The sequence below is a fragment of the Rhipicephalus microplus genome, chromosome 2 (assembly GCF_043290135.1).
Source record: "Rhipicephalus microplus isolate Deutch F79 chromosome 2, USDA_Rmic, whole genome shotgun sequence".
Lineage (NCBI taxonomy): Eukaryota > Metazoa > Arthropoda > Arachnida > Ixodida > Ixodidae > Rhipicephalus > Rhipicephalus microplus.
The window spans coordinates 290,827,580-291,404,295 of NC_134701.1; the positions used below are offsets into that span (position 1 = coordinate 290,827,580).

The following is a 576,716-nucleotide window of genomic DNA, read 5'->3' on the forward strand; positions in this document are numbered from 1 at the left end:
TTCGCGCGAAGGCTCCGCTGCTACGCGACAAAGAAGATCGAACCACGAACAACGGTCCGCGAATCATAAATAAATGGAAACATTAGGGAGAGCCCTTACCTCGCTGTGCACTCCCCGTGCGAAGCAGCCGTCGTGGGGAAACAAACTGGAGAACCGGTGATGAACGCGGGACAAGAAAAGCGGCAACTACAAAGATTGGCTGACGACGAGAGTGTGTTCATCCCTGAGGGAAATGAGCTAAAAGGGCGCGCCACATCGGCAAGCACTTGTGGCGATCCCCGCTGTCAGAGGAGCCTGGCAATTGCGTTGTGCGTGTTTAAAAAAGAAACGCGTTCATTTTACGCAGCAAGGTCCGGTACGTTGCCTACGACGTAAATGGAATCGCTGAAGGACGCCATCGCCTTAAGTACAAAATCTTGGGGGAGTAAGTTTCAAACTGACGACGTGCCTTCAGCCAGTTATGCAGACTACGCAAAGACGGCTCAGTGGAAAATCTCTTGACCCGGGGTCCTCATGCGATTTTCGAGGGAAACACCTGCGACTTTATATCATTAAAGGGCCCTGTGACGCTTTTCTCGTCAGCATTTTGCAGCGCTGGAGTGTGTCTAGCACTGAATACTGAGGGGAACAGAACAAAAATAATCGAAAGCGGTGCATGGTAACGGGCGTAACTTTTAGTCTTCAAACTTCAAAAACCCGGCAATCAACGAAAAAAAGCGTTATGTTACCCACTTCACTCTCCCACTGTCGTCATTAGTCAGTTTCAATCACTGCGACCTTTTTTCAGAAACATATATCGGAAGACTCACTCCGTGGACGGACGGACGGATGGATGAATGGGTGGACGGACGGACGGACGGATGGATGGATGGATGGATGGATGGATGGATGGATGGATGGATGGATGGATGGATGGATGGATGGATGGATGGATGGATGGATGGATGGACGTATTAACAGACGGGTGGACGGACGGACAGATGCATACTGTAAGCGTCTTCTTTATAACGGGATGATGACAAGTGTGTCACCAGGCTCGACAAATAAAGAACTTTTTCCTCTTTTTTTTTAAGCTGGCCTAATGCCTTAATTGTCTATATCAAAGGAATGAAATGAAAGAAAAAAGAACTTTATTTCAGTCGTTCAGGACGCGCTTAGCGCGTAGCGGGCGTCTTCCCCGTAGGGACTGACAGAGAGTACCTGGCGGCCGCTTAGTGGTTCTGCTGGACGGCCCATTGCTTAGAGATCAAGTTACTTTGATATGGTACTGTAAATGCTACGTGAATTATGTATTCAAAGATGGTTGTGTCCAGCAAAATAACACACAGAAACGAGTTTGAGTGACTGACGCTCCAATGAATTTTGCATCCAATTAGAGGCTAGTAACACTAAGGCGCAGTTGGAACAGCATGTAATCCGAAAAAGTTTCCACATTGAACTCTTCGGGTATGCAAGAAAAAAAAATGGCAGCATATTTACGAGGTGAGTTATGGAGAGTGGGGCGAAGCGTCCGTCCGTCCATTCGTTCTTGCTTCCGCCCGCCCCCGCGTCCGTCTGTGTGACCATCCATGCGTCCATCCACCCGTCCGTGCGTGCGTCTGTTCGTGCGTCCGTCCCTGCGTTCGTCCATGCATCCACTCCTGCGTCCGTCCATGCGTTCATCTGTCCGTGCAGCCATCCGTGCGTCCGTCCACGCATCTGTCTGTGTGTCCATTCATCCATCAGGTCAAAACTCCAAGTACCACCATCTCGCATCTTTTCATCATATATTCCGCATATAGAAGCACCGCCATCCAGCGGACTTTCCATGGACTAAACGAGAGGTGGCACACACACACTTTCTTACGGCTTGCGCTTCGTGTTTACTTTCCACCTTTAACCACCTAGAGTTCATGGTATATACTAATTCACTGTTTTCATGGCACTGCGGCCCAACGCTCGCTAAACCTTTCTAAAACCAAGGAGGTTATGCCCAGCGAGTATAGCATAGCGACCCTTCCTTGTCAGATAGTGCTCAATGTACATGCCAATGACTGCTAAGGAAGAGTGAGATACAGGAGAATTCAGCTTTTAGTTAACGCGCACGCTGCGAATTTTTTGTTGTTCAACAACGCACAGAATAAATCTTTCACCGGCACCACCTTGGAGGTCAAAATGTAAGACTAGTTACACACTACGACTACGAGGGACAAACGGGTGCCGCTATAAAAAGCTTCGCCCCTAAAATAAACCGAGTGTTCTTTGTTTTAATATAAATACGCATATATAGCTATTATGATGCTATTCATTTTGCTTAGCAGACTATCGCTGCCTATAGCATTGTATGCTTCCTCTGCGCAACAGAAAATAAATGTCCTTTGGGACAAACCATTACACGTCGTCTAAATAGAAGACTACTTGTTACTGAGCCCAAAATTCCGTAATTATCACTGCGCAAATGCTTGCGAACCGTGAAATACGGAGCACGAATAAAAACTTTGGAGTCAGGCGAAGTCCATCAGAGTATGTAAGTACGAAAACGGTCCCTCTGCCTGAAATTCGCTTTGGCAAAACTGTCACATTACTTATATTTCCAAAATATTTTATTTGTCATATCACATACGCAACTGTAAGGGGAGTGATAGTGTAAAAGTGTAAATTTTCCTCGTATAGCCAAGCTAATAGATACATGGATCGGGAGATAATTAAAGCAACTAATACTTCGCAAAACAAACTAGCGCGGTTTAAGGAAGGAGGTGATGCGGTTGCAGCCATGCCACCTTAGCCGCACGTCTCTCATAATGGACGCAGATAATTGCGAGAACACGCCGCAAGGAATCGACAAGTCTTCGCATTGATATATTACAGAGCGCGGCACGCTCCGTCCAGTCTACGTTGTCGCATCGCTGAAGAGCACCTCGGTATACCCTTTCGGAGCAAGACAGCACCAATCTAAATGTACTGGGTAGATAAACTTTCTTACCAGGTAAAAGGCACATGCGCAGCTGCTGCCTGTATTTATCCTACGGGGCGTTTCGCTAGTGACCGGCTGCGAGCTCGACGTTCCGAATTATTCTGAGAGCACCTGTACTATCGGCATCAAATGAAACGCGAACAGCGGAGCGCGTGGCACAAGCCTTATCAATGGCATAGTGCGCGCCGTCCACCAGTCAATGACACAGTCAGGCCCACACATCCGGTGTAGCAGCACTGCGCGATCCCCCTATAGTGCAATATTTCTGCTTGTGTTCCAGGTATGAAATTTGAAAGGAACAAAATTGAAAAAAAAAAAATACAGAGGTTAAATTACTGCAGCCGAAGGCGATTATTGTAGCACGGTTCGTCATCACGGAGTCAATCATCACAGAATGTGTGGTAATTTCTATTTATAGTAAGCGAAGGTAAGTTCATAATGTTGGCAATTTCATGCTGTTTAACTTCGTGCCGGTAAAGCGAACCAATTTGTGCGCTCTCTTCCGAATAACACTCGGCATTTCCAGTTAAAATGAAGCCTTTTCGGGTCGCTCTCAGAAAAAACGGTTTAGATGAAGCAGCGCTGGCGAACGAGATGCGACAATCGTTTGAAAATCAACCACGAACCGATTATATTTTTTGTTTAACGTGCCAAGACGCCGATTGCACTGCGACGCTGCAGTAATATCAAGGAATTGCGAGTGATACGGTCAAAAAGTGCTCGGCACGCCCACAATTTCTACCATTGTCACCATACGAACAATAGAGCAGAAACGAAAATAACGCACTCTAGGTGGATCGTGCAGCGCTGCCAAACCGGATGTGCACGCCTGTCAATGGTGATGGCTGGACGGCCAACACTATACTGTTTCTAATGCTTGAAACACGCGCTCCACAGTTCGTGTTTCATTTGACGCTGATAGTACATGTTTTGAAAGACGATAGTCTTTCTTCGGGACCTTCGAGACAAAAATTTTGGTCTGTCTGTCTGTCTGTCTGTCTGTCTGTCTGTCTGTCTGTACACTTGTCTGTTTGTCCACTCTTAACGGCACCGGGTACTTGAAACGGCCAACCGCACCCGCAGCGCCCTCCAAAGTTGCTCAAGGTTCAGCGTGCAATACTTGTGCACGCAATTGTCAATCAGAAATCACTTACTGCGCATGTCTGAGGCCCCATAACAACACGTATATATTCCGCATGTGCTTCTTTTACTAGAAAAGGCCTGTCTAACTAATTTTAAGGACCATAGCGCTTATCACACTGCGCTTACCATGCAACCCTTGCACGAAAAGGCGAGTGTTTCCAACGCTTTGCTAAGGTGGTGGCACCTACTCGTCACCTTGCGTTCTACACATCATCACCTCTGAGACGGGCGCGCACACTCGTCTCAGAGCCACGCGCTTCCTTTTTCAAGAAAACTGCCAAGAGGCGCTCATGTCTCACGTGTGACGTGACTTGACGCGCTCGTTCGCTTCCGCTGCACGCTCGAGGCACTCTATCGCAGCGCCTCCAGAATACCATTCACCGATTTTCTTGCGGAGAACATCAAATAAATGTTTTGTTCACTCTCTCCACACGCAAGAATATTGTCTTTCGACGACATTTGCAGATTACATGCAGATACGGGGCCATTTTTTTTTCTTATTGTACAATGACTAATGATCTCATGGTGCTGTTGTTGTGTCATCAGATGGCGTGAAATCATTCGTCAAGCTTTGGCAGCTTTTAGCTTTTGGCCCACACCATCGCTGTTGTGATTTTCGTAATGCATCCTGTGATGCAGAACTAAACTTAAATGAACCGAATTGAACTTTGTAATGCTTACCAACCATCTGAGTACACTATACTCCCTCACGCGATATAAATAGCTGAGTAGAGTGAGAGAAACAGCTCGATCACTACAAGCATGTTTTTAGCTTCCGGCCAGATTGTCGTGAAAGCGCCCATCGACTTGCAGTGAAGCTGCAGCAGAGCCCAGGTTTGCGCTGTGCCCTGTCTCTCATTCATCTTGGTGTACCTATAGCGGAGCCAATCCATCGTGATTAATCACCGGACGGCGCTTGCTATGCCTGCCTCCACTTGCGGCTTTTCTCGATCCTGCGTTTCCTCGAGATCTCTCTTTCCGAGCACGCGTGAGCTTCCTGGTCGAGAGAAGGCAGCCTCTGCGCCTGCACCTCATTCAGAAGCTTGGCGCAGCTTGCGAATAGAAGGACGACAACAAAACGAAGGCGGGTCTTCACCCCAAATGCCGAGTGCCACTGTCGTTCTTTAGCCGCTGAAGGCTTCTCGGTGCAAGATGCAAGGTGGATGTGTTACCTTCTTGCTCACACTTCTTCAGCATGGACAACAGCAATCCACTCATCGGCATCCAGGCGCTTTCCCTTTTTTTAACATCTGAATGTAGCGGCCATGGTGAGCATGCAGAAACTCACCGCAGCTATACGTTGAGATGCTCATAAGACAACCGTATAAGCGTATTGTTGACTACGGCAACCCCATCTTGATTCAGTGCAATTACTATTTTTTTTTACCTTAAAAGGGCAAACTGATGAGGGGCTGCTTGGAACATTACTTTCACAGAAGCGCACAAAACCACAGTACCCCCCAACATATTCTGTTGGTCCGGGCTCTAGGTGTAAGAGAGTTCACCAACGTAATTATCTCGGGTTTATTGTTCCTTTTTATTACAACAGGCTCGGGGCGTGCATCATCAGATCACAATTCCTCGCCTAACAAACGGGGATGGGGGAGGTACTTTGCACCTCTACGCCATAATTTGTCAGGACAGGCGTTAATTTCCAGATCCGAATGCGACTATACGGACCCCTTCACGTTTTTGCGATAATACTACAGGTGCGTCACAGCAGGCGTTGTTTAATGTGATTGTGTAAGTATTCGTAGCTGCCATCTGCTGGCACAAGAAAACGACCCTCGTTGACTGGTGTGTACAAAACGAATAGCGAAACCGCGCCGAATACCCTCGTCGTCGACGCTGACGATCTCGGCTGGCATCACGGCGCGATTCTTTGTAAGCGCTGTTTTCGTCGGCAGTGTGAACGTTTTTCGGCCTCCCCATGGCAAATTCCGGCTCATTGCCGACCATGTGCAGGCTCTTTTACGTGGCGTAGCAAGAGAAGTGCATGCGCAGTCGCCAGTTACGCCGTGGCGACTGGCGACTGCTGCGCGCAGTAACATAGCTTCTCGAGTATTACGTTCCAAAAACTACGATAGGATTATGAGAGATGCCTTGGTGGATTGATTGATGATTGATTTATATGTGGGGTTTATCGTCCCAAAACTATCATATGATTATAAAAGACGCCGTAGTGGAGCGCTCCGGAAATTTCGACCACCTGGGGTTCTTTAACGTGCACCTAAATCTGAGCACACGGGTCTACAACATTTCCGCCTCCATCGGAAATGCAGCCGCCGCAGCCGGGATTTGATCCTGCGACCTGCGGATCAGCAGCCGAGTACCTTAGCCACTAGACCACCGCGGCGGGGCATGCCTTAGTGGAGAGCTTCGAAAATTTGATAGTCATCATACTCTCTTTCAAAACTGGACTACGTATGCAAGAAAGGCTGACTGAGCTTATTAGTTCGTGACTGGTCGCAATGGTTCTATAGAAATATTACGCACCATTCGCATAAAAATTTGGGAAGAATGTGGGTTCACAATTCACCTACCATAGCCTACATTTGGCACTTATTTTGAAAGAAAAATACTTTCGTAGTGCACAGGGAATGTTTCAGAAAAAAGACAAGGAGATTTTGAAACTTTCCTTGCGCACTAACAAAGTATATTTCTTTCAAAAATGCAATACCAACCAGCCCAAGTAGCCACTTTTTAGGCACTTTTCACGTATCTTTAGTATAGTAATAATAATAATTTAGCCATTGCTTGCTAAAACTGACAATATTTTGAATCACGCGTTAGTGAAAGTCTCCGGATTTGTAGGCCATCTAATATTCTTAACATGCACGCAAATCTCTCTGAATGGCCCTCTAGCATGTCGCTTCCATGTAAACGCTATCGCCGTGGCCCGGATCTAAACCGGGACTTCTGGGACAGCAGCCAAGCACTGCCATTTCTGCATCATCGAGATGGACACCTTAAAATAATTTTTCAAGTTTCAATAATTGTGCACAACTGGCAGAGAAGTTTAACTTGTACTGCTTCAATCATTTTTTTTTTTGCAAGCGATGGAATTTATTAAGGTACCTCAGTGGTAGTGCCACCAATTGAGAATTTGCGGCAATTCTCGGAGAAGAAAAAACGCAACAAAAAGAAAGAAAGAAAGAAAAAAAGAATGAAAGAAAGAAGGAAAGGAAGAGGGAAGGGGGGAACGAACTAACAAAGATGGTACGCCATGCCAACCATTACTTGCCCCCATTTTCCCGATAGACCTTCAATTTTAACGCCATCGCGTTAGAAGCTCGTTGTTTCGCAGAAATCGCGGTGTCGGTGTCGTTGGTGGTGCGTTAAAAGGCGGCGGTCTCCGTGACTGTATTTGAGATATAGATGCAAATAAATCGTGAGGTATCTTTGGTCCAAGGGGAAACCGAACATAGGCTTTCGGCGTGGCAAGTCTGTTCAACAAGCGAGCCACGCCAAACTTGAAACTGCTTCGTGAATAAACGCTTGAAGAATGACGTACTAGATGGAGCATCCTGAGCACGTGCACTACTGTGTGGCCGAAGCGTGCAATCTCACCAGCTGTCAAAACACGCAATTGGGCCACTCGTAGGTGGTTAAAGCTGCCCACCGATTACAAAGTGTCCCGCTGCGCAGACGCACGCGACAGTGGATGCGTAGTGGGCATTTCGCAACTGCAGTTGCAGTAGTATTCTGGGATAGTTAGTAACGCTCAATACCGCGCGCACAGATGTTGCTTTCGTGGTGGTATGGGTGAAAGAGATACGCACGGGACCCTGGCTTTGCTGTCGCATTCTACTCTTAAAATCGACGCTCAAGCTTCTCCCTAATCCATCCATTCATCCCACCCGTCCTATCTATCTATCTATCTATCTATCTATCTATCTATCTATCTATCTATCTATCTATCTATCTATCTATCTATCTATCTATCTATCTATCTATCTCTTCCTTCTCACCGTGGCCTGGGATGGGAGCCTCGCCTCAAATGTGAGAGGTTCCCGAGTCGTGTTCCCAACATGATTCCAGTCTCGACGAGCGTCAGGCCGTTCATCACGAGTTGGAAAGCAATATCTTTCGAATAAACAGAGCTCTTGCTGTCCACGCAACGGTCCAGTGCAGGGACGACGAGAGGGAGCGAACACAACTTGCTCGCGGTACCCTCTACGTGGCCAAATCTGGCGCACGCGGCAGCTTTCGAGAGGTCTCGTTTGTGGCCGCCGGCTATTTGGACGCCGTTTCCACGACCTGTTCGACCACGACTGCGCACCGGCACAGCTGGCTGGGCAGCCGTGTTTTGCGCGTTCGGAGAGGGATGTGCGTGTGTGTATGTGCCCAAGCAAGAAGGCAAGGCAAGCCTAGATGGACATGTCAATATTTTCGCTCATGGAATGCTTTCACTCATGGGTATTTCTAGGAAGCCGCGGAAAGCGGCTGATGGATGCAGCGCTTCTCCTGCCAGCCTACTCCGTTGACTGGCTCGGCTATTATCCGCGTGTTCGTTTTTGTTTTCAGGAAGTGATAACTCATCACTCTGAGAATATTTTTTCCGTGGCGTGCCATAGTGCAAGCGTTGCGCGCGGCCTTCTGTCGGTCTCCGGCCGCCGCCGCAAGTTAGCTTGCCCGTTTCAACAGTGGAGTGAAGTTATATGTTAACTGGCCGTGTAACTTACATAGAAGCCCATGTATGCAGCAGTTGGCGTCTGGTTGCCACCGTTGCTCTTTACGCGTGGAGGGGACGACTAACAACAAACAAATAAATAAAAAAATGTGATCTCGCAACCGGAAGCGGTAGCGACGTCGTGCATGGCGTGAAATTGGCGCGAAGTTGAGTTTTTTTTAGTTGCTCACATTTTACATGTATTTTGATCAATACGTTATTTATTGCGCCTTTATGGTTCGCTGATGGCGTGCGCTAGTGAAAAGGAAGAACAAGAAGAAAGCTTGTATAAGCAAGGTTGTTTTATTAGCCAAATAGTGGAACCCAATATACAAAAAGAACTTAGATGAAGAAACTTGTGTTACAACTTCTGACCAGCACAGTAGCACAATATTTCGAAGGCTCACGTTGCCCAATCGTGGAAAACCACCGAAGCCAGAGAGTAGCCTTGAAAAAATCGCCTTGGTATCCTGAGAGTACAGCATTCCTTTGCTTAGCCTGTCGCATTCACCGTAGCGTAAGGCGAGAGCACGCCAGCCTTGCGCCAGCAAAGGCACTCACAGGAGCTGCTTGCTGTCTGTCCATTCTGTGAGCTATACTCGGCGACAACTTTTCTTGGCACTGAAGGAAAAGCTACGGAGGCGGAGCTTCGGCACAAGTAGCACTAGGCGAAGTAGTCAGTTTTGGCGCGTGTCTTGTAACGCTATAGAAAGTGACGGTGGCTCACCATCAGCGTTTCATTTAGACACAGACACCGCTTAGCGTTTCAGGTGCAAGTAAAAAGGCGGGACTTTCTCGCGTGTTCAAGAACGAGAAGTCACAACGAATTAATTGAAGTAATTACGACTATCCTAATGATCGGAGCTGCGTCCGGTCTGCTGTCTCAAATAACTCCACGTAGAATTAAAGAGGCAACTTCTATATTTCACGGGGGAAAATACGGGTGATGTTGTGGAACTGCATTCACTGGCGACAGGGATGCCCGCGATTTGGCTCTGTAGCCTTCGCTCCAATTCCAAGAAAAGTTTTTGCCGAGTATAGTTCAGCTTTGAAATTTCACGCCAGCAAACAGCTCATCGGCATATAAACTGCGGAAAGGCACGCACGACACCACTACGAAAAAGGGAGCGATGCCTCGTTGACCTGGCCATGCGCCGAACTACAGAAACACAAGCCTTGATAGCAGACTGCCCGTATATGCCCCATCTTCCCCTCATGACCTCGAATACATAAAGAGGTAATAAACCATTCAGCCGAGTGTCCGATAAACCGTAAACTTTTGTTTTACATTAGCACATAGAATTTGAAGTGTTCGAAATAAATTTGCAAAATGTTTCAGCGCGCGAACAAAGGAAAAAGGACAGGGTAGACAGAAAGAGCGCTGTTTCTGTCTACCCTGTCCTTTTTCCTTTGTTCGCGCGCTGAAACATCTTGCATATATGACTACGCACCAACTAGCCCAAGCTTCCACTCTTGTGAGTTCGAAATAAAACTTGGCTGATCCCTCTCTTTAGGTGTCGGTGAAACGCAAAGTAAAACGTGTCTTTACAGGGCTAGTTGAGCGTTTATTGTGCACAGTTTCACCGCGAAGGAATGAATGCTACAACAACAAATCGCCATGTCACGCAAAGAATGGCAGCAGCTCTAAACTTGCAGCGCGCACCCCTAGCAGAAATCACACATGAAATGATCATACACAGGACGAGCTTGAGCGAACAACTGTCGAAGTTCGAAACTTAAAGCACGCTGGTCAGACAGAAAGAAAGAAGCACGAAATGAACAAACAAGTATACGCAGGACGAGCACAAACAACGTACAATTTCTATTTGTTCCTGTCAGCAGCGCGCTCCTTTCGTAAACGCGGCCACGGCAGCGAGCGAAGAGACCTTCTGGCTCTCGTTAACCACGGTAACTTCAAATCACACTTTCTGTGTAAACACAAGAGGTACGAAACACCCGAATCCCGAGATAAGTGCTCTCGCGCGAGTCAACAACCGCGCCAGTGAACATCTATATACGCACTTTAACCACGCCACGTGGAGGCGCGTGCGCATAGCAACGTGCGAGTGGCACTGGGCGACGAACTTCATAAAACGCTTGCCCAACGCGTGCTCCTCGCGCCATCTCGCCACTGATGACGAAAACGCGCCAACGATACATGGTGTGTATAAATGGCTCGCCGTTCCGTAATCAGGTTTAGCAACGTATGTAGTGTGGCGAAGTAGCTAGCGACTTGCGCTGCGAAGTAGGAGGTCACTGGTTGGAAGCCTCGATACAGTAATTTCCCAGCTCGTCTTTGCTGCTTTTACTCGCGGCTTGTCCTACGGTGGTGGCCAGCATGTACGCCAGTGTTGCCAGCGCGTACACGTCTGCATCGCGCTCATGGTTCCATCTCTTGTGATTCCAACAATGCTCACCAAAACACCGACATGCTTTTCCGCAGGGTATCATGTGCGTGTTTTGCCTATAGGTATAGTATGGTTCATTCGTTCGATCATTCACTCAGACTCTTCGTAGGACCACCGGATGCATGGGAATAAATTACGCGAAGTATAGCGGACTGGAAGGCTTTGTGTGGTAGTTGATTTCTGGTTTTGACAACGCGTATTGCGTAGGAAAGTGGGTTTCTAAAGTTTGTGGGTCAAATTTAACTTCAATCGCCCAGAAATTTCATTTCAGAGTTCAGGGTTACATCTTAGCATAGACGCATGCTCCAAGCTTTATTAATGTTTCGTATTCAGAAGAGTATGATGGCTTCTAAAACATAAAGAATATGAGACTGCTTATAACCATACAGCGAGACAGCGAATAAAATTTTTGGTTTTTGCGCTGTCACCTGTGTAGGTACAGTCTCACTTGATAGTAGTAGCAGTGCGAAACTTGGTGACCACTTTATTTTGCAGCTTCAACTAAGCTACATTTGCCAATGGTTAACACTTTGTACTTATGGCAAGAACATTAGCCACCATAACTCGGCAACAGATTGTTATTTTGCTGTATTCCTTCACCATATTCCCTCGGCGAGAAAATACCCCTTTTAGAAGCAACAGCCGGTCATCACTTCAGGGCCAGAGAAATGAGCACCGTCAAACCCTGTAACGTTCATTGGACATCAGGACGTGATGGGAAAGCGGACCACTCGAGCTTCCTCCTAAGAACGTGTGCAATGGGGGACCAGACTTCAGCAACAGCCTCAATCGAGAGCATATACACAGGGTCAGGATAACATGAACATCCCCAATACCCCGCACAACATCCTATCAGCTGATTGCAACTGGCCTATTATTTTGACCAGTCTTCTCGTTGTGGAGCTCCTATAGCATACAAGATTCGATGAGGCCGTCTGGACGCCTCGACAATTTATGTTCTTCTCTCAATCTTGTAACTTGTGTGATGTTTTGCAGTCATAAATACACATTTTGGAATAGAATGACGCGACTATTTATAAATTTATAACATACCAAATGTTGGGAAACAAAATTTCAAGATCATCGCTTAGTGGCTCCCCTGTATTATCCTACAACTGACGCATTATTTCTAGTCCACAGGCAGAGTATTTCACCAATACACGCTCAGAAGAAGTTCCCTGTGCCGTATTAGCCGCTTGAATCGGATCATCGTAAGCTCAACTTACGTGTGTTCGTGACACTGCTCCTTTCAAAGCTTGCTTTTCGAACGTCCTCAACACATGACTTCGGCTGGTGGCTGTGCCCTAGGGCTCCACGCCAAGCACGAGACAAGCCTATATCAGTCAAAAAACGCATACTGTGCACTTTCGATTCCTCGGGCGACAAGTCTCCACCAAACCGTGCGTGGCACGGCTGAGCGTTTTCGTAAAAGCAGATGTGCTTTTTTTTATTTAACGCATTTGAGGTTATTTTATGCCCTCCAGTTGACTGTTCAGTTTTCTTTAAGCCACTGCTTGCGCAATTGCGTTCGTGCCTTTGCAGTTCTTCCAGCAGTGTTCATTTGTACAGTATAACGCCTCCGTGTAGCTTAGACATCATCAGGGAACACTGATGGAGTGCGGCGACCACAGCCCGCTTTTTGCTCGCCCCTGCGCCTGCACTGCCAGCTCGCTGAGTGGCTGACAAAAACTATTTCACCACACAGGTTGAGTCTGACAGGATTTGCATGTTCCCTTTGATCAACGAGAACCTATTGAAATGTCATATTGTTAAGAAGCGAAATAAACTTCGTTAGGCAAAAATGTTAGCTATTGGTGCACAACGAGAAGTGTGCTCTATATTAAGGACGTGCGCTGAAAGCATGCCCATGGCAAGATTTTGTTTAGTTCAGTAGTCGTTTTTTCTATAGCGGACCTCAATTCATCGCGAGTGATTATTAAAATTCACTTCATATCGAGTCCATGAGTGGGTACCTTTCCCTACACTATTTTGATCTCCAGCGTCTTTTTTGTTCTTTGTCATTCCTATATTATATTAGGTTCGCAATGAGACCTCAGGACACAGAGAACAATGCACGGGTGCCTGCGCAACCGCCGGCGAAGCGTTGCGAGACGGTAAGCAATTACAGTTTTCAACATCCACGCAGGAAGGGACACAACCTTCGAAGTGCCTCGAAATGTGTTGGCCCAACTTGCGAAACTAAAGCTCAGCAACGCAAAGCGCGAGTACTGAGCATCTAAGCGCATATTCTCACATAACTGCGCCTTACGCAAGAAGAGCTCGTGCATTGTTGCGATGTGCATAGGCAGTCAGAGCGCCAGCCACGAGTGCACAGCCTTTTCTCTCCCAAACAATTCCTCGGAACGGGAAGGCCAGCGTCCGCCATGTCGCTTCATCCATCGGCAGTGAGTGCGTGTTCGAGTGGATGAGGAGGAGAGGGATGGCATAATTATGCATCAGAAAGAGAAATTAATTACGACATAATTCCTTCCTAATTGCGTACGGTAGGGGATTCATCGGCTGAATGCTGTCCGAGACGTCGCGATGTGCATCAAGAGAAAGAGAAAAAGGTAAAAACCAAAACAGGATGCAAGGCACTACCGGGATTCTTGATGAAAGTGGCGGACACAGTCGACAAACAGGCCTCTCGTACCTTCCCTCCGCTTCGGCGACAGTCCTCCGGGAACGGGGCAACTGGAGCAATCAGCAAGAGAGGTCATCCTGACTCTTCGAAAGCGAAAGAGGGAAAAAAATAAATAAAAACGCGCTGCACCTATTGTGTCAGTGCACCTGTGTTTTTTTTCTTGCACAGAACGTACAGAAGTAACACTCAAACCTCGTACAAGCTATCAAAGAAGCTGTTATCAACAGCTTTCCAGTGCTGCCTATAGATGCTTGCATGTCCAAATTCTTTGTTTGCTTGGGTTCACCACAAAAAAAATTACGGCATATTCACGGGGTGAATGATGATGAATGGGCGAAGCTCCGGAGGGATTCATCGGTAAACTGTGAATCTTCCGTGTAATTCGCCCAGTCGATCATCATGTAAAGACGTGAGAAACGCTGTGTGTGTATATACACAAATCAACTTTTATTTGTTCTTAGACGATGGATGGCTTGCGATATCCCTTGCCTCGCGCGCTCGCACATCGGGATTCTGTCTGCGAGCGCGCGCTGCTGCCGCCTTGCGCTCTCTCCGCTGTGCAGCCTTATCCATCCGGCGACTCCGAGCGCGCGCCAACAGCGAACGGATTTTATTACAACGCTCCCCCTAGCGTACGTCGCCGCACTAAATCGAACGATTGCCTTCAACCAATGACACGCGCCATATGTGACATCATTCCTATTTTATAAGATCTCACGTCTTTCATCAACTACAAGTACCGCTTTCTAGTTTATAACATCTTGCATCGCTTCATCATCAGCTACAAGTACCACCATCTAGTAAACACTACAAGAACTAAACGAGAGGTGGCTACATACAGGAGACGGTACCGCCATCTAGTGAACACTGCAAGAACTAAACTAGAGGTGGCTACATACAGGGGACGGTACCGCCATGTAGTGAACACTGCAAGAACTAAACTAGAGGTGGCTACATACAGGCTACAGGGGACGCACAGCCCACGCCCTAAGGAGCTTCGCCCCTAAAAGCGACCAGCACGACAAACTAGACAAATGTGATTACGGCATGTTCCCTCACGATGATATTATCACGGCTTATTTATCGACATAATTATAACTGGACTTCTCTACAGCATCATCTCTTAGCGACTCGCGACCAGAAACGGCCCGATAGCGACCCCGTCACTGCCACCTTGATCAATCATCTCGTTGTAGAGTCTTACATACAAGATCGACGAGGCCTGCTGAATGCCTCGACAATTTGTGCAGTTCAGGCCCCGCCTCAGTGATCTAGCGACTAAGGTACTCGGCTGCTGACCCACAGGTCGCAGGGTCGAATCCCGGCTGTGGCGGTAGCATTTTCTACGGAGGCGAAAATTCTGTATGCCCGTGTGCTCAGATTTGGGTGCACGTTAAAGGAAGCCCAAGTGGTCGAATTTCCGAAGCTATCCCCTACAGCGTTTTTTATATGCATATGGTGGTTTCGGGATATTAAACGCCACATATCAATCAATCAATCAATCAGTCAATCAGTTTGTGCAGTTTTTCTACCAAGCTTGGCGACCGGACAGGTGTGTGTCTGAGCCTCGTACAATTCGATGTAAGTTGTGAGCTGCCATCCTGACCAGGGGCGTAGCCAGGGGGTGGTAAAACAAACTCGCCCCCGCCCCCCATGAAAGCTTTTTTCGCCATGAGATGAAAGTCGGAAAATGACCATTTAAAAGACTTGCACCCTCAGAAAAAAATTTTGGGCTACGCACCTGATCCTGACCACTGCTGAAGATCAAAAAGCACCGCTTTCGGAACACACAGATAGCGTAGACACAATCGAGCAACAAACCAAACATCCGGACACGTTTATTCAACTACATTTCAGTGACGATACCAGCCGAATCCAATACATCACTATTGGCACGCTGAACAACATTGTACAATATTCCCATACAATACTCGAGCAACCGAACAACAAACTCGAGGTACCGTTCATGCGGCATCACCGATGTGCGAGTCACCACAAGGGATCCTAGGGAGACGACCCGCGGCGGCCGGCTCCCGCGGAGCCCCTGTAGGAGACGTCCGCGATGGCGCTCCAACGCCAAAAAGACTCCCTAATGTTTTCTGCGTGACAACCTAGCCTCACCGCCGGGTGGCGCTGCTGGCACTACCGCGCTAACCATAATGATGATTATCCCGCGTGAGCACAGTGCCACAACAACTCGGTGGCTGTTGAACCTCAATGCGGCTTATACACGAGATATTTTTTTTCAGATGAAAAACTTCCGGCCAATAAAATAACGCACACAGGAAACGAAGAAGGAGACAGGAAAGAGGCCAGACTACCAACTGTTTATTCACATATGCGTGGCTCAAGAATATATACTCATACGGTCACATGGTGAAGCTAAGTGCTCTTTAAAAAATAACCAAAAATTGCCCAAAGTAATAAACTGACTCATAATCATTCAAAGCTTTCTTCGCTCTACTAATCGCTACAGATTACAAACAAGATTCTAGGAACGTGTTTTCCTTCCTGCGCAGTGTCACGGAGCTATCGCTGCAGCATGCTTCACCACTCTTTGCAATATGAAAAGCTTCCAAAATTTCCCGTGCCAATTTTTCATGGCTTTTGCCTAAAATCTTGATTTCGTTCAGCAGTGGCTTACAATTGCACTGTTTACAATGAAGGGCTAGATTGGAGCCTGTGCCTTTCTCAAGTGATTTGAAATGTTCCCAGGCCCTAAAATTCACACAACGCCCTGTTTGGCCTATGTATAACATCCCGCACGTCAATGGAATTGCATACACCACGCCAACAACACACTTCACAAAAACCTTCCCATGCTTCGCCTCACACTGAAACTTCTTCTTTTTCCCGATGCGTGCACACAAACCACCCAATTTCCTTGGTGCGGAAAATACCACGGACACTCCAAACCTGAACGCCACTTTTTTCAAGCCATGCGCTACACGGTGCGTATAGGGCAACACCTGTGGTATCCTCTGCTCTGGACCTGTCTGTTTGGTTTTCTTTTTTCCTTTCATTTTTTGTAGTAACGTTTCAGCAACAGCTGACAAAACAGAACTGGGAAAGCCAGCGTTTTTTAGTCTCTCTATCTGGGCGGTGAAGCTCGTCTCAAGCATGTGCTCACATGACTTTGTCAGGGCAGATTCAAGGCAAAGAGAACCGATGGCCCTCTTTACCGTTTTAGAGTGTGAAGAGTTATACGGTAACAGCTCTTTCTTTGCTCTTGGCGAATACATCCAACACACGTTTCCATCACAACATCTAATGTTTATGTCTAAAAATTGGAGGCTATTGTTCAGCGGCACCTCATGCGTAAAACTCAGGCCTTTCCCTAGGTTTTTAAAGTAGCATAATACGCTTTGTACGGTGTTGTCATAAGTCAGATTAAAATCAGCTGCTAAAACTACCAAAAAGTCATCCACGTATCTAAAAATTTGCAGGACAGTGCCTTTGTCAAACGTGGATTCTAAATCCCGGTCAATGGAAGATAAAAAAATATTACACAGCACAGGGGCAACGCAAGATCCAATGCATATCCCTTTCTTTTGAACAAACAAGCCTGAGTCAAAGGAAACAACCGTCGCCCGAAGGTAAAACTCGAGGAGCGACATAAACTTGTCCACACTAATGCCCACAGAATTTTGAAATGCAACAGTTCCATTACACTCAATGCACTCTCGGACAGACTTAAACAGCTCTGTATGCGGTACAGAGTAGAACAAATCCTCGACATCAATAGAAAATAAAAAACCTATTTCCTTCTGCTTCTTTTTTAGAAAAGCAATGACATCTGTCGAATTCTTTGTTAAGAATTCGACAGAATTGTTGTGATGGAAACGTGTGTTGGATGTATTCGCCAAGAGCAAAGAAAGAGCTGTTACCGTATAACTCTTCACACTCTAAAACGGTAAAGAGGGCCATCGGTTCTCTTTGCCTTGAATCTGCCCTGACAAAGTCATGTGAGCACATGCTTGAGACGAGCTTCACCGCCCAGATAGAGAGACTAAAAAACGCTGGCTTTCCCAGTTCTGTTTTGTCAGCTGTTGCTGAAACGTTACTACAAAAAATGAAAGGAAAAAAGAAAACCAAACAGACAGGTCCAGAGCAGAGGATACCACAGGTGTTGCCCTATACGCACCGTGTAGCGCATGGCTTGAAAAAAGTGGCGTTCAGGTTTGGAGTGTCCGTGGTATTTTCCGCACCAAGGAAATTGGGTGGTTTGTGTGCACGCATCGGGAAAAAGAAGAAGTTTCAGTGTGAGGCGAAGCATGGGAAGGTTTTTGTGAAGTGTGTTGTTGGCGTGGTGTATGCAATTCCATTGACGTGCGGGATGTTATACATAGGCCAAACAGGGCGTTGTGTGAATTTTAGGGCCTGGGAACATTTCAAATCACTTGAGAAAGGCACAGGCTCCAATCTAGCCCTTCATTGTAAACAGTGCAATTGTAAGCCACTGCTGAACGAAATCAAGATTTTAGGCAAAAGCCATGAAAAATTGGCACGGGAAATTTTGGAAGCTTTTCATATTGCAAAGAGTGGTGAAGCATGCTGCAGCGATAGCTCCGTGACACTGCGCAGGAAGGAAAACACGTTCCTAGAATCTTGTTTGTAATCTGTAGCGATTAGTAGAGCGAAGAAAGCTTTGAATGATTATGAGTCAGTTTATTACTTTGGGCAATTTTTGGTTATTTTTTAAAGAGCACTTAGCTTCACCATGTGACCGTATGAGTATATATTCTTGAGCCACGCATATGTGAATAAACAGTTGGTAGTCTGGCCTCTTTCCTGTCTCCTTCTTCGTTTCCTGTGTGCGTTATTTTATTGGCCGGAAGTTTTTCATCTGAAGCAATGCACCAACTAGCCCAACAACGAGTATTATTGAAATATCTTTCTCATACAGTGGGCCCTTTTCAATGTTCCTATCTTCAGGGTGCTCAAGTACACGTCCTCATCGGTCAAATTGCCACAGCTATATGCCGTGCAAGGTGTTACTCCTATTACCTACGAAATGGTCTGGTGCCACCAGAAATCGTGGCCTTTTTCGGAATGGCTACACCGTCTAGTGGACACGTTAAGCGTATCTGCCGGATCATGAAGTCTGAATTATGGAGGCAGGTTAGACTACTCTACGATTGGATTCGGGTGCTGTGCTGTGCTAGCGACGCGGCATGGATTGTTGAAGAAAAAATGAGGACCTTCAGGCGAATAGCAACACAGAACACCGAGTTCCTGTGGCAAGGAATCCTTCCGTTCTTGCCGAGGAAGGCTAGAAAGGCGACCACGAAACCTTGCAGTCTTGTTCTCCTGGACGGAGCGTCTGTTCCCGAGGGTGTTGCTGCCGTTTTGCAGAAAGGCCCGAAGTACAGCGTGCCGCCTACGATCCAAGCGCACGATCTACTCGCGTTAAACAGGAAGTTGGCTTATAAAGCTGGAGATGACAGTGAGCGGTGTCTGTTGGACGGTGTTGACAGCATCATGAAAACTGCGCGGAAAAGGGACCTTCTACCAAAAGACAGCACACGGCATGTCGTCTCCTACTTTGAAAGGAACAACCTTCGACTACTACAAGGAGATAAAGAAGGCGGATTCGTGGTGATGTCTGCGACAATGTACAAGGAAAAGGCCACTGAAGCTTTATCGAAGAACTTTGTACAGGTGAGCAGCAAAACTTGCAGAGTGAAGACTAAAGCGATAGCTATGTGCAACGGGATGCAGCTTCCTAGGTTAGCCAGTGACATCAGGAAATGCAAGAAAGGAACTCTGGACGTATTCTTCGTGGTGAAGACACACAAGCCACACATGCCATTCAGGTGTATCGTCAGTGAACGCGGTACTTGGTTACAACAAGTTAGCTCTTTTTTATTTGACCACTTGCGGGGGCTCGAGTTGCGGGACCCATTCTTAACAAAGAATTCGACAGATGTCATTGCTTTTCTAAAAAAGAAGCAGAAGGAAATAGGTTTTTTATTTTCTATTGATGTCGAGGATTTGTTCTACTCTGTACCGCATACAGAGCTGTTTAAGTCTGTCCGAGAGTGCATTGAGTGTAATGGAACTGTTGCATTTCAAAATTCTGTGGGCATTAGTGTGGACAAGTTTATGTCGCTCCTCGAGTTTTACCTTCGGGCGACGGTTGTTTCCTTTGACTCAGGCTTGTTTGTTCAAAAGAAAGGGATATGCATTGGATCTTGCGTTGCCCCTGTGCTGTGTAATATTTTTTTATCTTCCATTGACCGGGATTTAGAATCCACGTTTGACAAAGGCACTGTCCTGCAAATTTTTAGATACGTGGATGACTTTTTGGTAGTTTTAGCAGCTGATTTTAATCTGACTTATGACAACACCGTACAAAGCGTATTATGCTACTTTAAAAACCTAGGGAAAGGCCTGAGTTTTACGCATGAGGTGCCGCTGAACAATAGCCTCCAATTTTTAGACATAAACATTAGATGTTGTGATGGAAACGTGTGTTGGATGTATTCGCCAAGAGCAAAGAAAGAGCTGTTACCGTATAACTCTTCACACTCTAAAACGGTAAAGAGGGCCATCGGTTCTCTTTGCCTTGAATCTGCCCTGACAAAGTCATGTGAGCACATGCTTGAGACGAGCTTCACCGCCCAGATAGAGAGACTAAAAAACGCTGGCTTTCCCAGTTCTGTTTTGTCAGCTGTTGCTGAAACGTTACTACAAAAAATGAAAGGAAAAAAGAAAACCAAACAGACAGGTCCAGAGCAGAGGATACCACAGGTGTTGCCCTATACGCACCGTGTAGCGCATGGCTTGAAAAAAGTGGCGTTCAGGTTTGGAGTGTCCGTGGTATTTTCCGCACCAAGGAAATTGGGTGGTTTGTGTGCACGCATCGGGAAAAAGAAGAAGTTTCAGTGTGAGGCGAAGCATGGGAAGGTTTTTGTGAAGTGTGTTGTTGGCGTGGTGTATGCAATTCCATTGACGTGCGGGATGTTATACATAGGCCAAACAGGGCGTTGTGTGAATTTTAGGGCCTGGGAACATTTCAAATCACTTGAGAAAGGCACAGGCTCCAATCTAGCCCTTCATTGTAAACAGTGCAATTGTAAGCCACTGCTGAACGAAATCAAGATTTTAGGCAAAAGCCATGAAAAATTGGCACGGGAAATTTTGGAAGCTTTTCATATTGCAAAGAGTGGTGAAGCATGCTGCAGCGATAGCTCCGTGACACTGCGCAGGAAGGAAAACACGTTCCTAGAATCTTGTTTGTAATCTGTAGCGATTAGTAGAGCGAAGAAAGCTTTGAATGATTATGAGTCAGTTTATTACTTTGGGCAATTTTTGGTTATTTTTTAAAGAGCACTTAGCTTCACCATGTGACCGTATGAGTATATATTCTTGAGCCACGCATATGTGAATAAACAGTTGGTAGTCTGGCCTCTTTCCTGTCTCCTTCTTCGTTTCCTGTGTGCGTTATTTTATTGGCCGGAAGTTTTTCATCTGAAGCAATGCACCAACTAGCCCAACAACGAGTATTATTGAAACACGAGATATACTTGCGCGAATGCCTTTACACAGGGTGATACGCCCCCCCCTCCCCCCTTCCTGGGTAATAGAGATAATCGGGGGCATTGCCAGGATATCTTTTTGAGAGGTGGGGGAGTTATAAGCACAAGCAAAACTGAAAATATCAGAAGATGGGTTGAAACCCTATTTGCTCCGCCCCTCCACCCGACTACGCCAGTGAAGCTGCTGGCCATATGTGATGAAGTGAATTAAAATACTATCGACGATAAGCTCTTCCTTGCCTTAAAGAGCAGCTGCGTCAAAGGCAACAAAAAGTATTCGACACCACTGTCCTGTTCAGGTTCTGCTAGAAAACATGGTTACTAGGTATCAATCACACTTTCTATTTCGAACAGTCTAGATTTTGATTGCAATCACAGTCCTGGGCTCCCAACTGTCTGTGCTCCGTGCTGCGCTTCGGCAAGCTGACACGAGACACCTGTGCTTTGACGTTTGTGCAAGGCTAAAAATAGTTCTCTCTTTCATTTTTCGCTGCGTCGTTCTCAATTTAAGCTCAGTTTAAGTTCTTTGTAATCCTCCAGGTTTCTGCTCCGGGGTAAGTACCGATAAGATGCAGCTGTTACATACCTTCCTCTCGAGGGACAATGGCAATCTATCATTCATGATTTGAGAACGCTTGACAAATGTGCTCCACCCCATTTTTATTCTTCTATTTACTTAAATTTCGTGCTTCGGCTCCGCGGTTACTGTCTCTAACTAAACCTACTCTTTTACAACTCAAGTGCACAGCTACCTATCTCGAACCACTGTTCTCTTCCGAGATTGTTGTACACTACTTTAGTTTTCTGTAGATTTTTTAGCAGATTTTTTTAATACCTACCTTTCTGCTATGCTTTTCCAATTCAGCCATCAAGATTTACAGATCGTCCCATGAGTTACTCTGAAATGCAATGTCATCGGCGAAGCACAGGTTACTATAATAAATTCTTAACCCTTGCTCTTCCTATTCTAGGCCTCTGAAAAAACCTCCTGTAAGCACGCGGTAAATAGCACTGGGGAGATCGTATCCCCATAGAGTTTCGTACAGTAACACCTAGAAGGAAATCTGTGCTAGTGTTTACGTGGGCTTCTCAGCGGCACTTGTCCCCCCCTGGAAATTATGGGAAAAAGATGCTTCGGATCTGCTTCGGATGGATCGTCTTTTTACATTCACGACGCTTGTTTCCCGAGTTTAAAACAAAGCAATATAAAGGTATCGTTAAATTAAACCTGCTTCATGTTTTTGTACGTGAACTTTATGGCAAAAGTTCTTGTGAACATGAGGTTGAATAGAAACGTGGACTAATTTAACCAGCAGGGTGTGCACTGCTCTGCCATTGCGTTCAAGATTTGCTATCGATATGTAATGAATTATTATTTACATCACTTCAATATAAGCATCCTTGTTTTTCCCTCTAAAGTACGTATTTTCAAGTTATGGAAATATTAGAACAGTATTAAGTGAGAAACACTTAACATCGCGTCTGGGTCGATCAAAGGTGTGTCTGTCCAAGTGATGTGCCCCAAACGCGCCTCTAGTTTTCTTATGAAGTCGAGTCAGAGCAGCGTGACGATATACGCCCAATGAGCTTCACCATCATCTTTCAGTCAATTTTCTCTTTCATCTTTCAGTCAGTTCCGGTACGAATTGCTTATAAAAAATATTACCTTGATGCAATATGCTGCACTGGCATGGGACGCTACATTTGTGCAGGGCGGCGAGAGGACGACGCTTCATTTAAACTGTCAAACACGGCTCGCAAAGCTCTAACGTTACAGTAAATCAAGAAACCCAGTGGTCTTTAGCTTCTTCGAACAACACAGGCACTGATTCCGTGCTTTTCTTTGCACGCAATTCGCTACACGCGTAGCGCAAAGACCTAAACTGAAACTGTAGAAAAAGATGTGTGGAAATTTCGCTCACTAACGCTATCATATCCTATCCGAAGCCACAATTGTCATGAAAGTAGACGTTCGCAATTCCAGATTCTTCTTTTTGTATTATTGTATGAAACTGTATGCGCATCCCCTTGTCTTATGCCCTTCTTTGTTAGTATTGTGTTCTTTTCTTTATGGAGCGCTTTGATGGCAATCGATCCACTGTAGATTTTTTCCAGGGTGTTTATACATGATTTGTTGGCGCATAAAATCCGAAGTGTCTGCGCGACTGCTGACATCTCTACTGAATGAAATTTCTTGTCGTAATGTATGAAGACTATGTATAGTGATTGGGTGCATTCTGAGCATTTCTTTATCACCTGATAGTATCAATGTGGTCGATTGTTAAGTATCATGTTCGAAATCCTGCTCGACCCTTTGGTTGATTGAAGTCTAATGTTATCTATATTCTGTTGGCCATTCTATTTGTAAATAGCTTGTATACGACGGCGAGTAAGCTGACCGGCCTGTAACTTTTCAAGTCCTTGTCGTCCCCTTTCTTATTAACTAAGATGATGTTGGTGCTCTTGCAAGGTTCTGGTACCCTTCCTGTCAAGAGACGCTTCGTAAACAGCGTAGTTAGTTTTCTAACACAATGTGTCCTCCATCTTTCAGCAGGTCTAATGTTACCTGATCTTCACCAGTGATGCTCACCATGGCAGCAAGCAACAGAAAGGAAAATGATAGGTGTAAGCCAAAAAGACTAGAAAAGAGCAGAGTGTATCAGGGATCGAACGATTGTTAAGGACATGATAGTAGAAATCAGGAAAAAGAAATGGTCATGCGCAGGGCACGTTGCACGAAAGCAAGGTAAACATTGGTCATTAAGGATCGAAGGGTGGATTCCAAGAGACGGTAGGTGGGAGAAGGGGAGACAAAAAAATTGGTCCCGTATCTGCATGTTGATCTGCAAATGTCGTCGAAAGACGATAGTCTTGCGTGTGGCGAGAGTGAACAAAACATTTATTTGATGTTTTGCGCAAGAAATCGGTGAAAGGTATTTTGGAGGCACTGCGTTAGGGTGCCTCGAGCGTGCAGCGAAGGCGAAAGAGCGCATCAAGTCACGTCACACGTGAGACATGAGCGCTATCTGGAAGTTTTATCCGAAAACGAAGCGCGTGCCTCTGAGACGGGCGTGCGCGCCCATATCAGAAGTTAGAGAGGAAAAGAAGTCAGAAATGAAGAGGAAGAGTGGCAAAGGAAAAAGGAGCCAAAACTCACACATCTCAGAGTCACAATATCATATTGTATGGGTCTACAATCAATATCAATACATACAATATCAATTTTTATGGGTCTTTCAAAAGTTTAACCACGCTTTTATACCTTTCATCTGCATCAACTTCACACGACGAAATTTTAAAATGGTGTCTGGCGTCATTGGTTTCAGGTATAACACACTGCGAATGTTTGCCTATGCACATTGTCTCCTCGCTACCAATGTAGTAGTAGTAGTAGTAGTGGTGGTATTTTTATTTACAGTAAGCCGGATACAGAGCTCACTGCAGGGGCAAAGGGCTAAAGGCGAACAGCCTGACAAAGTCCCTTGTCCCTCCGCAGTCCGTGACAGTGCAAAGCTTAGACATCAGCACTGACAAACAATATATATATTCAATACATTGGTTTCAAGCAACCTGAAATTGTAAACACAAAATTCAAACATAAATAGCATAAGAAGTTTACATAACACATTTTAAGAATTAGAGGTCACTCTCGTTAAAATTCACAACTAAGCAATATCAATGAAACAACTCAAAAACATACACAAAATGCATGCGGATACAATGAATTCCGCTGTTACACTCGTATAATTGACATCGAAGTTTATGAACAATTTAAGCATTTGCAGAGGCATGAGACTCCATTACGTAGTTTCGATAGTGTAGACCGGTGGTTATGAATAAGTTCTTTATTTGTTTCTTGAAAGTCGCACTACTAGCCCTAAAGTTCAATTGATCTGCAAGGGTATTTAAAACCTGAGGTACCTGGTAAGCAATACTTTGTTTTCCATATTGGGTTCTTGTTCTAGGAGCTCGTTTCTTTTGTTCTCGCAGACTGTAGTGTGGTCTTCCGGTCTCCTCGCTACCATAGTTATCACAAATACCTGTGTTTTATGAAGTAACAGTACGAGCCAATGTGGAGGCCGGACCATCTGAACGATGGGTCACAGTTCCGTTATGTGGCATGTACACAGCAGGTGGCGTACATCGGAGATAAGGGGCATTGCGCATTCACAGACTGCGGTAACAGGGACCAACTATGCTGATGTGTCAGTGCTCTCATTTCGTATATCAGCTTCCCGTGTTGCCCGGTGTCTTCATGCATCTCTTTCAAGTGAAAACAAAGAACGTAGGCGTGTTCATCACCACAGAACATCTGCAATTCTCGACAAATTTTTTTCCGGTGAGACCAGATGTAACCGCCCGTATTTATGCGCATGTCAAGCTGTCTTCCACGCCGACAGGTAAAAGCGCGAAATAGAAAGCTCTGCGCCTGTCGTGCAAGCCGGCTACCTATCGTGCTCGTGGCGAACGTAAATCAGGCGAGAAGGGCGCCTTCGTGGAGAGAGTGCACTCGCAGGGATATTGATTGCGGAATGCCAACAAGTGAAATACGAGCCCGCAAATCCATAGCACGCGCGTGCCTCGTATACGTGCGCAGGCCGCGGACGTTTCCAGGGAAAATGATGCCCGACGGGACCGCCCGAGCGGGCCAAGGAGGAGCCAACAACAACGCCACGAACAAAACAAATCGTGCTCTACAAACCAACGTGCAACTACTAATCAGCAGCAACACACTGTCTGCGACGGCGAAACACGCACTACTGTGCAGAACGAAGAAAAACTGAGCCCCGGTAGAGAAGCGAAGCTCCTCGAACCAGACGAGTGGGGGACGATAATTGACCGCGAAGGAGGCGCTACGTGAGAAGACGAGCAATACCTTTCTGTTCACTGACAATACTTGGCGAGGAGGCACGTGTTTCCAAATGGCTTGTCTGGACGCGGGATTCTCACGAGCGGTCTGCTACCTTCTGCACGTTCGCGCTTCGCCTTGTATGCAACGCAGGAAACGAGGCGCTTAGAAAAACCAGAAAGAGGGAGATTGTTTAAAGAAATACGTTCACGGTGATGGTTGACGCTTGCGACTTTAGCAAAAACTCACTGTTGTTTAGAGGAGAGCGGCACGTTTGATGAGCACAGCGTTCACAGCCCACATGCGGAGTCGCGGGCAGCGACACCGAGGCGGGGCTGGTAAAATACGTGCGCATTCATCATAAACAGCAACGACTCTACATAGTTGAGGAACAATTTGTTTCGTTAAGGAATACTGCATGCACATTTCGCGAACAGAAACAGCAGATTTCACGAACAGAAACAGCTATGCCGCGCGTTGCATCAGATTCGTCCACGGTGTAAGAATAAGTCGTGCGTAAGACACACTGCAAAAGATGCCGGCCGGTGTTTGTCTCAACCTCGCTCACTCGCTGGTTTTGACGCTGGCTAAATTTGCAGAAACAATGAAGTTCCGTTTCAACTCCAAGGCATAACAGCACCCCCGCCGTCAGACAATGCGCCGGAACGACGGGCTGCTTTCACGTGGCTCGGATGCTGGGCGCGCTCGATCGCCAGATCCTTCCAGGTTCGCCTCCAGTGCCATGGGGAGGATGTGGCTCCAGGCTAAGTTCCGTGTACAGATCACATTCTTGGAGAAGGACCCCTTCTCCACTGGCTTGTCGTCAAAACATGTCGACTAGCTTCGCTAGCCTCTTATGACTATTTCTGGTTTCAGCTTTTGTTGATTGTTCTGCAACTTGTCAAAAGCTGTTCGACAACAGACAACACACGACACAAGCATGTGCCCTCGGTTATGCGACAGAACACCAGACACCATACTATACAATATATACCTAGAGCTACTGGTTGACCTCCAGGCCTTTCATTTCTTCCCTTCCTCCTCCTCCTCCTATAGCTACGTGTATATCAGAATTTCATTCCCTCTGCGTAAAGAGGCACATGAGGGACACAAAATTATTAAAATTAAGACTCGAAATAGTACGCATGTGACAACGCAATGAAAAAAAATACAGCATAAAGTTGGCCGTTCAAGACGGAAGCGCTCAGCTAAGGCCACGGTGAGCACGTAATTTTGCCTAGACTCGCCTGCGAAAGACCGAAATGGGGTTGAAGGTACTGACTAATACGCATGGCTCAATGCTTCTGCGTTTGTGTTTTGCTTTCCTTTCTTATAACGAACGTCTATGTTGTGCTGTTGCAGCATCATGCTTCCCCTGAGTAACAGCCCACTTTTAGGCGACGATACTTATGCGGAACCAAAAGCTGCTAGCACTTACGGCCTTGCACATCGATGTAGCTACGATACAGCTGCCCGGATTTCTCATAAGAAGAAACATTCTTTATCTTTGTTCGCAATTTTACACTTTACATTAGCTATTTAATCGCGAGGTCCTCACGCTGCTCTCTAATGAGATTTTCTCTATCAACACTCGACAGCTCACACCAACTTCAGCTACAGGCGAGAGCGTAGGGCCCACCTCAACCAACGGCACCACTCCGCCGACGGTGGCGACGCTACTGACTTCAGCGACGTGCAGCTCGAGCAACTCACCCGGAGAGTTTTCTCTCCGAGGCTCAGTCGACTCGCCACCGAGGTCACGCAGCTCACGACCGTCTTTGCAGGTGGTGTTTTACTACATTAAACGAGATCAAGTTCCTGCGAAGGATTCTGCGCTTGCCATTGCGTGAGGGCCACGTACGCTAAGTTGGAGAAGAACGATTTACCCTGCTCTTTGAGAAACTGCTCAGAATTATGAGAAAAAAAAACGATAAGAAAAACAATCGCGAAGTGCGGCAGACACAGCTACTTCGGTGCGAAGCTTACCAAAAAAAAAACCTTCAATAACAACCGCACGACTGGTAATCAAGCACTCTGCTCCTCCGCGACTTGCATGATCCACGCGCATTCTCCTGTAAAGTCGTCCGGGGACACAAACGAAGGATGGACAAAGTCCACGGTTGCCGCTGAGTCTTGAAGTGCTCGACACATTTTCCCATTCACACTAATTTCTTGGAGATACGGCTCTAACAAACGCGTGTTCTTTTCAGACTCTCGAATTTTTGCGAAAGGAAACTTTTTGTACAATTTAACGCAATGTACCCTTCTTTTTTGCAGTTATATCAAATTAGTGGCATTCGTGATTCAAATGTCCATGTGGTGTCAGTGCGGTGTTTAGGAACCTCACTCGATTTTTGCGCTTCTGTTGGCCCTTCCCCTGCAGCGTCCTTCGTAAGAGACGGGTCATTTCTGAAATTACGGTTTGGTGTGGATTTCCGTTCATCAGGTTCCTCTGAAAAGCCCTCTTTTCGATAGATGACACCGAAAGCGAACGTGCTTCCAATCGCGCTCGGTTGATGGTGCCGTAGACAGCCGCCGCAGAGTGCAGGCCACGCGCCCCCGTTCCCCTTTCATAAAATACGACAGAACACACTATGAACAGAGGCGTTAAATATTCGGCACTGGCGCCAACAGCCTAAGGAGCACGCACTGAGCTGCCACGATGAGCCGGGATTTCTTCGAACGCTCTTTCTCTTCGCGTCACTTGCTTCTTTTATAGGTCCTGGGGAGCCTTTGCATTGACCAGCAGTTCAAAGCCTCCAATCGGGAACTGCCGGTGGTCACTGGCTTGATTTCAACCTGTGTGTGTGGGGGATTGCCATGCGTTCCGTAAGACGCGCCGCAAGAGATGCCATCAAATGCATCAGCTGGCTGAAATCGGAGGGTGGAGGAGGGGAGTTTATCAGGTCCAATATTTACGGCTTCTCTGGAGTACAACAAGCATCTCTTATTTTCATGGTGGAGCGTCCGACTCAATATCGAAGTCAAGAATTATGGAAATAACCACAATGAAATTTCGGTGCCGCGTTACCTTTATTTGCATCAAGCAGGTTTATTAACTTCTCTTTTGGGCTCCTTATGGTAACAGAAGGAAATCATTGGTCACTTCTACATATATCCTGTCGCTGGTATACATGATATTGAGGAAAATAAAGAAAGAACCATCTCTCCGCAAGCTGGCGCCAGTAGTACCTATACCGGTTATTCTTTATTGGGGGGCCACTACTCTAGGATAAAGCCACAAGTATGCTTTCTTCAACACATATATTAATCAGCTAGACTAGAATTATGTCAAGTTAAATTTTACTTGCTTTAAATAATGCATTTTCAATAATCGGCCCTAAAATGAATATATATTATGAACCTACTACGAATTATACACTATAGAAAACACCGAATAAATTCACCCAAAACTCGGCCAATCCGCTAAATCAAGTGTTAGACATGTTTTAAGGAAAACGACGACGACTTGTTATCAGGCCTTGCAGTATTCTTCGAATGCAATAGAGGGATTTTAAAGTAGCATGTCTAAAGGGGTCCTGCAAGACTTTCTCAACATGGTTAGAGCAGTTCGGTAATTGAGGCTCCTGAGAACTCGTGAGCCAAATTTTATAGTGGAGGACATGATTTGAAAATTTCAATTATTTTCAAAGTTGGCTAGAAATTCTTCCCCCTTCTGTAGAGAAATGATGCTCAAATTACCGTGTCATATACTCAAATTCGCCATCATGGTTGATTTCGAGCGCCCTTTGCTTCAAAGTTACCATGGCGGCCGCAATATGCATCCACGTGCTCGCTCGCTTGTTGGTGATTGTATTGAAACAAAAGCCCCGTATTTGAAAAAAAAAAACACGCTCAAGGTGACGAGACACACGTGACGTATATCATCTCTCCTCTTGCCCATAGATTTTGGCACGGGACGAGAGAAAAAAAAAGGAAACAATGCCACCCGTACTTCAAGTATTCATTCGAAAAACTTTCGCAGCACTCCATTCGTTAGGCAATAAGCTTCTTTATTAAAGTCATTCAGTGGTAACTTGGAGAAGTGTTGCAGACTTCGTTTATTACGTTCTATTCTAGATGGCAGTTTAATTCTTATTTATGAGTATTGCGTCTTTGATGCGATGAATACATGATATGAGAGTGATGTGTTTCGCTCATGAGCACCTTATATAATGCACTTGTTCCTGAACTTTGTGACGCGTGCGTGTTGGTCACTTCGCCGGGGTCGGTTTAGCCAGAGACTGGCGCTGGTTCATGTCTTTTAAAGTCGGAAGTTCTGCATACTTACTGTGTCGTTTGTGGAAACGGTATGTGCGTATTTATCAGAATATTGGCAGCTCAATTGTTTTAACAATGTACCGAAATAGCCAGTTTATTTTTCGCACAAAGCTTCCCCAAAGCATCACATTATGACACAACAAAAAAATGGAAAGAAATACAAGGCGCGAAACGCTTCCGAAAGGCCGCGCACGAAACTAAGCACACAACAACGTTGCATCGCAACGCTGTCAAAGAACGAAAGAAAACATTAACAATAATACCTGGTGGGTTACGTCTCAAAACCACGATAAGAATATAAGAGACGCCACAGTGAAGGGCTCAGGAAATTCTGACCATCTGGTGTTCTTTAACGTGCACCGACATCGCACATAAAAACAGGCTTCTACGATTTCACCTTCATTGAAATGCGACCACGCCCACCGAGATCAAACACGCGGACTAAAGGTTGGCAGTCGAGCCTCCTAGCCACTGTTTCACCGAAGCGGACGAAATTAAAATTATTTAGCGAGACCAAGAAGATTGTAACCGTTACAAGTGCAACGTCTTTAAATATAGTTGGCGCTTTAGGCGTAAAGGACATGCTTCTCGCTTCCTGCTTCGGTAGCACGGTCTAACTGTTATTAGAATATTAATTATTACGCATTGTACCAGCGATTGCGCACGTTATCATGGTTAATGTTTCTAGAATGAGGAAACAACTGCTCCAGCGCAGTTGCTTTATTCAAAATCAGTATGATAGTCTGACACACCATGGCAACAGCGCTTTAAAGGCCGTAGCTCCGAGCGTTGCGATGAGCACGCGATTATCTCGTGATCGCGGTGGTTTAGAACGTCTTGCGCTGGCGTTGAAGTTCGTGAGATAACGAAGGTCACTTCACTGGTTATAGAGGCAGTGCTTGCAACAGAAGCGTGCTGCTTACAAATAAGTAACTGTGGCAGTGCGCAATCACGCGTGTACTTAGATTTACTTGCAGGTTGAAGAACCCCAGGTGGTCGAAATTTTCGGAGCCCTCCGCTAAGGCGTCTCTTATAATCGTATCTTATAATCATAACTCCAGATATTATTGCCAGTTAAGGCTTGTCCTGTGTGCTCGTTCCCCGCACCCTTATTTGTGTTTGAGCAGCACGCTTTAAGTGTTGAGTCTTGTTAGTTAATGCCAATCCTGTTCACGTGTCTTTTCAATTTGGTTCTATAGCATTCATTTCATTGCCTTCGTGGTGAATCAATGCTCAACAAGTCTTCAACAACCTCTCCAAAGAAAATTTTCCCTTTTGTGTTACACCAATTTATATAACAGAAGAATCAGCCATGCTTTCTTTCTTTTTTTAATATTCTCTTTCTTTCTCCCTCTTTCTCGCTTCTTTTTCTTTGTTTCTCTATTTCTCGCTCTATGTCTTTTTGTCTTTTTTGTCTGTTTCTTCCTGCATCCCTCTCTTTCAAGGTTCTTCTCTGTCTTTCGACCTTTTTATGTCTTTATTCTATTTATTTCTCTCTATTTGCCTCTTTCTCTTCCTTTGACGTGTTTGACGTCCTCACTTTCCTCAAGCAGAATTCTAAGTGTGAAGCACTGTTGGGGCTCGTCTTGATGGCGTCTAATGTCACGATTCTTCGTAACAACGGGTATAAGCCACAAAAATCGAGTAGATTCCACTACTCGCCCTCAATCCGCTAAAAAGGAAGAAGGCAACAGTTGGTCCGGCGTGCAGCAGAAACAACCTTGCCTGCCTGCAATAGTACACAGGACATGCGAGGAAGATAAAAAAGAAGCAGCACTACCTTCCGGCATTAAGCGGTGTTTCGGCGCAGTCTTCCGAGGAGGTTAATGAAGCGGAAACACTCTTCCCTAAATGCCCAGTTCCAGGCTTGGCATTCACTAGTGTCTCATCAGAGAAATCCCTCTCTAAATGCTTCACGCCTCCCGCCAAGTTTCACGTAAGTGAAGCTAAAACGGCCTTCCGTACATGCTTCACTCCTCCCTAGTTTTTGTTTAACGCTCGCACTTGCTGTACTCAGTAGCGGGGCTTCCCCAATTAATGTGCCACATACCTACCCTGTGTGTTTCTGTGGACACCGATGTATTTAGAGGTAGCTCAAATAGCACCGTCACTAAGGAGAACGATATGACGACTGACTCACAAAACACACCAACTTATCACAAAACTCAAGGAATTAACTCTGCAATACGAAGCCATATAAATATCGCATGTTGGCTTTTTGAGCATTTATGGGAGCGCCGCCATCACAACAGGGTCACAATGTTTTCGTCGTTGTCCTAACACGACATCAGTGGTAAATATTTCACGAAAGAAGGTCATAACTAAGCTTCGAGTGATCGCCACAATTGTGCGATTTAGAACAGAAAAGAGAAAAAGCTCATCTATCCTCGTTTTACCCAGCTAGTGATGCGCCGGAGTACTGTTAAACCAGCGCATCCGCGAACAAAGAAAATAAAGGCATCGATCGATGCTTTCCGCCAGAGCCACGCGGCGAGCGAGGCCACATGGCTCGCACCGTTCGCGAACATTCAAGGGCAGGAGAGCGAGGACGTAATAAAGGCTCAATGCAGGTAGACAATGGCGTTCATGGCTGTATAGATAGAGCATCGGCGGTAGTCTGAACGGGTAAACAAGCGAAGCAGCATGGAAAGAAGAAAGCTTGCAGAGAAACGAAAGAAAAAGGACACAGCATCTGCAGGTCGGGTTGTATGAAAGCGCGCCTTACACGGCCGAGACAGGCAACGTTCGGTGGTTCTGCCGGAGAAGATTAGATGTTGGGTCGCCGGCATGATTACTTTTCTGCTATGCACGTTGCTGAGCTCTAATGAAACTCAGGACTGCAACCTCACTCTTTCACTCTCAGTTACACCATCCCGCCTGCCTGGCACAAATGAGGACACTCTCTTTGCCCAGCGTCCTTTCGACGACTTTTCTCTTGTTTGAAGACACAAACTGGTGCTTTCTTTTTGACGCAGTTGTCAGTACGTCAGAAAGTACTTGACATGTCCCGATGGATGAAAACCATTTATTGCGGAGAAAAAAAATGAAATAAGGGTTAGAAACAGGTGGGTGGGGCCCCTAGCTCAAGGCTCCACTGGCCTCAGCAGCCCTCCGCGCCTGGTCCAGAAGTGCCACTTGGGCCTCCCTTTCCTCGCTGGCGAGCAAGGTCTCCCACTGCTCCATCGTGAATTTTTTCGCTGAAACCTGAGGCGTATTAAGTTTAGCTGGCCTTAACTTACATTCCCATGTAATGTGAGCAAGTGTTGGCTGTCCTCCAGTGGACACCACGTGCAAGAATCCGCATATGCGGTTGGGTGCATCGCATGTTTTAAACGCAGATGAGGATATGTATTTTTCTGCAGGTGGCGCCGCTCATACGCTTCTTTTACACTCAGCCGAGAATTGGGCGGTAAGTATCGCCGTCATTGTCGACGCTGGTGTTCTAAGATATCTCGAGGGGTGTGGGGAGCCTGGAGTAGCAAACGGGTATCTGGATGAGGGGTGGTTGTTCGGTCAGTAATAGCTCGAGCTGCACTGTTTGCTCTATTGTTACCTGTTTCCGCTACGTGTCCGGGGCACCATATGATGCAGGGTTCCTGGTCTAGTGTTGCATCTAGGTGGCGGGCGACGCACGCAGGTACACGGCCGTTAGTGGAATATCGACTATTTGAGAGTCCGTGAGGATATAAGATTGCTGTCTCAACGTCTTCGGTATTGATGGTGAGTGCTACCGCGAGGGCTTCCGCCGTGTCCGCCGAGTTCATCTTCGCTGAAGCACAGGTGAATAAACCCGGGCTGCGCACCGAACGAACAGCGGCCAATGAATTCCCATGGATATCGCAGCGGGCTGCGTCGGTATAGAGCGTGCCTGGGTCCGTTCCGAACTGTTTGGTGAGCTTCCGGGCTCTGGCGTTGCGACACGCTCGGTGGTACAACGGATTCATGTTTTTTGGTAGTGGAGCGATATGGATTTGGGCACGGATACGAGCGAAAATGGGCACCAGTTCCTCGTCACTCTATTGGGCCGCGCAGGATATTCTAAGCCACGTAATATTTCCCTACCCCTGGATGAGAGGCAAAATCTTTCTCATTGCGAGATGAGGACCACGGCCCTAAGCTTCTCGAAGGTAGTGTAGATCCCCAAGGTAAGAAGCCAATCTGTGGATGTTCCCATTGGTAGGCCGACAGCAGCCTCATAGGTGGTACGAATGAGGGTATCCACTTGTTCAGTTTTAGTATTACTGAGCTCTTGGTAAGGTAGACCACACATTATTCTGTTAATTACGAAGGCTTGGATTATACGAAGCGTGTCCGCCTCTCCGAAGCCCTTGCGGCGATACGTCACTGTGTACCTAGCACGTGATTTGTTAAACGGAAGCGCGAAGAGTTCTGAGGGTGTGGTCCACGTGCCGATTTTCCTGTACCCAGAGACCAAGGATACGTGTACGCGCTACCTCTCGTATGGAATGGTCACCTACTTTCAGAAGGTAACAAACTTTCTTACCGATTGAAGTCACCTGGCTACACTGTATACCCACCCCTTATGTAATACCCCCTTGAGGGGTTTTTAAGGAAATAAAATGATGTGATGTGATGTGATGTCCAAATGGTGGTTTACTTCGGTAACCCCTTACCATGCACCCGAATGAATTCTGATTTTTCCGAGGAGAAACTGATACCACAGCTCTCCGCTAAGAGATGCACTGTCTGAGCTGCTTTTTGGAGAGTATAGTTTCCTTGTGGCTGAGACAGCCTCGGGTCGCCCAAAGGGTTATATTATCGGCATACAGGGCGTATCTTAAGTCTTGTATAGAATAGAGCTGTCGGCCAAGGCGGGCCATCCCAATATTAAAGACTAAAGGAGTAAATATGGCCCCTTGAGCATTCCTCTATTGAGCATTTGAAAAGCCGATGATCTAATGTCTCCCGAGCCTAATGTTGCAGCCCGATCGATGAGGAAAGCCTAGATATAGCGGTATATTTTGCCCCACAGTTGGAGGAGCTTGGCTCCTGCATAATACGGTTGTGGCCTATGGTATCGAACGTGCTTTTTAGGTCGAGAGCAACCAACATGTGTTGCAAGCCCGAATGAATGTCGCGTAATACTTCATCCCGAAGCCGGAGGAAAACGTCTTGTGTTGAGAGGTTGTGGCGGAAACCATATATGTGGGTAGAGAAGACCACCCCGTTCCTCGATATAGTGTGATAGGTGCGTGTGATTGACTTTCTCGAAGAGCTTCCCGAGGCAGGATGTGAGCGAAATTGGACGGAGATTCTGTAAGGTGGAGGTCTTCCCATGTTTAGGAATTAGTATGATTGAGGCCTCTTTCCATTCTGGCGGAACAATCCAAGGCTCCCAATTGTGCTCATTAAAATAGCGGACTAGTTCATCGAGGCAGTCATCAATCACTAAGGTTTCGTAACATGGCTCTAGTAACTCGATCGGGTCCTGGTGTTGTGTTGAATTTCGCAGATTGTGCCACGGCAAAAAGTTCAGCCCTTGTGATAGGTTCAACCAGTGCTGCATTTGGCCTGCCCTCGTATCCAAGCGTGCATGGCGGGCTGCCGGCGTCACCCACGTACGTCGAATGCAGAACTTTCAAGAGCTGTTCCTCTTTGCCTGCGAAAGCACCCACCAACCTCTGGATTGTCCTGGACACCGTAGATTTAGTACTACCAGGGTCGAGCAAGCTTCTCAAAATAGCCCATGTTTTCACCGTGCTTAAGGTATTTCTCATCGAGTCACAGAACTGCGCCCAGCTTTCCGCTGCAAGTTTACGAGCATATTCGTTTGCGTACTCTGAAACTTCTGCGATTTTGAAACGCAGTTTACGATTGAGGCGCTGGCGCTTCCATCGCTGACTTAGACTGCGTCTACTTTCCCATATATGAAGAAGACGCCGGTCCACAACCGGGGCTTCCGATGTAAGGAATATGCATTTCGAAACAGAACCATGCGCATTACGCAAATGACTTGCCCATGCTTTGGCATCCTCAAGGATGTTCTGTGGTAGAGGAATTTTTCTGTATTTTGACCGGTGCGTTATCGTCACCTGGCCGGTAGTACAACGAACTTTCGGAGAGGCTATGGACGCACTAATAATGAAGTTGTCGCTGCCAAAGGTTTTTTTACGGTTAGTCCAGGTCGCGTCAGATGAGTATAGCGTAAATGTTAGGTCAGGAGAAGTGTCGGCACTTACACTGTTTTCCAGTCGCGTAGGTACTGTGCGGAGGGTGACGAGATGAAGCTCGTGATTCTCTACAGCTTTTTCTAACGAATCTCCTTTCGGAGAGTCCCGTCGATATCCCCAGCTTGTGTGAGGGGCGTTGAAATCACCTAGGGAAACGAGGTGGTCCTGCTTGCGCAAATGTAAGGCTGCCCCAGCAACCAGTGCTTCAAAGTCGGCTCCCTTTTCTTTGGGTGGGCTATACACATTTACAATAAACAAGCTGGCCTTGCTGCGCTTACGTGCGTAGATCTCAATAATTTGGTAAGAAGTTGAACATCATGTGATGCAATGTACGTTCTATGAGATATCCTTAGCCATCAGCGTCGCGGTTTTTGGGAAATCTTTATTGGATAAGTTATAAAAACCCTGTAGCGTGACTGGCTTTGCACCTGTTTCCTGCAGACAAATATCATCTGGCTTAACTGGTGTTGTATGAACTGGTGAAGAGCTGCTGCGCGCTTATGAAAGGCGCGGCAGTTTCAATTCCATATCTCAAGATGATTTACTTTTGTTCGTTTAATACGTGGTAGATTAGCCATGATGGGTAGCGGCGGTTTCCGCGACGTCTGCCTGTTTCGACTGCCGGCTTGCCGGTAAACCTGGGCTAGCATTCGTGCGTTTCCTCACGTTACCTTTAACTTTAGTGACACATTCATGGACATAAGCTTTAAGATTCTCAAATTCGGAATACATCTGCCGCTGAAAAGCTTTCATGCTTTCGAGTTGCTGCATAATTTGTGGAAGGGCACATTCAGGTGACCCCGAGGACGTTTCATTTTGACCCGAAACGTGGCCAGCCACGTGATGAGAGGCCACGTGTGGAGTTTGTTTGACGAGAGCTTGGAGGGACGCCAACTCTCTTAATTTCAGCCACACTCTTGCGAAGGAGTTGGTTCTCGGCTATATTTCGCTAAGATTCTGGATTAATAGTGGTGGGAGCAGAGGGAGCCTCAACGTTTGCTCGCTTTCCCTCCTTTGAACGAGGCGACGTGGGTCGGCCTAGAACCTTGCCTTTGCGGCTTCGGGAAGAGTGGCATCTGGCATGCTGTTACGGTTTATAAGGACGTGTCTTCTGGGACCTCGACCGGGACCTGGACTGGGACCTCGACCGCGATCTAGAGAGATAAATAAGCTCTCGATTGGACGACATACGATAGATAGCTGTTGTGAATTGTCAACTTTGCAACGCTATCACATGCCCATTTTCGCATGATAATTGTGCGCGATAAACTTATCTGACTGGGTTTTCTGTGTTTGCGACTGCACAAGCGGAGATAGCGTGTAGTTCAAAAGCACGAAATACTGACTATGACTCAACACTTGGTGCTCACATTCGAAATGTTTTCCGAAGAGGAGGAGATAGTGGTTGCAGAAAGTGCATACCGAAGGCGAGATAGAAACTATCATTTTTTAACTTGGTCTGGTTTAGGAGCCTTTAAAAGATATTAAGCATTCCCAGAGAAGGCAAGTGCGTTAGAGGGAGAGAAAAAGTTGGGTGGGTAGATGAGATTAAGACGTTTGCGGGTATTAAATGGCAGCAGCAAGCACATGATATGATATGTAGGGTTTAACGTCCCAAAACCACGATATGATTTTGAGAGACGCCGTAGTGGAGGGCTCCGGAAATTTCGACCACCTGGGGTTCTTTAACGCGCACCCAAATCTGAGCACACGGGTCTACATCATTTCTGCCTCTATCGGAACCTCAGTCGCCACAGCCCGGATTTGATCCTGCGACCTGTATTCTGTGGGTCAGCAGCCGAGTACCTATAGCCACTAGACCACCGCGGCGGGGTAGCAGCAAGCGCAGGACCGAGTTGACTGGCGGAACATGGGAGAGGTCTTTGCCCTGCAGTGGACGTAGTCAGGCTAATGGTGATGAAGCATAACTGAAGTCAGTTTAACGGTGGCGCCTTTAATATATAGATATTGATAGATATGTGGGGTTTAGTGTCCCAAAACCACCATATGATTATGAGAGACGCCATAGTGGAATGCTCCGGAAATTCAGACCATCTGGGGTTCTTTAACGTGCACCCAAGAATGAGCACACAGCATTTTCGCCTCCATCGAAAATGCAGCCGCCGCAGCCGGGATTCGATCCCGTGACCTACGGGTCAGCAGCCGAGTACCTTAGCCACTAGGCCACCATGGCGGGGCTTAACGGTGGCGCTTCATGCTGCGATTGGTACGCCCCTAAGCGATATGTGTCACAAAACCTAAAGAGAAACCAGTGCAAGGGACAGACTCTTCGAGGTAGCGCATGTTAGCGCATCCAGGGCACGAACAGACGGTGGACGGACACCACATGTGCGAGCTTACAGCACTTTCAACCTGTTCTTTTTTTTCTCCTTGTGTTTGCTGTGGTTCCAGTTCACAGAGCTCCAGCATCTGCGTTACAGAATCTAACAAGCAGTAATTTGTGCTAACAAAGCCAACGTCATGGTGTTGAACTGTTTTCAGGCTGTCCTCATGTGGGCTGCACATGACCGAGGCCCATCCTAGCAGTGATCTAACAAAACTTTTGTGAACCTACAGTTGTATATCTCACGTAGATTGATGCAATTTTTGCCTTGAGAAACCTAGCTATAACACAAACACCTCTTTCGGGACAGAGGATTGGGATATTTGTCAGTTCAGCCCCCTTATTTATCGCATTTTGAATATTTTTCTGGCCTTGGACGCTTTCGTGTTAGATTAAACAAACAAGAACTACACATGAACGGCAGCGGCGTCATTGACACTCCACGTGATTTCAAAAGAATCTTGTCATCGCACGGAGGAGAGGAAACGAAAATGCATGCAGCAAAGGATGCGGGTCGAAAGAGAAAAAAAGAAAAAAACTCGACTTTCGACAACGCCCGGGGGTTAAACGCGACACGCTCGCGTTCTCGGCAGCCGTGAATGCGGGCCGCTTCACCTGATGCGCGGGCCTAATTCTCTGGCCTCGGGCGCCGCCTTATGTGCTGCGGCCACGAGGTGTGTGCACTCAGAGCGCTATGCACACACACGTTCATGCGCCTGTGCTCACAGTCACGCTGGACGGTAAGCCTAGCCCGTATTCACGCCTGCGTGTCGAAAAACAGCACCGCGTGAGCGCCACCGCGACAAGAAGACTCCCCCGCCTCCTGTTCCATTTGTTCGACCGGTGCTACAGCGCAGCCTGGTGTACTCATGTTCAAAGCCGAGTTGGTGGCACCACTGCTTATTGCATTTACAGCGCTTATTCTCTCCTGCATCCCGACCAGCGTCGTAAAGCTTCTCGACGAAGCGCTGACGACAATCTGGACGCCTTTTACCGATCACTCGTGAGAAAAAGGTGTGTAGTCAATCTTTGTTTGACCGGACACGCAAGGGACAGCAACATTTTAGGGGGTGGGGCACAAATACAATAAATTTGGAAGAAGAAAAAAAAAACAAGAAGAGTGCTTTCGCTCGCAAAAAGAATTTTCTCTCTCCTATCATCTAAGGCGAATGCGTAAGAGGCCCTATGCGTAACTTCGACGCCTTACCAAACGAGCAGAGGAAATGGCAATAAATCTATAATGCCTTTAGATGTAATGCCAATCCCAAGGTCGCACACGAACAATTGAAATGGAATTCGTTCCAATGCCAGTCTGCACACGGTGACTTCACTAGAACTGACTCGGCTGAGAAACACGCAGTATCGACGGCAAATCTTGTCAAGTCTTGCAGACATGAAACATTTGAAATAGCACCTATAGTGTCAAAATTATTTTATGCATGACTTTCAAGACGTTGCCTGTTAATTCGTGGTTGCACTATAGCCAAACTCACTTCGTAATTGCAATGGCTTTGACATGAGAAGTGTCATGTCGTATTCTAGACTTCAGATTCAACAAGCATTAGCTGCAGCCGCTGAGGTTCGCTGCAGTGTTGTAGAAGGCAGGAAGAAACTCGAGCTAATGGCAGCATACATTTCATTGTTCGTGAAGGCACAGAGTGTGGCGAAAATTAGTTTTCAGTTTTATTGTAGTGCTAAAGTATCTTAGTGCGAAATTCGCTGATATTGCCATCGACCGGTCAAATGCCCCTGAACTTAGGGTCGACCAAAAAATTGTCATTCAGTAACTTAATGTCTCAACTACCGAACGACATTTCTTGCGCCCATGTGACATGGGTATTACTGGTGATAATAATTAAATGTTCGTTAGAAGACAAAAAAAAGAAGCAAAGGTGCCGGCTAAAGTATACTTCTCAGCTTGCAAATAATTAAACATTACTCATTCTCGTATGACATTCTATTAAGGCATGCGTGTCTTTGTGACGTAGTGTCAGGTTTTGGGCCCAGAACCGCTAGCCAAGAAACAATCGAGCCACGAGTGCACACACACACGCACACACACACACACACACACACACACAATATATATATATATATATATATATATATATATATATATATATATATATATATATATATATATATATATATTTACACGGAAAAAGCAACTATTTATGGATCATCTCTAACATAGTCTCTCAAATGCAGTTCTATGCGAAATCTCTCACTGTAGGGAACTATGCGAACGACGACGAAGCAGCATGAAACGGCAAGCCACGGCGTTGGTGCCCTCGCGCGACCCTAGCTTGCGTTTGTTTTGTATTTTCGGCCTGTTGGCGTTCCTCGCTCTTCTGGCGTTCCTCGGCTATTCCAGTAGGTCTGTACGTGAACAAACTGCGCGACATCTGGTGGAGGTGTGTGGACTCCGGTACAAACCTGGAACTTCGCTCCCGTACGCTTCCCCCTCTACGTGACACGAACATGGCCACCGAAACGCCTCTCCAGGCGGGACCTTCGACCGTCCATGTCACTTGCGGTGCCGTGTATCCTCAACGAGACCCTCCTATCTTCACGGGCTCCACTGAGTCGGACGTCGAAGATTGGTTGGCGAGGTACGACAAAGTCGGCGCAAGTAACAAATGGGACGACCCTAGTAAGCTGGGCTACGTCACATTCTACCTTGCGGACACCGAGCAACTGTGGTTTAATAACCACGCAGCTGACATTACTACGTGGTCTGCATTCAAGACGGCTGTTACGGACGTCTTTGGACGACCTGTGGCACGCAAGCTTCAAGCCGAGCACCGTTTACGTCACCGTGCACAGCAACCAGGCGAGACCTACACGGGCTACATTGAAGATGTGTTGCATCTATGCAACCGCATCAACTCTACCATGCCTGAGGAAGAAAAAATCAGGCACATATTGAAAGGCATTGACGACGGCGCCTTTCAGATGTTGCTCTCGAGAAATCCCCCCCCCCCCCAAATGCTGTCCTCGTTTCCCTCTGTCAAAGCTTCGATGAATTGCGTAGGCAGCGCGCAATTGCTCGTCAAGCCCTTACGACGCCAGACACGCTCGCAAGCTTGCACCTAGCTGCCCATCCTACCGATCAGCAGCCGCTGCTTTCGACAATCAAGGACTTCGTCCGCGAAGAGGTAGCGCGCCAGCTGTCACTGCTGCCAGTGGATATTGGCTGCCACTGGATATTGCTCAGGATATTGGCAAGTTCCAATGGCTGATCCTGACCGATCGAAGACTGCATTTGTAACACCTGATGAGCTATATGAGTTTAACGTCATGCCGTTTGGACTCTGCAACGCCCCAGCTACCTTCGAACGGATGATGGACACCATCCTTCGCGGCTACAAGTGGAACACGTGCCTTTGCTACCTAGACGACATCGTCGTTTTTTCTCGCGACTTTTCGACTCACCTTGTTCGTCTTCGTGCTATTCTCACGTGTCTCACCTGTGCTGGCCTTCAACTTAACATCAAGAAGTGCCATTTTGCCGCTCGTCAGCTCACTATACTGGGTCACGTCGTCTGCAAAGAGGGTGTTCTCCCGGATCCGGCGAAACTCCGCGCCATGGCCGACTATCCAAAGCCAGATTCCATCAAGACGCTTCGAAGTTTTATCGGCCTGTGCTCATACTTTCGTCGATTTGTGCGCAACTTCTCTTCCATCATCGCGCCCCTTACCAACCTGTCGACAACTTCCAAAGGCATTTCTGCTTGGTCAAACGAGTGCGACGAATGTTTCACCGCGCTTCGGTGGTTATTACTATCACCTCCAATACTACGTCATTTTGACCCTGATGCGCCTACGGAGGTCCACACCGACGCCAGTGGTGTCGGTCTTCGTGCTGTATTGGTTCAACGAAAACCAGGGAACCAAGAATACGTGGTCGCTTACGCGCGTCGAACCCTCAAGAAAGCCGAGTGTAATTATTCCGTCACGGAGAAAGAGTGCCTCGCAATTGTCTGGGCTTTGACGAAGTTCCGCCCATACCTTTATGGCCGCCCTTTCGAAGTCGTCACGGACCACCACGCTCTATGCTGGCTATCATCGCTCAAAGACCCCTCGGGGCGCCTTGGTCATTGGGCGCTTCGCCTACAGGAATACGGCATTCATGTTGATTGATTTGTGGGGTTCAACCTCCCAAAACCACCATATGATTATGAGAGACGCCGTAGTGGAGGGCTCCGGAAATTTTGACCACCTGGGGTTCTTTAACGTGCACCCAAATCTGAGCACACGGGCCTCGACATTTCCGCCTCCATCGGAAATGCAGCCGCCGCAGCCGGGATTTGAACCCGCCACCTGCGGGTCAGCAGCCGAGTACCTTAGCCACTAGACCACCGCGGCGGGGCGACATTCATGTTGTATACCGATCCGGTCGCAAGCACTCCGACGCTGATGCGCTATCCCGCTCGCCACTACCGGCTGACCCAACCTCCTCGTCACCTTCTTCAGGTGTCATAACACCAATCGACTTCACAGACATTGCATCGGAACAACGCAAAGATGTGTGGATTTCCCAACTCCTCGCCTTTCTGACTGATCCGCTAGCTAATTTGGTCTCAAGAACTATCCGCCGTCAAGCCACACATTTCGCTATTCGAGACGACCTACTCTATCGGCGGAATTACACGTCTGAAGGTCGGAGGTGGCTGTTAGTGATACCCAACCACATGCGCTCGGAAATCTGTACTGCTTTCCACAACGACCCGCAAAGCGCTCACGCTGGCGCTCTCAAAACGTACAACCGTCTACGTCAGCGGTACTACTGGCGCGGCATGTACACATTTGTCCGCAAGTACGTACGTGCTTGTACTGCATGCCAGCGACGTAAGTCCCACCTCAACGCCCTGCCGGTACACTTCAGCCTCTGCCTTGTCCAGCGCGTCCGTTTGACCGCGTCGGTATCGACTTATACGGACCACTTCCCACGTCGTCTTCTGGAAATAGGCGGATAATTGTCGGCGTGGACCACCTCACGCGTTACGCGGAGACGGCAGCACTACCCGCAGCAACCCCGGGGGAAGTTGCGTTTTTCATCTTGCGCAACTTTGTTCTTCGCCATGGTGCTCCCCGCGAACTTTTGAGCGACCGGGGGTGTGTTTTCTTGTCTGACGCCATTCAAGCGCTTCTCGCTCAGTGCAACATGGTTCATCGCATGACGACAGCATATCACCCGCAGACGAATGGCCTCACAGAACAATTTAATCGCACTCTCCGTGATATGTTGACGATGTACACAGCTTCAGACCAGACCAATTGGGACACTGTCCTTCCAATCGTCACGTATGCGTATAACGCCGCTACGCACGCGACAACAGGGTTCTCCCCTTTCTTTCTGTTGTACGGACGTGAACCATCGTGCACGCTGGACACTATCCTCCCATACACGCCCGACTCCTCTGAGTACACAATTTCTGATGTTGCCAGGTACGCAGAAGATTGCAGACGATTGGCCCGTTCACTGACAACCGAGGACCAAGGCCACCAGAAGCTACGGCATGACACCGACCGACATCTCTCTACTTTCACGACTGGTGCTCTTGTTTGGCTCTGGATTCCACCGAACACTCCTGGTCTTTCGTCGAAATTACTGGCACAATACCAAGGGCCCTACCGCATTCTCGCCCGTACGTCACCAGTCAATTATGAGATTGAGCCTTTGACACAGTCTCATGACTTACGCCGTCGTGGCCGAGAAATTGTGCATGTCAGTCGCCTGAAGCCGTATTACGACCCCGCTATAGTGACTACGCCTTAAGTCGCCAGGTTGGCTACGCTATTCACCGGGGGCCAATGTAGGGAACTATGCAAACGACGACGAAGCAGCATGAAACGGCAAGCCACAGCGTTGGTGCACGCGCGCGACCCGAGCTTGCGTTTGTTTTGTATTTTCGGCCTGTTGGCGTTCCTCGCTCTTCTGGCGTTCCTCGGCCTTCCAGTAGGTCTGTACGTGAATAAACTGCGTGACATCACTTAGAAGTCTCTCGCCGTTTTTTTATTGGGCATGGACGCTGATCGCTCACATGACGTGTCGTCTGTCCCGTTGACGTCTTCAACATGAGTTTGCCCACGCCACCTCACGGCCTTCTGCCACAGTAGCAGCAGGAGGGTAGCGGTCGCTCGGAAGCTCCGCCCTGGAGCAACAGCTCCCAGCCGCCCCGTTCGTCCCAGTAGCACACCTGGGTCGTGCCAGCCACCCGGAACGGCAGCAGGACTAGCGGCCCACAGCAAACCGGAACTCGTAACAAATCAGTACGGCAGCCGGAACAGCGGAACTTCGCCTGGTCCCTGGGCCAGTCACCCAGCCGGAGTCGAGGCCTCGTTCACCAGTTGTCCAGCTGTCAGGAACGGCAGCCGGAACAGCAGCGGATCGCCTGGTCCCTGGGTCAGTCACCCAGCCAGAGTCCAGGACATTACAGCGCCTAGAGGACGTCTCCTAGTTCTCCGGACCGGTCATCTAGCCAAGAACCGTCTGTCCTTGCCCGCTTCGCTGCTTCGAACGCTGTCATGCGCTTCCCGATCCGGTGCGCTCTTCTTTGTCGTCTTCACTCTTCTGCCCGTATTATCACAGTCTTCCAGCATGGTGCGTCGTCCCTCATTGGTGTATCCACCTGTCGCATTGTTTTACTTTTGCCCGCTACTTTACTCTGCAAACTTCGCGACCGAAACAGAAAACAAAAATAGGATGTGTAACATGTCGAGCAGCAAATTGCCAAGCGACAACCGCACTCACGTATACGACTTCATAATCATGGAACGTTATAAATGTTTCACGGTGTTTTCCACAATACCATTCTGTGATTAGACATTTTGACTGGTAAGCAGGCAGCCCCGTGAAGACCGGTTGTCGGACCCCTTTAAGCGTAGGCCCGCTACGTGGGTCGATGCCTGCATTTGGTAGTTGCGCGCATATCGTAACCTTGTCAGGGGAACTGATTACGCTATCATGTAAAGGGATGCTCATCGCCCAATGTCAACAGACATTTTTTTCATCTAAGCCAAGCGTTTGTTGGCGAAGCAGATGAGCTGCGCTAGGAGTACCTATGGAATGATTATTATATTACACTATTATATAGAGTACAGCCACTGCCCGAGTTATGATTGGCGTTCGACAAGTATCACCCCAACAAGTGATGTTAGGCAACAAGTGATGTATATATGTTAACACATTTATTTACAATATCTACCACGCCATTGTTGGCTAGGTATTGTAGCAGAACGTTCGTCAGCGTTTGTCTACTACATTTAGGTTGCATGCCATTACAAATTTCATATATTTCCCTCGATTATTCCAAGCGCAATCTTATTAGTGACTTTCGATGTCTATATGCCAAGCACTGACGTTCCTGAAACGTTGAAGTACCAGCATGGTGAGACATGAAATCTGCGACGTCAGTCACGTTAGTGTTACGAGTATACAACGCGTGCTGGTTCCTTCAATATTCATGCAAAGATTCTCAATCACGTTCCAGCGACGTCACTATCCCACTGAAGCAGGCTAATCGCCATGTGCTTGTCAGTTGATTCAAAAATTGGCAGATACCATGTACGGTGCGAATCAATCGATATGCTTAGCACGATTGAGAAATGTTGATATGTCACTTTAAAATCAGCAACACGTTACGAGGTAGCATAACGTTAAATCAGCACAACGTTATGATGCCGTACATGACTTCCGTGTCATGGTTATCATGTTTGGATGTGTCGTTTATCTTCGTCATCTATTCACGTCACGTGATACCAAACTTAGTATATGCGGAGCAAGCGAAACGGCCGCAAGCACACTTTGAGCGTGGTACTTTGTCACGTTCTTACATGACACGCGTGTCAGGATTATCATGTTTGCACCAGTCATATATTTCGTCATAGATTGACGTCACGTAACAGCCAGTTTGGTATATGTATATGTGAAGTTAGCAAAACGGCCGTGCGCGCAACAGGAAGAGCCCAATATACTCCGACGTAGCGTTGACGCACGTGCACGCTGGGCACAGCGACGCTACGTAAGCAAAACGTGAGCACTCTACTGTCTGACGCCAGCAGCGACCAGCGTGCGTCGGCGCGGCCCCAATGGCAACCGGCGCGAAATGCGACATGCTGCATTTCGCGCCGATGAGTTACCCAGAAACCACTGCGTCTCCCTCTTTTCGTGACGGAGGGATGCCGGACGCGCTGAAACGCGCATGCGTCAAAGCAACGCAGCGCGGCGCGCGCCTGCGAGTATATGGCAGGACCGCTGCCTGGCGTGGCAACACTGACGTGACGCGACGAAATGAACGCCGGCGAGCTCGCGCACCGCGTCACGTGGAAATGTATTGGCGCCTTGACTGCGGCATGTAGTCATGTTCTCACATGACATAAATCTAATGATTATCATGTTTGCACCAGTCACATACATTCGTCATCCATTGACGCCTCGCCCCGCCGCGGTGGTCTAGTGGCTAAGGTACTCGGCTGCTGACCCGCAGGGTGCGGGTTCGTATCCCGGCTGCGGCGGCTGCATTTCCGATGGAGGCGGAAATGTTGTAGGCCCGTGTGCTCAGATTTGGGTGCACGTTAAAGAACCCCAGGTGGTCTAAATTTCCGGAGCCCTCCACTACGGCGTCTCTCATAATCATATGGTGGTTTTGGGACGTTAAACTCCACATATCAATCAATCAATCCATTGACGCCTCGTAATACCAAATTTGGCATATGTGAAGCTAGCGAAACGGCCGCGAGCGCATCATCAGTGTGGCATGTAGTCATGTTGTTACATGACACGCATCTCATGTTTATCATGTTTGCACCAGCATCATACCTTCGTCATCCATTCACATATTGTAATACCAAATTTGGTATATGCGACGCTAGCGAAACGGCCGCGAGCGCATCGTGAGCGTGGCATGTAGTCATGTTCTTACATGACACGCATGTCATGATTTTCATGTTAGGGTCTGTCGCTTGTGTTCCCCATGAAATCATGCTATACCATACCAGTTTTGCAACATGCCTGGTGAACGAAACCGCCGCAAGAGCTGCAGCACCATGAAATATAAATCATGACATTCATGACATACATGTCACGATTTTCATGTTATGTCTACTAAAATGTGTTCTCCAAACAGTCATATTATGCCATACCAAGTTTGGTATCCATACCATTATTGCGACGGCCAGGGGAGCTAAAAGTCGTAGGCGGCTGGCTTCATAGATAGATAGATAGATAGATAGATAGATAGATAGATAGATAGATAGATAGATAGATAGATAGATAGATAGATAGATAGATAGATAGATAGATAGATAGATAGATAGATAGATAGATAGATAGATAGATAGATAGATAGATAGATAGATAGATAGATAGATAGATAGATAGATAGATAGATAGATAGATAGATAGATAGATAGATAGATAGATAGATAGATAGATAGATAGATAGATAGATAGATATGCTCAAAGTTGCCGAGTTCGCTAAGAAATGCTTCGCATTTAAAATTGACCCACCGGACATACTGCGTGCTCATGTAGTTCCACACAGAAACGGTAAACGTACCTCAAAAAATAGAAGGTGTATATACATTCAAACGAATGGCAAATAGCAATTATTCGTTGTTTAGAAAAGAATTTGTGCGAACATGGGGAATGTTCGTGTGTCCCCCTGCTGTGTAGCAATGGGAAAAAAAGGAATATCAGGAAACGTTAGCTCTTGCATTATCCGGAGTTCAGTGTGCTCCACTCAATTGCAGTGTGCCCGCTCAATCGCCACTCAATCAATGTACGCGCCGTTATATTACGGAGCCCGCCAGTTTCTAAAGAGCGCTGCAAGATGGCGCTGCCGATCTGCTGCTGCCCAGGCATGCGTGTAAAGCAGTCAAGCCGCACCATAGAGGGCCACTGCTCCACTTGCTCCACGTCGTTGCTCGTCGCGAAGTGCGTACGTCGTATGATGCGTGTGCCGAGAGAAGATGGGCAGCAAAAAGCAGAAACTTATCCGAATATAATTCCGTTGTTACAGTCCTCCGAAGAAAAAACTCGGCGGTAAGAGTAAACTAGGCAAGGGCTCTAAATAAATTCTGATAAGATGGTTGCCGGCCCATCTATTACATTTATTTTATTTCACAATAATGCAGGCCATTCTAGGGTCCATGCAGGAGTAGGTTGAACTTGAGCACACGAAAACTGAAGAAAAAAAGTGGAACCTTATTGTATAGAGGCAATATTATGAGCACATTCAAAATCAACAAGGAATACGCACATTATAATAGTAAACATATAAACAGGGAAACAGCATTCAAGTAACTGTGAAAGCTCATGGGGTTGAATATTAAATACTAATGACGCTAAACTACTTTTTTTTACCATGCGAATCCTAAATTCTGAATGCTGCTGATGAATTCGTCGATAGATGAGCAGAGAGAGAGGTGGTTTATTAGAAAGCGACAGATGAGCAGCTTACAGTATCAGCACGTGGTAAATTCTAATGGGAAATGGTGTGCGGAAATAAAGGACATTTGAAATAGTTATTATGACAGCGTTGTTGGCATATTGTTTTATTGTGATTCCTCCGAGTTGGATGTCTAAATGGTGGATGAATGTATGTTGCTAGGGGTATTAGATGATAAAGGAAATATACAATTTTGGTCAAGAAACGATTCTGCGTGTCACAAGTGGTTGGATGCTATAGCCTTGACACGCAACATCGTAAGGGACGTTTGTAGGGAATACTGGAAATATATCACGCGCAACGTTTGGTTCTCTATACATTCCAATTATTCAGTTGAATATTTCTGGTGCGGGGCTCATGCTATAGTGTCCGCATACTCTATAGCTGGCGTAATAAGAGTGTTATACAAATTTAATTTGCCGCTCGAAGGTGCATTTTACAGCGAGAGCTCAATATGGCTAGAAGAAACAAAAAAATATTCGACATCGGTGTCACGAGTAGTCTCCATTGACTCTGCTATCAGTTACGTCATTCTTGGCGTCGTACCCAAGCACGCACGTCATTGGCTGGTCTGTGAGGAACGTCGTTCATACCGTAACAGCCGTGGCGCGACCACGCGTGCATAAGTTTCTACGGAGAGCTCCCACGTGTGTAAGCTACGGTCCTACGAAATTCTGAACAGAGGACAACTTTACAAGAGCGCCGACAGGGGAAACGCGAGAGAGAGCACATTCGCCGGGCCGATGCTGCAGTCCGCGCACAAAAACAGGCCCGGAAGGCCGAGTGCCAGCAGCGACTGCTTACCGATGATGCGGCAGCCTTCCAAGCTGCACTAAATCGCGAACGAGAACGCAAGCGCCGGTGGCGGGCGAATCCTACAAACCACGCCGCCGAGTTCGCAATGTAAGACGCTTGCAACAAAGGCACGCTGAACAAGCGGCGTGGTAGACACAACATCGTAAACGAGCTAATTACGGGAGCGCGTTCACCAAAGAGAAGGCCCGCTTTCGGTGGGAGTTTCTCCAGTGGCACTGATGCTCCAGCTTCGACGACTGTGTGCGGTGTGAAATAAATACTATTGTTAATCCAAGCCAAACGTGTGTCTAACCTCATTAAGAAGCACAGTCATGTAACCAATAATTGTGAATGGTTTCAGTGCAGTGTCGAGTTGAGGCCGCCGCTAAACATCGGTGCCACACGTTTAAGCCTTCGCTGGTTAACCATTTCTACGGAGTGCATAAGTGAAATTTTTTTTTACCTTCCTGCTCAAAAAAGTTCAACTTATTTAGAGCCTTTCGATATATGTTATTTATGGGAGATTTGTAGTTTAACTTTGTTGTAAAAATAACCCCGAGATCATTAACCTCATGGAACTTTTTCAGCGGGATCCTTTTGATTGTATACTGAAACGGTAGAGGTTTTTTTTCTTGTGTGTGTGTGCGTGTGTGTGTGTGTGTGTGTGTATGTATGTATGTATGTATGTATGTATGCATGTATGTATGCATGTATGTATGTGTGTGTATGTATGTATGTATGTATGCGTGTGTGTCTGTGTGTGTGTATGTATGTATGTATGTATGTATGTATGTATGTATGTATGTATGTATGTATGTATGTATGCATGTATGTATGTATGTATGTATGTATGTATGTATGTATGTATGTATGTATGTATGTATGTATGTATGTATGTATGTATGTATGTATGTATGTATGTATGTATGTATGTATGTATGTATGTATGTATGTATGTATGTATGTCGGTATGTCGGTATGCCGGTATGTGAGAATTAACGTCCCAAAACCACCATATGATTATAAGAGATGCCGTAGTGGAGGGCTCCAGAAATTTTGAGTATCCGGCTATGCCCTTAGATTGGGCGGTTGCTCACGCCACCAAGCCATAAAGTTAAGCACTATCACTGTGTGTTTAAGGATTGAATTTCACTCGCGCCTCGATTGTAGCCACTAATTAGTTAGCCGCCTCCTGGTTATTTCTACCCGTTTAAAGTCTATTTTGCCTTTGCTGTCCCTAAACCCCAATGCTTTGAAAAATTTGGTGCCATTATCTTTGACTATAGAGTGGAGCCATATACAGAACAATATCAAATGTTCAGCCGTTTCCTCCTCCACACGCACTACATACTGTGTCTGTGCCTTCGTATTTTGCTCGGTACGTGTTGGTCCGCAATACTCCCATTCTAGCCTCGAAGAGCAGAGAACTACCTCGAGAATTATCGTAGATCTTTTCCCTTGCAAGTTCCTGCTTGAAAGTTCGGTAGGTCTCCAGTGATGGTTTCATAAGCATTCCCAGCTTTCACATGTCCCTCTCTGTTTCCTTCACCTTCTTCTTAACCGATGTTTCCTTTTGGCTTGGTGTTCTGCTGTTGTCTAAATACTTGCTTGACAAATTTCAAGTTCGTTTCCTCCATTTATATAGACATTCTTCGTGTACGAGTAACTGAAAACATTCCTAGCGCAAAGCTTCTCTGCCATTTTTCTCAATCGCTCCTCAAATTCTATACTGCTGCTAGCTTCCCTGCACTCAAAGTATGTCCATCCCATGTCTCCCTGTACACCCTGATTCGGGGTATTCCCGTGTGCTCCCAAAGCAAGTCTACTTATGTCATGCTGTTCAATTTCCAGTCTTGCTTGAACTTCTGATTTCATGCACAAGACCACATTGCCGAACGTCAAACCTGGGAACATGACACCTTTACAAAGCCCTCTCACAACGTTATACCTATTGTAGTTCCACAGTGCCCTATTTTTCAATACAGCTGCATTCGTGGTGTTCTTAGTCATTACGTATGTTTCGTGCTCCCTTGGATACTCAGCCCCGTTATTTATCCATACGCCCACAAGTATTTGTATTTATCCACTATCTCTAGCGTGACATCCTGTATCTTATGCTCACTGCCTTCTTTATCATTAAAAAATCATCATTGCCGATTTTTCCCCGCTGAACTTCAAATTTAACCTATCTCCCTCATTACCACAGGTGTCTATCAATCCCTGAAGATGTTCCTTGTTGTCGGCTATTATACTATATCATCGGCCTACATCAATGCTGGTAATGACTGTTCAATGTGTTTTCCTTGCTTAGCGAAATAGTGGCTGAATCTGTGTCGACTCCCCTCTAATTTAGCTTCTAGTCCTTGTACATACAAACTAATAACAAAGGTAACAAGGGACATCCCTGTCAAAGCTCATGTTGTATCTCTATAGGTTCAGATACCTGTCCTTCCCATTTGATAACTACCTTGTTACCTTTATAGGTATCCTTTAGAAGATTAGTTATTCCATTTTCCACATCTAGCGTCTCCAGTATTCCCCACAAGTCTTGAATCACGCTATCGTAAGCTCCTTTGATATCTAAAAATGCCAGCCACAGTGGCTGTGTTCTTTTTTCGCTATTTCAATACACTGCATTAATGAAAACAAATTGTCCTCCAACCTCCTTCGTGTACGGAACCCATCTTGTAGTTCTTCCAGCACCCCCTCATTCTCCACCCATGTCCGTAGCCTTCCCGTTACTATCTACATCACCAGTCTGTATTCATTATTTAGAAGCAGTGCCATCTAGCGGACATTCCAAGGACTAAACGAGATCTGGCACGGCTGGACTAGAGGAGCGGCAGGCGCACACTCTCATCGCAACGGCACTCATCGCACTCATCGCAACGACGCGATGAGTGCCAGCGTCAATGTCGCCGCCAGTGTAAGCGTTAGCGCCCGCTGCTTCGCACCTGCACATGCTTCCCGTTAGCGGGAGATGGCGTAATTTTTTATATAAGTGTATCATGCCAGTCACATATTTCATCAAAGTGGTCTGACTGGTCTGCAACTATTTATAACTCGTGTTTAAAGGAATAGTATAAAAACTTCTACCATCGAGTCCCAAATATCGTGTCAGCTATTGGTGTCAAGTAGTGTTTACACCAAGATTACAGAAGCTAATTCTACGTCAGTGGGCTCATGAGGTGGACTCGCTCAGGCTCATATCAAGTCGCGAGTCCTAGTGAATCCGGCTGAGCGCTATGCTGGTGAGTCTGAGTGAGGGATTTGAGGAAAACATATTTTAGAGCGTGCCTAAGTGAGTTACAGTATTTTTGTCGACCTATGCTTCCAAGTAATCACAGAAAATTCGACCTTGTCTCTAGGTACTAATTGAGGGTTATCTATCCGAAGCAAGGAGTAATACTTATAGTGTGCCACAAAGATCCATATTGGGTCCCATTTTATTTGCCTTGTATGTCAATGATTTACCGCGAGTACTACAGTCGTCTAAAGCATTAATATGTGCTAATAATAGTGCAATTTTATTTACAGGTAGTTCACTTGAAGCCTTACAACATGTTTTATCCAATGAACTACTCTTTATTTCAATGTGGTTTCATGAGAACCATTTGCTACTAAATGCGGATAAAACAAAATATATCATTTTTTGGTCAAAAATGAAAACTCTCAATTACGCTTCAATTGACGTATCACTAAACAATCAGTCGACCTAATGTGTTCCGACTAATAACCTTATGTTTTCCGCCTGATAACCCCCACAAACCTTATGAAAAAAAGCAGTATACCTACACTTGAAAAACGTCGTAAAACTCACAGGCTCAAATTTCTTTTTGTTTTAAATAACAACAAGCTGTCAATAAACCGTGATTTGTATCTGAAACCACTTACGACAAGACAAACCCGGCATCGACAAACTCATTCATTAACACCGTATTTCGCCAGAACAAACATTTTCAAATACTGGTTCTTTCCTCGAACCATAAACGACTAGAACTGCCTACCTCAATCGTTAACCGGCTCTGTAGAGGCACTTGAGCGTATTTAACCATGACCTATGTTTTTGCATCTTTTGTATATGATGTATCGTTTTGTTTTTGCTGTTTTACACCTGTGTGCAATGTTATGATCTTTGCCCCTCCTGCTGGGGCCCTTAAATGAACCTGTAGTATTTTGTAAATAAATAAATAAATAAATAAATAAATAAATAAATAAATAAATAAATAAAACAACTAAATATCTTGAAATTATACTTGACGACAACCTTAACTGGAAAGAGCAAATCAACACTGTTTGCAAAAAGTTGCATTTTGTTGCTACACTCTGATACGAGCACGTCCATACTTTGACTTGAGTTTGATGCGGACATTATATTTCAGCCCATTTCATTGCCACCTCAGCTATTGTTGTGAGTCGTGGGGCCAAACATATACGCCATACCTTACTCCCCTAATTCGATTACAAAAACGAGCTGTGCGTCTGATTACTTTGTCCCCGTTGCGTTATCCTTCTAGTACTCTATTTCAGGAACTGCGTATACTGCCATTTACAGACGTGTGCAGCTACAAGATTTCCTCTTTAGTAAATAAAGAAATAAACACAAACACGCCCCTTCCCCACACCATTTTTACGCTTCCGTCACTAAATGCGCGACACGTTAGCATTGGTAATCTTAACCTTTCTTTATGTTCAAACGTTTATGGTGAAAGACTCATACAATTTTCTGATGCAAAGCTTTGAAACAATTTGCCTCTGGAAATAAAATGCGCTAGAAGTGTTGACATTTCCTGCAAACGGTACTTTGTTGCTAACCAGACATTTTCATTGAGATTTGAGGCATTCTTATAATTGTTCTTATGTGTGTTTGCTGTGCCAAGTGACCGTTATTTTTTGTTTTTTTTTTTTGTATATCACTAAATCGCTTAAGTATGATGCTTTCACAATTCTTTGATTTTTTTTTGTAAAAGACTGCTATTAATCCATTTTTTTAAATATTTATGCATTAGAGCCTTCACTAGTCATTTAGGCTATGGGTCCAAAAATTTCTGCACGCATTCTTTATATTATATTGCAATATGATTCCCTCTTTTGATTGATTGATTGACCTATTGATTGATTTATTGAGTTAAAAGTGCGAAGTTTCTACTGCGGCATAGTTATTCTTTATATGTGACGGCGAGTTACCCACTGCGTGTCCACAAAGTAGCAGGTGCACCTGCGTCGTTGCAAGCGTTGTTGATGCTGTTGTTGATAATGATAAACATTTGTGCCAGTGAGTTTTGCCGTTTGTGTGCCTTTAAACCAACCACTCATATGACGATTCCCAGGCATTGAGGCACAGTCAGACTCTACGTTGCTGCCTCGCCATAGTACACGAGTTAATGGCATTCATCGCACTACAGAACATTCATCTAGTTTTTTATTTCCCCTTTCTTTTCTGAGCCGTTTTAAACACGGGTGAAGCTCTGTTGTAGAACACCGGCTTGCCACGCGAAAAGCCAGTGTTTGATTCTCCCTGGAACCAAATAATTTTTATTGTTTCTTATTTTTTATCGCCGACAATTTTTTTTTCACGCACACCTCTAATATTACTATGTGTGCTTTTACGACCCGAAACCACGATATCTAAATGAGTGACGCCGTAGTGGAGGGCTCCGGAAATGCTAACCATCTGGTCATCTTTATCGTGCACTAACATCGCACAGTACATGAACCTCAACCGTTTCGCCTCCATCAAAACGCTACAGCCGCGGCGGGGGTCGAACCCACGACATTCGAAGGAGCAGCCGAGCCCCCTAACCACTGATCCACCCAGGTGGACCTAGGCACAACTCTAATTTTTCGCTCACAACGAATGACGCCAACACCGGAATTTCAGCGAAATGAGCACATTATCGGCATATGCATTTTAAATAGGTGAAGCACCGATATCGATAGCAATGCACACACAGGTACACGAACGGTATGCGTAGGTTGATCTAATGGTGTACAATGCCTTGAAGCATCTCAGTGCCTACAGGGGACGCGGTAGTGGAGGACTCCGAATAACTTCAATCTCCTCGTGTTCCTTAACGTGCTCTGACATCCCGCGGGCCTGTGGCATTTCGCCTCGACACGGCCATGATCAAACACGCTTCTTTCGGACCAGCAGCCGTGACAATTGCTACACAGCGACCGCTTGTGTTTAGGTCTACCAGTCGTATGCGCATATAGCAGTGAAAATTTGCATGCATACATATGTGCAAGCATGAATAGCTCAGACAATGATTGCAGGTACTGGCTCTCACTAGTTTGACACGATGAACTGCGCAGGCAAAGGTGAACGAATGCTTCTCTTGCATCTATCACCTCGGTGCATCTAAAAGCTAAAATCAAGTGACCTCTAACTTTATAAGCGTGCAATACGCCACACAGCCCCCTGGTGTCATAAGACATTATGGCTTGCCCTGCATTGACAAACGCTTGCTACGAAAGCATCGCCTTGCACGACGCTTCCACATTGGAACAAGGACACCATCTACAATCGCCAAGTTTCAGTATCTCCTCTCGAGAAACCAAACATTCTTCTCACGACAATGCACTTCAGGAGTAAAATGTTTTTCATACTAACATCGTCGCTTCTCCCATACTCGTTTATTATGAAAGAGATGAAACCTCCGAGTGACCAGACATACAATTATAATTACAGCACCACATGAAGAGGCAAAGAAATCCTACACGGGCCGTCTTTTCAAGTCTTGCGGCCAGCCAGTGTAGAGTGGCCATTACAGTTCTTTGGGGGTTTCTTTGTGTTCTGGTGTCCCTAGAACTGTCGGTGACTCGCGGTTGTTGCGCGGAATGGAGTCATCACTCATTCACTGCGCGTGCAAGTGACAGGCCCATCGTGTAGCTCGTTTTTACCACGGGAGGCTTTTCCGAAGTCATCGCTCTTTGCCTGCGGCTGACTCCGTCATTTGCTAGAAGGCTCGCCCTCACTGAAATCACTATTTGTTTATGAAAAGCGGTACGTTAGTCATCGGAAAAGTCTGTGAAGGCTTGTTTGTGCAGGAAATTTCATTATGAAAAAAAAAAAACAGAGCACGCTGTTTGGGAGTACCTGGAAAACTACTACAATCGTTTAACGCCTGCATCTGCAAAACAAGTTTTTGATGTTTACGAATCGCGCGTTCAATGTTACGACGGTAGAATTGTGTTCGTGAATCGAGCATGATCAGCACGATTCTCAGGGGGTCAACATGACAACCAGAGCTCACAGATATTGCTTCGCTTCAAAACAACTGCTGTAATTAATTGGGATGTCGACTCTCTTCATCAGACTATAGTAATTCAGTGGACGTTGTGACAATCTTTCACGACGTTTCTTCACGACACACACAATGAACCAAAAGCGGGGTGTCAAAGAGTACTGCTTACGCAGGTGAATGCGGAGTAACGAAAAAAAAAGAGCGACAGGCGCACGCTTGTCCATAGCCGGAAAAGAACCTTGAAATGAAGAAATGATGGCCCTCAGTCACGTATAACACGCGAAACGGCTGGCATGCGTCTTCTGTGTGCTTAAATTAAAAACAACAGGTATGAAAGGCAGGGAAGGTATATGCGGTCGTCACTTGTAGAAGTTATGATAGAAGTGTGAAGAAAGTGAAGTAGACGAAAAGGTTCCTTGTCACTGGGAGGCGCCGAACTTTCGAATAACGCGTCTGATTCTCTACCAACTGAGCTACAGAGGTGGTCATTCCCTTGCATCTATTTTATGAGATGCATATGTGCACTTGAGCATAGCAGTGTTAGCGCCGCGAGTAAGTAGCCTTCAAGGCGAGTGTATAGAACCCTTTTTTTGTGCCAGCGTCACTAACGCCGGCGTCAGAGGGTCCACGTGATATTCCCAATTTTTCTTCTAGTTCTCACTCACCAAGGCATCCATACAGTCTGCCCCGAATGAAATTGTTGCCATGAATAGACAAAAAAACTGGGATTTCGTGAATGAACTCAACGATGTTCGTGTCACAAATGGAAACAGTGAAACGGCGTTTTCCATCATCGTAGAAGATTTGTTTTATTATCTTCCATGTGATGCTTTGCCAAATCCTGTGTATAAACGTTGACAGTTTCGTGATGTTTTTTTGAATTTTATCATTATTCAACATCCATTAACGGCATTGCAACTTTCTTTAATGTGCATGGAGGGATACTGAAGCCCAATTTTGTTGCGCTTAAGAATAATAACACTCACATTTTGGACAATAATAATTTTTTTCCTCTTGTGTGTCTAATGAGCATGTCTGCAGTGCGTATCTACCTAGATCGGAATATATGATGAAAAGATGCGAGATGGTGGTACTTGGAGTGTTGAATAGATGGACGAACGGACACATATACAGATGCATGGATGGACGCATGAACGGACGCAGGGGCGGCTGCATGGATGAACACAGGGACGGACGCACGAACAGACGCACGTACAGATGGGCTGATGGACGCATGGATGGTAACACTGACGGACGCATGGACGGACGGAAGCAAGAACGAATGGATGGACGAATTCTTCGCCCCACTCTCAATCATTCACTCCGTGGATATGCTGCCATTTTTTTTACGTCAAAAAAGGAAGAGAAATAATGGAACCTTATTTTATCAATAAATCAGGAGATAAGTGTGTAAGCGTGGTGTCTCTTAGTTTATTGGAGTTATATTTTCTTGATATACATCGTCTAGTATAGCAATGTGCATGTTCGCAATCTGATTATTTGTGGTGTTTTTTGCGATAAGCCGTTTTGGTGGCATAGCTATAAGTGATCAATTTTCAATAAACAAGCTGTTGGCTTCGCTATGGTTATCTTGCATGTGTTTTTTTATTTGTCGTCATTTTTCGCATTGCTTCTAGTTATTGGCATAATTTATTTAGAATATAATAGTAATAACTTCGGTTTAATTTCACAAAACCACCATAGGATTACGACGGATACCGTAAAGGAGGGCGCCGCAAATTCCTACTCTCCGGAGCATGGTAACGCCTTGCACCTAAACTTAAGCACATAGGCCTGCTGCTGGGGCACTGCCCCCATCTTTCGTCGGCTCACAAAGCAGTTAAAGCCCTCTTGTGCTTTCAGGGGACTAGGGGCCCATGTGAACGCCTTGCATACGACTTTTCTTTTTAATCAGATACCCTAAAAGCACAGAAGGTGTTACATAAAAGAGGGCAGGGGGAGGTGACATCGATTGGGGCAAATGATAGACAAAAACAATAAACAAACTATAAAAAATATATGAACAGGAGTAAGTAGAAACAAGAACGTTTGAATGTTAAACAGTAGTTAACGAAAAGCTATCATAACAAGAAAAACAATCACAATTCATACACTTATCATTAAATAATATTTTCATCGGAGGGGGAACGCAAGTCTTGATAACCATTAGTTTAGAGTTTTAGGAATGACTTTAAGTGATCAACAAATGATTCATGATCGACAATGTGTGCGATGTCAGTAGGCAGAACGTTCCATGCACAAATGGCGATGAGAAGTGGCGAGTGATAGAACAGATTAGTGCGAGCGAAAATGGGTTCAGTTTCATACTGCTTTCCTAGTCGTGAAAATATATGATGAGCTGCCCTGATATTGAACTGAGTGTCGTGGGATGTCTGATTGTAGTGTAGCTTATAAAAGAAGGACAACAGTGTCAGCATATTGCGCTTTTCTAATGGAGCTACGTTGAGTGAAGATTTGATATCGGTTATGCTTGATGAGCGCAAGTAGTTTTTTTTTTTTTTAGAAGAAACGAGCAGCCTTATTTTGGACATACTTCATCTTCTGTATGAGGTAGGCCTGATGTGGATTCCAGATTAAAGAAGCATATTCAATTTTCGAGCGTACTAGGATCAGAAGTTCATTCTAAGAATTCGCCAGATGCAAATTTCGCCTAATGAAGCCAAGAGATCTGGATGTTTTACTAACATCTGCGTCTATATGAGCGTTTCATGACAGGCATGATGATAAATGATTACCAAGATACTTTATTGTAGAGACATGCTCTATGTGTATATTGTTAAACGTGTAGTCGTATAACACTGGGTTGACCATGGTTGCGAACCTGATAGCCTTTATTTTACTTACGTTAATTTGTAGTTATCAGTCATTACACCGTTTACTTAGATTTCATAGGTCAGACTGAATGTATAGGAGGCATACTGAGCGTTAGTGATTTGTCTGTAAATCACGCGGACATTTAGATGGTACCACCGCCACATCCGTGTCAGCCCATGTACTGACAATTTTCTCCTCTATTTCTCTTCCCTTTCTTCTCTCTCATCTTTTTACTCCCTTTTCTATTCCCTCGGTGTAGGGTGGTAAACCGAGCATGTTCCTGGTTAACCTCCCTGCCTTCTCTTTTGTTGTGCTTCCTTCCTTCCTTCCTTCACCTCCATAGAAAAACAGGGGCGCTCTTACGCTTCGCTTTGCAAGAGGCCCTGCAACACTTCTTGAGCCTGATCAGAAAGCACTGCCGATTGATAGTAGAGGCTCCCAACAACACGCGAGCCAAATATAGCGCATCATGCCACCTGGAATTCATAATAAATTGTCAAAGTCAGCTAAAATTGCTTTTTCTTCTCTCGACAAATCATGGAATAAGCCCCAAAATCACTCGTAGTAAGCCCATCTATCAGCCATTGACTGATTTGAACATAGCGCACTCGGTGGTTACAGAGATTTCCACGGGAGGCCGTGACTTGTCTGCGCGTGTGCACACGACCACACTGAGAAGCCGCGCATTCGAAGAAAAAAAAAAGAGAAAAAGGGCTCAAGGTCACAAAGCGCGCGTGACGTTTATCTTTGCGTCGCTATCCCTCCCTACTTGGCTTCCAGCACTTTCGTCGGGACGAGAGAAGAGAGAATGCAATTGCAGCATGCGACGAATCTTTGTAACTCCACTCGCACTCGACAGATTTTTAACATTTTTGCACCATTTATTTTGTGAGGCAACAAGCTCTTTAGGAATCCATAAAAGCTCATTCCATGGTTACCTTTAAAAGTGTTTAGGACCCCTTTAAGAGTTGAACGCGATAGCTAAATCCGGCCCCTGGTGCACCCTTCAACCATTAAGTGCATACTTAATATGTTTTGTTACAAACGCACACCCACGCGCACTCACACAAACGCACGCGTGACATCTCTATAGTATTGCAGTGACTGTGCAGAGTGGCCACTTCCCTCTGCCATAAAGAGTCTCACAATGCCTTACAGATGGCAGCAGATTATCTAGCGTTTGCTGTTTGCTTGATGAACGCAACGCCACTTCTACGCCTCTAGAAAGGCATGATATGTTCTCCGCTAGATGCACACAGTAGTCCATTTTTCCAGCTGTTTGAAAGTTCCTGTGTGTTTTTAGCGGCGATGGCTCCACAATCCCGGCCTCTTTCGACGTAGTCTGATGTGCGCCTACAAATCGCTGAATGGGCTCGTTTTCGTCGTGAAACCTGTCGAACGAAATGCGTTAAGGAGACTCCTTTCACTACATGGCATTTATGTAGCGTTTTTCCCCGACGCAAGTAATCCGATCATTGCTTAGTAACCATTTCTTGGGGTCCTAAAAAATTTTGTAAGGCCCCTTTAAACTGGGACTCATGGAAGGTTAACGTACAGTTGTTGCGCGAGGATGGTTTTGTTAAACTAGTAAAATAATCGGTACGAGAGGTAACACGGTGTCGACAGCTGCCAATCTTCGCTCAATGAGAAAGGTTCAAAGAAAAAGTTAAGTACCAAATTAATAGTATTTCATGTGAAATAGTTTAAAGAAAAAAGCTGAAAAACGTTATCTTTATGATTTACTGCATAAACTCCATGTTTTTGAAAGTCAACAGCCGGGATTGTACGTAGATGAGATAAATGTGATTTGATCACACATACAAAAACACGATACAGATGTATACAGGGCAGCAATGATTCGTTCCCATGTTACACATTTCACTGAAGAGGAACCCACTAAGAAATCCCTTGGGGATGAAAAGAGAGATGCACTTTCTAAAGAGATACTGCAAATTCAGTCACACGGTACTCTTTGCACAGAGACATGTGAAATAAAAGCCGCGTTTGAAGGTCACTACAAAAGTGTGTTTGCTGCAACTGAGCTTCAGGAAAATTTTGAGCAAGAAGCTGACCACTTCATTGCCCTAGTTCCTCACTTACAAGAAGATGACAGACTCACTGTGGAAGGGCCCATATCCAAAGAAGAAATTAGATTTGCAATAACAACTTTGCAGAAGAACAAAACTCCTGGCCCAGATGGCCTTAGTGGTGAATTTCACATAGCATTTCAGGAACTTTTTATACCTTTCCTTAAGCAACTTTTTAAAGAGGCCTATGAACGTGGTTAACTTCCTCCTTTTTTTTACCAGGGCCATACAACACTGATCCCCAAAATTACTGATCCCGAAGCATTAAAGAGAGTTAACGAATATAGGCCTATATTGTTATGTAACGTTGAGTATAAAATATTTGCGAAATTGCTGACAAATTGGCTACAAGCAGTGATTACTAAATGTGCAGGAGGCCACCAGACGTGTGGAATCCGAGGTTGCTCTATACAGACAAACATTCATGTTGCACGGTCAGTCCTTGAGTGCATTGATGGTAGCATGGACCAAGTAGCCCTCCTTCAAAGAGACTTTGAATAAGCATTTGATAAGGTACAGCATGCTTTTACGTTCCGGCTCCTAAGACAGCTGCAGTTGGGGGACATACTGTACAATGGTATTTCACTCTGTTGTAAAAAGTGGACAACCAGACTAATTGTAGATCGCACAATTTCCAATGTAATAAGTTAAATTCATCTGTACGTCAGGGATGCATGCACACTCTCGTCTTTGCTTTTTGCAGTTTATGTGGAACCGTTATGTTTAAGTGTGTTTCTAAATTCTAGCATAACAGTCTACCAATATGCTGCTGAGAAAGTAAAAGTTCTAGCGTATGCAGATGACATTGCCTTCTTTTGCGTTGATAAACCCAGCGTTAAAGAATCAGTCAACACTACTTCACGTTTCTGTGAAATCACTGACGCCAACATAAATTTTTATAAAAGCACAGGGTTCTGACTAGGCATGGGGGCCTAAACTACTTCGGTATTCTCAAATATCCATTGGAATGCGACTCCTATGAGGTACCTTGGTGTGCCTCTCGATAACAGCTGCCCACACTGGACTACTGCGATAGCTACGATCCACCGAAAGGTGGCAACATGGCACGAACAAGAGCTTTCCATTTTCGTGAGAGAGAAAGCGTGCAATATATTCCTTGCGTCAGAGCTTGTTTATATTCTGCAGGTGTTGCACTGCTCTCGTGTGCACATTGAAGCCTTTCATAGGATATTTGCCTGCTTTATTTCGAGCTCTTCCTGGGGACCCATAAGAAGAGACAATCTTTTTCTTCCGTTTGAAAAGGGTGGTCTCGACCATGGTGCATTCGTTTGTGCGACAACTAGTGTTACATTTTTTTTTACCTCAAGGATGTGTGCCACCCCTTTATTTTATCGGTTCTTCAAAATCGCCATGTTACCACCTTCCTTTTATACATGTTACAACGGACGTTGCTAAGGAATTGCTGGTGTGGGTATTCCTCAAAGAAATTGTTGATAAAACAAATTTTTTGAAAGCCAGATTTAGTGTAGAGAATTTGTATACTATTGACAGAAAAAAGTTGACTGCCGCACTTGTGAACAACCTTTACCCTGAACCTGTTTATCGAATGCCATACTCACTTTTGTGTGGTCACGATGTATCATGTCGTGTCTGTAGATCTTGGATATCTCCTGCAGCGAAAACATTGGTCTTTGATAAACTGCACACTTCCACTCTGCCAGTGAAAACATGGCTGAATAAAAAATCAATATATGTGCCCTGGACAGTGAATTGTAGACTCTGCAACCAACCTGAGAAGATAGAGCATTGTTTCATTCATTTTCATGATGCATTTTATTATTGAAACATTCTAAAAAGAACAATAATAAAGAACTTCAAATCACAGCTCATGGTATTAGGTACCTCCCTTTCAAAAAGAACCTGACTGACTCCATACGACCTGTTTATGTTGTTGGGACTGTACCTACTATGGAAACGTCGCATGATTGATAGACACGCCGAGCCACCACGCTCGACGAGATCCATCTTCCGAGAAGCAGCTGCTCAAGTGCGCAGTGTTGTTGAGACTTTTAATGACCCCGTTCCGGAGTGGCTTCCCTTTCTGGACGCTTGTGCGTGTCTGCCTGACTTTTGATGAAGTATGTTGTGCATGGTTCCCCATTACGGGTGATTATTTCATGCATTAAAGAAAAACAAAAACATCGTGGCTTTGTGGTAGGACCTCTGCTTGCGGTGCGAACGGCCCGGGTGCGATCCTCATTAGGACCGAAAATTTATTCTTTATTTGATTTGCTTCTTTCACTATTTTTCGAACACGGATAATTTTTCGCTCACAACCAATGGTGCCGACGCCGACAACGGAATTCCTGCAACACGAGCTCCCTAACGTTATCGTTTAAAATGCGGCCGCTACGGCCGGGAATTGCTTCTGGGACCTGCAGGTCAGCAGCCGAGTGCCTCAGCCACTTGACCATCGGCGGGTTATTCGCATAATTTAGTTCAGCGAGCACACTGACAAGGCAAGATTACTTCATTAAAACGTGGTTGCCACGTAACACTTCTTGAAAGTTTCAACCGTATTTACAATTACTTGGTTTGCAATGTAACGTTCCAGTTATTTGGTAGCCTGCGTACTCAATAATATTCAGAGCAATATCTTTCAGACAAGACGCAACTGCAAGAAACCGTATCTGCGCCAAACTGAAGTTCAGTTTGCATTTCAATTTGAATACACACTGTGACCTGGAATTGGGGCACAAGATAGGGAAAGAGATAGTTTATTTTGTTTTCAATAATCGCAGCCCTGACTTTTTTTAGCCAGAACGATTTACCGATTTTCTGACTATCTTAAGACGAGCGATATGTCAGTATGCTGCGATGGGTAGTCCAAAACGAAACAGTGATGTGGGAATGTCGAAAGTTCGTCATAGTACACGAGAAGTATACATCTAAGCGTTGCTTGGATTGGAATCGGATATTCGAGAATAACTATATTCTTCAATATTGGTACATACGGCACATTTACCGGAAAAGAAACCGATACGTCTGAGAAATTGACTGAAATCGCTTGACTTTGAGAGAGCCACGTTTTTTTTTTTTTTGCGAAGTTAGGTCGCTCAATAAACACATGGAGAGATAGTCAGTTAGTTCTTGTAATGAAGTATCTTGTCATTTAATAAAAATTCGTCACTTTTAGAGCTCATACAAGCTAGCTGTTTTCATTTAGGCGAAGTTATTGGTTCCCTTTTTGAGGACGAACATCTACGGCAAGGTAGACTCTGCACATTTATAGCGAAATCCTGAAATACAGTAATTAGAACACTCAATAAGAGTTCAATAAAACGCTGTTGAGTAAAACGAGAGAATAAGAATAGCCTAAGAAATATTTCATGAGCTCTGGCGTAAATCAAAAAGGGGTCTTGACCTCCCTTGTTTTCAGGCTATGGGGAGGGGACATCCTTGCAAGTGCCCCTCCTTGAGATTAACATTTCAAGCATCATGTATTTGAGTGGTTGACAGCTATGTATATGGAATTCATCTTTTCTCTGTTTATGACTGTTTATTTTGTAGTGTGAACCTGTGTTCATTGACCCTAAATGTGGAACGCTATTTAAATCATGACTCTCGTTCGACTGGTTTCAAAGAAGACGGAATTGAACAATGCGATCACGCGAAATGGGAGCCCATGATGGCTTTTTAATTATATTTTGAAGAACGATTTGAAGTGTTACATAATAAAAATGAAACCTACATTTTTAAATACCAAGTGGGCGCCATGGAAAGATGTTGGTCTTTCCGTGTTGTTTCTCTTGGTTTACGCCAGTGGGGCATACGAGAGGTGCGACACGGTGGCGATGATCAGAGACATGAGCGAAAATAAATATCGAACGGCCAGTGATGCTACAGCGTCTGAGAAGAAACAAGTGAAAAGACAACAATAAACAACATGCAGGAGCAGTGCAAGGTATGCAGCCCTTGCCTGGCCGTTCCCAAACAGCGCAGGGGTGCTGCCCATTCCGCGGGCGGCCATCAGAGATTTGCGCGCCTGCCCGGCGATCAGGAGGCCACTGCGGCCTGTCACGTCAAACCTAGGCCCTAACATGCACAGCGGACCAGCATGGGTTGGGCCTCCTGCGGGGCCCGTGCCGTATTCGCCCTTGACCGCGCCCGCTCGGGTCACTCTCGATCGCCTCCAGTGGCACTCGACAAGCGGTGCGCTCGGCTTTTGTCTCGGCCTCGTCACGACCCTCGAAAAGGAACTCGATTGGCTTCGAGTCCCGCCCATCGAATTGCATCCCATTTTGGAAAACCCGGGGTCAATGAATCCACAGTCTTTGAAAACGGGTTCGAAACTGCGACCACGTATCACCACACCCGATCGGTTTCGCCAATGTAAAGGTTCGCTGCTGTGACCTGCGACATGCATGCATGTGACGAAATTGCCCATGCGTACGGTTCTGGGGCGAGAAAAAATCGCAGCATATCCACGGAGCACATGATGAGCAGTGGGGCGAAGCATCCGTCAGTTCATCCGCGCTTCCGTCTGCCCATGCATCCGTCCGTCTATCCGTGCATCCATCCGTCCGTCCATGCATTCATCCGTCCATACATCCGTCCGTCCATCCATCCCTGCATTCGTCCACGCACCCGTCCATGCATCTGTCCATGCATCTGTCCATGCATCTGTCCATGCGCCCGTCCATCTGTCTGTCTGTCCGTTCGCCTATGCGTCTTCCCGTACGTTTGTCCATCTAGTGAACACTCAAAGTACCACCATCTAGCATCTTTTTATCAAATATTTCTCATATAGAAGTACCGCAATCCAGCGCACATTCAAATGAATAAACGAGAGGTGGCACAGATAATCTAGAGGAGCGGCATGCGTGCTCTCTTACAGACTGCGCTTCTTGTGTAGTTCCCACCTTTCCCCACCTCTAGTTTATGGCACTGTGGCCAGACCCCTGCTAAACTTTGCTAAAACCAAGGAGGTTACGCACGGCGAGTTTAACGTAGCAACAATTTCTGGTCAGATAGAGCTCAAAATGCGTAATTCTGTTACTAGTTTTTTTTTAGTAAGCATCAAATTCAAGGCAAATTTTCTGGAGATTAAGTCATTGATTCTTGTCTCTGTAGGTTATTTCATCAGAAACAACTATCTTTTTATATATGATTAATGTTCTCGGGTTTTCTCCTCATTTGAAAAGGGTGCACGTGTGTGGGGGCAACTCCTCTAGTCCAGCCGTGAAGGTGGCTACCTCCTCCTCCTCCTCATACTACTACTACTACTACTACTACTACTACTACTACTACATCATGGACGCACGACCCATGGCTTAAGGAGCTTTGCCCCTAAAATAAAAACGTTTGGAAAAATACAGATTCATGCTCGGCATTTCATGAGAGGAATTCCACGTTAAGCAACTGGGCACAAAGTAGCTCAAAACAAAGTTTTCTCAAATGTGTAACACAAAGCGGTATATCTACAAAAAAAAAGACAGGAAAGTTGGAGGACGTTTGAGCCTGATCTTCACCTTCAAGAGTACAACGCCTCGGCGTACACGTAGTAGGGCCCCCACATCGCATCGCCTTCTCATTCGCTAGCCATAGCTGCCGTAAGTAACCGTTTCACCAGTAAAGGAACGTCCTTGTGCTTAACATTTTCAAATGTCCTAGCACGCTTACTTCAAGTATACAGTTGTGGTGAGTCCACTACGTCAAAATTCATTATTTTGCTAATACACCAAGAGGCCACCATACGTCAGTAACGCAATACGAGCAATTATACGCGGATGCGCACTTTCTTGATGTCATGGCTGATGACGCTGACCAATTGGGCCCGAGTTCTTTGTAATAAATAGGCCTTTTTTCAACCCACTTATCGCGTAGCTGCCATGTGTTACGCCTCATGTGATTCCACGCAACTACCACGCAGTATTGCAAGTGTTAACGTGACTGCTGCCATCATCTGACACCTGTATACGTTTTGTTCTGAGGCCGTTTCAATACCTGATGTCGCTCTGGGGCAGAACACCCAAGTTCCACGTGGAGTACCAATTTTTCGCTCATAACCAATGACGCCAACGTGAACCATAAACGATTTTTTTCTTTACAGCCTCTTTTACATTACGAGGCATCGAAAATCAACGCATTCCTAGCGCGAATCTGGCATGCAACTGTGACGTCCCATTCACAGCGAATAAACGAGATAATATGCGTGACCGATTGGACATTAACGAATACTACGCCGAGATAGCTCCCCTGCCGTGCTCGAAAAATTGTAGCCACGTTGTTTAAAAACTTATTTATTGCAAACAGATCACGTCTGCTAGACGAACGAATGTGCGTGATACCACTTTCACAACTGTTTCGAACGGCGGCTGTTGCCGCGGCGTCTTTACAGTGGAGCTATACGGTTACACGGCCTTTGCGTGCGCGCCGTGTCGCCCAAAGGCAGACAGAAATTAGGTGTATTTTCCTCTTCTCAAGAGCCACTCATCCTTTGATTCGAGCTTGTCACGCCACTGGGACGGTTTTCGTGTTTCGAGACACCGAGACCTTTTACGGAATGAAATAAATCCACACTGTTCTGCTGCAGGCAATAATATGTCTCAATGATGAACGCCATGACATTTACTTGCAACTGATATGCGTGAGTGCGATGTTGTCAAATGCGAAGGAAATAATCGTTCTCGTACGTGACACCTGTAGAGAAGAAAAAAAAAAGTCGCAAGAACGTTGTGCCCGCCGCATTTCTTCGTTTATACCAGGCCACTGTGCTTTCATTTCTCAAGTCATCAGTATTCTGTCTAAGCTTCTTCTAAAGATGCTGTGTCGCTTTTGCCACTATTGAAAGCTCTTTGCTTTGCGCTCCTCGTTCACGCGAAATCAGCTTCCGTTCTTTTTGTTTTTTTAATTATTTATCCGCTCCCTTTTCTGTGACACTGAGGCGTGCACGTTGGCAATGTGAAAAAAAAAATAAACAAAACAATCTTTCGCATATTATGAAAATTGATGTTATGCGAAGAATGCCTCGGGAAGGTGACTGGTGAAATTTTTTACTGAGACAAAACTTGCGAAATGACGCTTGGAATGTGAATGTGCGCGTTTCAAAAGTGCACTACACCATCGGGTTAAACGAATCAGGAAGAGGAAGATAACGCGCGCTTGTGGCACTTGTGGGCGTGAACGTTATTTAAAACCCATCAGGTGGGAGACTCAGCCACGGGAAAGAACAGCCAAGCCAGGAAGCGAGAGGAGAAGGTGCCCAAGGCGTGGGAAAGGCGACCAGCAGAGCTCCTGCCCCAAGGTCGCCGAGAGCTCCCACCTGGACACGGAAATTATTCTCATCGCCTGGCGTTGGCCAGGCTTGTTCCGATTTTATAGCGTAGGTCAAAAAAGTGTCTCCTGATTCGTGTGCGAGCTGCGGCTGCCAAACGCCGAAAGATCACTGCCCTCAGCAAGCCCAACGCTTCCCTCTCACCAAGTCATAGATGTGAGCTTCTCGACCGCATCTTCAGACATCCTCGGCTGCATGAGTGTGTCCGTGTTTTTTGAGGGACTAAGCTTTCTATGCCGTGGGTCGTGCGTCCGCGATGTATGTAGTAGTAGTAGTAGTAGTAGTAGTAGTAGTAGTAGTAGTAGTAGTAGTAGTAGTAGTAGTAGTAGTAGTAGGTAGCCGCCACCTCCACGGCCCGACTAGAGGAGCGGCACACGCCCACCCTTTTCAATTGAGGAGGGAACGCGTGCACGTTAATCATATATAAAGAGGTAGTTGTTTCTTATGAAATAACTTACAGAGGCGAGTATTGGTGAATTATTCTCCTATTAAATTTGCCTCGAATTTGATGCTTACTAAAATTAGTATCAGAAGGACGCACTTTGAGCACTATCTGGCTAGAAAGGGTTGCAACGTTAAACTCGCTTGGCGTAACCTGTTTGGTTTTAGCAAGGTTTAGCAAAGTTTGGGCCACAGTGCCATAAACTAGAGGCGGTGAAAGGTAAGAGGTAGACACGAAGCGTAGGCCGTAAGAAAGTGAGCGAGTGCCCTCTCGTTCAGTCTTTGTGATGTCCGCTGGATGGCGGTACTTCTATATACTGACTATATGATGAAAAGGTGCGAGATGGCGGTAATTGGAGGGTTCACTAGATGGACGGATGGATGGACGGAAGGGGGCAAGGATGAATGGACGGACGCATGCCTGGATGGGCGCAGGGACGGATGCCTGTACGAACGCAGGGACGGACACACGGATGGACACACAGACGGAAGGACGGATGCACGCACGGATCCACGGACGGACGCTTCGCCCCACTTTTCATCATGCACTCCATGGATATGCTGCAATTTTTTTTTTCCTCTGAACACTCATTTCCACGCTCTGATCGCGTCTTTAATCCATTGGTTATCCCAGTTACCCTCTTTCAATTTTTGCATGCTCTGTTTTTTGTTACTCATTATGTTTTTAGGTTGTTCAAGTATACAGAGAATGTAGGATTTTATGGGAACAAATGGTCTCTCCTCTGATTCCTTGATGACATTTACGTCGTATATTATAGTACACGAGCCTACGCGAGAGCATGCTCTTTAAATAGCTTCATGACAACGCCAAAGTACAAATTTCACACGTACACACACACACACACACACACATATATATATATATATATATATATATATATATATATATATATATATATATATATATATATATATATATATATATATATATATATATATATATATATATATATATTGCCATCGACCTTTGTGTTTACACTGTGCGGCGAAGCCAATCATTTGTACCGCCATTGCCCATACCGGTGCCTTGCGCTGCGGGGCTTCTCTGCGTATTCGCCGCCTCCCCGGTATGGCCAGTGACCCCGGGATATCGAGGATTACCTGGCTCAGCAGCGCATACCCACCTACAGTCGGTCGCCAGTCGCGCTCACCTTCTCCGAGGCGCTTTTCGCCCCCACCCCAGCGCGATCTGCTGGCGCACGGTCTCCGCCGGGAAAACTAACTCAAGCGACCTTTGAGGGCGAGGTCACTGGCAGTCGACGTGCTGTAGACCTCCGATCAACGCAAGCAAGAAAGTGTGCAGATACGACTGGACGATTTTCTCTCGTTACAGCGGTGCTGACCGACGGTTACGCAGTGAGTTCCTTAGTTCATACCGTGGCTAACTGTTCTATAACCAGTCACTCCTATGTACACACGGAACATTCTGGGAATTTCCCTGCTGGAATGCCGCTCCTTACGTTTCATCAGTAGCGATGGCAGAAAACGAACGAAATATTGTCTTCTTAATATCAACTAATTTCTCACGTCTTTTTTTACGCCTAAGCATTCGGAGAAGGACAACATCGAACGTGAATACGCATGGTGTGCAGAAAATTACGGCCAAGTTATACGAAGACTTAAGTGAATATGTAAAAATTATTTATAAAAGTTTTTCATGTTGTGGTGGGCCTCCGGTCTTAGGGCTCAAGTTGTACGCTCAATGTGCACAGTCAATGCGCGGGCGGTAAATGAAGTGTGAGTAAATCTTAGCGCGATGCAGGCGGAAGAGAGAAAAACAGCACAGCAAGAGGAAAATGTCAAGAAAGAAACGAACGCGAGCTTTCAATTCCGCATTCAATCGATTCCTGAAACGCTTCGGCTGAAAACTTCCTGGTTCGGCTTGCAAAGTGATCAGTGGGGAAGACGCCTCTTCTAATGTTCCAATGACCCCCTGGCAGTTTTATTTCAATTTTAGAAATGCGGGTCGCCTGTCTGGACAGCATTACTTTCTGTCTCTTCGATTTTCATTCTTGTCCTTTTTAGGGGATCAGTGGCTAGGGTGCTCGGCTGCTGACCCGAGAATCACGGCTTCGATACTGGAAGTGGCGGTCCCATTTCGGTGGAGGCCAATTGGCAGAGGCCCGTGTACTACACGACTTCAGTGCACGTTAAAGAACACCAGGTGGTCAAACTTTCCGTAGTCCTCCACTACTGCATCTTTCATAATTGGGACGTAAAACCCCACATATAAATAAGTATTTTCTTTCTCGTGTACTGCTACATCCGAAGAAAGTCTGAGAAAAAAAGAGCAACAGGAGACTGTCCCACAAGCAGTCACAATAACGCTGCAGATAAAACGGAAGTTATATTCACGATCTAAACAAACATGATGACACATGCTGCGTGCATGTTTTAAGTGTTCTTTGGTCGTATAGTCATATATGGCTTTGCACCGATTACAAAGTTCGCTTCAGTCTGTACCGCTTTACTATGCCGCGTAGTGTGGTATTTTACGTCTGAGAGTAGCGGAGAAAGCTTTGGCAAAAAGAGTGCATCCTTTTATTCTCAAGAATTCTTCTCGAAGATATTTTACTTGTTCCCTGAGATGAAGTCGTGGTTACGGTACGCGGCTGCTGAACAGAAGATTGTGGGTTTCGTCGCTGCAGCGGTTATTGTCTTTCAGTGGAGGATGTTGGGTGTCTTCACCATCGCCGTCAGCAGAGGCCCGTAACTTGCATAGGGGCACGAAGAGGAGGGGAGTACAGGCGAAACCACGTAGACTAACAAAACTGTTTAATAGATTGGTAGAGTAAAGCTAACATTGAAGTTCGACGAGACATACTACAAAGACAAGGAGCCGAAGAACAGCGCTCTGTCAGAGTCCATGGCACATGTACCTACAGGTAATGGCTCATGTATCAACAGGAACGCACAGGGTACAAGTTAGGAAGGAACCCTGTACTTTACCTAAGTTCATCACAGACCTCCTCTTCTACCTCGCTGCTCGAGTTCAAGATAGAACACGCTTCGCAATTGACAAGATAGGAAAAAAAATGCCCGCATATCCACGAAGTGAATGATGATGAAAGAGCTTGTTCCAGAAGTTAAATCCACTAAAGCGTGAATTCTTTGTACTTATTGTCAATGATCATATGAAGATGTGACATTTGAGTTCTTGTGGTGTGGTTGTATATACACGTTACATGCACAATGTTTATTATTTACATATCAATGTAATATATAAAGATACTTAGATACTGATGCAATATACACATTTAGTTCAAGAGCTTATTTACGGATCACATTAGCTCGGAGGAGTGTTTTTCTTTTAGTATAATGGCTTTGTGATCCGTAAAGTAGAAAGGCAGAGGATCTTGAATTGTAGGATGTAGTGGAAAGTTCGAGAAGAGTTCTGAAGATGAGCCCGCGCTGCAGCCGCAATGCGAGCCCTCCACGTCACCACCTTGGCTTTTGCGGTTTCGTAGTGGGTAGCGGTATCGACGTGCACAGATTGATGTCCGACAAAAAGGGAGCACGCCGAGAGCGAGCGCTATATATAAGCGCGGCCACCTAGTGGTCTCCTACCAGACTAGAGCACGCGCCGAGAGTGGAGAGAGCGTCACCTGAGCGGCGGCGTGCCATCTAGCGAGAGCTCTTGAAACGAAAAGTACAGTTACGCCTCTAGCGGGAGCAATGAGCACTAGCGTACACACCGACGCAACGACGAGAGACAATCCCCCAGAAAAATGAGCAAGCTCTCAATAAAAGAGCACGATGACTTGCTTCTCGCAATGACCTGGCTTGGGTCATTTTCAGGGAGTAAAGAAAAATGTAGACAGGTTTTTGAATGTGGCGCGACGGGCCCTCGGCCGTCATCACTATCAAAAACATGCTATTTAAAATGGCACACTAATTGATTGATTGATATGTGGGGTTTAACGTCCCAAAACCACCATATGATTATGAGAGACGCCGTAGTGGAGGGCTCCGGAAATTTCGACCACCTGGGGTTCTTTAACGTGCACCCAAATCTGAACACACGGGCCTACAACATTTCCGCCTCCATCGGAAATGCAGCCGCCGAAGCCGGGATTCAAACCCGCGACCTGCGGGTCAGCAGCCGAGTACCTTAGCCACTAGACCACCGCGGCGGGGCTAAAATGACACACTAATGTCAAATACTAAGTCGATGTTGAATGCTGAAGTAGTGGCCCAGAAACCTCGTAGTGCCACCGACACGAGTGGCACCAGAGCGATAGTAGCCACAGCATCAACAACGGCCATTGAAAATTTTTTTGCCATTGCCTCCAAGATGGCAGGCGTGCTTGATTCAACTGAGCCCCACTGGATGGCGGCACCTGTTAAGTTTAACTATGCAGGCGAAAACTTAAATTTTGTACCATTGGCACCATTCCCCATAGTAACGTCCAGCGGTTCTTTTTTCAATGAATCAAATTGAAACGAACAAAAAGCATTTTATTGCGTCTCTTGATGCACGGAAAGTTCTTTATTTAGGGCAGCTAGTTATATTAATAGAGTTAATTGTAGTCGGTAACTCTGATATCACCGGGATCAATTTGCGAATTTCCTACTCGCGGCTCTTGTGTTCTCGTGAATTTGCCTTCATTTCTTGGTAAGTAGGGTACTGCTGTTGATATTATTGTCGTTTTAGACGTTGTCATACATTGAGTTTCAACTCTGACGTAAATCAATATTTGCCTTTATAATAGCGCCTCTTTAGGCAATGTCGAGACAATGCCTGCAGAGGCATGCCAATAGCATGAGAAAAAGTGATGGTGTGGATCTTCCCGTGCATGTTAAGTTATGCTTATGTGTGCCACGTCTCGCGGAAATTAATAATGTTGGAAAGAGCAGGGATCAAATGGCTACGTAAATACCACCTAGCAATTGAGTGAAGGAGTATGCTTGTGACAATGACACATCAATTGACTTATATCAACCTTTGTTATCCTTATTTTAGTACACATCGTTCCTGATGCTATGCCTGACGTCACTCTTTCATGCGTCGGCGCATGTTTGGAAAGTTTCTTGTTTTGTAGCTTTTGCTGTCAATAAACAGCGGTGTATTTGGTGGTCATTTGAGGCTTTTTTATTATTTTTTTGTCTTCGTGTTTCAAGTATTGCTCCAAGAATAACATGCTTTGTAACAACGGGAGATCTGACTGGGTAAAAGTGTTGGTAAGAATCATAACTCACCAGAGATCCTTTTCCATTTCGTACGAAAGCGAAAGAAACTTGAGTTCCCGTGACGAACATTTTTTATTGTGAGGTATGAAAAGAAAAAATCCTCAGCCCGCACCATAAACATATAGCAGGCAATATGTTTATGGTGCCCGTGACTGACAAAAAGCTTGAGTGACTCAGAAGGGAAAGAGAACAAACGAATTCACTTAGATTAAATGAGCAAATCTGAATCAACTATCATGTGAGGTATGAAAAGAAAAAAAATCCTCAGCCAGCACCATAAACATATAGCAGGCAATATGTTTATGGTGCCCGTGACTGACCAAAAACTTGAGTGAGTCAGAAGTGAAAGGGAACAAACGAATTCACTTAGATTAAATGAGCAAATCTGATTCAACCATCATTTCACGCCTTGTAAAGCACGGTCTTTTCAGAAAGATAAATGGAAAAAGCCCGAATACACGATGGAGGATCACGATACGTGTCGAAGTAATCGTTCGGCAAACTATTTTCAGGTCTATACGTTAGTCGACAGCACTCTGTAAGAAGTTTGACTCTATTTTTGTACATACTTTAAGAAAGGAGTATGTGTGACTCCTTTCGGGTATTCCTAACTTGCTACGTATATGATGCTATTTAAAGAAGCACGTTAGCTCCCTTGTTAGTTCCACGACTCTCAGTACAGTATAGTGATCTTTAAGCAGAGTACTCGAGCCCCTTACAAATGGTCATATACGTTGCAAGCCAGAACTCTTCTAAAGAAGACATCGGAGTCTTCATTTTTTTCTAAGAGCGTATGCGAGAGTCACACGTGTAGCATTCATTTCAGAGGCATGTTGAACAAGTTTAGCAAAATCGTGGGACGTGTGACTTTCAAAAAGAGAGTCAATTCAACGCTCTCTTCATAAAGTAAACGTATACCTCTTTAAATAGAGTTCATGTGACTCGAACACGCGTAAGAAGAAAGTCAATGGGCACCTTTTTTTTTTCCTTCGAGCGTGCCACACCACGTCGACGAACGCGGTCATGTGCGCACGAGTGTTGTAACGCACTGAGTCGCTCGTCGGCACACAATGAACGCGGTGCTTGAGGCCCACCGTAATACCGATTGGGGGACATAACAACAGCGGCGTCAAAGTGCAAACACGCGGTCGATATAGAACCTGTTGAGGCCGCCAACAAATCAATGCACAGCGAATGGCGGGATACATCCATTTCGTTCAACGGTGACGGCCGTGACCCCGGCATTGCATAAGACAAAGCAATAAGCAGCGGCGCGTGCTTCACAGTGGAATGAATAAAACTGGAGGAAGCGGAGCCGGTGCCACAAGGGGAACCCCGAAGACACCCAGTTTAATCAGAACATAAAAAACAAGGCTGGTTGCAATCTGAGAGTCAAGGCCGACCATGCGCTTTCCGCGGAATGGAACGCAGAGGGCTGTTCAGAGATTACAGGGCAGACCTCCCCAGTGAACGGATCTGTGGAAAGGCATGTAAGTACATTCGACGGATATTCCCAGCCGTCGTATTTGCTGATCTGGGTAGCGGAGAGTAAACGAAAATGAATATAAGCCAAACTGGGAGGCCGTCCAGAGAAAAGCAACAGTATACTGCCTTCAAAATGTTAAGTCGGAGATCGTAAGAAATGCAAGCTAAGCATGAATGCGTCTCTCACGTATATGGTCATTATTATTTAGAAAGCCATTGTGTTATATAATATCAATTTAGGGAAGATTTCGCAGAATTCGAAGCATTAATATTATTAACACTGCACACGCATCGTGAGCGGATTCCTGAAACAACCAAACATATCTTTTACGATGTTTATTTGAGTTCTGATAGTGCCAAGGGATGGCTGCACACAGCTGTGTTGGCAATGTCAACACAACAATAAAGTGTGACTCAGTTTCCTGCTGCTAATAATTTCCTGTGGTGAATTTTTAGTCGTTCAAGTTTAAGCGGGAGATGATAAATTCGGGAACACGGTGTTTTGTCAAGCAGGCTTGTCTTTTTTTTTTCAGGACTGCGAAATTTGCTTAGAACTAATATAGATATGACTCGCATCCTCTCCTTCAATCTATACGATGGAAAAGGAGAGGGCAACTGCGGCAAGGTGGGACCATGAGAGGCGGCCGTGGTGAACTGGGTGAGTCGATTTATTGCACGATGCCCTAAATAAGGCATGAGGCCAGGCACGTTACTGAGAAAATAATGCTAGCTAAAAGGACCCCCATAGCACAGCCCAACCTGAAATTCATAACCATATACTCAACTGGACCTCCAAACAAAAATAATATCCCCCGAAAGTGTTATTCAATATTACCATGCAACGAACCACTTATAAAACGACCTGAAGCGTTTCCTGAAGTGCCAGAGGTCGTGCATCGCTGCAATAGATGAAACCTGTTGCTGGAATATCGGGCTGAATTTCGAGAAAACTGTTGTGTTATGTGTTACGAGGAAGCAACATCTCGTCGCTTTTCCCTACATTCTTCAAAGTGTTATAGTTTTACAATTAGAAAGCTATATTCAAACTTTATTGCAGTCAAACTTTATTCGGGTCCTAAGGAACTACGAAGTTGCAGTTGCGGGCCGTGCTCACGCGTTGGGGTTGGAGTACCATGGTCATCCACCCGTTCGCGGGCCCTTTCAACAACCTTTCACAAGAAAAAAATATTAAGCTTCTTGAAAAATTACAACGTTACGCGAATACATTTCATTTAAACAAGTATCAAGGCCTCGAAGTTCATATTATTTTATTGCAATTACACAACATTCCTTTGTTACATAAATAAGAAAGGTGAATCATTTAACGCTTTTGTACAAAATTATGCGAGGAAAAGTTGTATTAAGTGTACCTTGTTGAGTCCAACCAGCCTCTGCTAGGATAACCCACCGTAAACATTTTTGGCACCTGTATTTGCACGAACTGACGGTTGGTTATTTTCCCAGAACAGCTAATGACCCGAATTCACTGCCTCAGAAGGTCTTCATGACTGAGGATTTCACTGCATCATTGGAAAATTTTTTATTTGGAGTGTAATGTTTGAATAAATTATAATCTTGACGCTGTTTCACAAATATGTGGCCTCTGATAGCGTAGCAATGCATGTTTTTTTGTGTAATCAGATTCATCTTTTTTTTTTATTATTGCTGTTACCATTCACTTGATGTTTATTTTTTCCCTCCTGCTTGCACCAAAATGTTGTTCTGAAGAAATAAGTAAATAAATAAATAAATAAATAAATAAGTAGAAATTTCAAGCACGCGTTAGTGCATCCCCATGTGAAACCTCATTATACTACCCTTGTAACACCTTGTTCTCGTCCAAGATGAAAGGTCTGCAAACACCTTCAAGATGGCAATAAAAAGGGCCGAAAGAAATTATGCACATTATACAAATTCTAGCTTTACGAGCACTAGTTCAAACATTGGCTACATGTTCGAATGTTCACATTGTCACAAACGGTGCATTTGCGAAACAGCACAGCCTGTTAATGTTAGATTAAATTGACATCACGCAGACATGGCGAAGAAATTACCGAAGTCATTCACATGGCTTCTTAATGTAGCAGGTTACAACTTCGACAAGCACAAGCTTTAATCCTTCAGTCAAGCTTTCAGTTTTCAAGAGACAAAAAATATCCGGAGTCATACGTAATCTTCAAGTTAAATGGGTATTGACATAAAAGCTTACTGCTGTGTTTTTTTTTTTCCCCACTAGTCCTTTATTGGCCATCCAGTATATGTACAAGCACTGGATCACACATTAGTGTCGCACCACTCAACACTTCTCCTGAATTCAATAAATAAGATTATTAAAGACGAAATAACAATTAAGCATTCACAAGCCATACCCAATTAAGAAACATTCATACGATACCACCCCCCCCCCCCCCTCTGTGACATTTACTCGAGTTCTCCGCGTGGGAAAATGCGGGTGGCATTTTTTAAATGCGGCGTACTTTTTAACATCTGCGTGTACGTGCTTCTGCTGCCTCGAAAGCAGTCTATGAACAGCCTTGTGACAAAGATTGCGGCTGTTATCTGTTGCAATCGTTATCGCAAATTGATACGTATAGCCAGCGGAACACCGTTTGAGGAACGTCATGATAGCTTTCATCCTACTCTAAAAACAGAAATGTAATGGTCATACCACAAGCTTTAATTATTAGGTCAAACTTCCGGTTTCCAAGAGACAGAAAATATCCGGAGGCATACTTAACTTGTTAAAGTGATCCTGACATGAAAGTTTTCTGTTGTCTGTGTGCGTGCATGCGTGCGTGTGTGTGTGTGTGTGTGTGTGTGTGTGTGTGTGTGTGTGTGTGTGTGTGTGTGTGTGTGTGTGTGTGTGTGTGTGTGTGTGTGTGTGTGTGTGTGTGTGTGTGTGTGTGTGTGTGTGTGTGTGTGTGTGTGTGTGTGTGTGTGTGTGTGTGTGTGTGTGTGTGTGTGTGTGTGTGTGTGTGTGTGTGTGTGTGTGTGTGTGTGTGTGTGTGTGTGTGTGTGTGTGTGTGTGTGTGTGTGTGTGTGTGTGTGTGTGTGTGTGTGTGTGTGTGTGTGTGTGTGTGTGTGTGTGTGTGTGTGTGTGTGTGTGTGTGTGTGTGTGTGTGTGTGTGTGTGTGTGTGTGTGTGTGTGTGTGTGTGTGTGTGTGTGTGTGTGTGTGTGTGTGTGTGTGTGTGTGTGTGTGTGTGTGTGTGTGTGTGTGTGTGTGTGTGTGTGTGTGTGTGTGTGTGTGTGTGTGTGTGTGTGTGTGTGTCAAATAAATGCCACCCATTCAAGATCCTAAAAATTGTACTGCTAGACATGAGTGTATCCTCAAAACGTATTTACGTTATGTTTCCAAAAGCTAGCTTTGACTCCGACTAAACCCAGACTTAAACACAGCATGGGCTTCTGGGCTCGTGCTCGCGAGATAGGCCATGATGTTTTCACAGCACTTTCACACCGTGGCTCCGCCTATGACGCAGAAGCAGCCATTTTCAATGTTTTGGTGGCACAAGCAGCCAATCTGGAAGTTTTGGTACCCAAAGTTACCGCAGCTAGCAAGACTGCTGCGTGAAGCCACCAGATTCAGTATAGTAGCCTGACGTCTAGCTTGTAACGATGGCGATAGGCGCGCCATGTGAAAATGGACTTTAATATCAAAATAGTTTATTTTGTCAGCATTTACTGAGCCTGAAGCTTGCTCAGAGATGTCTTTAAATACAGTAGATTTCTGTGGTAGAGTTAATTCACCTCCTAAAATTAGTGTCACTACCCTTTAATACACTCAAGCCAGCGGGTATAAAAGCTTCAACAGGTGATATTGAGTCCATGCTTTATAGTATACGCACAACGGAAACTTATCAGTTTTCTTTGTGTTAAGTCTTCAAGAAATTCATAACTTACCATTGTTAAGTGGTACTTTCTTCCCAAACATTATTCAGTGACACGTGCAACGGCCCTCGCACTACTTTTTTTTTCTTTTTTCGTGAATTACCTTCTTCCTTCCCACTCATCCTATTCACCCCCCCCCCCCCTTTTCGCATGTGCCCTCTCCTCCTCAGTTGCTTGTATTGGAGAAGGGGACACACACCAATGCTCAGGAAATCATTTGCAGCCTTTGAAAACACAAGTCCACTTGTTGAAACGTTGGCTCCGGAACCCATCTCCTGTTTGCGAATTTCTTAATTGTTCAAGGCTGCTTCACATCAGACAAGCGTGCCACGCGACCCACAGCCTTCCTGCCCAGCCATCTTTGCATCTTGGACTGGAGCAAATTTTTTTCTGTTTGAAATGTCTGGAATACTGTGCCCAATGTGTCTTGGTATGCGGAGCACGTCTTACGTGAGTTCGCACCAGGTGCTCTTTGCGACGATATAGTTAAGCGAGGAGATAAACTGAAAAGAAGAAAAACGATAAAAACAGTGTACGGACAAAAAAACATAGCCTCGTACACTAGAAAAAAAAACATTAACGCGATAGCGCCGAAAGGTCACGTCGCTGAAAATTCGGGGTCAAAAATATGCTGGCGACGGTTCTATAAAACAGAGCAATGCCAGTGCTTGAAGCTGCTTTGGATGAAATGTCCTACATCATACAGACAAGGAGACCTGCCAGTGGACGTGATACCGCATGGTAAATAACAATTATATGCAGAGGCTTAAGTCCGAAAACCACGAGATAATTATGAGGGATGCCGTAGTGGAGGACTCACGCTTCTGGATTTCTTTAGTGTGCAGTATCATCGCACAGTATACACTGGCCTCAAAGCCTTTCGCCTGCAGCAAAATGCGACTGCCGTGACTGGGATCAAACTCGTGACCTTCGAATCAACAGATGAGCACCGTACCCTCGGATCCTCCGGGACGGACAATATAGCGTGACAGAAGCGTATAACCATGTGAAAAGCACGCGAATGCGTAACGTTAGGTAGCTTGAAGTTCAATGCCCAGGAAAGGCTTAGCTATGATTCATTATTATCAGCAACCACAGCGTCAACAAGGTGTGCAGCTACGTAACGACATGCTAACTAGTTGTTGTTGTTGTGACCTTTCATCATTTTTCATGCACGAACATAATGTCTGGGAACAAGCAATAAAGCAAAAAGAAAAGGCTGCGACACAGTAGATAGCGTGCCCGGCATGTGCTGTCGTGGACCCAGAGGTCGCAGGTTCGACTCCTGTTTACGCAACGTTTCTTGCTTTGTCTTGTGATCGTGCGCATTTTTCCAACGTCGTTTTCATGACGGAGATGCGTCACTGATCTCTTGGTGGACCCCGGCATTAAACACTTTCGCGTTAAAAACTCTGCTCGAATAACCACTGAACAACTTCAGAGCTTGTTGCTAATACGATTTTCAGAAAAGAAAAAAAAAGTGGTTGCTCTCTTTTTTTAATCGAAACACTAAGTTGCCGTCGAAAGGGATCATAAGTGGAAATGTAAAATGACTCGTATGCCGTAAAAGCACGTGAATGTGGCAAGAAAAGAAAAGTGTAGTGATTGGTACGATTTTAAATGCTGCGCTCCGCCACTGCGAAACCTAACGAAGTGCGCGGCACGGGCATCCAGTGATTCCCGTTCTTAGAGTTCTTACTGCTCCATTTACCAAAAGAAGCATGTAGGGTTTCCCGGCACAGCTCGATTCGCCAACTCGGCGTGCAGCATGTACAGTCAACCGCAAAAGTATGGGGACCACGTGAGCACATACCAAACTAGTACCAAACTGCTTCTTCGCGCCACCCAGCGGTGCGCCATCTACCGTCGACAGCAGTGCTAGGCGGGAAACTGGTATTCTTGTTTTTCACTGGCCTGCAGCTTTCTCTACTGCCGTGTAATGGATTGTTAGTTCGCAGTTTTTACGCGAAGCGCCTATGTGCACTATGATCATCACATTTTTGTTTTCAAAGCAGGATGAAAGCTATCACGACGTGCCTTGAACGGGGTTCCGCTGGCTGGGTATCATTTCGTGATAAAGATCGCGACAAATGACAGTCGCAAACTTTATCACAACTGTTCATAGACTGCTTTCGGGGCAGAAGCACGTACACGCAGATGCAAAAAAGCACACCGCATTAAAAAATGCCACCAGCAGAGAACTCCAATATATATGTCGAAGAGGGGGGGGGGGGGTATCTCGTGAATCTTGCGTAATTGGGTATGGCTTGGGAATGCTTGATTGTTATTTCGTCTTTAATAATCGTATTTATTGAACGAACGAGAAGCGTTCCCTTCAGCGAGTGGTAGGACGCCAATGTGCGATTCAGTGCCTACTTATACGGGGTGGCCATTGAACGGGGTTGTGCAGCTTTAGCAATCGATTTTTACTAGCAGACGCTGCATGCATCAGGCTTCCGAGGCAAGAGAGAGAAGGGGGCAGCAAATAGTTGGTGGGAGAGCAAGCATGCGCCACGATACGCGAGGCGAGAGCATGCGCAGTGGGCGTGTGGACATCGCAACCGACCCACCACGTGCGATATGTGCGAGGAATGTTCCTCCAGCACTGCGGTGCTGTCGACCACCGCTGACGTAGCGGAAGTGTCCCGAAGGGCTTTTTGCTACGCTCTCGCGTGGTCAGTGAATTTTTGTGTGCGACTGTGGACTACTTTTTGCGCTTTGTCCACTCGCTGGTTGTTACAGCAGCTGAGATACGGTTGGTATGCAGTGAGTTCCCTCAAGTTGTTTTACGCTTCAGATGTACAAGCTCCGGTGAGAGGAGGAGCCTCGTGAGGCTTTTGCACAGAGTGGGTGTCAGTCTTAGAAGCGTCTTCCACGATTGCAAGTTATTCACTGCGATTACTTCTTGGTTATTGCTGTTTGTTACATCATTTTCGACCTTGTTCGTTTATTACCACATGGTTTTGAGCATTGCCAGCCGTGTTCAAGGCCTGCACTTGATTTTGAGCGCGATCACACCACATATATATACGACGAAACTGTAGTGAAAATTACGAGACCGATCTAGGAATAAACTGTGAGAACACAAAATTACATTGTACAAACAAAAACTGCAAGCGTTCTTCCGTCTCCTCCACGAAACGTGCAAGCCAGCTTAAATGCTGCACTGCACGCATGTTTTTCGTCTCACTTTTATTAGAATACTCCTGTCTTCGTTTAACAGACGGAGGAAAGTGACCAAGCTAATTGCAAAGTACGTGGGTGCCTTTGGTTGTACACAAATACCGAATATCAATTTTCGAACTCGAGTATGAGCAGTTAATGCGTACTATTATATATTTGTTGCTTATACATGTTGAATTACCCGCCATGTTGGTCCAGTGGCTGAGACACTCGACTGCCGACCCGCAGGTCGCGGGATCCAATCTCAACCGCAGCGACCGCATTCTTGATGGAGGCGAAAATGCTTGAGACCTATGTGGTTGACTGAGGTGCAGGGTGAGGAACACCAGGCGGTCGAAATTTCCGGTGCCCTCCGTTACGGCGTCTCTCGTAATCATATGGCGGCTTTGTGGCGATACACCACAACAATTAATATTGTGTTTTAAACTGGTACTGGAGTATTAGCCCGCTCAGTGTTAGAGAAATCGAGAAAGATTCTACCAGAAATGCACGCTTAGCGCGACCAAATGCATAACATTTAGTACTTAGTCTACTGTCATGCTTTTCGTATTCGCTTGAAAACTTTTGTATAACTTGTAAGTTGTCATAGCAATGGTTCGAGTACAATCTTGCTGTCGTACTTAAGCGACCCTATGAGAGCCCAATTATGTCATGCACATGTTCGTTTATTGTACCACTCTTGATATTGTGACAATTTCATACGTTGACCTTGCAGAGCAAGCTGTTTTCACATATTCGACACCGCTCGCCCCCAATGTCCTGCATGCGTCGGACCAAATGGCCCTTTATAATTGAACAAGTTGCCTCGGCATGACTTGCAAAGGGTGCAATGCAAATGGGATAACACTGGGAACAACGATGTCACAGCCAGCAGTTATGCCGACGATCGGACTGTGAGGCGGGCCAGGTGACCATTCCGTGCGAGGTCATCACGCTGAATGTTGCGAAATGATTTCACGCCGGTTGTGACAACAGGAACGCTCTTAAAGACGGTGTGCGACTGGGCGTCCGGACGACAGCAGAATCTCGTTGAAAGAGAAAGCGCCGCGTGCATCTTTACCGGGCGAGGAGAAGAGAGAGGGCCAACAACGCCGATGGAAAGAGTTCTGCGTGCAGCGGCGGGTGTACAAAACCGGGATGTCTTTCGCCTTCGGTGCAGACGAGCTTGACTCCGCGAAGGGAATAAACCACCGCCGCCACATTCGACGCAGTGCTGACGCCGAGTCTGACACTCGGCATCCGCGCACAGGTCGCAGTTGTTCTTCGTCGCTCATCGTGTCAGTGTCACCAGAACACTTCTGTGGGAAGCCATGGAGTTTTTACCGGCCGGCAGATCGGCCACATCCTTCCTGGTCGCCGCGCTTCTCGTCGCCTGCGCTTGCCATGCTAACGCTGCCAGTGGTGAGTGAATCCACCTTTCTTCATCTGTTCACTCTCTTCACGTCATCCGGGTAATTAGGAGAAAGGCAAGGAGCTGTGGACATGAATTGTCGTCGTGCAGCGTTGCGCTAAAAAAACGATCTTTATTGTATAGCCCCGCCGTGGTGGTCTAGTGGCTAAGGTACTCGGCTGCTGGCCCGCAGGTCGCGGGATCAAATCCCGGCTGCGGCGGGTGCATTTCCGATGGAGGCGGAAATGTTGTAGGTCCGTGTGCTCAGATTTGGACGCACGTTAAAGAACCCCAGGTGGTTGAATTTTCCAGAGCCCTCCACTACGGCGTCTCTCATATTCATATGATGGTTTTTGGAATTAAACCTCACAAATAAACCAATCAGTCAACCTTTATTCTATACAGCTATATTTCAGCGAGTTCTTTGTGTCCAAAAGGTTGCTTCAGAAACAACCGGCGTTTTCAGAAGCATTTTTTGATAGTCAGAGGACAATTGACAATGCACCTTCGGCATCCACTTTCTACATTCAAGCTGCATGGCGGTGGTGATGGCCTTGAGTACATATGGCATACAACCTGGCATACATATTCATTGAGCATAGAATATTCACTTCAATGTCTCGAGGCCTCTCATCGTACAGAAAACGTTGTTCAAATCCTCACCTCACCAAACAGGTATTAGCTGGCATTGTCTCACGCCCGACTTTCATCTCGCCTAAGTGATGCGTGCGCCAAGCACAAGCACCCGGAACTAATTTTCTATGGGTTCTGCATTCCGCGAGGATAACAAAGCGCCCGACTCGCGCAAGACAGCTCAAGTGCATTTCGTGAAGTTTCAGGCTTGCCTTGTTTGGTCGTGCTTTTATCACACACATTTTTTTTTCACATGAATACGTTGCAAATCCAGTGCATGTAAAGCGTACAACTATAGCTAACGACAAATCGTTACCCGGAAAGTTAGAAGTGAACATGCGAGCAATATAGAAATTATGAAACAACAATTGAAGGCCTTGATAAGCCTGCCAGTAGTGACCTAGACAACGATGCTTCGTAATTATGCTGGTGACAAATAGTGACAGGCCCGACACTGTTTATACAAAGATTTCTAGTCACGTATGGATGATTGCTTCCAGCCAGACCATCTAATAACATTACTCCTCAGCTGCTCTTGCAAGGGCATATTCGGAGGAATATAACTTTAAGTTTTTAAACCCTTCATGATAAATCAAGGTAGCTGTATTAAAATCTAGACGCCTACTGAGCACTGCATCCGCCCAAAAAATTGCACCGCGGCGCCTCCTTAAAAGAAATGAACTGGCTCAGGAAAGAAATGTAAGCGAGTTGGTATGAATACCATGCTTCAAACTGTGCGATGCATAAAAAAAAAAGAGTTCAAGAAGTTCTCAGGATATGCACTGTTCGGCGATTCTTCAATTTAGTCTCTCTTTTTTTTTTGGGGGGGGGGGGGGGGGGGGGACTTTACGTGTGGGAAAAAGGCAGCAGGCGCTGCTGCAGCACGGAGGCAATGACGAGATCACACCAAATGAGCGGCCAGAAGAAATCAAACACGCCCACACGTTTCAGATTCAACTCACTTTTAGTCTCCACCCTCCCCACAGCTTTTTTTTTTTTTTGGATCTTATCGAAATTAAATACGCAAAATGAAGTGGGCTTTCTGGAAGATAGCATCATGAAGCGATAAACTTCGACAAGACTTATCGTACATGTGAATTGGGGCGGTATAAAAAGTGGCTTTGCCCACATCTCTTTTAGAAAAATGATCTTTGATCGGTCATAAATACCGCGAGAAGTGTGTCACATTGCACAAATAGAATTTCTCAACTCGTTAGAAGCGCGAGCATATGCTTTGTTTTCACTGCTTGTGCTGTGATATTCCGTAGGAATAAATTGTTCGACAGTACAAGGAAGATAAAAACGCATTTTAAAACTTGGAGCGACTGAAATAACTTTGTGAAATGCAATGAAAAGATCTGAAGATACCTTGGGTCTGAGAATTGGCTGCTATAGAGTGTTCTTGCGAGCTGGTAGCGAGAACGTGATGGTTTTGCAGAATCAGCTCTACCAGTGAATAAGAATCGACACACCTTTTCACGTTACTTAAGGCATAGCAGAGGACACTGCGCAATATTGAGAAATAGTACAGGTATTGAGTTACGCTTAAAGCCGGCAGCCGCCATAAATTAGATGGACAACAACTGACTCCTCTACAATTCACAGCCGCTTATACATTATTGGCTCTTTGTATGTTACCGTTAAAGAGAATGCTATAGGTGCTCGTAAGATGTCCGTGAGCAATATGAAAAGGCCACGGTTGTCTCGTGGTGCTGACCCGAAGGTCACGGGGTCGAATCTCGTCCCCAGTGGCTGCGTTTTAAAATGCGGGGAGCCCGTGCGCTTAGATTTGCGGTCGAATACAACTTATGAATTCCGTAGTGTCTCCGCCTGGATGACCGATTGCCTCCACGACTAAAGAATATCGTGCGTCGTTCTCCGAAGGAGGCGGGATCACCGGCCGCTCGGCTCGTGTCCGGAGTGCTCGTCCACTTTTATACAGCCACCTATGAGGACCAAATGCCGCACAATTCTAAACTTGTGTCCGAGAATACGTCCACTTTAAAGAACCCCAGGTAGTCCGGAGCCCTCTGGAAATTACGACTACGGCGTCCGTCATATTCGCATCGCGGTTTGGGGACGTCATACCGCCACAACGATTAAATATAAAAAAGCGCCTTACACGCAAAAGCGAAGGCAGAAGTGACGCACACGACTCAAATGGGCTTATCGAAAAGAGGTAATGTGGTATGTTGCTTTTTTAAAGTAAAAAGCTTAAAACGGTGCAAGAGACAAACTTTGCCATGAGTTTTACTCTGCAGCCTTTGCTTCTTGACGAAGCATCTGTGTTTGTTCAGCGTATCACCCCACCGTGGTGTTCTAGTGGCTAAGATACTCGGCTGCTGACCCGCATGTCGCGGGATCGAATCCCGACGGTGGCGGCTGCATTTTTTATGGAGGCGAAAATGCTGTTGGCCCGTGTGCTCAGAGTTGGGTGCATGTTGAAGAACCCCAGTTGGTGTAAATTTCCGGAGCCCTCCACTACGGCATTTCTCATGATCACATGGTGGTTTTGGGTCGTTAGATTTCAAGAAGTATTATTATTCTACAGCGTATCTCACATTGCCCGCTTTATTAGCAGCTGAAACCACCACATCGTTTCTAAAACTCGCAGAAAAAAGAATGCACGTAGGGCGTTACCGCAACTTGCTTATGACTGTCATCTGTACTACTGCCTTTCACCGGGCCACATAATGTCAACCAATTCTGTCGAGAGAGAACCAGGACGTTTGGCTATTTCAGTTGTTCTACTTTACAGGACTTGCGCAACGCCGTTAGTGCGAGTGATTATAACGACTACCTTCAATAGGAATCTCCGCAATCTGTTTGGACTTAAGGTGTCGACAATCATCTTCAGGCTACCCTAGCTGACGGAACTGGCTTCCGTGATGTCTTCTTGAACTGTACATACCACAAAGACAATGGAACGACTATTCAAAGCAGAAAGTTTGGGCAAGTTGTTGTGTGTTGAACTTGCCCATCTTAACAAGAGCAACGAAACAAACACCAAAAGTAGATACGTAAACAAAACGGACGCTCGTGTTGTTTTTTTTTTTTCTGTCTAGCACCTGTCCTGTTTCCGCGTCTTTCCATCGAGTCTTTGTTCCGTTGAGCTTGTTGAGGTGCACAGAGGCCACAACCCCAAATAAACAGCCTCGATACTTCTTTGAGTTGGTTTATTTATTATTGATGGAAACTGTGCCACCCACCCATAACGTACACTCCTGAAGCTGATGCACACGTTTTTGAAGGCACGCATTTTTAGTTTTCTTTGTGTGTGTGTTTGTGTGTAAAGGGATAAGTGTTTTCAGTTACGGTAAGAAACAAGACACCGCGAGTGCTTCGGCAAGTTTCGCGGGCAACACTTCACTTCGTGTCAGCTACAGCAAATTGTGTCACATTCGTGAGGTCATGCTGGGTGAACGTAGTTGGGAAGCGCAGAGTGCTCGTAGCTCTCAATACCCAAGCAGAGAGGTACCTCTTGCTGACCAACGCGTCATATCGCTACATTACAAGTGATTCCTCATTAAACACGAATTTGATGTTCTCTCTATCCCTGCTCACGATCGCAGGTTAGGATTAGGGTATTTAAGCATTGTTATTCGGATCAGTTTAAGCTTCATGTTGCAATATTTATGATTGACTATCATAGCTCAGCGACACAAATGTCGCTGGTCCACGTGAACACGCGCACCTTCAATAAAGCTAGCACTCTCAAAAAGCGAACGGTGGCGCTGGTGGCACGAAATGGCGCCTAGCCCACCCTGGAGGGACCTCGAGGTCAAGCACACACGGAGTCCCGGAAGTGGCGCAAGGAGGGCGAGAACAACGCGGTGTGTGTCCTGGAATTTCCCGCAGGCATTCCGGAAACGCCGATCGGAAGTGCTCGGCGGCAGTATTATTCTCAGGAGCATCATCGTCGTCGCCAGCTCTTATCTGGCACGCCTATTAAGTACGCCTCCGAGCAGCGTAAAATAAAGCAGGGTGGATGTGAAGAGCAACACAGCTTGTTGTGAGCATCTGTGTAACGCAATGCCACCCGCATTCACCGAGGCTCAAGTGCAGCTCTTCCCAGCTGCACCCACCTCGTGCGTACTGTTCCATCTCAAGCAGCAATCAGCACTCCAGTATCGTGGAAACCAGTGCTTTACTCCGAACGTTGTTTGTCTCTCCGATTTCCAATGAGGCCACCGATCCAGTCACACGTACCGGTAATGTGGTGCTCAGATTTCTACACATTGTTTTATTTTCTGTGAACTCGGACTCCTGTGCACAGACCTTTAAGGCAGCGGCAAAAAAAAAAAAACTGCGAATGTGCTTCCGTGAAACTGGGAAAATTCTGAATGCGTACACGAGTAGAAAACAGTAAAACTGTGATCTGGCAGAACTCAGCCATGTGCACTGAAAGGGCGGTGCTTTAATGTGAGGGGTTGGCTAGCTGTCGTGTTATCTTATAGTATTTTTTTCAATCACTTCACAAGGGTACAGAACACCTCTATTTCTCAAAAAAGAGAGAGAGAGAGAGAAAGTGAACAATCGGGTGGCATACAGCCCATGTCTGACCCTTCCACGGTGCTTTTGTATCTGCCTAACTAGCTTTTGCATGTTATATTCGCCACTGCTGCTTCGCAGCTGATTATTTGTAATTGTTACAAAATAGTTATAAAAAGTATCCGCATTCAAGTGAGGTAGTGTTAAGTTGACAAGTACACCTCACGGCTTCATGGATTGCTCAAATGCATATTCGTTCCATTTTTCTGTCGCAATTCAGTTGTGAGGTAGAACGATTTCTAAAAGCAGAACCAAGTGAATAACGACAGCTCAGGCCCGAGTCAAAGCCAGACTGATACGCCTAAACACCTAAGAACATGTTCCTATGCCACGATACGTTATGGGTGGTTCAGTTATTTTTTATTGGTCAGTAATCTTCGCATCATTTTGGTCGCATTTCGTGAATCCCACTGATTGCTAGTTAATAAACACATAATAAAAGGTCCGTAAAACACTGCATTAGCCTTTTTGTGCAATCACTCCATTCGATGATGGCAACGTCAAATTCGGTTGCTATATATAGTGTGCTGGAAATGCAACGCCAGAAACCACTAAATGTAATGACCGGTACGAGTACCATACATACACATGGTACAGGGGTGTCAAGAGTTCCCAGGCCACGATCCCATAGGAATACATGAGATAGTGGCCTGGGATCTTTCGACCTCCCCCCCCCCCCCCTGTATATACGTGCCGTCGCTGATCTTATTACACCGGCAAGAATGCACCATGGGATCTAATGCACGCGGCGAGAACATGCGCAGAAGTGTTTACAACTGCGAACGAGCAGAACAGATTTAACAAGGCACGCGCGCGTTCTACACTTTCCAAAAATCAAATTCAGCTTTACCCAGAACCACCGACATATCGCTAATACGAATATCTTTTACTGCGAAAGCTGTTATGAGATCACAACATGGGGTCACGCACAGCGCCTTAGTGTCCCGCCGCTGGTGTCCGTAACCACTATCGCACGAAATAAGAAAAAACTCAGTAAATAAAAAAAACACCGAGGACACAGTGGGGTTCGAGCCCAGATTCACTGCGTGCCAGCACAGTATTCTACCACGGAGCCACACCGGTGCTCATTTACGCGTGAAATACTTCAGTTCCGTGGCCCAGAACCACCAAACGCTCTCTGCCAGATGTGACCTGCCATATATAGCTGCATGCCCCGCCGCGGTGGTCTAGTGGCTAAGGTACTCGGCTGCTGACCCGCACGTCGCGGGTTGGAATCCCGGCTGCGGCGGCTGAATTTCCGATGGAGGCGGAAATGTTGTAGGCCCGTGTACTCAGATTTGGGTGCACGTTAAAGAAGCCCAGGTGGTCGAAATTTCCGGAGCCCTATACTACGGCATCTCTCATAATCATGTGGTGGTTTCGGGACGTTAAACCCCACATATCAATCATATATGGCTGCATGTGACACCATATATGGGCCAGTGACAGCATATATATGGCCCCATCTACATTTAGATAAGGTAAAAAATGGTCGCATATACTGGTGTGATATACTCATATACGGTCGCATGTAATTTATGTAATTGGCATTCACGATAGAGGTACTACCCCTCAGCGGTCAGCTACTAAATCTTAGAAAAAAACATGCAAGTTTACAATACAAACTGACAGTGAGACACATTAAGGTACAGCTTTACGTGCCGCGTAGTGCCTTTATAGTTCCAGCCATGACCAGGTGTTTCTAACGCAGTTGTAGTGGATGACGTTACAAAATGCCGATGCACTGTCTTTGTATATATAATATTTAAACCACACAAATCTTGTAAACCTCTGCAATACAGTGAAAGAGAGAAAGGGCAGACAGGAAAATTAACCAGAATGAAACTTCGGTTTGCTACTTTGTGCTCGGAAAGGAGTAAAGGGGGTGTAAAAGATTGAAACAGAGGGCAAAGAAGAGTTAGGGAGAGCAGCGGAGAAATGGAGCTAATGGAGCACTATTCGAGCACCAAGCAGTGAAATTTCAGCATCTGTCTCGCTAACTCGAAGTATGCCCATTATTTTCACATGAAATCAGTATGCACAATAAATTAATTAAAAAATTTAAGCAAGCTTCCAGATATGAGCGCGAATCGTTGCCGGTGAAAAAGCAGAGCGTTCGTAGTCATTTGAAATGTTTAAAGTGACACTGGCTTCAAAAACGTCATTTCAGTGAAACAAGAAAAATCACGTTGACATTCTAGTAATTTTAGAGTTTCTATGTATAATACGTCGCCCGCTTGAGTACAATGTGCAGGAACACCATATTTTTACCTCAAGTTTTAGAGTGTTTGTTTGGAAACCTGTGCCACGCTCAATTTATTCCAAGTCATTATTGCTTACATTCTCACTAGCTATATATACTACAGATAATCGCAGTTCAGAGCGTGAGAACAAAAGCATAAACTGCATGAGCCAGGGTTTCCATTAGATTCATTCGTAAAGGAGCCAGGACTCAGGCCGAAAGTAGTCACGCCATTTAATTTGGACGCCAGACTTTAATCGAATAAGATAAAGTGATAATATGCGCAAGGTTTTGTTCCTGATTAAATAATGTCACTTTCAGCGAGAAAGACAATAGGAATACAAAAGCGCAAATCTTTCTCTTTTGCCCGTTCTTCTATTCGCATGTAAGCTGCAACTAAATCAATATAATAATAATAATAAATTCAGGGAGACTGCATAAAGGTTATGTAGAATGTGTAGAGTCTGCCTGATACCAAGTAGTTTCGGGCCATTCTTACTAACAAGCCTATAAGAGCACTAAACATTGAAAAGAAAAAATTTTTTTTCTTCAGGACGCAATCCATTCAGTGATGGTTAAAATGCGCTAATTACAAACAAGGACACAGAAAAACTGAAAAACAGCATGTGATCTTGCTGTATACACAGTGAGCATGAGCTCACCGACAAAAGCAGGCACGTCAATGCTTCAATCACTGGTTCTCAATCTAGCTTCTCGATACTGCCCTTAACGGTGCTTTGTTTATCTCAGCTGCTTTGGTTATCGCATAGGTCTCATGACGATCCAAAACACTGGTATGAGGGTTGTTAAACCATTACTGAATAAACGCCAGTAAACTAGCCCAACTTGACCATCTTCTCCAAGGCACAGACCAAACATAATAAGTAGAGTTTAAGTAATACTAGTTATGATTCAAACATTGTATTCTGATTGAAATTGGGCAACGAAAGTTCATTTTCTTGCGGATATCTGTTTTTGTGAAGTTCACATGTGATAACGCACTGCACATCACAATTAGAGACCAGAAAAAAAGCTTGAAAATAGTCTAGCTGATCTGCGATCATTAGAAGAGTCATTAGAAAGTCATTTGATCATTAGAAGATTATTAGAAAAATATTTTCGTGGTGTTCTTCCGCTGCATTATGCCTCTGGGAGCCTACTAGTCGTAACACGGCATGTGCCTATTAGTCCTAACACGTAAAATGCCTCATAACAGGGCACATCGCTTGCTGCAGCGCGTCACTGCCGCCGGCCGTGAAAAATGCCATCTTGAGTAGGAAGAAGCACACAGGACAGCGACGCACTTCCGCGCGGCCTGCATCGTCTGCTGGGGTTCTTTCACGTGCCAAGGTTTCCCACATGTTAAGGGCCGTCATCGTACTCACGAGCAGTTACCGAATGGTAGCATGTTGGCGCAAGTGCGGCACGATGGTGACGTCATACTAGCTGCGCCAGCTCAGATCTCGGCCGCAATAGTGGCGTCTAGGAAATTGGGTAACCTTCTGGTCACCTCAGAGAATTTCACTTTCATGAGGTGCGGCGTATGGCACTGGATCACGCACGCGAACTTCAAAGTTTATGTAAATTACCTAGATGATGTACGCATGTTCATGACAATCAATCCTGCAGGCTGTTTCAACAAAAAAATTTTGTCTCAATATACCTTTAAAAATGGCGTCCTAATGCACCGCAACAGAAGTTCTGAAATTCCCGCATAGTAGCCATGCAGTCAATCTGAAATTTTCGTTGGCAGACGGGGAGATAAAGTTGCCACTTCAGCACAACGTAGCCTCCAACCGCAATCTTCACTCGAGCGCTCAATATCACGAATATAATACAACACGAATGAATACAATAATAATTCTTATTCAGTTCAATTGGTAAGTTGTAATGCATGACAGTTGAGACGTGATTCGTTCAACTTTATTGTTTTACAAGATGGATACGTGAACTAGTTCAAATGTCCTATTCGTGGAAGACTAGAGCCGCAGAATGCATAATTCAAAGCCCAGCTGGAACTTCAGTATTGATGCTTAAGCTTCTTGCGAGCTTAAAGTAAATAATACCTTCTATCAGGCCCGTATAGCTAGAAAAAGTGCCTTCGCCCCCCCTCCACCCCACGAAATTTTTTAAAATTTTCAAGAGGGTTCTAAAGAACCTCTAGCCCACCCCCCACCCCCTTAAATAAGTGATGTACATAGGGGGAATATATCAAACAGTCAAGGCTTTCAGCAAGTGCCCGTCTTTCCCCAAAAAAACAAAACTCAGGCTCCAACACCTAGGAGGCATTGGCTTGCCTCCCACAAATTGTAAATATGGCGGACGTGGCTGCTAGCGTGATTTAGTACTTTTTTTTTTTCAAGGCACGATTTTCAGTAGGAGCTGCAGCACTCCTGGGTGACATCACTGCTTATTTAATTATTATATATATTTTCGTTTGCTTTTCTTTCAAGCCTGCAGTTCAGATCTGAAGAGACACGTTTGGGACGCGTTCCGTCATACACCCGCCGTTGGTGTCTCCGTGACAAATATTAAATAAATAAATAAAAAAGAGCGCCAGTGTGGGCATCGCTCAGTCAACCTTCCACGTGCGACCGCCCATGGTGTTGGCGAGTGTGGGCGATATCCGTCGCGCCGCTCAGGCGGTTTTCGAGAACGCTCCTTTATACAGCGAGCTTCGCTCGTTCAGAGAGGACCCACCAAGCGTCCTCGTAGGTATTGCCCGCGAAACGATAGCGTCACGGCAGGCGAGGCCCACGCTGCATCCACGCTGCCTGTGTGCGCGTGGAAAGCAAGCGAGAAGTAGAAAGTCGTGTTGGGAGGCCTATAAACTGTGACACGATGCCCACGAAGACGGAGGCCAATACGTGACCGGACTGCAGCGCTTCTCGAGCTCGCCTGTTGATGCTTTATGGACTTGGCGCTACTTGAATTCAAAGCCTTGTGGGTCTAACGAGTCTGCGATATATGATGCCGACTAAGGATGCTTCGCGAGACATGCATGCTGAAGCGCGGTGTCAACAGGAATGGTGCAAGAAGCATCACGTGGTCACGGACGTTACCTGAGATCTGTGACCTCCTCGTGACGTCGCAGATCGTGAAAAACAAAATCGTGAAAGAGCGCTTCGCCTTCAGCAACACACTTTACTCGGATCCATGCTTGAGCTCGTATCAATTCTTGAACGCTTAAGCATTATTCACCCGTAGACAGCACCCGTCCTGAGCCTCTCGTTCTCGGGAATGTCGGCTTATGGGCACCAATGTTCCCGATATATATCCACACCATCTCGTCGAATTTCAAGCTTTGTTAAAATTGCATACTGTCGTGAACCCGACTGCGTGAACACATGGTTCGTAAGGTGCTATCAGCGATGCCTATACCGATACCAACACGAAGCTTTGCACATGCGCACTGCATATTCGGAGTTTTTTTTTTCTTTCTATCCAACGCATCGGGATATCGGTGAGCGCTTTCGATGAAGGTGCGCTCGCACGATATATAGGGTAAAGTGCTCTCGACGCAAACAAAAGTGCTAAGCCTCGCTTAGTACGTTTAGTAGCAGCGTGCAGCATGCACTACCATGCATGCGTACGTGCATACGTACGTGTAACACAAAATATAGTCTTCATTGCACGTGTGCCCCGCCGCGGTGGTCTAGTGGCTAAGGTACTCGGTTGCTGACCTGCAGGTCGTGGGATCGAATCCCGGCAGCGACGGCTGCATTTCCGATGCAGGCGGAAATGTTGTAGGCCCGTGTGCTCAGATTTAGGTACACGGTAAAGAACACCAGGTAATCGGAATTTCCGGAGCCCTCCACTACGGCGTCTTTCATAATCATATGGTGGTTTTGGGACGTTAAACTCCACATATTTTCATCATTCATTGCACGTATACGGAGCGAACAAGAATACAGAAATGACCAAGCACACTGTTTTTGCATAGTGTAAGAAATCTGTCAACCTCAGGCACAAACGCGTTAGGCCCACAGTCAACTAAAATCTCGCCTTAACGACTATGTTAAAGAAGTACACAGCAGTTCTAGGGAACATAGGGGTGCGTGGGGACCGCCGACACGCGCTGCAACAAGTTTCGCGCAGGCGCCATGACTGGTGCTCGTCCGACACCACAGGCATGCGTGCCTCGTGTACAGAAAGCTTCAAGCAATGCTGTCATCAATGCAGCTGCCATTGAATTTTTCCGATTTCAAAGTCATTTATTATTCTGTTACAGTAGACAAGACGTGGTTACAGAAAACTATACGGACGAGGGTTCGATAGTGGAAAACTACAGCGGGACACTCGTATTGCTTGGTCCACTGAGGCATAAATATTTAGCAAGCAAGTCTGCACTACAGACTGCAAGTTCTTTTTAAGTACTACCACGCTCAATATGAACTGAGTACATCTAAATTTTTGACAATGGCACCAACCATGACATGTCTTGGAGTTTTCAAGGGGGGGGGGGGGGGTAGCGGTCCTTGCGAGTGCCCGTATCGCCTCCACTTTACTTACCTCTCACCTCCACTTCTGGCTTTTGTGTTATCAGCTTCTAAAACAATAACTGCCGCCGCGACTTGATGCCTAAACTTTTAAGTTTTTTCAAGAGGGTCAAGATGAGAGCAAGCAATTGAGAGGAGTACGTGCTGATGGGAACAGTTCGATTATCTCCCATGATAACTTGTAAATATATGCCTCGATCGCCATTGCTGTATGACTTTGCAGTGTGCTGGAGCAGACCCTCACGTATGGTGTACTTATACTCAGCGCGATAAATATTGAACACGAAAGGGCTCAAGTTATTTTTCGACCTACGTTTACGTGCTATAGACAACGCTTGTCGGGTCGTTGTTGATGTTCTTCTCTGCCTACTTTTCCGGCCAGTATTAGTCAATTTCATTTGAAACCCGTGTTATTGTCATATACTTCAAGACATTTATGCGTACAATGTATGCACATATGCACTTGTCTATTTTCCCATTGAGTTCTTTGCGTAATATGTCATATTTTAGTCCTGTATAACAAGGTAAGGTTCTGTTCACTATAAGATAGTGAAGTTTGACGTTGCATACACGTGTGCCAAGCTAAATGTACAGCAGCCCATATTTTTTTTGTTTACCTGAACGCACCAGCATTGACCACCGAGTCAATAAGCGCTGGTTTCTGATGCCCGGTTACCGGGACAGTGAGGCGAAAAGAACTGCTTAGGACTGTTCACTGTGCGCATGAATGTATTGTCGTACATTTTGCTACCTTGCTTCGTTATTCGGCACTAGAAGACTAAAAATAGTTTTAAAAGGGGGCCCCTGGATAATTGAAAAAGTGATAATTTATGTCTTCTTGTGCATAGTGTAAACTTTTTGTCAACAGTACGTCAACATTCGCCGATTCCACTTATTGTACTATAGTTCATGGCCGGTGGTATGCAGGCATCTTGACTGGACCAAACGGGGGTGCTATTCTGGAGAATGTGAAATTGCGCCATTCATTTGCACTGATTGGTCTGAATTGCTGCTACAGCCCCTCTGATTGCCTTGATATGCCGCCATTGCAAAATTTGATATGGCGGCGGAATTTAGCATTGCCCAGGATGACACCTCGACGTTTGTGTCATACACGTAAGACAGTCCATTCTGAATCATTCCCAACCACTGCAATTATAGGGCCCGGGAAGCGGTGGGCCGCAAAACTAAGGTCCCTGCACATTTCTCGATTGTATTTAATCAACCAAAACGGTAAGGACTCAGTTGAAAAGTATGTGGTAAATTTGCAATAATTGAACTGAGACATTTTAGGAAAGGATGCTAATGGCCGGGAGTGCAGTGGCTAAGATACATAAATGATCAAATCCTGAGCTCCCCTCCACTCGTGGATAGCTGACAGATCCCGCTGAAAGCACGGTGTTCGCAGATAGGTGTTGCGTGACCGCATGATGCGTCCGGCTCGGCCGTTTCTTTTCTGACGCACCCTCTCACGTTTCTTGCTTGACTCGGAGCCTTGTAAACTCTCCTGGTATCGTGTCACTTTCGCACATTCGTATGCTACGTAAAACTTGACACCACCTGTTCATTTGTGAAAAATTAATCGGCGATACAAGCAAGTGGACCGTAAGCGCGAGCGTAGATAGGCAAGTATCAGCCATGTTTTTCATACAATGCGCAACACAGCCAGGCCCACGTCTGAGTGCCAGCCTTGCACTGCTGCGGGGTGACACCTTGTGGCAGTTGCGGGCTCTCACGTGGTGTGCTGGGGAACATGCGCGGCCTGACAGACGTGCTGACAGCGTTGAGAGGTGCGCTTATTTAATCGAAGATGCACGCTCTCTCAATGTCCATTCACATTGCCTTCTTGCTGCGTTTCCACTGATCATGCGTGTTATCAGTCGAAACGCGACAAGAAGACATTGCGAATGGACTGCACGTATAACAACAAGTGTAGTCCAACAATAAGGTCGACTACAAGAGTGTCGGCTCGCTGAGAATTATTCGCATTTCCAATGTACGCTTACGCGTCTCGTTTTGTTGCACCGAACTCTGTACAAATGTGCTGCAACAAAAATAATAATTATCGGTCGGTTAGTAGCTCGCTTGCGTATTAGGTTTGTTTTGTCGGAGGTTCTTGTTTCGCCCGCCACAATGTGTTTATCATCAAATTCGGAAGTTTCCATGAATGTTCTTAATATACGGGCATGGGTGTGAAAATTTTATTGCTTTTAAGCATCCCATGAGGAGTCTTGGTTTCACATGAGGGTAACCTCCTCTAAAAAGCGCATTGTTAAATGTTGTTGTTGCATGGCATAAGTGATGGAAAAGCCGTTCGTGCTCCTCGTTCGAACAAGAGATCAGGAAATTGTGTGCCTTGGAATTTTCTGCGCAGCTCTCATAAGTCGGTTGGCATTCTTTGTGCAAAAGACAATTGTGGGTCAAGTGTGCATGTCCAATTTGTAGTCGTCACAGAGTCCCTTCTACGAAACGTATCTGTGGTTCATTCACTAAACATTGCTTTCACAACTCGAGAGTTCTGCTGCACTATCAAAGCGTGACTGTCACTTCGTCACCGTGTCCACGCAGCAGGACGCAATCCAGGCTACTTTTCTCGCGCAGCCGGCGTACTTCGCTTGCAAAACACTGTGGCTCACAAAGAGGCGCTCCTGACCGTCACGAAAGCGACCGAGGTTCCTCGCATGCCGGAAACCCGGCCTTTGCGTGCGGCGTTTCCGCCTTATCCCGTGAAGAAATCACACGTGCACGGCTGTTCGAGTGGTTAATCGCGATCCCCGCTCACTGCACGCTAACGAGCAACGCTTTCCGAGGGGAATCGGAAGGAGAATCAGGGGGGCCTTGACTTACCTCCACGGAAATGCGAGGAGAAGACGACGAATGCCTGCGGCTCACACGGACGTTGCCAGTTGCTTTCAGGGCTAGATGCCATACTTGCTGAGCTTTGTTTTTTTTTTTTTCAGTCCGAATACAGTGCACTCATATGCAGCTCGTCGGAACACATTAAACTGACTGAAACCTGACTTGTAGGCTTGTTCACTTGAGCCCGAGTTTTCGTCTTAAAAAAAAAAAAAAGTTGTTCCGCATACAGGGTGATTCAAGAATGGTGTTCGAACGTCCTCAAAAACAAGCAAAATGCGATGTTCACTCGCTGCCTTCACAATTTTTCTTTTTTTACAGCATATATTTTAAGATAAGCTGGGGTGTCATTTACGGCAATCGTTTGAGCTGAAGCTCGTCGTTAAACAAAAAACAGCATTCTGTTTAAACGCACTCATCAAAGCTCGCTCTTTGCCTGCACACATAGTCACATCACCTATGGCTTTACTTCTTAGGGAAATACATATAACACTGATATTTAATTCATTTAGCACATCCAGAATCAGGCCATTCGCAATATTACGAGAAGTTCTTTTTACACTGTAATGCCACCCCACTGCTTCAGGGTAACTAGATTTTTACTGTGTCTTGCTTGCTTAGTTTTCACTTAGTTGTTATATCATTCAAACAACTTAACCAGCAGCTAGTGTGTGAACTATTTGATTCTAGACTACTCGCAAACACTAATAGCATTAGGTTTGCCCGTAATCACAACATCGTTTGACCTAAATGTAACATTTTGCAGCTACGGCAAAATGACATCATTCTTCGCGGTGATTAAATTATGGAATAATTTGCCCCACACGCTAAAATCATCTTTATCACGGCACACATTCAAACATGAACTAAGAATTTTTTTGTGGTATGATCAAGTTGTCAACAATAAATATTTCCTATGCAAAAATATGTATACGTAACACTTGACTATTTGTAATTGAAAATTTTCATCTATCACCTGCATATTTTCGTGTAACAAATTCTTGTGCCCTTGCTGTATAGCATTGAAAGTGTTTTTTTTTCTTTTCTAAATTGTTCAATATATTTTCAATATAATACAATATAATTTTCAGATCTACTCTTCTACTTTCCGTGTCCAGTCCAATAATCATTAGCTGTAGTTCGTTCCCCAAATACTCATTAAGGCAATGTCATTAGCGAATCACAAGTAAGATATTCTCCATTAACTCTTATTTCGTACTCTTCCCAATCTGCCCCGCCGCGGTGGTCTAGTGGCTAAGGTACTCGGCTGCTGACCCGCAGGTCGCGGGCTCGAATCCCGGCTGCGGCGGCTGCATTTCCGATGGAGGCGAAAATGTTGTAGGCCCGTGTGCTCAGATTTGGGTGCACGTTAAAGAACCTCAGGTGGACGAAATTTCCGGAGCCCTCCACTACGGCGTCTTTTATAATCATATGGTGGTTTTGGGACGTTAAACCCCACACATTAATCAATATCAATCAATTTTGACATGCTGGCTAATTAACGTTTCTCGTCTTATTGTTAACCAAGGATCCCGTGCAGTCGCTTGACTTGGGACCCTTGTCTTCATAATACTAACCATTAGCTTTTGTATGTTGAATGAAAAATAAACTGAAAGTGAACTATACTTGTGTGAACACAATATTGCCACTGTGTCATGACGTCGCCGAACGGAGCAGACGGCGTCTTCAAAATGAAACAATTCGGCTGTGCTCGTGGCCATGAAATGGAAGCTCACATCACAGCAAGCAATACACGCTGTACGCTGATATCGGCGCACAGAACAGCGGTCTCGTCGATAAAATTAACAAGTGACCTGGCGCGTCGCATTTTATATGTACGCATGCGCTATCGATACAGCAGCCGCGAAAGTTCCAGAACTAACTCTGGTTTTCGCGTTGAGCACATAATCACATCAGGAGGTTCAAGAGTTATCTAAGTAGTTCTCAGTCATTGGCGTGGTGCTCATCGCGATGCCTTAACGCAAGATGCAGGTGCAATAATAAAACAAGAAAGTACAATAGTAAAACAAAAAGTACAGCCCTGAAATTCTCTAACACGCGTAACACAGCCTGAGGCGCACGACATGGACGACTTGAGTTCGTGCACGGCACCGTTGAGAGATCGTAATGCCATCTGGGGCAGCCTCGTAGTCTAGAGTTCCAGACGTCGAAACAGCTCGTATGGCCTGAAGTACTGCCGAAGAAGTTTTTCACATTGTTCATGACGACGCATCGGCGTTCCCACCCAAACACGGTTGCCCGGCTGGTATTCCACGAAGCGTCGTCGAAGATCGTATAGCGGCGGCGTTAGTTCGAGAACTATGTTGTCCGCGTTTCGCACGTATTCTCATCGTAAGGTTCAAAGACTAACAAGATATTCCCAAGTCATTCAAGCGCACTTTGCGAGAGGCAGCAGTTACACTGTAATGTGGTAATAACATGAAAATAAAAAGAAAAGAGTTTTTATGTCTGCAGGCGAGTTTAAGTAACGTATTTTCCTGGTGTCAATCATAGAACATGAAGCTATAGGTGGTATTCACTTGGCGTCATCCACAAGGTGCGCTAGCATCGTTCCTGGATGCCGCCATATTGGAGGTCTCGGTGGTTCGACGTGGCAGCGGTGACAGTGCGGTGCTGTACGTTTTTGTGTTTTCTTGGTGCGACTGTGGACTGCAATGAATTTAGGCGCATACGCACGTGAGCGGGATGAAGCTACGCAATAGCGCTGTGCGGCAGCATAGACTCACTCGAACACGCTGAACTACTGCCACGAGTCGTCTCCATCAACAAAAAGAGCAGCACTTTGTTCACGCGACACGTTTTGCGTTACGTGAGCAGCTAATAGCTCATAAATCCACGGAGAGTCACACACGCGTATGCGTTCAGCAGCCGGGCGTGAAAGTTTTCCCAAACAGCACGATTTATAGTGCTATAGCCGGAAAGGTAAAGACTTCCCTTGTCCACTTGCGATTGCACTTAAGGTGCAGTGCAAGCATTGTGTCGATACTGTAAACACTGTAATGGGATGTCATGGCATAAAAGGGATCACAGAAATTCTTGCCGTGGCTACTTCTTCTCAACAACCGTTGCGTACCATGCTGATTTGTAGCCGAGTGATCGCAGCTGTTTAGCACAGGCGTGAAAGTTCGGTCGTACTGCACGACTGCTATTCTCAGACAGGTAAGCCGGCTTCTTGTTTATTGCTAATCACGTTCGTTCTGTCGTGCTAGCACCGGTGAATCCGGTAAACATGGTCACGGCATGGCAGGGCAAGTCGTCTCGGCGGTTAATGCGGCGAAACCACTCCATCCTTGGCCGTACTGTTATCTCTGCGATCTCATGTCATTGATTTTTCAGCGCCTTTGGTGAAAAAAAAAAAACCCCCGTACCGAAGCAACATTCTGATCCCCAGGCTTCTTTTTCACGTCATTTTACAATTGAATACGAGACAGTTCATCATTGTCGCTGCTGGCTGGCGTCCAACCACGGCACGTACCGCCTCCCCGCAAACGCAAATAAACTCGTTCAAAGACTTTTCACGTAATAAATACGCACCACGCACAAGACACTGCTGTGTTTGGGCTAAGGTAGCAGAGACCTTCGACACTTCTTTTATGACGAGTGGACGGTGATGACAGAGAGCGTATACACAGAACGTAGCCCGGTACTGCGCTGACGAACTCGCGAACCACCGGACCACCAAAATTGCGTCGCTGCCCGACAATGGAGTCGCTACCTCGAGAATCAAGGTTCAGTGCATACCACCTATATATTTAAAAGCGAAAAGCAATGCCGCATCTCACTTATATGTTCACAATTTCATCTTGACGATATCTGAGGCTGTCTCATCCTATAAATATCTAGGTGTTCATATTAACGCGATAGCCTTAAAGCACTCGTTTCTCATAAATTCCGGCGTCAGCGTCGTTATTCGTGAGTAAAAAATCATCTTGTGTATGGCCGCCAAACGATAAAACTGCAAATATAAATAAATAATAAAAACTAAGCGTGGCAAGCTGATGTTCTACCACATAGCCACGCGTTTTCTCGCTAATACAATGGAAATAACTTTCTCGGCTTGCCAGTGCAGTGAAAGTAACTTTAGTGCTTTGAAAACACACGTGCCCTAGTACTTGCTTCACCATACAACATGAAATATTGCAGTAATAATGCGTGATTGATTGACTGATATGTGGGGTTTAACGTCCCAAAACCACTATATGATTATGAGAGACGCCGTATTGGAGGGCTCCGGAAATTTAGACCACCTTGGGTTCTTTAACGTGCACCCAAATCTGAGCACATGGGCCTACAACATTTCCGCCTCCATCGGAAATGCAGCCACCGCAGCCGGGATTCGAACCCCAATAATGCATGGTACAAGCGTATATTTCCATCGGGCATCAAAACATGTGATTATTATGAAGAATTGAGGGTTAAAGCTGGTAACCCGCTACAGAAGGCACACACTCTACTGCGCCTAAGGACCACTTAGTCGGTGCATACCCAGTTCAAAAAGAATTCATGCACTAAGTGTGTGAAGTGCGCACTAAAGACAGGATATTGCTATCGCGTTCAACTGTTAAAGGCGAAGCTTAAGGATCCCCAAATATTTCCAATAACCTCTCGTGGAATCATTATGTGGAGCACACAATCATCAAGGCTAACAGTTCACTCAGGTATTTTCGAAGAAACTTCTACGTGGCACCCTCATTCCTTAAGAAGCTTTTTTTTACACCACCAGTTTGTTTATCACTTGAAGACGCATCATGCAATAAATAAATATCCCCCGAGTACCACCCTAGATAAATGCTCCAAACCTATCATTTGCATGGCGACACGTCATGTGAATGACACACATTCTTCTCGGAATCACAAAAGCACACATTCTTCACGTAATCTAACTGGTTTTTACACGGATGTCTGCGACTGCATTTAGTTTTTCTTGTTCTTCGCTTTCGAACATCTTTTTCACATTGGAACATACACTTTCTATTTTGTTTTCAGCTGAAATAACAACAAACTCAGTAGTTTTCAGCTACCTTTCTAAATATCAATAAAACACTGCGCTCATATAGCACTGAAACTTTGGGGCTTTTCTTTTATTGATATGATATAGAAGAAGATGTTAGCGCACAAGTACGGCGCCCGCTACTCCTTAACCCTTCAGTGAAAGTTCAACACATATCTTAAAGGAAAACATCAGATTTCCGCTGTCATTACTTCGCATGTGTTCGTTAGAAGTGCATCTATGTATTTTAATATCATGGACGTCCTCGTTCGTGGCAATGTGAACGCAAGGGTTTATTATATGGGCGAATGATGCGTTATACGACTAGATAACGCAGAGAAAGACAAAGAAAGACTGGGGCGGCTTGATCTGCTAGGGGTTTTGGAACAAGACAGCACCGAGTTCCGCCGAAATTTATTGCGCGGAGTGAAAAAAGTGGGCGCATGAAGACTGTGGGGGGGCCCGGGGAACAAATTTCGAGTGCTTCTACTGCAAAATCTTAAGGGATGAACTTTTTCACATTGTCTCGTTTTGCCCTGCTGGTTGAAGCGAAATGTTACATTTGGTGCATTATTTAATTATTTTTGAATTTTGAAACACCCCTTTGAACTGTGGAAACACGGTCATATTTACGCAGCAGATATACCTTGTACCGAAAGGAAAATTACTGCATTGACATTTATTGGTTAAACGTGAAAAAGAAATATATTCACTATTTTAAAATTGTTGTCGCGTTTTACCTCACCTTACCCTTCCCATTGTTATTCTTCAAACAGCGCACAAACGGAACACAGATGAAACCACACAGCACAAGCACCGACTTCCAATAAGATTTAATTGCGCGAACGCAATATATATATATATATATATATATATATATATATATATATATATATATATATATATATATATATATATATATATATATATATGAGAGAGAGAGAGACAAGATAATTATCATGAAAGGATTTACATACAGGCTGTTGACGGAGCTCATCTTGCAGATATGCAATTTTTTGGTCAAGTACTTGGATAGACAGTGTGGCCTCTCAAATGTCCACGCTGTTTAGAGCAACAACGATTATTCGTACTTTGTGCCCGGTGCGTACCAAAGGTTAGCGACCTGACACTCCTTCACATCGAGTTCAGAAAAAAAAAAAAACGCGCGTTCAATTCGTTAGAAACTGCGACAGAACTTCACCACGCCGAAGGCAGCCCCTGTGCTCTCAACACGTGTGGCGATCTTACCCGAAAATAACCCGCAGCAACAGGGCTTACGCGCCGGTGCAAACCTGTTTTCTCTTTGGCGGCGTTCAAAACGCGCGTTCCCCCCGTGACCCGCTGAGATCGTGGCCAACAGCGCGGAATGGCCGAGTCGCGAGACGGGGAAGGAAATTGGCCGAAACGGTTGGCGCTCGACGAGAAGCTCGTGCCGCAGTTTTCCTGTCCGCTCAATAAAGGCGCAACTGCGGCGCGCATTATTGAGCACGTGCGTGCGTTCCAAGTTTATTTTAAAACTGCGTCGGTCACGTCGCTACGTTTCTGGCTCGGCAGCGATGTGCTTGCTCAAGTAGCAGTACACGCGTACGACTGTCAGCAGTGTATTGCTGTGCTATTTATTCAGATTGCCTACCAACATAAACGACACACGTGTCAGAAGAACAGCCTACAGCTGCTTCGAATTGTAAACTAAAACGCAAGGCGTAACCTTAAGGGACAAGAAGAGATCAGAGCCGTCAAGAGAACAAACGGGTGACACCTTGGTCGAAATAAAGAATAAGGAACCCTCTGTAAGCACGGTAATTGAGGGTAACTCACTGGATTCCAAGAGAAGGCAAACGCGTTAGGAGGGAGGACAGAAAATCACGTGGACAGATGAGATTAAGAAGTTTGCGGGTATAACCTGGCAGCAAGAAGCACAGGACCGGGTTGATAGGCGATGTGTGGGAGAGAAGCAGTTGGGCTGATGATGCCTCATATTGCGTAGATTGATTGATTTATTGATATGTGGGGTTTAACGTCCCAAAACCACCATATGATTATGAGAGACGCTGTAGTGGAGGGCTCCGGAAATTTCGACCACCTGGGGTTCTTAAACGTGTACCCAAATCTGAGCACACGGGCCTACAACATTTCTGTCTCCATCGGAAATGCAGCCGCCACAGCCGGAATTCGATATCGCGACCTGCGGGTCAGCAGCCGAGTACCTTAGCCACTAGACCACCGCGGCGGGGCATATGCGTAGATTCTTTGCGCTTTTCCACGTGCGTGTATAATGAATGTCTAAGTCAGTGCTGCGACTTTCTTCATACAGCTGCTCTTATGCGTTTGTGCTGCTGGAGCGTTGTTTGCATGTACAGAAACGATCGCGTTCCCATTCGAACGCCCTTCTCTCTTTTCTTTGCAACCCACAACAGCACGAGAATAACATACCGATAATCAGCCTTAATTTAACTTCTCTCTCTTTTTCTCCAACATAAGCAACCAGCCCTTCTAGTTAGCTTCAAGTCTGATCAGGTTATTCTTGCAGAAACCAGGTTGAGTTCACCTTCTTATAGCTACAGTGAGCTCGGTACCATCATTCTGAAATTCGCAATTTTTTGCTTGTGATCGAGAGGGAAGGTGGCGGGCTAGTTTCACTTTATGATAGCGTGCCCTCTATGTAAACACTATACATTCGTAACAAACTCAAGAACTGGGCATGTTTGTAAGTTACATCCACAGAGGCAAACGACGAATGAATTCAGCCAGAAATGTCATAACGGAAACCGCTTGTTTTGTTAAACTGAAAGACAGGAAGGATATGGAAATGGCAAACGGATATGGATGAACCGGGTGACAAGTGGGAGCACAAACCGCGTACGTCTGATGGGCGTCACCGCTACGCTATACTGCATGTACCATCATCGCGTCTACTTCACCTATATAGTGTATTCGTAAACGTGCACATATTCGTTCCCTGGAAATGACGATATGGTGTCGGATGTAAAACATTTTTTATTCATGTTTTATTTAATGCATGAACTTAGAAGGAACTGCGTAACCAATAATAATAATAATAATAATAATAATAATAATAATAATAATAATAATAATAATAATAATAATAATAATAATAATAATAATAATAATAATAATAATAATAATAATAATAATAATAATTTTCGACCACTTGTTGTTTTTAACATGCCCTAAATCTAAATTAACGGGCCACAAGCATTTTCGCCTCCATCGAAAATGTGGCCGCCGTGGCCGGGATTCTTACCGCGACAGTAGGAACAGACGCGCGTAGCCGACAACGAATAATAATTTCACAGTAAGTGCCTTTCACAGAATGGGTTGAAATAAATAAAATAATTTAAAACAAGGAGGAGCATTATCGCGTCCAGGAAGACAAAAGAAAACGTTTTTACTTCTTTTGACGTAACTGAAGGTGCTGCTGTTCTCGAGTAGTTGTGGCAATGAACGACTCATGTGGGGCGTCGACTCGTTCCTCAACTCTGGTGCATGTTTACTTTATTTATACTGCCTAAACGTACAGCAAGTGTTACGTTTTGGCGCGTTTTCTGCGTTAGCTATCGATGGGCAAGTACTCGACGGCTGCATGACATTATTATTCCGTTTCAAGGAAACTTTCTCTGTTTACAAATGAAAAATACTTGTCCAGGTGTTTTTATGGCAAAGCGTACAACTCGAGAGCCGGTCCATCGAAGGACGCCGAGGCGCATTCCGCAACAATGTAGCTTATTTCACACCCTGAATACTAATACGTAAAGGAAGCCGTGAAAGTTTTCCCTCCAAGGCAAATTTATTTAGAATAGAAGGAAAGCAGTGGAAATATCGGGGCTTGTTTTGCTTGTTAGGCACAAGAATACTCAGGACTAACCGACAACGATGCCAAGTACAGGGGACGTTTTTAGCATCAGTTGTAATTCCTTTATTATCAGTGAGCGGCCAGCTCTTATAGTAAGCTCCCGTATTACGTAATGCCAGCAGGCAAAAAAAGAGCGCTCAGCACTCCCCATCATGACGAACACTCCCAGGTTTAAATAAACATGCCTCATAAAATGGACGTAGGGATTACCGTAGCTGTAGCTCAGTTGGTAGCGAATTGCACGCGTTATTCGAGGTTGCAGGCTTTGTCCCGGCCAGCGGCAAGTTGCCTTTTCGTCCACTTTTCGCAATCACAGTACATACTGTATCCATACGTGACACCTTCGTCTGTTGACTCTCCTATTATTATTTAGGATAGGTCACTCGAGGTGCAGCGCGTGCACGTTTTATCCGCCAGTAATATTAGCTATGAGGGTCACTGTATCCATTTTTCACACATAATAACAACAATAAACACCAGGGATAAAATACCAAACGGGCGCTTCATGCACGAGCGAAATCAGTAAGGCATGTAGCAGGAGCTGCCTAAACGCTTTTTCGTTCACAGAGGCCTGCATGGCAGGGGCCAAAGCTGTATTTCTCGAAACAATCGTATACTTGACCTTCCAATGAGTCAGAAGGCCAACGCGCACTTTGTAGCTGTTTCTGCTTTTCAAGAAAAGATGGAGCAACAACTTCGTGAGCGGTTCCTGTTAATCGCATGTTAAGCAACTTATAATAGCACGCTCCCTTCGCTTGCGTCTGTGGCGATACCGCACTGTAATTGCTTTTGTCGCCCTTTCAAGCCCCGCAATGTTCACCAGAGCTTATTCGACGGGCAACGCATAACGATCACCTCTGGGAGTGAAGTATAAACAGCGTTCGAACGGACTGCCTCTACGTACATATAGACATCTGCCCTATTCTGCACCCACGATCTTCTCAGCAACCTGATATAAAAAACTATATATAATAACGTTGGCGTAGCGTGTTACTTTTCGTCGGTTAATATTGGAACGAAACAGTCAACACCGATTAAGGATGTGCCAGGTAAACCAGGAGGAAATGGCCCAGTAAGAAGACCAGCGTGTTTTGGCTTTTCGTCAGCGTCTAACTTAAGCTGACGCCGTGTTGTCATCACATTGAAAGACAGTCTGCTGAAGCGGACGCATTACGAGGCGATTCTCCACGGTCAACTGTCATGCTTGGATCAGAGATTGCTCGCACAGTCACAGCAGGCATTCCGCAGGAGGGATTCAAACCGACCATGAACCTGGCCTACGCGGTGCAGTCTTGTGTCCTTGAACCCTTTTTCGGGTCGATGAATACCCAACACTGCTCTCGAGATACCGCGAAGCAATCTCACTGAATTCGCGCAGACTCCGACTCCTCGAAAACAAACAGCACGCACCTCTAACGTGCCGGGCCTCTGCATCGCTGGTCTCAAGTCGTCTCCCCTCGCCCGCTTAAAAGATACGAGTACCTTGATCCTCTGGCAAGAGTCGGGCTTTTACGGCAAGCGGAGGGGTACCGAGAAGCCCTGGAATTTCCCGACATTGGACGCTCTTCATTTTTCTTTAATTCTTCCGACCAGCAGTCGCGGCGGACGTCTGAGGGTTCCGCTCGGTGGAGCGCACTGGTATTTGCTGAAGTCGAATGGCACAGTTTGTCCCGGGAACCCCGTCCGCCTCCTTTCACCTTCACCATGCGGTGTATCCTGCCAAAAGCTTCGAGCGAAGATAAAGAAAGGTTGGCGGTGATGGCGTCACCACGTATGTAAAGCAGCCGCGGAGCAAGAGAAGCAGCCGCCTCCTCTTTTATGCCCATTCGCGACTTAGGCTGAGCGCCCACCGAGCAGCATCTCCAATAATTATGGGCGCCATCCACGCCGTCACCGACCGGGTCATGAACCCGTAGGCAGCAAGGAGCACTCCCCCTTGCAACAAACTTGTTCGCTTTCTCCGGGTCGTCATCCTTGCGCTGTTTTTCGCCGCCACGATAAAAGTGCTGTCGCTGCTGCTCGCCTTCCGTCGTGTTGATCAGCGCCTGCCTTCGCATTGACCTCGGCTTACCTGTCTACGATGTCACAAACGCCATGACTACTGTGAGAACAGCAAACTTATACAGATATACAGTCCTCTTGAAACGGACGTGGGAATGGACGTCGTTGTAGCTATAGCGAATTGGACGCGTTATTCGAAGGTTGCACGTGTGGTTCCTGCCCGCAGCAAATACTCATTTCATTCACTTTTCTTTCTTCGCATTTACATTACAAATACTACTAACAATCCTTGAATTTCTTGTCTGTTAGTTCCAATAACCGCATCACAAAAGAGCAACAGACACTGCGAAAAACGTCGTCTGTGATTGTAACGTGCAGAAGTGATTCGATAGGTTCTGCTGGCGAAAACTGTGATGGCATTTTTCCCATTGCATCTTTTTCTTGCATAACAGTATTCAGTTCCTTGCGTTTCTTATTCAGAAATAAGATTATTTCCGTACAGGAATTCAGCTGGCAGCTTTTGTTTTGTAGGATGGAGGTGCCTGGTCGTATTTCCATTCCTCGTCCGCCTGCGAAATGCACGTGACAGCCCACGAAAAGGATCGCCGAGCGAATCTCTGTGAAGCCTTTCTTTTCAGTCGTGCCATTTTCGTAAACGATTACAGCGGATTCCCCGGACTTTGCGAGAATCACGTGAAGCTCAAGGTTCTCGTTGATCCCTCGTTCGCGTTTCGCAATCTGCGAGAGTACGGTGACACAAGAAGAAGAGTCTCTGTTACGACTAGGCTCGTCAAGAAAGCGCCGTCTTCCTACGCACGTGACTCAGGCCGCGGCGGTGCATCAGCGAGATATTTTAAAAATTCAGCGATGCTTGTCTTGGAGGAAGTCGGGGCCATGGCGGTGGAGTGTTGTGTTGCGTCCTCGCCGGGAACGAGACGAGGCAAGGACGTTGGCCGCCGTCCACATGCCGTCGTCATCGGTCGAAATGAGACGTCGGTAAGGAGGTCGGAATGCACTCTCGTGGATGCCAAGGCTTGCGCCCATCGCCGCCGATCATCTCTCTCGCTCGCACTTTCCCTCGCACGCGCGACTGTAGCTGTCAGCGTTTTCTGGGGTGAGTTACACTCAGACATTTTAAGACGCGGAAACAACAAAGCAGAAAACTGGGCGAGCTCGTAGGTCTCAGAATAATGTTTTAAACGGTGTTTAACGTATGTCATTGCGTTGTGTCTTATAGCGTTTATATATTTTTATTCCGTTTTACTTCGCTAAACTTTAGTTGGAAGTGAGCGCTTGAGTCGTTTTGTTCTCTGTCATCAGCACGCGCTTTCCGGTAACGATAAAACCTCCAAATAGGAAAGACTGAGAGACCGAAAGCAGGGGCAGTGACACACGGGGTGTTGCTAACAACTCAGTCGTTACGAGCCACCTCTGAATTTATTATCTCTGTCTCAGCATCTTCCTCGCAGACTTCTTAGTGGAGAACGGGCTGGATAAGCGCCTGTGAGAGGCTTCCAGAGGTTTACATATATGAAATGCTGTGTTAGCACATATACTTACAGTAGAAAAGAAAGGTGCGCGTGTGAACATTTCATGACAGCGTGAACTACTGCAAGCAAACTGTACATTAGCATGATATTTCAACTGGTTTCAGTGTGCTAATATGTTTAGGTTTTTTGTTCTGATTGTCTATTTTTGAGCACCGTTCAGTATTAGTCTTTTTTTTCTCACTGCAGAACTTATTGATATGGAGTAGCCGAGGCAATATGAACCTCAACCTCTCCACAACAAAACAGTTAGAACAGAACATTATCTATCTATCTATCTATCTATCTATCTATCTATCTATCTATCTATCTATCTATCTATCTATCTATCTATCTATCTATCTATCTATCTATCTATCTGTCTATCTATCTATCTATCTATCTATCTATCTATCTATCTATCTATCTATCTATCTATCTATCTATCTATCTATCTATCTATCTATCTATCTATCTATCTGTCTATCTATCTATCTATCTATCTATCTATCTATCTATCTATCTATCTATCTATCTATCTATCTATCTATCTATCTATCTATCTATCTATCTATCTATCTATCTATCTATCTATCTATCTATCTAGCCGCCTACACCTTTTAGCTCTCCTGGCAGTTTCGTACACCAAATGGTATGGCCGAGCAAGACTGTATGACGAACATATGATGACGAAATATGACGAAATATATTACTGGCGCAAACATGATAATCCTGACACGCGTGTCATGTAAGCTCATGACAACATACCACGCTAATAGCTTGCTCGCGGTCATTTCGTTAGCTCTACACATACTGAATTTGGTATCACGTGACGTGAATAGATTACAAAGGTAAATGACACATTTAAACATGATAATCAAGACACGGAAGTCATGAACGGCAACATTTACTTCCACCTCGTAACGTTGCACTGATTTAAAGCGACATATGAAGCTTTATTATTCGTGCTTCGCATATCATCGATTTTCGCTGTATGTGGGATCTGTCATTTTTTTTCCTTCTTAGTTCTAGTGTTAACGACAACGTCTATAGTAGATTTCTTCAACTGTGGTCATCTCGATCTGGTATTTTAGTTTCACTCAACCTTAGAGCCATCAAAAGAACAGGAGTATGCAAACAGATACCTTAAAATTTTGAGACAACCGTTCATTTTTTCGGATTCATATTTTTTTCTGCGTTTGTTTTTAAGAGAGGGGATTCAAATAATACAGTGTTGCAAAAGCTTTTTTTTTTATTGGTGCATTCTTGGGACTGAGGAGGTCATAATCGCATATGTCGATGAGTGTATACTTTGCTGATCAACTTAGATACCTCACCAATCTTTATTTTATCCATCAATGTGGCATCTTTCATCCATTGTGTCGGTTCAAAACGTTTGCTTTTTGCTTCGGTTATTTAGCGCTTCATCGCGTCCATTCTTCCTTCTCTCAATTGTGTCATCAGTTGCGCGACAGCCGGTGACTAGCGCGTCAGGCGATGAGGAAGAAAGCAAATCAGCCACCGAGGCATGCGAGTGAAGAGGGCCACGGTTGTTCAAGGCTGACTGCAATGGCTTCTCGAAGGTGAGCCTACGCGCGTGCACTTAGCGATCATCGGATTCCGCGCCAAACAACGACAGGGCCGGAATGCAGCAGCGCGACCGCGCCGACCGGCTTCGTGAATCAAAGCCGCACACAATGGGCTGACACGGGCGGATTCTGCGTGTGCGCCTCGCACGCATACCGCGCAACTTGAAAGCGCACGACCAGATTGCAGCCTGCGGGGCAAGAACATGCGAGCGTTGACTGCCTAGAACAGTGATATCAGACGCCAAAACAGAATACGGGAATAACACATCATACCTACTTATCTTGTATTTTTCTCTATTTGCGGCATAGCACGCATACACATAGACCCAATAATTCAATTAATTAAATAATTTTCACGGTTCAACGTCTCAAAAACACCATATGATTATGAGAAACGCCATAGTGGAGGGCTCCGGAAATTTCGACCGCTGGGGTTGTTGAACGTAACTATAATGGCCTCAAACAGTTTCACCTACATCAAAAATGCAGGCGAAAATACTCGCCGTGGGGATACCAGACCACCACGGCGGGTATAAACACAATGAAATTGAGTACAGTCAGCTTATTAGCTTGTAGTTGGCTGTATGCAAAGGCCAGCGGAGCAGGCACGGAAAGTTTGCGCAACCCGATTGGCTAGAAGCATGTGGAATCGACCGAACCAGCTCCATCCAAGTCTCCACGTGCACATATGCATCGAGTTCGTGTAACATCGCGAGTGGACGAAGCAGCGAAACAGAAGCTTCGCACCTCCTTAACAGAATTTCTATGTATGATCGTAATTTTCTTCTTTTAAACAAGTTTGAAGGATGCGCTGCATTGTCTTGGCGACGCTACTCGGTTCCATACGTGAAGTTCACGGCAGCAAAGTTTCAAGAAATTCAAGTAACTTATTTAAGAGACTATTCTTTTAGTAAGTTGGTCTACTCTAATGTTGTTGTAAGGTGCGAGAGAAGACAATGCCGAGATATTCAATGTCCTTTCTCGTGCTCGTGGTTTATCGTAAAACAAATACGCCATTAGTTTATTCTTTGATTACTCAAGTGACCACACCACGCGATGGTAGGAAAAGACTGGCACTATATAAATAGAGCTAGACAAAGCAGTACATTTGCAAGGTTGATAAATGTTCGATATACGTTGAAATATTTCAAATTGTACAGTTACAGTACTCTGCGAGACCGCGGTTGTCATTTTTATTAGATTTCACAAGCGCATATGTATGGAGAGAAAGTGTTTAGAGGGGGGGGGGGGGCTTCACTTTGAATTTTTCCAATTTTTCATTTGGATAACTGGCTCGATTTACGCACATGCAAACGCTGACACAAACAAACAGAAAATGTAGTAAAACCCCCTCTTCCCCTCTTTATCCCGCCATAGCACTCACCCTCCTGTTTTTTTTTTTCGACTTTTCTCTCCGCTTTCTCATTTTTATTCCCCTTTCCCGCACACCTGCACACCTTTAGGGCAGGGTAGTAAACGGGATGCTACTACTCTGGTTGGCCTCCCTGATTTTTTTCTCGATTTATTTTCTCTCGCTAAGAAACCAAAAATGCAAGAAGAAATAGAAACTTGAGGACTAAGGAAATACGCATGTCTTCGGATCACGGTACTAAGAGGAAGATTGCAGACCCAAATCCAAGACCTGGGTGGCTTTTTATCATCGGAGGAAACTTAAAATGCAAAGGCGACTGCATGACTCAAGAAGAGCTCCAAAAAGAGAACAAAAAAGATCCTTAGGAATATACATGGGTCTGTTCCTTTTTGTGAATGGTGTGGACGGCACACTGTAAGTTGCCATGAGAGTGAGTGAGTGAGTGAGTGAGTGAGTGAGTGAGTGAGTGAGTGAGAACAACTTTATTATGATCCAGTGCAGACGTAGAGGTTGCCACGCGTCACCCGGCTACTCCCACGTGGGGACCGGCAGGTCTAGCCTGACGGCCCTTGTCGAGGGTGCACTGGACGGCCAGGATTTGGTCCTGAAGTTCTGGGCTGTGCAGAAGCGCGTCCCACTCGGGTTTGCTATAAGTCGGTCCAAGCGACCCACACTCCCAGAGCATGTGTGCTAATGTAGCGGTCTGCCCGCAAGCGGCATAGGTGGCGTCGGGAAATTTTCGGGGGTAAATTTAATACAGGTAACGACAAGTACGCGTGAGTTTGAAGTAAGCGCAACGTGAACATATGCGAATCGACCAATGTTGATTGATTGATTTGTGGGGTTTAACGTTTCAAAACCACCATATGATTATGAGAGACGCCGTAGTGGAGGGCTCCGGAAATTTCGACCACCTGGGGTTCTTTAACGTGCACCCAAATCTGAGCACACGGGCCTACAACATTTCTGCCTCCATCGGAAATGCAGCCGCCGCAGCCGGGATTCGAACCCGCGACCTGCGGGTCAGCAGCCGAGTACCTTAGCCACTAAACCACCGCGGCGGGGAATCGACCAATGTTACAGTTTGTATTCTGGCCTCTCTTTCTCTCTTTTGTGTCGTAATGTTTTATTAAACAAAGCAAAAAATAACTCTGTTGGTCATGCTTCGTTTCAAACAGGTTACATTGTGATGAAACTCGTGCGATAAACTCATGCCTCGGTTGGAAAGTGTTCTTCTTCGCATGAACGTGAATCGACTCGCGCACGCTGCTTAAGTTTCAGGAAAAAGCTCTGCAGCTACCAGACTCGGATCTTGAAAAATGCAAACCAATATCTACTCTATATTTATTATAAGTGTGGAGCACATACTGGGGCCAGCTGTCGTATGCTTTCGTCGTTGCTTGGCGTAACGTGCCAGGGAGAAGTTTTGTTCCTCTTCAAGCACCCTTGGCCTTCGAGGCCTTGGTGATGATCACTCATCATCACTAGCAACAACAACAAAAACTAGTGCCCTTGGAATAATGCAGGCCAAACCACGAATAAAAATTCAAAAAAAGAGGGGGGGGAGTAATCGCCCTAAATATTAAGCTAGAAAAAAAATAGAAAAAAAAAGGGAGATAACAAAATAGAAGAGTAAGAAAGACAGAACAAAATGGACAAGGAGAAAGACAAACTGGGGGAGGGAAGAAAAAAAACTGAAGAGAAACAAAGTAAGTTGCCCAGCTCCGCGCCTCCTTCAGGCTTCACACCTATAATGCAAAGCTGCCGTAGTTTTCATTAAGGAAGAGGCTTCCAATACAGCGGCCATCTTCGGGGCCGCATTGGAAGGTGTACCCCGCCGTGGGCCGCACTGGCTTCGCTGCCCTGACAAGGCCCTGAAGTGCCCCGCCGCGGTGGTCTAGTGGCTAAGGTACTCGGCTGCTGACCCGCAGGGCGCGGGTTCGAATCCCGGCTGCGGCGGCTGCATTTCCGATGGAGGCGGAAATGTTGTAGGCCCGTGTGCTCAGATTTGGGTGCACGTTAAAGAACCCCAGGTGGTCTAAATTTCCGGAGCCCTCCACTACGGTGTCTCTCATAATCATATAGTGGTTTTGGGACGTTAAACTTCACATATCAATCAACAAGGCCCTGAAGTGGGAGGTTCTGAAAAAGCCGCGCATGCTGCCGCACTTTGCTGGCGTGTAACTTTGCGGGCTGCGCTTGTGCCACGCGCTGGTTCTGCTATTATGAGGAGTGGAAGGAGCCAGCGTCCTTGAATTTCAAGTGATTGATTCGATCTTATCGGGATGCGATATACGGTCTTGTCCTAAATATCGCGCTACCTCTCGGAGGTCACAAATGTATTTTACACTTTACTGCTCGAAATAAAGATGTAGGCATGTGGCGCTGCGCTGTTTGCGCAAGCGTATATTAGACTCAAAATAAAGTTAGCTTTTTCTGCTTCCCTTTGTGAATATACGGATAGTCGTATCGCTGATATATGCTACGTGAGCGCGGATAACGTCTCTTTTAGACTGCTGCATTTATTTTTTTATGTGCGCAACGTTAAAATTGATTTTGCACACTAGCAATGCATACGTTTACAGCCCCGCCGCAGTGGTCTAGTGGCTAAGGTACTCGGCTGCTGACCCGCAGGTCGCGGGATCGAGTCCCGGCTGTGGAGGCTGCATTTCCGATGGAGGCGGAGATGTTGTAGGCCCGTGTGCTCAGATTTGGGTGCATGTTAAAAAACCCCAGGTGGTGAAAATTTCCGGAGCCCTCCACTACGGCGTATCTCATAACCATATGGTGGTTTTGGGACGTTAAACCCCACAAATCAATCAAATCAATGTATACGTTTACATTCGTCAGCGCTGATGTCCTTACAAAATCATGGCATTCGCGACAAGTGTGCAGCATTTTTATCGCTGCGCTTGGAGTGGGCGATGCAACCTATGGTTGAATATCCCTTTTTTTTTCTTCCTCTCTTTACTCCACATTTTATTTACGATCGTCTGTAGGCAGCATGTTTATATAAAGCAGCTTTGAGCACCTGCACATAGCACCTTCCAGTAGTGCAACATTTGCAGTATGCTTGATTGGGCAGCGCCGTGTCTGTGTCTTCTCATCCCTTCTCTAGCTCTGTTTTATTCTTCGTCTGGTGAAACATTATGTCCATAATTGGCACTGCTCTAGGTTTGGTATAACAGGGCTTCCTCAAAGATTATGTTTCCCAAAACACGTCAATATGCCTAACATGAGCCGGGCTTTTAATTTTCGCGCATTTCTTGAAGCACAATTAAACTAACTTTCGGAACACTAAGCAAGTGGTAGCTATGCTCTTTCAATTGGACCAACTCAGGGCGATTATTTCGATTTTCCTGAAAACTTCACGTTTCTCTGAGGCTCCATGTCAGGACGTACTGCGCTGAAGAAATGAGCGCATTCCAAGGCTCTGCTAGGCAGTTTCTGTCCGTGGGGACGCCGGACCATTTCTGCGACGTGTAATAACGAAATTGCGGGCATCGACAACATTCATAGATTCTATTTCGTTGACAGCACAGTGCGGTGCTTCAGAGCGGGATCGAATTAGCCAGTGAGTGCATAGCTACATAGGGGGATGTGTTCGGCTGCGACGACTGTTCGATGCTCTGACGGACGATCGCCACCACGATACGTATTCCGGCTTCGTGTCCAAAACTCGTTTGCCCTCCGTGACTGGCATGGAGTGTCCTGGATACGTGATGGCCCTGATGTCTTCCTTTCGGGGCGCCAAGTTCGACGACAACCTTCAGCGTCTTCATAGATGTCATGCACTTGCTTTTATTGTGTGCGCTCGATGACTTGATAACGCTTACTTTATAGCTACGACTTTTGAGGCCCCTCACTAAACGAAACTCGAGACCTCTGCGGGACGACTAAAATACATTTCATGTTATGCGTCACCGTCTATGCAAAGTTAATAGCGCACATGATTGGTTTTTGTTGGTCATTCTTGTTGGATAGTGCTTAACAAGAATTGCGCTTTTAAATGCTTGTTTCAAACGCCATAAAGAGTGGCGTCCTAATGCCCGTGACCAAAGTTGGGGCTAAATCTCGACACGATGTTTTGATGGAGGGGTGTTTTACTGGAAAAAAAATGATAGGGTGGTTCTTCTCGATTAGTCAAGGCCTTCACCAAGTGCCCTTCCACGTATCTCTTTTTAAAAAACAATGTTCCTGGCTAAGTCTCTGGGCATCTGTAGAAATTTCGGTAGTGATTGCGAACCTGAAAAGCAGTGTGAACGAATAACTTGGGAAATAATCTTTCGGCTGTGGCTCTCAATCGAACTTGCATGCTTAAACAAAGCCACAGGAGCTCGCACATTCTGTTCACGGGGTCACGGGAGACGTCCGCCACGCAGCGAGCGATCTCGGCGAAAGCTGCCGGTCCTCCGCATATCTCTGCACAGCGCTACTCCGGCGGCTGACCCAGAACGAAAGCGAGTAGCGCGCGGCGATCCATTCGGTTTTTTCGAAAGAACGTTTGCCGCTGCACCGAGGCAGCCGAACCCGCAAGGCCGGACGGCACCGTTGCAAGACCTTCCTCCATCGGCGGTGCGTCCCTGAACCTTGCCCTAGCGAGCGCCAGATGAATGATTCTCAGCAACGAATCCGCGGTGCCTTCCCGCTATGCGATGCGAGCCGCCTCTCTACGCGCCTACATTCGGTCTCAATAATATATATATATATATATATATATATATATATATATATATATATATATATATATATATATATATATATATATATATATATATATATATATTGCTTAACGAGCGACAAACAATAATTTATTAACCACCACTGCGGCTGGTGGACGGCAGCAACGTTATAAATAAATTGTCAGTTTTTTTTTTTTTTGCCTAGTTGCGTGTATTTTGATTTGTATACCTATATATAGTTCCAGAATACTGATTCTTCAACACTATACAAAAGAATATGAAGGTAGACGAGAAATACGTCGAAAATGTAAAGGTTCTTTTCGTTTCAGCCTTGGCACCGGCTGGCCTTTGTCGAAATGACCGCAGGGACAGGGGTAGTACAGCATATAAGCACATTCCTTTTGCTTATGGACACCACGTGAAAACCGACAAAATGAAACAAGTGCACGAAAAGGAACAATGAAATGTATCGTCGTATGAAATTCTTCAACTCGTATATATGCAATCTATTGACAAATCGTAAGATGTGCAGAAATATCAATAGCAGCACAAGCAGTAAAGTACGCATCTCTGATAAGTGATGCCAGAAGCCCTGTTTGGATTATGAACAGAATCGAGCCTTCGTGGTTCTGCCGCTTGGCTTTCAATGATCGACTGCACCGCACAGAAATGGCTGCTTTCCCGCTTAGTGCGTCTCGAAAATACGTCGAGACCACTTGCTTTTGTAGGTTTGAAGTCTCCGTACAGAACTCAGTAACCGTCCTTTGGAGGGAGTATGTGAAATGCAGCTCCACATTCCACAGCAACCTCGGAATGTGTCTGTTTAGCATTTAATTTCCGAGTCCGTTTGGTAAACTCAGCACGTAAGCCAGAGTAAATACCTCACAAACGCTGCTGGAGATATTGGTGTCGCAAGAATCCCCAAATAAGTTTAAGCGAGAACTCAGACAAGAGGCGGTAAGAAATCCACTGGCTCCACCTGAAGGAGGTCATGCTAGTCCCTGCACTCGCTTCTCTTTTGGATGCTTTCTCTTTCCGAGATAACTGCGTTGGTACAAACTTTCCTGCTTAAAGCGCCGTTGCTAATTTATTATCGCAAGAGAACTCGCAGGCTTGCTATAACAGGCTATAAACATGAAACTTCCGACAAATTCAAGAAGTAAAGCCTTCCGGCATCACATCCTAATTCTAAGAATGGAAGCCATTTAATTGTGTGGCTTTTTGAGGGGTCCTTCACCATAATTACCCACACCTAGCCGGAAGTCAAGCCTTCGATGAGGTTATGGCTCTTACATTCAATTTATTTTTTTATTTAGCAATACTGCTAGCCCCAACATGGGGCCATAGCAGAGGGGGTGTACATAGTACAACAAAATCAACAGTACAATTTATTCAACGTCTTTTAATCTTTTCATTTATCAACAAAAAACCTGAAGAGGCTTGACTATCTGTTCACCAGGGTATGGCATATGTATCCAGCGGTGTGAATTACATACCTCAAAAGAGGTCAGAAAGCAACAAATAAAAAAAGAAATAGCATAAAGGATGTACAACCATGGCCACGCGTCTGTGTAGAGCGTGCGAAGAGCCGGTTTTCGCTACGCGGGGCGAAACCTCGAGGCAGTTTCGGGCTCTGAAGTGCTGCATCAGAAGCATGTGTGGCCTATAGCTGTCAGGCTGACCACATCAGAGCCCGAAACTGCCTCGAGGTTCCACCCCGCGGAGCGAAAACCGGCTTCTCGCGCGCGCTACCCAGACCTGGCCGCGGTTGTACATAAAGAAAAAAAAAACCCTTTATACACATCAAAACTACTCTAAATACGTGGGATTTCAACTGAAAGTAACGAATGTATGTAACATATTGAATAAAGTGAACAATCACAATTGCATATACATATTTCGTTCAGCTCATTCAAAGTCGCGAAAACAACGTCCATACAATTTCTGCAAGTCTTGGTAATGTGCACCTGAGCGTTTGCTTTCTATATAGACCGTTCCGTCGGGTGAGGAGGACCGGACTGGCAACTGCAGCGCTTTCCTGCTTTCTGGAGCGTGTTGACGGCGCGGAGTGTATACTGGCTGCTGCTTGATGAGTGGCGTTGTCAAACAATTTAGCACGTTTTAGGTCGAACTGCGGACTTTTTAATTTTTTTATGAAATGTCAGTCAACGAAAGGTCAACGAGAAGCCACTGTGCCTCTTTGGTTGTTCTAAAAAATACCGAAAAAGGGGGAACTGCCACCTGAATAGTATCCGGCTTGCATCAACGAACGCGCAGCTTTTCCGGTTGCTTCATGGTACACACCATTTGTGTTACGTGATAAGTTCTGTATCAGAAACTATGCTGCAAAATACCCGTAATATCCAGTGTTTCACTCGGCCAAATGACAATCGAATATGGTTAGAATCACGACCAAACACAAGCGGTTAAGTACTGGCATGTATGTTACAAAACATCTAAGCACCGTGCACTCACGTAGTCTCCTGCAGTGGTTGTTTTCACTTCGTTCTTTATGATATTTTAGTATGATCGGTTTGGTCAAAACAATTAGACTCGTAGCTCGGCTCAACACAGTGTTGTTAATTTGGTTGTATTAACACGGATGAGAAACTTCTCACATCGCAGCGGGGTAACCGGCATGAGACATTTAATTTGTTATGCGCACCAATTTTGTGCACCCCGAACATTCACTGAATTTTACATAAAAATTACGTGGCAGAATCTTCGTCACCGAGTGTACAGCTTATGAAAAACCGCTGGATGTGTCGTGCACGCTGTGCGATATGAATGCCGAATAGGGAAAACAAAAAGCAAAGCGGGGGAGGGGGAGGGGGTGAAATCAAAACAAAATAAGCCACGTTTTTCCGGTTGCCTATTGTTTCTATAACTGTCAATTTTGCTACTTATATTTGCAACCAACAGCCAAGATTTCGCAAAAGCCGTAAAACTGGAAGACAAAATTATTTTTTTAGTAAACACGGAAAGGGCTCCAATGCCGATGATAGGCTCGAGCCCGGACGTGCTTAGTGCCTCTTCGGCAAAACAAACTTTAACTACCTTCACTTTATCGCCACCACAATCTAATGAAACGTCATTTAAAACAAAAAAGCGTGCTGGCGTGTAAACAGTAGCATCGCTCTTTGTATACCAGCACCATCAGTTCTAATTTGTCTAGGCCGGTAGCCAATATGCGAGCGAGTAATAAGGGTTCATTAAAGTTCGAGGAAAAGCACAGTTTGTGAGCAACAATTAAATGCCGTCATCGCGAAGAAATCGCAACTGCAAGCTCACGCATGATCGCATATTTGGGTGGTTGTCGCTGCGACAGCACAAAGAAAGTTCAAGTGAAAAAATGAACTTAAATATTAAAAATCAGCAAAAAAATATATTGCATTTTCAAAGGCTACTACACTTGCTTGCCCTGCTTGAACGGGTCGAAAGAGTCTTACGTTTTTGCAACAGAAAGAGTGCCGAAAACATACGACGCCGACCATTTGCACCACATTCGCGCCGTCACATATTATCATATTTGACCCCGAACGAATAAAAACCTTTCAGGACCCCGCAGACTCATTTTCCACATGTACTGCACCATTTGAGACGAAATTCAGTACACCAGAGCTGAAAAAAAACGACTACAACTGCAATCACCGGCATACCTTTCATTGAAACGCGGAGCTTCGCACGCTCCAGTGAATTGCCAGTCCACGGACGGCGCCGTCCGCTGGGCAATATGGCGGCACCCACTTTAAAAAGTCTATAGACCATGGGACATTTACCAACGTTCCATATCCTAGGAGGCCGTGTGTGGTATGCAGGAACTTTTTTTTGTCAATTTTGCCAATGGCTTTACAAGGGAGTTTTTCTTTCTTGTTTCCGGCTTAAGTCGTCAAAGTAATCTGAGGTTGAGGATTTTGTTCCCATTCGCTTTCACCTGCCGGCACAGGAGTATCACGTGCTTCGATTTAACAGGTCGTTTCCCACCAAAAGCAACCCTGCAGTCAGACTCGTTGCATCCTAGGCCGGCACGAGCAAGGGGGAAGAATCATCGATGCAACAACGGGCAAGCGTGATTCTTTCGCTGCTTCGTATCGTATGCAATTGCAGCTGACGACTCGCTTTAAATGGCGCCCCTCAAAGAAAGCGCTGGAAAACATTGCCGCAAAGAAAGTGCTTCTCCGGCCTCCTACAACTGGCGGGGTGGGCCTCAGTCCGCAGAGCTGTCGGCACACTAAAACATAAGGAACCTAGCCAGCCCTCGCTGGAGGCGACAGCTGAGATGCCGCTCGCTCGAAAGTGATCCTTCGCCGCAATCATCCTGGACAAAGTTGTAGCCGGCCTCGTACTGTTTGGCGTGGTGCATGCAGGTCAGATAAACACAGGCCACGTTGAACCGTAAGGGAAAGTGCGCATGCGACCTCGTACGCAGGCATCATCTGCGCATAGTGAAGCGATCCGGCTCGTCGTCGTGTGCCCCTCTCGGTTCGGTGGGGAGCCGGATATGACGGGTCCCTGGGACGGCCCCTCTGTCCGCGTTTCCGCGGCGTGTGCCCTGCCGCTGAGACCTTTGCGAGAGCGCGGACCCCTGATTGCATCCTCTCTCGATAAGCTCGCCATATAACGTAATTCTGCTTCCCTTTGTGAAAGACAATACCTGCGGAGAGATTGTTTCGGCAGTTCCATGTCCGCAGAGCAAATCAAAAGAAAAAAAAAAAACTGTCCACACTTTCTCTTGTATAGACACGAATGAGGATGAGGTGAAGGAAGAAATTGATTATTGTCTAGCATTCGAAGAACAACATTCACATGATCCTATACTGTGCCTCGTAAACCTGGTTTTGATGGTGAGCGGCTCACAAGATTCGAGAGATAATCATAATTGAAAACTGCGGAGTGGCAAAGCATGTACGGATGGGTGTTTCGGCGCCCTGACGTAAAACCTGGGGAAGGGCAACGCATACAGTGATAGATATTTCTTCGATTAAGCACTACAGTGTGGCCAAGCCTGGAACCGGGCATGCTGGGAATGATGTTTCCGCTTCACTAACGTCGTTGGAAGGCATCTAAGGTGCCACCTCTTTTTTGCAACATGCCTGGTTCTGTTCCCTACTGCACGCATAGGGAAGAGTTTTTCTGCTCCACTGACGCCGTCGGCTGTTTGTTGGGCCAACTGCTGGCTTTTTCATTTTTTTTAGTGCTCCAGTAGCGAGTAGTGTGATTTACTTCTTTTGGCGCATATGATACACTATGACGACAAGATACACTTACACACGTAGCACCTAAGGTGCCTTGTGCATAAAACCTCCACGTTACCACAAGATAAGAAACTGTCAGAAATGTATGGTGCACTACGAAGGCTTTCATCATTAGCCTTGAAAATGTACATAACGTCACACGCCGCCTTTTGCCGCTCGGCCTCTGACCACTTCTCTCCATAAACAAGGTACATCGCAAACAAAAATCTGAGTCTCTACGTTTCTCAATCGAGTAAGCGAATGCCTATGCTGCTCTGCCACAACCTTGCAGTTGCACAACCAGGACGATTTCCAGTGGTTTTTGAGCACGACTACGCAAAGAGACATTCGTTAACATTGAAGTTTAAAATTAATAGTTATCGAAGTGGCGACACACAAAGTTATGGAGACATTCTACATATTAAGGTCCCGCGGAAACAAAAGAGGGACCCCAGATGTACAAAACTTGTGAGAACATTACAACACGAATGGCAAGAGAGCATAGTGTCATTTTAACTTTGTAATGCAACAAGAAAAAGAAAGAAAACACTAAAATTATAACACTGATAATACATACATCCGAAAAATAATACCAAGTCTACATCAAAATTTAGTTAGGACGAAATCGAATGACTTATAATTAGAGAAGACATAATTTTAGTTTTTTTTTAACTGTACAGCTTCGATATAGGCTTTATTTTTGATGGAAAAGGGTTCCATAATGAAATGACTGAAATTTCTCAGTTTGTTCGAACTCAAGGTACTATTGTAGTAAACTTCCTTTTGGTGCGAGACGTGCATGGTTAACAATTTTTCGTAAGTCACGGCTTTGATGTGTGAAGTTTAATGTCCCAAAACCACAATATTATTATGAGAGATTCCATAGTGGAGGGCTCCGGAAGTTTCGATCACCTGGGGTTTTTAACGTGCACCCAAATCTAAGCACACGGGCCTGCAGTATTTTCGCCTCCAGTGAAAATTCAGCCACCGCAGCCAGGATTCGATCCCGCGACCTGCGGTTGAGCAGCCGAGTACCTTTGCCACTAGTGTAAGTCACGGCTGATATATATCAAAAGGTAGCCAATGGTTTATAATTTTTAAAAAGAAACAAGTAAAATGTAAATAAAATAAGTGGAGAAATATGGTCTAGCTTAGCTTAGGGCGCAGATATCAAAAGAAGTCTTTTCTTTCATATTTCTAATACGTAACCCAAGATTGGAATTTTTTCCTAAATGTACTTCGAGAAGATAAACAAAAACATAAGCGTTAATAATATTAGGACTTATTGTTATAGTAGCAGAAGTTAATAATGGTTTTCGAGAAGATCTAAAAATTATAAGCTGTCTTCTGGGACGTTAGGTTGTTGTATTGTTACACCTTGCATATGTCAACTGCACCATTGAGTACAGCGTTTCTTTTTGATATTAGACATGAAACAGGTTCGGCCTTGCTTGAAATTGTGTCGTCATCATACAACACGCAGTGTCCAAAACATATAACAGGGAAATCACTCATATAATTAACAAATTAGAGGGTACCAAGAATGAATCACTGCGGAAACCCTTGATTAGTAATGGTAGTGTTAGAGTAAGAACCATCAGTAAAGACGACTTTTTGTCGGTTAAACAAATAACTCTTTAAAAAGGCCAGGCCTGCGCGGAAGGCGCAGCACAGTCACAGCGAAAGCTAGAAGAGCGGCCTTTCAGAGCCTTTTCTAAACACTCATTGGGTAACTGCTGCAAGCACACTTGCCGGGTACCCAGTATGGCAATAATAATAATAATAATAATAATAATAATAATAATAATAATAATATATCTGGGTAGCAGGCCGGCATTCGCTGTGCTATCCATCATTCTTTTTAGAAGTGTGGTATCTGCTGAACACATGCAAAGAATTTTGTGCCGATTGTTCATGCAGTGGCTGACGACGACGAGGAATTATACCTGAAGTGGGTATGCGCCACAGTTAATGGGTGATCAAGAACAAGCTTTTGTAATGGGCTGAAGCATTGGGCGACCTACTCGTTACGCAGTTCGCATTGTGTGACGCCTGATTGGTTTTTTTCTGTTCTAGAATGCTTTGTTATGCTCATATTAACGCGATTCCTTTCCTGACATCAAGCCAGCCTAAGGCATGTTTTCGGACTAGTCCCAAGCACCGGCGTAGTAAAGTGCTAGGATACTAGGCTGGCACGCAGCGAACATGGGTTCGAGCCCCATTGTATGTTTGATATTATGCTTTTTGTCTCATTTTGTACGAAGTGCTTACGGACACCGGCGGCAGTGGACAACTACGCCGCCGCACGTGCCCGCGTTGTGATCTCATAACTGCAGCTTTTGCTGTAAAAGTTTCAAGCCGGCCCGGTGCTGCCCTAAAAAGTTTGCTCACTGAACAGCGCAGAGTAATTGAGCGTGTCAAATGCATTATTTAGGTCGAAATCTTTCAACCCGATTAATCGCCACTGTCAACGGCATGTTTTAAGAAGTTTGTCGACGAAAGCAGAGCGTGTGGTCGGGGGATCTTCTATTACAAAAACCAGATTGCGAAGACTGTACAACTTTAAATTTGCAAAGGTTAAGACGTTTTACAAGAAGTAGTCAATTAGTTTATTTGTATCAGAAGAAGAGATATGAGCCTGCAATTTGAATAGCGCATTTTTCATTTTTCTTTGAAACTGGTATAGCCATTGTACGCTTTACGAGTCAAGGAAGAAAGCTTTAGACAAAATGAGAGATTATATGGCTCAAGGGCTGAGAATTCAAATGAGCAACCATTTTTAAACGATGCGCACCGATGTTGTCAAATCCAGGAGAAGAAATTTTATGATTCCGATTGGCTGATACTATTTTTTATATGAAGATGTAAAGAGAAAAAAATCACTTGAAGTTCAAGGACCGTTTTTTCAAATTGCTGGATGACGAACTAAAGTTCAGAAAGTGCATTACCAAAATGATCATAAGTAGCGCTATCGAAAGTTATTTTCGTTATAGAGGAGTTAATTACAGGAGAATTTAAGGATTCATAAAAACTATCACCTTTGTCTCTTTGGGATAACTTTCGCATTCATAAACTCCCCATTCTAGTATTGTTTTTTGGCAAGTTTTAGCCAAGAATTCAAGATATTACAATAATTTTTATATCGAAGTTCAAGGGCGGTCTCAAAGGGCTATCTTCTCACTTTTCTGCAGTCGTTATTCTTTTTTCTTAGACTTGTTATTAATGCAGAGGTCATGCAAGGGTTATGAGGCTCTCGTTGTTTTCAGTTAGAAGCAATGGTTTATGCAGTAGTAGCAACAGCTTCTTAAAAAAATAAAAAGGAAAATATATCAACCACCGATTGTAAATTGGTTCGTGTAACAACTTTGAACCAATGAATATGTAAAATTGCAGAGTATGGCGTTGTTTTTCAAAGCGCATCATGGTGAGAGTTGTGTTGATTCGAGTTACAGGGCTATTAAATGTGATGAAGGAGAGATTATGATCGTCAATACCACATTAATCACTCTTGTTGCTTCAAGACTAGAGTTGAGAAAAGCATGATCAAGAAGAGTATTCACGCCATGTGGGTAAAAAAATCTAGTGTGCAAGTGAATGAGGTAAATTACCACGCGTAGCCTAGTAGGCGAAATTCTATACGCAGAGGCACTATTCGAGTGATAATCTGATGGGTTTATGTTTGTATCACCTATTAATAATCAACTTTTGTTTTTAAGTGATATATTGATCAGAATAGTCTCAAGAGCAGATGAAAATCGATAAGGAATATATATATATATATATATATATATATATATATATATATATATATATATATATATATATATATATATATATATATGCAAGGAAGCATTTTTTTGTATAAGTAAAATGATGCTACTGAATTTATTTCCAATCTGATTCACAACTTGGAATGTCGATGGAAAGATCTCTTGTGGCACTGTGATCTCAGGAGAAATTAAAATGGCTGAGCCTCCGTTAGCGTCAGACACACGGTGGCAGTACTCAGATCCGTGCAGTAGAAAAGCGTACAGATCATGATCAACATAGGAAAGCAAGGTTTCAGATGTACATATAAATTTAAAAAGTCGTTTTGCAGAATTACTTAAACCATTATTGTTGTCATGATTATTTCGCAAGCTACAGGCTTTAGAATAAACCGGAGTGCGATGTTTGTCAAAAATAATGAACTAAACTTGTCAGCAGAGAATGGCGTGATCGGCGGATTTGCAGAAAGAAAAATGATGGGGAACAAAAGTTTGGTGAAAAAAGAGAGAAAAAAGCTCTCGGGTCTATAGCACACTATTTAATTTCAAATCCGGAGGTCATTTCCTCACCATATTACCAACACCTTGCTGCTAGTCTGACGAGCCTTAATCTATAATTATTGCCAGCTCTTCTCCTTCTTAAGAGCTAGTGCCTTACAAACAAACTCGTGTTGTTTTCGTGACGACAAAAGCGAGCCATATAGTTCTTTTCTTTGGACTTTGCGACTACACGATGTGCAACGTCCACGTTAGGGGGAGAGGCAGGGCAGCCGATGGCAATGCCTAAGGTTATCACAATAATTGCGTGGCAAACTTCAATTTGTGTGACAGGAAGACTTTCTTATCTCGACACTATTCAGTCGAGAATACCATTCCAGATTGTCAATTTGTTTTCCCAACGCCTTATTTGTTCTTGTTTTTTTTTGAAGCACGCAGTTTCGAAGACGTCAACTCTTCCTGCTTTACCGTCATATCGTCGAATACATCAATTAAGTGCTGAACACTTTCCGTTAGGCACTCGTCAAAGCCTAGTCCCTCTATAGCTTGCTAGTCATTTAGATGCAAGGTCGGTGACTACACATTCAAGCCTATATACCATTGAACAGACTTTTGGGCGCATTGCGTTATTTAGCTAGCTCAGTGTATTAGCTGGCATAGCGGAGTGTACAATGCAAGAACGCAGCAATGCAGCAGTCTCGGCTAACATTAATACCTTGAAAATGTAATTACGCCACCGCAAACCCGCACAGAGAGTGCGCAGCGTTTAGGTTCACGCCCATCAGCCGCAACAAATGCTTGTCATGCAATACAGCATTGAGTATTTTTTAGTTTTTTAGTTAGAACGCGGAATTTCGTCCTATAACAAAGTTATATACAAGCACGTTTGCGGGCATTTGTGTAGCGCCATTGCGTGCGTGATAGCAATAGCACGTCGTTTTTCTTTCTGGTCTTTCGTTGTTTTGTGCTTCAGTTTGTCTGTGTATCTAATTTTTGCTTTTTTTTATAGAATTGTTGCTGGCAAGTGTGTTACTCCCGCAAGATATATTCGCCCTTTCAAGAACGCAATATACAGGTCTATTTGATCGTAATATTCCCAAGTTTTCCGAATATTCCACTGAAAGAAGAAAATCTAGCAAGCTTGCACCAGCTCTCATTTTTCACGCACCTGTTACTTGGACCGAGGTCAAGAAGTAATCTGAAGCAAAATATATTCTTAAAACAGTGATTTTTTAAATAGGCTGGTGCAGTTACGCGTGATCGGTCTCCCATCCACTTCACACTGAGAAATGTGTGCATAATACACAAGAAGTGCACATATCATTAGGTTGAAATCTGTTACGGCACGGCTACACTTGGTTTCGCTTTATTTTTGGTTATTTTATTTATTCTTACAAAATGCTGATCACGCCATTATTACCATTATGTCTTCTTTATTTTTTTGCGCTTTTCATGACAAAAAAAATATTACAGCGTAGGAGCTCCCTGTTGAACGACTCTAAAGCAAGTCGCGCATGAAATATTACAACAAAACGGTGCGCATCTTTGTGCCCGGCGTGTGCATATGCGTGCGCCCGCGTCTACTATATATGACGGAGACAACGTTGGCAGAACAAAATTATTCTATGTGTGAGCAATCTTCTTTATAATTGTGAAGAAAGCAAATGCCTATTTGTAACGTGCGCACCAGATTGCACCGAACACGCGGTGAAATGTACACTCGAGCTGAAACAAACCACCGATGCATGAAAGATCTTCAACATATAGTTTTAGTGTAACTGATCGTTGAAAAACAAGATCGGCCATGGGATACGACGCTAATAAATTGAGCGGAAAATACACAAAGAGATGGTTTATTTAGTTTTTGTCCATTTTTTCTGTAATGCGGAATGACTTTAGAGTGCCTGGTTGTCGCATGCTGTCGTATGATGTGACTGCATGCTGTCGTCGTCACTTGGTGTCACGCAGAACCGCACATATAGCATAGTCCGCTCTATAATGAGTGCGCACTCACACCCTGAGGAAGTGTTCTCACTCTTGTTCTCACTGCGCCTTGATGAGGATATTAAGTTCGGACATTACTATTACGACAAAGTACGTATGAAATTGAAAGCGGAAGTAAGAGGGGAAGAAAAAGAGAGTGCAATAAAGTAAAAAATTAGGAATAGTAGAATAGAAAAATGAGGGTAACTGAACTGGACAAGAAAGAGAAGGTAACGCACTTTCTTATAGGGCAAAGTTGCTTTATTATTGTGACGAGCTATAGCAGACGACGCTCTGTGCTTGTCTCGCGCCTGCACGAAGCAAACGAAGATAGGCACCGAGCTCATCCACGCTCGAGCAACTTCGCTGAGTAAAAAAGGGGGGGGGGATGGGGGGGGGGGGGAGTACGCTAATGCTTTTTCGGTCTTCAATGCTTTCTCACGTCTTTCTTACGCCGCGTCTGAACCCATGTATACCTGACGGCCACAACAGCACGTCACAATGATTATCATTTCTTACAGAGAAGCACAATGGCACTAAACAACGTGCCGCGTCAACTTTCTTGCGCGCAATCGTCGGTGACATCAGCGAAGGAGGCCGTGAGGAAAGGGAGAACAGGCGCTTTGAATAACTGGGCTCCTCTGACAGTTGCTATACGTGTGGGACACGAGAGTGAAACGGCGATTCACGTTAGTATGACCTGATGTGCTTTGAGAACTCTGTTGTCGTTATTTTATTACCGCAAGTTTATTGATAGAAAAGAAAATGAAACTCTTTTTTTAATTTGAAGTTTTGCCCCTGCCGAAACCTCCACGCGTGACGTCACGTATTCCAAAATGTATATTTCACATTTCCATGGCATCAGCGCCAGAAATTTTTCTGAAAGTAAGACACGTCTGCGGCTCCTACAAAGAACAATTTTCTTCATTTTCGCCGATAAAGAACTGAGCAGGACTCAATAAACGTCTCCAAAATCTATGACGCCACGACGTTTAGTACTAGAGCTTTAATGTGGTGCATCTCCACCTCTACTTTCTTTATGCGCTTTTTCTCGCTAATCGAGCGTGTTCTCGCGGCCAACGCGGTGATTTTGGCTTTGCGAAAAAAGTAATTTACCAAAACAAGAAAAATAATGTTAATCTTTAGCGTCCCTTCAATTGTGCCCGTTTAGTCTCGTGATAGAGAAGCTGAGCGCCGAGCGAGAAGGACTGAGTATTTAGCAACGCACGTGGGTCTAGCCATAGTCGACTGACTCTGCAATGGAGGAAAAGCACGAAATTAACAAGGTCGACCAAAAAGCTGAAAGATGTTCGAGCTTCGCTTTCAACAGTAGAACGCGGTAGCCCTATCGGTCTCGTTCGCTACGCCTTCTCAATCGGTAGCCTTACTGGACACCTGAACCGAGCCGCAAGGAAGGATACGTCTGTGGGGGTAACATCGGTCGCTTAGGACTATCCCAGAATGCTTATACTGCAATTGCAGCTGAAGAACCACCATTGACCTCGGAAAAAATTATTTAAATTTTTTGGAGTGCATGATTGTCTATATAAGGGCAACACATTAGCTATCAATGTGAGCAGCCTCGTTTAGGCATGCCAGTCTCGCAAGAGGCATTAAAGCTCAGCGCATCTGAACCGGGAGGACGGAATGGCCTCTGATCGGGGCCTCCATGTCGCGATCTCCGCGGCACGCAACGGGGGGTGGGGGATTTGCAATTGAGGCCCTTCCCTTTGGACCGCGACGGCCTCTGTTTATTCAGCTGCACGCAACTAACACGCATAAAGTCACGTGATCAGTCTCCACAGGCTGTCGCTTCATCTTTTAACTGATGAAGGGCGTGCACACAGACACGGACACTAGAACAGGAAATCGCACAGACCAAGATTGCCTTCACTGCTGAAATGCAGCGCACGCCGGTGGTACAGTATTCCAGACTGTAGGGAAGTGTCCACTCGATCAGAAATTAGTGTGTTATATTGCACATTATTGTGGAGAATCGGGTCTATTGGTAGTACATATGAAATAATGAAGTTTACAGAATAACGCCATCACGTGGTAGACTATACGAATAAGGGCCCACGGGGTGATGGAATGGTTGAAAGAACATGCGCAAAGAGTACGGAAAACAGCGCTGCAGGTCTTGTGGCTGTCAACATCTTTCTTGCACAGTGTACTGTTGTCAGCAGAAGTGGCAACAGGATCACAGAGGCTGAAAATATGTGTTGGCTGAATTCAACCTGTGTCGGCACCCCATCTCAACACCTGAAGAGTTGTGCTCTCTTATAAAGTAGCGTGCGCATGTGCGATGATAATGAACACAGTATATGCGCGCATGGTGTTCAATAAACCTTTATTTATTTATTCACTTATTTTTATTTACTTACACAATTATTTGTCTATTTATTTTTTATTTACTTACCTAATTGTGAAAGCGTGAGGGAGTATAGTAGGTAGGAGGGACAGAATTGCACTTGAACAGCAAAATAAATACCAAATCATGTAAACACGTTACCATCAGGATACATATCGTAGTAAACATTTTACGCAAAGACTACTATATTAAAAGGCAATGCAACTGAAAACACAAAGAATACACTAAAGCCAATAATAATTGATTGATATGTGTGGTATATCGTCACAAAACCACCATATGATTATGAGAGACGCCTTGGTGTAGGGCTCCAGAAATTTCGAACACCTGAGGTTCTTCAACGTGCACCCAAATCTGAGCACACTGGCCTACAACATTTTCGCCTCCAACGAAAATGCAGCCGCCGCAACCGAGATTCAATCCCGCGACCTGCGGGTCAGCAGCCGAGTATCTTAGCGAATATAGATACGGCGGGGCTAAACAGCCATTAGTAGTTACGCTTTTTGGTACAATGCCCGACTGCAAGTTTGTTATTGGTGCATTCTTAAAACGAGTGGGGTTGGTGATGGTTACTAACGATGCTAGTAGATTATTCAAATCTATTGAGGTCTAGGCAGGAATGATTGTCAACATGCTAAAGTGTTGTGACGAGCTGCGTTGACCTTATGCACGTGATCATGGCGAGCTCAATTGCCGGGTGAATCCTAAGTCAGCGAAGGGATACGTCATAATCATAAATTTTATGGGATAATATAACGCATGATTCCTTTCTGTGAATAGAGAGTAATGAGATATGGAGCACACTTTTCATTATTGTAACACTAGCAGGGTGATCGTTGGTAGTTAGCGTTCGTATGTTGTCACATACATACATACATACATACATACATACATACATACATACATACATACATACATACATACATACATACATACATACATACATACATACATACATACATACATACATACATACATACATACATACATACATACATACATACATACATACATACATACATACATACATACATACATACATGTAGGTTTTACAGCGAAAGCTGTTATGACATCGCAACTCGGGTCACGCGCACTTGTCCGCCACCGCCAGTGTCCGTAACCACGTCGCGCGAAATTAGAAAGAAAAACCTGCACCAATGACCCAAAGGGGCTCAAACCCGGGTCCACTGGGTGACAGCCCAATATCCTGCCACTGAGCCACACCGGTGCTTGGGACTACTTGCCTTAGGCAGGCTTGATGTTGGGAAAGGAATCGCGTTAATACGTATATATCGATTTATAAAGCGTTTTAAAACAGCGAAAAAAACAACCAGTCGTTGCACAACGCGAATATGTAATGAGTGGGCCGTTCAATGCTCCAACCCATTACAAAAGCTTGTTCTTCTTCACCTAATAATTCTGGTGAATATCGACTTCAGGCTTAATTCCTCATGGTCGTCAGCACTGCATGAACAATTGGCGCAAAATTTCTTGCAAGTGTTTAGCGCGTACGACGCTTCTCAGAAGAATGACGAAAAATAGCATAGCAAATGCCGCCCAACTATAAAAAAAAATGACAGCATATCCACGGAGTGAATCATGGATAGTGGGGCGAAGTATTCGTCCATCCATTCGTTCTTGCTTCTGTCCGTCCATGCCTCCGTCTGTGTGACCGTCCATGCATCCATCCGCCCGTTCTTGCGTGCGTCTGTTCGCGAGTCCATCCCTGCGTTAGCCCATGCATCCACCCCTGCGTCTGTTCATGCGTCCATCCATGCATCTGTCTGTGTGTCCGTTCGTCCATCTATTCAACACTCCAAGTACCACAATCTCGCATCTTTTCATCATATATTCCCCATATAGAAGCACCGCCATCCAGCAGACATTCCAAGAACTAAACGAGAGGTGGCACACGCACACTTTCTTACGGCTTGCGCTTTGGGTCTAGTTCCCACCTTTAACCACCTCGAGTTCATGGTATATACTAGCGTGAGACATGAGCGCTATCACTACCAGATAGCGCTCATGTCTCACGCGTGTCGTGACAGTGATGCGCTCCTTCGCCTCCGCTGCACGCTCGAGGCACTCTAACGCAGCGCCTCCAGAATACCATTCACCAATTTTCTTGCGCAGAGCATGAAATAAACGTTTTGTTCACTCTCCAGACGCACGATTTCGTCGGCCTTTGCATTGTAACATGCAGAAACGGGGCCAAGTTTTTTCCTCTTTTCTTCCTTTCTTTTTTTCTTCTTTATTTCTTTCTCTCTTTCTTTTTCTTTCTATCTCTCTTTCTATTCCGTACGTAGTCTTTCTCGCGCAGCTCTTCCGTTTTAACGGTATGCACTGGAGTGGATGCATGCTATTCGTAACAGGGGCAGCGAACGCATGTTTCGGAAGCCAACAGAGAATGGAAAATAAGTTCTACGGACAGTCGACGATACCGATCCGTCAATAAGGTAACTTTAAATCATATAGTGCCCTCCACGTAAGCACAAAAAAAACGCCAGGCCTGCACAGAACGCATCGCACAGTCACAGCAAAAGCTGGAATATCAGACTTTAGAGCTTTTTTTTTTCTAAAGACTTTTTAGGTAACTGCTACAAGCACACATGCTTAGACCTATGACATAAATAATCACAATTCTTGTGTTGTAGGCGGGCATTCACTTTGCTATCCTTGGTCTATAGTGAACTAGAACATTTTCAGTCTTCTAGTTCACTATACCTTGGTTATTTTTCTTGGAGAAGCGTGGTATCCGCTACACACTTGCTAGAATTTTTGTCAAATTTTTTTATGCGGTGGCTGACGATGATGAAGTATTATGCCTCAAGTGGGTATGCGCCACAGTTATAGGTGATTAAAAACAAGCTTTTCTAACAAGTTGGAGCATTGGATGGCCCACTCCTTATGCAATTCACATTGTGTGACATCTGATTGTCCCTTGCATGTTCTAAAACGCTTTATTACTCATATCAACGCGATTTCTTTCCCGAAATGAAGCCTGCCTAAGCCGAGTTTGGAAACGAGTTCCAAGCACTGGAGTGGCTCTGTGGTCGAGTACTGGGCTGCCACGCAGCGCACTTGGGTTCGAATCACTTTGCTTGCTGAACGGTACTTGTTACGGACACCGGTGGCGACGGTAGTGGCGGAAAACTGTGGCACTGCACGTGACCCTTGTTCAGATCTCATAACAGCTTTCGCTTTAAAACAGAACTCGGTGATATCAGTTACTTTTTCGACGTCTGAAAACACATGCCTCGGCCTCATTACGCCATGGACCGATGTGAATGCGAGCCTTCTGCGCGAGCGCAATTCAAACGTTGTCCGGCACAAATGAGCACGTGTATATTCGCTCCTTTCGAAATTGTTTTCAGTATCGTATCTCGCTGAAGTTCTTTCATACGTGCGGCCTTAATGTGTAGCGACATTCATATTTCTAAGAAATATAAAAAGGTGCAGTTCTTATGTCCACTGGACCCTTGGTAACGAGAAACTTCCCTTCCTAAGAAGGACCGAGATGTTACGAAGCCTCCTTTTTTTCCCTCTTCAGTGAACTAGACACGACGGCTCATACAGCCAAGCTGCAGCTTCGGTAATTATGAAGGACGCGTGTTCTTTTCCTACCGCGAATTATTCTGCTCACTCACTCGTAACACTGACATCTCTTGATGCCATGAGCGTTGGGAACAATAGTTCGCTCGCTTTCTTCGCTAATTAAAGCTCGCACTATAATTGTACGTGACACTGAATTGACTTCATTAACCGTGGAGAGGGTAAGGGCAAAAAAAAGAACATCTTTTGCTTCCAGCAGATTGCAAACGACATCACGCAGCAGATTTCATAAATTAGAGGGAGTTTGTCTTTCATTGTGGTGGCATAAGTGATTTTGTGTCGTACAGTAAACGTGCTTCTGAGCGCGAAGCGTCCAAGAGCAGACATATTGGTCAAGCTCCGCGGGTACCCAAATAGGTACTGGTACCAATTTATTTTTTAACTCAAGGCTCGCTAAACAAAATGGCATCCACGCTAAACGCGATTGGGCTGGATTTCAGCTCTAGTAACGTATTCTCTCCTATTCGACAACCCCGTTGCATTGGTACTTGGTTTTATAATCAATCAAAAAATGAATGTCTTTTAAGGTTTTCGAGAGCTGTCTTAAGTACCACCTGTGATTACACCTCGACACAAAGAGATGCTGAGCATCATAAACGTGATAAAGAATGCAGTCAAGCTACTTCCTAATCGATGAAATTTCAATTTCGTATTGCAACAACGGCATCTCTGTAGAAAGAGAGAGAGTCTTTAGTTGTCAGCTAACATAAAACTGCCATGATCATAGGTAAAAAAGTTGGATGAGCGCGCGTTTTACACAAGTATATATAACTTCATGCCCCAAACTTCTGTGGTTAGCCATGGTGGTCACCATAGTATTGAGAATTGAGTAAGTCTTACAAAGTTCATGACACTGCAGAGAAATATCTAACAAGCTCTCGAAAAGTCTAGAAAACACCATGACGACATGTAGATTAGATTGAGGACTTGGTCATCTTTCAATGAAGGAAACAGTTGTACTAGTTTTTTCGCTATACACGAAAACGGAAACATATTCATAACTTAAGGGGACTTGGGCCACGGAATCATGATAAGCGCTCGGAAATATCACTGCCGAACTTGGCCTTCTCGCAGCCTTTTCGTGACCATCTGTTCAGGAAACATACTCCTTCGGTAGGCGTATCTCAGTCCTCACCTCTTCGCTAATTATAGCAATGCTGTCATAACAAGGCTTCGAGTGCGGTGATCTGCCGTTATTCATTGAACAAAGCAGCCACATCATCTGCTTTCAAGAAAAAAAAAGCCTACCAAGATCCACGCAGTGTTGACTATGTGTTAGGCAGCGTTAAACATACCTGCAATGTTCTACTCAACTTGCTATAGTTTCTTGTAGTGATCTAAAGGGCCATGCGCACTGCCTTCTTTTACCGAAATGCTGAATGTCTTAACCAAGGTGTTCCACAGTGATAAGTTGTCTTCAATGGGAATGGACAAATGTCATGCGTGCCTACGTAATCAACTATTTGCTAGATTTTGCTAAGTGGCACTCATGTTGGTCGTTATTGCTCGCTAGTTTAGTGCATGCATGCGGCTTCTTGACGGTGGCGACGTGTGACACTACAAAATGGGCACTATTTCGAGTGAAGCTCATTTGGCAGTTCAGCACTGGTCCTCTTCTATTTCTGTCCTTTGTCTTTCGTGGTGGTAAACTTCACAAATGTTCGGTATGTACACCTATACATCAATGTCGGGCGCCATAAATGATCGATGGCACACCAAGCGGGTGACATCTTGCGACGCCATTCCATGCACGGTACATTTGTACGAGGCTCGCGCATGGCACCTTTGACCATCGTTCGAAAAGGACGATGAAGCGCGCAGCCGCAAATTTTACGAGTCCACGGTGCTGAACACGACCTCTCATTAAGCGTCGAGTCGACTCTTCCTCGTCGCGCCTTCGGTCAACACACACCGAGATGCAAAGAAAAAAAAATAGAGGGGCACTTAGAAGAAATACGTATGGCTGGTGACCCAGCGCTTTTACGCGCCGTCACGGCATTTGACGCCCAGTTAGCACAGAACACGCGCAGCATACCGAATGGTACGCCAGGGCAGCGCTGCGTACGCCTTGAACATTTCACAGCGAGCATGGGTGTATAAGGCCGCGTCAGCGTAGCGAGCCCTTAGAGGTCAAAGCACGAAATATGTGCTGCTTGTGACGTTATTTATCCATCGGTATCAGTTCTTGAGGCGCGTGGCCGTTCGCGTGCGTGAGTGTGTATGTGTGTGTTTGTGTGTTTGTGTGTGTGTGTGAGAGAGAGATCGAGAGAGAGAGAGCGTGTGCGTGCGCGTGATGGTTATCTTAGTGTGTACGTCTCATTTTCCTCACTGCTCGGCGGCGCTGCTGATGTTAAAATATCCGACAACTCCGAATATCGAAGCGCTCGCCATAAGGCAATATACTCAATCATCGAAGAAAATGCAAAGCATCCTCGTGCCTTCGTACGACGGGGCGCCTTCTGAACACGTATAGGGCATCGAACTCCCGACCTAGAAAGTGTGTGCATGCACTCTGATACTCAACCTTCTCAACTTTTAGAGAATTGCACAGTCAGCACTCTAACTGCCTACTTTCTTAGCACGCACAGATTCGAACCATCTATTCCCTCTGGGTGTTTCGTGAGTGCAAACCACTCGTATAGTGTCATTCGTCTAAACCAGGCGTTGGCCACGTTTTGAGGCGGATGTCCGAGTTGAATGAAGCTCAAACTGCGGGGACCAGACTACCTCGAAGTGGCGGAGGGAGACTTTGCAGGCGAGCGAGAATATTGTGCGAATTGACGACAATGAACAAAACTAGAATAAAGATTTCGTTTCTTTTCAGCGAACGTTTCAGAAGGTTACAGTTCACAAACATAGGTTATAATGCCAACTGGAAGCGATCTTTCATTCTGTGGTACAAACCGTCATTTCGACATTCAGATCTGAGGAAAAAAGAAGAGGAGGGTGGTTGATTGATTTGTGGGGTTTAACGTCCCAAAACCACCATTTGATTATGAGAGACGCCGTAGTGGAGGGATCCGGAAATTTTGATCACCTGGGGTTCTTTAACGTGCACCCAAATCTGAGTACACGGGTCTACAACATTTTCCGCCTCCTTCGGAAATGCAGCCGCCGCAGCGATGAATCGAACCCGCGACCTGCGCGTCAGCAGCCGAGTACCTTAGCCACTAGACCACCGCGGCGGGGCGAAGAGGAGGGTGGGTCACATCATAATTTAGCCACGCAAGTCACCGACCCCTGGTTGTGCCACTATTTGTTCAAGTACGATCCTAATGTACCTCTTTTGCTTCGATTCTCTCTGTCACTTTCGATCTTGTCCATTTCTCTTTCTGTTCATGCTATGCTTACTTTCTCTCTCCACCACACTTCTCTTTCCCATGCCCTTGCTGTGTTGTACTGTGTATAAGGATATGATATCCTCTGCTGACGTACCAGAATGCACGAGGGGTTAAGACACTCACCTACGGATCTTGGGTTCGAATCTCACCTAGCGAATCCATATTGCACCCTAACATTTGTCTCTAAATTTATACTCTTTACTCGTTGTCTCGCTCGTCAGAGTTATTTCATTCGGCGCTAGAAAAATTGGCACACGTTTTTTTGAGGGCGAAGCAGATGATAACTGCATCGCACGGCCAAGACCACCCTTCCAGCTTTTGATAAGAATGTGCTGCGCATTCTGCACAGGGCTGGCGCTTAAGAGCGCAGCTTTTAAGACCCAAACAGACGTCCGCATCGCAGCGCGTCAGCGCATTACTTTTTGATGCGCGAAGCACCACGCCCTCTCTAGGAGAGGGCACCGCGTTATAAAGTCACGCGCTGAAGCGCTGCAACGCGTACATCTGTTCGGGCCTTTAGGCGGTCGTTCCTGCGTTGAGCGGTGACGCCTTTGGTGTCGGCTAAAGTGTACTACACGGTAGTGTCGGCATAAAGGATTAAGAGAACGCGTAGTACTTGAGCACTGGAACTTTCTGTGGTAATATATAACCAATGTTCCACTGCCACGAATGTGAAAAGTCAATTAAAACTTCAACACAGTTCAACACAGCTCCTATACACGAAGCCGTGCGCAGAAGGCATCTTTTTAATTTTCCTGTGCTGGCCTCTGCCGTTATGGTAGAGCTTCGCAAGGGGACCGGAAAACCAGTATTGCCAGAAAGAAGCTCAGCCTCCGAGACGAAAAGTTGGCTTTTTCGCCAAGGGCGCATGCGCCACGGTGGCTTCGTGAAAAAGGCAGATTCGGATGCATGGGGCAGTATCGTCTTTCAATTTTTTTAATACGTGCTTCCTGGCATTATGCCTAATTAGCTCGGCAAAAATGGCTGCTTGCTGGGCTAGTTAGTTCTTTCAGCAGATTTAGCAGCACTCGAAACTAGAAAGGACCACACAGACAGTGTAAAAGGCGCTTTTTACACATGCGTCTGTGTCATTATTTCAGTTTTTAGCTCTCCTATATGGTTGGCCTAGCTATTTCCTGTCTTATTTCTTACTTTATTTATTAATAATATTGTGAACGTTTTGCTGGTACCTCTCTATAGTAAGGATAGCAAAAAGAAATAATGGAAAGCTGTGACTGCGAAGCTCCGCACGTGTGCACCGAGTTGTTTCGTAACGTCTTTAAGTAAATGCACACGCCAAATGAACGTAAGGGGCTACTGCGACGGGCGCACAATGGGAGCATTGACTGGTGGTTGGTTGCGCAACACCTACGACAAAGCGCTGCTCGGAGGAAAGGCACGACTCGCCTGCAGCCACATTACATGAGGCCTAGGCTTAACTTCTTACGCCATTGACGCGACGAAACATTATTAAAGACGATAGTACTTCTTGGGGACCTTCAAAAGAAAAATGTTGGTCTGTGCCTGTACATTTGTCTGTTCGTCTGCTCCTAACGATGCCCAAAACGACCCCAAACAATTCTTCAAACGGCCAACCCCATCCGCAGCACCCACCAATATTGCTCAAGATTCAGCGTTCGTATACTTGTGCGATTGTCAATTAAAAAGCAATTATTGCGCATATCTGAGGCACCATAACAACACTTCAATATTTTGTACGTGTCTCTTTATACTAGAGAAGGCATACATAAGTAACTATAAGGACCGTAGCGTTTATCACGCTGCGCTTACCATGGAACGCTTGCACGGAACGGGGAGCGTTTCCAACGCTTTGCTAAGAAGCGACGGTAGTGGCTCCTACCCGTCGCCTTGCGTTCTACACCTTATCGCCTCCGAGACGGGCTCGCACGCCGTGCGCTTCATTTTACAAGATAACCGTCAGATAGCGCTCATGTATCATGTGTGACGTGACTTGATGAGCTCGTTCGCCTCCACTGCACGCTCGAGGCACTCTAACGCATAACGCAGCGCCTCCAGAATACCATTCACCAAATTTAATCCGCAGATCAACAAAAAAAAAAAAAACGTTTTGCTCACTCTCTCTAGACGCAAGACTATCGTTTTTCGACATTTGCAGTGAAACATGCACATACGGGGCAAATAGTTTTTTTTTTTTTTTGCGTAATGAAACCATCATTTCTAGTACTACAAAGAGAACATCTTTCGAGATAATTGTATAAAATTAACAATTTCGGTACTCTTGCGGGAGAAATAAGACAATGAGCTCGGAAAAATTACGCGCGAAGTCAGTTTGAAGCCGGCAGCCTGTGTGCAACTTCGAATGTACGAAAAAAAGCGGCAAACGTTCATTGGTTGTTAAAAGTTACTTAATCAATAGCTAGATTATCCGACGTGTGCGCCTGAGATGTTGCGCACAACATACCGAGGAAGCCATTGGATCTTTATCTGCCTATGTTGCCTCTTTCCCAGTCAGAAATAGATACCGTATGCAGGCATATATAGGCGAAAACACACGCTGAGAAGAGAAGCAATCAGCCGTCTATCCTAGCCCCGCATTGCTCAGCTTAATCATTTTGCTAACAGATTCGCAGAAACTGCGCTTCATTGGCGTCCACATTCACACCAACGTTGTTGACAACGTGAACCGAAAGGCATTAACATGTTCAACTCCTTCGAACCACATGCAGCACGGAATACCCGTTCAAAAAATTAGGGGACCCGAAAGCTTCACCTTTACGAGTCGAACGCGTTAGCGACATCCTGTTCCTATTGCATGTGCACTTCAAACACTTAGTGCATGAAACCTTTTAGAATTCGCTGTGTGCCCACTACGTGGCCTTAAGCGAATAGGTGCAGTAGCGTGTGTACTTTTTGTAGTGGCTTTCAACCACGGAGCCATTATGATAATTCCATATTCCGATGCCCGTTGGCAATGGACGCTTGTGCCACGCATTATTGCAGCAATATCTCATGTGGGATTGCGAAGCGTGTATACACTGCAGGACGCGTTTGATTGTGAATCATGAAAGCTACATTTACAGCATTACCAAGCAGAGGAAGTTCCTTTCACTGTTTTCACAAGCATAGGCGTGGCCTTGTGATAGAACATCCGCTTGCGACGCAAACTACTACTCGGTTTCAATCGCCACTTGGACCCAAACAACGCTGTTTCGGTCCCCACTCTGCTGCAGGACTTTTAGTCAATTGTTTCTTTCATTTGCATCGTTCTCGATTTTTTAGCCACGCATAAGATGATGATTTTTCGCTCACAACCAATGACGCTGAAATTTCTCTGATAAGAGCTCTTCAATGCTATCGCATTAATAAACTCTCGAATGTACTGCTTGAAAACATCGACTCCAGCGGCATAAGATTTTTTTCGGGGTGTATGACATCTTTTTGGTCTGAGGTAGAGGCCAGGCAGGCAGGTGTGGTCGTTTGTCATTCTGTTCTGTATGCCATGGCAAAAAAAAAAAAAAATCTGGGGGCACGGATGCGGTGTGTCATCTTCTGGCTACGCCACAGATCGACATCAGAGCCGAGATCCTCCTAATAAAATTGCAGTAAACTTTATTTCCACCTCTAATGACGATCAAGCCTTATAGCAATTCCGGAGTAGTCCCTGCATGGCACATATTTGTCGTGTGTTCATGTTCGGGACTTTATTTCTTAATCCGTCGAAAGTTCTGTCCGCGATTCTTGAATTCCACGCAGCAACCCAACGCCTGGTCGCGCCTTGCGGCCAACAGTGGGAAAGAAACGCCGAGCGCTTATACGGGGAACGAGACGACAAGTTTCAGCCGGCATAGCGCGTGGTGTGCGGTTCCGGCAGTGTCAGGACCGGACGAAGAAGGAGAGCGGAGAAATCATCCGAGATTTTCCGTTTGCATCGCGGACTCGCCCTAATGGACGTCAAGAGAGGCATCAGAAGAGGTGGTGGACAGCAGAGCCCTCCCATTCGCCCTCTTTCTCCTCCAGGGGCGTGTGCATCGAGTTGAATGTGTTGCGGAACTCCTCACAAAGAGCGGTTTCGGAGGAAGCCGGCTGGGCAGCTCTCACGCGTCGGGTCGATGCGACGACAAAGGGCTCGAGGGAAGAGCGGGTTAACTCCGACCTGGGTGGCGAGCGCACAGTTTCCGCGGCCACCTTTGCTCGTAAATATGACTCCGTTTCCCGGGCAACTCGAAAGCGGCCCATTGTGCGAGACACGGCAGCGAGATGCGCGCTGCATCGGCACGCCCGGCTCTCTAGTCGTCCGGAACGAGTGACTTCACGTCATTGCAAACGGCGCAAAAGGATGCATCATCACCTGTAGGCATATAGCCATGCTCATAAGAGTAGAAACAAATGAGGTATGGCTACTACGCGAAAAACGAATCACTCCTGGCATATACACCATCTTCGCAATTTTGTACATTCTGAATACCAACGTGCGATGATTTTGATGACTTTTGCTGCCGAGACGCTCACCAAATTTAGGATATTTTTATTCGTAACCACCTATTTTTCTGTCTTTTGTGCAGGCAAACAATGATGTCTTCATTGAACATGAACTTCACATGTTCGTGTCTGCTGTAGCCAGTGATCATGCGCACGAAAGGGGGTGCCTTCGTTAGTCACCTAAGAAGGAGCAGCGAAGTCTGCTCCATACGTTGACTTAATACTGACATACAAAAATACGTGTACCTTCGATGTTTTCTGTGAGGAACAGAGCAAAAGAGAAGAGGACACATACGAGCGCTAAACACACAACTGAAAACACCGACTGATCTTGTTTACATCGCACCAAACTGCGCACACCCTTCCTATCGACCCGCCAAACAAAAGCGTCAAGTAGGCAAACTGCAACATCAGTGGATTCTATCACGTGTGCGCGAATTGCACCGGGCGCGCGCATCTCCCAGCTAACTATTGTTGGTGGAATAATTTACCAACTCGCCGCCCAAATCAATCTTGCTCAAGACCATCAAGGTACGCGTGTTTTTTGTATTTCATTAAGCATGTATGAACTAGCCCAACAGAAAGTTTTATTAAGTTGACCTAATAGAACTGCGGAGGGGGGTGCACTCCATGGTTGCCATTGGTGGCTACTTTGCCCCCAATTGGCTACTTTTCGACCCATTTGGCGACAAAAATTGCCATTTGGAACCTTGGCTATTTACTGGCCACTTTCATTCTTGTGGTTTTACTTATTCAAAATGGTCCTTTTTATTCATCAATAGGTAAAACTGTTCATAATACCACTCCTATTTTATTTGTCTACAAATTTGGATAATACTAGATTACACGGCTACTTTGAAAAGGTGTTAGAACTCAAGCCAAATATAGCCAATTCCTACCAACGGCAATGCAATGAACCTTCGGCCCCAATGAAGGGGAACCTTGCGGACGCGTATATATATAAGCCAGTGACCACCGCGTCGAGCGTGCATTTATTTATACAAAGAGTCAGGCTATAACTGATACTCATTCACTGTATAGCACGCAAAGGCAGGGATGTCAACCTGCATGGAGCATGATCCTGCAGCAGGTTTAACTAGTACGCACTCCAGACGGTGCAGGGAAGGATATTTCACGCTTACATTGTATCTTTTCCGTCTAAAGTATGCGTTTGCGAAACCTGTAAAAAGACTGAGTGGCTTGAGAGTCAGCGCTGAGATTAGGAAGGCAAGAGAAGATGAAGAAACGAGAATACGAAAGTAGAAAACAGGAAACTAGGCGTCGCCTAACCATAGCAGGCAATCATGGATATGTTGTTATGAGTTTCGTGCAGTAAAATTTTGTCACCTGCCAGATGCGGTCAACTGGTACAACACAAAGCGAAGTAATCATTTTAGCATACTGCAATGAAGTTAGAAGTTTATGGCATCACAATGTTACATTGTTTGCTTCTTTTTTGTTACACTCATGCGCAAAACAAAGATGCAACGCCTTGCGTGGATTGCGGGAGAAATGTGCAATATAAACGCAGCCTGACTTTATCTCCACATTCTATAGCAAAGCAAGGTAGAAAAAGTATGCGTGAAGCCATCTGAATAAGGGAATAAGTGCATACGTACAGAGTTAATTTGGTATAATACAAAAGTGCAGTCCCGGGAAGCAGCTTATGCGTTTCTTGCCCCGCAAGCTGTTGTCAAGGCAGTATGTAAGTATAGGTTGGATGACTCTATGGCAATGTACGACAAATTTTCTTCAATTTGGTACACAATAGCACAAACTTGCAAAATAAAAAAATGAGAAAGAAAGTGGGAGCATAAAGGTCGGCCTTTCTGCTACTTTCTACTTCTTTTCTTAATTTTTATTTTCAAAGTTTGCTCTAATATGTACCAACTTGATGTTAACCAACTTGCCCACTGACGAGTCTTACGCGAAGTTGGTTCACTTAGGAGCACTCTCAATGAAAATCGAAAGATAAAGGTAAGATATAGAAATACATTGTCGGGCATTTTCGAGTCCAGTTTGTTGTGTACTGCAGATAGGGTAATTGATGATGAACTGTGTGGAGGCCGTCAATGGAAAGCGGGATTAATAGGTGGTGCTGTTCTGTAAAAAAGCAAAGCGCATAGCTTCCTTTGCACGTTCACTGCCAACAAAGCTACTGTAGTTGTCACCAAAAAACTATATAAGCACCCATTCTCACTCCAACACTGTCTTTCTATGTGAAACGTCAGCTGTCCATGCAGGATCCGGCTTGCAGCAACCGGTGCCGCCTTCACGAAACACACATGATGCATGATTTGCGCAACTTTGGTCAAGAACAAAGCGCAGTGCGAGACAAGGCTATGATTTTCGACGTGGTCGATGGTATAATGCGAGATGAATCGTATTTCAAGGTGCCCAGCGTTGCTCAATGATGACACCTGTTGCGGGACCGAGAAGTCAGTGTGCTCGCGTAGCCTGCCCTCGCGATCGAACCAACCGAGGGACACTTCCCCCCTCCTAATTCAGAACGATAGCTTTTAAAAGATTCTTCTTCAAGATGATGAGCGAGATTTAAATATCCCATTACCCACATTGTGTCTTCTTCTGTGTGGGCTTCGGAGTCAACCGGTCGCGTTACTAAGGAGCGCACGTCCTGAAGATACTCATACAAGTATCTCGCCAGAGAGAGGATGAATGTGTACAGGTGAGCAGAGCCTGACGGGGTCAACGGAGCCCTCTCGAAACAAAGGGTCACGCGCCCAGCCCCAGGGCGCGTGTCGTGTGTGCGTAGCGCTTCGTCGCCGCACAGCCCCGTCAGAGCAGTGGCGTGCGCCTCGGCCCGCTATGATCGCGCCGCAATTACGCAGACAGCCCCGCCGCCGAGGCCTCTGCATCGCGCGCCTTCAGGAGCGCTGAATCACGCCGCGTTCCTCCCACGCTAATGGCGGCGAGAAGGCGTGGCAACCCCGAGCGTCAGCCATCGCCCGGGGAGGTCACCTTCGGTGCACGCTGTTAAAACGTGTTTATGCGTATGTGCCCGAGCTCTGGCGCAGCTATGTGTGCGGCTGTAACTCCATACCATCATGGCGTTTGAAGTATGTAATGCTTCATCTGAGTGCCAAACTATCATTCTGTTGCTGTACACCTTGTCATCAGCAGTGGTATATATGTCATGTGTCTAACTTCGGCCGAAACACATTTTGGCCAGATGCAAAATTATTATTATTATTACTTCTACTACTAACAATAGTGATAATAATGAATATTTTGAATATTTAGGGTTCAGCATCCCGAAACCACGATGTGAGAGACATTATTCGAACGTCAGGCATTATTTAACGTGCACTGGAATCGCGCAGAACACGGGGCTCTAGCACTTCCCCTTCACCGAAATGCAGAAGCAATAATGCCGTTGCGTAGATTTGAAAAGGAGCGAGAACTCAAGAGGCAGTTAAATGAACGACGCCATTTCATTTTACTTTTCAGCCGACTAGAACAGAATTGATATTGTATAGTTGAGCTTTTTTTATTGATTAATAAATAAGGAAGAGCATAGAAATGAGAGTTTGGTTTAGCTGACCGTGTTGATGCCGGTGCTGTTTTACACAGAACACTAGCGCTGCAGCCGGGGGCCGTGCGATAGAGACGCATTCCTATATGCCATACATATATAGATGTTGGTGCACGGACGGTCCTGCTTTCTGTATACAGCTACATCTGTATAAGCCGTACAGCAGTGATATTGCAAGTCAGCTATATCATTCCTAGTTCGTTTCTGGTGAGTGCCTTGTCGGCGCACTGTTTCTCGTCATACTTCCGCGGTGCGTGACCAGCCGAAATTTGTTCAGAAAGGCATAAGGGTTCGTCAAGCCACGACCAAACTATGTGTTCGTACTCGTGAACAGCAAAAGGTGCACATGTCGAGTATTTCCTTGAATGGCAGCGTCCAGCTCGCAGTTTGGTTGCAAGCCCAGAGATGTGGCAGCAACGAAGCAGAAAACAAAAGTCAGCTATCATCCATTATGCACTTGGCTCGTCTGACAAAGCATCTTTATTTTCACTTGAAGACAATAGTAACAGCATCTCACAGTGTAATTTATGGCGCTCATATAAACTTCTTTCAGCGTTACACCGTAATACTCTGACGAAATGATTTCGCCGACGGTATTGCGATGGCCCAGCCTGAGGAGTTCCGTTCCGTTTGTATGCACTGTCCAATTACATGCACGGTCTTCATGGTTTTCGAGCCGGAGACAGAAATGTGCCTTTTAATTCAGTGTTCAGAGTTACCCATGGACAATACTTTTTTTTTTCATGTATGTACTCAAGAGAAACTTCCCGGTCAATGTGGCCGACTTCCGGCTTCCCCGAAACTTCAAAGAAGGTGACGTCAGGGCATCTTCTCGGTTTGTCCTACCTCCATGCTATAGTGCTCTAGAGTAATAGCGTATACTAGTTGCGATGAACAAAACAGACAACACTCGTTGTTTGGGCAAGCTGTTGCAATCTGCCGTGAGCTTGGGCTTCGGCAAAGAGGGTGCAACAAAAGCGACACCTGCCCCCTTCAAGCCAGAACTTGTCCCCCCTCCCCACTCTATACCGATTTCCCACCCTTCCCGAAGCCGAAGTGCTACATAATTTCGCACCCCCCCCCCCCTTCATGAATGATCCTGCTGTCAGCAGGTACCATGGACCTTATCGCGTCATAGAACAAACTTCCGCTGTTAACTACCTCGTCGAACCCCTCACGGCCACTGTGGACCTGCGTCGCCGAGGCCGCGAAATCGTACATGTGGATCGCCTCAAACCATATCACGAACCACTTGTCGTCACGACACCTTAGAACACTTACTTGGCGAGGGGGAACACTTACATCTTCAGCGAGGGGGAAATATGTAATGATGAATGTAGTGGGTCATGCAAATCTCGGCAAACACATTGTCAGTGCTAAGCACGAGACGCTTGGCCCGGATTGTCGCTGATTTCGCTAGCTACGCCTACGCTCCTACCTGATCTCGGATAACAGTTTTGACTGTCTCCGTTCTTTATTATACTGCCGATGGCTATGCGCAAACTCTTTCCCATTCTCGCTGCATGCACGCCCAACTCCGCGTCATTACTATAAGGAACTAATTTATTCTAGTTTACTATAGATTTATTATATAGTTAACTGCACTTCATGTCCCATCTCTCACTCGGCCGCGCTGTTTACGCGTGACGTCAGTGCCAGAAGGCGCGTAACGTGAACACAGCGCTGATACCACTTACATATAGCAAGTGCCAGTCCCACTTATATATTTAAGCAGATTTGGGCTTCTTTTTTTTTTTTTTCGCCGAGTCGTTTGCACAATTTTTTACTCTCTTTTTGCGTAATATTTTTAGGGGGGTCCGGGGACTTGTTCGCGCTGTTCCAACAAATATAATTATTTTATCGACCATCATGCTCGCCACTAGCGCGTTTGTCGACGACTCTGAGAGGGTGAGTGTTGAAATCAAACATACGTTGGGGGATTGAACAAGTAACGTTGATCATACTATAGCAAACATGCATTCAACGGAATGGGGACTAGGTGGGAGACAACGTTAAAAAGTGAATGAGTCCTATTGCTCTCAGGTGCGCGTATTTTCGCTATACAATATAACTTGAGCGATTTGTTAAACTCCTTTTCGAATTTGAGGGACATTGTTCTTTTACTATATTGAGAAATATTTCCAAGAACACTACAACTTATTAAATTTCGGCTACTTTGAAGATTCTTCGCGACACTCACGCCACCATGTGTGGGCTTGTTTTTTTATGATTATTTGCTTGTTGGCTCGGTAGCATATATGGCAACTCTGCGGGGACCTTATACCGCCTCGCACTCCCTCGTGCCCGCTCCCCCTCTTCTTTGCGGGCGGGTTAGAAACTGATCGAAAGCACGTCCTTACTTGTTGCTCCGGCTGTGGCACAAGAAAGCCGTGTGCTTGCTTGCTTCGTGAACAATGGAAGTGGACGACCGTGAACAAACAGCCTACTAGTGCAGACGGTGTGTATACGACCTGCGTCTAATTAAACCTGAACATTGGCCATTCTTCGTGTTAACTGGACGGCACGCACTACACCATCGCGAAGGCTGGCCGCTGCTCAGGTTTCATTTGACTCAGATAGTACACTGGAGCTATACAAGCCAGTGATATAAACTTAACCTAAACCATTTCCAAGTCTGCAGCTGCTATGGGCTAATGGATTATTATTATTATTATTATTATTATTATTATTATTATTATTATTATTATTATTATTATTATTATTATTATTATTATTATTATTATTATTATTAAGAATATCTGGGGCTTAAAGTATCCAAAACCAACATATATGATTACGAAAGACGCCGCAGTGGAGGGCTCCGGAAATTTCGACCACCTGGGGTATTTTAACGTGCACTAAAATCTGAGTCCATGGACCTACACCATTTTCGCCTCCACCGAAAATGCAGCCACCACAGCCGGGATTCGATCCCGCGACCTCCGGGTCAGAATCAGTGTGCCTTAGCCACTAGACCACTGTGGCGGGTAGCTGCTACGGGCTAGCTAGCTCAATCAACGATATTCACATCAGGAATCAAGATCGGCTAAAATAGTATTCGATGTGCGGGTGCAGCAAACGTAACCTGCGCCTGCTAACGCTCTCCAACGCCACCGGCATCGAGAAAGCTCCAGCCGCGCGATCTTCGCGCTGGCAGCACCGATACGCAATGCATTGCGCGGATTCGGCGTTTCTTCTCTTTCTCTCTTTCTCTCTCTTTTTTTTGTCATAACTGCAGAGCACTAAATTCAAAGGGCCTGGCTGTTGTATGCTGTCGCCGTCGCGTGACATACGTAACACAATGAGCGCGCGCTCGCGCCGAGGAAAAATCGCTTCCTCGTGTCCTGAGCGTTTTGATTATGATCACCTATTACTGTCAGCAAAGAAAAAAAAATAGCCCACTCGGTGTATGGCAGGGAAAACCACGTGTGAAAATAGAGCGAAAAAAGAAAGGAACTGCTAAATAGAAAGAGAAAGAAAGAAAGAAAATGAATCTGAAGAAATTTAGAAGGAGAAGCAAGAAGAACGAAACAGATAAAGATTGAGCATGAAATGAATAAATGAATAAAAATAGAAAAAAGACAGTTGAAGGAAAAAAATAAAAAAATAAATGGAAAAGTAATGACAAAGAAAAGAGACAAGGGACAGCTCCGCACTTGCTTGAGGCTTGGCACTTCTGATGCGAAGCTGTTCTTTTTTTATTTTTTTTTTTGGAAGTGGCGCGTATAGGGAAACCCTTCTGCGGATGCTGCAAAGGCAGCAGTCGGCGGCGCTCGGGTCCAGCCACGCGTCGAACTTGAAGCGAAACGGTAACTTTTGCATGCAACGAGACCAAACTATAGAGTGAACGATACAGTAAATACTGGAATTCATGAGCGTGCCTTTAAATTCGCACCTTCAACACATGGCTGCCCTCGCATGAGGGTAATACAGCTAGAGCGCTGAGACAACTCAAATATCTTTCTCGTCTCTCGAGGCGTACCGAGTCTGCTGCGTGTGATGGGTGCGGACGATGAAAGCGTGCGAGTGATTAGCCCCATTCCTTACGGAGGAGGGGCCGGGTGGACGAGGAGCTCCGAATGAGGACGCACAACAGACGCGCCATCGTCTCTGATGGCACCAATGAGCATGTACCCCCCCCCCCCCCCTTCCTCTAATTTTTTTTTTTTTGTGCGCACTTATGACCGCCACAACGGCATGGGCTAAATATGGAAGCGACAATACTCAAACATGCATTGACGCCCATGTGCATGTGAATGTCATCTATGGTTTGCGAAAGATGGCTAGGATGGTTAAGATGGCTTGGCAAAAACTTTGCTAATCAAAGTTGACTCAGCTTTGCAGTAGGCATGCTAAACCTAAAAAAGTGTGGTGCTGGGCAGCCTTCTTTAATTGTGTTCTATTGGTCTCTCCCTTTCTTCTTTTCTCCTTTCTCTTTTTTCCACACATTTATTTATTTATTGATACTGCATGCCAATATGCTGGCCCATGCAGGAGGGGCAAATACAATAATACAATGACAAGGCATTCACAAAAAGACTAACAATGCAAGAAGAAAAACGTACATTTATTCTTCCTTTATTTATCTCTTTCTGAGATAGATAAATGACGCATGGTTGGGGCTGGCACAAATAGTTTTCTATTCATATAAGGACAGCCGCATCTATGTCTAGTACATTAAGTTTGTTGCAAAGGAGTGAATGTGTTACCCTGTCGAATGCCTTACGGAAATTTAAGATATATGTCAGCTTGTCCCTCCGAATCAATATCAGATACCAAATCATGATAAAATTCAACCATGCAGCTATGTCGTATATGACAACACCTTTCGTAACCCATGTTGAACACTTGTTAATGCATTGTTTTCAATTAGGTGTTTCATGATTGCGGAGAGTAGAATGTCTTCTATTACCTTGCACACTATTGAGGTTAGAGAAATTAGCCTGTAATTCCCAACATCCTTTTTCGATTTCCCAATGCGAGGTCAGGCAAATTGAAGCCAGATGACAACATGAGTTGATCTGAAGCTTCAGAGATCATCATCATCAGCCTGACTACGTCCACTGCAGGACAAAGGCCTCTCCCATGTTCCGCCAGTTAACCCGGTCCTGTGCTTGCTGCTGCCAATTTATACCCGCAAACTTCTTAATCTCATCTGCCCACCTAACCTTCTGTCTCCCCCTAACCCGCTTCCCTTCTCTGGGAATCCAGTCAGTTACCCTTAATGACCAGCGGTTATCCTGTCTACGCGCTACATGCCCTGCCCATGTCCATTTCTTCTTCTTGATTTCAGCTATGATATCCTTAACCCCCGTTTGTTCCCTAATCCACTCTGCTCTCTTCTTGTCTCTTAAGGTTACACCTACCATTTTTCTTTCCATTGCTCGCTGCGTCGTCCTCAATTTAAGCTGAACCCTCTTTGTAAGTCTCCAGGTTTCTGCTCCGTAGCTAAGTACCGGCAAGATACAGCTGTTATATACCTTCCTCTTGAGGGATAGTGGCAATCTACCTGTCATAATTTGAGAGTGCTTGCCGAATGTGCTCCACCCCATTCTTATTCTTCTAGTTACTTCACTCTCGTGGTTCGGCTCTGCAGTTATTACCTGCCCTAAGTAGACATAGTCTTTTACAACTTCAAGTGCACTATTACCTATCTCGAAGCGCTGCTCCTTTCCGAGGTTGTTGTACATCACTTTCGTTTTCTGAAGATTAATTTTAAGACCCACCTTTCTGCTCTCCTTGTCTAACTCCTTAATCATGAGTTGCAATTCGTCCCCTGAGTTACTCAGCAATGCAATGTCATCGGCGAAGCGCAGGTTACTAAGGTATTCTCCATTGACTCTTATCCCTAACTGTTCCCATTCTAGGCTTCTGAAAACCTCCTGTAAGCACGCGGTAAATAGCATTGGGGAGATTGTGTCCCCCTGCCTTACACCCTTCTTGATTGGTATTCTGTTGCTTTCTTTATGAAGCACTATGGTAGCAGTTGATCCCCTGTAGATTGCTTCCAGAATGTTTATATATACTTCATCTACGCCCTGATTCCGCAGTGTTTGCATGACGGCTGATATTTCTACTGAATCAAACGCCTTCTCGTAATCTATGAAGGCTATGTATAGTGGCTGGTTATACTCTGAGCACTTCTCTATTACCTGATTGATAGTATGAATGTGGTCAATTGTTGAGTAGCCTGTTCGAAATCCTGCTTGTTCCTTTGGTTGATTGAACTCTAATGTTTTCTTTACTCTGTTAGCAATTACCTTTGTAAATAGCTTGTATACTACAGAGAGCAAGCTGATCGGCCTGTAATTCTTCAAGTCCTTGTCATCTCCTTTCTTATGTATTAGGATGATGTTAGCGTTCTTCCAAGACTCTGGTACTCTTCCCGTCAGGAGACACATCGTAAACAGGGTGGCTAGTTTTTCTAACACAATCTGTCCTCCATCTTTCAGCAGATCTGATGTTACCTGATCCTCACCAGCAGCTTTGCCCCTTTGCATGCTCTCCAAAGCTTTTCTGACTTCTTCTATTATTACTGGTGGGGTGTAATCTGGGTTACTGCTAGTTCTTATAGTATTAAGGTCGTGGTTGTCTCGGCTACTGTACAGATCTCTGTAAAACTCCTCCGCTATTTTAACTATCCTATCCATATTGGTAGTTATTTTGCCTTCTTTGTCCCTTAGTGCATACATCTGACTTTTGCCTATCCCAAGTTTCCTCTTCAATGCTTTGACTCTTCCTCCGTTTTTCAGAGCGTGTTCAATTCTCTCCATTTTATACCTTCTTACATCGCATACCTTACGTCTATTAATCAACTTCGAAAGCTCTGCCAGTTCTATTTTGTCTGTTGTACTTGACACTTTCATGATTTGACGCTTCTTAATTAGGTTCTTCGTTTCCTGGGAAAGCTTGCCAATGTCCTGTCTAACTACCCTGCCTCCAACTTCCACTGCACACTCCGTAATGATACTCGTCAGATTATCATTCATTGTATCTACGCTAAGGTTGGTTTCCTCACTAAGAGCCGAGTACCTGTTCTGCAGCGACACTCTGAATTCCTGTACTTTCCCTCTCAGTGCAAGCTGATTGATTGGCTTCTTGCGTATCAGTTTCTGTCGTTCCTTCTTCAAGTCTAGGCGAATTCGAGACCGTACCATTCTATGGTCACTGCATCGTACCTTGCCAATCACTTCCACATCCTGCACGATTCCAGGGTGTGCACTCATTATAAAGTCTATTTCGTTCGTATTTTCGCCATTAGGGCTCCTCCATGTCCACTTGCGGTTTTCTCGTTTTCGGTAGAAGGTATTCAAAATCCGTAAATTATTGCGTTCTGCGAATTCTACTAGTAGCTCTCCTCTGGCGTTTCTAGTACCGATGCCATAATCTCCTACTGCCTGGTCTCCAGCCTGCTTCTTCCCTACCTTTGCATTAAAGTCGCCCATCACTATAGTATACTGTGTTTTACCTTACTCATTGCCGATTCCACGTCTTCATAGAAGCTTTCAACTGAAGCGTCATCATGGCTGGATGTGGGCGCGTAAGCCTGTACTACCTTCATTTTGTATCTTTTATTCAGTTTAATTACGATACCTACCACCCTTTCATTAATGCTATAGTATTCCTCTATGTTGCCAGCTATGTTTCTGTGAACTAGGAACCCCACTCCCAGTTCTCTTCTGTCTGCCAAGCCCCTGTAGCAAAGGACGTGCCCATTCTGTAGCACCGTATAGGCCTCATCTGTCCTCCTAACCTCACTGAGCCCTATTATATCCCATTTAACACCCTCTAGCTCCTCGAATAGTACAGCTAGACTTCCCTCACTAGATAAGGTTCTAGCGTTAAACGTTGCCAAGTTCAGGTTCCAATGGCGGCCTGTCCGGATCCAGAGATTCTTAGCACCCTCTGCTGCGTTGCAGATCTGACCGCCGCCGTGGTCAGTTGCTTCGCAGCTGCTGGGGACTGAGGGCCATGAGTTATTTGACGTAAGCATGTGGGAGGTAGTGGCCAGATACTGCACCAGGGTGGCCAATCCTTCTCTGGTGAGGGAGTGCGTTCTCGGCGGTGTTTGCCGGTGAGGCCGCACCCCAGGCCTCTTAATGCAGTTCCATCAACACGCGGATTTTTTTTTAATCCGGTTGGGAACTGCGCGGTACCGGGATTTGAACCACGGACCTCTTGCATGCGAGGCGGATGCTCTAACCACTACGCCATCGCCGCAACCTCTTCAGAGATAACATCGCCTAAAGCATGTAATGGCGCCGTGTCGGAGCTCGTTGGGCGATAAACCAACCCAGTGGCAATCGAAAATGGTCAGATCTGTTCACCTTTCACCACGCTGCTTCCACTGCATCACGACTGATATCAAGGCTGGATGACCGCAGATCAGACGGAACAAGCAAAAAGCTCCACCACCAACACTCAGCCTATCTTTTTGATAGGCAATAAAGTTATCTGGAAAAACGTCTTTGTCGTTGATAGCCGAAATTTCGTGCCAAACAATATACAGACCCTATTATTGTTGCATTCCGCTTTATTACTTCAGCTAACGCAATTCACAACTATGGGTCGAGGTGAGGGTGTATCTCAATTTGGGCCCCACGTCAACGTTCCATGAAAGGAACCGTTCGTTTTTCTTGTTCTTTTTTTCTGTTTAGACAGTTATACCATGCGTATCCAACTAGCCCAACTTTCGATTTTAATGCTCTGGTGTTTTACGCACCAAATTTACAATATGATTATGAGAAACGTCGTGAAGTGGAGGAGGACACCAAATTTTGCAAATACCTGTTTTTTTTTTTAACCTGAACTGACATAGCCCTGTGCACGGGCCTCTACCATTTCACTTCCATCGAGATGCGACCACCGCAGGCGGCACTCAACTACAGGCGAGGCCAATTTTCATGGGCTCAAACATGGCAGCGTTTCTTGCTATCTGTAGTTCAATGCAGGAAAGAAAGAACCCGCACTTGCGCAAATGAGTAAGTTGACACATTGACAATCGCAACCACTTTGTATGAAATATAAAACCGGGTTTACGTGGCCAGTTGGCCACTGCTTTCCGGACAAAGAATCGAGACAATTAAGCGCTGTATTTGCAGGACGCGTGCGACGCGCCTCGCCGTCCGAGGACTTCGACTGCCCGTTTCCCGACGGACTGTTCGCCGACCCGGAGACCTGCCGTCGCTTCTACATCTGCTCGGGCGGCACTCCCTTCAGCCAGACGTGCCCGCCTTCGCTCTACTTCGACGACATCAAGAAGTTCTGCACCTTCAAGAACAAGGAGCTCACCTGCGGACCCGTTGAAAGCAGTGAGTGCCCAGCCTTGTCTAACCTTGGGCATGCTTTCAGTCTTTTATCCACTCATTGTCAGTGAGTAGATATTTCTATTGCAATGTCCGTTGTCAGCATTTTGATATATACTACTGTTATGATAAGTTTTTTTCATTCAAATAAAGTTTTTTCATTCCATTCCATTATGATAACGATGATGTATATCATAGTTATTTCTAACATTTTGCTAGTTGTAATAAGCGCATCACTCTCTAGCTTACCTTCTCTAAGTCACCAACGGTTTTATGCCCTATATGCCTAACATTTCTCCGGTACACCACGCTTTTACATAGCGTGGTCTCCTGAAGCACTATAAATTTTCATAGATGACGCTACACAGTTGAAACTCAGTTTAACTAAATGATGACTGAGCTCGAATCACATCGCTCAACATGAAAGCTCGTAAGAATTGAGAAAGGTGTTATTTGTTCTTCGGAATTTAAGATTTTTATGCATACAGACGCTCGAAAGTTACCATGGCATTTCACGTGCGTGCACTATAGCACGATCCTGCGCATGTAAGAAGTCCGCGAGGTCAGCCCGGGTGCTTATGCCATAGACGGGGATGCAGGTAGAGGGTTCACGTACATTCATAGACATGAAGTGGGAATATGTTGCCCATGTGTAAAAACAAGGAGAACGAAGGCAGTGACTGCGCGGAAAGGTGGAGTCCGTGAGGCACTGGAAGGCAGAACTCTTCGATAACTTTTCTTGAGTGTGAAAACGTATTTGAAAAGCATTTGACTCTCTGCGCAGGGGAGCCTTCTGTATTTATTCGCCGGCAAAGTCTCAAAAAATAAAATTTGGTGACATCTGTCCTGCCTCTGAATGGGCTTCAAACATTTCCCGTAACCGATCACAGCGACCACGGAGCGGCCCAAGCCGGATCCGGACACGGCGCCCAAGTGCGACCCGACGTGCGTGCTGCCGGAGTGCTACTGCAGCCCGGACGGGACGCTCATCCCGGGGGGACTGGAGCCCAAGGACGTGCCCCAGATGGTGCTCATGTCCTTCGACGGGGCCCTGAACAACATGAACTTCCCCCACTACCGGGCCCTGCTGAACAAGGAGCACCGCAAGAACCCCAACGGCTGTCCCATACGCGCCACCTTCTTCGTCTCGCACGAGTACACCAGCTACTTCTACGCGCAGAGGATGTTCGCCGACGGGCACGAGATCGGATCGCTGAGCGTCACGTGAGTCACACGCCTAGCCGCCGTACACGCGACGGTTGACGCAAGCTCGAAATGGTTATCAATTCCTATTTGTGGTGAGCTACAGCCGTCTGGTCACGTAGCCATTTATTTATTTATTTTTTTTCAATAAATTTATTGCCCGGAGGTGTCACAGTAGAGAGGTCAAGATTATACTAATACTCAATAAACTAATCGAGAACTGATCTAGCCGGTAAGTAATCATTCTCTAAGACACATGTAAGACGCGCAAACGCGGACACAAGTCAAGGCACCGCAAACGTCGACTTCTTTCTAACTGCATATGTCGGTGTTTGCACGACCTCTCTTTTAGAAAGAATACTATATACTATCTGGCTACACTGTGACCTCTTTTTCTTTAGTACTTGCAAACATTTACCTCGGAAGTATACTGCGCAAGTCGATATATGAATATGAATAATCTCTTCATTTTTCCCTGTTAACTACTCGATTGGTGCCTCTGATCACCATCGAAATAAAGATGCAGGGAATCATATCTACCGCTGCGAACGTTCTTTCGTGAAACCTGGGCAATGAGCTTAGATCAAGTTCGCTGTTGCCTTCGTCAATCTGATTAGGGATGCGAGAAGTGTTGCAACGGGTCGAGTGTCCGTGGCCGAACGCAGGATATATGAGGCAATCGCAAGTTTCGCGAAATTAGTTCAGTGACAAAATGTGATGAAAAAAAAAATTTCGCCATATCCACGAAGTGAATGATGATGAGTGGGCGAAGCTCCAGAGGTAAACCTGGTAAACCATGAATCCTCTGTACATTTTGCCCACTCGATTTTATTACATCGCTCCCCCTAGCGTACGTCGCCGCACTAAATCGAACGATTGCCTTCAACCAATGACACGCGCCATATGTGACATCATTCCTATTTTATAAAATCTCGCGTCTTTCATCAACTACAAGTACCGCTTTCTAGTTTATAACATCTTGCATCTTTTCATCATCAGCTAGAAGTACCACCATCTAGTAAACACTACAAGAACTAAACGAGAGGTGGCTACATACAGGAGACGGTACCGCCATCTAGTGAACACTGCAAGAACTAAACTAGAGGTGGCTACATACAGGGGACGGTACCGCCATCTAGTGAACACTGCAAGAACTAAACTAGAGGTGGCTACATACATGGGACGGTACCGCCATCTAGTGAACACTGCAAGAACTAAACTGGAGGTGGCTACATACAGGCTACAGGGGACGCACAGCCCACGCCCAAAGGAGCTTCGCCCCTAAAACGGTGCACCATGCAATCTTTGATAGACCAGTTAACCACCCAATACGTGCTGCAAGATTTCCAAACCCAAAGAAATCGCGGCAAGGCGCGACCGGAACGGCACCCGCTGTGTTCAATGATCCATAAAAATGATAGCATTGCGTCGGCGCCATGCTTGCATTTCGCGGCTTTTCATTTTCGCGACGTTAGTAACGGCGATGTATTTTACAACAAAATTTCTTAGGGCCACTTCTCTCGGTTATGATGAAAACATCCTTTCATTTCCAATAAAACTAACTGTAATGTTCTAAAATACAGCATAAAAACTGTCGAGTGAATATAAATTCGCCATCAAATATAAATTCGTGTAAAGACCCCACCCCAACTAGGTTAGCCCAATATTCGCGAAGGAAAAATTGAACAAGGAGCGACAAATAGGGACATAAATTGCAAAATGACGCAATCAAAATCACAATAATGTCGCCAAATAACAAGTTTTTCTTACGAAATTTAATATAGCTATTAATTCTAATCACATGAATAGCACTGAAGTGTTCCACGCATATGCTCGTGTAAACAACCAGTAGTGTAAGCGGTAAAGAATATGATTAAAGGATTGCATGCGACCTTTATGAAAACCAACACATGGTGACGCCAAGCAAGATATACATGGGATCCCGATCGCATTGCTTTAACTGCACATGGTAATCACAATGTAGCTAAATTCCAGCATTTACTTTCTGATTAGCCTAGCCTAATATATACACTCAAGCTAAAAAAGCACATTCAGCGTCGTCTATACCTATTTTGACGTCATCGTCTGTTGATTTCCGCTCAAATTCCCAGGATTTAGGTACCTCTGTATGTGGCGCCATGGTTTTCCATAAGGAAAGCGATAGACTACTAAGAAAGAAGGATGTAAAGCAGGAAGACACGATCTTTTCGATGCTGTTCTCCGCCTGTTTATAGGAAGTTTTCAGGGCTATAAAGATTGGAAAAAGTTAGCGATTAGAGTTAATGGAGATTATTTTATTAACCTACGGTTTGCTGATGACATTGCCTTGATGAGTAACTCAGTGGACGAATTGCAGCTCATGATTACTGAACTGGACACGGAAAGCACAAGAGTAGGTCTGAAAATAATATGCACAAAACAAAAGTAATGTGGAATAGTCTTGGCAGAAAACAGCGCTTTGCGAGAGGTGGAGAGACGCTTCAAGTTGTAAAGAAATATGTCTACTTAGGACAGGTACCAACCGCGGATCCGAACCACGAGAGTGAAATAACTAGAAGAATAAGGATGAAGTGGATCACATTCGGCAAGTATTCTCAAATTATGAATGGTAATTCTCAATTCATGAATTCGACCATTGCACGACAGTATGTATACGCCACAATGTCAGATCTGTGCTGTATGCAGTTACCGTATTTTACTCCTTCTCACTAGAATTGTTGGTTAGAATTGAGTAGTTAACTAATAATTGTTATTGGGGTCCATTCGCTTTAGGAAAACCCGCGGCGTCATTCTTTTCCTAGCAGCGCACAACGTAAGCTTAGCAGTGAGCGTTTTGCGCGCAAGTAAGTATCGTTCGGTGTGATGAAAAGAAAGGGCACTGAACTCAGACGTGTCATTTCGTAGCTCTATGGCACAGCCCCTCGATGGATTTCTAGATTCATTAAGGCAGTAAGAACAAGCCAGACGCTTGTTTCCCGAGTATTGTATACCGTTGCTATTTCAAAGCATATTTGCCCAGCCCTGACCAACCCTCTGTATTCGTATTACATGTTGTGCACTCGAGAAAGGTGAGAGTTATGTGTAGTTATTTTCACTGTTGAAATGACCGGCACTTTAACAGCCAGTGGATAAGTAATCAATTTTCATACACGGCACTAGTCTGTCAAAAGAAGTAAAAACTGCCAATCAGCGGTAATCTTACGCAAATTCAAACCCCTATGTTTTTGCAGGATAGCGAAATCCAAACAAACCAACCGACAAATGCACGCCGAAATCCAAACAAATACATGCAAGTGTTCCCTTTACCAGTGGACACATCTGTACAAAAGTAAGAGCGTATATGGACAGGTACATAGACAGAACTCTTGAACGTAAGGGCACCCATTAATCCAACGACCTAATCCGCCTTGTTCGATGTCTCTAGCACTTAACAGCCACATTGATCGTTCAAACTATAGACGCGTTGTGCTGAGTGTTATAACTGGTACGTGCTAATCACTGTGCAGGCACCGTGGTCCAGAGAGCTGGTGGTCCAAGGCCAAGTACGAGAACTGGACCGAAGAGATGGTGGGCATGCGCGAGATCTTGTCTCGGTTCGGAAACATCTCCAAGGAGAATGTGCTCGGCATGCGCGCTCCCTACTTGAAGCCAGGTGGCAACGCCATGCTCAACATGATCTACGACTTCGCCTTCGCCTACGACTCGTCGTTCGCCGCGCCGCCCAGCAAGACACCGCTCTGGCCGTACACGCTTGACCACCGCATCCCGCACCATTGCGTCAACAAGGGCTGCCCTACGCACTCGTACCCGGGAGTGTGGGAGGTGCCGCTGAATACACTATACAGCGAGGATGGCACCGGCGGTCAGTGCGTGCTCGCCGACCAGTGCGTCTTCCCCGACGACGAAGACACCGTGTTCGAGTTCCTGCTCGAAAACTTCCTGCGCCACTACCGCACCAACCGGGCACCACTGGGACTGTACTTTCACGTCAACTGGTTCACCGACAAGGTCAAGACAAAGGCGCTGCACCGATTTGTAGACCACATACTGAACAACTACGATAACGCCTGGTTCGTCACCATGCAACAGGCGCTGCTGTGGATGCGCTCGCCAAGACGCGTTGCCGAGTTGCGCGATTTCGAGGCGTGGGCTTGCCCCAAGCGCGAGCCTGCCTGCAACCTGCCCACCACGTGCGCACTTCCTTTTTCGGACGAGCACTCGTACGGTGACCTGCGCTACATGGAGACGTGCACTGCGTGCCCAGCGCGTTACCCGTGGATCGGCAACTACGGCGGCCAACAGGTCGGCAAGATGATCATGGACCAAGTGGCCGAGCAGAACCAGCAGTCGGGTGCTGTCGAAGGCTCCGGCAGTGATGAAGACTACAACGTCACCAGCGCTGCAGTCTAGAGGCCTCGTCTCATGCGCGCCACCCCCGAGGTCGTGGGTGATGAGGCACTGAACTCGAGGCAGGCTAGACTTTTCTCTCACCGAGAACGAGAGAGACAAAAGCTAGCAAATGATTCGACAATTCCACTCATAAATTGGGACAGCTGTGTGTTGCTGACTATGCCTCCTAAATGTCAGAGGAATCGGGCATTACAATTTTATTAGACCTAACCAAAACGTCAAAGCAGCCTCACTCCCTTGCTTTAGAGTGCCAATTTGAGAACTCCCCCTCCTCCATGAAAAGACACACACACACACACACACACACACACTAACATTCTTTATCACTAACAATGACACCCAGGCAGACATCGTCAAAGCCAAAGTACGCCTTGACCGAACATGCACGGCGATGGCAGATGCCGGGTTATACATCAACAGAAAGCTAAGTGCAATGCAAGGGTAACCCTATAAACCGATTGAGAACAAATTTCTTTTCAGAAAAACAATTACCATCACATCGCTGCCTGACAAATGGTGGCTTGTATTCTGATAATGCCAGCCTGTCTGTCGCACTGAAAAGGAGAAATGACAGAACCATTGCGAGCACGTGAGAAACCGAGCATCGACAATACGCTGTGTGTCGGGCTACATACGATCAAACTTGAGCGAGGCATGTGCTTCGTATTTTTAGATATGAGTAGAAGCGTGTGCGATGTACTATAAACAAACACGATTGCGACTCCCAGCAAGCACTCTCCACCGCATTCCATAGACACGCGCAAGTAAAGAGCAGGTAAGCCTTAGTATTCGTGGCGATGCCAGACAGAATCAGACAATACACTTCATTATGGCAAAAAGAATGCTAGCTGATAAAGTAGCAGTAAGCACGCGTAAACTTAGCATAACTTAAATTAGTCGCCAATGTGTGAACTCCTTCACTAAGCGACAGTCAATCTCCGAAACTTTGGTCCCACTGCGTTAGCCCGCATGGCACTAACACTCACTCGAACAAGTCATGGACAATTCAAACAACAAGAGTTACGTTCATTACTGAAAATTCGTTGTAGAATGTCGAAGGCATAAATACCATGACACCACACAAAGTTTTTCCCATGCGGAACTTCTACCTAAAAGTGTAGAAGTCACAAGTTGAGCACACAAATTTGTTATAATTCAGAATTATGTATATCGGCTTAGTAGTGCTTTGGTCTGGAGAAGTTGGTGCGCATTTGCAAAATAAATCAGCACGAATAACGGGACGCAAAGCCCAGTACAACAGTACCAAAAAGTGAAAAAAAGCTGTCTTCCATCTCGTGCTGATTTATTTCGCCATATATACATTGTGCCGTTCGTGCCACATACAACTGCCTAGAAGCAGCCATATCCCGCGTTCAATGCGTTCTTTCGAGAGTCTGTCCCGTAGCCGCATCATAATTTTTGTTGGCAGTGGTGCAGGTTAGACCGTGAGTGTGATGGCTTTGCCATTACTTTGCCCAGATACGTGACTAAGGAATGCGCCGTGTCTTGTTTCCCTCCCTGCGACCGCAGTCTGTTGTTATTCATGTATTTTGTTTCGTAGAACCATAATCATAATTTATCCTGTTAAAGAATGTGTGCACATTTTGCTCATGTCCACGTGCATAGTTGTCTTTTTTTTTTCATTATGCTCACTATCCATTGAAGCATTACTTTTATGTGTGCGTTTGTGATGTGTAAAACTGTGTCATGCTGACGCGTTACTGTTAGACTCGAGTTGTTCATAAAACTTTAAAGAAACTAACCCAATCCTTTTCTGCCACCGCTGAGCTATACACCTCGCTTGACAGTGTTAGGTGTTCTTCACAGCGTCCCATCTAAAGCTACCTCCATTTAAACCTTTCTGAATACCTATAAGAACTTGCGAAAATAATAAATTAGCAATAAAGAGCAGCACAAAAGTAAAGAAAAACGAATTCGCATAGGTTCACTCTCTCGCCGTGCTACTACTATAGATAATTATTTCCATTCGTGAAGCTTTTTCTACCTTGTGCAGTTACGCCACGCTGTTTTCTTATAGTCCACGCTTCTTCAATGAAACATCTGTTTCTCAGGTTTCTAGATTACAACATCCCTTGCATATATACTTTTCCCATAAATTAGTAACAATGTTATTCCCAAATGATAAATGAAACATCGCCATAACAATTGCCTGTGGCGCAACGAGCTTCATTTGTATACAACGCTCTTGTCATACCAATAAATGTTTTTGTATTTACGTTTGAACATTGTTGCCTCCAAACTTACTCATTAGAACTGCAGCATTTGTACTGATTCAGGCGTATAAAAAGAATGCAGCTCAGAAAAAAGTCACAGCTTTGCTGCAAATGCGAAGCAATGAACGCGATAGCAAGAAATCGGAAGGCCACGTGCAGAATGGAAAGCAAATCGAAACGTGCGCCGCGCTTCTCACGCACAAATGACGCACGAAACGTACCCACAGGTACAGATGCACGCGAATAAGCATCTCAGTTGTTACTTCGCTGTGTTCCACAAACGGAGACTGCAATGATTGCTGTGACCTTTGTGCGCCCGGTAACTACAGCATAACCGTTCCAGGTATATCTCGAGGCCAGCCAAGACGTTCCCTCACGTGTCCTTATCTCGAGGCCAGCCAAGCGAGATAAGGGCACGCAAGGGAGCGCCGCCCCCTACTCTAGTTGGGGCAAAGTACGTGTGAAGGATGAGAGCGCGCGCTACTGCGTGATGTGGTGGCGCGCGCTCATTGCGCCTTCTTGCTGGTAATGCTAAAACACGATCATTCCTCCGAGATGCCCGTCAGCAGCGGTAAGTGGCAGATATAAATAGCTTGCCGTTTGAACGTTGAAGAACGGGCTCCTCGGTAGCTTAATGATTAACGCTTCGCACTCACGCTGCAGTGGACCCAAGTTCCATTCCGCGCACCGGAGTCTTTTTCTGGATTTTTTATTTCATGCATTTTTATATATATAGATACGTATACATATAAGGTGAGTGACGGTGACGCCAACGCCAGAGGCAAAATCCAGCCGAGAGTGTTCATATAACTTTTATCGCAATGATAACAAGAAAGAACGAGAAGAACAAATGGTCGAAGCAAGACTACAAGGGAGTCCGCCACAGTGGTACAGTATACTTACAGTACTCGGCTACTATTCGAAGGTTGCAGCTTCAATTCTAGCTGCAGCAGCACCCACATTGCGATAAACACGAAGAACTTACTGAGAGAGAGAGAAATAAATGTTCGAATGAAAAGCTGTATATGTTAGCCTGGCTATTCGTCTGACATACTGCTCTAGGAAGTGGGTGATGATTATGATATACACACTGACACACACGCACACATGCACTGTTTACAAAATTTCATTCAAGCTTATGACCTGCAAGAAAGTCCACTTTATTGACGAACATGTGGAAACGTACAGCGTTATGGATGATGTTACAACTGATACGATTGCGCGTACCCACAGAGTTTGTGGGGTCTCGAGGTGTAGAGCGCCACGCTCTTGGAGTGAACGGATACATTGACACGATCGGAACGAACCAAACAACACACATTTAGCTACTTTTAGAACCACGATATATCCAGCCGAAATAATATACATCAATTGGGATCAACACTCTAAACAACCTTACACAGTATTGCGCAATACTCAACAAATAACGAACACACGAACACACACATGGTGGCTTCGCCAGCGCTTGACTCACCACGAGGGCCCCCGGCCGAAGACCCACGGTGCCGTCCACCGCAGACCCACCGCTAGAGACAACCATTCGCGCCAAACGCCACCCGCCAAAGAGAGCCGCTTATCCCTCACGCGCCGTCACCCAGGCTTGCCGCCAGGCGTCAACGCCGGCACCACGGTTCTAACAATGGTGATGATGGTGCAAATAAACGCTTGCGAGCACAACGCCACCTACCGCTCGATAGTTGTGACGCCTGAATGCGGCCTATGCGCACATAAAGTGCGCCACGAGACGCAAACTAATTTACAGGGGGTGTTAGCACACCCTCAAGTTTTAGGGGAGAAGCTCCTTAGGGTCAAGCCTTGTCCCCCCGAGTGTTGAAAAATGGGCGATTTGGTTCGTCGTACTTGAACTGGTATAGCGCATTACGGGGAAGAAGAAACGGCCGAGCAGACCGACACAAGAGGACAGAGCGCTAACTTCCAACTGAGCTTTATTGTCAAACTGCATCAAATATGTATACCGGCGCAAGCATACAAACCCACCCAACGCAACGACAAGATTACACACAACATAGCACCGTCACATATCACAGATTCAAAGGCGGTTATCCTGATTAAGGAAGGCCACTTCATGTTCAGATAAAACCAAAGAAGGGGCGCTAAAACACGCGATGCCAGCTCTTGCTATACAATACGCTTCCATAATTTCCCGAGTTAATTGTGACGGGTGCTTTTCAGCCACTTCACATCGATCAAACATGGGGGAACATCCACAATCGCGGCGGTGAATTCCAATGTGGCCCTGGATTGCTTTGTGAACATTATAATGGTGCTCTTTTAGCCTTTCATTAAGGCAGCGCCCCGTTTGGCCGAAATACCACTTATCACATGAGAATGGAATCGCGTAAACAACCCCCGCTACACACGGCACAAACCGAGTTTTGTGCTTGGTTGAGCAACCAGTGGAACGTGATTTGAAAAGATTGACTGATTTGCAAAGCCGCTGTAACTTATCCGGCGCTGAAAACACCACTTTAACGCTGCTTTGACGCAGCCAATTCGCCGTACGATCTACTCACCTACGTCAGGCAAGTGGCTCGACAGACTCCTGAGGGTGAAAGGGACAGGTGTGTTGCCAACGGCGTTGATGTGGTTTCGCGTTTTATGCCTTCGACCAAGAAACTGCCATTGAAGAAAGTCGTGGGACACTTAAAAGACAATTCACTAGCTCTGTTACCTTCTGACAAAGAGGGAGGTTTTGTCGTTTTACCGAACTCTTTATTTATTGAGAAAGCGACCACAGCTGTTCATTCTGTCTTTAGCGCCGAGGATGACACTTCCCTTAGCAAAGTTAAATCCCAAGCAAAAAAGCTGTGCGCCACCATGGGTTTCGAAAAACTTGCCAAAGCAGTAGATAAGTGCAAGAAGCTTAGCCTTGATGTGTTCTTTACGGCCAACACACACAAGGTCGATTGCCCTCTGCGGGTAATTGTGACAGAGAGAGGAACATGGCAAAAAAACTGTGGCATTATTTCTGCAAGAAAAGCTCAATTTGCTCACCATCGATGACCCCTTTTTAATTAGGAATTCGGACATTTTGGTTAACTTTCTGGAACATAACGACAGGGGCTTAAAAGCACTTTCTGTCGATATAAAGGATTTGTATTACTCTTTGCCACATGAGAAGTTGTTACAGTGTGTTGACAATGCCATTGGCTCATTTGGTGCTGTAGCCTTCCAGAATCTCACGGGTGTTCGTAACAGTAACCTCTTAGAGCTTCTGTCTTTTTACATCAAGTCGACTTTTGTCTCTTTTAATGATCGTAAATACATACAGAATAGTGGTGTCAGCATTGGGTCATGCCTCGCCCCGATCCTTAGTGACATATACCTTGCATATCATGACCGTTTGCTGATGAGCATGCTTGACCAAAATATTGTCACCAAAATATGTCGTTACGTAGACGACTTTTTAATTTTCATCGACTGCAGTGACGCTGCCTGCCAGCACCTAACCGACGGTATTGTAATGACTTTTAAAGAATGTTTTATACCGCTTTTATTGACTCATGAGATGCCAGTTGACAGCAGCTTACGCTTTTTAGATTTGAATTTAATTTTTTCACCTGACCATGTGTGCTGGATATTTGAACCTAGAACTGTAAAACCTCTTTTACCCCATGACTCTTCTCATTCCAAGTTAGTTAAGCGAAGCATCACAAATCTTTGTCTCATCAATCCTCTTAGGAAATCGTGTCATCATGTCATGTAGCGCCGCTTTGCAGCTCAAGCTGAAAGGCTTTTGAGTGCTGGGTACCCAGCTATCCTACTGGCATCTATAGCTGAAAAGCTATTAAAACAGATAAAGAAAGGCTGCAACTCCGAGGCTCAGCCGGAATCTAACGACCGAAAAAGACCCGTTGTTTTACCCTCCGTGCATGACATTTCCACTGGCTAAAAAAGATAGGGGAGAAATGCAGCGTCAAAGTGGTGTTTTAAGCGCCGGATAAGTTACAGCGGCTTTGCAAAGCAGTCAATCCTCTCAAATCACGTTCCACTGGTTGTTCAACCAAGCACAAAACTCGGTTTGTGCCGTGTGTAGCGGGGGTTGTTTACGTAATTCCATTCTCATGTGGTAAGTAGTATTTCGGCAAAACGGGGTGCTGCCTTAATGAAAGGCTAAAAGAGCACCATTATAATGTTCACAAAGCAATCCAGGGCCACATTGGAATTCACTGCCGCGATTGTGGATGTTCCCCCATGTTTGATCAATGTGAAGTGGTTAAAAAGCACTCGTCACAATTAACTCGGGAAATTACAGAAGCGCATTGTATAGCAAGAGCTGGCATCACGTGTATTAGCGCCCCTTCTTTGGTTTTATCTGAACATGAAGTGGCCTTCCTTAATCAGGATAACCGCCTTTGAATCTGTGATATGTGACGGTGCTATGTTGTGTGTAATCTTGTCGTTGCGTTGGGTTGGTTTGTATGCTTGCGCCGGTCTACATATTTGATGCAGTTTGACAATAAAGCTCAGTTGGAAGCTAACGCTCTCTCCTCTTGTGTCGGCCTGCTCGGCCGTTTCTTCTTCCCCGTAATGCGCTATACCAGTTCAGGTACTTGTCCCCCCGTCGGCGTGACAGTATTTAGAACGCCCGCTAGAGGCCCTGCAGCGCGTTCTCACTCCCGCGCGTGATATTGCCACCTGCATGTTGGGAGCATGTTGCATGGGTTGGGAGCAAGAGTGGCTTTCACACTGAAAAAAAAATATCGCGTGCGTCTTCTTCGCTCGAGATCCAGCTGCGACGGACGCGCTTTTCAAGAGCTGGCTACAACGTAGATAATTAAAAGACCATTGCACTTTTGAAATTTCATAACAAACTGGTGGAGGTGCGTGGTACACCTCCTTTTTGGTCACGTTGTTAAGCTTCCAGTAGTCGACGCAAAAGCGTAGTGTCCGTCTTTCTTTTTCACCAGGACAGCCAGAGACAACCATGGGCTGTTGGATGATTCGATGACATCATCTTCAAGCATCTCCCGGACTTGCGTACATATCGCTTCGCTTTCTTATATCTACACGCGGTAAGGATGCTGGTTGATCGGACGTGAGCCGTCATACGTGATTATCCTGTGCTGTGTGATTGATGTCTGGCGCACCTTTGAGGAACTTGCGAAACAGGACTGTAATTCAAACAAGAGTATGCGCAGTGTAGTCTGGTTATTGGTCGACAGCGCAGGATTGATGTCGATATGACCGCATATTGCGTCTGGCTTAGGCGGCCTCCGACGCGAAACAGTTGCTAATTTTTTTCTATTTCGTTGGCAAAAGCGATCAAAGTGCCGCGAAAGAGATGTCAGTACTCGTTGCTAAAGTTGGTAACAAGCAACTGCGATCAGCCACCACGAAGCTGTATAAGACTTTTGGCTACACAGGTGTCTTGTTTCAGTAAGTGCTCAAAGTTCGTTTCGGGCGCCGCTATGCCATCGCCGAAATTGCAGCATGTGACGTCGACCATGACGCTTACTCGAGGAGGAAGCGTGACGCTGTCTGCAGAAACACGAAGCACATCGAGACGTCGTTCATCGCCCTGTACTTCGATTGCTCGGTCGGCTGAAAACGTGACACGACGCTATTGCTGGTCAATTACAGCGTCATACTCTTGCAGAAAGTCAACTCCAAGAGTGACGTACACCGGGAACCCTCGCGCCGGACAAGGCAGCTAGCGACGAACGTATATCCTTGGATGTGAACTGTAGTAGCGCAGGCGCTCAGCGGAGTAACAACATGGCCACCAGCCGTCCGAATCTGCGAGTTATGTCACGGCGTGATTACTTTTATTGATTGATTGATTTGTGGGGTTTAACGCCCCAAAACCACCATATGATTATGAGAGACGCCGTAGCGGAGGGCTCCGGAAATTTCGACCGCCCGCCCCGACGCGGTGGTCTACTGGCTAAGGTACTCGGCTGCTGACCCACAGGGCGCGGGTTCGAATCCCGGCTGTGGCGGCTGCATTTCCGATGAAGGCGGAAATGTTGTAGGCCCGTGTGCTCAGATTTGGGTGCGCGTTAAAGAACCCCAGGTGGTCTAAATTTTCGGAGCCCTCCACTACGGCGTCTCTCATAATCATATAGTGGTTTCGGGACGTTAAACCCCACATATCAATCAATCAATCAATCGGAGATTTCGACCACCTGGGGTTCTTTAACGTGCACCGAAATCTGACCACACGGGCCTACAACATTTCCGCCTCCATCGGAAATGCAGCCGCCGCAGCCGGGATTTGAAACCGCAACCTGCGGGTCAGCAGCCGAGTACCTTAGCCACTAGACCACCGCGGCGGGGCCGGCGTGATTACTTTCTTTAGCTGCGAGACCTGTTTCCCACTCAATACTGAGTAGTCAGCGCCGGTGTCTACTAACGCGTCAACCACGTAACCATCAATCGTCACTGCTATATCAAGTGAAAGCCGGTCGTATTGTTCAGTGTCATTAGGTCTCTGAGTCGGTTAGAGGTCTTCAGCACTTCGATGTTCAGTTACCCCGCCCCCAGAAGTCGCTCCAGTTAGTTTTCCCGGTGGGGACTTGGAGGCTCTGCGGTAGAATACCGCTGGGGCAGCGATTAAAATCGCCTCGGCGACTTCATCGCTGCCCCAGAGGACTTTTTTTTTTTGCCTTCATGTACAGCATCGAGGTGATGCTTCTTTTGGAGAAGGGGTAATTACGCATGCCACCATTGATGAACAAGCCGCTGTAGCTCATACTTGTTTTGGGCTGAGAAGAATAAGAGAACATTTTTGTTGCTCTGCCTCAGGTGAACTGCTGGCTTTAAATCTTGTTTTGCTCGTGATACTATCTTGTGAAGAGTTGCAGATGTTTACATAACCAGTATAATTTGCACTTGCGCAACGATGTCAACTCGAACATGCGTATTAACAACACCAGAAGCTAATATGAAGCGCTGATGCTCGCGAAGATGCTGGCTCTGGGCACTGCTACATAAATCAACTACAGCGCATGACACCTAACCACAATTAACGTTAACGCGACGTGACGGCTGTATCAAAGGAGTACATATGCAATGTTTATAAAATTTAGTAGGCAGCACTGCAACCACTATGGACGTTTCACGAAGATTATCGTCTATTTGAAAAGTAGTTCCGAGACTTGGCGTAGCTCTGTGGTAGAGTGTCTGACTGCCACGCAGAATGCTTGGGCTTGATTCCTGCTGGGACCCTGTTATTTATTGTTTGCATTAGTCGGGCGGTAAATGCTGCCTATGTCAGGTTTTTCTTAACACTGACATTTGTTCTATGCCTTCCATGGGTCGACGCTAGCGATGTCGGGTATCGCTTTACGCTCACGCGTTAAAATTGCCCATATGTGTACTCATAGTTCCTGGGAAGATACTAAGTGTCAATCACCTGTGGCACATACCCGCATAACAGCAGCACGTACCCGTCCGTGGGTATGTGCTACTGTCTGGCAGGAAGTGTTTGACGACGAATGCGAGGGGATTGTGACATTATTCATGTCTTGACCAGCGCGTCATATTCGTCAAACCATCTTACCTACCTCCCATGCTAATTCTGGTTCACGCCAAGTTTAAGAGGTGACCACGAGAGCACCCAAACGTAAGCGGCAGATAGATAGATAGATAGATAGATAGATAGATAGATAGATAGATAGATAGATAGATAGATAGATAGATAGATAGATAGATAGATAGATAGATAGATAGATAGATAGATAGATAGATAGATAGATAGATAGATAGATAGATAGATAGATAGATAGATAGATAGATAGATAGATAGATAGATAGATAGATAGATAGATAGATAGATAGATAGACAGACAGACAGACAGACAGACAGACAGACAGACAGACAGACAGACAGACAGACAGACAGACAGACAGACAGACAGACAGACAGACAGACAGACAGACAGACAGACAGACAGACAGACAGACAGATAGACAGATAGACAGATAGATAGATAGATAGATAGATAGATAGATAGATAGATAGATAGATAGATAGATAGATAGATAGATAGATAGATAGATAGATAGATAGATAGATAGATAGATAGATAGATAGATAGATAGATAGATAGATAGATAGATAGATAGATAGATAGATAGATAGATAGATAGATAGATAGATAGATAGATAGATAGATACGCTCAAAGTCACCAACGTTCGCTAAGAAATACTTCGCATTTAAAAAGCTGCATTCAGCAGCTTGAGGGCAACCTGCCCACCTCCCACACAGAGCTGTTACTGCGGTTGAAAGCATGCCATATACATAATGCACGAATAGAACAGCAAAAACAGTAAACAAACACCGTAAGAAAGAATGAACAAGGGTATTGTGTAAACATTTGAAAAACTCAAGAGAAGAAAAAAACCGTCGTGATAACGACAAAAAAAAAACAAAAACAACAGATGAACAGCGAAAGAAATCATATAAATTTCACGTAGGCTTTTCAGCGACAGAATTTATTTATTTATTTATTTATTTATTTAAAAATACCTTACAGGCCTCCGTTGAGGCATCGTGTAAGGGGGGCAGTACAAAAAGGTGGACTTCCATAGTAGTCACAAAAACACAAAATTCATGAACAGCGGTCAAGTAACACTGCAGATTACATAATAAGAAGAGCAGTAAAAAAATAAAAAGAAATCAACAACACTAGCAAAGATAAAACAGATAATAAAGAAATATATAAGCGACACTACGGCGTAATACAATAAGAGACTGCAAAAAGGTAACAATGAAAAGAGCACACTGCGGTAATGGCAAACATTTTTACATCTCGTTGGCCAGAAAACTGGTCAATGTGTCACGACAAGCATTAATGTCTGTCAGACATGCGATGCTATCCGGCAGGGAATTCGAACATCGGACTGCACGTGGAAGCGCAGAGCAGTTGAAAGCACGTGGTTATCCGTAAATGCGGGTATAGCTAAAGTGATTATGAAGCCTGTGTAACATGAAGTAGGGTCTTTTCAAGCATGGTAGTGTTGTTCGATATGAATGAATGAATTTGTGAAACAGTGTCAGCAAGGCATTGTCATGTCGAGTACCCAACGATTGCAATGAAAGGCTAAGTTTGATTTGTGTGACGTTAGACTGATAGCTGTAATCGTTAGAAATGAAGCGGCTTGCCCTGTTCTGAATTCGTTCCAACATGTCAGTAAGGTATTTTTGGTGAGGGGACCAAATTGGGGGAGCGTACTCGAGTTGAGGGCGAACGAGGGTAAAGTATGCTAATTTGAGAAGATTCGAAGGAGCATTTTTTAAGTTTCGTCGCAAGTAACCCAAAGATTGGGAGGCTTTGGCTGGAACGGAGGTGATGTGTTCTGACCAAGAAAGATTTGTAGTGAATATAACGCCTAGATACTTATATTGTGTAGCTATTGCAACAATGTCTTTATTGATAATGTATGAATGTGGGGAAGTTATAGGCTTCCGAGTAAACGACATTAGTTGATATTTTGACGTATTCAATGACATTAGCCATTTACTGCACCAGTTACTAATTTATTCGAGATCATGCTGAAGAACCAGATGGTCGTCTGTATCAACTATTGTGCAATAGACAATGCAGTCGTCAGCAAATATTCTTATAGTGGAGGACACGCTATGTGGAAGATCGTTATTAAAGATGAGAAAGAGCAAAGGGCCGAGGACGCTTCCCTGTGGTACACCAGAAGATACTTCAGTTAAGGAGGACGAGATGTTATTTGCAATAATGAACTGGTAACGATCATAAAGAAAGATCTGGAGCCAAGATAAAGTGAAACAGTCCAATTGAAGAGCTGAAAGTTTTAAAATAAGGTGACAGTGTGGGAATCGATCGAACGCCTTCGAAAAGTCTAGAAAAAAGCAGTCAGTTTGTTGGTTGTTGTTAAAGTTAGTGTGTAGGTCTGTAACAAATTCAAGCAACTGTGTCTCGCACGATATGCCTTTTCTAAAACCATGCTGATTATGAAAAAAGAACTTGTGAGTTTCAAGGTGTCTGTAGATCTGCGAGGCGAAATGTGTTCCAGTAACACATTATCTGGTCTCAGAGAATGGATACACTGAGACCATTTTCTTTGTGAAACCAACTTCAAATAGTCGGTAATCAAAAATGTAGCACTTCGTCTCCGTATATCGTTCTGTTTTTGTTGATAATCGAAGGTTCTAAATGCCGAAATTTATAAAAAGAATTATGTTGCTGCAAGGATGCCAGTTGCCTTAAAGAGCCGTTATTCTTAATTATTTTTTTCAGTATATACAGGCAACAAAGCCTATATGTGAGCAAAGATTCAGTTTTTATGGAACTAAGCTTTCCGAATAAAGAAGCAGCATGCCAAAAATATGGCACCCTGGAAAACAAGGCGTAAGACACTTTTTTTTCTTTGTAGTATCACGAGGAATGTTTTCGGCTGTAGTGGTCCCCTAGACTAGAATTACGTATTCAACCAAAGAAAGAAACATTGATTTATATTAAATCTTGTTAATGTGTGTAGTAAGATAACTGCAATGACACCGCATAGTACCTATGCTCTAGATAATTTACTAAGTGACTCACTTGGCAATCCCATGGCATAGTTGCAGAGAAATATACATCAAATGATTCGAAATACGGTAGCATTTCTATTTTCAGTGTTGTCGAATTCAATGGGGCTTAGTTAAAATTGTTTATTACGCAGATGAAACATTACTGCCTTTGTTTTCCTACATCAATCTTAAGACGATTGCTTGTCGCCTACTTGTGTATACTTGCAAGCGCCTTATTGACTCGATTTGACAATTTAGAACCCAAGTCAGCCTCAAAAAACATACTGGTATTGTCTGTATAAATTACGCACTTTATTAATGAGTCAACATTTACCATGTCAGTGATGTACGTACATTATGAAGAGGTACGGTCCCAATATGCTCCCCTGCGGGACGCCTGTTACAGATTTTAATTCTGAATGGTCCCCAGATATAGCTATGAGTAGGCATCTGGGTTGAAGGTAGGATGTAAGAATAGAATGAGCTACGCTCCGGATACCATAGTGATCAAGTTTTTAAGCAAAACATTATGACTTATAAGATCAAAAGCCTTTGAAAAATCGAGAAAAATACCAAGCGCCATTTTCTTTACCTCAAATGTGTGCAATATAAACTTTTTGGGTCGTAAGGGCTAATTCAGTTGACCTGTTTTTTTTTTTTTGAAAACCGAATCGTGCAGGACTTAAGACATGAACTTGGTCAGTGACTGAACAAAACTGCTCCAATATAACTTTCAGTAAACCTTTCGAAAAAAAAAACAGGCAGCACTAATACAGGGCGATAATTTGAAAGATCATTCTCGTCACCTTTAGATCTTTAACGTTACTGTGACCTTTGCGGTCTGCATGCTTCAAGGAAAAAAACCTGTTGTCAAACAAAGATTAAAATGTACTCAAGGCAAGAAGCAATTATATTGATACGTGTATGGAACTGTCGCCCCGACACAGCTGAATTGGCACCCAAACGAAGAAGACGACAACGTGGTTGTTGTGGGTTATTCGCCTGCTTTTAGCATTGTTTCAAATCGTCGGCATTCAGATATTATGGAGTTGACAGTGGCACAGTTCTTGCACATTAGTATGTTGAAAGCATCATCAGCAATGCCTTTCAACACGTTGCTGATCTTGTCCGCCTCGGACATGTTTTTGTCAGTCTTCTGGCACAGAGCCAGTACGTCTTGGATGTACGTGACGTACGACTCCGTCGATGATTGAACACGCGACGCGAGTTCCTGCCTGGCTGCCATCTGACGAGCAACTGACCGACCGAACAAATCGCGAAGCTTTTGCTCGCATGTGTCCCAGCTGGTTAATTCTTCTTCATGCGTCTCATACCAGGCGCGTGCCGTACCACGTAGGTAGAATAGAATATTTGCCAGCATAAGCGTTTCGTCCCATCTGTAGTGCTTGCTGACGTGCTGGAATAATGCGAGCCATTCTTCGATCTCTGTGCTGTTCATCCCGGAAAACGTGCCAGGGTGGAGAAGATGGGGGCGAATCACAGGTGAGGGAGCCGGCACGGATGGCGAGGCCTGAGTGCCGGTTTTAGGCATCGCGGCTTGGACAAAGCTGGCGTCCACTGCGGAGTTCTAGAGCCAGATTGTGTGAATACCCAGCACCTCCACCAAAAGATGTTACGGGGAAGATTTATTCACTGAGAGCTGGTCTTGCTAACGGCTTAAAGAGCGCACAGTCAAGCAGGCCAACGGGAGAAGCTCGAGAGTGCAACCCACAACAACCACGTTGTCGTCTTCTTCGTTTGGGTGCCAATTCAGCTGTGTCGGGGCGACAGTTCCATACACGTATCAATATCTATGACGAAATTTACCTGCGTTATTCCAATAACATATATAAGCATCAGTGGCTCTGCTGTTACTGATAAAAACGAAGAAATAACTTATTACATAGAACCCCCCCCCCCCCCCTAAACTGACAATCAGGTAGGCTCATGTACGAGAGGTCGATACCATCATATGCCTGACCAAGGGACAAAAAGAAAGTCATTTAACGCATTAGCAAGATCAACCCTTTTTAGTTCAATTCCTTCTGTCAGCACTGTCGTAGTTCTTTCAAGCGCTGTCGCAGTTATCGGAGCGAGTGTCCTCCGATGTTTATCAGGGCGTCCTGCAGTTAAGTTGAACAGATTAAAATGACAGTGCTTCTCAGCACACCTTAGCTGTTTTGTGAGAAGTTCTTAAACTTTTAATGATTTTACTGCTTTCTGCGTTTAGTTTGCATAAATAAGCTGTACAATATGTTCGTCTTTTTTATAAGCTTAAGCAAGCTCTTATCTATCCACAGTTTGCGACATATTGTCACGACGTCAAACAAAACAGAGGTCTTGCGCAGAGATTAAGACACCAGAAGTAGGTCGATCTTTTATTAGAACGCGCAAGCGAGTTCTTCTTTTTCGTCCATTTCGTAGTCCTTCGTGACGCATGCGCAACTGCCATCGTCTTTCTTGAGCAAGCCCGTGACATTTGCCTGCCTCCGATAGAGGCATCGTCTCGATGCGCAACTTAGGCGCTCTACCAGGCGTATGAAGTGGTCGCGCCAACACGGTGATCGGGGGCTAATTAACTCGATAAATATGGTTTCATACACATGACGTGCACGACTTCGGGTAAATGCTTTTGGCGCTTAGAACTACAATCAGGGTCGGGAAAATTTTCGTAGTTCACATCGTTCAAGCGTCGCGTGACGCTGTATGGGCCAAAGGACCGTCTTAGCAGTTTTTCAGACAGTCCACGTCGACGTATCGTAATCCAGACCCAGACATTGTCGTCTGGTGTGTAGCTAATGAACTTGTGTCGGGGGTTGTACCGTTGTGCATCTTGATGCTGCTGATCACAGATGCGCACGCGCACGAGCTATCTGGCTTCCTCGGCGCGCTGAGTGAATTCTCCGGCGTCTACATGGATGTCATCACACTCATGCGGCAACATGGCATCCAACGTTGTCATGACTTCGCGACCATAGATCAGACTGAACAGTGTCATTCCATTGGTTTCTTGTCAAGCGGTATTATAGGCAAAGGTCACGTACGGCAATATCTGATTCCATTTTTTATGTTCCGTGTCAACATACAAGCTGATCATGTCTGTGAGGGTCCTATTGAGATGCTCCGTCAGTCCGTTTGTCTGCGGATAGTATGCAGTTAATCTCCAGTGAGCTGTACTGCTGAGTGTGAGAACCGACTCCAAAAGTTCTGCGGTGAAGGCAGGTCCTCTGTCTGTGATCACTGCTGTTGGAGCGCTATGCCGAAGGATGATGTTTTCGATGAAGAACTGAGCGGCTTCTGCTGCTGTGCCACGCTACATAGCTTTACTCTCCGCTTAACGGGGGAGGTAATCGGTGGCCACAATAATCCATCTGTTTCCTGTTGTGGAAGTTGGAAAGGGACCCAGGAAATTCATTCCTATCTGGGCGAACGGCTTTGCCGGTGCTTCGACTGGATGTAAAGACCGGTTGGCTTGCTGGGAGGTGCTTTGCGTCTTTGGCAGTCAGTGCAAATTCGCATGTGATAGCTAACAGCAGCAAGTAACTTTGACCAGTAGTTCTTGCATCGTAGTCGACACAATGTTCTGGTGTAGCCTAGTAGACCAAAAGTTGCTTCATCATGACATGCTACCATAATTTCTTTTCGGAGAGCGGCAGGCACGACGAGCAAGTGCGGGTTGCCGGTTGGTGAGAAGTTTTTCTTACGGAGAACATCGTTTCGCAAGCAAAAAGATGGCAGTCCTCTAGCAAATAACCGCGGCACGTCTTTACGTCGTCCTTCTAAATATTCAATGAGTGGTAACAGCTCAGGGTCACTGCGCTGCTCTCGTGCAATAGTGGTCGTGTCGACAACTCCCAAGAATGCCACATCGATGTTTTCGTCATCAAGAGCGACAGTCTATACTGGCGACCGTGAGAAACAATCGGTGTCGGTGTGCCTCTTTCCAGATTTATAGATGATGGCCATGTTGAACTCTTGAAGCCTTAGGCTCCAGCGCGCCAAACGGCTAGATCGATCTTTAAGGTTGGTGAGCCAGCACAAAGAGTGAGGGTCGCTAACAACCCTGAAGGAGCAGCTGTACAAATATGGACGAAATTTGATGACCGCACACACCACGGCGAGACACTCTTTCTCAGTAGTCGAGTAGTTCTCTTCTGTGTGAGAGAGAGTTCTGCCGGCGTAGGCTATTACTCTTTCACAGCCGTTTTAATTGCCACTGCACCAGAACGGCACCGAGACCTACATTACTGGCGTCAGTGTGAAGTGGTGTAGGGGCTTCCTGGTCGAAGTGCGCAAGGACTGGAGGTGTCGGCAGGCGTTGTATGTCATTCATTGAATGCCATTTGCTCCTGCTAACCTCAAAAGAAGGGGACGTCCTCACGTGTGAGTAGTGTCGATGGCGCCGCAATAGACGAAAAGTCCTCCATAAATCGCCGGTAATAGGCGCACATTCCTAAGAAGCGTCTCACGGCCGTTTTGTCGCGTGGTGCAGGAAATGGCGCCAGAAAATATCTGTTTTAAAGTTTTCATCAGAAAAAACGCCCAGTATTATTCCTTAAATGATTGCATAAACTTGTCATAAGCCGACTCTGCACTTTTTTTTTCATACACATCATCCCGTGTGCATCGAAATGACTCGTCGCCCAGATGTGAAAGAGAGACACCCATTTACTGCCAATTCTAGCGGCGAACTGTCCCAACCACGTGCGCGTGCCCCGATTCACCCTTTGCTTCCTCTTCTTCGATAGAGTGCGGCATGCTGCAAGTTCCTCCGTTATTGTTTTGGAACATCCTTCCAGGGGGCCCAAGATGAATCACACTCGTCGAAGGTGAAACTTCCGTTGTAGCAACATACTGAAAGCTCCGGGTAAAGGATACGTTTTGGGTAACATTAGGCCCATTGCGTTAACCTCAAACTTTGTAAAGGTAATTGAGAGAATCCTGAACGTTCGAATAACAAATTTCATCATTGAGAGAGAAATTCTGTATCCATCCCAAATTGGCTTCAGATCCGGATGCTCCATATGGCAGGCCCATATAGACCTTGAAAGTCGCATAAATTTAGCTAAGCGGGAAAGAAAATATGCTGCGCTCGTCACTCTCGATATAGCAAAAGCATACGACAGCGTTGAGCATATAGTTTTAATCAACCAGCTGCACAACTTCAACTTCCCAAACTATATACAATCATGGATAGCAGAATTTTTACGCAATAGAACGTTTTATTGTTACCAATGCGGCATCTCGTCTTCTAATATGTGCAAACAAGAGGTGTCCCGCCAGGGGCCGTTCTTTCCCCGGTGTTGTTCAATATCTTGATGAGCTCTATACCTCGGCACCAGGACGTCCACACTTATGTATATGCGGACGACATCGCATTGTTTTCAGCAGCAGAGGACATTCATAGGCTATTTAAAATGTTACAGACATACCTATCGGCCATAGAAATGTGGCTTGATAGCTTACATCTGTATTTAAATGTCAAGAAATGTTCTGTTTTAACATTTCCACTCAAAGACTCTTTTCACATTTTGCTCTCCTATCACCTGGATCATATCCCTCAAGTAGTGAATGGGAAATATCTGGAGGTAACCTATGACCACTCAATTACTTGGAAGACACACATTGAAAACATTGCAGCAAAGGGAAGTCGTGCGATGGGAATATTAAGCAAAATTAGTAATGGTCGCTTAGGTATGCGGAGAAATACTCTTATCTCAGTGTATTGTATGTACATTCGCCCGGTGCTTGAGTTTGGGTGTGTGTTATACGCGGGGGCACCTGCCTACAAGATACATCCTCTGGTAGTCATAAAGAGACAAGCCTTGAGACTATGCTTAGGTCTCCCCAAGTTCGTTTCAATCAAGATCTTGTACCTGGAAGCTAGGGTTCCCTCACTTGCGACCCGTTTTAAATTGTTAGCTACACAGGCATTTCTTAGGTTCTATGAATCGCCGGCAAGGCGCTTAGAAACAGTTTTTACTGACCGTCCTGACTTGTTTTTTGGACACTACTGGCTGAGATCTCGTATACCACAAATTTTGGTTATACAGTGCTTTCTAGATGATTTAGATGTTCAAATTGATGCTGTTCCTTTAATCAGTACTAATAACAGTGCCATTGAATTACAGTGTGATGATATATTTCCAAAAAAATTCAAAATTCATGCCGCTCAATTTTTATAGAAGCTATATTAAGAGATTGCCTGGAACATACGCCAATACAAGCAGTCACAGCAACTGATGCGTCACAAAGGGAAGAAAAATGTGGAATTGGTATTTTTTCTCTTCCCCTAGACTGGTTCTTTTCGCTTTGCCTTCTTGATTATGTGCCCATATTTGAAGCAGAATTTTTTGCGATAATTTTAGCTCTTCGTAAAATAACTGCTTCAGTAAGAACCGCAATAATGTTAACAGAGTCACTATCAGTATGTACCGCCCTTACTGCAGATGAGAACTCGAATGCTCAGAACGCTATTAAAGCATTAGTTCCCTCGCATCTCAATCTGATCAAACTGGTCTGGGTTCCTGGACATAAGGGCATTTATATGAATGAAATGGCAGATGCGTTGGCCAAGTCATCTTTAAATGGGCCTGTTATTGATGTATTACCGGCATCGAAACTCTTAATAGGCGCTAGATTAAGAAGGAAACTACTGTTAGAGGAATTTTCTACACATTCAGTAACAGCCACATCAGAATTCAAGCACTTGTTATACCATTGGAATAGTAAAATATGTCAAACGCGAGGAATAAAAGTCGCAATCACTAGACTGCGCTGTCAAATTCCACAGCTGGATTTATATTTACACAGAGCTGGTCTGGCAGCTTCCCCTCATTATCCTGTTTGTGGAATAAATGAGTCAACTGAACATTATCTCATTTATTGTAATAGATTCTCTGTCCTACGTAAAAACACTTTAGGAGCCATTTGCCACCTTAACGGAATAGATTTAAATGCTGAAAATGTGCTTTCTTTCGGGGCTTTGTGTCTAGGCCACAGTGACGGGAAGATGATTGACGCATTGCACGAGTTCGTCAAAAGTTCAAACAGGTTTAAGTGTTGAAATCATTGTTCGGTAGATTTTGACATTTCCAAATTCATATTAAATCAAACACGACACTTTATTGCATTACACTACGGATTACTTACAATTCAACCATCAAATTTGTCTTGTTGCATCTTTCTTTTATGACTCGTAAATGGATTATTTTAATCTGTTATTAAACAAGAAATTCATGAAAACTATCCGGTTCTTGGCCAGTTCCCCAGCGTGGGTGTGCGCCACATCGTCAAGGATCTTGACTTGACTTGGCCTGACAAAGATAGGTGGGCGGCTCACTGGCATGTTTTCTGCTGGCCAACTGCAAGGTGTTGGCGATGAAAAACCTTGCGAACGTTGCGATACTTGTTCTTTCAAAAGCCCCAAGGTCGAGAAATGGTGTCTTAGCGAGATGTTTCGGTCCATCTGTAAGCAATGGGACGGTGCGAAGCGCTTGAGCTCGTCGGAATCGCTGTTCTGACATCTTCGTGGTGTAATGCATAGCTGAGTTGCGTTAGCGGGACGATTTATACGGTTTACCGGTGATTCTAGCGTTGAGCCAGGCCTGTAAGCCTCATGGGATTCCTCAATCCGAACCATATTTGTGTCCTTTCTGCCAGATGGCGTACGGTCAAAGTGAGGCAAGTAGTTCGGCGAATTGCCCTGCGCCAAGCTGCCCTTATCGTCGAAATCGTCCTCGAAGGAGCTGTTATGTGCCTGTCGTTCCTTCTGTAGTCTGCGGTCGAAGCGTTCTTGGGCGGGCTTTCGCAGTTGATGAACAGCACTTAATTTCTTGCACGCCGCTCTCCTAGCTTCTGGCAGCGCCTGAGAATTGCGGTCATTGATTTGCGGCTGTCGTACACCTTCACGTACTTGAGACCAACCATTATAAGGCACAAATTGTTCCTGGCATACTTGAGAGCGGTGAACTCGACGCGACGAATGTCGAAGACGCAACCATGGCCGGTCTGGAACAAGTCGCGCAAGGTCGGCGTTACCACCATGGCACTGCTGATGACGAAAACTTGTGCATTCACGACGACTGTCGACTCACTGGCCTGGCATCTCAGATTGTTCCATGCTCCTCCGCTGGCCACAGCGTCATCAAGTCGATGTTGCTTATTTCCCTGCTCGAATGTATATTGGAAGTGGTGCTTCTCAAAGGTTCGAGAATGCCTTCTATCAATTCCGATAGCATCGAAAAGAGATAGAAAGGATACGTCGATGTTCCTAGTGGAACCGCGACTCACAGCAAACAGCGCGCTAGACGGGGAGCTGAAGTCGGACTTCAAGATCTTGCACCATCCATCCGAAGGTGGTTTCGATCGCGCGATTATACTTGCGCTGATGCGATCAATTTTGCCACTTGTGACTTGCCAATAGGCGTCCGATCCTGTGAGGACATTGATCTCGTTCGGTTGCTACGTACTCGGTTGAAAGCGGTCAGCTACGTTGTACTCCCGTTCGAGAAGTAGGTGCGAAATGTTGGAGTGGAGTCATGTTCTTGTGACAGAGCAATTTCAGGAATCGTTAGCGCTTCTAAGGTAATCGCTGAATCGTTGAACTGGCTTCGAAGCCGCACGTTGACACGCTCGGTGCAGAGTCACCTTCGAGACTTGGATCCTCCGAAAGTGACAAAGGAGGGCTCTTCTTTTCCCACGGCGGAGCACTGAAGCATCTTTGCCAGGTTTGCACGAATGTAGGTGCGCTGACTGCCGCTGTCGAGCAGTACCCGCACGAGGAGTCGGTGGTATCCAGACTCTGCCCAAATTCGACCTGTCTGTAGCAATACGTCAGTGGACTTAACGTGACCCTGGGTGGTAGTGACCGTTCGCGTGGTTAAGGGGGGTGATTGAGAAAAGGCTGGGGATCCTGCGTTAGGGTGTGGATCTTCAGCTTGGCGTGATAACTTGCAGAGTATGGTCAGGTGGCGTCGCTTGCAATTACCACATCTAAGATTGAATGACTTCCTGCACATTCCAGCGATGTGGTTTCGTGTTCCACGGCGGAAGCAACAACTGGTGTACTGTAGCCTTGCCCGCTCCTCTTCAGCCGATAGGTTGGCATTGCAAGCAGCGATCATGTGATCCTTGCTGTGGCAGAGTGGGTACGTCAGTCTAACAGGCAAGGTAGACCCCGTTAAGGCGGAAGCTGATGTTATAATTTCTGTGCCATACGTTTCTTCGGATATCTGGGTTCTGGCTTCGTCTTTCGACACACGACGGGACTGTAACCGGCCCTCCTCCCGCATTTCCACTTGAATGCGGAGAAACGGAACTCCTTGGCTAGCCTCGTTCGGTCTTCAGGGGTTTCGGCGATGCTGGAGGCGCAGTTCGATTCCTTGGATTTCTGTCTGTACATAATGGCAAGATCCTGTGGCAGACATGGCATCAGGACACAGTTTAAGACCACAGCGTATTGGTCGGGCGGAACTCCAAGACCTTCCAAGGCACTAACGTGGAACTGCACGCTATCATGCAGCAGACGAAGCTTTGAAACCTCTGACGAGTTTTTCACGGGGCTTAGCGCAAGGAGATGATCAACATGCTCGTTCACAAGCAGATCCTGGCATCCAAAGCGATCCGTGAGGGTCTTGATTGCAAGGTCGTAATTTTGCTCCACTAGAAAACCTTCAACCACTCGCTTCGCCCTCCCGGTTAAGTAGGTGAGGAAGTACTTAAATTTTGTGATGCGTGGCAGCTCGGTATTCTTGTGGATAGCGTCGAAACGGTCCGAAAAAGACTGCCATCCACGGAGACTACCATCGAAAGTCGGTATGTGTAGCTTCGTTAGCTGAACTGAACGCTGATGGTGATCTCTCACCTGGCGTGCTGTGTCGGTGGAGTTCGGAGACGCGAGGCAACTAGGCCCGGGCTCAGTTGCTTGAGCCTGCGTTCTGGCCATCCTCTCACGTTCTTGAAGCCAGAAATTGGCGCGCGATACCGCGTAGAGAATTTCTCGTTGTATTATCGCGCCATTCCTACTTCGTGGTCGAGGATTTCTTCATCTGTGATCACAAGGATGATGCCATCGAGCTTCGACAGTACTGCCTCCTTGTCCTTGGGGTAATTCATGAGGCCGTTAATCTGAGAGGCGTCAGAATCCGGTTGTTGCAGGAGGTCCGTTAGCAGTGCCTGGGCTCGGGTGACACCAGATCTGATCGAGCCGCGCTTCTTCCGAAGGTGGTCAGAGTTCGCCATGGCCGCAACGTGAAAAATAGTCTCTCGAGGGGCAGTCCCGCGTTTCGTGGCGCCAACAATGTAGCGAAATGAATCGTCGCCCAGACGTGAAAGAGAGATGGCCATTTATTGCCAATTCTAGCGGCGAACTGCCCCGACCACGTGCGTGTGCCCCGATTCACCCTCTGCTTCCTATTCTTCGATAGAGTGCGGCACTCTCCAAGTTCATCCGTTATTATTTTGCAACACCCTGTGACCCTAGCAATAAGTTCTCAGAATGCAGACGAAGTGATAGCATTTATGAGCCTATCATAGAGCGCTTGATGTACCTGTTTATGCTTTTCAACAGCGGCAGCGATGAATATGAACACCCGGTAAGTGTTCACTAATTTCATAAACCAAAACACCAGGTTTTACAGAAGACATCAAAATTAGCTATGAAAAAGTTTAATGCAGTTTCACACGTTTCCATTACTCGCGTAGGCGATGTTATAACATTCTGACAGAGATGAACATTTAAGAGATTGTATTTCTAATTTCAGCTTATTTTCGGTGAGCATATTTATGTTAAGGTCACTTCCAAGAACTGTATGTTAAATGTTACTGTTAACTGATTCTAGCAAATAATCTAAATATGATAAAAACAGCAGATAATATTGAGATGATGACTTTTAGCAAATACAAAATATAATATTGTCACATTTCACTGCTACAGTGTCATAGTGCTGACTAGTACAACAGAATTTCGAGAGAAGCTCACAGTTGAATAAATCAGCATTGAAACACTTCCCCTCCCCCCTCAATTCAAATGGTTCACGTTAAAAAGTTTCTACCAGGTAATGCTATACACATCGTCTTCTGAAGCAAACCATGTTACTGAAAACATGACAACACCAAATCGACATTCTGTTCTACCGAAAAAGCAGTCAAGTTCGCCTCTCTTGTTTCTCCCAGATTTTAGGTTAAAATGTATGCAACTGTAGTGATTCGAACCGTGACTTTGCATGATAGTATCCAAGTCTGAGAAGTTTACTCATCCCATAAAGAAAGTCACAGTTTCACCGCAAGGGCGAAGCAATGAGTGCGATAGCGAAAACTTGGAATGTAACGCTGACAACAGCTAGCAGATCGAAACGTGCAGCGCACTGCTCCCGCACTAATGACACACGAAAACAACACAGTACGAGAGCTAACTAACAACGTTTACAACTCGACGCTTGACGCGCTGTTAAAAAAAGGGTGCACGAAACGTAATCACACAGATATGAGTGCAGTATGAAATGAGTAGGACACGTACAGATATGAGTGCGAACTAACGAGTGTCCAGTTACTTCGCTGCGTTTGAAAAGGGCGCTCTTTTTGCAAACGGGGCCTGCCCAGAGAGCAAAATTGACTTTTGTGTCCCAGGCAGCTAACGCAATCATTCCGGTGAAAGGCCGAGGTGCACGATTCTTCCCACCGAGGGATAAGCGCGAGTGCACAAGCACTTAGCCACTACGCCCCCCCCCCCCCCCCTGCGTGGGGCGAAGAACGCGTGGGAGATTAGCACGCGTTGGCGTACCGCGATGAGCTGGGGGCCGAGTGCGGGCGGTGTTTTTTTCTTAGTTGAGTTTTTCTATATATAGGCGCGTATACATATCCGGTGCACGACGGCAGCTTTGACAACGGCAAAAGCCAGCCGAGACTGTATATGTAATTGCTATCACAATAAAACAACTCAGATAAGAAGCAAGGTTAGCTATCGAATTTCAAGTGCTGGACAGTATATCGAGGCCATTCTTGCAGAAAATGACAACCGCAGATTCGTTCTCATTTTTTCAAACAAAAATTTTCGCGTTCACGTGCCACACGAAGCGATAATTATTTGCATTTGTCTATTTTCTTCCGTCACGCATCATATTCCGGTTCTGCATGCTCCTGTTTTCACCGATTTGAACATTAGCACTCATGTTAGGCAAAACTGCGTTTTTAGACCCATTTGTTTCGCAGAGAGAGCTCTGAAAATCGGACGACGATTCCGGGTACTCTGCCTTGCTGCGAAGCAAGCCTATGTACCGCCTCTACATCAGTAACTGCCATATCTGACAAGTTCTCTTATTTTGCTGCTTCATGTAGCTTTCTGGTGAGATTTGTGTTATCGATGACTGGTATTCCGAGCACTTGAACGTTAAGCTTTCTGCTGCGCCATTCACGATCGTTTATAGATGCACTGAGCTGCTGAATGTCGCTTGCTTTGAATTTTCTTCGAGCTTGGCTAGTTTTTTGTTCAAGCTAGTTCTTTTTCCTGGGCAGTTTGACGACTCATTAAGTCATCGTATTTTTGAGACATTAGCTGGAGTGAGGCTCTTACTTCGTCAACCTGCTGTGGCAAGCTAGTAAGCATGTCTAACCATAAGCTATTTCTGCCAAAACGACCGAAAGGTCGGTATCCACACCTGTCTTTTTGCTGTATTAGCTTTTGGCGCTCTGCATACCGCACATCGCCACGTCCTTATTATACGCCTACTTTCGCGTTTACTTTTGTGTGTTGCTTCACTTCAGCCAGAACAATTGCCGAGATGTAGCCGTACTCACATTCGGAGCACTTCATGAAGCGTCCATCTGCAGGAAGGGAGTCGTTTCAGGAGCGGCATTGCATCTTCATTCGCCGCCCACCAAATTTACAGCCGTCAGAATCTTTTACTCGAAAGCTCCGACGCCTGGCCTCGGCTCGCTTGGACTGATGTCAGCGCCGCAAAGCGTTGAAAATGATATGCTTGCTGCAGTTAACGACAGATGGATAGCGCGTCAGTTTTACTAGTAAATTTCTGTTTACAGTCTGCCTGACCGGCGTGTCGAATGCACTGACTTGGCATCCTGTTTCCACCACGTTTCGCTCATGGCTACATTATGAACGCCTCCTCTATTTTACCAATGCTAGCCTGATGCACCCGATTCAGCTGTTCATCACCCTCTCATCAAGCTCTTTCCTGCTCCCTCCCATAGTCTAGCCATCGCGAGTGCTTTGTTGTCATGGGAGAGAGTGACCCTTCATGCAGAGACTACGGCACCCCTAATAATCAAATCGTTGTTTTGGGACATTAAACCCCAGATTTTATTACACGCACAAATATTGCAGTCCAAGAACACATCTTTCGAGCCGCGTGAAACAAGCGGGAGGGCAAACTTTAAATTGCGAGAACAGTTATTTATTGATTTATATGTAGGATTTAACGTCCCCAAACCACCTTGATTATGAGAGACAATGATTATAAGAGACGCTGCAGTTAAGGGCTCCAGAAATTTTTACACCCTGGGTTTTTTTGACGTACACCAAATCTGAGCTTACGGGCTAACAGCATTTCCGCTTCCATTGGAAATGCAGCCGCCGAAGCTGGCATTCGATCCCGCGAGCTGCGGGTCAGTAGTCAGGTACCTTAGCCACTAGACCACCACGGCGGGGCTTGCGAGAACAGTTCAATGCACGCTGTCTGAAAATAATGAATTGGAACATGAACAACGCCGCCGCATTTCAGATATCCTGAAATATAACGTGATTCCACTAGGGATGTCAATAGCGTACGACAAAATAATAAAGACACCAAAACAGAGCCTTGGGGCACCCCAGAGGCGACCGCGGCGACTTCAGAAGAAATGCCGTTGAGAACCACAGACTGTTGTCTGTGCGAGAGGTATTCGCGCATTCATGTAATTACATTTTTGTTCAGTTTGTAGGCGTATAGTTGGCTAATAAGAAGGTCATGGGCCACAATGTCAATCGCGTTGCGAAAACGTAGAAAGATGCAATCGATTGCCTGCCTTTTGTCTATTGCTGTGGCCAAATCGTGAGTAAATTCTACTAACTGTGTACTACAAGGAAAACCTTGCTTAAATCCATGTTAGTTTGCATTTAATAAGGTATATTTAGCAAGTTGCAACATAATACAACTATATATAGCGTGTTCCATTAATTTGCATGTAATACTAGTGTCACAAACATGTGCTCAAAAAAGAGCGCGCCGCCGAATTCTGGCGACCAAGCGCCGGAGAGGCACCTCAAGGTCAACGATAAAAAAGAAAACAAGCATCCAAAGACCCCTCGGAAGCGTGGTTTCGCCGACCAACCTCCTCACATCGGCGGCCGAGCAAGCCCTGGAAATATCTGGACGGAAAAGGGCGAGGTGATGCAGAGTTGTGTCACGTGTCGCAGACGGCCCTCGAAACGTCTCGCTCTTTCCCCAGCCTTGGCTGTGCATCGCGCCGACGAAACGATTAGACTTTTCTGGAATCTAGCGCGAAAGGTATTTAAGCGAGCAGCGGAGAAGGGAGATAAAGAGAAGAAGAAAGTTTTGCGCAAGTGTGCGTAGGGCAATTCCGCCGTGTCGGCGAAGGCTTCTGTCCTCAGTGACAAAGCAGGTAATGAAGAGGATTTCCGCCTGAGGGGTGAAGACTCATGCTACAAGCAGAAGAGTGTCTACCGCCAGCGAGCGAAGACGCGTTGCAACAGCTGCGCGTGGGAAGCCGACGTGTTCCCGGCGAAGAAGTTTGGTGCTTGGAGAGCGGCCAATTGAAGACGCGAGCTTTCCTGGAAGAGAAACTTCGGGGGCAGCGGAACGACAACAGCGCTGGACTTTGAGTGAGTGATTCTTGGAAGAGTATCATTCAGACTTTGTTCCAAGGACTTTGGACTGAACATGTTTTCGAACTCTTTAGTCTTTAAGTGTATTGGTTGTTCGATGCATGTGACTGCATTGTAGCGCGTATTGTTGTTTGTGTCCGTTGTTTCGAGTGTGGCTTATTGTTGTGTGTAGTACGTTGTCTGATTGGTGACATATTACGTATTCAACTATTGTCGAGCGTGCATATTTGTGTATCGATCAATCTGCCATATTTGAGAATATAATTTTGTTTTGTTTATCAACTCCCGGCTCTGACTCGTTCTTTGGACCACAGCCGGCGTATGCTGGCGCGCCAAATAGGACCACTTCTGAATTGTCCACGCTTTCGTGGTGCAGTTCGGGGGGCCGATACTTCGGCCCATAGAATTAGCCCGGCGATCCCCTCTCTATAATTAACGGGACCTGTGACAACTTGTTAAAGACACTGGCCTGTAGTTCTCAACGAATTTTTTAGGTGCACTTTTGTATACAGTCACAACATTATCTAACTTCCAGTCACTGCATGGGGACGGCGCTTGTCTTTAAACTCTTTTGAAGAAGACGGCAAAAATACGAGCATAAATATTCAGAACAACTACTAATCATGGCTGCTGCTACATCGTCGGGTCCAGATGCCTTTCCAGGAGATAAATTTGCTAATAGCTTACGTACACCTTCCAAGGTAAACTCAGCATGGGGCATTGCTTCATTACATAACGAAAAATTCACACTTACCGCCCGAGATTGGTGATTACTAAATACAGAAAGAAAAGTAACTTTTAAATACCCCAGCTTTTCACTTTTCATCATCAATTACGGTGCCTAAGTATTTAAGAGGTGGAACATAAATGCCGTACTGATCATTACGCCGGATATACTTCCGAAATTCTTTCGTGTCTTTCACCAAACGTTCCCCAAGCTGAACGAAACAAGTTTTCTGAGCCGATTTGGTCATAATCTTGAAATCAACCTTCATCCTTTTTATTTCCGCTATAGGTTTTCCGTGGACCTGTGCTTTTTACACTTTAATTACACCCTCCGCACTTTGTGCAGCATGATGCGTCATTGCTGATTAAACAACGGCTTATCCTTATCATGTTTGGACGAAAGCATCCGCGTCGGAACGAACTTGTCTCGAAGATGGAAAAGCTTTTAAGATTAAACCACAACTGCTCAACGCTCAAATCATCCGATGTTGTATCAAATGTGGAGAATTACGAATCTAACGACCAATTTATTTTACGAACAAGAATACTTTTCTCGGCAGTTTCTTCACCATAGATGCATTTTTAATACAAACATCAGCACCGACAATGTTGCGGTCGCTCAAACTAGCTAAAGCATGAACGTCAGATGCAATACCAGACCCATTACACAATAGCAAGTCCAAGACATGGCCAGTACCATCATCACGCGATGCACTACGGACCCATTGATCAAATGCATGAGTGCCCATTAGATCAAAAAAGGAGGAGTAAAAAAAACAGTTACTGTATTCCTGGGAATTTCACATGCCCAGTCTATTTCCGGTTGGTTAAAATCACCTTCAACGAAGACACAGTCGTTTTTTAAACACTCCAAAAAGTCGGAAATCTTGATGAGCTACTCACAAGGCGCGTTAGGTGGACGATGGTAAGAGCCAAACACCATGCTGATACCTTTTTCCAGCCGCTTTCGACAAAAGACTGCCTCTACATCAAAAAGTGTGCAATGCAAATGAACGCAAAGTATACTATTCTTTACAAGAATAAAGGCACCTTCACCACGAGGATTTCTATCCCGCCGAAAGCAGTTGTAGGTCGGTGGAAAGATTTCGGAATCAAGAACAGAAGAATATAACCACGACACAGTGCCTATCACAACCGCCGGCTGAAGAGTACGCAGTAAACATTGAAAATAGTCTGTCTTATTCTTTACGCTTCTGAAATTTATTAAAAAACAATTAAAGGCAGTAGTTCCGTTGTACGCTTATACAAAGGTCACTGTTGCACTACCTCTCCCATCGAATTATCAAGGCGAAAACGTCTTCCCTGTAGATGAAGCGTATCATACTTCAAAACCGCTTTCTGGCCTTTCTGCTCATCTACTTTCGCATAGTCCCACAGCTTCCTTCTTTTTCCCCTGATAGAATATGAAAAATCTTCAGGTATGTTGTAACTAGTGCCTTTGTGTTTGAAGGCGTCCGAGATCACAGATTGGCGGCATTTATAGTAAATGACTTTTACTATGGTTGGAGGTGGTTATCCTGCCATGTATGTCCCTATGCAATGTGCACGCTCAACACCCAGGTCTGTGACACCAAGCCTACTTTTGCACAGTTCTACAATGAGTTCATCAGATTTGGTGGCAGACTCGTTCGCGGATGAATCGTCGAAGCCATGAAAGACCAGGTTATTTCTCTTTTGCCTCTTCTCAATATCATCAATCTTTTGAGTAAGAGCCGTCAAGTCCACATGGTGACCCTGCTGCTGATCAGCCATTTTTTTCGCAACGGTATTGCTTGCACCATCGACTTTGCCAATCTTACCTTCCAGTGATAGAATATGAGCCTTCAAGTCTGAGACATCTAGGGTGAGTTGGTTCTGTTTTTCTTCGATAGATATCAACTTCGACATCATTTTGTTTTGCCCATCAAGGAGCTTAGAAAATTGCGCATCTGTCGGCCCTAGATTAACCTCAATATCTCCGCCACACAGTAACAATAATAACAAATTTAAAGCGCTGAACTGCGAAAAATGACAAACTGACGTTTAGACTGCGTTCTTCCCGACCGCGACCGAGAAGGTAACATAAAAACAGCCCTTGGGTGGAACTGACAAGGCAGTTTATAGTTTCTTTTAAAAAATTTCAAAAGTACCAACCTGCATAAGCATTAGAAAACCGTATGGTGAGCGCTTCCGCCATGCTGCCGGTTTTATGCCCCACCGCCAAATGACCTTACGGACTATTTGTACCAGCAGGTGACAGCTAGAGTCACCGGGTGCACATTGTTGTCTGCTTGAAGTGCAGAAAACGTCAAAATCTTTTTTGAGGAAGCATTCCTTAAGGGTTTCCAGGCAAATGTCTGGCAGTGTTTTGATCGAAGACGGCAACAGGCACACTTCGTCATGAGCGGGTCCCAGCGGCACCACTGAACAGCCATCAAAAAAAAAAAACCCAGTGGCACACAGTCGTCGCAAATGGATGCTGCCCGGTGTGCTGATTTTAAAGTGACATATCAACCTTCCCCATTAGTGCTTCGTACATCATTGGGAAAAGACAACAAAGTGATTCTGGTGTAGAACACCGAGTTGGCGGTGTCAAGCTCTTGCTGTCGCCGGGTTTCACTGTGGGGTGTAGGCTAAGTATTGAGTGGTCTTAGTTCTGAGTTTTATTTTACAGTCTCTATAGTTGATTTTCTTTGCTTTTGAATTTACCCCAATCTGTTGTGCTGATGTCGACCAATTCTCCTGGCCAGGCGCGATCCGCCTGGTCAGTGTCACTGTCAACTAATGAATTACCGTTAGAGTTATCCTTTCGCAGTGGGGTCAGCAACATTCCTGTCACACTTGTGCCTACAAATGGAGGTTTCATCAGGCTCACGAACCCTCAGGCTGTCCAAAAGGAACTGAAAGCCACATCGAACCACTTTCAGGCTATCACCAACGTGCGCCAATTGGGACGAGGTGGCATAGTGTGTAGGTAGGTCATCGGACCAGACCTGTGTGCAGGATCTGCTTAAGTGTACATCGTTCTTTTTAACCCCAGTGAGTGCTTTCATTCCGCCTCACCTTGTGTATACGAAAGGCCTCGTAAGGGGCATCGATTCCAAACTGAGTTCTGAAGAGACCCTAGACAGGCTTTCGGGTGCAGGCGTAATTTCCGTTTACCGCTGCAGTCACCTGATTAATAACGAGAGGACCCCAACCGTACCTGTCATTGCTACACTTGTAGGCACAACTTGCCCTTCAGAAATAAAGCTATGGCCTCTTATCTTTCGCGTGGAGCCCCTCGCTTCCCGTCCAGAACAATGTAAACTGCTGGAGATTCGGTCATAGTGCGGGAGGATGCAAGTCGAATCTTCGTTATCGCGTCTGTGGGCAAAAGCCACTCCTCAAGCAAATGCTCAGCAACATCAGAAAAGCGTTGCCTTTGTGGAGAGAGTCACTCCGCTGACCATTCCGAATGGTTTGCTCGCTCTCAGGAATTACAAATCCTAGAGATTGTAGACCACCGCCGTTGTTTGCGCAGAGAAGCTATTGGTAGTAAAGACAGGGCCTTCGGCTATTCTAGTGCTACGACACATCTAGACTCCAACCTTTCACAAGCCATTGAATTTGCCGTCGAAAAGGCAATGACTAAGGCAATGGGTTATAAGTTAATATCTAACTTCAGTGACTGTTTAACGCAAATCCTTTAAACACAGATGACGCAAGGAGTGCAAGCTCAGGCTCCCACAGTTTCTCAACAATCAGACACCATTGACGCCATTCAACTACATAGCATGGTGCTGTATAAACTGTCTGAATGTTTTTTTTTTTATAATGCTGAGCAACCTGTTCTACAGGTGCAGTCAGACCGTTGTAACCCTCAGCCAAGCACAAGTAATGCTACAGATATATGGAAATATAGATCCGAGCTAACAAACGTATACGATCGCCTATTTCTCCGGAATTAAAGTCGGAAACTAAAACGCATGAGTTGTTGATTGCGGGAAAAGATACCAAGAAGGAGAAGGCATGCGCCTCTGCGGTGCGCTCAGCACCATGGGTCTTCAGTGGAACTGTCATTCTATATTTTCAGCCTCAATTGACTTACATTACCTCTCTAACCAACTTAACCCCGATATTATAATTCTACAAGAAACTTAGCTTACAGCTGACAAAAATTATTATTTTACAGGATGTTGTCCTTATCGATTAGATCGTCAAACACGTGCTGGTGGTCTAATGATACTAGTATCAAGTAAATTATGTCATAAAGCAAAAATTGCATTCAGGATGTCGGACTCTGATTGTGAAATAATAGCATTAGATTTCTACCTTTCAGGATACCACCCTTGTTTCATCATAAATTGTTATTTCCCCACTGGTGTACAAAGTACAAGTCACCTTAGCAGCGCTTTGGCAGCCTGTCAAATAATCACTGCATTTCAAGCTGTTTGAAGATAATTATGGGGCGAAGTTTTTGGAGGTGATTATTGTGATTAAAGTTGAGATAGTACTGAGACTGATTGTGGTTGTGATACTTATATATTTTTTATTGAAAGAGATAGTGCTGTGACCGATTGTGATATAGTGGTGATTCTTCTTTATAGCTGATATGAGGTTCCGAGTTCCGGGTTACGTTTTGACTTCATAATCACAGATTCATTAGCTATCGTCTCTGGTGTAGAATTTTCTTGTCGGTATTGCCGCCTTGCATCCGCTTCAAGTTGTCTCAACTGCGCGTCAGCTTGGCGTTTTTCCCGCTTAGCCTTTGCTTCCTTAGCCCTAGTCTGTGGTGTAGAACTTTGTTGTCGCCGTCACCGCTTTGCATCCGCTTCCTTCTCTTTTGTCTCCGCGGTAGCTTCCCGTCGACGGCGAGGCTTATACTCAGCAGCGCTTTCCTGCGTTCGTCTTCGTCCATATGAGATAAGAGAATGTGTGGTATGGAACGTGGTTATATATATTTAGCGTTGACAACAGCGCCATCACATCTACAATTAACCACAGTGCCCTCTGTTGCTTATAAGTTGAAGGTTACATGCAAAACGGTTACAACCAATACCCTCTGTTGCTTATAAGTTGAAGGTTACATGTTGTTACGGACAGACGGGAGACGGCGGACATCGTGAGGTCTTAAGGAGCTTCGCCCCTAAAAGAAACGGGGCTCACAGGTGACTTTAATTCACATCATTTGTCTTGGGGGAGGAAGACAGACCTGTGTGGTAGACGGCTGTGGGAGTAGACTATTGACCAAATTTCTTGTGTATAAATAAAGGACACGTAACATTTGTTCAAGGTCAGACTCAATCAATGTTAAATTTGACGTTTTGTACCAGTGCGAATAATGTTTTGTCGTGGTCCGTGGTTGACACTGCAACTAACAGCGACCATCTTCCGGTAGTTTTTGACATTGTATGTCTAATTAGAACTTTAGAGCAGCAACCTCAAGTATATGTCAACCATAAAAAATTTTTAACCTGTCTGCGTTCGGCCATTGCAGCACTTCAGAATGACAATGGTCAGGAAATTGCATCTAAGATCGGCTCCATACTAGAGGGATGTCGCAAAAATTCAGAGTTCATTATTCCACTGAGTAAACGGTCATTCTCTCGTTGGTGGACTGATAAATGTACGCGTGATTACAGAAGACGGAAAGCCGCTAGGAAGAAGCTTCTGCATAATCAATGGCGAACTAATTAAAGAGACTATCAGTTTTTTTGCCAGCGTATTTAAGCGCGCTGTTAAACGCGCGAAAGAAAAATACGACAGTCGACATTTTGGTTATCTTTCCAAATCAAACAATAGGCATGCTCTGTTCGCGTATCTGCGGCCAAGAAAGGTACTGCCAACACCTTTAACTTTATAATCATGTATCTTGACGCCGCAAGAGACGACCGCCTCTCTGGAAGAGATAGCTAAAGGTTCAGAACGTCACTTTAGAACAGATCTCTCGACCATTCGCAACATGCAGGTATCTATGCATGAATTTACAAAAATTTCCGTATCTGAATTGACTGAAACTGTACTTTGCTTACCAATGACTGCCCCTGGAGCAGATAAAATTACAAATTCCATGTTAACCGTCTTAGTTCAAGAATCGCCTAATGTTCTTTTAGATATTGTGAACTATTCGTTGAAGAACTCATGGGTACCGCAAGAATGAAAACTAGCTAAAATTATACTGTTGCTGAAGAAACAAGACGACTATAGGTACATATTAGACAACACCAGGCCAATTGCCTTGAGATCAAACTTGCTAAAATTGATTGAGAGAATTATCTACACTTGAATCAATAGATTTATTGCGAAAGGTCAATTTTAGGCCCCTGTCAAATCGGGTTCAGGGCTGGCTGTTCCATATGGCATGGTCATGTTGATTTAGAAAATCGTATACAGTTAGCCCGCTGGTGATTACAACAATTACAACAAATATTCAGCTTTAGTTACTTTGAATATCGCTAAAGCATACGATATTGTAGAGCATGGTATTCTGATAGATCGACTGGAATGCCTCAATTTTCCGGCATACATAGTAATGTAGATTAAAAAAATTCCTTTTGTACAGGAAGCTCTATTGTTTCAAAAGCGGCTTTTTATGGACTATGCACACAAAAACGAGAGCGGTATACCGCAATGCTCAGTGCTGTCCATGGTGGTATTTAATGTGCTAACGAGCACCATTCCACAAAACCAGGACATACCAACTTATTGTTTATGCAGACGATATCACCTTTTTTGCAATAGTAAACACCATTCAGGCGATATACGACCGCCTACAGTCTTATCTTAACACCCTGGAGAACTAGCTTGATGAGAATCACTTTTTACTAAATCCGAGTAAATATGCCATCCTTGTCTTACCCTTGAAATACCCCTTGCACATCTCATTATGTTACCATTCTGAGGACATACAACAGGTGCAATTTATTAAATATCTTGGGGATTTTTGTAATGCATCTCTAAGTGGGCGCCAACACATTGAATACATAGCTGGAAAGGGTGCACGAGCCGTCGGCTTGTTACGTAGGATAAGCAACTACCGAAGAGGCATGAGAAGAGATACACTATAGTAACTATATATCGTATATACCGGGTGTTCAAAATTAAGCTTTATGATTTTTTTAAAATTAGGCGCTCGAAGGCACGTGAGAACCACTTGTGCAAATAAGTTAAGCGGCCAGGGGGACAGAAAGTTAGATGATAATTATCGCTGTCAGCAGCCCAATTAACTAAAATTTAATAATTAACTTTTTACTGGCTGCGGTAAGTTGGCATGTTTATATTGAAAAAATGTAGGCAGTGGTGTTTGTACACAGTTTCAGTTGGAAGATTTTTTCTAGCACGCCTGTGTTCCGAGATATCCGGCTCCAAAGTTTAATTGTCTTTCGCACGATTACGCATGCAAGAGGGTGAGGGTCCGCGCAAAGCTCCTCCCTAAAGTGACGCATCTGTTGCGTGTGGTGTTTAGTGTGTGAAGAGGGTGGAAGCGTAGGCATAGGTGATAGCAATTACCCTTGCCCTCTTCGGCCGGCGAAATCAAAATGTGACAGCGCGGTGCGCCATGAGCCTTACGCATGATCCTGATGAACGCGATAACAGGAGACCATTTTTCGCGACGTTTTTTCGTGACTTTAGATCACACTGAGACATCTTCTTGTGAACGCGTTAGCAGGACCGTCCTGCACTAGGGTGCCTCCGGTTAGAGCACAGCGTCTCTGCATTGAAGGTCTACCAAGGAAATCCACGTGGAGTCCTTTCGAGCTAATATGGCTGCTTCTGGCGTGAGGTATTCTACCAAAGTAAAAGTAGACGTGGTGCTTGCAATGGCTGAAATGAATGGCAACGCTTCGTTAGCAATGGAGCTTTACGCGTCTCGCCACCCACACCGTCCCCTTCCAACAAGGCCCACTTTCACAAACCTGTTTCGACGCTTCTGCACAACAGGCTCTGTCCACCTTCCGAGACGGACCAGGAAGGCAATCGTCGATGAAGACTTTGAAATCGACGTTGTCGCGTGCGTAACCTCGATGCCAGAGCTCAGCATCCGACAGATTGCCGATCAGTGCGGTCGCAGCATCGGAACAGTCACAAATGTTTTAAGAAAGCACAAGTTCCATCCATATCACGTTTACCTTCATCAGGACCTAAATGAGGCGGACTTTGAAAGGCGAGTTGACTTCTGCAATTGGGGCCTCATCAAAACTGATCAAGAAAATGACTTTTTGCACAGAATAATTTGGACTGATGAAGCTCGGTTTTGCCGAAATGGAAGTGTTAATCTTCACAACGCCCATTATTGGGCACAAGAAAACCCACACTGGCTGAGGCAGCACAAGCATCAAGTTCGCTGGAGTGTGAATGTGTGGTGCGGCATACTCGGGGACAGGATCATCGGACCTCACTTTTTTGAGGACAACTTGAACGGAAAGATGTACACAGAAGAAATATTAGGTGTTGTCATTGATGATCTTGTCTGCAGTCTTTCCCTGAATGACCTGCGCCAAGTATGGTTTCAGCACGATGGAGCACCACCACATTTTTCTACCAGGGCGAAGAACTGGTTGGACAGACGTTTTCCACAACAGTGGATTGGGCGCGCAGGAGCGATGTTTTGGCCACCAAGATCACCTGACCTTTCTCCGCTCGACTTTTTCCTTTGGGGCTACGTTAAAGATCGAGTTTACGTAACAGAGCCCAGCGATGTTAATGACATGAAGGACAGGATAACATCTGCCTGTGCGAGTATTCCTGCAGAAGTACTGCGCCGAGTCATCGAGTCGACGCGACAGCGGTTCATGCTTTGCGTTGCTGCCGAAGGCAGGCATTTTGAACACTTTTTGGGGCATTGACGTCTTGAGAGGTGAAGAGTTTCGATGAGATTTGTGCATGACCGAAATATGCTTATGTAGCAGCAGGAAATATGCGTTAGCAAGGATAAAACTGTTTCAGTTATTATTGGTGGAGTTGTTGCTCTTGTTTCAATAAAAGTTACAGTACTCGGACATCAGCAGTCACGCTATTCGCGTAGCCCAGGCAACGACCACGCATGCTTCTCTAGTGATTATTACGCACGCGCACTGGCATCCAGATTCTCCGCTCGCACCATTATCTCGGCATGGTATCTGCCACTATCGTTAGAGGCTCTGCAGTTGCGTGTTACGACACTGGTTGCAAGCGTTCTTCGATTTTTGATTTCGACGGCCGAAGAGGGCAAGGGTAATTGCTATCACCTATGCCTACGCTTCCACCCTCTTCACACACTAAACACCACACGCAACAGATGCGTCACTTTAGGGAGGAGCTTTGCGCGGACCCTCACCCTCTTGCATGCGTAATCGTGCGAAAGACAATTAAACTTTGGAGCCGGATATCTCGGAACACAGGCGTGCTAGAAAAAATCTTCCAACTGAAACTGTGTACAAACACCACTGCCTACATTTTTTCAATATAAACATGCCAACTTACCGCAGCCAGTAAAAAGTTAATTATTAAATTTTAGTTAATTGGGCTGCTGACAGCGATAATTATCATCTAACTTTCTGTCCCCCTGGCCGCTTAACTTATTTGCACAAGTGGTTCTCACGTGCCTTCGAGCGCCTAATTTTAAAAAAATCATAAAGCTTAATTTTGAACACCCGGTATGTTCGTCCCATTCTGGAATTTGGATGCGTGCTTTTCTCTGGTGCTCCAGCCTACAAAATCCGGCCTCTCATTATTTTAAACAGGGAATCGCTACGCTTATGCCTTGGTCTCCCTAAAACAGTTTCTAACTGCGTTTTATTCCTAGACTCGAGAGTTCCTTCTCTTTTGTGCAGGTTTCGTATATTGACCGTTCAGACGTTTTTAAGAGTTTATGAGTCACCACTACAGCAGTCACAGAGAGTATTCATATCCTTTCCGGAATTATTTTTTGGTGTTAGATGGCCACGGTTTCACACCCCGCAAAATATCTTTGTACAACGTTTGCTAGACCCGCTGAATGTACGTATCGACAAGATAAGGCCGACAAGCGATAATTCATCTCATTTAGATATTCAATTTGACGACATTTTCTCTAATAATGCAAAGTTACTCCCCCATCACGCGCTAGATGGTTTATTGTAAGAACCCTTGCAGAGCAAGAAAACAAGTGTAATTATTGCTACGGATGCGTCACAGAGTGACGAAAAATCTGCTGTTGGTATATTTAGCCTGAACTTGGATTAGTCCTATTCGCTCCGACTACCTGATTTCATACCCGTTTTTGTGGCTGAGTTTCTGGCAGTGGTACTCGCCTTACGAAAATTAAACGCGAAAATTTCATCGGCTGTGATATTTACAGATTCTCTGTCTCTTTGTTCTGCACTTTATGTTGCTGCTGAATCACACATAATAAAGGCGTTTCGTGCAATAATACCCTCCCCCCCCCCCATTCGAGAAAAGTTAGATAAGTTTGGGTGCCAAGCCATAAAGAGTTGCTCTTAAATGAAATGGCCGATTCTTTAGCGAAGTCAGCAATAAGTGGACCAACTTTACCGTGTTTTCCACTATCCGCTTGTGTAACGACTGTGCGATATCGCAGGCGTAGCATTACGAAAGGCTCCACAGGTACATCACTCACAAATTTGACTGAATATCGGCACTTCTTATATCCCTGGCGCCAATCCCCTTGTGACACACGTAAAATAGAAGCCGCAATTACGAGGCTGCGCTGTATTTCTACCAACACAAGTCTGGTCAGGCTCTCTCTCCAATGTGCGCTTTCTGTGGCAAGCCAGAAACTGTGGATCATTACTTTTTGACATGTAGACGATTTACTACAGCTCGTAGATTCAAGTTAGAAAATCATTTAAGTGTTATTAGAATGAATTTATTCATGCCCGTGATTCTTTCCTTTGGAGCCTCTATTTCTGGGCTTGCGAGTGTGAAAGTTTGCGAAGCACTGCAAAATTATTTGAATGAAGCGAAAAGACTAACAAACTAATATTATTCTTCTGTGTCGACATACGCATAACTTCTCTCTTTTTTTAAGTTAGGTTTTGATCTAGGTTATTATCTATTACTAATACAAAAAGTTTTTAGTAGGTACAGATCAGTGATCATCAAAATTTCATTCTAAAATTTGTGACATTTTCAATTTGTGTATTCATTTTTTTCTAAAATCGAATAATACTTTATAAGACCACTCAATTATTGGCCGATCTCCCACAGTGGGTATGAGCCACAAGTGAAGGGCAACAAGAACAAGAACACTGCTGTCAGTATCTAGCTTTTACAAGTTTTTTTGTGGCTTTGTGGAAGACACCGCTCCAGTGACGGTGGCGATGGACGTGGATACGTCTGGGATTCCACCCCAACCGTCGACGTTGTCTGCAGGTGCTACAAGAAAGCATACAGGCCACCCGTGTGATGCCGAGAGCGAGGACACGCTGATTTACTCTACAGCCAGCGACGAAAGCTCCAACGAAGGCGACTTCGTGCCTGTGACAAGGCGTCAGCCAAAAAGAAGACTAGTTATGCCATCTTCATCAACAAGTAAGAACGCTACGAAGACGCGAGAGCCACCAATTTACACAATTTTGTTTGTGCCGGTCGATGCGGCTCATAGTCTTAAGCGGCTCAATCGTTAGGACACGTCTAGGTCTCTTGAGGAACTCGCCCAGGAACAGATCGCGGACGTGCGGATCAATGGCCGTAAGAATATCCTTGCCATAGACGTCACTCAACGAAGCACATTGGAAGTGTTGAGCAACGTCGAGATGTTGGAAAACATCAACGTTCGCTCATACATACCCGATGGCCGTGACTCCACTGCAGGCGTCATTTATGATCGACATTTACAACAGTGAAAGTGACTTTGCTGCTCTCATCAAACCAGTGCCTGCCGAACTTACCATACAGCAAGCCTGTTGCCTTGGCAAATCACGCTGCGTGAAGCTCGTGTTCAGGGAGACAGCCTTCCATCGCAAGTCAAGGTCGGCCATTTTCGACATGCAGTGCAACCCTTCGTACAAAAGCCCCTTTAATGCCGGAAATGTTATAGGTTGGGACATGTCAGTGCTGTTTGCACAAACATGGCTGTGTGCTCGCTATGCTCAGAATCACATAGCGCAGACGCTTGCCAGGCAGCACTTCGTAAGTGTCAAAACTGTCACGGCCCTCACGAAGCATCGTCGAAAGATTGCCCAAGCATGAAAAAGGAAATGCAAGTGTTGAGGCAAATGGTCCGGGACGGCTCAACTCACAGGTAGGCCGCTGCCAAAGTACGACGCCGGCAGTCTCCTCGCCGGAAGCCCCTGAGAACGCAGTGCCGTAGCAAGGACTGCACCTTACCAAATGATCGCCGGCATATCACCTCAAGCGTCCAGACACGCCGACGACAAATCATCCAAGCAAGACAACAAGAGCATCACCGGCTCACCTGACGCATGGCGTTACGACTCGCACCGCCACCGACACTGTTGCGCAGTGCGCCGAGGTCACGGGCCGACAGGGTTGTTCAGTAGCGCGTTTCTCAGCTCGCGACTGCTTCTGCGCATAGCTGATAGACGAGCGGACAAGACGACGGTGAGTTAAGGCAATGTTTATGTAAAGCATAGAAATAGAGGCGTTACATATTCGGCACTGGGGCCGACAGCTTAGGGACTCGATGAGCCGAGATGTATTCTCCCTGACGCATACGTCGGCTTCTCGGCATCGCGCCGCTTGCTTCTTTATAGACCCCGGGTGACTCCTTACGTTAGCAACGTCCAATCAGAACCACCGCTGGTGGCGTCAGTTTCCTCAAATCGGGACGCGTCACTGGGTAGCATCATGATCCTCCAATCCGGAGCGGCTGCGCAGGTTTGTATCCAAGGACGAGTAATGTTGCCACGCATTGCGTAAGACTGGCCAGACTGGATGATGCCGCTTGCATCATCGGGCTGCTATCGGGCCCGAGGGCTGAGGGAGCTCGCCGTGCGTTGCGTAAGGCACACCTGCGCGTCGGGTTAGATGACGTCGTTGAGATGATGGCGTCAGGTGGGCTCGCTCGCTGGCCTTGACACAGATTGCCTTTGCAGATGCAATGACGTTTGGTGAAGACTCCCAGGCGTAACAATGGCCAGCGCTGCCGGCGATAAACCCGCCGTCTGAGCCACTGCATCGCTCGTCTACAATCACTTCGGAACGAGAATGCGGTGATAGTCGAGATGAGGAAATCATTGCCATGGTAAAGGCCCTTATGAATACAATTCGTACTCATTAGCATTAACAGTCCGGCTGCTAAGAGTGCACTTCTGTTAATAGATGCGCTGAAGCCGTTGCTATCAAGTCGGGAAAAGCCCCAAGTCTTTTCCTCGGCAAGCCTTTCGTAAAGAAATCAAAGGAGCTTTGATTTTTCAGTGGAGTGCCTGAGGTCTCAAGCCCCGTATTTCTGATATCCGACAATTTGTGTTTAAAAACTAGTTTCCAATTATTGTTACTTGTCAGCCACGGCTACACAATGCAATACGACTATCCAGGTACGAAGCCTTCAAGTCCGCTACCTGCAACGAACAGAGTAAAGTCGTTTATATCAGGTGCGAGCTTACCTATATCGAGCACTCTGTAATACCTCACGATGACAACCAGCATGTTTGCTTGACAGTAAAACATAGAGACCTCACTTTCACACTAGTAAGCGCATATATATCACCTTCAAGCCGTTTTGAACCTGAAAAACTACGTGCACTATAACAACCACACCTAGACCATGGATCATCCCCAGAGATTTCAGTGCTCACCACCCACTATGGGGAAGTCAGAAGATAGACAGTCGCGGGAGGCAAGTATTCTCCTTTGCTTTGGAGCAGTAGCTGCTTTGTGTAAACGACGGAATCCCTACGTTTCTACGGGGAATGACATATAACAGCTGCCTTGACTTAACATTTCTGTCACTAAGCCTAAGTGGAAAGGTTCAGTGGTTCGCAGATTATGAAACTCATGGAAGTGAACACATACCAACATTAAAGATCAAGGGGCTGGGAAAATCACAAAACGGCGGCACTTCGACTTGCATCGACTGAACAAAGTTCAGGTCACTGACGGAAGAGAGATGTCAAGAAAATGAAGCACGTCCTCTTGACACCCTCGAGGATATGATTAGAGGTGCTGCTCAAGAAGCGACTTTTCATATTGAACATACTTCAAAATATTGTCAACATGAATCGGAATTGTAACGGCTCAGAGCGAACCGTCGTCGTGCTGAACGAAGATATAGGCGCACTAAGGCCATTCACGACTAGAGGGAGGCAAGGCACCTACAGAAAAAAATGGCAGCATATCCACGGGGTGAATGATGGAGAGTGGGGTGAAGCATCCGTCCGTCCATTCGTTCTTGCTTCGGTCCGTCCATGCAACCGTCTGTGTGACCGTACATGCGTCCATCCGCCCTTCCGTGCGTGCGTCTGTTCGTGCGTCCACACGTTCATCCGTCCCTGCTTTAGTCCATGCATCCGCCCGTGCGTCCGTCCATGAATCTGTCTGTGTGTCCCTTCGTCCATCTAGTCAACACTCCAAGTACCACCATCTCGCATCTTTTCATCATATATGCGTCCGTCTGTGTGACCATCCATGCATCCATCCGCCCGTCTGTGCGTGCGTCCGTCCATCCATCCGTGCGTCCGTCCCTGCGTTCGTCCATGCATCTGCCCCTGCGTCCATCCATGCGTCCGTCAATGCATCTGTCTGTGTGTCCATTCGTCCATCTAGTCAACACTCCAAGTGCCACCATCTCGCACCTTTTCATCATATATTCTGCATATAGAAGCACCGCCATCCAGCGGCCATTCCAAGGACTAAACGAGAGGTGGCACACGCACACGTTCTTGCGGCTTGCGCTTCGTGTCTACTTCCCACCTTTAACCACCTCGAGTTCATGGTATATACTAGTTCACTGTATTCATGGCACTGCGGCCCAACGCTCGCTAAACCTTTCTAAAACCAAGGAGGTTACACCCAGCGAGTATAACCTAGCAACCCTTTCTTGTCAGATAGTGCTCAATGTACATGCCAATGGCTGCTAATTGGGAATGAGAGACAGAAGAGTTCGGCTTTTAGTTAACGCGCACGCTGCGAATTTTCGATTGTTCAACAACGCAAAGGAGAAATCTTCCACCGGCACCACCTTGCAGGTCAAAGCGCAAGACGGGTTACGCACTACGACTAAAACGAGAAACGAACGGGTGCCGCTTTAAGGAGCTTCGCCCCTAAAAATTCACTTCAGTCCTTTCGGTCGAAATCTCTGTGTGAATCGCTGGATCCACACAAGCATTTGACGCAGGCATGGAGGATTGTTAGTGGCCTACGAACATCGCCGCATCAACATCGCCCCTCCAAGTGTCTGTCTCACCACCAAGGCCACACCGAAATTGAAGTAGCAGAAGATTTCTGCGTTGAAGCTGCCGGTCAGGCGTCCGCGTGCACCACGCACCATCTAGACAACGCACCATTCCCCAGAGATTCAACAATAGACACCCTTTTCTCTCTAGAGGAACTTCAGGCGGCCTTAACCGCATGCAAACGATCTTCATCGCCTGGTCCAGATGGGAAAACGTATGGCTCTTTGCAACCTCGGCGAAGCAGCTCGACGGGCCCTTCTATCTGTGTACAACGACTCGTGGAGCAGCAGATTTGTCCCTCCTTCATGGATATCCAGCCACCTCATCCCTGTGCTAAAACCAGGTAAATATGCTCTGAACTTGACCTGTTATCGCCCCATCACGCTTGCCAGCTGATTCGGGAAAGTGATGGAGAGGATGATTTTGACTCGCCTAGAGTGCTCCCTAGAGCACCACGAGGTATACCCTGATGCTATGACAAGCTTTCGGCGTAGGCGGTCCGCTATTGATACCCTTATTGACCTAGTCTAGTCTGTGCAGCATCAAAAAATACTGAAACGTTTATGTGCGGCTTGTTCTTGGGCTTGAAAGGCGCATATGATAATGTATCGCATGAAGCCATTATGTATGTCATGGAAAATGTTGAATAAGGGGGTCGGGTTTACCAATGAATCTACAGCTACTTGAAGGGCGGAACTTTCTTTGTACAGACGGAGAATGGCACAACAACGCATCAGTGCATCCGTCGTGGTGTGCCTCAAGGTGGTGTTCTTAGCCCCACACATTCAAATATAGCGCTCCTCGGCCTGGTTGACGCACTTCCAGAATCAGTCCATCTATCATCATATGCAGATGACATCTGCATCTGGACGATTCACCGCGTCAATGTGATGATTGCGGGAGCGCGTTCGCTCGCTTTCGGCGGGAGTCTCTCCAGCGACACAGTGGCTTCGGCAGCGAAGTCTGTGCTTGACTGTATGTGCTTCGAGAACAACCACTGTGATTAACGCATTGCGAAACATAAACGCTCATTACGCTCCTCCATGACCGTGATCATGCGAGACATAATGTATGCATGTGAAATAAACAGTGTGGTAAACCCAAGCCAAACGTGTGTCTAACCTCATCAAGAAGCACGAACATGTACCCAACAACTTTGGAAGGCTTCAGTGCCACGTCAAATTGAAGCCACTCTAAACACCAGCTGGGGCCACACGTTTTAGCTTTCGCTAGTTAACCAATTGTACGAAGTGCTTGGGCGGTGATTTTCTATTATTTTTTTGCCAGCTTGCGTCACGTAGCACGTGACCCTTTAACGAGCGCTCATCTGACGAATGAGTCCTCGCAAACTATACCTGAAGGAATCAAGCTTGCTGGAACGATTCCCAGAACAAGTTCTCCCAGACTTGATAGCGTCCAAGCACAAGCCCAAACCGCCACGCTCCCAAAGACATTAGAGTAAATATATATGCTCCCTAAGGGAGCAGAGTAGTGCATAGGTCCGCCATCTTTCCTGGTTAGCAACCACAGTCACGCGGCGAAGCCGCGCTCTGTTTTTGCAAGCGACATGAGTTAAGCCTGTCGCCAGACGCCAGTCGACCTGCCTGGCGTGTCAACGACCGGCAAAGAAAGAAGAAACACCTGCTTTTGGGACTATGCCATGTGAGTTCAAAAGCATTTTTAGTCTGTCCGGTAACGCAAAGCGACTGAAAGCGTATAGTGCCGAATAACATGCACCGCCACTATGGCGTAGTCGAGTGGCGCTATAGCTATAGAAGATAACAGCACCTCACAAACACAAAATATAGGTCCTTCGAGATTTAAGGAGCGCCCGACTAAACCTACAGCATTATTCCAGCATGCTTTTCGAATATCATCATCATCCTGACTACGCCCACTGCAGGACAAAGGCCTCTCCTATGTTCCGCCAGTTAACTCGGTCCTGTGCTTGCTGCTGCCAATTTACACCCGCAAACTTCTTAATCTCATCTGCCCACCTAACCTTCTGTCTCCCCATAATCCGCTTGCCTTCTTTGGGAATCCAGTGAGTTACCCTTAATGACCAGCGGTTATCCTGTCTACGCGCTACATGCCCGGCCCATGTCCATTTCCTCTCCTTGATTTCAACAATGATATCCTTAATCCCTGTTTGTTCCCGAATCCACTCTGCTTTCTTCTCGTCTCTTAAGGTTACACCTACAATTTTTTTTTCCATTGCTCACTGCGTCGTTCTCAATTTAAGCTGAATACTCTTTGGAAGTCTCCAGGTTTCTGGTCCGTAGCTAAGTACCGGCAAGATACAGCTGTTATATAATTTCCTCTTGAGGGATAGTGGAAATCTACCTGTCGTAATTTGAGAGTGCTTGCCAAATGTGCTCCACCCCATTCTTATCATTCTAGTTTCTTCAGTCTCGTGGTTCGGCTCCGCGGTTATTACCTGCCCTGAATAGACATGTCTTTTACAACTTGAAGTGCACTATTACCTAACTCGAAGCACTGCTCTCTTCCGAGGTTGTTCTACATTACTTTAGTTTTCTGCAGATTAATTTTAAGACCCACCTTTCTGCTCTCCTTGTCTAACTCCGTAATCATGAGTTGCAATTCGTCCCATGAGTTACTCAGCAATGCAATGTCAATGTTTCGAACATGGTGCCGATTAATTCACGCAAATACTTTGCTGTTGAAGTTTAAGGACATGAATCTAAAGAAAATAAATGCACCATTTCGGGGATAACGAGCTACAGAGCACACGACGGTAACTTGATAGATTCCAGATGGATGGCGACCGCTTTCGGCAGTGCAGCCTGTGCATCAGCCTCTCCGCAGTGCATGGTTGCTAGCGGCGTTGTAAAACAAACGCGCTACTCTGCTACCTAAAGGTAGCATATACAGTTACTCTAAAGGATGGATGGATGGATGGATGGATGGATGGATGGATGGATATGGCTGTACCCTTTAGATCGGGCGGTGGCCAGCGCCACCAAGCCGTAATACCTAATGAACCAAAAACTATATTTATTTTTTTTCTTAAAAAGTGAGTTTGAGGATTCGTACTTTGCAGTGAAGAGTTTAATTTTCACTCGTGCCTCGACTTTAGCCACCAATCAGATAACCTCCTTCTAGTTAAGTCTACCCGCTTAAAGTCTATTTTGCCCTCCCGGTCCCTAAACCCCAGTGCTTTAAATAACGCAGCGCCATCATCCTGAACTATAGGGTGAAGCCCTTTACAGAACATTATCAAGTGTTCGGCAGTTTCTTCTTCCTTTCCACACGCACTGCATACTGTGTCTACCCCTTCGTATTTGGCCCGATATGTCTTGGTTCGCAGTACTCCCGTCCGGGCCTCAAACAGTAGAGAACTACCCCGAGTATTATCATAGATCCTTTCCCTGGCAATTTCCTGCTTAAAGGTTCGATAGGTCTCTAGTGCGGACTTCTTAATCATGCCCATTCTCCACATGTCAGTCTCAGTTTCCTTCACTTTCTTCTTAACCGATAGTTCTTTTTGGTCTGGCCACCTGCTGTTTTCTAAGTATTTACCAGTCAACTTCCTGGTTCGCTTCGTCCATTTCGTATCGACATTCTTCATGTACAAGTAGCTGAAAACCTTCCTAGCCCAACGCTCTTCCCCCATTTCTCTCAATCATTTCTCAAATTTTATCTTGCTGCTAGCTTCCCTGCCCTCAAATGATGTCCATCCCATATCACCTTGTACTCTCTGATTTGGTGTATTCCCGTGAGCTCCTAAAGCAAGCCTACCTATTCCCCGTTGCTTAATTTCTAATCTTGCTTGAACTTCTGATCTCATGCACAAGACCGCATTGCCGAACGTCAGCCCAGGAACCATGACCCCTTTCCATATTCCTCTCACAACATCATACCTATTGTAATTCCACAGTGCCCTATTTTTCATGACTGCTGCATTCCTGTTACCTTTAGTCGTCACGTATATTTCGTGTTCCCTCAGATACTCGGTCCCATTGCTTATCCATACACCCAGATATTTGTATTTATGTGTTATCTCTAGCGTGACCTCCTGTATTCTAAGCTCACTACCTTCGTTGTCATTGAAAATCATGACTGCTGATTTTTCCTTACTGAATCTAAAATCTAACCTATCTCCCTCATTACCGCAGATGTCCATCAATCTCTGCAAATCTTCCTTGTTGTTGGCCATTAGCACTATATCATCTGCGTACATTAATGCTGGTAGTGCCTGATCAATAAGTTTTCCTTGTTTGACTAAAGAGAGGTTGAAGCCCAGCCCACTTCCCTCTAATTTTGCTTCTAATCCTTGTAGGTACGTCATGAATAATAAGGGTGACAGGGGGCACCCCTGCCTAAGCCCCCGTTTTACCTCTGCAGGCTTGGATACCTGTTTATCCCACTTTATAACTACCTTGTTACCTTTATAGATACCCTTTAAAAGATTAGTGACTACATGTTCCACGCCTAGTGTGTCCAGTATTCCCCACAATTCCTCTTGAACCACGCTATCATACGCTCCCTTGATATCCAAAAATGCTAGCCACAGAGGCCTGTGTTCCTTTTCTGCTATTTCGATGCACTGCGTCAGTGAGAACAGATTGTCTTCCAACCTCCTGTGTTTCCGAAACCCATTCTGCAGTTCCCCCAGCACCCCCTCATCATCTATCCACGCCTGCAGTCTTTCCTTTATAATCTGCATCGCCAGCCTGTAGACCACTGATGTCACTGTTATAGGACGGTAGTTGTTTATGTCAGCTTTGTCCCCCTTTCCTTTATAGATCATGCTCATCCTGCTAAGTTTCCATCGATCGGGAACTTCACCATCGATTATTATTGTGCTCACTGCCTCTCTCAAAGCCTGCTTAGACTTCGGACCTAATGTCTTTATCAGCCTAATTGGAATGCCATCTGGGCCTGTTGATGTACTACTAGGGACCCTTTTCTCAGCCCTTTCCCACTCTTGTTGTGAAAATGGAGCCATTGCACCACTTGATTCGTCCTTGTCTATTGTGGTGCATAAAGTACTTTGTTGAAATTTTTCTGTCACCCTTGTTCTTATATATTCAATAGCTTCGTCCCCTTCTAGCCTATCACCTTGGGCTGTAGTTATAAAACTCTGCTCTAGGCTCGTCTCATTTCTTAGGGAGTTTATATGGTTCCAAAATTTCGCAGCTGCCTTTCTATCTTTTTTATGTACTTCTGCCAGCCACTGAGCTCCCTTCCTTTTAATCTTTTCATTGATCAGAAGGGATGCATCCCTTCTACAGCTTAGAAAGGTTGCCCATTTTCTTTCAACTTCATCTGTCGGTTCACCCCGCTGTTTAGCATGTCTGTGTTCCCTAGAGGCTTCCTGACGTTTTGTTATGGCTCTCTTAACTTCCTCATCCCACCAACTTTTGGGTTTGTGTCTTCTTTTCCGGGGTGACTTCTCACGCGTCTTAGCAAGCTCTAACTCAAAGAGTCTAATTAGATTCGTGTATGTCCACACAGTCTTATTATCCTCCGTGATTACTTTCTCAATTTCTTTAGTGGTTATTTCAATTTGCCTTTCTGAATAAAAATTTTCCTGTAGTTGCTCATCTTGTCTCCTTCCCACTTTCACTGCTATTCCAAAACTTAGCTTGATACGTTTGTGATCGCTACCCAGACTTCTGGAGCCACCTTCATCTATGTGCATTCCCCTGAGCTTATCATACATCCTATGTGACATCAGTGCATAATCTATCGTCGACTGAAGCCTTCCTACCTCCCATGTTATTTGCCCTTCGCACTTCTCGGTACTGTTGCAAATGATCAAATCAAGCCTTTCACACATATCCATGATCATTTTGCCTGTCGGGTCGGTATACCCATCTATATCTTCTATGTGCGCATTCATGTCTCCTAGTATAATTATCTCGCACTCTCTTCCTAACTCCTGAATGTCCTTTGATATACACTCTACCATTGCCTGGTTTTCCTCTCTGGCGTTTGCTCCCGTCCACAAGTACACGAAACCAAGGAGTGTCATTTGACCTGCCACTTTCCCTTTTAGCCATAAATGTTCCTTGCACTCCTGCTTGACCCTTTGCCAGTCTGTACTTTTATGAATGAATGCCCCAATACCACCCCCCTTTCTGCTGCCTTCTGTTCTATTACAATATTCCCACGCGTAGTCCGGATTATTCGGAGGTTGTTCCATGTCCCTGAGATGTGTTTCTACAAAACCGTATACCATCGGCCTCTCTTCCCTTAGCTGTTCTTCTATCTCTTCCCACTTCAGCCGGTTCCTACCACCCTGCATGTTAATATACCCTATGTCTGAATTGGCTCGGCGCTCGTGGCTACGTCTATTTATGCCCCGGACTCTACCTTTCTTAGATATTGGTGCCACTTTGGAATCGTACCTGTCGATACCACCTGTCGAAGAGTCTCCCTGGTTGTTTTCCTCGTTACTAGCTATCCTGCACCCCGAAGGGCTCGCTTGCCCCCCAAAAAAGCTACTGCGCGTCCTGCAAGTCGCCAACCCACCTCATGACCTAGCCGCCCATCGAAGTGAATTCTGTCTCGTTGAAAACCCCCCCACCTATGCACCTCTCTGTTTATTTCCACCACCTCAAAGCCTTTCTCTCGACTTATCCACCATATCTCTTGGTTTGCGTTGACCACCGCTCTTTGCAGGTTGCTATCACGCACCGGTACCTCCGGTATCGTGCATATCACTACCTGTACCTTAGGAGAAGTGGCGCGCATGTCATCGACGCCTTTCGCCAGTGTGGCTGCTAGTCCTGCTGCATCTTCATTGAGGACATCGTTTAAACCGCCTGAAATTATCACGAGGTTTCGTCTATCAGCTGTCGTTTTGAGCTTTGCGCTCGCTTGCCTCATGACTGCTTCCAGCTTGCGTCCTGGGAACGCCCCTACTGCAACCCTCTTGTCACCTCTAACCCTCTCTTTGATGGCTTCTGTGCATCGATTTAAATTCGAGTCCCCGGCGATTATCACATGCTGTGACTTTTCAGCTGGATCGTTCTGCACCTGGGGGCTACCTGCACCTGTGACGCCGGCTGCTTTGTTCCCTCCCTGCCCCACCACTACCTCGCTGAAGCTGGGCCTTGCGACAGTTGAACCGGCTAAACCTGTTTTTTCCAAACTTGCTCGCTTTTCCTTCTCCACCGTTCTGTTTGCCGGTTCCCTACTGTTCTCTCGGTAGGTCGCTTCTTTGTTCAGCTTCGCTAGCGCTTCCTCGGCGGACTTCAGTCGTTCTCCCATTGCCCTAGTTTTCTCTTGCTCTGTCGCCAACGCAGTCTCAAGCTCGGCGATTCTCACCAGCAGTTCACTCTGGGCAACCATCATTTTCTCCATTTTTTCCTCGACCTCACATTGCCTACACTTCGCGTCAGCCTCTTCTCCATCCGCTTCTACGCTTGGGTCCACTTTCAAACCCACTCCACATCCTGAACACTTTACAGTCTTTTTAACCATGCCTTTCTGACACCAATTGTCCCTATACTCGATAATTACTAAACTCGAGCCCTGCACTTCGAAAAAAAAAAAGAAAGTCTATGCTCTACTACAAAAATTTGCGTGTTCAATGTACGCGCACCTCCCCCACGGGGTGGCAAAAGAAAAAAAAAACAACAAAAAAAATTTCAAACACACACACCCGCACTAACTAATAAATACCTGGTGTCTGGCCCCCGAAAAAGCCGCACCATAAAATAAGTGCTACGAAGATTTCAACCGCTGCCTTATAATTATAAAGACAAGCTCAAAACATGCAAAAACACTTATCTGCGCAGTCGATCCGGAGCGCTCAAAAAACACGTCCATCCACCTTGACCGCCCGTCGCTCACCGCTGTGTGTATATGTCAAAGGACATATACACACAGCGCCACCTGTTGAGCAACTGATAAACTAGAGGTGGCTACATACTGCTACTGCTACTACTACAGAGGAGAGAATGACTCACTATCTAGGGAGCTTCGCCCCTAAAAAAACGAAGGCTATGGGAGAAAGACTTAAATCAGCCGAAGAGGGACTAGCGAAGGTAAGCAAGATTAAGAAAGGAGCAGCCGATAGCGAGAACAGTAGGGCACCAGCCCCCAAAATACCGGAGAAGAAAGGGGAAGCAGGCTCGGAAAACAACTTCAATCGGTTCAATGGTCACAAAACCCAGCTTCCACAAAATAGTTATGGGAGTGGGAGGCAAGTAACCTTCAGGTGCGCGAGATTCTAGCTGAAAAGTCGGAGCACGTAATAATCGTTGGGGACTCGAATTTAAATATATGTGCATAAGCAATCAAGGAGAGGGTAAGAGGCAACAAGAGGGTTCCAATAGAGACATTCCCAGGACATTAGGTGGAATCAGTGATGAGCCAAGCGAGCGCAATACTCTCAATTAAAGCTAATGAACGAAACTTTGTGGTAGTTGTAAACAGTCTAAACGATGTCTTGAATGAAGAATCGGCAGGACTAGTAACCACATTGGTGAAAGAGGTCGATGGCATGCGTGCCAATGCTCCTCAGATACAGGTAGTGGTATACAAAATACCGTAGGTAGCGGTGAGTAACGGTAACCTGCAAAGAGCGGCTATCGAAGGCAACAGAGATATGGCAGATGAGTCGAGAGGAAGGCTTTGAGGTAGCAAAAATAGAGAGGTGTGTAGGTGGGGTGCTTTTCAACTAGACAGAATTTGCTTCGATAGGAGGCTAGGTCATGTGGGTTGGCCACTTGCAGGATGCGCCGTAGCTTCCTTGGGGGACATGCGGGCCCTTCGATATCCAGCATAGCTAGTAACGAGAAAAACAACCAGGAGGACTCTGACAGGTAGCATAAGGAAAAACCAGAGAAAAGGTAAAATAAAAGAGAAGGCATGTGTTGCAATTAGTTACATTAACATACAGGGTGGCAGAAAGGCAAAATAACTATAGATTGATGAGCAGTTAAACAAGGAACAGATAGGTGTTTATGCGGTTGCAGAAACACACCTTAGAGAGTTGAAAGAGCCCCCATAGATTCTGAATTATAATTTGGAGGGATGCAACAGGATCAAATCAGAAAGGAAAGGTGGAAGTGTTGGAATGCTAATCCATAGCATAGCCAAATGGGATAGAGTGAAGCAAACGTGTTCAGAGCACCTCTGTGTTTTGGGCACAGTAGGGGGAAAGTAAACGTGGCTAGGTGTAGCTTACATGAGGACGGGGAATAACTGCAAGGAAAAGAATTGGGAGATACTGAATTGCATACGCACCAGCACCAAAGAATTTTGTCACGGGGCCAAAATGATCCTTCTAGGGCACATGAATGCTCACATACAGGACCTTGACGAATATTCAGACACCAATTGCAGGTTATTGCTAGATCTCTGCGAGCAACATAGCCAACGTCCAATGGTGTGGTGTTGAAGCCTTTTCTGAATGAGTTGATATCCCATATTGTGTAACTTGCTCATTTTTCTTTTCATTGTGTTAACAATTGTACCTAATGCATTGTTTCAATGATACTTGGCGTGTATTTCATCCAATATCTGCATAATCTTTGTACCCCATGTAGCTTTTTTTTCTTCTTTTGTTTTTATCATTTTTGTTTAACCTACTAGTTGTATATTGTATTTGTATCTCATTTTGCGAAAATACCTTAATGGTGTTGCAGTATTTATAAATAAATAAATAATAATGGGTCTCTAAGGTCCATGTCAGTGCTATAGCAAGAAAGATTACAAAGCTATTCACAAATTCCTTTATTTAAGGAGTCACACAATGGCTTAATATCACTGACATTTGAATTTAATTACATAATGATGTATGTGAAAACTGATGTGCTGGATCTCAAAAGTACACTCTCCTGTATAATACAAGAATGGATAAAATATGTATTACAATTTTCACTGTATTATTTAACTCTTACTTAAACAGCATTAAAGACTTGTGGTGATGTCGATGTGATACCAATAGCTTGGAACAAGGCCTTAAGCTTAAAGACAAGACAACACCCATCCCGAGAAATCCTCTACCTGTCTTAGTCTTTAAATATTTTACCTGCCTCAGTCTTTGTTAGATTATTTCATATATAAAAAGTAAAAATTTCCTTCCACAAATTTCTCACATGCAGTGTTACCAAACTTGTAATGGTATCCAGATAGATGTGGGATGTCAACCTACTCATAGCATTTCATTGTGGTAAAGAACTGAACTAGAATTTTACAAAACTAAAAACCCAAGCACGTCACATCACAATGAAGCTTTTAGGCACTACTTATAATAGAAAAAGCAGGGCTTTGATTATTCCTGGCTATAATGAGATCCCGCGTATTCACAGTGATGTAAAATACATTTTCACATGCATGCTGAAGAATCAGGAAATCAATGCAAATTCAGGTTCTTCACCATTATAAACACTTCTCCCCATTTACTTTAAAATCTTAATCGCATTAAACGTTTATACTTTTGAAGAGGAGAGCTTAAGTTTACAATATTAAAAAAAAAAAAAGCTTGGAGGAAACATGGGCTCACAGTGAGCAGACGTGGTTGTCCTGATATATAAATTTTTAGGCACAGCTCCACAGAATCCCATATAGTACATATTTACTGTTTCCATATCAGTGAAATGCCTAAAGTACTATTGCAGAACGTAAAAATAATTATGCAAAGATTGACATAATCACACATTACAAGCAGTGAATTCAAATCCATTAGCATAAAAAAAACTAGTGCCAAGAGAGCTGAGGGACATCATATCGCACAAGCTAATACAGTAAAAAGAAAGCAAGTGATAGAGAAACAAACAGAAACAATAGGCTGGCAAGGTGACATAAAAATTGCAATCAGCAAAGGCATTCAGCTGGCAAGATCACAGAGGATCGCGTTTTCTGTACATGTACGAGCAAGCAATTCAAAGTCCTCGATCGAGTAGTCCTCGGGCATGGAGAGCAGTTCGATGTTGTGGCACGCTGCATGCATAGCACTGTCTGGTGCACCACTGTCAGCACTGGTGATAAGCTGAAGGACCATAGCAGTCTTCTTTGCTATCTCTGCCTGGCACAGCCTGCACGGAATGCACAACAAGGATGAGTCCACAGGGCTACTACAGTGCGACATGGTAAATGCTACTACATGAGTGCCCCAAAAACGCTCCTGTCACATTTTTCAGGCCCGAAAAACTTCATCATACCTGCATACTCGTAAACGTACCAGCTGCTTTGTATCGGCTTACGGTGTCCTTCAGGTTACACCCTTTTCGCCATCAGGGGACCATGACAAATTATGTTTTACTTACTTTTCCTGCACTGATTCCCTTGTCGCTTTGGTATTGCTACTGCACCATGCCTACCATAGTCATTCATTGCTTTGCGGTGAGAGCTGCTGGTGCGTGGGCCGTCCAAGCACTCACACCCCAGCAGTTCGTCGTTAAGCGGGCTTGTTGGTATGCACAGGGAGGTATCCAAACAGCGCAGAAACAGGACACAGAAGGGACCACACAAAACAGGCAGTGTTGAGTATTCCCTTCACAATTCAGCACTGTTTGAAATAACTATGTGGCAGGGATGTTTCATGCAACGTGATACACTGTGGCGAGGCATTGCAGCTGTGCTCAATAAGAGCCACGCTGTTGCTGTACAGTGGAACCTTGCTGTTACGTTCCTCACTGCTGAATTTTCTCGACTGTTACGTTCTCTTTCATCGGTCCCACCACAGCTCTCATAGAATCTCATGTATTGCGAACCACGCTGTTGCGTTGCAACTAAGAGAACGTTCCTGCATGATGTGCCGGAACCTAGTCCACTGAACCCGCCCAGGTACCGCCATTTTGATTTGACGTTTAACAGTCTTAGCCTGGCTTAACTGCTGAACAGGCTGCAAAAAGCTGCAGGCGAGTTGGAGAGGTCGCCCCTAGATAGCAATTTGTCAAAAGCGCTATCACCATCGTCACTGTGCTTACAACAGAAGTTTCACTACACAATGCCGGAAGTGTGTGACAGTCCCATTGCCGCACCCCGCACGTTGTGCCTTGTCTTCAGTTGCTATTGTGTGTGCTAAGCCTGTTACCGTTGAGCTTGTCAACGCAATCTTTATCAAGCCTTAATGGCATGGCGTAAGCGAAAAGCACTTTCTCCTGACGAAAAGCTGGACACACTTAAAGCAATCGACAAGCAGCTAGCGTGAAAAATCGTTGACATTGCCTAAGATCTTAGACTGCCACTGTCAACGCTCAACAGCATCGCCACAAAGTGGGTCGAGATTGAAGGAAATGCTGCTCTTTTCAGCCCGAAAGACAAGCAAGCTCGTGGTGCCAAGCACGGGAACCTCGACGAGGCTCTTCTCACCTGGTTCAAGCAAGCTCACGTTGCCCATATTAACTGCGACTGCAGCACTTTACGCGAAAAGGCAATCAAAATAGCCGACAGACTAGGCATCGCTGATGTTGCGACGTCCAATGGCTGGATTGACCGTTTTCACAAGAGGCACGGCATCACTTACAAAACGGTAAGCCGAGAAGCAAAAAGTGTAAACGTGGAAACAGCCGATGACTGGAAGTCCACATTATCTGCATTGAGGGGTACGAGCCTCATGACATTTACAGCGCTGACGAAACAGGCCTCTTCTTTCGTGTGCAGCCATCGAAATCGTTAACCATGAAGGGCGAAGTGTGCCACAGAGGCAAATGCACCAAAGACTGGCAGATGGTGCGCCTTTGCTGCAATATGAACGGCTCAGACAAACTAAAGCCATGGGTGATGGCAAGTTTGAGAGCCCATAGTACTTGACAAACATTTGCCTGCTCCCATGCACCTACAGAAATAACAGTCGTGCATGGACGACATGCACTTTGTTTGAAGAGTTTCTTTGATACTTCGATAATAGGATAGGTTCACAGTTCAGGAGGGTTCTCCTTTTCCTGGACTATTGTGTTGTCCACTCGAGAGACCTGCCGTTTCTACAAAACACCAAACTTGTTGTTGTTTTTTTTTTTCACCAAATATGACAAGCCACTTGCAGCCATTGGATGCCGGGGTCATAAAATGCATGAAGCATTCCTACAAAAAAAAATCCTCGTCAAGTGCTCTCTCGCATGTATTTATCATGGACAGCAGCCTACGACAATTTCAGTACTAGAAGCCATGCATTATGTCACATCAGCATGGAGTGCAGTGAGTGCGTCAACTGCAGAGCAGTTCTTCAAGAGGTGTGGGTTCCGTATGGACAGAGAAGTGGAGCCTGCCATTGAAGCTCAACAATCAAAAGCAGCCTCCTGTGAGAAAAAGCTTAATGTGGCAATGAATGCGCTGTGTGCCACAGGTTTGACTTACGCCGACTACGTCGCTGTGGACGCTGCCGTCCTGATGTCGGAGTGCCAGAGAATCGCAGAGACCATTGCAAACTCGATCGCAACTGAAGACGGGGGGGGCATCGATGATGACGACGAGCATGAGCCACACGATTCTGGAAAGTTGGCAGTGGAGTCGGCCGATCTCAACTTTGGAGAAGCCGTCGCGGCCCTGGACTAGCTTTGCAGGAACGTCGCACACCAAAGCGACGCTGAAAGCAACGCTGCCTTCCAGATTATTGAGAAACGCGAGGTGCTTACCAGCGAGCAAAAGAAGCGGCAGTTAACTATCTTCAAATAGTTAAAGTCTCAGGCTCACCTTGCCGAAATAAAATGTTTGTACAGTCGAACCCAGCTACAACGAAACTGACGGGGCACGGAAAAAATTTCGATGAAGCGAACATTTTGTTGTAGTAAAATCGAAAAAATATAGCTGATCTGAGCTAGCGAAACAAAGGAACGTTTATTCTCAAAATTCAAAAAGTGTCCACTGCTTCTTATGCTTCCTATTCTTTCTCAGCAGCGTCAGGACGCGATTTACACTGATGCATAGCGAGGCCATGGTGAAAAACACGCTGAAACAAGGCCTACAACCGCTATCGTGAATGAACCAAACAGCTACATTACGTGAACAGAAAAGGCAGCTAAAAAAAAGGCATCTGAATTTGAAACAAGAAGTCACTTTTCCGGTGTGATGAGGAACTGAGTCGATAGCGTATAGGCCCATACTATTAGTGTTGTGTTCAGAAGCATCCTTTTCTACATGTGGAGCAGGCCTGTCAGTGCTGAAGTCGAAGCGCTGGCTTTTGCATGCGTGCCTGTTGATACATCATCGCCATGCTGTGGAGTTGCTTTTTCCATGCGCAATAAATTTGGCGGTTATTTCACCAGTCATGTCAGGCACTTCAGATGCAGTTGAACCTTTGGTCCCCGCTGCTAAAGAGAAGTTTGCAGTAAAGCCAGCCGTTTTAGCAAGGCTTTCCTGATTTTTTGCTGCACGGTCAAGTATTTTGGCAACCATGGCAGGCACAGAATCTGAAGTGAGCGCAGGTTTTTTTGGTGCGTGCAACAGGTCGTTTCCCTTGTATTCTGCATGATAAGTGGCAGAGATCGCTTCTTCCGGGAAATGCTTTGCGCACACATGATCAGTAGGCTGCAAGGCTCTGTCAGCTCTCGGAATTGCCCATCACCACTTATCCAAGCACTCTGGTTCACACGGAGCCTCGAAAAGCAACACACACTTCATGTGTGTCGCTTTTCACGCTCGAGCCGCATCACTGGTTCAGAAGTGGGGAGTTAAACCTAAGTTGACACACCGATCTGCCACATTTAGGAGGTCGCAATGTCGATATCAGAGTGCACTGCTCCGAAAATTCAAGGATCTTCAAAGACGGCAAAAGTTCCAGGACTTGAAAATGCATTTCTCAAATTCAAAGGTTTTCCAGGATTTCAAGGACCTGTACACACCCTGTTCAAAGTTGCAAGCGCCACTGAAGCCCCCCTTTTTTCAAGTAGAGCCACGGAAAAGAGACACGTTGATTCTGTACAAAACCACAATACGATCGCCTCCGACCGCCACCTAAAAGAACCAACAGTGATTAGGCCTAGCCTACGGTTCGGCATGCTGTCGCGGGAAGTTTGCACAAGACAACACAAAGATTGAGCGTCGAAAAGATCACACACCAGCACTGATCCAAGGGCAGCATGCGTGATACAATGTTTAGGTTTGGGGCCAAGAAATCAACGGCGACATAAGTTCGTCGAGCTTGTGCAAGTTCGCGATTCAGCAAATGCGAAAACTCGCGTCGGAAAGCCGAAAAGCTTTGAAATTTGCGGACGAGTAGCAAACGTGGTAATGACGACGTTTTTTCCAACAGGAAACTCAATGCACACCCGGCGAGGACGTGATTTCGCCTTCCATGTGGAGCGCACACAGCCGGCTAGCGACCGGAACTACGCCCGCACATCGGTGCAAAGGTTACTCCTACGCCCGGGCAAGCGCCCTTTTTCCTCACTCGGCGAGCTGGTGCAGCGCTGCCACGGTCATTTTTTGTTTCCATTTTCTTCACTTCAGTTAACAGAAGAGAACGTCGAATTGTAACCGTGCAAATATGGTAGAGAACTGCTGATCCTGGCCAAGTTCGGGGGTGCGGCTATTAGGTGCGTAAATAAAAAATAGTCCAATTTCTCGCGACCAAACTGGTGGTGTGCCTATTATGCGAGTAAATACAGTATATAAAGAATTACCGCGACTGAGACATTTGTGACCCGCTGTCGTTGCTTCCATCCAATGCGACTGCGAAAGCACGGCATTTCAGAGCATGTATACGTTTTCGGCATCTTGGCCACTTCCACCCATACCGCTTCATGTCCTTGCACTTCGGGAACATTATCTGAAACAACAGTCTTGCGTGATCACGAGCACTTAGCGCGGATCGCACTGCCATCTTAGCTCTTTTAGAAAAAAAAAAAAAAACACTCCTGATATCGCCCTGCCCTGATATGCTCCTGATATCGCCTTTCTGCAGGCTGGATGTACTTTTCATGCTTCTGCCAAGCGATGTGCAGCTTTACTCAGGCCTTGCCGTCGAGCAAAACGCTTACATTACATGTGCACGCACATAGTACAGAATCTGCACACGTCACCTTTTGCAAAGTCACACAGCACAGGAACTCAGCTGTGTACGAGTCAAGAAACACTTGCAAGTACTTCTTTGTGCTTGACACCGTGGTGGGCCTTGCAACTGAACTCGGGGAACGTTTTAACCCCACAACCACGTAACAAACACAACTGACGCCTTGGCAAGTGGTGTAGGCCTAGCGTGCGAAATGCGGGAGTCAAGGCAGACGGGTGCAGAAGTTGTACATTTTCCCTTGCCTTCGCCCAGATGCGCAGTATTATAGTGCCTGGAAAATCCTTAGCCATACTCAATGGTATGGTGACAACTAGGAGTTTAGTTCTGTGTGCTCTTCCGCCACACCGAAACAGCAGAAAACGATGATGTACGCGCATGGTTAAAAAAAAAAAAACTTTGCCATGGCAGCCACATTTCGGAAGCTTCAAGATAGTATTCATACAATCGAGAGACTAGGTCGAAATTCGAGAGTCTCCTGGACAATTCGGGAAGGTTGGCAGGTATGTACACGGCATATGCTAGAAAAAAATGCAAACATACAACAGGAGTCTTTAAAGGGGCCCTGCGACACTATTGGGACAGCCTTATTTAGCACCAAGATGCATGTAGCGATGACTACTGAGACAAATGCAACAAGAATGATGGAAATTGGTGCACGGAAAGTGATGCTATGAGTCCTCAAAGTTCAAAACTCGAGCAGACGACAACGAGAAATGTCCTCTTTCACATCTCACTGGCCTGCTGACGTCAAAGACTGCTTCCAACTACAGCGCGCATCTCATAAAGACATTCCAGAAACGTCCCTTCATGGTGGCTTTCACACAATACCTCGCTACCGCTCTTTTTGATGGCGTCGTTAGCATGGCTACTACGAACCAGGTGCGACGAATAGCAGGCGCTCCCACAAACACACTGTGAACATATGCTTTGGGCTGGGTCATTTCTCGGCCTCCATAGAAGAGGCATTCTACAGCAACCCCGGCGTCCACCGCCTGTTGCATTTTTGGCTCTTTAAAGATGCTGCATGCGTTTCTGCTTTTAGTTGCCGGCGTACTATAGCCTCGTTCGCAGGCTAAGTGTTGTGTTCGTTGTTCTGAAAATACATCATTTTGAAACAGGAGTGATTTCTTTCTGAGAAAGTATTAAAAAGCTTCTTCCTGTTTTCAGCATTCACTCGTATGGCCTAGCTACCACCATATGAATATTGCACGCTATTTTTCGCGTCAAGCCAATCAAAATCGAACGGTGTTTGTAGTCACGTCACATGACACGACGTCACTTCCTTTAACAAAATTAGCCGATGTGTGTTGCCGTAGTCTGAAATCAAGGTAGTTTGTCCTGTGAATTAAAATTATAACAGAGTCAATTTCGGCGTTGCCATGTGTGCAACAATATCAGAGCGTTCCACACTACCCGAAGAACCGATAAAAAATACATGCGCAAATAGTGTCGCAGGGCCCCTTTAAGACAAGAAAAATGTTGGCTTCAACAGCAGCCTTTGTTCAAGGATTTTTCATATCTGGAAGCAGTCCTGTAAGTCTCAATTTGTTAACACTTTCCTGTCATACTTGCATCATATGCACCTTGTAAATTTACACACCTAAACCCATGTTCTGAACAAAGAGGACATTACCTGTCTCTTGTTGTCCTGCATACAAGGCTGGATATCGAACCACACAGAGAAAGCACTGCTGGCCGGATTGCTTCAAGGTCATATGTACCAAGGTCACCCTGAAAAGGAACCATTAACAATCTTACATCAACACCATTAACCGTTAGCAAAGGAACCATGAACAATGAACCATTATGAACAACAACAACAACCACAAAAAACCTGAAGGCATCTACATAATATATCAGGTTTATTTCTTCCTAAAATATAAAGGCCTGGTAACAGAGTGGATGTGAAAGCTTTGCTTATGCCGATTACCCGCAGCATTCTCGGCATTTCATTCAGCTTTCACAGTGCTGTGCAGCTACTGTAAGGAAAACTAGATGGTTTAGCGTAAAAACTTGACTTGTACGAATAGTGAATTTTAGGTTCGTAGCAAATAGTGATTTTCATCGAATAATTTCAAATCGAATTAGAAAAGTATATGTCATATATTATAAAGAAAAATGAGCATATTCATCATGACCCAACTAACCCGCACAATTTATTGAAAAAATTGAAACAAGGCTTGTGCAAATGCTATTCTTATTGGTAAAAAAATAAAAAACTGGAAACATCACTTTGCATAGTAACATAATTTGACTTTTGGTAGAATGCAAGTGATAACCATGAAATATGTTTCATAAATTTTTTCACAGTGTAATTAGTAGTCCTACACGAATCACTGCTACTTGCTCTTCACTGCTGGACCTTATAATTACTAATAGCAATAGTGCGTTCCTTTCCGGCCGCATAGCAGTCGATATAAGTGACCACTTGCCTATTTTCTTGTTTCTGCAAAAGCAAATCGATTCAAAAGCAAATACAAAAACTCAGCGGCAACTTTTGTCTCAAGAGAGGCTCGAACAATTCAGGAGCCGCATTGCTTTAGTGGATTGGGCTCCAGTATACAAAGAAAATACAGCTGACGGTGCTTACAGCAAATTCCTAGAAATGTTTCTTTTGTTATACAACGCGTGTTTTCCCATTGTTACTATAAATGCACCTAAGAATGCCCGTAAACCCTGGATGACCAGTCAGCTTACACGACAAGTTAAAAAGAAACACAAAATGTTTGCGGTGTTCATTAAAACGAGAGACACCGACGTACTAGCACAGTACAAATCACTGCGCAACCGCTTGAATAGAGAAATTAGAGTAGCAAGAACTGCTTATTACAATAACTTATTTGACAAAAATCTTTCTAAAAAGCCAAAAGAAAAATGGAGATGCTTAAACATGCTTTTAAATAGAAACACGATCGGCAGAAATATAACAAGTTTAGTAATTGAAGGCAACGTAACGTCCGGCTCGCATCTCGCTAACACTTTTAATAAATTTTTCTCTGAGGTAGGTCACAGTGATTTCAATGCTGGAATCTCTAGTTTTCTAGGCGACAAACTAGGACCATCCTTATTTTTTGCACCAACAGATGAAACGGAAGTTTTTTCTATATGCAGAAAGTTAAAAGATACCTCTAGTCTTGATACGCACAATATTCAAAGTCGGCCAGTGAAGTATGTTCTTGATATAATTACGCCTTGTCTAACACACATTTATAACACCGCGCTTACAACAGCTCACTTTCCTGCTGATATGCAACTAGCCAGGGTGACCGTTATTTATAAGAAAGGAGACGCCAACGTTTTGGGAAACTACAGGCCAGTGTCTATTCTTCCGTATTTCTCTAAGGGGTTAGAACAACTAATCCGCGTTCGACTCAACGGCTTTCTTCTTAAACATTCCGTAATAACTGACTGTCAATATGGCTTTACGCAAAACAGATCTACGGAACATGCGCTACTTGTTCAAAAAGAATATATATTAAAAAATTTTGAGACACAGCTCTTAACTCTTGGTATTTTTGTTGATTTCAGCAAAGCCTTCGACTGCTTAAATCATGATATTCTTTTTGCAAAATTAGAGCACTACGGTGTACGTGGACACGCCCTTAACCTATTGAAGTCATACCTGGGCTCACGGTCTCAATACGTAGTCATTAACAATTGCGCTTCACAGACTCTAAGTATTTCAAATGGCGTCCCTCAGGGTAGCATTTTGGGGCCGCTGCTATTTAATGTATATATAAATGATATTCCTAATATCAGCACTCATGCGAAATACATTATATATGCAGATGACACCAGCCTATTTTTTTCCTCTAATGACATAGGACACTTAGAAAAAATTGCAAACGATGCGCTCTCATCACTTGCTATGTGGTCTTCAGTTAACTCTTTGAAAATAAACAAACAGAAAACGAAAGCAGTACTTTTCCTACCTAAAAGAAAACAAGTGTTTCTACCTCCCTGCTTATACCTAGGTGATACTGTGATCGAGTGCGTGGACACCTTTAAATCATTAGGAATAACATTCAGCAATACAATGTCATGGGATGCACATGTTAATAATCTTTCCACAACACTCTCTAGAATAATTGGAATCACTTCTCGTAACAGATATATTTTTCCAACCAAAACAAAACTTACTTTGTACTATGCATTTTTCTATTCCCATATAAGCTATTGCCTACTAGTCTGGGGCAATACAACGGTGTCAAATATAATAAAACTACAAGCCCTACAAAAGAAAATGCTCCGCGCAATTGTGAATGGCTCCTACGATTCGTCCACTAAACATATCTTCCTACAATATAATATTGTACCAGTCAACAAATTATTCGACTACAGATTTGCATGTTTTTATAAAAGAATAATAAGGAAAAATGACCCCTTTTTATCTAAAATTGCTCCACTTACGTTTCGCCACTCATCATATGATACTAGAGCCCAAAGTAGTTATGTATTACCAAAGTGTAGAACAAATTATGGTTTTTCTATGTTGAGTTATATTGTGCCAAATTTCTTAAACACATCATTTTATGACTGCCTGAATACTATGTCTCTTTCTGCCATTCGCAAGAGCATTATTCAGCAATATGTATCATTGTAATATCAAATGTACTCATGTCTTCATATGTTGTACCAATTCTATGTTATTGCTTTATAGTGAAATTACTGTTGTCAATTATGATACACAGGTCTTTTTTTTGTTGTTTTTGTCACTTTTTTTTTTTTTTTTTTTTCGCTACCTACAAGACCTGGTTGTTTTACTTACAAGACCTGGAACAGTGGTTGTTTCTGCTTAGTGCCCTACTGCTGACATGTGGGGATGGCCAGGCTCGTCAAGCGGCGTAAAATTCGCTGCTTTTTTCTCGCCATCCCTAGTTTGTATGTTTGTATGTGCAAACTGAAATAAAGATTTTGATTGACTGATATGTCACATTTCAGAATTTACTATACTTAGAGCATATAAGCCGGTATAACAAGCTTGTAAACATAAAAAAAAAATAGAGAATCGATGCAAGGGTAATATGTTGATTTGAAAGTGGGGCTTCATGATCATGCGAATTTCATTTGATGAGATGTTATCCCGGCCTGGCATTTTTTCACGCCAGAGAAACCACCTTTGCAGGGGTTACATGCAGTGTAATATATACACCTATTCGTTCATTACCAATACTTTGAAATTATTAACAATTTAAATTCAAATCAGAGCAAATTTGAGTACCGTTATATTCGTTCAAATATTCAAAGCATTCGAATATTCGCACAAGCCTAGTAAAAACATAAATGTTTGTTTTCTTTCTGGTTCAACAAATCATTTTACTGATATGACACTAGGGCGCTTCAGCAGTGCCATATCACTTATCCGTTTCTCAAGGCCCATTCTACACAAAGAATCAGTCAGCCGATATATAAAAAGTTGAATTCAAATATTGTGAATTCATGAAACAATGGAATAAAGAGCCGATTTCACAGACTTCATTATATAGATGTACCTTCAACGAAGTTTAGTACAATACATTTTTTTTCAATCTGCACAAACACAGCAGCACAGAGAGTTTAGCCGAACTGACCTCTGTCGCTTTCTTCATGGTGTTGCACACACAAAGAAAGTCGTGAAAAACTTTGCCACCAGTGCTCCAATTCTGGATTTGGTCACTGTGCTCTATAAGGGGTTGCAAGAGCTCTGCAAGCTCGCCAAGCTTGTCTGCAATGAAAGAAAGAAGAATGAGCACTCGTAGTGGTACAGTCAAATACACTTAAACGAACACAGATATAACGACCCATTGGTGATAAGCACCATATTACAGTGCACAAACATACTATTAGTGAACGACAAATGCACTCCGGTGAACTTGATGAACACTACAACAACTATGCTGGAAAAAATGCAAATAATCCCATAAAAAGGCGACAAGTGACTGGAAAATCGTACAAGCGAGTCTGCAAAAACGAAGCTCAAAATTGGCAACTTTGGTGTCATGTGAGATAAAGTGCACTTCTATGATGCTGAGGAACACAGCCACTGAGAAGTGTCGATTCACTGACAGCGAGCGTATGCTGCATGCTTTATTAGGTGACAACCCAAGTGCGCCGCCATGGCTCATCGTGCCGACAGCCACAGCAACACGAAAATCTGTAGTGCGTATTGCTCGCAATCTGCTTGTCTTCGCCGCGTTGAATGCACAGGCTACTTGCCGCACCTGTGCACAGCTGAAATGAAATGGTCATGAAGAACGCACAAGTAACCCAGCGGTGATGACATGAGCCCAGTAGGTGATGTGCTACACACTACTAGCCAAAGATGGTCGGCTCCACGTGGCAGTTCCGCGCTTCAATGTAACGGCATCAGTTCACTGCAGAGGCTGTTTAGCTTGTGCACACACGGAGTGCACACACGGACCGATTTCTCCAAATCACTTGTGCCGTGCACTACCTTAACAATGACTTCATCTGTGCATGGTTCTGCACGGTTCGTATCATTATCAGTCGTAATGAAATCACACCAGCAGATGTCCCACTCTTCCATCTACAAGTGGACGACGCGCTGCCACGAACTGCCTCCGAAGGGGTCCTGGTCGGAAGCTCCAGGGTCGGCATCGGGTTCGATGTCCACGAAGTCGATTGATGATTGATTGATATGTGGGGTTTAACGTCCCAAAACCACTATATAATTATGAGAGACAACGTAGTGGAGGGCTCCGGAAATTTCGACAACCTGAGGTTCTTTAACATGCACCCAAATCTGAGCACACGAGCCTACAACATTTCCGCCTCCATCGGAAATGCAGCCGCCGCAGCCGGGATTCGATCCCGTGACCTGCGTGTCAGCAGCCGAGTACCTTAGCCACTAGACCACCGCGGCGGGGTGACGACGAAGTCGGCCTCGCGAAAACAAAAGCAGTTTCACAAACATGTCGCCGTCATCTGCCCACGAAGCATTCCCCACCTCCACAACTGAATACAGAGACGTCAAGTTGACTGCCGAGCGGTCAACAGCTATGAGCAAGCGCTCCACTGCGCGGCACCAATAACATGCTGTGCAGTGGCATTTTGCATGTTATGTTGAGCGGCAGGAAAACGCATGGAAGGCCTCCTGTCTGCCATCCTGACCACACACGCACACCAACAGTGAGCAAGGTGCACACGTGCAACATACAAGCCAGAACGTGTGGAACTGCTCTGGGCCCATTTCTAGCCAGAAAAAGAAACTTCTTAATTTGAGCCAGCATAGCTGGCAATGCGGAACAGTGAAGACAAGCGAAGGAGTTGCAACAAAGAGAGCAGAGCAGACTTGCGAGAGACATGCAAGAAAGTTGCGAGAAGGTGCGGAGAGCAGAGTATATGAGGGGAAGGCGACCTTGAAAACGAAGACACATGGGTAAAAGGCAGGTCGGGTAGCCTGCTTAAACATCTATAAAATGCGTAACTGACACGTAGAAAAACTTGGAAGATCGGCCTGCGCGTGCAGAGATCAAAGAATTGCATTGTGGAACCGGCATGCTTGGGCGGCCCCACAGACTGAAGTCTGTGGGGCCGATAATTCTCCATTCATTCCCTGTAACAGCAGTTTTTGCACTTCTGCACACAGGCAGTGGGCATGCAGCGCGAAGTGAGCGACAACAGATCCTAAACACGAAATGAATCGCGAATTATCAAAGTCGGTGGGGTAGCGCAAGCGCGTGCAATGGAACGATACAACACCGATCCAGAGGAGAAGCCGACGATCGGGTACATTCGCCGGCCGATGAAATTGACAGATAGCCTCGTCACTCTGGGTCGGCGACACCAATGATAATATAACAAGGCCACTGATCAAAAACTAAAGGGAGACTAGTCAGTCGACCGGTCTTCGAAAGGCTGGTGGCAGTGTAATAACATGGGCCTCGTCGGGAAATGCAGAGTGCTCACAGTAGTGGTGGGGACAAAGAACGGAGGGGTGTGTAACAAAAAACAGACAGGGAGAGCGAAAACAAGAGGGCTGCGGAGGCTGGGTCAGCATTTAACAATAAGAATCTATGGGCATCTACCGGTGGTCAAAAGTTGTTTCCCGGAAAGTCACTGGAGCGCCGCCTCCATCCGCTGTAACCGAGTGGCAGTGTACCAATACGTTCGTATTTATTTGTGCCATTGGAATAATGTACGAGGTCTGTTAGAAAAGTATCTGGCCTTATTTTATTTTACAAGCACCTGATAGATTTCAAACAAGCACGCTTGCATCAGCGGACCTTTGACCTTTCTGTGCATGCGTGAATTTTTTCCCGCCTGCCAATAGCGTCAGCCGCTGGGATTCAGCATTTGAGTGAGGTAATGCACAGTGCTCTTGTCAGTTTTTTGATGCAAGGAAAATGACGGAGCAACTGGAGCAGCGCTACTGCATCAAATTTTGCCAGAAACTGGGCGACAGCCAAGTGGAAACCATTGAGAAGATCAAGACAGCTTTCGGTGACGATGCTATGAGCTGCACACCCATTAAGGAGTGGTACAAACAGTTTAAAGATGGCCACACTTTGGTGGAAAGCAAGCCACGCTCGAGTTGACCATCAAGATACCGAAATGACCTGGTCATTGCCCAAGTGAATGCTGTGGTGATGCGGGACCGTTGTGTGACTATCCGGGAAATTATGGAGAGGTTGGCATGAGCACTTTCTCTGCATATTCCATTATGACCGAAGATTTGGCCACGAGGAGAGTTGCGGCGAAACTCGTACCATGAAACTGCTCATGGTGCAGCAAAAGCAACTTCCTATTGAAGTCTCACAGGACATGCTGGATTTCACGAGCAGAGACCAGGGCTCGTAGCACCTAAGTGAAACAAAATTCAAAGATTTTCAAGGACTTTTAAGGACGTAACAAATACTTTTCAAGGACCTAAAATAACACTTGAAACCGCAGAAAATGACAACACCACTTTTTACAGCATAAAAATTTGTACTTTAAATTATTTGTAAGGTTGACACCATGAGCGCACTCAAGTTACCATGGACTGTAGTCGCTTTTGTGTTTTCAATGTGTCTCATACTCTTCATGTGACTTTTAGGAGCAGAGTCCCTCATTGATGACACGTCAAAGCTATTCCTACATGGGAAGACTTTGCCTGATCCGGGTGCAATCCACTCCCTATTAGCAGCAATGCATGACCAAGACTGCTGGAATTTGCACTTGCCCGGCATAGTTCCAACATAAGCGACGCAATCGTGGATATCTGCGCACACTTCCAGTCTCCACAAAAAAAGCCAGGCTTAGCTCCGTTGCTGCTGTAACCACGCAAGCGTTACCACAACTGCAGTGTACTCAAAGAGTACACTATACTACAACACTGCACTACGACTAGAGAAAAGGATTGAATTGGATGGTTTGTCGGCTAAAGAGCACATAGTTGCCAGGCAAGCAAAAAAAAATCCACTAAATTATGACTTCGATTGACGAAATTCGGGGACTTTTAAGGACCTCAAACAAATTTAAGGGTTTTCAAGGCCTTAAAAATGTGATTTCAAAATTCAAGGGTTTCAAGGACCGCTACGAACCCTGAGTGACCCTAACTTCATGAACACCATTATCACTGGTGATGAGTGTTGGGTGCATGGGTATGACCCGGAAACCAAATCCCAGTCGTCACAGTGTAAGCATTCCGCGTCCCCAAAACCAAAAAAGGCCAGCCAAATGTGCAGCAACATCAAAGTGATGCCGAGTGCTTTCTTTGACTCCCGCGATGTGGTACACCACAAGCACGCACCACAGGGCCAAACGATAACTCTGTCGCTCCATGATGTCCTTTGTCGCCTACGTGATGCTGTGTGGCACAAGAAACCCGAGTTGTAGTCAACAAGAAACTGGCGCATCAATCACAACAATGCTCCTGCACATTCCTCACACTTGGTTCACACTCTCTTGGTGAAAAGTCAGATCTCCTGTACTTTAACAGGATCCTACCCATCTGATATAGCCCCCTGCGACTTCTGGCTGTTTCCCAAACTCAAGAGGTCATTGAAAGAACAGTGATTTCAGACAAGGGAGGACATTATGGCTGCAATAACATCTGAACTAAACTCTATTCCAAAAGAGGCCTTCTCAGAATGCTTCCAAAAATGGCCGCCCCGGAGGTGTGTGGAGTCCCAAGGGGACGGCTTTGAGAGGGATCAGGTTCCACATGCTCCAATTATGCCCGTTTTCTTTGTTCCACCAAAGGTCGGATACTTTTCTAACAGACCTCGTATATTTCAACAGTTATGCTGGTACTGCTCGTTTAAAACGAAAATTCATTTTAGGTGAGGCCATTATATGTGGGCTCAACTGTATACACCTATTCGTTTATTTCGAACACTTCGAAATTTTCAGTAATATTACTTTAATTGAAGTGAATTCAAATACAGTACCACAGTCGAGCCCACATAAAACAGCCCACTTAAAACAAACGATACCTACGTGACTGTGGCTATATACATTATTTCAATGACACAAAACTGCACTTACAACGAACGTCTCTGAGGGTCGCCGATCGGTTACAGTGAACGAAGTCGGCGCTCCGTTGACTTCCTGGGGAAAACTGCTTTCGACCACCGATAAGCCACCGGCAAGGTGCCCATATATTCCTATTGTTAACTGCCGACCCTGCCTCCGCAGGCCTTTAGCTGTCGCTCTCGCGGACCTTTTTTTTGTTTTTGTTTTGTTACGCACCCTTATGTTACGACTTTTGCCCTCACACTACTCTGAGCACCCCACATCACTACAGAAGGTCCCTGTTTACCCACAGCCACCAATCTTTCGAAGACAGGTCGGCCAAACTAGGTGTTTCGATCACTGGTTTTTTTTCGTTGGTGTCCCTGGCCTGGAGTGACCAGACCATTTGCTAACATCGTCGGCCACCGACTGTACCTGATTGTCGTATCGTTGCAGTGCACACGCTCACTCAACCCAACCGTCTTTGATAATTCGCGATTCGTTCAGTGTTTAGAACCTGCTCTCACTCATTTCGCACTCGGCTCAGCATGCCCTGCGCACGCGTCCTGAAGCGTAAAAACGGCTTTTACACGGAACGGATTGCGAATTATTGAAGTCGGCAGGGCCGCGCAAGTCCACCGGCGCCACAATGTGGTTTATTCATCTCTACTCAAGCAGACCGCTCTCCCAAGTCTTCCTACGCGCAAGTTGCGTGTTTTGTGGACCCTGCAAGCAAGCTACCCGCATTTCTTTTATACATCCTTTGGGATATATGGAAACATGCTACCCCACGCCCCAGTGTTTTGGTTTTCGAGGTCGCCTTTCTGCCGTATGTGCCCCTCTAATTCCGCTATCGCAACACCTTCGCATGTCTCTCGCAAGCATGCTCACGAGTCTGCCCACCTCTCTTTATCGCAATTCTGCCACTTTCCACCGCAACGCCAGCCGCCAGCCATGCTGGCTCGAATTCAGATGTTTCGTTTTCTGACTAGAAGCATGCCCAGAGCAGTTCCACGCATATTGCTCACTGTTGGTGTGCATATGTGGTCAGGATGGCGGATGGGAGGCCTTCCGCGCTTTTTTGTGCTGCTCAACAAAACGTCAAAAGTGTGAACGCTTGGCTTGGGTGTGATTCGCATGTTGCCGAGTGCTCGCTCATATCTGTTGACCGCCCGGCAGCTAGCTTGCCGCTTAAGGTGTGCTGTATTCAGCCGTGGAGATGGTGAATGCTTCGTGGGTGCCTGTAACAGCTACATGTGTGCGAAACTGGTTTTGCAAGGCTGAATTCATTGGCGTCAGTCCCGATGCTGAGCCTGAAGCTTCCGAACTCCGGTGGCGATTTGTGGCAGCGCAATGTCGACTCCGACATGGGAAAGCGTGCACAACATTTGTTGAGATGATTTCATTTGGCCAATATCAATATGATGCCGACACTGCAGAACCGTGCATGGTTGAAGGCATTCTGAATGAAGTGCACGGCAAGAGCGACTTGAAGGAATCGGGTCGCGAGGATGAAGAAACTCTGATTATGCCACGAGCCTCGGCGAAGAGCATGCTGCCGCTTTAATAAAGAGGGGACGCCTCATTAAAGAAAATTTATTTTTGAGTTAATTTTGATCAAACTTCCATCCTTTATGTATTTTGACACGCTGATTTCAAATATGCAATTACTTTTTCTGTGCGACAAGTACTTTGCAAAATATTGAGAAATTCATGTTTCTTGCATTGACATTGGAGGTGAGTTTTCTTTTGAATGCTAGTAGTGATCAAAGACAGTGGCATATGAAAATGATGTTGTACAGTGAGAGCTTGCAGTCCTGCAAGAATGAAAGCTCTCCACTGATTTGTGCCAAGGTTACAGCATGTCAAACGTTTGTAAGCAAAAGCTTTGATAACACCCTGGAAAAATTACTACTTTTTGAACTTTTTGAAAACATCACTGATGTTATTCGTTAAAATCTTACACCTACTGCACTCTCTATTTGTCCCCTTTTCTAACAAAACAAGAATCACTGCGATAGGGTAAGTACCACAAGAGATATCGTCACTCCAAAACTACACCATGATCAAAAACGCAATTTTGAAAAAATGAAAAAAAATTTCAGGATAAGTTAGGAATAATTATGGAAATTTCTTGAACACTACAGTGATTGAGGATGATATACGGGTACAATCAGGCAAGAATGATTATTTTACAGTAATCTCGAATAAAATTAGGGCACCTGAAAATTTATTTGTAAAACACAATTAAAACTTCAGAAAAATTATTTTTATAAGTGTGATTTCCACCGCGAAAAAAAAAAAAAAAACGTAAGACATCGATTGCAACACGCACCCATTTTTCTCGCTGGCCCGCACGATCACACCACTCGAAAAAACTACTCCTTTCGGGAGCGTCTTCCATTTAAATATGAGGTACGGCGAAGCTTGTGCCCATCTGAAGTGTAACAGAGCATTGCCGTCACTGTAGTTTTACCGTGGACCGATGTCAGCACGCGAACTCGCCTCGCCCCCTTCTTCTCGACGGTTGTAGTGCCAGGCATGTCGAAGTAAAGAGGCGTCTGATCGGCATTCCCGATTTGCCCAAGCAGGTAGCCGTTGTTGCGCCGCAAGTTTAGGACGAACCTCGGAAAACTGTGAAGCTTTTTATCGTACTCCTCAGCAAAACTTTTCGCATACGCATGTTCCCCTTCGGAGGGAAAAGCCTTTCCTCTTCATAAAGTTAGTTAGCCAGCACCTGCTCACTTTAAACTGGCTCCGCATTAGACCTTTTTTTAAAGCTAACTGCATAGCCCGCACTTAGAGCAGTTCTGTCGTCACGGGCCGTTGTGCCGCTCGCTGCTCAAGCACATACTCGCCGAGCAGCTATTCAATTTGCAGAAACCGACCCTGCTGTGGTCCACTGAAGCCTTTGCGTGAAGCTTTGCTGTCGACAATCTTCTGCTTTTGTTTCCGCCGGTCCCGCACGCACGTTTCGGGAACTCCGAACGACCGCGATGCGGCCCGACTTTCGTCCGTTTCTGCACACGTGATGACTTTTCTTTTAAAAGCGGCATCGTGGAGTCAGCCCTTCCACGTCGACGATGCTAATGCACTACTAGATGACGAACTCCTCAGCACACGTACGAAGTGCCGCACAGGGGAAACACATAGGCAGAAATGGCCGACGCACGTAGGGGGCGGCCATTTTGGATTTGCCGATGGCAATAGATTGACCGTAATTTTTTTGTTCGTACTCGATTCTAACGCGCATGCGATTTATGAACTCGCTTAACCGGAAAAAAGGTGCGCGTTAGATTCGAGTAATTACGGTAAGACTGGTTCAGTAGAACAAGATATATTGTTGCTCCGATATCACACCATCAGAAATGCCACTTCGGAGAAACAGCTAAACAAAATTGCCGTTTTATTGTGCAGCCCACTCCACGACAGTCCCATCGACGCGAAAATATCGTTCATAAATGTTTGGCCACTACCCATACACAGCATTGCACGACTTTTCATCATTGGCTCTGCGCGTGTTCCATGCCGTCGTCACTTCGCCAAAACAGCCACACTTCACTATCAATTTCTTAGCGAGGCAGTAGTCGCGGTCACTTGTGACTAGTTTCGCACACCCGCCACATACTTTGCACCACGCTTTGCACAGGAGTGCAGCCCATTCAGGATCTCCAAGTCGACCATCAAACACAAAACTGCAGTGTCAGCGGCGTAGGCCGATATGACATGTCGCACGCATCGGTGAAAACAGCAGTCTTTCGCGCTGTCGCCGGTGTATGACCGGTGACAGCGCAGGCATGACCTGCTCACAAGCACTCACTTGGGCTATGTCGCTGCTCGTGACAGCTTCAGTGTGAACTCGCACAAGGCTAGAGTCAGCGCGAAGAATGCAGTTTTTCTTGGGCGGATCACTGTCAGTTACATTGTCGTGGGTCGCTTACTTATCGCTTGTAAAGCCGGACGATAGCATGCCCCGGCACTGCGAGTGGCTTGCTCATCGTTTGCAGAGCGGCGAAATACCATGCCTCTGCGGAGCGGACCGCAATCACCTCCATTGCTGTTATCGAGTGCCAAAGCAACGACGCTCGCCTGCGGATTGCTAGCAGAAACCTGCGATATTGGGCCGGAAGCCCTTTTTTTTTTTTTAATTTTTGGCTTGCCTCCGGCCAATCTGACGCACCAAGTGAAACTTTCTCGATCCTCCAAGCACATTTGTCATAGCATCGTAACCTAAGCCAAAATGGCGCCTCAACGAGCCAGGTTTTCAGATACAGTGCCCTAAGCCAATCAAAGGCGCCATTTTATCCACGTGATCGAAAGTGGCCAATAGTAACGTTTTACGCCTACTTTCTTTGTCTTTTTTATTTGAGAAAGTGGCAAGCTCAGTGTTACCCGATCGAGTGATAAAGAAAGCCAAACGCAAGAGCTTTTCAAGGATACCAAAATGGCTGCGTCGGAGCGGACCGTTCAAGAGTTACAGGCAGCCAAAATAAACACCATTTGCCCACAATTTAAAGGGCTGGGGGCGTACGAACACATTTTTGATTTACTGTTATGCCCCTAATACGCGAAATTTCGAAATGAAAACTTGCACACAGGTGCGGGATTGCAAAAAGAATACGAAAACGACACTTTCGAAAATTCGATTTTTGGGCAAATTTGCGCGTCCCAACAACCGTCCTTATCGAACCATCCTTATCGTTTCTCCTAATCGAAACATATGCATTACAAACTTTTTCAGGACAAAAAATTGTTTCTTGACTCGCAACTTTTTTTTAAACCTGTGTTTCATTTAGTACGAACTTCGGGATACAGGGAACAAATGCCGCGTCACGCTGAGGTTCATTATAAGTGGACTCGACTGTACTTGTTTGACTATTCGAAGCATTTGAATATCCACACAAACCTAGCCGTGTGACAGAAATGGACAATGAAAGAACAGAACCACAAGCACTGCAGCACGAGCTAGACTGACATTGTTCCCTTTTGGCATTTGAGAGTTCGCTTCTCAGTTGTTGCCGTGGCTAGGTCTGATCTATGTTTTGTGCTTTGAGCCTTGCTCTCTTGTTTGTTGCTGGAATGCAAGGCCTGATCTATTGAAATCGCCCAGACTCCACTAGTTCCAATCGCGCTGTCGGTACAAACGAAGAAACTCTGCAACTACAAGACACTGCTGATTGGGCAAAGAGCCACAATTATTTTCCAGATCGAAAGCGGCTGACCTCAACACAATGTGGTTTGGGAATTTTTCGTGGAGTTACGTCATGATGAGGTTGTCCGTCAGGTCCCCAAAGCGCAGGTGAACAGTGAGTCTGATGAAGCGCTGCCCACAACATTTATCAAATGTGGAATACAGCGCTACAACCTACATTGACGGCCGAAGACTTGCTTAAATACAGGCCGATTTAGTCGTTTAAAATTGTGCTTGTGCGCAGATGTGTACTGACAAGTTTTTCCTGCCATTGGGTAAATAAAGATGTTTTTGTCCTGTTGAATCCACTTTTCGAACTTTTGAATATTTGGACTTTTGAGTGCGGTTCCCGTAGAGCACAAATAAACGGTCGACGAGAGTAATAATAATTGTTGGATCTAAAGGGACCCTGAAACGGTTTTGGCAATTTCGTACAAACACATTTGGCTGGTAGGCCAAGTCCCAAGGGTTATTTAGAGACCGATTAGAGCTCTTTGCGGAAACTGTGCAAATTATTACAATATTTTAAAGCTGCGAATCACTGGATATTGTTGCTACTCAGCCAAACACATTTTCAACCACTCATTCGCAGAGCGACATGTGCTGGCCATTTGACGAGGCCAGAGCACGTCACTGCGGCTGCTGATCTGATTAGCTGTTATGGGATGTAGAATGCGCAGAAATAAGATTGGCTGGTAGGGTGGCAGCACCACCCGTTAGAGCAGATATCAGCTACTCCGCAATCTTCGTATCTGTTGCCAGACTGCGTGCGTGCTGCTGGGTACACTATGTATCCTACGAGACTACGCGCAACTTGTCTGTGGGCCATCTCGGAGGTCTAGGCAAGCAAATGCTCAAATCGTCGAGCGCGCTCATGAGAGCTCTGCGATCACCAGCGATGCCAGCATGTCTCATGAGCTATGAAGGCCAGGCAGAGATGAGGAGAAGGGCATGATATAATTGTCTTTAAGCCTTGGTGCACGGCATGCCACTGAATCTGGGGTGCGAATTATTTGATGATGCTCTAGCCTAAAAGCTGACAAAACTCAAAGAAAAAAACATTTCAGGGTCCCTTCAATATCCCAAAAACTACCACATGATTATGAGGAACACCGAAGTCCAAGGCTCTGGAAATTTCAACCACCTGAGGTTCTTTAACGAGCATCTAAATCTAAGCTGATGGGCTTCAAGCATTTTTGGCTTAATTAAAAATGCAGCCGCCGTGGTTGGTACTCGATCTTGCACAATGCCAAAGGCTTTAGCCACTAAACCACTGTGGTGGGTTGTTTGGCGAGTGTATTACATAAAAAAAATAACTGCACACTTAATTTGCATTGCAGCAATATCTAGCAATATCTCTAGGAACCGATTACTGAATAGCTCACAAATATATTTAAAGTTATACCATCAATGACAGCCTCTGTGGCAAGGTGGCGGACGATGGTTTCATGAGCTTCATTCCAGATTCCACCCTTGAGAAGGAAGATTGCTTTGTCCTTGAAGTTGCCTTCAGTGCTGGCACGAATTGCCTGCATTGAATATAAAAATAAATTGGGTGGCGAAAAATTCATTATAAAAATGCTTGCATTCTTACTATGCTCAGCAAATTTATCGGTTTTGTCTTGCAATGTCTGCCAGATTTTCACCTAGTGCATTTATGACCTGGACCTTGCCACTCATAGAAACTTGCTTTGTTTTTCTGGCTGCTATTAATTGACTCAGCATTTGCAGGATTCCACCGTCAAAGGCAATATTTTTTGCAACAGAATTTGAGAGAAGGTACAAGATGACTGCACAATTCTTATAGAATTTGTAGAGTCCTTAAAGAAAATCAAGTTGAAGAAAAAAAACCTGCCCTACAATTAAATGCATATTAAATACACCAAATATTGAAAGCCACAGACCTTGGCATGGTAAACCCAAGCAGGTGGAACAGTCAGTTTGTCACAGACAAAAGTCTCATCTTCGGTGAGGCCAGTCTCAGGATCAGAGCCCCTGAGTGAACCTGACGCGTGTCGCACAAGAAGCTCAGTGACGGCTTTTCGGCGCCCCGTGGCATCCTCCAAGTGCAGCAGAGCAAATACTGCCCAAGGCCACAGGCCCCACGACTCGAGCTGTGCTGCAAAGCTTGTGTGCAAGGTCTCGGCTGCAGTTGCGGACAGATGGCCAAAGCCAAAGGACTGCAGCAGCTTGTGCAGCAGCCAGCTTAAAAGCAGGAGAGAAAAGCAATTAATGCTTATACTAACGCTCGAGCAGTAAGACAAAATAAACACAAGTGGGCAAGTTGGTTATGACACACAATTGCAAATGATGCGAAAAACACAATATGATGACAGCTAGGTTAACCACAGTGTTGATATGACTAATAGAGAATATGGCTTTAACGAAAAGTAGCAGATAATGAAGCAAGAAAGGCTTTATCATCTGCTGGTTGTCATTAGGGCTCTGCCAAACAAAGAAAATGAGCCTTCGAAACTTTCTTCCTCCATTCATAAAAGAATATGGTCCCATTAAGGGGACACTAAAGAGCAGAAAGACCTTTCGCACATTAGTACAGTACAACTTAATGATACCGAAAACACTACTCTTACGCTGACTTGACGCTTAGTTAGCATGAAAACGGACGGAGAAAAAATGCGAATGGTGATGCCACCTTGAGATTCCCACACCTAACATCGTGACAAAAGAAAGCTCAAAGGTGTCTAGTGGGTGGTCTTATGTAGCTTCCAATCGATAAAAATGAAGTACATTGTAATCTGTGGGAGCCATTGACTTCACATACAAAGTTTCGGAACATTTCATTGAACCAATGCCATGAAAATATCGAAAATTCATTTTGAAATTTCTTACATCTCGTGCAGGGGTTTTGAGGAAAAACTTGAAACTGTAGCTTCACCCTTGATTTTCTCCACTAAAATGAACTTGTGATACTCAAAAATATGGAGTTGGAGTTCTCAGAGTGCAGTTTGTCAATCTAAACCAAGTCATTGTTCCTCTTTAGTGTCCCATTAACAGAATATAGGACATACTCCATATAATTACAAAGTTAATGAATTAGGCAATTTACATCGATTTATCGAAAACCTTTTGCAACAACATTCAAAATTTTTATGCAAAGAACAATTATAAAGAGACTCTTACTTCACATAAAACCTACTGAACAAATGTTAGAACAACAGGGCAGAACAGTATAATGTAGATTTCAATGACGTGAAATGACAAAATGACTTTTTTTGAATCTTAGATACGAATACGGTTGATGCAGCACTGGCATCCCATTTACAGTGGCCACATGTCACGCATAAAGTTTGAAGACATGCAAGTCAATTGACATGTGCAAGCTAAGGTAGCGACCTAATCAAGCTTGTGCGACCATTCTGCTGCCTGGGGTTTGCATGAAAAGCTCGAGTGCTGCACAAAGACAAGGGCTTCACTCCGTGAAGCACATGACATCACACACGCCATGGCAAAATGGCGGTCACTGGCTGAGGGTGGGATTTATAGCGGTGGCTTCTAGGGCTCGTTTTGCAATGAACTATTTTTTTACAATCCATTAATTTTTCTCATATACTGTATTTAGGCTCAAAAGACCCTCTATTTTTTTTTTCCCTGAATATCACAATTTCGTGAGCAACCATGTCAGTCCCTCTCCCACCATCTGTTTGAACTACACATCTATCTGGTGGCTAGACCAACAGAACAGGACAAGCTATTTCTTCCCATTTTTGCTAAGCATGTATTGTTCTCCTGTTGTGTGCAGTGCAATGTTCACATGTTCACAGGAGGCCCATCTAAAAACAGGCAACATTCCTTGAAGTTAAGCATCTTTATGATACTTAACTGGATATTTAATGGAAATTCTCACACATAAGCCCCATGTTTTCCAGTCATGCCTGGCAGGCTCACCTAATCCTGAAGTCCAGTTGAGAAGGCACAGAGGACACTGGGGCCAGCAGCCGGTCCAACCTCTGGGACTGATCACAGTACAGCTTCAGTAGCAGAAAGCATGTGTCCAACGGTGCTTCAGGGTCCAACACATACGGCTCCTCACCTACATCATCTTTATAACAAGGCGGGTATGGGGGCCGCGCGTAGGGCCGCAGTGGTTGGTCACTCTGCAATGCATGTGCAAACATTAGAGACCTCTTCTACAGCCATACTGCATTAAAACACTGTCTCATAAACTGCCCATTTTATTGATATATTTTTTTGAGACTCCTAAAAGTTCATTGCTTGTGTGACACCATGAGAGTTCAATGTCAAGAGTTCGACGGAAACTGGAGTGGTCAGGAATACTCCTCAACGAATACGAACAGTTTCGGACCTACACGGGAGCCAGAATGTTTGTGCCTTCAGAGGTTCTTTTTGGTTGGAGTCTCCCTTTTACCTTTTCACCAACAAATCCCATTAGTCCCAATGCACAAGAACGTTTGAAATTTTGCATGCTCGAACTTACCAGCATCTAATTTTTAAAAATTTCTGCTCAAACTGCAAGTTTGAAATGACGTTAACTGAAGCTACCACTGCTGCTACATTGGTCATTTAGCACACTAGAATTAGTGCTCTCTTCAGACAATCTGTTTGAGACAGCAGAAGATTCCAAAAATCAGCTTAGCAATGATGCCAAGGTGTTATGGGGTTTAGCTTATAAAGAATATAAAGGATGTTAATGTCACAGCAAAGTGTGGCGAAGCCTTTACGAATAGATACCGGACATGCACGAATGAAAGACGGCAGCGGCAGGCAGCAAACACACCAATAAATGAATGAAAACTAGGCTCGTACGATTACTCCAATACTTTGAATATTCAAACGAATATTACAGTATTTGAACTCGCTTTGATTCCAATTCAAAATGTTAGAAACATTGAAGCACTTGAAATGAAAGAATAGATTAGTCTTTGCAAATATTCATATGTTTCAAATATTTTAACAAATAAAGCAGTATTCCAATTCACTGTGAATCGAATTTAAGTTATTGAAAATTTTGAAAGGAATGCATAGGCGCATATTAACCCGCATGTGACACCCTGTGAAGGTAGTTTCACTGCAGTAGAAAACAGCTACGCAGTGAAAGCACTTGTCTAAATGTACGCAATTTTACGTTTAAGCCACCTTTGTAAAAATGGTTTCATTGCAGTGAACAAGTGCTAAGCCGTGAAAACACATAGCCAGGGGAAATCCGCACAGGGCGAAGGGTAAATGAGAATATTATTCTCACATCGATACATTTTTTATTAAGTTTAAAAGCTTGTTATACCGACTTATATGCTCCAGGTATAGCAAATTTTAAAAAAATAATATATTTTACAGGCTATCACTTGCCTTCTACCGAAAGTGAAATCCTGCTACTACTCAATGTTTTTGCTGCTTTCTTTGATGCAAAAAAATTGCATTTGCACAGGCCTAGTTTCAATTTCTTTTAAATATTGTGCAGGTTGGTTACGTCATAACAAATATGCCCATTTTTCTTCATAATATGCGATATATATACTGTTCGAATTCGATTCAAAATTATTCGACCAACCTAAAATGCACTACTCGCACAAGCCTAGAATAGATGTTTACAGTAATGTGATTGGCGAAAGCCATTTTGAAGCAGTTACTTGGAGCAGCCGAAAGTGAGTTTTGGAGCAGGAAAGGTGCTTTCAGAATAGCCAAAATTGTATGCTGGAACAGGAAAAAATAGGTCTTTTGACCCGCTAGAGGCTCGCTACCCAGTGGGAAATTTGAACTAGTAAGAATAAAACAGCTAAATAAATCACAACTAAGCAGCATTCCATGAAGTTGCAAGCATGTACAGCTCGTACTACTAATAGCTAGGGGTGCCAACTGTACCCGATTTTGGGAGATTGTCCCAACTTTTCATTCCGCGTCCAGAGTCCTCCGCCGTCTCTGTCACGACTACTAAATGTCCCAGATTTGTTTTGGACCATTCGGTTACATTTTTTGTAAGATCCAATGTTTGCCCAACAACATGCATCACGCTTTGGAACACAACGTTATCACGAATCACATGCACGATGCAATGTGGCGGTGGCTAGCTGTGACTGCGAGGCGTCAGGAAGTGCGACAACTTTTACTAGTACCGTATTTACTCGACTATTAGGTGCACTTTTTTTTTTTCAGAAAATCCGGCTCGAAGCTAGGGATGCGTCAATTACGCAGGGTAAAATTTCAGAACATTTTTCGACTCGATTCTCGCGCTTTAAATCTGAACAATTGTCAAGTAAAAGGCGACTTTATCGTTTACCAATTAATTCAGCATAAAACAAACATATTTACATACCTTTTATTGAACAAGCGAGAGCCATCAACTGCACACACACACGTAAAATTTATTTACACAAAAGTAGTAGGTGTTTCTTCTTTTTTCTATTCGGAGTCCGAGTCGGAGAGCACACATTCATCATAGCTGAGCGGGGATTCGTTTTTGGTGAGCGAATCATCAACACCCCACAACATGTCATCCTCACTCACATTCAGTGCGTTCGAGATACCCGTCTTCTTGAAGCTTTTCCTGACGACTTCATCAGAGATCGCCTGCCACGCTTCCACAATCCAAGCGCACAGCATTTCCACAGGCGGCCTCTTAATCTTACCACCTGGAGTCAGCTGATGTCCTCCAGCCATCCAGGCAGTGTACAGCCTTCGAACAGTGTCCTTGAAAGGCTTATTCAAGGACACATCCAAAGGCTGCAGTACGATGTGAGGCCGCCCGGAATCACTGCCAGGTCTGTGCACAGCTCCTTTAGCTCATCTCGTACGCAGTGTACTAGGTGCCCATGAAATCTGTCCAGGACAAGCATGAACGGTACAACAGACCACCCGGACGCCGACCCCAGACTGTTTTCCCCCAAATCACCATGAGTTCCACGCTCATCCAGCCTTCTTCCTGGACTCCGACACTAGATGCCTTAAGGAAAATTTGCTTTTGGGAGCGTCTTACGTTTAAAAATATCGTAAAACAGTATCTTGCACCCATCCGCTGTCACCGCCAGCATAACAGTGCATCGTTGTTTATCAGCGCTAGGCGGTCTGACGATGACGCTCCGTACACCTTTCTTCTCCCCTGTCGTGTTCCACAGCATATCAAAGCAAAGGGGGGTCTGATCAGCGTTGCCTATCTGGGACAAAAGGAAGTCTTTCTACTGTCGGAGCATTATAACGAAATGGAGGAAGTCTGCCACTTCGTCCTCGTATGGTGCGGGCAAGCGCTGGCACAAGTTGGTACGCCTTCGCAGTGCGAGGCCATGGTGCCGCATGAAAAGGGTTGTCCATGCGAAGCTGGCTTTGAACTCCTTTGCTTCGATGCGCTGCACTCGGGCTATTTTGCGCACCTCAGTCTGCACAATACCGAATGACACAGCACAGCCGTCTTGTCGTAGCTCCCGTATATGCCGGACCAGCTGCTCTTCGACGTTCGGATACCTGCCGGTCTTGGCACTGCAGAAAGCCCGTCGTGTCTTCTTCATCACCTTAAGCTTTCTTCTTGAAACCCTCCAGTACCGAATACTAGTTTCTGCAACACTGAAATGCCTGCTTGCAGCCCGATTTCCATGCTCCAGGGCGTACTGCACTGCCTTCAGTTTGAATCCTGCTGTGTAGCTGGCGTACCTCCACATGGTGAAACCAAAGTTGAATACACGACTACAACATACACACACCGCTCGCAAAATAGCGCTTCTTTCTTTTTCTCTGATGGTGGTGGTGGCGATCGAGTCCCCGGCGTTGTACACGTGACCTCCAAAGAGCGGTGCAATTTGCGAGTATCACTAATTTATGGAGCAGCAGCTTTTTTTTTTTTTTTTCGGTCATGGATGCTTTTTGTTTCTTTCAGCTTTTTTTTTTTTCGGTCATGGATGCTTTTTGTTTCTTTCAAGTTTTATTTCGACAAACACGTTGGTTAAATCGTTGCACTTCGATTTTTAATTATTTGCTCGTCGATTTGCCTTCTTTTTTTCTTCAGAGTATGGGGATCACGTTCGAACTGTACTGCTAGGGGGGTAGAATCATTCTTGATGATGATGATGTTTGATGTTTTATGGCGCAAGGGCCATTTCACGGCCAAAGAGCGCCAGTTCATCTTACTAAAATTATGGACAATGATTGTGATAAGCGGCTGTATAAGGGCCATAAAATTCCTCGCAGTAAGGCGGGTAAAAACATACAAGTAATAAAATCATGACCATGCGGTGAAAGGTGTGTGTGATGTGTATAGATGACAAAAGTTGGTGATAATAAAAGACGATGGTGCATATGTATGGCATTAGCACAAGTGCCTCACTCGTTCATACCCTTGCGTCCAAGGGCCGTGAGGCATGTGCTTTCTTGTGTAGCCACCGCAGCAAAAACCTCTCTGGAGAGGTCATGCTACGGTATGCCCGGGTATATGACATGAAAGCTATGAATTTCTTTTAAAAACGCTAACAATGATTTATAACTAAAAAGCGGTTCCCTACCGACAAACATTGCAGGGTGTAAAGGTATATGTTGTCGGTAGGGTAATGGAAAGTGTTGTTTTCTTACAGTGTCCAATTCTTTGCACTCAATTAAAATGTGAAGGACTGTCAATGCTTCACCACATCTGTCACACAATGGTGTATCGCCACCGGACAAAAGGTGTGTGTGTGTCGTGTATGTGTGTCCTATCCTGAGTCTCGTTAGTATCACCTCTGTATAACGCGATTTCGATACGGGCGGCCAATGACCAAGGTGTGGCTTAATAACGTGTAGTTTGTTTTGTGTGTGTGTATCCCACTTGCTCTGCCAGTATACTCTGAGGTTTCGTTTGAGGGATGGTTTAAGATCGAGGGCCGGGATTGATATGGGTGTAGGGGCAGTGCTTTTGTGCACGGATGCAGCGAGCTGATCCGCCCTCACGTTGCCTTGAATCTCACGGCGCCCTGGCACCCAGCACACTACAACATGTTGTTTGAGTGTGTAAAGTGTGCATAAAATAGAGTAAAGTGAGACAAGGACTGGGTTTTTTTTTGTTTTTTAAGACTGTGCAGAGCCGTTACCACACTTAGGGAGTCTGTATAAATTACTGCTTTTTGTATTTGTAATTGTTTGATGTGTTTAGCTGCCACAAGTATCGCGTACGCTTCCGCTGTGAAGATACTTGTGCGTGGATGTAGTGGACCAGCATCCGAAAAGGATGGGCCTACAGCAGCGTAGGACACAGAGGAGTTAGTCTTGGAGGCATCTGTGAAGAACTCAGGACATGTGTATTTGTGTTGAAGTTCAAAAAGTATGTTAGGATATGGGCAACAGGTGCATGTTTTGTAACTTCTAGGAAAGACACATCGCAGTCTATAGTCTGCCATTGCCACGGTGGCGGATATGCTACAGGAGCCATTAAACTGTGTTCTAGTGAGATTCCAGTTTCCTCAGCTAGACTCTTCAGGCGAATAGAGAAGGGCTGCCTCATCGAAGGCCTGTTTTGAAACAAAATTGAGCTCGACAAATCATTAATAGTAGAGTATGAGGGGTGCTTCTTGTCTGCTTTCACCTTAAGGTAATAAACAAAGGACATGTAAGTTCTCTGCAGATGAAGCGACCACTCATTTGACTCAACATAAAGGCTTTCTACGGGGCTGGTGCGAAAAGCACCCGTAGAAAGGCGGATGCCCAAATGGTGCATGGGGTCCAGCATCTTCAAAGCACTTTGAGTCGCAGACTGATAAACAACGGCCCCATAATCTAAGCGGGTGCGAATGAGGCTTCTATATAGGTTCATGAGACATTGCCTGTCACTACCCCACCTAGTACGTGACAACACTTTTAAAACATTCATGGCATTTAAACATTTTGTTTTTAGATACTTGATGTGCGGTACGAAGGTCAACTTGTTGTCCAAGATTAATCCTAAGAATTTATGCTCCGTATTAACAGGCAGACACTGACCGTTCAGTTCAATGTCGGGTTCTGAGTGCATGCCTCTCTTTCTGGAGAACAGGACACACGTGCTTTTTTGTGGGTTCAGTCGGAATCCGTTTTCCTCTGCCCATTTTGAGAGCTTGTTTAAACCTAACTGAACCTGCCGCTCACACATTGCCAGATTGCAAGACCTAAAGCCAAGCTGGACGTCATCCACATATGTACAATAAAACATATTGCGAGGGATGGTCAAGCGCAAGGAATTCATTTTTATGAGAAAAAGTGTGCAGCTAAGTACACCACCTTGTGGAACGCCTGTTTCCTGGACAAATGTTTGAGAATGAACCGTGCCCACTCGGACACGGAATGTCCGGTTTGACAGGTAACTTTTGATTATGTGAAACATTCTTCCGCGCACGCCAAGGTTGGATAGGTCTCTTAGAATTCCAAAACGCCATGTTGTATCATAAGCCTTTTCGATATCGAGGAACACGGAGAGAAAATATTGTTTATGGACGAAGGCGTCTCTGATCTGTGCCTCGATACGAACAAGGTGGTCTGTCGTGGATCTACTCTCTCAAAACCCGCACTGAAATGGGTCGAGCAAATTGTTTGTTTCAAGAAAGTGTACAAGTCGGCAGTTTATCATTTTTTCGAAGACTTTGCACAAGCAGCTTGTAAGTGCAATAGGCCTATAACTCGAAGCTAAAGAAGGGTCCCTGCCCTCTTTCAAAATGGGAATAACAATAGCCTCTTTCCAGGAGGTAGGAATAGTGCCAGAAGACCAAATAGCATTGTACAAACAAAGTAAGGTTTTTCGGGTTTCGTTTGGTAGGTTCTTTAACATTTCATACATCACACGGTCAGAACCTGGGGCAGAAGTACTGCAGGAGTTCAGAGATGTTCGGAGCTCAGCAAGACTGAAAGCTTGGTTATATCCCTCGTATCTAGTGGATTTGTGTTCAAGTTTCTGCTTTTCTATTCTTGTTCTGTATTTTTGGAAAGTGTCAGTATAGTGGGACGAGCTGGATACCTGTTCGAAGTGTGCACCGAGGAAGTTTGCCTGATCTTCCAAGGTATCACCCTGAGTGTTTACGAGTGGAAGTGTGTGTACTTGTTTTCCTGCTATCCTATGGACCATGTCCCAGACTTTAGCCTCCTGTGTGTATGAATTAACCCCTGATAAAAACTTCTGCCAGCTTTCTCTTCTGGCCTGCCGACGCGTTCTCCTGCCTTGAGACTTTATTTTCTTGAAGGTTTCAAGATTTTCGGCTGTCGGCGAGTTCCGAAGCAGCCTCCAAGCTCTGTTTTGCTGTTTGCGCGCGTTTCGGCATTCAGAGTTCCACCATGGCACACGTCGTTTTCCAGGGTGTCCATTTGTTTGTGGGATGCATTTTGTTGCAGCATCGATCAAAAACGCTGTGAAGTAGTTCACCGCAACATCAATGTTCAAAGTACGGATGTCATTCCAACCTAGACTAGCAATAGTATAAAACTGTTCCCAGTCGGCTCTGTTTATGAGCCACTTGGGAACACGTGATGGACACTCAGTTACTGTCGTGCTCAAAACTACGGGGAAGTGGTCACTTCCGTACGGATTACTGACGACTTTCCACTGGAGTAGAGGCACAAGAGATGGAGATACTATGCTCAGGTCTATGGAGGAGTAGGTGTTATTGGCGAGATTATAATAGGTTGGTTCTTTTCGGTTTAGGAGACACGCGCTCGACGAGAGAAGGAACTGTTCGATCAGTCGACCTCGCGCGTCATACCGAGAGTCTCCCCATAGCCTGCTATGCGCATTAAAGTCTCCAAGGAGAACATAAGGTTCCGGAAGTTCATCAATTAAAGAGTGTAAATCACGTTTTTGTAGCTGATAACTAGGAGGAATGTAAATCGTGCAGATTGTGATCAGTTTATTAAAAAGAACCGCTCGAACAGCCACTGCCTCAAGGGATGTTTGGAGTTGTAAGTGTGTGCATGCAATTTCTTGATTCACTATGATGGCAACACCTCCGGATGATGTCACGGCATCATCACGGTCCTTTCGAAAAATAACGTATTTGCGAAGAAAATTTGTGTGTTTTGAATTAAGGTGTGTTTCTTGTACACACAGCACTTTTGGTGAGTGTTCGTGTAGGAGTTCTTGGATGTCGTCAAGGTTTCTGAGAAGGCCCCTGACGTTCCATTGTATAATTTGAGTGTTCATGGTGGATGTAAAATAATGCTGTGTGTACGAAAAACAAGTGGCTGTTTAGACGGGGAGTTTGAGTTCACTTAACAGGGCCATCACCAGGCCCTGTTATTTGCTTTTTTGTTTTCTTGGCGCGCTCCAAGGAGCCACGCCGCTCTTTCGGCACCAAGGGTGCCGACGTATCCATTGCCTCCTCGGAGGCACTGGATGCCCGCACGTGCGGGCTGTTAGTTTGGATTTTGGGCCTCGCCTGGTGAGGGGAGGCCTTGAGACCCGAAGACTCTGGAGTTTCCGGTCTCTGTTTGAGAGTAGGCGGTGTAGCCTGGGCTACAGCCGCCTTGGGGGCAGGTGCCACAGCCGACGGCTCGCTCTGCGCGGGCCGAAGGGGTGGCGAGGGCTGGTGCGGCGGTGCCCCCTGACGCGCCGCATCAGCGTATGTAGGTCCATAGAATGGGGCGACTCTTCGCCGTGCTTCCTTAAACGTAATGTTCTCCTTCACCTTCAATGTAATTATTTCTTTTTCTTTTTTCCAGTATGTGCAGGAGCGTGAATATGCGGCATGGTTTCCTTCGCAGTTCACACAGTGTGCCGGTTCTTTGCAGTTCTCGGACACGTGGCCTAGGACTCCACATTGTGCACAAGTCTGGCGACCACGACAGGTCTTAGAGCCATGGCCATACTTCTGGCATTGGAAGCAACGACGAGGATTTGGTATATACGGCCTGATAGATGTTTTCGTGTACCCTGTTTGAATGGAATCCGGTAGTTTACTGGATGCAAACGTGAGTATCAAGTGTTTTGTCGGTGTTTCCTTATTGTCTCTTCTGATGATGATTCTCTGTACATTAGTGACATTTTGGCTCTTCCACCCCTCCAAAAGTTCAGTCTCAGTCAAGTCAATTAAGTCCATGTCAGATACCACTCCGCGAGTTGTGTTCATTGACCTATGTGGTGTTATGGTTATTGGTATGCCACCGAAATCTGAAAGACGGTCTAGCTTTTCAAATTGTTCTTTGTCGCGGATTTCGAGGAGAAGGTCTCCACTAGCCATTTTGGTTACCTTGTATCCCGTGCCAAGAGTTTCGGTGAGACATCTAGAAACTAGGAAAGGAGAGACGGTCCTGGCTTGCTTTTCAGTTTTTTCACAATGGATAACATGAAAGTGAGGATATGTTTCTTTTGGCTGGTTGAAAAAATTTATAGCATCGGTGCGTACCCGCTTTAAGCCGGTACGATCAGACATTAGGGGGGATGCTCCATGCATGCCTTTCTTATTTTTGTTCAGCAGCGTTGGCGGCCACCCACCACGGAGCCCAACGAGGGGACGCTACAAGTTTACAGGTGCTGAAAACTGCAGACGCCAGCCGTACAACGCTACTATAACCCAATGCGCCTAGACCTAGGTAGGCTATTTGCACAGGGTTAACCCTAGCCGCCAGGAAGTTTGGAAGTAAACGGAAGGGAGTAGAAGACAGGACAGATAAATAGTAAGAGATAAAGACGAAGATGTAGGGAGAGAGAGAGATAGGAAAAGGCGACTGCCGATTTCCCCTGGGTGGGTCAGCCCAGGGGTGCCGTCTACGTGAAGCCGGGGCCAAAGGGGTGTGTTGCCTCTGCCGGGGGGCCTTAAAGGTCCAATCACCCAGCGTCAGCTCAACCCCCAGGATCCCCTTTTCCCCGGACACGGCAAAGCCACGCACGGCTAGGCGTGGGAGGGAGTAGAAACTCCCCCGTTAGCTCGGGTCCGTGGTGTCGCTACACACCAAACGCCTGCTTTAACAGGCGCCCCTGCGGGGAGAATCATTCTTGATCACGGCCAAGTTCAGGGGGCGTCTATTATGCGCGGAATTAAAAGAAAAAAAAATTGAATTTTCCGCAACTAAACTACGGTTGAGTCTATTATGTGAGCAAATATGGTCTTTTCTCTAGCAAACCAAAGTGTTGCGAACAGCCCATAGACAGTTGAAGTACCTCTTCAAGAAGCCGTAAGAATAAAGCAGCAATGAACTTGTGTGAAAGAAAGATACCGCTATATTGAATATCGATTTCTCTGGCTTCCTATGCTAGTGCCCCCCCTCCTCCCCTTGGAGGAGTTGGTAACCCTCCTCATAGCCTAACCACATATAGTTGAAAAATACCATAATGCAGTAATTTCTTACTACCATTCATCCTCCCACAGAACTCCGAGACAGAGAGAGACTCTTTATTAGAAAAAAAAGATTTTCGCCGGCGTCTATATATCGCTGGCATGCAACTCTATATAGGGATGAGGAAGGGGACTGAAAAATTTTAGTAGCGAGAAAAGAAAGAAAGGGCTCCATAAATACACATACCGCATATTGTGCTACACCTCAGATGAAATACTGGTTATGATGTGGCACACAATAAGCGATAATGACCGCGCTTCTCAAAAGAGGTTCACCGGCCGAGGAAGAGCGATGAAAAGTGCAATTTCCATCGATATTATCAGGAAGGCACAGTAAATCGTATTTGGCACACTTTGGCGTAGTTCGCGCAGGAGTGGAATCACTGTGAAAGAAACATGAGACAAAGATTGGCATGTGTGGCCCGCGGGCCAGAAACAACGGTCGGCAGGACGCATGCTTGACACCGCTGTTTTAGAGCTAACATAACAGCAAACATAACAGGCATTTTATAACATAACACTGAAAGACTGCTTGAGGCAGTCCTTCAATGTTAGGAAAAAATGCATTGTTTCTTGTGGTGTATGCTCTGAAATACCTATTTTTCGGTGAAAAACAAGCCAGAAGCTACAAAGCCATATTTGGCTGTTATTTTTTATGGCAGTTGAAATACAGCAATAATCAATGAAACCCCCTTACTTCCAGGATTTTGTTTTACAACACTTTCAGACCATTGCACTGAGTAGCATGCTTATAGGCTCACCTCAAACGCAGCTTCATATGCAGCCACAGCATCGCTGATATTGCATGTTGGAGCACAGTAGTACCTGCAATACAATAAGGCATATATGACTGCAGCCAGCAGGAAAGAAGACACAAGATGGGATGAGGGTTCAAAAAAAGGTTTTTAAATTTATTAACCTATCTTACAGAAAATTGGTGTGCACTGTTATCATTAAATGAAGATTTCAAATATGCAAACTGATTTTATTTTGAATATTTTAGTTTGCAAGGAAGTAACAACAAATTTACAGTGTAATTAGATAATTTCTTTATAGACATTATGGTAATTTACATTAACAAAGTTGCTTTTCAAAATTACATGGCTCTTCTAAAAAGTCCACTGCAAAGGCTAAAACAAATTACAGTTGAACCCCTATATAAGAGACACTGATATAAGGCTCGAATGGGTATAAAAGACACCAGTATGCCTACAGTAAAATATGGAGATAGGAAAATGTATACAAGGTCTCCTGTTTATAGAGACATCTCATATAAAAGACAAAAATCGCTGCCCAGAGCATGCCTCTTACAAAGGGGTTTAACTGTAGTTGTCAAAACAGCCTTTTCCTTGTCCAGAAATAGATTACAAATGTGTAAATAAAAAGTTGCCTCCAGGAATTAGCTGGTACTTACCAAATAATTACAATCGCATCAAGGTTGTGAAAAAGAAAGCTCTAGCCCGTAGTTAAGTTGTTGATGAAGATACTGATACCCAGTTTGTTTAAACCTGTTCATAGAAACTACTGCAAACTTTCGTAAGTAATAAGCATTTCATGAAAGTAAAAAAAAAATCTCATTTAAAGTTTTGAGAATATTTGCAATGTTATTTATTCAGTCCGTAAGAAAATGAAAAGCTATATTGCCACAGCATAATAATTTTAAAGATCATAATTTGGACAAATATTTATAAATACACTCAAATTTCCTTGTAACACAGTTGAAGAGGAGCCACAATTATTTTGTTATATCTATTATTTCGTTATATCCATTATTACAGTTTATGGCAATGTGTGCTCAGGTGGGCGCACTCCTATAAGCATGCAAAAAAGGAAACCGCCTTGCGGCCTGATGTACCGCTACGCGACCACGCATACGATAAAAAATAAACACAGTCGATTCTCATTATTTCGAACACGCTTAATTCGAACTTCCAGTTAATCCGAACTCACGCTGTGGTCCAGTCAAAGCTATGCGTATTCCAATAGGCGAAAATGCCCTGTAATTCGAACGCGCAAGCACTTGTAACGGTTAATTCGAACATACGGCACTCCGAAAATGCTCTCAGCACCATGCTCGATCCCTCGGCGGCACCTCCCAACGTTGCCCGCGAAGAACAGAAGAAAAAAGACTGTGGCAGATTGGTCGCTCTTTCTCAAATGCCGATCAGTGACGCAACTGTGCCACACTTCTCCCGTTTCCGTCTCTGCTCGTAAGACCCTTCTCCTTCAAGGCCGCGAGCAGAGAGAGAAAAAAAAAATTGCTGTCGCCGGGAGTTGACTCTCTCTGTAATGCCAATAAGCTTCTCTCCACATGGAGACACTCCTCCTTTTTCGGTGCAGAGGGCAGCAGCTACAGTGTACTAGAATGGGGCAGTGTGCTCACTGAAGGGTGGAGAGGGACGCACTTCATTTCGTCGCTGAAAGGCGGCGCGGCTCGCATCATCACCTGAAGCTTTCCGGCGGGTTGAAAGGCGTGGCTATTGGGCGTGGCTGCTTTGTGCGTAAGAAAAGGTATGCCGCTTGTGTAACTGTTTGTTGTGAAATAAATACTGCCATCGCGACTGGCTTACAAAGGGTGGGTGATGTTTTAAGCGGCTACTGAATGGATGAATGCTCCTCCACACAGCCGCTGCAGTAACAGGGCGTGTAGTGGGAAGCATTCAAGTTTTTTTAATCTGCTAATCAATACGACGTGCAATGATATTTCGCCACTGTAGCGGTAGCAGCAACTTCACTCACGCCTTTCGAGCCCCACTGTGCAAATAGAAAGAACGCCTCATTTTCCCATTCCCCTTTTTTTTTAAATATATAAGCAGGGTTAATTGGAACTAAATGAATGCTTTTTTTGCGAATTACTCACGAGTGGAATCACTTGGCTTTGTGATAAATGTATCTGCATCGTAATCTTAAGCTTAGATCATATGAGCCTATCAAGACTGGTTGCACTCGTAGGCAAATGTGGTACTAAGGAATCTAATGAAAAAATATCTATGCACATAGTTATAATGAGTATATAAAAAGTAAAATATCACATGCGTCCACATATTTATACTACACCATAGAAATAGTTTCCACTAATTCTTCAGCAGCGTAAATATAACAGGGCATGAAGAAACACGCGACAGCATCTTGTGCTGACAAACTGATTTTATTTGCACAACACCGTGTTTATAATAATACTGATTGTTGGCCTAGTTGGTATTTACTTAATGGCATGATTTGGCCGCAAAAGAGACACACACAAGAAAAGGAACACTCAAACGACAAGCACAGGCGGCACTTCCAACTAAAGCAGACTAGGTGCAGACCCAGACTTAAGTACGAAAATATAGACATGCGCAGTCTTCATACAGCCTTACGCTATCCAACAATCAAACAATCTTGTCTCCGAAGCATTAACATTAACAAAGTTTTTAACCGTAACAAAGTTTTTAACCGGTTTTAACATTAACCGTGTTTATGTATGTGCAAATGCTTGCTATATCACAATACATACCTTAAAAAAGCAGTAAAATTGTCACTCATGGCCAAAGAATAAACAAATGCAACAAATGTGAATAAGCATATGCTACTCGATCACAAAAATGAAAAAAAAAAAAGAAATGCAAGGAATATTTATGTAATTCCAAAGCCTATCAGTACAGCCAAAGGCTGATGACTGAAATGTCGTTACTGTGACCCCCGATAAAGAAACAATCAATGCACGCGCAATAAAGAATCTATGCCATAGATGGAAGCGACATGCTGCTTTTTGTAGCAGATACTGGAGCAGAAAAAATAGTGCTTTAGAGCAGGCTCAAGTGTCTTCGAAGCAGAAATAAATGCTATAGCTTAGGGTTGCTATTGGTGTTTTCGGAGCAGATGCATTTTCCTAATGACACCTGAAGTCTAAAACATCATTTAAGCATCTAATAAATATTTAAATTTATTATTAAACATGCCCTATGCTAGTATACAGCTAGTATACAAGCAGTATAGTTGGCATAAATCATGGGAGGGAGGGGGGGGGGGGGTCAAGAGAGTCTGAACTTTTCTGGTGTTCAGGCTGTAGACACACCCTGCAAGTGTCCCACTTGAGATTTAGCTGTAGCACGTGATATAATTCAGTTAACAGTTAAGTATAGTGCAATCAACTTTTTAAAAGGCTTTTATTTTTTACTGCGTACCTGTGTTCGATGCCCCTGACTGAATAAAACAATGCAATTGCTAAAGCTCGGACCCCATGCTCCTTTTTTTTTAAATTTTATTTGAAAGCGGGATTTAATTCCTATATAAATAAAAATGATTGATTGATTCATTGATATGTGGGCTTTAACATCCCAAAACCACCATATGATTATGAGAGACGCCGTAGTGAAGGGCTCCGAAAATTTTTGACCACCTGGGGTTCTTTAAAGTGCACCCAAATCTGAGCACACGGGCCTACAGCATTCTTGCCTCCATTGAAAAATATAAAATATACACCCAGCACCTCCACCAAATTGTTAAGGCGTTTATTAGCCGGCACACAGCGAGCATGCACAATGGCGACAGTAACGGCCAAGCATGGGCTCTCAGCGCGAGCTACATCCTTTTTGGGTAGACCCACTAGAAGGCACCCGAGAGTTCGACCAATTTTAGTGTTCGGAAGCTTCCCTACAAAACAAACATAAAACCTATATTAAAAATACGAATTGGACCCCATGGCCCGATATGTGTCACCCCTTGAGATTTTTTCTGGACTTACACCACTGAGTGGCATACTAGGATGATAGTGTTTACAGCTTGCTTTTGGTTTCGCTTATGTGCACGGGATGGTCCCATGGTTCATCTTCATTCTTTTTAGTTTGCCAACACCATTATGGAGCAGGTTTGGAGCAGTCAATAGCAAATATTGCGCTTTGGAGCAGCATGGAGCAGCATTTTTCTTTTGGAGCAGTTTGGAGCAATTAAAGCACACTTCCATCACTGCTATGCATGTACGGTTCAAAGCGAGCATCAAATATTAAAAAAAAATAATGAAAACAAATAAAATAGGGCGGAACAGTGAGCAAACCCACAAAAAACCACAGAAAAGCAAGCTTTGCGTCATTTAACATGACTGATTGGCGTAGTTATCAGCCGAAATTGGAATACAAAAAGGCAAATCTTGAAATGTTCTACTGATCGATTTCTCTAGCTAAACCAAAGCATGACTATATATGACTTTAAGGTCACTGCCCTCGTGCTTTGTTTTCTTGTTTTCCTTTGATTTTTTTTATCGTACTTGGCACTGCGGTCACTCCCAGATGGGTCCAGCTCTTTTTGTCGTGAAAAACTACCCCGAAAATTTTTCTGCATGTACGCGGCATGCTTTGTGTGCGAGATCAACCGGAGGCTGTAAAAAGTGTACCCTTCCCGACCAAATGCAGAGGCAGACCGTTTTTGAGACAATTGCAATTTTCGGTTAGACAGAGATGCTGATTCTTCAGAGAAACATACAAAAGTGCAGCAAAGCGGCACGTATGGTACGGAAAAAGGTCTTTCAAACGAATAAATGGCCTGAACATGCACTGTAGCGGGGCACACTTTAATGAAAACAGCTGCCTAAACTACTTGGGCCAGTTTGAAGATGAAAAAATATTAATGTTAAAGACCCCTGATCAGTTGTATATATGTATACATATAATCCTTATTTCTTGCATCATTGTGGAGGCCCTCTCCCCACCTACAACGCCACATTTAATACCACCCGAACTGCAGCATAACGAGCGGAACGCATTTCTCACAGCGCCACACAAGTTTTCAGGAAACGAACTGGGCGGAAGCGCCTCTGGCGGGCCAGATCAGTTGACGCGGGGAGGGCCATGGCGGCGCAGCGCAGGGATAGGGCAGTGAGCCCACTGCCTCCTCCTAGTACACTAGTAGCAGCGGAGACGCAGTCGTTGCCGTCGTCTTTAGAGAGTGTTGGCGCTGGACTTAGCCGCGCGCTACTATGCTTTGCAAACTGCGTGGAAATTGATTGACTTGCTGCAAGGCAACTATGTGCAGACGCGCATTACCGATTACTTCAATTAATTACGGATGTCCTCTGATTTGTGAATAAACGTAAGTCTTTTGAAGCTTTGTCACTGTGTGTTCTTAAGTGAGAGGTAAATCGCTTTGCCCCACGGTGCCCGCTTCCTCAATCCTCTCCGCTGGCTCTGTGAGGAGGACGGCTCTCTCAGTTGCGCGTGGCGTGGCGTAAGGTCCGCGCGGGAGTTTTGAAAGAGCCGGGCTGAACGAGCGTCAAACTTCGCAGAAAATGACATAGTACTTAACACACAATTGTCGTTTTTTTATAGACTATTTGATAGACTAATTTAGCTTGTTATATCCATTTACCGGTCAATTTTACTTCGTTACAACGAGGTTTAAAATGCAAGGTTCTCAATGAAGCTTTTAAGGGGAATTTATTTACTTTGTTATATCCTGTTACGTTATAACGAGGTTTGAGTGTAGTGGTTTCTGACAATGGTCCTATAGGAACCCAGCCCTGCCCAGGTGGCGCGTCAAAAATGCACAAGTGGCGCCACCAAGCGAGTTGGGTGAAAAAGTCCTAGTAGGACAGGGCCACTGGGTCATGTTGGAACGCATACAGAACGTTGCGCGACATGTTATCGGCTGTATCTGATTTTGTGCCATGCTTTTTTTTTTTACAGCACAGAACATCGAGTGTACACGCATTGTTGAAGGCAACAGATTAGGAACTGTAACTACAGTGCAGACTGACGTAGCGAACGAGCAGTGATGCCCCCAGTTATCTTTGCCGTGCGGCTTCAGCAGCGTCGTGTTCGTGGAGGGGTACTTTTGCGACAGTGTGCTGTCAAAACGACACAAGCTTTGCACAGGTAATTATGATTACGGTGTGAAGAAAACTGCGTGGCAGCAACTCTCATTCTGAGATTGCAACCAAATGCCACTCGCAAGTCGAAGAAGCATTAGCATTGTACGGCATGAAAGTACAGGTAAGTGTGCGGTAAATTTGCCATGAAAGAGCTCGCCTCAGTCTGTGCTGCCGGCACATTATTTTTAATGATCATTATTATCTCAACATAAGTGAGTATGCGTTCGGCCGAGTGGCAGCTCATTTGAGCGATCATGATGTTACTTATGTAATCGACAGTTACAGCTTTCCTGGCGTGTTAATACGCAGGTGAGATGCTGTTTCGTTTCACGCTTTTGTTTTCGATGTTTTGAACAGTGCCAAGAGAAAAATACTCGTGCATAATTGGTAGTTAAAATTTTCGTAGTTAATCAACTCACAGGTGAGAACCTCTTTTGTATTGCACTTTCCATCACGGTATTATGAACAGTGTATGGGTACCAAAATAAGATAACCCTTACATGCTCTCGTAGCGTACTAACACGCAGGTGAGAAGCCCTTTTCTTTCGCAGTGTTATGAACAGTATCTGTTATGAACAGTGTTTATTTACAGTGTTATGAACAGTATCTACCAGCCAGCCTGTGGTGACAACCTGCGGCAGCTACTGTGTTTAACTATTATACCTGTGATATTCCGCCACACGCTGATGCGTGGGGAAAAATCAAAGCACCTTCAATATATTTGTGAATAACTATCACAGTGGCCTTCCAGCGAAGTGAAATAAGAAGCACCTAATACCACGCACCAGTATCTCATGAAAAAGATAATAAACATGAAAAGAAAGATAAAAACTTGGCTTCGGCGGATATTAAATTTTAAGTGTAAAGCGAATTCAAATACGTTAATATTTGTTCGAATATTCTACGCTATCGGATAATCGCAGAGGCCTAATAAAAAAACCTCGACTTCCATGCAGCGAAGCATTCCTGTGTCCCTATATACATGGAGCTGACTGAATGCCAGACAATTATTCACACTGCGTGCTGATTACAGGAATCGACCTAAAAGCTGCATAACCAAATAAGAGTATAGAAGTGCAACTTGAATGGCACTCTCAACACCAACATTTATAACAGTGCTGAGCATGAATACACAAAATAATATTTAGCAAAACACTTTTTTAGAGAAAACGATGGCGAAAAAATGCAGATTGGTGGCAGCATGCACAGTGCTGCCATGAAGTACGCCTGCTGCTTATATACTCACCAAAGATGTAGTGCCAGAGCCCTTTTCCAGTCGAGGTCAGCACAGCAGTTAATTGTTTCATCTGGGTCTGAAGTTGGCCAAACCATCAGTCCAGCCAATAGGGCATAGACCCGGAGTCGTTCTGGATTGATGTATCGATCTTGCTGGAAACGTAAGCACGTTTCTCTGATTAGTGCCAATATCAGCCTCGCTCTAACACAATTTGACAATAGCTATTTCATTTTTCTTCATAGAGCACCAACATTGCTATAAAAGCTTTGATGTGACTTGCGACAAAAAAGGATAGCCGCCAATGAAATCTTACTAAATCATTTGTGGCCTTTCTCAATATTAGAATGCCTGCTAGTATAGAGCTGGAGTGCACTGCTTTGTTTTGATTTTGTTATCGTGCAGCCTTGAAGATCCATATGAAAATGCATATGGCCTCTAGCCACCATAGCTAGACATGGCCCCCTCTAGCGACCATAGGTACAAGGATGACTTGCACGGACCATCCAGTCACACAGTACACAAAGTGATGCAATGCATCACTTTGTGTACTGTGTTTTCTTACCAACATTCAGGCCAAAGTTGGTGAGAAAATGCACTCGAAGTATGGCAAAGTGCACATCAACGATGATGAATATCAAGTCACAGCTCAGCCCCAAGTTAACGGCAAGGTATGCAGCACTACCGAAATGTGGCGATTGCAGAACTATTCACAGCTTGTACTAACAGTCCTCTCGGCACATTGTTAAGACGTCGGTTGGGAATAACACTCTCCTCAGCAGCAGTGTCGACCAGGAAATGACATCCTGTGATCTTGTCTAATATGCAAAACACTGATTGATTTGATTGATATGTGGGGTTTAACGTCCCAAAACTACCTAATGATTATGAGAGACGCCGTAATGGAGGGCTCCAGAAATTTCAACCACCTGAGGTTCTTAACGTGCACCCAAATCTTGAGCACACAGGCCTATATAGCATTTTTGCCTCCATCGAAAATGCAGCCGCCACAACACATGGCTGCATGTAGCTGTGGCGCCACAAAGGTCACCCCCTGACATTGTCATTACACTGAACAAAGCCTGTGCAATTCACTGTAAAGCTAATTACATACTTAAAATCAGCACAAATAGCTCTATAAAAAGCCGATGCTCTATTGCTCCAGGGTGAATTTAAGAATAACAAGAAGCCTCTAAGTAGCACCTTTCAGCTTACCTTGAACTTCTTCCAGTGGTCCAGTTGTTTCTGCAGCATGTGGCGGCTGACTGGGTTGGAACCATTTTGAGCCAGCAACAGACACAAACGGTAGTCTCGAGACCGTTGAGCCACAGCACACGCCTTGGACATGTCACGACCACTCAGATAGCTCAGCATCACCAGCAGTTCGCTGTCCTCCTATCAGGCACACAGTACAGTCGCCTCTCGTTAATTCAAACTTGAAGGGACCTCTGACTTAAGTTTGAATTATCAAGAAATTTGAATAAACAAATAAACAAAATAATACTTGAATAAAATTGTACTTCATGAAATAACTTTCTATAAACCTATGTGGTTATCGGTATATATGGTAGACAAACGTTGTGGCGTACAATACTAGAGACGCACACAGTTGCAAGTGCATTTCCCTTTGACGACTCCAAGGATATAGAAAGGTTATTTTTTTTCACAACTGACTATATTGCTGGGCTTAACATGACGTCAATTAGCTAGTCTCATAAAGCCAACTTCCTCCAGCACTCATCTCTTTGTGTTGAAACAACATCATTTAACAAACATATTTGCACAGCCCAAGCATCTGTCTTATCATTTAACAAACTTCGTTTTCCTTCTGCAGCAATGTTTTATGTGGCTAGGGAATTCTGACTATACTCCAAAATCCTCCTGTAGTGTTCTAGAAAGCAGTGCATAAAAGAAATACAACCTCACAGGGTACCTTATGCATATGCGATAGCAATTACAAGGACATTCTTGACCGGTCTTTGCCACCGCCAGGGGCGTAGGGGTAATTTGTTTTTATTTGGGGGCGGGTTGCACTTTGATCTGAAGGGGGATGGTGCATGCAAATGGCAATATTGAGCTGTACGTATGCCATGGCAAAAAACATTTCGGGGAGGAAGCACATTCATGATGTGCCCCCCCCCCCCCCCCCCCGGCTATGCCACTGGCCGTCGGTGTCGTGTTTTGGTAATATCCCAATTGATAACATCCCCCTACGCATCGGGTGTTTTACTAGTGGGCAAGAGCGTGCGAGTAGGGGTGATGGACGCAGCTAAAGCAGAGATAAAAAGTCACAGTTTCGCCACAAGGGCGATACAATGAATGCGATAGCAACAACTTGGAATGTTACGCTGGGAACAGCAAGTACATTGGAATGTGCAGCACGCTGCTCACACAGGATGAGAGCGAACTGACAATGTTTACCACTCGACACTTAACGAGCTCTTTAAGAAGCAAAAACGACACACGAAATGTAGTCACAAGTACAGATGAGTGCAAACTAACAAGTGTCCCAGTTGTTATACTTCGCTTTGTATGAGAAGCGCACTCTTTATGCAAACATGGCCTATGCAGCCAGTGAAGTGACTTTTGTGTTAGGCCTGGCAACTAAGGCAATCGTTCCGGTGAAATCCGAAGGCACACAATTCTACCCACTGAAAGATAAGCGCGCGCGTACAAGCACGACCACTGGATGAAAAAGTGCATGGGTCAGATGCATCTAAACACGCCCCTCTCTCCAGATTTAAGGAACAAACGCGTAGAGGACAAGCGCGCGTCGTCGCATCCCGACAAGCTGGGCGCCGAGTGCGGGCGTTTTTTTTTCTTTCTTTTTTGAGTTTCTATATATGTAGATACTTATACATATACAGTGAATGGCGGCGGTGGCGGCAAAAAACCAGCTGAGACTGTCCATATAATTGAATAAAAAAGCTGACCTACCTTCTTTGCACAGATTGCAGATGCGATAGCATCACTCTGTGTGCCAGGCCTGCCATCGATTGTTACTCAAGCAGAGAAGAACGCTCCACCCATTTTCAAAAAGCAGGAAGGAACTAGGCACGCAAGGCCAGGGCGGGGCCACGTTGTTATGAACTTGGGGTGTGACCACTGGCACTCCCGCTAATTTGGCAGGCATTACAGACGGCTGTTATACCCTTCTATCTTGTACTCTCAATGGGATTGATTGATATGTAGGGTTTAACGTCCCAAAACCACTATATGATTATGAGAGACGCTACTCTCAATGGGAACAGACTGTTGATATCGCATTCTTTTTGGCATGACGTCGCATAACTCAGATGAACACTGGCTAAAGGGACAATGATCACTCGAATTGCCGACGCGGTTTTTGCACTGTCGTAGCACAGAAAGTTTACGAGCATGCCTCATTAGGCCTCGAGATAAGCGCGCTCGCGAATGTGCCCTTCAAGCGACGCAGCTTCCGTCTCTTACCACCGCACCCCAAAAAAAGAAGCAATGAATGCAATAGCGTGATGTTTAATTTTTTTTTATCAGTCACCCATTGACCTTAAAAAGCTGAGAGGTGTACATGTAACAAGGCACAACCTCTTCACTGTGGGCCGTCCGGCCCCAGAGCGGCCACTCATAGCCTCCCTGTTGAAAGCTGCGTGTATTAAAACTAAATTCCGGCTGCGCCGACCAAGAAGTGTGCTTTTAATAATGAGATGACATTAAAAAAAACGAACATTTTGACTACGAACCTTAGCAATCTCGAGTTCCAAATGGGGCGGTGTTTTAGGAGCTTTTATCGCAACAGCAATTACAAACACGGACGTGCTGGTGAAAGGAATTACGAAAATGAATGTCTGAATGAAGATCCATGAATAAAGTATATTAAAAGAAAAGTGTGAACGCATATCCACTGTGCATGTGTTCTTCTGTGGACGCGAAGCGCGCGAAATCAAACCGTGATATCAAGAAGTCCACCGACGAATCACCACCACAGTTTCACGCACTGATTAGACTAGACGTCACGAGCCCCTGCGTCGGCACCAAACATATATCATTGTGGATTACTTAGGATGCACGCACGACTGCTGTCAACTAAGCGGAATGATTCTAGGCATGCGATTGTGACTTTGGTGGCCCCGAGAACAAGATGCACATATATTGACGCGCCGGCGTGGCTATTGCCGGTGATAGATGCTCCCAAATCCGACTTTGGCGCAGTTTGGTGCAATTTTTCGTTGATATTATCAGGATGGCCCAGTAAACCTGATTTTGCACGCTTTGGAGCAGTTAGCGCAGGAGTGGGATCATTGAAAAGGTGAGTTAATACCCATTCAAATTAAACAATTATTAGGCAATCATAATTTTCATTAATGACTTAAGGGTGGATACTCTTTAGGATAACCCCGCCAAAAAAAAGTCATCCAGTACTAAAATATGAAGGTTTGGGCCATTGTGCTGCCAAGGAAATGATATTGGCTGGTCGAACTCAGAAACAACATGAATAACATGAACTTGGAATACTGTAACGAAACTGCACGTTAGACATGCTCACGGGAACTACAACTCGCCTCTAACCTTGGCGTTGCCATGGCACAACCCTCTCGCACGCTAAGTGGTCCATCGTCAACTATCCGGGCAGCACCACAGCTGCCACTATAAACGTCCGTGAGTGTACCACGTGCATCACTGGTACGCAGCACTTGTCATGCTAGCCATGCGATGAGCAGGATTCCCACAAATAGCATCCTTTTAGGAGCATGCTCCTTTTGCTCGCAGCTTGTCCTATGGTGGCTGCCGGCGTGTACAGCAGTGTTACCAGTCTGTACATTTTTGCGGTCCTTGATTAAGGCCCCTTTTCAGGTAATACCAACAATGCTCAATAGATGGCACACCACTGCCCAAGGCGCCGGTTGGGTGGCACCAACCAAGGCCTCACCATCTTGTAGTGGCTTTGAAAGAGAGAGAAGTGAAGAGAAAAGTGTGCCATCGTAACTGTTGCTCTCTCAGGAGGTCACCTTAACAATGCCACACGAGAGATGGGTAGTGGGGGAAAGAAAGAAATGTGAAAGAGAGAACAAAAGAGGAGGGTGTCAGTAGTGTTTGGTCAGTTCGTGCTCGGCCTCCAAGTTGGGTCGGGAGATGTGCCCAACAATGCTGCCTTTGACGTACACATCATGCACCAGCTGGTTAACAAGCCTTCCTACATAAATGGTCTCACCAAGAAATGCCTCGAGCATCTCTAAGCAAGTTTCTCTAACATCATGCATTTTGTGGTTATGGCAGTAATTTTTTTCCATGAACTCTTTACCTGATACTAGCTCCAAGAGTACCAACAAGACTAGCATAAAGCTAGAGATGTGCAAATAGCAAAATTTGGCATGCGAAGTGAATTTAAATATTGAAACCTGAGTACGAATAAATAGAATATACTTTGAATATTTCTAAAATACTTTTTGAATACTTCAAAGCAAAATTGCAGAAAAAAAAGTGTTGGAGAGGATTCCTAAGCATATTCTTGTAAGATAGCAACATAGAAGTGTTTTTTTTTTGCTGGGTTGACAAAGCACTAGTTGTGTAGTGTTTCACAGTTGTCTTTCAAGAATGAGGCAATGCAGAGGTCAAATTGCATTTATGTAAATGATTTGGTGCAACGAAATTGTGGAGTTCTATGCCCCAAAACCAAGATAATATTATAAGAGACGCTGTAGTGGAGAGTTCCACAAACTTTGACTTATCTGAAGTTCTTTAACGTGTACTGACTTTGCACAGTACATCATCACCATCAGCTTGACTATGCACACTGCAGGGCAAAGGCCTCTCCCATGATCTGCCAATCAACCCGGTCTTGTGCTTTCCATTGCCCCATTATACCTGTGAACTTTATAATCTCATCGGCCCACCTAACTTTCTGTCTCTCCTTCATGCGTTTGCCTTCTCTGGGAATCCAGTCAGTTACCCTTAATGACCAGCGGTTATCCTGCATAAGTGGTATGTACCCAGCAAATGTCTATTTCTTCTTCGTGATTTCAACTATGATATCCTTAACCCCTGTTTGTTCTCTGAACCACTCTTCTATCTTCTTGTCTCGTTACACGTATCATTTTCTTTTCCATCGCTTCCTGCGTCGTCCTCAATTTAAGCTAAACACTCTTTGTATGCCTCCAGGTTTCTGCTCTGTAGGTAAGCACCAGCAAGATGCAGCTGTTATATACTTTCCTCTTGAGGGTTAGTGGCAAATTACTACTCATGATTTCAGAATGGTTGTCAAATGTGATCAATCCCATCCTTACTCTTCTAGTTATTTCACTCTCACGGTTCGGCTCTGCAGTTACTACCAGTCCAAAGTAGACATATTCCTTTACAACTTCCAGCATGTCTCCACCTATCGCAAAGTGCTGTTTTCTGCCAAGATTGTTGCTCATTACATTAGTTTTGTGCATATTAATTTTCAGACCTACTCTTCTGCCTTTTCGTGTCCAGTTCAGTAATCATGAGCTGCAATTCGTCCCATGAGTTACTGATCAAGGCAATGTCATCAGCGAATTGCAGGTCACTAAGATACTCTCCATTACCTCTTATCCCCAACTCTTCCCAGTCTATGGTCCTGAATACCTCCTGCAAACACGTTGTGAATAGAATTGTGGAGATTGTGCCTCCCTGTCTTACACCCTTCTTTATTGGGGTTCTACCGCTTTCTTTATGAAGAACTATGGTGGCTGTGGATCGACTGTAGATTTCTTCCAGTATGATTATGAAGGGATCAGTAATGCCCTGTATTCGTAGTGCCTGCATTACTTTTGATGTGTTGACTGAGCCAAGCGCCTTGCCTTCTCTTAATCTACGAAAGTTACACAGTATAACCTCGTTACAATATACCCGCTTATAAGTAACATTCAGTTACTACATAATAGTTTGCGGCGTTATGCTGGCCTCCCTATTCGTTCTATGGATTGAGCTTCATTTACTACGAATTCTGGTACAACGAACATTTGGATATGATTGACTAAAATGTGAAGCCAGCAAGGTGGTCAGGACTCCTTTACAGAAAACTTTTCTACCGCGGACATCCCAAATTCAATAACTTTTGGCTTCAAACATCGCTTGGCCTACTTTCGGGACGGGAATAGGGCCGCAGATAATGATATACCAATTTTAAAAAATTCCAAGAAGCTAATGAAGTACCAGTAGTCTGCTGTAGTGAGTAGTGATATAATTCTTTTCTGCCCCAACATCCTATATCCCTGTCACATAGCTAACACCACTCAATTTAATTACATCGTATTACCGTTAACGGAGATGCAGTTCGGGCTAAATGGTCTCCACTTCGCCTAAAAAGTTTAAAGGAGCTTTTGGAGAAGGGTTCTTGGTAATGACCTGATGCAGTATCCTAGTTCCCATATACATACCTGCCAAGTTCAAGGATTCTGAATGCGGGAGATTTCCGCAAAGGGGGGGGGAGGGGGTAGCTGATTTCTTTGCCCCTATTTCTTTTTTGCACCAAAAAAAACCATGGATAAACAATAAAAAACTATGAAAAACAGAAAAAGTGGGGTGGGAGGGGGGGGGGGTCTCTATCGCAAGCCCCAACAATCAGCTTTGCGGTCTTATAGTGGCTTGGAGAGGCCGAACACGCCAAGGCAAGGGTTCGCACTAAGGTGAGTCTCAAAGTATCAACACAACCAGCAGAACCTATTTCCGTCAGAACAACTGGCGTATGTCTTTCTGACACACACGTTTACGAACGGGACGGCGCAGCTGGCTGCCACAAAAGCGCGAGTCAAAGCATTGACTAGATTCTTTTGAAAAGAATGCCAAAACGCGTCTGGCCCTTTTTTATTGCGATAGCAATTATATGGACACTCTAGGCTGTTTGTTTTTTTTTCAGTCGCTGTCGTCATTCACCGTACATGTGTACGTATTTACATATATGAATACCCAAGAAAGAAAAAAAGCCACCTGCACTCTGTGCCTAGTTCGTTGGGATGCGCCGACGCGTGCTTATATCTCAAGCGTACTTTGCCCCGCGGATTGGAGGAGGGGGGAGGGGATAGTTAGATGCCTGTGAAGCGCGCTTACTTTTTGGTGGGGAGAATCATATGCCTTCGGTTTTCACTGGAACGATTTTGTTAGCTGCCAGGCCCACAAAGGTCACATCGGTTTCTGCACAGGCCCCGTTTGCTAAAACAGCACGCTTTGCGAAGTATAACAAAGACACTTGTTCGTTTGTACTCACCTGTACATGTGGTTACATCTCGTGCATCGTTTTTGTTTAAATAGCACGTTACGTGTCAAGCAGTAAACATCGTTAGTTCGTTCTCGTGTGTCCTGTGTGCGTGAGCAGAACGCTGCATGTTTTGATCTGCTTGCCGTTCTTAGCGTGACATTCCAAGTTGTTGCTGTCGCATTCACTGCTTCGCCCTTACGGCAAAAGCAACTTTTTTTTTACGTATTTACTGCCTTTATTCTACCGCTGCGTGCCCTCGGAGCTCGTAAATCGCTATCGCGTCGCCCCGACCGCGGTTTTGTCCGTGGCGGTTGCGGCAAACGATAGTTCTTTTTACAATAACGCTTTGCCATTTACGATTGCATCTGCCGCAGTTTTGTCCCCAGAGTTTGCGGAAAGCAGCGTTGCTTTGACTGGTTGAGCACACAATTTCAGGGTTCTGTCAGCAACGTCATCGCCATACATGATCGTGTCAAGAGCGATCGCGGTTTCGTTCGCAGCTGTTAGGGCAACGACAATCACATGCACTGTAAAAGACAGTGCGTGCGCCGGTCGCATGCGTACTTTTGAAGCTTCAAGTACGCTGCTCTCGGCCTTAGTTCGACGGTTTCCGTGCTAAAGTTCGTATCACCCGTCACAATTAGGAAATGTGTTCAGAACATTCGAATTTAGGCCCAATGGACATAGTAAAATTAGGCTAGAGAATTTCACGAATTCGGATCTGCCGCGGTTTCACATCACTGAGATTTTACTGTATGTTTAGATGAATGCCTCCTAAATTCGTTTTTAACAACATGCGGTGGGTTCGCAAAAGGGCCAGAGCGGACTCATCTGCATTTTCGTCAATTTCGCCAGATCATGCACAAAAATTTTTATTTCCGGGAGATTTTTATGACAACCATACAAACGGAAAAAACGGTCGAAATCCGGGAGTCTCCTGGCCAATCCAGGAGACTTGGCAGGTATGCAGATAGCTACTGCTACGACAGAAAATCATGCTAACATGGGTGGAAGTGGGCTTCAGTCTTTTGTAGCAGCTTTGGGAGCAGGAAAAATTTTGTTTTAGAGCAGCTTCGGAGAAGTAAAAGTGGAGTTTTGGAGCAGCTCTGGCACAGGGGTATTAGAGACCACTATGCTTAAGAGATACAAAATGAGGGCACTCACTTTTCTCTGATGGTCTGTTATTTCAGCTTCAATGATAGATTTCGTAGTATCCACAAGCCAGTCTGAGAGTGCCTCCTTGCGACGCTTTGCATAGGAGTACCTGGTGACGTCGTCTGTTAAAACAACATGTGATGCGGACAAGTGAAACATGGCAATGAACGCACATCACAAAGCTTTCTCAGCATCACCTCTGAAATCACATGGATGTCGCCCTGTCGACTAACTGTGTCAAGCAAGCGATTCATGCTTTAAAAAGGAAAAATCAAGATATACAGTAGACTCTCACTAAACAGAAAGCTGTTAAACACAACTGCTGCCTAAATGGAACAACTGCTCCGATGTGATTAGTCTCGTTCTTGCAGGCTCCACCCCTGTTCATCTCTCATGGCGTATTGGGTTGGCCGCTCTAGTTCTCCGGTTCAAAGTCACCAGATGCAGAGGCACCTCGCAATCGGTGCGCGAGAAGCAGCGTACCAATTGAATACATCGGCGATATCAGAGCACTTAGAGCAGCGCGCCTGTAGCACCACCGTGCAGCCCGCGCGGGAACCTTCGGGGTACACATTGCTGCGCCATGTCAACAAACTGTGCCGATCAGTTCAGTGGACATCTCTGACATCTGGCCTTTCTTATATTTTTCTCTCTCTCTCTGACATGTCTGGATGTGGCAAAAGCCTTCTGAGCTCAGCACATAAATCTGGAGATCATCCTCATCCAAGCTGCTATCGTCCAGGCAAATCACGAGGCTGTCTGAGGGCTGCTGTAACGACAGCATTGATGTTTCCTCTGCTTTTGCTAGCCACCTCATTATTTACATGGTGCATTTATGGCTTTGTAGATGTGAATTCGCCCCACAGACGCACAAAAAAAAAAAATGCCCCACCTCCCCGAAGTGAACCGTGAGGAAATGCTAATTAATTTCGTAGCGTCCATAACTGTGTTTCGCGCGTAAAAAAAACCCAGTGTTAGAAAAATAATGTTTTTTTTTCTTACACCATACAGCCAATAACGCCATTCGCTGCAGGTGGCGTTTTTCTGTCGCAAAAAACGCAGTATGCGTTTCCAGCTTTAGTAGCTAGCGTGTACGGTTAAAAAATATAAACAAACAGCATTCCCAGCTCGGTGTTGGCGTTTCACAGCGGCGTCCCGAGCACACATTTTCGGATATTCTTGAGAGGCGCCCAGACAGCGAACGGTCGAGAGTGAGGCGCGAGCGCATGAGAAAGTGGGGCGCCGGGAGGTGAGAGAGCGAATGGCGAGAAAAGAAGCGGCGAAGCACTGCACCTGTCATTGTACCCGACAGCCGTAATATCAGCGCCTTATCAATACAAATTCTAAACAAATGCTGACAGCACAAACACTACAAACGCATTCCAAACGCACTGCATTGAGGCGGTGGCAAGTCACGTTCAAGTGAAGAAGAGGGGGGGGGGGGGGGTCTCCGGTTGCTACGGGCGAGGATAAGCGCGCGTGCCAACAGCTGTTGCTGATAGCTGCCGGCGCCGAAGCACGACATGGCGGGGGCTCCGGTTGCTAGGCAAGCGTGCGCCCACAGCTGTTGCTATGGGAGAGGGATGGATGAGAAATGCATTTTAATTGAAAACGCCATTAACAACGCATGTGCACGAAGTATTACGTGCCCGGCGATACCCACTTCCGAAATGCACGTTCGGGCTCCTCACCTCCTTCACCTACCGACAGCTATGACGTGATTGGCTGGCTTGTGTCATGTGATCCGTCCTCCTGGTCAGATCGTACCACGCTCTCACTTCGAAGTCAGAGCGATCGAGAGTGCTCTGAGTCAGAGGCTGACGCTCTCAAAGAACCAACCGAAGATACTCCGCGCGCTCGAATTCTACCAACCAAAGGCAGCCACTTTTCAGAGCGCTCCAGAGTGCTCGAGAACGCTCAACTGAATACGCCATCAATAAACGAAACTCCCGTTAAATAAAACATTTAGATTCAATTCAATGAGAGTCTACTTTATTGATATCTTGCATCATGCAGCTGAGCAGTCGTTAACTCACACAACACACTTGAACTTGCTGTCTGAAACAAAGTCTTAAAACCACAATAAACACGTTCCACATGAAGTAAAATACGGCCATAATTCAAAATCATGCCTCCACTTTTTATGCAGTTGGTTAAGACCATTGTGGTTACAAACATATGATGCTGTGTTTTACTTTATGGCCCAAGGGCCGTTTACAAACATATGCTAGCTGACTAACATGAGTGTTCCCACGCTGTTGAATACTTCTTGATGATACCATAGCTACTTTACAACACAAAACATTTAGGTGCATAAATTTTATTTAAACTACACTATTTATGAAAGATAAACTCAAGTAAAACTGTGAACCAGTCTTATAGATTTATAAATTGCTCTCTAAAAGCTCTAATGGCACTAATTTCACAATCATAGGTTTGTAATACAGGATAAAATCAAAGTAAAGTTTCATTACAAAATTTCAACCAGTCTGCACATGACGTCAACGATTTTGAAGCTTGATTTTAGCTCAATGAAATTTGTAGAAGCTAGGTCTGTTAGCCCTCCGAGTGTGGAATTTTTTAGAGAAGATGAAGAAACAAAACGAAACCAACAAAAAAATCATCATGCCTGCACAGAATGTGCAGCACAGTCAGAGCGAAAGCTGGAGAAGCAGCCTTTCCAGATTTCTTTAAACACTCTTGAGGCAACTACCACAAGCACACTTGCATGGTACCCACTATGCCATAAATCATCATAATTCTTGTGTAGTGTGGAAGTGTCCAGTAAGCCATTATTCGTCATTATTTGTTAGAGCATGCTACTCACTACACACTAGTAAGACATTATGAGCACATTGTTGATGCTGTGGCTGACAAAGAATTATGCCTGAGGCTTATGTAATGGGTTGGGGCTCTCAACAACCTGCTTGTTACACAATTCGCGCTGTGGGACATCTGGTTGTTACTTCACTATCTTAACGCTTTATTACACATGTTAATGCGATACCTTACCCTACATGAAGCCTGCACAGAGTCATTTTGAAACAGAGATTCAAGCACCGGCATAGCTTAGGGGTAATGCACTTGGCTCGCACGCAGAGAACCAGAGTTCAATTCCTACTGTGACATAGGTATTTTTTACTTATTTTGTTTTTCATTTTAATTCATGCAATAGTGGTTACGGACTTTGGCGGCAGTGGCGGGGAACAACTATGGCACCAGAAGTGGTCCTTGTTGTGATCTCATAACAGCTTTCCATGTAAAGCTTTCACAGATTTTCAAACTACTTTATTGCGGTTTTTAATGCAAAAAATGAGTCAAGCCAGAAAAAAATTGTAAAAAGTATGGTGAACAGTTTTTGGTGTCAGCATTAGTACTCAGAACTGAAAAACATTCAATAGCTCTCGTTAATTCCAACTCAAAGAGACCTCTGAATTTTGCTTGAATTATCAAGAACTTTGAATTATCAGATGTTCACACATAGATTACTCTGGGTGGGGTAACACCACACATTGTGATTAGACATTCATTTTATCATTAAAAAATTTTTGTCTTTTTAAGCCCTAGCTGCACGCAGTGAACAGAAAGCAGGGGTGTAAAATCGACAACTTTACTGGCCATTTACTACTCATCAGACTTTTTAAAAAAATCTTGAATTGGCAACTGCTTCAATGCTATAGGTATGTGCCTCCAGCTCGAAGCTCTCTATAGACGTTTCAAGGTTTTAAGCGTTGTGCCCCAAAAAAACCTCCAGTCACCTCATTTACCTGCCTTTAACATTAAAACTGAAAGGCCGTTTTCAAGTTTTTTTTCAAGGGTAAGGAAAGCCTCTTATTAATTTTTCAGATAAAAGGAATGTGCATAATGTTCAGGAGAATCTCATAATTTTTATGTAGCTCAAAAGAACATTTATTTGTATATATTTTGCCAAATAAGGGACGGAAAGTGTAGAATATCAGTGCGCTATTTTCTAACGCTCTTCTTACCCACCGATGCTAGTAAGGTACATAGGTGGAAGAAACCAGATGTCATCATGGGCTTGTGTTTGTAAACAGTGAAAAGGTCTATACCACGGATGCATGACGGTTTACCATGCGTGTGCTTTGTTTCAAACATTTGTTTACTTGCAAAGCCTTTTTCCTTGAAGGCCTCAGGTGCTTTTCATTTTTAGACTGGTAGGATTATATAAGCACACAAATTTTAAATGGTAGTGGGAAAGCAACTGATAATTTCTGGTATGGAGCTGCAAGAAGTATCAATTAAACGAATGATGAAGTTTGAATTAAGAGGCTTTTGAATACATTGAAAGAATAGAGGGTCAACCAAAAAATTGAATTTTGTTTGAAATAACCAAAGTTTGAATAATCAAGAGTTTGAATTATTGAGAGTCTACTGTATTTCAGAGCATGGTATGCCTTGAAACACAGGTCAAAACACATCACTTTATTACCATCTGTGCACATAACATTCTCTTCTTGGAGCAAGGAGTTGTGCTGGCAAAGACACGGCATCTCCTCAGCGTATGGCTGCCAAGGGCAGAGTAAATTTGGTAATCAAGAGAATGAATAAGCTAGGAGCACATCCAATAAAGACAAAAATCAACTTCTACCGCCCCTGCAAGATAGTGCCGATACTGATCCAAATCAAGTTTCGTGCACCACTTGTATGTAAGATCACGCGATGAAACCAAAACTACGAAAGGATATTGCCCAAACAGCTATACCCACTAATGCTAGGAATCATTTTTGTTTATCATTGCAAGAAGGTAGCACAATAACTTCCAGTACCTTTAGTCCTAGGAGGTAGCAGCACCCCCCAGTGAGCATGTATAGTCATTACAGCACGAAACTTGAAGCAGAGCGTTGACAACGTACCTGAACGGCAAAGACACTGCTGGACAAAAAACTGCCACCGTTCATGTACAGCAAAAACACTCAAAGGACAAGTCTCTGGCCCCCCAGACAGCTGTCTACTTCATTTTTACGAATTAGAAGCATTGTAGGCACTAGAAGATGCCTTCAAAATTTATGACATCTTGGCGATTGGTGTGGGAACACTGAAGTTGCATCACCATTCTCACTCCTTTTTTAGCACGTTCTTACTTACCAAGCATCTTCTTGGTAGACAAGAACACGAGAGGCGTCATACTCGACACGTTTTATGCTAGCGTAGCCCATGAAAAAGGTTGTTTCAGCTGTAGTGCAGATATTCATGACTTCGGCAACTTTTCTTTTTAAGTGCGCCCATTATGTGAGTAAATACAATATGTCCAGAACAATATGAGCCTTCAATGCGTATGCCTGCATGTATTGCCCTGAACCAAGTGGCCAAGAAGAGCCGCCAAATCTGTTCGAAACCGCCTAAAGATGAGGCGGACATTGTTCAGACACCTCTCATATTCCTACACCAGTGTTAGGATGCAGTTGGCTTTTAGACTTTGAGCACTACTGTGAGCTATAAAATTGATTTATTATTTTAGTACTTCCTAAAATTTATATAAATTTATTACTATAGAGCGAGCATAGATTAATATTATGGCTACGATTCAAAATATCTTAATATATTGTCATGTAGTTATTGCCTCTGGCAGACAGCCATGCTGCATTGTCGTTTTAGGACAAGAATGCTAGGATTTCAAATAGGCGTACAGACTGAATATTAGGTTAAAATACAGACCACAGTCATTAAAATGGACCCACGTGCAAACAGACTTTCAGATAACCAGACTACGATTAGTTTGCTATGTGCGATAAATTCATAGAGCCAAGTTTGCTTTCTATGGACTGGAATACAACAGACTATTGGCTACAGTTGGGGAAATCAGAAGCACATTTTTTTCAAAACTGGGTGCATAAAGTGTACTCCTGCTGTCTTGACGTGGGCTGACAGAGACATTTTTTAGACCAGGCTGCTTTCTGTGCGCTAAAGCCGTGGTAATAATAAATTTCTACTGGCAACATTTGTGACTTCCAGCCAAGCCAAGCCTCCAGCCGAGCCAGTCTAAGAGCACACTGAATACGCCAGTGATACCAGAACAAAAGAAGGAATGAGAGGAGTGTAGTATGCTTTTCATTTTCAACGCTGTACATGCACGCCTGGTGTCCCTGCTCGCATGAAGTGGTGCCCGATGATGCTAAGCTTTGCAACTTTTTTTATTTTATTCAGACAATCGTGTTGTCACTGCCGAGGAGCTCTCATATTAGGCGCTGATGGAAACTGTTCGAGATCACGGTGACGTCGACGAATCTTCGGTTGCCGGCTCGTCACGCACTTTGCCGTCTGCACCCCACTGTGGGTTCACTAGACCGTGAACTTTGTGATTAGCTCACATTGCCGGAACCACACTCGGAGTCGCAGCAGGTTGTATTGATGTCCTACGAACATTCAATATTGCAAAAAATAAAATAAAAACAGCTTACTACACACGTGAAGCAATGGATGCGATAGCAACCAGTTGTAGCGTTATAACGAAGTAGGTCTGGCAGCTAACTCTTTTGGGCCCAGTATCGCGTAACTCTGCAAAATGCTTGTGGAAATGAATACATCAATTCCAGGGGAAAACGCTCAGTTCGCACGGGCCCTGCATTGAGAGCGGAGCACGTAGAAGGGTATACAAACCACCCCCTAGTGGCTTCCGGGAGTGCGTGTATGCCACTGACGGCAATCACGCCTGTAAAATCGAGGTTCACGACTCCTCTTTGAGCGACATTGCCTCCCGTATCGTTTTGTGCTCGTTAAAGATGGCCTGGCATTTCTTCTCTGCTTGAGCACTTGACAGCAGGTCTAACAAACTAGACATGTTATCTCCTGCCCCCTTAATGCACCAGATATAGTCTGATCTTAGCTTCACCAACACTCATCGCCCCTATTCGTGTGCTTTTATTCACGGCTAAATCTTGCTATCCAAAGGAGACGTTATCTATTTGGACTTTATACAAAAACTTGTTCAGTGTCGATATATTTTGTACCACAAAAATGCAGTCCTTTACTGCTACATAAATGTCTTGGGTGAGCGTTGTCTTCACATCCCATTTTGCTTAATTTGTGCTTTTCTTTCGAATTTTCACGCTGAAACTGTGTATAACGAAAACTTTTCTAATACACTTTTCGGGGAAAATTGTTATATTTGTTATACCGAGGCTTAACTGTATATTAACTAACACAATGTTCACAAAATTCCAGTTTATACAGTGTAGACCACTAACAACGTAACCATTTCTAATGCAGAACCAATTACAATGCTATCGTTTTAGACTCCCGTTCACCTTCCCTTAAAACCCTATGTATATGCACACCGCTTATTGTGCTGTCCCCCAAGAGGACGTCATTGCGGAGGAGAAGACGTGGAGTGGGAGCAAACTAAGAGTGGAAGGAAGAAAAAGAAAAGAAAAAAATTGCGGCACACTACGCAGGCTCGCTGAGTAAGGAAGAAGGGCAGTTGCCTCAACGACAAGTAAGCTTTTGCACCGGCGCCGACACAACAGTGTATTAGCGTCGTTAGCGTGGCTTTGGCTGCACGCAGAACAACATGGCACTTGGGATTCCGTTATCAACTGCGCTCAACAGTTTCTTGTTGGGAGTACCATCGTCATTATTGTGCTTGATACAGATATCCTGTTCTCTACCTCGTCTGTAAATTAAAAACCCTTTACAGCTTTATAAAGTAAGTTTTCAGCTTTGCTGCCAGTGCACTGTCTTACGTAAGCTTCGCGGGTTTTCATCGCTGTTGATCTCCCAGCTGCGGACGCGTGCTTCGTATCATGCATTTTTTGCTTGGTTCAGTGCGTGAGTGCGGTCTCTTTGACGCCGAATCTTCATGTCCTGGACAAGCTTCCCAAGACAACATACCAAAAGGAAGGCTAGGTCTAATCAGCGTCGGTTGCGTTTCGGTAAGGGTCCCATGCAATCTCAGTTGTGGTTTGGTACAGAATAACAAAACTCTTTACATTGGCTGCACTTCATGGGAAGAGATACTGTGATGAGTAAAGGAGAGGCACGAGGCGCATGCCAAACATCGACGCGTGGTGACGGTGCGCGAGGAGAAAAGAGTCACCCCAGGACCCCAAACCAGCCACGTAGACGCAAGAAATTGTTCGGAAAAAGGCTCGTGGCATGCGACCCAAGCTGAGAAGACAAATCCCAGAGGATAAGCGGGCACTGTGAGCTGGGACGCAGAGCCGCGGAGACGTGGGAAACGAGCCTCACTACGGCGACGGAGGCAGTAGAACCGCCCAGTTCTGAGGCTGTCGGCGAAGAGGCTTGGGAAGTGGTCTTCCATATTGAAAGAATTGAGTGAGGCTGCCCGGACTCGCCGTAACCTATCACAGCAGTTCCTGGGTGGACTACAGCTTCTCCACTTTGAGACAGAATGTATGCGGCCCACTCTACAGTCAAGACGCTGCTGACGAGTTAGACGTAACCTAACTGAGTCGGGGGACATGACGATGACCGGAACCAATCAGCAATGAGGTCGAATGGCTCGCTCGGCGAAAGAGGGCAATGACGGTAGGAACTTCGAAAAGACGTCGACGACAGGCGTCGACTAACCATAGGCACAGCAAGGGGCAACGAGTTGCAATGCGACAAGCCGTAAGAACATTCCCTTGTAGACGCCATATTCACTTAGGGATAGAAACGGATTTAAACTGGACTACAGTCAGTTTGGGTTTGCCCTTGTACGTGAATTATTATTGAGGATTACTGAGTTAATGATTGTTATCAAGCTATTGAGTGTTATTAGAGTTTTTGAGTGTTATTGTTACTGCATGTTATTTAATGCGAGTTTTGTGTATTTGCGTCATCCGTCCTGTGCATAAAGTGTGTTTGTATTGCCATGCCCATCTCCAGTCAGTCTCAAATCCATCCTTTGCAAGTGCCCCCGAGATAAGTTCGTGACAGATACCCATCGTTAATGAAAATCAGGGTGGCAGATGCAGCATTCGAATGGTGGTTCACGAATCGATTGCCTTGAAATCAGATGCGCGCTCGTGAAATCGAATGATTGGCATTTCTCAGAGCACAAAATTCCAGACGTAATTCGACATTCTGTGAATGAAATGTGCATAATCGAGGCGATCTGAGAAGCAGTTGACGAATTTCCGCGATGCTACTTTCTCTTGTTAGACACCCCCCCACTTCAGGTTCGTTTCATTGGCAACGCGTGTCTTTGGACATTTTTTTTAACATTCAGAAACTTAAAAAGCTGTAAGCACCATAAATCCCATGCTTCGATTCTCGGACATGCGGGGCTGCTTGCTCAACATGTTTCGTGAAATTGTGGCCCTTGAAAAAGCTCTTGAAAACGGTTGATTCGGCTGTAGTGCGGTATTGCTTACAGAGTGGATATTCGTGACTCCCATGACTTATGTTATAGGCGGTCTATACTGTACTACAGTAACACTTTTTTTATTCTCATTTATTTTTTATTTACAGTAGACTCCCATAAAATGAAACTCTCTTAAATGAAATTGCTGTTTAAATAAAACAACTACCACTAATATCTTAGGTTTCCTCCTTGAATATTGTGCCCCTGTTTATCTCTCAGTAAACAAAACTTCTCTTAAAAGTAACACATTTTCCTGGTCCCTTCAGGTTTCATTTAAAAGGAGTCTACTGTATATCTGTTCCTTTTGTACAATCCACAAGAGTTAAACATTTTCTTGTTTTACCCCATTTTATGCAATGCCTCTTGAGCATTGTAAAATACTCTTAAATAAATAAATAAAATGTGAAACTGATGATGCCAGGAGCACCTACCACTTTCAGGGTCGCAACCAGGTGCGCGACCCCACAGGGCAACACAGAGACCAAGAATGGTGTGAAACTGCCGCATCATGGCAGCGTCGGCATGACCAGGACCTGGAAGATACAAATGAAGGCTTGAAGAGCCACTCACCAGGTTTGACAATTTTGAGCTGACAAGCTCAATGCGTAAATGGGGCATTCACGATACCGTTTGCCAAAATTTGTAATGCTACGCTCCGCAAGATGGGTCAAATTTCAAGATGAACGCTGCTTCTCCTTTCTTTTGCGGACGCGTGCACAGAGAATGAGGGCACGAAATCTACGTATGAATTGCCATAGGTACACGGTAGTACAGTGACGTTGGTCCTCTACGTAGACGACTGCGCTGTGATGTTGCCAATAGTGGCACGAGACATAGCAAAAATTATTTAACACGACATGCGTAGTTTATGTAATTTGTTGCTTGAAGAAATTAATAAAACCTGAGATAAATAATGAGATGCAGTAATAAAATGTGCGCATCTTTTTTCAATTTTTTTTTTGCATGAATTGTAATGAGATGAGGGGCTACTGTGCAGGCGTTCCGCATGCATTCATGTCCCCACGGTCAGCGCATCAAGCAGACGCCAGCCATGAAAGTGAAAGTAACTATCCTACGCGTTCGCGCACTCATTGTGCTCATCTATTCTACCACGTCTAAACCAGCGTTTCCGAACCATCCCGCAGAAACAGGAAGTAGATCACAAAAAAAAAAAAAAAAAAAAAAAACGCCGCTCACATGCTCAGGGGTTGGGCTTGTTCGGGCATGTCATGGGCACGTGACCTCTAGGTCGGATTCCGGAGAGGGTACGGAAGAGATTTTGCTTGTGAAGGCTACGTGAGGGAGCGACAAGGGTTGTGAGCTCGCCTCCCCTGATCCTCGTTTCGCGCAGCTTAAAAAAAAAAACTATTTTCTCAGCTCATAATGAACCGATTGAAAAAAAAAAATTTTTGCCATAATGCTCCTCATTGGACACACAACAACTTCCATGGTCTAACTGAAATTTGTTGTGGGGCCTGGTGAGTGGCCCTTTAAAGGAACTCAACTAGAGGTTTAGCCAGGGGACCAACAGTTGGTGAACATGAAGAATCAGCCTAGAAATAACATGAATATGATAATACAAAGATGAGACTCTGCCACATCCACTTGGAACATGCAGTCAAACGTGGCCAGACCAAATCCACAGAGAACTACGAAGCAATTTGAGATAAGATTATGAAGAGATCAAAGATCTTGAAGATGATAAATGAATTAGATTTGGGAAAAGCTAGTAAACACACAACTGTTATGGTCAGCCATCTTGCATCGCTTGACGGTACCCGTGTGTAGTCTGTAAATTAAGGGCATGTGAATATTCAAACTTTCAAATATCTTTAGAATGACATTCGCTATTTTATTTAACTCACACTGAAATTTCCACTATTTGAACTATTCGAACTTCCCGAGGACAAAGTTTGATTCACAATGACTTTTTTTTATATGCCTCACCCATCAAACTACCACATTTCAGTGAAGCTGCCTTTCAGGCTCTGCTGTGATAGCAGTAGTATTGACTCTAGAAAACGTCTAATCCTACATGGAGATACACTGTGCCATTACAGTGGTGATTTCGTATTTGTAGTACGTTTCAGCACATCACACTCTAGTATTAAGGCAAAGCTACTTTGGCCAGCAAAGGCAAAGCTACTTTGCTTTAGTCGTAAACAGATCAACTCCCAAAAGCGCTGGTTTCAACATACGCAGTATATAAAGAGGGTTTAATTAATGCCATTTCAGTAAAAAAAAATCCTGAAAAAATTAGAAGAAGAATTTCAGCATTCGAAATTTCAATGTTTTTAAACATTGATGTCTACAAGGCAGATTAGCACCTTTGAATTCGAAGGGAACATGTCCCCCAAATAAGTTGGGCCTCAACAGAAGTTGAGAAGAGAAGTGGAGAAAACAGCCTTTTCCTTTCACATGTAAAAACTTGTCAACACCACACTGGTTCCACCAATATATGTAAATAAATACAATCCCATTTTTGTATTGCCTCATCTTTTATAAAACAAGAGAACACCATTGATACAGCAATTCACCAGTGATGTTCCGTGTGGGAAATTTTTTCCTTTTTCTGCGGATTATTGCCTGTCATTTTGAGCCAAAGGGAACAAGGAATCTTCGTGATTCCTTGTTCAGCAGGGAATTTCCGGAATGGTGAAATTCTTTTATGACAACCTATAATTAGCAGTCACAGTGAGCCTTCATCTTTTGTAATCAGATCTGGCGCGCACTCCATGCAAGCATAGCCTTTGAGATTTGTTTCTGATATTTACGTGGAGCGATCTCTAGTTCACTATTGGTGTTAGACTTGAAGCCCACAATGTGCAGTGTACTTACAGTATATGACTTAATAGACAGATTTAGGTGCATGTCTGCAGCAGCCATTCGAACGCAGCATTCCATTGCAAACTGCTGGCAGGCATTGTCTGTACGGCTGCTGCGAACGCGCAACCAAATCTGTCTAATAAAGTCATGCTTTTGCTGTGCAGCAGTGAAGAGGCTATAGCCATGATTGCAAAAGTCGCCAGCACGTGAGACATGTATTTATAGTATGTGGGTGCGTGAATCAGGGCGGAAATTAGTACTGTTGTGCAGGTAAATGTGCTAAGAATTTTGTCAACGTTTGCAGGGAAAAATCCCTGAAATAGGGAATTTTTATGTCTCTTAACGGGAATTTTTCGGCGTAGTATGGAACATCACTGCAATTCACCAACCTAGCCAAATTAAACACTTACATGTTCCTATCTCGTAAGAATGTGCTTAGGGACCCTCTGCAACCTTTTTGCTGTAGTTTTTACATTGAGGTACAGTCGACTCCTGATAATTAAAAGTCGTTTAACTGGATTTGTCAATTAACTAGAAGTGGAGTGGGGGTGCCGTCAGTTTTGCAGGCAATTCGACAGAAAGAAATGAAATGGGAAGCTAGAAGTCTAAAATGTCAGTCAATTTGAATTTTTCAATCAACTGCCTAGAGGAAATTGTATTGTTTGATAAATTTGCTTTTAAAGTGCAAAACAACAATGCCAGTGCGGCCGGCAACAAAGGGCATTGCAGCTGACCACAGTGCTGCAGCTCAAAGCTTCAGCTCACCAGCCCCGTTGGCATTGCAGCTGCGTAGAGTGCAGCAGATCATGAAGTGGCAAGGTAGCTGTGCATTCAGCATAAGCAATGAGCATGCTCAGCTTAGGGACCCCACATGTCTGGGCCTCCTTGTTTGTCTCATTGAGGGGACTCGGCATTTCCAGGTGCAGCGAAGCTCCCCGTGCATATTTGGTGCGGTCGCAACTATGGCAATTCTTGCGCTTTATTGAACACTGGACTTGGTGATGAAAATGAAAATTTTTAAAGAAGCTGGACGCGGAGGTGCCGCCAAGCAAGATATTGCATGCAAATATGGCATTAAGCCTAATAATGTGTGAAGGATCCTCAAAAAAAAAAAGTTCTCGGTACTGGACGCGTCTGAAAATGACCAGTTCAAGATGTTTCGCAAGTGAAAGCACTCGGGTGCCCAACTTTAGTTGGAGCAAGCGCTGCTCATCTGGATTCCGGAGGCACAAAGCAACCGACACCCGCTCAGAGGAGATATCAGTGCAGCGAAAATTTTGTCGCTTACATCGATGGTAGGCATAGAGAACTTTGCTTTGCCCAGTGGATGGCAAACACGCTTCAAGCAACAACATGACATGGTTTTAAAAAGTGCCAATTGAGGAAGGGCTACCATCAACAGTGTACAATAAACCTCATAACGAATCTGTTTACAAGACATTCAGATACTACATACCAATTGCCATCATTATGTCGATCTCCATATTCCATTGATTGAATGTTCTTTACTACGGATTCTGGTACAACGAACCTTCTGATATAATTGACTGAAATGCGAGGCTAGCAAGGTGGTCAGGACACTTTTGCAGCAGACTTTTTTACCACTGACCTCCTTAACTCAATCAGTTCCGACTTCAAACATTGCTTGGTATACTTTCAGGTCGGGAACAGCACGCCACGGATATTGACGTACCAATTTAAGAACGAGGACTGCCAATCTGTGGCCCGTTAATGATCAGTTGTGAATAGCTATGACAACAAATAACCTGTGGGCAGCATGCTTGGTCTTGCGTTGTAGATTGGTGACGTGTGAAATGGATAGCTTGCGGCCTCTGCTGCTCGGGGCAGTTTCTGCGTGGAGAGTTTGCCCGCTGCTGATGGACAATATGCCCATCCGTGGTTTTGAGAAGGCCACGGGCGATACTATTTATCTCTTTCAATGAAGGCAATAACGGCTTCTTCGTTTTCGCATGTCTGCTAGCGTGATGGTATTGTCCGTAAAGTTCAAAGCAAAGTTAGGCCTAGCCACGACTAAGCAAAAAGCTCAGTCGTGGCTAGGCAGTATTATAATAAATACTGTATTTACTCAAATCTAGACCAAGTCCTTAATTCTAAGCTGAACCCCAAAAAGTCCGAAGCCCAGGAGAGAGAGTGAGAGAGGAAAAAAAAAAAGCTTCCCTAAGATGTAGGTTGAACGAAACAGTGAAGACAGCATTCACAAAGAGAAAACAAATATTGAACATGATGATGAAACAACGCAGTTGGCTCATGATGCAAATAACTCTAAAAACATACAGCCGCCAGTCCTGTTGTGTGTTTCTCTGTCGTCATTTTTCCACAATGCTTCTAGTTATTTGCATCATAAATATGCCGCGCTTGCCACTACTATTTCCGCAATCGCGCAGAAGTCAGAATAACTTATCGGCTCATCTCCGTACTTATCAACATGACGGAAAACTGTTCATGGCACATTGTGGCGTCTGAAAGTTCAGCGAAGCAGTAAAGTTTTGTCGCGCAAAATTTTATTGAGGTACACAGTTGATACGCACTAAACGGTAGGCATAGGCAGAAAACTACGGCTTAAGCGGTTCGCGTATATTAGTCTCTATGAGACTCGATCGGGGATTTGTTGCAACTACTTTTTAACTGCTAGTGCATTCAAAGCGGGTACCCACTAACGAGGTTTGGCTGTACCAGCAAAATGGCGCAATGAGCACACTCAGCGCCCAGTTCGTCGAGATGTGCCCTCATCTCGCTCCCCCACGCGTCTTCTCCACAGAGAGAGGGAGCCTTATTCGCGCACTTATATTGTAGTGGGGGAGAATCGCACGCTTTCGGCTTTGATCGGCACCATTGCGTTTAGTTGTCGGGTGAACAAAAATCACTTCCCTCACTTGACAGGCTACGTTTCCGAAAAGAGCCTTCTTTACAAACACAGCGAAGTAACAACTGGGACACTTGTTAGTTCGTAGTTCGCACTCATATGTGTATCAGTGATTACATTTTGTTCATTGTTTTTGTTTAAACAGCTGTAAGTATCAAGCTGTAAACATTGTTAGTTGGCTTTAGTCCTGCGTGTGCGTCATTTGAGCGTGAGCAGTTCCCTGCACGTTTCGATCTACTTGTCATTCTCAACGTTACATTCCAAGTTGTTATCGCATTCATTGCTTCGCTCTTGCAGCGAAACTGTGACTTTTTTGTTGCGCACCTCGTCCTTTGTCCCCCCCCCCCCCCCCCCCCCGAGTCTGAGCACCACACATCGCCAGACGAGGCCCGTGTTTTCTCACTGCCACTGATTTTTCGAAAACTAATAGGCCAATTTGTCTTCCCTCAGCTTTTGATCGCTGGTTTTATTACACTATCGTTTGTGTCGCCGGCCTGGAATGACCAGACAATTTGCCAACATCGTCGACCATCGACAGTACCCAATCGTTTGTGTCTTGTCTGGATCGATGTCTTACCATTCCAGTGCACGCGCTTGTGCTACTCCTTCGACTTTGATAATTCGCGATTTATCCGGTGTTTATGACCTGTTCTTGGTAACTTCACGCTCGGATCAGCATGCCTTCCGCACGTGTTCGGAAGCGTAAAAAAGAGCTTTTAGAAGGAACGAATCGCGAATTATATATCCCAGTGAACAGGGCCATACAAGTCTGCTGGCGCCACAATGTGATTCCCTCGCAGATTACTCGCCCAAGTTTTCCTACACACGAGTTGCGCGTTTCATGGACCCTGCAAGCAAGCTATCCGACCCACCTTCTTTCTGTGTGTTTTGGTTTTCAAGGTCACCTTCCCGCTGTATGCCCTCCCTCTTCATTCTATTGCAACTTCATCGCATATCTCTTACAAAACAACTCTCCTCTCTTTATCGACACTCCATTGCCCGTCTCCATTGCACTGCGACGCCCGCCATGCTGGCTAGAATTCAGAAGTTTCGTTTTTTGTCTAGAAACGGGCACAGAGCAGTTTCACGCATGCTGGCTTCTACGACGTGCCTTTGCGTCTTGCTCGCTGTTTGTGTACGTGTATAGCCAGGATGGTAGATAGGAGGCCTTCCGTGCTCTTTTCTGCCGCTCAACAAAACGTCAGAAGTGCGACCGCTTGGCCTGGGCATAATCTGCGCGTTTAAGACATATAGGTGCCGCGATGTAGAGCGCTTGCTCATGTATGCTGAGCACCCGGCAGCCAACTTGCTGCTTCAGGTGTACCTATATTCAGTGATGGTGATGGTGAAGGCTTCGTGGGCAGCCGTGACGGCTACATGCGTGGGAAACTATTTTCGCGAGGCCGATTCGTCGACGTCGGACCTCATGCCAAGCCTGAAGCTTCCGAGAAGAGCCACTCCTGTGAAGATTTGTGGCAGCGAGTGTGTCATCGACTTCGACATGGGAGGGCATGTGGGACATCTGTTGCAGTGATTTCATTACAGCTGGTAATGATGCCGTAACTGCGGAACGATGCACAAATAGGGGCATTGTGAATAAAATGCACAGCAAGAGCGATTTAGAGGATTCGCGAGGCGAGTACGACAAAACTTAGGGGCCAACGCCTACAAGCGTGCTTGTAGCACTTGGCTATATTATTAGCTTCGGGCAACATGTATATGACACGACCCTCGGCAAAGCGCACGCTGCCGCTTTAAATAAACTCGAAACCATCCTTATAGCTTCTACACTTCGAAACGTGCATCATGGACTTTTTTAGGGAAGAAAAATTGTTTTAATTAGCAACTTTCTTTAAAAGCTGTGTTTTTTTTACTACGAACTTCGGAATACAGTGAACGGATGCCGCGTCACGCTCAGGTTCTTCAAAAGGTGGCTCGACTGTGTAAGTGGCACTATAATGACATCGCCTGTTTGCGGCCATTTAGCTACGCGACGTAAAGACCACTCAATGCGCGACTCAAAATGACAAACGACTCGCCTCTACAGTCACCACAAAAATCAAAATGGTGGCCTCGTGTGTGTACTCGAATCAGATGTTGGTTTGGCTACTAGCGACTGTAATACGGGCATAATACCCTCTAGGTGGAGCTAGTCGTGCGTCACCACTTTTCTCAATAAAAAATGGCGCGTTTTTCAATATCGTCGAATCTAAGTTTGACGCAAAGAATTTCGAAAAAAAAAAAAAAACTATAGAGCTACAGTACTTACTCGCATAATCCTCGCACTGTTTTGGGCGGAAAACTGATGCAAAGTTGGGGGGTGCGAGAATTTCGGGGGGAAAACATTCCACGAAAATATACAGAGCGAAAAAGAAAACTAAGTGGCCGCAAGTTTGGATTCTCACGCCAGAACAATAAAAGCACAGGTTAAACAAAAGGCGAAATTTATTTGAGACACAAAAGGCGCAATCAAATAGTTGAAAATTAGAATACTGTATGCAAAGCTTGTGGATTTTGCGGCCGTAGCGGTAGCGTTCGTCACTCAACAGGAGTGCGCAAAAGGTAAACGAAGGACGTCAGTATTGAGCTAATGGCCATTTAACAGAATCGTCCGCAGTTACCTTCTTAAGAAATAAAGTCTACCAGCAATCCCAATCTTAGGCACACGGAAGGCCCAACACGTCTTGGTGGCTTTCAGCTGCCGTCACCAGTAGCGAAAACTCGTCTGCTTTGAAGGCCCTACCGGCAGCCCTGTTGCCGTTGTTTAGTGCATGATCAATCACTTTCAACTTGAAAGCAGCTGTGTAGCTTCCGTATCACCCCATAACGTAACAAGATTACAGACACAACATACAAATCACGCCACAACACGCACTTGCCACTTTGGCTTGGATTAAATAGGATTGAATTTTGGTGCAATAATAGTACACTCTATGCTTAGGAGATGGCGCCATATAGAACACGCTATCATCATCAGCGGCTGGAACGAGCAGACGACATTATTGCGGCAAATTTCGGGGGTGAGATAATTACTCCAGGAAAAAAATAAATCTTATTTTTTTTCGGGCGATGTGGGAGCGGCGAGAATTATGGGAGTGCGAGGATTACGCGAGTAAATACAGTAGATTCAAATAAATATAATATTTCATTATAGCTGCAGCGACCTTTTAATGCAAATATTATGCACTGTCTTTATGCAAAACAAATACAGTGATCCCACTGGGGACTACCGATTTGGAGCAATTTGCGAAGCAGTCAAATTTCAATTTTGGAGCACTTTGAAGCAGTAAAATATTAGCTTTGGAGAATCATGGAGCACTAAAATCTTACTTTTGGAGCATTTTGGAGCAGGCAATCTTGCAATTAGGAGCATTTTGGAGCAGTAAAATTTTAGTTCTGGAGCATTTTCTAGCAGGTAATTTTACTATTAGAAGCATTTTACAGAAGTACAAATTTAGTTGTGGAGCAGGTAATCTTACTATTAGGAGCCCTTCAGCATAGGTATACAGTCCAACCTCGCTATAAATAAGTTGAAGGGGAGGCGTACTTAGTTAAACCTGGATATAACGAAATTGATAAATTCTAAGAAAAATTCATTATAAAGGGGAGCCGTCGCCTACGCCGTTCATACGCGAGCTCTTCATCGAGCGCTTGTTTTTTACAACAATATTAAGCTTTGCACTCGCAAGTAATGCGTTAGCATATGCTACTACTTTATCGATGCCATCGATGTGAAGAGCAAAGGTGGAAGCGAAGCGAGCCAGCGCAAAAACACTGCTAGCCGTGTTTACCTGCGAAATGGCCTTACATCGCTGCTCACGATCTCCGATCTCACTAGCGGTTTGAAAACGGGCATTGTCGTGCAGAAATGGCACACTTCAAACACCACTTTATTCAATCTGGAATAATATCACTTCACCAGGGAAATGTACACGATGTTTGTCACGCCGCCCCAGTCGGCGATGGCAGCAAATCCATGCTTGCACCGCTCCATCGACTTGCTTGAACCATGGGTGATTGGAGCGACAACAGGGAGTTGCGCCACTAGAGGCGTGACGCCACTCGTCTGCTCGCGCTGTGATTGGCTGCTGCCATGTGGCGGTGCAATGTGGCGATGAAAATGTCTGGCCGATTTAATGTTCGCCGCACCGGCTATGTAGCGGTGCGATGCGATGATACGTCACGAAACGTCACCACTCCGGCTGCCGCATCCTCACACGCTTCATTACACAGAAAATCGCACCGTCTGTCTCGTGTATCTCTTCTGTTTTTTAATTATGCCGACCCCCCTCGGCTCGCTTCCTTCCCCGCTTTACTCATTGCCGCGTGCCATATTGTTTTTCTTTTTATCTGTGTGCGGCACGTCCCCCGTCTTTTTTATCTGTGCGCCACAGCGGCGTTCACGAATGCGAGTGTAGAGACATCGCAGCTGATAAGCACACGGCGAGCGCAGGTTATGAATCTGCCCACGTGGACCGACGAATGATTTGTGCAAATACAAAACTTTAAGGCCCAATGACGTGCATGCTATTTTCGAGCGACGGCAGGATTTCCTGTCACAAAGGGTCATTCGTCACTGTCATGTCTCAGGTTTCTGGAAAACCAGAAAAAATCGCTTGTCACCCAGAAAAGATTGTGATGATTTCCACAACACGGTAGCATCCCCGATACTTGCCTCGCTTGTTCGATGCGAATACAGGAACTTCTCAAGCGGAAGTGAGGTGACGGCCGTAATTTGTCGTTAATCTTGTTATCGACGAGCTGTTTTGATGTTTCGAGGGAAGCTTTCTGCAATGTTTATTACTTGCTACAATGACAACAGGATCGTCGGGCGAGGTTGCCGTGAAGTTGGCAAAGTGCGTCGTAGCGCACGCTTCTGGGCGCCCCTTGAGATCACAACATGCACATACCACTGTTGCGGTTAAACGATTGCGAGAAGAGATAGCCGCAAAACACTTTTATGGAATACGCGAGAACAGCTTGCAGAAGATAGTGCCATCAACTACCGAAGATGAGTAAAGTACAACAAAGAACCTGTTTCCAAACAGTCTACGTGTATGCGAAAAGCTAGGACTTAACTTTTTTTTGCATTTAAAGCATTTTTTACACATGCCGAAAAAGTTTCATAAAAGCTGCCCCGTATAATAAGCACACCCCAAACTTTGCTACGATTTTTCGAAAAAAAAAGTGTGTTCATTATGCGAGTGAATAGAGTATTCCTTGCTGCAACCGGGTTTTGTTTGTAAACAGGTTTCGTTTGCGATTAGAGTACATATAAATGGCATTGGCATACGTGAGCAAACATGTGCAGTACTAACACTATTGCAATCACCGTCGTGAAGAGTGACATATTTTGAGCCTTGTTGCTCTCATCGGAGCTTTGATTGCAGTCCCGCCGCAGAAGTACTGGCGGCCAATTTCTGAAAGCGGCTTCTTGTGAAAGCGGCCTGTTTTGGCAATGGCCTGTTCACAGGAAGGTAAATATTTGTCTCATTAGACTCGACTGCTGTCTCCTGTAATTAAACCATTAATTATTATTATTTAAATACTGCCGAAATTACAGTGTCTAGTGATTTCAAGATTTCTGACGCCGTTCCGGAAGCCGCATGAAGCTACGCTGAGAGCCGCATGCGGCCCGCGGGCCACAGGTTGCGGACCCCTGAGATAGACGGTTTGGCGCAGTTTGGCCAATTTACGTAGATTTTGTCAGGTTGGCGCAGCTGGCGTAGGAATGAGATTTCCGCAAATAGCAGGCGAAATAGCATCTCGCCGCACAGTGGTACGCAACAAAATAATCTCATTCTGCAAATAAAAAGGAAATGTCACACACATATTTCATTGCATATCAAAATCCACAGCTCGCATTTATAACAGACTTAGCTGCAAGAAAGTCCGTAATTGGACTCTGACGTGTATTCCTGATGCAGACGATGGTTCGCCCAGCTGCAGCCCCAATGTTCAAGCCAGTTTCGTCGCCCTCGTAAGCGCTGATGTAGCAGCGCAGCACGTCCACCGCGTCTAATGCCTCCGATGTCGTCATGGTCCCCATTCGTTGACAGATTCATTGCCGCTGGTCTCATCCGAATCGTTGGCAGCATGCACAATGTTGTCATTTCGGAGCCGTTCCGTAGCCACCACTCTAGAATACACACTTACATAGTTGCAAAACGACTTGCTGTCAGGCACTACACTGCACCACCAAGTGCTATTCATGATGCTGCGATTTCGCCTGATGCGGCGAAACTGTCTGGCACAGCAGCAAATAAGGCGTGTCGAAAACGATTTGTAATCGTGCATGCCATCACACTTATACACACCACTGGAAGAAATTCAAGTGCAGCTTACAAGTCAACATTGGCGTCCCACTTCATCCTGATGTTGAGCAGGTGCCTGTCAATCTAGTGCGTGCATTAACTGGCCTTGAGCATGATAATGACACCTTGGTCAAGCGGCTGTATTATTACTGAGCAGTTTCCAGGCAGGCAGGAACATCAGCCCAATGTTTTGGAGCACGGCAGTGGTATGGTGGATGGTGCAGTTATCTAAAACAATGCAAACGTTGCAGTTCGCCTTTGCCAGCTTTTCATCATATACGCAAAGCCATCTTGCAAAAATGTCCGCGTCTCTTGTCACTTTGCTCTTCCAGGTCCTTGATTCGCTGGCTTTTATCATAGCCGCCTTTTGATTCAGCGTTGTACGCTTTTGCTTCCTATCTTGTGCATTCATGTTGCTGGAGTCCCGAGCGCAGCACTATAATAGAGTTAAGGCGGAGGCACTAATATTATTAAAAAAACGCACACGCACACGCAAACACACGGCTCACCTCGGTGAGTGGCAACACTTGCAGTGGTTGCAGACAGGTGCGCCGTGGTCATACGCACCGAGGGGAAGGTAGGAATGGGCTCGTGGACACACAACACAGGGAAAGAGAGTGATTATGAAAAGGAAGGGGCGATTTTTTCTGCAGCCCTTTAGGAAGCCCAACTCAGCGCCATGAGGAAGGAGAGAGGGGCAATATAAAGAAGATAGAAAAAGGCAATCGTTCGCGCAGTGCAGAGTCCGCGCCTGGCGGTAGCCAAGTGGCGCACGTGCAAAAGAAACAGCGGGCACCGTCAGCTTTGGACGCGTTGCTGCAGGATGCGCTGCGGGAGTTTTGAACAGCTAAATGCAGCTGCCGCATTGCGCACCATTTCAAATTCACATTGTGCACTGTCATGACATCAGATTTCCCAGCAAAATTTGTTCACTATATCCCATAAGCCGCATATTTAGCCACGTTAAAATAACGTTTTGAATACATTGGTTTCTATGGGGACTTTCAAGAAGATTTAAGATTTGCTTGTTATATCCATAATTTTGTTATTGACCGTCTCATTATAACGAGGTTTAAATGTACCTCTTGCTCGATTGTGAGTTGTAAAAGAGTTGTCCTACAGTGGTTTTCGTCACAAGCTCTGAAGTGCTGATAACTAACCTTTTTAAGGGCAAGCCCAACAAGACAACTCTATTACAGGTCAGAGACGCGCATCTGCGATGTTCATGACTAATGTGGTGCACTCTAGTAATCTGATGACTGAACTTCGCGTGCAGCTGCGTCGACTAAATCGAGAAACAAGCAAAATTATGAACTCATCCTGCCAATGCTACCTTGACAGCAGAAAAGATGAATTATTTATTTTTCTAAAACTCCCTTTTCAGATAAGAGCCATGTTTTACAAGCTTGACACTTTAAGTAAGTTAATTTGCAATCTGAAAAGCCCAAAAAGAGTGAGTGCCTGTGCACTGAGACGAATGGGGCTACTTTAGTTATTTTTCAGGAACTAGAGCTTTTTTTTTTTTACTCATAGCACCATCTGGCAAACACGCTGTAAAGCAAGACTAGGCGTCGTGGAATGTTTCCCTTCCAGACGAGCAAAGTTGACGCTCTTGTGTTGTCTTACTCCGTGGCTAAGACTCATAATGAGCGCTTTGATGAATGAGAGCAGCGGCGGCTTACCATGGTTTTACTACAGCTGCGGTGGTTCTGCATGGGCATTTAGGCATAGAGTTACAATTGGCACATAGAACAAACTCGCACAGCATGATTAACATGCATTGTTTTTTACTCAGCAAATCTAGCAGTGCCTTTGAATTAATTTCTTTCCTTTGAAGGCTGGCCAAAGAAAAGACAAATTCGAGGTGCTCACCCATTTCAGTTGCAAGCCTTGCAACAAGGGCATCCTGGTCATGCAAGCAGTCCACACTAGGGTTCGGTGCAAAGATAGGGCTGCCCCCTTCCAGTGAACAGCACGAATGTACCAGTTGGATTTCCAACATGGCTACCACGTTTTTCTGCAATCACGCCAGAGAGAAAGGTGAGCACAAGGTTTGTGTGAACAGTAAATTTAGGATTCAAAGCATATAGTGGCTTGATAAAATAATTTCGAATAAATATGAGTGTATTTGACATGACACAACAAACCTTAACAATTTTTTTTATTTGAAACAAGGCAAGTGCAAACGTTCTTCCTTTCGGTTAAAAGAAAGTGCAAGCAACTTTCAATACAGTGAAATCTCGGCAGAACGAACCACACATTAATGAACTTTTCCGATTATAGAACTTTTAAAAAATCCCGCACAGACTGCTAATAGTTTCAATGTAAAATTATTTCACTAATACGTACTTCAGAATACCAAACTTTTTAGAATAACCAGTGCTAATTTAGTTCCGCATTATATTAACAACACCTCAGTACAGCGAACTCATGTTCTGAAATCCGTAGCGACCACCGGAGCGGTACGCAATCAGACGACACAGTGAACGGACGCCTTGCTTCTTGGAACACGTGTGACAGTGCAAAGGGGAAAAAAAATGAAAAGATGACTTTCTTTTCTTTCTTTTTGTTGAAACGCCGATGCTGCAGGTTTACAAGTGCCGAGGAGAGGGGCGAGGGTGACACGGGAGGGCAAGGTTGGTGGCCGAGTGGGAGTTGCGGAACAGGAAGCATGGGAGCGAAAAACAAGAGAGAGCGAGAGAGCAGAATACGAAATGCGAGGAATTTCTTTTTTTTTAGCTCTTTCTTTCCTTCGGAAAAGGCGATGACAGCCATAAACTTCGGGATTTTCTTATCTTTGTCACTTCTACATGTGCTCCAGGAGGCTTTGTCAGTCGGGTTCACCTCTTTTCAGTAATTGCTTATTGCGTCCGCAAAGCAGGTCGATGTTCGCACTGCGGAGCTGCTACAAATGAGTTCATCTCTGCTTGCGACGAAAAAGCTAAAGCAGTTCTGCAAAGCGAGAAAGTGGGTGGCACCACAGGAATGTAGATGAGCTCGAGGCCTTCGCGCTGCAAAGTTGTTCTGCACACATAAAAAAAAAACCACAGACTTCTTTAAGTAAATGTGCATTTCTTTAGTGTTCACTTGTGCATTTGTTTTTTCTCGTGAAACACGAGTTCAAGGACCCACCGTTTTAAAGGTAAGTCGTTTTGGTCGGTGGAAAATAAGTATTTATGGTTAATATTTTGGCTTTCACTATAATGACCTTTCGAAATAAAGAATTGCCGCAGCCCCCTGAAGTTTGTTATACTCAGTTTTTACTGTAGTAACAGAATTCGACTTTTAGTAGACTACAAGTGATAACCTGTCAAAAATGTTGGTTTGAAATTTACCATACTTTGAGTATATAAGCTGGCATGATAAGCTGGTATAACAAGCTTCTAAACTTAGAAAATTGATGAATCAGTGTGAAGGTAATATGTTGAATTTAACCTTGAAGTAGCGATAAGCAGCAGTGGGAATTTTTCCTCTATAAATGTATTCACAGTGAAACCTACCTCACTGCAGCAAAAGTACCCTTACAGGGCAATTCCATGCGAACCATTTGTTCATTTCAAGTACGTTGAAAATTCATATCATTCAAATTTTAGTAAAACGCAATTTGATTACTGTAGTGTTTGTTTAAATAATCACAGTGCTCAAATATTTACGCAAACCTAGTGATTACAAAATATTTGTTTAACTGAGAGGCATCATTGATGAATAACTGCAATGTTAGAAGATCCACCTTTGTAGGAACATCTAGACTGTCATAGCTTTGTTAAAAGGGGCCCTGCCACACGGTGTTGAACATGGTCTGAAAATGATGCATGAGCAGCCGTTGCTTTTATGGCATCAGACATGCAAGTTGCACGTTCACTTCACCTTTGTGGCATTCACATGATAGAAAAAGGATGAAGGAAAAGTCGCACCAGAAGACTAATGCCTTTGAGTCATCTTATGCGAACAAATAAAGAACCCTGTGAGCTTTATCGTTAAGGTGAGACACTGCTCTTGGGACCCAAAAATTTGCCCAAAATATCGAAAATTTCAAAAGTGTCATTTTCGTATTCCTTCTACCATCGCGCACCTGTGTGCAAGTTCTTGTTTCCAAATTCCATGTGTATTAGCGGCGTAACAGTAAATGAAAAATGCGTTCGCATGTCCCCAGCTTTTTAAATTGTGGCAAATCGTGCTTATTTCAGCTGCCTGTAACTCTCGAATGGCCTGCTCCAACGCAGCTATTTGGTATCGTTGAAAAGCTCTCGCATTTGGCTTGGCTTTTTTTTTATCACTCGGTTGGGTAACACAGAGCTTGCCTTTTTCTCAAATAAAAAGAAAAAGAAAGTAGACGTAAGATGTTGTTATTGGCCACTTCTGATCATGTGGCTAAAATGCTGTCGTCTGATCGGCATAGGGCGTTGTATTTGAAAGCCTGGCTCGTTGAGACGCCATTTTGGCTTGGGTTACGATCCTATGACGAACGTGCTTGGAGGACCGAGAAAGTTCCACTCGGAGTATCAGATCAACCGAAGGCGAGCCAAAATGAAAAAAAAAAAAAAAAAAGTGCTCACAGTATGACATGACAGGTTTCTGCTAGCGATCAGCAAGCATGCGTCGTTGCTTCGACACCCAATAACGGCGACTGAGGTGATTGAAGTTCGCTCTGCAAAGGCACGGTATTGCGCCACTCTGCAACCGACGGGCAAGCTACTCGCAGTGCCGGGGCATCCGATATCGTCGGCGCAGGTAATAGCGGTCCGCAAGATAAGGGCACACCGTCGTCCGGCTTTACAAGCGATAAGCAAGCGACCCGCGACGATGAAACTGACAGTGATCCGCCCGAGGACAACGGCATTCTTTGCGCCGACTCTAGCCTAGTGCGAGTTGACACTGATGCTGTCAAGAGCAGCGACAAAGCCCAAGTGAGTGCTCGTGAGCAGGTCATGCCTGAGCGACTTGAGTCTACACCGGCCACAGCGCGAAAGACTGCGGTTTTCACCGATGCAAGCGACGCATCATATTGGCCTCTGCCGCAGACAATGCAACTTCATATTTGATGATTGACTTGAAGATCCTGAATGGGCTAATCGTTAATTCCCCACCGTGCAAAGTGTGGTGCAAAGTACAGTGAAATCTCGGTAGAACCAACCCCACATTAACGAACTTTTCAGATGAAAAAACTTTTAAAAATCTTGTAACGACTGCTAATAGTTTCAGTGTGAAATAATTTCACTACTACGTACTTCAGAATACCGAAATTTTCATAATAATGAGCGTTAGTTTAGTTCCGCATCATATTAACAATGCCTCAGTACTACGAACTCATGTTCTGAAATTCATTGCGACCACCGGAGTGGTACACAAGCAGACAACAAAGCTAACGGGCGCCTTGCTTCTCGGAAGATGCGTGACTGTGCGGAGGGGAAAAAGAAAACGAAAGGGTGACTTTCTTTTCTTTTTTTTTTTTGTTGAAACCCCCAACACTGCAGGTTTACAAGCACAGAGGTGAGCGGCGAGGGCAACACGGGAGGGCAAGGTCAGCGAGGCAGAGTGGGAGTTGCGGAGCAGGAAGCATGGGCGCGGAAAACTTGAGACAGTGAGAAAGAAATTTTCTTTGGGAGAGGCGATGACAGCTGTGACACTTCGGGTTTTTCTTTGTCACTTCTACATGTGATCTACGAGGCCTTCTTTATCAGTCGTTTTCATCTCTTTTCGGTGATTAATTATCGCGTCCACAAAGCAAGTCGGCGTTCGCCCTGCGGTGCTACTACAAATGAGTTCATCTCTGCTTGCGAGAAAGAAGCGGAAGCAGTTTTCGCTAAGTAAGAAAGTGGATATTCTTCAGCAACTGGAAGGCAAAAGCAAAAAAGCAGGCTGTTGTGACCGAAGAACCGAACCACACCACAGGAATGTGGACGAGCTGGAGGCTTTCGCGCTGCAAAGTTTGTGCTGCACACGTAAAAAAAAAAAAAAAAAACTGACTTCTTTAAAGTAATTATGCATTTTTTGGTGTTTACTTGTGCATTTGTTTTTTCTGGTGAAAAACGAGTTCAAGGACCCACCGTTGTAAAGATAAGTCGTTTTGGTCGATGGCAGATTAGTATTTGTGGTTAATTCTTGGGCTTTCACTATAACAACCTTTCAAAATAATGAACAATTTGCCACAGCCCCCTGAAGTTTGTTATACTGAGATTTCACTGTATGTGGCGGGTGTGCGAAACTAGTCACGGGTGACCGCGACTACGGCCTCGCTAAGAAATTGATAGTGAAGTGTGGCTGTTGTGGCGAAGTGATGACGGCATGGAACACGCACAGAGCCAATGGTGAAAAGTCCTGCAATGCATTCGAGATAAAAATTTTATCCACGCGTGCAATGCTCTGTAGTGGTAGCGACGAAACATATATTAACAATATTTTTGCGTCGATGGAACTGTCGTGGCAGGGCTGCACAATAACACGGCAATTTTTTTTTTAGCTGGTTCCCCAAAGTGGCATTTTACATGGTGTGATATTGGAGCAACAATATATCTCAATCATTCTTTTTTTTTTTGTCAAAAAGGTGGTGAATTGACAAGTGCAGTAGGACTAATACATTGTTACATATTATTAAAGAACATTTATAAAAATAATCTTTTTGAAGTTTTAATTGGGTTTTACAAATAAAATTTTAGATGCCCTAATCGTATTCGAGATGGCTGTGAAATAATCATTCTTGCCTGATTGTACCCGTACATCATCCTCGGCCACTGTAGTGTTCAAGATATTTCCATAATTATTTCTAACTTGTCCTGAAATGTTTTTTCTGGTTTTCTCAAAATTGCGTTTTTCATCATGGTGTAGTTTTGGAGTGACGATATCTCTTGTGGTACTTATCGTAACGCAGCGATTCTTGTTTTGTTAGAAAAGGGGACAAATAGGGAGTGCAGTAGGTGTAAGATTTGAACAAATAACCTCAGAGATGTTTTCAAAAAATAATAATTTCTCCAAGGTGTTATCAAAGCATTTTGCTTACGAACATTCGACATGCTGTAACTTTGGCACAAATCAGTCGAGAGCTTTTATTCTTGTAGCACGGCAAGCTCTCACTGTACAACATCATTTTCATATGCCACTGTCTTTGATCACTACCAGCATTCAAGAGAAAAGTCACCTCCAAATTAGTCAATGCAAAAACATGAATTTCTCAATATTTTGCAAAGTACTTGTTGCACAGAAAAAACAATTGCATATTTGAAATCAACATGTCAAAATACATAAAGGATGAAAGTTTGATCAAAATTCACCCATAAATAAAGATTTCTTTTTTTAAGTGGGCTGTCCCCCCCCATAGGCAACTTAAAAATGCACAATATGGAGATGGTTATCAATACAAGTAGGATTTCCAATAATACTCGATTTTGTCTGTGAAAAGTAGGCTTGTGCAAATATTCAAATGCTTTGAATATTCGAACTAATATTTGTGTATTCAAATTTGCTTCGATTTGAATTTCTATTATCGAGTATTTTTGAAGTACTCGCAATGAATGAATAGACATGTATTAGTCCGCATGTCACCGCCTGTAAAGACATCTATCTAGAGGAAATTCGCTTTGCCGTGAAGCCCCCCTTCAAATTTAAAGGGGCCCTGCATCACTTACTGAGCATGGACAGAAAACGCTGCCGACCAGTATTGGAGGCTACTGACAGCACGCGAGGCAAATATTATAGTGCAGCACGCATCCTGTAATTCAGAACAATAAATTTTCAAAGGTAAAAACTGCTTTATTCCCTCAGCAAATGACACTACAAGTTCAAAAATCACTCGTCACAGCCAAAAAGGAATATACAGCTCAAGTCACAGCCATTGACTGATTTGAGCATGGCGCACTCGCCGTTACCGGGACCGCCACGGGAGGCCGCCGCTTGCCCACGAGTACGTGCACAATTGCACTGAAAAGCCGCATATTTGAAGAAAAAACAAAAGAGAGGTGCTCAACGTCACGAGGTGCGTGTGACTATTTTCTTTCGCTGTGTCATTTCTTCCTGCTCAACTTTCAACTATTTTATCCGGACGTAAAGAGAGAATGCAATTGCAACGTGCGACAAATTTTTGGAACTCCGCTCGCACTGGACTGATTCTAGAAACTCTACGGCGGTACATTTGTGAGACAACAAGCAAGCTCTATGGCTGCTTGAAAAAGTGTTGCAGGGCACCTTTAAAGAAACCCTCATATCAATTCTTCCTTTTATCAAGCTTGCTATGACAGCTTATATGCTCCAATTATAATAAATTTTAATATCTTAAGTACCTTACAGGTTATTACTCGCATCCTACTGAAACTACTACTCAAGGTTGTTTCGACTTCCTATGAACGAAAAAAAAAATGGCATTTGCATAGAGCCTCTATTTCAATTCAAAAGAAATATTGTGCATGTTAGTTAGGTCATGATAAATATTCCTTTTTTTTATATGTCATACATATCATTCGAATTTGATTCGAAATTATTCGACCAAAATCACTATTCACTTCGAATTCGCTTTGAACCTAAAATTTACTATTTGCACAAGCCTTGTGAAAAGCATGCACAGAAACACACTAATGGCTGGACTACCTTTTGAATATCATCTGGTCTCAATGTGTGCAAGTCAACAGCCACTCTTTCCACGGAGATGGAAAATGAAGGGGACGGCTTCGGATAGTGCTGTCCCGCAAAAATGCCCACGTGCCCTGGCGTCTCCATGGGTTCTGCAATGACAAAGACTTTTATTCATCTCTTTCCCAAACACCAACTATACAAGCTAGAGCCATACATGAAAACACTATTATGCTCAGAACATGTCTTTCTTCTAGCTAGGTTATTAAAGTGCCGGTGGGGTGGTGTTTCATAGTTGTCTTATCAAGAATGAGGCGATGCAAAGGCCGAATTGTATTTACGTACATGATTTAGTGCAACTAAAGTGTTCCCGACATGTTACATGCGAAAAGCAGAAATGCTATTTCTATCTGAAATTATGGATGCTAGAAACCTTTGGTATCCGATTTTTCACAAAATTTCAGGTTCAGAACAGCATTGATCGGGCCCCTACTTCTGCCACATCTATCATCTCCATTGAAACTAGCATTTTTTATTCTTCAGTCAATAAATGTGCAACCGTAGCTGAGCCTGAATGGCATTTTTGCCACAATACGAGAATGTGATGAGGGGAAGAGTAATAAATATCTTGAAGAGCCGTTTTTATTCGGACGTTGACTCTATTTGCTTTTGGGAAGTTCGAATAGCAAACACTATTACAAATAGATTCAAAATTTAGAATATTTGCACCCTTCCAATTTTATGCTTTAGTAACTTTGTGCTTGATAATTCTGAAATAGAATAAAAAAAGGCTGTAACAAATCGCCAGAGTCACATACTTTTCTAGTCACGAAACTAAGCAGTCATGGTGGCGCTTTTACATGCAGCCCAATGCCGCCGCCCCAATAAGGTATCATTGTGCCGCAAAGCACACCGCTTACCTGGTGCCGAAATGCTAGGGTGGTGCGACACAAGCTAATGGTTGAGGTGCTTTCCATGCATCTGCTACGCTATTTCCCAAGACAGTCTAGATATTTTCAGTAAAACAAAGCTAAGGTCACTCTTCGTTTTATATAGCGGTGTTTAGCTAACAGTATGTTGCCGTCTGGCAACATGTGGCTAGAATATATGTGAAAAGCCACACAAGAATGCATTCCATTCCAAATCCAACAGCAGGCATTTTTTTAGTCTCTGTTTTCTTTGTGTTTGTGCTGAGGTTCAAATTTGTTCTGAATTTTCCCGCTCCGATTGACGCCACTGATTGAATATAAGTAGCGGCACGAGGAAGTATATCTCACCTGTGTTGAACTAAATTTTGTCGAGTTCACTGAAACGAACAGCAACATGGTCACTCAGTGCCGCTATGCCATTTTAGAAAAAAGCTTGCACCATTAGAGAGCACAGAAAGGGAACCTGCAGAAGTGCAATTCCTGGAAAATGTCATTTCATGGATGGAGTGCAGTGTACCCACAGATGGAGGATAGGCTCGCGGACTTTGTGTGGGAAGTTCGTGTGCCCCTCAATGTCTGTGACTATGGATGCCATTCACAACAAAGCTACAGAGCTCGCTGAAGCAGCTGGGCTTAGAAGAAAGGAGTTACATGCACCAAACTCATGAATGCATTGATTCATGGAGGCAAAAAATGTTCTCTCTATCGGCGCATATCCATCTGCCAAAGGTTGCCAGAGTTTGAAGGCAAGCTTGTGAACTTCTAGTGCTTAGTGAATTGGCTTCGGGAGCAGAACTACCACATTTACTCACACATACCTGCCAAGTTCAAGGATTCTGAATCCGGAAGATTTCCGCAACGGGGGGATGGGGGTGGGCGCAAATATATGGACAGTCCCGGCTGTTTTTTTGCCGTTGCCACCACCGCCGTCCTTCACCGTATATGTATACACATCTATACATATGAACACTCAAAGAAAAAAAATTGGCCCCGTATCTGCATGTCATCGAAAGACGATAGTCTTGCCTCTGGAAAGAGTGAACAAAACATTTATTTTATGTTATGTGCAAGAAAATCGGTGAATATTCTGGAGGCGCTGCGTCAGAGTGCCTCGAGCGTGCAGAGGAGGCGAACGAGCGCATCAAGTCACATCACACATGAGGCATGAGCGCTATCTGGCAGTTATCTTGAAAAACGAAGCGCACGCGGTGTGCGCGCCTATCTCGGAGGTGATAAGGTGTAGAACGCAAGGTGACAGGTAGGTGCCACCACCGTGCCGTCTTAGCAAAGCGTCAGAAACACTCGCCTTTCGTGCACGCGCTGCATTGTCAGCGCAGAGTGATAAACGCTATGGTCCTTAGAATTACTTATGTATGACTAGTATTGAAAATTAGACAAGTTGGTAACGATAGTATGTATGTATGCCTTTTCTAGTAAAAAGGCACACACATACTATTGATGTGTTGTTATAGTGCCTCAGATATGTGCAATAATTGCTTTTTAAATGACAATCGCACAAGAATGAACGCTGAATCTTGAGCAATATTGGTGGGCGCTGCGGATGGGGTCGGCAGTTTGAGTTATCTTAAGGTGCCATTTAGACTTTAAGGTATCGTTAAGGATGGACAGACAGACAAATGGGCAGACAGACAAACAATTTTCCGTCGAAGGTCTCCAAGAAAGACTATCGTCTTTAAAAGCCGCCTGCGCTCGGCCCCAAGCTCGTCGCGATGCGCCGACGCGTGCTTATGTCGCACGTGTACTTTGCCCCATGGATGGATGCCTGTACGTGCATGCTTATTCTTTGGTAGGGGAATCGTATTCCTTCGGCTTTCACTGAAACGAAAGCGTTAATTTCCGGGCCCACAAAGGTCCCTTTGGTCTTTGCACAGGCCCCTTTTGTGAAAACAGCGCGCTTTTCATACACAGAAAGGTATAACAATGGGACACTTCTTAGTTTGTACTCATCTATACCTGTTATTACATATCGTGCATTGTTTTTGTTTAAACAGCGCCTTACGTGTCGAGCGGTAAACGTTATTAGTTCGCTTTCGTCCTGCGAGTATCCTTTTCGTGTGTCATTTGTGTGTGAGCAGCGCGCTGAACGTTTCGATCTGCTTGCCGTTCTCAGCATTACATTCCAAGTTGTTGCTGTCGCATTTATTGCTTGGCCCTTGCGGCGAAACTGTAATTTTAAAATTTTTTTACGTATTTACTGCCTTTAGCCTGCCACTGCATGCCCTCGAAGCTCGTTGATCGCTATCGCGTCGCCGCGACCGCGGCTTTATGCGCGGTGGGTGCGGAACGGTAGTTCATTTTACAATCCCCATGCACTTAAAACTAAGTCGTTTTACTGTTATCGTAGATGTTATCGTAAATAAAACTAAGTAGTTTTACGCCATCTACGATAACATCTGCCGCAGTTTTGTAAGCCGAGTTTGCAGAAAGCAGTGATGCTTTGACTGTTGAGCGCACACTTTCGGGGTTCTGTTAGTTACGTCGTCGCCATACATGATCGTGTCAAGAGCGACCGTTGTTTCATCCACAGCGGTTGTGGCAACGACAATCGCATGCACTGTAGAAGACAGCGCGTGCGCCGGTCGCACGCATACTTTTGAAGCTTCGAGTACGCTGCTCTCGGCCTTCGTTCCGACGGTTCCGTACTAAAGTTCGTATTGCCCACCGCGATTAGGAAATGTGTTTGGAACATTCGAATTGAGGCCCAATGAACATAGTAAAATTTGGCTAAAAATTTCAAGAATTCGTATCTGCTGCGGTTTGGCATTACTGAGATATGCTGTACGTTTACATGAACGCCTCTTAAACTCATAATAAAATGGGTTAGGTTCGAAAAGCCTGGAGCGGATTGAGCTGCTTTTTGTCAATGCAGCCAGATCACGCACAGAAACTTCGATTTCCGGGAGATTTTCATGACAACCGTACAACCGGAAAAAACGGTCAAAATCCGAGTCTACCGGTCGATACAGGAGACTTGGCGGGTACGCTCACATAATTGTCGCACTTTATTTTTTTTTTGCGGTAAACAGATGAAAAGGTGGGAGGTGGGAGAACTGCGCAAGAAAAATTTTTCACGATATCGTACAGAGCAAAAACAAAACGAGATCATTTGAGAAGCTTTGAGAAACACTAATCAAGACTTACCTTGACAATAAAATGAAAGATTCAACACAAAGCAAGATTTATTTGCAGAAGTTTTTTTTTTTTTTCTGACTAGAAACGAGCCCACAGCTGTACCATGCGTTCTGGCATGTGTGTCGCATGTGCGCGTCTTGCTCACTCTCCGTGTGCGTGTGTGGTTAGGACGGCCGACGGGAGGCCTTGCACGCTTTTTCCTGCCGCTCAACAAAACGTCGAAAGTGCGACCACCTCATCATCATCATCATCAGCCTGACTACGTCCACTGCAGGACAAAGGCCTCTCCCATGTTCCGCCAGTTAACTCCGCCCTGTGCTTGCTGCTGCCAATTTATACCCGCAAACTTCTTAATCTCGTCTGCCCACCTAACCTTCTGTCTCCCCCTAACCCGCTTCCCTTCTCTGGGAATCCAGTTAGTTACCCTTAATGACCAGCGGTTATCCTGTCTACGTGCTACATGCCCGGCCCATGTCCATTTCCTGTTCTTTATTTCAACTATGATATCCTTAACCCCCGTTTGTCCCCTAATCCACTCTGCTCTCTTCTTGTCTCTTAAGGTTACACCTACCATTTTTCTTTCCATTGCTCGCTGCGTCATCCTCAATTTAAGCTGAACCCTCTTTGTAAGTCTCCAGGCTTACAGTCTCCAGGCAACCACTTGGCTTAGGCTAAATCTGCGTGTTAGGTGACGCATTGAGGAGCGCTTGCTCATAACTGTTGACCACCTGGTAACCAACTTGGTGCTTCAGGCGTCCCGATATTCAGCTGTGGAGATGGTAAATATTTCATGGGGGGCGGTGACGGCTACATGGGCGCGAAACTGTTTTCGCGAGGCCGACTTCCCCGACGTTGAGCCCGATGCCGAGCCTCAAGCTTCCAAACAGGACCACTCCGGCGGCGATTTGTGGCAGCGCGTCGTCGACTAAGACCAGGAAGAGCGGGTGGGACATCTGTTGCGATGGTTTAATTATGGCCAATGATGATTCTGACGCCGCGGAACCATGCATAGACCAGGGCATTGTGAATTAAGTACGTGGCAAGAGCGATTTGGAGGAATCAGATTGCGAGAATGACGAAACTTTGGAGCCAGTGTCTCATGCAGCTTATGCCACGGGCCTCAGCGAAGAGCACGCTGCCATTTGAAATAAACTCGAGACCGCCCTTATCGCTTCTGCTCTTCGAACCAGTGCGTCACGGACTTTTTTGGGAAAAGAATTTCGTGTTTTCACTCGCTATTTTTTTAAAACTGTGTTTCATTCACTACGAACTCCAGGATACAGTGAATGAATGCCGTGTCAGGCTCAGGATTGTTATAAGCGGGCACGATTGTATTTGACATAGCTTGTCCTTCAGACGTTATGACAGCAAGCGGCCAGGATTTCTTCGAACCGTTTTAGAGCTCCATACTCAAGTCCATCGATAGGGTTAGCAGGCCTGAGTTTATTGGCTGAATACGTGGCCTCAAAGATGCACAACAACTTGCAAGCTCAGGGGTCGTATATATCGAGTTTCTGGTTCTTATCCTCAACAGCTGGCCCTACAAGCAAAAAAAAAGGACCTTTTCCGCGGTACTGTGATTTGTTTTTTTCACCCCAGTACTGCGAATGAGACATGAAACTGATTTTCAGCGTTATTTCTTGTTGCTACATTGATGCACACTGCACACTGTTTTGCGAGGTCTCGGGTTCACTCTCTTCGACAAACTGTGCGATGCTGAGCTGACGCTGGCCTTGGCGCTCTTCATTTAGTTTGCCACCCTCACTGGTGGCATTGACGCGATGACGCCAAGGGAAGCGGCACTGGGAAAAGGCTGCATGTGTTTCGGGCTTTACAAGAGTGGTTGAGATTATAAGAATGATCGAGATAGCATTCATTGCTACGCTACACCGACAGACAAACTGAATTTTTTTCCCAGTGGAGTTTCGCAAAAACAGAACCTTGTGCGCTCATGTTAAATTACTGCTTATGAACTGAGGTGTTTCTCAGGTCGACAGTGATCTACCCCATTAAGGAGGTTGAAATGTCAATCTGTGAGTGCACTGCTCAGAAAACTCAACGATTTTCAAGGACGAGAAAAAATTCCAGAATCTTCAAGGGCCTTGAAAACCTGTTTTTCAAATTCAAGGGTTTTCAGAGATTTCAAGAAACTGTACACACCCCATTTCGTTTGGTCACCTAAAGTTGGAGGGTCGACTTATGTTCCCATTCGACCTATAGTCTAGTTTATGAGGTAGGTGTAGAACGCCATGGTGCACACGTCACGTGCTGGCGGACGGTTCCGTTCATCGGTAAACAACCAAAAGACGGTGTTTGGATTACCGAGTAACCAGGAGCAGCGCGAGAAATGGAAGTGGGCCCTACCATTCTGTAAGGGGAAAAAAGTATGCTAAAAAAAGATATATGACTAGTTGAGGCACTTCATTCTACCATTAATGCAGTTGTTTTAACAGGTTTCGTAGAACACCTGAATTCCAAGGGCAATTTAGGGTTGTGCAACCTGTCAGAGTGAAGTTGGCTTGCTCCCTTTTTAACCTTATTGACACACAATTTATTCACTTAGCCAAAAGAGCTTGTATTTTAGATAGTTACATGCTACGCCTAAGCATCAGGATGACTAGTCGGAGAACGACTTAATACTTAGTAATATTGTTGGCCTTTAATATTCAAAAACCACCAAATGATTATAAGAGACGCCATAGTGAATGGCTCCAGAAGTTCTGATCACCTGGGGTGCTTTAACATGCACCTAGATCTGTATACACGGGTTTTGAGCATTTTTGCCTCGATTGAAAATAGGGCTGCCGTGGCTGGGATTCGATTCCGTGACCTGCGGGTGAGCAGTCGAGCACCATAAACACAGATCACCGTGCGGGTTACCCAGGCAGTACTTCTGCAGTGCACATCAATTTGTGGACCTATGGTGACAGCGTTCCGAGCACTGCTATTTCACACTCACGAGCACAATTTGTAACATATGTGCAAGAATCAATTCAGTAATTCTGCAAGACAAGAGAGCGAAGATGAAGCTGGTAGTATAAATGCTAATAATGGGTCTGTGGGGGGCATCATCTGCGGCCCATGGCACGGGAGCAAACTACTCTATCACTCGCCCTCATCAAAGACCTGAAGAAATGTGTAAAGCTAACTAAAAACAACCAAACATTGGCGATGCAACTAACCCAAAAGCACATCGTGACACCAAATAGATGCTGCCAACGGGCTCCAATGAAGAAGCGTGTTTTGTTTTAGGGGCGAAGCTCCTTAGGGCGTGGGCTGTGCGTCCCCTGTATGTAGCTACCTCTAGTTTAGTTCTTGCAGTGTTCACTAGATGGCGGTACCGTCCCCTGTATGTAGCCACCTCTAGTTTAGTTCTTGCAGTGTTCACTAGATGGCGGTACCGTCTCCTGTATGTAGCCACCTCTCGTTTAGTTCTTGTAGTGTTTACTAGATGGTGGTACTTGTAGCTGATGATGAAAAGATGCAAGATGTTATAAACTAGAAAGCGGTACTTGTAGTTGATGAAAGACGCGAGATCTTATAAAATAGGAATGATGTCACATATGGCGCGTGTCATTGGTTGAAGGCAATCGTTCGATTTAGTGCGGCGACGTACGCTAGGGGGAGCGATGTAATAAAATCGAGTGGGCAAAATGTACAGAGGATTCATGGTTTACCAGGTTTACCTCCGGAGCTTCGCCCACTCATCATCATTCACTTCGTGGATATGGCGGCACTTTTTTTTATCAACAAGATTAGGTTTTTTTTAAAGGCATTTCATACAGTATTTTATTCTGCACAATTTTTTCAGCAGAATAGATTTAGCCTCCAGCTATGATATTCAGACCGTATAAAACACAATTTTTTTTTTCATAAGAAGATAGCTTGCAAGAACGATTGCGGCAATGTCGGGAAGTTCTTAGCTATCATTCTATAACTGAAGATGGTTGAGTACAGTGTCCAACACGTTTGGTGTGGAATGATCTACCATGACTGCAATAGGTGGTAGTGCCCCGTTTCAGTGTTGTAGCCAGGGTTGCCACACTGGGCCAATGCCCCCTTTCCATAGTTTTTTTTTGCCATGGCATATAAGCATAAAATGAAACTGGACCACATCCACCTCCCCTACTGTTTAAGGAGGAGCCCCACCTGAAGAATATTTCTGCCTACCCCCCTGTCCCCTCTGCAGATTTAAACAGTATTCCTAACATCTCCATTGTATGCATTGCTAGAAATTTATTAAGGGGGTATGCGGTTCTAAAATGGTGAAAAATGACCAAAAAGTCAATTTTTCGAAAGTCCAATTTTTTAAATTTTTGTTCCTATACATACGTGTTCTGAAATTGTGAACGCTAAATTCCATCAATAAATAGGTTAAAATTTGTTATATAGTCACCACAGGAGTCACGAAACACCCCGCGAAAGGTAAAATTTGTTCGAACTTCACACAGGCGCTGCCGTTTTGAAGCCGATTTCTTTGTGCGCATTTCGCCAACCTTCAAAATGGTGTCACATGAACGGAACGGCTGCCCTCACCCCTTTTCCGAAGCCCCCTTCCCAATCACTCAATGGCTGGAATGCACATGCGCCAGGCGTGCCCCCCGTTTCTCACTTCCCATTGGCTGATGCGGCCAAGATGGCTGCGATTTTATTTTCCTGGTTGTTTGTCGGTCGCTGCATCCCGTCTTGCGCGTCTTCCAACTTTCGGGGGGGGAATCCAAAAAATCCAACTTTTGGGGGCGAATTCGTCCGAAAAATTGGTCGAAAAAATGCATTAACCCTATGGGAACCCTGATAGTGCACTTTCGAAGTCCGAAATATCCAACAAGTCCGAATTTTTTGGAGTCCGAAAAATCGGTCGGCGACTGCTAAACACTTGCAAGAAATTTTGTGCCAATTGTCCATGCAGTGGCTGATGACGATGAGAAATTATGGCTGTAGTGGGTATGTGCCACAGTTTATAGGGAAACAAGAACAAGCTTTTGTAATGGGTTGGAGCATTGGACGGCCCACTCGTTATGCTAATCGCATTGTGCGACGACTAGTTGTTCTTTCGCTGTTTTTAAACGCTTTATAAGTCGTATTAACACGATTGCTTTCCCGACATCAAGCCTGCCAACAAGTCACAAACACCGGTGTAGCTCAGTGGTAGAATACTGGGCTGGCACCCAGCGGACCTGGGTCCGAGCCCCACTGTGCCATTGGTGCAAGGTTTTTTTCTAATTTCGCGCGATGTGGTTACAGACACTGGCGGCGGCGGCGAACAACATGCAACGGCGCGTGACCCGAAAAGTGACCTCATAACAGCTTTCGCAGTAAAATAAATTGCAGATTTGCAATCAGCATGAAAAAACTACCTCATATAGTGGGGTTTAGTTCAGATTGAGCCAAAAATTTAAAAAAGGTTTATAGGACCCACATCTCCCAAGGTCTTCCTAAAATAACAAAAGCATTACTCAGCAGTGAGTGTGCAAGTATTGGATCATTGGTGTGGCTATGACCCAAGCCAGAATGCAAACTAGAGGCTTACCATCATCGAGAATTCCGTTTAATGCTTTGCCCACGTGAGTCAGCGTCCAACGTGGTCCCCAGCCACACCGAGCACGATAGCCAGCCACGCAAGCGGCATCCGCCAGCATATGCTGGCACTCGTAGGACAAAGATTGAGCCAGGGGCACAGGTTCCACGTCGATGGGAATCACCATGGGCTCTGCAAGTGTGCGATTCCGAAGCATCTGCTCAGCAGCTGGCACAAAGCCTGGACTGCTGAACGAAGATGTGAGAAGGTCACTGTGAGCTGTTCTCACAATGCCTGTGGGGCACTGGCTTGTATCTCCTGGCAGTGGAGCGGCACCAGAAAGGACGTGAGAAGGGAGGAACTCCGAGAAGGCCTGGCTCACATTTGGTTGGGAATAGGCAGCCGCAGCAGCACGACAACGGGATGCTGCTGTGAAAGTGTAATAGAACTGGGTGAAAAGAGGGCTTCTAACAGCGACCACTTACCCCCAAAATTTTTGTCACATGGTAATGCAATCACTTTTTTTTAACTGACTCATCAAGTTTAATATGCCAATGCAATACAGCAGCTATTAAAGGGGCCCCACAACACTTTTTCCAGGTAGTCAGTAAAGGAGTGTCTTGTTTTCGAAATTCACCGACTGCCGGAAAAATTTGAATTCTTCCATTAAGAGGGGACATGGTGTGTGGAGATATTTTCTGTATTTGTGGACCAAACACGACGAAAATAAACATGCTTGTGTAGTTTCTCCTGCTGATTTCAAAGATGCAAAAATTTTCATTGTAGGTCAATTAATTTAGAAGACACACAATGCTGCCACTCTATTGTTTTCAAAGACAATAGAAAAGAAAGTACTTATCAAAAAGTAAATATTATTGCATAGCTAGACAGTGCAATTAGGAATCAGTGCAATGCTGCAAGCAGATTTCAAATTAAAGAAAAACTAGTGATTCTGCAGATGTTGAAAGTTGAGGAGTCATGACATGGCTATCACATACGAAGAAATTTAATACCTTCTAAATTTATATGGACAGAAAATGGAAATTCTGCTCTCAGCACTTTGCAATACACAGATTGGGCTTCACGTTAATGAAAAAATTATTGCTCTACCTGTTCTAGATTCCAAGATAACGACCCGACAAACTTGTAAAGTCACCAAAAAGCATGTTTTCAGAAAACTGAGAAAAAGGAATAAAACGCATTCATTTACATAGCTGCACTTGAAAATGCTCAGTATGCACCGGGCATGTAGTCCTTTTGACTATGAGTCACTGTGTGGCGCTTTTTCAGGGACTGGTGCATGTTCTCTGTTGCTTGTTGCTTCTTGACTGATGCTGCCGTGCGCCGTCGATCCTTTTCAGCCATGTGGCTGCGGCCAGGGCCTTTGTGTTTTGCAATCAAGTTGCGCAAAACAGTGCCCATACGCTTTTGGACATGATTAATGCAGTCATCTTTTTTGACCTGGATATACTCATAAACCTTATCTTCTTGTAGCGCAAGGTAACTGCGGCTGTCCCCGTCGCAAAGCACTGTGGTATAGCGCAGGTTGTGCCGCTCAAGTGACCTCCTGACCTCCTGAAGAGGATGAGGGCAGCCTCAACCTCCATTTCCCCAGCCTTCTTGTCCCTGTTTTTCTGACACTGGTGATGTTCCTTCCACGCTGCATAAGAAGGGTCACCTTCCTTTGGGCCCGACTCGCATCCAGCACAAAAGTTGCTCAAAACACTGAAGTCAAGCACCAGCCCGCTGAACAATTCTATGACGGTGCCGAGACCGGTATGCGACGAATGACCGCGAGTCATCCATGACCCATCAAATGACACCTCGATGTTTCCCATGTGGCCTATATTAAGTTCAGCGTAAAGTTCGCGAACCAACCGCGCGCAGTCGCTTGTCAAATTGCGCGCAGCACGATCGGCCGCGGGTGCCAACTTCGTCTTCACGTAGTGTTGCCACGTTTTTGTGTGAAGACCCCAACAGCTGATGCCTATCAACGAGAACATATCAATCAGTGCGGTCTGTCTGTTCCCCGTTGCCTTCATGGCATGCGCGACCAAAACCTTCACAGCAAAAGGTTTCATGTGTTCATCGCTATGTACGCGCGGCGAGCTCCACAATGACGCAGTCTCCCCACAGGTCGAACACACAAAACGCAACTTCACGGTGAGTCCGAATTCCCGGTCGCTGCGGACAATCTGCAGTTCTCCGTTGCATGCCTTGCACTTTGCAAATGCCAACAAAGCGCTGTTCAGTGTGTCCAAATCTATAATTGTGAACGTGGTTCCATCAGGCGGCCGAGCTGCTTCATCGGCACCGTCAACCACGAATGCACGTTTCTGCTCCGTCGCTGCAGCGGACGACAACTCCGATAACCTATCTTCAGCTTTAGCTCGCTCCTCTTCCAAGTCAGATTGTTGCCAATAGATAGTATCTAGACGCACGCGACCGCTGCTCGAAGGCTCTGCGGCTGACGGACTTTGCACAGGCTCCGTGACAACTGATGTGGTAGCTAGGCCTTCCGTGGTAGCGTCGACGACTTCGACATGGCTCGCGGAGAGTGTAGCGTCTCGGAGGTTTTGCTGTATCACGGAGCACTTCTTGAAATTCACTACTAGCGTACTTCGCACCTTTTTTGCACCAAACTTGTGCCGCGAGCGTAATTTGCGCTCAGGATTTGACATCGTGAAGCTTCTCCACTGATGCAGAAACAAAATGGCGCGCATGGACGCGCGCCTCAATACCCAGAGCAGACGAAGCTAGGAGCCTCCACCAATAGGGAGGCAAGCTCAACTCACGTGCGCAAAGTAGCGAATAGGAAGGCGCTCTGATACTTCTTTTTGCCGCTCATTTTATAATCTGCCAATGGTTGAACGGACCCATTCTGGCGGAAATTTGAAGGCGAAAAACGGCTCTCTCAAATGAGACCAAGCGGGCCGCGCTGGCACACATGAAAGGGCAGGGGTGCGTCACGAAAAATGTGCAATTTCAACGTCGATTTCGGCTCAGATTTAGCTAGAAAGCGCCGTATGAAGGGGCTTAGTGGCTAAAATAATGATATTATAGGCATGAAATTCACGATGTAAGTGCACTAGTAGCTGTAGATTTCAAAAATGCAATAAAAAAACGTGTTATTTTGCGGTTTTTCGGTCTCCACAACCCGTGTCCCCCCTGAAGAGTGGAGTTACAAATATTAGTCGCACACTGCAGCTGCTTTCTCTCTTCTCTGATTCTGGCAAATGTTGTGGGGGTGCTGACACCCCCTGTAAAGTTGTTTGCGCTGCGTGGCGCACGTCTCTCGCCCAAAAGTCGCATTTCGTGTTACAACCACCGGGCGGTAGGTGGCGTGTTCGTGTTGAGCACCACTATCATCATCATGGTGTAGTGCCGGCGGTGACCCTTGGCGGAAGGCAAGCTTTGGTGGCGGGCGAGAGTTGAGTGAGCCTCTTCTGCGCGTGGTGCTTGCCACGAACTGTTGTCTCTAGTGTGGATCCTCGGCGCGTGGCACCGCGGGCTTGCGCATCGGGGCCCTTGTGGTAAGTCAAGCGTTGGCGACGCCGCCTTGGGTGTGTTATTGTGTTTTGTCAGGTTACCGTGTGTTTGTCGTGTTATTGTGTTTGTCATGGAGTGTATGGTAATGTTATGGAGCAGATGGCCTAGTGTGTTCGTAACGTTTGATGTATTGATTCGGCGGTCGATATCGTCGTTCTGAAATTAGGTAAATAAATGTATATGTGTTCTTTGGTTTGTACCGACCGCGTCTGCTGTGTCCTTTCACTCCAAAAGCGTGGCGTGGCGCGCGCTCGCCATTTCAAAAACCCAACAGTGGCGCTCAACGTGGGGCCCTTGGAGTATCGGCCGACAGTTTTCGCGGTTCGGTACAAGCTTTTGATAGAGTTGAGGAGGAATAGGCCTAGGGGTGACTTCATTGCTAGCGTCAGCAGTGTGCTTTGTTGAGAAGCGAGGAAATCGTTTTGTGACGTGTTTGAACTTGTCGACAGGATGAGTATTTATTTTTTTTTGCTCGCAAGTGATTTTTTTGTTGTTTGATTCGTTTTTTTAAGAACGTTGTTCCATTGGCACGAGAGCCATGCAGTCTGCATCCTGCGGTGAGTAAGGCCTAGAGCACATGGATCGTAGGCTAGGCCCGAAGCGAGTGAGTACGGAAGCCTCGTGGGTGGTCCGATGGTCTGTAAATAGCTTCTATCTCTTTTGGACTCAGGGAGCCGGGCGTCATTGCTGTCTTGTATTGCGGCTCGACGCCGGGGCAACATGACACCACTCGGGGCGGTGGACGCCGATCGCTCAGTAAGCTGCTGTGTGCGGCGAGCGATAGGGCCACCTCACAGAGTAGATGTCTCCTCGCTGCTGCCTCTTCTGCGCCTAGGCTGGGTGCTGTGTGGATGCCGGTTGTTGCCAAGCGACTCATTAGGCCTAAGGCTCTGCGCAGCACGTGGCACAACCAGGAAGATCGTGGCGTCAAGGTGTTGCATGTTGCTTCCCTCACTTTTTTTTTATCTTGCGATGCACGAGTTAGCCAAAAGTGATTTTTTTTATTTTGATGGGCGTCTCGGCCGTCGACGATGTATTAGCTAGCAGTATTGACTATCGTACCACGTGGGCGAGAAGCCAAAGCTCCCTTCCCTAAGCCACAGTTAATTCAGTGGAATAATTTTAGGCACGCGATTGTGACTTTGGTGGCCCCGAGAACAAGACACACATGTTCTGAGTGCCAGCATAGCTATTGCCAGTGATAGACGCTCTGAAATCCGACTTTGGCACAGTTTAATGCAATTTTCGTTGATATTATCAGGATGGCACAGTAAACCTGATTTGGCACACTTCAGCGCAGTTGGTGCAGCAGTGAAATCCCTGCGATGTGCATGTTTTGCAATGCTCATAAAAGCACTCATAAATTGGTAGTAGAGCTTCGGACACAGGTACTGGCAACTTACAAAGAAGCCTCAAAGTAGGTTCCCATTTTTCCCAGGTTCTGCATTGTCCTAGCGCCAAGAATCTGGACAGTCAGAATGACAAGACGACCTCTTCCTGGTGGGTTAAAGTTTGCAGTAAGATGGAAAAATACTTGCAGGAACCAAATATGTCAATTATAAAAAAATGATTATTTTTGTTACTTATCGGTCCCAAAACCAGTCCGCCCCCTTAATAGCACTAAAAAGTGGGATGCAAGGAACATGCAAATATTGGAAGTAATCAGGGCTGATCGTTTGCAGTGCCGGCTAGTTTGTGGCTTCAAGGATTATGTTTTCCCGCAATACCTGCCTAAATTTTGCCGCAAACACAGAGGAACAGAAGGCCTTGTTGCTGCTAGGGAAAAAAAAAAAGATAGAAAGCACTGTCATAATCAACAAAAATGCGCGCCTGCAGAAAACAAGATAAGCTTCACTGCAATACAGCAGTAACACGCAGGCAGCATATTGTCTGCTCCTCGCTTCGTCAACACACCACGATGTGACCATTCACCCATTATTTTTAGTAAAATAAAGGATTTAATAATGGCCAGTGTTACGGAATACACGATAGGTTTAGCCCAGAAAACATGATCATTGAAGCTTTTGAATTTAGTTTTCAGAGTAGGCATTCCAGGCAAGAACTGCGCCAGCAGTGCAAATGCATGAATTCCTGGAGCCACCGGCAATCTGAGGTTTGCATACATCGCGAATTCTGCCATACTACCCTTTATTAAATTTCGTTACAATCCCAAAAAGAGTGGGTAAATCATGACGTGCTGACATGGCGAAAAACATGCGATATGCTGCAGTGTGTCACCAAAGTGTAACAGTGAAGCACACCTTGTTTTTTTTTGTTTTGTTTTTTTAGGGGCGAAGCTCCTTAGAGGCCAACTACGGCGATTTTTCGAGGTCAGTGGATCTCAATAAAATTCACTGACTACGTTCATTTGTACCTTTGTGCCATTCATACCAAATTGTAGGCTTGAGAGTTTCACAGATTCTTTTAAAATGAATTTTATAGCTTGCCTCAAAGCGCTCATTTCGCTTGCCATTGATTGATGATTGATTTGTGGGGTTTAACGTCCCAAAACCACCATATGATTATGAGAGACGCTGTAGTAGAGGGCTCTGGAAATTTGGACAACCTGGGGTTCTTTGACGTACACCCAAATCTGAGCACACGGGCCTACAACGTTTCCGCCTTCATTGGAAATGCAGCCGCCACAGCCAGGATTTCATACCGCGACCTGCGGGTCAGCGGCCGAGTACTTTAGCCACTAAACCACGGCGGCGGGGCTACCTCGCTTGCCAGAATTAGTGGAAACATTGTGTGTGTGACTCAGAGTTTTGCTTGGCGGAAGTGACAAACTGGTGTACCAGTGCAGCGTCTGCTTGCCTGCTATGAATTGTGTGGGTTTGGCCGGTGCTTCCTTGGTTAAGCGTGCAATTTCCTTTTCCGTGTTGGTGGGCGTGCGATAGATGCCAAGTGGTGTTGCGCGATGAGCCACACACATTTCGCCATATATTCACCATAACAGCGCAAGCGTTTTAGCCGATCGCCGCTGACGACGTGGACAAGTAGTGCCATCTGGTGGGCATTAATGTGCAATCAGGCAGGTTCCGCCAGCATCAGCAAATCTTTACGTCACAAGTAGAAGTGCACTCGGTTGGGTTTCAGTTTTACTAATATGGTTTTTCAGTAATTAAAAATTATTGTCAATTTTTTCTAGCATTTCAGTTATCGGGTGCGTGAGAAGAGTGTCTAAGAAGCATAAAAGCACCATTATCCTGACATGGTCAAAAAATCGCCGGAGTTGGTCTTCAAGGCGTGGGGTCTGTCCATCCTCCGATGTCCTACGTAGCCACCGGTGGCACATACTCGCTCTAGAGCGAGTATGTGCCACAGGGGATGCGAGAGGGGAGATGGTGGTACTTGGAGTGTTCACTAGATGGACGCACAGAGGGATGCATGGACAAACAGACAGACTTGCAGACAGACCAACGGGAGGAACAGGTGGAGGGACGCGCGAAGCGGGTATGTGCCACAGGGGATGCGAGATGGCGGTACTAGAGTGTTCACTAGATGGACGCACAGACAGACAGACAGGCAGACTACACAACAAACAGAAAGATGGACTGACGCACGGACGGGCTGAAGAACGCTTCACCCCACTCATCATCATTCGCTCTGTGGATATGCTGCGATTTTTTTATCTTTTTCTGCTCTGTAAGTAGTGAGGCTGGGTCACTTAAGTTGCTACTCATTAGTATCACTACAATGCATTGTCGTGTGGCTCCTAAGGGCTGTCGTTTTTGCGGTGCGGCGCAATCAAGATGGGGAATTGGCACATGGCACCTAAAGTTTTCAAATGAACCGGACCTGTGCTGACTGCCGCTTCAAATGATCTGCTCAGACTTACATTACCAAATACAGGACCGCAAAAATATTTCGAATTAAGTGGGCTTTTGAAGTAACCGAGTTCAAATAAATGAGGTTTTACTATATACTCCACTCCGTGTTTTTAAGCAAGATATTTGGGCGTACTTGGCATGTTAGCATTTGGTTTCTTGGGGCACCTTTGATAAGACGAACTCCTGACAGGACTAACAAATTATGGTGGTCCCTTCGAGTTTGTATTACAGGGAATCTATTGTACTTCAATTTCTGAATAATTTAATTTTGAATTGAGAAAATTTGAATACTGTGAAATTCATTTGAATACTCAAAGCATTCAAATATTTGCACAGCCCTTTGACTCAAAATACAGAAACTTTCATTGCAAGCACTCAAGCAACTGCTTGGAGAATAGTTTTGAATACTTATGCAATGTAACTGCACAATGACAAGCTAGTTTGATCTCCACACACAGTAAAACCTCATTAATTCAAACTCAGTTATTCCGAAATCTCGCCTGACTCAAAGTATTTTCACAGTCCGTTACTTTGCAATGCAAGTTTGAGAAGACAAGCAAAAAATCTTGGGTGCCGTGTACCAATTTCGGATCCCGATTTTGCTGCAGAACCACGGAAACGACTACCCCTAAGAGCCACTAGGCAATTTACTGTAGCGATACTACTGAGTGGCAGCTGAAGCCCTCCAGCCTCACTACTTCCAGTACAAAAAATGAAATTATCAAAAAAAAAAAAAAAACGATTTCGTGATCAGCTGAAGAGTGCACCTGCAGAAAACAGGATGTGCTTCACTGCACCACAGCAGTAATGCACGGGCAGCTTATTGCATGCTAGTTGCAACAACAGCGCCTCATGATTTACCCAATCTATCCAGGAATAAAAAGAAATTAATAAAGGACAGTCTGGCGGAATTCGCATTGTATGCGAACCCTTGAATGGCTGTTGCTCCAGCAATTGGCATACCTGCACTGCTGGTGGCTGCAACAACTACTTGGAAAACTCGGTTCAAAAGTCTGAATGGCGATGTTTAGCAGCCACAACACATCGCGAATTTTGTCACACTGTTTGTCATTAAATTCTTTATATTACCAGAAAGAATGGGTGAAAGGTCACATCATGACGTGCTGATGCAGCGAGGCACAGGCGACATGCTGCCCGCATGTCACTACTGTGTTACAGTAAAGATATCTTGTTTTTCATAGACATGCATTTTAGTTGACTTTTTTTTTTTGCAGTGGCACCAGCAAGGCCTGGCATTTTTATTTGTTTGCGGTAAACTTGTGACCAGGTATTGCTAAAACACATAGCCTTTGGAGCTACAAACAAGCTGGCACAGCAAACGACCATCCCTAATTAGTTTGAATAATTTCAAGTTCTTTGCATTGCACTTTTTGTATGTTTTGTTAATTAAAAGATTTCTCATGGTTCCAGTGACTTCTAATTAACGAGGTTTCACTGTTTATGATTCTATACTATGGAATCATAAACAATACTATACTTCACTGTCTCTTGACACCTTTTTTTTTTACTGTTGCACGTAACGCATGGTGCACAAAGCACCACATTTCCACCACACATAAATATCAGCAGTGCATTAGAAGAAAGAAGCTACATTGCATAGTACAATGGAATCCCGGTTTTACGTCCCCCGGTTTCACGACGACCCGCATTCTACGAAGGATTTGTCCCGTTCTGACGAAATCCCCATAGACGCAATGCATTAAAAACCTCAATTATCTGACGTCATTTTATGCCAGACCCGCGTTTCACGACGATCCACGCGAAGCGAGGGGACGAAATGGCGAACAAAAGGAAAGCGCTGTGGATGTGTTTTGCCGCACCAGCAGGAGCAACCTTTCGCATGCCGAGCGCTCACCTGCACCTGCAATTCACCTGCAATGTGAAAGCCGCGTAAAAAGGCACGGTTGCGGTATTCCCAATTCTTTTTACCCTTTTTGAACGACCATCTCTCTTTTGCTTTCGTCGTGCAAGGGCGTCCAAAGGATTTTGTCTAGGGAAGGCTAATCTGTGTAGCATCTTAGTTGAGGGGGGGTAGGGGCATCATTACGATGTAATGTAAGTAATCTAATTTAATGCTTCATTATTAGGACTTACACGAAAGCGCATCTCAAAACGATGCCTCGTGCCTTCAGCAGTGCAGCTGTCATCTGCTATTAACAATAACCATTGATAAATGAATGCATCGCTCCCGTTACGGCAGCTTCTACGGCGATGTGCATAATTCTCTGAATGAACTCGCACTCCTGCATCCACAACCCGCCGACGCAGCTCCATGAGTGTCTTCTCGAGCACGTCACCTCCGCGTACAATACGGCGTACCCGCTAACGAAGATGCACGCGCTTTCTCGAACACAGAACCATTGGACACTCAACACACTCCGAGAGGCAGCGGACACTAACGAAAGCGGAAGCACCGTCCCGCCGGCGCCTATTCGCGGCGCCTTTCTTCCTCCTCCATGCGCGACACTAAGGCACACAGCATATACGAAAGGCGGCGCCAGGCGCCAAGAGGGTGTTAGCGCCGACCGCCAGCCACGTGGTATGTGCGACGTAATATGGCAGCTTCACCACGAAAGCCAATAGAAAAGCACTTCACAAGAGTCCAATGACATGCCTCTGAAATGCGAACTTTTCTTCTGCTCCTAGCTTTCGAAAGGGGTCAGTTTAATAGCTCAGGAGAGTCAACTAGGGCACCGTGGCCTACTTTTCACACTTTTTTCTGGGAGTGCACGTGTTGTCCACGATCGTATCGAACGGCTACGCAAGATGTCACAAAAGCGTACAGGTACAGCTTTATCACTCGGCGAAAAGCTGAAGATCATTGAAGAAGCGGAGAAGCGGCACGGAGCAACAAAAGCATGTATTGCCCGGGAGCTAAGGATAGCGGAGTCTTCATTGAAGACTATTTTGGCTAACAAGGCTTCGATTCTTCACAACGCAATCAAGTTTGGACTAAAGCGGAAGAATGCAAAAGAAGGTGAACATGAAAATTTGGAGAAAGTGCTGGTGAAGCGCTTTAAGCGTGGAGCTCTGCGATGAATATTGATGGCGCCATTCTCAGAGAGAAGGCCATCCTCAGAGAGAAGGCCGACCTTGAGGCGTTGTGCCTGGGCATCAACGAATTCAAGGTATCAAACGGGCTGGATCGCTTCATAAAGCGCAATAATATCATCTTCCGCCGCTCCTGTGGAGAAAGCTCCTCTGTGGACATTTCCACAGTGCAGGAGTGAAAAGGGTCACTGCCGGCCTTGATTGCAGAATAGAAAGAAGCCTTGCCACATTTTTAACACGGATGAAAGTGGCATACTTTACCACCTGCAGCCCGAGCAGACACTTACTTTAAAGGGTGACAGTTGTCATGGAGGGAAGCGTAGTGAAAACCACTTGACGGCCTTGTTCTGTGCCAACGAGGACGGTATGAAAAGCTGCCGGTGCTCGTAATAGAGAAATTTGGCAAGCCACGGTGCTTCAAAAATTTGCGAACTCTGCCTTGCAGGTATGACTTGAGCAAAAAGGCGTGGATGACGTCCGCTATATTCACCAAGCTACAGCAGTTAAACAACAAAATTGGTGCGAAGGCGAGAAAAATTCTTCTCTTTATGGAAAACACGCCATGCCGCCCACCTGACACGACCTGCCTGCGGAACATTAAGGGGGGGACGCGGCCTTTGAAAACCGAAAAATCGCGAAAAAGTCGATTTTTGGCAAACCACATATTCAGGCAGTATGTGTCATAAACTACCTTTTCTGTAAATATCAACGTCTAATTCGTCGCGAAACCATTTGAAATAAAGTTTAGAACATGCCGCGGCGGCCCTCGAGCGGCGCGCAAGCGCTCAAAATACCCCAACTTGGCGTGATCGCAGTTTCTCGACCGCTCGACGGAGCGCCGCCATTTTGGTGTTGTTTTGTTTGTGAATTCTTGCTCTTTCTTTCCCCGCCACCTGCGTCGCCGGCGGCAGCGCAGGAGAGGAGCAAGCCGCTCATGATTGGAGGGCTCGCAAGAGCTTTTAAGTTTCCCGCGGCTGAGGCGCGCAGCTGGGATTGGGCGAAGCGCGCGCTCCCCAAGGACGCGAGGGAGCCCATGACTGCCATTGGCTGCTGCGCGCGATGACGTAGCGCTCTTGCGCATAATGCGGCCGATGCGGCCGCTCGTCTGCTGCTTCTCCGTCCGGCGTCTTTGTGTTCCGCTCGCTTCCGTGTATCGTTGCAGCCGTTCGCATACTCTCCACGTTTCAACTGTCTTCAAAACGATTTTCAACCGTCTTTACGCGACGATTTTCAACCGTCTATACGAGACCGTTGTTGTGTTCGCTCACGATGCGCCCAACGAAAAAGAAGATGCTACAATCGTTCGGTGCAAGGAAGCGAGCTATGAAGCTTGTCCGCGCGGCGAGGCTCTCCGCTCGCACGTGCGCCGACGGTGATCGCGCCGACGGTACCTGTGGGGCAGCTTCTGCTTCATCTACGCAAGAGAGTGGTCACATCGACGCGCCTAGCAACGGGACTCCTGCTCCGCCGGTGCAAGAATTTGTCGTTACAAGTGCGCCTGGTGTCTCGTGCTCATCGACAGTGGCTTCCGCATCTTCTCTTTCATCGGCCTCGAGTGCGATCGCGTCGTCAACTGTGCATTTGCGAACAAGTTTCCTGACGTGCGAGGAGAAAGAGGCGGCGGATCAACAACGCGCTGCTGTGCAAAGAGAACTTGGCGCTATGCCAGCGACGGAGCGGAAATTTCAGGCAATGGAGCGCGATCATGAAGCTGCCACCGCTACAAGTGAAGTCGAAAAATTTTTCCTTGTGCAAATGGATGCCCTAGACGACCTGCTATCTCGGACCCCGTGCCACCGGTGCACCGCGATTGGGATGAAGGTACGAGGAGGCACCCAACTTGGACTTGCTGCAAAGCTTGAGCTAGTATGCTTGCATTGTGGAGTAGTTTCAAGCTCATGGAGTTCATCTCGTCAGGATGACACAAAGGCCTTTGATGTGAATGTAAGAGCCATTATGGCAACAAAACAAATAGGCAAGGGACAAACAGCTCTCAACGACTTTTGGGCAGCGATGAACGTGTCCCATCGTGGCCTCCATCACAAGACCTTTCAGAAGCACCTGAAGAAATTCAGGGAACCGCAGACACAATGCATAGAAAATTTCTATGCAGAATCTGCTTCTGCTGTAAAAGCCACTTACAAAGAAATGGATCAATATTTCACCAGGGATATAACAGTTTGTTATGATGGAACATGGCACAAGCGTGGGCACACATCCCATATTGGAGTCGGGGCAATTATCGAATACCATACGGGCCTTATCTTGGACGCCGTTGTTCTGTCTAATCAGTGCCTTGGTTGCCAAGTAGGTCCAAAGCCTGGAGACGCAGACTATGCATGCTGGCTGGAGAATCATGTGTGCCAGAAAAACACCGACTCTAAATCAGGGAGAATGGAGGTTGAGGCAGCTATCATCCTCTTTTCACGCTCACTGTCGAAGCACAACCTCCGTTACACAACGCTCGTGTCTGATGGAGATAGTGCCACCTTCTCTGCCCTTGTACAAGAAAATGTTTATGGACTGGTCCCCATTTCAAAAGAGGAATGCCTGAACCACGTTCAGAAGAGGATGGGGACTGCACTTCGCAACCTTGTGCAGAAAAGTGACAAGGCTTTGGGAGGGAAGGGCAGGCTGACAAAGGCCCTCATCGACAAGTTGACAGATTATTATGGCTGGGCCCTACGGAACAATTCCGATGATGTGACTGCAATGCGGCGGGCAGTGATGGCATCGTACCACCATGTGACGTCGACGGATGAGGAGCCGCACCACGACTTGTGCCCAGAGGGTGCAGACTCCTGGTGTCGTCACAATGCCAGCAAGATTACCGGTGTTCCACCTCCGAAGCATTCGTACAAGCTGCCAGGCTATGTTGCAGATGCACTTCTACCCATTTATGAGAGGCTCTCACAGGCTTCTCTTCTGCAACGCTGCCTGGGAGCAAAGACGCAGAATGCATCAGAGTCCTTTCACTCTGTGCTGTGGTCCCTCATGCCCAAAGAGCAGCATGCGTCACTGATTGCTGTGGAGACAGCACTGCATGATGCAGTGCTAAGATACAATGCTGGCTGCTACAGGGCCACCCAAGAGCTAGCTTCATCAGTGGGGCTAACACCTGGCCACCTGGCCATTCAACGGGCAGCCGAGAAAGATGCTCTGCGCTTGAAAAAGGCTAAGAAGCGATCCCTAGAGAAGATGGAAAGGCGGCAAAGAAAGAGAGTGCCAAAGGACGCCTCCAGTTACGCTGCAGGTTCATTTTAGAACTGCCTATGTGCTCAAAACTTTCAAACGTCGTTTTCTCAAAATGACTTTTTTGGCTAGTGAGGCTGCTTATTCCAGCCATATCTCTGGAACCACTCATTGGATTTCCATTAGTCTTTTTTTATTATGTACATGAATAAACTTCTGAGGGGGTGACAAGCCAATTTTTTCAATATATTGTGTGTGTTATTTATTATATTTAATCAAAATTTGATTGATAATATCCTAATCACGAACACAAAGTTTGATGGTCTGCTAAAACTTTTCAGCAAGGAAATTCAAAAAAAGGGCTCTGTTACCCCCTGGAGTATCAATCTGGGAATCATCATAGTTAATTTCACAGTTCCAGCACCTTTTCAAAGTTCTCCAGGCCTGGAATAAGAGAACCATGTGCACTACCCTGATATTCTGCTGTAACTTGAAAACCAGTGAACATAACTTGATGAAATTTTGTAGTTCTTCTAATGCTTTTGCTATAAGTATATCCTGAAAATTTCATTAAGATATCTCAATAAACAAAAAAGTTGGTATCCGATGGTAGCCTCCCCCCTTAAGGTTGTGTTTCTCCCGCCAAAACTGCACAAGAAGTCTGCAGCCGCTGGATGCCGAAATCATCAAGTGCGTGAAGTGGCTTCTGCAGCGTCGGCTAGCGGCAATGGAGCGCAGCGAGGAGGAAAAGAAGATTTCCTTACTTGACGCTACACACATGATCGCCAGTAAGCGGAGCCCAGTGTCGCAAACCACAATTGCTAACTCATTCAAGCATTGTGGCTTCGTGCAAGAGGCTGCCTCCACTGCTGGCGACTCCACATCCTTGATGTACGAAGATTCAAGCGCCATCGACGCCAACGATTTCGAACATTTGAACCAGGCTACAACGTTCGCCAATTCGTAGAAGCTAACGACAACGCTGCCACCTGCGGTGAACTGTCGCTGGACGAAGCAGCCGTAGAAGAACTTCTCGATGGCGACGCTACTGCGACGTCCGACGAGAACGACGCTGCTGCCGCAGATTCAGCCGTCCCTACGCTGTTTGCTGATATGCTACGGCACATAGATGGCATCAGGAGCTACGCATGTACACACGACACCATGGAGGACGTTCTTTTGGTCATTTCCAAGCTTGAGGGGAAGCTTTTGCGGATGGGCTCAAAGAAAGTGCCAAGGAAGCTTACGGATTTTTAAAGTGTGTGCCATGTATCGCTACGACTGTTGGAAATTGCGCGAGCAGATTGCGGCGCACTCAAGGTTCGTTTCAATAAATCATAGCTAGTACCTGCCCTGCAGTGTTCTTTTTGCTTTGTTTTAGAGCCCTGTAGAGTTTGTTGGTAGTTTGCAAAGTTTCTCGCTAACCCGCGTGCTGAACGTTTTTTTGTAGGCGTAAATTTACATGTTTGAATTTTACCAGGCCCACAGTTCACGATGACTTTGCGCAGTCCCGAGAAAGTCGTAAAATCGGGATTCCACCGTACTTATGTATGCTTTATTTGATCAAACGAGTCTTTCAATAAAGAATCTACTGAGGACACTGAATAATGGTCACCAGCTTACCTCTGGATTGTGTGGGCGTGGACGACAACGATCTGGTACGATCGAAGTGAATGGGGCTCTGGTAGGAACCACCGCTCACCAGAGCTCTCTGAAGGCGTGGATGAGTGATGGCTAGCTCTGTGAAGACAATAGGCATAGAGCAATGTAACAAACACTGCTTGTGGCTGGTTCGAACAGTACCTAATCAAAATTTGATTGACAATATCCTAATCACCAACACTAAATTTGATGGCCTGCTAAAGCTTTTCAAAAGAAAAAAAAAAGCTCTGTTACCCACTGAGGTATCAATCTGGGAATCATCATTGTTGATTTCGCAGTTATAGCATCTTTAAAAGTTGTCCAGGCCTGGAATAAGAGAAACATGTGCACTATTCGGACATACTGCCATAACTGGAGAACCAGTGAAGATAACTTCATAAAATTTTGTAGTATTTCTAATGCTTTTGCTATTAGTCTATACTGAAAATTTCATTGAGATACCTCAATAAACAGGAAAGTTGGTACCTGATGGTAGCCTTCCCCCTTAACCACACAACCATAATATCGTACAAACATGTCGTGCATGTATGGCTGCTTTCTTTTATCTACCTACCACTTTAATTTACACCAATTTACGCCCTATTGAAATGTCATCCCACATGACAAGAGCAAAATAAGAAAGCATTAGCATCTGCTTCAAAATAATGCTAGGGGTTCACCACATTTATGACCAAAGATTGGCATCAAGCCAAACAAATTAGCAGCACAATGAATAAGACACAAGCATTGCTTAACTCGATAATAAAAACATATATAAACAGACCATACGTAGTATCAAAGTAAAACTCATAAACAGTGGCTATGCTGGAAACCGAGTATGAAAGCTAGTACAAAGCTTCACCTGTCCTCCCTCATTAAAATGGCAAAATGTAATTTGTCCCCCCCCCCCCATCACATATTGCATACTCTCAGTTCTCTGAACCTGAAGGGACCAGAAAAATATATTATGTTTAAGCAGCATTTCCATATTCACAGATTTCCATCTAGTGAGTAGTGCAGTTTAAAAAGTAATGACAAAGTTTCAAAGCTGGAGCAGCACACCTACCGTGATCATCATCGTCCTCATCTTCTCGGCCGAAGAAGGACGCCTTCATGCTCTGCACTGCGTCTGCACTCAGGCCAAGTGCTTCTGCTAGCTGCTGAGTCACTGGCCTGTAGCTTGCAGCACCAGCCCCAGGTGCTGCATCCAGATTGTTGAAAAGCAACGGTCATTTCAAGGGCATTAAAAATCGCTACTTTCTAAAATGTTAAGAACTTGCTGTGAAGGGTGAATTATAGAAAGATCTCTGTGCTGTATTGTACTATCAGCAAGTTTACTCTGAACGATAAGATTAGTATGTAGCAAATGGCAAACTTCACATGGGATACAATTTCTGTCAGCTGTATGCCAAGCAACAAGCGTCGTGACCACAACAAGCCATAAGGGTGACAGTTACCTTAACTTGTAACTAGAGCTGTGCTAATACACCAAAATTTTGGGTGCATAGCAAGTTCAAATATTTCAAAAATGCTTTGAAGTAAAATTACAGAAAAAAATTGCAGAATACATGTAAGCATACTAGTATGATATAGAAACATGAAAGTCTTTCTTTTGGCAAGGTAGGTGAAGCGCTAGGAAGATCATGTTTCGAAGTTTTATCAAGAATGAGGCAGAGCAGGTAAAATTGCATTTATATTTACATAAGGGACAGTGTGACATGATTGTAACATTACATTTGCTTTTCAGCTAAATCTATAGCATATAAAAAAAAGAAAGCTGTTCCCGCCCTCCCCCTAAAATTTGTCTCCTCAGGAGTGATGGTCGTTGAAGGAAGAGCCAATGTTCCATCCAATCAGTAGTGGCACTCCAGACGTAGCGCCCATTTGTTCTTGCATTTGTTCTTGAATTTTGCACCTGAGTGGTGCAAAATTCAAGGATTTTCAAGGAGTTTCAAGGACCTAACGGATACTTTTCAAGGACCTAAAACAGCACCTGAAACCTCAGAAAATAACAACACCACTTTTTACAGCATAAAATTTTGTTTTTTATCGTGCATTTCAACAATTTTTTTACTCCCTACCAGCACGGATTCCGAAAAAGTTACTCATGTGAAACCCAACTTCTTTATTTTACCAATGACATAGCATCGGCTTTAGATCGCGGCTCACTTGTGCATTGCATTTTTCTTGACTTTCAAAAAGCTTTCGATAAAGTACCTCACCAATTACTCCTCCTGAAAATTAGTGCCTTAAACATTGACCCGAACATTCTTAAATGGATTGAATGCTTTCTGACTAATCGCACTCAGTTTGTAACAACTAATGGTTATAACTCACCTCTTTCTAAAGTAACATCCGGCGTACCCCAAGGTTCCGTATTAGGCCCTTTACTTTTCCTTATATATATTAATGATCTCCCAGACAGCATTAACTCCGCTATAAGGTTATTTGCAGATGATTGTGTAATTTACCGCGAAATAAACAATGAATATGATAACCAATTTCTACAGTCAGACCTTGACACTGTCTCAACCTGGTGCAATAAATGGCTTATGACTCTCAACTCTAACAAATCTAAATGCATGTCAATAACCCGGCGATCTATTTCTCCCCCCTGTACCTACAGAATTAACGCCGTTCCCCTCCAGCATGTCTCTTCATATAAGTACCTCGGCGTTTACATTACCAACAATCTATCTTGGCACACGCATGTTACCTACATCTGTAATAACGCTAACCGAACGCTAGGATACTTACGCTGCAACTTTTCTCGCGCTCCGCTGTCCCTCAAAATTCTATTATACCGATCACTAATTCGCCCAAAGCTTGAGTACGCGTCCGCTATATGGGATCCCGTGCAGCAAAATTTAATTAACGCGTTAGAATCTGTTCAGAACCGCTCAGTTCGGTTCATTTGTTCTAATTATTCCCGTACTGCTAGCATATCAGAAATGAAATCTAACCTTGACCTACCCAATTTAACTGTCCGGAGGAAACTGGCGCGACTGCATTTTTTTCATAAGATATTTTTTCACAATCCATCAATGAAGCGAGACCTCATTTCACAACCGTCATACCACTCATCGCGCATTGATCACCAGCATAAGGTTGCCATTCCGTTTTGCCGCACCAAATTCTTTTCAGCAGCCTTCTTAACGAAAACAGCCGCCGATTGGAACCACCTTCCCTCTTCCGTTGTAACAATAACAGACCCTTTGTTATTCCAGACTGCAATTTCTCAGCAATGCTTGTAACTATACGCAGTTTCCATTATCTATCTTTGTCTTGTATGTGCTTGAATTCTTACTTATACATTTTTAGTTGACTTATGTTGCCTTCCTGATTTGCGCATCTGACACTTGTTTCTTTATTTTGTCTTTTTTTCTTGTGTGTTATAAATGTTGTACCCACCCCCTCTGTAATGCCCTACGGGCCCTGAGGGTATTCTAATAAATAAAATAAATAAATAATCATTTTCTATCTAACAAAGGTTTTACATTATTTATCAGCTCCATCTTTTCTGTTTATCACAGGTTTCAAAAACCATTTTTATGGTTTGCTTGATAAATTAGCACATATTACACCACCAATTAAGAAGCATCAAATCATAAAAGTCTCAAGTACAACAGACAAAATAGAACTGGCAGAACATTTGAAGTTGATTAATAGGCGTAAGGTATGCGATGTAAGAAGGTATAACATGGAGAGAATTGAACACGCTCTGAAAAACGGAGGAAGCGTCAAAGCAGTGAAGAGGAAACTTCGGATAGGCAAAAAAAATCCGATGTATGCACTAAGGGACAAAGAAGGCAAAATAACTACCAGTATGGATAGGATAGTTAAAATAGCGGAAAAGTTTTACAGAGATCGTTACAGTAGCCGGGACTACCACGACCTTAATACTATAAGAACTAGCGGTAACCCAGATGACACCCCACCAGTAATGATAGAAGAAGTCAGAAAAGCTTTGGAGAGCATGCAAAGAGGCAAAACTGCTGGTGAGGATCAGGTAACATCAGATCTGCTGAAAGATGGAGGACAGATTGTGTCAGAAAAACTAGCCACACTGTTTATGAGGTGTCTCCTGACGGGAAGAGTACCAGAGTCTTGGAAGAATGCTAACATCATCTTAATACACAAGAAGGCAGATGACAAGGACTTGAAGAATTACAGGCCGATCAGCTTGCTCTCTGTAGTATACAAGCTATTTACAAAGGTAATTGCTAACAGAGTAAAGAAATCGTTAGAATTCAATCAACCAAAGGAACAAGTAGGATTTCGAACAGGCTACTCAACAATCGACCACATTCATACTATCAATCAGGTAATAGAGAAATGCTCAGAATATAGCCAACCACTATACATAGCCTTCATCGATTACGAGAAGGCGTTTGATTCAGTAGAAATATCAGCAGTCATGCAGACACTGCGGAATCAGGGCGTAGCTGAAGTATATATAAACATTCTGGAAGAAATCTACAGGGGATCAACTGCTACCACAGTGCTTCATAAAGAAAGCAACAGAATACCAATCAAGAAGGGTGTAAGGCAGGGGGACACAATCTCCCCAATGCTATTTACCGCGTGCTTACAGGAGGTTTTCAGAAGCCTAGAATGGGAACAGTTAGGGATAAGAGTTAATGGAGAGTACCTTAGTAACTAAACCTGCGCTTCGCCGATGACATTGCATTGCTGAGTAACTCGGGGAACGCATTGCAACTCATAATTAAGGAGTTAGACAAGGAGAGCAGAAAGGTGGGTCTTAAAATTAATCTGCAGAAAACCAAAGTAATGTACAACAACCTCGGAAGAGAGCAGCGCTTTGAGATAGGTAATAGTGCACTTCAAGTTGTAAAAGACTATGTCTACTTAGGGCAGGTAATAACCGCAGAGCCGAACCACGAGATTGAAGTAACTAGAAGAATAAGAATGGGGTGGAGCACATTTGGCAAGCACTTTCAAATTATGACAGGTAGATTGCCACTATCCCTCAAGAGGAAGGTATATAACAGCAGTATCTTGCCGGTACTTAGCTACGGAGCAGAAACCTGGAGACTTACAAAGAGGGTTCAGCTTAAATTGAGGACGACGCAGCGAGCAATGGAAAGAAAAATGGTAGGTGTAACCTTAAGAGATAAGAAGAGAGCAGAGTGGATTAGGGAACAAGCGGGGATATCATAGTTGAAATCAAGAAGAGGAAATGGACATGGGGCGGGCATGTAGCGCGCAGACAGGATAACCGCTGGTCATTAAGGGTAACTTAAATGGATTCCCAGAAAAGGCAAGCGGGTTAGGGGGAGACAGAAGATTAGGTGGGCAGATGAGATTAAGAAGTTGCGGGTATAAATTGGCAGCAGCAAACACAGGACCCAATTAACTGGCGGGACATGGGAGAGGCCTTTGTCCTGCAGTAGACGTAGGCTGATGATGATGATGATGATGATGACACCACCAATTTAAGACATATTGCACACAAAGACACACACATATAAACAAAAGGCCATTTTAAGGCAGTGGACTAGAGATTAAGTGGAATTGAGATTAAATCTGCACATGGTTGCGACAATGGGTCAAAAAATATTTTTTCTTATCTAGATTTGTTTGTTATGTCCCATAACAAGTGAACCTAAGCTCACTAACCCTTAAACCGCTATCAAAGAGTATAACCGTCATGAGATTTTTTTTTAACACAACCAATGACAACTGTATTCGTCATACTCGTGCTTCCTGATGCTAGATGGCCACACTTGCCCACATTGGAATTTGTGTCTCTGCTTTCATTTTATTGCCACTTTTCATCGTATTGCTAAGCGGTGAAGCCCTATGCTCAATCAAAAAACATCATTGAACTGAAAGAATGGTAGAAAAAAAAAAAACTAAAAACCAAGTCGGTGAAAAAAAACTCAGTAATTTTGGAATGCTTTTCTTCTTTTCCTTTGGTCACAAAAGAATTAAAATGAGATGGTTTTAGATTGGTTTGTATGGAAACCAATCTCATTATATTCATTATAATAAAGAATAACTGTAGAGCAGTGAGCCTCTCATTTCCTTCACTTTTTTCACTTAGGTAGAGTCACTTACATAGTGCGTCATCACTGCCAAGCCTGTCTGCTGTTCCAGCAGATGACGGCTCCATGTCCTCCATATCATCATCATCAGAACGATATCCCGCTGCAGTGTCAGATTCTCGGCAGGCCATGAAAGTAGCAGAGGATACAGGCGCCGATGGAGGTTTCTGAAGAGTACAGAAATAAATTGACTGTGGAAATGAAATAACTTCCCTGCAAGAGGTTGAGCGACCCCAGGTACTGGAAAAACCGCGTATTCAAAAAAAAAAAAGAAAAAAAAAAAGCAAGAAGTGCTCAAAGTCAAGAGGTGTGCATGATATATTTTCTTTCTCCATGTAATCCCTCCCTGCTCAGCTTCCAGAGCTTTCATCAGGACGAGAGAAGAGAGAATGCGATCGCAGCGTGTGAGAAATCGCAGCTCTGCTGGTATTGGAAGGATTCTAAAAATTTTTACAGCAGTCAATTTGTTTATTTGATTGACATGTGGGGTTTAATGTCCCAAAACCACCATATGATTATGAGAGACACCGTAGTGGAGGGCTTCGGAAATTTCGACCACCTAGGGTTCTTTAACGTGCACACAAATCTGAGAACACGGGCCTACAACATTTCCGCCTCCATTGGAAATGCAGCCACCACAGCCGGGATTCGACCCCGCAACCTGCGGGTCCGCAGCCGAGTACCTTAGTCACTAGACCACTGCGGCGGGGCCCAGTAGTCAATTCGTGAGGCAATAAGTTCCTTTACTGAATCCATTCCATGGCTACTTGGAAAGGTGTAGCAGGGCTCTTGAGGGTGGGAAGAGGGTCTTAAAAAAACAAAAAATTGTGCCGACTTTCCGAAATCACAATTTCAGTTACCGCAATACAACAAAGCTCATTGTAGCGAACACGTAAAACAAAATATTGATTATAATTAAGTTATTGAAAAATAGTCTTTCAATAGATACAGTGTTAGCAATAACCAATATTATACATTTTTGAATATGACAAACTTATTATTTTTATTTTGTCAATTGTGCATTTATTATAATAAGATTAAAGTGTATTTACCTAAAGCCCAACTTACGCTCTTCAAAAATATGCTATGACACATTGCGCTTTTTTTACAGACTTTGTTGATTAAAACACAAACGTTTTTAGAACATGAAATGCAATTTTCTTTGTTTTATTATTTTTGTGAAGTGAATCTGCCTCACGGAAGTTTTGCTAAAGTTTCGGTGCACATGTCTAATGAAACTTGGTATCTTAGTTTTTTGTAGCACTTGAGCTACAAGCTAAGGCTTTTTTTTTTTTTTTTTGTCAACCTTGATGGCATTGTAATTGTATGATACACACCAGCTAATTACTGAAAGGTTTACTGGAAGGTCATTTTCACCTTCCAAGTTTAAAAATTGTTTGATTAGAGAAATACCTCTTTTGAAGCAAAAAAAAATTGTCATTTCTTTTATTTCTTTTTTTTTTCAAAAAAATTTTTAAAAGCTTTGCAGATTTGAAATCTCCATTTAACGAGATAAATGTGCACTAATTTTTATTGTTATAGAATAATAAATAAATCTGTTTTTTTTTTTAAACCCTACTACCCCCTCAATTTCAACCCTTTATTGTTTTTTAGTATGCATGTAAATCTAAGCACATGGATGTTCTTTTCATTTCGACCTTGCTAAAATATGACCACCATGGCTTGGAGTCGAACACGCACCCTTGAGTTAAGCACATCCCCAAAGAAATAAACAAACATGCTTGAGTGACATTGAGATGAAAAAAATAAAGACAGCATTGTTAAATTTCATCTTTGTAGAAAATATTCTTCATCACTTAATGAGTAATTCAAGGGGCCTTAAAACACTTCTTTAATACATTTAAAAAATGTTGCTGATCTGTAAATGAAGCTCACTTGAACATGTCAGCCAAATAGTATTGCACTGTGTGCAGCATGCAATTTCTTAATTCACATCAAAGTTGGGCAAAGATTGTTTTCTTTCTGCAGCACATGCTTTGGGAGTGTGCTGAAAGAGTTAACGTCACTGCCCCCGCTCCCTTAGCGACGCATGTTAGGTAGGGACGAAATCCGAGGCCAATTGCTGCTGCCACCACCGCGCGAGAGCAGGGGCCGGCCTCCGCCGCGGCTGAGGTCACTGTTGCCAATCAGCGGCGTCAGCTGCGCTGTCACTGGGAGGCGGCACTTACAAGCGACGAGCTGGCCGACCAGCTTTGGGCCGTCCGGCAAGCTGAAGATGCCCCCCTGGTGCAAGGACTTCGAGCGGTCACCTGAGGCACTGCTATCATAATCATCGGAGAGTGGGAAGGGACAGGGGTTAATCCCCTCTTCCCCCACCTCACCCAGTAAAACTACCGGACTTTAAATAAAGTCTACTCATTGCAAAATGGGGACATGCCTAAGTCTCCCTACCTTTCTCTTAATGTCAACAAGGACATCAGCTGCCTTTTCTATTTTAAGAATACATAAGGTATAATAATATATCTGGAACAATCTAAAGAATTGGAGAGGAAGGTTGAGCTATTTGGTGCATATTGCAAACTTGAACATTGCAGTTATGTGCTGCCTTAAGTAATCTCCCATACCTAATGGGACAGGGCAACAGAAGTTGTACTGTCTCTGGGTTGCAATAAAGTGTTAACAGTCAGTGTCCATGTGTCCTAAGTGTTCGTTTCTGCCGTGACATTGTGCGCTTAAAATTTATTTATACAGTCCAACCAACTTACAACAAACCCAGATGTAACGATCTATTTGTTATAACGACCATATTTCAGTGCACTTGCCATTTTCCTATGGTACCCTTGAAAACTGGGTCCACATATAGTGCAAATTTTTCAAAGCCTCCTACTTTCACAACAAACACTTCCGACATGGTTGCAGTAAAAATATGACACATACGAAACGAAAAAAATGTTAAAACAAGCATTCTAAAGCATGTGATATATGCGCACTCGCGTGTGCCCTGCTACAGTTTACTTGCGACATGAAGATATCGTAGAACGCGGCAAGCACCGCACACAATTTTCAAACGTTGCAAGCAAGGTCACTTTCAAGTCGTTTCTTCGCCCGTAAAATGAAAGTATGAAAAAAAAAAAAAGAAATAGGAGGCAGCATGGGGACTCAAGAAAGCTTTCACAAGGCAAACTTTTCTGATGCCGCTCGGGGCATCTATCCCCACCAACGATTAACCAACAATGCCTTTGAATGCAAGAAGCCATAAACGCGAGAAGCGGTCACTTTTGTCACATTGAAGTTCACTGTGACGCTCAACTCTATGACACCACAATGTGCCACAAAAGGTTTTCCACCTTTCGGTAACAGCAGAGACTTGTGGATTAGTGATAGCGACTTCCACACAGTTTCGGCGATGCCATAATGCATCATAAGCATCAAAAAAGAGCGATGGTGAGGCTGCCCGTGGTGAAGAACTTGCCATTTTGACTCATTGCCAGCAACCGTATGACAGTCATCTGCAGATAGCTGCTCGGAGGACCGATGGCAGTAGTGCACAAGTTCGCCATCACTGCGTCGCGCGAGGCCACTTGCACGAGTTGCCCACAAAATTCTTCATTGTGTTGAAGAACAAGTGATCTGTGGCTCAGTAAAAGTGAGCGGCAGTTCTTTGGGAACCAGCTCAGCGGTAAGCCAACTGACCCGCCGCCGCTACCTCCTCGCGGCTCTCCTACTGATCCATCTCGGCAACCGACCCGCCACCGCTACCCGCTCACGACTCTCCGAGTTTGAGAACACCTACTGATTCGACTCGGTGGCTCATCTGAGCCGACGATTCAACGGTTTAGTGAGAGCCAATGAGCAAACTGAACGACAGTTCTCTCTAGCTCACTCAGAACTGAGGATCTCTAGGCTTTCGCTCTCGCACTGAGCCATCAGATCCGTACCGTACTGACCCGCACCGCTTCGTTTCATTCGCTTTCTGTGAGCTGGCTCGCCTGTTTCATGGTGCTCACTTGCTGTGTGCTTGTACGCCGCGATGCTTTCCAACATGCGCTGTTCGTGCATCGTGTTTTGTTGCTCAGATACATGGAGGAAGGAAACAACTCCATGCTCAGACACTTGTAGAACAAGTTACGGAAAATGGTGCCGACGCCCAGAAGAACGACAGGTGAGCGTGCCCTTTGAGCCATAGTTTTCATTGTGTCAGTTTTAATTTGGGTCCATATCAGAAAAAGTACTAGTACTTTTTTTCCAGTGTGGACACAGTTATTATTTTCTAAGGTGAGAGACATGAAAAGGGCACAATTCCTACAATTCCCACGTTTATGACATTGCACAAACAAGCAGTGTGCAACGTAACCATGTGCAACGTAACTATATACAAATTTACAACTGCCATGGAGCTGCATGTTTGAATCCATTCTTTGCATTTGTGTCGGGCTAATCACTCATTATCGCTTATAATCGCGTTTCTGAGGCTTTAGGTTGATGTGAAAAAAGTTGTATTGCTCTATGACAAAGAAACACGTTCGTTTTAGCACGATTCGCCGGCATTCTTCATCTCGTTAAATGTTGTCACTTTTCTTCAGGATGGAAGCATTTTAATTAGGCTATTCCGGAAGGCCGCAGCTTATCGGTGCGCACAGAGGACAGCTGAAGAATTGAAGAATCAGTACTTCTCAAGGACAAATGACATACATCCTTCTATATTATGTGTTCATTTGGTCCGTGTTTTCATATCACTAGTTATATAAAAAATCAATGTAGTGCAGCCAATATTAGTTGAGTTTATCTGGAGTTAATTTTGACATATTTAAATCTTTACATTATTATTCTATTTTTATGTATTTCGTCTACTTTTATTGTTTTCGCTACGCCGTGAATGTTTACGTTTGTTGTCATAATAACGACAAACAAGCCGAATCTTGTGCCATATCGTGCGCACATGTCTGGAGATCTTGTGCACTTTTCTCAGTATAAAAATGTTTTTTTATATGTGCCCAAGTGTTCTATTTTTTATACCACTGTTATGTAAGCCCCAAACCATGCTGGAAACTTTCGTCTTCAGTGAGATTGAACATGTGTGTGCTCTTTAGAAGAGTAGAGCTTTGGGCCAGTTGGTGATGCATACAGTTGAAGAAATGAAGCGCAAAGAATGAGACAACAAAAGAACAGGTGCAGCAATGCCACCGACGAAGAGCATAAGAATGTGAATAGCTTCGAAGCCTTCATTCTGCAGCAGTTGGGCGGCACCCGCCACGCCAAGATCACCGACTTTTTCAAAAAATAAATGTGGGCTCATTCCGAGAAATTTTGCATTTTGTGTCTTTTCTCAATCATCATAGAAGCATGCATACCTAGCAAAAGTAGGTAGGTCACTCTTGTTGTTTTTTCAATTTTTAGTGCGAATTTTCTGTTTTCCCTGTAATAATGCTACAAAATTACAAACGATTTTCCAAGGTCTCTTCAAATTCGTTGTATCGAGATTTCAGTGGCCATGCATATTGCAATTATAACAAAGATGTCCAGTCTGAACTTTAGCTCACTTTAGCTCCCCTAGCTTCAACGCTTGTACAACAGGAAAAGAGACAGCACCGACGAGCATTAAGAGTCTCTCGGTTCGTTTGTTTGTGGTTTGACGCCGTAAGACTTATTCCCCCACGCAGTTTAGGAAAACGAAACCATATCAACTCACGCCAAATTACTGTTTCGTAAATGGGGAGTTTGTGAGGTCATTGCCGATTCATACCTGCCAAGTTCGAAGATTCTGAATCTGAGAGATTTCCGCAACAGGAAGGGAGGTAGTTTCGCGCTGACTTATTCGCCTTTTTTTTTTTTTTTTGCACAAAAAAAAACCGTGAACAAAAAAAAACAGGGTGGGGAGGTGGTCGGTAAACATCCGCGTTTTGCTGTCTCATACTAGCTTGGAGTGGCTGAACACTTAAGGGTAAGGTTTCCCATTTACAGCAAAAAGTGCGAGCCTCAAAGGGGGGTGAACATACTTGTATCTATCAATATTTCTCATAGAAACAACTAGCAAAATCAATTTCTGTCAAAAGAACTCGTGCACGTAATCTTGGGACACACACGAACGGACGGGACAGTGCAGCCGGCTGCTGGGAAAGCGTGGGTAGAAGCTTAGCTTAAGGCGAACTGACACATTAAGCCAAAGTACCCAGATTGACAGGTGCCTTACTAGATTCTTTTGACAGAATTGCCAAATTGCTTTTAGCTTTTTTTACATCTTTATTGCCTCTACTGCTGCGTTAGCCCTGTCCGCTCGACTAGTAATCGTGTCGCCAGAACTGCGGTAATTCCATTCTTGCATGCGGGTTGAAAACGGTAATTCCGTTTTCAACACGCATGTGCTGGCTGCACACATGCTTTTAAAACCATGCCGTTCTTTGCTATCCGTGGTCGCATCTACCGCGATTTTGCCCGCATCATTTGTGGAAACAACGCCGCTTTAATTGGTCGAGTGTTGAACAGGTGTGCACTTTCAGAGTTCTGTCAGTTACGTCGTCGCCACACATGATCGTGTAAAGAGCGACCGCAATTTCGTGCACAGTGATTGTGGCAAACGATAACCGCGGTTCTGACAGTGCGTGCGCTGGCCATGCGCGTTCTTCCGAAGCATTAAGCACGCTGCTTATAGCCTTTGTTCCACTGTTCCGGCACTAAAATTCATACAATCCGCTGCAATGAGAAAAATAGTTCGAAACATTGAATTTTCGCCTAATGGACATTTAGATAAACGCCTCCTAAATTCGTTTACAATAAGATGTGATGGGTTTGCAAAAAACCTGGATTAGATTGGGCTGCATTTTCGTTTTGTCAATGTGGCCAGATGAACACAGAAATATCAATTTCAGGGACATTTTCCTGACAACCGTACAAACCTTTGTCGAAATCCGGGAGACTTGGGCAAGTATGCCGAACTACTATATAAGGGTTTGTCAATTGATAGCGCTCAGGAAATTCACGAATTTTCAAGGATGGGAAAAAATTCCAGGACTTCAAGGCCCTTAAAAATGCATTTTTTAAATTCAAGGGTTTTCAAGGACCTGTACGCACCCTGATATTAACTACCACATTATAAAAATTCACCTTTGTACCTTCGCTGCTTCATAAGCCTAATGATGACCAAAAATTAAGGCAGGCATTCCATTCCCAACAGTAAAAGGCACAGAATGTGCACCAGCCAACTAGTAGCATTTCTAAGCGGAAGAAGATGAAAGATAGGCATGAAGAAAAACATTCAAAAGATCGACACACCTGAGTGATTTTGTCTACAGCGCCATCAGCAGGTTTTGTGGCAGCTGCTTGCTGTGGCAACTTTGCTGACGTAGCTGTCTGGGTAGCGGCCTCATCAACTTCGTTGTCAGATTCGTCCAAACCATATTTGGAAAAGTGCTTCACCTGCAAAAAGGGACAAGAGAGCACTACTGTTTATAGTGAGTGGACCATGTGGAAAGGATGCACTGAGTTCGCTAAGAGATGCAGGTGTAGGAAAAATTAACATGCAATGCTGTGGATGAGCAGGCTACCAGAATTATTATAAGAAAATTACTGAAGCACCTTTCAGGCTTAATGGCATAACACATTTCACAGAGAAGACTGAAGTAGCCAACATTCCAGCCAAAGATTGTAGTAGTACACAGTCACTGGACTTCACGACCACAACACAATGTTGACTCGCTCAGACGACTTCGTGGGCTGATGCAGTTCATTGTGACAGTACGCCACTATGTGCAACCAATAATGTGCAAATCCGAAGCAGTGAAGAATTCTGCCCAAACCTCAGGAAAACAACAAACAGACTTGAACCCCTTTATAAGAGACATGAAGCAGGATCTTTTATTCCTGTCTTTTCAATGAGGTGCCTCATATGAGCAGGGAACCCCGTGTTTGTTTTCTTATCATCACCTATTTCAATGTAGGCACACTGGTCTCTCTTATACACATTTATATGTTGCATCAGTGTCCCTTACAAAGGTCTTTTACTGTATAAAGAACCCGAGAGGAAGCAGTAATGGCTCAAGCTATCCTGTAATGGCTCCACACTTTGACCCTGGGGCGTTTAGTTGGATACTAAGGCCACGGTGTGCATGGGTGGCAACAGCAGAGGGGTCTCAGCTTAATTGAGCAGTGTCTATGACTGCTCCAGAGTTGGAAAGATAGGCTCACCGATCTGGAACGGGGCACACAAATTTAGAGCTGTAAGGCGGGTCTCGTATCCTCGCCAAAGGAAAGGAGGGAACGAGTCACCTTGTTTTGGATGGAAGGCGTGAGAGGTCGCAGAAAATGCCCCTCAAATCCTTATTCAACCCTGCCAATCAAAGACTGCATGAAGCCAAGGTGAGGCCATATGCCGATGCTCTGGATTTCGTGCTAGAAACAGGTGCCCATGAATTTCCCTTTTCTCATGTCAATCATAACGAGCTTGCTCAATAGCACATCTTATTGATGCGTTTAAGAACAGACATCTTTTCAAAAATCTTAGAAAAGGCTTGTCTTGACTAGTTGTTCAGAGTTCAAAGAATAAAAGAAAAGGCCAAGTAATTTTGATATTCTTAATAAAAGCGGTGTAGCACGGCATGTGCTGGGACCATCTTTAGCCATGACATGTGGCAGTAAATGCAGTCTACGTTCATTATAACGAATGTAGACAGTATTTGCTGTTCATTATAATGATTCCCGCCTCCACCGTGCTGCTGCAGCGGGTGGCGAAAAAAAAAAAAAAAAAAACTCCCGACCAAACAGCACTAAAATGGCGGCGCTAGGCTGTGTAGTTCGGAAATTGTGAGCCCGTGAAGTTGGGGTATTTTCAGCGCTCTCTCGTCGGCTGCCATGGCCCTGTTATGTGATACAGTCGATTTCGGATACATCAAACTCGAATATATCGAGTTATTGGCTATACTGTATAGTTCGAAAATCCCCTTAAATTTTCCACGCAGAAATACAGGACCGCTGCACTCACATATCCCAGTCCTGCACAGCGGAACGTCCGTTACATCAAATGCTGCGCAGCACCACAGCCCAGAAAGCGCATTTTTCTAAACAAATACAGTCGCCGAACGATTTTTCGGACCTGGCGGGTACTGAAAAAAAAAATTCGAAAAATCGAACAGTCCGAAAAATTCGTTTTTGTCAGAAATATGAACTTTATTGCATCAGGCAGGCTTAAAAAAGTCCACGATTTTTTCTGCCTAGCCTCATACTGTGCTTGGAATCAATTTGGTTCGCCCGTATTTGCGCCAAGGTCACATCGTCACCGTAATAGCTTCACAAAAGTGCACCGCGGAAGCGATCTCCGCTGCCGACAGCTGCGGGCGATCATCGTCATCATCATCTGAACCACTCTATGGCTGCGGCACAACCTGGCGAAGAATTTCTTCGTCTGTGGGCTCTGCACATGAAATCGTCATCGTCCACACAAGCGAAGTTTTAAATAGGGAGTTTCAGAATAACGTTTGCATGCTACGGGCATTGCGGATGTAGCGGACGGATTATGAGTTTTAGAATAGGGTTTGCTTCCCCTAGAGAAAAGTTTAGAAACTTTCACCCCGACCGCGAACTCAAATGCACGGAAGCTAGAAACAACACTCTGCGGGCCTCGCGAGCCGCAATCGCCACACGCTATTTCGAATTTTCTGCGGGTCGGCCGCGAACGGCGACTTGCGTTACGACCGATGCGCAGTGGCAGCAACAGCAACGCAAGGGCTCACGGTTCGCTATTCTAAAACTCCCTAATTTCATTGTGGCAGGCACATTCACTTCACGACTGCATAGCTCCGCCTCCTCTCTGTGTGGTGCGATGACGACAGTGCTGACCACTATGGCTGACTGAAGACGAAAAAAGGTCTCGTGTCACCATTTCTAAAGCAAACACGGCCTCCAAAACTTGATATATGACGTTTGCTTTCTGATCTTGGGAGCAGGAAAGCCATTTTAAAATTAAGCCCCTAAGCTTAGTCAAGGCGGCATAAAATCCAACATGGCGGTGTTCATACAGGTTCGTGGCACAGCTCAAAACAAGCGATTTAATCTGAAAAATCCAACTTTCGGGGGCGAATTAGTCCGAAAAATCGGTCAAAAAAATGCATTGACCCTATGCTATGGGAACCCTGATGGCGCACTTTTGAAGTCCGAAGTATCCCACAAGTCCAAATTTTTGGAGCCCGAAAAATCGGTCGGCGACTGTACTGATGAATTTTCTGTTGCATTCTACGATGCACCGATCCCTTTTTGCGCCCAGGTGACAAAAAGGCGGCGCTGATCTGGTTCATTGCGTGGCGCATCTAATTTCACCATTATGTTTGATGTGCAGTCTGCCAGTCTTAACACTCCGCGTGGCCATAGGTCTATTGACCTATTGTCGAGGACACCAAAATGTGAATGCGAAGGGACTCGGAGTTCTCGTTCGCATTTCCGTCCTTGTTTGTTAACACACAATAGCATGCGAGTCTGAAAAGCATGGCCTTTCATCAGATGTGCAACCTTGCGATGTATTTTAGTGTTTTCGGTTTTAAAACACATGTCTTGGAGGCTACGCTTTTTCTAGCCTTTTAATTGAAGCAGCTGAAAGTAGCAGCTGCCAGCTACAAAGCCACAGGTGACATCGATATCGCCATAATGTCGATGGTGAGAACTCGGCTACCCGGTCTTTTGCGCCTTGTGGACTTATGTACTACTTGCCTCATTCCTGGTAAATCCTCATTCGGGAGTTGAACTGAATATTGACCCGCACTTAGCGATAAAAATTACGATTGGCGCTTGGGGCGACGTCCAATAATGCACCGCTGTAAACTTTTCTTGCGGGCTAGGTGACGACTTTTGAAGCGCCATGACCGCTCACAACTGCGTACGGTGGCTCAGTGAATTACCCGAATTATCAGTGCTTCCGGGCACCATCTCGGACAGCGAGCAACTGCATCGGTGCATATGACGACGTAGCTGTTTCTGACTGCATCGATGGTAAGATCATAGTGAGATCGTTGCTGAGATCAATACCGGTGCCGCAAAAGTGTACCCATGCCATCATGAATATGCCAACGCTTTTACTGCAGCCGCCAACCAACCTTCTGCCGCACTACAAAGCTTGCATCGGTGTTCTACGTCAATCAACGCTGTTGTGGCTGAAAGAGCTGAATGCGGTTATTTGAAAAGCTTCAATGATATTGAGGATGACTGGAACATCATGGCACACAAAAGGCAAGACAAGTTAGTGGACTATTTTCATGCGAAATAAACTGCAGTAACTTGTAGTTCACATCTTGTTCTTCATTATGCCGTGAGTGAATCATTATGTTAGCACTTGTAAAGATTTCTGAGGCCTGAAATGCTTTAATTTAGGCTTTGAATAAGCGTATTTTGTATTTTGAATTAATGACATATCAAACTATGCCGCGGTCCCCTTCGAGTTCGATATATCTCAGATCAAGTGTATCATTCATTTGACGTACTTTTGCAATGAATTAGACATCGATATTTACAGAACAGATAGTTTGTAAAAGATGCTACTCAAATGTATGGTTTTCAAAAAATCAATTTTTTTCTCGGAAAACACATAACAAAGGGGCACCTGTTCTAGTTGCAAAGCATAGAATGTACCCACCTCAAAAACCCAAGAACCTGTCTCCGGCCTGTACTCCAGAAAACGACCCCCAATTTTGGCAGTGGTCCTCTCCAATTTTTCTTGATAACCAAGTGCCTTGAGCTTCTCCGGATCCTGTAAAAATAAATAAATAAATACTAAGTCACTCATGTGTAACCGAGGATGTGAAATCAATTAAAATTAAATATGGCAGCAACGTTCGGATACAACTTGAACATGTCTAGATGACCAAAGCACAACCTCCACAACCGAGGCAGTAGCCTAAAAAATGCGCTCTGCAATGTTCGTCGAAGGCAAAATTAATAGCTATCTGCTTCGCAGTGTGGATGCCAGTTGAAGCCCACTAATGTACATCGGCCATCAAAAAGGAAATGCTGCATACTTATACCATTTCAACAGTGATTGTAGGTGGGCCAGTTGGCATATACTGAGCGTCAAAAACAGCACGCCAGGACAATAAAATGAAAAAAAGTACACGTACGTATCACTAATAACTGAGACAAGCAGTAACTAGGAAAACAGATGTGATGTCCCGTAACCAGCAAAGCAAATACCCACGTTACCAGATTTGTCACCTACACACTCACACTCATCTTTCGAGCAAACAGATTTCTTTCAGTAAAAGGGCAACAAAGGGACAGCTGACACATTCTTGATGCCTTTTGTGAATCTTGAAAACTTATCAAAGTTTGCATCTCATCGTATCCGCATCCTGTCCTATCACTTTGTACTGATTCAATGAACAACAAACAGCATGCACAACATACAGCATGCTAGACAGTGTTGCTGGCACAATTTCAAATGACATGTGCCAAAGTTCATCGTACTGTCAAATCTCGTTATAGCAAACTTCAGATTAATAACTTTTTCTTTTTAGATTACAGACTTTTTTGAAAATCCCCTTCCATACATCTATTGGTTTAATGTAAAAAATATTTCGCTACTACGAATTTCAGAATATTGAATGTCTCAAAACAATGTATTGAATTTTATCCCCCTTTACTTCCAGAACACTTCAAAATAACGAATAGCAATTTTAAAATGTGACTCGTGGCTGTAAAAATAATGCCCAGGCCCATAGCTGCCACTATCAATATCATCAGAACTCCTGCGTATTTCAATATTTCGCTATCAAGCTGCCCTATTTAATTTTGTGATAGCCCTATCGCTATCGACATAATCATCGCCTGATACTTGTTTTTCATATCGGGCTTCGCCCTGTTGCCTTCGTTTTCCTCGAGAAGCTTTACCTGCCCACTGGTTACATGATTGTTTCCTAGCCTTTTCGTTGATGATGGAACGTTCACGATGAGCTCCGAAAGGAGCCTGAAGGGAATGCTACAACAGTGAAAATGTGACGCGAGTGACTTATGAGATGAAGTCCCCCGTGATTATCCGTGCATGCTTCTTTCGAACAATACACACCGTGCGACCACGAAGCATGCACATGACCTTAGTTGACGACCGATAAGATCTATACCATTTGTCGCGAGAAGAAAACGACAACTAGAGCAAAAACCCCGTTGAAACAGCACGTGCTTAAGAGTTCATCTTTCAGCAGTCAAGCTGCCCACATCAGGATAGATTGCGCACTCTTCCTCAAATAAACGTTCACTGGTTCTGCATTATTTCGCATGTGTTCTTGCGCTTATTGCAGCATAATGTGGTCGCAAACACAGTGCAGGTAGACGTCTTACATGTTTACATGTTTGCATTTACAATTTTCGTGCAACTTTTGAATACTTTCCCTACAACTTTTCAAAATAACGAATGGTCTTTAGTGGCCCCTTGAAATTTGTTGTATCTAGATTTCACTGCTTACAAGACTGCACCTATGTGTAAGCCCACAGGTGCTTGTGTCAATCAATGCAATTTCTACTTGCTTTGGTTGAAATAAAAATGGATTTGATTACGCTTTCCCAGTTTCAGAGGAGTGCACTGCACCATTGCATGCATTATTTAACGCTTCGCTTTCATTCTCCCTTGTTTCGACATAAATGTGTCAGAGGAATCATGGTGAGAAGGAGCAGTGACACCAGCAGTATTGCCGGAACCTCGTCAAACAGCTGGCAGGTGACGTCAGGGCTGGCACCAGAAGGCAGGGCCCATCTGCACATGCGAACTGCGAGGGAAAGCTAGATGGGACGAGTCATTTCATTTAAAAGATTGCAGGCTGAACCAGCAAGAATTGTGATATTTCGTAGCGATAAAAAGTTTTCTGCAAAACTTTCAGTAATAACTTGGGCTGGCAAACAGAAGAATGCTTCGAGCTACTCACATGCTGCTTAAATATTGTTAAATGTGTCACGATAAAATGCTTACCAAATGTCACTAAATACAATGTTCATTATTCACAGAAAAGCCTGTTTGCTTGTACTTTATCCTGCACGAAGCGACTTTGAAGTCACTTTTACTGCAGTACTCTAATTTCCTGTGAAAAAGCATGTTAAGATTAAGAAGCCACAAGTTGTGAAGTGTCGCAAAACGTTCAGTCCTTTATTTACACGTGCGGTATACTTATGGGTACCAGTATGATTGCTGACATCTAAAAACATTACTGACAATTCTTCGTACCTCTCGACGACGCCTCTGCAGCCCCAAGAAACAATATATAAAAACATATACCAGCTTTCTTTTGTCACATTTAATTTTCCACGTTCTTGCTGTACTAAATTTAAAGAAAGCATAAAAACACACTTACTGTGATTGATTCTCGAGTGACTTTGTTGATTGGCCACACTTTGTCGAGAGTAATCTGTGCTTTACGGTTCAGGCCTTCGCCCACAGGTGGCTTTTCGTCATCATCAGGGTACACTGTGATCTCCATGCGACGAAAGTGCACTGCAAACAAGAACATTTTTGGGCACAAGCTCAATCGCTGTTGGAACAAGTTTGGCTGCTATTCAACCTGAAGAAACTTGTCAACGAACATTAAAAAATCCATATGTTTTGTAGATGACAGCGAGCTGAGTCTATTAACAATTGAAGATTAATGAGAACAAATGATGCCAAGGAAAATATAGGGGATGTCATTAGTAGCAAATGTAATGTAAATGTGAAGAAAAGGTAACTTTCCACCGGCAGGGACCAAAGCTGCGACCTTCGAATAACACGTCCGCTGCCCTATACCAAGTGAGCTACAGTGGCTGTTATCCCTCCATACACTTCATAAAGTACGAATGGGCATGTTAAACATGCATGTGTCAATCAGCACTGCCTGGTGCCATTACAGTCAGTGTGGCCTGTTGATGTCACATAGCACATGATATTATTATGAGCTGGCCTTTGACCGATAATCCCTTGCACATGACCTGAAGCCATCAAGTCTGCCAAAACGAGGCCCTCGCTATGCCATGGAAAGTATCGGTTACGTTATTTGAACTGTCATGTAAATCTAAAGAAAGAAAAGAGGACAAAAGGAATCACGTAGCACTAGCAAGATCCCATGCAACGTAAAGCCAACAGGCAAGAAAAGAGTTCCAAAATCGCTGTAATGGCTACTGGAAGCGCAGACTGATGCTACCACGTTTGATTCATCCACCTGCCACCAAAGAGCTAACGCCTCTGCCATGTTTTTCCAATTAACTCTGTCCTGTGCTTGCTGAATGCACCACAAGACATACAAAGTAGGCATGGACGAATAGCAAACTTGAGTTCGCAACGAACTCAAAGCAAATGGTGATTTGCTCAAATAATTTCAAGTCGAATAGTTCACATAGCATACATAGCACTCAATACTCCGGTGCATACAGTGCATCGAAGTACTGAGTGCTCTACTTTCAACTCTCTGGTCAGCAAAATAAAATACATAGGCATCACTGAAAAGACGTGCCTGTCTTATACAAACTGGCTCTACAAATTGTTGTCCCTAGTCGTAGCTTATGCAGCACATGACCCTGGTTGCCTTCTCGCAACTTTCTTGCTTGCTTTGCTTGCACAATCACTGCATTCATTCTGTCGGCCTTTCCTTAATAGCAGCCTGTCATAGTTTCCCGCATATGTGCATCGCCTGGACATCACACGCTGTATATCTAAGACACCTTCACATAATTTTCATACATGCAGACATAAGTTAGCCCTAAATACAATGCCATGGTAGCATTCGTGTGTTGCTACATTACCATTCAGATTTCCGAGGGCTGAAAACTATTTTCCTCTATTTTACAAGCTTTCCAATAAACCGAAATATGTTGAGCACAGTCATTTTGTAATATCGGGTTTTGACTGTAGTAGAAGACTTGGATACCAGTTTAGAGCGCAAGTTGTAAGCGGCAAAATACTGTAAATTTTGAAATTTGCTATACTTAGTGCACATAAGATCATAGATGCTTTAAAGGCACAAGATGCTTTAAATGCATTTTAGGTCATTTTGAGGTACCGCTTTCCCAGACGCAAAAAGGGATATTCACATAATCCATATATCTTCTCTTCCAAATTCTCCGCTCTTTTAACTGAAGCAGATATATTAAAACCTGGCTAATTTAAAATTTTTGTCAATTTTTTGCCAGTAGGACCTAACTTTTGAGTTAATTGACATCCATGAAAATTTGTATCACAAAAACTGCAAAATGCATTACTTCTACTCTGCTTCAGTAACGATACGTATTTATGCAGAATATAAAAAAAAAAATGGCCACCATATCTACGCGCATTACTGCAGATGTCTTCGAAAGACAACAGCCTTCTGTCTTGAGGTGCTGCGTGAGATAAGGACATTATCTGGCAGTAATCTCATGTAGAATGCAGAGCCACTGGTAGGTGACAGCACCATTATCGTCTCAGCAAGGTGTAGGGAACACCTGTTTTTTCGTGCATAGTGTCACATTGTCAGTGCAGCATAAGTAACACTAGGGTCCTTAGAATTGCGCATCTTTGAATTTTGCTCTATAAAGCAACATGCCACCAAATGCTTACTTATTTAATCTCATGTAGAATGCAGAGCCACTGGTAGGTGACAGCACCATTATCGTCTCAGCAAGGTGTAGGGAACACCTGTTTTTTCGTGCATAGTGTCACATTGTCAGTGCAGCATAAGTAACACTAGGGTCTTTAGAATTGCGCATCTTTGAATTTTGCTCTATAAAGCAACATGCCACCAAATGCTTACTTATTGATGTTGTGTCTCAGATATGTATGTGTAATATTTGTTTTTTGGTGAAGAATGTTTATAAGTACAGTTAAACCTGCTTATAACGAACCTCCATATAACAAATTCCTCGATATAATAAATTTTTAATATTTCCCCCCGCTACTCCATGCAAGCACATGTATTTGCGACCTCTATGTAACAAAATAACAGAGGGAGTCTACTTTATTATAACGAATTTTCCACACAGGCAATATGATTTTATTTGTGGGGTTTAACGCCCCAAAACCACCATATGATTATGAGAGACGCCGTAGTGGAGGGCTCCGGAAATTTCGACCACCTGGGGTTCTTTCAAGTGCACCCAAATCTGAGCACACGGGTCTACAACATTCCCGCCTCCATCGGAAATGCAGCCGCCGCAGCCGCACACAGAAAATCTATGAATTCCCCTCCGTATTTTGGCGTTTTCGTACGAGCATGCATCTTCCGCGGCTGCCCCACTGTTGACGAAGCAGCGGCGGCGAGCAGAGCGCACCAGGCGAAAGCGAGCGCTCGTTATTTCGCGCGGGGGAGCGAACACGACGCAGGCAGACAGTCCCTGCTCGCCTCGCAGCTTGTGGGGGCAGGCGGGCAGGCCTGAACTGTACGAGCCATGTTGTCGCCGTTATCGCCGCCGCGAGCGTATGCGCGAATGTGCCCCCCCTCCTTCAAAGCCAAAATTAAAAAAAACTACTTTTACACGTTAGAAGTGCCACGCTTTTAGCTAGCGTCACATATGTGGGGCCGTGCTGCATAAGGGGGGCACTTCATTGAATAGTTTCCTGCCGTATAAGTTTCTGTGTCCATGTCGTTTGCTTTTCGTTTTCGACGCCGAGCACGTGCGCATAGTTTCACTGCGCGCACATGGTGTGGCCACTAACGACGTTCAGCTTTGCATTTTTTTTTGCTGCGATAGCATTCATATGAACAGTCTCAGCTGATTTCTTGCCGTCACCGCCGCGGCCGTCATTCACCCTGTGTGTGTGTGTGTGTGTGTGTGTGTGTGTATGTGTGTGTGTGTGTGCGCGTGTGTGCGTGTGTGTGCGTGCGTGCGTGCGTGTGTGTGTGTGCGCGCGTGTGTGCGTGTGTGTGTGTGTGCGTGTGTGTATATATATACGTATTTATATACAGTAGAATCTCGATGATACGATTACTGTTGATGCGAACTTCACGATGATATGAATTTTAAGGTAATTGATTGATTGATATGTGGGGTTTCACGTCCCAAAACCAACATATGATTATGAGAGACGCTGTAGTGGAGGGCTCCGGAAATTTAGACCACCTGGGGTTCTTTAACGTGCACCCAAATCTGAGCACACGGGCCTACAACATTTCCGCCTCCATCGGAAATGCAGCCGCTGCAGCCGGGATTCGAACCCGCGCCCTGCGGGTCAGCAGCCGAGTACCTTAGCCACTAGACCACCACGGCGGGGCACGAATTTTAAGGTAGTTTTGAATGGACTACATTATATAAAATACACCGTGATTCAGTGTTACACGAATGGTTTTCCCAGCCACCACGGATGATACGAATGTGCGATTGACCGCTGCGTGCCAGCGGTGCAACACGGCAAAAACAAGCCGAGAGGCCAACGCAAAAAAACGGTCTGAGACCAATTTTCCCCCTCATGCGATAGCATAGTATCGCTTTTTTGCTTCACGGCTTTGGCTTCACCGGCTGCTCTATCGCTCTATCTCTCAAACCACGTAATGTCAACAACCAGCCTCAAATCAACAGGGCGGAGAAGACATCGTCGGCGCTATCGCGAACTAGCCGCCAAAACTCACGGCCTTGACAAGGACGCAGTCATCGAGAGCCTGGTTTGGATTACAATCGCTAATAACACCAGAAGTAGAAGAAGGTGCAGCAGCAACAAGTCGGCTTGCCCGAATGTGTCTTGCTTTTGCACTGCCGGCTGAATCTGTCGCCGTGGCTGTGTCCGCTCATGTCGTTTTGGCTGGCGTGTCTTTCGGCTGGCGTGGAATAAAGTTAGTAAAGGTGTAAACTGCTTCTTTTCAGGGCCTTGTATGCATAATTAAAACTCGGTATGAACTTCAGTGCTCAGGAAACGGACAAAATGGAATGAATTCTCAATCGTTGATGGCGGCGGCAGGGGTGGCATGCATACGAGGGGCAGAACGAATGTGAACAATTTCGGCGGGTGCGGACGTGGTTTTCCGGCCACGCTGGCATTTTCGCTTGAATTCTCCGATGCGAATTCTCCAGGACTCGTTATTTTTTGTGTCGACTTCACGGCACAGTTTTCCAGCTGCTTAAGCGGGGAAGCGAGTAAATTTCCAATGAGTTTGGCCGCTTTCGCTCGCTCTGATGCTTGTGCACACGCGCTTATCCTTCAGTGGGGAGAATCACGTGCCTTCAACTTTGACCGGAACGACTGCGTTTAGTTGCCGGGTGCACAAAGATCACTTCCCTTGCTGGACAGGCGCCGTTTGCGAAAAGAGTGTGCTTTTCAAACACAGCAAAGTAATAACTGGGGCACTTGTTAGTTCGCACTCATATCTGTACCTGTGATTACCTTTTGTGGCTTGTTTTTGTTTAAACAGCGCCGAGTGGTCGAGTGGTAAACATTGTTAGTTCACTCTCGTCCTGTGTATGTTGTTTTCGTGCGTCATTTGTGCGTAAGCAGCGCGCTGCACGTTTCCATGTGCTTGCCGTTTTCGCCTTTACATTCCAAGTTGTTGCTATCCAATTCATTGCTTCGCCCTTGGGGCAAAACTGTGACTTTTCTTAATTTCAGACAACTGCGTCGTCAATACCGAGGGGATGTCAGATTAGGCCATGGTGTAAGGATAAGTTAGGTGCTGACACTCGCCGCTCCGCACAAGGAGAGGGTGCGGGCAGATTGTCGTTGCCGATGACCTAGAGCTATGAGTAGTTGCCGTTGGGCGAGTTGAGATGGCGCTGCTGCACAGCACGCCAAGTATTCGCGCGACGCTCATGCTGAAACATGCGCGCCAAAGAGCATCTTCTTGAAAGCTATGTGGGCATGGGATTTTGCGATTTAGAAACGTGTCGCCCTGTGTCTGCGAGTCGTTCCAGTGCATTTGTTCAGCTGATACGCGCTTTATGATTCAGTGCACGTAGACCTCCACACTGCATATGACTCCAAGTACGCATGAGCTGTTTTGTCCGTGATTGCGCCTAGAAATGGGCAAGTGGTGTTTTGTCCCAAATTGCAAGTCAGGGTATCGAATTTGCACGAAGCATGTGTCGCATTTCCAGGCTCCGCATGAACCAGAGCAGTTGGATAAGTGGCGACGGGCAATTGCGAAAGCTGATGGAGCCTTGCAGCCTACTGACTATATGTGCGTGAAGCATTTCCCCGAAAAAGCAATCTTTGCCACATATCCTGCAGAATACAAGGGAAACATCCTGTTGCACGCACCAAAAAAAGCTACGCTCACTTGAGATCCTGAGCCTGCCATCTTACCGGGCTGTCCAAAATACCTGACCGTGCAGCAAAAAAACAGGAAAGCTCAGCGAAAACGGCTGGCTCTACTGCAACTTCTTGGAAGCGACGGGGGCCAAAAGGTTCAACTGCATCTGAAGTGCCCGAGACGACCGCAGAAAGAACACCAAATTTATTGCACGTAGGGACAGTTTTTCCACAACATGGTTATGAAGAATCAGCAGGCACGCATGCAAAAGGTAGTGCTTTGACTTCAGCAGCGACGGGCCTCCTCCACGTAAAGAGGAGGATGCTTTTCAACACGACACTGATAGTGTGGGCCTATGCGTTACCGACTCAGTTCATCACGCAGGAAAAGTAATGTCTTGTTTTTAATTGTGATGCCACATTTTTTAGCTGCATCATCTATGCCTATTTGGACCAAGCAAAACTAAATGTAGAGTAACCAGTGAACAGAAATAATTGTACATACTGATTCTGTGATGCAGCCATCGTAATTATAATTAGTTCTCCATGCTTGATGTGGTGAAGCCAGATTTTCTCGTTTTTAGGATGTCTCTAGCGCTTCATCGTCACCGTCTTGCAACATTGCAGGCGCACTTCGGACCACGGTACTTATGACACAACACCTTTTAATTATTAATACGAAGGCCTTAAATATCCTTACATGCCTTATGAAACGAGGAATATGATTGTCGGCACTACGCGTCGGTAACATGAGGGTCGACTTGCACAAGATATACTGCTTTAGGTAGTGCGCTCGCTTCCACTGTCTCATAAGCACTTCATCAAGTTCAACTCTGCACGGCCTAATAAAATAGCACAAAGTATGACTGATGGCACTGGCCCAACAGTCCCGACATGGGTGTGGCACTGTTTAATCCAGGATCGACTTTTGGGAACCAATGAAGTTTTTCCACCATATCATGCTGTGTAAACTGCCAGACGCCGAAATCTGCATGAAGCAAACAGCAAGACTGCCAAGGGTAGTGGGTCAGTGTAGGTTCTTAATAGAATGCATGTAAGTTTCCTGAAACATTAGTTGAAAGTTTTCTGACGAAGCTTTTCGTTCATTTTGCTGAGCAACAGAACGTCGCAGTGATATCCACGCACGCTCACTCTCACATGCACGCATACACACACGCACGCACACACACACACACACACACACACACAGAGCGACCACGCCTTCCTAATAGCTAGCGCGCCTTTGCCTTCGGGCTGCTATCCTTATTGCAAACACCTCAAATTTTCTCTCAAGGACAACACTGTTTTTATTTTTTATTTTTATTCTGAACCAAAGATGCAGACGCCCACAACGCCGACACCAGAATTTCAACAAAACGAGATCTTTAGTGCTCTCGCGTCAAAATGCAACCGCTTCCCGCACGCTAACGTTAGCTGCTGTTGGTGCATTTATATCTGAAAATACTGTTAACAAATAATTAAGCTGCATATAAAATTTGAAAATCAATTTATTTACAACAGAGCCACAATGTAATTTATTGACATCTATGTACATCTGTATCTCGAGCGTAATAAACCAGCGAGGCTACCCAGCAATAACCTTCTTCACCCGGATCGAGTCGCTCACCAGTGAGCACCTTGCCTACCCTCTGCGAGCGCCATCTGTCCCATCCAACGAAAACAGCCCAGGCAGCAAACAGAATCTGGACGCGGCAGCGGCACAGGGTGCCGAGTCATCACCTAACTTATCCTTACACCGTAGATTAGGCGCTGATGGAAACTCTCAGAGACCAAAGTGACGACTAATCTTCGGAGGCTGACTCGTCTTGCCCTTCAGTCTTGCGCCGCGCTGCGAGTTCGCAAACTGGTAGGTTTCAGGTTTAGCCAATTAGTTCGGGCAACACGACGGCACGTTGAATGCTTGCAATGAATGCGATAGCAAAAAATTGTAATGTTATGAAAAGTAAGGCTGGCAGCCAATTTTTTTGGAACCGATATCGCGGAACCCCTACAAAACGCTGGTTTAAGCATATACGGCTGCTTAAGGGAGAAGTGCTCTTTTCACATCCCTTCAAATTGAAACCACACTGATACTTCCCGAGATAACAAGTGCGCCAGCGATGGCGACCACTGTTAAAATCCAAGTTTATTATTGCTACTCGAGCGACCCCTCCTCGCCGCGTTGTTTCATGCTCGTTCAAGACAGGTGGTTTACTTTCTGTGAGCATTCGACGGCAGTTCTAACACACGGGACATGTTATCTTATGCGCTTTCCATCAATTTGGACTTGTTACAGAACATGGCGGCGGCGAAAAAACGCCGAGTGTGTCCATATAATTTCTATTGCTATATTAAAGCAGTTTTTTTACTGTAAAATAGGTATTTTGGGTTAGCTCTGCCTTCAGTACCCCTTTTGTTTAATTTGCGTGTTTATACTCCGAATTTTCGTACCAAACCTGCATATAACAAAATCATCTTTAAAACGAACTTTTCCGAGAATTTATCAATTTTGTTATGTCCAGGTTTAACTGCACGAATGCAGCCACCAGATAAACATGGCTGGGTGCTGAGGAAACGGTTGACAGACAGACAGACAAACAGAAACACAGCCATACAGGCAGACAAAAATTTGTGTCAAAGTATCCCAACAAAGAAAGACTATCATCTTAAAAAAAAAAAGTGATCAGCTAGATATCTGGGAATACATAGTAAATAATGGTACCTAAGTAAAAAAACATGGTTTTGAGGTAATCGAGTTTAAAGTGAGAAAACAGCTTGATCAGCTGGATATCTGGGAATACATAGTAAATAATGGTACCTAAGTAAAAAAACATGGTTTTGAGATAATCGAGTTTAAAGTGAGAAAACAGCTGAAAAGTGATCGAACTTCGTCACAAACACTGTTCAACTACAGTAGACTGTCAGTAGAAAAAAATATCTTAAATGGAAGTGCAGCTTCAATGGAACAAGTGCTTCTGATGAGATTGGCTTCATACTTGTGTTTTGCACCCTTGTAAATGTGCCCTTGTGTTCTGCACCTTTGTAAAGACTGTCAGTAAATGAAAGTCCTGTTAAGTGGGACACATTTTCCTGGTCCCTTAAGGTACCTTTTAATGAGAGTGTACGGTACTTTATTTAGTAGCTACAAGCTCGGCAATCATTGCTAAAATCAATTTTTCACTTTGGAGCTTCTGTGAGATGTCATGCAGCTCTAGCACAATGTACTATCGAGTGTGGTCAACGTTTTCCAGCAAATTGACTGTAATTTGGCCAGACTCTAATCCTAACTATTTCATAATTTTTGCTGGTGGGATACAACCATGATTAAATGCATGAACAATATGCAATGTCGCAATCCTTAAGACTGAACCTAAACAAAGCCAGCAAGGACTCTGCCACTCAATTCCCATTAGCTCAACACTTACACCGAACTGTTCTCATGTGCTATTCGGCCTATCTGCATCACAAATAATAGCCATGTCCATACGAGCATACCCACTGTCACCATGCATGTGACTGAAGCACGCTGCAAAGGCCGAGAGGTCCAACAATGAAGATCTTACTGGTTCAGCATTCTGCACCTCAGTATGTCACTGGTTTTTATTCAAATTTACAAGGATCGCTGTGAAACTTACACCAGTTGAAGACCTCTTTTCCCCTAGCATCTGAACTTTTCAACAAGCACGACAAACACAAGGTGTAATTAACTTAGGAGCTGAGAGTGTTCAAACCAATGTGCCCCGAAGACGAAGTGTGAATATAAAGGCGCACAGTATCTATGGACTGCCTTAGAAGTTACCTGACAATTTTCTATACACAGCTGACCCTGGACAAGCATTTCGACTTTCATACATAAAGACTTGTTTAGCGTAAGCACAAAGCGCATATGCAGAGCATGTGCTAGGGTGTGTTTTCACTCGCTACTTTCTTTCAGAAGAAGCTGGTTTTGAGTCACAAAACATGCTGTTTAAGAAAAGCACGAATATGAAAAATATGCCCAAAAGATACCTTTCCAAAATTGAAAAAAAGATTTTTTCAAATTTAGCCCTACCCTTAACCGTTTAAAAAAAAGTATGTATTCAAGGTGCAGGTAATATATACATATAATCTTGAAATGCTACTTCGAAGCAGTGAAGAATTATTCTTAACTATGGCTTCACAGCACAGCAGCTCCACCTTGCAGTGAAACCAGCTATTCGAGTGGAATGAAAAAGTTTATAAACAGAGATTGTGTGTTTGAGCTTCTGTTTCGACCAATGAACTTTCCTTCGGCACTCGAACTGGTTTCTTTAGCACACTAGTGCTATGGAAATCAGTTCGTCTTAAAGAAGTGGGCTTGTCGAAATGTCACCTATACAGTAAAACCTCGTTATAACAAAGTGGGATATAACGAACTAATGAATATAACGAATCAATTGTAATTATCCCTAAAATTTCCATAGACATCCATGAATTTAAAACCTCATTTTAACCAAGCAAAAATTTTTTCACAATGGATATAACGAACCATTCTTCGTCTGCAATGAGTATTTACTGATCATTTTGGTATGCGTCAATTCAATATCTTATAGAGCGCGATGATTTACGTCTCATCACGACTGTGGTAATTCAAAACTCGCGTGTTGCGCTCCCCGAGAGCCGCCTACGGCCTACCAACACGCCTGTGGGAGCGAGTCTCTTAGCCTCCCCTTTCCTCGGGAACTAATGAAATCGCTTGCGTAGAAGCTCGCGCGAGAGTGCGCGTCAGCAGGCCTCCCCACTCCTGAAGAACTTGTTGACCCGCTCGCGCATTTGACCTCCTCCTCCCCTTTAGTTCCGCGCCGGGACCTTCCCCGCTTGGGCGGTGGAGATTGTGGGTTTCTTTCTTGTCGTTCGCTGCGGAAGAGCAACACCACCTCTACCAGTTTCTGCAGCTAGACACGACATGGACAACAACAACGGCAAACATGAGCGCAAAAATAAAAAATCGAGCAGAAGTCAGCAATAATAAAAGCCGTTGAGTCTGTTGTCAAGAAAAAAAAAAAAGGGGCCGTAGAGTTTGGCAATGTCGCTGGGTGCCACGGGTGCCCAGGCCATGACGTCGCACGCTCTCTTTGATGCGGGCGTTATGCCTGATTGCGACACTTTCCGCATGTACGCTGGTGCCGATGGTGACAGTAGAAATGTCGGTAGAAACGAATATTGGCCATAACATATAATGGTTATAACAAAGTAATTTTGACTCTCCTTTCAACTTCGTTATAACAAGGTTTGACTGTATACAGACAGACAGACAGATAGACGCTCAAAATGCCTGCAGAACGCAAAGAAATGCTTCCCACTTGAAACAAGCACTGTGCACACAGCTCAGTCAGCTAACTCACCAATTTCATCAAGGTTGAGTCGTGCAACGTCCATGCGGCCAGAAAAGTAGACATTGCCATAGCCCTCCCGTGCCACACAAAAATTTTCCACGATGCAGTGTCCGTCAGGGCCCACCATAGATGCCAAGTCGTCCATAGAAGGAACGGTGAAGTACCCTGGCCGAGTGAGCACAATGCCTGCAGGATGGGGGGGTTTCGCAGGGTCAGGTGCTGGATCAGCCTGAGAAGAGTCGTCCAGGGATTCCGAGCTGGACATGAAGCGCAACTTGCGGCCACGAACCTCAAGGGATGACACTGCATCATCCAAGCTTTGCAGATTGCTGCAAAAAATTATGTCCATGACAAACAAAATGGTTACAGAAAGCTAAAGTGCCGTAGAATTTCACTGCCACAGCAGTGCACAGGACTTCAGAGAGCTCTGGCAAGACAACGTAATGTGATACACAAATATTACAGTCGAACCTCGTTAGTACGTACCCACTTTAAGCGTACTAACGGTTAAAACAAAGTTGCGACAAATCCCCAACCAAGCGTCATTAGACTTATGCATTCCCGAACCGCTTATGCCGTAGTGTTCGGCCTATGCCAACCGGTTAGCGCATACTAACTGCATACAGCGATAACATTTTGCACAACAAAGTTTTACTGCTCCGCTGAACTTAGCAGATGCCACAATGTGCCGTGAATGGTTTTCCATTATGTTGATAAGTGCGGAGATCAGCCGATAAGTAATGTCGACCTCCGCTCAATTGCGGGGATGATATTGCGAGTAACCATCGGGAAAAAACTATGGCAAGGCGGTGACCACCGACAAACGCCCCGGTATGACTTATTGCCGGCGAGAAGCCTAATCACAGTAAACATCTTCAGTTATCTGCTCACGTACGCGTGTGGCGTACTGTCACTTTAGGCCTACTGCAGGCTTTTAGTAGGCGACTACCTGAACGCGCTGAGCCGCCGATCGCTGCCGCAAAGATCGCTGTTGCAGAGTTTAGCGTTGCGGATCCCGGGTACCGAGAAACCTTGCTGTATTACGCCAACACACGCACAGTACAGCGAGCATAGTGCCGTTGTTACCATGCTGCACGATTTTATATAGCAACAGCCCAAATGCGCCTGGGTCCGTTACCAGGACTGCTAGAGCATCACGGAGAGCACATTGCTTGCGGAAAGCTCTTCGTTGCCGTGTTGACCCAGCAGTCTACTCGCCGAATCTGTGCATGGCCTCACGCGGAAAGGGTGTACTCAACAGCAAGCGGATCGGCAGTGAGCGTAGCGCTGCACGCAACTAGCTACGCTGCAAAAGGTTTGGCTCTCTGCGACTGTACTGTGTTTTAAAAAAGAAAACTGCGCCAGTTTTCGTTAAGAAGCAGAACACAAAAAAACTGTATCACGGACAGCCGATTGTGCCCGTTCTGTCGCTGTACCACACTGCGTATCCCGGGTTCCACAGCAGTTTCAAAATGCTCATCGGCGTCGCCATTGCGTGCTATAGGGCCATTGTGTGAGTATCGGAAACTTTTCTATACTTTTGCTAAAGGAAAGAAATGGCTTTGCGGTGGGTATTTCAGGCAATATTTCGAGTGGCACAGAGTTTCTTCATATTTTGCCGGCGATGGCGCAAGCCAGGAGATGCGAATTTGTAGCTGGTGGCTAATGCATAGTACGTTTAGTGCGTAGTTGCGCCGTCTTCCCTGGCAGGTACGTATTAACGGGGTTTCACTGTACTATGAAGAAATGTACTAGAACAGGATGACTCCTTCTGCGTACAAGACCAAGAACCCTCAGAATTTTTCCCCCACTTTGCACTTTCTTAATTTAATAAATTTCATATCGGCATTCATATCCAAGAATGTCGTCACATATTGCCCTCACATCTCAGCAGCCAATGAACAAAGCAGAGACATGAAGGATGCAACACTGCAATTCGCTGGCCTAGAGCACTTGCACCTTATAAAGTCTATGATTGTGATGTCTGCAAAGTGCATTTTGACAAGCTCAGGGGTGCAACAGCTGAAACACAATTTGGAGCAACCTTTGGAGCAACCTTTGGAGCAGCAAAATGATGCCTCTGAAGCACTAAAATCCAAATCTAGAGCAGGTTACAGCAAAAAAAAAAAACATTTTTTATCGTGAAAGATCAAATTTGGGGATATAAAAAAGGCTTACATTTATGTCACGATTTATCTGGGGAGCGCTTGCAAGGCACTGGACTGAGAGAGAGACGTGAGTCGGCGGTAACACGGAAAACACATTTTAGTACTATATAAAATGGCAAAAATTTGAATAAACCCTTAAAACCAAGAAAGAAACAGATACAATAACGGGCTATACAGCAAGACCGAAACTAACTTCAATCCGAGTCAAGTTCAATCCTTAGCCCTAATCTCTCTCTAGCCAAAACGCATTTGGGTAAGGAAACGTTTTTCCAGTTCATCCGGTCGTCGTGTCGACTCCATGCCCTTGCCATGCTGACGGTTCGTCGGATCTGTCGTCGACATTCTCCTCAAGCTCCTACGGTCATCGTCGGTAGTTTCCACCCAATGTGCCGTTTGTCTTCAATGCCAGTGTCCCAGCCCTAACCACAGTCTTCCACCTCACTAGGCTAGGCTTAGCTCGGCATGGACTCCCTTCCTGACTGGTGTAGGGAGCTACCAGCCCGGCACAAACTGGGAAAGCTGCAAATCCACCAAAAACTGCTGGGCAAGGGTGCAGCAAGTCTGGGCAACCTCGCTCAGGAGGACCTCCGAGGTCGCCGGCCACTTCTCGGCTCTCTCACACCGAGTTCCTTCAGAACCGGGCGGCTATGCTGCTTCCATCATGATAGCGACGCTGGTTTTCCACGTCTTCACAGCTCGGAGCTCCACAGCACAGTGCCAGCTCATTCTTCAAGATTTTCTATTAGGGCTCAAATTGCAACCACAAGCTTTTCTCCGACTAATCTCGTATGTGAACGTGGCCTTTAAGCGCACCATCAGGGGTCTTGCATACGTGCGTCACTTTTCAGTACCAGGCATGAGCCTCGTGCCCTTTTACTCATGATAAAATGTTTACTTCGACAAAATATGTACAAGCCTTTCAATATCACCTAACTTGTGCAGAGTGAACATGAGCACTGCTATTTCAATAAAAGTAGTATTTTGAACCACCCCACTGTGCAAGCAATGATGAAGTACACATTAGCATTTGCCACACCAGCCATATCCTTACTCTACAAATTTAAATTTGAACCTGCCAAGCTGGCAACCCTGAAATTCAGGGAATTCGTAAAGCTTAGGAGCAGGAGGGGTGAAAAAAAAAAACTGACGCACAGTTCCCCACCCACCCACCCTTTTTTTTTTTTTTAGCGCTGCAGAAATGTCATACACTGCTCCAAATGATTGCCAGCAAGCCAGTAACCTTTTCAGATGTCAGCGATCATATTACTATTTACAATTATGCGGCATATACAAGCATGAGTAATCGAAAAAAAAAGGGGGGGGCTGTGCAGCCCTTTTGAAATCTGAATACGTCTTTCCGTAGAGCACCAGTGTACTGCAGCGAAGCTGGCTTAAAGCATACTGCACATGTTGAAACAAGGCTAAGAGATCTTCAGTATGCTACACTCCATCCCTTAATTAACCCAGTATTTTTTTTCTTCTTTTTTAAATTTCACAATCGGTTTAGGTTTAGGGCACCGCACAACTTCTCAGGTCACTTGCAAGGGGTGTTCAGCAAGATAAAGTAGCAAAAGCACGAATCGTTGTCCCGGCAACGTGACTGGTTATTTATCAACTGGACAACGCAATTTCAAGAGGGAAAAATGTTTCATATGTCATTTCTATGGCAACCAACGTGGTCCCCGGCAATGACAGCATTCACAGCGTGTCCGAGTTTGTTTACTCGCATAAAACGCAACACACGCTTGCAATCTTATTTTCCAAAATACGATAGCCACATTTGCTGATTAGAAAATTCATGCTTCCCGAAAAACGTTGTTGGCTACGGGAAAGCGTCAAGTTGTGTCGTCACGCCCATAGAGATTTGCTGCGGCTAGCAGATCGACGAGCACGCGATGTTATTACTTCATTAGGCCGACAGTGTCTCACGATTGTTCTGACCTAATAAGTGCATACTTCACACCAAACTGCGCGTGACCCCCGTGGCCTCCATTTCAAGCTAAAGTTATTTTAACTGAGAATATTGTCAGACAAGACAGACATTTTGGTGCAGCGTGGCTCAATTTCAGCAAATTTCATGGTTTTGGCACAGCTGTTGCATCCCTGCTTGTGCTGCTACTTTTGCCTCAAACGTTTTTCGATAAGGATCCCCACGAAGTGACAAGAAAGCAAAACCAAACAAATAGAGAGATAAACTCTGGTTGGTGCATGCCAGACCCACCTTACAGGTTTTTCAACCTGCACTGTTGGCGCTGTGAAGCTAGGCTCACTGCTGGCCAGGTAGACACTCGCGCCATCCACAAGACCACTGCAAATATTCAGAAGGAACGACTGTCAACCATACAGTAATATTAATAACAATATAAAACTGTTTACACCATTTATTCATTTATTTGACAATACAGCTCACTCCAGCGAGAGCAAATTCTGAGTATGTAACAAATAAGGAAAAGAAACAAACAGTATAACAAGCAAAAGATGTCAACTACTGTTTATCTGGTTAAAAAAATTTGGTAAATAAAGAAAACTGTACAAAAACACAAAAGCAATGAACACAAGCCATTCAAATGGCAATGAATATTTAAACTAGCATTTTTCCTTATCTCCTTGTTTGAGCAGCATGTCAATCAAAGTCATTTTGATTTATAAATATTTTAGGACAAGTTTGCGTAATAGTTCACGATTGAAGCAGAGCAAGTAAAAATTATGTTTTCCTCCGGTATCAGAATCTGAAAAAATGTCCATAGATATGCTACTCCTTCAGTGCCCTCAAATAATTTTAAACATTCAATAAAGCCATGCTTTCAATGTGGCAATTCAGTATAACTAAAGCACTTTAATGGATGCTTCAGGCAGGCCAATAGCCAGGAATTTTTTTCGGGGGGGGGGGGCACCATTATGAATATCATTCTTCAGTGGTTGAAAAATTTTGCTGTATTATCTCAAGCTTATCTATAATACTAATACTCCTATTGCACAGCAAATCTAATGTCATTTACGACGAATGGAATAAAGCGGACCTAATATCATTTTACCTGCTTCCTGTCGCACGATGAAAATAAGTTCGAGTATCTGAATATATATGTCTGTACAATGCCTAACCTTCTTTACTATATCCGCAATGTTTAGCATCTTGTATCCTGGTTCAATGCCTTGTTCTGTTGTTTTGCTACATGAGCTATTGTTGCCTTGTGCTATCGTTTGGATACTGTGCCATTTTGTATAGCATCATTAGACCCTATTCTAGCCTTTGGCTATGGGTCCAAACAGTTTTCTGATTCATCATGTTGGAATTGAAAAGAAAAAAAATATGTCATTTTGAAATGATAACCATCACCTTAGCCTTGCTGCGCTATGGCTTTGAGATAAATAAAAAGATATTAGAACTTCCATGAAACATACATGTATCCACGAGAATAAGAGCGTGTTGTTGTTGCCGCTCTGCCATCTTGGCTGAAGGACTTTGGGGCTGTTCAATTTTCCACTTCTGGCTACCTGCGAGCTGCCAGAGCCAGCCAGAGCGCACTGGTTTTTCTCAGGCTGCTTCACACACCCCCCCCCCCCCCGCGGCACACTTCCGGTTGGCATTCATTTTTCTCGGGTTGGACAGTTCTGGCGACCTGCGGGGAGCCCGAGCGTCGCCGGACGCTTCCAGGACAATTTAGTCGTGGAAGCTTACTGGAGGGTTTTGGGCAGGTTTCGGGCTAGCAGACGCCGAAAAGGTACGATGCGCGCTAGACACCATCTTTGTGAGGACTCGATTGATTGCAATGTGGGCGCTTAAGGACTGCGCCTTCGCTTGTCATTACGCGTGGCGTTATCTTCTAAAGCCTGTTCCGCCGTTCGAGATGAGGAGATTACGAGTGGCGGCGAGTGTTCAAAGTGTACTGTTCATTGCTTTTGTTATGTTTCCCGTGAAGCTTCCTCCTGTGGACAATGCAGCAAACTGTTGCCTGCGTACTGCCTCAAAAGTTATATACTACACATTCGTACGCACGCATAAAGACAACTTTGGAGTTGTTGTTTTTTTTTTCGTAGTAGTCGTTTGTGGAGCCGTGCCTGCTTTCTGTGCACTTAGCGGAGACGATTGCGATCGAACTAGCTCACTCCTTATGTTTGCGTACGTGCACCTCTTAGAACCTCTGTCCTGACTACCCGATTGATCTTCGATGGTGATAGAAGACCTTAGATCGCGACTGTTGGTGATGCTCGCTGGTCGCGAACGGTGTGCGAACCCACGCTGATCTTAGTTCGAGCTATAGGCCAGCATATGTGGTATGATATTATGCGATACAACATGAGAAATAAAAAAAAAGAATGGATTCAGAAATCCTTTCGTTGCTCATTTCATCGTTGACTTTGTCTTTTTTCACCTGTTCATAATAATGCCGCACAGTACGTACTATGACCTAGTAGGTCAAATCAAAGCTGATATACATGACATTTGCTAAGTGCCACTTAGGACTGGAAAACAGGCCAAGGCAAGTTCTAAAATGGGTCGAAAACGTGTAATGCAAATGTTAATATTATATTCGACGCACACTCGTGGTGTCAATACCTTCGCATGTCTAAACTTTAGACAAAAACGTAAGTTGCTCAACGTGTGTGTGCGACGTATAATACGCGACAGCTGAGCAGGTACATATCCTCAAGCTCTTTTTTAGGACACGATCCTTGTCGCGTGATTTTGCGTCGTGTTGTGCAGTAACTGTTACATGTACTAAAGAAACGTGAGCTTGTTAAGATGTCACCGTCGCGGCAGCTCACCTTGCATCGTTCTCGAGGCGGCATGCGCCAGCTGGCTGTTTCGTTAACGGACGCGGCGAGTGAAAGTGTGGTTTGAGAACCACGAAGCGGAAATCGGCAGCTGGGAAGCGTGCAAAGAAAAGTTGCGCGCTCTGTTCGACAAATCGACTGGCAGGAAGACAGCGGCGAAGAAGGAGCTGGCATCTCCCACTCAAACGTTATCGGATAGGAGTTGTACCTGCCTTACATACAGAACGTGCTCGCTCTTTGCCGCAAAGCAGACAACGGCATGGAGGAGTCTGAGAAGCTAGCGCACATAGTAAAGGCATTGCCGATGATGCATTCAATCTGCTAATTTGCACGGAGAGTGACACAGTAATGCCATCATCTGGGAGTACCAGCAATTTGAGGCCGCCAAAAGCTGACGTATTTCCCATCAATTCGCTCAACTTCCCAACACAACAGGTACCGCTGACTGCACAGCACGTGACGAAGATCATCCGATGAGAACTCGAAGCTATGTCTCCTGCTTCAACTTTAGCTCCCAAATGGTGCCTTTAGTGCATGCCATCGTTTGCTAAGAACTTTCGAACGTTGGCCTGAAATATGCGCGCACCACCGCCCCCTCCCGACCGACTGACCGTCGTCCGCCAGTTTCCTACGCGCAAGGCCAGAGGCTCTCAGCGCGCTCTGGCAATCCCGCCAAATGGAGGACTACTGATGACCGACCCATTTGCTTCAACTGCCGCCGTATTGGCGACGTGGCCCGCTATTGCAATAGCAGGTGGTATTGGTGTCAGCCTTCCTATGGCTACAACCGTCGCACAGAAGCAGATGATGGCCACTTTGAAACTTACCGAGAATGACGATTCATTGATTCATTGATACTGTATTGTCGGTCACCATCCCCCCACGGCAACCAGTCCCATTCAGCGATGTCTCGTCGCCCATCGTCGTGCTCAACCCAATTTCACAGTCTTCCTTCGCCGACTGCATACCTAGCTCGGAAAAACTAAATGATGCAGCTCCCAGAGGTGATGCTGCATTGATGACTCATCAGCCAAATCCTCTGACCTCACTGTCGACATGACGCAACCTCATTGACGCTCAATCAGATGATGCAGTTGTTGTTGCCCTTGTAGACACAAAAGGCCCACATTTCGGGGATGAAGTCGGAGTTTCGCCGCCGCTTAAGAAGGTTCTAACACCGCCCACACTGCCACTCACCCAAGTCTCCGACGGTGAAACTTTGCTTGTGCTTGGGATGTGCTCTGCATGTGTTAGCGTTGCTGACCGCTCCACAACTGTGCTTTCTGCCCTGCTCAAGAAACGCTCTCATGAACTCATCCAGGGCATGGACTTTCTTGCCGCGCACTCTGCCTTAATTGACATTGGAGCCGGCTAACTTCAGCTTGACCTACCTTATTTCTATGACACTCCAACCACACCTCAACCACATTTGTGTTCTGTCGAATATGTTCGCCTAGCGCCTCAAGCCGTTACCTATGTAACCATGAGGTTGTTTTCCTTCTGTACCCGATGGCAATTATGTGCAGGCACCGATTATCGACGTGTTATTGGACAGAAATGTTGTTCTTAGTAATAGTTTTTTGACGATTACGAATAATGTGGCGTGGCTATCGATACTGAACTTCAGCTGGTTCGCCCTAGTTGTTCCAGATGGCACGACTCCAGCCAATGTCTCTTACATTAGTGAACGTTCTGTTTCTGCCTTCATTACAGATGCTCCTTCACCCGCTGCTGCATCTTCTTCACAGAGCCCCACAAATGCAGACTTTCACAAGATGACCACGCCAGAGCTCGTTCCAGCAGAGGCAGCCGATATTCGGTGTATCTTGGCATCCTTCAGGGACATCTTCGACTTTGGCGACAGCCCTTTAAATCAGACGTCGCTTGTTACTCACAAAATCAACACCGGAGATGCCAGACTGATTTGACAACATTCTTATCTCGTGCCACATGCAGTGCGACAAAGTATCTTAGTGTGAGGTTGATAAAATGCTCACAAAAGACGTCATTGAACCATCTTGCAGTCCATGGGCTTCACCAGTCGTCCTAGTAAAAAAGAAGGATGGCAGCTGGCGCTTCTGCGTCGACTACAGTCACTTAAGCAAGGTCACGCACAAGGATGTCTACCTACTGCCACGGATTGACGATGCCCTCGACTTCCTGCACGGGTCTGCCTACTTTTCCTGTATCGACCTGGATTCAGGATACTGGCAGATTTTCGGCGACGACTTAGACCGTGAAAATATTGCATTTGTTACAGCGAACAGACTTTTTCAGTTTAAGGTAATGCCCTTGGCTTATGCAATGCTCCCGCTACATTTGAGAGAATGATGGACTTCTGCTACGAGTTACATATGGTCAACATGCCTCTGTTTTCTCGATGACGACATTTCATTCTCGCTGTCATTTAAAAGTCACCTTAGCCATCAGTCAGCTGTTCTGGAAGTTTTCAGAACAGGCCTACAGCTCAAGTCCTCCAAATGCCGTTTTGCTGTCGAACAATCACTATGCTAGGCCAGCTTGTCAGTGCTCAAGGCGTGCAACTCGATCCTGACAAAATTTGCGTTGTCTAAGATTTTCCCACAACACATATCACGAAAGATGTACGGAGCTTTGTCAACCTCTGTTCCTATTTCCGGCATTTCATCCACAATTTCATCGACATTGCCCATCCCTTGACACAGCTGCTGAAGAAGGATATGCCGTTTTCTTGGGGTCCCCAGCAAGCCAATGCGTTTCACCGACATACTGCGGTGCTCACTTACCCACCCATTTTGGGTCATTTTTATCCTTCAGCGCCTACTCAAGTTCGCACCGACGCTAGCGAACACAGTATTGGCGGCGTCCTCGCCCAGCGACAACAAGGTCAAAAAGGTCAAAATCGTGTTATCCCCTACGCAAGTTGCCTCCTCTACCCATCCGAGTGCAACTTTTTCATAACTGAGTGCGAGTGCCTCACTCTTGTATGGGCATTTGGAACATTTCTAGCGAATTTGTTTGACCACCACATTTTGGTAATGACGGATCACTACACTTTGTGCTAGTTGTCCTCCTTCAAGGATCCTTCTGGAGGCCTGGGTCATTGGGCTTTGAAGCTACAGAAATATTGCTTTGCCATGACTTACAGGTCTGGTCGAATGCACCAAGATGCCGACTATCTATCTTGCCATCCCATGGATCCCCCTGATCTGTCAGCGCACGATTGCAATGCCTGCGCCTTCACCATTTCCGATTTTACGGGCATACGTAGTGAACAACTCAGTGATGCCAATTTTCGGTCCATCATGCATGCACCGTCTAGCTTCTCACTACTAGGATCCTTGCCTTCGCTTGTTCACGCTCCATGACGAAATTCTCTACCAGCGCAACACAGGCATCGAAGGCCCAGAATTTCTTCTGGTAGTTCTTTCAACGCTCTGTTTTACTGCACTCGAACAACTTCATGACGCCGCAACTGCTGGACATCTCGAAGCAGCCCGCACGTATCACCGTGTACGGCTTCCGATTCTTCTGACCTGGGCTTTATCGCTCTGTGCGCCAATACGTTGCATCTTGTGAGTCCTGCCAGCCCTGCAAGCATCCTTCCTTGGTGCCACCTGGCCCACTTTAGTCTAACGACATTCCAACAGACCCGTTCTACTATGTCAGTCCAATCTCACTGGACCATTCCCAACGCCTCTGGCTGGGAATAAGTGTGTAGTGGTGGCTACAGACTATGCGACATGGTATGGCACCACACGAGCGCTCCCAACAAGCTGTGCTACTGATTTTGTGGACTTTCTCCTTCACGGCGTCATTCTCCACCATGGAGCGCCGTGTCAACTGCTGATCGACCGTGGTCATTCGTTTCTCTCAAAGGTCGTGGACGACATTTTTCGCTAGTGTTCCACACCTCATGAACTCACCACTACCTACCACCTGCAAACATATGGACTCACTGAGTGCCTCAACCGCACACTGACGACAATGCTATCAATGTATGTCTCCGCAGATCATCTTAATTTGGATGCCACTTTAGGTGACGTTTGGCTATAACTTGTCATGCCACGACACCACTGGCTTTTCCCCCTTCTATCTCTTGTACGGCCGTCACCCCACTTCGCCTTTTGACACTCTTCTGCAGTCAGATATGTACACTCCTACTGAGTACGCTCGCAATGCAACTACTCTGGCTCGAACGGCCCGCCAGATAGCCCGCGATCGCCTTTCTGCCTCGCAGCTCTTTCAAAAGGATTGCTACGACACCCGTCACAGAGCTGTCTCTTACTCCCCAGGATTGTTGGTCTTGCTCTGGACTCCGTCTCGTCACATTGGTGTGTCATCAGAGTGCCCCGCTCGCTACAACGGGCCTTACAAAGTCTTGTGCCAACTGACCAAGTCACCTATGAGATCGCCCCCTTGGACACTTCTTCCTCGTCTCTGCCGTCCACTGATATTGTACACATCTCCCACCTTAGGCCGTACTTTTCTGCGCAGGATCGCATGTTTTTTTAAGCGCTGAAACGGCGCTTCCAGAGGCGGCGGCTATATGATACAAGCCATGATGAACATCAAGGAATGGTCCATAAAGGCGACAAACATGACGATTGAATGAGAGCTCGTGTTGTTGTTGTTATCAGGATGGCGCAGTGAATTTGATTTGGTGCACAAGTCGGAACACTGCCTGTGGCATGTCATGTGACACAAGTGCTGAGCAGGGAGGCCTTCTGCCGACGCTTGGTGTAGTTTGTCTCATTCGCTTTGTGCAGTGCACATGATTTTCTCTGAGGAACAATTTCCGTTCATCTGCACGAACCACGCGGTAAGGATTTTTTGCTAACTATGAGTGCAGTGCTCGTAATTTTCCTTAAGATGTGATTCCCGTTCATTTGCACAACTGGAGCGGTACGGATTTTTCACTGACTGTGAGGAGTGGCAACTTCGCGTGAATGCGGCAAGCACTGCATCAAAGCAGTGAAACGACCTCAAATTTAGGAGATGGCGGAGACGACAGTGATGACAAACCGCAAGGTGTGCCGCTGCTCTTGCTTTGAAATAAGTCAAGTGGAGTGGCGGGGAAGGTAGTCTGATGTGATGCGCCAAGCAGCTGGAGGATGCTTTTCTAGGCTTCAGTACGACCGCAAAGCAGACAAGCATTAGGCAGTTTTTCTCTGCTAAATAAAGTGGCAGTGAGGCAAAACACAACCAGTTAAAGTGACTTGTACGCTATTTTTTTTTTTCTCTTTTAAACCTGCACAAGAAGAAAGATTAGAAACTGCTGCTCAAGAGCCGGTAAGTAGCAGTGCTTTTTCTGAAAAACACTCATTTTTCCCTGCGATTAGCACAACGTTGCCCATCTCGAAAATCCTTCCATCTCAAAATTTTCCCATGTTTGAACATGGCGGTGTGCCAAACCGTGTGCCAATGTATCGAAAACAACACTGTCTAATAGTCTGTAGTCAGTTAACGAGGTGATAATGCCTGAAGCGTAAACAAGCAGTGTCATTTATTGTGAACCAGCGAGTTTGCCCAGACGAGAGAACGAAATGATAAAGGTGAAGCAAGCAGCCATTACTATTGAAGCGCTTTAACGAACATTTCTGCACGTATGCATGTTTCTCTCATGGTGCATATTTACATGGTTTCCTTTGTTACCATCTAAAAAGAAACCGGTAGGCCCTGGCCGCAAAGCACATACTTCGAAGTGCAAGGCAGACGATTTCCCTTCATCAGTCGATCTATCGGGCTGCAGTCTGCGTCACTTCTGGTCAGCTATCATGGGGACATTTTTTCTAGTTTCAGTAAGAAAAACTGCATTGCTGGTGAGTTTTGCTGGTGATTTGCTGGTGATTTCATTGCTAGTGATTCATTGCTGGTGAATCATTGCTCGTGATTTTTTGCAGGTAGCGTTAACTCTAGTTATATTGCTTATAAACGGGCTTTTTCATGTGTGCATGATTTCGTTGCTGTCGGCCTTTACACCTTAAAAAAAAAAACTATGCTTGTCAAGTCTGTATTTGCAAAAAGGAATGATTAGCTAATTTTCATTTTCTATGAATAGCTAAGACAAATCAGGCTGCTGCGTAACCCTTTTTCTTTCACTTGGCACTATAGCAAGCTTGTCGTAAACAGCACAGATTGTGCAAGATGATGTTCAAGAGTGGAAAGCATATAAATTAAAACAGAGCATTGCTTTCGAAACAGGAAGAATTTCACATGAACACCAACCTAAAAAAACAAGCCGTACTGTGGACTTTCAGCTGCACTGGCCCCGGAAATCAAGGGTTTTTAACGAAAGTATACTATTCCGAAACCTTCAAGGGCCCACATCAAGTAGGTTGGAGGCTTATACAGTTTGTTACTTTAGGAACATCACCATGATGGGGGCTCTCTTTGTTGACCACATCCTCTACACATGCCGACATTTCTGTTATTACATTTATGGCCTCTTGATGCAGCACTTGGCATAGTTCCTTGCTTAGTTTCTCAAGAAAAACTGGAAATCGGTTTGGATCAGTACTTCCAAAACGCCCATCACCAGTACCAAGACTCTAACCTCTAAAGTGACAGCTCACCTCAATGCAAATACCCAAATGTGCAAAAAAATGTCAAAACTCTCATCATATCAGCATATTATTGTTAAAACCATCTTGTACTGTGCTTGATATGAAATTTCATTTGCAATAAAAGCCTGCTTAATTTTGTGATTTCCATGCCCAGATTGATGGCTATGGCCTTTTGAAATTCACATGGCACCAGAGCATCGCCTTGGAGATAGCTTTCTCTACTCCTGCCACACGGTGGAGGCTGTAAGATCCTTGTGAAATACTTGCCAAAAATTTAATCATATTGATAAGAGTAATATCTGGGGTTTAACGTCCCAAAACCCCCATATGATTATAAGGGACGCACACAGTAGTAGAGGGCTCTGGAAATTTTGACCATCTGATTTGCTTTAACGTGCACTGACATCACACATTGCACTTGTCCCTACCATTTAACTGACATCCAAATGCAACCGGCATGGCCAGCATAGAACCCTTGGACCTTTGGGTCAGCAGCCAAGCTCCATAACCTCTAGGCCACGGTAGCAGTCTTCCAAAGGTTCAATGCTAGCGTATCTGAATCACCGCAGATAATAGGCATAAGAAAGGAAAAGAAGACAACCACCTATTTGTAGCACGAAGCCACAAGAAAATTCGTACAGATTTCTCTGAGCCTTTTTGTTTCTGAGAAATCCGTATGGATTTTCTTGTGGCTTCGTGCTACAAACTTCTTATCCCTTTCTTATCCCTTCCACCACCTAGCAAGATCCCTCCGAACTCATTTGCAAGATAATAGGCAGAAAGTTCGGAGAAAAATGCTATCCCGCATGCCGCCTTCACATTTCTTGGGACATTTGCAGTTCAACGTGCTCCACCGCCGAACATCCCCACATGTTTGGAAAACTGTCCCTGCAGAGAAACTCTCCATTCAGAGGGCAATGAACAAAAATAGCCCAAGATAACACACCTGTCCTTAGCAGGAACAGCCAACGGAGTCCTAGAGGATGGACTACTGGATGACTGAGTGATCGGTGTGGACGAACGGTTGGTTGCAAGTGGTGGGGAAGCTAAGAGAGTGCTGGCACTAAGCTTGTCCGGAGTGTCCTTTGGTTTGATTATCAGTGTCTTGACACTTTGGCGAGGAGTAAATGGCTCAATGATGTCTTCTTCATCTTCTAGCCCTTCAAAAAGTGATGATGTCTGCCAACATAAAATAGAAAAAAAAAAACAAGATCATACTCATTGAAACACATCAAATTTCAAAAAAACACCATTTGAGCAGCTAAGCTTTACCAATACTTGTGTCATGTGGGCACCTCTGAAAGGCGATTGAGTCAATGGCCATCGAAACGCCACAACTCAATCTACTGGATAGCTCTGTCACACTACTGCACAGCTGTTTTGAAAGGGTGTTGAATGATTCAGGCATTTCTTTTCGCAAGAAATTCTGGAGTGCTACATATCTTTGTCCACCGATAAGTAGTTACGAATACATATTTTTTTTTTTGTTCTTGAGCAGTGAAACTGAGGCGAGCAAAACAGCTAAACACCATGCACATTGCTGTCGGGAGTATTTCCCCTTCCAGATTTTATGTAGCAAAAATGCTTCATTGACTAATTCGTAATGCAAAAACATATAGCTTTTAAAGCATACTGGTTAATTTTTTCTTTAATAGTGGGTACAAGCAGACTGTGAACAAGGAGGCATGTTTGCCATGTTTCCCCTTCGGTCACTCAAAAGCCATCGAAGTTTCGATAGAATTGTGGCATGTTCCGTCGTCTCCATAAACAAGCGACTCCATAGGTTTCCAAACCACCCAAGTGACAGCACGTGTTTGACAGTGGAGTCAATAGACTATTAGTCTATTCGATGGCCTTACAAACACCTGTGCTGCATGGGTATAAGCCTTGCTGGCTTTCAAATATTACAACTAAAAGAGTGGGAATAGCGAACCTTTCAACTACAAATACATAGCTTTGAATACTGAATAACTGAGAATGGCGATTTTTTTTCACCAGTAACCTTTGATTTTATTACATACATATGTTCAAAACAGCAGAAAATTTGTTATAGCGTAAAAGAATATTCATGCTAGCTGGGAAGTGACAATTATAGATAAATGGCTGAATTCATACAGCGTCAGATTTAGTGGAAATATTAAAACACAATTGCAAGTACCGCAAACGCATTTACAAGTACCGCAAACACATTTACAACAGAAAGACTGCGATAGCAGTCCAGCTAAGGTGGTACAGTGCCATAACAGCACAGGGATAGCGCGGGGATACCAGAACCAGAACAAATATTATTCGCAATGTCAATATGAACTCCCACAGTTGAGTAGTGCTTCCAAGATTGGCATTTCCTATTATAAAGCTGTGAGGTAATTGAAGTAAAGCCAGTTTGCTTTTGTTTTTCATCTCTGAGGCCATACTTTGTATGTTATGGGTTCCAAAGAAAATGATGACTGCTGATTCAGTGTGCGCTCTCACAACATAGTCCAGATTATCGAATGCAGATCTGGCAGCTGTCCGAAATATTGGTCGTCCTTACACATTAGTTCTATGGAGCCATCGGCGGTGCTGCGCGGTTGTCTGAATTGCCGAGCATGTCCGAATGATCGGTGTCCGCTTTATCAGTTGGCGACTGTACAATGGATGCGGATATAACAAAATATCAGTTACAATAAAGTAAATGAATATAATTAACAATAGACACGGTGTTAACAGTGATAACAAATTCACAGACATGAAAAACTTTTTTTCATGTAAGATGCAACTTTGTTATAGTGAGGTCTGAGTGTACGCTTAAGGGCCCACTATTCCATAATTCTTTCTTCTGAGAATCAGCGAAGGACCCACTACGTGTCCATACATCGAAGTGTGAATCTACGCAGCTGCCCGCTTTGTTGAAACTTTTGCAGGGTGATAAAATACATCTGCATACTTTGCAATGGGTGAGCCTATAAAACTCCCACTTTTTCTCAATTCACGCTTTAATGCCTGGTGTGATCCTACGAAGCTGTCATGCAGTACTGCATGCATTAAGGAGACTCCTTCAGCTATATAGCATGCATGGGTTTTCTTCTTCTTTGTTTTTCAAAGCATGTTGAAGTAATAACGTGGCTTCGTAGGACACCTGCTTGCCCCACAGAGGGCCAAGGGTTCAAACATTTTTATTGGTACAGACAATTTCATTATTTATTTTACTTGCATCTTTCTGAACAGTTTTGTCACGTACAAGGTGACTTGCCCACAAGCAATGATTCAGACCCCATAATTTCTGTGAAACGAGCCTTTTTACATGAAAGCACACACCTTGCCTGCCTGTGCTCCAACCGGTTTTGGCCGTAACTTGGGTGCTGGCACGGGAGACACCTTGTAGTGAGAGGCGAGCAACGCCTGCTGCGCTGCTGGATTGGTGGGCTTCAGCAACTCTTCACGTTTGTTGGTCTCCTGCATGGAACAAAGCAACTGCAAACCCTTTCGGCTGACTAGCAAACAGCAGGACGCGAATTTCTTCACTTTTCCATAAGATGAGAGCTGCTGCATTGTGTACCACATTTAAATTAATTTAAAAATGAAAGACTTAAGTGAGCCATGAAGGTGCTCCTGTCCACCAGAGAGTTTTCTACGATATTTGCTAGCGGAAGCTCTGGCGCAGCAACCATTCAGCCACCATGGGAATGGTAGGTAGTAGACCGATTTGCCTAATCTTCTGTGGCTTTGAACACACTCGTAGCTTTGTTTATTGCTACATTTGGCATTTGTTTTGTATGAGTGAATAGACTGTTGTGAACTTTATAAGCCGATTTGAATTGGTGGGACGAAAAAGATTGCGGTGGTCAAGTGGAACTGCTAAACATTTGCTGAACTTCGTATTGCAACAAAGCCAAATGGGGACAAAAGAATGAAGCTTAATATAGTCTGAGTACTACCAATTATTCCCCTGCAGGCTGAGGTGCCAAGTGTTGCAGCTCTCATGCACACTTAAGAGTTCCTGTATATGCTACCTTTAGGTAGGTAGCAGAGTTCCGCATTTGTTTTCCAACGCCGTTGGCAACCATGCACTGTAGAGAAGCTGGCTGCACCACCAAAAGCGGTCGCCATTCACTTGGAATCTATCAAGTGACTGTCGTGGGCTCTGTAGCTCATTAGCTAGGAACTGGTGCCCTTATTTGCTTTAAATTCATGTCCTTAAGCTTCGACAACAAATTATTTGCGTGGATTCGGCACCATTTTCAAAAAAAAATACTGAAATAATCAATGCTGTAGGCTTAGTCAAGTGCTCCATAAATATCGGAGGACCTATATTTGGCATCTGTGAGTTGCTGCTTATCTTCCATAGCTGGCGCTACTTGACATTGTGGCAGTGGCGGTGCATGCTATTCAGCACTACGCTACGCCTTCGCGCTGTGCTTTACCGGACAAACTACAGAACGCATTTGAGCATCCATGGTGCAGTCCACAAAGCAGGTGTTTCTTCTATCTTCGCTGGTCGTTGACAGGCCAGGCACATCGACTGGTGATCAGCGGCACGCTTTGTCGATCAGTGACAGGCTTTAGCAAGCCTCCCGTTATAACAGAACGCAGCTTTGCTGCACAACTATGGTTGCTAACCAGGAAAGATGGCTGACTTATGCGCTACTTTGCTCCCGTAGGTAGAATATACAGCGACTCCATAAACACTTGCACCAGATTTCCCTCTCGTGTATTATACAGTCGAATCTCGATAATTCAAACTCAAAGGGGCCCGAAAATTTGATTGAATTAAAAGAAGTTCGAACTAACGAAAGCTAAGTAAACGGAGGGCTCTCCATGCAGTGGCGCATGTGCATTGAGCTAACACACGAGGGGGAAGTTTCAGAAGACAAATTTATTCACAAATAACAGGTCATCTGTCATCAGTCGACGTAATCAGTGATGCGCGTCTGCACACGTTGGCCTTGCAGCGAGCAATCAATTTGCGCGCGGCTATGTCCAGCCCCGACACTCACAGACGACGACGACTGCAATGCTGCTACTACTCTCTGCGCCAATGCCGCAGCGTGTCCAGCACGTGACAAGATAGGAGGAGCGTCTCCACGCGGAGAGAAGCAGATCAGCATTTGAGATAAACTAACACTCCACGGCAGCATTTTTTTTCTTTTTTCGCGGGTCCTGGAAAGGAGAAGGGTTACGTGGCAGGGACGGGAAAGGGAGAAGCGTGGCGCCGGCGCATGAGAGTACCACACTCCGCAACATTTTTTTTTCGTTCTCTCTCTCTTTGCACGTGGCGGTGGAAGGAGAAGAGTCTACGTGGCAGGGGCAGGGGCGAAAAAGGGAGAAGCGTGCACAGGCGCGCCGCGAATCGGCATTTGAGAGAGAGCAAACATTCCACCACAGCGTTTTCTTTCCTTTTCCTTTCCTTCACGCTCAGCGTTGAGATGTCGGAGGTGCCGCCGCGGGATTGGGCGGGGTGCTGAGAGCATTTTCGGAGCGCGGTATATTCGAATTAACCGTCGAAAGTGCTTGCGCGTTCGAATTAACGAGCGTTTTCGCCCATTGAAATACATATAGCTTTGACGGGACCTCATCGTCAGTTCGAATTAACCGGAAGTTCGAATCAAGCGTGTTCGAATTAATCAGATTCGACTGTATTAAAATTTCATGCAAGGTCTCCAAAGGCCGCATAAAAAACCCCATGTGACCTTTTCAGAGCAAAAGATGATGTCACATCATGACATCATCATAGCACCACAGATTGGCAATTTTTGTGACATCATGACATCAACTAATATTTTCAATCAGTCAAAAATGAATTTATCTCTGAAGAAGCAGCCCCCCACCATGTGAGGTGCAGATAGCTTCACTAGAGATGGCAGAAACATTGAAATCGACTGAGAAGAATGTCAAAGCAACTTACTGCCTACTTCTCCCGCATCAGCTAATTACATCTCGCAGGAAATCAGGTCCCCAATTGTAAAGCTTATTGCATTATCAAGTCTGCAACAGTCTTCTATCTTCAAATGTTACCAAGTATGTAACATGTTGCCTTTTCTTTTCTCTATCTCCATTATTGATACTCTATTTGTTACCTCTTCCTTTTTTTTTTCATGATGTTTGCCTGCACGACTACTGTATTGTAGTATTTCCACAAAAAGCTGAGTATGCACAGACATACTAAAATGTTTGTTGCTTGAGGTGTTCATGAAGAGGAAGGCCCCTTCCATCAAGCAGAAAATTGAAATTCTCAGGAAGGTGGACAATGCCCCAAGGAGAAACATTAACTTGGCCAAAAATATAGGTGTAGCATGATTGACACTCAACAAAATTGTTTTGCAGCGAAATGTCGACTTTAAGAATACCCAGTACTTCGGTCCAAATGTCAAGCAGGTGAAGCAGGCTCCCATATGGTGGAAGAGGTCCTGCTGATGCGATGTCACGAGATTGCAGCTGCTGGTGTCATCGTGGATGACAATGATGCATTACGTAGAAAAGCAGACAATATTATGCTTTCCCTTAGAATGTACAATCTCCAAGTTTCAGATGGATGGCATCATTTTAAGAAAACTTAACTTGTCAACAGAAATATTGTCTGACTTGTCAACAGAAATATTGCCATGCTGTATTGGTGGCAGAAAAAGGGAGCGTAGAAGTGAGTGGCTGCTGTGGACGAGTAAACAGTCGTTCGCCTCGAGTGCTTGGTTTCTCTCGCAACAGACTGGTGGAAATGTGAGGTACTGCGATGCCTTATGCCTGCTGGTCCTGAACCAGAAGCAAACAACACCAGTACACTAGGGTTTGATGATATGCATCAAAGCAGCCGCCGCCTTCAAGGACTACAACCCCAGTACGGCCCCTTGGAAGGTTACGCGAGGACAATGTTTGCCACATCCACAAACCAAATTGCCCAGAACCCATTCGCTGGCTTACCCTGTGTCATCAACACGCCTCGAACGCCCGAACCATTCCACAGCGATGGCGGATTCCACAGCGATGGCGGATTCCACAGCGATGGCAGTGAGGATGTGAAAGAGTGGCTCGAACATTTAGACTGGGTCGCGGCCATTAACGACTAGGAAAATCGCCGTAAGTTGAAGAATGTCCACAACTTTTTCTTAGACGCGGCAAGAGTGTGGTACAAGAATCATGAAGCTTCATTCACGAGTTCGCGAGAATTCCATGGGCAGCTTTTGAGGCCTTCAGTAATCCCGTGCAGAAAGAGAGAGTGAAGCGGGCACTTCTTTCGCGGTTTCAAATGCCCAACGAGAGCGTTGCTGCGTTTGGCGAGGCACCCTCCTGCCGCGGCCGCCGAAACGGAAGAAAGGCTGTCGCCTCACTTTGTGGAGATGAGGAGCAGTGCGAAAACGTCCTGCTGTTTTCATGTACTGGGCAGTGCGCGGTTGCAATTACTCGATGGAGCGTTGCTGTCGTTGGTGCCGGCGCGAAGATGAAATGTGTAGTCTCTTCGTGCCCGAGAAAAAACTACAATGCCGAGTTTCCGCCGAAGACGGACATCAGACCACCACACTGTGCGTCCCTGACTGATGGGCCGACGATGCTCAAATCAGCACTAGATGTCAGGAATTTGCCCTCAGTAGCCTGGCCCGTGACCACCATACAACAAGCATCGGCCCGAGCGGCGAGATTACAGACTCATTACACCCCGCTTACTGGAAGCAAGATTCGTCGGATGAGACAGCATCGCTGGACCATACACGTGTTTTGTTTGTGTATGTGTGTATGTTGCTGGGGGGGGGGGGGGGGATGCCGGCATAATGACGTTCGTGTGTGCTGTGGGCCCTTTTATTGGACAATGCAGTCTGGACCTGTTCCCCGATCTAGGGATTTGGGGAAATGAGAGTGTTTATAATTAGCCCTCGCGGGCTGCTTGTGGTGCTTGTTGAATGAAGAACATTTCAATGTAGAGCATTTTAATGTAGAGCTTCTGACCTAGGAGCTCTTGCCATGTAAATAATGTAAATAAACCCTCTCTTTAAGTCTACCTTCCTCCAGCCTCGACATCTTCGTCCTGGATCTTCGGCGGGTCACAACAGCGTCGCCATGTTTGTCAAAGAGATGTCGCGATTGTTTCGACGGGACGACACCCACATGCCAGAAGAAAAGAAGCTGCGCCTGTTAATGTGAGACGTAAAGGAGCAGTTTTTCGTGAGCCTTTAGCGTAACTCTCCTACGGCAGTATCGAAGTTCATACATGACGCCACAATTATGGAGTGCATGCTTCGGCAACGGTTGTCGCAGTATGACGGCCATGTTTGGTGCGTGTTCGCTTGTGCCAAAAGGTGATGGCAGGGAGATTCTCACAGAACTCACACGGCAGGTTTACACGAAGAACTCTAGGAATCTCACGCCGTGTCCTATCTGAGTATAGCTGCTCTTACCAACACCATTCGGAATGAAATCGAGCAGTTCGTTCATTCCTCACCACCATCGCCAGCCAAACCTCCCACGCTTTCCTATGCGGATGCTCTGCGCATCTCTCTGCCGTCAACAGCACATTTTGTTCATTCACCTGCTGGGGACCCTTGGCGTTTTCCAAGCGTATCCCATCGCCCAGCTTTGCAGTCCGATTTGCGTCATGGTCTGCGGAAGTCCACTGTATGGCGTGCACCCGACAATAGTCCTTTGTGCTGCCATTATGGTGATGTTGTACACATGTAACGCGACTGTTACTACAGTAAAAGCTCGTTTGCCCGGACCACATTAACTCCTAAATTCGGCTAACTCAGACTCGCGGCGCGGTCTCGGCAAAACTGTGTATATTTCAATGAGGTTAAATGCTCATCAATTCGGAGGGATTTAGCCGCGCACCGGTTATCTTGGACAACTCCAGAGAGAGCTGTCGGGACTCCCGAGTCACGTGATCTTGGCGGCTTGGAGGCTCAAGCACCGCTTGCCATAACCGACGGCAGAACCTGAGTTTTGGAGAAACCAAAACCGAGCGAACTGCAGCAGAATATGACGATGATAATAGTGAATGAGGGGGAAGTGGCTAGGTGGTGCTAGTCACCACCCGGCGGAAGCACTTGGGCCACCGGCGCATCCAGTGTTTACTAACAGCTGCCCGCTATGCCCATGCTACCCCTACTGGTGTACTACTTCGTGTCTTGGTTTTTTGTGTTGTGACTTCGCGTGTTGCGGCTGTGTTTGTGCACGTTGTCGCCGCTGCCGCGCTTCATGACGACCGTCACAGGAATTAAGCGGCCACAGCAGCCAGCAAATGATCTTGAAAGAAAGGTTATGATATTGAAAGACGTGATGAGCCGATGCGACGTCACTGCACCGTGCAGGAGGCCGCCGAAGCCCTCGCTGTCCTCGAGGAGTTCTGCATTTGTTCTCGCGACAGTGAACGTGCGCACCACCACCTGATGGGATTAAAAGATCGTTCTGTCAGAAATTCTGACGGTGAGGCAGGCAAAAATAACGCACCTTTTTAAGAAATAAAGGTTTGTCTGTGCCGTGTACGTTTTCTTTTTGTTTTCATGGTCCGTTCGATAATGCGGAATTCGGTTAACTCTCACATTTTCTCCGGTCCCGTGAGATCTGAGTTAATGAGCTTTTGCTGTGCCTATGAAAAGGCTTACAAAGAATAGGCTCGAAATCTCGTTGAACTCCCGACATGGCCAGATTACGCTTTTACTTATGAACTTCGGTGGCATTTTGTGAACCGCACTATCCTAGCTTACTTGGAGGCACTGTATGATTTGGACGCCTTCCCTTTCATTACGTCGATCTCAACTGACAACAACTACAATACCGAAGTGACTAGTCGCCTCAACGTCAATCGCCAGTTAGAACAAACTAAGCGGGCAAGGCTTCTCAGCCTCCTGTCATCCTTTTGAGACTGGTTCGCCACAACGTCGGAAATCCTGCAGACACCTCTAACGAAGCATAGAATCATCACTTAGCCCATGCTTACTGCGTATCACTGAAAGAACAGGATGGTGTCCGTCATCAAGAGAAACAAATGCTTGACGACGACTACATAATTAAAAAATCTACAAGTCCTTGGGCAACACCAGTTGTTCTGGTTAAAAAGAAAGATGGTTCTCTACGATTATGCGTTGACTACCGCAAACTGAACAAGATAACAAAAAAAGACATATGTCCTCTTCCTCGTATTGATGACTCCTTGGATAGCCTGCGACACGTTTGTTACTTCTCTTCTATGGATCTCTGTAGCGGATATTGCCAAATTGAAGTAGATGAACAGGACCGAGAAAAAAACAGCGCTTACTACACCTGACGTTCTCCATGAATTTAAAGTTCTCCCTTTTGGCTTGTGCTCCGCTCCAGCCACATTCCAACGGATGATAGACACAGTTTTATTAGACCTGAAGTGGCAATTTTTAGTGTATTTAGACGACGTAGTCTTTTCTACGACTTTTGAACAGCACATTGAGCGGCTTGAGGCGGTTCTTCTGGCTATTCACACTGCCGGCCTCTCTCTGAAACCAGAAAAGTGTTATTTTGGATATGAGGAACTCAAATTCCTTGGCCACATTGTCAGTAGCAGTGGTGTTCGCCCCAACCCTGAAAAGGCTATGACAGTTGCTTTGTTCCTGATACCTAAAACAAAGCATGATGTACGCCGCTTTCTGGGCCTTTGTGCTTATTACCGCCGCTTCGTGCCAAATTTTTCGAAAATTGCCGACCTTCTACAACAACTCGTCAGGGACGATGTCGCCTTCGTCTGGAGGTCCCAAACAATCTGACGCTTTCCGCAACCTTCAACAACGCCTACAAATTCCACTGATCCTTGGTCACTTCAACACCGAAGCAGACACATAAGTCCGCACTGACGCGAGTAACCTTGCCTTCGGAGCTATTCTCGTGCAATATCAAGATGGCGTGGAACGCGTCATTGCCTACGCTAGCCACACATTGTCATCTGCGAAGAAGAGCTATTTGACGACTGAAAAAGAATGTCTGGCGGTTGTATGGACCATAACGAAATTCAGGCCCTACTTGTACGGACGCCCCTTCCGAATCGTCAGTGACCCCCACTCTCTCTGCTGGCTAGCGAATCTGAAAGATCCTTCGGGCTGTCTCGCAAGATGGAGCCTTTGGTTACAGGAATTGGATATAACGATGGTTTGCAAGTCTGGCCAGAAACACACCGACGCTGACTGTCTTTCCCGTGCACCCGTCGAGATCCCTACAGAAGACAAGGATAAAGACTTCAGCTGCCTTGCTGTTCTCGCATCATTAAACGTGGCTGAGCAGCAACGCGCAGACATAGAACTACAACCACTGATCGAATAACTTTGGGGACGTCGCCCACAACCCCCACGTCAGTTTGCGCATGATATGTCATCTTTCTGTCTATGCCTAAACATCCTCTACAAGCGAAACTTTCATTCAACGAAACCTGTTTACCTTTTCACCATTTCTGCTGCTCTCCGCGATGATATTTTGCGTGCTTGCCACGAAGAGCCATCGTCAGGGCATCTTGGTTTTGCACGTACTTTGGCGAGGATCAAGAACAAATACTACTGGCGGTAACTTACAAAAACTGTCAGACAGTACGTCAAGACTTGCACAGCTTGCCAATGCCACGAAAATCCACTGATGAAACCAGCCGATCTGCTTCAGCCTGTACGACCCCCTCCTGCACCTTTCGAAAAGGTCAGGATGGATTTACTCGGCCCATTTCTGAAGTATACTGCTAGTAATTGCTGGATTGTTGTTGCCATCAACTACTTGACTAGATACAGTAAAACAAAAGCTACCCAGCGAGCAACTGCTTTCAAGGTGGCTTACTTCTTTATCAAGAACATCGTTCTCTACCAAAGAGCCCCCGCTGTCGTCGTCAGAGATAGTGGTACTGAATATACGGCCCAGTTCCTCCAAGATATCCTATGGCTGCATGGTAAGACATACCGAACAGAAACTGCATACCAACCGCACACCAACGGGTTAACTGAACAGCTTAACAAAACAATTGCAGATATGCTTTCGATAAATGTCGCCAAGGATCACAAAAATTGGGACGAATTCCTTCCTTATATCACATTTGCCAACAACATGGCTCTTCAGGAAACACCCAGCTTTGCTCCTTTTCATCTGGTTTACGGCCGCGACGTCGCCACAATGCTTGACACCATGCTGCAACCAACTCTGCCGGACATGCCTGCCCCGGATGCAGATGTATTTGTTAAGCAAGCTGAAGAAGCCCGGCAGCTTTCGCATTTTATCGTAGCAAGATCAAGATTTGCACCTGTACAACTCCCGTTACAGAACTGTAACGTACAAACCGGGTGCCCTGGTCTGGGTTTGGACTCCCATATCGGTACTTTGGACCCTACCGAAATCTTCATTGCCTCAGTAAAGTGAACCATTCTCATAATGTGGAAATATATGAGCGCACAAGGTAGAAGAAAAAGCACTTGATAGGAAAGACGCTCCCTGTCAAGTGCTTTTTCTTCTACCTTGTGCTCTCATATATTTCCACATTATGTTTTACCAACTGGCCCAGCATTCCACTTTATTGAACCATTCTCGTAGATCACGCTCCTTGGATGTGGTTCATGTCTACAGGATGAAGCCGTACCATTCGCATCGACTGCACGCTCCTTGGATGTGGTTCATGTCTACAGGATGAAGCCATACCATGCGCGTCGACTGCAAGTCATGATCTTTTTGATGTGAAACTTGCCTTCAGGAGTATTGTACATTTCTTTCTCGTTTCTTTTTATCTCACCCATGTGCTCCTCAATGAACACAAACATATTTGGCTACCTTCCAGTATATTTTGGAGCCGTGGTGTTTATATGATGCTTCTTTTTCTTCTTTCTTTGGGGAGAGAGGGTAATGCCATGCTGTGTTAGTGGCAGAAGAAGAGAGTGTAGAATTGAGTGGCTGCTGTGGACGAGTAAGCAGTTGTTCGCCTCGAGTGCCTAGTTACTCTCTAAAGGAACATTTTATGTTTCTTTGGTATACTGCGTTAATACTCTCCACAGGCCGCAGTCAGACAACACGTATAAAATATTTCAGTTGGATTTTAATGTTTTTGTCGCTGAGCATCATCAAGCCAGCCCACTACAATGAATGCTATCCCATTTAGTCAAATCAGTTTGATTGAATTTGCAAACTCTGCATCTTGCATGCAGGGAAAATTGAAGTGCCGGTCAGAGTCAGTGGTCAGCACTCCTCTCATAATTGTTCACATGCACCACGATGAGATGACAGATTTGCTCCTGGTACATCGAGAGTCGCTGTCACCCTGTGACGTCTTACTGCCATGACACGTCACTGAGAAGCCATCCTCTCGATAACAAAATCGAAAACTGTTTTTCTGAGGTAGCCATATTAAATATATTTGGGGTGTCCACCAATTATTTTTTCCCAATTTATTTGACTTTTCCCCGTTTTCCATGATGATTCTGAGCACATTCCCCAACTGGTGGGCCTGCGTCGAAAACAGACTGTCTCATGATTATGGCAGAACAGCGTGAAATACAGATCAGTGAAACACACAAGACACAGCACAGTGTCCTCCATGCTCACTGTCCCTCACATTGCACTGCCCTCCCATATTGTAGGGAAACCAATCGGCCCACCTAATAAGGGCCCTTGTGATTATCTGCATACTCGAAACGAGTGCTCAAATGTAGGTTTGTGTGAATATTCGAATGCTTCAAATATTTGAAAGAATATTACAGTATTCAGGGTCACTTCAATTCGAAATTATTCAAAATTTCGTAGTATTCCAAATAAACGTAAGTGCCGGCATGAAACCCCTCTTGTAAAGGTGGTTTCATTTCATTGAAGGGGTGCTAGTCCGAGAAGATACCTACGCAAGGAAAATTTGCACTGCCACAACGTCCCACTTCAAGGTTTAATGAACGTACTACCCTCACATCAATTCATCATTTTTTAATATTAAAAGCTCGTTGTAACGGCTTATATCCTCTAAGTATAGTAAAAATCCTCTAAGTATAGTAAATTATAAAATGTAACACATTTTATGGGCAAGTTCTACTGCTATTCAAAGCTGTTCCCACTTTCTTTGAATAAAAAAATAATAATTTTCACAGGCCTTGTTTTTCTTTTTAAAAATACTGTGCTGGTTAGTTTAATCATGAAAAATATGCCCATTTTTTTATAACATATGACATGCAGTATTCGAATATGGTTCGAAATTATTCAACCAAAATTTCTATTTGCTTCAAATTTGGTTCAAGCCTAAAATTCTCTATCCGCACAGGCCTACTCCAACAGTAAAAAAAAAAACAGCGCTTGCACAATCAGCTTGCTGAACTGTGGATTCGTATCATTGCAGTGCCACTAGAGGAGCTCTTCTCAAATACTTCTGCCGAACCAGAACGTCTTCAAGCCGAGCTCAGGTGGCGCAAAGACAAACAATCACAGATTTATGAGCATGATTAACATCATGTTCAGGAATGAAAAGACATTGTGCGATCTCGAACAACAGCATACATTATGCTTTTCTTTATGCTTCTACTTAGCCATTCACTGCAGTTACAGAAAAGGAGCTATTTCATAAGCTTTGATCAAAAGTAAATACGGTTTTCATGACTACCACACAGGCTGCTATCAGTCAGTTTCTAGAAACCACCCAAGTTTTTCAAAAATGCTTCGACAATTTCCTGACTTTTGCAGACATACCCCAATTCTCTGACTATTCCAGGTTTTCCAGGTTGGTAAACACCCTGCAGGCACTGCGTTACTTTCTTTGACATTTCCAGCTATGCACCATGTGACATGCTGAACGCTGACGAAAACCTCTTTCATTGTGTGTGAAGGACCAGGTTTGCCAGCATAGGAACCTGTTACAGTGCTTTTGGTGTCAATGCTAAGAGCTCTGTGCAATTAGGCATGGACAACTTCAAATCTTTTTTTGCATTTTTAGATAGTTCCTGGCAAACTTGGACAGGAAAATGGCAGCAAGGAATTGTCAAACAGTTTCTAGACCATATAAAATAAAGGATACACCCAACTTCAACAACGTTGCTTTAAGCTTCCTGCCTGCGACCACTATGAGCTGTACACAGCAACTACACATCCCGATAATTCGAAGTGTTAACCATTTCTTTAAAGGACTTCCAGTGCAAAATCTCACCATGAAAATTGATTTTAGAAGCAAAAATTGCATTTCCTGGCCACCACTCCTGACAGTATGAATGTGTATACAATTAGTAGCTGTTGTCACGAATCTTTTTCACACCATTGAATGCAGCTGAGACGAGGAAGTCAAGAGCCAAATGATGGTTTGAAGAATCTCAAAACTCAAGCTTAAACCTAAAACTCAAAATCATGAACAACTTTGACATCTCCACTCTAAGATCTATTGCAGACACCGGACAACTGTCAACATCAGAAAGCCACCATAGTGTCAATGTTCTACGCCACACTGTAAACACTGGCAGTGTAAGGAACAAAACTGCGGCACAGTTCTATGCTTCTCATGGAGCCTTTGCCAGTGACATCAAAGATGGGAAAATGCAAAAGAAAAATACAAACTATTCCAGCCAAAATTAGTTGTGCCTATAATGCTAGTGGCCATTTTCATTTGAGATTGGCTTGTAATGGCTCATATAAATTCGGGGCAATACAAACATTTTTGTGCTCCTGTTAAAATTCACATCAAGACTCTACTATAATGAGGTTCAACTGTAATGACAACACAAAAAAAGCAAGCATTAGGCAACTTGGTTTCGACTAGCCACACTAAAAGCGTGTCATCCTGTGCCCTTTTTATTCAGTTCAGTTGGGTTGTCCATGCCTTTTCACACCATGTCATGGCAAACTATTGGCCTCCTTTTCTTTTATAATCATGTATACCCATAAATCTTTGGAATCTCTAGTATTCCAATTATGTTTCTGCTAGTGAGATTAAGAGTTTTTTCACAATAGGAGCTAGCAAATCAGTACTAGCCATGAAGATAACATGCAGACTTTTACCTTGAGCACATTCCTGAACAGTGGGTTGTCTCCATACGGATTGGTTGACAGGTATTGGAGCAGCTGCTGTGTCTGCTGCTGCTGCAGCTGGTTCGCTGCTGCATTTGGATCAGTGCTGAAGGTAAAAATATTCCAATATAATTCACAGAACATTCTACCGCAATAACAGTGGCTTTTCAGCCAGTTCAGGATTTGGAGCAATTAAAAGAGTGCATTGCTGGGCAAGTTGACGAACTGTCTCAAAATAAAAGCGGAGCACAAAAAAAGTGGAACACCAAGAATAAGACAAGACGGGCGCTAACTAGCTAGTGATTTATAATGGAAGAATTAGAGTGAAAATACAGAGAGCGTACGTCACAATCGCACACATCGAAAAGCTTATCATACAAAGATCTACTGCCTATTGCGGCGAAGCAGCTCCCGCAACACGTGCGTCAGTTTGTTCAGTGTGGAATACAGTAAATATGATGAAGTGCTTGTTACGCGACAAAAATCACGTAATTGCATGTAAGAACTAATGACTGGACTAAAATCGCATATCACATCAAAACTAGTCACTTCACTAAAATCCCTTGACATCATGCCACATGACACCAAAACTTGCGTAACATCTCTACTCCCATCTCACAACCGTTATCACTACCATAAGCATAAGCAAGCAACGTGCTTGCACGTCAATACACAGCCCAGACATAATTATCTTTCATTTGGCAGGGTTGAGACATTAGCACTTGTTTGGCCCATGATACATCACATCAATGTGCGATGCTATTTCTTTTTTGCATTAATGTTGTGTGCCTTTAATGTCTGTATCAGTAATTGCTGGAAACTGTGATTACAAATCCAGAAGGCAGTGCATATGCAGGCACAACCGTTTGCTTCGATTCGCACTTGCACTTCCTATTCACCCACTATGCTGCCAGCAACAAACAAATGGTGAAATGAGGCATTCTTTCGTGCCATTCCACGTCAAGGACAAAGAATTAGGTACATTTTGTCATTACAATGAAATCTTGGTAGAACGAACCCAACATTAACAAACTTTTCAGATTAATCAACTTTTAAAAAGTTCCGCGCCGACTGCTAATAGTTTCAATGTAAAAGTATTTCACTACTATGTACTTCAGAATACCAACTTTTCAGAATAACAAGCAATAATTTAGTTCCATGTTATATTAACGACGCCTCAGTATTACGAACTTATGTTCTGAAATCCGTCACGACCACCGCAGCGGTACGCAAGCAGACGGACGCCTTGCTTCTCGGAAGACGCGCGACGGTGTGGAGAAAAGAAAAGAACAAAAGGGCGACTTTCTTTTCTTTCTTTTTGTTGAAGCGCCGACGCTGCAGGTTTACAAGCGAGTGGAGAGACGAGGGCAACACAGGAGGGCAAGGTCAGCGAGGCCGAGTGGGGGTTGCGAAGCAGGAAGCGTGGGCGCGGAAAACCTCAGACAGCGAGAGAGCAGAAAACGAAACGCGAGGCATTTTCTTTTTTAGCACTTTTTTCTTCTTTCGAAAGAGGCGATGACGGCCGTGACGCTTCGAGTTTTTCTTTGGAGGCCTTTTTTTCCAGCTGTGTTCATCTCTTTTCAGACATTACTTATGGCGTCCGCGAAGCAAGTATGCGTTCGCGCTGTGGTGATACTACAAATGAGTTCACCTCTGCTTGTGACGAAGAAGCGGAAGCAGTTTTTGATAAGCGAAACAATGGATATTCTTCGGCAACTGGAAGGCAAAAAGCAGGCTGTTCTGACCAAAGAACCGAACCACACCACAGGAATGTGGATGAGCTGGAGGCCTTCGCGCTGCAAAGTTCGTGCTGCTCGCGTCAAAAAAAAAATTACAGACTTCTTTAAAGTAAACGTGCATTTTTTGGTGTTTACTCGTGCATTTGTTTTTTGTTTTTCTCGAGAAAAACGAGTTCAAGGATCCACCGCTGTAAAGGAAAGTTGTTTTGGTCAGTGAAAAATAAGAATTTTCTAGCTTTCACTACGACGACCCTTCAAAATAACAAACAAATTTCCACGGTCCCCTGAAGTTCGTTATACCAAGATTTCACTGCATTTGCAAGATGAAGCGTTTGTTTAGACTCGCCTGCTAAGCCTTACGTGCCGGGAATTCGGTAATGGTTCTTGGATGTAGTGCAATATAGTCGCAAATACACCACCATCAAATGATCAGCACATTATAGTAAGGCAAATACAAGCATCAATTTGTAACCTACAGGTCACACAGCACACGATGACTTGATAAATTCGAAGCTAGGGCACCTGGCTGATGGGCGCAGCCTTTTTTCTTATTTTCGCATTGATGTTTATTCACATTACGCATGCGAGCAGACACCGGGGAGACGCAACGTGAATGAACGCAGTCGCCGACCGTTTATTCGGACGCCGAAAATTCGGACATGCCCGTTTATTCGGACATCTTCGTGGCACCGCCACTCGCTCCATTGATCCTAATGTAAACTCATGACTGAAAATTCGAATGCACCACTGTACGCCATTCGATTATTCGGAGTCCGTTTGACTGACCGGATGCGGTGCCGTACGCCATTACACGCTGACAACGACGTTAACAATACGTTTGCTAAGTTGCCAGCACTGATATGCTGCACTAGTTATGCATGGACGTCGGGTCAGTGTCGAAATGCGCGCAGAAATCGCCATTGCCAATCTCGAAGGCTATGTGTGGCGACGCGTTTTCTTTTTTGTTGTTGTTTTAGCCAGTCGAGCGGCCAAGCCCCCTACGGAGTCTGTTCGCTGTGGCGTTTGGTGTGTCAGCGCTGTCAGTCAACGGCTAGGCCTGGTTCGTCTTGTTCTCTGTGTTCTCGCGCTCTTGCAAAGTTTCGTGGGTTGCTGAAATGGCTCCGACGCCACCCGTTGCTGCACCGTCGGGAGTGAAAAAACGCGGCCAACGTGGGAGTTACAAGACGCTCACGATGGCGAAGAAAGCGGACATAATTCGCGAGGTAGAAGGCGGCCGACCTCAGTCTGAAGTGGCTCGGGAATTTTCTATTTCTAAGCAAATCGTCTCGGAAGCATGCATGTGTGCAGACAGAGAGTTTTTTCGGGCGATAGGGCCTATGAATGTGCTTTTTTCCAGTGAATCTGTTTTTTCGGATTCCCGATTATTCAGACATATCGGCGGTTCCCGTCAAGTCCGAATAAACAGTCAGCAACTGTACATGTGCACGATATATTCGTCCTTCCTAATGGCTAAAGAGTCCAATAACCTTCACAAAGCTGAAGGAAACATCTGAAATAGAGTCCCACGACCGATTTCGTAACGCCCCATAACATCCAGTAACATGACAAATTAATATCATGTAACTACTCATGGGACAAAGGTCACATAACATTACCTAATGTACTGGTCAGGTGGCTAAAATCACGTAATATTACGCAACTGGTCACTGCCATGTTCCGGCTAAAACCACAAGACACGTGCGTAGTATGGGGAACCGACTGAAACCAGAGAAAAATGGTGAAGTCAAGCCGAACTTGGCACAATACTAGCAGAAATTTAACACCTCCAGAAAAAGCTTGGCACTAAAGTCAAATCCCTTTATAAGAGACACTGATGTATTAGACAAATGGGTATGAAAGAGACATTGGTGTGCCTACATTGAAATGGCTGTCGATAAGAGACTGCATATGTATTACGCTGTTTATAAGAGACACTTCATGTAAGGGACTATGATTGCTCTCCGGTGCATCTCTTTCATATGGGGTTCAACTGCATAAGCAAATCTTGGTTAGGTCAACCAATAGCACCGCTGGTTGTTCCAGCCTTGTACCACTAGTTCAAGCCCAGAACTTTTTAGTGAGTGTTCTAGTTAGTGTGCAAATGAAAATTGCTGATCCAATCAAAAAGGAGACATGAACAACAAAGAGTGGAGAGCTGCCAGAAATAGGGCTGCTCCCATAAAATACCATCATACGCTGGCTTTACCACAACATGTAACATGAACATTGCAGTGAAGCATTAGTGACAAGGTGAGCATAGCATAGTTTCAGGAACCGACAGGCATCGAAACATCATGTGTTCCAGCATTTAGTAAAAAGGTAGGTGTGACCAACCCTTTAGCTTACCCCCACCTGCCATCATCACCCCTTGAATCTGCCATTGGCAGGAGTTCACAAGTGTTATACAAGTGCCAATAACTGACCACATTGGCACTTAGGCTTAGCAACAGGGATCGTTCATAAAGATAGCACAGCACAGTTGACATGAAACATTTTCTAACACAAAAGTGTTTTATTCCGGGCTTAAGCACGGCTCCACTGACACATTTCCGTCACAGAAACGAAGTTGTAAAACATATACTAACATATTGCAAAAAAAAACAACAACAAAAAGGTTCTGTTGCGGGGGCTTCAAACAAGCGACCTCTTGATTCCAGCACGCGACACTAACCACTAGACCACAAAATGTACGTTTTCAAGATTGTTAACGGCAAGCTATTTATATACACCATATACTACAGGGCTGGAAGTGGGCTTCAGCCATTTGGAGCAGCTCAGGGAGCAGAAATGCTCTTTTGGAGCAGGTTTGGAGCAATGCCAGGTTGCAGATTAGTTGCAAGTTAGCGCTGTGTGTGTGTGAATCTCTCCTTTGTGTGTGTCCTTGTCGTGGTGCGCTATACCAGCGAAAATGATGAATCCCAACCAACTAGCCCGGCAACGTGCCTTAGCAAAGAATGCCAGGTAGTTTTGGAACACATTTCTGGGTTCGGGCATTATTGGTAATTCTTTTTTTTTTTTTTTGAATTTCTCGGAAACGCATTGTTCCAGTGATATTTAGTAAGTAATCAATGCTGAATTAGCAATCTCTCTTTCTCTCTCTCAATATATGTATATATATATATATATATATATATATATATATATATACACACACTTCGCTCAGGGGGGGGGGGGGGTCAGTGAGCCAAAATTCGCAGGGGTGCAGGGGTCCAGCCATGAGCTCTGAGAACAAGAACCGCCTTTGATGCGCGACTCAAAATAATCACGAACAGCCTTACGGACCGGCTCATAACTCCACTAACGCACACAGGATGACCAAAAAACCCGGAGGGAACAATCCCCGCAAACTGGCGTTCAATCAAACATACGCAGTGAAACGACCGTAGGAAAGCCAGCACGAAATAAACAGAAAGAAATAAAACTCACACGGAACTCGCCGTAAAATACGGGCTATCGACTCGCCTTATAGCCAACGCACCCAAAAGCGGCGAGGCCTCGCCTCAGTAGCACGCACGGAGGAAATACTCCTTGCGCCTAGCGCGACCGATGCCGCATCCTATCCCTCGCCTGCCTCCGAAAAGCCCCGGCGCTCGTTGCGCACCCCTTGTTATCTGGCCGCCACTTTTCCGCCCCCTGTGGCTTTTTTGGATGCTGACGCTCGTCTCACGCATGTGCAATGTGTATTTGCTCTCTTTGCCCTGCTTCCATCTTGAGTGCCACAGATAAGGGCCTATCGGTCCGACACACACACACACACACACACACACACACACACACACACACACACACACACACACACACACACACACACACACACACACACACACACACACACACACACACACACACACACACACACACACACACACACACACACACACACACACACACACACACACACACACACACACACACACACACACACACACACACACACACACACACACACACACACACACACACACACACACACACACACACACACACACACACACACACACACACACACACACACACGCGCACACACACACACACACACACACGCGCACGCACACACACACACGCACGCATATTTATTGAGCACTGATCGTCTTCATCTGTACAGCCTAAACAATTGTAATCATCATCATCGTTAGGCTCGCGGACTGCGCTGCTTGTGTCTCGTGCGACTGCATAGAAATCTGCCTACTGTCGTACTCGTTGTCATCTTATAAATGATGGAGTGTGCTTCAATTCCCACGTCCTCCTGCTCTACCGATCACCCCTGGAGCTTCGGTATGGTCGACGGTTGTGCTCACCGACAGCGGGGATAGAACACAACAACATGTCCACTTCCACGGCCTCTTCTTTTCAGCCGGCTGGCCCTACCTACACCGTGAGTACACCACAAAAAGACACTGTGAGAAATTCCCATTACAGAGAAGATGGCTTTAGGGGCTGCCTGGCCATTCCCTGTGCTTTGCACGGCACCAGACGCACGGATATTGACTTCAAATGCAGCGCATTTAGCCTGATTGGGTACACTCCCAGAGCTCCACTCACTGCCAACAAGTCCACAGTTGCGGCACTCAGACAACAGCTTCATCGCAAGTCCATATTCACGCTCACCTTTTTCAATAGAAATGGTCCCACTGCATGTCCGGCATTTAGCCGTTCTTTCAAGAAGCTTGTTTATCAGCACTCACTTTCTGCTGTTGCGCACGATCGGCGCTCATCAAAAAGGTTGTGTCTTTCCTTATGCGCTGCCTATCGCCGACGTCGTCCGAGGCGGCCAGGGAAACAGGCGGAGATGTCGGCGTTTCATTCGACGGATCGTGTTCCGTCACCGCACCGTCCTGTACTAGGTGCGCATTGGATATACCCGCGCCATTATCTCTTTTTGCCGTAAATTTCTTGCGCTTTTTTCCAAACTTGTGAGTGGTGTGGAACTTGCAATACAGGTTCAGCAGAAGCATGATGAAAGGTTCAAGCCAGGTTCAAAACGTGGCCTAGAGCGTAGGCCTAACGCTCTGGCCCGGTGGCTGCAGCGCGCTTCGGCGGGCTGGTTCGGCGGCGTGCCTGAGTGTGCAGACTTGAGAAACGCTTGCACCAATTTCTCGCTAGCTCGAGCGGGTTCAGGAAGCCGACGAGAACAATGACATCTGAGCGAGATACACTCGACGCTTCACGTGCGCTCTACTGCTGAACGCAGCAGACAGCTCGGGAAAAAGCGGCCGTGAGTGTAGGCCTACCGCACTGTCCCGGCGGCTTTGTCGAGCTCGTTCAGCGCCGTACCAGTATACCATCGAACCTGGATACTATACAGAGATGCTTGCTCTAATTTCTCGCCAGCTCACGTGAGTTCAGGAAGCAGACGAGTTCAAAGGGGCATACACTCGCCGCTTCGCGTGCGCTCCGCTGCCCCACGCAGCAGACAGCTCGGGAGGCCCGGCAAATCGGAAGGCGCGATTTAGTCACGTGTGCTCACCACACCAATAGGCTCACGCGATGGGGCTTTTTTTTTTCATGAGGATTCATGGCATGCATACTGAGTGGACGGAAACAAGCGCAGCAGGATATGAAAGAAAAAGGGCAGTTCTTTCGAATGCGACCAAGACGGCTGCTGTAGCAAGCGTAGAACGGCAACACCGCAGTGCTGAAAAAGCCCGTTTTTCACGTGTCCATCGCCAAAAATTCAGCTCACTAATGTCGCATAAACTACTCTTGGCTAAATTACCAATCTAGAACGTGTGAAAATTAACGAGCGAGATTATACAGCGACAGTGTGAAAATTCAAATATAGCATTTTCAAAAAAAATCTTACTTTTTAGAAATTTTCGGTCTCCCAAGACCCGCTTCTCCCCTTAATTAGGGCAACCTTTTTTTTTTTTTCAGTGTTAGCGACTTGCAGTGCTTTGATGCCATGGTTGCCGCACTTACGCTAAGTTGCCGCTCTTCCCAGTCAGTGAAAAATCTGTACCGCTCAGTTTGCACAGATGAACGAAAGTCACACCTCAGGGAAAATAACGAGCACTGCACTCACAGTCAGCGAAAAACCTGTACTGCGTGGTTTGCGCAGATGAACGGACATCCCACCTAAAAATAATAATGCGCACTGCACAGAGCGAACGAGACAAACTGCGCCAAGCGTCGGCACAGGGCCTACCAGCTCAGTGCATGTGTCACATGACGCGCCACAGAGTTGCATGACAGAGTTGATATGTCGCTGGACCGAGACTTCACGTTTGCCGAAAGCATCGACGTTGTGATGGGCACGGCTAAATAAGAAATAAAATCAACTAACTTCAGGTGTGCCAGCATCGCACGAATTTTCTGAAATGGTCTGGTAGTGGAATTTTCGTTCCACTACCAGTCAATATTTCGAGTTATCAGCAATCCGACACCAAAATACTTTGAGATAAAGGAAAAAAATTTACATGTGATGTATAAAAAAATATAAGGTGCTGCGAAAATTTTTGAATTGGCTGATTTTTCGATACACTAGTTCGAATTAACGAGGTACAGTCGAGCCCACATATAACGGCCCCACTTAAAACGAACTCTAGCCTAAAACAAACAATATTCGCGTGACCGTGAAGATATACATTGGTTCAATGGCACAAAATCGCACTTACAAGTGTCTCTGAGCGCCGCTGATCGGTTACAGCGAACGGAGTCAGCGGTCTGCCGACTTCCCGGGAACCAATTTCGACCACTGACCAGGCATCGGCGAGGTGCTTATACATTCTTATTGTTAAACGCCGACCCTGCTTCCGCGCCCCTCTAGTTGCCGCTCTCCCCGACCGCTTTTTGTTACGCACCCCTCCGTCCTTTGTCCCCCTGCTACTCTGAGCACCCCGCATCGCCAGACGAGGCCCGTGTTTTCACACTGCCACCGATCTTTCGAAGACCAGTCGGCCATGTACCTTATTTTTAATCTCTGGTACTGTCGCTGGAGTCGCCGGCCTGGAGTGACCAGACCATTTGCCAACATCGTCGGCCACCGACTGTATCTGATAGTCTGCGTCTAGTGCACGCGCGTACGCTATTCCACCGACTCTGATAATTTGCGATTCGTTTCGTGTTTAGAACTTGTTCTCGCCCACTTCATACTCAACTCGGCATGCCTTCCGCGCGCGTGTGGAAACGCGAGAACGGCTGTTAATTTGCACGGAACGAATCGCGAAATATCGAAGTTAGTGAGGCCAAGCAAACCCGTCGGCGCAACGAAATGATTTTTTGACCATGGCCGCCGATTCTTCGAACACCGCCGCGCGCACCGATTCAGGCGGCCATGCACTCTTTCCAAGTTTTTCTACGTGCGAGTTTTGCGGACCTTTCAAGCAAGCTACCCAACCTGCCTCTTTCCCGTGTGTTTTGGTTTTCAAGGTAGCCCTCCCGCCGCATCCTCCCCTCTCTTTATCGCAACTCCTTGCCCTTCTCTCGCAAGTCTGCTCTCCTCTTTTGATAACAACCCCTTCGCCCGTCTCCACCGCTCCGCGACGCTTGCCACGCTGGCTCTAATTAGTTTTGTTTTCTGACTGGATACGGGCCCAGAGCTGTCCCACGCGTTCTGGCATGCGTGTCGCGTGTGCCCGACTTGCTCGCTCTTGGTGTGCGTGTGTGTTCATGATGGTTGACGGGAGGACTAGCACGCTTTTTCCTGCCGCTCAACAAAACGTCGAAAGTGTGACCGCTTGGCGTGAGCGTAATCCCCGCGTTGGGTGCCGTGTTGCGGAGTGCTTGCTCATAGCTGTTGACCACCTGGCAGCTAACTTGCCACTTCTGGCGTCCCTGTATTCAGCTGTGGAGATGGTGAATTTTTTGTGGGTGATGGTGACGGCTACATGCGTGCGAAACTGTTTTCGCGAGGACTACTTCGTCGACGTCGAGCCCGATGCCGAGCCTGAAGCTTCCGAACTGCGGCGGCGATTTGTGGGCGCGCGTCGACTCCGACCTGGGAGAGTGGGTGGGACATCTGTTGCGATGGTTTAATTACGGCAGATGATGATGCCGACTCTGCGGAACGTACACGGATTGGGCATTGTGAATGAAGTATGTAGCGAGAGCGATTTGGAGGAATTGGATTGCGAGAACGACGAAACTTTGGAGCCAGTACATCATGCAGCTTATGCCACGGGCCTCAGCGAACGAGCACCCTACCGTTTTAAACGTACTCGAGACCGCCCTTGTCGCTTTTGTTCTTCGAAACACATGCACCACGAACTTTTTGGGGAAAAAAAAGTTTGTGTTTTCACTCGCAACTTCTTTTAAAAGCTGTGTTTCATTTACTACGAACTTCAGGATACAGTGAACGGATGCCGCGTCACGCTCAGGTTCGTTATAAGCGGGCTCGACTGTATTACTGTACTTGAACCAAAGCTGACCCTTTTTCAAACTAACTTTCGCACCTCGTTAAAAAAGGAAAAAAAAAAACGGCCTAGATTTAAGTAAATATGTAGTAGAAGTCTACAGGACTTCAACGTGAATAACATGTACATTTTGTAATCGGGAAAATGCTGACTTGCCTTCCCATGGTTGGTACAGTACTGCCAAAAGTAGAACCAGTCCCGACACCTGTTTGGCCGAAGCCTAAAATAAAAAAAATTTAAAAACGTAAGGCACACTCCTGAAATTTGAATACATGCACAAATATCACACAACAAACACTATTATTGCAACCACAGTTTTTAAAGGTCATTGTACCTCTACATTTCAACCTCTTAACAAGAGCACTGGTAATGGGGTAATTCCACACCAGCTGTCCCAGCCGAGGTGCTCGCCAAAAATCGATTTCTATACGATAGGTGAGAGAAAACTGCACATGTATAGGCACTAGCTGTAAGGCATTCTCCCAAAATGTATCCTCCCAAAATGTATCATGTGGAAAAAAATTTTTGCGCAACTAAACAAAATCTGAAATTTACGAAACGGTAGGAAACGAGGTACGAAAAGAAAATTCTTCCCAAATCGAGCGTTTTACGCATTCTTTCAACACCCGCTTTTTTGCATTATTTTAGCATTGTGCCTTTATTACAGAACAGTTACTTTCACTTCTTGACGCACAGGTAAAATTGAGTAGATGTAATGTTTTTTCCAGAATTTTTTCTAGGGAAGATGATTATTGATAAAATGCATGTGTAGAATATACTACAAACTCTCCATAGAGCATACTATTCCCAACTTTTTTTTTTTTTTTGCTGTGTGTTACGCATAGGGTCTAAAATAAAACTCCGAACTTGGTGATTATTCCACTTCAAGAAGGTCGAGATGTTTGTGGTGCCCTCAGGTTGTACAAGAAAAATCGGCAGAAAAACATACATGATTGAAAACTATAAGTTAGTTCACAGAAAGCTTAATCTATGTAATTTTTCTTTTACTGAAATGAAAGTTTTTAAGTCTAATCCCAACCCCGTGTTATTTTCTTATAGGGACGATACAAACCAACCGATTTTGCTGCATAAAAAGAAGTGGTATAATCGAACACAGTTATATTGAACCCACATATATCGAACTTTCGGGTATTTCAAAGTCGCAAGATATCCCCTTGAATTTCCTTTGTAAAATTATAGAAATTCCCACGTTTATATCAAACGGCACTTTTACCCACCTTCGGATATATCGAACGCCGCGCAAGCTAAGGATGCGCTTCAGTACTCACACACACACAACCCCCCCACCCCCCGTATTCCCCGCAGCAGCGCGGCATTGCGCGCGAGTTAAAAGGCGCGTTTTGGCGCAAACAGCGCCCAGCGACCTCGCGCGACACCACGCCTCCGCCAAAACCCGAACACTCGAAAAAAGGTAAAGGCGAGAGGGCTCAGACTGCACAATCTCTAACTTTCCATTTCTCTTTCTCTCCGCTTTCTCCTCCGTGTACCCGTCAGTTTGGAGAGCAGAAGCCGACACTCTCCTTCTTTCGCCTTTTCTTTTATTTCTTTATTTTTTGCCGTTTTGCTAGTTTTCCTCATCGAACCAAAACTCGCGCTTTTTGCTGTTGCCCTCGTAGGTGGAATCACTTCGCAAACACTTTGTTGCTTCCGCTGTCGTGGCGCCTACGTAACACCGCATGTGCAGCATTTCTTTTTTTACGTGCGTGGTGTGCAAAGCCGCTGCGAACACTTGAGTTGTGGACTTCTCGTGTAGCTATGGCCAGTGTCAAGAAGCGCAAGGCCCTCAACTTAACGACGAAATTGAAGGCTATTCAGCATGTTGAGGCGGGTGAGCAATGTTAGACCGTCGCAGACGACTTCAAGATACCACGGAGCACTCCGAGTACCTTGTTGAAAAACAAGGCAGATAATCAAGGCAAAGGCGGTGGAGCAGCAAACGTCGGGAGCCTGTCATGTGTGCGCTTCTGCCCACGAGAATGTAGAAAACGCACTCTATGCCTGATTTTTAGAAGTTCACGCGAAGAACATTCGGGTGGATGACCCGATGCTGATTGCCAAAGCCAAATGGTTTGCTGCTGCACTCGGTGCAATGACTTCACCGACAACACCGGGTGGCTTCACCGATTTAAGCAGTGCCACAACATCGTTGGCAAAACCTATTCTGGCGAAAATGAAGCTGTCAGCAGCCAGGACATCCAGAAGTGAATGAGTGGCAATCTGTACTTGGGTGAAATAAAAAGCATGAGCTCATTTTTTACGACTGACTTTTCGTATGATTTTGCGGGACGAATCGGCAGTTGACTGTATTGGCATGTCAGTGTCTAAAGAAAACTGAAATCAGTGGATCAACTCTGATAGAAGTATATGCACTTGGAACGACTTGCTTTGTCATTCCAGCAGAAAAGACAGCTTACAAATTCAACATAGAACACAGCTTGGTGAAATATGTGCAAGAAACTACAACACAAAATGAGACAACACAAAAGAACAAAGAACACTGCATTTGACCCATTTCATGCATATATAATCATGAACCAACTAGCCAAATTTGTTTTCTTTTGGAAGAAAAAAGACCTGTCTATTCCATTATGCCGCTTCTGTGGTATGAAGCATCGCTGGCGACTTTAACGCACCTGTGAAAGGTGTAGTAGTAGTCGTGCCTCCGAAGTTGAAGCCTGTGGGCTTTGCCGCAGTGGTTGAACCAAACAGTCCCCCTGTAGTATTTGTTCCAGCTGTGCCAAACGCAGGAGTGCTGCCAAAGCCCGTGCTGCCAAACGCAGGAGTGCTGCCAGTGCCAAAGGATGGCGTCGTCTTGGTTGCACCAAAGAGGCTGCCAGTCGATGTTCCTGTTGTAAATAAAGCCTCCTGAAATTACAGTAGACTCGCGATAATTCAAACTTTCATAATTCACACTTTCGATTAATTCAAATAAAATTCTATTTTTTGGGTGACCCTCTATTCTTTCAATGTATATAAAAGCCCCTTAATTCAAACTACACCATTCAGTTAATTCATACTTTTTGCAGGTTCATGCCAGGAAATATATGCTACTTTCCCACTACTATTTAAAAAAGTTGTGCACTTATATAATCATAACAGTCTAAAAATGAAAAATGAGCAACTGAGAACTTCAAGCAAAAAGGCTTTACAAGTAAACGAATGTTTGAAATGAAACACACGCATAGCCATGGTAAGGTGTGATGCTTCTCAACTGGTATAGAGAGCTTTGGGCTGAAGGGACATACCTAGCGCAATGAAGCCGTTGGCAATTCATGATTGCTTTAGAAGGTCTGATCCACAGTAAATTGCCAATAAACTTGTGGGCTTTACACCTCTGCTTTCTGTTACTGCTTGCAGTTAGGAAGACTTGAAAATTTTTTGAATGTGATAAAATCAATGCCTAATCATAATGTGTGGCGTCCCCTTAACTATAGTCATTTATCTTAGAACTTCTGATAATTCAAACTTCTTAATGTTTTGAACAAATTCAGAGGCCCCTTTGAGTTCGAATTAACGAGAGTCAACTGTACCATGCATTAGTAGTTGCAAAATACTTTACATTTTACAGTACAATCAACAGTGGATATAATGAAAGTGGCAAATTCTTGAAAAAGCTCATTACAAACAGGTTTTCGTTATATCCAGTTTCAGCACAAAATGTGAAAAAACTCAAAAACTAAACAAATGTGGAACTGAAGACACAGTGCAGTTATATTTTTATTTAAGATCGCGATAATAGCCTATGGCACCAACTGGTGGCAGAAACTTAAATTATACCAGCTGCCCTGTCACGTGACAGCAAAGTAGTGCACGCAGTCAACAATTTTTCTGTTAGTATTGAAATTATTTGCTTCTATATAGTAAAAGATGAATGATGAGGGTCAAGTTCCTAAACCATGAGTCTCATCCCTGATAAACATACAAGAAGCAGTAGTAGTAGTAGTAGTAGTAGTAGTAGTAGTAGTAGTAGTAGTAGTAGTAGTAGTAGTAGTAGTAGTAGTAGTAGTAGTAGTAGTAGGTAGCCACCTCTGATTTAGTTCTTGCATTGTCCACTGGATGGCGGTACTTGTATATGATGAATATATGATAAAAATATGCGAGACGGCGGCACTTGGAGTGTTTACTAGATGGATGGACGAACGGACGGACGGATGGATGGACAAACAAACGCATGGACAGATGCATGGGTGAACGGAAGAAAGAACGAACGGACGAACGCCTCACCACACTCATCATCACTCACTCCGTGGATATGCTGTAATTTTTATGTTCCACCCACCGCCACAACGGTCAGTCGCTGAGGAAGCCGAGCAACTGGTGTTGCAATATCACGACGAAGGGTAAGTCTTACCTGTGGATGATTAGTCACTGTTTTGTTATTACATGAAGAAGCATGAAATTGCTACACAGGTGAACTTGTGGCGACTGCAGACCAACGCGCACTGACGAGAATGTTTGTTGCCGACTAATTCTTATTGCGCTGGGATTACTAAAGTGAATGCTTTCCTGGTAAGACTACGGCGAGAAATGATCGGAACACGCGCATGCCGTTTTGCGCTCTAACCAGTTGTCCTACCTGATGGCATTGATCCACTTCTTACGGAGGGCACTGTCACGTGGAAAGCCGTGATAGCAAACACACTGTGTCTTGTGTGAGTGGTTTGTGCAGCCCACAACACGACACCAACTACCACCCATCGAGCACCCATCCACAGGGAACAGAAAATCGCACACCAAACCAGCAAAGCACCAACAAAACACCACGGAGGAAGGAAAAACAGCCCCGAACACCACCGCCATCGCCTTGTGGTGAGCACAGTAAACACTGCAACCGCCAAAGTTTGCGATTCCATCGGCAGCGTCACTTCCGCTGACTTGCCAAACATGATGACACACAGACAGTGTTGCCAATAATTCTGGCAAGCCTGGTGAGCCATTTTGAGGCAATCTTTAAGATTCCTTTGCAAAGAATCGGAGCATTTCTCAAGCCCGTAATTTGGCATAAATGACAGTAATGTGCAAAGGAACGTACCCAGCAAATTTCACTGAGATTCATTGACCTCGAAAAATTGCCGGAGTTGGCCTTTAAGCATTTAGCTCTTGGCACTTGAAATAGAAATTCTATGTAATAGGCGCCATTCATACTACACTAAAAAAAAAAAAAACATGCATATCAAGCAATTCAATCAACACCACATCTAGAGTTTGAAATCTGATGTCACTTTCTTCAAAGCTTCAGGAAAGGCAGTGCACACTAAGTTGCTCTATGCTTTTCATCTCCTAGCAATCAAAGCTCGTTAGACAATTCTCGTTTCCTTGCACATTTCTGTCCTTTCTTTGCATGCACTAAAACGTACACTGATGAAGTACTTATAACATACCAAAGCCTGTTGTATTGGTTGCCCCAAACGCTGGCGTGGTTGCCCCAAAGGAAAACTGGGATGGCTGCTTGGCCCCAAACAATGATGTCCCTGTGTTGGCTGTGCTGCCAAATCCAAAGCCGGAAGGTGCAGATGTGGTGGCTGCACCAAATGTTGGCCTTACACCGAAAGCACTTGGCTGAAAAAAGCAGGGTTAAGAAAACCACAGCTCAGTCCGACAGTAAGGCACTGAGAAAACCTGTTTCGACAAAACCACTTAGGTTACTACAAGAATGGCAAAAGCACGGACTGAATTCTCGGACAGGTGAAAAAAAAAGGCAAACGTTTGATCCCACCCATGGCAGTGGCATTTTGATGAAGGCTTCTAGTAAACACTAGAAGCCTGTGTACTGGGCCATGTCAGTGCCCTTAATGAAAAAGAACCCAGGAGGTCGACACTATCTAGAGTCCACCACTATGTAGCAGACACCATTCCTTAACACTTGCCAGCTGTCCAAGCTGTGCTGGTTTTATATGAGTAAACATGATACATGCCATTGCATGCATGTGACATATTAGGGGTGAAGCTCCTTACAGCATCATCTGGTCAGTCGTCCTTCTGTCCTGAGTAGCCAGCATATCCACAGAGTGAATGATGATGAGTGGGGCGAGGCGTCCGTTCATCTGATGTGTGCTCTAGTGTGATAGGAGCGGACAGACGAACAGATGGACGGACAGACAGGCGGATAGACACACAGGTGAACGTACAAACGGACGGAAGTATAAATAGAAGCACGAACAGGTGCACAGATGAATGGACGAATGCACGGACGGATGCACGGACAGACAGATGTACGGACGGATGGACGCTTTGCCCCGGGGGCCTAGCCAGGGGATGTCACACCAAGCACGTGCCCCCCCCCCCCGCCCGAAATTTTTTTTGACATGGCATAGAGAGCAAAAAATGGCCCTTGTAACGGGGTGCCCTTCCCAATATCAAGGTGGTGCCCCCCCTCTAAATTTTTGGCTATGCGCCTGCTTCGCCCCACTTTTCATGATTCACTCTGTGGATATGCTGCAATTTTTTGGCACTTATACGAGTTCACACATCCTGAGGAATCCTACAAAAATGTCCGCAACGATCTCCTTTCATATATGTCATTCACAGTATGCCATAAATAACACAAGTTGTGCTGTTCATAACATGCCATGCCATGCCCCTCAGGCCATGAGATGTCTTTAATCAGCGCATGTCTCATACATGTTCTAATAACACTTGTTGTTGGGCTAGTTGGTGCATCGAATCAAGAAAGATATATCCAGCCAAAAATGAGCGTACGCAGAAAACCAAAAAGACAGGAAAGCAGCTAAACTACCAACTGTGTTGGTAGTCTAGCTGTTTTTCTGTCTTCTCAATTTCCTCTGTTCATTCATTTTTGGCTGGACTTAATTTTCTTGATCTGATGCATGCATACCCATTATGATAAAGTTAGACTTCACTTGCAGACATTTGGCCTACAGTGTTTTGTGATGTGTCATCGCATGTACGCTATATTATGCCACTTGTGTGATGAATGACATAGGCAAAGGAGGAATGACTGCATCATCCTTTTCTTCCTTATGCCATCCATATTTTATATATGGCAAGCAAGCCATGCAATTGTTAACATGTCAATCATTTCATTACATGAATTATATAACATTATGTCACGTCAAACTGCCAACTAAATCAAACAGTTATGGCAGCTATGCAAGAGCTATTCACTTCAATCAGCAATTTTGATGGTCCCTGTCTACTCTGAAGAAACAAAATGACATAACAAAAACAACTAGTTTTCCCATTAGCTTGGCAGTTCACCATAGTTCGGTAGTTGGTAAAGTATCATCAGTTGACTGTATTTATGAGTGAACAGGCAAATGTTTGTAGTTCAGGGTACAGTTTGTGTTCGTTGCCTTGTTTATTTTTTTTAATTGCAATGCACATTAAGTTGAGGAGCTCATGAGCACTCTAGCCTCTTCTTCCTGGAGCAGCCATAATTGCTTACACCAGCGTTTTGTAGGAGTTCCCGAAATTTGGATCCAAAAGAGTTGGCTGCCAGCCTTACATCGTGTAGCATGACAATTTGTTGCTCTCGCATTCATTTCGTTGCACTCAACGCGCTGTCGTGTTGTTGCACCAGCTAATCGGCTTATCGCGAAGACTACGGTCCCTCGAACTTGCGGCTCAAACGCACGACGAGTCAACCTCTGAAGATTTATCATTGTCGCCACAATCTCAGATATTCCATCAGCGCCTAATCTAACACCTTCTCGGTAGTGATCACACAATTGTCCGCATTAAGAGAAAAAAAAAGGAAAGCAAGCTGAATGTATTCGGGGGCCACACCATGCAGGCATACGGGGCAAAAAATGAAGAGCGAATGACATAGACAACGCATAAAATTATTCAAAACTATTCGGTAAAACGCCCTCTTTATCTAGTGCGGACCCGCACATGTGACGCTAACTCAAAGCGTGAGGTATTCTGCTGTGATGACAGTGCCAATGCAAAAGTATTTTTTCTTTTGGTCCAGAGGAAGAGGGCACATCTGCGAAGAATGCTGGCTTGTGGGGCGCAGGCCCACCTGCCCGCCTCGCGCACACTCGCTCCCAATAACGAGCGCTCGCTCTCGTCTGGAAGTCGCTGGGGCCACGAGAACGCCGCCGCCGCTTCGAGCTTCATCGACAGCGGAGCAACTGTGGAAGATGCATGCTCGTGCCAAAATGACAAAATCCGGGGCAAAATTTCTAGATTGTCCATGGCAGAAATTCATAATATCAAGGTTGTCTCTAACTGTTACATTGTTACACAGAGGTCGCAAGTATACATGCTTCTATGGTGTAATGGCAGGGAATCCAAGAACTTCGTTATATTGAGGAATCCATTATAAAGCGGTTCGTTATAGGCAGGTTCAACTGTACAGAAAAACTCTGCACTGCCGCAAAGCCCCACTTCAAGGTTAAATGAGGATTTTACCCTCACATCGATCCATTTTTTAAAGTTCAAAGCTTGCTATACCTACATAAATACTCTATGTATAGCAAATTTCAAGTTGTAACATATTTTACAGGCTATTACTTGCATTTGCCGAAAGCCAAATCCTGCTCCTGCTCACCGTTGTTTCCACTTCTTCTAATGAAAATAAAATGACTGGCATTACCACAGGCATTGTTTCAATATTTTTTAAAATAATGTGCAGGTTAGTTAGATCATGAAAACTATGCCCATTTTTTTATAATGTGTACTATATACATTATTCTCAGGCTGCTGTGCTAGCGTGGCGCTATAAGGCAAAAGGTTACTCTTGGTTTCGACAGATGGCACTTCGCCATGAAAGGCACGACCTTGAAATTTTAATTGACTCTGTCCGCGTTCCTGCTGCTCGCAACTGTTTAGCATAGTTGCGAATTGCGAAACTATGCTTCAACTTTTATTGCATCGTTATTTTGTGATATACTGGCTTGGTTTAGTGTTGTTTCGATCGTCAACGGCACTGGGTAGCACACCAAAATAAAATGAACACATACTTTTTTTTTTCTAGGACCAGGGTAGGGGTGGGTTCATTACGCAAGTAAATGGAGTATGTTATGGGTACCATTTGCAATACAAATCTCAGAGGTCATTCTTCCACTCACTGGAACCTGAAAACATCCTAGGGGCTGGACACGTGGTGTGACCAACATGCCGGGAAAAAAAAAGATGGAATTTCGACAACAAAATTTAGAAGTACGAACATTACACAGGTAAGACAATTATATCAGTAGATGCCGTATACATGATCAAATGATCCTGGAGGACAGAAAAATAAAATACAAGCTAATATGGGTTCATAGCCAAAACAGCGAGGCTTAGGAGGAAGGAACAACATAGCGACTGGTATATTGTTCTTTTCTTTCTTTAGTATGTGTAAAGTTGCACTATTCACACTATGATAACAAAGAAATGTTTCTACCTGCGTTGTAGCACCAAACGTAGTGCCAAAACCTGTGCCGAATCCTGTGGAAGGCTGTGTTGTAGCAGTTGTGCTCCCAAAGAGTGTTGTGCCTGCTGGCTGGCCAAACAGGGACTGCAAAGAAACAACCAGTGTTCAAAACTTTTTTTAGGCCATTTCATACAAGTATGTTCTCTATAATACACAGTGATTTCAAAGCCTCAAGCAAGGAAGAAAAACATGTAGAGCACATGTACAGTCGTGGCCTATTAAGTCAGACATACACAGCTATTCGTGGCTTTCCTTTTGGGGCTTAACTCTCCTGTAATCAATGCCAACAGCTAATAATGAATATTTCAGTGTGCACTTGGAGTGGACCTTTATGTAGTGTAGCCACATAAGAATATCCCCATCTACATTATGTTGGAGTAATATAGTGATTCTCACAGCACAACACTCAACACTTGTTCGCAGGCTACACAAAGATACACAACAGACCATGTGATGTCACAACTCGCGCAGTATTGCCACTCCCTACGGCAGTGACGCTACCGAGGTCTTCCGATTTGAAGCAATTTTTCAAGCAGGAAAATTCTCATTTTAGAGCACCTAGGGGGCAGGAAATGTTTGTTTTGGAGCATATTAGAGCACCAAAATTTTTCTTTTGGAGCACTTTGGAGCAGTTAACTTTAAATCTCTGAGCACTCCAGAGCAGCTAACTTCACATTGCAGAGTACACTGGAGAAGCAAGTTGCATTGATACTTAAGGGCATGAATAATCATTTTGGGGCTTTCATGAAAAGCTAGAAATATTTTGATTCATTGCAAATCTCGTGACGCCAATAATCTTAGGTACACTCCCTATCACTCAATGATGCAAAAATAACGGCGTCATGCTGTTGAGCAAAGGCGTGCACAGGTTTCTCCTTCAGAGGGTGGGGGGGTCAAAGGTTCATCGCAGCGCTCCCCACCCTATTACAGTCAATCCCGGATATATCAAACTCGAACAAAATCGCAAAATAGCTCAATATATCCATAATTCGAAATGCAAAATATGTGTGTTTAAGGGGAGAGGTGGCGACCAAAAAAAATCACTGCATTTCAAGCTGCTTGAAGATAACTATGGGGCGAAGCTTTCGGAGGTTATTATTGTGATTAAAGTTGAGATAGTACTGAGACTGATTGTGGTTGTGATACTTATATATTTTTTTTATACAATGAGACAGTGCTGAGATCGATTGTGATATAGCGGTGATTCTTCTTTATAGCTGATATGAGGTTCCGAGTTCAGGGTTACGTTTTGACTTCATAATCACAGCTTCATTAGCTATCGTCTCTGGTGTAGAATTTTCTTGTCGGTATTGCCACCTTGCATCCGCTTCAATTGTCTCAACTGCCCGTCAGCTTGGCGTTTTTCCCGCTTAGCCTTTGCTTCCTTAGCCCTAGTCTGTGGTGTAGAACTTTGTTGTCGCCGTCACCGCTTTGCATCTGCTTCCTTCTCTTTTGTCTCCGCGGTAGCTTCCTGTCGACGACGACGCTTATACTCAGCATGTCAGGCTTTCCTGCGTTCGTCTTCGTGCATATGAGAAGAGAATGTGTGGTATGGAACGTGGTTATATATATTTAGCGTTGACAACAGCGCCATCACATCTAGAATTAACCACAGCGCCCTCTGTTGCTTATAAGTTGAAGGTTACATGGTGTTACGGACAGACGGGAGACTGTGGACATCGTGACGTCTTAAGGAGCTTCGCCCCTAAAAAATTTTTTGTTTGTTGACGAAGAGTAATGAAATTTGGCAGGCATACTGAAGCTTGTCTCGAATAGCAATATGTGAAGTTTCATTGCAATATCCCAAGTAGTTGTCATGTTACACTACGTTACATAATCTAATGACATAGTCTGCTGGTGAAAAGCCTAGCATTGTAACAAAACATTCCAGGAACGTAAAAGTGGTCATGATCTTTACTCAAAAGAACACTACACAGAATGGCATTATCGAAAATTGCCTATTCCTTTTAGTTTTTTTTTTTTTTAAACAACATCTCTATCAGCTTCATGTATTGCATCAGAGCTTCTCATGCACTAATTGTCACACACAAGAAATCTAGATCGTAAGCAAGGTAATCAATAATGCCATCCTGTCAACAATGTTTCAAGGAATAAAAAAAAAAACAGCATCAAAATCGGGCCTGTCACTGCCACGCTATGCTTTTCACAAGCAACACTAAGTTCCCAAAACACACTTCAGAGAAAACAGCTTTCAAAGTTTTTATAACACTGCACCTTCGTCAAAATGCACCAGGACAGTAGTCTTTGGTGTCCATGCCTGCCGGTTGCCTCTGCTTCTTCCTCTGGTACATGTTTGACATTTTCTAGCATGCTGGCTGTCCTTTCTTGCAACCCTCTGGAGGGCAATGGCTCCGGGTTTTACACCTAGTGCAGTGCAAATCTTGGAGTAAGCTCGCAAGCTGCCTGCATCATACTTTGCTACTGCTTCATGCACTGCCGATTCCACATTGAAGAGGGAGGGACGCTGCTGCTTGGGTATCAGTGTATAAATCACCGCGTGGAGGCTCTAAGCAGCATTTCGAGTCTTGTTGCCGCTACATCGAGCCAGCAGTGGAGGGTCGGAAAGGCGTTGACAGACGGGTCGCAGTGCTTCTATAACCTTGCTGGGAAGGTTGTACTTATGTGGAAGTGGTGACTTCCCTTCTGCTTCTACTGAAGGGTGCCTGCACCAGCTGAGGGCACCAGGAGGACACAGCTGATGATGGGGCGCAGCATCAGTGAATGAAGTGTGGTGGAGTGTTGCCATCACCACCCTTTGCATATCTTGCACATCTGTGTTGCTTCGCAGGACTAGGCCATAATAGCTGGTGAGCCTCTTGATAAGATCTTGCGTAAGGCCGCCTCTTCCTCCAAGCGCCTCTCCCTTTTTGCTTTGCTCACAAGAGAGCGGAGCGCAGTGCCCATCCTTTTCTGCACATGGTTCACACAGTCCTCCTTTGTGACAAGGTATGAATCCATCATTGTATAGGGCTGCGTAGATGCAACTGTCTCTATCCCAAATTGCATTTGTGTACCTAAGGTCAATCTTGCTGATGGAGCGCCCAAAAAGCTGCAGTGTTGTTTCAACTTCCATGAACTCTGCGTCTACATCGGTGTTTTTTTTTTTTGCACTTGTGTGCCTTCCTCCATTCTTCGTATATAGGGTGGCTTTCTGGTGGCTCTAGCATACAGTCCAGGCTGAAAATTGACAACACTGTGCAGTCAATCACCAGACCCGTGTAAAATTCAATTACACGGCCTACACCAATGTGCGAGCTATGTCCACGAGTTAGCCATGTGCCAACGTACACCACTGCAATGTTTTTCATGAAGTTAGCTTCTATTTCTTCATATGTATTCTTGACAGCCTGTGCAGCATCCGTCAAAACAGTTTGGGTAGCCACTTCGACAGCAGGCTTTATCACATTTTTCAGGTGGTGCTGATAGTCTTCTGATGCAGTCCTTTGTGCAACACATTCATCACTGCCCAGAAGTAATTTATAGCAGGTCGTCCTTTCGCAATGCTCGTGATTGCATACACTGATCTAACATTTACATCAAAGACTCTCGCACCTTCTTTTCTCTTTGACGACCAGTGAGAGCTGGCTGTGCCGCAAAAATGACATAATAGCACCATTTTCATGACTAGTCCAAGCTTTGTGTCCTAGTCCACAGCCAGGTCTTGCTCACGGCAAATTGGGCAGAGTGTTTTCCCAATCATCACGTTCAGAGCGGCCATCTGAAAAAGCAAGTATTCTTCTTCTGGCGCAAACATCGTTTCACATTCCTGAGACGCGGTCAGTGCGAATTTCCACTCAGTTGCCGACATCGCACCAAGCGACTCGCGAACTGTTTTCGACTGCGCCTCTGCTGTTTCCACCGACAGAAAGCTTGGTTGAATATGCCCTTGAATCATATGACTCTCATCGAGCAAAGTCTCGTTACCACTCCGTTCATTGATGCCTTCTGCCAACGTGCCTGTCACTTTCGCATCGATTGTTTCACTGACAAGCTGAACAGCCCAATCCCGGTTAAGCGAGCGTGCAGACACACTGTGCGTAATAATATTGATAAGCATGCCTTCTGTTGATTACTCGGACACGCACTTGCGTCGCGCCACCTCTGCATTGTCCGCTGGGTTGCGATAGCTTGTTGACGGCCGAGGATCCAGGGCGACTTTGTTATCGCTGACTGAGTGCGGACTTGCTGGGGGTTTCCGCATATGCCGTAGAATAGGCAGTCGGCACTTTCGTTTTCCAAAAGCGAGCGCAGCTGCGGGTTTCCAGTGAAACGTGTGACCCATCACCACAAACCACATCTAAAACTTCCGAAGAGCCTCCTCGGCACAAACAGCTGCATCAGTCGTACGTACAGCCACTTACGACTATTCGAGCAGAAGACAAGGAAAAACTCGACGATCAAAGGGCTGCATGGAACTATTGTCTCGTAAAGATGGTTTGCACGACAATGCCACAGCTGATCACAAAAGACGAAGAAGCACACAGAGAATGTTTTCTATGATGGAATCGGAGCAGACGAGTCGCGCGGGCGTCGGCTGCACCATGCGCAGGAGATGAGCATGTGAGCGCGCGCACCATCCAATAGCAAACACACATTTCCCTCACCCCAAAGGATCGCACAATTCGTCCAATTGTAGCTCCACGTTTGAAATGCGGGAAACTCGAGTACCCCGCAAGCTACCCAATCGCAAGCCAGTTACGCCTCAACCACGCCATTGTTGTCGCGCTGATGGCGGGAAAGAAAAGAGCAAGAAATCATGAACAAAATGTGGCCAAGATGGGATGGCGGCGCTCGGTTGAGTGGCGGAGAAGCTGCGTGAGCGCTAAGTTTGCGCATTTTTGACGATTACGCGCTGCTCAGGTGCTGCCTCGGCAAGCTAAATAGTTTATTTGAGGTACTTCTAGCGTGAATTTGGCGCTGATATTTACAGTGGACGTAGTTTATAAACTATACTGACCAAATATATTGTTTTATAAAAATGAACTTTTTTGACATTTCTTCACCTTTCGAAGGCCGCGTCCCCCAAACCACCTCTGATATTTTTTAAAGCATTTCAAATCAACGCGCGCATTCTATGCAGAATGCCCTCGTGGCCGACGATTCTACACGTGGCAGCGCTAGGAGCCGCCGGCGCACCGCAAATACCAAGAAACAATTCCTCCTTCTTTCCCGGCATTTCGGGCCTCCGCGTGACGCGCCGTTCCACATCTCTGATGCGTCGAGCCAAATATGCTGTGAATGGTCGAGCGAGAGCCTACGACTTCCGGTCAGTCTGCAAGCAGCTTTCCGCAGTGCATGCTGCTGTTTGTCTTATGGCCGCGAACGTGAAACGCATACGGGGCATGGCGTGTCCCCATGAGTCCATCGCGTAGGCGATCCTTTGAAGGCGTGCGCGCAATGCAGGGTCCATACCAACACGATTACGGCAGTCACGGTTTGCCAACAAGCACGCAGCTACAACGTAAGAGACAGAGTCGACGACCGGAGTCGCGGCAGCTGGAAGTAGACAGTGTTTCAAGCAGCGCGTCAGCGATGACATATGCCACACGAGATTGGGGTGCTCGGCGAGAGAGTAAGTGACGTGGGAGAGGATACCAGCAGAGGGAAGTGAGAGAGAGTGAAAGGTGTGGTTGTCATGATTTTAATAATTAAATGCGTCTAACCTGCTATTACTACACCGTTTCAAAAAATTTTCATAGCTCCGTATTCGTCGTACACTTGTGCACAATTTCCCCACCACAACTGAATTTCGACCTCTGGGTGGTTTACGGGCTCTTTAAGGCCTAAATTAAAGTAATTCAAGCCTCGGAAATCGTTACAAACGCTAACATAACGATTAGATCACAGTATAATAAAAAACAAGATGTAAACTGCAAGTTACCGCACTTTATTTAGCATTAAACAGTCTGTGAACGTGTCTTGCTTCATGCGCGCCGTCAAGTTCCAGTTAGCCTCAATATCATTGAAGCTTTTCAAATAAGCGTGTTCATCTCCTCCGTAGCCACAACCGCGCTGATTGACGCAGAATGCCGATACAAGCTTTGTTGCGTGATAAAAGGTTTGCTAGCAGCGGCCGCAAAGGCGCTAGCATATTCGTAACTGCACGGGGACACTTCTGCGGCGCCAGCAACAGCAAGCATAAACTCAGCATCAATGCAGTCAGAAACAGCTACGTCGTCATTTGCACTGATGAAGTTGCCCACAGTACGAGATAGTGCCCGGAAACGCTTATAAGACGCAGAATTCACCGAGGCACCGTACGCCGCTGTCAGCGTTCATGATGCACCCGCAGTCATCACCTGGCTTGCAAGGAAAGTTTACAGCCATGCTTTACTTGACGTCGCTCCAAGCGCCAGTCATAATTTTTATTGCTACATGCAGGTCAAAGCTCAGTTCAACTCCCGAATGAGGATTAATTAGGAACGAGGCGAGAAGTGCACAAGTCAAGAAGGCACAAAAGACAACGCCGAGTTCGATGGAGGAATTTATCCATGGCTGAGTTCCCATCGTCGACATGTTAGTGATATTGATGTAACTTGGGGCTTTGTAGCTGGCAGTTACTGCTTTCAGCTGCTTTGATGCGAAAAGCCAGAAAAAGCATCGCCTCCGAAACACACATTTTAATATTGAAAACACCAAAAATACGTCCCGAGGTTGCACATCTCAAAGGTCATGCTTTTCAGACTCGCATGAAATTGTGCGCTAAAAAACAAGGAAGGGAATGTGAACATTGCAATGAGATCGCCAAATCACTTCGCATTATCATTTCGCTGTCCTCAGCAATCTCTCTTTTCGAAAAACACTAAGCCCTCAGGTTAAGACCTAAGCAGATCGCGCACCAAACATACCGATGCACTCGCAAGCGCCGCGCAACGAACCAGATCAGCGCAATGAAATAATAGCGTCTTTTCGTCACCTGCACTCGCAAAGGGATTGAAACTTGTTAAAACACGGTTGAAAATTGATCAATATCTGCTAGGAAAAATGCACTTTCTGGACTTTGGTGTTACAGAGCGTTCGATAATATATTCTACTCCCTGTATATTTTACTCCCTGTAACATCCTTTTATGACATGATAATAAACTGATTGGTTGATTGATTGATATAGCGGATGTCCCGCTATAAGGGAGTTCGATATACGGGTGCGTCCCATATTTTTTCATGGAAAATTAAGGCTATTTCTCCACTGTTCGATATACAGTCGAACATGGATATATCGAACTCGAAAGGGATCGCAAATTAGTTTGATATAGGAAAAATTCGATATAAAAAAATACAGGCCCCGAGAGCTTACCTGTAGCGGATTATCACCTAGAATAGGCACATTCAAGAATGACCACTAATTCCACACACACGCCGCAACAGAATGATTACTCTACGTGAGAAAGATCGCTTATCTAGGCCTGCTTCTTCATTTTTGATATGAAGTTGAAAATGCTAGTCTCGATCATACCAAGGCCGTCTAGGTGCAACAGCCCCGTTCCCTCAATGTGGCCGATACAACGGCGAATGATGTCGAACGCTGTTGCCTTTTAGCGGCGGAGTACGCGCATGTAGCCAGCGCCTCGTTTGAACGATCCTCCTCGTCACATGCGCTGTCAGCCTGGGCATCGTGGGTTCCTGCGATCGCAGCTACTATGTTCTAGTCAGGAGGCTTGCAATAGCCTCGAAATTGCAGTCCGCTTCCACAAAATTGTAAGCAGACACTTCGTGTGGAACTGCTGTTGGGATAAGGGACGACAACTCGCGAAACACGTCTATGCGCTCGTCGTCCCCGTCTTCACCAGTTTTCACAAGTTCCGCCGTCTCGAAGCTTGCATTGCGGAAACCGTTAACCACTGTGTCGGTCTTCACGTTTTGCCAGCGGTTGAAGGTTCCACGGGAGAAAATTTCGCTGAGATTTCCGGCCAATCCTTCATCATCCACTGTTGGATGTCCTAGCTGCTGACTGCTTCGCTTTCGCCAGAAATGGTTTTGCCAACAATATTGTAGTGCTGCTTAAATACGTGAAGCCACCAGGTGCTGTTGGCGAAGTTGTTTCACTAAGTGCAGCGGCAAGCTGTTTGGTCTTGGCCATCAGCATCAGGCCATTCACCGGAATGTTCTTTGCACACAATTCTAAAAAGCAGGCATTGAGTGCTTTTTCTACTTTCCCATGGGCAGGAGCGTGCACATGACAGGCTCGCAAGGTTCGCAGCTCCGCCACCTTAACCTTGATATCTGCTTTGTTCTTCAACAAGATACTCAGAGTGCTCCGTGGAATCGCGAAGTCGTCCTCAATGGTCAAACATTCACGCCTGCCTCAACACCCTGAGTAGCCTTCAACTTCGTCGCAAAGTCAAGGGTCTTGCACCTATTGACGCTGGCCATACCTACACGAGAAGTCGACAATCCAAGGAGTCCGCAGCGGCTTTCTACACCACGCACGCAAAAGAAGAATGCCACACATGCAGCAGTATGTTGGTGACGCGACAACGAAAGCAACTAAGCGCTCGTGAGGCGATGGCCACCTATGAGGGCAACAGCATAAGACGCGAGTTGTGGTTGGGAGATCAAAACTAGCAAAACAGCAATAAAAAATAGAAGAAAAGGCGAAAGGCGAAGAAAGGAGGAGGATGTCGGCTCCTTTGTTCCTGCTCTCCAAGCCGAGGGGACACGGAGAAAGCATGTGAGAGAAACGGAAACGAAACAAAAAGAGGCCGTTCCGCTAGTTAGAGATTGTGCAGTCTGAGCCCTTTTGCCCTTTTTTTTTTTTTTTTTCGAGCGTTTCAGGTTCTGGCGGGGGCGCGGTGCCCCACGGAGGTCGCCGGGCAACGCTAGTGCCAAAGCGCGCCATCCAACTCGCACAGCATTCAATATATCCGAAGGCGGGTAAAAATACTTTTCGATATAAACGTGCGAATTGCTACACTTTTACAAAGAAATTTCAAAGGGATCACTTACGAGTTCGATATACCCGAAAATTCTATATACGTGGGTTCGATTTACCGGTGTTCGACTGTATCTGCGATCGACAATTTGAATGCATGAGGCAGGGTTTGCGGCCCCCCAACACCAACTTAGGTGACGAGAAGGGGGGGGGAGCCCCTGTTCTCCCCTCGTACGCTTAAATCCAACTTCGGCGATCATTTTCATAACAACTAAACAGAACACTGGTTCCATAAAATTGTTCTTTAAGAAAAACATTATAATAAAATAGTGCTCCATGAAATAACATTCTAAGTACATCTATGTGGTTATCAGCAGACATCGTAGATAAATGGTGCGACATACAGCGCTAGAGACTCGCACACGTCTCAAATGTATTTCCCCCTAAGATGACTTTAAGAAAAAAATAGACGTTCTTTTTCTACACAATCGATCATGTTGCTGGGCGTAACATGACGTCCCATAAAGCCAACCTCCTTCGACACTTCCATCCTTTGAGACTTCTCTATGCTGGGACTGCATGATGATAAGACTACAAATAATCATAGGCAAAAGCTATACTATTTTTATTGTCTTTTATTGCAATAGCAAATACATGGACATTTGCGACTGGTTTTTGCTGTCGCTGTCATGCCCCCCCCCCCCCCGCACATCTTTTTTTTTACATGCGAGCGGTGCAACGAACGCAGCGGAGGACAGATAAACAAAGCCAACTTATCTCGGAGACGTTGCACGGAGGGCACATGCATTAACATCACCCTGCGTGCCAGGCCTGCCATAGATTGCTATTCAAGCACAGTGGAACGTGCCGCCAATCTTAAAGCAGCATGAACAAATGCGGGGGGGGGGGGGGGGGGGGGCAACTATGAACTTAGAATTTAAGGGTGCGATCGCTGGTGCTCGCGCTATACCGGCAGGCATTACAGACGGCTTACATACTGCTCTATGTCTTGTACACAACGTGAACAGACTGTGCGAAAAGCGCTTTGCTTTCTGGAGCAGCCATATAGGGGGTATGCACTGAGCCTTTATCGCAAAGATGCCACACCATCGTGGTGCGATTTCGAAGATCTGGGGAAATTGAGGATAGGCGCGGCAGAGGGCGCAGGAGATTCAGTGTGTTTCGCCGAAGCGGAAGCGTGTGAGGTACGCGCAAAATGCATTGTGCAGACGGTGAGGGGAACTTCGGCGCCGTGCCATCAGCATGGTGCGCTAGAACGAGACACTCACTGAGTGAAGGTGCCTTTCCTCGATAAAAGAAGCGACCCCAAGGAAGTGTCGGTGAGTTACGAAGTATTGTTGTGCCGTGGTGTTGTCTGCCATAAAAATGCAGACAACACCAAGGGACGCTCTCCCCGTGTAAAGCTGTATCGATTCCCCAGCAAGTCATGCTGGAGTACCAAACACTGAGCCACATTCGCGGAAGATGGAGCAAGCATGACACAAGAGCTGGAAAAACAAGGTGAGCACTTCAACTTGACTCGCAGCGGTTAAAGCTCAGCTTGCTGCCTCGTGGCGAAATCAGCGGGTCATGCTCCCACGGCATGGAGGACATGACTCTATAAGTTCTCGGACATTTAATGCAACATAAGTTTATTTCTTATTAATTTTTTCTAGCACGCCGCAAACGTCCGCACATGACAGTACACGGCTGCTACCGCTAGACACCACATCAAAACAACAATTATATGACTTTCATAAACGTCAATCTAGCACATCGATAGAGAATGCGGCTTCATGTTGACAGAATGAGACTCACTCCGAGGCATACGTCGTACATGGTATTTTCACGGACCTAAGAAATGCATTTTGCAGTGACTCGGGCGTCCTGGTCTTCTATCGTCTGCTCCACATCATAAACATGACAAACGAGCTTTACTCTTTTAGTTAGATTCGCTTTTCGGAAGTGCAAGCGGCAGCACATTGGCGGGAAGGAAAAACGCACGATATACAACCCGATTTCTACTTTGCTCCCAGAGATTTCTACTTTGCTGTCCAGAGTCGCAGCGCCACCATGCATTGCTTTGGCTCCCTGTTCGTACGCACCGTTCATGTAGTAGGAGCATCGGCATGCAAGAAGTGTAACTGTGTTCCGGGAGTCGCTAATACTCCAAGTCGGTCTGCAGATATCGACTACAGCGAATGCAGAAAGCCTTTTGCACATGCGATAAGTGCGGGGACCTTTGAAATGGCAACCCCACCAACAGTGTCCTAAGAGATGACTTCTAACTGTATGTTTCAGAACCGATATCACACAACTGAACAGGACGCTACTTAAAGGGACTATGGCCACTTCAGGTGCTGATGCAGCTTTCGTGTTGTCAGTTATCTAAGCGCCAAACAGACGTTAGTAGCACACAATGTTTACGAGCAGTTTCACGATGACTGGGGATAGCAAGCGCCAGTGACTACGCTCTTCAAGCGACGCAGCCTCCCACCCCCGAAAACGAAGCAACGCGAGTCAATGATGCAATACCATGATGTAAATTTTTTTAACCGCCAGCTATTAACCCTGCAAAGCGAGGGGCGGACAAGTAAATGGTGTAGCTGCCTCACCATAGGTCTTGCGACACCAGAGCCGCAGCGATCAGAAAGCTGTGCATATTAAAGCCGAATTGCAGCTTCTCTGATCAGGAGGACCGCTTTTAATAATTACATGACCTTTTCTTTGAAAAAAGAACGCAAAAATTTTGAATTCGGGCCTTAGCTGGAAGTTGTATGTGGCGCCGACATAAAGATAAAGAAGAATGGTAGTGGGGTCGAAGCAGGACGGGTGGACCGTGTTTGATTGAAGATTGATTGATTTGTGGGGTTTAACGTCCCAAAACCACCATATGATTATGAGAGACGCCGTAGCGGAGGGCTCCGGAAATTTTGGCCACCTGGGGTTCTTTAACGTGCACCCAAATCTGAGCACACGGGCCTACACCATTTCCGCATCCATGAGAAATGCAGCCGCCGCAGCCGGGATTCGAACCCGCGACCTGCGGGTCAGCAGCCGAGTACCTTAGCCACTAGACCACTGCGGCGGGGCGTGGACCGCGTTTGGGTATGTTCGAATATGGAAGAGGCCGATGGTAGGCTTCGCCATGGGGATGGCGGCTCATCCTTTTTCTCAACAACGTGGTTGCGACTTTGGTGGCCCCAAGAACAAACTGCATAAGTTTTGATACGATGGTGCGGCAATACGGCTTAGGCGCGATTTCCGTTCATATTATCAAGGATGGAGCAGTAAATCGGATTTGGCAAACTTTGGTGCAGTTGATGCAGAAGTGGAATCACTGCTAAGGCCAAACCTACAGTGGCCTCTTGAGCAGGCTTGCACAAACATTTGATCGAATGTTACAATATTCAAATTCACTTCAATTTGAATTTAAATTGGTGGAAATTTTGAAGTACTCAAAATAATCTAACAGATATATACCGTATTTACACGATTGTAAGTCGACTCGAATGTAAGACGACCCCCCCCCAAAATCGCATCTCAAAAAAAAAAAAAAAAGAACGCGCGCATTTTACACAAGGGAAATTTATTCACGTGGTTGCGGAGGATTATTCATCGTCGCTTGAGTCGTCCTCGCTGGTGCTGCTGCCGTCATTGCTGCTGCAGTCCCACAGCACGTCGTCGTCAAGTGTGAGTCCACACTTCGCGAACGACCGCACCCCGGCATCGCGTGGGACGGCCGCCCATGCGGAGAGGACCGATTCCGAACTTCCGTCCTGCTGCACAGTTGTTGGTTTCCTCCGCATGAAGAATAGCAGCCCGCTTAAACGCTGCCGTAAACGAGCGCCGAGTGTTCTTCGAGCCTACGGCACTCATGTCAGACAGAAGTGACTCGAGAGAGCCGGTCGTGGACACAAGCGACAGGAGCACGCGGCGACGCGCCCGCTTAGAAAATTGTATCACCAAGAGGAGCTCTTCCGTCAACTACCAATACCTCCCTACGGCGGCTCTTCCATCGATTACCGGTGCTCCCTCAAGAGCCGTGCGCTCGTTATAAAGGCACTCGTAATGCGCGCAGTAGATGCTAAAAAAAGAAAAGCTTTTGTGTAAGCACGCGGAAAACTATGCGCTTTGGGTTGAGCGGGAAACTATTCGAGATGACAATACATGGTTCGATTTCGATTCTAAAGTACATGGTTCGATTTCGATTCTAAGACGACCCCCCAACATTGTATTGTCAAATTTGAAAAAAAGGGTCGTCTTACAATCGTGTAAATACGGTACTAGTTTGCATGTAAACCCCTGTAAAGGTAGTTTCACTACAGTAAATACACCTATTCAGGAGAAGTCTGCACTGCTGCAAAGCCCTACAATACAGAAGGACCGCGCCCGTCCTTATGTGATGTTTCTTAGTGTTTGAATTATCACTGCTTTTTTCAGATGTATTGGCACCAACGAGCTCACATTCATTCAATTCTAAACCCCACTTTATGGCTAGATGAACACAAGACTCTCACATTGATTCATCATTTTTCAAGTTTAAAAGCTTGTCATACCTGCTTATAGGCTCACTAAACTGCAAATAATAAAACATAACGTTTCACATGTCATCAATCCCATTCTACCAAGAGGCAGATTCTGCTATTCAAAGTTGCTTCCAATTCCTTATGAACTAAAAAGAACGACTTTTGTACATGACTTGTCTCAACTCTAGAAAAATATTGTGCTTGTTAGTAGGGTCATCTAAATTATGCTCATTTTTCTCTATCTGATACATACATGCATACATACATACATTCATACCATTTGAATTCGATTAAAATTTGTTCAGTCAAGTCAGTATTTCTTTTTTGCTTTTATTAACATTTCATAGAATCATTACAGTTTCTATTTTGTATACTTCTAATTAGACTTCTGCTAGATTATGTGTATGGTACGGACTTCCTCAATATAACGAAGTTTTTCTGTTCCTCGCCTTACTCCGTAAGAGCACCTGTACAGTGAAACCTCGTTAAACCGTACCCGCTTAAACAGTAGTTTCATTTTAAAAGCAGTAAAGTCAAATCTTCGACTCGGCGGCCATTGAACATTATGCATTTTGTATCCGCATAAACCGTACCAGCTTATCGCGTATGTATCAGTTAATAAGTAGTTTTTCCAATTTTTGTTGCGTACTCGCCACGACATGTCGTTCCCCACTGGGCGTCCCGACAGAACAGCAAGCCCCAGAGATGGAAACACGCCTCGCTTGTTTGTGTTGATGATGGTGGCGGCTGTGTTGATGAGCGCCATCTCTTGGATTTTTCCGCAACAAGTACATGGCCTCCGAAATTGGAAGTTCAGCACTCAGCTGGCACTCGGCTGGCTAGGCTTCTGGTGTTGTCCACGCAATGGCACATTGCACAAACACACAAACACGATGTGCGCTTGTTTTGCTTTGTTTGTTCCTTCGACACCGCGCATAGGTGCTTGCTGGCTGCCCCGTGCTGTACGCGAGAGCTGCGGGAGCGTCGCTTTCCACGTGTTGTGTATGTGTGCTTGTGCTCCTTTGCAGTTGCGTCATGCCGAAGCTGGGACAAAAGTATCGAGTGCTCAAAATAGAGGAGGAATTGGACATAATTCATGCAATTGAACGTGGCACGAAAAAATCGGCGCTGGCACATGAAAAGAACCTGCCATTAACCTGCCAGTGTGTGGAACTGGGAATTCCAGAGAGAAGTTGCTCGGCAGGGCTGCTGCAACTGCGAAAAAGTGCCGACTATGCGGTTCATCGTTTTCGAATGTAGAGGAGGTGCTGGTCAAGTGGCTAAAAGCTGCACGGTCGAAAAATCTGCCTATCAGCGGATCGTGTGGAGAAGGCCCTCATTTTTGCCTCGCAGCTCAACCATGACAACTTCGGGTGCAGCAATGCCTGGCTGGCCGGATTCAAGGTGAGGCACGGTATTACCACGAGGACTGTTTCGGGAGAAGGTGCTACTGCTGACGTGGATGGTGTGGAGCAGTGGCAAAGTGGTCAGCTGAAAAACATCTTGACAGACTATGCACCTGTTGACATCTTTGATATGGATGAATCAGTGCTATTCTTCAAGCTGCTACAAGACAAAACGCTCGCGTTCAAAGGCGAGACTTTCACCCGCAGCAAACATGCAAAGGACGAAATATCAGTGGCGTTTTGCGTAAACATGACTGGAACAGACTGAACTCCACTCCTCGTGATTAGAAAGTCTACGAAGCCAAGATGCTTCAAATGTGCCCGATTGCCGTCAGGGGTCATCAATCGCAGCAATACCAAAGCATGGATGACAGCAAAACTTTTGGAGGAGTACATGCGCCTCATCGATCGTCGTTTTGCGGCTAAGAACAGAAGAGCTGTTATTATTTTAGACATCGCTTCGGAGCACATCGCCCAGGACAACCTGAGAGCTGTGAAGTTGGCGTTTCTGCCACCAAACACAACAATTGCCCAACCCTTGGACCAAGGCATCATTCGAACTGTAAAACAGCTCTACAAGAATAATCTGCTGCACAGATTTCTTCCCCCCATTGAATGTGGCAAATTATTCTCCATCGACCTGATTGGCGGGATTCACCTGCTCGAATACTCGTGGTAGCAGGTCGAAGCAACGACCGTTCAAAATTGCTTCAAGCGTGCTGGCTTCGGTGTGTGTGCGGACAATGCAGATGACGCTAGTGACACCATCGACCAGACTTCGGACATCGTAGACCAAGCTTGGGAAACTCTGCTAGCTGAAGCGCTGGAGCGTTACAGCAGGGTGTTAACAGGAGGCATTTTCTTCCCCGACTTCAGAGATCGAGACAGTGATATGCAGAGCATCTCTGAACATGTCGCCAAACCATAGTGATAAGAACGACACGGAAAGCGAAAACATGCATGATCGACGTCCGACAGTGGCCGAAGCTGCGCATTGCGTCAGCGTCATGCGGGTGTTTGCCGAGAAAAGGAGGCTGGCTGAAAAGCTGGCTCGCAGCATAAGTGAGATTGAGGCGGCATTGTCAAATGAAGATAACAGACTGTCACGCAAAGTTAATAAATTAAGGGGGGACGCGGGTCTTAGAAAAGTAAAAAATGGCCAAAAAATCGATTTTGAGAAAAACGCATTTTTCGAATCTTTGAACCTATAAGCACCTCTCCTCAAATTATTAACGCTAAATTCGATAAAAAAATAGGTTAAAATCTATTTTCAAACCATCACGGGAGTCGCAAAACAACCCGCAAAACAGAAAATTTGTTCAAACTTCCCGCGCATGCCGCCAGCGAAGCAGCCGGCGGATCGGCGCCATCTTGGGCTTGTTTTGAAGCTGGTTCCTTTGTGCGCGTTTTGCAGGCTCTCAAAAAGGCGTAGCTCCAACACAACGACTGCCCTCCCCCGTTTTGCGAAGCCGTCTGCCGGACCGCTGATTGGCTAGAGCGCGCGCGCGCCGGCGAGCCCCCCCGTCTCGCGCTTACCATTGGCTGGCGCGGCCACGGTTGCTCGCTTTTTTTTTTCTTTTTTTTTTTTTGCTCCGTCGGCGCTTGCTCTTGTGCGTGTTATCTCGTCTGCTACCCGCTCGTGTACTGACGTCGCCGACGTATACGTCTTTCTGCATTTCGCCGGCATGGCTTGGGAAGCTCGCCTGAAGAAGAACACTCGTGAAGCTTTCGGCAGGAAACGAAAGCGAGCGTGGAATGCGCGGCAGAAGGGAGCGGCCTGCGCGCCGCCGAGAACGCCGGAGATGGCCGAGGCAGCGCATTCTGACGACAACGGGCTGTCGGAAATACCTGTTATCGAGGAGGCAATAACAGGCATTTCCGGCATTATAAAACAGGCATTATAAAAGGGCGACGTTTTTATATATAACATGTGTCTTCCTTTGGTTTTCAGTGCACTAGAACAGCCACAAAGTTGTAGACTGGGTTCCTTATAGTGATTCAACGGCCAGTACACAGTTTTTAAATGAGCTGTGGCAAATATTTTGGGAAGGTGCATTGACACATTTGGCACAGCCATACTCACATAATGTAGAGCTACACAACGGTGCCATTTTTATTGCTCTAGCTTCACTTTAGCAAAAGTTACAGTTATTAGAAACTTTAAATGCGTTTTTCTCAGTTCGATGTTTTTGTGCACCACACTAAACATTAGGGGTTTTTCTTATATGTTACTGTTGATTGAGAATGACAAACTTGGTATCATTTTATTTGTAATAACATTACCTATGGGGTGATGCTATTTTGATTACTCTAGAAGCATACTGTTAATTACAATTATGGATAGTAATGAGCGAAAATTGAACAGAATATACATTGTAAGTGCTGGTCTGTTTTCTTATCTATATAATGCCTAAAAATTAATAAACATAGCATCACCCCATACAGAAAGCCCTCAGCATTGGGGCTATGCATTTATTTTTCGGATCTGGCTTGATTAAGTTGCCAAAAAGCGCCCAATGAAGTGCATAATTAATTAAATTACAGATGTTAATATCTTTTTATCCACTGAAGCTATTTCATAAACAATTACATATTTGAAATCAGCATGAGAAACTGTCCAAGATGGTGAGATTTGGTCAAGATTGAGTCAAAAACAGAAAAAAAAAATTTAAAGACCCATGTCCCCCCTTAATGCACAATTTTTGTTCTTTCATTGCACTTCCTGAAGGTTTCTTTTTTTTGACAGGTAAGTGGGCGACCTGACACTATTTCGATTAAGCAGTACTACCATTTAGTACATACTTTTTCCGAGCTCTGGTCAACTAACTATGGTTTAACTAGGTTTCACTGTATTTGCAAACTCTATGTAACAAAGTAACAGCAAGAAATATCTTTGATATAACGAATTTTGTAGGCTTGTGCGAAGAGTAAATTTTAGGTTTGAAGCGAATTGAAAGCGGATAGCAATTTCGATCGAATAATTTAGAATCAAATTCGAATGGTATGTATGACATATAATAAAAAAAAGGAATATTTATCATGACCTCACTAACCTGCAGAATATTTCTTTTGATCTGAAATAGGGTCTCTATGCAAATGCCACTTTTTTTTTCGTTCAAAGGAAGTCGAAACAACCTTCAGTAGTAGTTTCGGTAGGATGCAAGTGATAACCTGCAAGATAATTAACGTTTTAGAATTTATTATACTTGGAGCATATAAGCCATCATAACAAGCTTAATAAAATGAAGAATTGATTTTGAGAGTAACATGTTCCTTTAAAGGGGCCCTGCAACACTATCAAGTAGCCATAGAGCCAGCAAACATGCTTATTGCCTCACAAATTTACCGCCGCAAATTTTTGTGGAATTAGTCCAGTACGAGCGGAGTCAAAAAATTTGTCGCACGCTGCAATTACATTCTCTTTTCTCGTCTTGATGAAATAGCTGGAAGTTAAGCAAAGAGGAATGTCAAGGCGACAGAAAAATATGTCACACGCATCTCGTGACCTTGAGCACCCTCCCCCCCTTTTTTTTTCTTTTGAATACGTTGCTTTTCAATGTGATCGCGCACGTGCTCGTGGACAAGCGGCGACCTCTCGTGGGTTTTTTTTTTTTTTTTTTTTTTTTGAGCGCATCATGCTCAAAATTTGAGCGCATCATGCTCAAATCAGCCAATGGCTGTGACAAGTTTTTTGAGCTTGTAGTGTCATTAGCCAAGGGAAGAAAGCAGTTTTTAGCTTTGGAAATTCATTGTGAATTACAGGCCCCGTGCTGCGCTATAATATTTGCCTCGCCTATTCTCTGTAGCCTCTACTACCAATCGGCAGCATTTTCTGACCATGTTCAATAAGTGTTGCAGAGTCCCTTTAAATTAAAAAAAAAGCTTCACAGCAAAGCGAATTTCCCCTGGAAATGTGCTTTCACGGCTTACCACTTCTACATTGCAGTGAAACCACCTTCACAGGCAGCGACATGCGGACTATTACAGTTAAACCTATTAATAACGAACCTCTACATAACGAATTCTTCTATATAACAATGTTTTTCTATTCCCCGCCGTTGCTCTATAGAAGCACATGTATTTGCGACCTCTATGTAACAAAGTAACAGCAGGAGACAACCTTGAAATAACGAATTTTCCCCATGGACAATCTAGGAATTTTGCTCCGCATTTTGGTACCAGCATGCATCCTTCGCGGCTGCCCCCCCTCCCCACCGACAAAGTGCGAAGCGGCGGCGGCGCGCACGGCACACCGGGCGAGAGTTAGCTCGCGGGTGAGCGCGAGGCAGGCCCGCCTGCCAAATGAACAGAGCATAGAAAACAATGAGAAAGAAAGAATTTAAAAGGAACAAAGTTAGCCTAGTAAAGCTTAAGTAACAGCAAAGCTAATTAGTAGTAACAGCAAAGCTGTGATATGGCCTCATCTAGCCACCGTAGCTGTATTAAACAATGGCACGATAGTTGCAAACACAAGACGTTTTGCCTAGCTTCGATCTTAAAAAGAATGCGTCGAAAGCGCATGGCTTGACAACAGATTGTCCAGGCGCCAGAAAAACCTCGACTCCGGCCGCTTGCCACGTGCTCTGCGCCAAATGGCCAGTTGCATCCACATAAAAAAATTCACCCCCCTCGTTTTTATTCATGCTCGTTCAAGACGGGTAGTTTCCTTTCTGTTTGAGCATTCGACGGCACTTATACCACACGGGGAGATCGTATGCGCCCTCCAAGCAATAGAGATGGGCCGACTCATTTGATCTGTGGTAACAGCACTCGCGCTTTTACCCACTCGCAAAAGATACGGTGCGCGGGGACATGTCATCAATTTGGACTTGTTACAAAACATGGCAGCGATGGCAAAAACACGCCTATAGTGTCCATATAATTGCTACTGCAATATAACAGAGTTTTTTATCGCTAAGTAAGTGTGTTGGGTTAGCTCTGCCTTCAGTTTTCCTTTTGTTTAATTTGCATATTTCTAGCATTTTCGCACCAAACCTGCATATCGCAAAATCCTCTTTAGAACAATTTTTTGGGGGAATCCATCAATTTTGTTATATCCAGGTTTAACTGGATTCTCAATAGATTACATGTGTGCAACATTTGCTTGAAACCTAAAGTTTACTATTCGCACGAACTTACTCAAGAGAAGTACCAGACACCACAGGATAAAATTAACACATTTTCATTTTCTTTAACAGTAAGACACAGTTTGGCATGTACCTTTTGCTGTGGCTGACCAAATACAGAGGTTCCAGTGGTCCCGAATGCAGTGCTGGTTCCAAAGGCCGAGGTGGAAGCTGGTGTTGTCATGCCAAAGCCAGTTGGCTTACCAAACACATTTTGACTCTGCGTTGTTGCCTGCCCAAATAGTGAGCCACCAGTAGGTGCAAAACTACCTGAAAAAGAAAAAACACCAGCTACTATACAGTCTACTGTTGATTAACCATAATATCAGCACATTCAGGGTAGAATATGTCACAGCTATTACAGACATCGATATGCAAAGTCAGTCAAATCAGCAATTTCCTTTACTAGATCTAAACCATTAAATATAAAGTTCACCTTACATGCAAAGTATATTCACTACAGAATTCACGTGCACACTGAGAATGCCGCAAAAATTTTGAATTAGAGTACAGCAGCATTAAAAAAAACCACCTCAGTCTAAGCTCATTACAGTCAAACATGGATATGTCGAAGCTGCATATACTGAGTGTTCCGCTTTATCAAGCTTGTAAATCATTCCCTTGAAAACCCTTTAAAAAGGTATAGAAATTCACACGTTTATATCAAACAGTATTTTTGCCTGCCATCGGATATACCAAATACTGTGAACGCTGAAAGGTGCATTTCGACACTCATTGCACCCTGTGACCTTCCCAGCACCATGCCTCTGCACACACCCGAAACGCTTGAAGAACATGAGGGCGAGAGGGCTCAAACTGAGAACGCATGGGTCTGAGTAGGCACCCCACCACCGCCTGTCCTTTCCTCAATGACGAGTGTGCGGGAGGATAAATTTTCTTGTTTAGCCTGTAATACTGCATAACATCTTTGTAAGTTGTCATCCGCTCAAATGGCTCATCTTCCTCCCAGCTCAACCAGGGCAAACCAGAGTCTACGGGTCCTCGAGCTGTCTGGTGTGAAGCCTATATAAAAACTTTTTTTGGAGCTTGTGATGCAGCAATTGGTAGTGGATGCCAAATCGATGAAGTCCTTGTCACAACACCCGTATAGCATGCTTAAAGCCAGCGAAGCAGTGAAACCTTGCTATGTAAGAATTGCAGATAAACACACTACCTTCTACTGAACTGACAGCGGTGGGAATGCCTTCCAGCATTTGGGAGCAGCCATTGAAGCAGGCAAAATCTACCTTTGAAGCCGCTACCTCTGTGTTCGGAGCACACACGGGCTTTCACGATACCCAGAGGGGAAAAAATTTAGATTTAATTTAGTTTATTGTTCTCTCAATTAACATATAATCATGCATTTATGCAGAAGCAGCAAGCCCACAAAATAAGCACCAAAAAAATTACACACTCACTCACATAAAACGTGTGCACCGGAGGCAGAGGGCGGGTGAAAGGGGGATGCACAGCTAGCCCGATACATTGATATGATAGGAAGTTGGCGCTGCGACGATCCTTTGCCCATGCTGAAGAGAAACCTTGCGCACGCCTTATGTACTCCCCCACCCCACACTCGTTCAAAGCTTGTTACAGTAAAACCTATTAATAGGTACATCTGTGCCCGAACGCCGCTAACTGCGCAATAAATGTAATATTCATTAATCACCAAGTACCTATTCTTTACAAGCACCATCGCCACTGAAACAGAAATAAATACAGTGCTACAGCAAATATTGCCTAAAGTGCCCACCACAAAGCCATTTCTCTTTGCCAATTTTCAGAAATTATTGGCACTCTCACACTATGTCGCACGGCCGTCCCACGGCGCGCGGTGGCGACACCAAGGAGCATTTTGAAGCTACTGCGACGTTCTTCAGGTTCGCAACTTCACTACTCTGTTTGATCAATTGCAATTATTGAGCTCCTCAAATGTCCAAAGACATTTCTTTGAGGAAAACTACACCTCGCATATTCGGCAGGAAACATTGGCGACCATGAAATGCACGACAAAATTCGGCAAGGCATGTCCCGCAGTATCCGCTCGACGGATTGAACACGCAACTGCGCCCTAGCACATCCACCATTGGCGCCTCATATGCCAGCAAAGAACTTATCATAATTGCAGCATTGCCTGTTGATGCATCAAATGCAGCGCCGCAGCCCACTAGATCAAATGCATGTGCCTCGTCAAGCCATGCTTTGAGTGTTGCCGCGAAATGCGTCGGGGATCGTCAAGTTGGTGGTTGGTGTACAAAAACGCAACTTGGCACATGTAGTGTATACAATCGAACCCCTTTATAGAAGACACTGATATAAGAGACAAATCGGCATAAAAGACACCAGAGTGCTCACACCAAAGTATGGTTTGATAAGAAAATGAATATAAGGTACCCTACTTATAAGAGACATGTCATGTACAGTACACTCTTAGTAAAAAGAACCTGAAGGGACTGAGAAAATATGTTATATTTAACAGGAGTTTCGTTCACTGAGAGGTGAAGATGAGTGCAGAATACAAGCCAGAAACCAAGCATTGCAGAGGCAATAGTTCCGTTTAAGCAGTAGTTCCGTTTAACAGATTTCCATTTACTGAGAGTCTACTGTAAAAGACAAAAATTGTCAGGAGCATGCCTCTTCTAAAAGAGTTTAAATGTATTCTGTCAGCCCAAACCTCGAGTGTTATCACGGACACCGTCGGCACCGTTTTCCTATCAGCTGAAGAAAATAGCCAGTGCGCAGCAAGTGCGGCCAACGTGAAAAAGACCTTGGCGGAAAGTCGGCAACAAACTAAAACTTGAGCTTCTCGGCGTCGACACGAAACAGGAGAACCCCAGCGACAGTGGAAAGGAATTCTTGATTGTACATTTGAGCATGTTTAATTATTTTCTTGAACTTATGATTTGCGGCGACAGTGTCTCGAAGAAAAGAGTACGGACTTCAGTGCGAAACTCGTGATGGCATGCTCAACGTGCGGCATGCGCGATGAGCGATTCCCTTCACTGTGGGCGACTGGAGATTCATCAATAACGTCATTTATAAATGCAACAAAGATCACGCAGCCAGGAATGTCACGAAAAACAAGCTCGTGAATCGGCACAAGCCAACAGCAGACACTGCTTACAGTCCTGGTCAGCTGTTAAGTGTAGATTCAAGCCCATGTCATTGTGAGAATTCAAATACAGTCACCAACCAATTTTTCGAACCTGGCGGAGACCAAGAAAAGTCAGAAAAATTGAACAGTCCGAGAAATTCGTTTTTGTCAGAAATATGAACTTCATTGCATCGGCAGGCTTAAAAAAGTCCATGATTCTGCCTTGCTTCATACCACACTTGGAAGCAATATGGTTCGCCCATATTTGAGCCAAGGTGACATCGTCACCGTAAATGCTCGACAAAAAGTGTCACCGCAGTGGCGATCTTCGCAGCCAACAGCTGCGGGCGAACATTATTGCCATCATCCGAACCGCTCTTTGGTTGTGACACAACCTGGCGAAGAATTTCTTCGTCTGTGGGCTCCGCGCACAAAATTGTCATCGTCCTCACGAGCGCAGTCTTTAAACAGGGAGTTTTCGCCCCGACATTCGCCCTGACTGCAAACTGAAATGCACGGAAGCTACACACAACACTTCGCAGGCCTCGCGGGCCGCGATCGCCGCACGCTATTTCGGATTTTCTGCGGGTGGGCCGCGAACAACGACTCGCGTTACAACACATGCGCAGTGGCAGCAACCGCACCGCAAGGGCTCGCAGTGCGCTATTCTAAAACTCCCCAATGTCGTTGCGGCAGGCACATTCACTCCACTACTGCGCAGCTCCACCTCCTCCCTGTACGGTGCGATGACGACAGTGCTGACCATTACGGCTGACCAAAGACGAGAAAATGGTCCTGTGCCGCGTTTTCTAAAGCAGACACAGCCTCCAAAACTTTAAATATGACGTTTGCTTTGCAATCTTAGAGGCAGGAAGGCCATTTTAAAATTAAGCCACTAAGCTTAGTCAAGCCAGCAGAAAATCCAACATGGCGGCGTCCATACAGGTTCAGGGCGCAGCTCAAGACAAGCGATTTAGTCTGGAAAATCCAACTTTAGGGGGTGAATTCGTCTGAAAAATCGGTTGAAAAAATGCATTAGCCCTATGGGAACCCTGATGGTGCACTTTTGAAGTTCGAAATATCCAACAAGTCCGAATTTTCAGAGTCCAAAAAAACGGTCGGCGACTGTAATGTTATTTTTCCCCTTTTTATTCTTAGGACCCCAACCTTGGTGCAAATAGCAACAGCACAGGCCACATAGATGTGTAATTTTTATGCACAGTGTACACATACAAGCTTAAATACAACGATGAAGTGTTTGGTAGCAGCTTTCTTACACTATATTCAAAGACTTTGCATGCTAATGGCAAAGTTTTCATGGTTCCTGTGACATTTTTATAACATATATGGCACTGTCTTGTTCCTGAAAGGCAAAACTACATAATGATACTATTTAAACAATCTTGTTGCAATACCACATCAATTTATGGGAAACTAAATCTTCAAATTATTTTTTGCAGTTTCATGTTTTTAGATATAACACGTAGCCTGATGGGCATTTTGACATGTTTTTATTGACTCACAATAACAAGTTTGATATCAATGTGTTTGTACTGAATAGATGTGGCTGATGATGCTATTCATTTCCTTCTATATTTCACAACAATTGTAAACAATATGTGGCAGAAATTTCTCACTTATGTTTCTATCCATTTATTTCACATTTGAAGTTTAGTGCAAAAAATGAAATTAGCATCATTAGTTAGATCAGCTCTCTGGCAATCTGAATGCATACTTTGTTTTTGTGTTTGGCATAGTGAAATTGCATACTTCTGTTCTAATGCAGCTACCGAAAATCTACTCAGAGATTTGGAACCTGTGGAAGACATTGAATAAAAGTATCAAGTTTCATTCAATTCAGACAAACTGTAAAAAAAATTTTTTTCAACACCCCAACTCCCTTTAAAGCGACGCTACGCTGCACATCTAGGTTTTTGATCGGCGATGTCATACTGGCACGCTTTTCAATGGTCGCCACATCACCTTCGGTCTTTGCCAATAGTTACCAGAAAAGGCACCGTCGCAATCGCGCGGAAGTTGGCGTAATTGTTCGACCAATTCCAAGCTGCTGTAGGAGCACAAGTGTCTCGACCATCTCGTCATTTCACTCACAATTACTTTCAGTTCTACAAATACCTAGTGGCGCAGCAATGATGCAAGTTAGACAAGAGATCCTTTTGGAGCAGCATGGCGCAGTAATTTCCAGTTGGCACATGTTGCCACAATTGGCGCAGGTTTGCAACCACTGAACTGAGGGTGTACATGATGTACTACAGCTTTAAGGTTGAAAAAAACTGATATATTTTGTTAAATCAGGAAGCTTATCACAAATCAAGGTTTGACTGTACAGTCAAACCTCAATATATTGAACACGGATATATAGAATTATTGCCTATAATGAACGGTTCCTAAATCACGCGGGAAATCGCATGCATTATTGATTTTTATTTCGAACAAAGTTTGACATATAATGGATATATCGAACTCAGCCACCCCAAACCACCCGCGCTCCATTGACAGGCAGCGAGCTTTCCCACAACTCTCGAAAGTAGCGGTAGAGCGGCGGGCGTTTACGAATGCTGCACACATCGATGGCGCCGAGGGCGCCACTTTAACGCAGCGGCATACGCGCGCTGCAGCTTTGCGGTAGAGGTTTTTGAATGAGGAAAGTGAAGAGAAAAGCACGGAGCTGTTATTATCTTTCAATACGAAGGCACCGACACCATAGAGTTTCTCAAAATTACCGTAATTACTCGAATCTAACGCGCACCTTTTTTCCGGTTAAGCGAGTTCATAAATCGCATGCGCGTTAGAATCGAGTACGAACAAAAAATTACGGTCAATCTATTGCCATCGCAAATCCAAAATGGCCGCCCCCTACATGCGTCGGCATGGTGCGTCGGCTATTTCTGCCTATGTGTTTACCATGTGCGGCACTTCGTACGTGTGCTGAGGAGTTCGTCATCTAGTAGTGCATTAGCATCGACGACGTGAAAGAGCCGACTCCAAAAACTCAAGTGCACCACGATGCCGCTTTTAAAAGAAAAGTCATCGCGTGTGCAGAAACGGACGGAAGTCGGGCCGCATCGCGGTCGTTCCCGAAACGTGCGTGCGGGACCGGCGGAAACAATAGCAGAAGATTGTCGACAGCAAAGCTTCACGCAAAGGCTTCAGTGAACCACAGCAGGGTCGGTTTCCGCAAATTAAAGAGCTGCTCCGCGAGTATGTGCTTGAGGAGCGAGCGGCACAGCGGCCCGTGACGACAAAACTGCTCCAAGTGCGGGCTATGCAATTAGTCTTAGAAAAAAGTCTAATGCGGAGCCAGTTTAAAGCGAGCAGGTGCTGGCTACTTAACTATATGAAGAGGAAAGGCTCTTCCCTTCGAAGGGGAACATGCATATGCGAAAACTTTTGCGGAGAAGTACGATGAAAAGCTTTACAGTTTTCAAAGGTTCGTCCTAAACTTGCGGCGCAACAACGGCTACCTGCTTGTGCAAATCTGGAATGCCGATCAGACGCCTCTTTACTTCGACATGCCTGGCACCACAACTGTCGAGAAGAAGGGGGCAAAGCAAGTTCGCGTGCTGACATCGGTCCACGGTAAAACAACAGTAACGGCAATGCTCTGTTACACGTCAGATGGGCACAAGCTTCGCCCGTACCTCATATTTAGATGGAATACAATCCCGAAAGGAATCGTTTTTTCGAGTGGTGTGATCGTGCGGGCCAGCGAAAAAAAATGGGTGCGCGTTGCAATCGATGTCTTACGTTTTTTTTTTTTTTTTTTCGCGGTGGAAATCGGGTGCGCGTTACAATCGAGGGTGCGGCAGAATCGAGTAAATACGGTAACTAGAGGGCACTCTGGCGTTGCAATCGTTCAGCGACCATGGGAATGATGGGTAGTACCTATATTTGCCTAGTCTTCGTACTTGCGGGCGGCGAATCGTACTTGCGGCTTCGTTTATTGCTGGTTACCGTTTTGTTTTGAAAGACAGAACGAACTCTTTTGAACTTTGTGAGCCAATTTGGAAAAGTAATTCGAAAAAAATGGGGCGGTGAAGCACAATTGCTAAACATTTGCTAATACTTGTTTCGTAAGAAAACAGCTCCAAGCCATACAAACACACACGGAGCCAAAAGCAGGCCAGAAGTACTAATATTAGACAAATGTGTGTACTACCCATCATTCCCATGCTCGCTGAAGCGCCGTGTGTTGCAGCTCCCATAGACACTAGCGTCAGAGTTCCCTCTAGTAAGTATTGTGGGAAACTATGACCGACACTGCTTCGCGCTGGGGAAGGGGGAGTGGGAGGTAAAGATTGAGGAGGAAAGTATAGGAGGGAAAGGACGCAAATGACTGTCTCGGACGCGGCCCGCGCTGCCGCTAGGAAAGGGAAAGCAATCAGGCGAGCCGGCATGGGTGCGCCATGTGCGCGCTTTACACCCGGATTCACGCCGCAGCCTTGCAGCTTGCAGTCGTTGCAGTCTCTATGGTGTTAACGGCACACTGCGCACTTGTTGCAAGCTCCTCCCCCGTAGCATCCGCAGGCATCGGTCGTTGTGCTCGCAGTGTTCGTGCGTTCAGAGTTAGGCCTGTCGCGCGCTGGTGCGCGACAGGCCTAACTCCGAACGGCGGAGCTCACAGCGGAGCTCACAGATGTGGAGATTGTTGCCGAAGCTACTGCTGAGCAGCCAAATGAAGACTCTGCCAAAATGGATCCCGCAAGCCCTGATGGTACCCCGCCCTCGACATCAGCTGAGGTCTTAGCTGCCTTGGCCCTTGTGCGCCGCCACTGCGGCGCGATTGAAGGCACCGGCCTATCACTTATGGATCGCCTGGACTATATTGAGGACGCAGTCGTCAAACACGCAATGGCCAACAAAAAGCAGGCTACTCTTTTTCAATATTTTAAACCAACACAATAAATACTATGTTTGAATCTTCAAGTGAGTATTTACTCCACCACGCTTGAACGGTTCGTTGGTTGTTTTCAGCAAGCTGTTGACGCATTTTTTTCGCGATTTTTTTATATCGAATTCTGGATATATCGAACTATTTCGCGATCGCCGCACCGTTCGATATATCGAGGTTCATCTGTACTCTGTTTCGATCAGGTAGATGTCAAGTTCTACAGTAAAACCAACAATTATATTAAGAGTCTCAAGACGGCACGCTTCCATTTTCTTGAGTGACCAGCAGCAGCTAAAGAATATGATTTCGCAAATGGAGTGACGACACATCTGGGCACTTTCACATTCTTTTCAAATTACAGTTGCTCAATCATTAACTTCTTGCTACCTTATCAAGGGCACATAAGCAGAACTAAAGTGCACATTTATGACAAAAATTATCCACAAAAAGTGTTTTCACAAAAGGTGCTTTCAAGCATTGGCATTCAGCACGGAATGCAAGGTAGCTCACAGAAGACCCACCAGTAGTGGAAGTGCCGAAGAGCGGCTTGTTTTGGGTGGCACCAAAATTGAACGTTGACTGCTGAGTGGCAGGAGTGCTGAAGATGGAGCTCGATTGAGTGGTTGCCCCGAAACCTACCATGCCCGCCTGGCCACCACCTTTTCTGTTGGCAGCATAATCCTCCAGGCGCAGCTCCTGTGGTGTGCGAGCACCGAAAAAGACAAATATGGTCAGTCTTAGCAACTTGTCACGTTTATCTTTACATGACAATGTCTCCATTTTGACAAAGCTCTAATATGTTTGAATAATTTATGTCTCCTCACGCTACTGTGGGCACAACACATGCAAGAAGAAGCTCATCATGCACCGATTTCCTTCTTTTTTTTTATAATAAATGTGATATTCTTCGATGAGCATATACATTGTGATACTACCCTACAGCAATTCAGCAGTGCACAGCAAAAAAACATCGCCTAGAAAAACATCCCTGAATTAAAAAGTAAAAAGTGATAGGCTAAACCTGTACCCAAATAATATGGCAATAAACTTTGGGCTAGCAGAATGCTTCTTTAAATGGGGACACGTGTCTTATAACGGTAAAAAATGGTCGAAAAATTTATTTTTTACAAAAGTTATTTTCGGGGTGTTTGTACTTCTGAGCACCTACTCTCAAATTGCTAACACTGAATTTGGTCGGGAAATGCGATAAAATCGGCCTTCAATGGACTCCGGTCACACTAAAATGCCCCCAAAAGAACGAAATTTGTTCGAACTTCCCATGCGCGTCATGTGCGTTGCGGCAAACCGAGCGCCGCCATCTTAGGCTTGATTTGAAACTATTTTTTTTTTGGTGTAATCAACTACTCACCGTAGACAGCTAAATAGACAGCTAAATGGACGCCGGCTATCTTCATGTCCCACTACAATTCTCACGTAGCCTGCAAAATAGACAGCTCCAAGAAGACCGCATCGCAAACAAATACGATGCAGGCTACTTTGCTGTCCAAAAAAGAAGGCAGCTCAGCGAATCGCTCAAATAAATCAAATCTCACCGAATGGTCATCTGCACACAAGCAGACACTTCTCTAGACGCTCAGTGTGAATAACGTTTACTTTATTTTACCTCAAAACTGAAAATGCTGGAATCCAGCGCATGCCAACTTGTTGCCAGCCGTAGCTAACGCCGCATGGTGCTGTGCAGCCTGTCCTCTGACAGTGAGCTGCGCTGTTGACCTATGGTCTGTTGTCGACATGTTCGCAGACTTGCGAAAGGCTGTTATGCAACAGACCCTTCGGAACTGTTTTTGCTACGGGAACTTTATACTGGATGCTGAGACGGCCGTCTCGCCTGGAGTGGACATTGTGTGCGACAAACTTCCACTCCCGGACATTGCCTTTGACAATCTGCACGCCGCCAGCGGGATATCCCTTGATTACAGCCGGGATATCCCTTGGGGGCTTCACCGACACTGACTAAGACCTCAAGCTGTGTGCAGAATTGTCGATGATGAAATGATTCGTCAAGTTACGGAAAATTCTGATGACTCTGACACTGAGATCGAAGAGGCAGCGCCTACAAATAACGAGTTCAGAACTGATGCGAGCACTGACACGTCATTGGTGTAAACTAAAGTTGAGGCAGACATCGTCGCAGGAAAGTGGAATGCTGTGCAAAAACAATAAGCATTTTGTTTTTTTTTTTTTTTTTGTGCCCAAGTGTTTACAAGTGTGGTAGCGCCGGCAACATTGAATTTTTTTTCCCATTTTTTTCGGCTTTTTTTAGAGCCACTTAAACGATGCATTTGCTGAATTGCAATGGAAACCTGTACTCTTGCCATGGCCCTGGCAGTCAACAAAAAGCCTATTAAAAAGTGCGTTTTCACTTGCATTCGTTTTTCCAGACTACCCGATTTTACGGACATTTTCGCGGTCGCTTGAGGGTCCGGGAAATAGGACGTCAACTGTACACCAATTTATCGATAGGGGAATCAGCCACGTTTTTATGCGAAAATCAACAATACTTAGCAACATGGAAGGAAACTGAAGTTTTTAATCCATTCCACCTGCTGGTTTAACTTACCATAAAATTAAAAAAAAAACACTCACGTAAGTGCTTTTTGCAGCAGCTCTCTGCTATTACACATTTTTCTCATTCCCATTCAAAGTTAACATAATGCTTTGATAAGACTGCTTTTCTACCAGGGCCAATACAGTAATGCCTTGTTATTTTGAAGCAGTAAAAACAAGAAAAGATTTAGGCAAACAAGGTTGCCCAGATTGCAGTGAAAGGTCATGTTATTTATCTAAAAAATTCACCACTACTGAACAGCTTTTTAACAAAAGCTTCTAAACTAGCTCTTTGTGAAAGTTCTTGAAGAAAACACAAAAGACATTCCACAACTATCAAGCAGATGCATCTTGTGGTCCTGCCACTTTGTTCGGTGCAGAAAGACTAAGCAAAGCTAGTCTGCTTCACAGTGACACTAAGACCTAGGAAGGCAAGGTCGAGCTACCAGACACATTGCTCATGCCAATCATCCCTGATGCTGCACTCAACTTGACTTCCCAGCAATGGAAGCATGTTTCGCTTCTCACCAGATGTCAATGCTTATTTTCAATACTGCAGCTTTCACCAAGTGCAGGCTCTGACACAAAACTGTCTTGCTTCATAATAGACTTGCTAATGTAAACCATTATCAAGTCCAGAGCATCTCCGTGTTGTGTTGGACAAGCTTCCCATGATGGCATGCCAAGTTGCGGCCGGCATGCTAGGCGTAACAAGCTGTGTCATGTACTTTCTTGTCTCTCATGTCTTTTTTTTTTTTTTTGCTGACTGTCATGACTATCTGTCTGCTGGTAGTGAATGCAGACAATAAAAACTGCAGTTTGCTGCTGAGTCGACAAGATGTCTGAAACTGTTTTTAAGAACACCAGGGTTGCCACAGACAAATGGAGCAGGATTCGGGGCAGCAGTATGTTACTTTTTTACAAAATCCCAAGTTTGCAGCAGCATAGAAAGATAGCTCATATTTGAAAAAAAACAAAAACAAATATGTACAAACCACTCAGCATAACCTAAATTGTGCACAATGAACATGAGCACTGCTATTTCAACAGAAGTGGTATTTTGAACCATCCCACTGTGCAAACAATCATGAAGTCCACAATAGCATTTGCAGCGTTTGTCAAATCCTTTGACAGACTCGCCAAATTCAAATATGCATGTGCCAAGCAGGCAACCTCAAAGTTCGCGTGATTTGTACAACAACGAGTAGGAATGAAGAAACAAAAAAAAAAACTAGAGCATTGTTTAGTTCACTGTTTCCTAGGGCTGCAAAAATGTCATACACTGCTCGAAATGATTGACAGTAACCTTAGAGATCTCCACCATCATACTAGTACTCGGAATTATATGGCGTATACACGCATGGGTAATTAACAGCATGTGCTGTATCTCATGACTATACTGATGATGATGTTTGAAGTTTTGTGGCGCAAGGGCCATTTCACGGCCAAAGAGCGCCAGTTCATGTTACTAAGAATATGGACAATGATTGTGATAATGATAAGCGGCTGTATAAGGGCCATAAAATTCCTCGCGGTAAGGCGGGTAAAAACATACAAGTAATAAAATCATGACCATGCCGTGAAAGGTGTGTGTGGTGAGGATAGATGACAAGAGTTGGTGATTATAAAAAACGATGGTGGATATGAATGGCATTAGCACAAGTGCCTCACTCGTTCATACCCTTGCGTCCAAGGGCCGTGAGGCAAGTGCTTTCTTGTGTAACCGCCGCAGCAAAAACCTCTCTAGAGAGGTCATGCTACGGAATGCCCGGGTGTATGATATGAAAATTATTAATTTCTTTTAAAAACGCTAACAATGATTTATGACTAAAAAGCGGTTCCCTACCAACGAACATTGCAGGGTGTAAAGGTATATGTTGTCGGTAGGGTAATGTAAAATGTTGTTTATAGTTTCTAAGTGTTTACACTGGATTAACATGTGAAGGACGGTTAATGGTTCACCACATCTGTCACACAATGGTGGATCACCACCAGACAAAAGATATGTGTGTGTCGTGTATGTGTGTCCTATCCTGAGTCTCGTTAGTATTACCTCTGTATGACGCGATTTCGATACAGGCAGCCAATGACCAAGGTGTGGCTTAATAACGTGTAGTTTGTTTTGTGTGTGTGTATCCCACTTGCTCTGCCAGTAGTCCCGGAGGTTTCGTTTGAGAGACGGCTTAAGATCAAGGGCCGGGATTAATATGGGTGTAGGGGCAGTGCTTTCGTGGACGGATGCAGCGAGCTGATCCGCCCTCACGTTGCCTTGGATCTCACGGTGCCCTGGCACCCAGCACACTACAACATGTTTGAGTGTGTAGAGTGTGCACAAAATGGAGTAAAGTGAGACAAGGACCGGGTTTTTTTTGTTTTTTAAGACTGTGCAGAGCCGTTACCACACTGAGGGAGTCTGTATAAATTACTGCTTTTTGTATTTGTAATTGTTTGATGTGTTTAGCTGCCACAAGTATCGCGTAAGCTTCCGCTGTGAAGATACTTGTGCGTGGATGTAGAGGGCCAGCATCCGAAAAGGATGGGCCGACAGCAGCGTAGGACACAGAGGAGTTAGTCTTGGAGGCATCTGTGAAGAACTCAGGACGTGTGTATTTGTGTTGAAGTTCCAAAAAGTATGTTCGGATATGGGCAATAGGTGCATGTTTTGTAACTTCTAGGAAAGACACATCGCAGTCTATAGTCTGTCACTGCCACGGTGGCGGGTATGCTACAGGAGCCATTAAACTGTGTTCAAGTGACACTGCAGTTTCTTCAGCTAGACACTTCAGGCGAACTGAGAAGGGCTGCCTCATCGAAGGCCTGTTTTGAAACAGGGTTGAGCTCGACAAATCATTAATTGTAGAGTATGAGGGGTGCTCCTTGTCTGCTTTCACCTTAAGGAAATAAACAAAGGACATGTAAGTTCTCTGCAGATGAAGCGACCACTCATTTGACTCAACATAAAGGCTTTCTACGGGGCTGGTGCGAAAAGCACCCGTAGAAAGGCGGATGCCCAAATGGTGCACGGGGTCCAGCATCTTCAAGGCACTTTGAGTAGCAGACTGATAGACAACGGCCCCATAATCTAAGCGGGTGCGAATGAGGCTTCTATAGAGGTTCATGAGGCATTGCCTATCACTACCCCACGTAGTACGTGACAACACTTTTATAACATTCATGCCTTTTAAACATTTTGTTTTTAAATACTTGATGTACGGTACGAAGGTCAACTTGTTGTCCAAGATTAAGCCTAAGAATTTATGCTCGGCTTTGACGGACAGACGTTGCCCGTTCAGTCGAATGTCAGGTTCCGAGTGCATGCCTCTCTTTCGAGAGAACAAAACACACGTGCTTTTTTGTGGGTTCAGTCGGAATCCGTTTTCCTCTGCCCATTTGGAGAGCTTGTTTAAACCTAACTGAACCTGCCGCTCACACAATGCCAGATTGCAAGACCTAAAGCCAAGCTGGACGTCATCGACATATGTACAATAAAACATATTGCGAGGGATGGTCAAGCGCAAGGAATTCATTTTTATGAGAAAAAGTGTGCAGCTAAGTACACCACCTTGTGGCACGCCTGTTTCCTGAACAAATGTTTGGGAAAGAACCGTGCCCACTCGGACACGGAATGTCCGGTTTGACAGGTAACTTTTGATTATGTGAAACATTCTTCCGCGCACGCCAAGGTGGGAAAGGTCTCTTAGAATTCCGAAACGCCATGTTGTATCATAAGCCTTTTCGATATCGAGGAACACAGAGAGAAAATCTTGTTTATGGACGAAGGCGTCTCTGATCTGTGCCTCGATACGAACAAGGTGGTCTGTGGTGGATCTACCTTCTCGAAACCCGCACTGAAATGGGTCGAGCAAATTATTTGTTTCAAGGAAATGTACAAGTCGGCAGTTTATCATTTTTTCGAAGACTTTGCACAAGCAGCTTGTAAGTGCTATAGGCCTATAACTCGAGGGTAAAGAAGGGTCTTTGCCCTCTTTCAAGATGGGAATAATAATAGCCTCTTTCCAGGAGGTAGGAATAGCGCCAGAAAACCAGATAGCATTGTACAAACAAAGTAAGGTTTTTCGTGTTTCGATTGGTAGGTTTTTTAACATTTCATACACCACACGGTCAGAACCTGGGGCAGAAGTACTGCAGGAGTTTAGAGACATTTGCAGCTCAGCTAGACTGAAAGCTTGGTTATATGCCTCGGATCTAGTGCATTTGTGTTCAATTTTCTGCTTTTCTATTCTTGTTCTGTATTTTTGGAAAGTGTCAGTATAGTGGGATGAGCTGGACACCTGTTCGAAGTGTGCACCGAGGAAGTTTGCCTGATCTTCCAAGGTATCACCCCGAGTGTCCACGAGTGGAAGTGTGTGTACTTGTTTTCCTGCTATCCTACCGACCATGTTCCAGACTTTAGCCTCCTGTGTGTATGAATTGATCCCTGACAAAAACTTCTGCCAGCTTTCTCTTCTGGCCTGCCGACGCGTTTACCTGCCTTGAGACTTTATTTTCTTGAAGGTGTCAAGATTTTCGGCTGTCGGTGAGTTCCGAAGCAGCCTCCAAGCTCTGTTTTGCTGTTTGCGCGCGTTTCGGCATTCAGAGTTCCACCATGGCACACGCCGTTTTCCTGGGTGCCCATTTGTTTGTGGGATGCATTTTGTTGCAGCATCAATCAAAAAAGCTGTGAAGTAGTCGACAGCAACATCAATGCTTAAAGTACATATGTCACTCCAATCTATACGAGCGATGGTATGAAACCGTTCCCAGTCGGCTCTGTTTATGAGCCATTTGGGAACACGGGGTGTACACTCAGTTGCTGTAGTTGTGCTCAAAACTACGGGAAAGTGGTCACTTCCGTACAGATTACTGACGACTTTCCACTGAAGTAGAGGCACAAGAGATGGAGACACTATGCTTAGGTCTATGGAGGAGTAGGTGTTATGTGCGAGATTATAATAGGTTGGTTCTTTTCTATTTAGGAGACATGCGTTCGACGAGAGAAAGAATTGTTCGATCAGTCGACCTCGCGCGTCGCAACGAGAGTCTCCCCATAGCCTGCTATGCGCATTGAAGTCTCCAAGGAGAACATAAGGCTCCGGAAGTTCATCAATTAAAGAGTGTAAATCACGTTTTTGCAGCTGATAGCTAGGAGAGATGTAAATAGTGCAGATTGTGATTAGTTTATCAAAAAGAACCGCTCGAACAGCCACTGCCTCAAGGGATGTTTGGAGTTGTAAGTGTGTGCATGCAATTCCTTGATTCACTATGATGGCAACACCTCCGGATGATGTCATGGCATCATCACGGTCCTTTCGAAAAATAACGTATTTGCAAAGAAAATTTGTGTGTTTTGAATTAAGGTGTGTTTCTTGTACACACAGCACTTTTGGTGAGTGTTCGTGTAGGAGTTCTTGGATGTCGTCAAGGTTTCTGAGAAGGCCCCTGACGTTCCATTGTATAATTTGAGTGTTCATGGTGGATGTAAAATAATGCTGTGTGTACGAAAAGCGAGTGGCTGTTTACACGGGGAGATTGAGTTCACTTAACAGGGCCGTCACCAGGCCCTGTTATTTGCTTTTTTGTTTTCTTGGCGCGCTCCAAGGAGCCACGCCGCTCTTTCGGCACCAAGGGTGCCGACGTATCCATTGCCTCCTCGGAGGCACTGGATGCCCGCACGTGCGGGCTGTTAGTTTGGATTTTGGGCCTCGCCTGGTGAGGGGAGGCCTTGAGATCCGAAGACTCTGGAGTCTCCGGTCTCTGTTTGGGAGTAGGCGGTGTAGCCTGGGCTACAGCCGCCTTGGGGGCAGGTGCCACAGCCGACGGCTCGCTCTGCGCAGGCCGAAGGGGTGGCGAGGGCTGGTGCGGCGTTGCCCCCTGACGCGCCGCATCAGCATATGTTGCGCCGTAAAATGGCGACACTCTTCGTCTTGCTTCTTTGAATGTGATGTTTTCTTTGACTTTAAGAGTGATTATTTCTTTTTCTTTCTTCCAGTTAGGACATGAACGCGAATACGCGGCGTGTTCCCCGTCACAATTCACGCAGTGAGGCGTAGTAACACAGTTATCAGATGGGTGGCCGTGGCTACCACATCTTGCACAAGTTTCCTGACCCCGGCAGTTCTGCGAGCCATGACCAAATCGTTGACATTTATAACACCGTCTTGGATTGGGAATGTAGGGACGGACAGAGAGTTTGATGTATCCTGTGTCTATAGATGAAGGCAGTGTGCTAGATGCGAAGGTGAGTATTAAATGTTTGGTAGGTATTTCTTTGTTGTCTCGTCTGATGACGATTCGTTTCACATCTGTGACATTTTGCTCTTTCCACCCTTCAAGCAGTTCCTGTTCAGACATTTCAAGAAGGTCTGCTTCTGAAACAACTCCGCGTGAGGTGTTCATTGATCTATGAGGTGAAATAGATACTGGGATATTACCAAATGCTACGAGACTGCCAAGTTTTTCATAGTGGTGTTTTTCAGGCAGCTCAAGGAGAAGGTCTCCGCTAGCCATCTTTGTAACCTTGTATCCTGGGCCAAAGACCTCTGTCAGAGATTTAGCAACAAGAAATGGAGATATTGCTCTGGCTTGTTTCGTTGGGTTTTCGCTGTGCACAACATGGAATTTGGGAAAGCATTGTCTGGGTTGGCTGAAAATTGATATGTCATCGGTGCGTCCCCTCTTAGGCGGGAGACGATCTAGGAGACGGGGAAATGCAGGTGTTCCCATAGTAGTGTACTTTTTGTTCGGCAGCAATGGCGACCACCCACCATGGAGTCCAACCAGGGGACGCTGAAGCACTTAATAGCATAAGGCTGCAGACGCCAGCCGTACATTGCCACTATAACCAAATATAACTACTCAAGGTTGAGTAATTACACAAGGTTAACCCTTGCCGCCATGAAAATTCGGAAGTAAATGGAAGAGAGAAGAAGACAGGACAGATTTAAAGACGAGAAAAGACTAAGATGTAGGAAGAGAGAGATAGGAAAAGGCGACTGCCGATTTCCCCTGGGTGGGTCAGCCCAGGGGTGCCGTCTACGTGAAGCCGGGGCCAAAGAGGTGTGTTGCCTCTGCCGGGGGGCCTTCAAGGTCCAATCACCCAGCTTTGGCTCAACCCCCAGGATCCCCTTTTCCCCGGACACGGCAAAGCCACGCACGGCTAGGCGTGGGAGGGAGCCGAAACTCCCCCGTTAGCTCGGGTCCGTGGTGTCGCTACACACCAAACGCCTACTTGCGCAGGCGCCCCTGCGGGGGTCATGACTATACTGTGCAACAACTTATCGTGACATTGGAGCAAAGGCTACGAAGGTGGGGGCTGCCCCACTTTCGTGTTGTTCTGCAAGTATTACGGCAGCTTGCGGCTGGTTTCGGTTTTGCTCGCTCCCATTGTTACCGCATTAGGAAAAACATATACATGAAAATTATGAATGGGAGAAACATTTAGATTGTTCAGTGTACATTTTAGTGTTCTATTAAAAATACATTGTTCTTGAAGAAGTAAACAAAGCGTGGGTGGCTGCAGACTGACATCATGAACACCATGCTCCTTTAGAAAACGGGTGGGCTCGAGAAGTGGTGCTGTCTAAAAAATGGAACAAAACTGAATGCATTCTTGCAAAGTGTACAATAACTGTAATCAACGCCTCCTAGAAAAAGTATGCCTGAAACGTCACTCTCTTTTCAATTGAGAGCTTCCTGCCAGCACGCAATCTCTGAGGCCATGCCTCCTGCCGCGTGTTGTGACCGTCCACCGCATGCGAACGCTCGCCTCTGTACTGCTCAGTCACGTGACATTACCGTACCACTCTGACGTGACATCACAGCTGCTCGGAGGCAACTGTGACTCTGTGAGAGCATTGCTGTGTTAGCATGGGGCGGCCTCCAGAGGCGTTTGCCTTCGTACTGAAGAGGGAGGGTAAAATCGGAGGGTAGGGCAGCACGTTCACAGGGCACATTTCAGGCATAATTTTTTAGGCGGCATTGCTGTAATTTAATTACAACTTCCCGCAAGTGTTGCCGTCTCATAATAAATAAATTAGTATTTATTTCAGCAAGGCAAATGAGAAAGTGAACAGTAAATCTAAGTACTATTTTTTAGACGCGGTAGCAGGCATGCGCTTGGTTCTATAGCTTCCTCAGTGCTGTCAAGGAGAGTTGTCGCCGAGTACAGTACTAACAGCCCCTTCTAAATCTTAATACGTTTTTCCTGAAGACACCGATGTACTGCGACGAAGGTGGCTTAGACAGCATTCAGCATGGGATAGAACAAGGCCAAGAAATTTTGTAACTGCTACTCCCCCATCACCCTTTTTTTTCTCGCAGTGGCAATGGGTTTAGGGCACAACTTCTCAGCTGGCTGCGTTTAGCCAGATAAAGTAACAACGGCACATGTCTCTTGGGCCAGCGACATCATTGAATATCTATCGCTAGAGCGATGCAACTTCAAGAGCGAAAAATCTTTTATGTGCCGTTGCTACGGCAACCAATGTGGTCGGTGGCAACACTGGCAACTGTTGCCCATTGAGCTAGTTCTACCATGAAGAGCATGGAATCTGCATCCCCCTTTGGTTATTAACATGCCATAGCCACGTTTGCAAACTAGAAAATTTATTTTTTTTCGCAAAGTTTTTATGGCTACGGCTGCGCATTTTTGTCTCGAAGTTGCGCTGTCCCGCCGAAAGGGATCCTCTGTGGTCAGCGTATGGCGCTGTAGCCTATTCAAATGCTTCAAATATTTTAATGAATAAAGCAGTATTCAAATTCTCTTTGTATTGAATTTACATTATTGAAAATTTTGAATTATCCGATGCAAACAAACGAACGCATACTAGTCTGCACATAACAGCCTGTAAAAGCGGTTTCGCTTTTACAGGCTGTTATGCTTCTTACAGGCTTCTTACTGGACGCCAAGACATCATCTCGGCGTCCAGTAAGAAGCTTGCGTGGGGATAACAGTTTCATGGGGTCTTTTGCGTAACCGCCTTCTACTAGTCTGCAAGCATGCCGACAGCAGACCATAGATCAACAGCGTAGCTTTTCCCGCTGTCAGAGAGGAGCACAGGCTGCGCGGCACCATGTGGCTGTGGCATGGATGTGGCCACAGGCTTGACTAAGCTACAGCTAGCAACGAATTGGTGTGCGCTGGATGGCGGCATTTACAGTTTTGAGGGTACGGCAGCCACAGCGCGGTGGGTTCGAGGGTACGAAAACAATAAGAAATGGCGTCGTTGATAGTGATTTCGAGCCTGCGATTAGCAGTAAAATTCCAGAAAATCAAATGGCAAAAGCTATAAACGTCCGGAATATTGGACTTTTTAATACACTGACTCTATGAGGAACTTGACGGGGTCACAGATGAGTACGGAAAATCAGGCATGTCTGGAATTTCGCACATTGACGGTATATGGGTCCAAGCATATTTCTTAGCATTTTTCCCATCGTATTACAAAAAGAACAGTATCGCGCACAGTTCTGAAACATTTCGTGCCGTGCTGTAGTCACAGCCAAGATCTGCTCTGGGGGCCTTCTTGTCGTTAAAAGAAGCTCTGCAGCCGGCGCCAGCACAACGTGCCCCAGCAAAGTGCGGACCTTGCGCCTAATCAGAGTAGATATAAGATTGTACACAAAGTCAGCAGCTACGCACTTGTGGCGGAGAAGACAACTTGAGGCCGTAAACAAAAGAAACCCATAAACAGATATGGATGTCTCACGCTGACGCAAAACATCATCTCCATAAAATTTGAAGCTGTGTTGCTGTCATCCTCGAACTCTAAGCTTATCCTCACTCAATTTAGGTGGGGTTGCAAGACAGTTTCGAGCGGCGTGTGTTTTGCAGCACTGGTGCGCACCCATGCGCGAGACGACTATGCCACAGAAGCGACTAGTGGCACTATATGTGACCCGGTGTCTGATATAACGATGCAAGTAAAACCAAACCTGCTGGAAACTAAAACACACATTGGTTTATGCAAAAGTCTATCAAAAATCACTATGTGGCCCGAATGGGTGAATTGAAATTGATTCTGAAAGTTGAGTGGCTGGACTAGGTACTAGAAAGTGTTTGGTGCACGAGCAACGAATTTAACATGCTAAAATGGACGATCCAAAGCATCGATCACTGGTGATCGATTTGAATAAACGTAGTAATGAAAGAGATAAGCAGTGGAATTCATTAGATGCAAGTAAACAGCCCCTAGGGCAACTAATCTTTTTTTCTCGCTCCTTTGTTTTTGTGTTTTATTATATTTCAACACATTTTTTGCAGCACAAACGAAGGCAGTTCAGCAAGGCATCTGCATGATTTCAAAAATAATGTCTTGTTTCGTATCTGGTAAGTAAAGCACATTTAAATTGTTTTTTTTTTTTATTCTTTCAAGATATGTAGGATCAAATAAGTAAATAAAAAGTTTGGCATTTTTGTATCAACTTTAGCAAGAAAACTGTGTAGGAAAAGGGTTAAATCGGGCAAGACGATTGTTTCCTATCATTACTTCCAAGGTTTCTCGATACTAGGCCATATGAGTTGGTGGTTGCAGAGACAATTACTAATGCATGCCTGAAAAACATGATTGACAATCCTACCTCTAAGCTCTTGTTCTCGTACTCCTTCATGCATGTGATGCACTGGTGAGATGTGCTGATGGTGCTGGAGACGCCATTCTTCATCATTGTGTCAGTGCCCGTTGGTGGCTTGAACTTTATTGTGGTGCCTGTGGTCACAGAGCCAGTGCCAAACGCTGAAACAAAATAATGCGAAGTCTTCACATTTTCCTCCTTTCATGCAAAACAATTTCTACCTTTTGGCAATTCAAGGTTAATACTGGGAAAAACTAACCATAGTGTAAATGAACTCACATAAGGGAACAGGGTAAGCCCTATGCCCACCATGTATTTTAGGCGAAGTTTATGTACCGTTTTCTCTATAACCAAACGAGCTACTGTAAATATTTTACAATCATTATGATAATGAGCCATTGCTCGTTCTTACTGAAGCAGATTTGGCACTGAAAATTTCAATGCTCATTTTTTTTTAATTCTTTACTTCAGGAACCTAGCATATATATACAAAACATTTATTGAAATGAAAAAAAAAAGTACTACGATTGTGTGGGTTGGGCCAACATGTCAGGACTCCACTGGCCTGAGCGGCCCGCTACACCTGGTCGGGGAGCACTACTTGCACCACCAGTTCCTTGCTGGCGAGCAATATCTCCCACTGCTCCCTTCCAAAAATCTAGCCGGGGATTTGTGGCGAGGTAATTTCGGTTGGCCTGTTCTGACAATCCCACGTTATGTGGGCGAGAGTGGGCCTGCCTCCACGTCACGGACAGCTATCGCTGTACATCACGGAGTGAATTGCATGTTTGAACGAAAGATTCGGATATGTGTGTGTTTGTATACGGCGCCAGTCATAAGAGTTCCGCCTGATTAGAGCAGGGTGTGGTACACTGTACTTTCGTTGCTCAAGCCCTGCACTGTGCAGTGCCCTTGTGAAATTTCACAATAGTTTAGCCCATTCATACCGGCTATATTGCCATCATTAAAAGTGAACGCAGCATCAAGAGTGCACATTAACAGTGTTTGGTGCCCGAGGACAATGTTTTTTTTGTTTTTTTTTAGTGCACTCCCACACAAATATTCAATGACTCGATATGATTCTGAGTTTTCCCACGAAGGCATTTAGCAAGTAATTCTGGATAAGCTAGTTCCAGATAATTTGGCTAGAAGGGGCCCTGCAACACCTTTTGAGCATGGTCAGAAAATGCTGCCGATTGGTAGTAGTGGCTCCCAACAACACGAGAGCCAAATAATACAGCGCAGCATGCGGCCTGTAATACACAATAAATTACCCGAGTCAGCTAAAAATTGCTTTCTCTTCTCTCAACAAATCACTGAAGACGTTCAAAAATCCTTCATAAAAAAACCCATCCATCAGCCATTGGCCGATTTGAACGCGGCACGCTCGGTCATTAACAGAGATCGCCGGGGGAGGCAGCGACTTGTCGACGCTTGCAGGCGCAATCACACTGAAAAAGCCGCGCATTCGAAAAAAAAAAAAAAGTGCGCAAGGCCACGAGGCGCGCGTAACGTTTTTTTTGCCTTTGCCATCCCTCCCTGCTTAGCTTCCAGCGCTTTCATCGAACCTGTCACGATTTTGAATAGGCCAGAGGGATTCGGTCCACAGATTTGTTCTCTCTCGTGACCCCAAAACATTTGAAGAGGATAATGAAGTAGCGGTCAAGGAGGAACAGAGTGAGGCAGTTTCACGGAGCCATACGGTCCCCGTTCAATACATAGAAGAGAAGAGACAAGAGAGGCTGCAATTGCAGCATGTGACAAATCTTTGTAACTCCACTCGCACTGGACGAACTCTTAAAATTTTTGCGGCATTGAATTCGTAAGGCAGTAAGCTCTTCCAGTGAATTCATTTCATGGTTACTTGAAAAAGTATTTCACGGCCCCTGTAGCAGCCTCAATAACAGATGCTGGAGGTGTTCTTTATGAACAAATGGTTAACCCTTCAACTGGGCTTTGTTGAAGTTACACCTGGTTTGGGAGTCCTTCGAGCATAGGCCGTGGGATTTATAGATATCCTTTGATGCCACGTGGAAATATGCGGACCGGACAGTTTTCCGCATGTCCTCCACGCTGTCTGTACTTCTTTTATGGCCCAACGATAATAGTTTTGGTGCTTACCAATGAAGGCACCACTAAAATGTCCCCGACCAGATACAGTCAAACATAAATATATCGAACTCGAAGGGGATCGCGAATTAGTTCGATATATGAAAAATTCGATATAAATATTAGAGGCCCAGAGAGCCTACCTGTAGCGGAACCTACAATAGGCACATTCAAGAATGACAACTAATTCTGCACACACGCCGCAACAGAATGATTTATTTGCATGAAAAAAAAAAATCGTTGATCTTGGCCAGCTTTTTCATTTTCGAAGTGAAGTTGAAGACGCTTGTCTCGATCTTATCAAGGCTGTCCAGGTGCATGTGGCCGATACAACGGCGAATAAAGCTGAACACTGCTGTCACTTCAGTGGCGAAGTATGCATGTGTAGCCAGCGCCTCCCCCCAACAATCCTCCTCGTCACATAAGCCCGGGCCTCCGAGATGGTGGGCGAGCAGCAGGTTCCTCTCCAACTGTCCCAATCCAGAGGTGGGCGTGGCCTGCTCTTTTGGCTGCACCGTGACGCTGCTTCGTATGGCAGCAAAGGCTGCCGCACTGCTGGCGAAGCTTACATGTGGCGAGAAAAGAGGTGGTCTTGTGCTTTTATATAACTTCGCACTCATTTTTATATAGCTTCGCACTGAATGTCGGGCCTAGGTGTACGAGAGGCAAAGTCAATCGCCGACTGATTTTTCGGCCCTGGCGGGGACCAGAAGAAAGTCAGAAACATCAAACAGTCTGAAAAATTCATTTTTGTCAGAAATATGAACTTTATTGTATCAGGCAAGCTTCAAAAAGTCCATGATTCTGCCTTGCCTCATACTACACTTGGAAGCAATTTGGTTCGTCCATATTTGCGCCAAGGTGACATAGTCACCGTAAATGCTAGACAAAAGCCTCACCTCGATGGCGATCTCCACTGCCCACATCTCGGGCGATCATCATCGTCATCATCCGAATCGCTCTCCGGCTTCGGCACAACCTGGCGAAGAATTTCTTCGTCTGTGGGCTCCGCGCAGGAAATTGTCATTGTCCCCACAAGCGAAGTCTTTAAATAAAGAGTTTTAGAATAACATTTGCAGGCACTGCGGGTGTTGCAGGTATAGCGGATGCATTACGAGATTTAGAATAGCGTTTGCTCCCCCTAGGGTAAGTTTAGGAATTTTAGCCCCGACAGCGAAATCAAATGCACAGAAGCTACAGACAACACTTTGCAGGCCTCGCGACCCGCGATCGCCGCACGCTACTCCAAATTTTCTGCAAGAGGGCCGCGAACGGCCGCGACTTGCGTTACAACCGATGCGCAGTGGCAGCAACAGCGCCGCAACGGCTCACGGTTCGCTATTCTAAAACTCCCTAATGTCATTGTGGCAGGCACATTCACTTCACCACTGCACAGCTCCGCCTACTCCCTGTGCAGTGCGATGACGACAGTGCTGACCACTACGGCGGACCAAAGACGAAAAAATGGTCCGTGTTGCATTTTATAACGCAGACACGGCCTCCGAGACTTGAATTATGACGTTTTCTTTCCAATCTTGGGGGCAAGAAAGCCATTTTAAAATTAAGCCACTAAGCTTAGTCATGCCGGCAGAAAATCCAACATGGTGGCGTCCATACAGGTTTGTGGCGCCGCTCAAAAGAAGCGATTTAGTCCAAAAATCCAACTTTTTGGGGCGAATTCATCCAACAAATCGGTCAAAAAAATGCAATAACCCTATGGGAACCCTGATGGTGCACTTCTGAAGTTCGAAATATCCAACAAGTCCGAATTTTTGGAGCCCGAAAAAAATCGCTCGGCGACTGTATATATTCTCAAATAGACTTTTTTGCTGTATATTCGCGCCACCTATATCAGAGCACTTAAATTACGATGCCTCTGCAAGAGATACAAATGTGCTGGAAATCGAGGTATTTAGCACCGAGACAAAAGGGACTGTTATGAAAAAAAAAAAACGTTATACTGTCAGAGACAAAATGATACATCCTTAAATTAGCTATCAGTAAAATGCAGCACTTGGCACGATTTTTTTCATAAATTGGACCGAAATAAATGCATTGACACAAAAAAAGTTTTCTTCAGTTCAGCCAGAAGATTTTGGGGGCAATTCTTGTTCGCAAGCGAAATAAAAAAAAACGCGTACGCAGGAATCCCGTTGTGCTCTGCTGTATGCCATGGTCTCGGCCGCCGCCGGAACCCTCACTCAATGCGCCCTCTCGCGACAGCCGGGCGCGTGAGGCTATACTCGTTGGTTTTGCTGGGGAGCGCAGCAACTGAGACGGCCAGATAGAAACACGCTGCGTGCGCGCCACCTTGGAGGCCATGCACAAGCTGTCGGCCTGGACATCCTGGGTCCCTGCGACTGCAGCAACTATGTCTTCGTCAGCGAGGCTCGCAAGGGCCTAGACATTGCAGTCCACTTCCACGAAATTGTCCGCAGACACTTGAGTGCAACTCCTGCTGGGAAGTGAGACGACAACTCGCGAAACGCGCCATTTATGCGCTCGTCGTAACAGTCTTCACCGGTTTCTGCAAGTTCCTTCGTCTCGAAGCCTGCCTTGAGGAAGAAGTTGATCACTGTGTCCATCTTCACGCCTCCCCAGGCATTGAAGATCTCCGCGCGAAAAAACTTCGCTGAGTATTAGACAATGCCCAGAAATGAGTTTGTAGCACCACTTTCAATTTAATGGCTCGACCAATCGAGGCAGAAGAAGCTCACACCCAGGCAGAGTATATCTTCTCAGACTCGAAAACAGCCATTCGTAATTTTGCTATGCATTGAATTCATGCACCCGCCTACCGTATCCTACAGTTCCTCCCTCCCCCTCAATGAATAATGACCATTTTGTGGGTTCCCGCGCATTGTTTGTCGCCTTTGTTTGTGTTTTACCTTATACGTTTGTCACTTGTTCCGGTAACATAGTTAGGCATCATGACCAATGTTTTCAAAGTAAGACCAATGCCTCCCAGAGTATGTTCTGGTGCTCCAAACAGATGAGTTCCACTGTCAAATTAGAATATAAATGCGAAAAGGGCCTTGGTGCTACAGGCTCTCAAGCCAACTTCAGGCCATCTACCATGTCGCTGACTCTGCGTGGCCCATAGCAACCCAATTTAAGCAAATATGCTTTCCCGCCGCAAAAATAATAAAAATTTGTTTCAAGCTGATAAAGAAGAGTGACGAACTATCATCACCAGAAAACATTTACACTCACACATCGACACAATGAAATATCGGTTAAAACAAAGTAATTTAAATACTGTATTTATTATAATAAAGGTCGACCTTTTTTTTTTTTTTTCAAAAATGTTCATCTATCGACCTATATCCGTGACCAAAGAATCTCGACCTATATTCATGATCAAACCAACCAAGAGCGCCGAGCTTATGGCATTAACTGCCATGTCCGCTGTTCTTCACGTGGTTCTTGCTGCATACGCAGCTATTTACTATATACTCTGAAATCAAGACCACACCCCCTTACCTAAGTAAGTGAGAAAAAAGTTATTGATGCAATAGCCGCGTAATACCTTTTCAAAGCCCCCACGAAACACACCCGCTATGCCATGTTTGCGACGAAAACCACATTTTTCTAGATATAGGCCATGAAATCCCAGCCCGCCAGCCGTGCTTCCGATACGGCCTTTTAGTGTGCAGCCGCACTGGCCTGCCTCACCGCTTTAGGCGCTGCGCCGCGTTCCCTATCGAGTTGCAGAAAATAAGTGCTTTCGTCTTCTAACCACCACCACCACCATTTGCTTGTGAGCGGTTGCGACGATGTCAGGTCGGCAGAGCTACACAGGAGGCAAGTGCCAAGTCATACCTTTTGCCGAGGATTCAAGCAATTTTACCGCGCAGCGCGAGTTCTGTGTAAATGAAAGGTTGATTAGGGGTTCGCCAAAGCAGCAGGACCGTCTGTTTGGGTGCAATGAATGGCGTCATGCTTTTTGCGGCCCAGCAAGCAGCAGCGACGGCAGTGAGTACGACGTTATTTGGGAAGGCACGGATACTTGCAAAAAATCTGATGACGACAACCTTTTGCACATCTGACAAGATGATGGCTCCGGCAGCGATTAGGGCACTAAGTTATGTAAATTAATGTGCGCTTCGTTTCAGTTTTTTTTTCTAAATTAAAGAAAAAACATGGGCCAACCTATATTCAAATTTTTCTTATTTCTCGTAGAACACAATAAGTAGGGGTCGACATATATTCGTGCTCGACCTATTTTCGAGTAAATATGGTAATCTTTCCAAAGAAATAGGGGTAGAAATATACCTTTATAATGAATTTTCGGATGTAATGAACTTATTTTCGTTTAAGTACAACTTTGTTATAATGAGGTTTGAGTGTGTAGTCAAAGAGCACCTTCACATGCCATGCATTAGTCGCATGCTCTCCCACTCCACTGCTACGTAGGCTAGGGGAGAGCATTAAGATGAGCCCTTTCTTTGCAGCCGCACAATCTCAAAAATGCATTTACAACATTTTAAGCTGGCATTAACGCGACTTTCACTCCCCGAGTTTTTCAAGAGTCAAAAAAGAATGAGAAATTTATATTTTCCAGCTGTTAGACACCCTGAACTAAAATTTGTCGCAGCTGTGATATCACTGTTCTTTTACTGTGTAGGCAACCTGACTGGGCAGACAGAATGTAGAGCGCAGCCATGATCATCAGTTGTTCACCACCCGTTCTCAACAATGCTTATTGTACAGGGCTCACAAAAGCACACATGCTAAACAAGGGCAAGGAATACTTGTAGGTACAATAAGAAATGTACAGCTGACCTGTTGATCCAAAAAGAGAACTTCCAGCAGTTTGGCCAAACAGGCCTGTGCTTTGAGGTTGGCCAAAGAGGCTAGTGCCAGTGGCAGGCGTAGTGGTGGAGAAGGAGCTGCCAAACTGCGGTCGGGGCTGCCCGAATGAGGAGGAAGAGGCGCCAAAGATTCCCGTGCTCGCTGCCGGCTGCTGGTTCATCGTTCCAAACATGGACGAGCCAGTTGCAGGTGCTCCGAAACCTGCATTAGCATTTTTTCCAGCGATCAACACATGACAGCTGGGCAAGCCCTATATTTACTCAAACGTGGCGCACCATTTTTCCCCAGATTTCTGCTACCTAATATCCACCCTTGCATTACAATCAAGTACAGAAATACTGTTTCTTCACAATAAAAAGTAATTCCTCTCGTTACAGCCATGGTCATGTTACAATTAACTAAATACAGCAGCAACGATGGAAAACATGACAAACCTTCAGAGAACATAAAAATATTAGCTTGATAAAAAAATATTACTTTCTAGAGACTCTCACTAATTCCAGTGCACAATCACTATAGCACTCTGACATTACAGTGTCCGACATGTTCATAGCCTGCACATCTTCCACCTGAAGTTTGCGGACCACAAAATTTTTGACAATCTTGATTACTGCCATGCCTGGGAATATAACTTCAAATTAAGAAAGTTCCACCTTGTAGCAGCCCTTACGACCTATGCAGCTGCCTGCTAGATTAAAAGTGTTGTGCACTAACACATCAGAAATTCATGCTCGTGAAGTGAAACCTGTGCCCCACAAACTTTTGCTGCCAGGGGTAGAGTGCTTATGGATTCAAACAAGACACAGAAATGTCGATATAATGACAGTTATGCACAATCGCTTTAAGATCACTGCATCATGTCATTATTAAACTGATAGTTAAAGGTAAGGTGGTCTCTGATGCAAGTTTTCGAGTCATAAATTTACAGCAATTTGACACAAAATTGTGGGAAAAAAATATGCGCATCGCTTTGCCATAAATTGTTGCATTTCAATCTAATAGCACTGTATCTCATAAACAAGATGGCAATGACAGGTTGAAAAATTGCAGCAAAGGAAGAATACAAACAGCTACAAATTGCCGTCCAAAAAAAGGTCCCAGGCTTTGCTCACATAACAGACGCTATTTGACTAATAATGATAAAATCAGGATCTTTTGACAACCAAACTCAAAAGCATTAAAGAATTTCATAAGTCTTGAGATACACATGGTCATCTGTTCAACAAACTGGAAAAAGTGTGGCTTGGATAAGTTGGCCATTTTCATTTTGCAAACGTGATGTATAAAAAAAAATATACAGTGAAAGTTCACTTCAACAAACTTGAGGAACCTCCGGAATGAGTTTGTTAAAGAGAAAGTTGACATTAACTGAAACAGCCATGTTGCAGCTTGTTATTAAATTACAGTGAAACCTTAGCGAGATAATTGTGGCTCCTACAAACTTCAAGATGATATAAGTTTTTCTGTGGTCTTGGCCACGACTCATTAGCTTGCAATGTAGTGGAATACGATTATTAAACAGATTTTCTCCTACAACGTTTGATGCAAATTCACACTAGCATACAGGTACGAACAGGAGCTGCCCATGCCGTCACGGAAGACACGGCAATCATGCATGGACGACCAACAGTGGCGCATTGTTGCCTCAGAGACTGTGTACCCTTATCTTCAAGGCCTTAACGCACCACAACACTTTGGTTACAGATGATCTTGTGTTGTACTTTGTTTTTAAGACAATAATTTTTCTTGGGATACTTGAACACAAAAATTTTAGTCTGTCTTTCTGTCTGTCTGTCACACGATTCAGCCACGCGGTTGAAGTTTAAGCGCCCAGCCATCTTGAACTGGTGGCGGCCTCATACTTGTGTACACTGTCAATCAAAAAGCAAATATAAACCATATCTTAGGCACAACATCAATACCCAAGTATTAGGTGGTGTGTTTCTTTACTAGAACACACACAGGTACATCATTAAGTGATGCCACCGAGGTCTTCCAATTTGGAGCAATTTTTTGAAGCAACAAAATTTTCTGCTTTGGAGCCCTTGTAGCAGCAAAACTTTCCATTTTGTAGCAATCTGAAGCTGTGAAATTTTCCATTTTGTAGCCATCTGGAGCAGCGAAAGCAATCTGGAGCAGCTAACTTCCGGACGAGAAGCAAGTTGCATTTCCATTCAAGGACATGAAAAATTATTCTGAGGCTCTTGTCAAGAGCTAGAAATATTTAAATTATTTGCAAATTTAATGAGCTAGTCATCTTAGAAGCGCTCCTTATTTCAGTTGATATTGCAAGAATAATGGCATCATGCTGTTGAGCGTCTGGAAAAACTTGTTCAGTGATTCTTTCCATAGCAAATAAACAGAATACTGGTTGAATAAAACCGTACTTCCCAAAATAACACTATAAATACATCTATGTGGCTATCAGCAGATATGATAAACAAACGCTGTGACGTAGAACGCTAGAGACTCACACAGTCCCAAGTGCATATCCCTAAGGTGACTTCAAGAATAAAAAAAGAGGTTCTTTTTCTTCACAATTGATTAGACTGCTGGGCGTAATATGCTGAGCTTAATATGGTGTCATTCAGCTAGTCTCAGAAAGCCAAGCTTCTCCGGCATTCATATCTGTGCTGAAGAACAAAAAAAGGTTCTTTTTCTTAACAACAGATTACACTGCTGGGCGTAATATGGTGTCATTCAGCTAGTCTCAGAAAGCCAAGCTCCTCCAGCATTCATATCTGTGCTGAAGAACAAAAAAGGTTTTTTTTTTCTTAACATCTGATTACACTGCTGGGCGTAATATGCTGGACGTAATATGGTGTCATTCAGCTAGTCTCAGAAAGCCAAGCTCCTCCAGCATTCATATCTGTGCTGAAGAATAAAAAAAAGGTTCTTTTTCTTAACAACTGATTAGACTGCTGGGCGTAATATGCTGAGCTTAATATGGTGTCATTCAGCTAGTCTCAGAAAGCCAAGCTTCTCCAGCATTCATATCTGTGCTGAAAAACAAAAAAAGGTTCTTTTTCTTAACAACTGATTACACTGCTGGGCGTAATATGGTGTCATTCAGCTAGTCTCAGAAAGCCACGCTCCTCCAGCATTCATATCTGTGCTGAAGAATAAAAAAAAAGGTTCTTTTTCTTAACAACAGATTACACTGCTGGGCGTAATATGGTGTCATTCAGCTAGTCTCAGAAAGCCAAGCTCCTCCAGCATTCATATCTGTGCTGAAGAACAAAAAAGGTTTTTTTTTCTTAACATCTGATTACACTGCTGGGCGTAATATGCTGGACGTAATATGGTGTCATTCAGCTAGTCTCAGAAAGCCAAGCTCCTCCAGCATTCATATCTGTGCTGAAGAACAAAAAAGGTTCTTTTTCTTAACATCTGATTACACTGCTGGGCGTAATATGCTGGGCGTAATATGGTGTCATTCAGCTAGTCTGAGAAAGCCAAGCTCCTCCAGCATTCATATATGTGCTGAAGAAAAAAAAAGGTTCTTTTTCTTAACAACTGACTACACTGCTGGGCGTAATATGCTAGGCGTAATATGGTGTCGTTCAGCTAGTCTCAGAAAGCCAAGCTCCTCCAGCATTCATATCTTTGCTGAAACTACACAATTTAACAAACTTTATTTTTTTTCAGCAATATTTTGTGTGGCTCAAGCGTTTTCTCTATACTCCTAAAAACCCCTTGCCGTGTCCACTAGAAAGCAGTGCATAAAAAAAACCTCACGGGGTACCTTATGCATTTGTCTAAGGCAACTCGAAGGCGACATTCATTTTGTTTTTAATGTGATAGCAATTATATGGACATTCTCGACTGGTTTTTGGATATTGGAGTTACCAGGGGTGCAGTCAAAATGTTTAAAAAAAATAGAGAGGGGGAGTAGCCCCTTGATTTGAAAGAGGGGGGGGGGCGGCAACAAAAGGTCATTTTGCACTAAATATGCCATGGCAAGAAAAACTTCGAGGTGAAGGAAGCACATTCCCAAAGTTACCCTTCCTCCGGCTATGCTACTGGCCGCCATGTTTTGTGCAATGTCTCAATCGATAATGTCCCCCCCATAGTATTTCAGAAGATCGCTAAAGCAGAGATAAGAAGAGCCAACCTATCTCCTTTGCACTGAGGGCAGATGCGATAACATCAACCTGCGTGCCAGGCCTCCCATCGATTGTTACTTAAGCAGAGAGGAACGCGTCACCAGTGTCTAAGGAGTAGGAACGAGCTAGAAAAGCAAGAGGGAGGGGGGCATTGTTATGAACTTTGATCTATTATTTGGTACAAGCCTTATTATTATTTGGTATAACAATACAATTTATTGGTGTTGCAATCACTGCTAAAAGCGTAAGTGAAACTAACAAATTGCATCTTTTAGATCTGATATTGCCGATATCGTGAAACTCAAAAGAGCGCTGGCTAAAGAAACAATGATCACTTTGGTTGCCCAAGCTTTCGTGCTGTCAGTTATCTAAATGCGAAGAAGGCGTTAGTAGCACAGAAAGTTAACGAGCAGTCTCATTATGCCTTGAGATAGTGCATGCCAGCTACTTCAAGCGAGGCAGCAGCCTCCCTTCCACCCCTCCCTTTAAAACGAAGCAATAAAGGCGATGCCGTAATCTTTTTTTTTTTTAACTGTCAGCTATTGACCCTGGAAAGTGAGAAATGGACGTGTAACAAGGCGTAGCCGCTTCACACGCCATCTCACACCAGAGCTGCCAGCGATAGCCTCCCTATAGCTGTGCCTATTAAAACCGAACCGAATTACGGGTGCTCCGACCAGAAGGCATGCTTTTATAAATTAGATGATATTTAAAGAGAAAAAGCACATGAGAATTTTCAATTTGGACCCTACCAACCTCCAGTTCGAAAGGGCAGGGTACCGTATTTACTCTCGTAATCCTCGCACTCGCATAATTCTCGCACCCCCCACATTGCCCCCCCCCCCCCCCAAAAAAATAAAGATTTTTTTCCTCGAGTAATTATCGCACCCCAGAAAACTGTCGCAATAATGTGGTGTGCTCGTTCCAGCCATTAATGATGATAGCACACACCATCTGGCGCCATCTCTTAAGCATCAAGCGTACTCTTGCACAGAGATTCAATCCAGTCCAAGCCAAGCCGAAGTGGCCAGTGCGCGTTGCGGCATGATTTTTATATTGTGTCGGTAATCTTGGCACGTTACGGGGCGATACTGAAGCCACACGGCTGTTTCAAGTTGCAAGGGATAGATCATGCGCTAAACAACGGCAACAGGGCCGCCGGTAGGCCCTTCGAGGCCTACGAGTTTTGTGTTCGCTACTGGTGACGGCAGCTGAAATCCACCAAAACGCGTTGGGCCTGCCGTGTGCCTAAAACTGGGATTGATGATAAACTTTATTTCTTCAGAAGGAAACTGCAGACGATTCTGTTAAATAGCCATCAGCCCAATACTGACGTCCTACGCTTACGTTTTGAGGGCTCCAGTTGAGCGCCGACCGCGACCACTACGCCCGGAACACCCACAAGCTTGGCGTATGATATTCTAATTATCGACTATTTGCTTCCACTTTTTGAGTCTCAAATTAATCCTGCCTTGCGTTGAACCTCTGCTTTTATTGTTGAGCTAAAATTTAATTAGTACTTCTTAAAGCTTGCTGTAAGTTGCTGGGGTGAGAATTCCGATTTGCGGCCACTTCGTTTGCTTTCTCGTTCTCTGTGTTTTCGTGGAAAGTTTTCCCCGCGTAATTCTCGCACCTCCCAACTTTGCATCGATATTCTGGCAAAAAAAGTGGGAGGATTATGCGAGTAAATACGGTAATTTAGGGGCTTTTACCGCCACAGCGATTATAAACACGGATGTACGTACTGGTGGAAGGAATTACGAAACAGGTCTTCTGTTTGATGATACAGTAGAACCCCTTTATAAGAGACACTGATATAAGAAACAAATGGGTATAAGAGAAACCAGCATACATACACTAAAATAGGGATTGATAAAAAAATGCATACTAGGGACCCTACTCATAAGAGACATCATATAAAGGACAAGAATTGCTGTCTGGAGCATGCCTCTTCTAAAGGTGTTTAACTGTGCATAGATAAAGTATATTAGAAGAAAAGTATAAACGCGTTCTCACCATGTGTTCATCTGCAACCGCGAAGCACAGAAAATGAGATCGTGATGTATAGACATAGACGTGACGGACATTCTGGCGGCCCGCGTGCAGTTATTAGTAAAACTTGCTCTATTACACGTTGTGCAACTCTTCAAACGAGCTATCAGCAGCATTCCTAGATCAGGCGACGTCCGCCGATGAATCGCCGCCACAGTTTCACGCTACCGATTGGACTACACGTCAGAAGCCCCTGCGGAGAGCGCGTTTCACTGTTAAGTGGACTTGCACTACAGAGTTGCGTCGACACCAAACATGGCATCCTGGATTTTAGGACGCACACGCAACCACTGTTTATTCAGCGTAATAAAATAGGAATGTGATTGTGACTTTGGTGGCCCCAAGAACAAGGAGCACATTTCATGCGCTGGCATGGCGGCTATCGCCGGTGATAGACCATACCAAATCTGACTTTGGCGCAATATCTGTTTATATTATCAGGGTGGCACAGTAAATCTGATTTGGCGTACTTTGGCGCAAGAACAGGATCACTAATTATTAAAATCCTGGTGTTGCTTAGACTGCGCTGAAAATGCAACGCTATGCCCAAAAGAATGCCAGCATAAGACTATCATCTTTCGACCATATTTGCAGTGGAGCGTGCTGATACACGGCCAATTTTTTCGAAATGTTGATGCATGCTGCTGTGCTCAACGCAGCAGCATCCTTGTAATTGTTTTAACACATGGCTGCCAAGTCAATGCAGGCCATCTCCTTGCAAACAGATGCAGTGATGCTACCGAGATCTTCTAATTTGGAGCAATTTTCGGAGCAGCAAAGTTTTCTATTTTAAATCTTTTTGGAGCAGCAAAATTTTCCATTTTGGAGCCATCTTGAGCATCCTGGAGCAGAAACAAGTAGCATTTACATTCAAAGGCATGAATATTTACTTTGGCGCTCTTGTCTCCTATGAAGAGCTAGAAATTTTTGATTCAGTGGAAATCTCATGGAGCCAATCATCTCAGAAGCACGCTCTATTTCAGTTGTTGATGCAAAAATAATGACATCATCATGTTGAGCATTCTGAAAAAACTTGTTCAGTGATTATTTTTGTACCAAATAAACAGAATGCTGGTTGAATAAAATTGTACTTCATAAAATAACATTCCAAATACACCTACATGGTTATCAGTAGATAAACTCTGTGACATACGACGTAGAGAGGCACACAGTGCCAACTGCTTCCCTACGACGACTGCAAGGATTAAGAAAGGTTCTTTTTTTACACTACTTCTGGTCGTAACATGATGGCGTTTGGCTAGTTTCACAAAGCCAACATCCTCAGGCACTCATTCCTCTGTACTGAAACTACACAACTTAACAAACTTTTCCTTTTGCAGCTATGTTTAATGTGGCTAGGGCATTGTCTATACTCAAAAATCCACTTGTAGTGTCTTCTAGAAAACACTGCATAAATTTTGAAAAAAAACCTCACAGGGTACCTTATGCATACACCTAAGACAACTAAACTAATAAGCGAAAGCCATTTTGTCTTTGTTGCAATAGCGATTACAGTATAGACCGCTTATAACGTAAGTCGCGGGAGTCACGAATATCCGCAGTATAAGTGGTACCGCACTAGAACCAAAACAACCTTTTTCGATGGCCGCACTTGTGCAAAACGCGTTGAGCATGCACTTCGCGAGTCCGAGAATGGAAACCTGCGATGCGTGCTTGCTAACATTTAAATTTCTGAATGTTAAAAGAATTTAACGTCCAAAGACACGCGTTGCCAATGAAATGAACGCGAAAAGGGGAAGGGGGAGTCTAACAAATGAATGCACCATCGCGGAAATTCGCCGACCACCAGACCGCCTCGATTATGCGCATTACACAGAAACTATGACGAATCACGTCCAAAATTCGACGCGTTGAAAGACGCGAACCATTCGATTTTACGGGCGCGCACCCTATTTAGCACATCGCAATCAAATCGCAAACCACTGTTCGAGCGCTACACGAGCCGCCCTCGTTACCCATATGTATTCCTTCCCGTCAAGTGCGGCCACCACAGAGTTTCGTAGATTCGGTAGCAAACCGCAACTTACCCCCGTATTAAGAAACGCTACTTGACTTGAAACCACCTCCAATGCAGCGCGTTCGCGCAACGCGTCTGTGCGGCCTCGGCGCGGCCTAAAGAAGGAGCGTTCGAAACGCGTTTGTGCTGCATTGAAGTCGGTGGCAAGTCATGGTCAAGTCAAGCAGCGTTTGGGGGTTAGATTCAGCGACTGCTACCGATCGAAGCCTCGCTTGCCGTCTGGTAAGTTGTCGCGGAAAGCTCGTCCAAAACACGACGATTCGGCGTCAAAAAGACCGCACTAGCAGTGAACCAAGAACCGCGTGCGTGATACGAAGTTCGCGGCCGGGAGATCAGCAACGACGGTCGACAACTCGCCACGCTTTTACGTACGACAGCGCACTGGCAGCAGAAGTGAAAGCTCGCGTCATAAAACCGTAAAAGGTTTTCAATTTACCGACGAGTAAGCAAACGCGATAACGACGACGTCTTTCCCAACAGAAAACTGTTAAGCGCACGCGCAGTTGATAAGGACGGGATCGCACGTGCCACGTTGAGCGGCGCGCGGCCGAAGCCACGCTAGCAACGTGTACGCTGTAGCCGCGTCGGCACCGGTGCAGAGGCTTATCGGTCACTGAAGCAACCGTCCTTAAGGCCGTTTCACATGACACAAAAAGTAGCGATTTTCAGGCTGCGAATTCGCTCGCAGCGAAAAAAAAAACAAAAAAGCAGTTCGCTCTCGCCACAGCGGTCCGCGGCGAGCTTTGGAAATTTTCGCTCTGATCGCAGCGGCGGGAGCGATTTTTGGTCGGGCCCCGTCGAAATAGGGCTGGTCCGGCCAAGCCGTCTAAACAGAGTTGATTGATTTGTGGGGTTTAACGTCCCAAAACCACCATATGGTTATGAGAGACGCCGTAGTGGAGGGCTCCGGAAATTTTGATCACCTGGGGTTCTTTAACGTGCACCCAAATCAGGGCACGGGCCTACGACATTTCCGCCTCCATCGGAAATGCAGCCGCCGCCGCCGGGATTTGAACCCGCGACCAGCGGGTCAGCAGCCGAGTACCTCATCCACTAGACCACCGCGGCGGGGCGTCTAAACAGAGTCGACGTGTTTGTTTTGGTAATGGCCGATGCTGTGCATTTTAAAATAAATTTAGACTGGAAAGTATTCTTAAATGACGAAACAAGTGGTCCCTTCTATGCCGTTCACGAAAACTTCATGATATCATAATGCACATATTATATTGCATTCGTGTCTTTCATTAAGAGCGGTGGCAAGAACTCGCCGCTCCAGTCGCAGAGCGAAAATCAAAACAAAACCGCCATTAGCGACGATCGCGAGCACAGCGATTGGAGCGAACGGAAGGATTTTTTTTTCGCTGCAATCGCGGCACGTGAAACAGCCTTTACTCGGCGAGCCCGCGCAGTGTCCTGCGGTCTCTTTTAAAGACGGCAGTCTTTCTCGGGAACCTTTGACGCAAATATTTTGGTCTGTCTGTACATTTGCCTGTTTGTCCACTCGTAACGGCACTGGGTACTTGAAACGGCCGACCCCATCCGCAGCGCCCACCAATGTTACTCAAGATTTAGTGTTCATACTTGTGCAATTGTCAAATAAAAAGCAATTATTGCGCATGTCTGGGGCACCATAGCAACGCGTATATATTCCGCATGTGCGTCTTTTCCTAGAAAAGGCATACATAAGTAATTTTAAGGCCCAAGGACCTTACCACGCTGCGCTGACCATGCAACGCTTGCACGAAAAGGCCAGTGAACACTTTGCTAAGACGAGACGGTGGTGGCACCTACCCGTCGCCTTGCGTTCTACACCTTATCACCTCTGAGACGGGCGCGCACACCTGTCTCAGAGGCACGCGCTTCGTTTTCCAAGTAACTTGCCAGATGGCGTTCATGCCTCACGTGTGATAACACGGAGGAAGGATAAGGTTCCTCCGCGGCACCCTCGAGGCACTCTGACGCAGCGCCTCCAGAATACCATTCACCGATTTTGTTGCGCAGAACATCAAATAAATATTTTGTTCACTCTCAACACACGCAAGACTATCGTCTTTCGACGACATTTGAAGATTAGCATGGAGATACGGGGCCCATTTTTTTTCGTTTTCTTTTTCTTTCCTCCGCCCTTCGTTCGTTCACTCCGTGTCGCCTCCTCCTCCGTAACGACCTCGTCGTTCACTCCCCAGCGGCGCACCCAGCGCTACTCGCTACCGTGTTTGTGACAAAATTTCCGGCAACCACATTATAAGCCGGTCTTTCATCTTGGGGGACTGCACAATAAGCGGTATGCGTATACATGGGGTTCTGTGGGAGGGTAACGGCCTTTTTTTTTTGCATTACCGCATTTTTCGCTTCTCCCGAAAAAAGTTTTCATAAAATATACCCCCACGTAATAAACGCACCCCCCCCAACTGTGTTCCGATTTTTCAGAGCAATGTTTCCGATTTTTCAAAAAAAAAGTGCGTTCATTGCGCAAGTAAACACAGTATATGCCATGGCAAAAACAATGTCGAGGAAGGGCGCCCCCCCCCCCCTTCCCCCGGCTATGCCACTGGCCCTCGCCATCATGTTTTGTGTAATGTCCCAATCCCTTGCACATCCTGTGTTTTACAAGCGGATGAAAGCACACCAGCAGAGGCAAGGAATGAGGCTAAAGCAGAGATAAAGAGCCGACCTATCTCCTTTGCAGGGAGATAGGTCCTCCTGTGCCAGGCCTGCCATCAATTGTTGCTAAAGGCAAGAGGAAAGCGCCGCCTATATTCAAAAAGCAGCAGGAAGATACTAGGAACACGGGCGAGGGTTATTGTTATAAACTTTGGGTATGATCGCTGGCATGTGCTATTTCGGCAGGCATGAAAGACTGCTGTTATACTCTCCTGTCTTGTACTTCCAATGCGAACAAGCAGTTGCTATCTCATTCATTGCTAGGAGCTTAAGTGAAACTAACAAATTGTATCTTTTGGACCCAATATCTCATAACTCAAAAGAATGCTGCCTGAAGGGACCATGATCACTACAGCCGAAGCAGTTTTCGTGCTGTCAGTTTGTGAGGACAATAACACCCCCTGTAAAGTCGTTTGTGCCTCGTGGCACACATGTTTCGCACATAGGCTATATTTCGGGTTCTCGAGCATTTATCACCATTACCATCATCATGGTTAGCGTGATAGCGCCAGAAGTGATGCCAGGTGGCGATGCTGGTTGGTGGCACAAGACATCAGTGGAGTGGTTCTTTTATGGCGTGTGGCAGCTGGAGCAAGCAATCGTCTCTTGCGGCGGGTCCGCGGTGGATGGCACCGCAGGTAGTCCGCCATGAGCCTTCATGGTGAGTCGAGCTTTGGCGACACTGCCTTGTGTTATATTGATGAGTGTTGAGGCGTGGCCTCCGCGATCGGCTGCCGGCGGCGCGCCGTTGCTCCGGCCGTCCCATTCGGCGCGAAAGCAATGGGAGCAGTGTAATTTTGCTAACTCCAACACACGCCGCGAGGCGGCGCCGTTAGCCTAAGGTTGAACGAGGCTCATTTGACCGAAAGTGCCTGCGATTTCAGGTGTTCGCCAGTCTTCGTTGTCGAGTTTTCACTGCAGACAAACCTTGAGTATGCTCTCGATGTGTTTGTACTCCTTCCTGCAAGCAGTACAAAGTTAAGGTACGTATGTTTTTTAAAAGACTTCCTTAAAAAAGTTTGTTTTGCTGCAGCCAGTGTGGTTACATGAATCGAATGAGGCAGCCCAAACTCCTTTCGCATTTCCTGCAGATTGAATGCCAGTGTGCTGAATTCTTTTGTCACTTTTACGGCCTTTTCGCGAGCTATCACGGCGCTTCACCTTGTTAGCTGTGTTAACGTGCCCCCTTTCACGTGTTAACAGTGCCCCCTTTTTGTATACCCGGCAAGAGATGAGCATGGTGCGAGCACACTGTCAGTGGTCTTCGACAAGTTTATTAAGCCACTCTTGTCCAATGTTGGTGCGGCTGTGACAGACAGGGCAGCTTACCGGAAAAAGCTTGCATGTAAGCCACTGTACCGGAAAGTGCTGCACGTGTAAACTTGTGCAACGCATGAAAAACATGGTGCATACTATGTGCCTCTGTTTGTGGGTTGTTTCTGTAAATGAAGTCTCATGTATAAACTTGTATGTAAGTCACTACTCTGCAATGTGCTCCGTGAACAGAATTGCGCAATGAAGACAAACATGCTGCAAACCGTGCTTTTTTTTTCTTGCTGTAAATAAAGTATCATGCATCCTGAAATGAGTTTGTTTGTCCTCTTTCCGAGATGTAGCTTCGGTGCATTAGCCTCCAATGTTTAGGGGAACCGCGGGAAAAATTTTCTGCTGAGTTCAAGGACGCGGGTTCGACTCGCGGCCGCTTTTCTGCTGGAGGCGAAAGCGGCCCGTGTGTTCCAGATTTCGGCGCTCGGTAAAAATCCCCAGGCGTATGGGCGCCGTGGGGAGGGGGTGCAAAAAAAAGGCACTTGTTCCCCCTCCCCCCCACCAAACCATTTTAACACTTTACCCCATGCCCTCTCCCTTTTCCTTCGTGCAACAATAGATTTTCCCCCTCAAGCTAGAACCCTGCCTGCGCCCATAACCAGGTGGTCACAATTAATCCGGAGCCCTCTACTACGCTGTGCCTTATCGCCTATGTAGCGTCGACGCGTTAAACCTCATAATAAAAATTGACCCAGTTCCAGCTAGGCACCTTCAACGGTAAACATTGCAGGAAGCTTGTCTTACCCAACACTGGATTGTGACAACGCTTTGTAAAACGCCTGCGCGCCGTGAAAGATTACACTTCACTTAACAATTTTTCTCTCAAATGAATGCGAACAAAAAAAAATTGATATCTTTGGTACACAAAAAAAAAAAGCGGCACTGCGCTCTTTCTTTGTATCACGCGCTCTTTCACGTACTAAAATAACAAATACAAGCTTTCCAGAAATAAAACAAGACGGCTTATCTTTTTTTAAAAATGCGTGACCTTGAGCAGTGGGAGTCTGCGCTGACCAGCTCGGCGGCGGAGCATCAAATCGCCCTGATGCAACGAGCCCTGCATTCGGCGCAGGATCGCGGCCTCCTGGACGTAGGAGGCTGACCACGTCCCTTTCCAGCCCCCTTGGCTGCTCAATAAAATGTTTTTACCACCACCACCACAAAAATGAAAACTACTGATGTGCAATGAATTCACTTACGCTTCACAGCGGCCCTAGTCTACGTCAAAAATTAAACGGTTAAATGGCACCCGTAACTACTTCTATCTACTGCATTGATGAGCGGTTGTAATTTTTTTATTAAACGTCTCACACAGGCTGCGAAGGCTGAGTTTTCGTCCTCTGCGCCAGCCCGCGCCAGGGAAAGCCAGAGAAAGCGACCTTAGGCTACGCGCGCCGCGGTGCGGCGAAAAACGCGGCCACGCCCCCTTTTCAACTTACGCTCACTCCGGGCGATTGGGACGGCCGGAGCAACGGTGCGCCGCCGGCAGCCGATCGCGGAGGCCACGGTTGAGGTATATTGCATAAGGTTGTTTTAGCGTGCTGAATCAACTGATTTATTTTGATTTGACTAACAATATCATCGTTGAAATAGCAGTTAAATAAATGTGTCGTTGGTTTGGACCCAACCTCGTCTGCTGTGTGTCTGTTCGCACTGAGAGCATGGTGTCTCATTTCGAGAAACCCACAAGTTACAGTATAAGCTTGATGATACAATGACAGTAAAGAAGTGGTCACAGAGAACAGCCTCTCCCTCGAGCTCTGCGAGTTTTCGAATTCTTTTTCCAAGACTTTTCAATAATCGACACAACTCGGAGGGACGTTCTCCCTTAGAATGGGGGACCAAAACCTCATCTAGCAACCGGGACCGGGCTGGCCACATCATAAACACCTCCCGGACAAACTGGGACTGGGCAGACCACATCTGACACAAGTTCTCACCCCGGCCGAACCGTGGTCCACGTTAACACTTCTGATGACTCCTCCGTTGAAGATATGGTTTCGGACAACGACTACATGGTCGTAACAAGCTAACGCCTGAAGAGAAAAAGCAGTCGGACATCGCCGACTGGCCGGCAAGCACAGACAAAGGCGAGTAGCATGCGGTCATACACCATTTCGTATGTGCCGTCATCAAAGACAGGCATCTTGAACTTTCTGAATAGGCAGAGCCTGTTGGAGTACTTTGAGCTCATCCCCCCAGGAAAAGCCGTAGAAATACGCAAAAATACTCGAAAGAACATCCTGTCCGTGGAGGTCACTATGAAGGCCTTAACGGGCACGCTGAAAGCGATTGTTCAATTAGGAAACATTCCAGTTCGTGCATTCTCCGCGTACGACAAAGAAACGATAACAGGAGTTATATATGATGTGAATGAAGAGATAACAGACTCTAGTCTCTAAAAACTGCAGTCATCGTCGGCTCCCGTGCTTGGTTTTCATCGCTTTGGACGGACGCGATGTGTTAAAGTGGTGTTTCAGTCGGAGATGTTACCCACACAAGTAAAAGTTGGGTACGTGGGGCCCTGGGTACGTCCTTACATACTGAAACTTCTGCAACGTCATAAATGCATGAAATTTGGGAACGTTGGTGCAGTTTGCAAAAGTGCAGCAACCTGCAAGCACTGCGATAGCCTTCAAGATGGCGATGACTGTAATGCTGTGGCCAAACGCCCAAACTGCTCAGGCACCCACAACGCAACATCCAAGGAATGTCTCGAAATGAGGAATGAAATGAGTATCCTGGAGAAGATGGGTCAAGACCACTCCACTCACAGAGAAGCTGCAAGGGCTGTAAGGCGCCATAAACATCGTACGCGACACCGACGCAAATGAAGCAGCAGTGCTCATAGCTTATCAAATTCGACAGGCAAAGCTTATCGCATAGCTCATCAAATGCGACACGCAAACCCTCACCTTCTAGCCTACTTTTGTCAGCCAGAAAGGATGATACAGATGCTCAAGTGCCAATACAGTTTACGCAAGTACAATGCAACCAGTCGTTGGCTCTCACCACATCGGAAACTCAGTGGCCTTCACTACCGTCAAGAGTCGCCGTAGCGCCATCATCACATAGTGCCCCTACCCCCAATTAAGAAAGCAAGAAGATGGACAATGCAGATATCAAGGCTATGCTTAAAAATTTCGCATTTCGATGCGCAAGATCCTCAGAAGCCTAAATACTCCCGCTGCTAAGGTGGCTGTGCAGCTACTTGAGATTTCGGAGCCTCTTCTAGTGGTTCTTCAATAAGTGAATATGGCATTGATGCTCGAAGAATGCATGCACCAGTCGCTTGTTATGCAATGGAATGCTCATGGTCTACGTGGCCATCTGTCGGATTTCAATGGGTTTTTAAATATCAATTTCCTGTAATCGTTATATGTGAACCTTATATGGTTTCAAGTTTTCGTATATCTGGATATATCCAGATTTGGTCCCACATGAATCTACGTACGAGCAAAGTTCTCGTTTATATAAGAGACTTTACGTTCTTGAGACATGATGTCACTTCGCATACCAGCACTGATTACATGAGCCTGACTATAACACATAAAAAGCGGACATTCTCAGTAATAAGAGGATACATACACCCAAGCACACAGATAGACTGCTTCAACCTGGGGACCATTCTTCAAGTCACACAAAGGCCACACATTGTGATTGGCTATTTTAATGCAAATCATCCACTCTGGGGTAGCACTACAATGAATTATCGTGGAAGGGATCTGGCCAATTTTATATGCAACTATGGACTAAGTGTGGTGAGATATGGACTGTCGTATCAAAGGAGCTAGGCCTCGCAACATACACGTACACCTGTCTACGGCTACTTTTCTGTCCAAATTTTGAGCAAACCTCCCAATTCACGGACACGGCCAAAAATTTATTTGAAAGTCCCCCAACCCCCCTTCAATAAGTAAACAAAAGCAACAACGAACAACAATTCTAAAATTTTCTGGCCTTCATCCATCGTGTACAAAGCGCTCAAGTTACTTTCGCCACAATGCTCCAGTGTCGTAGGGAAAAGCGTCAAGGGTCACAACAAATTTGTTCAATAATTGCACACAGAGGCAAGCTCCATTTAGTAAAAGCACAATAGCTGATATTAACTTTACTGGCAACCATTTACAGCAGTTCATGATGTCACTGGACCCTGAGAAACAATAAATCAATACATAAGCCTACTTTTTTTTTCACACTAATTTTCCAAGTTTTCAGTTTATACTAATTTCTATTGATACGAATATTTTTGGTAACCCCGCAAGATTCGTATCACCACGGTTTTACTGTATTAGTTTCACAAAAGCCCGTCAATTTGGGAATGCTCCTTGGCTTCACTGTGAATACGGCCCCTTCATGACAGTTGGAATGGATTCTTTTTTTTTTTAGTCTGCACCTTCCTTTGCCTTTGACCGTTTGTTACACCAACACGCAAGAAATATTATGCGTTCAATTTATACTTGAAAAACTAATGAAATGAATTCATACTGAGAGCTTAGTATGTTCTTAAGCTATTCTACCAGGATGTCCCACTCATGACCCAAGTCTTCTCTAATGTTTATCTGAATTTCTCAATTACTAAAACACTCCTGACTCTAATATTGATGTTTCAAACATTTCGAGTAAGGGTCTTTCCCTTTTACACAAATTCTTATGTGCCTTTGGCGCCTTTTGAATAATTTTCTGAGGCATGCATATCATCACAAACAGTAGCATTTCGTCCAGCCTTACCAAAGCCTGGCGTCGTAGACGTGGAAGGCTGGCCAAAACTGGATCCTGTGCTTCCAAAGAGGCTCCCAGTCTGTGTTGTTGTGCCTCCAAAGAGGCCACCACCTGTGCTGGGTGTCGTTGTGGCACCAAAGGCAGAGGTTCCAAATGCACTGCCCGCTGCAAATAATAACGATGAAAAAGATAAAAAATAGTAGACAACAATTTCTTTGCCTGCTTTTTTTTTTTTCATGCTTAAGATGCTACCCCCGGTTGTCACACTGATAAAGTTGTTGCCAAAGTTTCTAAGCTGCTGCCCTTTTTGAAAGAAATTTCGAACATGCACAAAACAAGTTTAAGGAAACCTTACATTTAATAAACAACGGACACATTCGTCATTACTCTCTGTTGCATTAGACATTTGGGTTGCATAAGACCCCATCACAGTTGCATTAAAAACTAAATTGAAAAGGGTACAGAAACATGTTTGTGACAGGCAATTATGATTTTGCCATAAGCTCACAGATTACATATCTAACAGGCTGAAAGCAACTCCAAGAGGTTTGGTTTCCCTTACACATTTATAATGATAAATCAAGAGCAAATAAAGATCTGTATATCAAGCAACCATTTTATTTATCGGCCAGACGCACACATACAAAAAGATATTAGGCAGCACTAATAGTACCATACCGATTCTCATTTTTTTCCTCATACCATTAACGCTCAGAATAAACTCCTTGTGGAGATACCCTCGAACTCTTGCTTTGCAGTGCCATTGAGTCAGTGCAATAGGAAACATCTTTCATTTACATGAACTTGGCCAGATTCTGTTTAATTACGTCAACATTTCCCCTATTACTTTTGCCATTTATATACAGGTAGTCCGTGTAGGTACTGTTATAAATAAAGGATTCTGCTATCCCGACAGCAGCATACAATAATGAACTATTTCAAAATCTTCCTGCACTTTACATACAGGCCTTTCCCACCATTTAATAATAATATCTCAGGTACTTGTCCCAAAACCACAATATCATTTAAGCTCCTAAAGCTGAATCAAGAATTCATGCTGCTTTTTAAAGAACCTCAAGAGGCCCTGCAACACTTCCAATTATTCATCAAATGGCTCTATTAGAGAAGTTTAATGCTTCATGAATAAACCGCCACAAAAATTTTTTGAACCCATCAATTACAAGCGAAGTTACAGGACTTCGCCGCATACATTCAGCGTTTTCTCTCTTATACCAATGAGCATGCTGAAAGCTTTGCAGAAGAGAGATGAAAAGGGAGCAAGACGCAATGTCCTTTCGACAACTTACCATACCTTGAGTACATTTTTTTTTTTCTTTAAAGAGCAGTACTAACCTCTAGTGTTATCGCATGACCTGCGCACGGGCACGTGGCAGAATCTTGCGGCGGCCGGGGTAACTATGCAGCTAACAATCAGCCAATGACTGTGGTCTATCGCGCTGTCATTTGGGTTGATGGCATCATTTGTCGAGAGAAAGGGGAGCAACTTGAAGCTAACTTTAAAAATTAACTACAAATTCCAGCGCATACACGGCACCATGTTTGCCTCCAATGTCTTAAAGAGACTTAACTACCCATTGGCAGCGTTTTCTGACCATGCTCAAAAAAGTGTTGCAGGGCCCCTTTAATGCCTCGTTGCACTGACAAAAAGGAAGTACAGTGAAACCTCATTTACTCAGATCTCACGGGACCGGTGACATTGTGCAAGTTAACCAAACTGCAGATTATCAAGTGGACCATGAAAACAAAAAGAAAATGTACTCTAGCACAAATTTTTACTTTATAAAAAACAGTTATTTTTGTCTACTTCCTCAACGGAATTCATACTAGGGCGATCTTCAAACAGATCATTTGATTGCTGCTGTGGCTGCTTCACTCCGATGACGGTCACCATCATTATGAAACCCAACAGCGACAGAAATGCACACAAGCACAGCCATAAAACATATTGTGCATGAGCTCGCATGCTACACACAAAGCCACAACACAAAGAAACCAGCAGCGTAAGCCTAGCGAGCAGCTATGATGACGTTGGCAGCACAAACCGTCCTGTTGTCCGTGTGTTCCATTTTAAGGAGATACTGAATGCGCCGGCGGTTCAAGCGGTTCTGTCGGGTGGCTACTAGCACCACCTAGTCACATCGCCCGCATTCACTATCATGATCATAATCTGCTGCAGTTCGTTGGGTTTTGGTTAGTCTAAAACTTCAGTTCAACCATCGATTACAACAAGCACTGCTTGAGCCTCCAAGCCGCTGAGATCGCATGACTAAAGACAAAGTCCCAACAGCCCTCTCTGGAGTTGTCCGACTTAACTGGTGCATGGCTAAATCTCTTTGAATTAACTAGCATTTGACACCATCGAAGTAAAGGCTGTTTTGTTGGGACCACACCATAAGTCCGAGTCAACTTAATTTCCTAGTTAACGAGATCCATATACAAAGACTTTTTACTGTATTCTGCCAGTGAGTGTTGTATCGTAACCATGTACAGTACTGATGCATTAAAACTTCACATCAAATTTTTTACAGTAACAACTGGTATGCGCCATAGCTCGAGATAACCCCGTCATGCCGCAAAGAATCTAGTTTCGACTCTGACCTATGCATTCATAGATGAAATTGCACCAATGTGATCCGAACTAAACACAGTGGAAACGAAAGTATGTGTATCACTTAGCCCTATGTTGTCCTGTTTCAATGCGCGAGTACTGTACATTCAACAAAATTTAGATACACATGCACTTGCATCAGTCTAGCATGTACCAACAAGACTATATAGCCCTGCAACAAAACATCTACTCTTAAACAAATCTTCCAATCGCACCACAGAAACATGAAGCCCTTTAGGCATTTGTGCGTTTCAAACACGTCATGCAATTTGCCTTCAAGACACTACATTAATGAAGCCTATGTTAATATTTCCTGACACAATTTTTAAGATTGTGGCACTACATGGTTCCTCTACGACGGATTCAACATTAGGAGTCCATGGTATTCAGGCAGATTGATACAAGCCTGCACCCATGGGTGGACAGCCCAGGCTAACGTCCTAAGCCAGACGGCCGGCGACCCCATCTTCGGAGAATATTGCTGGGCATATGAGCAGAACTATAGTTAATTGCGGAGGCAATCGACTGCTGCGCTTCAGTCATCTGGGTGGGACTTCTCCACGCTTAAGGGGAGATACGAGTTCAAAAATACAACTCTTTTCTAAAATTACACATTTCTCGTTTTCATTTGCTTTCACAAGTTTGGTTTCTCTACTTTCACAACAAAAGATCCAGAGATTGCAATTACACTCAAAGTGAATGAAAACTGCTCTTAAAGAGCACAAAATGGCTACTAAAAACTTCATTGTCTAGAGTCTCTTAGAAATTGTTCCCTGGCTGCTTGCCATTGCATTTCGCATGAAGAGTTCACTAAAGCCACACCTGTAAAATAAACAAGATTGCCAAGCGCTTATGATGGAGGAAATCATTTTTAAAATACATCTTTGCCACATAGATGAGCTTTAATTTATACCTTTAAAATGTGTTTTTCTCAAAATCCATTTTTGGGCAACTTCTTCAGTTTAGACATCATGTTTTGGCACCTTTGACAACCAAATCAAGATGAAATTTTTCTCACATATTCCTTAATATGTGAAGGGTGCCAGTATCTCTTTCAAAGCATCACATCGCCTGCATAATTATATCAAACGTAATGGTGTGGTCTGAGGATTTTTAGAATTCTCATATTACAATTTTCCTGGTCCATCAAAATGTCTTACGCTCACTTTCTTTATAGTTATCAACATTTTACGGTTAATGTGGAACAATATGAGCCATTAATGACTAAGAATCATTAAAGTTTTGTCGCATAAAAAGTTTGCCCGAAACGAACTATACTTTACACATTGTCATGAAACAAAAATGAAAACTGTGCAACTCATCATAAAACTAGTCACATATTTGAAACCTGCGTAAAAGCCTATATATACCACAAAAAAATTTTATTGCCATAGGCTACAGATAAATGAAACTTTTCTTTCAAATCGCATCCACTCTTAAGTTGTATCCAACTAGGGTGATTCCACAAGAGATCGACACAGGTCGAAAAGCTGATATTTTAGATTTGATTGTTTATTTTATATTTTGCACACATACCACCCAGTAGCCCAAAAGTGAACTTTGTTTTTTTACTAAATGCATAGTTTAGGAGGAAAAAAATATTGAACTTATTTTGTACAGACGGACCAATTTCGTACCGTGTCATTCTCAAAAGTTAACGACGATATCAAAACACAAATATTAGCTTGATGAAGATGATCTTTTTTCTAATAAATGTACGTGTAATTAAGAATGAAGCAGCCTTTTTTGAAGCTTGTGGGCTGAAGCAAAGTGTTTCTGAAAAATGTCTAAACAAGTGACATTTTTCAAGAGTTGCTTGATTTGAGATTTTTTTCCTCCTAAGCTGAACCAGCTAGTGTTTCATAACTTGGTGACCTATTACAACATAATGTTTGCAATACTGCCTGACAATACCGTTGCTGTGCCTCAAACACATAATTTTATAAATGGCCTCAAACTTTAAAATTTCGTTGACAAAAAAGCCTATTAAAAAATTAATATTGAAAAAACCTTATCTTTGATTTCTCTCCGAATCCCGCAAGCCATTCCTCGCAGATTATAGAAAAAGAATATTATAAAACATATTCAATTATTTTATTTGCAGCGACAATGTTAGGGGTGGAAGTTCCAGCTTTTCGAGCATGCTCTTGGACGATAAACGCAAGAGAAATCGGGCTAAAAAAAGTGGGCCTGAGCTTCTCGGTCGTTTAAATAAATAGGACCATCCTTACAGAAGAGCAGCAGATTTAGCACGTTGAGGAATGAATTTCTGTACCGGTGCATTTCTGGTGCACTCCGCTTAGCTTTAATGCCAGATGAGCAATACATAATGACACACACCAAAGCAATCTGAACATATTTCCAGACAGCACGATGAATTGAAATGCTCTGACACCCGCATAGGACCACAGAAGATAGTACATGAATATTTGGAATGACCCATTCCCCTATCCCCGTCTAAGTTGTGAAATGCATAGAACAAAAGCCATGCTGTGCTCAAAATGCTGCATTTTTAACTTACAGCAGTGCTTGACACTAACAAAAAAACATTGACCATGATTTCTATCGTTAGGCGAGGTTGACCAAACGCACCGTAAACATAGGCCTGCAATGTGGCGAAAATATGCGCTAAAACAATCTTAAAGTAACAAATGGTCTTTAGGTAATCTCCATTTGCATGGAGCATTTTGACAGTGTTCAGCTATACAGTCTTTTACACCACCATTTCGGATGCCGGCTAATCACTTCCAAGCTTGCCGCTCTTAAATGACAGTGATGTTTCTTGCTTTGCTAGGCTTTACTAATATAGGTTTCGTTAAAATTAGATTTTTTACCATTTTCCATAGTTGAAACCCTATGATATCGTACATTGCCTACAAGGGGTGGCACGCATGAAATTGTTGAGCAGGCGACCGGGAAAGGAAACGCTAAACCGTGTTTAGGTTAAGGAGACAACTGCAGCGTTAGTAAATTTCAATATTTGTTTTGCTTCGGTGGTTCCTCTCGATCGCAAGCCTATTGCCATTGAACTGCACTGAACCAAAACTTTTAAAGCAACTGTATTAGCTGCCTCATGAAACCGAGGTGAGCAACCCAGGTGCCAATAAGCACAAGCCTCGACTTGAAATGGCAAATCTAGGTATTTCAGGAGGGCCTGCCTATAATGTTCATTCTTATTTACCAAATCTGCTTTTCCTCTGTAAACATGGTCCTGTTCAAACTACCCAGAAGCTCGAGCCCACTTTTTTTAGCCCGACTTCTCATGTGCTTATTGCCTAAGTGCATGCTCGAAAAAGTGGAACTTCCACTCGTAATATTGTTGTTGCAAATAAAATAATGCAATATGTTTTATAATGTCCTTTTTCTATCACTTGCGAGGAACGTTTTATAAGATTTCAAGACAAATCCAAGCTGAAGTTTCCTAAATATTGATTTTTCAATTGACTTTATGCAGACGAAGCTGAAAGATTGAGGCCATCTATAAAACTATGCGTTCAAGGTACAGCAACGGTACTGTCCTGGAACATTGTAAACATTATGTTGTAAATGGTCACCAAGTTATGAAACAAGCTCATTTAGCTTAGGAGGAAAAAAATTTCAAACCAAGCAACTTTTAAAAATGTTACCTGTTCAGACATTCTTCAGAAACTGTTTGCCTTAGCCTACAAGCTTCAAACAATTGTGCTTCATTCTTCATTATGCGTACATTTATTAAAAAGAAGATTGTATTTATCAAACCAATATTTGTGTTTTTATATCATGGTTAACTTTCGAAAATGACAAGGGATGAAACTGGTCCCTCTGTGCAAAATTAGTTCAATATTTCTTTCCTCCTAAATTAAACGATCACTCTCTGGCTACTGGGTGGCATGTAGACAAAATATAAAACAACCAATCAAATCTAAAATCTCAACTTTTGGACCCGAGTCGACCTCTCTTGGAATCACCCACTATAGTTGTCACGAAGGCAGCAGCACTTCTCAGTGTCAACCCCTTTTACTACGCAATATGTGAAGAATTAGGAAGGGGGGCTAATAATATGCGGACTGTAATTTTGATGACAACTCATTTTAGTTGACTCATTTTTTTGTTGGTGCAACAAAGAGCTCACCCTATGTAGTGCTTGTATCTCCAAAAGTTAATACCAAAAGCAGTAGTCATTTTAAGAGCAGTATTTTCTATTTAAAAGCCTCTGAACACGGATTTACCTTTCCTTCAGCAACTTTGAGAATTGATAACGATGCCCATCTCGCAATGTGTGAAAGCTGTCATCCTTCTGCATTTGCAATAACTATACTGCATGAATTTAATTTTGAGCCTCTAAACTACTTTTGAGAATAACAAGATGCTACAATTAGTTTATGTGGCATTATACACCTTCCCTGTATTTGTACCAGATTGTGGGCACCTGCACCCAAGGTTACCTGCTCCTCTGTGCTGGGTGGCTTGTCCAGGGGTCATTACTTTCTCGGTACATGGACCAAGCCAAGGCATTGAAAACGTTGTTATGCGTATGCAAGGTGGCACAGAGTAGCAGTGCAAGTAGCAAAACTATGTTGCTCAAAAATCTTAGAGACCTAGAAACTGCCTGCTCGGTTACATGACCACGCTGAAAAATTTGCTCAATACGTCTACACGAAGATGGGATCATTACGTCACGAGATGTCAGCGCCGCTTTAATGCATACTATTACTATTGATGCAGGCCTACGTATACAATTTTAGGGAGTGATATCTTTTAACATAAAGAAACAAACAATGGTGTATTACTAACAAAAAGATTGTGAACACCTTACAGCAAGTAATAGACCTGTGACGGGGTACATCGAATAGTGCATGTTTTTGCAACGGAAAAGGTGATTTTTCGCTAATTTCAATCAAGAAACTATATATAAATCCATTTCTCATGAAAAAAAAACAGAGTTGGTTTCAATCAATGCGCCGAACATTGTTTCGTTCAGTGGAGTCATTTGATTTCATGTTTTGGGCAGTTGTCGGTCTCTTAAAGCGCGAGTTGTGTGCCTGTACACAAGCAGACTATAACTTCTTCAAGCACAGCCCTAGCACAGCTCATCTTCTAGGCAACAACACAATTTGTGACTTTTGGACACATCTGAAAGATACAAATCCTATTAAAATCTCGAGAATTCTCAATTCTGTAATTATAATTCCCTGTCTTTCCAATGGCACTACTGCCTTTTGATACATTTTGGCCAATAGTCGGTCCCTGTCCCCGAAAACCAAAGTAACCACTACATTGTGTCATATGTTTACGCTATTATACACTGGAAAAATTTATGATAGGAAAAGAAGAGGGCATAAATCTTTCAGAAGAGTTGGAATAAAATCCGATGAGCACCTCGTGATCATCCTCTGCTCTTCAACTATTTGAAAGCTGAACTCTCAAGTGCGGCAAGTACAACTTTCTAAACATGTTTTTAGGAGGCTCAGACTATCCGTACATCGTCATGGGTCAAAGCATACAGACCTCCCAAAGCTGATGCCGTAACACAATGTCAACAGACAGTGTATTGCTTCTTTGACATCCCATCAGCAGTTTAGTGTTACAACTTCGTCTACTCAGAAGCTTTTCCGAGCCCAGACAAATATTCTGAAGCCAGTGCACAAATCACTAGAGTTAAATTGAGATAAGCATTTCTTCTAAGAATATCTGCCACAATGATTGTGAGAAATAAAAGAAATTTCAATGCTTATCAACCTGCAGAGGGCAAGAACTGCAACCATGTCTCTATATTTGTACAAGTCTATTCTCCGAGGGCGTCCATCTGGCTCCTTTACCAAGTCCTGAAGTCCGATTGTGAGCATTGCAGGGCCCAGCTAAAAAAAATTATGAGCATTTGACAATGCCACAAGAGCCGAACACCTAGAGTTTCAATATATTCCTTGATCAACTTTTTCCTAGACATAAGTCCAGGTTGTTAATCGAGTTTGATAATATGATAAAAGGGACAATGTGCCCGAAGACTGTAAAAGGATTCATCTGCCCAGCGAGTGGATAAGATGTAAACAAAGTACCAAAAAAAAAAAAAACATAGTGCACAAGTTGTGATAAAACTGGGGAAAACTACATGCTAGCGCACTTTATCAGCAGATGCCGGGCAGATGGCAAAAGTGTGACGGCACATCCAGCTGACCGATCTCAGTGTTCTGATGCTGCCCTTATAGCTGGCTCAAGCGAAGCCTCCACTGCTACCATCACTCCTTGTCAGGGGGCGAAATCAGTGGCACTTTCCTAGCAAAGCAGAAGTCACTCGCCTTCAAGGTTTTGCTTCGCAACACAGGCAAACAAATGCATTAACATTGAAAGCAGCCCGGATGAGCAGTGGTGGCAGCAGCGAGGCGTTGGGTCCCCCAAATGTGCCAACGCACTCTCACTATCTGCAGCACACCAGCTAATAGAGCGCACGGACGTGCAGTTTTGTCTAGTTTGGCCACAGCTCGTGAGCTCCGTTTTACTGTTGGGCACCAGAACACTAATATGTAGGAATGCGAATGTAAGGCTATCAGCATAGCATCAATGGTGGAACACTGTACACGTATGGGAAACGGTGCGAGTTAAGCACCCACATTTATCATACTGTTTTTGTGTCTCCATTCACATCGACCGAAGTTACCGTTTTCCCATTTCAATTAGAAGTAAGCGTTCTGACCTATGCTTTTACTGGCAGCATCCCACGGTGACCAAAAAGGAAGGGGACACTCGGTTAGCTTTGTTCTCATTACAAACAGCTGCAGAACCCTCTTTGCGCCGTCAAATGTCACATTCACCAGAGCTGTTACCGTGCGCAGTACCGGAGGCACATCAAAACATGGATTTTTTTTTTTTAATTTTCTGCGCTATAGGTTCAATGTGTTTCTGTATCATGCAACATCATCTCTTCATAGCTGACGTCTCTCACACGAACAGCGGCTTCGAAAATACAGCACCGAAAGCAGCTCATTCAAAATGTCCAGAGTAGCGATGTATAGGCAGAACGTGGGCAAGAGCTTGGCATTCATTAGCGCTGCGCGGTTTTTTTTCATAGAAAAAGCGCAATGAGAAAAGCAGTAAGCAGGGGCAAGTTAAAGCGCAGAAGCACTGTTTTTACGACGTACTTTGACCAAATGCCGTTGGCTGCGTCGAGCCGAAGGTTCCCCCTGCAAAGAGAAGAAGGAAGCGACACAAGCCCGTTTGCACATAGAAACAGTTCTTTGCGATATTATCAAACCAATACCCGGTGAGCACAGCATGGAATACGAGTGCAAAGCACAAAGCAATCAAAACAGAGAAGCAACGCAATGACACCTACCTGTACCAAATCCCGTGGTGGTCCCGAAAGGGTTCTGGCTACCAAACATTTTTCCTGTGAGAAGCTGCTTCCTTTATATCTATGGTCCAGAATTATGTGGTCTGATGACCTCGATCGCACGCTCTGCGGCACAAAATTTTATCGTGACACATGCGCACAACAGCATGTCCCCATGGGCGGCACGGCTAACCAATGAACGCTGTAAAACGAGTACCAAGTAAAATATGCGATGCAGTGCTATTTCGTGCGTTAGTCCGCTGGGGGCATCAAACTCTCGAACGCTCACGCAATCGCAAAACAGAGCCCAGTGATACGAAAATACTAGAACCACACAACAAGGCAAATTTATCTGCCTGCAACAAAAAAATTTTAAGCACGCGCATGCGCAGCAGCAGTGTTGCCACACTTTATGCCAGATTGCGCCAAATTTTTTAAAACCACAAAATTAGACCATGGATATGACATACTACAAAGTATGACCTGCAGTACCAAAAAAACACAAAAACTACTGTTTAACTACCTTAGCAAACACTTTTAAAATAAGTATTATTGAATAGCAACGAGTTTCTACGCTATTTTACAAAGACACCATACTAAAACTCAGCCGCACGGCAGCGCTGCGGTGGGCCGGGTCAGCGCTATTTTTGAAGTTTTCACCGGCTTTTTACACCGGACACGATTACTAACAACCAAGGAGGATACATAAAACTTGCTGGAGTGGAAGCCGCCTATGCCGCTATGCGCTGCTAATGGAGAGAGTGAAGCCGCGCCGAGCGTGCGGCGGCCATGTTGCCAGTGGCAGAAAAGAGCCGAGTGCTGCAAATTTATGCTTCATCGCGCTGCGGGTGAAGTGACTCGTGTGTTTATAAAGCAACGAAAACAAGTAATTCTGGTTGTAAATGTTTATTGCGACTTGTACGCAGCCAAGTGGCATGTAGAGAACTCAATTAAAGTACATAAGTATCAAATAGCGATGCCTAAAGCAAACACACATCGAAAACATAGGTGCCCTACTGGTGGTTGAAAGTTATTGCCCTTGTCAAAAGTGGTCCCACCTTACTTTTGACCGATTCTCGTTTTTTTTTTCCCTCCGTCATGTGTTGTATCCTCACTTTTACGTATTGTTCGCCGATTTGCCTGCACAAACAGTAAACCTGATTATCAAGCGTATCAAAGTCTAGGACGTGCTGCTCTAGTTTGTGGAACCGGTTTTTCTCGGAGGAAGCTCGTAGAACTTTCAGGATGAGGTGTTTTCCTCTTGACTTCACCGTTGTGATGGAATCCACTCAGCTTGTAGCCGCCTCAGTCCTCTACTTCTATACAGAGGCTAATGACATCTCGCGACGGTGAAACAAGACCACCTCGCCTCTTACATTTAATTAAAGGTGTCAGCTCATCTGAGTACATGGCTGCTATGCACTTTTCACAGGTAGTTGCAGTTTGACCTTTCGAACAATGAAGCCTTCTATGTATGGCACCACGGAACCGACAAAAGCAGAAACGCTTCCGGGCTAGTCAATGCGATGCGTATTGTCGTGGTCATCGGGCTGCAGGACTGGGGCCTTGCGCATGTCAGTGAGATTGCTTCTTGGATCTACCATGGCTGCAGGAGTCATTGCATTCAATACGGAGAGAACATATTGGGAGCAGTGTCCAGAACTTGAAGACATGACTTCCGCCTTGACCAATAGACGTTTGTATGCAGCCATAAACTGTGAAGCTGTTGAGTTGTTGTTATGGCCGCCTCATCCACGTATTGATTCAAAGAAGTTTTCGGCATAGTCTTGACTGAGTTTGTGTGTCAGTAAGTATTTCAGCTGACCCTGGCTGACAAGTCTGTCAAACATTCTTTCCATGCTTGCCATGCGTATCCAAAAACCAATGAATCTGTTTTTTTTTTTTTTTTCAGTCCATCTGTCACTGCCGGATCTCTCAGCCCGTTTATGTACGCTCGAGTCTCCGCAAAAAACGACTTCCAGAATGCTTCGTTCCCCTGCCGAAGGGGCGCTTTGTACGACCTTGCCAGCGGGTTCCTGGAGTTTGAGATGTCAAACAAGCGATCAAACGTTCTGATAAACGTAGACCTTGTGCTGGCACCCTTGAATTGCGGCAGCTGTAGCTTTTGTTCGCAGAAGTCCAAAGCGTCGGCAACTGAGGGACTCGATCAGTTGTACATGCAGCATTTCATAACTTCATTTTCTTGCTTTTCCCATTGGACGTGGACTTTCGTAAGTTTTTTTCTGAGCTACAACCCTTCTTCACGTTGAAGTGCCTTAAATGCCACTTCATAACCCCATTGCACATGCTTCCCTTCAATGTCAAAGAGGTAGTCAAAGCACTCTGGCGCGAAGTGCACAGAGCGAAGTGATCAGTCTTTCGCATTCTACTTCTCACGGCGAATGGCTCACTCCCAGAGGCTTCGCGTCACGGGATCTTTAGGAAACCTGTAAAACAAATCCGGACTGTTATGTTTTGCACGCTTAGATCGCGTCAGCATACCTTTAGTAACGAGCGCGGAATGACTATGTCGGAGACGTTTTCGTGTGCGTACAGGTGGAATATGAGGCCACAACCTTTTTTCAACCTGTTGGCACATCTGTAAACGACGCAAGAGGCAACCATTATAAAACCATTTGTCTTTACATGCCGACAAGGTGAAACAAGAATGGACGAAATCAGCAGCTCACGATGGCGCTGAGCACGCCTTTTGCCACTGGCAAGATGGCGGCGGCTGGCTTCACTTGCACAGCGCCCCTTCCACTCCAGCAAGTTTTATGTATCCTCCTTGCTAACAACAGACGAACCATGCTTGCCACAACGTTTATTCAATTTGTGTGTGTGGTGGCTACTGATGTTATTCTAACAACCGTGGGTGGGCGCTTTTAACGCTTATTAGAAAAGCACAGCGCGTTGTTTCTTAAAACTGCGGCAGCTTGTCTCCGTGGCGAATGCTACGCAATGATGAATCACGGCTCTGTGCCCCTATATTATCACCCGTTCGTGAAAATAGCGCTAGCTTTCACAACTATCCTACCGATCCGAAGCTGGAGAAGTAGAGGATAGTCAAACTCAGAGAAAGAAAGCATTCAGCGCCTTCGTCTACTGTGCGCAACAAGCATTTTGCTGACAGTGACTTTAGATATACCCTCTTTACACTTCACTTTTCGGTAAGCTATCAACTTAGCTTCAGCGCCTCGCCAGCGTAGGCGACTTACACCAGGTGAGGTGCCGTCCCAAAAACCACGAAGGCGCCTAGACAGGGAGCCGACTACAGCCGACTACATTTAAGACTGGTTGGTGTACGTATACATACATACGTAGTTTACTGATCAAGGCAAGCACGCGCCCAGCCCACTGCTTATCATAAATTCATAGGCGAAAGCTTCTGTCGCTGTTTAGAGCACATTCACTAAAGGTTGTCACATAACATTTTTGGCCCTGTGCGCGGTATATACAATGAGCGATAGCTACTTGTTATATATCCTGATACCCGAGCGACGGTGCGGTAATAATATGAACTACTTCATGATGCCACTGTCATTTAACAAACATTACTGAGACAAACTGCAGTCATTTGCATCGGCTAGAGGGTGCATTAAGGCGGAACTTGCCGCCTTCCCTAGTCCCACCAGCACCTACACCTCAAGACTTTTCTTACTGCAATACAATGCAGGTTTGCGCCCTGCATATGCCCATAGCTGCGATCCAAGCACAATTATCTCAAGTTTGGTAATTTGATGCTGCTTAAATTTGAATTTATAGTAGATACCATGAACGGTTGATTTATTGCCGCAGCATCAATTTAAACATCTGCTCTGCAGTAATTATCTCATGTGTTGTTTGCGAATGCCAGAGTGGCAGAAATCAGCTATTCTCACACATATCCTCGTGTTCATAGTCACTATCGTTGCACTGCAGCAAATATTCCAAGGAAAAGGGCAGGCGTGCCTTTTTCTTTACGATTGTTGTGAAAGCTAACGTCACTTTCCCGGGCGGACGATAAGCGCACTGAGGCACAGCGAAGTACTTCACCACATAGCGCAGCACTCTATCGCCACGGGGATGCTGTGTGGCGGGTTCGCAAGACCACGTGTTTTCAAGGCCAGAGCCGCGACGATGATGCGATTTTCATTGACGACATCGGTTGCGCGCATTCAACAATGTGGCTTGCGTCGTACACCACCGCGTCGTCCATGAGACACCGTGACGTTTCGCTTGCTGCATCTATACATGCTTCTAGGTGCAGCGCTCGTGTTGTCCTCTTTGTCTTCCGTTCCTCCCTCCGTCCACTTTTCTTCTAGCACTTTCGTGCTTGCGCTGCAACCGTTAATACATTTGATAAAGGCAGGCTCATTGAAAATTTGAAACACCCGAACTAATTAGTATCGCACGGCGCAAACTGCCCATGATGAGCGAGAACACTCACACATAGTTTCCTTTTCTGACCTGCAATGCGGTCGGTGGCATCGGCGGGCTTATCAGCCATCTGGGAGCTTTCTTGGCCCTGTCGATTAGGCGACAAGTAATTGATTAATATGTGGGTTTTAACGTCCCAAAACCACCATATGAACATGAGAGACGCCGTAGTGGAGGGCTCCGGAAATTTCGACCTCCTGGGGTTCTTTAACGTATTTCTGAATCTGAGCACATGGGCCTACAACATTTCTGCCTCCATCGGAAATGCAGCCGCCGCAGCCGGGATTCGATCTCGCCACCTGCAGGTCAGCAGCCGAGTACCTTAGCCACAAGACCGCTGTGGCGGGGCAGGGCCACACGTAAAGCAAATTCATAATTGCACTCGAAAACATTCGTAATGGGCGTTAGTTGACCCTCGCGAGGCTGTTCGTTCGACAAAGTTCCCGCCCGAAGCACATGATCCACGCACGGGAGCAGGGGCTGCTGCAGCGCGGCTGAGAGTGGAGTCCACAAACTGACGTCACAAGCGAGAGAGCGCCTTTCGAAGCTATCGAGTGGGGAGCCTTCATGTGCGCACATGAAGGCTCCCTAATCTCGAGGCCGATACGGGCAGTTTTAACCGCGATCTCCTCTATAAATTTACGACTTGCTCACCAGCGCCACCTCTACGGAGGAGCATGCAGCTAAAAATTGGCGCGTAAGGACCAGAGATGCCGCCACGACTTATCGCCATAGCAGACGATGCACGATCATTGTGGTGCACTCAAGTGCGCGCGTTCTCTTCATTGTTTTTCTTGTTTCTAACGCGTGTATCGAGTAATTCACATATGAAACGTCTCGAAGCAAAATTCTAGGTGTGAGAAGCCCGTTAGTAATTGGCTCCGCGATGTTCCCTATCGGACCTCAATATCTGCGCGAGCGCATTTGTGTCCCCAACTAAGCGCAGACGAACGAAAGCAATATGTGACACGCAACCAGGAGAACGTAAGCCTTATTTCTCACTTCATTTTCTGCAGCGGTGCGCCGCCTGACCACTACCACTGCATAGCAGCTGCAGAAACAATATCTATATGGCGAGACGGTGCAACCTTGTACAAAGTTCAGATCGGAAACGGAGCATGTACAACGCAAATAAAGACGAAATATGGTACGTACGACGCTTGCGATGGCCCGTGTAAGTTTTCATGGCCCGCCCATAGCCGTTCAACCATATACTGTCCTCAGATAACGATAGAAGACAGACTGCCGTTGTGCACTCCTCGGGGCGCTTTTGAGTTAACGGCTGATGGAAGTGTGCGACAAGACCGGCGGATTACTGCGACGTTGTTACGACGGTTTCTCGCACCTACATATATCACACGTTATTGAATGTGGCCACTGTTCGAGCGTCGCTGACACTGTCTCGTGAAATGCGACCACTGTTTCATTACTGTAGCAGAGCTCAATGTAAACCATACGGTCGAGACAACAGCTCTTGAGCGCTCTATTTTTCTAATGAGAATTTTTCCTACACACTCGAGTATCATATTCATAGTCTAAAGCATGCATGCGTTCTCACTAGCTGAATCATTTGAACGTCCCCTCTAGGAGCTTTTAGCATTAGCTCACATTGTACTTGCCGCCAATAATTAATGAAACGTACTTTTGAAACATACACTAAAAATATTATTGAAACACACTATTCCTGATGCCGCCCATGGATTCAGCTGCCAGTTATTTCATTCACATCATACGTGTTATCCGTAATGTTATGTACCGAGTGACGCACACCAAAAGCATCTGTGGTATGCAGGGACGTAGGCAGAAATTTTTTTTTCGGGGCGGGGGAGGGGGGTTGGGCGTTTTTTAGGAGCGAAGCTCCTTAAGGCGTGGGCTGTGCGTCCCCTGTATGTAGCCACCTCTCGTTCAGTTCTAAGTATTACGCTAGCCACCGCCCGATCTAAAGGGTACAGCCATATCCATCCGTCCATCCGTCCGTCCATCCATCCATCCATCCATCCATCCATCCATCCATCCATCCATCCATCCATCCATCCATCCATCCATCCATCCATCCATCCGTCCGTCCATCCGTCCGTCCGTCCATCCGTCCGTCCGTCCAAAAGACGCAAGATGTTATAAACTAGACGGCGGTACGTGTATAGTTGATTATGAAAGATGCGAGGTGTTATAAAATAGGAATGATGCCACATAGGGCGCGTGTCATCGTTCGATATAGTGCGGCGACGTACGCTAGGGGGAGCGTTGCAATAAAATCGAGTGGGCAAAATGTACGGAGGATTCATGGTTTACCAGGTTTACCTCCGGAGCTTCGCCCACTCATCATCATTCACTTCGTGGATATGGTGGCATTTTTTAAATCTGAAGTGGGGGCTGGTCTGGCAAGTGGTAGTTTTGCGCAACTTTGGTTTTGCATTCTGTGTGCCATGTCAAAAAAAAAATGTCAGAGGGGGGGTGGGGTGATGGGGGCATGGCATTCTTTGGCTACGCCACTCACTTGTGTCTGGTGGCATATGACTTCTTCACTGTGATGCCAGAATTCACCCTCAGATGAACAGGCCCCTACGACCGCTACAAATATGCATACATTGCTTGCTCAGGGACGAATACTGAAATTTTCATACACGTTTGCGCTCAAAAACATTCTTAGGTAGCTGTATTCACGCTTTATTAGCAGAAAGAAACGAATAAGTAAGCTCGTAGTTATATGTTTTCTTCTCAGAATCTATGGTACGTTGAAGCACGAGATGTAAATAATCCAGTATAAGCATTGCTTTTGGAGCAATGCTTGCGTGCTAGTACAGGGAACTGTAATCTGCAACGAAAATATTGTTTTACCGGAGGCAGTTTATTAAACAAAAGCATTTAACAGTGCAGTTCACAATACCTCTCGTGAAAAAGGTGAGCAGTACAATAAAATACGTAAATGAAACTACGTAGCACTATACGCTTTACCAAGAGCCCATGAGCATCTCATCCGAGTTAAAAGTAAAATTAACCCCACACCCAAAAAACAACAAGAAACACTGCTCTAGTATTTAATAAACACCGCTTTCGAGGACGGACAAAATTTTTCAGATAACAACAAGTCACCACTGTTATCAATGCAGGCGTGTAATGTACGGTGACACTGGTGGATACTGCTGAAGAGCGCTAACGTTCAAATACCACAAAAACAAGCGAACGTGCACTCGCATCTGCAGTAAAGTGGTTTGATGTCTGCAGCGATGGGGGTAGGGTTCCTTGTAGTAGAGCGCGCATCGAAGAAACCTAGATGTGGGTAAGGACCTCAAATGGGGGTTTTCAGATGGGGGTAAGTCACGTTTCCTTCCTCCATAAAGGTAAGATCCTTAGATGAAATATCTAGGGACCTTCTATGGGGGTAGGGTTCCTCGATGCACGCGCCCCCTTGGAGGGTGGAACCACTCTTTGAAGGGGTGAGTGCCGCATTTCGATCGGCGGCCGCCATTCGGCTCCCCCCGTCTCGTCGCCACTGGTTGAGTGAGACACGTGCGCGGCGTTTTCTCGGGCAAAATGGCTGGGTGTTGCGTGCCACAGTGCACAAACCACTCGCAAAATGGCTACAGGATGTTCAGATTCCCGAAAGATCCGCAAAGGCGACTCTTGTGGCACAGTGGCCAGAATAGGAAAGTGTAATGAACGCGCCGTCTAGTGCGTAACGCCTTGAGAGGAAACCGCCAGATGGCGCTGGCACACGTTTGCACGTGTACGTTTGGGCACGAGCCTACAGGAAGCCTTGGGTTTTAGGGACAACAATGGAAAGCTGAACACACCCACGATTGAAATAAGTAAGAGACGGTTGGAGTATTGGTGGCAGAAAATTAGAGAGAAAGGACAAAAATAAATATTGGAAAAATAAAATATGGACAGTGTGCCGTAAATGGCAGAGAACTTAAGGTGAAAATTTACCTTTTTTTCCATTAAGATAGAATTTATCGAAGTAGAGGCATTAGGCCAACATAAAAAAAAGGGAAAAAAAGTTTTTTTTTTTGTCGAGCCTGGTGACATACTTGTAACCACCCCGTTATAAAGGGGACGCTCATAGCATCCATCCACGTGTGCCAGCGCCATCAGTTCGGGCTGTCAAGGTGAATGGACGTGTTTTTTGAGCGCTCCGGATCGACTGCGCACATAAGTGTTTTTTGCATGTTTTAAGCTTGTCTTTATAATTATAAGGCAGCGGTTGAAATCTTCGTAACACTTATTTTATGGTACGGCTTTTTCGGGGGCCAGTCACCAGGTATTTATTAGTTAGTGCGGGTGTGTGTGTGTGTGAATTTTTTTGTTGTTTTTTTGCCACCCCGTGGGGGAGGTGCGCGTACATTGAACACGCAAATTTTTGTAGTAGAGCTTAGACTTTCTTTTTTTTCGTAGTGCAGGGCTCGAGTTTAGTTTTATGGAGTATAGGGACAATTGGTGTCCGAAAGGCATGGTTAAAAAGACTGTAAAGTGTTCAGGATGTGGAGTGGGTTTGAAAGTGGACCCAAGCGTAGAAGCGGATGGAGAAGAGGCTGACGCGAAGTGTAGGCAATGTGAGGTCGAGGAAAAAATGGAGAAAATGATGGTTGCCCAGAGTGAACTGCTGATGAGAATCGACGAGCTCGAGACTGCGTTGGCGACAGAGCAAGAGAAAACGAGAGCAATGGGAGAAAGACGGAAGTCCGCCGAGGAAGCGCTAGCGAAGCTGAACAAAGAAGCGACCTACCGAGAGAACAGTAGGAAACCGGCAACCAGAACGGTGGAGAAGGAAAAGCAAGCAAGTTTGGAAAAAAACAGGTTTAGCCGGTTCAACTCTCGCAAGGTCCAGCTTCAGCGAGGTAGTGGTGGGGTAGGGAGGGAACAAAGCAGCCCGCGTCACGGGTGCAAGTAGCCCCCAGGTGCAGAACGCTCCAGCTGAAAAGTCACAGCATGTGATAATCGCCGGGGACTCGAATTTAAATCGATGCACAGAAGCCATCAAAGAGAGGGTAAGAGGTGACAAGAGGGTTACAGTAGGGGCGTTCCCAGGACGCAAGCTGGAAGCAGTCATGAGGCAAGCGAGCGCAAAGCTCAAAACGACAGCTGATAGACGAAACCTCGTGATAATTTCAGGTGGTTTAAACGATGTCCTAAATGAAGATGCAGCAGGACTAGCAGCCACACTAGTGAAAGGCGTCGATGACATGCGCGCCACTTCTCCTAAGGTACAGGTAGTGATATGCACGATACCGGAGGTACCGGTGCGTGATAGCAACCTGCAAAGAGCGGTGGTCAACGCAAACCAAGAGATATGGCGGATGAGTCGAGAGAAAGGCTTTGAGGTGGTGGAAATAAACAGAGAGGTGCATAGGTGGGGGGGGGGGGGGTTTCAACGAGACAGAATTCACTTCGATGGGTGGCTAGGTCATGAGGTGGGTTGGCGACTTGCTGGATGCGCAGTAGCTTTTTTGTGGGGCAAGCGAGCCCTTCGGGGTGTAGGATAGCTAGTAACGAGGAAAACAACCAGGGAGACTCTTCGACAGGTGGTATGGACAGATAAGATTCCAAAGTGGCACCAATATCTAAGATAGGTAGAGTCCGGGGCATAAATAGACGTAGCCATGAGCGCCGAGCCAATTCAGACATAGGGTATATTAACATGCAGGGTGGTAGGAACAGGCTGAAGTGGGAAGAGATAGAAGAACAGCTAAGAGAAGAGAGGCCGATGGTATACGGTTTTGTAGAAATTCATCTCAGGGACATGGAACAACCTCCGAACAATCCGGACTATGCGTGAGAATATTGTAATAGAACAGAAGGCAGTAGAAAGGGGGTTGGTATTGGGGCATTCATTCATAAAAGTACATACTGGCAAATGGTCAAGCAGGAGTGCAAGGAACATTTATGGCTAAAAGGGAAAGTGGCAGGTCAAATGACACTCCTTGGTTTCGTGTACTTGTGGACGGGAGCAAAGGCCAGAGAGGAAAACCAGGCAATGGTAGAGTGTATATCAAAGGACATTCAGGAGTTAGGAAGAGAGTGGGAGATAATTATACTAGGAGACATGAATGCACACATAGAAGATATAGATGGGTATACTGACCCGACAGGCAAAATGATCATGGATATGTGTGAAAGGCTTGATTTGATCATTTGCAACAGTACCTAGAAGTGTGAAGGGCAAATAACATGGGAGATAGGAAGGCTTCAGTCGACGATAGATTATGCACGGATGTCACATAGGATGTATGATAAGCTCAGGGGAATGCACATAGATGAAGGTGGCTCCAGAAGTCTGGGTAGCGATCACAAACGTATCAAGCTAAGTTTTGGAAGAGCAGTGAAAGTGGGAAGGAGACAAGATGAGCAACTACAGGAAAATTTTTATCCAGAAAGGCAAATTGAAATAGCCACTAAACAAACTGAGAAAGTAATCACGGAGGATAATAAGACAGTGTGGACATACACGAATCTAATTAGACTCTTTGAGATAGAGCTTGCTAAGACGCGTGACAAGGCACCCCGGAAAAGAAGACACAAACCCAAAAGTTGGTGGGATGAGGAAGTTAAGAGAGCCATAGCAAAACGTCAGGAAGCCTCTAGGGAACACAGACATGCTAAGCAGCGGGGGGAACCGACAGATGATGTTGAAAGGAAATGGACAAACTTTCTAAGCTGTAGAAGGGATGCATCCCTCCTGATAAATGAAAAGATTAGAAGGAAGGGAGCTCAGTGGCTGGCAGAAGTACATAAAAAAGATAGAAAGGCAGCTGCGAAATTTTGGAACCATCTAAACTACCTAAGAAATGAGACGAGCCTAGAGCAGAGTTTTATAACTACAGCCCAAGGTGCTAGGCTAGAAGGGGACGAAGCTATTGAATATATAAGAACAAGGGTGACAGAAAAATTTCAAACAAAGAAGTACTTTATGCACCACAATAGACAAGGACGAATCAAGTGGTGCAATGGCTCCATTTTCACAACAAGAGTGGGAAAGGGCTGAGAAAAGGGTTCCTAGTAGTACATCAACAGGCCCAGATGGCATTCCAATTAGGCTGATAAAGACATTAAGTCCGAAGTCTAAGCAGGCTTTGAGAGAGGCAGTGAGCACAATAATAATAGATGGTGAAGTTCCCGATGGGTGGAAACTTAGCAGGATGAGCATGATCTATAAAGGAAAGGGGGACAAAGCTGACATAAACAACTACCGTCCTATAACAGTGACATCAGTGGTCTACAGGCTGGCGATGCAGATTATAAAGGAAAGACTGCAGGCGTGGATAGAGGATGAGGGGGTGCTGGGGGAACTGTAGAATGGGTTTCGAAAACACAGGAGGTTGGAAGACAATCTGTTCTCACTGACGCAGTGCATCGAAATAGCAGAAAAGGAACACAGGCCCCTGTGGCTAGCATTTTTGGATATCAAGGGAGCGTACGAGAGCGTGGTTCAAGAGGAATTGTGGGGAATACTGGACACACTAGGCGTGGAACATGTAGTCACTAATCTTTTAAAGGGTATCTATAAAGGTAACAAGGTAGTTATAAAGTGGGAAAAACAGGTATCCAAGCCTGCAGAGGTAAAACGGGGGCTTAGGCAGGGGTGCCCCCTGTCACCCTTATTATTCATGATGTACCTACAAGGATTAGAGGCCAAATTAGATAAAAGCGGGCTTGGTGGCAACCTCTCTTTCGTCGAACAAGGAAAACTAATTGAACAGGCACTACCAGCATTAATGTACACAGATGATATAGTGCTAATGGCCGACAACAAGGAAGATTTGCAAAAATTGATGGACATCTGCAGCTATGAGGGAGATGGGTTAGATTTCAGATTCAGTAAGAAAAAATCAGCAGTCATGATTTTTAATGATAATGAAGGTAGTGAGCTTAGGATACAGGAGGTCAGGCTAGAGATTACAGATAAATTCAAATATCTGGGCGTATGAATAAGCAATGGGACCGAGTACCTGAGGGAACACGAAATTTACGTGACGACTAAAGGTAACAGGAATGCAGCAGTGATGAAAAATAGGGCACTGTGGAATTACAATAGGTATGATGTTGTGAGAGGAATATGGAAAGGGGTCATGGTTCCTGGTCTGACGTTTGGCAATGCGGTCTTGTGCATGGGATCAGAAGTTAAAAGCAAGATTAGAAATTAAGCAACGTGGAATAGGTAGGCTTGCTTTAGGAGCTCACGGGAATACACCAAATCAGGGAGTACAAGGTGATATGGGATGGACATCACTTGAGGGCAGGGAAGCTAGCAGCAAGATAAAATTTGAGAAGCGATTGAGAGAAATGGGGGAGGAGCGTTGGGCTAGGAAGGTTTTCAGCTACTTGTACATGAAGAATGTCGATACAAAATGGAGGAAGCGAACCAGGAAGTTGACTGGTAAATACTTAGAAAACAGCAGGTGGCCAAACCAAAAAGAACTATCGGTCAAGAAGAAAGTGAAGGAAACGGAGACTGACATGTGAAAAATGGGCAAGATTAAGAAGTCCGCACTAGAGATCTATCGAACTTTTAAGCAGAAAATTGCCAAGGAAAGGATCTATGATAATACTCGGGGTAGTTCCCTACTGTTTGAGGCAAGGACGGGAGTACTGCGAACCAAGACATATCGGGCCAGATACGAAGGGGTAGACACAGTATGCAGTGCGTGTGGAGAGGAAGAAAAAACTGCCGAACACTTGATAATGTTCTGTAAAGGGCTACACCCTATAGTTCAGGATGATGGCGCAGAGTTTTTCAAAGCAATGGGGTTTAGGGACCGGGAGGGCAAAATAGACTTTAAGCGGGTAGACTTAACTAGAAGGAGGTTATCTGATTGGTGGCTAAAGTCAAGGCACGAGTGAAAATTAAACCCTCCACTGCAAAATACGAATCCTCAAACTTACTTTTTAAAGAAAAAAAATCTAGTTTTTGGTTCATTAAGTATTACGGCTTGGTGGCGCTAGTCACTACCCGTTCTAAAGGGTAAAGCCTTATCCATCCATCCATCCATCCATCCATACACGTTGGTATAGTGTCACTATCCCCGCCAGTAACGAGGGAGACCGGGGTTAGATTCCCCTACGGAGAGATTTTTTGCAAAGCGGTGAACGTCATGCGCAAACGAAGTCTTTGGGGCTGTAACTGATTCCTGCTGGTTCGGGAAATGCGGAAGTGTGTGAATGTCCCATGCTTGTCGTTTGCCAATGGTGTACTAACCTTCCAACCGGGAACCAGACAGTGGCTGGAACGAGGGCAGCGGGAGGTTGGTCGACTGGCCTTGGGATGCCACGGACGGGTTGCTATAGAGGCCATTCAAGGAGACGTTGGATGGTCTTCGTATGAGGCCCGAGAAGCCAGGAGCAAGATAGCCTACGAGGGCCGCCTGCGTCTCATGAATGACAACAGGTGGGCAAGACGCTTGTTCCGATACACCAGCCTGACTGGAATAACGACCCAGCGGACTGCGCGGGTGTACACTCTGCGCCGAAAGTTTCGTTTCTTCGCGAAACTCGTGAAGGCAAGCACAGAGTGCGGATGGGCCCGTGCCGTCCAAGAACAGGTACGGGAAGAAGAGAATGAGCAGTGGCGGAGGGCGATGCGTTCCAAGACAACCTTGACGGTGTATCGAAGTTGCAAGAATGAAATAGAAAAGGAGCGCATGTACGACAACAATGGCCGTAGTGGCCTTCTGTTCGAAGCGCGGGCTGGGGCACTACGAACCCTTGTGTATCGTCGCCGATTCGACGAGAATACCGATGACACGAGTGCGATGTGCCGGGTGTGCGGGCAGGAAGAGGAAACCATCCCCCATCTAATGCTACGCTGTACGTGTTTGTGCCCACACCAACGAAAGGGCATCACACTGCCCGAGGCTCTGGGGTTTGTTCACAAAGATGACCCGGGGCCACCCACAAGCGATGGAGCGGCTGGTACAGGGAACTATGAGGCAGTACGCACCACCTAAACAAGGCTGGTGCAGTGGTGGCGCACGACGCAGCGATAATGATTTATGTGGACAAAATTAAAGGTGTGCAGATGCGAGTGTATACGCCTGTGGAGTGTTTTGTTTATTTACTTTTTAAATATTTTTTTTACTCTGACTAGGGCAGAGTAATCTGGCCCGCCCGATACAAAGGGATAAGCCTCGAATCATCATCATCATCATCAACGTCACCTAAGGCGGCGATGTGCTGCGCAGAGACGGCAATCAACCGTGCACGCGCGCGGGCAATGAGAAACATCGTGCATGGTCTCAAATGGCGACAGAGAAAATATGTTAATTAGCTTCTGGAAAACAGGATGCCTACGCGGGTGCGCGACTGAACTGAAATATCGTCACGTCGACAAGATGCCGAAAGTGAGCGCGTGACGGCCCTGAAACATTTTATAGATATGAAGTGGTAGAAGAGTGGAATGATGAACTCAGTTGTGAACCGTTGCCTGCAACACTTTTCACGGCAAACCATCATTTCCTCAAGCACTAATCTGTAAGTAAAGCCCCATCATTCAAAACGTCATTCTCAGAGACGAAAATCACGAGCGGTATCTCGATGAAAACCATTTATTTTCTGCACACAGGTCACACAGCGCATTTCCGAGTAGTTACTCACTATCTCTTTACCCAAATGCATTCTTAATAACTTGTCGCACGTCATTTTTTATCCCCAAGAAATTTCCTTTTTTTTTTGTTCACAAGCGCCCCACAGAACATTGGGCTGCAAGCCTAGATGATGCGCCTGAGCTTCAGGTACTGCCTCTTTTCACGGGAAGATGGTCGCTCCTTGTGGAGTACCTTTGTGTAAAAGCGCAGTTGGGTGAGCAGAAAAAACTTGTTTACTTAAATTGTTTGGTGAGGCTCGGACCATGTTGTGCGCAGCCCAGTGGGACATCTTTATTTTTTTTTTTTTCAAGAAGGAAACAAGTTTTTTCCAAGCTGTCACTGTGAAGATATAGTTGTAGCTAAACCACTTTGAAAAAGTGATTTCAAAGGCATCTACAAATGCGAGGAGCTTCTCCGAAAGGCCTGCTTATAGGTGTCCGCATGAGGTGGGCAAAGGGGGCTGGCCACCTAGGAGGAAGCGCTGAACCTGTTCTATACATTGACTAGGCAGTGCGTACTCTTTTAATCATCGAAAAGGGGGGCGTAAAATCTGCCTCATACACTGATTTAACCGGGAGAAGGCGCCCTGCAATGAACCTTCGCCCCCCCCCCCTCCTGAACGGCAAGCGCACCCATGGGTCTACCCCTTTCAATGCGGATAATTTCGCTCATCACACTGTGCTCGGAAGAGCCCGGAGATGTACCTCTCACCAAAGTGCCGCTCGCAAACCACCGAGTTTTCTTGACGCAGCTTGTGAGCGCGTGGGATCGCTCTCCGCCACTGCACTAATCGTCCTTCGGAACGCCGAACAGCGCATGCTTCTTTTTAGCTGACTTGTAGCCTGCAGTGAACCCCGGGACGAAGCAATGTCTTTGTTTTCGCGCCATGAGAGTGCACACAGAAGCATTGGTGTCAGAGAGTCCCACCGCAATTTAAAAAAAAAAAAACGAGGACGAACGCGTTCGGCGAAACTGTCGGAAACGTGCAAACAACGTGTGGACGGATGGAGGATGGCGAGAACTTGTGTTATTCGAATGGTGAATTTATGAGCTCGCTCATATCTTGTGAAGAGAACTTCAAAGAAATCACATCCTGGACAGACAGCCTGTTCACCTTGAAGTCCACTCGCAAAGCTGTAACTGAATATCTGATCAAAAGGGCGAAGTGCAGCGTGCAGGCATGCGAGCAACGCAAGGGTTCTCTGGAAAAAATGTTGATATCAAGTTACGCACGAGTAAAGCTGCACACTCACCCACGCCAGCTTAAAATAACCAGAACCAGGGGAAGTGGAAGCAAGACATAGGTTGCGGTTAACTTGCGGTGAGTTATAGCACGAGTTTTTTGAAGTGTATTAAAGTTATCATTCAAATAAAGCTGTGGCATCAGATATTGCTGTGTGTTAAATGCGATTTGCTTGCTCATTGTGGTAAAGCTGTGTGGTCACTTCATTTTAACGATATCGACGAACGCTTTATAAAAATCGCTAATTTACAATATATGCCTTTAAAAACATGCTAAACCTGGTTTGACAGTTAATGTCTGCGTGCGAGACATGATTTAATGCCATAAAAGCCACAAGGAGATTACCAAACAGTATATGTTTTCACACATTTATTTTTGACAATCTGCTGTTTGCAGTAAGGTAAAAAATGAAAACAAAATACAATATACTGTGCATTGCAAGGTGTGGTCTGTAAATGAGATAGCTAATGAACCATTCGAAAACAACATATGAAATAATGGTACGCAATCACAGTTTCAGGGTCGACGCTCATACATGCATTCGACATTCTGTATTCCATGGCATTTAGGCTGTGTGCAAGGTGTAGGCTTTTAGGGACGACTTACTGCTCTCCCATAGTTGAGTACCAAGTACTCGAAATCGTTAAACATTTTTTCTACCCCCCCTCCCCCACGCTTCTAAAGCCGTGGGTCCATGCATGTCTGTGACCGGTTTGTAATCACCTAGTTGTATGACTCACTCAGAATGCGGCACTAGTGTGAGTGACAGACAGATGCACGCACGGGTGAAGGCAAGAATGAACGGACGGACGGAGGGACGTACACTTCGCCCCACTAAGCTTTCTTCCGTCCATGCTATGCTGTGCTCCATGGATATGCTGGACCTACGGATGAACGGACGCGTGGTCGGAAGCACGGATGGACGCTTCGCCCCACATATTATCATTCACTCCGTGGATATGCCGTGATTTTTCTCTGTTCTCATGACAGCACCTATTTTGTATTCTTTTTTTTTCAGCCAGCTGGCAAATGGCAAACTTGTGGAAGGCACACAACACACAGACACACTGAAAGGTCATGTGACTTAGGTGCGTGTTTTTGGCATATTTAACCTATATAAAGAGTTACAGACTAGTCCAATATGATGCTAATTGAAGATGTTAATGCGGCTGGCGTCGACCGTATTTCTCTGCTGCGAGCAACTCCAGCTGCTAATGTCTCTTTAAAAATGAAGACTACAGAGAAATATCTGACCTTCACACTCCTAAAGTGAAAACTTTGTATTTCTCTCATGTTGTTTGAGTACCACACGTTTTGACGCAACAAACTCTGTATGCAGCCGCGCAACACTCGTTGGCTAGCCATCGTGACTATAAGCGGCTTGTGGAGAAGGCATCGTAATGGCGGATTCTGTAGTAGCCGACGCGGTTGTCTCCACCCTCCAAAGCGGTGGCGGAGCGCGCATCGAGGAACCCAACATAAAGGGTAAGTTGTGGCGCCATGGCGGGCTGCGGCACTTTTGAGAACTAAAAAAAAAAAACTGAACAAGCAAAAGTAAATCGGGCAACACTGGGAGTGACAGTCGAGTATACTGGCGGCGGCATGACCAAGCTTATTCGCAACGTTCACAGACTGTCGCGCTGCATGGCGGAATTCAGGAGCGTCCTCTTGAAGATGATCAGTAGACAGACGCTTCGTTGTTCGGCTGTGCTAGCTTCAGTGTTAACGCGTTAGCAAGAAAGGAACACAAATCATTTTGTATGTATCGTGCATCATTGAATATGTCGAACCGTCCGTGACGCAAGAAATTTTATTCGTGCTTGCGAGACATGAAGTGTTCGTGAAAATACGTGGCAACTCGCGTGTTCCATTATAGCCCGCAGAGTACACGTATCAGCTTCGCGAGATTTTCTGCAGCCACGTTGGATAGGTAAATGTTACCGTTTCCTTTTCAGCTGATACTCACCTTTTTTACGTGCGTATAGCATTCGTAAGTGCTTTTGTAGTGCATGAATCCCATAACTTTCATTGTACGCGGAAAGGAGCGCAAGCTTGCTATTTGCTCTTCCAAACCTTAGCCAACGCTGCATATGGCCGGACTATAGTGCCTAAAATATACTTGCCTGACCAACGCCTCTTCGGAGGCGCTGGCCGGACTGGTACGTGCGTGCCGCTCCTCCATTCCGGCCGTGCGCTGCATCGCTTGGTTTTTACGTTCGTTGATAGATAGCAGCACACTGCTAGCTATTCGCTTCTTGACGGGTGTCGGAGCGTATTGTTCTCCGCGCTCAAATGAACGTGGTGAGTGACGCCGTGTTGGTGTTGTGCGTGGTGAGTGACACGCTGTTGGTGTTATCGAAGTCGTTCGGCGGAAATAATTTCTTAGAATACTTTAGGAAGTGGCCACTGCTGAAAGTGATTTGAGGTTTCTTTGAACACCGGTGTTCAAAGAAACCGTGTTGACGTCGAAGACTTTTCATTGGACGTTGAACGCACCGAGAGTGACAGTGACGATAAACGATCAGCTGCTAGCTCACGAGCAGTGAGTTGCACTTCACGTCCCCTCGTGCGTTATTGTTTTTTCACGCTCATAAGTCGCTTTGCTTGTATTTATTCTATGATATTGTAACAGTCACTAAACACACAAAAGTGAAATACACTTTAACACGGCTTTAATCTGGCAGCCATTGCCATTAGCCTCACTGTTCGCCAAACACTTCGTCTTCCTCGTTCTCTGTCCTGCGGCTTTCCTCTGCTGGTATCCCACTACCCGTCAGTTTACCCCATAACATCTTTCCACCGGGGAGGAGGTGGAAGAAGGAGAAAGGGTGGGAGATACATTGTTCCTTGAGGGCAGTTCTACCAACGTTCTTGACCAAGGTGCAGTGCATGGTGCTGCACTGAACGCAGTGGACGGTCTTTGCGATGATGAACCGTCTTCATTCTCAAGACACAGGCCGTAGTGGAAAACTTGCACGGGGTGATGAAAAAGCAGTTGTCGACAACCGTGAGCTTGGGGAGAATCTTGTGCCGCATGGTACGGGACTTCGCTTGCCGGATCATGAACAACGCACTGTCTCGTTGCTTTGTTTTTTTTTTCCGAAGTGCGAACCTGGTCCTCGTAACTTGTCTTTAGGCCCGGTTGTCTCTCCACGATCATTTGACTTGTCACCAGCTGTTGAAGAGCAGGTCCCTGCTTGATGTTGTTCAGCTCACGATGAGAGTGACATATGTCTTCCGCCTTTTTGCCCTGATATTCCAACGTTAGACGCAGAGGTCCCATAGCCGCCTGTCCTCGATGATTCCCGGAAAGCTGCTTGAAGTGAGCCAAATAGAGGCTTGGGCTGTGACTCTGATTTCCATGGTTGACGCCGTAGCTTAGAGCACAGGTTCTTTGATATATCTTGCACAGTCACTGTGGTTGGTCCCGGCTGTGATGGAAAGTCACAAGAAGCAAACGCCAGGCTTTGGAAATGTCCGTCAGCCAAGTCGTCTAATTTTCTTTACTTCTTTCTTGGGTGTCTGCGTCGTGCTTCTCCACTTGTGCCATTCGCATTCGCCAGATTCTCTGAACTGCTGCTCTCAACAAAGCTGAGAGGTGCCATTTCGCATACGGCCATCCCCTCCGTTTTCGTCACCTCGTTGCACTCGTTTCGACATCGTTCCCCGCATGCGTCCTCCCCAACATTACACCCACCACCGACACAGCACATCGGTTAATCTTGGCGCACGCTTGGCTTCTTCTTGAAATAAACATGGCTTTGTTCCTGAGCAACCACACGTCGGTCTCTGACGTCCTGAGTGCCCACCACTACAACTGAGTGGAGGGCAAGAGCAGTATACTTCCTTCTATTGGTCAAGTCAAAGCGCACCTGTTTATTCAATGCCTCCCACTTTCTGTCATACATTTCCAAGATATCCTCAAGTGCGTCCTTCGACAAGTCGTCCTTTGGGCGTTTCATGCTGCGAATCCCACCGCTGCCACCAAATGTGACCACCACTAAACACTCAAAAGCGAAAAACACGTTTGATGCATGGGTGTGTGCGTGTGTGAGTGATCGTGTCAAGTTCTCGCGCTCGAATTAACTTTTCAAAACACTTTAACACGCCTTTAATTTGGCTGCCATTGCCACCACCCTCACTGTTCTCCAAGCACTTCGTCTTCCTCGTTCTCTGTCCTGCGGCTTTCTTCTGCTAGTATCCCATTATATACCCGTCAGTTTACCCCATAACAATATCCGTCAGCGAGCTCTAAATAAACACAGTTTTTCTTGTGCATTGCATGTAGACCAACTACAGTCGATATTACGGAGCGCCGCATGCCGCCAACACGCTCGAGCTCGACCAGCGAAACGAAATAGAGCAATGAAACGTGCAGTTACGACTCCATTCCACACCTCTCGGCTAACTTCTTCTGCACTTCCCCGCTACCATCCGAACGACGTTGTTCGACGAATTTTCACAATTTCGACGCTGCGAAATGCGTACATGTGTATTAGTTTCGCTGTCCTTGTTGCGATCGTGCTGAAGGAAGCTGCAACATTTGAGTGCAGTCAATTGCGTGCTGTTAGAGTCTGATCATCGGTGTGACACAAGCGCTACCTAATGGGAAGTTAAATGCTTGTGTTCCTTTGAAGAAGCAACTCCATGGTGACTACAGCGTAAGTAATGACGTCGGCGTAATGTATCTGCAAACCATCGGTGCGTTATACATTCGGCCCCGTACAGCCGCGATGGCGTGCTATAGTGGCCTACTACGGCTGAAAATCCGTCAGACAGGCTCGACACGAATTATCTCTGAGTATCGCCCAGTTTATGCGTAATTCGAGTTCATGCAGTTTTCTGTAGCAAGCGCAGGATTACGCAAAGCGTCGTTGATGCATGGTCGATCAGCTGACACCATGCACCACCTTCGCACTGCAATAAGAAATGAACTAGCGAACAGTTAGTAGTTCCTATCATTTGGGAAGGTACTTTGGTACGACATACACCCCGTGCCGCTTTCACCGATATGCATCCGGTGAAAGCGGCGTGGGACGTGCGTCCGTGCGAACGTCGTATCTTTTCCGACGCGAGTTCACGAGTTGATCATCCTCCCGCAGCCATCATGGATTGCACGGCGCGCCACCCGTGGGCATTGCGAATATCTCGACAGTGTGGACATCGGTCGTCTTCTGCTGCTGTGAAAACTCTACAGCTGCTCACCGTGACATTGTTGCAAAGCGCCTCAGGGCGGTTGTTTCCCTTCATTGTAGCGATTCTCCCTACGTAAGTGGTGCCACCATATAGACGACGGATTATTTGCGCTCATTCGGCAGGCAAGGAAAATCTAGGAAGAGGTGCACAGACCCCCCTGTTCTCCGGCTACGACTCTGACCAAATTAAGATATTTTATGTGTTCTAGTATGCACCAGGATGACAAAGTAATTTTGCTTGGTGATTTCAAACTTAACCAGATATTGAGCTGGGTTCGCGTATTACCGTAACCAACGTAGCACATTGTGAGCATCTTTTTAACATTGCCTTTTGTTTTAACCTATGCCGAATTGTGTTAGCCATACATGTGACTTTAAAGCTGTATCCTCTGACCTTGTATTTGTACCATCGTTCTTGGAGAAAAAGGTTAAAACATACGATGTAATCGAGGACACATGAGATCATAATATGCTTATGTTTTCCTTGGATATGACTTTAGCCAAGTTATAGTTATTGCAAAAATAGTTTTGAACTCCGCGGCGTCTGATGCCTTCCCTTTTGATGAGAAACTTGAAAGCTCATTCGATAGATTTGTTCTCCTGAAAGATTATATTGCAGGTATACAGATAGACTATGTAATTATTTCTCACAGGTGGTCACTGAATGCATTCAAATATTTATTCAAACACGTCAAAAAAGGGTATTTAGAAAAACCCTTGGATAACACTTGAAGATATTCATGCCAAAAGGTTTAAATTACTCTTTTTCATAATTAAATAGAGAGTAAAAAAGGCAGGTCAGAGCATACACATATATAAACTTGAAACTGGCAGACATTCCTTCTACCAGATCACAAAAAAATTGCATTAAGTTCAGTTTCATTCCACGGGTGATCAGCGAGTGGAATAGGTGGCCTAATTCTGCTGTTTATTTGAATGCGTACGTTCCTTCGTAAAATAAAATTAAAAAAACTAAATGAGCTGGTGTATAAATATGTATTGCTTATTTCTTGCTCATTTTTGTGCTCAAAAGTAAAGTGCTTTGGCTATTCTTCGTGTTTCCGTATTATGCATTATAATTATTTGTATATGGAGTACTTATTTTTGCGAATGTATTTTTTTCACCCCTATTATAGGCCAAAAGTGCCTGACATGCAGTGTCATAAAATGAAATAAACTGTCGGCGAGAAAAACACACATCAGAGTTAGTTTCACGAAACACTGATGGAATACATGCGGAAAATAGAATCTAGGAAAGTTACTTGATGTCGTATAAGAGCCAGTAATCCATGCAGAGAAGTTGCAAGCGCTACACAAAATGCCATACGATGACTGCCGATAGCCACCGCGGGCTGCGTTGCGGAAGAAGCACAAGTGCAAAGGGACCGACAACAGCCCAGAACAAAAAATGAGATGACCGCGCAGATGGAAAGATCGTCCCTCATAGTGACTCAAGCCAACCCCATTTTTTTCTTGTGACAAGTGGAGTTATATTTTTATTTCTTCACTGAAAATCGCGGAAATAGCCTGTACAGCACTACTTAGCGGTAAAAACTTCAATTATCCGAGCTGCCCTGTCCCGTGACTGCAAAACAGTGTGTGTGGTCAATAATTTTTCTGTTAGTATTGAAATATTCTTTGTTTTTTAGATTAAAATATATTATTCCACAAAAACGTACATATATGCCTGCGTTGAAAGCACGCATTAAAGTGGCGCTGCCTTCGCATGATGTAATCATCCCACGCTCGTCAGCGCGTCTTGAATAATTTTTCTGTGCTCTCATGAAACCGTGTACGCAGGCGAGGCCCGTGTGCTCAGATTTGGGTGCACGTTAAAGAACCCCAGGTGGTCAAAATTTCCGGAGCCCTCCACTACGGCGTCTCTCATAATCATATGGTGGTTTTGGGACGTTAAACCCCACAAATCAATCAATCAAATTATTTTTTTCATCTCAATGTCACTCAAGCATGTTTGTTTATTTCTTTGGGGATGTGCTTAACTCAAGGGTGCGTGTTCGACTCCAAGCCATGGTGGTCATATTTTAGCAAGGTCGAAATGAATAGAACATCCATGTGCTTAGATTTACATGCATACTAAAAAACAATAAAGGGTTGAAATTGAGGGGGTAGTAGGGTTTTAAAAAAAAACAGATTTATTTATTATTCTATAACAATAAAAATTAGTGCACATTTATCTCGTTAAATGGAGATTTCAAATCTGCAAAGCTTTTAAAAATTTCTTTGAAAAAAAAAAGAAATAAAAGAAATGACAATTTTTTTTTGCTTCAAAAGAGGTATTTCTCTAATCAAACAATTTTTAAACTTGGAAGGTGAAAATGACCTTCCAGTAAACCTTTCAGTAATTAGCTGGTGTGTATCATACAATTACAATGCCATCAAGTTTGACAAAAAAAAAAAGCCTTAGCTTGTAGCTCAAGTGCTACAAAAAACTAAGATACCAAGTTTCATTAGACATGTGCACCGAAACTTTGTCAAAACTTCCGTGAGGCAGATTCACTTCACAAAAATAATGAAACAAAGAAAATTGCATTTCATGTTTTAAAAACGTTTGTGTTTTAATCAACAAAGTCTGTAAAAAAAGCGCAATGTGTCATAGCATATTTTTGAAGAGCGTAAGTTGGGCTTTAGGTAAATACACTTTAATCTCATTTTAATGAATGCACAATTGACAAAATAAAAATAATAAGTTTGTCATATTCAAAAATGTATAATATTGGTTATTGCTAACACTGTATCTATTGAAAGACTATTTTTCAATAACTTAATTATAATCAATATTTCGTTTTATGTGTTTGCTACAATGAGCTTTGTTGTATTGCGGTAACTCAAATTGTGATTTCGGAAAGTGGCACAATTTTTTGTTTTTTTAAGACCCTCTTCCCACTCTCAAGAGCCCTGCTACACCTTTCCAAGTAGCCATGGAATGGATTCAGTAAAGGAACTTAGTGCCTCACGAATTGACTACTGGGCCCCGCCGCAGTGGTCTAGTGGCTAAGGTACTCGGCTGCTGACCCGCAGGTTGCGGGTTCAAATCCCGGCTGCGGTGGCTGCATTTCCGATGGAGGCGGAAATGTTGTTGGCCCGTGTGCTCAGATTTGGGTGCACGTTAAAGAACCCCAGGTGGTCGAAATTTCCAGAGCCCTCCACTACGGCGTCTCTCATAATCATATGGTGGTTTTGGGACGTTAAACCCCACATATCAATCAATGCATTTTGCTTCTAGACTATTTATTGATAGGTTTGTGTGCTGCTACATTGGACTGCTAACCTCTGTCTTTAGCGTTTCTAACAACTAAACGAACAATGTTACGGTAGAAGCGTATGAATTAAAATGGTTGAGCTGGTGCATACGATGTTTCATGGTCATATTGATTCACGTCGTGGTATACAAACACAAGAAAACGTCGACTTAACAGTCCAAGATGCCTTAGGTATAGTCAATACACCCGCGGCTTAGTCGACTTAGTGGGCATCTCCACTCGATCAGTGTCCATAAGTGCAATGCGGAGAGAGTGAATATCGCCAGTTTCGGCTCAGGCGAATGTGCAAGTCCACAGCAACATTGGGCACACATTTTCTATTTCGGTTCCATTATTTCGCCGCGCCTGTCTCCAGCTTACGATCAATCTCCGTGAGCTCCGCTTCAACTACGCCGGAAAAACGACGTCATCATCCAAATATGCACACCACCGCAAACGGGCGTTCCCCAGCCAGCCATTTGTGTCGGGGGAAGGTCGCCGCATTATCAACGCCGCGTCTCGCGGCGAGGAGGCGACGGAGATCATTTGCCCCAACCGGTGCGGTGGAGGGAAGCGCGCATGCCGAAACCTTCAGCTAGGCTCGACGCCGCGACGCAGGCTGGCATCGTCACCCAGACCAATCAGCACTCTCTCCCCAACGCATCAACAGAATCCCGGAGTGGTGAGCGCACACACCGTAGAAGAAGAAGGAACCAGAGAAGAGCGCGCCTTCGGAAGGAGCCCTCTTGAGACATGTCCACAAACGCGCGGCACAGTGCCATGCTTTGGATTTCGCTGGCTCTGCTGGCGTGTGGAGTGCAACCTGAGCCATCGGAGGCGGCCAGCCTGGCGGACCGCATCTTCGACGGTTTCCTAAGCTTCGGCCGCGGCTTCTCCAACGCCACTCAGGGGTTCGTGGTGCGCGTGCGAGGCCTGGTGACCCGAATCGGCGGCCCGTCCTCAACGTCCGGCAGCAACAAGGGTGCCTCCGTCACGGACATCTTTGCCAGCGTGTGCAGTTGAGTGCACTCTCACTTCCGCCGCCAGTACGGCCACCGCTCGAACCCACTTCACGATGCTGTGCCTTGATATTGTATTTCTGGAAGATCTGTCACTGCGTAAAATGACATCCTCAAGGCAGGTTTTGATAGTATACGATGGCGTAACGTGGTTAAAGTATTACAATTAGATTCCGTGCCTTGGCGCAGCGGGAGCCATAACAGACCTGTTGTAAAGCTGACCACCATGCCATGGCGAGAGGGTTCAACCCTTACAAATCGTTTCTTTTTTTTTTGGCGTGCACACACACACACACACACACACACACACACACACACACACACACACACACACACACACACACACACACACACACACACACACACACACACATATATATATATATATATATATATATATATATATATATATATATATATATATATATATATATATATAGACACTGACTGACACTCCCACGTTTAAATTCACATATTTGCCCATCAAAGTGGCTGGGAGGATTGCTGCCGTGGTAGCTCAGTGGTTAGAGCATCGAACGCGTTATTGCAAGGTCGAAGGTTCGGTTACTGTACACGGCAAGTTATATTTCACCCGCTTTTCTTCCTTCACAATTACATTACAATTCTGTCTAATAACGTAACGTCCCCTATACTTACTTTTCCTTGGCATTATTGTCTGTCTGTTATATCTCACTATTATTGTGTCAAAACACGGAAAAACGAGCCCTTGAGTACACACTTCATATATATATATATATATATATATATATATATATATATATATATATATATATATATATATATATATATATATATATATATATATATATATATATATATATATATATGCGTGTGTGTGCATATTTCTTTAGTAAAATATCTACGACAATATATTATGCACGTGTCATGTTCGCACCCGTACTTCATGCACGTTGAGACGGAAAGGCTGTGCCGCAGTTGAAATGACACCGTTATTGCGACGAGCAATTATAGAAACTTGCGAATAAACCCTTTAATTATTCACTCGAGGGCACATGTTTGAAGTTGTAGTGCGTGTCAATTTATGACCCACCTACTTTTTACAAATCATTAAAGTTGTACGCAGTGGGAAATATTCGTCATCAAATTTCAATTGAGAAATCTAAACTGATCGCGAACAAGCACTAACGTTCTGCTGCGTAAAACCTGAACTACCCGTCACGAGGTAGTGACAAAATTTGAAGGAAGGCACGCCACGTCTGTGTTCTCGTGAAAGGATGCACGCCATCTCACGGGTGCCAGGGTGCGTAGTGTTTGGTGCGTCGCCATTTCTCTCGAACTGTGCGCGAGAAAACCGCCGCATCAAGATTTTCTTTGTTTGGGAAGCTAAGGGCACTCAGTGCGGAGCTTTTTCCTCTTCAGGGTGGCGAAATAGCTTTTCGGTCCTCTTTGTAGTTGTCCCTTGCCTGGCAAGTGTCGTGCCGGTGTTCTTCCACGCTTAGTCACTTAAATAAGTCGGCACACTCTCTACCTGGTGTACCCCACGGCCGTGGTGGGGAGCCACTCTAACACTTTCACATCACGTGGGAGTGTGCAGGGCATGGCGAAGAGCACGACTCCAATGACACATGCATGGAACGAATGGGAGGTGCGGCTGTCTAGCCTAGCCCTGCAGGGTGGATCAGCTGGGACTGATCCACAGAACTGAATGGTTGGCTCGTGCCTCTGGAATAGGGGCAACATCCTGCCGGACAGATTACGCTCTTCATCCTGTATATTTCCTACAGGGCACTAGAGTTCTAGCCTGTCTGGTTTATGAATATAATAATCTTTTGTACTAGTGCAACTAATACTGTCACCGGACGTGACCAGTTTCGGAACTGCATACGGACTGCTTGTGTACTTGAGTAAACAAGAAGACCATGTGCTGTTCTGAAACGTCAGATCATTTTATCAAACCTGGTCAGTGACCTTGTTTTGTCTCATAGACACCTTGGGGCAAAAACAAGGGGAAGAGAATTCAGAGGGGCGGCATGTTACACGTCTCTATCTGAGCTTCCTGAGCTAAGTGTGCCACCACGATGGCGCCGTTTTGCAGTCAGTAACGAGGTGAAGGGATTCAAGTTCACTATAGGTGTTACCAAGGGATATAATCAGCTGCAATTAACCCGTTGGTGTGTGCGTTGGCACGGTTCATCTAACGGTCTCTTTTTCACACTTATTGTGTTTGCATGATTGTTTGAGCGTATATGTGAGCGTAAATGTGCGTCTGTGCAGGGTGCCCCAGCCTATCGTGGTCAGAGTTTGAAAATATGCCGGTGCATTTTATGACGACTTAATTCGTGTTGTTGACTGTCTCATCAAATAATTGATGCCACTTTTTTTTGCTATAACTTTTTTTTATCAGGCAAGATTTATTAACTTACTTTGAAACCAACGAAACTGGACAAAAATATCAAATAGGAGTGTTGTGGATCAACTTGCAAAACGTTCGACCAAACAGTTCATCATATTTAATCTATTAAGGAACGAGAAGCCCGCGAAGTACCGAAACAAACCACGTGACATGCCTGTTTGCTCATCGTAATTTTAGTGATATCTAATGTGCCGCGTACAGACGACATGCTTTCCTCTCGGTGCTTCACCATAGCGATAAACAGACGCAGCGGCTATCGTTTCAGTTGCTTCACAGTTTATTCCCCACACAGTCACCACCGTAGCATCTCCCCGGTCAGCGGCGGCACACCTGGCCAAATGTTATGGTCGTTTCTGCACGCAGAACGTTAGAGGGCATCGATCACGGTTGGCTTGAGCTTACGAAAACGCGCAAGTGGTCATGTAACGTTTTGTGTTTATGTGTATCACGAGCATCTGGAGTGAGCAGAAAAACGCACATTTTTTATAGATACAAAGTTAGAAACTGTCGAATTGGATGTTTTTCAAACCGATCTAAAACTTTATAATTTGACCGTTTCTTTTCCAGCTTCGTTGCCTCCAAAGTTGGTTAATCAAACTAAGCGATAAATCAACACATAAACATTGCGGCATTATGTATTCAATATTCAGCAACATGCATTTGGTTGCGGCGTCATATAGTGCGGCAGCATATTTTATTTTAAACTCTGACTAGATTTAGCTCTGTTAGGCTGTATATGCGCTGGCAAAATTGAAAATTTTTGGGAAGGGGATGGGTGGTGGTGGAATTGAACCTTCCCTCCTCCCCATCCTGACTACGCCCGTAGCGTTTTATGCTACCAAATGTGAAGGCTCATTTAGGCGGAAGCGTAGACATGCCTCAAAAAGCGGGAAATTTGACCGTTGGCCGCGACCATGCCGCAGCGTCGGGAACGACTGACGAGTGATGCTAAACATTGTCACCATGTGACGTTCGTCATGATGTCACAGTTCGCAAAATTTTGTTTCGCCACGTACGAACTTGTGACGTCGTTATGACGTCACCCAATTTTGTGACCTGCTATGTCATGATGACGACATATGGTGACGTTATCACGTGATGAGAATGTTTTGCCTCAATAGTCCCCGATGCCGCGGCACGCTCTCTGCCGACGGTCTATGTTCTCGTTTTATGAAGGCTATATAGAGATTTCGCACTAGAAGACGGCACTTGGCAGTGGCACGTCATGGCATGGCTGGTGCTCCCTGTTCCCTTATAGTGCATCTTATGCGGAGAAGAAAAAAAATGCGGCTTTCGCCTTTGAGTCATCTCTTCAAGAAGTCTCAGTACGTTACCAAACCAACAATATGGCGTCATTAGTGCTTGGAAATGAACCCCGATAAGAAACCATTGCAAGCTTATTTGGGGCTGTAAAAAAAAAAAGTCGTTGCCTTTTTACTGGCCCTCTGAAGGGCCCCTCCCCACCCAGTGTTTAAAGACGAGGAGTTGGTTTTACCCTTTCGTTCGCCACCCTTCTCACACGCGATGTATCCTCCTCCCCCTTAGTTCTTAAAAGCACGTGAACGAAGTCAGCACTAAGCCCCAGAACCTACCAGGATGTCACACTTCCCGGCTGTATGCCGTTATTGCCGCTTGCGCAGCTGTAACACACAAAATGAAGTTGTTCGTGCAGTTCACTCACGCGGCACAAGGAAGAACGGACGGGCGGATGCATGGCAAAACAGTGCACGAGACAAATCACATTTGATATTTCGCGTATACGGACCAATAGAGAGCATGTACACTGTAGACGTCACGGCATCTTGCTGCGTCACAGACGAACAGGAAATATCAGCAGATAATATGCGCTCTTTTTGTTTTTGTATTTTGCATGGGAGCCTGGCGAGTGGATTTTGAAAGCAAGCGCCTTCCAACTTTATCTTTTGTCAACTAGGAACGCTTTATTTATCAAAAATACGCTCCGCCGCAGTGTTCTAGTGGCTAAGGTACTCGGCTACTGACCCGCAGGTCGCGGAAGTGAATCTCGGCTGCAGCGGCTGCATTTCCGATGGAGGCGGAAAAGGTGTAGGCCTGTGTGCTCAGATTTGGGTGCACGTTAAAGCACCCCAGGTGGTCGAAATTTCTGGAGTCCTTTTCTATGGAGTCTCTCATAATCATATGGTGGTTTTGGGACGTTAAACCACACAAATCAATCAATTTCTCAGAAATACTTAGTAATTTTTAGTAGCGGGCTGTGCTACATGCGAGTGGATGGCGATTTTACTTTTCACGAGTGTACGAGGTTACATTGAAGTTGAACAAAATTTTATGAAATTTTTATTGTGACTGCAACCTTTACTATAGAAAATTTTCTGCCGAAACAAAGTCGCCGGCCCAACTTGAAGGTGTAAACATTCCCTAAACACCATATATTAATAAATACGTGCAAGTTGGTTTGGTTGGAAGTAAATGCAACAGAGATCATGATATTCTGTACCAGTATACTCAGACACATATCATACTTATTGGCATGAGATTTGAAATACTGTTATATCGCGTTACATTCAATGTATAAATAATGAATATGTTGTATTTACTTGTATTCCAGGTCTCAGTGGTAGCAGTCGCCGTTCCCTGATCAAGTGTTTAGATGAAAACAACGAAAATCTGGTGAGTGTGAAGCTACAAAGGAAGGTATACACTACTTCGATTACTGAGAGGCTGAGGACCTTTCTCGTTTGCAAAATGAGCCCCATTCAGAATCTGAAACACGGCTGAATTTGACGGTAACACGAACCAAATTTCTACTCAGATGACGGGAACGAAAATACTTGAGGCTTGTGTATTTAGATTTAGGTGCATATTGTGAAACCCCACCTAGTCGAAGCTTCCAGAGTCGTCCGCTATGGCGTGTTTCATAATAATATCGTGGTTTTGGGACATTAAATCGCATAAAATATTTTAACATCTGCTTTCGGAACTAGGTTAACGCTGATTGAAACGCCCAATGAGAAATTACACCCCCCCCCCCCCCGAAAAAAATAAGAGTCAGGGCACCACCAAGACCAAAGTACCGTGCAATTTGCTTTATCCTTGAGTTTTGGCTCTTACTACTGGGGTTTGGTCAAGAAACTGGCTTGTAATGTAAGGGGAAAGTTTTTCGAACTGAGGTGAAAGAAGATGAATTAAGCGATCCCAGAATGCCCCGAGGACGCGTGGAGCACTGTGGGCAAAGTGTGTATACGCCGAGCGAGGCCGCTGCTCCGGTGCGCACGCTGCTCCTTGGCGCTGTGCAGCTCGAAACAAAAAGAACGTGCCGCCGCTTGTTGATATTATCTTGAACACTCTATAGATATATCCGAATGCACCTGCATATATCTTTATGCGTTAACTGTAAAAAAACAAAAACAAAACAACGCAGCCACTTTAGGTATCATCAGGCGGATGAGCTGAGCGGCACGCTACAGTAGTTGAGTACTACATTATTGCGTACTGATAAATTTAGTCTAAACAGGCTATCGTGAGGAATGTGGGGTAGGGAATTGAATTCATATTAAATGCGAAGCATTTCTTAGCGAGCTTCGGCGACTTTGAGCGTATCTATCTATCTATCTATCTATCTATCTATCTATCTATCTATCTATCTATCTATCTATCTATCTATCTATCTATCTATCTATCTATCTATCTATCTATCTATCTGTCTATCTGTCTATCTATCTATCTATCTATCTATCTATCTATCTATCTATCTATCTATCTATCTATCTATCTATCTATCTATCTATCTATCTATCTATCTATCTATCTATCTATCTATCTATCTATCTATCTATCTATCTATCTATCTATCTATCTAGCCACCTACGACTTTCAGCTCTCCTGGCCATTTCGATAACTGTATGGAACTTGGTATGGCGTAACATGACTGTATGAAGTACGTATTTGACTAGTCATAACATGAAAATCATGACATGTTTGCATGTTTGTCATGAATGTCGTGGTTTACATTTCATGGTCCTGCAGCTCCTGCGGGGGTTTCGTTCACATAGCATGTTGCCAAACTAGAATGGTTTGGCATGATTGCATGGCGAACACAAGCGACATACCCTAAGATGAAAATCATGACATGCGTGCCATGTAACAACATGACTAACATGCCACGCTCATGATGCACTCGCGGCCGTTTCGCTAGCGTCACATATACCAAATTTAGTATTACGGTACGTGAATGGATGACGAAGGTATGTGACTGGTGCAAACATGATAAACATGAGATGCGTGCCATGTACCAACATGGCTACATGCTACGCACATGATGCGGTCGCGGCCGTTTCGCTAGCTTCACATGTGCCAAACTCGGTATTACGCGACGCGAACGGGTGGCATAAATAAATGACACATCCAAAAATTATAATCACGACATGCGTGTCATGTCACAACATGACTACATGCCACAGTGATGATGTGCTCGGAGCCGTTTCGCTAGCTTCACATATGCCAAATTTGGTATTACGTGACATCAATGGATGACGAAGGTATGCGACTGGTGCAAACATTATAATCATGAGATGCGTGTCATGTGAGAACATGACTACATGCCACAGTCAAGGCGCAAATACATTTCGATGTGGCGCGGTACGTGTGCTCGCCGGCGTTCATGTCGTCGCGTCACGCCGGCGTTGCCACGCCAGGCACCTATCCTGTCCGTGGCCGTTTTGCTAGATCCACATATACTAAATTTGGTATCACATGATGTGAATTGATGACGAAGGTAAACGACACATTCAAACACGATAACAATGACATGGAAGTCATGTACGGCATCATTTACCTCCACCTCTTAACGCTGTGCTGATTTGAAAGTGACATATCAACATTTCTTATTTGTGCTTCGCATATCATCGATCTCGAGTGTACGTGGCATCTGCCAATTTTTTCGCTTTTGGTCCTGTAAGTTTTTTTTATTCTAACCTGTAGGTGCTGTGCCAGGAAAAGTTGGTATGTTGTTATGGTCGGCCTTTCTGGCTTGGCTCCGCCTGCATGCGCGAGGCACTGCGACTTACCCCCGTATTCAGAAACGCTCCTCTACTCGAATTCCATCACTGTCGAAATTTGGGCTTGTTGGTGCATTGTGACGACTGAAAATAGCGCTAAGAAACGGGGACACAAGACGAGGACACACGGCACAGGAATTCGTTCGCCATCAAACTTGATTAAGATGGACAGCCGTCGATAAGCCTCTCGCATGGACCCGCGGGAGGCTCCCCGACGTGCTGTGCTCGGAGGCAACTTTGCAGCTGCTGTGATAACTGACACGTGATCACGGAGGGCGGCGGCAATCTTTGAGCTAGGCGGGGCATGCGATGTCACTACAAGCGCCTCAGTATGTCGACGGCGCCTACCGCTGTTTACACGGAATACATCATACGACGCAGCCCTCTCCGTCGCCGTTTATGGTGGACCGTGACCACATAACACGCCAACAAGCCCAGACCCGAAGGTCCCTGTAATAATCGCGTGTTGCGACGAGCGGTTCACGAATAGGGCGAAATCCGCGTGACCGGAAGCACAGCATGACGTTTTCGATTTGGAAGTTTTGTGCACCGGGCCCTGTAGAGGTTCGCAGGTGGAAGAAAATCGGCGACTCTTTTAATCCTGCAGAGGATGGTTCTGAGGAAAGAATGTTCACGGGGCAAATTTCATTCCGTGGCCGCCGTGGCCGGGATCAACCCTGCGGCACCGTCACCAGTGCACCACTGTGGCGGTCTTGAATCAGACTGAGATGATGCGCCAGTTATGCCATTTATGCCTGAATACGAGGTAGAGAAGATTTCCAACATGAATTACTGAGGAAAAGTTGTTGAACCATCGCGAAGGCACCATGGAAGCCTCTCCCGATCTCTCCTCTCAAGTAAAAGCGTCTGTTCGCGCTCTCGGCTACATTGTCAGTATATATATATATATTGTGAGCATTATTTATGCGTCCCATCTTTTCATCTGTAAATACTCATCATCACCAGTCAAGTTTATGTTGTGGGGCACATACTCGAGTCAATAAAAGGAGAGTCTCGAGTGTTCTCGACGCCATCTTACAAGTGGTGGAGAGTGCTGCCCGGTTCCTGCGTCCTCTCGCGTTCTCGGACACCCCAGCGTCTTCTATAACACATCCCTGGAGCTCCGTTCAGGCCGCCGCTTAAACGACCTGGGTCCGGTAATGTCGCAAGCCGCCCAGTCCAGTTGGCAGTTCCCGGTTCTCACGTCGTCGCTCACCTTCACCGATGCGGCGTTCTTCTTCTCCTCTCCGACCTTCTACTTCAATTCCCGACCGCCAACTGGAAAACTGAACAGTGCAGCTTCGGGAGGGAAAGCTGCATCTTTCGAACTGCGTCAAACTCCTCCGGACCGCCCATCGAATGTTTTATTGGTGTATGTTGAAGGTATACAGACAGAGGCACTGGTGGACACAGGCGCATCACATTCCGTAATTCGTGCAGACTTTTGTGCCCGATTGAAAAAAGTTAGGACGCCCTACGATGGGCCTCCCCTTCGTTGCGCAGATGGAGTCCCTATTCAGCCTTCAAGTGTTTGCACAGTCCGTGTTTTCATAGATGGCATCATTCACCACATTCAGTTTCTTGTACTTCCTTTGTGCACTCACACAGTAATTTTAGGATGGGACTTCCTTTCTTCGGCATCAGCTTTCATATCGTGTCGTCAGCGAGTCATTCGAATGTCAGCTACTGAGAGTTCATCGGATGTCGATCCATACAGCTTCCGTTTCATTGCTGCTACTGATTGTTTCATTTCGCCAGGAGATGAACAACTTCTAACGATCGCTTCGGATACTATAGTTAATGGTGACGTGTTCATAGCTCCATCAGTTCGCTCGAAACCTGCGGGGCTTACCATAGCACCCGGCCTTGTGCGGTTTAACGACGGTAAAGCATTCGTCACCGCCTTGAATCCAACTTCTTCGCCAGTGATGCTGCCCCAGGGCACTGCTGTGAGCTGCTTCGCTGACAGTGAGTCCTTTTCACTGATTCCCCTTCACGCAGAATCACCGCCTTTGTCTGCTACTACTGATATCAAGGCTACCACTGTTACCTTAAATGACACCATAAGTCCTCACCTCACTGCCGAGCAAAAGAGAGACCTCTTAGCCCTTCTCCAAAAGCACAGCCTTTCGTTTGATGTACATTGCAAAGTTCTGGGCCGCACCTCCGTTGCAGAGCACAGCATCGAAACCGAAGGCAGCTCCATTGTACGCCGCCGCCCATACCGTCTCTCTTCGGCTGAACGGCAAATCATCGAGACAAACGTCGCCGACATGCTCAAACGGGATATTATTCGACCTTCATCCAGCTCCTGGTCGTCTCCTGTGGTGTTGGTCCGGAAAAAGGATGGCTCTGTCCGCTTTTGTGTTGATTACAGAGCGCTCAATAAGATCACGAAAAAAGACGTATATCCGTTGCCACGCATAGATGATGCCCTGGACTCCCTACAAGGCGCAGAATATTTCTCCAGCCTCGACCTCCGATGCGGGTATTGGCAAATACCTATGCGCGAAGCAGACAAGGAGAAAACAGCGTTTGCGACGCCTGACGGGCTTTACGAATTTAACGTCATGCCCTTTGGCTCATGCAACGCTCCAGCAACATTTGAGCGCATGATAGATACTGTCTTACGTGGTCTCAAATGGAAAACCTGTTTATGTTATTTAGACGACATCGTCATTTATTCTTCTACTTTTTCTCAGCACCTTAAGCGTTTGGACGAAGTTCTAACGTGCATTTCGAACGCTTGCCTACAGCTCAATACAAAAAAGTGCCACTTCGCCAGCACAAGCATCAAAGTATTGGGTCACCTTGTCAGCAAAGACGGCGTTCGACCCGACCCCGACAAGGTTGCTGCCGTAATTAGTTTTCCACGTCCGCGCAATCAAAAACAATTGCGAAGTTTCGTAGGCCTGGCGTCTTACTTCCGCCGCTTCATCCGTCACTTTGCTGCCATTGCGGGGCCGTTACACAAGCTTCTGACGTCAGGGACGGATTTCACGTGGACTGACGAGTGCGAGTGTGCTTTCCAAGCCCTTAAGCGTGCTTTGACATCAGACCCCGTCCTCCGTCACTTCGATGAGAGTGCACCCACTTTCCTGCACACAGATGCCAGCGGCCACGGAATCGGTGCTGTCCTCCTCCAGCGCGACGACACTTCACGTGAGAGAGTAGTTGCGTATGCCAGCCGCGCACTAACACCTGCGGAGCAAAACTACTCGATAACAGAGCAGGAATGTCTCGCTGTCGTTTGGGCCATCCAGAAATTTCGACCTTATCTGTATGGACGCCACTTTACTGTGGTTACCGACCACCATGCCCTATGCTGGTTGTCCTCGCTGAAGAATTTGTCTGGGCGCCTCGGTCGCTGGATACTGCGTTTGCAAGAGTACACTTTTGACGTTGTGTACAGGTCCGGCAAACAGCATCAGGATGCTGACGCTCTCTCTCGCTGCCCTCTGCCACTTTCATCTCCAACCACGCATCCCGAATGCCCCTCAGGTGATCAAGTGGCTTCCTGTTCACTCACGTTATCACCCCTGGCAGTTGCTGGGTCGCTACCTTTAAACAACAGCGCCCAGTTTGCCGCGTACCAACGTGACGACCCCTACTGTAACCGCATCATCGGATACTTGAATGGCTCGCCTTCTCCCCCTAATGCCAGACTACGTTGTCAGCTACGGCTGTTCAAGCTAGAGAACAATGTCCTGCAACACTATACTTACAATGCGGATGGGCATCGGTGGGTGCCAGTACTTCCCCGTTCGCTGCGAAAACAAGTTCTCGAAGCATTGCACGACGACCCATCAGCTGGACACTTGGGATTTCAAAAGACCTACAACCGCGTTAGGAGCCGTTTCTTCTGGCCTGGTCTTTCTACTTTTGTGGCTAATTATGTCGCTTCTTGCGCACTTTGTCAACGCCGGAAACGACCAACTTCAGCTCCTGCTGGCTTATTACAACCTATTCCATGTCCCGACACACCTTTTGCCGTTGTCGGAATAGACCTCGTCGGGCCACTTCCCGTAACGCCAGCGGGCCACCGCTGGATCGTCACAGCCGTCGACCACCTCACACGATACGCGGAGACCGCTCCTCTACGCACTAGCTCCGCCTCAGACGTTGCCGCCTTCTTTTTAGAAGCCATTGTGTTGCGTCATGGCGCACCTCGCACGTTGTTGAGTGACCGGGGCAAGGCCTTCATGTCGACAATTCTTGACGAAATTCTAAAAACTTGTGGCACACTTCATAAGACCACATCCGCTTACCACCCGCAGACAAATGGGATGACAGAGCGATTCCACCGGACTCTAATCGACATGATATCCATGTACATCGGACCGAACCACGATAATTGGGACAAAATCTTGCCGTTCGTAACATTCGCACACAACACCGCTGTTCAACGAACCACCGGGTATTCACCTTTCTTCCTCGTCTATGGTCGTGCGCCGACATTCACCATTGACGCCTCTTTCTTCAATGCAATGACAAAAACGTCGACGACTACGCCAGAACATTTCGTCTCAAGGCTTGCTGAGGCACGGCAACGTGCTCAACTCAACACGGAGGCCAGTCAAGAAGACCGCAAGCAACGCTATGACAGCTTTCGTCGAGACGTCACCTTCCGTCCTGGAGATGAAGTACTACTTTGGACGCCTGTTCGCACACCCGGATTGTGTGAAAAGTTTCAGTCTCGCTTTCTAGGACCTTACGTTGTTTGTGAAAGAACATCTCCGGTCAATTACCTTGTCACTCCCGTCGAGGGTTCCTCGGACCGTCGTTACCGTGCCTCCGAGATTGTCCACGTTTCACGTCTTAAACCCTTTCTGCGCCGTACCTTTCCCGCCTAAGTCTCGGCCGGGCCGGCCGCTCAAGTGCGCGGGGAAAATAAGTGTGAGCATTATTTATGCGTCCCATCTTTTCATCTGTAAATACTCATCATCACCAGTCAAGTTTATGTTGTGGGGCACATACTCGAGTCAATAAAAGGAGAGTCTCGAGTGTTCTCGACGCCATCTTACAATATATATAGTTGGTAATTTTTTCATCCACTTTTCTTTCTTCTTATTTACATTCCATTAATGTTAATAACTTCCCCTGTACATTCCTTGGCATTACTGTCTGTTATATCTCATTATATATATATATATATATATATATATATATATATATATAAAGGTTTGCATTGGGGGGTTTTACAAGACCACGCCGACACAAGGGTTGAAGAGCCGCTTATGCGTGACTTCTGGTAGATGCATTCCAGCGAGCATCATGAGAAAAATAACCAAAAGGCATGTTGCATAGTTGACTGTCATGCACGACTGCTCCGTCGCAGAGCGAGTAGCGCTTTTCCTTACGTTCAAGTGAAATGCAACAAGAGAAAAAAAATGCAAATATATGGTGGAGACGCTGGTATGCAAACCACGGCAAGAAGCTCTAACTCATGAAAAGTACGCTGACAATAAACAAAAAAAAGTTAGAATATATATATATATATATATATATATATATATATATATATATATATATATATATATATATATATATATATATATATATATATATATATATATATATATATATATATATATACATATATATATATATATATATATATATGCATGACGCACCCCTTGCACATATTAGGCGCCAACGCTGTTTTCACACTTCAGCGCGGCGTGTGTAAACAGGACATAGATAGATGATGGTGTGTACTGTCTGATTAGATGCGTGTAAAGGTGTGTCTCTCGTTTAGTCAGCGACAGCACGGGTGAAAACATTCGCGGAGTTTCTTAAAAAATAAAGGACATAAAAAAGAGATCAGCAGAGCACTTTGCGACTTCTCTACGTTGATGTATGTTACTTTCGTGGAGTGTTGTACGACAAAAGAGAAAAAAAAAACATGGGTTGAGTTGCCGTTTACACACTCTTAAAAAATGAATTATAATTATTTACTTTTAGGCAGTAACTGCTTGTGACAACATTCACCGTCTATGTATAAATGCAGGCAATACCTGCCAAGTTGGTAAAACCTCACTACCACTTGATATATATATATATATATATATATATATATATATATATATATATACTTACATTTAATACATACGCGCGAGTAAACCATGACATAATAATTGTGGGGGTTTAACGTCCAAAAACTACCATATGATTATGAGAGATGCCGTAGTGGAGGGCTCCAGAAATTTTGACTATCTGAGGTTCTTTAACGTGAACCCAAATCTGAGCACACGGGCCTCAAGTACTTTCGCCGCCATAGAAAATGCGGCTGCCGCAGCCGGGTTTCGATCCCGTGACCTGCGAGTGAGCAGCAGCCTTCCGCTAGACCACCGTGGTGGGTGATAATCATGACAGTCACTACCTAGTAGCTTACTGAACACAGGTGTTGATTGATTGACATGTGGGGTTTAACGTCCCAAAACCACTGATGATTATGAGAGGCGCCGTAGTGGAGGGCTCCGGAAATTTCGACCACCTGGGGTTCTTTAACGTGCACCCAAATCTGAGTACACGGGCCTACAACATTTCCGCCTCCATCGGAAATGCAGCCGGGATTTAAACCCGCGACCTGCGGGTCAGCAGCCGAGTACCTTAGCCACTAGACCACTGCGGTGGGGCAAGAACACAGATGTAGCTGTTTTTTTTTTCGGTTTTGCTTGGCACGTATTTGGAGCAGCCAGGATCAGCAAAGCACTGTGCGACCCTTATATATATATATATATATATATATATATATATATATATATATATATATATATATATATATATATATATATATATATATATATATATATATATATATATATATATATATATATATATATATATATATATGTGTGTGTGTGTGTGTGTGTGTGTGTGTGTGTGTGTGTGTGTGTGTGTGTGTGTGTGTGTGTGTGTGTGTGTGTGTGTGTGTGGCCGGTGAAAAGCCACTCCCATGGCGGAAACTTCGGACCAAACTGTGCTCTAAAATGTTCGTTGTGTTTGAACTACGTTTCTTTCTACATTATCTGAGCCTGCATGATACTTCCTACAGCGGTGGCTGCATTTCCGCCTCAATCGGAAATGCACCCGCCGCAGCCTGGATTCGATCCTATACGACCAGCGATTTAGCGGCCGAGTACCTTAGCCACTATAGAACACCGCGGCGGGGTGCACGGCATCGACACAGAGTGGGACGGGATATGTGAATGCGTTCTTCACCCCGACTCGCCCGAAGGAAAACTGCCGGAGCACAAAGTTAATTTGCTCATTACGCTGCTTTAACTAACAACATTGAACAACAGTTAGCCAAAAATGAGCGTACACTTCTCATGTTTCTGGGCGCTGTTAGTATTTTCGTATTAAGCAAAATTTATTTTTTGCTGGCTGAAATGAAAAAAAAAGGGTAAACGTTGCATTTGGTTAGTGTAGAGGATATCACGTCCAAAACCGACTCAGGCTATGAGAAACGCCGTAGTGAACACTAATTAATAATCGCTTAATATTTCATGCGATCATAAAGGCAAATATACAGCGCAATGATGTTTACAGGTAACGCTGAATACGTAAAAAACATTAGTGACAAACTCACGTACAGAATGCCCAGGCCTTTACGCGTTATGAACTTCAAAAGCAGGTTTTAAGTTGTATCTCTACTTTTGCGGTAGCACACGGCGAGTGGTATGAACATGCTCATACAACCAACTATATGGAACAAGATAATCTAAAACATTGCCACTTTTCATGAAAGTGTACTAGGACGTATATTAAAACCGTTATTTAAACAGCACTACGAAACTTGTAGATTGCTTAAGTTATTTCATGATGTCTAAATTACACCATAACATACTAGTCCAGTAGAGAAAGTCACGTTTAGTAAACCGTCAGGCACTCACCTTGCTAACTCAGAAATGCTTAATAACGATGAGAACTTTTTATAGCTTTCACATATTTCTGCAGTAGTAAAACATTAGCGACACGCAATAAATATGACGCGGAAGAGGCAAATGATGTATAGTTACTAGCTTTTTCCTACCTGCTTTATTTAAGAGTATATATCTTTTTTTTTTCTGGCATTGCGCAGCTGAAACCAGACTGGCAGAATTGTATTGGTTCCGCAAAAGTTGAAGTTCTGACTGTGGAAGATCTCTACCACTGGGCTTGTTCGAGGCTCTCTTCAGAAACAGAGGTATGGCTTCCAGAATGCCCAGAGTTTCCCTTGACGTGTGTGCAGCAGTCTGCGATTGTATTCAGTGGCATACTTCACTCGAATTAGCGGCTCTTAATAAGCAAAAGTTAAGGTTATCGATTGTAGTACGTGTAGTTTTACGTCCCATATACGATTATGAGGAAAGCCGTGGTGGAGGGCTCCGGAAGTTTCGACCATGTGGAAGTGTGCACAGACATTGCACAACACACGGAGTTACGGCTATAGGAGAAACAAAGGGAACCAGATAGAAGTATTAAAGGCATAAAGTTCTCTATTGAAACACTGGAGGGAACTCTGGCGCTAGTTTCTATGGGAGCTGCAACGCATGACGCTCCAGTGAGCATTGGAATTTTGGGTAGAAGACGGATTTGCCTATACTATACGTTCCTTTTGGCTTCGCAGAGCTTGAAGCTGTCTTGTCATGAAACAACAAGCAGCAATAATTTGTAAGATAAGCTTCGCCACATCCACCTTATAGGCTTACCATTTGAAATCGTCTGACGAAGTTTGTAACCATTCGTTCTTTCATTCGAAACAAAACCAAAACACACTTGTGGGTCACACTACTCTCAGAAGGGAGCAGTGTAATGAGACGTGCCTCTTCAAAGAGATTCATACACGCGTCAAGTCAGGGCTCTCAAAATGAAAGAGCCAAACGACTATTTTTTCTTCTTTTCCTTAAGGTAAGCGCACCAATGGAAAGGATCATTTCTCGCCTAGACTTTCAGTCATTTCAAGTTTTTACTACGCTAACGTTAGAGACAACGATAATAGTCCTTGTAATTTCCCAGGCACGATTGTCAGTTGAAACCATTTAGCTGTGCCGAATGAAGAAACAAGCTCGTCGAGAAAAAAGAAATTCTCTTTCATTCATTAGATTGTGTTTAGAAATTTTTTAATGCACTCACGAGAACAGTGTATTACCACGCTTCATGCAGCTTTACGCTCATTCAGGACCCCCTTTTATCAAAGTCCTTCTTTTCAACCTTCTGAACGTCCTTTTTGCAGCGTAATAGCAGCCGCCTGATTACACGACGTCGATTTTCTTTCGCGTAAGCGCGCAAGGAAAACTGGGAGAGCGTGTCACAAAGTGAACGTTACTTGAGGCAAGACACAACGGGTGCGCTTTCCGCCACAGGTGAGGCATGCAAACACGCCCGTTTGTTTTCTTTGTTGACTCAAGTCATTTACGACGGAGCTTCGCTTCCGGGTGACGGCGCCTGAACGATGTGCCCCTGTCACCACATGGCTCACGCTATCTGCAAGGAACGCTTCCTGCAATAGACATGGAGTGGGTCGTCAGTAGAGTGGCTAGTAGAGGCTTTTGCGTGGCCATGCGATGGCCGAACAACTCGCTGCAGTCTTTTCCAACTTGGCAAGTTGTCCCACTGCCCGCATATCTAACTGCGTTCCTTAGACACTCACTTCCGTACATTAGCACAGTGATAGGCTAGATAATCCAGACCCGCTCTCTATTATAGTCCAGCACTACCGCTTGAGTGGTTTCAATCACTGCATCTCTTGGTGAGATAGTATATTTTTAAATTTTCCGAAGGGCAAAGTGCATCCAGCTAATGGAGTATTTCTTTAAATATGATTTTGCTGCAAGTGAATGCTATATACGACGTTCCATTACAGTTTAGCTGTCACTTAGTGAATTTGCATCAAGCAAAAATACCAGAAGTCTCTTTTAATAGATAAACACATAAACAAATAAACAGTTATTCAATCATGTGAGCTACAAGTCTACCAGTCTGTGAGTGCTGTTGTGGAAAAGAGACATCGTCCAAATAAATCAGTTGTTAGTCTGTGCTAGTCCGGTCCACAGCTTTCTTGTGTCCTGTATGTATATGCGTAGTTTGTGTTTTCCAGTTCCTACCAACTAGCCGAGCGATTACATAAAATAAGAGAATTCAAGCCCATCACAACAGTATATCATCGCAGTCTTCGGATATATAAAGTGGCTTGTAGTGTTTATTGCGGCGTAATGAAATTCAACCAAGCTCGATGGCGAAACATTTGCGTCCGTGATAAAACCGTATCTTCTCGCATGCGTTGACGTTGAAGCATCGTAAATAGTTAAATATAAAGAACAACTTCATTTACCCGAGTTTGATATGGTCGGGTTTCACTGAACCGTATGAATGAGGCCGCGATAAGGACTAGGCGCCCTACATTGCACCCTTGGGCTGACTCTCCGACATTCGAGACACGGCCGGGAAATGATATGGCTCGATGCCAGCGCGGACCCTAGGCACACGTTGAGCGCTGACACGCAACCGCAGCAGCATTTCCCGGCGTCATTGGGACGGAGGCTGGTTTGCTTCATCGCCGGCAAGTGGCCACACTCCGACGAAGATATGTACTCTGAGCGGGCGCAACTCGTAGGTCCTTCTATTGAGGCACCTTGACATCGAGCAGTTTCAGAGCGGTCAATATAGCTCGTATGCTCAACTTTTCAAACCTTGCTTAAGCTGTGGTTTGTAGGCCATTGTTGAAAGGGCGCAATATTAGGTTCAAAAGAGCCGGAAATTATGCATGCAAAGACGCAACAGGATAGCAGAATGAAATACCGCGTGAAGTACTGAGGACACACACACGTCTTCCGCCAGTCGACTCCTGGGGCCTACCATTCGTATGGGTACAGCGCACCACGACAAGGACAATGGAGAGACACACACTTACGTGGGGCGTTTGTCCTGGGGCGGCGCGCCCACACCTGCATGCTTTAAGAGAGAGATTGGAGGTGGCGCAAAGTCCACCCCATACAATGGCACATAGGTCGGCGAAATCACTCTTGAGTCGACTCACTCGGACTCAGATCCAGCCGCGAGGGTGAGTCTGCAGAGTGAGTGCGGGTGACTGATATTTTCGTGAGTCGGAGTCAGAGTGAGTGCAAAGCGCTAAATATATTTCTTGAGTGAGTGTAAGCGAGTAACACTTTATTTTGCCGACATAAGGTACTATCGGGTCATCATCAGAATTACATCAGCCTCACCTGAATTCGCGTTTATACTCACGTCTACTCACAGGTATTCAAAGCAGTGTCGTTCATGCACTATTTCTATACTTATTAAGCAGAGGCGTGAAATACGTAAACGTGTGCCGTAATATCCTCCCACCATCAACCATTCTAGGTATAATAAGGAACTGAGACAGCCGGAACTGTTATTTGAGACCAGATAGGAGCGTAGGCCTAGCCATCGAAAGCAGCGACAACGTCTGGGCCGAGCGCCTCATGCTTAGCGCTGACGATGTGTTTGCCGAGCTTTGCAGGGCCTACTACTTCTTCATTACACAGGGAATTTTCGATTGTTATATCTTATGTTGTCATATCTTCCAAGAAAAATTACCTCACTGGTGTGAAAGCACTCGGAACTTCTTTTACAGCGACAGCTGTTATGAATGGGATCAAAACTTGGATCACGCGCGGCACCACAGTTGTCCGCCACCACCGCCGCCGCTGGTGTACGTAACCACTATCGCAGAAATAAGAAAATAAACCCTAAGGACACAGTGGGGCTCGAGCCCAGGTCCGCTGCATGCCAGCCCAGTCTTCTACCATTGAGCCACGCCGGTGATTGGGACTTGTTGGCAAACTTGCCTTAGGCAGGTCTGATGTCGAGAAAGCAATCACGTTTATACGACTTATAAAACGTTTTAAAACAGCGAAAAAACAACCAGTCGTCGCACAATGCAAATAGCGTAATGTGTGGGTAGTCCAGTGCTCGAACCCATTACAAAAGGTTGTTTTTGTTCCCCTATTAACTGTGGCGCATGCATGCCCACTTCAGGCATAATTCCTCATCGTCGTCAGGCACTGCATGAACAATTGGCACAAAATTCCTTGCAAGTGTTTAGCGGATACCACGCTTCTCGGAAGATTGACGAAAAACAGCATAGCGAATGCCAGCCTACTACAAAAAAAAAAAAAAACGTTATTGCGTTAATGCCCTGGTGGGTATCAAGCAAGTGCGCTTGCAATGGTTATCCAATGAGTGTTTGGAAAGGCCCTGAAAGGCTGCTCTTCCAAGCTTTCGGTGTGACTGTGCTGTACCTTCCGCGGAGGCCTGGTTTTATTCATTTCTTTTTTTGAAGATACAATTTCAAACGGCACCAAGAAAAGCACCGATTACGTGAGATATTGAGGTTAAAAGGGTGTTGACACCACGGTCGAAGAAGCTAATTCTGTGCTGATGGACTCATGAGTCGACTCACTTATACTCGGATCAAGTCGTGAGCCGGAGTTTGAGTGAGCCCTGCTGAGTAATGTTTTGGTGAGTATGAGTCCGAGTGAGTCCATATATTTCATGAGTGAGTCTGAGTGGGCTCCACAAGTTTTGCCGACCTATGCATTGACATAATAGAAAGTAAAGGCGCTGCGACGCACATTCGCCCCCCCCCCCCCCCCCTCTTTGAAGGGAAAACCTGCGCACGCCTATCATTGTTGCGAGCATTGAATCATTAATGCAGACTGACTCATGACGCATTCATGACGTATTATCGCATGACACGCTTGCTGAGCGTCGCCGGCGTGTACACATACGATGGTACTGTGGACTATTTGTTTAGTATGTCCGCATGTATGAATCCTGTTTGCTTCCGCAGCACGAGCAATCTAGTCTCTGTGATTTCCCGTATAAAGAGCAACCATTTAATGGATGCATGTTTCGGAAACTTGCAGTTGGAAGAGTTCCGAAATACATCCCAGTGCCTGCTGGAAGGAATGCAGATATCCGACATAGCAGCAGGCATCAGAGTGAGTACTGCAATTTGAAAGTTTTTTTTTTGTTCGCTATATTTTCCCAAGTAACCACAGCATCTTGGCTATAGAATTTGAATGCACGTGTTCTTCTGGACTTCCATCGTTGTAGAGAAGCGGCGATTTCTGCAGGTCCCCTTCCTCACCTCTACATGCATAAGTAAAGAGACGAAGTAGTGTATGACTTAAACAGTTGAACTGCATTCATGCGTCCTTGCAGTCGCCTCCGGGGTTACCAAATGATAGAAAGCAATGAAGAAGATAGCAAGTAACGAAAAACAGCAGTTGTTCGCTTAACTGTTTTTTCTAAAGAGTGATCTATTGAACGAAAAAGAAGTGTAAAACTACATGGCTCCTATAAATGTATACTTTTCGGCATCCAAGGTGAAATTGTGATATATCTATCCCTCAGTTTATATATACAAGTCATACACTTCTTTTGTACAACCAAGTTGAATCTGTACAACTTAGACCAAGACCCTTGAAAAGTGACTAAATGAGAACAGCGTAACAGAACATATGCAGATTGGGAGCCTCCCTAAAACGACTTGAAATTTTTTTCTTCCCTGGCAACGAAGCGGCGCACGCGGCGGCTCGAGACCTCACGAACTGAGCCGTTGAGAATACCGACACTGCCTCGGCTGAAGTTCAACGCGGGAAAGAGCGGAAGTGGAAGGGAAGTACGAGCTATAGTAAGGTGTAAATGCCCGCAGCTTCACAACAAACTAAATAAATACCAGGCAGTTGCATGGCGACAACTGCAAACACACACTATACCTCAACCCAGTTCTCTTCCATATCTGTTACCTAGATCTATATTTGACAAACAAATGCAAGGTTTGTTATGCAAGGGCAACACTATAGCGCATATACCATGGGAGGCCTTGAGTTTACATGCCAAAACACAAGGAAACCACAAGAAGGTAGTCTCGAAATGCAGGACGCTCTGGCAGGAGGCTCTGCTCAGCTCCGATTGGCTGCGCATTAGAAGAGTGGGCCGTTCAGCGAGCCGCCGAAGCCGCTCGAGTCCATGGGCTCGCGGCCGATGCATATTCTGAGGCCCGTCCCAAGTTAACTTTGCTGGACAGTTATTAATAAAGTTATATCTTCTTCGACTCGCAGGAATGCAAAGGAAGCTCCAGGACATTCTGACGAGCCACAGCACGATGGGGGTTGTTGCGCGCACCACTGTGGCGTAACATTTGGTCTGCTTGTTGATTTTTTTTGCCAAATAAAACTTATGCTCCATAACAATGAGGCTTGGCACAGCTTGCACCCTTCCGTGGGGCACCGAACTAATTCTTGAAGCATTTGTGAAACGCATGTCTGCTCTGTTACGACATATAGGCTTCTGTTGAGGGTGCGCAAAAAAAAAAAAAACGCGCTATGAGATATAAATTGCCACAAGCCATTTGCTCTCCTGGTGTTGCTTCGCTGTCGAAAGTCTGGTGCATGGCTGTCCCCTTGCTCTTTTGGCAGTACATAGTTATGTAATTAAAAACAAGCGGCAGTTCTTCGGTATTTTACGATGCGTCAACGTGCTGTAAACTTTTTGTTTGTTTTGTAAGCTGCAAATGGTTTACTTTCACTACAATTGCTTGCCCAGCATACGAACTAAGATGGAGGCGCAAATGTTGTAGGCCCGTGTACTCAGATTTGGGTGCACGTTAAAGAATCCCAGGCGGTCAAAATTTCCGGAGCCCTCCACTACGGCGTCTCTCATAATCAAATAGTGGTTTTGGGACGTTAAACCCCACAAATCAATCAATCAATCAGCATACGAACTAAGTGAAGCTGTACGTCATGGTTGGGCGTTTGGTATATATCCCAAACAAGGCAGATACCACTACCGAAGTGAAATACTTTTAGTATGTGAAAACGTGATATTTGCGGCAGTGTCACGAAAACTGAACGAATGTATGGTGCGAGAAGTTGTGACACTGCCTGCTCTGCATGCAGCTTTGCAACAAGGGCGCATTCGAAAAAAGTGCACAAAAATACCTCTGTATCTTCTGGAGTACCTACACAACATGGGACTGATGGGAAAGTTCGTCAATTCTGGCGCACGTGGGCATAGCAGGAAACTTGCTATGGATGCCTTATACCCATGTTACGCAGGCAAAGAAAGCATGGTTACGACCAACCATGCATGGTTAGCGCCAACCACGGTTAGCCGATGTTACAAAGCGCGAAAGGATCCTCGGTTAAGGTGGCTAACGCCATCCGGCGTAGAACAATCAACAGAGCCACTTACTTGCGTATATATTCTCCGAATACATTCAGCAGCAACCAGGCAAAAATGTCATATGTGCCCCCTAGTATATTCATGTACTTACCGGTACTTCTTGTTCAGATTGTCATCTTACGGACTTGCTTTGGCGTGAATGGCTCTGCGTCAGACGGAAATTCGTCATTCATCTCGGCTGTAATTGCCGCGTACACCTTTGCATTGCGTGATGTGTTCCGCATATCACTCAAACGATTTTCTCACATCCTTATCAGGCTTTACGCGTGGTTCGCGCTGTCCAACTCGTCCACTTTCCAAGCGCGCTCGCCGTCATGTACTCACCCATGGTGAGCACCGCCATTTTCGCGGTTATCTGCCTAACCGAGGTTGCAGAGCTCGGTTTCTTAAAACCACGGTTAGCGGCATAACCGCGGCTTCGTGTGCCGTGTAACATCAGCGAACCGCGGTTAGCGTAATTGTTGTTTAGACTGCCTGTGTAACAAAGGTATAAGACTATAACAAAGAAGGATCCTATAAAGAACCTCAACGTCTGTAAGCTGTATACAATCATTTTCAAACTAACCTTATCAAGTTTGACAGCTCACCACACCGGTAGGACATAAGTGCTCACCAGGCCAGATGCCCCTCTTCCACTCTGCATCTGCACAAGGTCAGCGCGTGCAACAGCGTGGATGATCCGACTTAAAAATATAAAAAAAGCGATACAAACACTTTTCACTATGACCACGTACCGACACGCTCATATATACCGTGAGACCATTATGTTTGCCTTGCAAAACCTATAATAATAATGAGCCCTCTTTTTTGGGGCTGAACTGATATTGTGACAAATCAACAATGTTTGCTCACAGCACTGCAGCATGCAATTAGGCTCCCCCGAAGATGGAGAGCAAGATTCGGTGTTTCGGCATGAACATTGGACATTGTAAAAGCAGGGTAGTGTCTAGACAGCTCTCGAAATGATTTAGATCTAGCCTGTGGCTAATTGAAAGTGACACTAATCAGCAATCTGCTGTGCCGTTAGGTGGGGTCGAGGAAGAGGGGCATCTCGCGCTTTTGCGCACGCGTCGCTATTACATGGCAACGCTTTCCCAAAGGTACACAACCGCCTCCGCCATGCCTCCACCATGTGGCGTTCTGATTGGCTGCGGCAAAGCGGCGAGCCTCGGCGGACGGCAAAAAATTGCTCCGGGAGTGATCGCATTTGCCGCCTCGTTTTCTGCCCGCTTTCGCCATTTGAAAAAGAGTTTTCCCCGCTTTCCGCTTTGTCACCTTGCCGCTTTGCCCCCCCCCCCCCCCTCCTTCTTCGGTGCACGTGCCAGTACAGCAGCAACACCCAAGCCGGGATATTTGAGTGAAGCGGCGACGCCCTGTCACCCTCCGCTTGGGTGCGGCAGGGGTCCCAGCACGTGCGTTGAGGCTGTGCGAGTAGCGCATCCATGGGTGCGTTCACGTTTGAGAAGTGTAAAGTCACAGTTTAGCCAAAAGGGCGAAGCAATAAATAGGACAGCAACATATTAGAATGTTTTACGAAGCAAGGCTGGTGTTCGACCTCACATAACTCGACAAAACACTGGTGTAAAGGCGCGTTTACACTAGAGCGACACGATACTGACAGGACCCTGAGGAAGACACGAGTATGACGCAGACCATCAGCTGACGAGCCGCCAGACCTTATGGTCACACTAGGCCGACGACGACGCCTCAAAATACAGCATGTCGTCGTAGTGTAACATAATGGCACACTGAAAACACCAGCAACCTCACGATACCTCACGATAAACTGATTCAAAAACTTAAGCGGATTGGTCTTCCAGACATTCTCGTAAACTGGATTTTCGAATATCTTACTAACCGGTCACAGTTTGTTGCCATTAATGACCACGGTTCACCATCTCTTCATGTCTCATCAGGTGTGCCCCAGGGAAGTGTACTGGGGCCATTGCTTTTTCTCATTTATATCAACGATATTGTTAATGTCATAACACCTACAGTACAAATTAGATTATTTGCCGATGATTGTGTTTTGTTTCGTGATACTTACTCTGTTCATGATCAAAACGAACTTAACACAAATCTTTCCGATACAGATCAGTGGTGTAATGAATGGGTAATAACCCTCAACGTAGACAAAAGTGTCTGTATGCGTCTAAGACGTAAAAAAAATCCGCTAGACTATATCTACCAACTAGGGCCGTCAACCCTGAGAGAGGTCACTAGCTTTAAATATTTGGGCTTGACCATAACTAACAATTTATCTTGGAACGTCCACATAGACAACGTATGTTCACCTGCCCTCCAAAAACTCGGGTTTTTAGGACATAAACGGCGTAACTGCCCTCCAAATGTAGAGCTTCTTAGTTATTTTTATTTTGTAAGGCCTAAATTAGAATACGCCAGCACAGTATGGGATCCTTACACTAAGTTTAATATTGATAAAATTTAGCGGGTTCCAAAGAAAGCAGTTCGTTTTATAAACAACAAATACTTACCACCTGATTCACCCTCTGCACTAATGACTGCAAATGGCATTCAGCCACTTGCTTCGCGCAAACTAAAAAAAACGGCTTCATTTTGTTTTCTTGCTACTTAACAATAAACTCACTATTGATCCATCACCGTATCTATCTTTCCTATCAACTAGGTAGACCGGACATCACCATCCCAATTTGCTTAACCCATATTTCGCGAGAACTGATGTCTTTATGCATTCTTTCTTTCCACGGACAGTGTCTGATAGGAACAAATTATGTGATCCCCATTCATTTTGAATGAAGTAGAGTGAACTGCATTATGTATGGCGCAGGTTATTCCTGTTTTTTTTTTATGTGATGCGCCCTTCCTGCTTGGACCATTTATGGTTCGCAGTATGTACTAAATAAAAAAAACACATGAGCAGACCTGTCGTTGGCGTGTCGTCAGGATCTATGCGGCTGAGCGAAAATTTGCATGTGTCTTTGCGTCAACCGACTACGAAGGGGACAATCTTGGGAGAGATTCCAGCCCTCCCAGAGGTTTTCACGGCGTTTGAATGGGCATCTTACACACTCCACGGAAGTCTTTTCTTCGCTTTCCTTTTGTGTATTCCCACCTCCGTTCGTCGGCGCCGTGGATGATGGCGCAGGTTGGGCCGCGCAGCCGGAGAGGGACAATGGCAGAGCAGAAAGCATGACAGTTAGTATGAGGCAACCATAAGCGGCGTGTTGTGTGTAGCGCAATTAATGCGGCTGATGCAGAGCATGAAGGCCGTTCCCGACCCGTCAACTAACGAAGCTGATCGGTTCCGCGAAGGCGAACGCGGGAGACTTGCGCACGGGAAATAAAGAAGACTTCTTCGTTCACACGGTTCACGAGCGGAGCCGTCAAGGTCGCACCCGCCTGGGACTAGAAAGGGAAAGCTCCCTCGGAAGCGTGTCTGGCAAGAATTATGTCAAGCGCGGTCGTCTGAGTTTCAAGCCATTGTTGGCATGCATGTGTGCCATTGAGAATGCCGCAGGGACGCGACCACTGGGCTGACCATGGTTGCGGCACGGAGACGAGCTTATCCTCCCCCGCTATACGTCATTACCGAGTGTTGGAAGGACGGCGGAGCGCCTCGCTGTCGCATGCACACCTGGTCAGCGCAAAGGACCTCACGGTGTACTCTGCGCGCTCACGGAGGCTTCTACGAAGCGACGTTTAGTGAGAAAGCTGATGGAGCTCGAGCGTGAGAATGGCTACCGACGGAGGTCGGCTGATACATGGCCTGACATGGAAGAAAGTGTGACACGTGGAGAACCTATCCCCTCTCGTGTTGTATTTCGTAACGTGATTCTTACCAATGCAGAGCCTGTTATGAAAGTGTTTCTACGATTGGTTATGGCGATGCGAGCCCACACGCGTGATTGGCTTGTGTGGAGAAGCTTTGTTCAACCGAGGGTTGAAAAGAGAATGTTTGAATAAAGAGTGGAGGTTCGGGCTTCGACTCGGGCAAACGCCCGGGGCAGCAATTAAGCGCCTCTTCACCGAGTTACGGCTCTTCCTTCGCGCTGCCACCGTGCACTCGAGTCATCGAGGGGACCCACTCCGAACCTCAAACATCTTCCCTCCTTAGGTAGTGTAGAAGCTAGTCGAGGAGAAGAAAATTAACTATGGTTAAAAATGAGGTGCATGTGTGCAAGTTTAGCCAGTGTCGCTGCTTGTGCCTCCAGTGTGACTACAGAATTGGTCAACGAAAGGCTGTGAGTACGACAAGGCACAGACGGAGTCTTCTAGAGACCATCAGCGGAGTGTTTGTGTCGTTGTAGTGTAAATATGGCGACGACAAGACAAAAGACATTCCCAAAGATAGTCGGTAGACCAAAAGAGGTGATGTGTCTCTAGTGTAGTCGCACCTTTAGGATACACGGCCGCTCCAGGTGCACTTTTGGCACCATTTTTTTCGTGTTGAGAACACAGCCCGTAGAAGCTCCCGCTTGCTGTGGGGGCACAAGGCACGTGCTAATCGTGGGCACTTTGAGCACTATCTCACCAGAAAAGGTTGCCACGTTAAACTCGCTGGGGATAACGTTCTTGGTATTAGCAAGGTTTAATGAGGGTAGGGCCGCAGTGCCATGAATATAGTGAACTAGTGTATAGCCATGAGCTAGAAGCAGTGAAAAGTGGGAAGTGGACACGTAGCGCAGGCCATAAGAGTGTGCGCGAGTGCCACCTCTTTTTTAGCCCTTGGAATATCCACTGGTACTTCTATATGCTGAATATATGATGAAAAGATGCGAGATGGTGGTACTTGGAGTGTTCACTAGATGGACGGACGGGCGGATGGACAGAGACAGATTCATGGATGGACACACGGATGGATGGACGAATGTACACATGGATGGATGGATGGACGCTGGGATGGACGCAGGGACGGACGTATGGACGAACGCATGGATGAACGCACAGACGGACGGATGTGCGGATGGATGGACACACAAATAGACGGACGGATGAACGCATGGACGGTGGCACAGACGGACGCTTCACCCCACTCATCATCATGCACTCCGTGGATATGGTGTGATTTCTGCTTCTTTTCTCTCTCGCACGCAAGTAGCCAGGCGCAAGGCGCAATAAAATTGCGTATTAATAACGGCACGTAAGAGGTCAGTAAATAAGAAAATTTTCAATTTTGCGCCATGTAAGGCAAATGCACGACGTCGCTACCACTTCCGGTTGTGACGTCATTTTTTTGCTTTTTTGTTAGTTGTTCCCTCCTCACATAGATGATGGTTGCAACGAGCCACCGACTACTGGATCCATGGGCTTCTATGGAAGTTCCGCCACGAGTTTACGTATACCTTGCAGACAACCTCGGCAGTAAATGCGATGTTCGCTCCGCGGAAAGAAGAGGCTAGTGCATCCTTCCCCATATATATATAAATACATATACATATACGTGAATGACGGCGGCGGCGGTGGTGACGGCAAAAAACCAGCCGGGACTGTCCGTATAATTTCTATCGCAATAAAACGAAAACGCCAGAGTGGCCGGAAAACCTCGATTGCGCGCGTCGAAGATGTTCACATTCGTTCTGCCCCACCCGGCCGCCGTTGCCGTCGCTACCTTGAGGATTAATTAGGTTTTGCCTGCTTTCTGAGCACAAAATTTCGTACCGAATTTTAGTTATTCGCGCAAAGTAGTGAAACGAAACAGTTCACACTTTTTCCAACGTTGTTTTGGGAGATAAGCAAGCAGAAACGACACGAGTGAACACAACGGCAGCGGTGGCGGCGGGCTCAGCTGGCTGTACACAAACACGAGACACGCTGGGGCATGCCGACTCACTGCTGCTGCACCGTCTAATGCCAGAGTGCTCGGCGATCGTAATCCAAACCAGGCTCTTGATGAACACGTCCTCGTTGAGAACGTCAAGCTTCGTCATGCTGCACGGGTATAGTTCGCGATTGGAGCCGATGCGAGCCACCACCGACACCCTTGCCACCATGTTGAATTTGCGGCTGGCTGGATATGTCACGTGGTTCGATCTAGCGCAGCCAAGGCCGCGAAGCGGAAACTGGATCCTCTTTTGGGTGGCGGGAAAATGGGTCTCGGAATAAGTTTTTCGCGCCGGCCGCGTGGCATGGTTTTTCCGGCCGTTTGGGCGGCCAGTTACCGGAGGGTTTCGCCGCTTTCGCTTTCTTCGAGGCCAAGTGTAAACGCGCCCTTTAAGCGCAACATTGGCTATACTGCGACGTGAGGATAACGTACTCACGTTGCAACGTGCTCTGTTTTTTACAGCGAAAGCTGTTGTGAGATCACAACTCGGTTCTCGCGCTGCGCTGTATAGTTGTCCGCCGCCACCGCCGCCGGTGTTCGTAAGCACATTGTGCGAACTTAGAAAAAAAAACTATACCAATGACACAGTGGGGCTCGAACCCGGGTCCACTGGATGCCAGCCCAGTAGTCGACCACTGAGTCACACCAGTTTTTTTTTTCTTTCACTGAGTCACACCGGTGCATATGGGGATGTTTGCAAACTTGCCTTAGGCAGGCTTGATGTTGGGAAAGCAATCGCGCTAATATGACATCAATCGTTTTAAAACAGCGAAAGAACAAGCAGTCATCGCACAACGCAAATAGCGTAACCAGTAGATCGTCCAATGCTCGAACCCGTTACAAAGGCTAGTTCTTGTTCCCCTATAAACTGTGGCGCATACCAGCTTCCGGCATGCATAATTCCTCATCGTCGTCAGCCTCTTAATGAACAATCTGCGAAAATTCCTCGCAATAGTTAAGCGGATACCATGCTTCTCAGAAGAATGATGAAACATAAAATATCGAATGCCGGTGTACTACCCTAAAATTTTTTAATAATAATGCCATATTGGGAATCAAGCAAGTGTGCTTCTAGCAGTTACCCAATGAGTGTTTATATAAGGCTTAGAAAGGCTTCTCTTCTAGCTTTCGCTTTAACTGCTGCGGCTTCCGCGCAGGCCTGACGTCTCTTCTTTTTTTGCAACCTTGGAATGCTTTGATGAGACGTTAACAGCTGTTCTCAATAAAGAGCTCGAAGTCCGTGCATCATCTCAAACTATCGTCAACACAACGTATTCTGTTGTGGTATAAGCCTCTCCTCCCCGAGACAAAAATGCTCGCTCATTCAGGCTCTCTTATACTTGGCCAGGTGTCATAATCAGTCTCAACTTTTAAAGTATGTATGCGTTACGTATAGACCTCGTATTTGGCTTGCACGAAGAAAAGAGTGCAATATAGGATACCTCACTATTGTCATGCGGATATGCAAAGCAGAAAGCAACGATGCTGTTGAGCTTTTACAGCGCTCCTCTGGTCACACACATTCACACTCGAGAAGCGAAACGAGAGCGACAACTTCAGAGGGGTGGAAAACTGTTCCCGCGCATCGAACACGTTCACATTTGTTTTGCCGCTGCTGCTGCAACTGCGACTAACGAACGAAGAGAATGCATGTCGCTTCACTCGTTCCCTAAGCTTGTAACTTCTTACCGATGTTGTGCATTAGAACAGGAAAAGGAAATGTCTTTCGAAGTTTCAAGCCACTTCTTCAGGACATACGCCGACAGAAGCGCACACGACGACAGTGGCGGTGGCGGACTGCACGAAAACGAGATATATTGAGGCACGCTGACTGGCTGCTGCTCACCTTCTGTTGGACCAAGTGTGAATGCGCCAGATGAATCGGTGCGAGATTGACCCCCGTATTCACAAACACTCCTCCACTCTACTTTCACCTTTCACTTGACAGAGTTGAGCACTGCGCCACCGCTTGGCTGAAAATGACGCTGTGCTACTCAAGAATCACAGAAGACTATCGCTGATATGCAGTAACTCGCCGTGCCTAAAGATAGCGCTCTCATCGGCTTTCTCAAGTGAAGGCGAAGCGTTGAATGAAGGGAGGTTCTAGAATACGGGGTTAGTTTTCTTCCACTCGATAGCGGAGGCTTCTATGCGTCAAGGCAAGTCTTACCTTGACTGCACTATAGCATGCAAACCACGTGATGTAAACATGTGTGGCGACCACTCTGCGCAACTCTCAATGAAGCCTCCACCTCGGCATCTTTTCGCTCGGCTTGACACGGCTGCACAATGCGCACCACATTCCGGTGAGCGACAGCGCCGAAACCGTCCGGGGCATACGTCACTGGCGGCGCCTACAAAACTGGGCTACATACAAGCGCGCAGGAAAAATATTTATCTAACAGTCCCACCGCAGCGTCGGTATGTTCGTCTCGCTGCTGCTAACACGTTCATAAACGTTATGTTAAATGCTTGGATCATTCGTTCCTCCTCGACTGCATCCCACATCTGGTGATCCGGACGTGATTTGAACACGCAACTATCTCATAATAAGAGGCAGATATTGAATGACATGGTTTCTGCCGACGCAACCAAGACGACACCGAGCACGCCAAGTGCCACGAATAAGTGTCACCTCACGCCTACAGCTTCTCCTACCAAGCCTGCTATCACAATCACGCAGCCCCAGCAAGACAAGGCAAAGCCGATTCCACCGGGCTTAGGCGATACATAATCAACCAATTCACAAATAGCCATGCAGTCGTCGCAAGACATCGTTTTCGAGATCGCTCAGAAGACGACACCATGCACATCACGTGGCACGAATGAGTTTCGTTTTACGCCGACAACTTTGTCGGCGTAAAACCAGCGAACGACCAATTGAAAATTAAAAATTGTCAATTAAAATTTCAGCCACGGAGTCAACGGGGGTTCTCATTAGTGGATTCGAAAATTACACGAGCGGCTGAATGAAGCTTGCAGCCTCTACAAGGACGCGTTCTTCGGAAGCCTGATTTGATTTAAGATTGCCGCGAAGACCAGACATCAGCGAAGGCGAAGCAGCAGCGAGTCCGCGTGTCCCAACATATGTCGCTTTTGCACAGCCGGGCCGATGAGCCACCGCCGTTGCCTGTGCACTTTCTTCTGCTGGTTATTTCCTGAAGTTAACAGCTCGAAAAGCTGAAAACAATTGAATTTCCGTGTCTCCCATGTATATCCATGGGCGTGCACATAATGCCCCATTAAGAGAAGGGTGACTTAAGTGTCTTCTTTGTTGGTCTAGTTCAAGGAGGATTAAAAAAAAAAGTTGTCTAGTTCGAATTTCGAGAAGAGTAAGCATTGGATGAAATAAAAAGAAGGAGGTGATCACGTGCTTCTCACAATGGCCTGCCTCCATTTATATATATATATATATATATATATATATATATATATATATATATATATATATATATATATATTCATATATTTATATATGGTCATCTAACAGAAGAATTTGAGAACCCTGCTTAAAAAAAAACTTAACTATCTTAACTGAGGTGCGCGAAAAATCGAAGCTCAAAAGCAAGCCGGTGATTCATGTGTCACGAAACCCTCGGCCGTGTTACTTGCCGCCGAGGTAGAAAAGCATCATTAATACAATCTGTCTGCTCACCCTATGGCTCACCTAATAATTTCTTCTGCACATGTAAGCACTTATATATGCCTGCTTGTTCGAATAAATCCTCAGTTGTCAGTGTGCTCTGCGTCCAGTTGTCTTACTTTTTATTTCAATTTTTTTTGCACACCTCCGTTGAGATGAATTCCCAACTCGACCGGCAGTCCATGTTTCTCTTGTTAACTATGTTTTGGATCCCGCAACTCTCTAAATAGCGTATAATAATTTTGAATGACAGCACCACGTGTGCCGTTAAAGGGTGTCGTATACGTGACAAGTCAGAACTCGCAAGATGAAGTCACAGGAATGAGGTACTTTTTTGTTATAACTTACTTTTTTGTTAGGTGTTTTGAACACTTCCACCTGTCGCGTTTGGCGACGCAGCGAGCTAGCGCACAGTAGGCCACGCAGGGCTGTTATGACATCAGTAAACATTTCATATTCACCTTGCTGCTGAGAAGGAGCTTAGAAGTGTGGCAGCTTGGGCTAGTTGGTATGGCATGACGATAGTTATAGCGCGAGAACAAAACAACGACACAGAGACAAGAAGGACACGAAAGACCTTCTTGTCCTTCTCGTCTCTGTGTCGTCGTTTTGTTCTCGCGCTATAACTATCGTCATGAGAAGGAGCACTACGATTTTATTTAGAGGGCGTAACATTGGTGTCACGCTGCAGCAATTACGGCTTTGGCAGCTGCAGTGACGCACGCGAACGAGAGGGCGCACGGCGTATATAACATACGAAAACCCGAGAAATAGACTTTCCCACATTGTCAGACTGCTTACGGTCGTAAAATGGCTCGTAATAAGCTTCCGCATTTCTTAAATGTTTGTAACAATATGCAAATTGATATTCTCAATGTAAAATAGTTTGATTTGTATGGTATTTTCTGATCTTAGACTCTTTGTCTAAAATTGTTGGACTTTATATAACTGTACACTAAAAATATCACTGTTAAGTGTTACTATGTTACAGTAGAAGTTTCAAAGTGTTTATGTCAGTGTTGAAGTGTTTACAATGTTGAGAATGTGCCCGAAATTAGGCTACTGTGTTTGTAAGGAGGCGAAGGACTTCCTCAAGTCATTAAAATAGCTTTTTCCTTCACCTATAATATTGTATTGTAACAAAACCTAAAACTAGATGAATCAATTATTTGATCGATCAATCAATGAATAAAGCGGCAACGTACTGTTCGAACCAGTCTTACAGGCAAAAAACTGACACTGTCAAAACCGTGAGTTTGAATTGATGGCACACGCGCTGTTCATTTATGCATTAACTTCTTCATATGTTTATCGAAGGGCCATATTTGTGTTTTTACCTGCAGTGTCTTGTTTCGGTGGCGTACACTTACAAATGCCCAGGCAAAGAAAAACGCGGCTGAACTATCCGTATTAGGATCGAAGATAGTTGGAGTTGATGCGCCATCAACAGTGCTGCAGAATTCCGATCAGAGCCGAATAAAAGAAGGAGCATTTTGCGTATATGGAGAACGACTTTATCACACAAGAAAACGTGATCCTCACTTGTGGCAGGCACACATATCTGAAGATGAGATGTAGGGCACACGATGAAACAGTGTCCAGAGACGTTGCTCGCTGTGGGCAAGCTTGTTTGTACTAACCAAAAGCTTCTGGTCGGCAGTGATAAGATGACATGAAATCTGCACTCTAGACCGGCGCGAATAGTTTTCGCAAGTTCGCACTCACCATTCACTCAAGCACATCTACACGTGAAGGGAAAAACGAGCTGGAACGGCCACCGGGCTTGGCGCGTTTCCTCCAAAGTTCAGTTTTCGTTATGGCACGGAGATGGTGTATAATAACTTGTGGCGCAAGACTGCTTACTTTCATTTGGTACTGCCAGGTGCCTCGAACGGAAGATCGGCTTAAACTGATGAATTCTTGAAGCTCTTGGGTCTTGCACTGTTCTGCAATCTTTCTGAAGTCACTCCTCCATGTTGGAAAACGCAAAGTACGAGATACTCACGTTCTTGTGAGGTTTTTGTTTTTCGTTCATGTGACATCCAGCGTTATTTGTCAAGCTTTATATACACATAGGCTGCTTTAGAGACATTGCAAAGACACTTGCGTGGGCACTGATATGGCAGCCTCTATAAAAATCTTACTTGCCCGCTTAGTTAAGATTGTCATGGAAGGCGAACCCACAGTAAGGTTTCTTGAATGCTACAAACAATCTAGACCTGAATGCTAAGATAACCGTGAAGATCACATTCTAATAACACGAGAAAGACTCAAATACGGTAATCTGAAAGGCTGCAATATTCATTGGGTGCATGCCAATGAGGTGGCGCGTAATGACAGCTAATTTATGGTGTGGAACCATTCGTCTTCAAAAGTGACTATGATGTCAATGTTCGCTTGGTTTTACAACGCACAGCGTTGAACTGAGATATACAGCCTCTCAACCAGTGGTAGGATTTCAGCTGTGCACACGTATAGATGCATTGAATCATGGGTGCTTCAGTCTCCACGCTCGTGCCGCTTCGAACCATTGGCATCACCTCGTTCGGTGCCCATGGAGCACTTCTTAAGTGTCCTCACACTTCCGTCGCGGTAATGTTTGGAGAGTAGCCGGAAGCGCAGACGCGGCTCTTTCCAGAACAGCACACGGTCACCGCACCGTTTCCGGATGACGTCAGGCTGGCGGAACTGCGTCGCTTCCGGCACACAACGACGGCGATTGTGAGCGCTATCACCAACGCGGCCACCAGCACGCACGGTGCCATGAGCCACGGCAGATCGGTCGTCGAGTCGCCGTCTGACCGATACGTCCACGTGCTCTGCAGAACGTCCGAGAGCACGATCTGGTGCATGTTCGTGCCCCGGCCGTCCTTTCCGATGCTCTCGACGAGCACCGACCGACGGTGGCGCTGCTGGGGGAACCAGTCGCCCGCCGGTGCGTGACGCTTGCCAAACCTCTTGGAGCCGACGCCTTCTTTACCGCGAAGCGTGTAGATGCAATGGATGAACCAAAGGGTCCCTGAGGCGACCTGCGTGTGTGAGTCACATCATTAACGAACAGTCAAGAGAGCCAAGGAAAATATTGGCGATGTTATCTGTGGTAATTAAAATGCAAAAGGAGAGAGACTGGATGGAAAGATAGCTTTCCGCCACCAGGAAGCGAACCTACAACCTTTAAATAACGCTCCTCATGCTCTACCAAGTGAGCGGCCCCGGCAGTCATCACCCCCACTGATTTTATGCGGTATATTTGTGCCTTTAAACATGTGAGTGTCAATTAACACCACTAACAGCCATGACAGTGAGTGTGCAACCCTCCGATGTGATGCAGGCTTTCTGCAGAAAGCTGCATGTGGCCAGTCTCGCCCGCATTTTTCCTGGCTCTCAACAGTGACTTATGTGCGCACAAATTTGGCCATCCCCACTTTGCGCGACCGGTCCAGCAACAAAAAAATGTTCTAATATTTGCATTAAGTGGCGTGAATTTCGGCACAGTCAAGCACGGGCTACTCGTACTTCCCGACGACCGACACGTCTGTAACTTCGAGGTGTGGTATACTCGCTTTCTTAAGACGTGCCACGACTCTCTGCACACGATCGGGTGCGGCTGGGCTATGCGCTCTAGAGCGGAAGTGGACGTGGCTTGCTTGCTGCCTCTTTCTTTCTATTTTTTTTTAACAGTGAAGGTGTTCCTTGTCGAGCTTTTGATGTCCGGGACCCGTTGTACCGCTTGTGGGCATCATAAAAGGGCATGCGCTTGGGTAAACCACTCTACTTGCCAATGGTCAACTAGAAAATAATGAAGGCGACAGTTAGCCCAACATACAGGTATGTGAGGTATGTGCCACGCATATTTATAAGCCTATCAGAAAACTATCATCATCATAAAGACGTATGTGCCACAAGGTAGAATACGAATACCCACAACTTCCGCTTAGAGGGTGACACTTAGCCCAACAAATGACGTGCGCGTTACCACGTGATACAGTGTGGGTATAAAAGGGGATCACTGTACTACCGCATCAAAGCTTAACAAAGGGTGTTTCATAAAGAGCATGATACAACATATCAAAGCTTCTTGAGTGAAGACTTCTTTGTAAACCTGTGAGTAGGAGTGGTATATGGTCAAGATGCAATAAGACTACCACATAAAAGCTTAACAAAGGGTGTTTTATAAAGAGCAGAGATACAACATATCCAAAAGACTTGCAAAACATAAAAATGTAATACCCTGCCGAAAGTAACGCCAACAGCTCTGCTGTTTCATCACTGACCACGAAGCTGCGCTGATTTGTTTTCTTTCCGTTCTTCCAATTTTACTTACTCAACTGTAACGGTTTCATTCAACATGGTAGCGTTAAACAGCTCGTTTTACAGAAATTCTAGCGTCGGCTTCGTTGATTGTGAGCGAAAAATCATCTTCTTATGCATGAACGAAAAATTTAGAACGATGCAAATAAAATAAAAAAAGTGATAAAAAACTTTGGAGTAGAGTTCAGGGTTCTTTAGGTCCAAGTGGAGATCGAACCCAGGTTGTTTGCATGGCCAGCATATGTTGTACCACATTGTCACGTCTCTGCTTATAAAAACAGTGAAAAGGACTTCATCTGCTTGGAAATGCAGTGAAAGTAGCTTTCATGCTTCACAAACACACGCGTCCTGTGTACATGCTTCACAATGCCACGTCAGATATTACAGTACTAATGCCTGGTACAAGCGTCCATTGCCAACGGGTGCAGGATATGCGATTATCATGATGGCTCCGTGGTTGAAAGCCGGTACCTCACTACGAAAAGTACACACGCTACTGCGCCTATTCGCTTAAGGCCACGTAGTGGGCGCAGAGTAAATTCGAAAAGGTTTCATGCACTAAGTGTTTGAAGTACGCACTACGAACAGGGTGGCGCTGTCGCGTTCGACTCGTAAAGGCGAAGCTTTAGGGTTCTTTAATTTTTTTTCCAGATCCATGCTACCTAAAGCCGACTCTGGCGTTACAGTGAAATACCGAATACAAAAATCGTATTTTTTTTTTCAAAATAGTGATTTGTTGGGCTAGTTGGTTTGACATTTTGGCATAGAAGAGCGAAGGCTTGGAAGGAAAAGAAGTTTATATATACTTAGAAGGACGACGCTCATTTTGCTACTGAGTTTGTTCCGGAAAGCGTCTCACCACGAAAACATATGCGCATGCAGGCGCATGCAGCGACACCAGATTGTTACTCAACAAAACAAAAACAAAAAAATATTTGAGTAAAAAACGAGTGAACAGACATTGATAACATTGAGTTTGTATAGGCTTGACCACTTTCAAGCTTTTTATTTTTTTTCAAAATCAGATGCATCAAAGGAGCTCTGATGTAAACGCTTATGCAGCAATCTTAATCTGTTCCGCCTCCACGATCTCTCTTTCATGCCTGCCCTTTGCCCTACCCATGGCACCTGTCTGCTCGTAAAGTGCATCGCAGCCGCACGTACTGCAATGGGCAAAAAAGTGGGCCCCATCATTTAGAGCATTCATCGCAGTTCAGTGCTCTCCTAGTCTCTCATTAAGACACCGGCCCGTTTGGCCGATGTAAGCTTTACCATAACTGAGTGGTATTTTAAGTACCAATAATATAGCAAAGGGGACAAATGGTTTCTTATTCTTCTTTCCACAGACTGTTTTGTTTGTTCTTTCACCTGCGAGAATGCACAAACGGGAAAGCTTAAAAAGTGCCGTGAAGACGAAGTCTATGTCATGCGTTGAGCCTATATCCTCTAAAAGTTGTGTGATATTGTGTGAATGTAGGGCATTACAACACACTTGTTGGACCTCTGTCGTGTAGGCGCGCTGGGTGAAACCCCAATCTGCTTGAGAAGGGACAAAGCAACGGCAACGAGCAAGTTGGAAGGCAAACCGGAAGTTAGAAAGCGCGAAGTCTGGTGGTCAAAGCTAAGGCTGACCTTAAGGGAGTACGACTTGAGGCATGATGAAAGAATCCCCTTTTCCGTAGTTTAGTATGAGAAGAGTCAAATGGGATGACAGCCTTTTTGACCATGGCTTATACTCCCAGCAAATGTGGTCGTCACAATTAAAAAAAAGAACAAAACTAAATATAAAAAATTGGATCGTATCATAGTCCGGAAGTTCCGTCGTGATTGATAATGAGGGCGAATTTGTTTTCTAGACGTAACTAAAGGTCATTATTTAACGGAACGAATAAGGCGTTCCACTAAAAAAACTATAAGATTGCAGGGCACTCTTTTTGGGAGAGTATTTTCTTATCCCATAATTACCTCTCTTTTCAAGAGTAAATCACCTCTTTTTCAGAAGTAGAGTATGGCGACTACCCCAGAGAAGGTCAAACTACTCCACCTCAATAGAGTGACATGACGCTGTCTGAAGCAGTGTAGCATGACCTCACCGAAGGTAGTAGTACACCTTACGACTTCCGAAAGTAATAGTAGGACGCGGGTGAAATCTGGAATTTATAATTTGTTTTTACAGTTTACCTCGCGCGCAGACCATAATGATGGCTAAAGAAAAGCACTACGACACACGATATAAAAAACGTTGAAAACAATATTCCTGAGTGGGGCTTGAACCCACAACCCCTAGATGCACGTACCAGATTGCGAGCCCGACACGCTACCACTCTACGCTGATTTGTTTTGTTTTTCTTTATAAAAATTATCGCTAAAATGTTATCTTTCGACGTAGTGCCAACGATAACACCACGCTGAAAGATAGCACTTTAGCATTTATTTTTCCATGTCACAAGTTATGTTGGTGGTCTGTTAGCATGTTATTGTTTAGAAGCGCATATTTGAGTGCCTTCGCGCGCGTGACAAGCGAACAGATTGCAGTTCATGCGTTTTATATGTTTGTTTTGTGATTTGCGAGATCACAACGCCCATTCGCCGCGTTTTGAAATAAAAAAAAGAATATCGTAACCAATGATCTGACGGCATTCGCACTGACTCGCTAAGCAGAGTGTCATTTCTGAGTAGGAAGCATCGCACTTTTGTACTGTGCACTGAGCAGACCAGTTCTTGTAACCCACTCGCATATACTTTCGGTCATTTTGTTCACGTTCTGCGAATACTAACATAATACTTCACTATTGTCCCGGATGGTCCCGTAAGCCTTATGTGTACCGCACATAAGGCTTACGGGACCATCCTTCGTGTGCGACGTTCATGGCGAGAAATATGAATATTAATATAGCGAGAATGGTATAACAGTATGAATTTAGTTTCGATCGGTGAACAATTCCACATGGTCATATTAACTTATTAACCTACATAAATACGCAGCTAAAGACGCTTATATTAAATGCTTCAAATGCTGTCTTCCAGTGTGCTGCAATTCACTAGAAGGCACTGGAAACGCTTTTCTCTTTATCAATTATATGAAGACTCTCGGCTGGTTTCTTGCCGCCGGCGTCGGCAACGACGTCTCCGTCACTCGCCGTATATGTATACGTTTATATACATATAAAAACGCAAGAAAGAAAAATAATTCAGAAAAAGACTCCGGCGCACGCAATCGAACGTGAGACCTCTGAATTGTGAGTGCGAGGCGTTAGCCACTGAGCCACGAAAGAGCTTCTCCTTCAACCTTCAAACGGCAAGCTATTTATATCTGCCACTTAACACTCGTGACGGACATCTAGGGGGGGAATTATCGTGTTTTCAGCATCACCAGCAAGATGGCGCAATGAGCGCACGTCGCCACATTGTGATGACGCGGCGGTGTGCGCTTTTATCGCCCACGCGTACTTTGCCCCGTGAGGAGAAGGCAGGGTGGGCCTCCCGCGTGTGCTTATCTCGCAGTGAGGACAACCGTACGTCTTGGCTGGCCTTGCGCTTTCACCGGAACGATTCTGTTGTACTTACCAGGCGCACAAAGGTCACTTCAATTGTCGCACAGTCTCGGTTTACGAAAAGCGCGCGCTTTTCAGATACAGTGAAGTAACAACTGAGACGCTTATTCGCACTCATCTGTACCTGTGAGTACGTTTCGTGTGTCATTTGTGCGTGAGAAAAACACGGCATGTTTAGACCTGCTTGCAATTCTGCGCGTGACCTTACAACTTGTTGCTATCGCGTTTATTGTTGCACCTTTGCGGGAAAGCTGTGATTTTTTTTATTATTCGTCTCCAACAGCACAACAAACAAATGCAGTAATTTTTGTGCGTATATGTGTGGCTATTCAGTAGTGATAGTCACTCGCGGTGTGTCGGCGCATCGGTAAATAGATCAGGAGCTTGAGTATAACTGCGGTTTACTATGTCATGCCTGAAAAATGTATGGACAATCTTAGAGCGAAGTATAAAGGAGTTTCACTTTCTCGTTTAATACAGAGTGAACATGGATTTCACTCTATCCGATGCTTTACGCGAGTAGAAGAACACTCTGAAGAGTAGCTTGGCTTCTTTCCTGCGATACCCTGCACAGTTTTTAGAGTGTTCCTCCATGTCACTTTTTGTGTTGGTCTCGTACGCGCCTCATTCCTTCCGTTAGACATGCACCGACTAGCCCAACAAGTTCTACGAAATGTCACTCCTAGCGTTACAATATAGGTCACGTTAGAATTGAGTTAATACGGTAACATCACAGTCCAGTGCCACGCTAAACACTGCATGCTTGAACATTTAGCGCCCAACAGGAAGCGCCCTATTCGTGAGCTCGTACGCAACAGCCTGAAAATTTGCACCAACTTCGTGATTATTCATTCTGTACAGGGATATGTGTGAACAGTAGGACTGTTGGGAGGTGAATGCTGATGTCTTCGATTTGGTGTTCTGTAGATCAGCAATTGTATAAGGCAAGTGTCCGCGCGTCCACATAATTCTCGGCAAAATAAAGCCTGTGTACTGAAGACAACGAAGGGCGAAATTCAAGAATATACGCCAAAGCGAGTTTATCCATATATGCATTTTTAAAGAAAAGCATTTTATCATCGAAACTCTCCGGGGATTTGCTGACTGCTGCTGCTGTGCCAAATAGGTGGAACATATATAGAGCACTTGTATACAGAACGGCATTATGCGCCACACACGAGCACCATACATGACGCCCCATATGCGCCATGCAGGTTCATACCTTCATACCTATGCACCATACATGTGCACAGCCGTGGCCACGTCTTTGTAGAGCGCGCGAGCAGCTGGTTCTCGCTCTGCGGGGCGAAACCTCGAGCAGTTTCGGGCCAACCTCGAGGTGGTCAGCCTGACAGCTAGGCCGGACATGCTCCTGATACAACACTTTACAGCCCAAAACTACCTCGATGTTTAGGCCCACAGAGTAAAACCCGGCTCTTCGCGTGCTCTACACAGACGTGGCCACGGCTGTACACATGTATACACGGTGGTTAAATATTTTGAGGACGTTTGTCGCGTATCTTATGCTTAATAATAAACTGATATGCGTTTTTTCTCTCGATCAGACGGCACCGAATAATAATAATAATAATAATAATAATAATAGTAATAATAATAATAATAATAATAATAATAATAATAATAATAATAATAATAATAATAATAATAATAATAATAATAATAATAATAATAATAATACTGCGAAACGTTTCCAGGATCGTGGACATAAACGGTATCGCTGTAAAAAATTGAAGCGTCGGCACGTGACTGTTCTCGTTACTGCAAGCCGGTGACTGGACCCAGTTGATTGATTTGTGGGGGTTCACGTCGCAAAACCACCATATGATTATGAGAGACACCGTAGTGGAGGGCTCCGGAAATTTAGACCACCTGGGGTTCTTTAACGTGCACCCAAATCTGAGCACACGGGCCTCCAACCAACATTTCCGCCTCCGTAGGAAATACAGCCGCCGCAGTCAGGATTCGATCCCGTGACTTGCGGGTCAGCAGCCGAGTACCTTAGCCACTAGACCACCGCGGCGGGGCTTTAGACCCATGTGGGTCTGAGGCGACGCGTAGTCAGACTTGAAGTAACCATGTAGCCACACTTGGCTGCTTCCATGAGCACAAGAGGCTAATCTCAGCGTAATTAAGCGACACGCTTTCGTCAAGGTTCAGCTGACCGATGGCAGACTGTACATGCGAGATAAAGAATAAAGCGCCTAAGCGTTTCTTCAGCAAGGCCAAAGGAAGCGGGCCGACCTTAAAGAGAGGGTCCGCGAGGAAGTAGAAGCCATCAGCGCCCGGGTCCTTCTCGATGGCGGCGAGGTCGGCGTCGCGGCTCTGCGACACCAGCGTGGCATTGAAGGGCGCGCCGTGAAGCTGCGACGAGACGCTGCTCGATGACTCCTTGTCCTGCGTCACAAGCATCGCTAGTGGCATTATCTCTATGTAATAAGCAGTAGAAACATAACTGACTGTACCTTGCGTGAATATTCATACGTATCCATGAAGCATGCAATCTTCAACTGGCTCTTGTTGCTGGAGGTTTTCCTACCATGACTACACTGATTCCTGTTTCAGTAAGGTAAGTTGGGTATTGCGAGAATTGTCATGTTTCATTTTACTATCATCCTCTTCCTAATAACATGAATTACAACAACTATATTTTTAAATGTACAAGAAAATTGTAAGAATTGACTTTAGCCCTTAGCGATTCATCTGTGTAGAGCTTCCAATACTTCGCAGCCACTATGATCAATAAATGTCAGATAGAGATATCCCAATTCACGCAATAGTTACTCACAATAATCTTGATGATGTAACGTAGGTTCGGCGACTCGGCAATGCACCCGTAGTCATCGTTGTCCGGGTCGTAGCGCGGGATGTATCCGTCGACTCCCGTGCAGAGAAAGCACTTCTCGATGAACAGCTTGAACGAATGGCCCAGGCTTTGCAGTGGGCTCACCATTATCTTGCCATAAATGTTGTCACCTGCACAGCCAATGGGCAAGACGGCCAAACTAAACAAGAGGTTATACCGTTGCAACAGTGGCATCATTAACCGTGGTTAAGCTGAATACGCTTATACGGCTAACCTTGGATAAGGGTCATTACATGGCCGACGTAACAGTCTCCTAACTGTAGTCATCGCAAACCGAACTAGAAAATCACCGTTGGCTCTCACAGTAAATTGAGAAGCTCGCAATATGATGGACAAGCGGAAGTTAGTCGGCAGTGCCGGAAAGTTTCAGGACAATCACAAAAAGCGACAACGGCGGAATTAGCAAGAGGGTGTCGCCCCAAGTTTTTTTTTGGGAAAATATTTTCGCATTGTTGGTGTGCCGCCATCCCATAGAGCTGCAACCGCTCAACACTTACTCGAAGTTGGAAAGAATCAGTACACTGTAGTGAATGTGTAGAGGACTGTCTCGTACCACTAAACTTACCGAGTGCGCGCTAACGGCACAATCAGCAAGTAGCTTATAGTCAACTGATCTAACTGAGCACGCACAGCGACGGCAAGATGCGTTCATGTTAACTACAGTTTATACTGTAAACCATGGTTTAGCATAACTGCAGTTCAAGCTGACCATGGCACACGTGTATTAGACGCATGAACAGCCTGGAGGTTTCTTGGGTTCGCCTTACAGCAGAGTGGAAGACGAATGTTCACTTCTTCTGGAAAGAACCATGTTGGATTGTGTGATGTAAATGGCACAAAACCAGGAAAAGTGAATGACAAATTTAACAAGTGCTGCTCACGAAAATTCTCCACATGTGATGTAATGGCTATAGTAAGTCTTTCGCCGCCGTTGAGAAGCTGTAGCAGTTTTTCGATAGTCCCGCAGTGATTAAAGCATCAGGCTCAATGCTGCCCGAAACTATGGCACCTTCGCATTATACGGAAAATAAAATGAACGAATAAAAGGTTAACAGTTGAAACTCAATTAAATAAGTGTTGATGACGCTTGCTTTATTTAGTTATAGCTGAGGAAATAAGTACATTCTCGTTCTTTTTGTTAGATACAATATTAATGACAATATTGTAGACAATATTACAACGAAAGTATGGGGGATGTTATGAGAAGTAATTGTACTGGTAATGTGAAGAAGGAAAAGTGGTTGAAAAGATAGTTTGTCTTGGGCAGGGACCGAACCTGCGACCTCACGTCCGATGCTGTACCAACTGAGCTGTACCAACTGAGCTGTACCAACTGAGCTGTACCAACTGAGCTGTACCGACTGAGCTCTGCATGGGCAATTCGACAGGCAGAGGACACCGCCAGGGCCCCGGGGCCCCTGGCCGACACCTAGGCGTGGGATCCGCACCACCGAGGCCACCGGATTTTAAATAATAATAAAGTTTCTTCATCCTCCTCCTTCATTAGATTGGGAACTTCGTAAAGTCGGGCTTTTTAAATTAGAGGTTTTAAAACTGTTTTATTTATTGATTTATTTTTGCTGAATATCAAGAAGAGAGCAGTAGAAAGAGAGGTTACATAGAGCACGATCATCATCATCATCATCTTTATTATCTTATTATCATCATCGTCATCATCATGAGCAGCAGCAGCAGCAACCTGACTACGCCCACGGCAGGGTAAAGGTCTCTTCCATGCTGCGCCAATCAAGCCGGTGCCGTGCCTTCTGTTGCCACGTAATACCAGCGAACTTTTTGATCTCATCGACCCACCTAACTTTCTGTCTCCTTTTCGTTCGTTTTCCTTCTCTAGGAATCCAGTCAGGTACAATGACCAGCGGTTATCCTGCCTACGTGCGACACGCCCTGCCATTGTCCATTTCTTCTTCTTGTTATAGCATCAGTGAGACGGTGGCAAGTATCATAATTAAGATTATCAAAAGGTACAATATGGAGGTGATACAGGCCTAAGCACCTAAATTGAGCCTTGATGATGGTTGAACGTTTCTATGAAGACGTAGAGTCAGTCATTAATAAAGTCACAGTATATTACTCTGATGGCCGACTTTAATGCCAAAGTAGGCAAGAAACAGGCCAGAGGCCATGCGGGGGGGGGGGGGGGGATTTGGCATCGGCTCTAGGAATGAGAAAGAGAGTTATGAGTAGAGTTCGCAGAACGTAATGAGTTACGGATCTTGAATACCTTCCCCAGAAAACGGGCTAACCATATGTGGACGTGGCAAAGTCCCAAACACGAAACTAAAATTGAAATAAACTTCATTTTCTGTGCACACACAGGCATTGTACAGGATGTGGAAGTAGATGGCAATATTCGATGCAGTAACCATGGAATTGTAAAAGCTCGTATTCACCTAGATTTAAAAAAAAAGAAAATCAAAAACTGTTACACAAAAAAACCAATTAATGAACTAGTGGTGAGAGGGAAAGTACCGGAATTCATAGTTTCACTTCAGAATGGATTAAAGGCACTGAACGAGATAACTGACTGTTGACACAATGAACGAGAATCTTACTACCATCGAAGAGTGTGCAATAAAAGTTGAAAAGTACAGTTACTAGAGAGGACACTGGCAAACTATCTCAGGAGACAAAAAATCTTATTAATAGACGACAAGCTAGGAAAGCCTCAAATGTAACCGACAAAATAGAGCTAGTGGACCTTTCGAAGTTAATTAATAGACGTAAGGTAGCCAACGTCAGAAGGTACAAATAGAGAGAATCGAGAAGGCTGTAAAAAGTGACAGAAGCCTAAAATCTGCGGGGACAAATTTGTGCATAAGCGAAAATCGGATGTTCGCATTAAGAAAAAAGGAAGGCATTGTAATAACTAATATTGATAGGATAGTCGAGGTAGTGGAGGATTTCTACAGAGAGCTGTATGGAAGCAGAAACAACCAGCGTGATATTGCAAAAAGAAACATTAACCCAGAGGAATTCGACATCCCAACAGTAACGACAGGTGAAGTAAGAAAAGTCCTAGAAGGAATGCAAAGAGGCAAAGCCACTGGCGTGGATAAGGAAACAGTGGAGCTGCTGAAAGATGGCAGAGAAATTGTAAAAAAAAAAAAAAAAAAAACTGGCCTCCTCATATACGAAGTGTCTCTTGACAGGAAGAATACCAGAATCTTGGAATAAGGCCAATATAATCTTAATCAATAAGGAAGGACACGTCAAGGACTTGAAAAATCACAGGCCAATCAGCTTACTGTCAATTCTCCACAGACTATTTACAAAAAATAGCTAATGGAATTAAGGCAACATTATAGAGTTCAATCAACCAAAGGACCAAGCAGCATTTCGTATACAGGCTACCCCCCCCCCCCCCATAGACTATATTTATACTATCAATCCCGTAATAGAGAAATGCACTGAATACAACCAACCCCCATACATATGCATCATAGATTACAAGAAGGCGTTTAATTAAGTTGAAGTATCAGAAGTTGAGATATCCATATGTAGGCAACACGGAATCAGGGCACCATATAACCCTGCATAAACACACTAGAAGAAATCTTCAGTAGATCCATAGCCACCATAGTTCTACACAAAGAAAGCGACAGATTCGCAATAAAGAAGGGTGTTAGGTAGGGAGACATAATCTCTTCAATGCTATTCACTGCATGTTTGTAGGAATTTGTCATGGTCATAGAGGGGGAACAGTTATGGATAAGAGGTAATGGAGAGTATATTAGTAACCTGTGATTCGCTGATGACAGTGGCTTGATGACTAACTCAAGAGACGAAGAACACATCATGATTACTGCAATGGACATGGAAGCAGAAAAGTAGGTCTCAAAATTAATATGCAGAAAACGAAAGTAATGTGCAAATGCGCAACAATCTCGGTAGAAAACAGCACTTTGTGATAGGTGTAGAGACGCTGGAAGTTGTAAAAGAATATGTCTACTTACGACAGGTACTAACAACGGAGCCGAACCATGAGAGTAAAATAACTAGAAGAATAACAAAGGTGTGGATCTCATTTGCCATGCATTCTCAAATCATGATTGGTAACATGCCACTCATTCTCAAGTGAAAGGTATATAACAGCTGCGTCTTGGCGGTACTTACCTCCGGAGCAGAAACCTGGAGGCTTACAAAGAGGGTTCAGCTTAAATTGAGGACAACGCAGCGAGCGATGGAAAGGAAAATGATAGGTGTAACCTTAAGAGACAAGAAGAGAGCAGAGCGGGTCAGGCAACATACCGGTGTTAAAAGTATCATAGTTGAAATTAAAAAGAAGAGCACAATAGCTGATGTGCAACTCTGCACAGTAAAAAAAAAATGAAGTTCGACAGTGAAGCGATGTCGAAAATACCAAAGACGGGTAGCACATCGCAAACTGCGATACATAATAAGATAATCAAGCACAAGATACATGCAGTAAGCATTGCACGTAAAAGTATTAGCCGCCGTCCCCTGCCCCCCAAAGAAAAAGAAAGACAAGAGAGCGTTTCTCATTGAAAAGTAATTTTGCGACGAAAAATGATCTGATAATAACACTCGTTGAGGTTTAATGTCCTGAAATCACCATATGATTATGAGAGACGCCGTAGTGAAGGGCTCCAAAAACTTTGACCGCGCTGCGTTTTATTGTGCACATACATCTAAGCCCACGGGCCTCATGCATTTTCACCTCCATCAAAAATGCGGCCGCCACGGTCGGGAGTCGATCCGGTGACTAGTGGGTCAGCAGCCGTGTGTCTTAGCCATTACGCCACCGAGGCAGGTAAAAAAAAATAATCAGAAATGCCAGAACACTCAACAACGTATGTCGTACGGCAGGTGCAAAAGCGGGCGGAATGGGAAATAACGCACTTCCTGCATCGGCAGTAATGCACGAACCACGTGAAACGTTGCGCCGTCATTGACTGCCGTCATTTATTTTCAGAAGTAGTGACTAAGAATTGGTGGCTCGTCAAAACACGGACTTCCAGTGATGGCCTCCGAGATGGCGGGCGCGCGTGTGTTTCTTTCCTGCCGTCCCAATCACCGCGCTCCCCAGCAAAACCAACGAGTATCATCTAGCGCATCCGGCTACCGCGAGAGGGCGCATTGAGTGAGGGCTCCGGTGGCGGCTGACAACATGACATACAGCAAAGCGCACGGCATTGCAACATGTGCATGATTTTTTTTTCTCCGCCTACGAGCAAGAATCACTGCCAGGATCTTCTTGCTGAACAGAAGGAAAGTATTTTTTCTGTTACTGCATTTATTTTGGTCCAATTTGCAAGGAAAAGCATGGAAACTGCTGCATTTTTCTGAAAGGTCATTGTAAGGAGATATGAATTTGTCTGTGGCAGTATTACTTTTTTTAATTACGGCCCATTTCGTCTCGGTGCTAAATACCTCAATTTGAGAAATATAAAGGCATTTCATATTCATTCTTTCCTTTGGATTTGTATGGGGGAACTAGTGTACTAATTATCGTCACTAAATGTATTGCTCTCCTATGCTGACTGATAATTTTGCTGTTATATCGCGTAAGCATATTCATGAGGTGGTTAACGAAGCGCAGTTACTCTCTAGATAGCTGAGTGGGTCATGTCACTGAAATAAGATACGTGTGAAGTAATTTTATCGGAATATTGTATAAGGCTTCTATGCATTCACTCCCCACATCTTTCACAGTGAAAGTGTCTGAGTTGTCACCGTCTCCTTTTTCGGCATCCTAATCTTACTTGTGTTTTGGTAGCACAATAGTAATATCGTGTCGTGTTCACTTACTGTACTCTCAACTCCATCCAAGTGAAAAGGGTTGCACATGTAGCATAACGGCGTCCTTCGAATGAAAACTAAGTATTCGCCGAGGTAGGCTACTAAATAAAGAAAAAGTGCAAATTGTCACTGCTTTGTATTGCTTTCACACTAAGTACACCAAAGTGAACGCGTGTTGCGTACTTATTGAAATAGCAAAACATTTCGATGTTCTTTCTTACATTACCCAGCGTATCACTGAACACCGTAAAATTCACAGTGCGAACGGGTGACCATAAGTGCGAAAACGTGTCTGTAACCAGCCCGTGGTCGTCGCAGTGACGTTCAGTTTAGACATAGCCTAGTCGCATGGCGACCGCCTGCCCCCTGCTCCCTGTATCCTGCCTGCGGCTCGACGGCAGGATTCTTGAAACGGCGTTACATTATAAAGCAGCACTAGTTCCATGAAAAAAAAAAAGAAAAAGCAACCTTTTTAATCGAGTGCGACCCGTGAGCGTAGAACGTGGCACTCCTCTGACTTCGCCTGTTCATCGAGTAGTCATTTTTTTCTTCGCCAGTGCCCTCCATACTATACAGCCTGCAAACTTCGACGTACAGTAAGTTTCCAGCACATAGGGATCTCTTGCAGTAGCATTGCAATTATAAGTGCTCTAATATGGACGGCGCAAATCAAGAGCAAAAAAATGGCCATATAAAAATATACACACCCAAACATTGACTTTGCCTCTCGTCTACTTTGGCCCGACATTCACAAATGAGTGCGAAGTTATTTACAAGCGTACAACCATTTTTTTTCTCGCCACATGCAAGCTTTACCAACAGCGCGGCAGCCTTTTGGATGGATGGATGGATGGATGGATGAATGGATATGGCTGTACCCTTTAGATCGGGCGGTGGCTAGCGCCACCAAGCCGTAATACTTAATGAACCAAAAACTAGATTTATTTTTTTTCTTTAAAAAGTGAGTTTGAGGATTCGTACTTTGCAGTGAAGGGTTTAATTTTCCCTCGTGCCTTGACTTTAGCCACCAATCAGATAACCTCCTTCTAGTTAAGTCTACCTGCTTAAAGTCTATTTTGCCCTCCCAGTCCCTAAAACCCAGTGCTTTGAAAAACTCTGCGCCATCATCCTGAACTATAGGGTGAAGCCCTTTACAGAACATTATCAAGTGTTCGGCAGTTTCTTCTTCCTCTCCACACGCACTGCATAATGTGTCTACCCCTTCGTATTTGGCCCGATATGTCTTGGTTCGCAGTACTCCCGTCCTGGCCTCAAACAGTAGAGAACTACCCCGAGTATTATCATAGATCCTTTCCTTGGCGATTTCCTGCTTAAAAGTTCGATAGATTTCTAGTGCGGACTTCACAATCATGCCCGTTCTCCACATGTCAGTCTCCGTTTCCTTCACTATCTTCTTAACCGATAGTTCTTCTTGGTTTGGCCACCTGCTGTTTTCTAAGTATTAACCAGTCAATTTCCTGGTTCTCTTCCTCCATTATGTATCGACATTCTTCTTGTACAAGTAGCTGAAAACCTTCCTAGCCCAATGCTCCTCCCCCATTTCTCTCAATTGCTTCTCAAATTTTATCTTGCTGCTAGCTTCCCTGCCCTCAAATGATGTCCATCCCATATCACCTAGTACTCCCTGATTTGGTGTATTCCCGTGAGTTCCTAAAGCAAGCCTACCTATTTAACGTTGCTTAATTTCTAATCTTGCTTGAACTTCTGATCTCATGCACAAGACCGCATTGCCGAACGTCAGCCCAGGAACCATAGCCCCTTTCCATATTCCTCTCACAACATAATACCTATTGTAATTCCACAGTGCCCTATTTTTCATCACTGCTGCATTGCTGTTACCTTCAGTCATCACGTATATTTCGTGTTCCCTCAGGTACTCGGTCCCATTGCTTATCCATACGCCCAGATATTTGTATTTATCTGTTATCTCTAGCGTGACCTCCTGTATTATAAGCTCACTACCTTCGTTGTCATTGAAAATCATGACTGCTGATTTTTCCTTACTGAGTTTAAAATCTAACCTATCTTCCTTATTACCGCAGATGTCCATCAATCTCTGCAAATCTTCCTTGTTGTTGGCCATTAGCACTATATCATCTGCGTACATTAATGCTGGTAGTGCCTGATCAATGAGTTTTCCTTGTTTGACTAAAGAGAGGTTGAAGCCCAGTCCACTTCCCTCTAATTGGGCCTCTAATCCTTGTAGGTACATCATGAATAATAAGGGTGACCGGGGACACCCCTGCCTAAGCCCCCGTTTTACCTCTGCAGGCTTGGATACTTGTTTTCCCCACTTTATAACGACCTTGTTACCTTTATAGATATCTTTTAAAAGATTAGTGACTCCATCTTCCACACCCAGTGTGTCTAGTATTCTCCACAAGTCCTCTTGAACCACGCTATCATACGCTCCCTTGATATCCAAAAATGCTAGCCACAGGGGCCTGAGTTCCTTTTCTGCTATTTCGATGCATTGCGTCAGTGAGAACAGATTGTCTTCCAACCTCCTGTGTTTCCGAAACCCATTCTGCAGTTCCCCCAGCACCCCCTCATCCTCTATCCATGCCCGCAGTCTTTCCTTCATAATCTGCATCGCCAGCCTGTAGACCACTGATGTCACTGTTATAGGACGGTAGTTGTTTATGTCAGCTTTGTCCCCCTTTCCTTTACAGATCATGCTCATCCTGCTAAGTTTCCATCCATCGGGAACTTCACCATCGATTATTATTTTGCTCACTGCCTCTCTCAAAGCCTGCTTAGATTTTAAACCTAACGTCTTAATCAGCATAATTGGAATGCCATCTGGGCCTGTTGATGTACTACTAGGAACCTTTTTCTCAACCCTTTCCCACTCTCGTTGTGAAAATGGAGCCATTGAACCATTTGGTTCGTCCTTGTCTATTGTGGTGCATAAAGCACTTCTTTGTTGAAATTTTTCTGTCACCCTTGTTCTTATATATTCAGTAGCTTCGTCCCCTTTTAGCCTAGCACCTTGGGCTGTAGTTATAAAACTCTGCTCTAGGCTCGTCTTATTCTTAAAGAGTTTAGATGGTTCCAAAATTTCGCAGCTGCCTATCTATCTTTTTTGTGTACTTCTGCCAGCCACTGAGCTCCCTTTCTTCTAATCTTTTCATTGATCAGAAGCATCCCTTCTACAGCTTAGAAAGGTTTCCCATTTTCTTTCAACATCATCTGTCGGTTCACCCCGCTGCTTAGCATGTCTGTGTTCCCAAGAGGCTTCCTGACATTTTGCTATGGCTCTCTTAACTTCCGCATTCCACCAACTTTTGGGTTTGTGTCTTCTTTTCCGGCGTGACTTGTCCCGCGTCTTAGCAAGCTCTAGCTCAAAGAGTCTAATTAGATTCGTGTATGTCCACACTGTCTTATTATCCTCCGTGATTACTTTCTCAATTTGTTTAGTGGCTATTTCAATTTGCCTTTCTGGATAAAAATTTTCCTGTAGTTGCTCATCTTGTCTCCTTCCCACTTTCACTGCTCTACAAAACTTAGCTTGATACGTTTGTGATCACTACCCAGGCTTCTGGAGCCACCTTCATCTATGTGCATTCCCCTGAGCTTATCATACATCCTATGTGACATCAGTGCATAACCTATCGTCAACTGCAGCCTTCCTACCTCCCATGTTATTTGCCCTTCACACTTTTGGGTACTGTTGCAAATGATCAAATGAAGCCTTTCACACATATCCATGATCATTTTGCCTGTCGGGTCGGTATACCCATCTATATCTTCTATGTGTGCATTAATGTCTCCTAGTATAAGTATCTCGCACTCTCTTCCTAAGTCCTGAATGTCCTTTGATATACACTCTACCATTGCCTGGTTTTCCTCTCTGGCCTTTGCTCCCGTCCACAAGTACACGAAACCAAGGAGTGTCATTTGACCTGCCACTTTCCCTTTTAGCCATAAATGTTCCTTGCACTCCTGCTTGAACCTTTGCCAGTCTGTACTTTTATGAATGAGTGCCCCAATACCACCCCCCTTTCTGCTGCCTTCTGTTCTATTACAATATTCCCACGCGTAGTCCGGATTGTTCGGAGGTTGTTCCATGTCCCTGAGATGTGTTTCTACAAAACCGTATACCATCGGCCTCTCTTCCCTTAGCTGTTCTTCTATCTCTTCCCACTTCAGCCTGTTCCTAACACCCTGCATGTGCATATACCCTATGTCTGAATTGGCTCGGCGCTCGCGGCTACGTCTATTTATGCCCCGGACTCTTCCTATCTTAGATATTGGTGCCACTTTGGAATCGTATCTGTCCATACCACCTGCCGTATCTGTCCATACCACCTGTCGACCATACGAAGCAGCGCCACGGTGCGGAGAAAAAACCGGGCCACGCCCACCTCTGGAAACAAGCTTTTCCCGCGTGATTCAGATGGCCTAAGGGAAACCGGCGTTGCGCCCACCATCTCGGAGGCCACCGGCCAGTCGGTAATAATTCAACGTTTGGCCGACAACGTCACTCCCGGCATTACGGCATCTACGGAAGTTGCAGTGCTGAGTGACGTAGCCCAATGGCTTACGTGTTTCAAGCATCTGTCGATCTCGCGGCTAGGACTGAGTTTTCGTTAGTTTATGCCTGACCACTCGTGGGCGTTACAGCTTGTCAGCGCGTGGCTTTTGGACACGAAGCCACGCCCTCTCTCTACGGAGAGGCGTCGCGTACTAAAAACATACGCTGACGCGCTGCAAAAGGTACGTGTGGTCAGGCTTGTAGAGATTACACTAAATGTTTTGTAGAAAGTTGCACACTCAGTAACACTTGAAGGCGAAAGCCTGGCGCATGCTGGGTAATGCAATGAATATTTTTAAACGATTGTATTGATGCGAAGCCTATAGCTTAGTTCTCATAAAATCAGTACTTCATGCACGCTCTTTGCGTGTATCTGCTGAATCGAAGATGTTTTTGGGAGACTTATTTAGCTTGCTGGGGGATGTCACATACTCTTGAATGGCTGGAGCAATAATTGCTTTAACATAGCGCCCAGACTGTGCGTGAATAAAATAATTGGAGTAGACTTTTAATGTTCTGCCAATATTATTAAAGTATTTATTCTTTTTTTTTTCTTTATGGTATTCAAAGTAGAAAAATTAAATTTTGATCGTCTACAGAATGCCATGCATTGCGATGACTTGATGTGAAAGTTTTGCAACAGTCGGCACATGCTGTATATTACACACAGTATCCAACTACTTAAAGACGTGGTACATGCTGACGTCCCATTTATTACGTCACCTGTCAATTTTTTTGTACCGCTTCATTCGCCTGTTGTGCAACGAGATGCCTTGAAGGGCCACTCACCAGCCCCCGAAAATACAAAATGAGCACTCGGCACAAGCTGTATATTACACACAGTACCCAGCTACCTAAAGATATGGTGCATGCTGACGTACCGTTCGTGACGTCACGGGTGAATTTTTTGTACTAATCATTCGCCTGTCGCGCAGCGAGAGGTCCTAAAGGGCACCTATCAAGCCTTCGTAAATACAAAAACGAGGACGTTATTTTCTCCTGGCATTTCTCGTCTTGAAGGGGCATTTCGTGACGCAAGAAGAGTGATTTATACGAGACGCAATTACGGTACATGCTGTCGATTGGTTCATATACGCAAGATATCAGCTGTTAATTGTCTCATACACAACTTTGCTACGCAGCCTCCCCTCCGTTCCTCCTTGTCTCGCATGACTGTAGTGTGCGATGAACACATTTCACTTCGTTTTGTGTATTTCCGGCTGCGCGAGCAGATATTAAAACGGATGACTAGCGAAAAATCCTCATAGGCTCCACGCTTCACATTGATACTGTACACGTGGTTTTAAGAAATAAGTTGCGAGGAGGAAATATAATACACACCTTCGTCAACCGTAACGCTTATTGGCGTTGTGGGTAATGAAATAAGGAAATGAAATATATCACTGGTGTAATGAAAGAGAGAAATAAACCTCGTCTTTTCGCTCCGGGTGAAGGGGCGGCCCTGTTAATACACAAAAAAGAAAAGAAAGTGCTGACCGGGAGCAAAGGAGACGTCCACGTCGTCGTCGTCGTCCGGGCGCTGCTGCTCGGGGCGCCGCAACCACACGTCGCGACGCCGGGTGATGTGGAACTGCGTGTCCAGCGAGAAACGGGTGGGCACCGGGTCGCTAACTTGCTGAAAGTGGATGGGCAGCTCGAAGGGCACCGGCTCCTGCGGCGTGCAGCGCATCGGCTCCGAGAACGGGCTGCCTTCGCGCACCGTGCACGGCACCAAGTGGATGCGGTAGGTGCCGGAGTAGTCCTTCACCTGCACACACACACGTCAGGGGGCACTCACTCGAGGCCAGTCTGCCAACCACTGTTGCGACGGCGCAGCCGGGGGGGTTGACCCCCCCCCCCCCCCCCTAATGATTTCAAATGCTTTTATTTTCAATTTTGCTTACACACACACACACACACACACACACACACGTATATATATATATATATATATATATATATATATATTGTCACGAGCGGTTGCAATGATTTTCCAGCGACCTCACCTCCATCGGCCGCGCTGGCTAGTTTCCCGGCGGTGGTGACGCGAAGTGGCGTCGAGGAGATGATGACGTCACACGCCGTCTGGGAGATGGAGATCGAGACGCTCGGAAAGCTGGTGGTGGTGTCAGAGTACGTTCGGAGGCAGGAGAGCGGTAACGGTTTCGATACCTTTCTTGTTCTCCAGAATAGCTGTCCAGAGGGAAGTGACGGCTTCTTTCTTCTCGGAAGTAGCCTTCAAAAGTGGTGTTTCCTGGCCTATTAGTGTCCATTGCACGACCACCGTGTTGCATAAACGATCCCGACTGTCCATTGCTGAATGCCCGACGTCGGTTACAATACCTAGCTATGTGGCCAGGCGTGCCACAGTTGTAACACACGGGCAGAGGGCGAACTTCCGGACGCTGATTGAAATATTCCACAGCGGCCACAGGCTGAGAGTAACTCATCCCCTCCCCTTGGATGTCGTAGGCAGTGCTGGGTCTTCGTGGGCGAACGTCGCGTGGATGCTGATCAAAACGCCGATCAATCGAGTCGTAATGGCGTTGTTCGGTCTGGCCATAATGCGGGTCGTGTCGGTAGCTGTTACAATCCGCAGCATTCACCGAATGCTGCCAAGTAGCCGGAGGAGATGCGCAGACGGCGTCTCGGAAAGCGACGGAGGCGCAACGCGGCACCGCATAACGCGTTTGTTCTTCGTGCCGCAGGAGCTCCTCACGGACAATCTGCCGAATGGTAGCTGAGAGGTCTGTCTGCGGACTCGCGTCAACGCTGGCCACAGTCGTGACATTGGCTAGCCGTCCAAACTTCGGCGTGATTCGGCGAGTTTTCAGCGCCTCGAATGTGCGGCAGTACCGAATCACGTCTGATACGGTGTTCAGGTTGTCTTTTCCAATGAGGAAGTTATAGACGTCTTCCGCAATACCTTTTAAAAGGTGTCCCACTTTATCTTCCTCGGGCATTCGAGAGTCGATGGTCTTACACAGCTTGAGAACTTCTTCAATATATGTCGTGCAAGTCTCGCCGATCACCTGAGCTCTCTGAGCTAAAGCTGTTTCCGCTCGTTTCTTCTTAGTGTCCGAGTCGCTAAAGCACTTCTTCATTTCTTCAATAAGACTGCTCCATGTAGTAAGCGTGTCGGCGTGGTTTTCATACCAAACCAGGGCCGTGTCCGTCAAATAAAAAACGACATGCCTGAGCTGGCTGGCCGGGTTCCAGTTGTTGCATTGGCTTACCCTTTCGTAATGGGTCAGCCATTCATCGAAGTCTTCCCCTGGCTTTGCTGAGAACGGCCGTGGCTCTCGGTAATGCTGATACAGCGGTGGTCTTGCCGAGGCATTGCTGAGGGGGTCATTTTGCTCCAGAGACATGTCGGGGCGCGATGGCGAAAGTCCGGCAAGGCGACGGCTTCTACGAAGTTCTGGTGCTGACGGCTCCGTCGTAGGTCGTGGGAGGTACCCAGCACAGCTCCACCAAATGTTACACGCAAGAAGTACACGAAAAGGTTGAAAAACAGGCGAGCCTGGATGGTTCGCGTTTACTTCCACAAGGGGTCTCGAGACAGCACACCCAACGTCGTCTTCCTCCTGCTGGGACGCAAGGTTATGTTTCATTGGGACCACAGCACAAGCTTTCGTGGAGTGAGTGGGGACTCATTATACCCGGTTGGTGTGTGTAACGTGGATGTCTCCTTGGGTGGTCAAACCTTTAACACTGAGTTTACCGTGCTTCCGCGTTCCACACACGATGTAATTCTCGGCATTGACTTTTTGAAATTGTGTGGCGCCAATGTTGACTGCCGAACAGGAGAACTCAGTATTTGCGGAAGTGTGTCCTCTGCGCTCTTAGAAGAATCATCCCAGCAAGAGAGTGTGTTTTGTGTTTCTGAAGACACTGTTGTGCCCGCTTTATCCGCGATGCGCGTTCCTGTTGTTTGTTCGTCTTCTGTTAGTACTTCGTTCGATGTTGCGGTGGAACCGGTCCATAGAAACTGTCTTAAGAAAAATGTGTTGGTTCCGTATTGTATGGTTTCAGTTACCGATGGATGCGCAGGGCTATGGACGCTAAATTGCTCCACTGAAGCCGTAGTGCTGTCTCAAGGCCTAAAACTTGCTACGTTTCAGGGAGAGTCATTTATACCTATGGCAGTGCTTACAGAACTACCGGATACAGCACAAACCAGTGTCTCGCACACCGCAAACGAACACATGCTCGGAATGGTAGCTACATCGCTCAGTGACCATGAACGTCGTGTTTTGATGGCCCTGCTCTCGAAACACTCTTCAATATTCGACTTTGCACAGCACGACGGCCCCACATCGATTCCTGCATCCCGTACTCGCCATCGCATCAACACAGGATCCGCTGAACCAATTCGTCAAAAACCATATCGTGTGTCCTCTGCGGAGCGAAAGATCATCAGCGCTCAAGTCGAAGAAATGATGGGTAAAGGAGTAATTCGGGAATCGTCTAGCCCTTGGGCAGCTCCAGTGATATTGGTGAAGAAGAAAGACGGCACGTGGCGATTCTGTGTCGATTACCGTCGCCTAAATGCCGTTACTAGGAAAGACGTATACCCACTCCCACGAATTGACGACGCCATCGATTGCCTCTTTGCGGCTTCTTACTTCTCTTCTGTGGATTTACGATCAGGTTACTGGCAAATCCCTATGCACCCGGATGACAGAGAGAAGACCGCTTTTGTAACGCCCGATGGACTATTTGAATTCAACGTGATGCCTTTCGGGCTTTGTAACGCCCCCGCAACGTTTGAAAGGTTCATGGACACTATACTTCGCGGTTTGAAGTGGGAAGTTTGTATGTGCTACCTAGACGACGTTGTGATCTTCGGCCGAACATTTCGTGAGCATAACGAGCGCCTGGACTTGGTACTGAACTGCTTGAGGAAGGCCGGCCTTGTGCTTAATTCTAAAAAGTGCCATTTTGGTGAACGACAGACACTTGTGCTGGGACACCTGATCGACAAAGAAGGTATACGACCAGATCCACAAAAGACAACAGCTGTGGAGGCATTCGAGGCACCTCGCTCTGTGAAGCAGCTACGAAGTTTTTTAGGGTTATGCTCCTACTTTCGCCGTTTCATTCCCAAATTTGCTGACATAGCTCATCCGCTCACATGCCTTCTCCAAAAAGGTGTTCCTTTCGAGTGGAGCTCGGAATGCGACTCATCGTTTCGGCAGCTAAAGCTACTGTTGACGTCCCAGCCTATTCTTCGCCACTTCAATCCGTCATCACCGACAGAAGTTCATACCGATGCTAGTGGTGTTGGCATTGGCGCCGTACTAGTTCAGCGTGTCGGCGACAGCGAGCATGTGATATCGTACGCTAGCCGCTCATTGAGTCGCCCCGAGCGCAACTACACTGTCACCGAACAAGAGTGTCTGGCGGTCGTCTTCGCTGTGCAACGGTTTCGATCGTATCTCTACGGGCGCCCCTTTACTGTCGTCACGGATCATCACTCTCTATGCTGGCTTGTGAATCTTCGGGATCCCTCTGGTCGACTAGCACGCTGGGCGCTCCGTCTGCAGGAGTATGATTTCGTTGTTTCCTACAAGAGCGGCCGGCGACACGCTGATGCTGATTGTCTCTCTCGCCTGCCACTCCCAACGACTGAATGTGACGCGGACAACTTTGATGAATACATCGCTTTTGTGTCCACGGGATTTCCGGATATGGATACCTTCATATCAGAGCAGAGGAAAGACGACAGCTTACAGCCGCTATTCGCGGCCGCGCGGGAGTCCGCTGCAGACAATCGTTTTCGCTTACGTGACGGCGCCCTATATAAGACGAACTTCTCGGCTACCGGTGCGCGCTACCTTTTGGTTGTCCCCAAGAGCCTTCGCAGTCACGTATTATCTGCCATGCACGACGAACCAACTTCCGGACATCTTGGATGCACAAGAACACTCTACCGTGCTCAGGAACGCTTTTATTGGCCCCGGATGCGCAATGATACCGAACGGTACGTCGCCAGCTGCACCCAATGTCAGCGTTACAAGCGACCAACTGACGCGCCGTCTGGTCGCCTTCAGCCTGTTTCGCCTCCTAGCACCCCCTTTGAGCAAGTTGGTATAGATCTTCTGGGCCCTTTTCCGCGATCCACAGACGGCAATCGTTGGGTCATCGTTTGCGTAGACCACTTAACCCGTTATTGTGAGACGGCAGCACTGCCGTCGGCCACAGCAAAAGACGTTTCCATCTTCTTGCTGTTTCAAGTTATCCTCAGACACGGACCTCCTCGCATCGTAATCAGCGACCGTGGGCGGCAATTTACCGCGGATGTTGTCGAAGAGACCCTTCGTCTGTGCTCATCAAGCTTCCGCCATTCCACTCCATACCATCCACAGACTAATGGTCTAGTGGAACGCACGAACCGAACGCTTGCCAACATGCTGTCCATGTACATCGACTCCGCGCACAAAAACTGGGACACAATTTTGCCTTTCATCACCTATGCTTTCAACACCGCAAGACATGAGACCACTGGTTACTCACCTTTCTTTCTCCTTTATGCTCGTCCACCACGCTATAATCTTGACACTATGCTTCCCTACTCTGCTCATCACAGTGAGCCGATCAACGAGATTCTCTGTAGAGCAGAAGAAGCGCGACGCCTCGCTCGGCTACGCACCGTCACCTCGCAAGACCGGTCAAAGATCCGCTATGACGACCGTCACCGACATGTTCACTTCAATCCTGGAGATCAGGTGTGGCTCTGGACGCCTTTACGGAAACGTGGCCTGTACCAGAAATTTCTCGCTCACTATGTCGGGCCCTACGTTATCCTCGAACGCCTCAGTGAGGTCAACTACCGCATAGCACGGCTCACAAGCACTGGACGGCGCTCGGCTAAAACAGAAGTGGCGCACGTCGCTCGCATGAAGCTATGCAATGCACGAACCACTGAGTGACTCGCCCGGCGGGCTTCGTCTGCCAACGGGGAAATGTCACGAGCGGTTGCAATGCACGGCGCATACAGCGCGAATGAAGATTCAGAAAAAAGGTGAAGAAGGAAGACGACGTTGGGTGTGCTGTCTCGAGACCCCTTGTGGAAGTAAACGCGAACCATCCAGGCTCGCCTGTTTTTCAACCTTTTCGTGTACTTCTTGCGTGTAACAATATATATATATATATATATATATATATATATATATATATATATATATATAGAAGAAGAAGAGGAGACACAACCTATTGGCTGCCTTAATTTTATTTCCAACGGTTTCTACCGGTGCACCGGTCTTCGTGAGGGTTTGCGAACAAGTGCGATGCTATGCGAACATGCCACATCGACATGGTGGTGCAAGAAGGAAATGGGAGGGAGCACAAATTAGTGGTGTTTTACATGGGCGGCATATGCTATGTCGAACAGGTCTCTTCATCTCATTCGCTTGCTCCACGTGACAAACCCGCCTGCGCGCGTTTGTCACGTGGTATTTTTTGTATTTTGCGGGCATTAGTAGTTAGCAGAAAAACACTAATACTTAACTGATATAAAGTTCAAAACTATATATTTGGGCGTTTTGCAAACCGATCTACACTCACTGAAGGTTTTTATCTGTCTTCTTTTCTTGAAAAGTTAGTTAATAAAACATATGTAATTAAACAATGTTTGAGAACACAAAAACAGTCTGACTAAATCCAGGCAACGGTGAGCAACATGCCTTTGGTCGCGTCGTAATTACGTGTTCTGGCCTATTTTTAAACTCTGGCTAAAGTTACGTGGGACACCCTGCATAGTGGTCGTTAGTTCAACGTTCTCGTCTGTCATTTTTGCACCGTCCTGTGTCCAGCGCTGTGCCATTTTAATTATGTACATCCGTCGTCAAAAGAAGTAGGGACGTCCGAGTGGCGACCACAATCAGATAAAACGCATCGTGCCATCATAACGTTGAGCGTTGGGGTTTTAGACAACGCAACACACGTGCGCCCATTTTCATGGTAAAAGCCATGTCTTAGTCGCTTGCAGAGTAATATAGCTGATTACATGTATATAGATTACATGTAACGTTTTGCAGAAGGAGGGCTTTGTTTTTTTCATCATTTTCGCCATTCGACCTACGTGACCACCTTTAACTTTTGTGTATAGTGCCACCGCTGTATACGCGTCAGCCCATTGACTGACAATCCTTTTTTTTTTCTCTCTTACTCTTCTCTTTCCTCTGTCTCATCTTTATGTCCCCCTTCCCATTACCATAGCGTAGGGTAGCAAACCGGGAATGTGCCTGGTTAACCTCCCTACCTTCCCTCTTGTTGTTCATCTCCCCCCCCCCCTCGCCATTCGACGGGGGCACGCGGTTGGCGTGAAACGTATACGCTACTCGCATAACGTGATTAAAACTTACTCTGTCTCAGTTACAAAGTGTTGCCACATACAGCATCAGTTGCCTTCTATCCATGTTGCCTTGCCGCGGTGGTCTAAGGTACTCGGCTGCTTACCGGCAAGTCGCGGGATGGAATCGAGGGTAGCGGCGGCTGCATTTTCAACGAAGGCGAAAACGCTGTAGGTACATGTGCTCAGATTGGGGGCCACGTTAAAGAACCCCAAGTGGCCGAAATTTTCGAAGGCCTCCACTACGGCGTCTCTTATAATCATATGTTGTTGGTTTTAGAACGTTAAATCTCACATATCAATCAATCAATGATACATGCAATCAGCTAGCCTATTGCAAGCGAGTAAGAAGACATGGCTGCGAGTGTGAAAGAATGCGCACGTGCACTGCGATGTCTCGGCACAAAACGCAGATGCAGTTTCGTCTTGTTCACTTGTCTTCATCCAATTGTCGTCACTGTTCGCCGTCTTATTTTGCAGACGAGTGCACCAGAACCAGCCAAGTTAGGTGCTCTCCAATACTTGATTCAGCTGTAGAAACCCAAAACGCATCGTTTTAAAATACGGGGAATGCACCGACCACAACTTGACAGCGTGAAATCATGCATGCCAAGCCTGGTGCTTTAAAGAGAACGAAACTTATCAAGAAAACCACGAGGAATGCCAGAATTAGGGATACGCTAATATTACAAACCTAATAGTTGTCGTACAGACCTTGCCTTGGTTAGCTGGCGCAATATTGAACACACATGTCGGGACTGCGCTAAAGACACGCGGTGGAAAAACGAGTGCACTAAACGCGATACGATACCATGTTTCCTTTACGCAACCTTTCTACGTATATATATAGTTCAAACATTTTATTTCAGTGGTTTGGTATATATACGCTACGCTTGAATTTGCAAGACTGTTTTACTATTTGAAATATTCTAACCCCTCGAATTTCAAAAACATAATCAGGACAAGTTCTTACAGCATCTAAGAAGCAATAAATATGTTTTATCAACTATGGGCTGTCCAGAGTATTCTCTATTTGGTGGCAGGGCTTGACCTGATTGTGCCAATGTAAGAGCGACCCGCTGTGCGCTAAGTCGCGCACCACAAAACTTTCAATAAAGTTTTGCATTCATCCATCCATCAGCAAGGCGTTCAATGACGTGGTTCGACCAACTGGAAATAGTGGCTGAGGTTTAACACTATAGTATGCTTTGTCATTACGAGCGAAATGTATGTTTGACTCGATATTTCGAAGAATATGCAGACATTGTTTCACTGAAGTTCGGCCCCTTTTCTTTGTAGTTCATGCTACTGAACGACAGTAGTCACTACAGTAGCTGCGACATTTTCACACTGCCGTGCTTCGTAAGCTTCTCTAAATATGCTATAGTCTAGTCTCCATTTGCTCCGGTTTCAGCTGGCAATTTCGTCTTTGCCTAATATATTTCTGCCTGCCGTCTAGCAGGCCGAGTCTAGATGATTATTGGAATCTGCCTGCCACTCACGCTGAAGCGAACGCACCTACGGTTCAAACGGTGCGTGCGCCCGCGAAGCAGCCGTCAGAACTTTGCCTGTTCACGTGCTGGAGTTCTAACGGCCAGGCTCTGAGCGAGCGGAGCTGCGACATTTCTCCGCAGCGGATCATGTGGCGCGACGGAAGGATGGCCGCACTCCCGTCACCCATGATATGCACCACCGCAATGATGCTGGTAACTTATACGCCGTATTTCGGATATATTTGCTCTTGAGCAAGCAAGGGGGGAGAGGGGACAAGCAGAAATTTTAGGGGGCAGCCTTGAAACGTCTCTGCTACGTGCAGTGGTCTGGCTCGCGTATTCCCGAGATAACAGGAGCAGACTACCGAGTGGCGGCATTTTTCACCATGTTTAAAGAAGTGTTGCGAGGCCCCTTCATCCTTACCTAGTGGAGTTGTTAAGAAAAAGAAACCTTGGACCATCTCTACGAAGGGAACCCTGATGGGGTGCAAAGCAGCAGCATTGAGCACGGGTGGCGTCACGGATTGAACGGCGTTGACGCAGATTCTGTGGTGAGCGCCGGAAGATTCGTTTGAAGCAATGGCTGGCATAGGTCTTGTAGGTGACACGCGCAGACATGTTTCAACGCGTACTTTAGGCGCGCGTCAGGTGTATTGCGTGTGAACCGACGAGTTGGTGGTGTAGTGAGAGGCGTTCGCGGCAGGTGTAGCGGGTGAACGGACGAGTCACCCGAAGAGCCGAGCGCGCAGCAGGCGAGGGAGAGAGTGACGTCAGCGCGCACTGTCAGCAACGACCTCGAGACTCAAGGCCGGGGCGATGCCTCTGTGACGTAGCCGGGATGGGGCCGATGGAAGCGTGGGAACACTTTAACAGAAGTCCTTATACTATTTATTCAGACACCCTAAGAGCGCCGAAGGGCAATAGGGACGACATTAGTGGCTGACGTTTTTTTTTTTTTTTTGCAGCTACACATGTGACATACTGAATAAAATTAGGAAGAAGAAGACAGAAGATACTGCGATATTTACACTCACCGGCGTTTTATTCATTTATTTGTTGGAGTTTGCAGCTTCCGCTTCTTAGTCTTGTTGTCCGGGTCCGACATTTTGTTGCTTAATCGTCGGCAAAAGTTCTTAAGCAGAATGATCATGCCGCACACAATATATATCTGAGCAGTACCACTTCATTTGCGTGTCCCTTATCAAAGACGTCGAAATCTGAAGGCTTCTCATCGCTGAGCAGTTGCAGTGTTAGTTCCGTGGCCACTTGACGTTGGTTTTGAACTGTTAGAAATTCGGCACATTTGGAAAGCTCTTCCACAACAACGTAATTATGAGCCACTGCAATCACAGCTGGCATTGCTGGGTAAACCAGTCCTCCCCTTTCAATTTCTTTGACAAACCTGTACATGCGATTGTCGGGACAAACTGCCACATTCTTGTCAACTGTGAGGAGCTCTCTGCATTTGTGACAGTTTAACCTTTTCAGAGTGATGTGCGTCAAGCAACCAGCAACATAGGCAACCACTGGAACGAAATCCCTCAGTTTTAATAGCGCCTCCACGGTCACAACAACGTTGAATTTTCCACTTGGCACTGCTGCCTACGTTTGTAGCTCTTCCCAATTTTGATTTTGGTCGTTGTCGAGTGCGGACGCCATGCTGATTTGCGGTAATGTGCTTTGCAGTCGCATCTTGTTCTCGCACTCGTAAATCTGTTTTACGAACAAATGATACTGCGAGCCAGCCAGTCATCGGCAACAACCAAAACGGTCTTCCAGAAGGTCTGTTTGGAACTACATAAGAAACACAAAGAACATATTGAGCTCCTCAAAGCGATATGCACTGATTTCAATGAACGCTCGAGTCGTGTGAATAAGAGGCTCATGTGTCTCATCAGACAACTTACAAGCATCTGTTCTCCTTTCTTTCCGCTCCTCCAGCCAGTCCGAAAAATCGTTCAAGAAGGAAACGATGGGATCGAATAAAGAAGGGGTAAACGGGCTTTTGCAAGTCATCCCTTAGTCTCAGTTCTTTGAAAGGAGTCTTTACGTCTACAACTTTCCACCATCTCACTATTACATCAATGAAAGTGGTGGTTTCTTCGTAGTGCTTCAGGTTGTGCTTGTCTCCATTGACACGAAGTGCATTCGGTCTGAACTGACTGAATACCTGCAAAGCAGGTATAATATTCTGTTTCTCAATGTAGGGGAAACAGCCTTCCAGGACAAAGTGTAGCCCTACCGGAGTAGCTGCTCACAGTCTAAATTATATGCGTCTTTAACTGTTAAATACGCATACCGCATGCGCCGCTGCCCCACTGTGTTTAGTTGGAACTGAGGGAACCAGAAGCACTGGTCATTTTGTTTTAACCAGTTGTTGCGCTCGCACTTCAGTAAATGCACCGGGTCGATGACAAAGAACAGTAACCTGTGGGGAAATGATGGGTGCGGAAACCCGAAATCGTTTGCCAGTGATATTTTTTTTTAAACATCTTGAGGGACCTCGCTCACCAAGTACTTAAACGGCACCAGTGTGCTTCAATTCGCGGCGTTGTTGTCGGACACTACACATATTACTTTGTATCCAATTTTTTTTCTAACCCATGAATATTTTTCCTAAAATATTGCACATAAATTTTATATAACCATTTTGAACGGGAACAATGTGTGCTACCACGTTAAACTTGCACATGAGGCTGTGTACCATAAATACAAATGCGCTATTTGCTGCTTCTGCGTTGTTGAACGCCATACCAGTGATGGTGCCTTTCTTATTGTAAAAAAAAAATGGCTATAAATGAGTTTCGTCCACCATCAAAGTCACGTAGCGTTGCTGCTAATTCAGCTCGGACATCTTCTTGGCCATGTAGTGGAGGAATATATTGTCTTGATGATCTAGTTAGGGGTTCATTCCGAAAGACGAACATGTTGACCGAATGGTTCTTGGGTGTGACATGAAGATGCTCCCGTGACAGCGCATGTACTTGTACGCGTGAGGCATTATAGTAAATAGTACGCAGCAGTACACCATAAATTCTACAGAGTAGCACTGTCGCCCATTTTTGTTGACCTTAACTTCACTTCCTTAACGAGCAGTTGAATGGTAGGGGTGTTATCGTTTTCTCGCGCTGTGGATAGTTTGCTCAGAAGAGAAGAGACAGTTTTGAAGATGTCTATGGTTGAGTTTTCAGAGCTTTACCTTTGGGCACTGTCGAACCCCTCGACTCCTTCCAGCAACTCCAGCAGCCGTCGTTTGCTGTCGATGGCGAACAGAACTACCATCTTGGATCCGAGCCACTTCGCTGATGCTTTTGCAACATTTACTGCAAGAGCTAGGTCGGTTTTTACGACAACAGAGTACTTAATCCAAGGAGTGTCATTGTTACAAATGTGAGCCAAAATAACGTGGTTATTTCATTCGATGACATGCCAAAATGTCAGCTTCTTGCCTCGAACGAAGTTTGTGACATCTTTCAAATCGCAAAGCTTATCTGATTCGTCCTCTTTTTTGGCAGTGAGAATTGACTCGGTGGGTACTTTCTCAAGGGAAGCGGCCTCTAAGCGCATTCGCTCGCTCTCTGGGTCCTCTCTTCTAGAGCTTTCTATGGACAGGTAGCTTGAACAATTAGGGTACATTGTCTGTACTACCTCAGCTCGTAGCCACAAACGTGAGAGTGGTGCGGTCATTGTGCGGCATATATGGCTTGTTCAATATAGCTTGTTTCCCGAATGATGCCTTCGGCTCTAAAGTGACGCTCATACACATAAACAAAAGAAGCATATCGTAGCATCAGTACGGCTACCTCGTAACATGAACAGCACATTCAGGGCTCTGCTTGACGCATTTAGGCGTAACACGCTTCAAACTGCAACACTCGTCACGCAACGATACCAGAACATGCGTGAGAAAATTATAACGCATTCAAAATTTCTTACACCGGAGTTCGCTGACACGACCAGGTATTCACGTCGACTATAGCAGATATCCACGCATGTCTTGCTTCGTCGGCTTGAGGGAACGAGAAAACGTAAAGCTTAAGGCCTGTATTGTAATCGCCGTTGCACCGGGGCACACAACACTTCCCTGGCATTTCGCCGTCGATTTTAACTATGGACAAGCCTGTTCGGCTCACATAACACACGATAAACACCGAGGTCACTCACTGTTGCCGAAATACACCCAAAAACGAATATCCAAGCAGGAACAACTATTCCAAAAAATTAATTTGAGTGCAAACACACAGCATATTCACGCACACGCACATCCAGGCATCAAACACGTACATCGCTCGATCCCTGGGTGTGCCTGTGATACCTGGGTGTGTGTGTACGTGAATGTGTGGTGTGTTTGTGCTCAAATTAACTTTTTGAAATGTTATACCAACTAGCCCAACAACGAGTCCTTTTAAAGCAACAACTATTATACTGCGTGCCTCCGAGCCAACACTCACAGCTCATCCAAATGTGCCCGCCACGCCGAGGCTCCTTACGGATGGATGGATGTATCCGGCTGTGCCCTTTAGACCGGGCGGTGGCTCACGCCACCTAGCCATAAAGTTAAGTACTATCACTCTGTGTTGAAGGCTTGAATTTCACTCGCACCTTGATTGTAGCCACCTATCAGTTAGCCTCCACCTGGTTATTTCTACCCGTTTGTAGTCTGAAGCTGCGCAGAGAACCAACGTCATCTATGCGTCTAGCCGAAACGTGGGCCTTCTGTGGTGGGCCCCTTACTGATGACATATACTCACGGGCCCGCGGGAGCGCCCCGGCCTGGAAAGAATTTTCTCTAGATGGTGTTGACTGTCTGGGGAGCGTGTCGTCATCGCCTAGCAGCGGCGTAACCTACTTGTCAACCGCGCCAACATTTGCAGTGCGCGGCGCGTTTGTAGGACGGGACAGTGTTACACAGGCTGGTCAAAAAGCCGCTTCGCATCTAAAATATTGCACGGCCAGAGTAAAACTGTCATGTAACGTAACGATAAAGGAGAGTCACGTACAGCAACGTCCGAGACGAACTCCCACTCCTGCTGGGCTCCGCTGTAAGTTGCGTCCCGTCGTACGAGCTTCAGCGTGAACGTGACGTCAGGCTGCTCTTCGGACGTGACGTACGACATCTTTTTTAGTTCTGCGCCACAAGGAAAAAAAAAACGACAGCATCATCCATAAACGATCACACATCTGGTTCAATAAGAAGTGATAAAGGTTTTGTTCGGGTGGTTTTATACAAAAACAGCACCCCGACATGCTTCGTCTTTGGCGCATTAACACTACGAGAAAAGGATAAAGAAAATATCATTAGAAATATTAGATGCTTACCTCTGCTTTCGAGGATATACTGTCCGTGAAAGCCAGCGACTGTGCGAAATCGCACGACTAGTTGTCCGTTGTCGTTGATCCTCATTTGTGTCGGGTATATGCTGCCTGCGAAGACGGTAAGAAAAAGTCGAAGCATCGCTAAAACCGAGAAGCAGTACTATAAACGAAAAGACATTTCTTATGATTTTTTCTGTTCCCAAAAAGCGTTGGATTAATACAACGGTAACGGTAATTGCAGCTTCATGTAACTAACGCTTCCCTTTTCCTCTCACTACTACTACTACTATTACTACTACTACTACTACTACTACTACTACTACTACTACTACTACTACTTCTACCACCACTACTACTACTACTACTACTACTACTACTACTAATAATAATAATAATAATAATAATAATAATGCAAAAAATAGAAGAGTCAGCCTCAGCTATCCTGTATGCTGGATACATGTAATGATACATGTAATGGAAGAGGATACTAAAGGTTAGGACTCCCTCTCTGGATTTCGTGCCGACCGTTTGTGCCCCCGCGATCTCCGACGATAACGCAGCTCTGGCCGACTGGCTCGCCCTACGCCATCTCCTGCCGCCGACAAGAGCTCTCGCTGAGTGGTGTCTCGTCTTCGGACTCCTGCGACCGTGTCCATCTTTCCTATCTTCTCCTTCCTTCTGGGTGTCGCTGTCCGTGCGTCACGCTCTCTCCTTCCTCCGCTTTTTATCTCAATACCTTTTAAGCCTATCCTTTTAATCCCTTCTTACCACCATCCCTAGTGAGCTACGGTTGAGGTGTCGCACCATGATGCAGACAGTTACGGGGCTCACTTATATCTACTTTTCACTTAAGAATCAGATCTCTCTCTATAAAGGTTATGTAAACTACTCCACTGAATAACAATAACTAAACAATGAACTAACTATGCATACTTGTAAGTCATTTTGGTTGACGTTGAGTGCAATAGAGCTGCATATTTATTGGCTAGCAAAGACTACGCCTTGTTGACGTATTCAGAACAGGTGATTGAGACTGACCGTTGAGGTGAGAGTCTAGGTATGTGGATATGCCGTGGTCCCAGAGGATGGCCGTGTTGTAGACGAAGCTGATCTTGAGCTCGGTGACCATGTCGCTGTGCTGCCAGCCACCCGATGCGGCAGTCGATTGTAGCACGTACGACACGTACAATGGCACAGACATCGACACGTACGACTGCACCAGGTTCAGGGCCTGTGACAGCGCCGCGTGGCTCGGCGTCAGCGTGTGTGTGAAAAGGTCGCACTGAGGCTTAGTATTGAACTCCCCGCCTTGAAGCCTCGTGCGCGTGTACAGAGAAGCTTGCCGCTGTTAAGCCCATCAAAAAGGTATTCCAATACCTTGCACATGTGAAATGGCTAGATATATACGAATGTTGCAGAATACTGAACGGCATCAGCATGCACACTGACGCAGACACAGACGAAACACAACCAGAACGGGTCGCGCAGTAGTGTGCCCACCTCTATCGGTGTTGTTCTGCGCCTCCATTAGAGTTCCCCGTAGAGTTAAATATTTCACATCACATGTGCGCCCACCTACTCTGGATGTTTCTCCTGTGTCTATGCTAGCGTGTACCCCCTGTTATGCCCATGCAGCGCAATATTAAGCAACATATATATCAAGCTTGCACTTACCAGCCCAAATGAGTGCTTTGTTGAAATGAAATAGCTATCACATAATCAAGCAAAGAAGGCAAAATAGCGTTGGATTTCAGACGAGCACAAAGAAAGGCAGCCGACAAGAAGCGCCGGCTTACAACTGATCTTTATTTTTGATATGTGG

The 576,716-nt window shown here is 45.2% G+C and overlaps 4 protein-coding genes and 1 long non-coding RNA gene across 10 annotated transcripts in view; 2 read left to right on the top strand and 3 right to left on the bottom strand.

The window, feature by feature from the left end:
- The window catches only part of LOC119160077 (uncharacterized), a 343,900-nt gene extending 154,095 nt beyond the window's left edge, over positions 1 to 189,805 (bottom strand). The window contains exons 1-2 of the long non-coding RNA XR_012888404.1: positions 189,455 to 189,805; positions 64,025 to 64,075 (exon numbers count right to left, since the gene is read on the bottom strand). This is a non-coding gene — a long non-coding RNA (uncharacterized LOC119160077). The remainder of the gene's footprint in view (positions 1 to 64,024; positions 64,076 to 189,454) is intronic.
- On the top strand, positions 85,091 to 166,158 carry Cda4 (chitin deacetylase Cda4). Its single transcript, XM_037429137.2, has 4 exons — positions 85,091 to 85,351; positions 158,098 to 158,307; positions 159,192 to 159,525; positions 163,011 to 166,158. The coding sequence occupies exons 1-4, from the start codon at positions 85,261 to 85,263 to the stop codon at positions 163,912 to 163,914; spliced, it is 1,539 nt and encodes a 512-aa protein (XP_037285034.2). The 5' UTR covers positions 85,091 to 85,260; the 3' UTR covers positions 163,915 to 166,158.
- Positions 189,806 to 217,977: 28,172 nt separating the features above from the next.
- Nup98-96 (nuclear pore complex protein Nup98-96) lies at positions 217,978 to 481,205 on the bottom strand. Of its 4 annotated transcripts, none has more exons than XM_075882251.1 (36): positions 480,836 to 481,205; positions 480,642 to 480,683; positions 470,907 to 471,062; positions 453,960 to 454,190; positions 447,072 to 447,226; positions 434,447 to 434,621; positions 426,014 to 426,189; positions 405,938 to 406,051; positions 401,967 to 402,144; positions 399,219 to 399,431; positions 396,721 to 396,784; positions 386,466 to 386,580; positions 373,854 to 373,991; positions 371,503 to 371,735; positions 361,457 to 361,543; positions 357,077 to 357,396; positions 345,886 to 346,025; positions 343,185 to 343,298; positions 338,843 to 338,986; positions 331,626 to 331,779; positions 326,611 to 326,745; positions 325,527 to 325,643; positions 310,270 to 310,683; positions 300,676 to 300,809; positions 293,971 to 294,115; positions 280,506 to 280,607; positions 270,759 to 270,871; positions 262,616 to 262,795; positions 261,413 to 261,555; positions 254,084 to 254,147; positions 243,007 to 243,215; positions 241,005 to 241,305; positions 240,506 to 240,629; positions 229,043 to 229,176; positions 225,106 to 225,203; positions 217,978 to 218,556 (listed from the first exon to the last, which is right to left on the bottom strand). In XM_075882251.1, the coding sequence occupies exons 1-36, from the start codon at positions 480,882 to 480,884 to the stop codon at positions 218,349 to 218,351; spliced, it is 5,619 nt and encodes a 1,872-aa protein (XP_075738366.1). In that variant the 5' UTR covers positions 480,885 to 481,205; the 3' UTR covers positions 217,978 to 218,348. The 4 variants fall into 4 exon arrangements, 3 of the variants coding, with proteins under 3 accessions (XP_075738366.1, XP_075738365.1, XP_075738367.1); XM_075882250.1 differs by having other exon boundaries at positions 310,270 to 310,686; XM_075882252.1 differs by lacking the exon at positions 480,642 to 480,683 and having other exon boundaries at positions 310,270 to 310,686; positions 480,836 to 481,030.
- A 24,855-nt stretch (positions 481,206 to 506,060) lies between these two features.
- On the top strand, positions 506,061 to 550,888 carry LOC119177980 (uncharacterized). Of its 2 annotated transcripts, none has more exons than XM_075882254.1 (5): positions 506,061 to 506,544; positions 511,528 to 511,589; positions 522,063 to 522,167; positions 526,873 to 526,947; positions 550,658 to 550,888. In XM_075882254.1, the coding sequence occupies exons 1-5, from the start codon at positions 506,280 to 506,282 to the stop codon at positions 550,697 to 550,699; spliced, it is 549 nt and encodes a 182-aa protein (XP_075738369.1). In that variant the 5' UTR covers positions 506,061 to 506,279; the 3' UTR covers positions 550,700 to 550,888. The 2 variants fall into 2 exon arrangements, with proteins under 2 accessions (XP_075738369.1, XP_037285053.2); XM_037429156.2 differs by lacking the exon at positions 550,658 to 550,888 and adding an exon at positions 528,073 to 528,204 and having other exon boundaries at positions 506,067 to 506,544.
- LOC119177990 (FRAS1-related extracellular matrix protein 2) overlaps positions 540,133 to 576,716 on the bottom strand; it is a 290,210-nt gene continuing 253,626 nt past the window's right edge. The window contains exons 18-24 of one of the 2 annotated variants that reach the window (XM_037429165.2): positions 575,933 to 576,125; positions 574,898 to 575,002; positions 574,579 to 574,706; positions 561,227 to 561,497; positions 549,313 to 549,500; positions 548,769 to 548,921; positions 540,133 to 541,670 (exon numbers count right to left, since the gene is read on the bottom strand). In XM_037429165.2, the coding sequence (XP_037285062.2) occupies positions 541,218 to 541,670; positions 548,769 to 548,921; positions 549,313 to 549,500; positions 561,227 to 561,497; positions 574,579 to 574,706; positions 574,898 to 575,002; positions 575,933 to 576,125 (1,491 nt within the window). In that variant the 3' untranslated portion in view covers positions 540,133 to 541,217. Of the gene's footprint in view, positions 541,671 to 548,768; positions 548,922 to 549,312; positions 549,501 to 561,226; positions 561,498 to 566,947; positions 568,617 to 574,578; positions 574,707 to 574,897; positions 575,003 to 575,932; positions 576,126 to 576,716 lie in introns of those variants that run through there. The other variant, XM_075882253.1, reaches the window with a different exon arrangement.

Bases quoted from the DNA above. Each gene is read 5' to 3' on its own strand.
- LOC119177980 (XM_075882254.1), top strand. From the start codon at position 506,280: ATGTCCACAAACGCGCGGCACAGTGCCATGCTTTGGATTTCGCTGGCT. The intron at 506,545-511,527 runs GTTGAGTGCACT...CTTGTATTCCAG, and splicing joins CATCTTTGCCAGCGTGTGCA to GTCTCAGTGGTAGCAGTCGC. The intron at 522,168-526,872 runs GTATGGCTTCCA...GGAAACTTGCAG, and splicing joins GGCTCTCTTCAGAAACAGAG to TTGGAAGAGTTCCGAAATAC.
- Nup98-96 (XM_075882250.1), bottom strand. From the start codon at position 480,884: ATGTTTGGTAGCCAGAACCCTTTCGGGACCACCACGGGATTTGGTACA. The intron at 373,992-386,465 runs GTAAAAGTCTGC...TGTTCCATGCAG, and splicing joins TGTTCAGGAATGTGCTCAAG to GAGACCAACAAACGTGAAGA. The intron at 343,299-345,885 runs GTAAGTGTGTTT...TTATTTTTACAG, and splicing joins TCACTCGAGAATCAATCACA to GATCCGGAGAAGCTCAAGGC.
- Cda4 (XM_037429137.2), top strand. From the start codon at position 85,261: ATGGAGTTTTTACCGGCCGGCAGATCGGCCACATCCTTCCTGGTCGCC. The intron at 158,308-159,191 runs GTGAGTGCCCAG...AACCGATCACAG, and splicing joins CTGCGGACCCGTTGAAAGCA to CGACCACGGAGCGGCCCAAG. The intron at 159,526-163,010 runs GTGAGTCACACG...ATCACTGTGCAG, and splicing joins ATCGGATCGCTGAGCGTCAC to GCACCGTGGTCCAGAGAGCT.